At 37.8% G+C, this 576716-nt stretch overlaps 12 protein-coding genes, 3 long non-coding RNA genes, 1 other non-coding gene and 2 pseudogenes across 75 annotated transcripts; 8 read left to right on the forward strand and 10 right to left on the reverse strand.

Moving 5' to 3' along the window:
- Window positions 1–6030: 6030 nt before the first annotated feature.
- On the forward strand, window positions 6031–89090 carry ZNF383 (zinc finger protein 383). Of its 6 annotated transcripts, XM_077908684.1 has the most exons (10): window positions 6031–6711; window positions 21570–21804; window positions 43704–45083; window positions 47909–48007; window positions 63114–63432; window positions 75372–75521; window positions 77212–77268; window positions 82778–82904; window positions 83212–83307; window positions 86870–89090. In XM_077908684.1, exons 7-10 carry the CDS (start codon window positions 77260–77262, stop codon window positions 88063–88065), a joined length of 1428 nt encoding a protein of 475 aa, XP_077764810.1. In that variant the 5' UTR covers window positions 6031–6711; window positions 21570–21804; window positions 43704–45083; window positions 47909–48007; window positions 63114–63432; window positions 75372–75521; window positions 77212–77259; the 3' UTR covers window positions 88066–89090. The 6 variants fall into 6 exon arrangements, with proteins under 6 accessions (XP_077764810.1, XP_077764721.1, XP_077764586.1 ...); XM_077908595.1 differs by lacking the exon at window positions 75372–75521 and having other exon boundaries at window positions 63114–63473; XM_077908460.1 differs by lacking the exons at window positions 43704–45083; window positions 75372–75521 and adding an exon at window positions 30902–31021 and having other exon boundaries at window positions 6032–6711.
- LOC144312485 (uncharacterized) lies at window positions 19709–44690 on the reverse strand. Of its 11 annotated transcripts, none has more exons than XR_013378054.1 (6): window positions 44199–44689; window positions 41232–41447; window positions 29051–29177; window positions 28704–28796; window positions 23601–26916; window positions 19709–22991 (listed from the first exon to the last, which is right to left on the reverse strand). XR_013378054.1 is itself a non-coding variant. In XM_077895629.1 (6 exons), the coding sequence occupies exons 4-6, from the start codon at window positions 29082–29084 to the stop codon at window positions 24581–24583; spliced, it is 2463 nt and encodes an 820-aa protein (XP_077751755.1). In that variant the 5' UTR covers window positions 29085–29177; window positions 36580–36666; window positions 41232–41447; window positions 44199–44690; the 3' UTR covers window positions 19709–24580. The 11 variants fall into 11 exon arrangements, 10 of the variants coding, with proteins under 10 accessions (XP_077751755.1, XP_077751466.1, XP_077751590.1 ...); XM_077895629.1 differs by adding an exon at window positions 36580–36666 and having other exon boundaries at window positions 19709–26916; window positions 44199–44690; XM_077895340.1 differs by adding an exon at window positions 43678–43723 and having other exon boundaries at window positions 19709–26916.
- A 267-nt stretch (window positions 89091–89357) lies between the features above and the next one.
- LOC144322142 (uncharacterized) lies at window positions 89358–96124 on the reverse strand. Its single transcript, XR_013387724.1, has 2 exons — window positions 95717–96124; window positions 89358–89516 (listed from the first exon to the last, which is right to left on the reverse strand). It is a non-coding gene; the product is annotated as an uncharacterized LOC144322142 (long non-coding RNA).
- A 1701-nt stretch (window positions 96125–97825) lies between these two features.
- Window positions 97826–101594, forward strand: LOC144322325 (uncharacterized). The gene is made up of 2 exons (XR_013387996.1): window positions 97826–98167; window positions 99851–101594. It is a non-coding gene; the product is annotated as an uncharacterized LOC144322325 (long non-coding RNA).
- A 9487-nt stretch (window positions 101595–111081) lies between these two features.
- On the forward strand, window positions 111082–111188 carry LOC144289127 (U6 spliceosomal RNA). The gene has a single exon (XR_013357166.1). It is a non-coding gene; the product is annotated as a U6 spliceosomal RNA (small nuclear RNA).
- A 14012-nt stretch (window positions 111189–125200) lies between these two features.
- ZNF875 (zinc finger protein 875) lies at window positions 125201–154980 on the forward strand. Of its 2 annotated transcripts, XM_077897088.1 has the most exons (5): window positions 125201–125635; window positions 126017–126113; window positions 134505–134631; window positions 135087–135182; window positions 146258–154980. In XM_077897088.1, the coding sequence occupies exons 1-5, from the start codon at window positions 125514–125516 to the stop codon at window positions 147937–147939; spliced, it is 2124 nt and encodes a 707-aa protein (XP_077753214.1). In that variant the 5' UTR covers window positions 125201–125513; the 3' UTR covers window positions 147940–154980. The 2 variants fall into 2 exon arrangements, with proteins under 2 accessions (XP_077753214.1, XP_077753306.1); XM_077897180.1 differs by lacking the exons at window positions 125201–125635; window positions 126017–126113 and adding an exon at window positions 130284–130410.
- A 7303-nt stretch (window positions 154981–162283) lies between these two features.
- On the forward strand, window positions 162284–190273 carry ZNF527 (zinc finger protein 527). Of its 2 annotated transcripts, XM_077902559.1 has the most exons (5): window positions 162284–162498; window positions 165027–165101; window positions 169991–170117; window positions 170934–171017; window positions 188098–190273. In XM_077902559.1, exons 2-5 carry the CDS (start codon window positions 165069–165071, stop codon window positions 189669–189671), a joined length of 1818 nt encoding a protein of 605 aa, XP_077758685.1. In that variant the 5' UTR covers window positions 162284–162498; window positions 165027–165068; the 3' UTR covers window positions 189672–190273. The 2 variants fall into 2 exon arrangements, with proteins under 2 accessions (XP_077758685.1, XP_077758713.1); XM_077902587.1 differs by lacking the exon at window positions 170934–171017.
- On the reverse strand, window positions 188180–206031 carry LOC144321989 (uncharacterized). 9 transcript variants are annotated; one of them, XR_013387596.1, is made up of 6 exons: window positions 205918–206026; window positions 205317–205453; window positions 205007–205157; window positions 193909–194107; window positions 190901–191044; window positions 188180–188313 (listed from the first exon to the last, which is right to left on the reverse strand). It is a non-coding gene; the product is annotated as an uncharacterized LOC144321989 (long non-coding RNA). The 9 variants fall into 9 exon arrangements; XR_013387623.1 differs by lacking the exon at window positions 205918–206026 and adding an exon at window positions 205667–205911; XR_013387673.1 differs by lacking the exon at window positions 205007–205157 and having other exon boundaries at window positions 193909–194096.
- A 21-nt stretch (window positions 206032–206052) lies between these two features.
- On the forward strand, window positions 206053–337551 carry ZNF570 (zinc finger protein 570). Of its 20 annotated transcripts, none has more exons than XM_077903398.1 (7): window positions 206053–206212; window positions 209847–210058; window positions 305185–305320; window positions 312948–313031; window positions 315966–316092; window positions 316420–316515; window positions 333755–337551. In XM_077903398.1, the coding sequence occupies exons 3-7, from the start codon at window positions 305273–305275 to the stop codon at window positions 335110–335112; spliced, it is 1713 nt and encodes a 570-aa protein (XP_077759524.1). In that variant the 5' UTR covers window positions 206053–206212; window positions 209847–210058; window positions 305185–305272; the 3' UTR covers window positions 335113–337551. The 20 variants fall into 20 exon arrangements, with proteins under 20 accessions (XP_077759524.1, XP_077759760.1, XP_077759617.1 ...); XM_077903634.1 differs by lacking the exon at window positions 206053–206212 and adding an exon at window positions 206219–206358; XM_077903491.1 differs by lacking the exons at window positions 206053–206212; window positions 209847–210058 and adding an exon at window positions 303501–304287.
- LOC144313090 (uncharacterized) lies at window positions 252916–304461 on the reverse strand. The gene is given in 8 exon segments (XM_077896407.1): window positions 252916–254438; window positions 254440–256178; window positions 263761–263856; window positions 264168–264294; window positions 289035–289092; window positions 298166–298228; window positions 302500–302646; window positions 303938–304461. Coding segments are annotated over 7 exon segments (2346 nt in total). The 5' UTR covers window positions 302505–302646; window positions 303938–304461; the 3' UTR covers window positions 252916–254180.
- Window positions 324420–324922, reverse strand: LOC144321223 (large ribosomal subunit protein uL15). The gene has a single exon (XM_077910819.1). The coding sequence runs from the start codon at window positions 324902–324904 to the stop codon at window positions 324458–324460; it is 447 nt and encodes a 148-aa protein (XP_077766945.1). The 5' UTR covers window positions 324905–324922; the 3' UTR covers window positions 324420–324457.
- A 15117-nt stretch (window positions 337552–352668) lies between the features above and the next one.
- ZNF420 (zinc finger protein 420) lies at window positions 352669–405636 on the reverse strand. 6 transcript variants are annotated; one of them, XM_077898450.1, is made up of 5 exons: window positions 404977–405636; window positions 403363–403414; window positions 388328–388416; window positions 386953–387102; window positions 352669–355849 (listed from the first exon to the last, which is right to left on the reverse strand). In XM_077898450.1, the coding sequence occupies exons 4-5, from the start codon at window positions 387071–387073 to the stop codon at window positions 353922–353924; spliced, it is 2049 nt and encodes a 682-aa protein (XP_077754576.1). In that variant the 5' UTR covers window positions 387074–387102; window positions 388328–388416; window positions 403363–403414; window positions 404977–405636; the 3' UTR covers window positions 352669–353921. The 6 variants fall into 6 exon arrangements, with proteins under 6 accessions (XP_077754576.1, XP_077754465.1, XP_077754520.1 ...); XM_077898339.1 differs by having other exon boundaries at window positions 386953–387082; window positions 404977–405634; XM_077898394.1 differs by having other exon boundaries at window positions 386953–387082; window positions 404902–405634.
- Window positions 405637–420572: 14936 nt separating this feature from the next.
- LOC144315406 (uncharacterized) lies at window positions 420573–453638 on the reverse strand. 2 transcript variants are annotated; one of them, XM_077899936.1, is made up of 6 exons: window positions 453161–453638; window positions 451374–451428; window positions 443988–444055; window positions 441908–442034; window positions 441297–441395; window positions 420573–430885 (listed from the first exon to the last, which is right to left on the reverse strand). In XM_077899936.1, exons 3-6 carry the CDS (start codon window positions 443994–443996, stop codon window positions 429192–429194), a joined length of 1929 nt encoding a protein of 642 aa, XP_077756062.1. In that variant the 5' UTR covers window positions 443997–444055; window positions 451374–451428; window positions 453161–453638; the 3' UTR covers window positions 420573–429191. The 2 variants fall into 2 exon arrangements, with proteins under 2 accessions (XP_077756062.1, XP_077756121.1); XM_077899995.1 differs by lacking the exon at window positions 441297–441395.
- A 7155-nt stretch (window positions 453639–460793) lies between these two features.
- Window positions 460794–461425, forward strand: LOC144321173 (small COPII coat GTPase SAR1A pseudogene; annotated as a pseudogene).
- A 97-nt stretch (window positions 461426–461522) lies between these two features.
- On the reverse strand, window positions 461523–466136 carry LOC144312062 (uncharacterized; annotated as a pseudogene).
- A 15846-nt stretch (window positions 466137–481982) lies between these two features.
- On the reverse strand, window positions 481983–535290 carry LOC144317178 (uncharacterized). The gene is made up of 6 exons (XM_077903221.1): window positions 535227–535290; window positions 534317–534391; window positions 497026–497152; window positions 496629–496727; window positions 495265–495318; window positions 481983–483971 (listed from the first exon to the last, which is right to left on the reverse strand). The coding sequence occupies exons 2-6, from the start codon at window positions 534347–534349 to the stop codon at window positions 482494–482496; spliced, it is 1791 nt and encodes a 596-aa protein (XP_077759347.1). The 5' UTR covers window positions 534350–534391; window positions 535227–535290; the 3' UTR covers window positions 481983–482493.
- On the reverse strand, window positions 514688–535292 carry LOC144319898 (uncharacterized). Its single transcript, XM_077908419.1, has 3 exons — window positions 535227–535292; window positions 534317–534391; window positions 514688–517162 (listed from the first exon to the last, which is right to left on the reverse strand). The coding sequence occupies exon 3, from the start codon at window positions 517081–517083 to the stop codon at window positions 515644–515646; it is 1440 nt and encodes a 479-aa protein (XP_077764545.1). The 5' UTR covers window positions 517084–517162; window positions 534317–534391; window positions 535227–535292; the 3' UTR covers window positions 514688–515643.
- On the forward strand, window positions 534629–564478 carry ZNF790 (zinc finger protein 790). 10 transcript variants are annotated; one of them, XM_077901967.1, is made up of 8 exons: window positions 534629–535356; window positions 535821–535949; window positions 536036–536280; window positions 538328–538442; window positions 551474–551555; window positions 552884–553010; window positions 553293–553388; window positions 561082–564478. In XM_077901967.1, the coding sequence occupies exons 5-8, from the start codon at window positions 551547–551549 to the stop codon at window positions 562752–562754; spliced, it is 1905 nt and encodes a 634-aa protein (XP_077758093.1). In that variant the 5' UTR covers window positions 534629–535356; window positions 535821–535949; window positions 536036–536280; window positions 538328–538442; window positions 551474–551546; the 3' UTR covers window positions 562755–564478. The 10 variants fall into 10 exon arrangements, with proteins under 10 accessions (XP_077758093.1, XP_077758177.1, XP_077758308.1 ...); XM_077902051.1 differs by having other exon boundaries at window positions 536036–536207; XM_077902130.1 differs by lacking the exons at window positions 534629–535356; window positions 535821–535949; window positions 536036–536280; window positions 538328–538442 and adding exons at window positions 543611–544034; window positions 544918–545008.
- Window positions 564479–576716: the final 12238 nt, after the last annotated feature.

Below are 576716 nucleotides of genomic sequence, written 5' to 3' on the forward strand. Positions count from 1 at the left end.
CCTAAAAAAATAAAGGTTAAAATGTCAACTTTGTGGATCCCTGGGTGGCTCAGTGGTTTAACGCCTGCCTTTGGCCTGGGGCGTGATCCTGGAATCCCGGGATGGAGTCCCAAATCGGGTTCCCTGCGTGGAGCCTGCTTCTCCCTCTGCCTGTCTCTGCCTCTCTCTCTCTCTCTCTCTCTCTCTCTCTCTGTGTGTGTGTCTCTTAAGAATAAATAAGTAAAATCTTTAAAAAAATAAAATATCAAATTTTGTTATATATACTTCACCACATAAAAAAACAAATGAAGTACTTATACATAATTAATAGTGGTGCATTAACAGTGGTACTGGTTATACAAACCTATGACTACTACATTAAAAACTATGGGATCCCTGGGTGGCTCAGTGGTTTAGCACCTGCCTTCAGCCCAGGGCGTGGTCCTGGGGTCCCAGGATCAAGTCCCACATTGGGCTCCCTGCATGGAGCCTGCTTCTCCCTTTGCCTGTGTCTCTGCCTCTCTATGTGTCACTCATTAATAAATAAAATCTTAAAAAAATAAAAAGAAACAAAAACTACTGAATTATACACTTTAAAAAGGTGTGTTTTAGGGACACCTAGGTGGCTCAGTGGTTGAGCATCTGCCTTTGACTCAGGGAGTGATCCTGGGATGCAGGATCAAGTCCCACATGGGGCTCCCTGTGAGGAGCCTGCGTCTCCCTCTGCCTGTGTCTCTGCTTCTCTCTCTATATCCGTCTCTCATGAATAAATAAATAAATCTTTTAAAAAATAAATAAAAAGGTGTGTTTTATAGTAAAGAATTATATGAATTTAAAAAAGTAAAAATTTACACATATATTCCTTACCATCATAGTGCTTTTTTAGGTCAGCATAATTTGATAGTAAGCTGCCAGTGGTGGCTACCGTCAGAATAACATCACTGCCTTATAAAATCCCAAACTGCATTATCTGAATCTCCTTAGTGGCCTCTGATGCATTTATTCCCATTTGATGTTCACCTTACTTACTAAAAGAAACATAAAAATAGCAACCACATCACTTGAGTCTTTTTATCAACCCAAATACTAAGATTGCATGGTTAGGCATATCATAAGGACTTTGGAAGAGTCTGATTGTTTTATCTCAAATTCTACTCTTTAGATTTACGTTAATATCTACATAAAAATCTAACAGTAACATTAATTAATTTGGTTCTACTATATGATGGCATATATACCATTATTAATCATGATATTGGTTCAGGCAAATAAATATATAATGCAAGAATGGTATCCTATTGAATTTAAGACAAAATCTATATTCAGATTTTCTAAATGTGGAAATATTCTTAGAGTCCATGAGATTTAACTGCCTTGGTTTTTCATCAGTAAAATCCAGAGAATGAAGATCACCTACTAAATATGAATATTTGGAGAAAGATAATCTCTATAAAAATTTAATATTGGGACGCCTGGGTGGCTCAGCAGTTTGAGTGCTGCCTTCAGCCCAGGGCGTGATCCTGGAGTCCCAGGATCGAGTCCTACATCGGGCTCTCCATATGGAGCCTGCTTCTCTCTCTGCCTATGTCTCTGCCTCCCTCTGTCTCTCCTGAATGAGTAAAATCTTAAAAAAAAAAAAAAAACTTAATATTATGCTGTAATACTATATTAATGTTAGCTGTTTAAAGAACATTTCATGTTCTTTGATTATTACAAAAGAAATAATTCTAAAATCTCCTTTTTAGAGTAAAGTTCTACTTCTCAGCTCTGCTCTTATAACACTCATAAAAAAAATTGAGGACCTTGGTTGGAGAATGCATTTTTTATTAATAAAATACTAAGAATATCTAGGAAAGTGGAGGAGGAAATTTGCCTTTCTGCCAACTGTAGCAGCAAAAAAAGAGACTTTTTTGAATCATAATTTGCTCAAGGAACCTAAACTAATCAGGAGTCTCATAAAGTGAGACATTAAAACATTAATAAAAGGCTCAATACCTTTAATCTGTGAAAGAAATGTGAATAAATAAAATCATTATTAGTTATTTTCTCTTATTACAATACATACTTGGAAATGTTATTTGGAAGACACTAAAATAATTAATTAGGGACACCTGAGTGGTTCGGTGGTTGAGCATCTGCCTTTGGCTCAGGGTGTGATCCCAGGGTCTGGGATGGAGTCCTACACTGGGCTCCTTGTGGGGAGCCTGCTTCTCAGTCTTCTTGTGTCTGTCTCTGCCTGTCTCTCTCTCTGTGTGTCTCATGAATAAATAATGAATAAATATAGTTTTTTTCTCTCCCTCCCTCCCCTCGGTCCCCTCACTCCCCAAATAAAATCTTAAAAAAAAAAATCAGTTATTACTGTGAAGTTTTGTAAAACCAATCTTAAATCTCTTTTTAAAAATCTAGGGACCCCTGGGTGGCGCAGCGGTTTGGCGCCTGCCTTTGGCCCAGGGCGCGATCCTGGAGACCCGGTATTGAATCCCACGGCAGGCTCCCGGTACATGGAGCCTGCTTCTCCTTCTGCCTGTGTCTCTGCCTCTCTCTCTGTGTGTGACTAACATAAATAAATACAAATTTAAAAAAAATAAAAATAGGGATCCCTGGGTGGCGCAGCGGTTTGGCGCCTGCCTTTGGCCCAGGGCGCGATCCTGGAGACCCGGGATCGAATCCCACGTCGGGCTCCCGGTGCATGGAGCCTGCTTCTCCCTCTGCCTGTGTCTCTGCCCCTCTCTCTCTCTCTCTCTCTCTCTCTCTCTCTGTGACTATCATAAATAAATAAAAATTAAAAAAAAATAAATAAAAAAAAATAATAAAAATAAAAATCTAACTCTGGGGGCACCTGGCTAGCTCAGTTGGTAGAGCATGCCACTGTTTTTTTTGTTTTGTTTTGTTTTTTAAGAGAGAGAAGAGAGAAAAAAGAGAGCAGGAACTCAGGGAGGGGCATAGGGAAAGGAGAGAGAATCCCAAACAGACTCCACATTCAGAGTGGAACCCCACACAGGGTTCTGTTTCATGACCCTGAGATCATGACCTGAGCTGAAATCAAGAGTCCAGTGCTTAACTCACTGAGCCACCCAAGCACCCCAAGCTTGTGACTCTTGATCTCAGGTTTGTGAATTTGAACCCCATGTTGGGTATAAGAGATTTCTTAAAAACAAAAAAAAAATCTTTAAAGAAAAATCTTAACTCTGAAAGACTATCTTATTTGATACTTGCGCCCTGGTAACTAATTTAATTAATGGGTTATTTCTATTACCTAAAAAGTATAAATATCTAGAAAGGCTTTTTTTTCTTTTTTCCTTAAAGATTTTATTTATTTATTCATGACACACACACACAGAGGCAGAAACATAGGCAAAGGGAGATGCAAGCTCCACGCAGGGAGCCCGATGTGGGACTTGATCCCAGGACCACAGGATCATGCCCTGAGCCAAAGGCAGATGCTGAGACACCCAGACATCCTTGGAAAGTTTTTCAAACCAGAAATTGTCACTTCTGTCTTCTACTCACATGCACATATAATAAGACTCATGGACTCTTTGCAAACTCAGATTGTTAATTCTTTTTGGTTTGACTCTTATACTTAACTAATATGATCATACTCTTCAAAATAAAACAATACATATATACTAAATGGAAAAAATACGAATAGCATATCTCTGGGTGGTGGGAATAAGAGTATTTTATATTTCTTCATCAGATGTTCCCTAGGATAATGTATGTTTTACAACAAGCCTTCATTAACGGCATCACCAGAATATAAGATATTTCGAAATATTTCAATGACATTTCAACATATGACAAATGTATTTTAAAATATCATAAAGGGGCACCTATGTGGCTCAGTCAGTTGAGCAACCAACTCTAGATTGTAGCTCGGTGATCTTAAGTGGTGAAATTGAGCCCTGTGTAGGGCTCTGCCTGCAGTGGGGAGCCTGCTTGTGATTCTTTCTCTCCTCTCCCTCTGCTCCTCTCCTGCTCTCTCCCTCTGTCTCTTTCAAGAAATAAAACCTTTTATTTATTTATTCATGAGAGACATAGAAAGAGAGGCAGAGACAAAGGCAGAGGGAGAAGCGGGCTCCCTGCAGTGAGCTTGATGCAGGACTCAATCCCAGGATCCCAGATCACTACCTGAGCCAAAGGCAGACACTCAAACACTGAGCCACCCAAGTGTCCCTCAATAAATAAAATATTTTTAAAAATCATAGAGAAAAAACAACAGTTTTTTCATTCTTGTATTTATAACATCTGAACCCTATGCATGTCATGGGAAAGTATTACAAAGGAAACAAATTATACCTACAGTCCTTGCATATCCTTTGGTTGTATCTCCCCAAAACAAACACTTTCATTACCAAGATTCTACTGAAAACAAACACAATACAGTTAAATGGCACTTGTAAATTGCATCAGAGAATGTAATAAAGGTAGAGAGTGTTTGATACACAATAGATGCTTGATGAATGTGGCTACATCACCACCCTACCTTAGTGAACAATTAAAATATTAAATATTAAATATTACTTTATGATGCACTCCTTGCAAAACTTCTCACACTAATACCTTTTTGAGTGGGATTCATATATAATTCATATATAATTTAAATTTTCCCAGGGAATACGGTTGATAAATATGAATATTGCTTAACATTATAGAGTGTAGGGCAGCCAGGGGTGGGGGGGGTGGGGGAGTGGCTCAGTGGTTTAGCGCCACCTTCAGCCCAGGGCATGATCCTTGGAGACCCGGGATAGAGTCCCACGTGGGGCTTCCTGGATGGAGGCTGCTTCTCCCTCTGCCTGTGCGTCTGCCTCTCTCTCCTTGTGTCTCTCATGAATAAATAAATAAATAAAATATTTTTAAAAACATTATAGAGTATATATTTTCCTTAAGTCTAATTCTGTATAAACATAATCTTTTTTCAAAGATTCATTTATTTTAGAGAAAGAGCATGCGCATGAGTGGGGGAGAGATAAACGGAGAGGGAAAAGAAGGGAATCTCAAGCCCACATACTCCAGAGTGTTGAGCTGGACTAGGGGCTCCATCTTACCACTCCTAGATCATGACCTGAGCCAAAACCAAGAGTGGGAGGCTTAACCCATTGAGCTACCCAGGCACCCCTATATAAATATAATATCAACAGCTACATCATATTCAACCATATGGGTTCATCATTAAACATTTCCATAATCCTGAACAAAATGTTTCACATCATTAGAAGCAAGAAAATTGTCCTTGATTCTAACCCCCCCCAAAAAAATCTGAATACTGGGGGGTTCTGTTTACAATAACAATACACAGGAGGATGTGAATGATAACAGAATGAACATGAGAATGTTAATGAGGTTTTACTTCAATATCACCCAATATCCACTGGGAAGAAAGCAGATCATGATTGGGACATTTCAGAAAAAGGAAAGAATGTCCTAAAACCAATAATTTTATGGGGGTGGGGGGACTAGCCCAAACAGTGATTTTTTTTTTTTTTTTTTTTGGACGCAACAATTCTTTCCTCCAATTCTTTCCTCCTCATCGGGGTCCTTCTTTTGGGAGAATGGCAGGAGGCAGTAGGGAGTCACAGGATGCCAGGAGCACAGAATGACCTCGTTGTACAACATTCTCTACGTCCATGCCCGCCCTGCTCACACACACACAGATGGAAATGGGACAGCGTGTCATCTGTGTAAAGTTTACAGGAAGTTCCTGATCTCTGGGAACGCCGTGGTTCTGAGACACGTGGCTGCCCCTCAGAGCTCCCATGTAAAGGATTTCCAAGGCGTTCCCGACCTCCAACTTCGTTCTTATGGCCATTCCTCTGTGGCAGCCACAAGCAGCTGTGAGGAGAGAAGCGGAAGGAAGCGGCCGGGAACCCAGAGCCGTGGGACGAGGACACAACAGAGCCACAACAATCGCCGCACAGGTAAAAAGCACGCAACCTAATCCACGGCGCAACACGTGCACAGCCACGCACGTGCCTCACCCTCACTTCACAATCGCACCTGCTGTAACGGAGGCACCGCTGGGCGCGCGTGCGCAGACAGGAGCACACGCGCTCGCTCGCTCGCCCCCTCGCCATCTGCCCCTGCGGACCCACAGCACCCTCCTCCGCGGTTCCGGTCACGGTTAACAACTGGCCGCCCCTACCGCGGGCTTCCACGCTTTAAAGCCTGCCTCCCCCACCCCAGGTTAACTTGGTTGTCCAGAGCCCAGCCTGTCGACACCCCGCGCCGCTTACATCCCGAGATGAGCTCAACTCACCGAGCGCACAGCGAGAGAACCGCGCGAAAAAATGGAAAGGAAACCAAAGAGCCGCTGGGCCCGCTGCCCTCTGGGAAATGTTGGAGCCGGCCTGTCCGTGGCCGCGGTGGCTTGTGGGGAAAGCAGCCCGAATCCCAGAAGCCTCACGGAAGCGCTAGGTCGCGCCCGGACCGCCCAGCGCTGGCCCGATGGGGAGATTGTCTGAGGAGTGCGCCACCCGAGGGCTGGTAACGCCCGCAGGGAAACAGAAGACGGCGCGGTCAGGCTAGAAGGCAGGCAAGGGCACTCCGGAGCTGGCGGCCGTCGGCAGCCGCGGGCCTGAGGGTGCAGAGCCGCAAGGTAGGCTCCGTAGAGCGGCCCCAGGGCCATGCGGGGACTCCGTGCGATGTCCCCTAAGTAGCGGCAGCCTGGTGGTCACACACGGGAAAGAACCTCTAGGCACTACTCTTCATGTGTACCAGCTGCATTTAATAGTGGTGAGTACGAGTGAGGTAATTTTAATACTTAACGTTCAGATATAGTCAACGCCAACTGAATAATGTAAAAGTGATCTGGTGATAATCTCCTTTTGTTTCGTAATATTGGTTTACGAAGAGTTTTTCCAAGGACAAACATTATATGGTCTCATTCATTTGGGGAATATAAAAATTAGTGAAAGGGAATAAAGAGAAAGGAGAGAAAATGAGTGGAAATATCAGTGAGGGTGACAAAACATGAGAGACACCTAACTCTGGGAAATGAACAAGGGGTAGTGGAAGGGGAAGTGGGGGGGGATGGGGTGACTGGGTGATGGGCACTGAGGGGGGCACTTGGCGGAATGAGCACTGGGTGTTATGCTATATGTTGGCAAATTGAACTCCAATTAAAAATAAAGAAAAATAAAGAGAATATGTGAGAGATAGAGATTTCTATGATGATCATCTCTGACAAATTCTACCCTGATTCTTCCTGAAATTCGGTTAATGTACCTTCACAAAATATGTATTTATTATCCCAATTTGCCTAAGCCAATGTAAATTGTGGTTTCTATCGCTTGAAGATAGGTACGTTGGATATATTTGTGTCTTTTTTAGAAAATCATCAACTTGGTAACAATAATAAAAATAAAATGAACTTTAATCCCCCCAAGAAAACAAAACAAAACGAAGAGCTTTTCCAAGCATAACCAAAGAGAAATGTTATATAAATATTAAGATTTGACTGGATGCTCATTTGTCAGACCCCAACTTAGTTCTCCTTCAGTATTGTGTGTTGGGTGTTCTCCTTTGCCTCTCCATGTAAAAATTTGCTATCAGTCTGTCGATATCCAAAAATAACTTGCAAGGATTTTGTTTAATGTTTTTATGACGAAAGGGTGTTGAATTTTGTCAGATAATTTTCTGATCAATTGAGATAGTCGTGGGTTTTTGTTTTTTTTTTTCTTTCAGCTCTAACCCTGTTTTTATACAAGAATCATGTTGATGTAGAGCAAGTGTAGAGGTGGGGAAGAATTTTAGGTCTTAGTCTCTCGGTTTGCTGGTGACCCTGAGCTGTGATCTGCACAAGTTCTCCAATCCTTTCCTCCCTCAACCAGTTAGGTGACACAGGAGGACTAGAGGGGCTGGGTATTTCCTTTTCTTCACATTGGTTGGTCCCTGGTGTGGGACCCAAGAAATTCAGAAAATGTCCCCCACCCCGGGCTCTAGATGAATAACAACTGCGGCCTCTAGCCCAAGTCAGTTCCAAGAAAAACCTCAGAGCATGCCCTTAATGGAAAGTTCCATATCAGAATGAAGAACTAAGAGCTTGAGAAACTCCCTGACCCTTACTGGAAATCCCCTAGACCAGCCCATAAAATCCAGCTGTGACCCACCTCGGGGATCCAAGTCCCTGTTCCGCTGTGACAGGTATACTTGGACCCAAGCTCGAGCTTGTTAACAAACCCTCATGAGCTTGCATCGGTGTCGGCTCCTTGGTGGTGGTTTCTGGGATTCGCAATATTGGGCACAACATTGGTAAATTAGTTCCCCTTGAGGGCAGGTGAGCAACAGAATACCTAAATATTTCAAAAAGGTTAGTTTCCCCTCCCTCTGCAGGGGGAATCTCCTCTGATCTTTATCCTGAGAAAGTGATGGTGTTCTTAGAGGTCAAACTCAAGAAAGTGGGGGCCGGTAAGAGTTTTTAAGTCTGAAGCTGGTCCACACTGTTTTCTAACAGTTTCTAACAACTCATCAATTCCTACCAGTCCCTGGCTCTAGCAGCTTCTTCTTCAGGTTATCTGTGTTTCTCTTTCCCTTTTCTCCAGTTCTCAAGATCATTTGTCTGCCCAGGGACCTCAATTCTCTGTGGGAAATAAGAATTACAAATTTTCAGTTTGCTTAGCTCTTTTCTTGCTATGACAATAGTAGTGATCACTTACAGGCTCTTTCCATTTTGGAGCAAAAAAGCAGAAGTCCTTCTGATTTTTTAATAGTAGCTTCTTTGATGTGTAGTATACATACCTAAAAGCACATATAGTCTAAGTACCCCTGGATGGATTTTCAGAAACTGAATACATTCATTTATTTAACTAATATCCAGGTCAAGAAAGGATATTACCAGCATCCCAAAATATGTCTTCATGCTCTCTTCTGTTTTCTTTTTCATTCTACAAGAATGATCACTATCCAAATTTCTAACAGCAAAGATTGGTTTGGCAATCTTTTTATATCAATGCAATTACACAGTATATACTCTTTTTTAAGTTATTTATTTATTCATGAGAGACAGAGAGAGAGGCAGAGACACAGGCAGAGGGAGAAGCAGGCTCCATGCAGGGAGCCTGACATGGGACGCGGGACCCGATCCCGGATCTCCAGGATTACGCCCTGAGCCAAAGGCAGGCACTAAACCACTGAGCCACCGGGGCCGCCCCACAGTATATACTCTTATGTCTGAATTCTCTTGCTCAGCATTGTGTGATTCACCCGTTGCATGTTGTTGCATGTAGTTCTAGGTTATTTATTGATGCAGGAAATGTTGGGGTTTGGAGCTGACAGCCAAGAAAGAATTCTTGAGACCTCTTCAGTATAAAAAGGTGGTTTTGTTAAAGCATGGGAACAGGACCCATGGGCAGAAAGACTTGCACTGGAGTTGTGAGGAGTGACTGATTATATACTTTCAAGTTGGGGGGTGGTTAGGGAGAGCATAAGTCTCTAAGGAATTTTGGAAGCAAGATTCTCAGAACCTTGAGGAGGCTAGCTATTGCTAGGAAAAGGTACCTTATTACTGTCTAGTAAAACCTTAGTCATGAAACCCTTCAGATGTATATTAGTGGGCCATATGCTTGGGGGATGATTGCCAACATATATCTTGGGGGGTAGAGATAAAGGAAGTTTTTAAAGGAATTTTTATATGTTAAATAAGACTTACAGGATCCTGGAGGGTTGAACTAAGATTGTGTTTTTGCCCTTAGCAAAATGTCAACATCCAGATAGTTGAGCTCCTAGAGGAGGGTCACTCTACCTGTTTCAAGGTCTTATCAATGGGCTTTAGGCAGCAAGGAACTTTATTTTTTTTTTCTTTTGATTCTCACATCATTTATTCATTTTTGTGTCAAAATATATAACAAGTCACATTTACTTTTCACTTCTGTCAAATGAACAGAGAGAATAAAAAGAGAAAAGATAAGAATGAAAATTGGGTCACTCTCAATCCTGCAGACATTAAAAGGATAATGAAAGGCTTTCATATACAGTTTATATGAATACATTTGAAAATTTATATGAAACAGGCAAATTCCTAGTAATATACAGTAAACCAACTTTGCTGGGGGTTAATAGGCAATGTGAAGAGTCCTACGTAGTAATGAAATTGAATCCATTGCTGCAAGCCTTTCCAATAGATAGTTCCAGCTCATGTGACTTCATTCTACCAATGCTTTAAGGAAAAAAACCCACTCATACGGAGTCTCAAGAGAATTGATAAATGTTGGAACTCACTCCAATTTATTTTATGAAGTGACACAAGCATGGATACTTTAACTTTATAAAGACATTCAAGAAAAAAGAAGTTTATAGGTCATCCTCACTGATGAAAATGAATGTACAAAACAAAATAATAAATTAAATCCGAGGTGCCTAAGTGGCTTGGTGGGTTAAGCGTCTGCCTTTGGTTCAGGTCATAATCCCAGGGTCCTAAAATCAAGCCATGTATCAGGCTTTCTGCTCAGGGAGCCTGCTTCTCCCTCTGCCTACTTGTGCTATCTCTTCAAATGAATGAATGAATGAATAATCTTTTTTTAAAAATCCTACAATAGGGGCAGCCCGGGTGGCACAGCGGTTTAGTGCCACCTTCGGCCCAAGGTGTGATCCTGGAGACCCGGGATCGAGTCCTGCATTGGGCTCCCTGCATGGAGCCTGCTTCTCCCTCTGCCTGTGTCTCTGCCTCTCTCTGTGTCTCTCATGAATAAATAAATAAGGTCTTAAAAAAAAATCCTACAATATATGAAAAGGATAATATATCATGACTATGTTGGGAATATTGTCAGAATGCAGAGTAGGTTTAACATTTGAAAATCAGCGTAACTTAGCACATTAATGTAATGAAATAGAATCATCTTATATTATCACACAAATAGATGGAGGAAAGACATTTCATAGAATTTATCCTTTCAGCAAAAACAAAAATGGAACTTCCTCAGTCCCATAAAGGTGTGTCTTAAATTCCTAGAGAAAACAGCTCTTAATGGTAAAAGGTCTCCCTTGGTATCTGAGAATGAGACAAAGATACTTGCTATCAAGCTTTCTATTTAATACTGTAATTGAGATTCTTACTAATTCAGTAAGGTAAGAAAAAAAGGTGCAGTGACTTGAAAGAAAAAAAGTATTATCGTTGTGTTCATAGAAAATCCTAAAGAATATATAAATTATCAATCTTTTCTTTCCTCCATCTTTTTTCATTATTTCCCCCAGAAGCCTTTTAAGATATTTTGCCCCTTGGGACATCTGGGTGGCTCAGCAGATGAGTGTCTGCCTTTGGCTCAGGGCATGATCCTGGAGTCCTGGGATCGAGTCCCACATCGGGCTCCCTGTGGGGAGCTTGCTTCTCCCTGTAGGGAGCCTACTTCTCCCTCTGCCTGTGTCTCTGCCTCTTTCTGTGTCTCTCATGAGTAAATAAATAAAATCTTTTTAAAATAAAAATATAAATAAATTAAATTGTCTAAACTGAAGGAAAGAGAATAAACAGTTTTTAAAAATTAATATTCTCAATTACCTGTAGGATAATATAAAAAAGTTTTGAAGTAATAATAGGTGAAATTTTACAGATCTGTATGAAAATTAATAAGAAATTAAAACACAAATTTATAATTCAAGAATCCCCAAGAAACTCAAGTGGAAAAATATAAAAACCATGCCTAGATTCATCATAGTCAAACTACTGAAAACTAAGGACAAATACAGATTAGCGGGTAATCATCAGGGAAAAAAGTATTTTCCCCCTTTTGAAATGTGAGAAAATATAAGCAAAGAAAGCACACAAAGGGTAGGCGGTTATAAAGTTAGGATCCAACCTGAAAAGATACCACATTTTCCCCTATGACTCAGGTTTTTCCACTATAGGCTTTAGGAATTTGAGGGGAGAGACAAGGATGCCCACACTCACCACTTTTGTTCAGTATATTAGAAGTCCCAGCCAAAGGAATTAGGAAAAAGAAATAAAAGACATTCAATTGGAAAGGAAGAAATAAAACTATCACTATTTGCAGATGACATGATTATATATAGAAAACCCTAAAGATTTTGGCACAAAAACTTTTAGAACTAATAAATGAATTTAGTAAAGTTGCAGGACACGATATCAATTTATAAAAATCATTTGCATTTCTATACACTATCAGAAAAATTAAGAAAACAATCCCAATTACAATGATATCAAAAAGAATAAAATACCCTAGGAATAGATTTAACCAAGGAAGTGAAAGACCTGTATAGTGAAAACTGTAAGACATTGATTAAAGAAAATGAAAAAGACTCAAATATACAGAATGATATTCCATGTTCTTGGACTAGAAATATTAATATTAAAATTTCCATACTACCCAAAGCAATCTACAGATTGAGTGCAGTCCTTATCAAAATTCTAATGGTATTTTTCATAGAAATAGAACAAATGATCCTAAAATTTGTAGGGAATCAAAAGACCCCAAATAGCCAAAGCAATCTTAAGAAAAAGAAAACTGGAGGCATCACAGTTCCTAATTCCAAACTATATTACAAACCTATAGTAATCAAACCTGTATATGGTATTGGCATACAAAAAGACATATAGATCAATGGGACAGATTAGAGTCCAGAAATCTACATGTAAACGGTCAATTAATTTATAACAAAGGAGCCAAGAATATACAATGGGGAAAGGACAGTCTCTTCAATGAATGGTGTTGAGAAAACTAGGCTTCCCCACAAAAGAATGAAACTGGACTACTTTCTTATAATACAATTCTAAAACTCACTCCAAATAACCAAAATAATCTTGGGAAAGAAGAACAAAACTGGAGATATTACACTTCCTGATTTCAAAATATATTTCAAAGCCTTACTAATTAAAACAGTATGGGCTGGTAAAAAGACATATAGACAGACCTTATACATCAAATGATCATAACAGGAAGCCCAGAATTAAATCCACACATATAAGATCAGTTGATCTTCAACAAAGATGGCAAGAATACACAATGGGGAAAGGACAGTCTCCAATAAATTGTGTTAGGAAAAATGGATATCCACATAAGAATGAAATTGGACGTATGTATTACACCATACATATCAACCCAAAATGGATTAAAAACTTAAATTAAGTTCCGAAACTAAAACTAGAAATCATAGAGGAAAAGATTCACAGCATGAATACAATACCAAAAGCATAGGCAACAAAAGTTGAAACAGACCAGTGAGACTGTATCAAATTTAAGTTTCAAGGCACCTGGGTGGCTTAGTGGTTAAATATCTGCTTTCAGCGCAGGTGGGGATCCCAGGGTCCTGGGATTAAGTCCTGCATAAGGCTCCATGCACGGAGCCTGCTTCTCCCTCTCCCTATGTCTCTGTCTCTCTCTCTCTGTCTCTCATGAATAAATAAATAAAATCTTTAAAAAAATAAAAAAAAGTTTACGACAGCAAAAGAAATAATCCACAGAGTGAAAAGCAATCTATGCACTGGAAGAAAATATTTGCAAACCGTATCAGATAAGGAGTTCATCTCTAAGAAAAAAAATATAAGGAAATCCTACAACTTAATAGCAAAACAAAGAAACAAAACCCATCAAATACCTCTATTTAAAAATGGGTTAAGTTTTAAATAAACATTTCTGCAAAGAAGACATAAAAATAGCCAATAGGTATATGAAATCCATGCCAGCAATCTGTTGAGGGTTCCAATTTTTCCACAAACTCATCAACACTATTTTCCTTTTTCTCTTTTTTTTTTTTCAAGATTTTATTTATTCATGAGAGATACAGAGAGACAGGGAGAGACATAGGCAGAGGGAGAAGCAGGCTCCCTGTGGGGAGCCTGATGCAGGACTTGATCCCAGTACCCCAGGATCATGACCTGAGCCAAAGGCACACGCCAAACTACTTAACCACCCAGGTGCCACTCCTTTATCTTTCAAATGGATATCCTAATGGTTACAAAGCTGGTATTTCATTGTGATTTTGATTTGCATTTCTCTAATGATGTTGGGCATTTTTCCATGGGCTATTGCCCATTTGTATATTTACTTTAGAGAAATGTCTTCAAATTCTTTGGTTTTAGATTGTGTTGTTTTTTTATTGTTGAGTTGTAAGTGTTCTTTATATATTCTGGACACTAGACTCAGTATCAGAGAGAGGATTTGAAAATATTGTTCCCATTGTCTTTTTATCTTCTTGATCATGTCCTTAGACTCAAAAAAAGTATTCACTTTTAATGAAGTCCAATTTACCTATTTTTTTGTTTGCATGTGCTTTAGATGTTACCTAAGAAACTGCTGCTTAATTGAAGGTTGCAAAGATTTACATCCATCTATTCTAAGCATAGTCATGTTTTTTTTTTTCCCACATACAACTATGTTTCTTTCCAGTGTCCTCCTACCCCCTCAAAACTGATTGCCCCAGACATGTTCTTCAACTTCACTGAGTTGTCCACGGGACCAGGAAAGATTTCTTGGATCATCTTAACCAGGCCTCTGGGTAGGAGGATATTTGTTGAACTTCTGCCATCCATCCTCTCTTAAATATTCCTTAGGTTCTAGACTCAAACTTGCTGGCTTCAGTTTCCATCTCTACCTTTGACTAAGCTCTGTGACTTTGAGTGAACCACTGACCTAGGTCTGTGTTGCTTACAGTGTCATCTGAGTACCTACAGTATCACTATCACTTGAGAGAGAACCTCTAAGAAATTCAGATTCTTAGTCCCCAGCCCACATTTCCTGAATCAGAAACCGGTGGTGGGGCCCAGAAATCTATGTATTAAAAAGTCATCCAGATAATTTGGATATGAGTAGTGAGGACCAATATCAGTTTTCTCAGCTATAACTTTTTAAAATATCCTGGAGAACCCCAAAATAATATGGTTCTTCCTGTGCGCATCCTCTTTATGCCATCTCACAGTTTAAACAGCTTGGGGAGTTCCCTTTGCCCTCAACGTTCACTGTGAAATTTCTGTGTTTCAAGTTTAGTAATTGTAGGCCCTCCTACTGCTGGTGAGGGAATTCTCAAGAGGATAAGAAACAGAAAATGTCCTTTCATCTCTATAGCTTCCAGAGCAACATATGATTACCAATGTCAAGAAAGCAACCATGTCCATGTTGTGCCAACAAAACAGTATCAGGAAGCATCTCGCTATGGGAGGTTAATGCTATTTTCCAGTGTGTGTTACCCCTAATCTCTGAACTGCTTCTGACCTTGACCTTCTGCCTTCCCTGCCTCAGGAATAATGGGTCAAATCAGAACTGCATTCTCTCCAGGGTGTGAATACTTGTGAATCTCCTTTGCAAAGCATTAGGATGACTTTAGCACCTCCCCTTCTTGTACCCACAAGAGGTAAAATAAGTTAAAATGATTCTGCTTAGTTTGTGTATAAAGTAGGTAGAGGAGTTCCTGAGCATTAAGATGAACTGATGGTGTTGGGAATCAGCAGTGCTAGCAAAAGATGCTCACTATAGAATGTAGTCATTCTAAGGAAGGCCTGATTGTCAGGAAGAGAAGATAAGCCTCCCAATCCTCAGCTAGCTACTCTAGTTTAAAGCTCTCTCCTGTGTTTATTTTTTTTTTAATAAAGATTTTATTTATTCATGAGAGACAAAGAGAGAGAGAGAGAGAGGCAGAGACACAGGCAGAGGGAGAAGCATGTAGGGAGCCCGATGTGGGACTCCATCTCCAGGATCACGCCCTGGACTGAAGGCGGCACTAAACCGCTGAGCCACCCGGGGCTGACGTGTGTGTGTGTGTGTGTGTGTGTGTGTGTGTGTGTGTGTGTTTAAGGATTTTATTTATATATTTGACAGAGAGAGCACAATCAAGGGGAGTGGAAGAGGGAGAAGCAGGTTTCCTGCTGAGCAGGAAGCCAGATGTGGAGCCCTTAGAGAGCATGAGCAGGGTGAGGAGGGGCAGAGGGAAAAGCAGATTCCCCACTGAACAGGGAGCCTGACATGTGGCTTGATGCCGGTACTCCAGGATCATGACCTGAGCCAAAGACAAATGTTTAACTCAGTCACCCAGGCGCCCCTGTATCTCCTGGTTTTAAATACTTAAGAAGAATAAAAATGATTCTGTGGAGTTTCCAGCTTGTCCAAGGAGATAATTTATTCTGCAGTTGGAATGAGTGCTTCTTCCAATGGGAACTGAGTTACAAAGTGGGAAATACAAGGGTTTCCTAAACCAAAGGCAATACCAATCTTTCTGATGCTAAAGCTATATAATCAGAAATACTGTCTACCACCTGATAGTTATATTTAGCACCACAGATTTCAAAGAAAAGGAGTGTCCTTTGGAGAGTGTTATGGACTGAACTGTGTCCCTCTAAAATTCATATGTTGAAGCTCTAACCTGCAAAGTGACTGTTTTTGGCCACAGAGATTTTAGGAGGCCAATAATGGCTAAATGAGGTCATAAGAATGGAGTTCTAACCCAATAGGATTGGTAGGTAGCCTTATAAGAGGAGGAGGGGCAGGATCACTCTTTCTCCATGCACATGCACCAAGGAAACACCATATGAGGACACAATGAGAAGGCAGCCAGGTAGGAAGTGAGCCCTCATCAGAACCCATTAAAGCGGTCACCCTGATTTTGGACCTTCCAGGCTTTAGAACTGTGAGAAAATAAATTTCTATTGTTTAATCCACTCACCCAGTCTATGTTATATTGTTATAGCCGGCAGAGCTAAGACAGAGGAGACTTTGATTAATAGGACCCCATAGAGCTACTACTCTTTCTGTTGACTTCATGGGTCACTAAATGTTGACATGAAGCTTAGATAGGGAAAGACACACAGGTCACAGTATATGAAGAAATGAAGCCAAACCATTTAAGACTGAAGTGTTAATCACTCTTATAGAGGCATAGTTATAATATTAAGATAATAATAATGACGTTAATGATTTATTATTTCTGTGGGATGCAGTAGGGTTATAGGAATGAACAGCCTATTCAGAGAGAAGTATTACAACCACACTATAGTAAAAACCAAAGTATAATTATATAGACTATAATTAAGACCATAAATGATTATACTCATGATGGCCTTTGAAGGACAGCATTGCATGGGGATTAATATAATGTATCTTGTAGCTAAATAACTTGGCTTTGAATCCTCCTGTGCTTACTAGCTTTTTACCTTGGGCAAGTTCCTTTACTTCTCTAGGACTCATGTTCTTCATCTGTGAAATAGGAATAATAATCAGCTCATCTTAAGCATTGTTGTGTGGATTGATTTGTTATAAAGTGCCTAGAATAGGGACTGGTGCATTCAGATGCTTTTTTTATTTTTTATTTTTATTTTAAAATTTTTTTAAAAAGATTTTATTTATTCATTCATGAGAGACAGAGAGAGAGAGAGAGAGAGGCAGAGACACAGGCAGAGGGAGAAGCAGGCTCCATGCAGGGAGCCCGATGTGGGAATTGATCCTGGGACTCCAGGATCACGCCTTGGGCCAAAGGCAGGCGCCAAACCGCTGAGCCAGGATCCCCCTGGATGTTTAATGAAATTGCTGCCATCATTATCATCATCATCATCAATCACTATTAGTACTGTGTACTGGGTTCTGTCATTTAAGCCTGGTAATATATGGACTTTCCCCTCTGGTTTACAAGATTGTTATGACTCCTAATAGTAGTATCAGTTGTAATGATAATATAATGTAAATGCAAATAATCACAATGTTTGTGTGGTAGCCAGTCTCCAAGATTTCCCTTAATGATATCTTGCTTCCAGATATTTACCTCTTCCACAATGAATAGGACTGACCAAAAATCAAATATATAACAAATTCAGCCACCATTATTTGTGAATACACTGAAAAGCCCTATGCCCATGTAATGAGGAATGAAGGCCTGCCAAAAGTCATGTGAGTTGGCTTGGAATTAGATCCCGCAAGCCTCAATCAGCTTTCAGATGATTGCAACTCTAGACAATATCTTGACTATAACCTCATGAGTGTTCCTAAGCCAGAACCACCTAGCTAAGCTATTCCCAGATTTCTGGCCCTCAGAAACTGAGAGAATAAATGTTTATTGTTGTTTTAAGCCCTAGGTTTTGGGTAGCTTGTTACATAGTGATAAATAATGTAGTCAGCAGCACATTATAAACCTGCCATTTTCCAGAGTGTAATGGAACATACCATCGGTTCTCAGAATTGAAATTATAGTCTTATCTTTTTACATAATTTCTCCACTTAACATGGACCTGGAACTCATGACCCTGAGATGAAGTGTCATATTCTCTACCAACTGTGCCAACCAGGCACCCCAATTATGGTCATTACCTTAATGTAATTAAAATTATCGTATTAAAGTAGTACTTACATTGTCCTATTTCACAGAAGGAAACAGAACACCAGTTTTTGTTTTAATAGCAATGCCCATTATAATAAATATTAAAATAGCAGTCATAATATTGTTAAAGGAATAACCTAATTGAGCTCATTTCATGGAGGGGGGAAAGAACTTCACCTTTAGAAGTGAAGTTTGCATTATATTAACACAATGATAGCAAACACAGACCTGAAGGTGGCAGAAAGCAAAAGGGATACAGGATTTCCCTAGCATCAGAGTTTGTGTTATTCATTATATCTTAATAATTATAGGTATAGTATAAATAATGACAAATTTTGATATAAATTATTTAATTATACTTCAGTAATACAATCAATATAATTATGGAATTGTGTAAATGGTTAAAAACTGGTATGGTATTGCGTACAGTATAGTATGATGTATGGCATAGGAAGTGGGGTGGGGTATAATATAATTAGGTAATAGTCACACCAGCACCAGTACCCCAATTGATGGCTGAGGGTGGAGGGCCCTATCCTATTAGGGCAAGCGGCCATGGCAATCGTGACTTTAACCCACACCTGCCTAGGGTCAACACCTGCCACATTGTGTCATATTTATTGTCCAGCACGGTGCCTGGGGCTGGAAAGCCTTAGCCCTACTACCTTCCTCTTGTCCCCAGGGTTTCATATCCAGTGGTGGTTCTTCGAGGAGGTAGGGCAGACCCATGGGATGATGGCGTACAGAAGTGATGAGGTAGACATTGACAGCCCCTGCCTGTCAGTTCCCTACTATTGTCCCTCTCCACTCTACATGGCCTGCCCACTGCAACTAGGAGGCTGAGTAAGGAAACAACATATCATTGATATTGGGGACAATGGAGGATATAGGTCAGATACACTGGGGAGGGGAAGGATGGAGTGGTTGAGGTTGGATGAGGAAGGATTAGGGCTTAAGTGTTCTGAGGTATGGGGAGGGGCATTAACTCTTGAATTAGAGGACATGTAACCAACCTACTGTCCCTCCCTCACCGCCACATCATGAGTTTAGCTCACTCCATGTGGGGCATTTGGTCAGCCTTGATGCTATTGCTATTACTATCATTCACTATATGGAGGGGTTCCTAGGTGGCTCAGTCAGTTGAGCATCTGACTCTTGGTTTCAGCTCAGGCCATGGGATCGAGCCCCACCTCAGGTTCCATGCTCAGTGGGGAGTCTGCTTGAAGAATCTTTCCCTCTGCCCCTCCCCCACTTGAACATGCTTGCTTTCTAAAATGAATGAATAAATCTAAAAAAAAAATTATACGAAGTGTCTAATTTGTGCCAGTGCTATGTTGGGTGCCTTGGACACAGCAGGAACAAGACAAAGTCTGAGCATCATGAGATTGACAGTCCAGTGGGGAGTAATGAATGATAAACCAAACCCAGAAATACTTAGTATCAGGTCAGATGGTGGTACTTGCAACACAAATACAGTACAAAATAGGAAGTTGATCACAAGAAGTGTTATTTCACATACAATGGTTGGAGGGGGGTGTCACAGAGGGTTGTCCAAAGAATGGAAAGGACTGCAAGCTGCATGGGCATTGGGGAAGCAGAGTACTCTCACAGAACACAGCTGGGCAAAGTAGAACAAGATTCCTTGATGTTAAGAAAACCCAGGGTTTAGCTGTTGACAATAAAAATGCTGACCAGCTACAACTGCAGGCTCTCCAGACCATATGCTCCCTTTTATTATAGTTATAATTTTACACTATAAACATTAAATGTAAACATGTAAAAACACAAATAATTGAAGTGTTATGTGAAAGTTTGATATAAAAATTACATAATTCAATAATTGCACAATACATATCATATAAAATAAACATTTTATTATAAGGAATATACAATAAATATTATAGTGTGCTATATATTGTAAATATACAATATTACTATAGTTTGTAATGATATGCACATATAAAATTATAGAAACCTATCTATATTTATAATCTAATATCTAATAATCTTTTATCAAATATAATTTAAATTATTACATGGTAAAATGTAATACGTTTGAGATTCATCCACGTTGTAGCTTGTGTCAGTAAGTCATTCCCTTTTGTGGTAAGTAGTATTCCCTTGTATAGATGTCCTATGGTTTGTTGAATTACTCAGGCACTGATGACATTTGGGTTGTTCCCAATCTTTTGGCAACTGAATATAGTTTCTGTGAACTCAATCCATACATAACTTTTCATTTCCCTAGGTTAAATATGGCTAATTTTATAAGAACTTACCAATTTTGGTTCAGAGTGGGTAAACTACTTTACCTTTCCAAGAGCAGCACATGAAAGTTTCCACTGTTTTACATCCTTGACAACTTTTGGTACTATTTAAAAAAAAATTTTTAAGCCATTCTTGTAAGTGTGTAGTAGTGTTTCATCACAGTCTTAATTTGCATTTTCCTGACTAATGATGTTGAGCATCTTTTCATCAGCTTATTTTCTATCTGTATCTTACACAACCATGTGGATGAATCCCAAATACATCATAAAATGAGAGGTCAGATTCAAGAGGACATACATACATATGTACATACATACATATGGATACATGTATATTTCTATAATATTATGGAAAAAGTAAAATTATAGAGACAAGAAACAGATCAAACTAGTGACTGTAAGAGGCTGGAAGTAGGGAGCAAGACTGCCTAAAAAGGGACAGGAAGAAATTTTGGGAAGTGAGGGAAATGTGCTCTGTCTTGATTGTGGTGGTGATTACATAATTGTATGCATTTGTCAAAACTCAAAATTGTATACTAAAAAGGGTGAATATTATTTTATATAAATACCTCAATAAATGTGACTTTAAAAATATATCTCAGTACTACAGTATAATAATACATATAAAAGAGAAATAGCTGAAAGTAATTTACAACAAAAGAACGTTTCCCTCTGTGAGGTTTGGGCACAGCCATGTAGATGTTGGTCAGATGCTTGTGTCAATTTATAACTAGTAATGTTATTAACAATAACAGGATACCCACACTGGTCTCCACTAGTCCTGCTACCTTAGTAAGCCCGGACTTTACCTTAAGTCACTTCATTCTCCATAATTCCATTTTATAGGTGAGGCAATTAATGCCCAGGAGGAAAGTTTGCTGGGTTGGCCCAGAATCCCCCAGCATTGGCACTAGGACTTGAATCCACACTCAGAGGCTTCACTATTCTGGTTGCATCATGGGAAGCTCAGTTTGTGGTCTCCTGGGGCCCTCAGATCCTCTCCACCCCACTCTGGGCCACTAATTCCCCAGAGGGTCTATGATGCCAGGATCTCATCCTCAACCCTTCTCCCTCTTCCAGGTTTCCTGTCCATGCAAACAGTGGTGATATGGAGAAGAAAGGACTCATGAAGCAACATGGGCAATGGGGAATCAGCATTGTTAGTAGGGATCAATAGGGGAAAAGCAAATACTACCAGGATTCAATGGAGGGGTCACAGATACTGTGTTACTGGGAAATGGGCATCTATAGACTTTTTGCTGATTATTAATGGAGGTCCTACAGGAAGAGTGATAATGAAGATTCCAAAATGCAGGTGAATAATGTGGAGTTTATGGTGCATTATCAGTCTTAACCTTAATTGTGGGGGGGGAACAGGTTAATGGCACTTAACAGTCTTCAGAGAAGGTACTGAGGACATCACCACATGCTGGGTTGGGGATCATTACAGACACTGCTAGGTGGGGAAATGGTAATTAGTCACCACTGTTGTGATGGACAAGTAATGGAGGGAGATCACAAACCATCCTACTATAAGTAAAGAGAAAGTATCAGAAGATATTAATAGTTGGATGGGGGGAATGGTATATCACAGCTCTCTAATCTGAGAACTGAAGTAAGTGCCATCAACCACTACTACATGAAAGTAAGAATACATGGGGAATATGAAGGTTACTAGACTTTAACACAGGTGAAGTAACAGACATTATGCTGGAGGTAAATGTGGAGGAGGTAATGAAAAGACCTCTAGACACCATTTCCTGGAATTAGGAGGGGTGGTAAAGACAGTACTGGAGTAAAATGCGGGGAGGGGGCAAGGTCTCCACACACTTTCTTGAAGGGTCAGCAAACATCTTAAGTTGGGGCAGAATTTTGGGTTATAAGACATTTAGAGAAGCCTCAGATACAGTACTGGGTGAAATAAAGGGGGTTACCAATGGATTAACATTATATCTGCACAACTCTACTACTTCCCACTCCCAGTTATCACCAGTTGACTGACTTGGAGGAACCATTCTGAGGCTTCCAATTTGGCTGCCCAGCAGCTAAGTGTTGAATCAAACCTTCTGCCTGGATTTGAGAGATCACTGCTGCCAGTCTTGGGTCAGTCACCTAACTTCCAAGGAAGGTCTGCACTATTTGCTGTCAGCCCCTACCTTCTATTACTTTGGGCCTGTCAGGGCATGAGGAATGGGTCTATAGGTAAGGGTCTGGGGTGGGGTAAGGTTGTGTATGCTAAAGTGAGCAGACAATTCTGCAGTGATTTTGGAGCTCACTGTGGCATTTCAGAATCATGGTAAGAAATCCTGGAACACCTAGCATCTATATGGGATTCCCACTGCCTCCGTTTTCCCTTCTTTAAATTGGCTGGCATTAGGCCAAAAGGATTATGGTAATGTTTCAGCTTTAGGACCAGGAAGGAGGCACAGCCCAGGTAAAAGCTAGAGATGAAAAAGCCTGGTGTTTTAGGCAAGTTGGTTCTCCCCATTGGAGCATCTTATGCTGCAATACAGAGAAGATCAAAGGGTTAAACTGCAATACATAAAAGATCAAAGGGAAATTATGATGGGCTGGGTCAACACTCCAAAATGTGCATTTATGGAATAGTTGTTGTCAGGCAAAGGTCAAGGGTCACAGTGGTGAACAAAATAGGGAAAAACATTCTAGTGTGGCAGCCATTGACAATTAAAATACACAGGGCATCATGGAATTAAGTGCTATAGATAAAGACATAGTCGGAAGGGGACCAAAATTTTAAGCCAGGCAGGAAAGAAAGCAGAGGATCCTCTATGAAGAGGGCCCCTGGAAGACATGAAGGAGCTAACCACAGAGATATGAGGAACTTTGTTCTTCAAAGAGAGTGCTGTAGATAGAGCACAGGCCCTGAGGCAGGACCTGAACTAGTATGTTTGAGGCACATGGGGGAGAAGGTGCTTGTGGAGCCCATGGCATGAAGATGGACACAGAGAAGACATGAACAAATGTTGAGGTTTTTAAAATTAGTTACTGATTTGTTATTATTATAAATGTCATGTCATTAAGCTGGAAGAACTATGACAGCAAAAGGGAGACTAGATGGAAAGTTGATCAAAATGACAAAAAAATTCTTACCTCAGAAACTTTCCTGAGGGTAGTGGTGGTTCACAAAACACTATGTTGGAGGATAAATGAGGGTCAGCTTTCTTGAGGTTAGTAGAGGTTCACAAAACACTATGCCAGGAGCTAAATGAGATAATGGCAGTTAGCACAGTGTTTAGCACTAATGCACTTATGGGGCTTAGAAGACATTGTGCTAGGGACTGAGGAGAGTCAAAGACACCTTACTGATAGGTGATAAAGGAGGGTTAGAAGTCATGATGCTAAAGGATAATGGGTCAACATACACTCTGAGGTTTGTGTCCATACACAGAAGAAGCTTTTTTGCTGAGTTATCTCTTCCTTGACGGAAATACTCAATGGGGGCTGGATATACACAACCATGTTAGATTCAACAGAAGGATGAAAAAACACCCGAAACTGTTAAGACGATGTGGATGTGTTCTGCAGCAAACATCTCACAGAACTTAGGGTTTGTCAGTATTATATGTTGTTCTACCATTTAGCTTGTTAGCACTTTACCTATTCCATAGTAAACAGGATTATCATTAACATAACAAACCTCCCTATGCAGAATTTGGTAACAATGTTGCTTCATACATATTTTTTGTAAGTAGGGTCCATGCCCAGTGCAGAGCCCAACACAGGGCTCGAACTCACAACCATGAGATCAAGACCTGAGCCAAGATCAAGTATTTGATGCTCAACCGGAAAAACCACCTAGGCGCCTCAGTTCCATCATATTTTTCATGAGAAGCCTTCTTTAATCTGTCAAATGGACAAAATCCCTTTTTTTCCAGGATGAATGCCTCATGGTTTAATGAAGGTGGTGACAATGTAGGAAGGGTCCCCTTCATTCTGGGCCCTCTTCTGTTCAGTAATGTGGAACATTTTGATAGGGTATTTCTACTTATGATAATATGCATATTTTCCTCCTGGAAAAATTCAATGATATACAATCAGAACTGATCTGAGTTTTTCTTATACTGTTCCTCTCAAGTGTGAATACTCTGATGGACATTGAGCACAGATTTCTGGACAAAGCCTTTCCCACAGACTACACACTTATAGGGTTTGTCTCCAGTGTGTGTTGTCTGGTGTTTATTCAAATTCGACCTATCTGTGAAAGCCTTCCCACACTCAGCACATATATAAGGCTTTTCTCCTGTGTGAATTCGCTGATGCACTTGAAGTTGTGATTTCTTAGTGAAAGATTTGCCACAGTCACTGCATTCATATGGTTTCTCTCCAGTGTGAATTCTATGATGTATAATCAACTCTGACTTCTGTCTGAAGGTCTTCCCACATTCAGAACAGATGTAGGGCTTTTCTCCAGTATGAGTTTTCTGGTGTTTACTGAGATTTGACCTGCCACTAAAGGCTTTCCCACAAACAGCACACACATATGGTTTTTCTCCTGTATGAATTGGTTGATGTACCAGGAGCTGAGATTTTGAGGTAAAGGATTTCCCACAATCATTGCATTCATAAGGTTTCTCTCCAGTATGAATTCTCTGATGAGTAATGAAGTTTGATTTCCGGATGAAAGCTCTTCCACACTCACTGCAAACATAAGGTTTCTCTCCTGTATGAATTTTCTGATGCACAATGAGTATTGATTTCTGGTTAAAGGCTTTCCCACATTCATGGCATTCATACTGCCTTTCTCCAGTATGAATTTTCTGATGTATATTGAGGTGTGATTTTTGGGTAAAGGCTTTCCCACAGGTACCACATTCATAAGGTTTCTCTCCAGTATGAATTCTCTGATGTGTAATCAAGTCTGACCTTTGTGTGAAGGCTTTTCCACATTTAGGACATATGTAAGACTTCTCTCCAGTATGAGTTTTCTGATGTGTAATGAGATTTGACCTGTTAGTGAATGCCTTCCCACATTTAGTGCACATATAAGGTTTCTCTCCTGTGTGAATTCGTTTATGTACATGGAGTTGTGACTTGGAAGTAAAGGATTTCCCACAGTGGCCACACTTATAAGGTTTCTCTCCTGTATGAATTATTTGATGTGCAATCAAGTGAGCCTTCTGGATGAAGGCTAGTCCACATTTCATGCATACATATGATTTTTCTCCTGTATGAATTCTCTGATGCACTGTGAGTGCTGACTTTTGAGTAAAAGCTTTTCCACAGTCACCACATTCATAAGGTTTTTCCCCAGTGTGAATTCTCTTATGTATAATGAGTTCTGATCTGTAAGTAAAGGCCTTACCACATTCAGTGCATATGGAAGATTTCTCTCTAATTTGAACTTTCTTATGTGTAATGAGGTTGGAACTATTGTTGAAGATCTTCCCATATTCAGTATATATAAAGGGTTTCATTCTTGTGTGAATTCGTTGATGTACCTGGAGCTGTGATTTAGAAATGAAGGACTTCCCACAGTTATCGCATTCATATGGTTTTTCTCCAGTATGAATCCTTCGGTGTGCAATCAAGTGTGTCTTCTGGATGAAGGCCTGTCCACATTCAATACATATATAGGATCGCTCACCTGTATGAATCTTTTGATGCATCTTGAGTGTAGACTTTTGCGTAAATGCTTTGCCGCAATCATTACATTCATGGTGTCTCTCTCCAGTATGAATTTTTTGATGTATACTGAGATCAGAGTTATAAGAGAAGCCTTTTCCACATTCACTGCATTCATAAAGTTTTTCTCCAGTATGAATTCTCTGGTGCCTTAAGAGAGAAGACACCTGGAAAAAAGCTTTTCCACATTCACTGCACTTATAGGGCTTCTCTCTAGTATGGGCTCTCTGATGTGTAATGAATTCTGGCTTCTTTACAAAAGCCTTCCCACAGTCAATGCACACATAGAGTTTTTCTCCTGTATGAACTTTCAGATGTACCCTGAGCTGTGACTTCTGGGTGAAGATCTTTCCAAATTCAGCACATTCATAAGGTTTTTCCCCAGTATGAATTTTCTGATGTTGAGAGGGTGCTTGTTTATAGCTGAGAATTTTTCCACATTGATTATGGTCCCATAACTTCTCTCCTGTTGGAGAACACTCAGGGTCAGTATAGTAAGAAATTTTACTATATTCAGTAATCTTATTAATGTTCTTTGAGGTACTGTTTCTATAATGACTGTGTAAATCTAAAGCATGCTTGAAAGCAATTCCAAATGAGTCACACTGATGGGATCTTTTTGGAGAAAGAATGTTTTGGCTCACATAAATTATTTTTCTAATGTCCTTATATTCATAATCCTTCTTTGTTGTCAAAATTTTCTTGATGAAAGCAACATCTCTTAAAGATTTGTTTTCTTTTTGCTGATAGCTCTCTATCTGGTCACCAATCTGCCACAAATCTTCTAGAATGAAATACAACAAAATATCACTTGAAGCATCACCTTCCTTCTCAATGTAGAAAGAAGCTTTTTCAGAAACTCTCTGCTATGAGGTTTGAAACCTGAACTCTCCTCAAAAGAGAATGATGTTTTTTTAGCTCAAAGACCAGTTAGCAGAGGCTAGAGGGGAAATATGGCTCATCCACGTTGAACGCAAAGAAAAGGGTGAAAGTAACTCATTTAATGGAAAGGCTAATGAAAGTGGTAATAGGAAGCATTCTAGAATATAATTCAATGGTTAGAGGAAATAAACTTTATGAATATAATCCACCATGAACAGAAGTGGAAAAAGTAAGGCAAAGAACAAGATATACAGCATAGCAATATTTATATAAATTAATAATACATACCCCAAGTCACCTTCAAATTTAAAATATTCATGAATTAAAAAATATGTTTCCATCATGTAAAACAAGTGCCTATGGTGAAAAGTGAGATGGGTGTTGGGGAAAAAGAAATGGTAATAAATCAAAAAATAAAATATAAGAGTTCCACCATTATCTGAAGGGGACATGTTCCAAGACCCTCATTGGATGCCTGAATCCTCAGACAGTACTGAACATGATTTTTTTTGTCAAGTCAAGAGCTTTCAGTTTTTCACTTAAAGGAAGCACTTTATGGCTTCTCTTTGGGATACTAGAATTGCCACTATCACTACTCTTGTGCTTTGGGGGCACTGTTAAGTATAATAAGGGTTACTTGAACAGAAGCACTGCAATATCATGAGAGTCGATCGATAACCAAAATGTCTACTAAGTGACTAATGGTTAGGTAGCATTTAGAGCATGGATATACTGGACTAATGGATGATTCAACTCCCAGGCGAGATGGAGTGGGATGGCAAGAGATTTCATCATGTTATGCAGAAAGGCACACACCTTAAAACTAATAAATTATTTCTAGGATTTTCCATTTACTATTTCCAAACCATGACTGACTATGAGTAACTGAAAATGCAGAAAGTGAAACTGCAGATAAGGGCCAACAACTGTAATAGAGAATCTTTACCCAGACTGATGACAGTGTGCCCTGAATAAGGACCATGATTAAACTCAAACTTCATCATGTGAAGTACAGATATAAAGCAAATACAAAAATCAGCCAACAAGGCACATAAGTCCCAGTTAGTGTGAAATCAAGCAACAATGACTGGAAGGAAATAACAGAAAAGTACTCCTAAGGGTTAAGTGACAATTACCCCCAAGTCATCAATTGGGTGAAAGGCATGGGGAATGAGCAAGTAAGAAATCTTATGTCAGTACCTATAGAGAAAATAGGAAGAGAGCCTGGTTGGGGTTAATGTTCTCAAGCATCTCATAGCGGAAAAAAGAAATGACAGAGGTCTACCAGGAGTAGGAATGTGCGACTCACAGTAACTGAAAGAAAGCAGATCCACCAATGCCTGAAAGCATAAAGAATCTCAGACAATGGGGAAGGCAGAAAGAAAAAGAATGTTTGAGAAAAGAAGCATAACCAAAAAAAACAAAAAACAAAAAAAAGAAAACCTTTAATGAGGAAGATATTAGCATGTGATCAAGATTCCAAAAAGCCAAAGAAAAAGATTAGACATGATAAAGGCATTTAGTTATCTGAGAGGCCAATGTCAAGGGTCTTCAAGCAATAGAAAAAAAAAAAAATGCTAAGGCCTTCCAAAAGAGTCCCCTTAATAGCATTTTAGAGATGCCAGTCTTTCTCAAGACAGCTGAGATTTGCTCTCCTTTCTCTCATCTGTCTGGGTCATGCTCACTTACCTGGACAGTTCTGATGTGGGCTCTCACCCTGCAATGCCCATGGCTCCTTTCCTTGCTCCAACATGAAAACTTCTGGTTGGGGAACTTCATACCCTGTTTGTGAGAAATTATAAAGGACTAGATCCAGCTAATTGTGTTTCAAAGTGCAAACAAAAAAGTCTTGTTCAATGAAGTTTTGTTCTTTAGGAAAGTAACCATATATTTCTGGGAACAGAATATTCAGAATGCCCAAGGGGATAAAGAATCCTAGATAAACCAAGGATAAAACAAGCATACTTCAGATATTCCATAGCATTTAGCAACTAAGAATAGAAATACTCCGTGTGGACCCAACTGACTGTGCTTACCTACAGAGAGCAGGTGACTATAGGTCTCCAGCATCACATCCCGGTACAGGTTTCTCTGAGCAAGGTCTAGATGCTGCCACTCCTCTCTGCTGAAATCTACAGCGACATCCCTGAAGGACACCGATCCCTGTAAGGGCACATTGCTGTTCAATGTGAATAGATAGCTTTGGGAGATGGAGAGACTATATTTAGGAATATGGAATATGGGTTTTGTCAAATTTTTTTTTTGGTTTCATTATTTCCTCTTTTTAAAAAAATATTTTAAAAGATTTATGTATTTTAGAGAAAGCAAGCACGAGCAAGAGGGGCAGAGAGAGTGAGAGAGAGAATCTCAAGCAGATTCCATGCTGAGTGCAGAGCCCAAAGCAGGGCTCAACCTCATGACCCTGGAATAATGATCTGAGCTGACACCAAGAGTTGGATGCACAGGCAACTGCACCACCCATGCACCACTACTTCTGCTTTTTATAAACTCATCTCCCATTTCCTAACATTATACAAAATTTTAAATGTACAAAAAATTTAAAAGAATCAGCATAGTAAAACCTATATACCCACCACTTAGGATCTATCATCAACATTTTACTCTATTTTATCACACATTTATTTTATTTTTTAAAGATTTTATTTATTTATTCATTAGAAACACAGAGAGAGGCAGAGACACAGGCAGAAGGAGAAGCAGGCTCCTCGCAGGGAGCCCGATGTGGGACTCAATCCCTGGACCCTGGGATCACACCCTGAACTGAAGGCAGATAACCACCGAACCACCCAGGCATCCCTATCACACATTTATCCATCCTTTTATCCAGCATCAGTCCACCTTACTTTTATGCAGTTGAGAATAAACTGTAAATTACAGTACACTTTGTCCTAAATACTTGAGAATGCAAATCAAGTAGAGTATATTTGTTTACCCTTCTTAAGTAAAATTTATGCAAAATGAACTGTACAAATCCACAGTGTCCCATCTGAAGTTTTGATAAATGCATACACCTGAGTAATACAGGAACTTTTAAAAAAATATTTCATACAGGAAGCACATTGAATATCTAGTTTTACACAATATTTTGTGGAAGAAAGAAATCCAATAAAGAATTTCTGCCATTTGTTCTATATTTCAGTTAATTACTTGTTTTTCAAAACTCAAGAATGAAATAGGCTCTCTTTTAGTATTCTAGCAAATGGATGAATGACCTGTGATACAGTTCCTGAGTAATTTAGGACCAGCCATTATGCTCCTCCTGGGAACAAAGAAATGAATGATTTACATTTCTAATCCTCTAGCAACTTAAAACACTTAAGATTTAAAAGAAGGGGAAAAGAAGACACACAGTTCACTAAAGTGTCAAAAAACAAATCTCTTAAGTAAAATACACTGAGTACCTACAAAAGGAAAGTGTATTTGATATGGGGCAGTACATTTTTATTAGTTGAATTTAATTTGAAAGATGATAAGCATAATATAGAATGGAGAGCAGGAAAGGTCATTTCCCAGAGAAGAAAAGTAAAGGTGAGGAGATAGGAAAATACACGGTAAGTTTGGGGAACACTAAATAGCTCTATATAATGGAGAGAAGTCTGTATAATATGTCACAAAGGTAGTTATGGAAAAAAAAATCTGATCACAGAACAAGGATTTTTTACTTTTACTAAAAGTAAGGTAATTAGATTGATGTTAACTTTTTTCATATAAGATCCCTATTGGAGGATAACTAAATAAAAGATGAAAAATTTCTTATAGAATGATTCTAGCTAATAAATAAGGAAGTTAGAATATCATAATTTTATAATTCCTAATGAAATAGTGAATTTATTCAGTAATCATTATTGGTTGCTTAACTATTTCAGGTGAAAGGCAGAAAAGAAGTTTACAATGGATGGACCAGCTAATAACATCTATATCCAATGATCAATTTTAACACTCAAAAAGAGATAACCAAAAATTATCTGCCTCCTGACACTGATATGGTAATTGATTTCATTATACCATCCATTAAGTATTCTTATCAAAGAAAAAGAAAAATGCCACCTGAATCTATTAAGCCTCTGGGTCTAACAAATTATTCATAGATAAAGTGAAAGAAAGAGGAACATACTGAACTATATTAAGATTGAAACATCAGCTAAATCCAGAAGGTGACAAATGGCCCATTTCTTCAAAAAATAAATTATATTAGAAAAAATAGTGGAAGGGAATCTTTTATTAAAAGAGTCTGAGGGGGTGTACCTGGCTGGCTTAGTTAGTAGAGCAGGTGATTCTTGATCTCAGGGTAATGAGTCTGAGTCCCACATTGAGAGTAGAGATTACTTAAAAATCTTAAAAAAAGAGAGAGAGAGACAGAGAGAGAGACTTAGGAGTCATACTAACCAAATGCAACTTGTAGACATTGTTTGGCCCTTAACTAAAACTAATGTTAGAAAGATTTTTATGACATGTTTAAAAAGACTCAAACAATAATCAGGTACTAGATCATATCTAGGAATTACTGTTGTTTGTAATAACGACTTACTGGTTTTGTTAAAGAAAAAACAATTCTCATCTCTTAGAGATACATGTCCAAGTATTTGCAGATAAAATAGGTATTTGAGGGCAGCCTGGGTGGCTCAGCAGTTTAGCGCCACCTTCAGCCCAGGGCGTGATCCTGGAGACCCGGGATCGAGTCCCACCCACATCAAGCTCTCTGCATGGAGCCTGCTTCTCCCTCTGCCTGTGTCTCTGTGCCTCTCTCTCTCTCTCTTTCTCATAAATAAATAAAATCTTTAAAAAAAGATAGGTATTTGAGATTTGCTTTAAAATAACCCAGCAGCTAAGGGGGCAGAAGGGTAGTTTTAGATGGAATCAGAATGACAGAGTATGACTACTAAAGCTAGGTGATAAGTACAACAACAGATACAAGGGCTCCTTATACTACTTTATTTACCTTTGTATACGTATTTTTCATAACAAAATGTTTAAGAACATGATCTTCCATATTAAAAAAATTTAATCTGTAAATGCATAATTGAAGGAATGGGTATTTCTACCTGGACTCATAAACTTTTGGGGGGGAAAAAAGGATTACAGGAAGGGCACCTGGGTGGCTCAGTCAGTTGAGTGTCTCTTACTTTCAGCTCAGGTCATGATCTTGTAGTCACGAGATGAAGCCACACTTCAGCAGGGAGTCTGCCTGGGGGCTCTCTCCCTCTGCCCCTCTCCCCACTCATCCCCCCTTCTAAAATAAATAAATCTTTAAAAAAAAAAAAAAAGGATTCTAGGAAACTGAATACCCACACTCAGCAATTTACAGAAACAATAGATAAGAAATAATCATTCATATAGAAGAACTAGAATCTAATCGATATTTATAGAATACTCCAACTGTTCAACAGTGAACACATTTTTTCAACGACCCATAGAACAATGACCGATATAGACCATATTCTAGCCTGCAAAACAAATTTAAAAGAATTAAAATAATACATAGCCTCTCTGACCATAATGGAATCAAACTAAAAATAATTAACAAAGAAAACAGAAAAATCTGCAAAGGAATTGTATTACAAAATAATGACAAAAGCTATCTGGAAAGCCACAAAATATTTGGAAATTAAACAACACATTTCTATATAACCTTTAAGTCAAAAAGGAATTCTCAAAAGAAATTCAGAAAATACATAAAACTGAAAGAAAGTGAAAATACAGTTTATCAAAATCTGTGGGATGCAGATAAAGCAATGCTGAAAGGGAAATTAAGGGACTAAATGCTTACGTTAGAATATGGGAACCAATCCAATTAAAAAATGGCCAGAAGATCTGAATAGACATTTTCCCAAAAACATACAGAAGGCCAATAGGTACATGAAAAGGTGCTCAACATCACTTATGCATATTAAAACTATAATGAGACACCTTACACCTGTCAGAATGACTATTATCAAAACAAACCTAAAAACAAGTACTGACGAGGATGTGGAAAAAAGGGAAGCCTGTGCACTGCAGGTAAAAATGTAAATTGGGGGAACCCTGAATAGCTCAGTGGTTTAGTGCCTGCCTTTGGCCCAGGGCATGGTCCTAGAGTCCCGGGATCGAGTACCACATCAGGCTCCCTGCATGGAGCCTGCTTCTCCCTCTGCCTGTGTCTCTGCCCCAATCTCTCTCTCTCTCTGTGTCTCTGCCTCTCTCTCTCTCTCTGTCTCTCATGAATAAATAAAGTGTTAAAAAAATAAAAATAAAAATGTAAATTGGGGGGCAACTGGAGTCTCAGTTGGTTAAGTGTTCAAACTCTTGACCTCAGCTCAAGTCTTCATCACAGGGTCATAAGTTCAAACCCCACATTGGGCTCCATGCTGGGCATGGAGACTACTTAAAAAAAAAAAAAAAGTAAATTAATGCAACCACTATAGCAAATAGTATAGAGGTTCTTCAAAAAATTAAATCTAGAACTACTATTTGATCCAGCAATTCCACGTCTAGGTATTTATCCATATATATACGCAAGGATTCCTGGGTGGCTCATTTGGTGAAGCCTCTGACCCTTAGTTTTGGCTCAAGTCATGATCTCCTGGGTTATGAGATCAAGCCCCATATTGGGCTCTCTGCTTGGCACAGAACCTGCTTGGGATTCTCTCTCTCCTCTGCCCCTCCCTCCACTCACACATACACACACTTTCTCTCTCTCTAAAATAAATAAATCTTTAAAAAATTATATACATGGATCCCCCCATGTTTACTCCAGCACTGTTTATAATACCGAAGACATGAAAGTAACCTATGTCCATCAATGTATGAATGTCTAAAGAAAATGTGATACAGGGATCCCTGGGTGGCGCAGCGGTTTAGCGCCTGCCTTTGGCCCAGGGCGCAATCCTGGAGACCCAGGATCGAGTCCCAAGTCAGGCTCCCGGTGCATGGAGCCTGCTTCTCCCTCTGCCTATGTCTCTGCCTCTCTCTCCGTGTGTGACTATCATAAATAAATAAAAATTAAAAAAAAAAAAAAAACTTAAAAAAAAGAAAGGGATCCCTGGGTGGCGCAGCGGTTTGGCGCCTGCCTTTGGCCCAGGGCGCGATCCTGGAGACTCGGGATCGAATCCCACGTCGGGCTCCCTGGTGCATGGAGCCTGCTTCTCCCTCTGCCTGTGTCTCTGCCCCCCTCTCTCCCTCTCTCTCTCTCTCTCTCTCTGTGACTATCATAAATTAAAAAATTAAAAAAAAAAAAAGAAAATGTGATACACACAGTGGAATATTATTCAGCCATAAGGAAAGGAAAGAAGTCTTGCCATTTGTGATAGCATGGATGGACCTTGAGGATATTATGCTAAGAGAAATAAGACAGAGATGTACAATTACGATATAATCTCATTTATTTGTGAATATCAAGTGAAACAATAAAATAAAGAAACAAAAGTCACAGACTCAGGGAACAGATTAGTGGTTACCAGAGGTAGGTGATGGGTAGTTGGCAAAACAGGTGAAGGCAGTTAAAAAGTAAAATTCCATTTATAAAATATGTCATGGGCTATGTTATATGTTACAGCATGGTAACTATAGTTAGTAACACTGTCATGTATATTTAGAGTTGCTAAGAATAAGTCTTAAAAGTTTTCATCACACACACAAAAAATTGTAACAATGTATGGTGATGGATGTTAACTAGACTTCTTGTGGTAATCATTTAACAATATATACAAATGTCATATTATGTTATATACCTGAAACTAACATAATGTTGTATGTCAAGCATAACCAATAAAAAAAGGAAAGAGAAAAATTGTTAAATCACTAATCTAAATTCCTACCTCAAGAAACTAGAAAATAAGCAAAACAGACACAAAGCACACAGAAGAAAGAAAATAATAAAAAGCAGGTATCAATGAAATTAAAAACAAAATTTCTGAAAAACACAAGAAAAATCAATAAAACATAATACAGTTATTTGAAAAAAAAATCAGTAAAATTGATACTTTGTTCACTGACCTAGACTGGCAAAGATAAAAAGGTACAAATCACCAATGTCGGCAATGAAATAAGACCTATCGATGTAGATCCAGGGGCGCCTGGGTGGCTCAGATGAATAAGCATACGACTCTTGGTTTTGGCTCAGGTCATGATCTCAGGTTCCTGAGATTGAGTTCTGCGTCAGGCTCCACACTCAACAGAGTCTGCTTGTCCCTCTCCCTTTATACTCTCCCCCTCACTCATGCTTGTTCTCTCTCTCAAATAAATAAATGAAATTAAAAAAAAATACAGACCCACAGCCTTTTAAAGGAAAATAAGAGACTACAAAAACTATGTGCTAATAATACACCCCCAAATTTAGAAGAAATGTACTACTACTTCAAGAACCACAAACTACCAGAAGTACAGAATTATGTAATAGAAAAGATGATTCTACAACCATTAAATTAAATTCTTAATTTAAAAGCTCCTGAAAAAATAAGTCTCCAGGCCCAGATAGTTTTGCCAGAGAATTCTACTAAATATTTAAAGAAGAAATAGTCTCTTTTTTATAGTCTCATCCAGAAAATAAAAAATATTTCCCAATTTTGTGAGGCCAGCATTACCCTGATACCAAAATTAGACAAAGCACAAAATAGAAACAAGACAATATGTCTCATGAACTTAGATACAAACATCCTCAACAAAATATTAACAAATTATAACCGGTAATGAACAAAAAGAATCATGCACCACCACTGTACTGTATTTTGCAATGCCCTCTGAGAATCTATAATTGTTTCAAAATAAATGAAAAGATTTTAAAAATACACTGAAGAAGGTGTATTCACAAAACAAAACATTTCGGAATAGGCAAGAATAGAAAATCAGTCACGAGACCTCTGCAAAATTCATGTGAGACAATATGAATTTCTTACTCATCTAAAGTTAAGGATGGAGTAGTAAAGCTACAGAAGAGATTGATATTAAGGAGATGAAACTGATATCAGCTCTAAGGTGAGAAAAGGGAACTCAAATAATTATCATTTATTAGTTCAGTGCAACTGTTGATGCTGGTACCACAGATGGACTTAAGGACTAGAAGAGGAGGCTGGGGGAAGACAAGAAATAATGATTTAAATTTTGTACATACTGAAATGTAGGTGATAAAACATACAAAGATGTATACTAACTAGTTGAATAGAGCTAATTTGTAGATAAGGATTTAGGAGTTGCATATACCACTGAATTCAGGGGAGGGAAAGAGCATATAGGAAGAACAAAGATCGAGAAAGTGTATCTGTATCTCTGGAAAGTATATCTTAGATATCTTTGTTTTTAATGTCTAAAATTATGACTGTTAAAAATTTCTTCATTTAATTGCAGTTATAGTTTGCTTTGTGATGTGTTGATTCTGTTTACGGGGCTTAAAACATTCTCATTTCTGAAAATGTTCTATATACTTGCAAAGAATACATGTGCTCCAATTTTTCCTCTTTCACACATTTGCATACTGATACCCTACATACACCAAAACCCCACCCCCCAAACCCAATGCCATCAGAATTTAATGGAGAATAAAGACGTCATATTAGTAGCTTTGACTCCTTACCAAATGAGCTTCTTATAAATAGTTTGTCCAGGAAAAAAATCTCCTCATTCAAAGATAATAATAAACATCTCCTGATGTACAAAGATACTATAGCAAAAAGAATGAGAGAAAAAAAGAAGAAATTAAAAGGAACATGCTAGAAATAAATTACCACAATACAGAAGAAAACACATTCGCCATGATTTCAAGGAATGCACTAAAACAATTAACTATCTAAAATGAATAGGAATCTAAGAGTTCAAGGGAGAAATAATGGACAAAGAGGCTAAAAAAAATGGTTATGTAAATTTTTAAAAAATAAATTGGCAGAACTCAATGAAGAAGTGAAAATGAAAAAGCAACACAAAAAAGGTTTCTCTGAAACCAATAAAACACCATGTGAAAACACAAAAATTGGCAAGGAGCACAGTAAGACAAGTGAGCAGGGCAGCCTGGGTGGCTCAGAGGTTTAGCACTGCCTTCAGCCCAGAGCCTGATCCTGGAGACCCAGGATCGAGTCCCACATTGGGCTCCCTACATGGAGCCTGCTTCTCGCTTTGCCTGTGTCTATGCCTCTCTCTCGGTCTCTCATGAATAAATAAATAAAATCTTAAAAAAAAAAAAAAAAAGACAAGTGAGCAATGTGAAATGGAAATAAAGATTTTTAAAGGAAAAGAGAAAAAAATAGATTTCAATAAAAAACATCTAACAAACAAAAGAATCCTTGCAGTGGATTCACAGAACTTTTATCATTGGTCGTAGTATAAATTTAATAGATATTGTCTAAAACAAGAGATTAAAAGATTTAGTGTTAAATAAAAGAGGCAAACCATAAGACACTCTTAACTATAGAGAACAAATGAGGGTTGCTGGAGGAGAGATAGCAGGGGATGGGCTAGATGGGTGAAGGGGATTAAGGAGGAATTTGTGAGGGCAGCCCCAGTGGCTCGGTGGTTTAGCACTGCCTTCAGCCCAGGGAGTGATCCTGGAGACCAGGGATTGGGATTGAGTCCCACGTCGGGCTCCCTGAATGGAGCCTGCTCCTCCCTCTGCCTGTGTCTCTGCCTCTCTGTGTGTGTGTGTGTGTGTGTGTCTCACATGAATAAATAAATAAAATCTTAAAAAAAAAAAAGGAGGCACTTGTGATGAGCACTGGGTACTATATATAAGTGATGATCAATAAATTCAGCTCCTGAAACTAATATTACACTATATGTTAACTAGCTAAAATTTAAATAAAAACTTGAAATATTAAAAATAAAAAAGACTGAGATCAAGATGTTAATGTGATAAAGATATTAAAAGAATCAACCATATAGAAAAGAATCCAAAATTCCAAATTACCAGAAGGGACACAGAAACAAAGCAAGAGTAAAGAGTGTAAGATGAAAGATATATAGAAATATTTTTATCAGAAATGTACATAAAATACATCTTTCTGAACTGCTGTACAGAAAAAGTGCACAAGGACTCCAAACAATGGCAGTAAAAGGATGAAAAAAAAAAACATATCCGGAAATGCCAACAAAAAGGAATCAAGAGCCTCCACCTTAATATCAGAGCTGAATTTTAGGGAAAAAATATGAAAAATAACAAGAACACAATCCAAAATTAATTTCAGATGTCATCACCACACCAAATTTCATAGTATCAAAATTTATGAACAGAAACTACAGATAAATACAGACAGAAATATATTTGTGGTGAGAAACTTAGTATTTCTCAGCTCCAACAGATAAAGTAAAAACAAAACAGACTGTGAAAACCTTATAACTATACAAAATGGCTTAAGACAGCAAATTCTGTATCTTGAAACATTCATGTGCCTATGTAACATTCAGAAATAATAAACATAAGACTTGCATACACACTTTACGTAAAACCTAACATTCCAAGAAGCAGAATAAAATGAGTGCAAATAAATCTAAAGCTCCAATTCTATTAAAAGTAGAATTAACTTGGGGTGCTTGGGTAGCTTGGTCAGTTAAGTGTCTGCTTTTGGCTCAGGGCATAATCCCAGGGTCTGGGGATTGGACCCCAAGTTGGGCTCTCTGCTCAGCAGGGAGCCTGCTTCTCCCTCTCTCTGCCACTCCCCATGCTTGTGCAAATAAATAAATATTTTTTAAAAATTAACTTAAATAAAAATCTTAATACCTAAAAGTGAAAGTGTGGTAAGTAGTAATTAAAGATTTGGTGAGAAATTCAGTATGTTCCGAGAAATTCATCCATTCCATCCCTAGATTTTTTGTACTTACATAAGACAAATTATTTTTCTAAATTATTTCTGAACACTGTTTTGCTATATATTTTATCTTTTGACATACAGCATTTTTATTTTTAAGATATTTTATTATTTTAACTTTGGAATGAACTGCTGAGTAAGCAAATATCTGCTTCACATGTGAACCTATGATAAACCCTATTTGATTATTTTTTTCATGTGCTCGTGAATTTAGTTAATACATTTATGACTTCTGATACTATGTTCAAAATTTCCAGTTCTTTTAGTGTTCTTGACTGGTTTAAGCATCAGGATTACTGTAGTAACAAACACCACAAACAAGGTTGGGAATAATTTTAGATACCATCTTTACCCAATACTTTGGCATAAAGCTCAACTATTAATCCACGTGTTTTTCACCACTTTCAACTGTGCAGGAAACATTTGATAAACATTTTAATTTCTTCAAAGGCTTCTGGACCATCTGTATTTACCAATTTTGACATTTATTTTTTATAAAACTGTATACCTTTGTTCAGGTTTTCATATTTTTTGTATGATTTTATATAATATTAATTCATGATTGTTCTAATTGTTGATAAAGCAATAACCATCTCTCTTGTTTGGATACATACTTTCACTGTATCTCTACTCCCTGATATGGATCACCCACACATTCAGAAGCCACTTACGCTCTGTCAGACATCTTCATCAATTATTGTTCTCTTATGTGACTAATTTCTTCCCTTATTTTATTATTTTTATTATTTTCTAGTCCTTATTACTATTTCATATCTACTGAATTCTTTTCTAACTTCTTCAGTTCTGAGTGTTACTCTTACCTTAGGTCTTTTCCCCCCAAGCTTCCAGGATTCCATAAAAAGGCATTTAAATCTGTATTTTTCCCCTCTATCGATAGTTTAGCTTTGCCACAGAAACTTTAAAATGTAGTTCTTGGGACACCTGGGTGGCTCAGTGGTTGAACATCTGCCTTTGGTTCAGGGCATGATCCCAGAGTCCCAGGATGGACCCACATTAGGCTCCTTGAATGGAGCCTGTTTCTCCTCCCTCTGCCTATGTCTCTGCCTCTCTCTGTGTGTCTCTCATGAATACATAAAACGTAGCTATTTATTTAATTGAAATTAAACTTAAAAGAATTTTCTAAGATCCTTTACAGTTTTCCCTTTAAAGAATATTTGAGTAGAAAAAATTTAAAGTTTTCAGATATGAGGGGTTCTTTTGCTAGGCTTTTACTTTTTAAAACTATTTTTTTTTAATTGTGGTAAAATGTACATAACATAAAATTTACCATTTTAAAATGTACAGCTCAGTGATACTGTCTAGTCTCAAAGTTGTACAAAAGTCATTTACTTTGTATTTCTAATTTAATGCTTTTGGTTAGGGAATAAAATCAACATTATAGCAAAGTTTCATACTTTTTGCCTGTCTGGATTAATATTTTTGGAAGTAGTTCATAAAAATGATTAATGGAGGGCAACCCCGGTGGCTCAGCAGTTTAGCACCGCCTTCAGCCCAGGGCGTGATCCTGGAGATCCAGGATCGAGTCCCACGTTGGGCTCCCTGCATGGAGCCTGCTTCTCCCTCTGCCTGTGTCTCTGCCTCTATCTCTCTGTGTGTCTCTCATGAATAAATAAACAAAATCTTTAAAAAAAAAAAAAAAAAAGAAGAAGAAGAAGAGGAAGAAATAGAGAGGGACACCTGGGTGGCTCAGTGGTTGAGCATCTGCTTTTAGCTCAAGGCATGATCCTGGGGTCTGTGGATCGAGTCCCACATCAGGCTCCCTAGGAGGAGCCTGCTTCTCCCTCTGCCTGTGTCTCTGCCCCTCTCTGTGTCTCTCATGGATGAATAAATTAAAAGTCTTAAAAAAAAAAAAAAAAAAGAAATACTTTCAGAATTCCACACAAAAATAACTTCTAATCGGGAATCTTATCCTCAGCCAAAGATCAATATAGCACATGGACAAAATAACAGGCAGGGGTTTTTTTTGTTTTGTTTTTTTAAGAAATGTTTTTTGTTTCTTTAAGGTTTTATTAATTTTTTGACAGGGAGAGTATAAGCAGAGGGAGCAGCAGAGGGAGATGGAGAAGCAGGCCTCCCGCTGAGCAGGGAGCCTGACTCTGGGGCTCGATCCCAGGACCCTGAGATCATGACCCAAGCTGAAGGCAGACACTTAACCAACTGAGCCACCCAGGCACCCCTAAAAGGGAGTTTTTGACATTCCATCTCTGTACTGTTATACAGTGGGCCTCTGGATATGGAGACACCCATGTGTTGCTCATTCTTGGCAGAAAAATCAAGATTTGCTTCAGGGCAATAAAAGAGTCTGGTTGCTTCCTGTGACCCATTTGCTGCTGCCCAGAGGCTCTGGTGACATATCAGAGGTATCTACTCCTAGAATGAACTCCTACCCGTTGGGACTCTTCCTTCTCACCTCAAATGAATTGTCATGTTCCTCTGGAACCAGGATCAGGGATTTCTGGGGAGAGGTCCGATTAGCTGACATAGTCATGGTAGGTCTCAAACTTTAATCTCTCAGGAGCCTAAAGCTTTGTAGACATCTGTAAACTCAAGCAGAGCTGCTGGAGAGAGGCAGGCTGGAGTCTGGATAAAGATCTAACCCAGGGGCTCCCCAGAGACACCAAAAAACCTAGAACGACAATGTCCACATGGTCAGATACTCGATATTTATCACACAAACATTTCCTGTGAACACCAAGGTGAAGTTCCCAGAGCTAGAAACAGAACAGAGGCTCTCAAACTTGAGTGTGGATTCAAAACACTTGGAGGGCCTCTTAGAATACAGTTAAAAATCCTAACTTCACTCCCAGGTTCTGATTTAATAGGCCCAGGGTAGCAGTTGTCTTAGTTCAGTCAGGCTGCTATAATAAAATACAACAGACTGGGTAGCTTATAAACAACAAAAATTTATTGCTCACAGTTTTGGAGGCTGTAAAGTCCAAAATCAAGGAGACAGGGTGGTCACATTTTAGTCAGGGGACTCTTGCTGGTTCATAGCCAGCACCTTCTCATTGTGTCTTCACTTGGTAGAAGGGGCTCAGGAGCTATGTGGGATGTTTTGTAACAGCACTATTCGTTTATGAGTACCCCACCTCCATGGCCTAATCGGTTCCCAAAGGCCTCACCAACTAACACGATTATTTCTGGAGATCAGGATTTCAACATAAAGCTTTTGGGGGTACAAACACTCAGCCCAAGAATTTACTTTTTTTTTTTTTAAGAATTTACATTTCTAAGCAGTGTCCAGGTGATGTCGATGCTGAGGGTCTGAGGACACTTTGAGAACCAGTGCTGTGGAAAATATAAAGCTTAATGGAACCTATGATGGGTATTGGCCATGAGATATGGAGTAATATTACTTAAGATTTGAACTGTAGCTCTGCTATCTTTCAGTTATGAAAACAGGAAGAAGTACCTTTTGTTTTAGTTTCAAAAATGAGGATGAAAGTACTTATTTCATAGTTACACAAATTAAAATGAGGTGACGCTCATAAAGTATTAAACATCTCCCTGGCGCACAAGAAGCATAAAAAAATATCAGCCATTATGTTCTCTATTAGATATTAAAACTTAATAAAAACCAATGTAATAAAAAAGACAAAACAAAACATACATATTGACATATATGTAACAAAAATGGCATTCAACTGAGTGTACACAGGACATTTATTGTGTAAGTGGCACTGACATAATTGATCATCCACCTGGAAAAAAACAAACTAGATCCCCATCACACATTATACATTAATTAGACTGAACTCTAGCAAGACTAAACATTTAAGCATATGTATTTTTTAAATCCCAAAAGATATTTAAATAAATTTTAGTAATAAATGTTTGTGTTAACATTGTGGTTGGGTAAGAGAGATCTTTATTACATATGTGAGAAAACCCAGATGCTATAAAAGGAAAAACACATTTCTGGGTAGATGATATTTCTTAATTATATATTAAAATACACCTTAAAATAAAAATGAAAAAAAATAAATTTTCAATATGTAACAATAGGTTACCTTTAAATTAAAAAAAAAAAAAAATCTAGCAACCAGTATGGGGGGAAAAAGCCCAGAAAAAAAGACCGAACAAAGGATATAAAAATTCACAGAAAAGGAAATTTAAGTGGTAATTAAGCAAAAAGATGCCATTTTACTAACAGGAAAGTGCATTAGAGCAATTAGATCTAATTTCTCCTAAGAATAATAAAATTTATTTTATTTTATTTTTTAAGTAGGCTTCATGCCCAACATGGAGCCCAAAACATAGGGCTTGAACTCACCACCCAGAGATCTAGACCTGAGCCAAGATCAACAGTCAGTTGCCCAACGGACTGACCCACCAAGGTGCCCAGTAAAAACTTATTTAAAAAAAATACAGTGGGCAGCCCCGGTGGCTCAGCGGTTTAGCGCCGCCTACAGCCCAGGGCGTGATCCTGGAGACCCGGAATCGAGTCCCACGTCGGGCTCCCTGCATGGAGCCTGCTTCTCCCTCTGCCTGTGTCTCTACCTCTCTCTCCTCTCTGTGTATTCTCATGAATAAATAAGTAAAAAATCTTTAAAATAAATAAATAAATAAAATGCAGTGTTGGAGGGATGCCTGGGTGGTCTCTGCCTGTCTCTCATGGATAAAATCTTTAAAAAAATAAAAAATAAAAATAAAAAAATCCCGTGTTGGAAAGCATTTGGAAAAATGACCCGTTTTATAACTTATTGGTGGGAGCTAGAATTGTTATGGTATCTTTAGAGTTAATCATATCTATAATTAAAAATAATCAACTATTTCTAATAATAGTTTCAAATATAAAAAGCAAATACTGACAAAAGGAAGGTCAAGTGGACAAATTACCAATCCAGTCAATTTACCTTTTTCTTTAATTTTCTTTAATCAGACAAGATAAGCTGAGTGTATCTATGAAACAACACAATAGAGAACACATTGTTTTGACGTTACACATGTGACATTTATGAAAACCGACCAAGAACTAGACGTAAAGCAAACTAAACTCGAGCATTACCCAGAGGCATTATTTGAAATCGACAACACACTTCTAATAACTCATGGATGAGAGAAAAAAAAAATTAAAAGCCAGTACTTTTTGACTGGAACAATAAAATGCTACACACCAAAATTTATGAATGTTAGAAAGCAAGCTTATCATAGATCCCATCGAACCCAGCTCACTGACCACTGACTCCCATCACTGAGTCCACACAAACCCCACACTCATCTCAAAGATCCCCATCACTGACCCAAGAGACTCCAATCACAGCAACGGACGCCACAATCTTCACCACTGAGCCCAGAAACCGCCATCACTCACTCTACAGACAACACTCCCATCACCGACCCCACAGAATCCCTAATCACGACCAACCCAAATCACCTCAGAGACCTCTTGCAATTGATACGGGGAGAAACTCCAGACACCAGCAGAGAAAAAGCCTTCGTGGAGGACCACTTCCGCTTCCGGTCTGCCCTCTAACTCCTCCCCTCAAGAACTGTTGGTAGTGCGCATGCTCTGAGTTACCTTGGAAGCTACGTGTGCCAACAATCAACATGGCGCAGTTCCCATAAGAGACGCTGTCTGGCCGAAAACATGGCCTCGCCCAGTGGTGCCTCTGAGCGTGAGCCGCCATCTTTGAGGCGTCTCCATTCCGTACAGCGGAGGATTAGGCCACCCGCGGGTTTTCACAGCGCGAGGTCGTGATTGCCACTTGAGGCCCTGGTCGAGGTATGCTTCTGAGAGGGAGAAGATATTGGCGGTGAAGTCCGGTGCTTTGTGTTATATTTAGAAAAGCTAATTTGCCTCTAGGGATATGGCATACAGCTGAGAGCAATGATCTGGGATGAAGGGAGCCAGGGAGGAAAAATCACCAAGGAAGGAGGACGAACGTCTTGTCTGTTACGGCTGAATCTTGGGAGGAGTCATGGGGAGAAATCTGGACAGTCCAATCTACTTTTTTGGACAAACTGCTGAGGGAGAATGTGAAGAGAGGTCAGATGGGAGCCCCGTCCTGGACCAAACCTCCAGTCCACTGCAAGAAGGGTTTTTTTTAGCTTTTTATGGGAGAAACCACCTGGGAAAATAAGGTACAAATCAAGGTGCTCCAGTCTTCTGAGAGACACCGCCAGGGCAAGACGGCACCTTCTGAGGAGCTGGTGGAGGGAAGTGGAGCCTTGAATCCCCATTAATCTCCATTAGCAGGCAACAATTATAAAAATAATAATGGTTTTTAACGTGGTCAACGTGTGACCAAAAGCACCTAAGGTAAACTGATATTTTTGTTTATTTATAAATTAAAATCTAAGTAATAAAACGTCCTTGGTATATGAGTAAAGCCTAGAGTCGGGTTGGGGGGGGGCAGTAAATGGGGGAGCAGGTGAAAAGACATTTCCCTTCACCTGGTAAGCCCGTAAACATTCTTCAAAACCCGCTAAATATTGCTTCTGCCAGGAAGTTCTTCTACCTGACTGTGGTAGGAGGTTCTATGATCTACTGAAAGTCTGTGTCAATCCTGGAAGTGAGGAACGTGTTTTGAGGGAACCAGACCTAGGCTCTGGTGTGGGCCTGCTGGGTACCTGGAGACTAGTTATATCCCTTTCTGAGATTCAGCTTAAAAATAGGTGGGACACCTGAGTGGCTCAGAGGTTGAGCGTCTGCCTTTGGCTCAGGGCATAATCCCGGAGTACTGGGATCGAGTCCCACATCGGGCTTCCTGCATGGAGCCTGCTTCTCCCTCTGCCTGTGTCTCTGTCTCTCTCATGAATAAATTTTAAAAAAAAAATCTTAACAAAAAAAAAAAAAAAAGAGTCATCCAGAGGTTTGGACTATGCTTACACCAGGTTCTCCTCCCAAAGCCTGGTTGTAGGAAAAATCTGTAGAAATCTATTAGTGAACACACATTTTTACCAAAGATCTAAGAATTACCGTTAATTTTGTTGATAATGTGATTATGTTAGAAAGATTTACCTTTTAGAGGTTTATATAGAAATACTAACAAAGGACGCCTGCCTGGGTGGCTCAGCGGTTGAGCGTCTGCCATTGACTCAGGGCATGATCCTGGGTCCAGATCAAGTCTCACATCGGTCTCCTTGCGTGGAGCCTGCTTCTCCTTCTGCCTATGTCTCTGCCTCTTTCTCTCTGTCTCCCTTGAATAAATAGTCTTTAAAAAAAAAAAAGAGAGAGAGAGGGATCCCTGGGTGGTGCAACGGTTTAGCGCCTGCCTTTGGCCCAGCGCGCGATCCTGGAGACCCGGGATCGAATCCCACATCGGGCTCCTGGTGCATGGAGCCTGCTTCTCCCTCTGCCTATGTCTCTCTCTCTCTGTGATGACTATCATAAAAAAAAAAAAAAAGAGAGAGAGAGAAAGAAATACTAACGAGCAAAATGTTAGCTTAAAAAACATCACCGAGGAGAGGTAGATGAATAAATGAAACAGTAACAATATTGGTAAATGTTAAAGGTAGGTGATAGGTACATAAACTTCATTATGATGTTTTCTTTAGTATTTGCTTGAAAATTTCACAGTAAAAAATTAACTGAAAAAGGAATTTTAAAATCATTTATAAGGGAATATTATCAAGAAGAAAGCAGGTGCGTTGATAGTATTAGATTATACAGACTTCAAAGCAAACAATATTAAGAGATGTTCCATATTTTAATAAGATGCAGCCACCAAGAGCATACAACACTAATAATACCTAACAATACAGCTCTGAAATGTATACAGCAAAAGCTGATAAAATAGGGAACTTTTGAGGAACCCACAATGACAGTAACTAAAATGTCTTTCAGAAACATTAAATAGAAGAAAGGTAGGTATAAGGCTACATTGGGTAATTTGCTTGATATATACATTTTGTTTTTATTTTTAACAAGAAAAACAACATTTTTTCAAATCTACCTGGAACACTCATAATTCTCCAAAAAGTAGGCCATAAAAGACATTATAAAGCCCCCAAACTGATATCACATATGCCATACTCTAACACTACTTAAAAATAAAAATAGAGGGATGCCTGGGTGGCTCAGTGGTTGAGCATCTGCCTTCAGCTCAAGGCATGATCCCAGAGTCCCTAGATTGAGTCCAATATCAGACTCCTCACTGGGAGCCTGCTTCTTCCTCTGCCTACATCTCTGCCTCTCCCTGTGTGTCTCATGAATAAATAAATAAAATCTTAAAAAATAATAATAATAAGGGATGGGGCAAAGTGATACCCAGAATAAAATCTCACCTAAAATTAGGAAACTGGAAAGCGTGAAAGCAAATTAATTAAGCTTTAATTCAATCACATTCTACTAAAGTCCTATTAAATACTGCCAAAGAAATTGGAAAGGAGAAATTAATGTGATAGATATTAATAAAATAAGTAGGAAAAAAAATACTGGTAGTAATAATAAAACCATGATCTAGTTCTCTGTAAAAAACTGAAGTCATTTTTTAATAAAGATGAAAGAAATAGAGGAGATACACAAAAACATTAGAAAGAAAATGGGACATTCCTCTAAAAATAAAAATTGAAAAAAATTTGAAAAAAAAAAAAACACACACCCCCCCCAAAAAAAAAGAAAAGAAAAAGAAAAATTGACAAGAGAATTCTATGGTTATTTTGAGTAATGTGAATTGCCACATGAAGGAAAGCTGGATAGGCCAAAAACCATAAAGGAAATGGAATTGGCACCATGTGCAAAAACCAACCCTAGAAGGATTAATGATTCAAACGTCAAAACATAACTTTAATAAAACTGTTAATAAAAAAATCAAATATTTTTTAGACTTTGTGGCAAAAGATTTCTTTTTTTTTTTAAGATTTATTTATTTATTCATGATAGACATAGAGAGAGAGAGAGAGAGGCAGAGACACACAGGAGGAGGGAGAAGCAAGCTCCATGCAGGGAGCCCGACGCGGGACTCCATCCCGGGACTCCGTGATCGTGCCCTGGGCCAAAGGCAGGCGCCAAACCGCTGAGCCACCCAGGGATCCCCCCTTGTAGACCATTCTAAAGACATCAGTTTTTACTGTGAGTGTGAGTGAGACCCATGGGAGGGTTTTGAGAAGAGGAGTGACATCATCTTACTTATTTTTTAACAGGATCCCATTTGCTGCTTTGTGAGAATTGAAGCAAGATCATTTGGCAAGTCTGCAATGGCCCACATTGCCTACTGCCACCTCTATCTCCGCTGAGCACAGGTACCACACCTTTTACTGCTAACAGAAATATAGGATGTAGCAATTAGGATCATGGCCTCTAGTGCATCTCTGACACTTATCAGAATCAATTCCATGTGTGTCTTTATTCTCCACATCATTCTTCTCTGATCATACCTTACTTTGAGGGGAGTTTCTGGGTAGGAACTTTGGGAGATAAGTCTCATAATGTAGCAAATCTCCTGAATATAAGGTATGCAAAATATTCCATGAAGCCAGAAAGCATGACAAATGCCCACTACAGTCTATACCTGGCTGGCCAGCATGTACTCTCCTTCCCAACATAAGACAAACAAGCAAATAAACAAAAATGCTCCCTGAAATATGCAACTGTAACTTGCACAAGTCAAAATATGCCATCTCCAAAAGAGGGAATCCAAAGTAACATTAGTGAATGCATCTAACTTAACATTTAGAATTTCTCAGTGAGGATGCCTGAGTTACTCAGCGGTTGAGCGTCTGTCTTTGGCTCAGGGCATGATTCCGGAGTCCCGGGATCGAGTCCCACATCAGGATCCCTGCATGGAGCCTGCTTCTTTCTCTGCTTGTGTCTCTGCTTCTCTGTGTCGCTCATGAATTAAATAAATAAAATCTTTAAAAAAAAAAAGAATTTCTAGGTGATGTTCATTCAAAAAGTTCTGTCACAAGCCCATCTTTGATGTTCTGTATCTTATAGAATAATTAGTAAAGATATCTATGAACAATATACCCCTTTTAAAATAATATTGGGATGGGTGACAGAGAATTTTAAAATGTCTAATATATTATGAATATATATATATAAGAAAAAGAAAGAAAATATACATAGAGCCAACAACATTTAAAACTCCACCTGGGGCACCTGGGTTGCTCAGTTAGTTGGGCAACCAGTTTTTGGTCTCAGCTCAGGTTGTGTTCTTAGGGTCCTGGGATTGAGCCCTCAGCTTGGGCTCCACATTCAGTAGGGAGTCTACTTGAAATTCTCTCTCCTCTCCTGCCTCTGCCCACCCCTCCCAAATAAATAGAATCTTTAAAAAAGAAAATAAAACTTCACCTGGAAAATCTGTTATCTGCCTTTGGATGGCAGGAACCTTATTTCCTTGTCAAATCAGAATTATTAAATACAGAAACCTCTTTATATCATGTTATTCAGTGATTTGAGAATACCAAAATGTCTATGTGGCGCTCTCAACTTCTAATTCAGTGGGATGAATTTGATGGAATAGTTTCTCCCTGAACATTAAGACTTCCAAATCAGCAAAGCCCAGAGATGGTAGTTTTTTAAATAGGAGGGAACAAATATTTTAGTAGTAGATCATTAGGTATAATATTAATAGTTTCTATCCCAGTCTCTATTTTGTGTATCCAGACCTTAAAAAACTACCAGATATTTGTTTTGATGAGACCATGTACTAGATGTGAGGACAATACTCAGCTTTACAAGGTATGTCTTCTAGATGGTGCTCTCATTTGGTTTTTAGAAGTTTTAGAACACTATAGAGTCTGAACTTTGTGGGTGATGAGGTACAGAATAAGACCAGCAAATCTCAAGAGCATCAACTCCTTGCTTTACTTTTTTCACTATAAATGAAATCCTTTAGTCCAAAGCAATTTTATGTGGAAAGTGTGATTATGAATAAGGAGTTGATAACATCCATAACTGGTATTGCTGCCATAAGCATGTCAGGCAACTTTAATCCCTGTGGAGTATCTATCTCAGTAAGGAAAAAAAAATCATTACTGCTTCCATAATAGAAGAAATCTAGCTAACTGGTCAACCTGGTGATGACATAGTCCTGTTGCTCATGGTTGGATACTGTGGCAAACTGCTTGGGTACCAACTATTGTGAAGTAATCCGTAGTAATGGTAAATCCACATTGTTGATACTGTGTGCAACTACCTAGCTCATGAGCCCAATGAGCAAGCATTGGGGTGGCTGGATAAAGCTGTAAAGAGCCTTTACCATCAAATCTAGATTTTGACTGTTGTACAGGTCAAGTTGACTCAGTGGTCTGTTCAGTGCTAATAGTCCCTGTGGGTCAAATATATGACCATATATGTATGGTACAAAATATCAAATAAAAAAAATTTTCAGTGTGGGGCTTGAACTTACCACCACCCTGAGATCAAGGCCTGAGCTAAGATCAAGAGTTGGACACTCACCTGTCTGAGCCACCCAGGATCCCCAAAAATACTGCACTGAAATATTTATTTTGGTTATTGAGTTTTTTGGTGTGCTTTTACATTTTGCACCCATGGCATGTGTCTCTCTTGCCTCATTCTAGTTCTAGCCTTAAACAACATTAATCAGCATTTGAGCCCTGCTACCCTTAGCTGTAACCACTTTTTTCCTAGCTGATAATGGTTGTCCTTGGTCTCTGCATGCTCACTCAGCCTTTATTTTTATTTTTTTAAAAGATTTTTTATTTGCTTGAGACACACACACACACAGAGAAAGAGCGAGCGAGAGAGAAACAGACAGAGGGAGAAGCAGGCTCCTTGCAGGGAGCCTGACATGGGACTCAATCCCGGGTCTCCAGGATCATGCCCTGGGTTGAAGATGGTGCTAAACTGCTGAGCCACCGGGGCTGCCCTCACTCAGCCTTTAAATCCAAACAGGCCATTGGGCTCCCTGCCTGGACCCTGCTTCTCCCTCTACCTGTGTCTCTGCCTGTGTCTCTGTGTCTCTCATGAATAAGTAAATAACGTCTTTAAAAATCAATCAATCAATCAATCCAACCAGGCCACAGGGATGCCTGGGTGGCTCAGAGGCTGACCATCTGCCTTTGGCTCATGGCGTGATCCCGGAGTCCTGGGATCAAGTCCCCATCTGTCTATCTCTCTGTCTCTCTCTGTGTGTCTCTCATGAAAAAATAAATAAAATATTTTTAAAAATAAGTAAATCCAACTAGACCACAGAAACAGTCCCAAAAAAAAAAAAAAAAAAAGAAACAGTCCCAAATTCTTATTTCCTTAAGGGCCACTGCTTGCAACCACATCCAATGCCACATCTTTGTACCAGTCTCAGTACTTGGATACAAACAGAACAACCCGCTCTTGCTAATTTTAAGCAAAAAAGGAAAAAAAAGATTTATTATAAGATATTGAATAACTTACTCTGTGTATGAAGACCAGAAAATGAAGCTTGCAGGCTATGTGGTCAGGAATTAAACCATTAAACCCCTCCAGAGAGAATAATTGCTGCTGATGTTGGGCACAAGCAGGGCAGCTGGTGCTGCTAGGGTTGGGTATACAGTGTGAAGCTGGTACCATAGAGGCCTGCTGCACTTGAATGCTGAAAGCCTCTCTATCAGTCTCACAGGGATCAATTCAGCATGGCGTCACATGCCCCAATAGGAAATGAAAGGGAAACTCTGTGTGGAAGTACAGGATGGGATGTTGCCCAACAAAGGAGAGTCAAAAAAAAAGCCACAATTACTGCCTGGGGATAAGGAGACATGGTATAAGAGAAATTACACTTCACACTAAGGATGGCAGAGCAGAAACAGTGGAGCCTGAGACACAGATGAAATCATGGTCCTTTTGCTCCAGCCTGGGGTGTCTGTCTGCAGGTTTTTTGTTATATAAGAAAAGTCACCATTGTTTATAGTTTGTAGCAGATCAAAGTATTCTTTTTTTTAATTAATTAATTAATTAATTAATTTATTTATTTATTTATTTATGACAGTCACACACACACAGAGAGAGAGAGAGGCAGAGACACAGACAGAGGGAGAAGCAGGCTCCATGCACTGGGAGCCCAACGTGGGATTCGATCCTGGGTCTCAGGCAGGCTCCAAACTGCTGTGCCACCCAGGGATCCCTGATCAAAGTATTCTTAATTGATAACTGAGCAAGAGAAAGTCATTCTTTAAAAAAAAAAAGATTTATTTATTTGAGAGAATGCGCAAGTAGAAGGGACAGAGAGAAAGTGAGAGGGAGAGAGAAGCCTAAGCAGACTCCACGCCAAATATGGAGCCCAGCTGAGGGCTGGATCTTAAAACCCTGAGATCATGACCTGAGCCGAAACCAAGATTCAGACACTTAACCGACTATGCCACCCAGGCACCCTGAGAAAGCCATTTTGAGGAGGTGAGAACAGAAACTTGACTGTGAGGGACCAAGTTATGAAGATACTGTGGGTGAGGAATATTACTGGGTAGAAGGGCATGTGTGAATGATCAAGAAACCATAAGTGCAAGAATAGTAAGCAAGAGAAACCAGAAAGAACTTTAGCAAGAAATAATAAGCATAGACATTTACAAGACATTTTATTAAGTTTAACTAGGGATTAGAAAATATTGTCTAGGGCAGCTCGGGTGGCTCAGTGGTTCAGCCCTGCCTTTATCCCCGGGCCTGATCCTGGAGAATCGAGTCCCACGTCGGGCTTCCTGCATGGAGCCTGCTTCTCCCTCTGCTTCTCTTTCTCTCTCTCTCTCTCTGTCTCTCATGAATAAATAAAATAAAATATTTTTAAAAATAATGTCTATTTAATGCGTGTCTTTTTTTTTTTTTTTTTTTAAAGATAAGACTAACATTCTGTATCTGTGCGGTCCAATATAGCGGCCACTAGCAATATGTGGCTATTGTAACTGTACACCTGAAACGTGGCTAGTCCACCCTGGGCCCAGTGAGCTCAGGTTCCCTTGGTGAGCTGAGCTTCAGCGCAGCCGCAGGCGTGATGGGGCCCCCCATGTCTGGGGCGGGGGAGGCCCCGGAACCGGCCCTGGACTTACTCCCAGAACTGACCAACCCCGAGGAACTGCTATCCTACCTGGGCCCACCTGACCTCCCTGCAAACAACAATGATGACCTGCTCTCTCTCTTTGAGAACAACTGAACCTGTAGACCCCTCCAGCCGGCGGGACTCGCCCGCAGACGTCACCATGCCCTGCCCCTCCCCACCTGTGTACCTGGAGCCCGGGCCTGCCCCAGCCACCCGGCCCCTGATACTGGAGGCAGCCGCGCCGGGTGGGCACCTCGCCCCCAACCCCCACTGCTGCAGAATGGTGTCGGGAGATGCTCAGCTCCCCTCCGTCCACCGCCCCCAGCCTAACTTTGCCCGGCCCATGAGCACCTGCTACCGGACCTCGAGCCTCGCCCCCGTCCTTCCAACCCCGCCTGCTCCCGCCAGCCTGCATCTGGTCCAGCATCGAACCTTCTGTTTCAGCGACCTCTTGGCTCGTGGCGAGGAGCAGGGCTGCTCTGTCCCAAGCCTGAGCTCGCAGAGGGCGGGGGTGCCTCCCCCCCCCCCAGCTTCGGGCTAGGGCTGCAGGACGGGGGGGTTCTAAAGCACAACCGTGAACGCAGAGTGGGGACCATGAGAGCTGTAGATGGCTAGTCCCTCCCGTGCTGCCAGGGCCCCCGAGGGCCACTGCCCCCTCCCGGGTGCGACAGCTGGGGGTGGCCTCTCAGACGCCTCTCTGCAGACGCTCCCGCGGCTGCTCCTCTGGGGTCCCCTTCTCCATAAAAATGAAGAATCAGTCCCACTGTGTTTTTATTTTACTTTTTTTAAAAGATTTTATTTATTTATTCATTAGATTACACAGAGAGGAGAGAGAGAGAGGCAGAGACACAGGCAGGGGGAGAAGCAGGCTCCATGCAGGGAGCCTGACGTGGGACTCAATCCGGGGTCTCCAGGATCACGCCCGGGCTGTAGGCAGCGCTAAACCGCTGAGCCACCCGGGCTACCCTCACACTGTGTTTTTAAAACTGCCTCTCCCGTGTCCACCCCCGGGCCAGGCCAGGTGGGGGGAGGGGCCACTGCATCCGCTGGCCCAGGGCCGAGTTGTGTCCCCTGTGTGACCGTCTCTATTAAAGGACTTCCTCACAAAATAAATAAATAAATAAATAAAAATAAAAATAAAAATAAAAAATAAAACATGGCTAGTCCAAACTGAGATGTCCTGTAAGTATAAACAGTATATCTGATATTGAAAACTTAATAGAGAATCTTATTAACAATTTTACATTAATTACATGTTGAAATAATATTTTAGACATGTATTAAAGTGTATTATTAAAATATATTTCACCTGTTTCTTTTAACTTTTTTTTTTTTTTTTTAAGATTTTACTTATTTATTCATGAGGGACACGCAGAGAGACGATGAGACATAGGCAGAGGGAGAAGCAGGCTCCATGCAGGGAGCCCAATGCGGGACTCAATCTCCCGGGACTCCAGGACCACACCCCCAGCCGAAGGCAGGCACTAAACTGCTGAGCCACCCAGGGATCCCCAAGGTCAGGGTTTCTCAATGAGAGTGATACCACTCTGAGAGTCAGGAGCTGGACATTTGTGAGACAACTGCTGGCGTTAGATATGTGGGGGCTACACATATGTGCTGATGTCCTGAAATGCAAAAAATAGTCCGGTACAATGAAGTATCACATTTTTAATATTGTGCTGGATATTTAAATAGGTGAAAAACCTGCTAATGATTACCTGATATTTTATACATAAACACAAAGTGTTTTTAGATGGATTTAATTTTTTTTTGAAGATTTTATTTATTTATTCATGAGAGACACAGAGAGAAAGAGAGGCAGAGACACAAGCAGAGGGAGAAGCAGGCTCCTCAGGGGGAGCCTGGGGAGCCTGACGTGAGACTTGATGCCGGGTCTCCAGGGTCACACCCTGGGCTGAAGGCGGTGCTAAACCACTGAGCGACCGGGGCTGCCCCAGATGGTTTTAATAGGTACCAAATTTTCCAGGTATGCAACTACCAAGGCAGTTGAGGCACAATTACACATTATATTCAGAACTTTATCATGAGCTTTGTCATTTTGGAAAATCACATCAACAGTGGCAACACTGCTTACAGCATTTGCATTACCAACGTATGTGTGGAAGTCTGCATTTGTAGCTGTCATGTTTATAGTAACTGTATATATAGGTTTAATAATATTTAGTCATTTTTGGCATTTTCATATTATAATTTTCTTTCCTTTAATGTTCCTATTTTTGTCAAGTTAGGGCATTATACTGAGTTTTAAAAAATTATGAATAGTGAGGGATTATACTACCTGTGAAGTTAATTTTAGGAGAGCAAAAGACTTGTACTACAATATTTGGTGTGAAAAGGAGCCTTTGTGTCTAATATGATTGAGAATTTGTACTTGAAATAATAGTTTATAAATGAGTAGATTTTTAAAAGTGTACAAGAGAAAATATTATCAACTGATAGAAGATAGGAAGAGAATAAATGAAAGAAGACAGGTGTCAAAGGGAAAATAAAAAAGATAACAGGATTTTTTTAAGATAACAGGATTAATTCAAATACCAATAATTACAATAAATATAAATATATTAATCTCACTTATTATAGATTGGATGTCAACAAAGTCCAGGTATGTGGTGCTTATAAGAGATTAACCCTAAAAAGGATTTAAAAAAAGAGGACTTAAAATAAAGGAAAAAATGTCCCATGCAACTCTAAGCAAAATAAAAATAGCAATGGTAATACCACTCAAAACAAACACATTTATAGAGATAAGAATGGACACTAAATAATAATAATTTTAAAAATCCTCCGTGAAGATTTAACAATGAAGAACCTGTAAGGCTTTAATGATATAGTCTGAAAATATGTAAGGTACAACTTGAGGGAATTACAAGGAAAAATGAACAAATCTACAGTCATAGATTTTTTTTAACATAAAAGGTCCATAAATTGATACATTAATTAGAAACATTAAAAATATATTTAAATTTAACAACACAACTATCTTGATTTATAAGCTGTATTTTGAAGCCTTCTCTGCAAAAATACTTTTTTAAGCTTCTTTACAAGCAGAAACAGAATATTTCCCTGAAATTTCCCATACTTCAAAGATTAAATATCCTACAGTCCATTTACTGGACTACAAGGTAATTAAATTAGAATAAATAAATGAGTGAATGAATGCATATATTTGGAGACCCAAAACAATTTTATATTTTTCATAGATTAAAAAGCAATTATAATGGAAATCAGGAAACATTTAAAATTAAAAAATTAGGACGCCTGGGTGCCTCAGTGGTTGAGCACCTGCCTTCGGCCCAGGGCATGATCCTGGAGTATCAGGATCAAGTTCCACATCGGGCTCCCTACATGGAGCCTGCTTCTCTCTCTGCCTCTCTCTCTCTCTGTGTCTCTCATGAATAAATAAATAAAATCTTTTTTAAAAATGGGCAAGAGGACCTGAATAGATATTTTTCCAAAACAGACATACATATCAATAAGTATATGTTAATGTGCTCACCATATCAAGGAAATGCAAAACAAAACCACAGTGAGATATCCCCTCATACCTGACAGAGGATCATTATCAAAAAGACAAGAAAAAAGCATTGGCAATGAACTGGAGAAAAGGGAAATTTTTGCACCATTTGTGGAAATGTAAATTGATCTAACCAGTATGGAAAACAGTATGGAGGGGCACTGGGGTGGCTCAGCCTTTAGCTTAGGTCATGATCCCAGGGTCCTGGGGTCAAGCCCCACCTCTCTCACTCTTCTTGCTCTTTCAAATAAATTTAAAAAAAAATTTTTAAAGGAAACTAGTATGGAGTTTCTAAAACAAAAAGTAAAAGTAGAACTACCAGATGATATAGCAAATCCACTTTTGGTATTTATCCAAAGAAAATGAAAAGACTGGGCAGCCCTGGTGGTGCAGCGGGTTAGCGCAGCCTGGGGTGTGATCCTGGAGACCCAGGATCGAGTCCCACATCGGGCTCCCTGCATGGAGCCTGCTTCTCCCTCTGCCTGTGTCTCTGCCAATCTCTCTCTCTCTCTCTGTGTCTCTATGAATAAATAAATAAAATCTTAAAAAAAAAAGAAAATGAAAAGACTAACTCAAAGATATATGAATCCCATGTTCATTGCAACACTATTTATAATAGCCAAGATATGGAAACAGCCTAAATATTTATCAATGAAAAAAAAATATTTATCAATGGATGAGTGGAAAAAGAAAATATGGTATATTTGGAAAGTAGAATATTATTCAGCCACGAAAAGAAGGAAATCATGCCATTTGCGACAGCATGGATGAATCTTGAGGGCATTATGCTAAGACATCAGTCAGACAGAGAAAGACAAATACTGTATGATCTCACTTATACATAGAAACTAAAGCAAAACAAAACCCAAACTCATAGGTACAAAACAGATTGGTGGTTGCCAGAGATGAGGAGTATGGGGTGGATAAATGAGTGAAGGTGGTCAAAGTTTGTTATAAATAAGTTCTAAGGATGTGATATACAGCATGGTGACAATAGCTAGTACTATCATATTGTATATTTGAGAATTGCTGAGAGGATAGATCTTAAAGATTCTTATCACCAGAAAAAAATTTGTAACTATGTGTAGTGATAGATGTTAAGTAGACTTACTGTGATCATTTCAGAATATAAGCAAATATTGAGGGATGCCTGGGTGGCTCAGTGGTTGAGTGCTTGCCTTTGGCTCAGGGCATGATCCTAGGGTACCCGGTCGAGTCCCTCATTGGGCTCCTTGCAGGGAGCCTACTTCTCCCTCTGCCTGTGTCTCTGCCTCTCCCTTGGTGTCTCCCATGAATAAATAAATAAAATATTTTAAGAAAAGGAAAAAATCAGTTTTATTTATATATACTTATAATGTACAATCTGAAAATGAAATTTAAAACACAGCTTCATGTATAGTAGCATCAAAATAATAATATACTTAGGAATAAATTTAACAAAAGAATGTAAAATGTAGGGCAGCCTGAGTGGCTCAGAGGTTTAGCACTGCTGTCAACCCAGGACCTATCCTGGAGACCCGGGATTGGGTCCCCCATCAGGCTCTGGTCCCGCATGGAGCCTGCTTCTCCTTCTGCCTATGTCTCTGCCTGTCTCTCTGTGTGTGTCTCCCATGAATAAATACATGAAATCTTTTTTAAAAAAGTGTAAAATGTAGAAAACTACAAGACATTTGATTAAATAAATTTCAAAAAAAAATTTCAAGACTTAAGCAAATGGAAAAACATCCCAAGTTTATAGATAGGGAGACTTAATACTGTTAAGATGGTAGTACTCCCCAAGCTGATCTATAGATTCAAAACAATTTCATCAGAATCCCAGATGACTTATTTGTAAAACTGACAAACTAATTCTAAAATTCATATGCAATTGCAGGGGCCCCAAAAGAACCAAAATCTTGAAAAAGGAAACAAAGTAGGAGACTCCTACTTCTCTATTTTAAAATTATCATACGCTATTATATTGGTACAAGAATGGGAACACAGATCAATGGAATAGAGAGTCCAGAAATAAACCCATACATCTATAATATCAAAAAATATTGATGTTTCCATTTTGAGCTGGCTTTTATTTTTTTCTTAAGATTTTATTTATTCATTCATGAATAAACATTCATGACAGAGAGAGAGGCAGAGACATAGGCAGAGGGAGAAGCAGGCTCCCTGTGGGGAGCCAGATGCAGGACTTGATCCAAGGACCCTGGGATTACGACCTGAGCCAAAGGCACACACTCAACCCCTGAACCAACCACGTGCCCCTTGAGTAGGCTTTTAAACAAATATGCTGCAACAACAGCATATCCACCTGCAAAGAATGAAGTTGGGCCCTCATCTCTCATTATTTATAAAAATTAACTCAAAATGGTTCAAACTGCTGAATTTAAGAGCTAAAACTTTTTTTAATTTAAATTTTGTTAGTTAACATACAGTGTAATATTGATATCTGGAGTAGAATTCAGTGATTCATCACTTACATACAGCGCCCAGTGCTCATCACAAGTGCTCTCCTTAATACCCATCCCCCATCTAGTCCACCCCCACTCACCAACTTCTATAACCCTGTTTGTTCTCTACTGTTGAATCACTTATGGCTTGTTTCACTCTCTTTGTTCTTCCCCCATTCCCACATATTCATCTGTTTTCTTTCTTAAATTCTACATTTGAGTGAGCTCATACGGTTTCTGTCTTTTTCTGTTTCATTTCACTTTGCCTAACAGAAGGAGCTAAAACTTCTGTAAAACACTCTGAAGAAAACACAGAAGCAAATCATCATAGTCTCAGATCGCCAAAGGATTCTTAGATATTAACATCAAGAGCATGACCCACAAAGAATTAGATAATTTTCATTTCAAGATGACTAAATATTCTGTGCTTCAAAGGGTACCATCTAAGAAGGGGAAAGATATCACACCAGAGGAAAGAAAATATTTGCAAGTCATGTATCTATTAAAGAACATCCATCTAAAATACACTCTGACAACTTGATAATAGGCAACTAACTCATTTTTAAATGGACAAAGGATCTGAATAGACATTTCTCCAAAGAAGGTATGTAAATGGCCAATAATTATATTAAAAGACACTAAACATCATTAGTGATCAGGGAAAAGCAAGTCAAAACTACAATGATATATCACTTCACAGCCACTAGAATGGCTATAATTTTAACAAATGGATAAACCCCCAGCTGTTTTCAAGGATATAGAATAATTGTAGGGTGACTCAGCGGTTTAGCACCACCTGTGGCCCAGGGCATGATCCTGGAGCCCAGGGATGGAGTCCCACGTTGGGCTCCCTGCATGGAGCCTGCTTCTCCCTCTGCCTCTCTCTGTGTCTTTCATGAATAAATGGATAGAATCTTAAAAAAAAAAAAAGAAGGAAAGAAAAATTATAACCCTTCAACTGTACGTCTATCCTCATTATCTAATTGAAGAACATTTTTATCACCCCAAAAAGAAACTTTCTAACAGCAATCACTCCCATTTGTCCTAACCCTGCCAGCCCTAAATAACTCTAACTACTCTCTTTATCTATAGATTTGCCTATTCTGTACATTTCTTATAAATGAAATGGTCTTCTGTGACTGGCTTTTTCACTTAGCATAATGTTTTTAAGGATCATCTGTGTTGTGGCATGTATTTTTATTGCCAAATAATATTCTATTGTGTGAATATACCACATTTTCTTTTTCAATTCATCTATTTATAGGCATTTGGGTTGTTTCCACTTTTGGCTATTGTGAATGATGCTGTAATGAACAATTGTGTGCAAGTTTTGGCATAAATATACATTTCTAATGTTCCTGGGTGTATGTATAGGAGTGGAAATACTGGGTCATACAGTAACTCTATGTTGGATGTTGGCCTCAAAGAATGAGTTTGGAAGTGTTTAATTTAGTAGTTTTTGAGGACTTATTTTGTATAAGCTTTACACATGTTTCCCTTGATCCATATGATGCTCTTGAAAAAAAATACTGTTATCAAGATTTTTGATGATGTAGAATATGTTGTGCATAGAGCACACATCTGGGATTTGCATCTCAGATTGTAATAATCAGAAGCATACAATCTTTATAACCAGCCATTTTGTTTCAGATTTTACTCTCTTCCTCATACTTCTTTTCTACTTTCATCTCTGTAATAGCTGCATCCATATTCTTCTTTCTTTTTTTAAAGAAGATTTTATTTATTTATTCATGAAAGACAGAGAGAGAGAGAGAGAGAGAGAGAGAGAGGCAGAGACACAGGCAGAGGAAGAATCAGGCTCCATGCAGGGAGCCCAACATGGGACTCAATCCTGAGTCTCCAGGATCACGCCCTGGGCTGAAGGCAGCGCTAAACTGCTGAGCCACTGGGGCTGCCCCATATTCTTCTTTCTTGTCTGAAAGAATTCTCATGCAAACTCTCTTCCATCAAGTCCTACTTATTCTACTCTATTTCCTCCATTCTCTTCCACTCATACCATGCTCAGCCAACACTTTAGTGTCTTTGGAGTTAGTTTGTTTTTAGCTATTTTCACATTTTAATAGCTATCCTCTGGGTTTTTCTATGAGTAAAAACCCTTTATATTATTACCTTCATATTTCCTTTCGAGTCAAGTCAAGTTAGTTCACTTATTTTAGGATGACTCTAAATCATACCTATACTTAAACTGCAGCTTAACTCTAGATGAAAATCTTTGGCTTTCACTCCTTTAATTATTCTTTTAGTTTTATTCCACTGTTTTGTGGTGCTAAATATTGAGTATAAGCTTGACACTAGGTGATGTTTCTCTCCTTTAAGCAACTTGAGATTTTCTCTGGACACTCAAGTTTTATTTTATCTTACAGGCATATTATAGTTTTCTAAATCAATTTTCCCTTAAACATGATTGTCTTGATCTTGGCACATGCATTGCACCTGATATCATTCTGCTTGACCTCTACTCTCTTCACAGCATTTCCCTTTCCAAAGTGAATCCCTTCAAAGTAAACTCCTAGTCTTATTGAAGTGATTCCACTCTGCCTCCTGCTCCTGCTATTTCTGGAGTCTTTTCTAATAGGTTTTTACCAGCCTCTAAGCACTACTTCTCACCTCTGCTTACCAGCTCTCATTCTCTGACATTTTTCTACCTAATGTCAACTGTATTGAGAAGTACTCACATGTATTTTGGAGTTCATGGGCTTTTCTTTGTTTTTTGTTTTTGTTTTGGGTTTTGGGTTTTTGTGACACACACACAGAGAGTGAGTTTGGGGAGGTAGGCAGGGACAGAGAAAGAGTGAGAGAAAGAATCCCAAGCTGAGGGGGCTGAGCGTGGGGCCCAGCCTCAGGACCTAGGCAGAAATCAAGAGGTGGACACACGCAACTGACTTAGCCAACCAGGTGCCCTCATTGGCTTTTCTTTGAACCTCACTGAAACTGGATTTTTCTGTTTTGGTACCCTTTTGTAACTTTTGTTTCTAAGGGGTTAAAGGGGTAGGATTCATATCTAAGCTGTTGTATTGATCATACTAACAAATCCTTTTCTGCCCCTAATTAGGGGTGTCAGGGATCAAACCATCGAAGACAAATGCTGTAGGAGACTGAATTTCTACACATGAAAACAAGATCCCTAAAATCATGGGAGGGTGTGGGATCCACAGCCATATGCAAGGAACAAAGATATGATTTTATGTATATATATATATATATATAATATTTGAAATTATATGTCAGACCAATTGGTTTATTTTTTGATTCTCCAAAAGTCAAGTAAAATTGATGGCACCAGAACATGCACTCCAGCTATCATTAGTTTCCGGATGAAGAAAATGAGGTAACTCCTCCAATTTCACATATTGCCTTACACATTGGGGCAATCCTCAGAGTCACCACTATCATCTTCAACACACATAGCCTGACACTCCAGACAACCTGCCATCAGCCCCTTTCCAGGCTTTTGGGTTACTCGTCTTCGGTTTCTCTTGTGGGATTTGGGTCTGAGACTCCCAGGTCTCTATTCCCTGAGCAGCATCCAGATCCTGCTCCACACTCATCCATTGAGGAAGGCAAAAATGGCAATTTAGTCAGTCCCGGGTAGTCTCAGTGGGTTATGTAAAAATTAATAAGGGGAAATGTCACTAAAGTAGAGTTGGGAGGCTAGAAGAGGGACTGTCAGTTACAGGAAGAGTAGTCAATTAAGGACTCTCAATAGGAAAGAATGTAAATTACCGGCCCCAAAGGTAAAGGATGTACAGAGCATCACCTACAATCAATTGACTACCCCTGCAGTTCAGCCAATGATAAACCAACATCACCCTAGGTTTCTCCAATGGATTTTCCTTCAAAAGAACTTCCCAACTCCCACCTTCTTTTCCATGAAAGAGCTCTTCTTTGTTTGCTGTTACTTGTATTCTGGCAGAGCTTTTTCCTCCTAAATTGCAATTCTGTTATTCCCAACAAACTCATTTTGGTGGTAAAATAACTGACAGTTTTATTTCTTTTTTAAGATTTTTATGTATTCAGTCATGAGAGACAGAGAGAGAGAGGCAGAGACACAGGCAGAGGGAGAAGCAGGTTCCATGCAGGGAGCCCCATGCGGGACTCGATTCCAGAACTCCAGGATCATACCCTAAGCGGAAGGCAGACGGACTCAACCGCTGAGCCACCCAGGCGTCCCTGAAAGTTTTATTTTTAAGGTTAACAGATACAAGTCCTAAAAGAGTCTTGGGTGAAGCTCCACTCTTCACTGTGGGCAAGCTCAGTGCATTGCTCTGAAACAATCCACACAGGAGGTAGCCTTACCCTTTCCACCTCTAGACTACATTTCCCAGAAGTTCTTGCGGCTTCAATCAACTTCCGTGGGAACTCAGCAACATTTTTCTATTTCTTAGGAAACATGAGGCTCCCGGGGACTGGCAGGGCCCATGGAGGAAGCTTATCTCCAGGGAGTGTGGGATGTCTCCTGTGGGAACCTGACTCGGAGACTGCTCTTGGATCTAGAAGACCCTCTGCAGCGATCTGGAGAAGGGAGCAGGGATATCGGCTGGCTCAGCTTAGGTTTATACGCCAGCAGGAAATCTAAGCGCCAGGCGCCATCTTGTCTGGGCCGACCTGCTTCCTGACTACATTTCCCAGAGGCCCCCGGGGGAGCAGGGCCGTTCCTTCACTCGCCTGCTTGAGTCTCGGCCTCCCGGCAAGGGGAATTGCAAGGTGAGAGGCCTAAATCTTGGGGGCTCGACCAGGCTGCTCAGGTGCGTCTCTGGGTTGGGGAGGAGCAGCCTAAAGGGGCCTTCTGGGCGAATCTGGAGTCTCCGGCGCTTTTGAGTTGGTCGGATTGGGGGAACGGACCAGAGGAACAGGATTCCATGTGTGCGACTGTGACCTTAGGTGACTCTGCGGCGCTCCGTGTGGGGGTGTGATTGTCGGCCCCTGTGGTGGGTGTGTCATTGCGACTGACCATGCGCGGACCTCTGTTTGCAGGTGTAGCTGGGTATCCCTGTTGTAGGTTTGTGGTTCTGACTGTGCAGCTCAATGGGTGTAGGTGTGACTGTCCCCATCGTGGGTCTGTTCGTATGTGCGTTCCTTTTGTGTGACATTTTGTGTAGGATGTGGGAGTGTACAGAATCCCTGATTGTGCGGCCATGAGTTATCTGAGGAGTGTGTGTGTTTGGGGTTGAATGAATGTTAGCAACACTGAGCCTCCTGGATGTCTGTGACTTTGTGAGGACGTGGGAGTGTGATCCCGTAACTTTTTGTGGCACCGTGTGTGCAGTTGGAGGGTGTCTGTAACTGTTGCCAGGGTGGCAGTACGTGTTGTCCCACTAGTTGTGTGAGGTCAGGACAAGATTTTGGTCTTGAATAGCAGAGACCTCTCCCCTTCTGACATGCTCAGACAGAAATGCTCCATACAGCCTAGACTCCGACCTCTCTCTGTGGATGGTAGGTGTGAGTCCAGAGCTGCCACTTCCCTGGTCAGTCTTCGCCGCAAGAAGGGTCTGGCATCTATCTCATGATTCCTTTCTCCTTCTTCAGCTCTGCTTTTCTCAGATAGGTCCCCAAAGGAAGGAGGAGGAATGGCTGTTTAAGAAGCCAAATAGAAGGGGTTTCCTTTTTAAGCTTTTCTTCTTCTGGATGGCCTTGTTTGACTCAGAATCATCTATGTGAGCTGGAAAAATCTCCATTGAAGGAAAGAATGGGGGCAGCCTGGGTGGCTCAGCGGTTTAGCACCTGCCTTTGGCCCAGGGTGTGATCCAGGAATCCCGGGATTGAGTCCCACATCGGGCTTCCTGCCTGGAGCCTGCTTCTCCTTCTGCCTGTGTCTCTGTCTCTCAAGAATAAATAAATAAAATCTTTAAAAAAAAAAAAGGAAAGAATGGGAAGCCCTAGGGGTAGGCCCACAGATCCCAGCATTTCCCATCATTTCCTTCTACATAGTGTTCACATATTGAGAAAACATCTCAATTTCTCCAATGTATTAAGCTTTTGCTTTTTTAAACACACACACACACACACACACACACACGATTATTTTAAAGAATTTGGAAAATAGGAAGTCAGAACAAAAGTAAACTCCTACCACCTAGATATAACCATCGTCAATATTTTTTTTTTTTTACTTTTTTTTTTAATTTTTATTTATTTATGATAGTCACACACACAGAGAGAGAGAGAGAGAGAGAGAGAGAGGCGGAGACATAGGCAGAGGGAGAGGCAGGCTCCATGCACCAGGAGCCCGATATGGGATTCGATCCCGGGTCTCCAGGATCGCGCCCTGGGCCACCCAGGGATCCCCCCATCGTCAATATTTTAATTGATTTCCTTCCAACACATTTCCTGTGTACATACAAGATACATTATGTTCAAGATCAAAATCTCGTAGCATTTATCATTTCACATTTTTTTTTGTTTTCACTAAAATTTATAGCTATTATTAATTAATTTTCCTTGGTTAGAAATTACTGAATATTGCATGCATCCACAAAAGTGCTTAAGATATAGACATACAATTTAAGAATTATATAGCGGAACTTCTATATAACAAAAACTTGTGTCACCCTCCAAAAGCCTCTCTTCTTCCTGCCCCCAGAATAAACTTATTCTCTTCACCTCTTTAGGTAATCCTTATTCTGACTTTGGTGATAATGTATTTTCTCGATGTTAAAAAAAAACAACAACCCATTTATCATATATGTACACATTCCTGAGTAATATAGTTAGGTTTTGTCTTTTTATCTTTATAGAAATGAAATTGTGCTGGGTAATGTTGTTTTGAGTCTTTTTTAAACAATATTTTATTTCTTAGGCTTATCCTTTTGGTCATAAACTAAGGCTATATATTTGAACATTGGTTGTTTTCTGTTTTTGACTTATTTGAAAGGGCTGCTGTAAAGATGTTTTTATAAGTACTCTGCTACACATAGGTATGCTTTCCTAGGGTATAAACATGCAAATGGAATCGCCAGGCCGTAGGATTTATATGTATCTTCAAATTTCCTAGATAATGCTGAACTGGTTTTCAATATGGTTGACCAGTTAGATTTTTTTAAAGATTTTATTTATTCATTCATGAGAGGCAGAGACATAGGCAGAAGGAGAAGCACGCTTCCAGAGGGGAGACGGATGTGGGACTTGATCCCAGGACCCTGGGATCATGCCCTGAGCCAAAGACAGATGCTCAATCACTGAGCCACCCAGGTGTCCCTGTATCAGTTAAATTCTTACCAGCAGTTTATCAGCATAGTCATCTGTATTCTCTCTAATACTTGGTCACTTGGTATTTTAATTTTTTTATTTGCTAATACAAAGATACATTTTTTATGAAGTATGACATACATTCCGAAAATACAGAAATCAAAGCATATGACTTGATGAATTTTTTAAAGTAAGCATATTCATTTAACCAGATCTCAAATCAGATTAGGAAATAGAACATTACCAGCATTTTAGAAGCCCAGTTCTTGATCCATCCATTACACTACTCACCTCTCCCAAAGATAACCATCACTCTGTCTTCTATAGCCATAGAGTAATTTTATCTGTTCTGGAATTTTATGTAAATAGTATCACACAATTTGTGCTTGGCTCTTTTTGTTTAACATTATACTTCACAGGTAATATGAACGAATGTAATATGTAATAATATTATGTAGCATGAATATACAGGATTCATCCATGTTCCATGTTGTTGTGGATCATTCATTATTATTGCTGTTTAAAATGCCATTGCATGAATATAACACAATTTATTTATCAATTCCATAATTGATTGGCATTTGAATTTTCAAGATTTTAAATTGGGGCCATTATGAAAAAAGCTACCCTGAATATTCTTCATGTCTTTTGGTGCACATATGAATGCATTCTGTTGGGTATATCCCTAGGAATAAAATATTTGTGTTGTGGGTTATGCATATATTCAGCTTTAATATACAATCATGGTTTTCCTAAATGATTTTATCAACTTAAGATCCTATTTCATTGTGTCAGAAAAGACATTAGAAGCATTGCCAGAAAGAACAATAGTTTATAATAAAAAGGTTAGTCTACCAATAAATATTATAGTCCTAAATGGTTACCTTTGTAAAATGTTTCAAATATATTTGACAGAAATAAAAGATGGAGTGGACAAATCATAATCAAAGTAGGGGATTTTAGCATTTTTCTCACTTTTCACTGTTAGAACAAACGGTATATACCCAGTAAAGCTGTATAATACCAAAACAGTATAATTGACAAACTTAACCTAATTGACATATGTGGAACAGTGTGCTTTCCAACTACAATGTATATTCTCTTCAGATGCACATATCAAAATGTGTGGTGTTGCTAAAGTTGAACCTGAGGGAAATAATATAGCTATAAATGCATAAACTAGTAAAGAAGAATGTTGAAAAATTAATCACCTCTGTATTCATCTCAGAATTTTTTTTTAAGGTTTATTTACTTATTCACGAGAGACAGAGACAGAGAGAGAGAGAGGCAGAGACACAGGCAGAGGGAGAAGCAGGCTCTTCGCACAAGCCTGATGCGGGACTCGATCCCGGATCCCGGGATCACAACCCAAATCAGAGGCAACCGCCCAACTGCTGAGCCGCCCGGGCATCCCCATCTCAAGATTTTTTAAGACCCTTTTTTATTTATTTAAGAGAGCTAAGATAGGAGTAGCAGCAGAGGGAGAGGGACTGAGCATGGAGCCTGAGGCGAGACTCAATCCCACGACTCTGAGACCATGACCTGAGCTAAAACCAAGAGTCGGATGTTTACTGACTGAGCCACCCACACACCCATCTCAGGATGTTAAGACAAAGTATACTAAGGGGTATCTGGATGACTCAGTGGTTGAGCATCTGCCTTTGGCTTAGGTGGTGATTCCAGGGTCCTGGGATTGAGTCCCACATGGTGCTCCCCAGAGGGAGCCTACTTCTCCCTCTGCCTGTGTCTCTCATGAATAAGTAAAATCCTAAAAAAAAAAAAAAAAAAAAAAAAGAACCTGAGCCTTGTGATCATTATGCTGAGTCCCTTTTTATATGTCATCAGACATGTAAATTTCTGGGTTTTAATATAGATTTTTATTTTTGTAACTCAGTTTTCTTTATTGGATGTGGTATGTGCATAAAGCTTTGCATGGTCTGCAATGTCATCACAACTCATCATCCTGTCATACTGAGCTAGGCTAGGCAGTTTTTAAGAAACGTAAATTTTCTTACTATCGCTATTTAATTATTAAGGGTTTAATTTTGTCAAGAAAATGTTAATTTCCTAGATGATAATGGATTGAGTATGCAGTGAGCTCTCATTTGGAACATTCAGCTTGCTTATTATTTTATTGTACCCTATTTCTACTTGGATTTGTGTGTGCTCACTTGTGCCAACTAACTGTGGAATACCCTTTCTATCTAGGGTTATTTGTGAGGCCACATGTATGATGAGTCCTACCTGGTTTTGGTACAGTTTTTTCCTTCCTTCCTTCCTTGCTTCCTTCCTTCCTCTCTTTCTTTTTAAAGATTTTTTTTTTTAATTCATTTGACACAGAGAGAGCGAGCGAGCATAAGTCAGGGGCGGCACAGGGAGAGGGAGAAGTAGACTTGCTGCTGAGCAGAGAGCCCCATGTGGAGCTGGATCCCAGGACCCTGGGATCATGACCTTAGCCAAAGGCAGACACTTAACTGATTGAGCCACTCAGGCACCCCTATTTCTGACGCTAATTAGCTTTTTCAAAGTTCCTTGAGTTTATACTTTCCAGATTATACAAGTAGAAACAAACACTTATACCAGAAATATAACTAGTAAGACAAGAAAAAAAACCACACATATAATCACTCACTAATTATAGCCAGTAAAAAAAAGGTATTTTTATTCACCTTTTTTTGTGCACTTTATATTTTTTTCTCACATGGTATTATGGACTTAAAGCATTTTTCAATATTTTAATTAACTGATGGTGGTTATGGACTCCATCATAGTACAAGGAGGAGTGGCAGGGGAAATATTCATAGTATATTGCTGAATAATGTTTCACTATACTGCTAGTGAGGGCCCCTACTAGGAGACTTTTTAAAAAAAACATTAAGTAATCCCTATACCCAATGTGGGGCTCATATTCCTCATCCTGAGGTCAAGAGTCAAGTGCTCTATGACTGAGCCAGCCAGGCAACCCTTAGGAGATTCTTACAAGGAATCCTTTCAGCACAGCTTCTGATACTTTTGAGAGTATCATCTTTTGGCAACAGCAGCAAAATGTTGCAAATTATTTTTTGTTCTAAGGTGTGGAGTTAGCTATTATTTAGGAACTCTCTTTTCTTTTATCTGTTCCTCGCTTCTCTTCTTTCCTTCTTGGAATTGAATAAAAGACCAAATACAGATGACTATGTTATACCTGAGAGTTTCTGTTGAACAAATGTGCTGCTATTGTCGGACTATTTTAAGTGGTACCACAGCTCAAAAGTTTTCTTTTTAAGATTTAGTGTTCATATCTTCTTGTCTTCTTTCTTTTTTGGTTTTCTTATAAGTCATTTTTTCAACCTTCAAAATTTCTCATACTTGGATAGATTATTGAGGGGAGGAGTTAGCAATTAATTGAGGGAGTAATTAAATCTGAGATGTTTCTGCAATAGACATCTATTATGGAACAATGAGCAAAATTTGCTTTTTTTAATGATCAAACAAGACTTAAATTATATATGCAGGTGGGCATCTTCTTCCTCAGGAAAGTGGTTGTGAGCAATGACAGGTACATGCAGCTGTTAAATATTAGCTTCATTATGCAGTGATTGAACACTCCCATGGTGACTCTGACTTCATAAGGCTATTTGCTTATGACTCTATTTATCTAAAAACTAGCAAGCACAAGAGTAGGAGAGTTAGAATACATATAGTATTTTATCAGATTAGCACTCAGTGTTTTGAGCAGGTTTACTCTAGATTAAAGTAGTTTTTTAAGAAAGAGTTTATTTATTTGAGAGAGAAAAAGCATGAGCAGTGGGGTGGGGAAGGGCAGAGGGAGAGTGAGAAGCAGGCTCTCTGCTGAGCAGGGACCCCCACATTACTTGATGCCTGGACTCCAGGATCATAACCTCAACCAAAGGCAGATGCTTAACCGACTGAGCCACCAAAGCACCCCAGATTAAAGTAATTGGGGTGGTGTGGATGAAAAAGTAAACAAATCTTGGAGTTTCCTCAAGAGAGTCAAGATGAGCATTAGTCTCCCCACTTTCATTGGGCCTAAACTCTTTCTGTCTTAATTACCTCCACCATCCTTTCTTCTGGCCAAAACCATGCAAAGATGTACTGGTTTCCCTCTCCCATTAGCCATTCAGAACGTTCACCCCACTCTCAATTTCCTTGTCCTTAATAGGAAGTAAGAGTTATTGCCTCTTCCTATAGGAATGGGAATGTTTTCAGAAAAGTAATGGACTGTAGTAGAAATTACATTAGGAGAGAATTCTAAAGGAGCTCATGGGTGGCTCAGTTGGTTAAGGGTCTGCCTTGGCCTCAGGTCATGATCCCAGAGACCCAGGAGTCCCAGGATCCAGCTCCCCACTCAGTGGGGAGTCTGCATCTCCCTCTGCCCCTCTGCTTGCTCATGCATGTCTGTGTGTGTGTGTGTGTGTGCACGCTCACTTTCAAATAAAATCTTTTTTAAAGCAATTTTTTTTGGGGGGATTTTATTTATCCATTCATGATAGAGAGAGGCAGAGACACAGGCAGAGGGAGAAGAGGGCTCCATGCAGGAAGCCCGATGTGGGACTTGATCCCAGAACTCCGGGATCTCACCCTGAGCTGAAGGCAAGCACCCAACCACTGAGCCTCTCAGGCATCCCTCAAATAAATAAAATCTTTAAAAGAATTCTAAAGACTTGGGTTCTTTTTTTTTTTTTTTAAGATTTTATTTATTTATTTATTCATGAGAGGCAGAGAGAGAGAGAGAGGCAGAGACATAGGCAGAGGGAGAACCAGGCTTCATGCAGGGAGTCCCATGCAGGACTCGATCCCTGGACCCTGGGATCTCGACCTGAGCCAAAGGCAGATGCTCAACCACTGAGCCACCCAGGCATCCCAAGAATTGGGTTCTTAAAAGTTAATTTCAGCATCATTAGTCTTAAGGAAAATGTAAGTTAAACCATAAAACCATAATGAGATACCACTTCCTATCTTGTAGGATGCTTGTGATAAAAAAAGATAGTAGGGATCCCTGGGTGGCCCAGCGGTTTGGCGCCTGCCTTTGGCCCAGGGCGCGATCCTGGAGACCCGGGATTGAGTCCCACGTCGGGCTCCCGATGCGTGGAGCCTGCTTCTCCCTCTGCCTGTGTCTCTGCCTCTTTCTCTGTGTGTGTGACTATCATAAATAAATTAAAATTTTTTTAAATTTTAAAAAATAAAAATAAAAAAGTTAGTAACAAGATAAATATTTTGATAAATTACTGGTGAGATGCAGCATGGTTCAACTCTTTAGAAAACGGTTTGGCAGTTCTTCAAAATGTTGCCATTTGACTTAGGAGTCCCATTTCTAGGTATGTATTCAAGAGAACTAAAAACAAAACAAGAACAAACCAAACAAACAAAAAAAAAAAACAAAAAAAGAGAGAGAGAGAGAGAGAACTGAAAACAAATATTCACACAAAAACTTGTCCATGAATGTTCATAGCAGCATTATTCACAGTAGCCAAAAGTAGAAATAATCTAGATGTCTACCAACTGATGAAGAGATAAACAAAAATTGATCCATTCCAATGGAATATTATTCAGCAATAAAAGGGAATGAAGTTCTGATAACATGCCACAATATGGATATACCTTGAAAACATGATAAATGAAAAACACCTAGTCACGAAAGGCCACATACCATATGATTCCATTTATATGCATTGATATGCAATGTTAGACAAGTCCGTAGAGGCAGCAAGTAGATTTGTGTCTGCTTAGGGCTGAAGCTAAGGGAGGTGGGAAGAAAGGAGATTGCTTGTTAATGGGCTTTTGGGGAAATGAAAATGTTCTAAAATTAGATCATGGTGATATACTAAAAATGTAGAATTTATATATTTTAAAAGACTGGTTTATATAATATATTAAGTATATCTCAATAAAGCTATTTAAACAAAAATCAAAGCCACCTAAAAATAGTGGTGAAGAGTCTAGATAAAACCATATTGGCCATGACCTGATAATTATTGAAGCTAGTAGTTAATGGTACATGGAGGATTTTCATACTATTTAAACTCTACTTTTGTGTGTGTCTGGGGATTTCAGTATTAAAACGTTAAAAAAAAAAAAAAAGAAAACTAACCTAATGCCTAATTGAGAAATACCAGAAGTATTCATAGTAAAATTAGGGAGAAGGCACCATCAGCAGTATTATTGAACCTTTTTTGTTTTTTTTCCCCCTAAGTCCATTATAAAACCATCACTCCATAGGAAACAACTAGAAAACAACTGCTTTATTTTTTCCCTGGTAACTTCTGTCAAGCTTCTCTGGGCCAGTTGATTTCCTGCCTGTGAATAAATGTTTCAGTCACAGAAAATAATCCTCTAGTTTCTTTTAGTCACAAAACCAGACTCATTTCAGTAATTAGAATGTCTTTCACTTTACTAATTGATGCCATAAACTTTCTTTTTAAAAGTTTAACCTCCAGGATGCCTGGGTGGCTCAGTGGTTGGGTGCCTGCCTTTGGCTCAGGGTGTGATCCCAGAATTCCGGGATCAGTCCCACATCAGGCCCCTTGCAAGGAGCCTGCTTCTCCCTCTGCCTGTGTCTCTGTCTCTTTCTGTGTCTTTCATGAATAAATAAAATCTTAAAAAAAAAAAAAAATTTAACCTCCTGGTTCCTTGAGCTAGATGCTTCCAGTGAGAAAGCTTGATGATTGCTTCTCTTTTTCCTTATCCTTTCTTTTTTTTTTTTTTTTTTTTTAAGATTTTATTTATTTATTCATGAGAGATACAGAGAGAGAGGGAGAGACATAGGCAGCTGGAGAAGTAGGCTCCCTCCCTGCTGGGAGGATTTTATCCCCAGATCCGGGATCACAACCTGAGCCTAAGGCAGACCTGAGCCTAAGGCGGATGCTCAACCACTGAGCCACCCAGGCATCCCTCTTTTTCCTTCTCCTAAACTTCTCTGTTCCACTAGACAATTCCTTGAAGTGGGGAGCAGTGAAAAGAGAGGGAAAGAAAAATCTTAATTGTAGGGACCCTAGTTCTCTATAGCCTTGGGGCATGTTTGCAACTCTTTCTCAGGAGAGTGCAGTGGCTCTAGTCTATGGCTGCTTACAGTTCCTACATTCATTCAGGCTTTGGGCATCTGTCCTCCATGGAGCTCATCTGTAGAGCTGGAAATCCTTTTGGTAGGCCTAGAATAAACCCAGACCCAGGCCGGGTCCTCCTGTGGGGCCCATATCTAGTTCCAAGAGGAAATGAGGTCCCAGACTTTTGTGCCCTCTAAACTCGAACACAAGGAAAAGTTTCCCAAGAACTCCTGTCACATTCCACTTGAAAGTCTTGCGGCACTGAGGTCCCTCTTTTCTGTCCCTGTGAGGTAGGAGGAATACAGAGCACACCGGTGCTTTCCAAAAACAGATTTTTATCTCAAGGACAGCCTCCTCCTATGCACTCTCCAATCTCTGAAACACCTTTAGATGTCGAATTGAACTGAGGGCACAAAATCAATTTGCAGCCAGTTTCTTTTGCACGATTCAGAAGATGGCCAGGGTTCTTGGGGCACCAGGGTGGCTCATTTGGTTAAGCATCTGCCAAATCATCTGTCATGATTCCAGAGTCCTGGGATGAGCCCCACATCAGGCTTCCTGCTCAGCGGGGAGTCTGCTTCTCTCTCTCCATCTGCCCCTCCTCTCCACTTGTACTCTCTTTCTCAAATAAATCTTAAAAAAAAAAAAAAAAAAAAAAAAATGGCCAGGGTTCTCACTGTGGAATGCAGAGTTTTGTGGCTCCTATTGACTTGCTCTTCTTCAGAACTTCTAAATCAAGAATGGGAAAGGCAAAGTTTAACATCCTGTTATAGACTGAAAACTATTACAAATAAAGTAGAATTCAAAAAGGTACACAGCCAATATCCAGAATTTTGTATATTTAAAACAAAATAGAAGATACACTGGGAAAAGTATAATAAGATTTATAAGTAAATAATATATAATACATTTACATATAATAAGTATATACTTATAATTATGTTTATTAATTTTTATAATTATATAATTACATATTATTTATAAATATAATTAATAATAGGCACAAAACTATTATAAGATACATAGGAATAATATGAAAAAGAAATGAGCATGTTACACTTGAGGAAAACTTTTCAGTATGCTGAAGGACACAAACATTGACTTGAATAAATAGAAAGATATATGTTCCAGGAGAGCATCTCAACATCATAAAGGTGTCAGAACTCCTTAAGTTAACATATTCATTTTATGCAGCCTCAAGAAAAATACTAATATATTTTTTAAACAATTTATGCTCATATGGGAAATCACAGTATCAGGAAACTTGAAAAAAATGAGTAGTGTGGGGTTATTATTATTTTTAAGCTAGACAGTCTGGCTTCAGAGCCAGAACTTTTTTTTAAGACTTTGTTTTATAGCAAAATCAAGGGGAAGGTACAGAGATTTCCCACATACACCCATAGCCTCTTCATTCATTATCAATATCCCCCACCAGGTACATTTGGTACACTTTCTTTATAAAAGGTTTTTAATTTTTTCTCTATTTTTTATTTTATTTTTTAAAATATTTTATTTATTTATTCATGAGAGACACAAAGAGAGAGGGGCAGAGACATAGGCAGAGGGAGAAGCAGGCTCCTTGCGGGGAGCTCAATATGGGAACCTGATCCCGGAAGTCCAGGATCACGCCCTGAGCCAAGGCAGACACTCAATTGCTGAGCCACCCAGGTATCCCTTTTTTCTATTTTTAAAAAAGATCTGATTTATTTGAGAGAGAAGGAGCATGAGTGGTGGGGGGAAGGGCAGAAAGATGGGGGAAGCAGACTCCCCACTGAGTAGGGAGGACCCCAGGATCATGACCTAACCTGAAGGCAGACACTTAACCAACTGAGCCACCCAGGTGCCCCCATTTGGTACACCAATGAACCTATATTGACACTTCATGATCATCCAAAGTTCATAGTTTAGATTGTAGTTCATTCTTGTTCATTCTGTAGGTTAAGACAAGTGTATAATGACATGTATCCATCATTATAGTATATCATACAGAGTAGTTTTAGTGCCTCCAAAATCCTCTGTGTTCTACTTATTCATCTCCCCCCTTTCCCAAGCCCCTGGTAGCCACTGATCTTATTACTGTCTTCAGAGTTTTACTTTTCCAGAGTATTATATAGTTTGAGCCATATAGTATATATTGGCTTTTTTTTTACAGTAATATGTATCTAAGCTTCTTTTATATCTTTTTATGGCTCCATAGCTCACTTCTTTTTTTTTTTTTTTTTTTTTTAAAGATTTTATTTATTTATTCATGATAGTCACACAGAGAGAGAGAGAGAGAGGCAGAGACACAGGCAGAGAGAGAAGCAGGCTCCATGCACCGGGAGCCTGACATGGGACTCGATCCCGGGTCTCCAGGATCACACCCTGGGCCAAAGGCAGGCGCCAAACCGCTGCACCACCCAGGGATCCCCATAGCTCACTTCTTTTTATCCTGAATGACATTCTGTTTTCTGGATGTACCCCAGTTTATTTAACCACAAACCTACTAAAGGTTCCAAGTCTGGGAATTAGGAATAAAGCTGTTGTGCAAGTCTTGGTGTGGACATAATTTTTCAGCTCCTTTGGGTAAGTGCTAAGAAGTGTGATTCCTGGATCATATAAGAGTATATTTATTTTATTATTTTTTTAAGATTTTATTTATTTATTCGTGAGAGAGAGAGAGGCAGAGACACAGGCAGAGGGAGAAGCAGGCTCCCTGAGGGGAGCCCCATGTGGGACTCGATCCCAGGACCCCGAGATCACAAACTGAGTCAAAGACAGATGCTCAACCACTGAGCCACCCAGGTGCCCCAAGATTATGTTTAGTTTTTTTTTTTTTTAAGATTTTATTTATTTATTCATGAGAGAGAGAGAGAGGCAGAAACACAGGCAGAGGGAGAAAGCAGGCTCCATGCAGGGAGCCCGATGTGGGACTCTATTCCAGGACTCCAGGATCATGCCCTGAGCCGAAGGCAGATGCTCAATGGCTGAGCCATCCAAGCATCCCAAGAGTATGTTTTATTTTGTTAGAAACTGTCAAACTGTCTTCCAAAGTGGCTGTATCATTTTGCATTTCCACCAGCAATGAATGAGAGTCCTGTTGCTCTTTGCCAGCCTTTGGTGTTGTCAGTGTTCTGAATTTGGACATTCTAATTGGTATGTAATGGAAGCAGTGAGTGTGATGCTGGCCAGAGAATAAAGATGAAACACTGAACCAAAATAGAACCACAGTAAATCCAAACATGTACCATCTGTGATAATGGTATAGCATTTAAATCAATGCTGTAGTCCTCTACTGTAAGACTCACTGCCCCCCTCATTTCAATGTATCTGAAGTCAGGTAATATCTAATACACTTTTTATCTTTCTTAGTGGTGTATAAAATAATAGTGCATTTTAAGTAAGATATATTATTCACATGTGACCTTGGTACACTTGGGTAGTCGGCCTCCTGTGAGAGAAATTAAGTAGAATTCCTAAGTCATAAATTATACTGAAATAAAGTTATAATTTATAATCTTATACTGTCATCTTTATTAAATAATATTATACCAAAATAAAATAATAATTGATTGAAGTCTTAAGTATGACAAAGCATTAAACAGAGAAATTTATATAAATATACATAAGAAAAATCTTCTTACCCAAAAGCTATAAAAGTTGACACTTTGTTTTGCATGGCAAAAACCTATAAGCAAAATTAATTTTGTTTTAAAACAGACCTATAGCATAAGAATGAGGAGTGCCTCTGTGTATGCCGCAGTGGGGGTTCTGGGGGGATGGGAGTTGACCGACTGGCTTGGGCTTGGGAAGTGAGAAGACTTCATTAGGAAAGTCTTAGTCCTGATCAGAGCATACTCCGTTCCTGGCCAAAGAGTACCATTTGGGTGAATTTGCGTGAGGACTTGAGTGAGGGCTGCAGAGGAGGGATCTGCTCAGGTAGGTCATAGCAACTCTGCCTTGGGTTCAGAACGACATCACTGAAGTGAGACAAGGTCTGGCCTGAATTCTTTGGCTGAGGCAAGAACCTGGGTTAATCCGAAAAAGGAGAGGGAATCTGAGTCTATTCCTTTGAATCCGCTAGCCAGAATCCGTTTTACTACAGCTAGCCTGGGGCTTTTGGGGTTGAAGAGGTAGGATTTATCCCATACTCCCACTGACCACAGTTACATCATAAGACCCAGAATGGTCAAATGAATACTGTAAAGCCAGTGTGGTTTCTAGAGCATTTCTTGCTTACCCAGTCCTGCTTTCTCAAAATACTCTCCTTTCTCAGGAAAACAGCCCCAAGGAGGACTGATCATTTCCTGCAATACTGAAAGCCATGGCCCAGGTGAGTTGATGCTTTTTCTTACTGTTAGGTTTTTTAGTAACTAAATGGAAATGAGACTGCCAAGGCAAACGAAGGTCCAAGAACAGATTTTATTGCAGGCACCCTCGAGCGAGGTTCCATGACTCACGGAGGGGAAAGAGAGTGAGTCGGGGAAGTCGCGCCAAGACAAGGTGGTAGGGGGTTTACATAACGTCGTAAGGCAGAACGGTTTCCTATTGGTTGGCTCATATGCGAAGGAAGGATTGCAATCCAATCAGTCAGAGTGACCCTCACTATGCAAAGGAAGGATTGCAATTCGACCAGTCAAAGGTGACTTCCTCCTCTGGGGTTTGAAGGGCATTGGGTTCGGTTGGGGAAGTCCAAAGGAGAGGTGTAAGGGTCTGCGTCAAGCTGTCAGCAGGTCATTGGTCCATTGGCGTCCCAAGTGGAGGTGGTGACAGGAACCTCAGCCATTTTGGGGTATCCGCCATCTTGAGGAGTTTCCCTTCCCGCCTGGCCCCAACACTTACCTTCCTGATAGTTTCAGATTTTAAAAAGAATTATTTTTTTTAAAATTCTCATACAAGTATTTGTTTTCCTACTCCTGACATTTCTGCCTTTCAGGTTTCCCCTTCAGAATCCTAGGTTTCCTTTTCCCCTCAGTCTAATCAGATAATCTTTTAAATAATAATCAATTTGTAGGGATCCCTGGGTGGCGCAGCGGTTTGGCGCCTGCCTTTGGCCCAGGGCGCGATCCTGGAGACCCGGGATCGAATCCCACATCGGGCTCCCGGTGCATGGAGCCTGCTTCTCCCTCTGCCTGTGTCTCTGCCTCTCTCTCTCTCTCTCTCTCTGTGTGTGTGTGACTATCATAAATAAATAAAAATTTAAAAAAAATTAAAAAAAATAATCAATTTGTAAATACAAATTGGTATTTACCAGTGAGATAGGATAGGAAGTGATGGTGGTAGCTCCAAATGTTAAACTGTTGCAAGATCTCCCAGTTTATGCAGCTTGGAAGATTGTGGGGTTGGTAGCTGATCCTGATATATCTCTGTGACTATTACGGCATGCAAGGAGCCAAGTTCAATTTGAAGTTGGACAGGAAGTGTGGGTCATGAGGAACTTCTATATGAATCGCCAGTTTTCTTTATCTCAGAAATAAAAATACTCCCTAAAGGGAGATACCTGCATCTTTTTTAGCTGATTCCAATAGAGTATATCCATATTTTAATTAATATTCCTATATTGCTATTTCTTGATTAATTAAATTTTTAGACATTTTGCAGGGTTTTTTTTTTTACAAGGTATGTGTAGATTTACATGTGCCATATCACACTCTGTTTCCTTTTCCCACAACAGTTATATCACAATTTTGTTTAAATCAATGCTATACATATAATTAGAGCCTTACAGATATTCCATTCTCTACCAACAACCTTTGAAAAACTTGATAATAATAAATTTCAGACATTGGAAATTTAGAGGAGTTACGAAATACTGTATACTCACCATTCAGCTTCAACTCCAAGTCAGTTTTGTTTCATTTGTACTGATACCTTGCACACTACCGTACCCTCTATTCTACACACAGGATTATTTTGAAACAAATACAAATTGGTATGTATTTCTGAAAGATAAGGATTCTTTGTGAAAACAACCATTATGCCATTATTGCATCTAGAAAAGTTAGAAATAATTTGTTAGTATCATCAATATCCAGCAAGTGTTCAAATTTTCATAATTGTTGAATTTTTTAATCACTTATTTGGGTTAGAATCCAAATAAGGACTGTGCACTGCAGTTGATTGATGTCTTTTGAGTCTTACTTTGTAGGTACCCCTTCTGTTTTCAAAAAGGAATGGCTCATTTGTCCACTATTTGAATTTTGCTGATTACATCTCTATGGCATCGTTTAAGTGTTTCCTGAAAATTAGTAGTTAAATCTAGATGATTGATCAGATTCAGTTGGGATTTTTTTTTTTTTTTGTCATGAATATGTTATAGATGGTGATATGTGATTCCATCAGGAGGCTCATTATATCGGTTCTCTTTCTTTTTGTAATGTTATATACTATTGATGATTACTGTCTAAGTTAGAGGTTGCAGAATGATATTTTAATTCTTTCATTCTTCATAGATTAGGTGAAATACTCTTTATAAAGCAAACTTCTCATCAACTGCTTGGTTACTCTGAAGGATAGTCTGTCTAGGAAAGAATATTTGAACAATGATTTTGGTTTCTTAGATTCCTAAAAAGGTGGCCAGTAGTTTTTTATTCACTATTATGAGTTCATGATGTAAACATTTTTTTATGTATCAGTACATTATACTTGATCCTCAAATGATACCATTTTTGGCCATTGAGAGACTCCTCAAGTTGGTGTCTAAGTCTTTGTAACATGATTCTAATAATTTTTGGTAGCTCACACTTTTTTTTAAATTGCTTTCTGATATAAGAGAATATTCAGATTCATCCTGTGCATTTCTGACTCAATCCTGAAGTCATCTTTTATTTGAATATGATGCTTAAGGACTACAATCTCAATACTAGAAGTGCTTATTCCTACTAGATTAATTATTATTTGTAGGCCTTTTCAAATAGAGTCAGGAACTTGTTTGTTTTTAATATAAAATAAACTGATTAACCCCCCTTTTTTAGTTAACATACAATGTTATGTTTGTTTCAGGTGTACAATATAATGATTCAACATTTCCATATATTAGTGCTCATCAAAATAAGTGTACTCCTAATCCCCTTCATTTATTTCACCTATCCTGCTGCCCACCTCTACTCTGGTAACCATTTGCTTTTTCTCTATAGTTAAGAGTTGTTGTTTTTTCCCTTTGGTGGTTTGTTTTATTTCTTAAATTTGACGTATGAGTGAAATTATATGGCATTTTTCTTTCTCTGACTGGCTTTTTTACTTAGCATTATATTCTCTAGATCCATCCATGTTATTGCAATGGCAAGATTTCATTCTTTTTATGGCTAAATAATATTCCATTGTGTATTAGTGTCACATCTTTATCCATTCATTTATCAGTGAACACTTAGGTTGCTTCCATAATTTGGCTATTATAAATAATGCTGTTATAAACATAGGGGTGCATGTCTCCCTTTGAATTAGTGTGTTTTTTTTTAATATTTTATTTATTTATTCATGAGAGACACACACAGAGAGGCAGAGACACAGGCAGAGGGAGAAGCAGGCTCCACAGGGAGCCTGACACAGGACTCGATCCTGGGTCTCCAGGATCACAACCTGGGCCAAAGGCAGGCACCAAACCGCTGAGCCACCCAGGCGTCCCGAGTTAGTGTTTTTGTATTCTTTGAGTAAATACCAGAATGCAATTACTGGATTATAAGATAGTTCTATTTTTAATTTTTTGAGGAACTTCCATACTGTCAAAGTGGCTGCACCAGTTTGCATTCCCACCAACAGTAGAAGAGGATTCCTTGTTCTCCACATCCTCGCCAACACCTGTTGTTTCTTGTGTTGTTGATTTTAGCTATTCTGACAGGTGTGAGGCAATATCTCATTGTGATTTTGATTTGTATTTCCCTGATAATGAATGATGTTGAGCATCTTTTCATGTGTCTGTTGGCCATCTGTCTTCTTTAGAAGAATATCTGCTCAGGGCCTTTGCCCACTTTTACATTGGATTATTTGTTTTTTGAGTATTGAGGTTTATTAGTTCTGTATGTATTTTGGATACTAACCCTTTATCAAATATGTTTGTAAATATCTTTTCCTATTTAGTAGGTTGTCTTTTAGTTTTGTTGATTGTTTCCTTTGCTTTGGAGAAACTTTTTATTCTGATGTAGTCCCAGTAGTTTAATTTCGCTTTTATTGGGATGCCTGGGTGGCTCAGTAGTTGAGTGTCTGCCTTCGGCCCAAGGCATGATCCCAGAGTCCCAGGATCGAGTCTTGCATCGGGCTCTTTGCATGGAGTCTGCTTCTCCTCCCTCTGCCTATGTCTCTGTCTCTCTCTCTCTGTGTCTCCCATGAATTAATAAATAAAATATTTTTTTAAAAATTGCTTTTATTTCTCTTATCTCAGGATACATATCTAGAAAGATGTTACAGCTGATGTCAGAGAAATTACTCCCTGTAATCTCTCCTAGGACTTTTATGGTTTCAGGTCTTACACTTAGGTTTTTAATTCATTTTGAGTTTGTTTTTATGTATGGTGTAAGAATGTGGTCCAGTTTCATTCTTTTGCATGTAACTGTTGAGTTTTCCCAATACCATTTGTTGAAGAGACTGTCTTTTTCCCAATGTATATTCTTTCCTCTTGTCAAAGATGAATTGATCATATAATTTTGGGTTCATTTCTGGGCTTTGTGTTCTGTTCCATTTGGTTTATGTGCCTATTTTTGTGCCAGTACCATACTGTTTTGATTACTACAGCTTTATTTTTTAATTTAATTTAATTTTATTTTATTTTTATTTTTATTTTGACTACTACAGCTTTAAAACTTAACTTGAAGCCTGGAATTGTGGTACCTCCATTTTTTCTTTCCTTTTCAAGAGTGCTTTGGCTATTCGGGTCTTTGTGGTTCCATACAAGCATTAGGAGTGTTTGTTCTATTTCTGTGAAAAATACTGTTGATATTTTGATAAGGATTGCATTATTATTTTTATTTTATTGTATTTTTTTTAAAGATTTTATTTATTTATTCATGAGAGACACAGTAAGAAAGAGGCAGAGACACAGGCAGAGGGAGAAGCAGGCTACATGCAGGGAGCCTGATGTGGAACTTGATCCTGGCACCCCAGGATCGCACCCTGAGCCGAAGGGAGATGCTCAACTGCTGAGCCACCCAGGCATCCCTGATAGGGATTGCATTAAATCTGTAGATTGCCTTTGGGTATTATCGACATTTTAATAGTACTTGTTCTTCTAGTCCATGAGCGCAGAATGTCTCCTTTTGTTTATGTTGTCTTTAACTTCTTTCATCAGTATTTTATAGTTTTCAGAGCATGAATCTTTCACATTTTTGTTTAAGTTTATTCATAGATTTTTTTAAAGACTTATTTTTATTTATTTATTTATTTATTTAAAAAAAGGATTTTATTTATTTATTCATGAGAGACACACAGAGACTGAGAGAGAGAGAGAGAGAGAGAGAGAGAGAAGCAGGCTCCATGCAGGGAGCCCAATGTGGGACTCAATCCCAGGTCTTCAGGATCAGGCCATGAGCTAAAGGCAGCGCTAAACCGCTGAGCCACCCGGGCTGTCCAAAGATTTATTTTTTTAAGTACTCTCTACACCAAACATGAGCCTTGAACTTAAAACCCCAAGATCAAGAGTCAACATGCTTTACCAACTGAGCTAGCCATGTATCCTCTAGATATTTTATTATAAAATAAACTAGTTACTCTTGCATCTCTTTTTAAGATCCTAAGATACTGGTTCTGAGTGATAACAATTCAGTCACTCATTTACTTTAACCCATGGTACAAGTGCAGTAATGTCTGAATTACTTTTATTACACAAATAATATATATGTTTATTGTTTCAGGGATCAGTGATGTTCAGTGATGTGTCTATAGACTTCTCACAGGAGGAGTGGGAGTGCCTGGACCCTGGTCAGAGAGACTTGTACAGAGATGTGATGTTGGAGAACTATAGCAATCTGCTGTCAATGGGTAAGGGCTTCTATACCAGTAGTTTAGAGTTCTCCTCTGGAATGTTCCTTCCACAGTGAATTTCCCAGCAGCTTTTCGAGTTACCGGCTGAATTTCTGCTCCCTATCCCCAAATAAGTGGTTTGAGCTGCAATGAAAAGGAAGAGTTGGAAATGGGCAACTCCAGTGACTGTGGCAGAAGCTTCATCCTCTTTCTTTGGCTGTTCCTGTAGTGGCATCTCCTCTTTGGTCATCAAGGGACTGGATCTGATTTCCAGATCTGGTTTACCCACAGCATAACTATGTCCCATATCTTTTCTTGTGAGCAGGACTTTACATTCCTAAGCCTCAAGTTATCTCCTTACTGGAACAAGGAAAAGAGCCCTGGATGGTTGGCAGAGAACTGACAAGAGGCCTGTGTTCAGGTGAGTGAGAAATGATTGGGCAGAAGCAAGGCACTACAGGTAAACTCAACACCTTGAGATATTATCTAGGCTTGTGAGGATAACCAAGTCCTCTTGGCATGAGTTTACAAATGAGCTGTTTCATTACTTCTCTCACTTATTACTCCTTCTGCTTTTCTTCTCCAACACACCTCATAATTTCAAGTAGGAAGTACCCTTCACTTCCCCTCCAATAAAACGCTTTTAACCATATTTTAGATTTAGTTCCTTACTAACTTTTCTTCCTCTTAGACTTGTCTAAATGTTTTTTTGGTTACCACCCCCAAAATAATGTGTGTGTGTGTGCACCATGTCTTCATGGATATTACTTGCCAGTGACTCATCAGTTTGTTGCACATTTTTCCTTTACCCAGTGTTTTTCATTTACTGATTTGTGCAAGGGAGTCTGCCAGGTGCTATAGTTTGCTAATTATGTCAGCTATTAAGAACTTGGGCATCAAAAAGTAGTGCTAGAATATATCCATAAAGAATTTCCACAAAGTAGACTCTAGTAAAGAGAATCAGGGAGCATAGCAGAAAGTCAGAGGCTAAATATGCAGAAGTGGAAAATCCATACTGAAATAATAGTTCGGAGTTTTGCAGGTGATTGTAGTTATCTTCCATGATGACAGTGTTGGGAAAACCAAAAAGGCCTGTAATAGGAAGGAAGAGGTGTCAAGAAGGGGAGATTTAGGATAAAGTGTTACCTTATCCAAAATGCTCCAGAAGAGCATAACTGTATAGTAAATATTGGTCCCACTGCTGGGATTATATCATTGAACAAAACATTCAGAATTTTGCTCTTCTGGAGTCTGTGTTCTAGAGGGTGAGAGAGAAAAAAAAAAAGGTACATTTTGAGGGCAGCTGGGTGGCTCAGTTGGTTAAGGGTCTGCCTGCAGCTGAGGTCATGATCCCAGGGTCCTGAGATGGAGCCCCGTATCAGGCTCCCTGCTCAGTGGAGAGCCTGTTTCTCCCTCTCCTGCCTCTCTCCTTGCTTGTGCTCTCTACTTCTCTCTCAAATAAAGTCCTTAAGAAAAATAGATATGTTATAATGTCAGGTGGTGGTATGTGATATGAAGGGAAGTTAGAGAAGTCCTCTTTGATGAGGTGATATCAAACCAAGACCTGCAGGAAGTGAGGGAACAAATAATGTAAAAGTCTGGTAGAAGAATCAGAGTTGGAATTCCTTGCTAGTCAGCTTGTTTTCACTTTCTATTATCTTTCCATGACAGTATTTTACACTGTGTCTTATTTTCTTTGTGTCTGCCTTAAACTTTAGCTGCCTCCTCTCTCAGCCCCTGCAGTAGTACATGAGCAAGTCTCTCTCTTCTCCCAAGATCAGCACCACAAAATTCCAAAGCAAATGGTATTTTTACTGAACCACCAAAACATAACATACTCTGAGTCTTCCCTATCTGCTAGTCACATCAATTTAGTTCAGTACTGGGGATCCCTGGGTGGCTCAGTGGTTTAGCGCCTCCCTTCAGCCCAGGGTGTGATCCTGGAGACCTGGGATTGAGTCCCACATCAGGTTTCCTGCATGGAGCCTGCTTCTCCCTCTGCCTGTGTCTCTGCCTTTCTCTTTCTCTTTCTCTCTCTCTCTCATAAATAAATAAAATCTTTTTTAAAAATTTAGTTAAATACCTTATATTTATTTTAGGCTCTGCCCCCCCTTTTGGCTAGCCTTCTGTAATCTCTTTCAAATTTCGGCCAATAGATCCTTATTTTGGATTCTGTTCATTTTCCACTGCATCTGGGAGTGCTGCAGTTCTGACACTAACTGTCCAGAGTTAACCTAGACCCCACAGGTTAACAGAGTTTACACAAGGCTGCCCTCACTTTTATTTTACTCTTTTAATGATCTTATTTATTTATTTGCACGAGAGAGCGTGCATGCATGAGCATGAATGGAAGAAGGGGCAGAGGGAAAAGAAGAGGGAGAAGCAGACTCCTCACTGAGCAGGGAGCCCAATGTGGGCCTGGTATTCCAAGACCCTGGAATCATGACCAGAACTGAAGGCAGACACTTTTCTTTTTTAAGATTTTATCTATTTATTCATGACAGACAGAAAGAGGCAAAGACACAGGGAAAGGGAGAAGCAGGCTGCATGCAGGAAGCCCAATGTGGGACTCAATCCCACAGGACTCGATCCTGGGATTCCAGGATCACACCCTGAGCCGAAGGCAGAAGGTCAACCACCGAGTCACCCAGATGTCCTGAAGCCAGACGCTTAACTGACTGAGCCATCCAGGTGCCCCAAGACTGCCCTCACTGTAGATGCCAGCTTCAAGTCTCAGGGTTCTTAGACACCTTCATGTCTGAGCTACTGGCCGTAAATTTGGGGATTTTCACAGCTCCTGCAAGTTCAGTTATTTGCTAGAATGATTCACAGAACTCCAGAAAGTTGTATACTTAAAATTGCAATTTTACTTTGAAGGATATATTTTAAGGAACATCTAGTAGTAGGTTTACGGATGTAGAGGTTCCATGTCCTCTCCTTGAAAGTGTGTCATTTTCATGGCACATCAAGTGTGTTCACCAACCAGAAAGCTCCATTGAGCTTTGGTGTCCAGAATTTTTATTGAGGTTCAATCACATTGGCATGATTGAGTGAGTGTCATTGGCCATTCAATCTCTGGCTTCTCTCTCTTCCCCAGAGGTCCAGTAGCCGAAAGTCCCAATCTCCTAACAACATGCTAGATCTTTCTGGTGAACCCCATCCTGTAGCTATCTAGGGATCTGCCATGAGTCACCTCATAGCAAAAAACACTCCTATCAGGAAATTCCAAGGGTTTTTGAAGCTCTGTGTTAGAAACAAGGGACAAAGACCAAACTTATTTTTTATTATACTACAGAGCCCAAGAATCTTCCCCTGTGTGCATTTATTCCTCTCAGGGAGTGGAATGATTTTCTGACCTCTATTAAAGGTCTTTAATACTTTTTGTAATACATATGGTATGATGGTCCACTTTGGTTTCTTACATGTACACACATGCATGCTTATACAGATGTATATACAACCTGTAATCTTTTCATATGCCCAAGTATTATATATTTACTATCCTTTCCTTATGATTCTGATCCACATCAGTATTTGAAAATCACTGTGGTTTCCTTTTTCTATAGTCTCCTCCCTCTGCATTCTGCATTATATCTCATTAATTTCAGTGCATTTTTGGGTCCATTTTCAGATTAAACAGATATAGTTGAGAACTATATGTCATTTACTACCAGATATTATTTTCACTTTAATTTTTCCATTTCTCATATAAAAGTTTAACTTTTCATAAATGGGTGGTGGGAGTGGAGGGGTGTAAGAATATTTACCATTTTGGGCGTCCCCGGTGGCTCAGTGGTTTAGCACAGCCTTCAGTCCAGGGCATGATCCTGGAGACCCAGGATGGAGTCCACATCAGGCTCCCTGCATGGAGCCTCCTTCTCCCTCTGCCTGTGTCTCTGCCTCTGTCTTACCCTCTCTGTGTCTCTCATGTATAAATAAATAAAATGTTTAAAAAATATATTTACCATTTTATTTTCTTTCAGATCTGGAATCAATGTGTGAAACCAAGTTACTATCTCTGAAGAAGGAAGTTTATGAAATAGAATCATGCCAGAGGGAGATAATGGGACTTACAAAGCATGGCCTTGAGTACTCCAGTTTTAGAGACATTTTGGAATATAGAAACCACTTTGAAAAACAACTGGGATATCAAAGTGGGCATTTCAACCAAGAAATATTCTCTCATGAATACATGCCCACATTTATTCAACAGACATTCTTTACTTTGCATCAGATAATTAACAATGAAGAGAAACCCTATGAATGTAAGAAATGTGGAAAGGTCTTTAGTCAGAATGCACAATTTATTCAACATCAGAGAATTCATATTGGTGAAAAATCTTATGAATGTAAGGAGTGTGGGAAATTCTTTAGTTGTGGCTCCCATGTTACTCGACATCTGAAAATTCACACTGGTGAAAAACCCTTTGAATGTAAGGAATGTGGAAAAGCCTTCAGTTGTAGCTCATACCTTTCTCAACATCAGAGAATTCACACTGGTAAGAAACCCTATGAATGTAAGGAATGTGGGAAAGCCTTTAGTTATTGCTCAAATCTTATTGACCATCAGAGAATTCACACTGGTGAAAAACCTTACGAATGTAAAGTATGTGGAAAAGCCTTTACTAAGAGCTCACAACTTTTTCAACATGTGAGAATTCATACAGGTGAGAAACCCTATGAATGTAAAGAATGTGGCAAAGCTTTTACTCAGAGCTCAAAGCTTGTTCAGCATCAGAGAATTCATACTGGTGAAAAACCCTATGAGTGCAAGGAATGTGGCAAAGCTTTTAGTAGTGGCTCAGCACTTACTAATCATCAAAGAATTCACACTGGGGAGAAGCCCTATGATTGTAAGGAATGTGGGAAAGCTTTTACTCAGAGCTCACAACTTCGTCAACATCAGAGAATCCATGCTGGTGAGAAACCCTTTGAATGTCTTGAATGTGGGAAGGCCTTTACCCAGAACTCACAACTTTTTCAACATCAGAGAATTCATACAGATGAAAAACCATATGAATGTAATGAATGTGGAAAGGCCTTTAATAAATGCTCAAACCTTACACGACATCTGAGAATTCATACTGGTGAGAAACCGTATAACTGTAAGGAATGTGGGAAGGCATTTAGTAGTGGCTCAGATCTCATTCGTCATCAGGGAATTCATACTGATGAATAATAAAAGTTACTTTTGTCACCTTTAAACAAAAAAAATAATTCGTTTGATAGTTACTCTTTCACTATTTTTTCTTTTTAAATTTTATTTTACATTTCTTTTTAATTCAAATGTATTTCACTCTAAGTTATGAATTAAGATTCTAAGTTGACATTTGCCCACCCCCTGTTCCCCAGTCTTGGGCCGTTGTTCAATAATTCTTTTCTTCCCCATTTGTTTGTTTTACCTTTTTGGTGAGACATTATATTATTGTTTATATTTGCTTGTATTTTTCTTCTCTGATCTATATATTTGTGCTTACATCAATATTGCACTGTTTAAAATTGTGTAACCTTGTATTTTTTTAATTGTAGAATTATAACCTTGTTTTTGAAGTCAGTAATAATTTTTTGTTTCATTTCACAAATTTGTGTTTTCAGAAAATCAGGAAACCAGAAACTAAAAAGCCAAGATTATCAGTAATCATAGCAACTATCAATGATTACTCTTAAGTTAGTAGAGCAAATCCTACCAGACTTTGTTTTCAAAGTCATAGTATGCATGTTATTCCTTTGCCTGTTTTGATCATGCCAAAATATATGGTTGCCATTTCAGTAAATACAGATTTTTTAAAATGACTTCTATATACTTAATGGCTTTTTAAAATGACTTTATTACTTGTGTTTTGTTTGCATCTAAGCATTTGCAGTTATTAAATCTGCCCTGATTACTATGACCCAAAATTTATGTTTGGATGTTTGTTTGTGTCTTTTAAAAGATCTATTTTAATTGCTGAAACTATGCACCTTTTCTCTCTGTAAACTGTTTTGTTCATTTTCATCCACCTCAGTCTCCTACTAAATAGGTAATTAACTGCTGTTATCCAAGTGTTGTTTATCTTTCCAGTTTTGTTTGTTTTGTTTTTACTTTTTACTTATATATGTTAGTGGCATTTTTATTTCCTATGTATTATTAAAGATAATCATGCTGTATGTATTGGTTTGTTGTGAGGATTCAATGAATTAATAAATGTAAAGTGCTTAGAACTATTCCTATTACATAGTAAATGTTTAGTAAAACTTGTCCACTATTATTATTGATACATTCATTTTCATAGTTACCTTCATTATTATTTGTGGAAAGGATTTTTTTTTAAGTTTATTTAAGTAATCTCTATACCCTGTGTGAGGTTTGAACTCATGACTGTGAGATCAAGAGTCACACAGTCTTCTGACTGAGCCAGCCAAATGCCCCTGTTTGTGGAAGGGATTTTAACCATGTTGCTTATCTTTGTCTAAATCGAAGAATTCATAATGAAAAAAAGAGAAATGAATGTAATTAGTATAGGAAAGCTTTTCTCATCCCTCATTATTCAGCATGGAATTTTAAAAAGAAAAAAAAGAAGAATTTGTGGATAGTCTTCCTTCAGACATCATCTTCTATGCTTGCACAAAAATTAATGCCAGTCAGAGACCCTGTGGATATAATGATGAGTAGTTGAAAGCACAGCTATCAAACAGGAAGAGGTAAGAATATTTTTCCTAATATTTAGTCGTCTCCCCACCCCAAGCAGAAAACCTATAGGCCACATTATTTGACCAGAATGGATAAAACGGTAATAATAGTATAGCCATCAAATATCTGAATTTTATTTTATTATTTTTAAAAGACTTTATTCATGAGAGACACAGAGAATGGAGACATAGGCAGAGGGGGAAGCAGGCTCCCTGTGGGAAGCCTGATGTGAGACTTGATCCCAGGACCCCGGGGTTACTCCCTGAGCCAAAGGCAGATGCTCAACCACTGAGCCACCCAAGCATCCCTAAATATATGAATTTTAACTAAGTGCTCCCTATTGGTTAACATGGGTTAGGGAACTAAGTCCTTTAGTGTGTGTGTGTGTGTGTGTGTGTGTGTGTAAATATATATATATATATATTTTTTTTTTTACGATTTTATTATTCATGAGAAACACAGAAAGAGGCAGAGACATAGGCAGAGGGAGAAGCAGGCTCCATGCAGGGAGCCTGATAGGGGACTCAATCCCGGGACACCAGGATCACTCCCTGAGCCAAAGGCAGATGCTTAACTACTGAGCCACCCAGGCGTCCCATATATATATATTATTTAAATGTGAATGAAAGTGAACAAAATTGAAAAATCTGCGAATTGTACTGGAAGTTGGTTGTATTGGTTGCACTGGAAGTTTTAGAAACCAATATGCATGTATATATTAAAATACTAGAGAGATCATTAATAAACTCAGTATAGAACTCAAGGAATTTAAGCAAAAATAAGTCTAAAATATGAGTAGAGAAAGACATTATTATGCAGAAACAGATGAGAAAAGTACAAACAAATAGAAAATCTGATAATTTGACAGAAAAAAAATAGACAAACTTTAGCCATTATGTAGGGAAGTATGGATGATAAACAGCATTGTGAAATTGAAATGACTACATATTTAATTTAATTTTATTATTTTTAAAAGATTTTATTTATTCATATTTATTTATTCATGAGAGACAGAGACACAGGCAGAGGGAGAAGCAGGCTCCATGCAGGAAGCCCGATGTGGAACTCGATCCTAGGACTCCAGCATCGCTCCCTGAGTCAAAGGCAATCACTCAACTGCTGAGCCACCCAGGCGCCCTGACTACATGTTTAATTTTAAAAGGCCTTTATTTTTTCAGGTAATGACAGTGTTCTGAGATTTGTGGTGTAGGTTACACAACTTTGCGAATATACTAAAAGCCACTGAACAATGTACTTTAAAAGAATGAAGGGCAGCCCAGGTGGCTTTGCGGTTTAGCGCTGCCTTCAGCCCCAGGGCCTGATCCTGGAGACCCTGGATCGAGTCCCACGTCAGGCTCCCTGCATGGAGCCTGCTTCTCCCTCTGCCTGTGTTTCTGCCTCTCTCTCTCTCTGTGTCTCTCATTAATAAATAAAATATTTTTTAAAAATGAATGAATATATAATAGTATATGGATTTTATCTTAATTTAAAAATGTAAAAGTACTATAGATATTTTTATACCATATCTGAAAATCTCGACAAAGCATGTGATTTTTATAAAGAAACTGAATTGACATCAGAATTGACTTAATAGATTCCCCTCCAAAACGAACATTTTAAAATTAGACCAAAATTATTTTATTTTATTTTATTTTTTTAAAGATTGGTTTATTTATTCATTCAGAGAGAGGCAGAGACACAGGCAGAGGGAGAAGCAGGCTCCATGCAGGAAGCCCGACGTGGGACTCGATCCTGGATCTCCAGGATCACACCCCGGGCTGCAGGCGGCGCTAAACCGCTGCGCCACCGGGGCTGTCCCCAAAATTATTTTAAATATCACACAGCTATAATAAGGAAGATACCAAACTATATATATATATAATAGATGAAATCTATGAAATGTTTTAGGAACTCTTTGAGGACACAGACTGAGAAAGCAAGTTATCTATTTCTATAAATTTATAATCCTAATGTCAAAACTTGCTAAAGAAACACAAAAGGATAATATGCCCAGAATTGGTTATGAAAATATGCAATGTTATAAATGCACAAATCAAATCTAGTAATCTATTGAGGGACGCCTGGATGGCTTAGTGGCTTAGCGCCTGCCTTCCACTCAGGGCATGATCCCGGTCAGGAGATTGAGTCCTGCATCGGGCTCCTGCAGGGGGCCTGCTTCTCTCTCTGCTTCTTTCTGTGTGTCTCTCATAAATAAATAAAATCTTTTTTTAAAAATCTAGTAATCTGGGGATCCCTGGGTGGCTAAGCGGTTTGGCGCCTGCCTTTGGCCCGCCGCGTGGTCCTAGAGTCCCGGGATTGAGTCCCGCGTTGAGCTCCCTGCGTGGAGCCTGCTTCTCCCTCTGCCTGTGTGTCTGCTTCTCTCTCTCTCTGTCTCTCATGAATAAATAAATAAAATAATTTTTTTAAAAGCTAGTAATCTGTTGAAAAAATAAATATGTCACAATTTGAATTTAGGAAAAAAAAATGTTTCTGACAAGCTCTTATCCAAACTTGCTGTTTGCTTTCTGAAACTTGAAAATCAGATTAATTTAGTTAATATAGTATCCCTTAGTATTGGAAAGTCAGGACCCAAATGGATTGGGACAGCAAGGAATTCTTGGAGTACAACATAAGGTAATTGACATGGAATTTCTAGAGTTAAAATAACTAAAGCACTATAAGGAAAATATACTATCAAGCACCATACCTTCTAGATGTACCTGCTACAAAACCACTGCATTCATCCATTTATACCCTACTTCTCGCTTGACAAATCTTCAAATTACACCCAATGAATACAATTACTGCCATGCATATTAGTATAAGGATGTAGTGGGAAGTGAGAAGGAGCTTATTAAACACAGGATTTCAATTTTCATTGCAATTAGAGTGTAGAAGAATATGAAAAGCCTTCACTTCCATGACAGCAAGAACAATCTTGACAAGATAAAAATCATGCTTTTATATGGGGCGGAGAGTGGTGGAGATAAGCATTGAATTGAATTTCTGATATAAATAAGCCCTCTTTTAGGTGAACAGATCGCTGTGTGACTCTCCATAGCTAAATTCAGTGCATTTTATGGGGACAGAGATGAAGGAGGACAGATGAAGAGACTGTGGAAGTAAAGAGAAATGAGAGCTACGATGATACTTAGGCCTTTCTGAATGGATTAAAATCTGGAAAAGCCCTGAATGCAAAAGATTTATTTATTTATTTTTAAAGATTTTATTTATTTATTCATGAGAGGCAGAGGAAGAAGCAGGCTCCCTGTGGGGAGACACTCAATCTCTGAGCCACCCAGGTGTCCCAATGCAACAGATTTAAACAATACTATCAACAAACTTTACCTAATTGATATTTATTTAATGATAATCTCTATACACTCTCTACCACAGAACATGCTTGCTTTTCAATTATATAGGAAACACTATGATAGACCACATGTTGGGTCGTAAACAAGATTCAACAACTATCAACAGACTAACCATACAGATTATGTTCTTTAATATAGAACTAAATGCAGCTCAATGATTAAAGATTAGCTAGAAAGTCCTGTTTTCTTCCAGATGCTTGATAGTCTTAGCTTTTAATTTTTAGGTATATGCTTCACCTAGAATTAGTATTTGTGTATAGGATAAAGTACAGATTAAAGTTCACTTCTTTTTTCCTCACATAGACACGCAGTTGTTCCAGAACTTTAAGGGTGCCTGGGTGGCTCAAACAGTTGAGCCTTTGGCTCAGATAAGGATCCCAGGATCCTGGGATTGAGTCCTGCATGGAGCTCCCTGCTCGGTGGGAAGTCAGTGTCTCCCCCTTCCCTTTACCCACCTGCCTTGTTCATATGCTCTCTCTCAATAAAATCTTTTTAAAGATTTAATTAATTTATTTGATAGAGAGCACAAGCAGGGGGAGTGGCAGGCAGAGGAAGAGGGAGAAGCAGACTCCTCACTGAGCAGGGAGCCCTATGTGGAACTTGATTACAGGACTCTAGGATCATGACCTTTGCTGAAGGCAGATGCTTAATAAATAATAAAATCTTAAAAAAAAAAAAGATTTTCATCTCTGCTGAGGTGCTTTGGCACTTTTATCGAAAATCAATTGACCATAAATAAAGCAACACTTTATATGAGCAATGAAATGAAACAAAAATACAATTTATAATAATATCAAAGAATATAAAATACTTAGGAATAGTGTAATAAAAGGTATGAAAGACCTTTATATGGAAAACTACAAATGTTGCCGAAAGAACTGTGACAAGATCTAAATAAATGGAGCTGCCATGTTTGTGGCACTCAGTTACCCCGAATGCTAATATTTTGCATAACTATAGTACAATATTAAAAAAAGATTTTACCAGTTTTTTTTTTTAGATTTTACCAGTTTTATAACCACTTATTTCTGTATGTAACAGTTCTATATAATAGTATCATTTGTGTAAGTTTCATGTAGCCACCACCACCACAATACACAAAACCGTTTAATCACCACAAGGCTACCTTATGCTACCACCTTATAGCCATGCCCACCCCTCCCCACATCCTTAAGCCCTAGCAATTATTAATATTTTTACCAGTTCAATAATTTTTTTAAATTTCAAGAATACTATATAAATGGAGTCATAGAACATTTAACCTATTTTGAGTGGCTTTTTTTCTTTTTTCTCAGCTTAATTGCCTTAAAATCCATCCAAGTAGTTACAAGTACCAATGGTTTGTTCCTTTTTATTGTTGAGTAGTATTACATGATGTGAATATACCACAATTTCTTTGTTTTTGTTTTTTATTTTTAAGAAAGATTTTATTTATTTATTTGAGAGAGATGAGCACAAGCTGAGGATAGGGAGAAGCAGGCTCCCCACTGAACAGGGAGCCTGATGCAGTGCTTGATTTCAGGACCCCAGGATCACAACCCGAGTAGAAGTCAGCTGCTTAACTGACTCAGCCATCCAGGCACCCCTGTTTTTTTAGTGTGCTACAATTTTAAAAAAAGCTATTCCTCCACTTAAGGATATTTGAATTATTTCCAAATTTTGGCTATAATAAAGCTAGTATGAACATTTGTGTACAGATTTGTGTGAACATAGTTTTTAATTATCTGGGATAAATGCATAAGAGTTCCATTGCTGAATTATACTGTAAGTACATTGTGAGTGTTATAAGAAACTGCCAAATTATTTGCTAAGAGTGGATGTGCAGTATTAGTATATTATATTCACTGCAATGTGTGAGTGATCTAGTTCTCCACATCCTCACCACCATTTGCTGTTGTCACATTTTAGCCATTCTGATAGGGGTGTAGCTCTGCTAGAAATGGATTCTTAAACCAGCCATTCAGGAATTGCCTGATCAGCATTAATTAGGTAATGTTAATGCACTCCTGCTATCCCCTAAAGGAAAATAACCTTGCATTGCAATAACCAATCTGATTTTTTTTCCCCACCGAGTACAATGTCCTTGTTCCTGCTTGCTTTTGACTATAAAATAGCTTGCTTTGTATGGCTCTTTGGAGCTCCTTTTAATCTCCTAATTTAATGCAACCCAGACAAATCTAAAAGTCTTATTTAAAAAAATTTTTGTCTCCATGTATTACACTGATTACAGACCTGTGATCATAAACTGCTGGTATTGGGGGCACCTGGGTGGCTCAGTCAGTTAAGTGACTGCCTTCAGCTCAAGTCATGATCTCAGCGTCCCTTGCTCAGCAGCGAGCCTGCTTCTCCCTCTCCCTCTGCCTCTCCCCCTGCTTGTGCTTTTTCTCTCTCTCTCAAATAAATAAATAAAATCTTTTAAAAAATAACTGCTGGTATTAGAGGCAAAGTAATGCTGTCTTCAAATATGTAGGCCTAAGGTGGCATCCTTATGCAAACAAAACAAAGCAAAATCAAACGAAACCAAAGGTTAGGGGATCCCCGGGTGGCTCAGCGGTTTGGCACCTGCCTTTGGCCCAGGGCGTGATCCTGGAGTCCAGGGATGGAGTCCCACATTAGGCTTCATGGAGCCTGCTTCTCCCTCTGCCTGTGTCTCTGCCTCTCTCTCTGTGTCTCTCATGAATAAATAATAAAAAAATAATAAAATCTTAAAAAAAAAAAAGAAACCAAGGGTTATAATCCATTAAAGGGAAGATAGTCTCTCTCTGTTCATGTTCTTGTACAAATACCTTTTACACTTAGCTTTCAACCTTGGCAGGGCAGCTCTGACCTCAGCCTTATCATCCCCACCAGGGTGCCTGGGGTGTGGTGGCTGGGGCCCCTGCTCCCAGACAAGCACAGCCATCACCAGAGATATGAAGACTGTCAGGATAGTTGCCATGTGCACAGCCTCCTCTCTGGATGGTCCGGTCAGGATCTCCTTGCAGGCCTCAGTGTGTGGCAGCTTCAGAGCAGGCTTCACAGTGGACCCAGTGATTTGCCCAACCGGTGGTCAGCCTGAGCGCATGCGCAGTGCTCTGACTGGGTTGGGTGGGCATTGTCTGTATGACGTCTACTCAGATAGGCTTGAAAAGTTCCTGGACGTAGTGATTCCAAAATTCTCTAGAGGAATCCTGATTAGTGTCAGACGTTTGAACACTTAGATGTTGAAAAAAGTTATGGAAACGAACAAAATCATGTTTTGAGAGATGGTGCTTCTATTATTGTGAAGTCATTTTAAGTTCTTCTTGAGGGAGGTGATGAGATAAGAAACCCTTGGCATGAAGGATGAAAGACCCAAAAATGAACTGTGGAACTCCTGGGAAACTACAGAATGAGATACTCATAAAGTGTACTTAAATGGTCCTTTTAATTCCAGTCCAGGGAGTTTTAGGCGTCAATCCCAGCCTCCAGGGGGCCGCAGGATTCTGCTACTTTGGCCTCAAGAGACATACAGTCTTGGCTGCCCCAAGGCTTAGCACCATGGCTTAAAGTCAGGCCCAAAGTCGGTCCTGACAAACAGCCACAACACCCATAAATCCCCTCCAGGAAGGCTGGTGGATGCAGCAGGAAGCACATAAAAATACCTGCCAGGGGTGGGCCCTCGGTTGGCAGCATGGAACCCCTGCTGCTCCATGCTACTCCCCAGTAGAAAAAGTCAGGGGAATAGAAGCGGTCCCAAGGCATCCTCAGAACTGTTGGGAGAATATGAACCGCAACCATCTGGGGTAAATTTCTAGGACTCTCCCTCTGCTTTTTATTAAAAAAAAAAAAAAAAAAAAAAAAATCCTCCTTTGAGTTAAAAGAAACCCAAGGCCTACCCATCCCAGGTTATCATATTTGAAATGGGAAAACTTTCTTTTTTAGGTTTTATTTATTCATGAGAGACACACAGAGAGAGGCACCGACACAGGTAGAGAAGCAGGCTCCATACAGGGAGCCGGACATGGGACTTGATCCCGAGTCTCCAGGATCACACCCTGGGCTGAAGGTGGCGCTAAACCGCTGAGCTACCCGGGCTGCCTGGAAATTTTTCTTAATTGACTCATTGGCAAGGTATTATAGAGATTAAGAACATGGACCCTGGAAGGGTGTGGGAATCAGGGAGATGTTGGTCAAAGGGTAAAAACTTCCACTTATAAGAAGGATAAATTCTGGGGGTCTGATGTACAGCATGGTGACTATAGTTAAAAATTCTGTGTTATCGATTTGAAAGTTGCAAAGAGAATAGATCTTAAATGTTCACACCACACACACACACACACACACACACACAAATGATAATTATGTCATGAACATATTAAATAACCTTATTGTGGTAATTGTTTCACAATATATACATGTATCTAATCCTCAAAATTTGTACTTTAAGCTTACACAATGTTGCATGTCTATTCTATCTCAATAAAGTTGTGAGGATAAAAAATAGCATAGATACCAGAATCCGATCTGCCTGGGTTCAAATTCTTGCTTCACCACTTTGTGATATTAGCCTTCAATGTAAATTTTGTCAGAATTCATAACAAAACATATCACTTTACCACTTGCTCAGCATTATTTTTAATTTATCTTTTATCTTTTAGAGAGAGCACAGGCATGCGAGAGTAGGGCTGGGCGGAGCAAAGAGAAAGGGAAAGAAAATCACAAGCAAGCTCCACGCCCAGCTCAGAGCCCTAAGGTGCAAGCTTAGGCAAAAGAGAGGGAAAAAAAAAAAAAAACACGTGGCAGTACTTTGATTATAGTTTTATAGGCTGTTTATCATTTCCTTTTCCATCTCTTGTCTATTGATGGATCTATTTTTATGTAATCATTACCTTGATCAAGCAATATTCAAGGAGAGTAAACAGAAAACAGCTTCATTTTTGTCTCTCATTGTTACTTTAAATGTGCTCAGTGGAGCTAGATCTTCTCTGATCCTGTTGAAAATTTATTTAGAGATCATGATCATTTTTTTGATAACTCCTACCTACTACAAATGGTTTCAGCTCAGTAGTATAAATGTCCAGTCTTCATGGTTGAACGAAAATTAAGACTTCTTCCTCTGTTTCCATTTGTTTGCAGTTTATGGCAAATTGTATTTTCCAAAAATGTGTGCAACTATATTTTTGGTCTCCCATGGTCTTCCAGAACCTTGACACTTCCCCATCAGGAAGTGGAGACAATTTCTCCTTTCCACCGAATCTGCTTGGGCCTTTTAAATTGTGAGTACAGTGGAAATTATGTTATGTGATTCTGAGGTTAGGCATAAAAAGTGATATAGCTTCCATCCAGATCTTTCTTGGGATTCTTGTCTTCAGAACCTTGAGCTGCTATGTAAGATGTCTAGGCTACCATGCTGTTAAGAAGCCCAAACTAGCCCGCACAGAGAGACCACCACATGGAGAAACCCTGAGATTACATGAAATAAGAGAGATGTCTCACCAGCTCCCAGTGGCTCCTGGAATGCTGCACTGTTCAGCTATCATGAAAATTTTGAGCCAAAACTGTTTGGCCACATTATTCTAGAATTCCTGACCCAGAGAAGCCATGAAAGATAATAAATGATTGCTGTTGTTTGAAACCATTAAACTTGACAGACTGGATCTATAGACAATGACAGATCCTATATGACAATAGAATTCTTTTAAAGATTGTCTGTATGTGTGTATGTATTTCTGTATTTATTTCAAAGAGAGAGAGCACACGCAAACATGAGTGGGGGAGTGGGAGAGGGAGAAGCAGACTCTGTTGAGCAGGGAGCCCAAAGGCGAAGCTTCATTCCAGGACGCTGGAATCCTGACCTGAGCAGAAGGCAGACATTTAACCGACTGAGCCACCCAGGTGCCCCTGCCAACAGAATTCTGACCTACAAACTCTGTAGTAACCAAACTACAACTTTGGCAGCAATCAGCCCACAATATTCAAGCTTTGGACAATGACTACCAGCTTCCCTTTTTTTGGGGGGGGGGGCCTCTGCTTCCATAGAAAGACAAATTCAATTCCCAAACCAGTCATATAATATGCATTGCTTCTCTTTAGCTCACTTCCAGCTTCTCTATGCCAATAATCTCCAATCAGCATATTCCTGAAATCTTCCCTTTTTCACTATAAAGTTTTCCTACTCTCCTGCCTGCCTTTGAGCTCTGCCAAATACAAGCAGTCACCATTGCAATACCAGTAATTTGTAACAACCCTTGACAGATGTTCACTCCATATTTGGTGCATGTGTGCATGTATCCCCATAAGTGTGTATGTGTGTGTGTGTGTGTAAGTAAGCTCTACACCCAACTCACAATGCCTGAACTCACAACCCTGAGATCAAGAGTCACATACTCCCCTAACTGAGCCAGCTAGGTGCCCCTCCCTGTTCACTTCATATTTATGTGAAAGTTATGTTTTTAGCTTTTTGATAATCATGCTTCAGGCAGTCCAGGTGGCTCAGCGGTTTAGCGCCGCCTTCAGCCCAGGGCGTGATCCTGGAGACCCAGGATCGAGTCCCACGTCGGGCTCCCTGCATGGAGCCTGCTTCTCCCTCTGCCTGTGTCTCTGCCTCTCTCTCTCTCTCTCTCTGTGTCTCTCATGAATAAGTAAATAAAATCTGTTTAAAAAAATCATGCTTTAACCACACTTACACATTTGTAGTTCACAGATTTTAATCAAGTGTCTTAGTAACATTTAATTTCCTCATTAAGGAAAGGGTCCTCAGTATGTTCTCTTTATCTCTGAAGCAAATATGAAAAACCTAAGGCCAAGAGGATGAAGACCAGTGCCCCAACACTTCCCTACTTTGTGAAGCTTCTTTGCCTTACTTTGTGAAGTACTGCCTGAGAGGGTGTCCAGGTGTACCATGCAGCCTTGGACAAAACCCCTGCTCACTTTCATCATCTCATTTTTTTTTGTCCCAGGTGTCAGGGCTGAGAATGATGGGATTCTCCCTTGGCAAATACCTCAGGAGAAAAACCCTATAGCTGTCTGCAGTGTGGCCAAGACTTCAGACAGCTCAGGAAACGTCTAGTTCACCAGCAAACCCATACAGGAGAGAAGCCCTCTTCAAATGACAGGTGTGGAAAAGCCTTCAGTGTAAGGACAGCCGACTTTAACCTTCCCATGCTCCTTCCCAGAGAAAAGCCCTACCAATGTATGGAATGAACCAGAGTCTTCAGCTTAGGATCTCCTCTGAGAAGGCGCAGGAAGGACCACAGAGGGAAAAAACCTCACACCTGTGAGGAATGTGGCAAGGACTTTAGCCACAGCTCCAACCTGGCCATCCACCAGCAAGTCCACACAGGTGAGAGGCCCTTCAGGTGCCGTGATTGTGGCAAGGACTTCCACTGCAGGGCAGCTCTGCAGATCCACAGGGGAAGGAAGCCCCATGCTTGTAAGGTATGTGACCGGAGCTTCACTTCACACTCTGTGCTGACACGACACCAGCAGGACCACGCAGGAGACAAGGCCTATGTGTATGTGACACATGTGTCTGAGGTTTCAGTCAGAGAGCCAAACTCTACCTGCAGCAATGTGTCCACACTGAAGGGAGACCATTCCGGTGTGAGGCCTGTGGGAAGCAATTCAGCTGGAGCAAGGACCTGGGCATCCACCAGATGGTCCACACAGGAGAGCAGCCCTACAGGTGTGGGGCGTGTGGGGCTTCAGACACCATTCAGCCCTCAAGAGACACCAGAGGGCGCACACAGGGGTTCAGTCAGAGAATCCACTTGTAGATGCATCCGAAGGTACATTGTAGGGAGACACTTTCAGAAGCCAGCGAGAATGCCAGGGCATGAGTGCTGAGATGCATGGCATGGATCAGGCTTAACAGGATATGGCATTTATTACTGTTTATATGGAAAAGATCATAAGTATATGCAGGTTGGTAGATTTTTACAAAGTGAACACATCTGTGTCCAGCACTTGGATGGAGAAACAGAACTTTCCAGCTCTTCCTACAGACCTCTGCATGCTCCCTTCTACTCACCACCTACAAAGGAAATCAGTATCTCGACTTCTAAAACCATATATTAGTTTTGCAAGTTCTAGAATATCATGTAAGTGGAATTATACAAAATGTAGTCTTTTATGTAGGACTTCATTCACTCAGTATTTGCAGGAATCATCTTATTTAATTTCTTTAAAGAAAAAGATTTTATTTATTTATTCATGAGAGACAAAGAGAGAGAGGCTTAGATGTAGGCAGAGGGAGAAGCAGACTCCATGCAGGGAGCCCAATGGGGGACTCGATCCTAGTACCGTGGGATCATGTCCTGAGCCAAAAACAGGCGCTCAACCGCTGAGCCACCAGGCATCCCAGAATTTACCTGCTTTCTGATTCAACCTCCTTAATTGTCACAGAAAGACTGTTACATACTCGTCTTGACTAGGTTATTGTAGTTTGTGTGTTTCTAGGAACTTGTCCATTTCATCTGAGTCATCTGATTTGTTCATAAAATTGTTCACAATAGGGACATCTGGGTGGCTCAGGGGTTGAACGTCTTGCCTTTGGCTCAGGGCGTGATCCCAGGATCTGGGTTGTGTTCCACATCAGGCTCCCTGTGAGGAGCCTGCTTCTCCCTCTGCCTGGGTCTCTGCCTCTCTTTGTGTGTGTGTGTGTGTGTCTTTCATGAATGAATAAATAAAATATTTAAAATAAAATGATTGTTCATAACATTCTCTCATAATTTTTAAAATTTCTGTAAGGCCAATAGTAATAGTAATGTCCCCACTTTTATTCCAGGTATCAGTAACTTGAATCTTTTATGTTTCTTAGTCTAGCTAAAGGTTTATCAGTTTTGTTTATCTTTTCAAGGAACCAGTTTTTTATTTTGTTGATTCTCTGTTGTTTTTCTATTTTGTTTATATTTTCTAATATTTATCATTTCCTTCTTTCTACTTACTTTATGTTTATGTGCTCTTCTTTTTCTGGTTGCTTAAGATGGAAGGTTAGGTTATTGATTTGAGATCTTTGTTTTTAATGTAGCCATTTATAGCTATGACTTTCCTCCTGAGTACTGTGTTAGCTGCAGCTTTAAAGTTTTGATGTGTTTATTTTTTCATTCATCTCAAAGTATTGTCTAAATTCTGTTGTGATTTTTAAAATTGATCCATGTTTGTTTCAAACTGTGTTTAATTTTCACATAGTTGTGAATAGATTTCCTTCTTTACTGATTTCTAATATTCCATTTGGTTAGATAAAGTACATTATATGGTTTCAATGCTTATAAATTTATTGAGTTTCTGTGTGTGGGTGGCCTAATGTATGGTCTGCCCTAAACAGTGTTCCATGTACAATTTAAAATAGTGTTTATTTTGACGTTAGATGAAGTGTTTTATATATGTCTGTTAGGTCTAGTTGGTTTACAGAGTTGTTCAAATCCTTTATTTCCTTGTTGATCTATGTAGTTTTGTGTCTATTAATGAATATGGGTATTGAAGTCTACAGCTATTATTATTGAATGGTCTATTTCTCCCTTCAATCCAATCAGTTTTTGCTTTATATATTATAGGGCTCTATTGTTAGCTGCATATATGTTTATAATTGTTATATCTTCTAAAGACTGACATTTTAATTAATATATAATTCATTGTCTCCCCTAACCTTTTCTCAAAGTCTACTTTTTATTTATTTATTTAAAAATTTTTATTTATTCATGATAGACATAGAGAGAGAGAGAGAGAGAGAGAGAGAGAGAGGCAGAGACACGGGCAGAGGGAGAAGCAGGCTCCATGCCAGGAGCCCGACGCGGGACTCACTCCCGGGACTCCAGGATCGCGCCCTGGGCCAAAGGCAGGTGCTAAACCGCTGAGCCAGCCAGGGATCCCCCTCAAAGTCTTTTTTTTTTTTTTAAGATTTTATTTATTTATTCATGAGAGACACACACACACAGAGAGGCAGAGACACAGGCAGAGGGAGAAGCAGGCTCCATGCAAGGAGCCCGATGTGGGACTCGATCCTGGGTCTCCAGGATCACACCCTGGGCTGCAGGCCGCGCTAAACCGCTGCGCCACCGGGGCTGCCCTCAAAGTCTACTTTTTAAATGCTATTATAGCCTCTTCAGATCTCTTTGAGTTACCAATTGCCTAAATGTAATTTTCTGTCATTTCACTTTGAAATTATATGTGTCTTTGGGTCTAAAGTGAGTTTTTTATAGATGACATGTAGTTAAATCGTTTTTAATATCCACTCTCCCAATATCTGATTTTTAATTGGAAAGTTTAATCCACTTACATGTAAATGATTACTGGGATGCCTGGGTAGCTCAGTCTGTTGAGTGTCTGACTCTTGACACTCTCAGGTCTTAATCTCACAGCCGTGAGTTCAGCCCTGCTTTGGGTTCTGCAATGGGTGTGGAGCCTCCTTAAAAAAAGAAATAGGGGCACCTGGGTGACTCAGTTGTTTGAGCATCTGCCTTTGGCTCAAGTCATAATCCTGGGATCCTGGGATCAAGCCCCACATTATGCCCTGCTCAGCAGGAAGCCTGTTTCTCCCTCTCCCTCTGTCTTTCCCCCCTGCTCATGCTCTCTCTCTCTCTCTCAAATAAATAAATAAGTAATCTTTAAAAAATAAATATAAAAAAATTACTAGGGTACCTGGGTGGTGCAGTGAGTTAGGCATCTGACTCTTGGTTTCAACTCAGGTCATAATCTCAGAGTCCTGGGATTGAGCTCTGCATTGCCTCTGTGCTCAGTGTAAAGTCAGCTTGAGATTCTCTCTCCCTCTTCTTCTGCCCCTCTCACTCATGCTCTCTCTCTCTCAAATAAATAAATAAATCTTAAAAATATATAAATAAATTTAAATAATCACTGATAAGTAGGGATTTCTTCCACTTTGTTATTTGCTTTTTATGTTTTACATATTTTGTTTCAAATTTATTACTGCCTTTTATTTTGATTTTTTGTAGTGTACCATTGTGATTCCTTCTTTATTTCTTTTTCTGTGTATTTTTAATTTATTTTTATTTTTTAGATTTTATTTATTTATTTATTTATTTATTTATTTATTTATTTATTTGACAGAGAGAGAGTGTGAGAGAGCATAAGAAGGAGGAGTGGCAGAGATAGAGGGAGAAGCAGGCTCCCCAGTGGGCAGGGACCTGGATGTTGGATTTAGTCCCAGGGCCCTGAGATCATGACCTGAGCTGAAGGCACTTAACCGACTGAGCCACCCAGGCACCCCTTAAGTTTTTATTTTAATTCCAGTTAGTTAGCATACTGTGTTATATTATTTTCAAGTGTAGAGTATAGTGATTCAACACTTCCATATATCACCTAGTGCTCATCACAACAAGTGCAATCCTTAATCCCCATCACCTATTTGACCCATCCTCCTACCCTCTCCCCTCTGGTAACCATTAGTTTGTTCCCTATAATTAAGAGTCTGTTTCTTGATTTCTCTCTTTCTCTCCCTCCCTCCCTTTCGTTCTTTCCTCTTTACTCATTTTTTTCTTAAATTCCACATATGAGTAAAATCATATAGTATTTGTTTTTCTTTGACCTATTTTGCTTAGCATTATACTCTAGCTCATCTCCATATGTTGTTGCCTATGGCAAGATTTAATTCCTTTATAGGGATGAATAATATTCTATTGTATATACACACCCCAACTTCTTTGTCCATTCATCAATCAATGGGCATTTGGGCTGCTTCCATATCTTGGCAATAAATTGTAAATAATGCTACTATACAAAAAAGGATGCATTTATCCCTTTGATTTAGTGTTTTTGTATTCTTTGGGGAAATACCCAAGAGTGTGATTACTGTAACATAAGGTAGTTCTATTTTTGATTTTTTGAGGAACCTTCATGCTGTTTTTCACAGTGGCTGCAAACAATTTGGATTCCCACCAACAGTGCACAAGGGTTCCTTCTCCACATCCTCGCCAACACCTGTTGTTTCTTGTGTTGTTGATTTTAGCTATTCTGACAGGTGGGAGGCAGTATCTCATTATGGTTTTGATTTGTATTTCCCTGATGATCAGTGATATTGAGCATCTTTTCATATGCCTGTTGGCCATCTGTATGTCTTCCTTGGAAGAATGTCTGTTCATGTCTTCTGCCCATTTTTTAATTGTATTATTTGTTTTTTGGCTGTTGAGTTGTAGAAGTTCTTTATATCGTTTGGATATTAACCCTTTATTTGATATGCTCTTTGCAAATATCTTCTCCCATTCAGTAGGTTGCCTTTTATTTTTTAAAAAATATATTTATTTATTTATTTATTTATTCATGAGACGCACACACACACATACACACACACACAGAGGCAGAGACACAGGCAGAGGGAGAAGCAGGCTTCATGCAAGGGAGCCCAATGTGGGACTCAATCCAGTACTTCGGGATCACACCCGGAGCCAAAGGCAGAGGATCAACAGATCAACGCTCAACCACTGAGCCACCCAGGCATCCCCAGTAGGTTGCCTTTTAGTTTTGTTAATTGTTTTCTTCACTGCTCAGAAGTTTTTTTTTCTTTTGATGGACTCTCAATAGTTTATTTTAGCTTTTGTTTCCCTTCCCTCAGGGGATCTATCTAGAAAAATGTTGCTACAGCTAATGTCAGAGAAATTCCTGCCTGTGCTCTCTTCTAGGGTTTTGATGGTTTCAGGTCTCACATTTAGGTCTTTAACCCACTTTGAATTTATCTATGTGAGTGGTGTAAAAAGTGGTCCAGTTTCATTCTTTTGTATGTTGCTGTCCAGTTTTCCCAGCACCATTTGTTGAAGAGACTGTCTTTTCCCCCATTTGATAGTCTTTCCTACTTTATCAAAGATTAATCACCCATATAACTGTGGGTTTATTTCTGGATTTTCTATTCTATTCCATTGATCCATGTGTCTATTTTTGTGCCAGTACCACACTGTTTGATTACTACAGCTTTGTAATATAACTTGATGTCTGGAATTGTGATGCCTCTGGCTTTTCTTTTCCAAGATGACTTTGGCTATTTGGTTTTTTTTATGGTTCCATACAAATTTTAGGATTTCCTTTTTTAGTTCTATGAAAGTTGCTGTTGGTATTTTTTTTTTTTTTTTGCTGTTGGTATTTTCATAGGGATGATATTAAATGTATATTGCTTTGAGTAGTATAGATATTTTAACAATATTTGTTCTTCCAATGCGCGAGGATGGAATGTCTTTCCATTTTTTGTATCATCTTCAATTTCTTTCATCAGTGTTTTATAGTTTTTAGTGTACAGGTCTTTCATTTCATTGGTTAGGTTTATTCCTAGGCATATTATTATTTTTGGTGCAATTGTAAATGGGATTGATTTCTTAATTTCTCTTTCTGCTGCTTCAGTATTGGTGTCTATACAACAGATTTCTGCAAATCGATTTTGTATCATGATTTTACTGAATTTATCAGTTCTAGCAATTTTTTTGGTGGAGTCTTTGGGTTTTATATATATAGTATCATGTCATCTGCAGATAGTGAATATTTTATTTCTTCCTTACTGATTTAGATGTCTTTTATTTCTTTTTGTTGTCTGATTGCTGTGACGAGGACTTCTAGCACTATGTTGAAGAAAAGTGGTGAGAGGGGATCCCTGGGTGGCGCAGCGGTTTGCCGCCTGCCTTTGGCCCAGGGCGCGATCCTGGAGACCCGGATCGGAACCCACGTCAGGCTCCTGGTGCATGGAGCCTGCTTCTCCCTCTGCCTGTGTCTCTGCCTCTCTCTCTCTCTCTCTCTCTCTGACTATCATAAAAAAAAAAAAAAGAAAGAAAGAAAAAGAAAAGAAAAGTGGTGAGAGTGAAAATCCTTTTTCTTGTTCCTTACCCTAGGGGAAAAGCTATCAGTTTTTTCCCATTAGGATGATATTAGCTGTGAATTTTTCAGGCATGGCTTTTATTGTGTTGATGTATGTTCCCTATAAGCCTACTTTGTTGAGGGTTTTTATCATGGATGTTTTGCTTTGTCAAATGCATTTTCTGCATCTATTGAAATGAATATATGGTTCTTACACTTTCTTTTATTAATGTGTTTTATTAATGTGTTAATGTTGATTGATTTGTCAGTATTGAAACACCCTTCCAGGAATAAATCCCACTAAATTGTGATGAATTATTTTTTTAAATATGTTGTTGATTTGGTTTGCTAGTATTTTGTTGAGGATTTTTGCATCGATGTTCATCAGGGATATTGGCTTATAATTCTCTTTTTGTGTGTGGTGTCTTTATCTGGTTTTAGTATCAGGGTAATGCTCCATTCATAGGATTACTTTAGAAGTTTTCCTTCTTTTTCTATTGTTTGGAATAGTTTGAGAAGAATAGGTATTAACTTTTCTTTAAATGTTTGTTAGAACTCACCTGTAAAACCAATTAGTCCTGGACTTTTGTTTGTTGGGATTTTTTTGATTACTGATTCAGTTTCTTTGCTGGTTATTGGTCAGTTCAAATTTTTTACTTCTCTGTACCTCAGTCTTGGTCAGATAAGTTTCTAGGAATTTATCCATTTCTTCTACATTGTCCAATTTCTTGGCATATAATTTTAAATAATATTTGCGTGTATTTCTGTGGTGTTCATTTTTATTTCTCCTCTATCACTTGTGATTTTATTTATTTAAGTCCATTCTCTTTTTTTCTTGATAATTCTGGCCAGAAGTTTACTAATTTTGTTGGTTTTTTTTTTTTTAATGGATCAGCTTCTGGTTTCACTGATATATTCTATTGTTCTTTTAGTTTCTTTTTTTTTTAATTTTTATTTATTTATGATAGTCACACAGAGAGAGAGAGAGAGAGAGAGAGAGAGGCAGAGACACAAGCAGAGGGAGAAGCAGGCTCCATGCACCGGGAGCCCGACGTGGGATTCGATCCCGGGTCTCCAGGATCGCGCCCTGGGCCAAAGGCAGGCGCCAAACCGCTGCGCCACCCAGGGATCCCCTTCTTTTGTTTATTTTTGTTTTTAGATTTTTAAAATAGATTTTATTTATTTATTCATGAGAGAGACACACCCACAGAGAGAAAGAGACATAGGCAGAGGTAGAAGCAGGCTCCATGCAGGGAGGCTGATGTGGGACTTGATCCTGGGACCTTGGAATCATGCTCTGAACTGAAGGCAGGTACTCAACCACTGAACCAACCAGAAGTCCCTTTATTTTTTAGATTTTATTTATTTATTCATGAGAGACACACAGAGAGAGAGAAGCAGTGACATAGGCAGAGGGAGAAGCAGGCTCAGGGGAGCCTGATGCAAGAAGCTGATGTGGGACTCAATCCCAGGACCCTGGATCAATACCGGAGTCAAAGGCAGACACTCAATCTCTGAGCCACCCAGATGTTCTTGTTCTTTTTGTTCTATATCATTTGTTTCTGCCCTGATCTTTATGATTTCCTTTTATCTGCTGATTTTAGGTTTTGTTTTTTGTTCTCTTTCTAACACCTTCAGGTATAAGGTTAGGTTGTTTGAGATTTTTCTTGCTTCTTGAGATAGACCTGTGTTGGTATAAACTTCTGTCTTAGAACTGCTTTTGCTACATCCCCAAGGTTTTGGACTGTTGTATTTTCATTTTCATTTGCTTTCATGTAGTTTTAAATTTCTTCTTTAATTACCTGGTTTACTCATTTATTGTTTAGTAGCATGTTATTTAACCTGCATATATTTGTGCTCTTTCCCAATTCTTTTTTTTTTTCTTTCCCAATTCTTTTTGGGGCTGACTTCTAGTTTCATAGCATTGTCTTCAGAAAAGATGCATGGTATGACTTCTGTCTTTCTGAATTTGTTGAGGCTTGTTTTCTGGCCTAATATACAATCTGCACTGAAGGATGTTCTGTGTGCACTTAAAAAGAATGTGTATTCTGCTGTTTTAGATAGATGTTCTGAATGTATCTGTTAAATCCATCTGGTCGGTCCAGTGTTTCTTTGAAAGCCATTGTTTCCTTGTTGATTTTCTGTTAGAAATGACACCTTAAACTTATAATAATCTAGCTTGAATTAATACTACTTTGCCTTAGCAGTATAAAAAAACTCTCCTACTTTTTTATTTTTAAAGATTTTATTTATTTATTCATGAGAGGCACAGAGAGAGAGAGAGAGAAAGACATAGGCAGAGAAAGAAGCAGGCTCCATGCAGGGAGCCCCATGTGGGACTCTATCCCAGAAATCCAGGACCACACCCTGAGCAAAAGGCAGATGCTCAACTGCTGAGTGACCCGGGCATCCCCAACTCTTTTTCCTTTATAGTTCTTCTCCTCTCTTTTTGTTGTCATTGTCACAAATTACATCTTCATACCTGTGTGCCATCAACATAGTTGATAATTATTGCTTCATAGTTGTCTTTTAATTCATATAGGAATTAAGAAAATTTATAGACCAAAAATCTATGAACACTGACTTTTATATCTACTTATATAGTTATCTTAACTGGTATTCTCTATTTCTTCATTTGGATTGAGTTATTGTCTAGTGATATTTCATTTCAGTCTGAAAGACTCTCTCCTTTTTTTTTTTTTTTTTTGTTGTTGTTGTTGAAAACCAGAACTCCTGAATATTATAATATAATATGGCAATTCTGGAGATCATATTTGTCCCCTTCCCCAGGGTTTATTTTGGCTACATATTATAGTTGTTGATATTCATTTGTTTAGTGGCTTTACTGAACTAATTTTGCAAAGTCTAAATCCTTTTTCATATGTGGTCATGGAAGTCTCTGTTCTATTGGTTTGTGGGGAACTAGTGATCAATAGAAATTTTCTTTATCTGAACAGAAAGCAATCTCCTAGTCTTTGCAGATGGTGTGTGTGTGTGTGTGTGTGTGTTGTTACACACTTTCAATACTTAGGCATTTTGCAACTATGCCTTAACTTTCACTTCCTGGTTGGACAGAGCCGAAAGTAAATCAGAGGTGAATCTTAGGGCCTTCTCTAGTAACTACTCATAAAGGTAAAAGTAATTTATTGAAGCTTTAGTTTTGGTGATAAAAGTATTTCAACACCTTAAATTATTATTATTCTATTATATCCTATCATATAATGGAATATACTTTAACTCTGATAAGCAATGAGTTTGCTGTTTATTTATTGTTCTGAAGTGATATCTATCATAAATTATCATATGAGAAAAGTAAAATGCTTTATAATAAAATAATGAAAACATGCAACTATATATACTTTTGTATGTTTGCAAATACATATATGAATCGTGGAGGACATTATGGAAAGATGTTCATCATCTTGTTTTAACATTGGAACTGGGTTAGAGGATGACGTGGAGGGAGAATACTGATTTTTCCCTGTACAATTAGATAGATAAAGAAAACATTTAAAATGCCTGAAGGGAGAGGGACATGTTGGTGGCTCAGGGGTTGAGCATCTGCCTTTGGCTCAGGGCATAATCCCAGGTTCCTGGGATTGAGTTCCTCATTGGGCTCCCAGTGGGGAGCCTGCTTCTTCCTCTGCCTGTCTCTGCCTCTCTCTCTGTCTCTCATGAATAAATAAATAAAATCTTCAAAAAATGCCTGAAGGTAGAAGGAAAAATACAGCAAAAAATTTTAAAAAGGTATTCAAAAGTAGCAATGTATCATAGTGACTAAGCTTGTGGACTCAGAAGCTGTCTTTGTGAGTACAAATTCATGCTTTCTATTTGCTGTGTTACATTGGGCAAAGCCTTCTAATGCCTTTTCTGATCTTATTTTCTACATTTAAAAAATATGAATAATTGTACTTCTCTCTCTATGTATATGTATATATATGTGTGTATATACATATATATATATATATTTAAGTTTGTTTGTTTGTTTATTTAAATAATCTCTATACCCAACATGGGGCTTCAACTCACAACCCCAAGATCAAGAGTCCCATGTTCTTATAATTAAGCCAGCCAGGTGACCCAAAATGCCACTTCTTTCTAAAATAATTTTTAAATTGTAGGCCATCTCAATCAGAATACCAGCATCAATTTTTAAAAATAGAATTGACTAGCTTATTCTAATTCTCAGTTGGAAGACAAAATGAGCCAGAAGAGCCAGAAAAGTTTTGGAAGATAATTACATAATGGCAGGACCTACCTTATCAAGAGTAAAATATTCCATAAGGCTTCTTCAGTATGGTGTTGGGACAGTAACACAAACATCAGAGATGGAAAGAATGGTTGTTTTGCAAATGGTGTGTGGACAGTTGTTACCCATCTGGTCACATCTCTTCTTCATGCAGTGCTCCCTTTGGCAGCACATATACTAAGATTGGAATGATACAGAGAAGATTAGCATGGCCCCTGCACAAGGATGACATGCAAATTCATCTCTACCTCACACCATACCCGCAAAATCAACTCTGAACGAAATTTTTTAAAAAAGACTTTATTTATTTATTCATGAGAGACACACAGAGAGAGGCAGAGACACAGAGAGAGAGGCAGAGACACAGGCAGAGGGAGAAGCAGGCTCCATGCAGGGAGCCCGACGTGGGTGGGACTCGATCCAGGGACCCTAGGATCACACCCTGGGCTGAAGGCAGACGTTTAACCGCCAGGCGTCCAGGAAATTTAAAAATCAGAAACTATTATAGAATTAGAAGAAAATAAAGAAGTTGAGACGCCTGGGTGGCTCAGTGGTTGAACGTTTGCCTTCTGCTCAGGGTGTGATCCTAAGGTCCCGGGATGGAATCCTGCATCGGGCTCCCGGCACCTACCCTCCCACCCTGCCACGGGTACCCTGCACCTGTCCCCTCTTCCAGAATCCCAGTTGCCCTCTCAGCGGCCGGCGACAGCGTCTGTCCAGCAGGGACAGGAGCCAGCACGCGGCAAAGGCTTGGGGTCATGAGTCAGGAGCGGGTAAGTGAGATGAGCGCAGAGATTTAGGAAACAGCCCTCAGACTAGAGGAAACTGTTGCGGGAGACGGCACACCGGGCCCTCACAGGGAGAGGAGAGCCACTTGGAAAGAAAGGCTGCGGCAGAAGGGATGAGTCAAGACCGGGAAGGCCCTCGGCTCCCATAGCAACGCCTCAGCGTCCCTTGGTTTGCAGGATCCTTTGCTGTTGGGAGGGCTGGGCCCCCGCGGGTCACTCACAGCCCGGTTCGCCCAGCCTCGCAGGCCTCCCAGCAGCTCCTCTGCTGTTGGAAGGACCCGCCGCTGCTGCACCCCCCCCTAGGCCTCCGGTTTCTTTGCGCTGTGCCCAACGCGGCCTTAGGCGTGCTAGCCTGTCAGTCACCGCCCGATCCCCGCCCTCCTGTCACTCAAAACCATCGCCCCCACCCATCGCACGGTCCGGACCTCGACGCGACCGCCCAGATCAGGACCAGAGAGCCGGGGATCCCTGGGTGGCGCAGCGGTTTGGCGCCTGCCTTTGGCCCAGGGCGAAGGATCGAATCCCGTCGGGCTCCCGGTGCATGGAGCCTGCTTCTCCCTCTGCCTGTGTGTGTCTCTGCCTCTCTCTGTGTGACTATCATTAAAAAAAAAAAAAAAAAAAAAGGACCAGAGAGCCAGTCTGCGTGGTACAGTGGAAGAACGGGGCTCTGAAACCCTTTTGGTGGAGTTTGGAGTCGAGGGGCCCGCAAGTTCCAGGGGACACCAGGGGAAAACAATAAACCGCAGGCGGGCCCTGGATCCCTTCGAAACAGAACATTTTAAATGTTCCAGATACCCACCAAAAGAGCAGTTTGCGGAGATTAAAGGCGTTGGTCGCGGTTGCGGGTAAGAGAAGCCCTGCACCCAGAACGGAGGCAAACCCTAGGGCTTTACTGACAAATTATATGAGTCAAACTCAAAGCCCTCCTGCCTTCCCCACTCCAGCTCTTTCTGCTTTTCTTCCTTTTTAAAAAAGATTTTACTTGTTTATTCATGGGAGACACAGAGAGGCAGAGAGAGAGGCAGAGACACAGGCAGAGGGTGAAGCAGGTCCACACAGGAGGCCCGATGCGGGGCTCGATCCCGAGTCTCCAGGATCAGGCCCCAAAGGCAGGCACTAAACCGCTGAGCCGCCCAGGGGTCCCCTCTTTCTGCTTTTCCAACCTGATGTGGTGGGCGCCGGCGCAGAGACTGATGCCCCAGGTTTCCGACCTCAGTCAGACTAGCAGGCCTTGGTATTAAAGGTAAAAACCGGCGTTTTCCAGCCCACCCGGGAAAAACACCCTTTTATTTTTCGGCAAGTGTTTTTTTGCAGTACGCCCTGCGGGAAGGGTTGGGCGATGCTTTCAAATTTATTAAATGAATACATTCCTGGCTAAGAAGAGTGTATTGATACTATAGCGCCCCAACCTTTAAAAAGAACCCCATTCTTGTTAGCTGTATTATTTAGTGAAATGTCTGTGATAAGGACAGCCACTTATAGTGGCTTTGGGAATTTTATGTTAATAAAACCAATTTTTAGTTTTGATTGTCCTAGGCTTCATAAAATTTATTTTGAGAAATTGCTGTGAAAGGCACAGTAAGTGACTTCACAATTTTTTTCTTTTTTTTTTTAATTTTTTTATTTTTATTTATAATAGTCACAGAGAGAGAGAGAGAGGCAGAGACATAGGCAGAGGGAGAAGCAGGCTCCATGCACTGGGAGCCCGACGTGGGACTCGATCCCGGGTCTCCAGGATCACGCCCTGGGCCAAAGGCAGGCGCCAAACTGCTGCACCACCCAGGGATCCCCACAATTTTTTTACTTTTAAGGGAAAATAAGTTCCTGACTTTGGTACCTTACTATTAGTGATAACTACCCAATTTCTTTTTTTCTTTTTTTTTTTTTAGATTTTATTTATTTATTCATGAAGGATACAAAGGAGAGAGAGAGGCAGAGACACAGGCAGAGGGAGAAGCAGGCTCCATGCAGGGAGCCTGAGGCGGGACTCCATCCGGGGAACCTAGGATCACACCCTGGGCTGAAGGCAGGCGCCAAACCGCTGAGCCACCCAGGGATTCCCTCCCAATTTCTTTAATATCTTTTTTTTTTTTTTTCAGACGTACATAGTTTTTGTGAAAGGAACAGCCAGTTAAGGACGTTTAGGGATTTTTTTGTTTGTTTGTTTAAAAAAAATAACCCTGCTTTGACTCATTTAGTAATAGGTAATAGCACTACCTTCCCAAATCCTTTAAAATAGTACTCAATGGATCTCTCATTTTTGTAGGATTTATTTCATAGCCTTGGATGAGAGACCTCATACAGGCTTAGGTCCCTATGCCAAATGAAATTTTATCTTTGGGTATGTTGCATTTTCTTCTTTGACCATGCATCAGTTTAGAAGTGTGTTTACTTTCCTGAGTTTTCATTTTCTCCATTTTCTTCTGCCACACATGCCTAGCTCACAGAACAAATACTAATAGAAAAGAATAACTTTGGATTCTTTGGCTCATTGGTGGGTTCAAGGTTAGACAGCTAATAAAGGCTGGATCTGGGATCTGAATGAGGCTGTGTCAGCTTGTCAGGCCTGTGCCTGATGTTCAATGACTAAAAATCAATCCCACTTAGTGATAAGTGAAAGCATCTCTCCAAATCCCTCTAGCATTTACTCTTCTAACCGTTTATGGAGACACCCCTTCACATTTTCAGTTGCTTCCTCTGCTTTCTGCCATTCCTAACCCACCTGACTCTATCTGGTGTGATCTTAATTGTGTGTGTTTGCATGGATAAAATTATGGCTTACCTTTCTCTTCAAAGTCTGCCTGCCCGCTGCCTCTGCCAGCATGTGGTTTCTCAGGACTCGCTCTCACCCCATCCCTAGAGTCTTGTACAATTGCCCCTCCTTCCCCGTCACTGCAGCTGTATTGCTTAAATATTTCATGATGGGCGTCCCTTCCTGACTTTGTATTATGTTAAACTATTTTAAGTTATTGTTCTCTGTGTGTCTGTGCTGAGTTACAGTTCATGGAGGCAGGTGGGCCTATGTAAGAATTTGCCTTCGCTCCTAAAGGAGGGGTCACAAGTTGTTTAGCAGAGTTGGGGAGGCACTGTGCTGATGTTCTTTTGAGAAGGGGGAGGCTGAACCTTCTCGGGCAAATCTTGTTTTTATTCTTTTAGGTCTGAATTTGGGGCAAATCTTGTAGAGATTGAAGCGCTAAGACTAACCTTTCAACATTCACACTGAGAAAGGCCCAGGAGATAAGTTGGGGTGGCAAAGTGGTAGACAGGTGGACAGCAAGAAAATATAACCCAGATGGAGAAGAGACAACACCCCTCAGAAATCAAGGCAAAATCCCAAAGTCTCTTTCCCCATGGTATCAGCAGGATGTGGATTCCCCTCCTACTTCCACAGGAGTGCAGTGCAGTGCAGGTGAAGGACAGCAGAGCTGTGGGGACGAAAATTTCTTCACTCCATTCAAATGCACACCCAGATACATGTGTGGCACCTCCTGGCATGCTGCCCCACTGGATAAGTTCAGTGCTTCTCCAAGCACAGTATATATTTATTTCAGTTGAGACATGCAGCCTATATGGCACTTGCTGATTTGGTTTTGATCTCATGTCATGGTGATAATCGAAACGACCCTTAACAGTTTAAAATTCTTCAGCTTGCAGGTATGTGATTGTAAGATAGTATTATAGTGTATGTATTAGTCTTAGTTACCTGTGATAGTTTGGTTATCTTTTACATAAACTATTGAGAATGTTTTTATAACTATAGATAATAGAGAAACCACTAATCACTTTAAAATCCTCCCATTTTCTGGTCCACAGCTAGACTGGACCTCCCATCAGTGAGGAGCCCTGAAGGTTAAAATAAAAAAGCAAGTATTCCTTTAAACCTCTCCTCTATCTTTCTCTCCCAATTTATTCTTTGATTTTTGTTCACATCATGTTAAGGGGTTATGATTGACTTGTTTAGACTCCAGGATAGAAAATGCCCCCCCAAAAAAAGAAAATCCAGCTGAAGATTCTAAACATATCACAAGAGTTGCCTGATTTTGTTTTGTTTTGTTTTGTTTATTGCCAGTTTTTGATTGCAGGTACCCCCTGAGGGAATAGTCCTGATTCCTTGAGTAGTTTCCAGATCCTATACACCTGTTCTGTTCCCAGGAGCGATTCTATTGGGGTGGAAGACCTGATCTTGGTATTTTTGTTTCAGTCCTTTGTGACAAGTTATAAAGATAATTTTCCACCCCTAGCTGTAAAGTGCTCTTGATGGAAACTTAAAGTTCCTTCGGGGGATTAAAATCTCTTTTGGATTACCCTATTTCCAAAAGTTTTAGTTGTTAGATTTCTCTTGAATGTTCATGAAAAAGTATTTCATATTTCTCATGAAGATTCATTCTCCTTTTTTAAACAAGATTTTATTTATTTATTCATGAGAGACAGAGAGAGAGTGAGAGAAAGAGAGAAAGAGAGGCAGAGACAGGCAGAGGGAGAAGCAGGCTCCAAGCAGGGAGTCTGACGCGGAACTCGATCCCAGGACCCCAGGATCACGCCCTGGGCCAGAGGCAGGTGCTAAACCACTTAGCCACCCAGGGATTCCCAAGATTCATTCTCCTTAGAGAATTTTGAACTTTGTTTTCTTAAACATCCCAATTAGGTTGTCCCTTATTTATTTGAGAGAGAGAGAGAGAGAGAGAGAGAGAGAGCGCGCGCGCGCGCGCGCGCGAGCGCACCAGCAGGGGGAGGTGCAGGCAGAGGGAGAGAGAGAAGCAGGCTCCCCACTGAATAGGGAGCCTGACACTGGGCTCAGTCCCAGGACCATGGGATGATGACTTAGCTGAAGGTAAATGCTTAACTGACTGAGCCACCTAGGCATTTTTTTCCTTAAGATTTTATTTATTTGATATAGAGAGAGCACAAGTTAGCAGGGTGGCAGACAGAGGGAAAGGGAGAAGCAGGGGAGTCTGCTTAGCGAGAAGCCTAACACAGGGCTCAGTTCCAGGACCCTGAGATCATGACCTGAGCTAAAAGGTAGACGCTTAGCCAACTAAGCCATCCAGGCACCCCCCTGTTCCTGATTTCTAAATGAATATTAGAAACAACTTAATCATAGGGCACAGCACAGAGTGACAGTACAGGGTACCTTCAACTCCATTGTGGAAATGAGGTTCTTGCTCTGTAAAGAAGCATTCTCACCATCTCAGCTTATTTACTTGGAGGGTCAATCTCTTACAGTTTGTACTTTAATGGAATCGGGGTGAAGGGAATTGGTGGAGAGGTGGGACTCTCTTTTTAACCAGCCAGTTTTGATGCTCGATGTTTATATATCATTTGTTCCTGAGTATATTCCTGTTTCTGTTCTAATTTGTTCTGTGAACTGTCAGTGTTTTAACAAGTATCTTTGAAAAAGTTTTGTAAAACTAAGTAGTTTTTTTTGTTTTTGTTTTAAACTAAGTAGTTTTTATGTCAGCTCAGCACCTACTAGTGTCGCCCCTGTTAAACCTGCTGCTATGTATAAAGATTTTATTTTTTAAATTTTTATTTATTTATGATAGTCACAGAGAGAGAGAGAGAGAGAGAGGCAGAGACACAGGCAGAGGGAGAAGCAGGCTCCATGCACCGGGAGCCCGACGTGGGATTCGATCCCGCGTCTCCAGGATCGCGCCCTGGGCCAAAGGCAGGCCCCAAACCACTGCACCACCCAGGGATCCCCCTGCTGCTATGTATAAATGGGGCATGTCCACACCTGAATCTCCAATGCCCCCAGTGCTAGCAAGTGAAGGTACTCACCAGGGGTGTCTATCACTTTCCTCTATCCACCTTTTCTATGTCCTTGTGTTCCTAACCTGCTAGATTCCGTTTCTCTCCAGAACCATTTCTCTCTCTATTGCTTTTCAATAGAAATATAATGCAAGCTGCATATGTATTTTTAAATTTTCTAGTAGCTATTTTTGAAAAATTAAAAAGGAACAGGTGGAATTAATTTTAACATTTGAATAACCCAGTATTTCCAAAATAGTATGATTTCAACATTTAACCAATATAAAACTTGTTATTGTGTTAATTGGCATTCTTTTTTTTTTTAAGATTTTATTTTTATGTGATCTCCACACCCAACATGGGGCTTGAACTCACAACCCCAAGATCAAAAGTTGCATACTCCATGAACTGAGCCAGTTAGGTGCCCCTGAATTGGCATACTTAGGTCTTCAAAATCCGGAGTGCGTTTTATACCTACACTGTTTCTCAATTCGGACTAGCCATGATTCTAGTGTTCAGTAGCCACATATGATGAGTGGCTACATCATTGGATGGCAGAGCCCCAGGAAGTGATTTTATGTACACGCTCCATCTCTCTTCCTGCTTCCTTTCTTCTCATGGACCTCCAAACCCCTGGAGTCTGTGACTGTTGCCTGCCTTTTTCCCCTCTTTCCGTTTGCTGTGTTCCTTTTCTGATATAGACTCATTTCCAGTTCCTTAACCTTCTGGACTCATTTTCTTCTGTCTTACTTTCCTTTGAGGGTCACAGTTATTTTCCTCTAACCCCCATTTCAGCCTTTAACTGTAAGAGGTGACACGCTTTTTTGTCTTGGTTGGGCATTTATTTGCAGTTACTTACTAATGATTATTTGTCACAACAGTTGAATTAGACACTTTCCTCATTTTTTTTCATGTATCTTTCTTGACAGATTTCCAAATTTATTTTATTTTTTAATAGATTCCATTTATTTATTCATGAGACACACAGAGACATAGGCAGAGGGAGAAGCAGGCTCCATGCAGGGAACCTGATGTGCAACTCAATCCTGAGACTCCAGGATAACACCCTGGGCCAAAGGCAGGGCCTCAGCTGCTGAGCCACCCAGGTGTCCCTCCAGATTAATTTTAGAGTTAAACTGGAATGCATAAATTTAGAGGTATATAGCACTGCTTATGTTTCTGCCTTGATATTTTAAATGATTTTATTTATTTATTCATGAGAGACATAGAGAGAGGCAGAGACATAGGCAGAGGGAGAAGCAGGCTCTTTGGGGGGAGCCTGATGCGGGACTTGATCCCAGGACCCTGGGATCACGACCTGAGCCAAAGGCAGATGCTCAACCACTGAGCCACCCAGGTGCCCCTTCTCCCTCAATTTTTAATTTTTTTAATTTATTTATGATAGTCACACACAGAGAGAGAGAGAGGCAGAGACACAGGCAGAGGGAGAAGCAGGCTCCATGCACCGGGAGCCTGACGTGGGATTTGATCCCGGGTCTCCAGGATCGCGCCCTGGGCCAAAGGCAGGCGCCAAACCGCTGCGCCACCCAGGGATCCCCCTCCCTCAATTTTTAACATAGCATATATAGTTATATATATTTGAGGATATGAGATCTCACTCTTTGGTATTGCTTTGCCTCATTGAATATTTTTGATAGCTATTTTTATATCTTTTCTATGTATTTTAGCTTTCTGTTAAATTGATATAAAATTTTGTGTTCTTTTATATGAAAAATAAAAAAATTTATTTTTAAAAATTTCTGCTCAAGTGGTTATTTTTACCTAGTGTGGGGAACCAGCTGCAGAGCCTATCTGGGAACCGAATCTTGTAGTCCTGGGCACACTGGGGATACAAGAGGTCCTGAGTCGGCACACTGACTCTTGACCACATTGTTCTTCAGATACAGCTCCTTCATTGCCCTCTCCTTGAGTCAATAGCCTATTCTTTTACCTTTTGAAGTAAACATGTTTTTCTCTGCTTCCCAAAGTTAATCATTCCTATAGCCAATCTGCTAGCTCTCTTAATAAGAACTGGCAGAGACAAAGCCTTGGCATCAGTCTGAGTCACAGTCCCCCTGCCCCCCAGATGAAAATTCTTTGAGACTCTGAGTCTTTCCTTATATCATTGCCTCCGGACTATCCTGGATCCATGGCAACCTAGGGATTAGGAAAGTCTCTAAAAATGGGCATTTCAATGATGTTCTTTCCTGTGCTATAATGGAATGTCATCAGGGAACAGGGTGTCAGATCTCAGTGAGGGAGGGTAGAAAGTAGATGTTCTGAGTGCCAGGATCACAGGTTTTCTGGAAGGTTTACATGGGTACACTGGTTGGGCCTGTCATGAGTGCTAGGGTCACAGGTTTCCTGGAAGGTTTACAGGATACACTGGTTGAGCCTGTCATGACCTGACTGAGCACTTCCTCAGCCGTATCTTTTATTTGTAGACATGATGCTGTCAATGTTCTTTCAGCATCTTGGAAGTTTATACACTTGAGGAGTTTGTACAGAGAAGCCCCTACATGCGGGCTCCAAGTCCCTTCTGCTGCTGCTTTGCTCTTAAGTACCTCCCCTAACCTGGTGTTAGATCACAGTGTGGTCCTTACACCAGCAGCATCCCTGTTACCTGGAAACATGTGAGAAATGCAGATTCTCAGGCCCCACACAAACAGTGAATTAGGAACTTGGGGTGAGGCCCAGCAATCTGTGTTTAACAAATCTTCCAGGTGGGTTTGTTGCACCAACTTTTGAGAAGCATTGTATCAGATGATGTTTGAGTTCATGCTAACTTAGTCACAGACACATGTCTGCTCACTGCCTGGCCTCTGCACAGGCATCTAGATCCTTTGGAATCCTCACTCCCCAGTGCCCTCTCCTGGACTTACTTTCTTTTCTTTATTTTTAAATAAATATTTTATTTATTTATTTGAGAGAGCGAGTGAGAAGGAACACGACCTGTGGGAGGGACAAAGGAAGCAGCAGAGTCCTTGCTGAGCAGGGTGCCCAACACTTAACCCACTGAGCCAGCCAGACGCCCCATCTCCTGGACTTTCTATTCCCTATTTGAAGTCTGCTCTCCACAGCCTCTGCATTCCCTGGCTTTTGCTTCTAGTGAGTTCTGTGGTATATATATCCATGTCTGTAATACTGTGGGAGAAGCGGCCTGGGCTGGGATTGCGATCTACTGCTATGGGCAGTAGTGGTGTTCAGAAGGGAGATGATGTGTGTGTCTCACAAAATAGACTGATACCCTGTAACTGTTTTGTTTTTACTTCATCTCCTGTTGACTTCACAATGTGAGCACATTTTGTGTAAAACATCTCTACTGGGCAACCACGGTGGCGCAGCGGTTTAGCACCGCCTGCAGCCTAGGGCGTGATCCTGGAGACCCGGGATCGAGTCCCACATCGGGCTCCCTGCATGGTGCCTGCTTCTCCCTCTGCCTGTGTCTCTGCCTCTCTCTCTCTAGCTGTGTCTCTATGAATAAATAAAAAAATCTTAAAAAAAATCTCTACTGAGTGATGCATAAGTATGTTATTTATGTGAACATATAACACATGTGGATAAACTCCCCTTACCTTTCATTTATTGATCCATCACATCTCTGTGGTGTCTAGCTGATTCCTCTACCTTATTTTCTGTCACTGTACCCATCTCTACTTGAATGTATATTAAATATTTTATTATAATAATATACAAATATTATGTTTGAAAAAAAAAAAACAAAAAACAAACAAACAAAAAAAACAAATATTATGTTTGTGTTTTTTTCTCTCACTGTGGAGCCTCCTCCCTGCTGGAGCTTCAATGTGGGACCGGTAGGTGTCCGGGCCCTTTGGGAGGCACTAGCTTCTTCCTAACCTCTCCGGCTCTGCCTTGTCTGGCCAACTCTTTTGGAACAGAAGGTGTTGCCCGCCACCCTGTGGCTGCAGGTGACATAGCAGAAGTATGGGCAGGTATGAACCTGAGTTTCCACAGAAGTAGATTTAATTGCTGTCTCTTTCTAAGGATAGGATTATGCTCGTTTTCCTCATCTCCCTCTTGAGGGGCTGTTTGCCTTGCTTATTTACTCCCCATATGCCTATAACTTGCTAATGTCACCCACGACATAAATCTCATAGGCATTTTGTGATTGTGCATAGGATGGGAAAGGTTCTACCCTGGACTCTGTCTTGTGTTTTTTATTCACTGTCAATCCCTGAATATACTTTCCAAAGGTGTCTGTCATCTTCCTTCCCATCTAGCCATGATCTTTGTGTACACACCTCCTAGAGGACTGCCTCTCTGTAATGATTTTATGTACAAACCTCACTTCTTCCTCCCTCCTGCAGCCCCATAAGTGCCCCAACTCCTCATCTGATTTTTTCTTCCCTCTCTCACATCCTACTTTCCTGTTAGTTTTCTGACCTGAAAGTCTAGCTCCTTCATTTTCTGCCTTAATTTCTTTTTAAAATATTTTATTTATTTATTTATGAGAGACACAGAGAGAAAGGCAGAGACATAGGCAGAGGGAGAAGCAGGCTCCCTGTGGGGAGCTCGATGTAGAACTCGATCCCAGGATCCTGGGATCACACCCTGAGCCAAAGGCAGATGCTCAACCACTGAGACACTCAGGTGTCCCCATCTGCCTTAATTTCTAAGTCACAGATTACTTTCAGCCTAAAAGTTTCCCTCTCACTGCCATTTTTATTTATCATCATTCATTGGAAATTAACTTTTGATTATTTGACTCATTGGTGATTTAGACTAACCCCTGCTGCCCCCATTATGCAGTTTTGTCCTTCTCTTTTTGTGATCATTTTTATTTAGACTTCTGGAGTTTTAAATTTTATTTATTAGAGAGAGAGGGAACATGTGAAAGAGAGAAAAAAAGCCCAAGTGTGGAGGGCGGGGGGAGGCAGAGGGAGAGGAAGAAGCAGCCTCCCCACTGAGCAGGGAGTCCAACATGGGGCTCGATCCCAGGACCCTGAGATCATGACCTGAGCCAAAGGCAGATGCTTAACCCTGAGATGCCCCAGAAGTTCCTTCTATAGATATGTACAGACCTTATCTTTTAAAGATATCTCTGTGTATCAGAGTAATCTCATTCTGCAGGTTTAGACCTGAAGTATTTTCACTATTGTTTCTTCCAATGATTTTATAGATTGCAGGTCAATGCCTTCTTCGACTCATCAGTAACACAGCAGTTTGCTGGCTTTTAATTTCAAAGACTAGGTCTTCAAATTTTTCTCTTTGATTTTTATCTGATGTTAATTTTAACCAGACATATTTCTAGATGGGCATAACTAGATTTATTTCTCCACTGTGTTCATAATTTAAACGGATTTTCACATCTCTGAGCCTCAGGTGCAGATAGGAGTGTGGGAAATAGAACTCCTCAAAGCACAGAGATGACATCTCAAAGCTCTGAGATTTATTAAGCAAAGTCAGGTCCAAGATAAAGGAGTTCCACACCCTAATTCCAATTGGGTTTTTCCCCACACACATCAAAGCTATTCTAAGACACCAGCTGGGTGTCCTACATTTCAACCCAATTCTGAACTCTTCCTGGAGATAACATCACATGCCACAGGTTAAGGGCTCAGTCCTACAAGATTGCCTCTCACACTATTCAAGATGTGAATCACAAGTCCAGGTTGTCAACAGGGCCTTGACCAACTTCGTATAGATTGGAGGCTCCAAAAACCCCCTCTTCTGGTTCATTTAATTAGCTAGAAGGTTCACAGAATTCAGAGAAATATTTTACTTAACTAGATTACCAGCTTTATTATAGATTATGTAGCTCAGGAACAGGTATGGGGTAGGGTCATAGAGCTTTCATACTCTGAGTGCACCTCTCTCCCTGAATCTCCACCAACCTGGAAGTTCTCTGAGTTCTATGTTTTGTTTTGTTTTTAAGATTTTATTTATTTATTCATGAGAGACACACAGAGAGAGGCAGACACAGGCAGAGGCAGAAACAGGCTCCATGCAGGGAGCCCGACATGGGACTTGATCCCAGGTCTCCAGGATCAGGCCCTGGGCTGAAGGCAGCGCTAAACCACTGAGCCACCCGGGCTGCCCAATTCCATGTTTTGTGTGTGTGTGTGTGTGTGTGTGTGTGTGTGTGTGTGTTTCTATGGAGACTTTGTTACACAGGCATGATTGATTAAGTCATTGGCCACTGGCGACTGATTCAACCTCCAGCCCTTTTCCCTTCCCTGAAGAAAGGGAAGTAGGTCCACCGAGTTACATCATCACCTGACCTGCCATTATATTATGTTTGACTTATAGGTAGCCTGTCAGCTTCAGTATCTTTTCACTGACTCTGTGCACACATCTACACAAAGGAATCTGGATTATCTCATGATCCCATCTCCAACTACTTTCCACCCCCTGTACCCAAATTCCTTCTCTAAGGCTTTCAGTCTCTCCATTTCATGTGTGCTCTGATTTTGGTTCTTAGTGAGTTCTGTTAACAAACACTCTCATTCGTCCATATGAAACCCTTGGTGAGCTGTACCACCAGGACTGGAATAGGGCACTGGGCTGATCCTTCCTGAACACCATCCAAAGGGAGAGGCTAGGGATGCCTGGGTGGCTCAGCGGTGAAAGAGTCTGCCTTTGGCTCAGGGCGTGATCCTGGAGTCCTGGGATCAAGTCCCACATCAGGGTCCCTGCATGGAGCCTGCTTCTCCCTCTGTCTGTGTCTCTGCCTCTGTCTCTCATGAATAAATAAATAAAATCTTAAAAAAAAAAAGCAAAAACAAGGGAGAGGCTGATCCTAACATGCAAATTTTGTGTTTTTTTACTTCTCCAGGTAAAGGGATATTGGAAAAGATTTTGGAATGGGATATGAAGATTCAAGAGTAGTTTTTGAATATTTGCACCTTGATAGGTTTTGGAGGTGCCTTGTGGGTGGGGCTTAGGGAGGTTCTGTTATCAGGGAATTGTGGATACTGGGGAAATTAGGAAAGAAAAGATAACTCACAATTCAACAATTCAGGGTAAACTCCCAAAGCCCTCTTTCTGGCTACTTGATGCCCAGAAACCAGGCCCTCACCTTCTATCAAGACTACAGGCCAGGGATCCCTGGGTGGCGCAGCAGTTTGGCGCCTGCCTTTGGCCCAGGGTTCGATCCTGGAGACCCGGGATCGAATCCCACGTCAGGCTCCCGGTGCATGGAGCCTGCTTCTCCCTCTGCCTATGTCTCTGCCTCTCTCTCTCTCTCTCTCTCTGTGACTATCATAAAAAAACAAAACAACAACAACAACAACAACCACAGGCCAGTAGGTGCCAACGAGCTTCATATCTATTCATGCCCTTCCTTACAGCTGGAACTTTGGAGGCAACATATAATGGGGCACCATAGAAACTCAGTAATCAAGAGACACATTTTAAGGTAGTATCTTTGAAATCAAAATGCATGCAAAAAAATTCATGATGGGCAGCCCTGGTGGCTCAGCGGTTTAGCACCACCTTCAGCCCAGGGCCTAATCCTGGAGACCCAGGATCGAGTCCCACATCGGGCTCCCTGCATGGAGCCTGCTTCTCTCTCTGCCTCTCTATCTGTGTCTCTCATGAATAAATAAATAAAATCTCTTAAAAAAATGAATGAAATCTTAAAAAAAAATTCATGATGAACAAAACTGTCAAAATATTTTTCCTCTTTACCCTTCACTCCCCCGCCCCGCCCTCGGCAACCACAACTCTCTGAAGGTCAGCGCGCACGGACGACCCGCCTCCGTGACGCCGGGAGGGGGGACGGGGCGCCAGGACCACGTTTCCTAGGATCCTCCGGCATTCCTCCTACGCTCTCATTGATCCGTGAGATCTCACTGGCCGTCGGAGGAGAAACGAGTACCTTGCAGTCTGGGCGTCTTAACAGTGAGCGCCTAAGCTTCGTTGTATGAGAGGCGCAGATGTCAGAGACACCCTGCGGTGGGCGAAGCCTCCTCACCCACCGCCTCTTCGTCTCAAAGACTACACTCCCCAGAGGCCCGCGCGGCCACTTCCGCCGTCCCACGCGCTCTCCTGGCGGTGGAGTTTACGTAGCAGGAGCACTTCCGGTCTATGGGTCCCGCCCCCTCGCTGGTTGGCGGCGGGTTAGGCCTCCTTCTTCGAGTCTCTTGCATGCTTCTGCGCTTGATTCCCGAGCGTCAGCCTCAGGATTGGCAACGTGCACCCCGCGTTCCGTGAGTGCCTTGAGTCATTGCTTCGTCCAGTCAGCACGTCCCTCTGCTTGTCCCTGTTTTACTCGTGGGGACACAGGCTGCCTCTGAACTCGGGCGCTCTTCTGTGGGCACGTCCAGGCCGTTATCTTTTCATCCCAGCATAGAGTTAGACACAGCCCCTTACTCCTCTGCCGGGGGGGACATGGACTCCACTCCCTGGCCAGGACTTGGGGCTGGACTTGAGGGTGCTCGGTCACTCTGAACCAGGGCTCTGGATGGGCATTGGGTTGTGCTCGTGATTTCTGTGACAGCGAACACCCAGTTGGGGGGCTCCGGAGCAGACCCCGCCTTAACTCCCGGGGAGGGGCTTTTCCATCTAGGCACGCTCTTCTTTCTCTTCAGATCCCCAGCTCTGTCTTCTGAGACTTTGCCCTTCTCCAGGGAGAGCATTCAGGAGACCAGGAAAATGGCCACGGGGCTTCTGAAAGCCAAAAAAGAGGTGAGAATTTTCATCACATTCCATGTTGGCTGCCAACAGGATGAATCCAATCCTTTTCCTTGCACTGCAGCCTGCCTTGCTGGTATTGAGCAAAGGTCACGCTTGTTCCTGGAGGAGTGGTGGTTCATCTCACATGGAGGCCCCCCCCCCCCCCTTTAACATTCCTCTCTGCTCCACCCATACCTCAGTCATCCTCAAAGTGGTCAGTTGTAAACAACACACATGGAACAACTGAAATAAACATACAGGAACATCCAAGCTTGATTGTCCAGTGGTAAGCATTGAAAGACAGGGACAGGAGAGATGCTTATGATCCGAAGTCGTTAGGGAGGGCTTCCAGAAGAAGTAGGGCTGTCTGAACTGCCCCTGAGGATTTGGTTAAGTTGGAGAGTTGGCAGGGCAGGGAGGAGAGCAGGAAGGACGGTTAGCCTGAGTTGGGCACACTGCCCTTGCCAAGTGTGGGAAGATTATAGTCACCAGTGGAATTACTTAAGGTTGATTTTTAAATATGTGCTGGTGAAGATACAGACACGTGGAACAGAGGGGAGCTTGATGGTCTGACCTGAATTTTACATTGAGAGCATTTTCAGCATCTGGCAATGGGGAGATTTCACCAAAAATTCTGGATTGCCTGAAAATAAACTGCACTGTGGTGTCAGGGAATTCACAGCGAACAGTACCTTCGTCATTTGGACCGGTCCTGCTGAGTTTATTTGCCGCACTTGCCACAGTATCTTCCAAACTGAGGTTGGAACCATTGACCAGCTAACATTTTGCCTGCCTCTCTCATTTGTTACCTACCTGGCCTCTGAAGGATTTTCATTTTCCGCTTCCGAGTCTGGGTGGCTAGATTGAGTGCCAGACTGAGGAGTGTAGATTTTGTTTTTGAATAAGCTAGGTTTTGAAGGATGCTGAGAAGGAATTTAACATAAGGAAATCAATGACATGGACGTATAGGGACTTAAGGGGAAACTTTCTAACCCCTGTGAATGGTGGTTATGATGATCTTGACTTAACTGAATGTAATTAACATTTATTGAGCACCAACACAGTTGCCAAGCTGGTTAACTATCACTTCTGATATGCATTATCTTGGTTATTTCAGATCTGCCTTGACTGTCCTTATAAAAAAGAGGAAAATTTAAACAGAAAATAAGACCTCAATTTCTTTCTTTCTTTTTTTTTTTGAGACCGGATTTATTCTTAATCCTGATCTTCGGTGGTAGAGATTTACAATTTCCTGGACACTATCAGAACATCTTTGAGAGTTCTGTTTCTCATTAGTATTTCATCCATTTGAAAGTGTTAGTACCAAGAATGCATAATAAACCCAATTCAGGACATTTCCTAAGGCAACATTGAATATTTTGTGTGTATTTTCTTCACTGATCATTATGTTAATAGGAAGGCATTCGGATTTTCTGGGAAAAGCCAGACATTTGTGTGAGCTGATTTTTTTTTCTGCTCCTAATAACTTAAAAACAAATATGGAAGAATTGATCAAAGGGTACAAGCATTTGAATGGATAAATTGTTTAAGATGAAGCCTCTGTGCCTAGAGGTATACCTGACACATATGAAATGTTTAGTGCATGGAGGAATGACAGCCTTAAATAAATTTGAAGAAACTAAGTAACAAAGGAGTTTCTGTTGTTTGTGTTGATATGTTATTTGGTGCATATAATTAACTCTGTATTTCAGGGAGTTGGGTAAACTATCCATGTACTCTGATATGCATGACATCTGAATTATACAAACCAATTTAAACAAATATACAAGGATGCCTGGGTGGCTCAGCAGTTGAGCATCTTCCTTTGGCTCAGGGCATGATCCTGGATTCCCGGGATTGAGTCCTCCATCCGGCTCCTTGTGTGGAGCCTGCTTCTCCTCCCTCTTCCTGTGTCTCTGCCTCTCTTCCTGTGTCTCTCATGAATAAATAAATAAAATCTTTTAAAAACCCCAAATATACAGTAGGATATAAGTATCATTGGCAAAAAGACTTTTGCCTGAGAGAATAAATTAGAATTTGTAACAAATGAGATGGGCTGGCGGACACGTGATGTTTCCTATCCTTAGCATTTTTTCACTGATTCCATTGAACAAACTTGCTGAATGTCTGCTGTGTGCAGGATACTTGATGGATGACATTCAGTAATGTGAAAAGGCACAGCCTGCACACTTATGGGTCTTCCATTTTATTTTGGGATTCTGTTACCATTGGGATTTGTTTAATTTTACACACTACTATACACACGCAAACACACACATATACATTTTGACAGACTTTAATGATAAAATCAGTGTATTAAAGCTAGTGTCAGTATTTCTACCCAGACCCATTTTTTTTATAGGTGGAGGAACAGCCACACTTAACCCACTGGAAGTGAGTTCTATAATAGTGCATTGAATGGATGAACCCATCCACTATTTCCCAATTTGGGGGATTATTTTTATTATTTTTTTTTAATTTATTATTATTTTTTTATTATTATTACTTTTTCAGTATAGTTAACATACAGTGTTATATTAGTTTCAGGTGTCCAATATACAGATTAAACACTTCCATATATCACCTAGTGCTCATCACAAGTACACGCCTTAATCTCCACCACGTATTTCACCCATCCCACTGCCCACCTCCCCTTGGTAACCATTGGGTTTTTTCTCAATAGTTCAGATTCTATTTCTTGGTTTCTCTCTCTTTTCTCCTTTGCTTATTTGTTTTATTTCCTAAAATCCACATATGACTGACATCATATGGTATTTGTCTCTATTTTGCTTAGTATTATACTCTAGCTCTATCCATGTTGTTGCAAATGGCAATATTTCATTCTTTTTTATGGTTGAATAGTACTTCATTATATGTATAAAATCACATTATCCATTCATCTATTGATCAACACTTAGCCTGCTTCTATAATTTGGCTATTGTAAATAATGCTGCTGTAAACATGGGGGTGTATGTATCCCTTTGAATTGGTGTTTTGTATTTTTTGGGTAAATACCCAGTAGTGTGATTACTGGATCATAGGGTAGTTCTATTTTTAACTTTTTGACGAACTTCCATACTGTCCTTCACAGTGGCTGCACCAGCTTGCATTCCCACCAACATTACAAGAGGGTTCCTTCCAATTTGAAGGAATATTTAACTTATTCCCAATACTTTAATTATTGTAAATTTTGCTTCTATGATCAATTTGTGCATGAAGTTCTTTTATAGATTTGTATCCGCACAACAAAAATATGCTAAGATGAGTAGAAATGACCATTTTGAAGTAGTGGGGATTCACACCAGTTGGAGCTTTGGAATTTTGCCTGTTCTAAAACATTTGATCCTTTTGATTGTTTCTTCTATTTTCAAGGCCCTCTTCTTCCATCACGGTGTCTGCTTTATGTTGTACAGTTTTCTTATTTTGTTTTTATCATTATACTGTGCAGTTTTACATCGTCAAGGTAGACCTGCCAGGACAGATCTTTTTCTTTTCTCACATGAATGTTTGCAATAGAGTCCTGGCTTATTTCCACATGTTGATATGGTCCTTGGCCACCCACTGCATGTCTCTATCTTCCTCATTTTCTCCAAACATTATAGTAACATCACTTTTGTGCTCAGAAGCCCTCCTTCAGTGGCTCATAACAGTGTCTTAGATATTCAGGACACTCCTCATTTCAGACTTATTTATTTGGGGGGGAGGGGCAGAGGGAGAATATTTTCAAGCAGACTCCCCACCTAGCACGGAGCTTGACTTAGGGCTCAATTTTGTGACCCTGAGATCATGACCTGAGCAGAAACCAAGATTTGGATGCTTAACGACTGAGCCACCCAGGTGCCCCAGGACACTCCTCGTTTCAAATGTATTGACTTGTTTCTGATATCATGTTCTTTTTTTTTTTTTTTAAGATTTTTATTTATTTATTCATGAGAGACACAAGAGAGAGAGAGGCACAGATGCGGGCAGAGGGAAAAACAGGCTCCATGCAGAGAGCCCAATGTGGGACTCGATTCCAGGTCTACAGGATCACACCCTGGGCTGAAGGCAGTGCTAAACTGCTGAGCTACCCAGGCTGCCCTTGATACCATGTTCTGATGATTAATTCTGAAAGTGCATTTATTGCCAACACAGTGATGTCATTTCATATACACCTTTAACTTAGATGGATTCATTTTTTTAGGAGCTCAGCTGGAGAAAGGAAGACAATCTATACTCTTTTCCATGTAATGACTTCATACTCAGGAGTGAGAGAAAGCTGGGAGGACTGAATCTAATGCTTGCCAAATCTAAGGAGTTTCTGACAGCGTGAGCATCATAGCAATCATAGCAAGTCCAGGATGATATTATTATTATTATTATTTTAAAGATTTTATTTATTTATTCGTGTCAGGGAGAGAGAGAGAGAGAGAGAGAAAGAGAAAGAGATAGGCAGAGACACAGGCAGAGGGAGAAGTAGGCTCCATGCAGGGAGCCCGACGTGGGACTTGATCCTGGGTCTCCAGGATCACTCCCTGGGCTGAAGGCGGTGCTAAACCTCTGAGCCACCCAGGCTGCCCTCAAGGATGATATTAGTTGTATTTTTCATCTAACATAACATTCCTTTATCAGTATATCACTTAGCCTTTGCTGCACAACAAACCACCCCAAAGCTTATTGACTTAAAAAGAAGTAATTTATTAGCACATTTTTGATAGGTAAGTATTTTGAACTGGGCATAGATGAGTATTTGGCAGGTTTCACCTGGGCTTGCTCATGTTGCTGCAGTCAGTTGGCAGTTTGGGGCTGGATTACCACCCATGCATGAGAGTAATTAGCTAGTTGATTAGGGTGCTTTTTTTTTTTTTTTTTTTAAGATTTTATTCATTTACTCATGAGACACACACACACACAAACACACAGAGGCAGAGACACAGGCAGAGGGAGAAGCACGCTCCATGCAGGGAGCCCAATGTGGGACTCAATCCCAGGACTCCAGGATCATTCTCTGAGTGGAAGGCAGATGCTTTAACTGCTAAGCCACCCAGACATCCCACCATCCCATATGTCTTGTCTGGAATGCCCACCCCTGTTTTTTCTCCTTGATCCTTCAAAATCCTTCCTGCCCTTCAAGACCAAGATCATACCTTTCTCTCATAAAACTTGCTCTGATCTCTCTATCCCTCCCCCTTTTTAAAGGGGTTTTGTTTATTTTTTTGAGAGAGGGAAAGCATAAAGGGAGAATGAGAGGGAGAATCAAAGAGTCCCTGCTGAGCAGGGAGCCCGACCTGGGGCTCTATCCCAAGACCCTGAGATCATGACCTGAGCTGAAGGCAGATGCTTAACCAACTGAGCCACCCAGGTCCTCTTGATCTCTCTCCTACAGTGATGTCTCCCTCTTGATATTCCTCTGACCTAGTGATTTTAAACCATGACTTAGGGGCCTTTAAAAGCCTAAAAGCCGAATCTCCAGAGAGTCTGATTTTATTGATTTGTTGTGAGACCCAGAAATCCATAATTTAAAACACCCCAGTTAGTTCTAAAGTACAGCTAGAGATGGGTGAGAACCATAGCTCTCACTCATCCTGGCTGTGCTTTGTTTATAATTAATTACTTTGATGGAGGGCCGGGTTCTGGGGTTGCAGTTACTATTGGTGGGGGGCAAGGTGAGGTCCTGTTTTAAGGCTATTCCACATCCAGTGTAGAACAGTTATGCTGATAGAGAATAGGAAATTTAGGGAAGGGTCCCTTGAGAGGGCACAGCATGGAATTTGAGAGACACAGTAACATCACTTAAGGAGTGATGGTGTTCTGAGAAGGGATGCAAAATCAAATCACCAAAGGGACCAGGTAGGTAGCTAAATGCAACAGGTAAGGTAGGAGTTGCAGCAGTCTGCTGATAACATGCATGGGCTAATGGACCCCTAGTGTGAAGTCACCTTCAGCCAACTGTGGCCCCCTGCAGCAATGCAAAGCCAGAGTGATCAGTTGGATTTATGGATTTTTTTTTTCAACAGGACTCATAAGTTGATATTTTCATGTGAAATCATCCAACATATAAATGATATAAAGAAAATGCTGTGTATGGCTCAGGCTGACCCTATCTGCGAATTGCAGATTGTATCCTGTTTTAATATCTTTTTCTAAAAAAGATTTATTGGGGTGCCTGGGTGGCTCAGGCAGTTAAATGGCGTGCCTTCGATTAAGATCATGATCTTAGGTTGGAACCCCATGTTAGGCTCCTGGCTTACTGGGGAGCCTGCTTCTCCCTCCCCCCAGATCATGCTCTCTCTCTCTCTTGCTATCTCTCTGTCTCAAATAAATTAATTTAATTTAATTTAAAAAATTAAAAAGAGGGCAGCCCCAGTGGCACAGCGGTGTAGCGCCGCCTGCAGCCCAGGGTGTGATCCTGGAGACCCTGGATCAAGTCCTGCGTTGGGCTCTCTGCATGGAGCCTGCTTCTCCCTCTGCCTGTATCTCTGCCTCTCTCTCTCTCTCTCTGTGTCTCTATGAATAAATAAATAAAATCTTTTAAAAAAATAAAAATTAAAAAATTAAAAAGATTATTTATTTATTCATTTGAGAGAGAAAGACAAAGTGCACAAGCAGGGGAAAGGGCAGAGAGAGAGGGAGAGAATCCCTGCTGAGCATGGAGCCTGATGTGAGGCTTGATCTCACAACCCTGAGATCATGACCTGAGCCAAAACCAAGAGTTAGATGCTCAACTGATTGAGCCACCCAGGTGTCCCAGATTATGCTCTTTTGTTTATTTTTTAAAAAACTTAAACAAGATCTTATTTATCCATGAGAGATAGAGGGAGGCAGAGACATAGGCAGAGGGAGAAGCAGGCTCCTCGTGGAGATCCTGATGTGGGACTCAATCCCAGGACACCCAGGATCACGCCCTGAGCCAAAGGCAGATGCTCAAACACTGAGCCATCCAGGCACCCTGAGAAGAATTTTTACAGAAGGACCAGGGAAGTCCTCCCTGAGCACTTAGCATGTGCAACAGACCTTTGTTTTAAGCCCTTACATTTACCAACTTCTTTGATCCTCAGCATAATTCTGTGAGACAAGCACTGTTTTTTTCTTGGTTCACAGAAGAAATGGAAATGCCGAGAGGTTAATTAATTTGCTGAAGGGTACTCTAGTTGGGGACAGTGTGATTTGAGTCCATAGCCTTCCCAACCAGTCGCTTGCCAGGATCAGGGCAGCAGAAGCAAGAGAGAGGAATGGATCCTGCTGCAAAGTATACGTATTGGTGGGTACTCACCCCTGAGAGACTCAGCTGCTTCAAGTATGTGGGGCATAAATGCTTAGACCTTCAAGTAGTCTCTAATATTCTTCAAGCTTAGTAAAGTGATTAGTTTCTACTGTTTAACTTTGTGTGTGTGATGTCTTCCTCTTCTCTCTGCTTAGACTTAAAGCTCCCAATGTGAAGGGACTTGTGTTTTGCTTTCATCCCCTGTAGCAGCTGGCCTAGGATGTTCACAGTAATAGGTGCATAAATAATGCTGGGTGGATAGAGAAAGAATAGTGGTCTTTGAACCCTTGGCTCTAATGTCATGTAGGGGAAGAAAAAAAATCATTTTTCTTCTATTTTGGGTTCATTGGCTAGGGCTCTGTAAATTAGACCAACAAAAGATTAACAAGAGAAAAACAAGTTTATTAATACCTACATCATAAATACACCCTGGAAGCACTCAGTGATGAGTAACTCAAGGGGGTGGTTAGAACTTGGGCTCATATAGCATCTTAACAAAAAAATAATAACTTTTTAGAGAAGTGACAAGACAAAGGAAAAGGATTTTGAGATTTGAGGGCAGCAAATTGTGGTGGAAGATGAGGGGTAGTTAGTAAGGTTTGTTGTGTGGATTCCTTTGGTGCCATCTCCTGGCTGATAAGGGTCTAGAGTTGTTTCCAGGGATTAATTTCTCTTCCTGGTAGAGAGGGGAGGGGAGATACTTTCACAAATTTTTGTTCTGCTCTTAGGCAGATAGGGGAGGAGCAGAGAGCTTTTCTTGTGTCTGCTTCTCAATACCGTCAGCTCAAAATAATTCTAATGCCAAAATGGCATAATTTGGAGTGGCATATTCTGCTACCTTTCATTCATGATCCAAAGTAGGGTTTAGGGATCCCTGGGTGGCGCAGCGGTTTGGCGCCTGCCTTTGGCCCGGGGCACGATCCTGGAGACCTGGGATCGAGTCCCACGTCGGCTCCCGGTGCATGGAGCCTGCTTCTCCCTCTGCCTGTGTCTCTGCCTCTCTCTCTCTCACTGTGTGCCTATCATAAAAAAAAAAAAAAAAAAAAAAAAAGTAGGGTTTAGTTATCTCTACCTCCCACAGGGAAGCCTTTTGATTCCTCATCCTGAGCTGTGAGCAAGGCAAACTCCTGGATGAGCAGTCCTGTATTTTGTGTTAAAGGCGTTCGTGGCATTCAGGGATGTGGCTGTGGACTTCACCCAGGAGGAGTGGAGGTTGTTGAGCCCAGCTCAGAGGACCCTGCACAGGGAAGTGATGCTGGAGACCTACAACCACCTGGTCTCACTAGGTAAGGATGGCTTCCCTTGGTCCTTAAAATCTGCCCCACAGAGTATTTCCTACACATCACAAGGAAGGGCTACCCATGAAGCAGGTTTGTCCTAGGGTTGGGCTTAGAAACAATAACTTACCTTCTCTCTTAGGGGAAATCTGAATTTAGTAGAATTGAAAACTGGTAGACTTACTCATGTGGCCTATAACACTGCATTTCCAACCTCTTTCAAGGCCTGGACTCTCTTTTTGCTTTATTTGAAACCTAGGTTTTCCTTCACCAAGTATTAAGACGCTGTTTATCTGACTGGAGTCACCTTTACTTACTCAGCTCTTCTACTGTGGAGAGTTCACAGTTATAGGTCCTTTGTACTACCCTTTGGGTCTCCCTGTGAATTTTGGCTCTGAGTTATGAAATGGCCCCTTGAGCCCATAACCAAGAATCCCCCCCCTTTTTTTTTTCCTCATGAGCAGAAATACCGTTTTCCAAACCAAAACTTATTTCTCAGCTGGAGCAAGGGGAAGAACCTTGGATAGAGGAGAGACAACATCCACTGGGCCTCTGTCCAGGTGAGTGTGACACAGGGTAGGTGGGACCATCCACAGCTTAGAAGATAGGGAAGGAGGAGGCATCTTTCATGATGGGGAAGAAACTCTTCTCAGGCCTCCTAGGTCATTGATAAGTCTGCCTGGCATGACCTCCCTTCCAGAATATCATTTTCCATTGAGGGAGGGGTTTTCTTGGTTTCCTTGTGTCTTTCCTCCACCAAGAAGCCTCCCTTCCTCTTACTTGGCTTGGCTTCTTCATCGTGTTCAGTCCTTCCTCATTCATGGGCTTCTTTCTCTTCTCTTGATCTTAAAAACTACATCTATCCTCTGGACATTAAGTCTGCCACCCTTTAGATATTTCCTAGTTTCTTGTAGGTGAAACATAATTGATTATTTCTACCTTTCCAATTCCCATAGTTTAAAACATGTATTACTCAGTAATTATGATTATAGGAAGCTATGATTAATAAAAAACTAGGTACTCAGGAGCCAACATCCCAGATTAAGAAATAAGATGTTACCTGAATAGTTGAAGTTTCTATTTCCCCTACCTCCCCACACCCCTGCTCAAAGGGAACTGTTTTTTCAAAATTAGGGATTTATAAATCTTATGCATGGCCATTTGCTTTACTTCATATGTAAGAATCCCTCAACCATCTATAGTGTTGTTTGACATATTTTTAAACTTTTCATTAATATTGTCATATTATGTGTATCCTCCTGTAGTTTGCTCTTTCCACTGACACTGAGTTTGTAATATTAACCCATATTGATATATGTTGTTCTGATTCATTCATTTTCATACTATATAGTATTTGTTGTATTATATGCATAATTATAATACAATTCATTTATCTATTTTTAAAAAATATTTTATTTATTTATTCATGAGAGACACCGAGAGAGAGAGAGAGGCAGAGACACAGGCAGAGGGAGATGCAGGTTCCATGTAGGGAGCCTAGTACGGGACTCAATCCCAGGACTCCAGGATCATGCCCTGAACTGAAGGCAGACGCTCAACTGCTGAGCCACCCTGGCATCCCTCATTTGTATATTTTATTTTGTTGGACATCTGTGTTTTTACCAATTTTGGCTATTAAAGAATGCAACTATAGGGGCACCTAGGTGGCTTAGTCGGTTATGCCTCTGTCTGCCTTTGGCTCAGGTCATGATCCCAGGGTCCTGGGATTGAGCCCTGTTCAGAGGGGAGCCTGCTTCTCTCTCTCCCTCTGCCCCTTCTGCTTGTGTGCTCTCTCTCTCATATAAAATCTTAAAAAAATTGCAACTATAAATATTCTAATACACCTATCCTTGGGCATATAAGCACTTGTTTCTCTAAGATACATGCCTAGGAGTAGAGTAGCTGTGTCAGAGAGCATCCTAGACAATGCCAAATTGCTTTCAACAGTTGTTTCATTGGTTTGCACAGCTGCTGTAATAAAGGCTATGTTTCTGACCATCCTTTGGGTATGAAATGGCCTCTCACACTAGTTTTAATTTGATTAGCATTGAGTTTGAGTGTCTTTTTTTTTTTTTAATATTCCCTTTCTTTTTTCTAATCCATTTATGATAGTCACAGAGAGAGAGAGAGAGGCAGAGACACAGGCAGAGGGAGAAGCAGGCTCCATGCACTGGGAGCCCGATGTGGGATTTGATCTTGGGTCTCCAGGATCACGCCCTGAGCCAAAGGCAGGCGCCAAACCGCTGCGCCACCCAGGGATCCCGAGTTTGAGTGTCTTTTTATATGTTCTTAGGTTGATTAGTTTTGATGTTTCCTCTTCTGTGAATTGCCTGATCAGATCTTTTGCCTGCTTTTCTTTTTCTTCTTCATTTGTAGAAGTATTTAAATCCTGGAAATGATTCCTCTGTTCACTCAATGTATTGTGTCCATCTTCTTCCTGTCTGTGGGCTGCCTACTTGCTTTTTGTTTTTTAAAGATAGATAGATAGATTTATTTATTTATTTATTTATTTATTTATTTATTTATTTATTTATTTATTTATGAGAGAGAGAGAGAGAGAGAGGCAGAGACACAGGAGGAGGGAGAAGCAGGCTTCATGCCAGGACCCTCATGTGGGACTCGATCCCGGGACTCCAGGATCGCTCCCTGGGCCAAAGGCAGGCGCTAAACCACTGAGCCACCCAGGGATCCCCTGCCTACCTGCTTTTTAGAAAGCTACTTAAGTGTGCCTATGTGGCTCAGTCAGTTAAGTGTCTGACTTTGGCTCGGTCATGATCCCAGGGTCCTGCGATCTAGACCTGTGTTGGGCTCTCTGCTCAGTAGGGAACCTGCTTCTCTCTCTCTCCTTCCTGCTAGCACTTTCTCTCTTGCTATCTCTGTCTCTCAAATAGATTAGTAAAGTCTTAGAAAGATAAAATAAAAAGCTGTTGAATTTTGAAATAATTGAAGTCTCAGTTTACCTTCAGCCCAGGGTGTGATCCTGGAGACTCAGGATTGAGTCCCACGTCAGGCTCCCTGCATGGAGCCTGCTTCTCCCTCTGCCTATGTCTGTTCCTCTCTCTCTCTCTCTATGTGTGTGTCTCATGAATAAATAAATAAAATCTTTTTTAAAAATTTGAAGTCTCAGTTTATAAAAATAATATGGAAAGTTTCCATCTATTCTTTACCAAGCTTTCTCCAATTTCAAAACCAGGAAGTTGACATTGGTACAATACTATTAAATCAGCTTCAGACCTTAATTAGATTCAGATTTCATCATTTTTTACATGTACTCTTTTATTGTTGTTGTTGTTGTTGTTGTTGTTGTATAGTACCATGAAATTTTGTCACTTACATGGATTCACATAAGTGCCACCACTATAAGGATACAGAATGTTCCACCACTACAAAGAAACTCCTTCATGCTATCCTCCTTTCCCCCTTAACTCCTGGCCACCACTAATCTGTTTCCCGTCACTGTACTCTTTCATTTCAAGAGTCTTACGAAATTTACCCAGAGTTTTAATGACCTTTCATAATAATTTCATAAATTTTAATGTGTTTGGATTTGTCAAAGTTGTCTTGTGTCACACGTGTGTGTGTGTGTGTGTGTGTGTGTGTGTATCTGTGTGTCTGTGTGTCTGATTTAAGAAGCCCTTCTCTCTGGCAAGATCATGAAGACATTACTTAGATTTTCTTCTTTAAATTAGAAAATATTTTTGCTTTTCACACCTAGGTCTTTAATCTGTCTGAATTGATTTTGTGAGTGTTGAAAGATACAGATCTATTTTTATAGATTTCTAAATGTATCACCATCAGACTTGGCACCATTCACCGAGTAATTCATCACTTTCCCAAATTTACAATGCCACCTCTCCTATTTTGGTTTCATTACATGCCTGGATCAATGTCTGAACTCTCTGTTTTGTTCCGTTGCTGTATTTGCTTAATCCTGCACCAATATCAGACTGTTCTAATTTCCTATAGATTTATAGTTAAGTCTTAGTGTCTGGTAGGGTAAGTCCTCCTGTCTTATTCTTGTCTTTGTAGCTTTAGCCCAGTGGGATTGTGCAATCAGCATTTTATAAAGTATTTTATAAAATCTTAAAGTATCTTGTCAGGATTTTGTTGTAGTTGCATTGAATTTATATATTCATTAATATATATGTATTAATAATTAATTTGGAGAAAATTGACATATTTCACAATATTAAGTCTTTCTCTTAGTGTGGTGTCTTCTTTCACTTATTTATTAATACATCTTTAATACTACCCCTTGCTAGGTTTTATAATTTATAATGCAAATATACATATTTCTTTAAATTTATACATGGGCTTATTTTTTTGTTGTTGTCTTGAGAATTATGGTTTTTCTATTTTTTATTTTTTAAAAGATTTTATTTATTTATTTATTCATGAGAGACACAGAGAGAGAGGCAGAGACAGAGGTAGAGGGAGAGGCAGGGTCCTCACAGGGAGCCTGATGTGGGACTTGATCCCTGGACCCTGAGGTCATGCCCTGAATTGAAGGCAGACGCTCAACTGCTGAGCCACCCAGGCATCCTGAGAATTGTGTTTTTAAAAACTAATTTTTTTTTTTTTGTTAAAATGTGTAAGTAAAGTTCATTTCATCATAATGATCATATACACCACAACCTTGATGAGTGGTTTAATTAATTCCATAATTTGTCCTATGTATATTCTTTGGAGTTTTACATATAAACAACTGTTTCATCTATTTATTTCGCCTTTTTTTTTTTTTTTTGCTTTGTTGGTCATGTCTATTGTATGTATTATGTCTGAACTTCTATTTAATATTTCTTTCTATTCTTACATTGGACTTATTTTACTATTCTTATTCCAGTTTTTTGAGATGGATGCTTACCATTATTACTTTTTAGGCTTCCTTCTTTCCTAATATAAGTATTTGAGACTATACATTTCCTTTTCTTCTTTTTTTTTAAGATTTAATTTTTAAGAAATCTCCACACCCAGCATGATGCTTGAACTTACAACCTCAAGACCAAGAGTCATGTCGTCCACCGACTGAGTCAGCCAGGCTCCCCATTTCCTTCTATTCTTAACACAAATTTGCAACTTCTGTTCCACCTCTAAATCCTGACTTATGGCACCTTGAGCCCATAAGGCTGGTATTTACCACTATTTCTCCACTGCTGTAGTTACAGTGTTGGGAGTGCTTTTTAACAACAAAAAAATCCTTACCCCCCTCTTTTTATTGCAGGTGTTTTTTTTGTTTTGTTTTGTTTTTTTGTTGTTGTTGTTTTTTTTTTTATAGCGTAAACTCTCTACTCCAACCAACTTCTGGTTACTTTTGGGAGGTTTTCAGTGACTTGAAGTAATTATTTGTTGTATTGTATCCAGTTTTATCATGGTTTTCTGCAGAAAACAAATTCTGTGACCAATTCAACCTGCTACCATTTTCAGAAGTAGGTTTCATCTTATATGTTTTTGAATTGACATTTGGAAATTACTTGAAAATTACAGGAAATTTGCAAGAATAAAAATAGTACAAAGAACACCGTTAGAGACACCTGGGTGGCTCAGCGGTTAAGCATCTGCCTTTGGCTCTGGGTGTGATCCTGGAGTCCCGAGATCAAGTCCCACATCAGGCTCCTTGCATAGAGCCTGCTTCTCCCTCTGTATATGTCTCTGCCTCTCTCTCTATGTCTCTCATGAATAAATAAATAAAATCTTAAAAAGAACATCTTTATATCCTCTACATATACACTTATGTCTAAATATATACGGCATATATGTTATTATCAAATGGCATTGGGGCACCTGGCTGGCTCACAGTAAAGCATGCAAGTCTTGATCTTGGGGTTGTGATTTTGAGCCCCATGTTGGGTGTAGTGATTATATAAAAATAAAATCTTAGGGATCCCTGGGTGGCGCAGCGGTTTGGCGCCTGCCTTTGGCCCAGGGCGCGATCCTGGAGACCCGGGATCAAATCCCACATCGGGCTCCCGGTGCATGGAGCCTGCTTCTCCCTCTGCCTGTGTCTCTGCCTCTCTCTCTCTCTCTCTGTGACTATCATGAATAAATAAATAAAATCTTTAAAAAATAAAATAAAATAAAATCTTAAAAAAATAAATAAAATGGCATCATAAAATCACCTATTAATATTTTATATTTGCTTATCATATGCATGTTCTCCCTTTTCCTTTCCTCCTCTCAATATGTATGTATATATATGTAATATATATCCAAATAGTATATACTTATGTATATGTATAAGTGTGTGTGTGTGTGTGTGTGTGTGTGTAGGTTCATATGTACATGTTTGTTAAAAGGTTTTCTAAGAAGGGCAGTATTCTCATTTAGCCAGTTATCAACTTCAGTCAATTTAACTTTGATACAGTAATTTTATCTAATATCTACTTCTCATATTATAATTTTGTCAACAGACGCAGTAATGTCTTTTTACTCTCCAGAAAATGATAATCTGGGTTTCAGTAGTGCATTTATATGTCATGTCTATTTAATCTCCCTTAATATAGATCATTTCAATAATCTTTCTTTGTCTTTTATGACACTGACATGTAAGATATGCATTCTTACAGTTTTTAAACAACTTCATTGAGATATAACTTATATACATAAAATCTAGTTATTTGTAAGTGTACAGTTGCATTATTTTTGGTAAAAGTTTTTTGTTGTATGATCATTACTTCCATTTAGCTTTTGAATATACTGTCATCCCTAAAAGCTCTGTTATGCCCATTTGCATCTATCCCTCCTCCTACCTGAGCTCTAGGGAACCCCCTTGATATGCTGTCTCTATAGATTTGCTGTTTCTGGACATATTCTATACATGACATCATAAAATATATAGTCTTTTGTATCTGGCATAATATTTTTGAGGTTCATCCAAGCTGTGGCATATATCAGTAATCCATTCCTTTTTTTCTTTTTTTCTTTTCTGAGAGAGAGTGCTCATGTGTGTGCCTGGGGAGAGAGAGAGAGAGGGAGAATCCCAAGCAGGCTCCATGCTCAGCAGAGAGCTGGAGGCAGGGCTGATCCCATGATCTTGAGATCATGACCTGAGCTGAAGTCAAGCGTGAGAAGCTTAACCAACTGAGCCACCCTGGTGGCCCAGTTATCTGTTCATTTTTATTGCCATATAATATTCCATTGTATGGGCAGCCCTGGTGGCGCAGCGGTTTAGCACCGCCTGCAGCCTGGGGTGTGATCCTGGGGACCTTGGATCGAGTCCCACATCGGGCTCCCTGCATGGAGCCTGCTTCTCTCTCTGCCTGTTCCTCTGCCCCTCTCTCTCTGTGTGTCTCTATGAACAAATAAATAAAATCTTTAAAAAAAATATTCCATTGTATGGACATAGCACATTTTGTTTACCCATTCACAGGTTGATGAATATATGGGTTGTGTCCACTTTTTGGCTATTGTGACTAGCACTGCTAAAAACAATCATGTACCAGTCTCAATGTGGGCATACATTTTTATTTTTGGATAGATTTCTCTCTATTTTATACCAGTAGATGTAAAATTTCTGGATTGTGTGATATGTTTATATTTGGAGAAACTGCAAAATTATTTTCCATAGCGGCTTTACATTTCTATTAGTATTTCTATTTTATATTTTTGTTTTCTGTTTTTATATTTTCTATTAGCAGTGTGTTTCTTTACATCCTTATCAGCACTTGGAATTGTCTTTAATTTTGATTACAGACATTCTAGTGGGTGTATGGTATTTCATTGTGGTTTTAATTTGCATTTCCCTAATAACTAATGATGATTTTTTAAAAATATTTTGTTTATTTGAGAGAGAAGAGAGGGAGAGCACAAGAAGGGGGAGGAGTAGAGGGAGAAGCAGACCGCCTACTGAGCTGGGAGCCTAACTTGGGGCTCAATCACAGGACCCTGAGATCATGATCTGAGCCGAAGGCAGATGCTTACCCCACTGAGCCACCCAGATGCCCCATATTGATCTTTTTATATGCCAAGTAATACTTTGCATGTCTCTTTAGTGAATAGCTATTCAGTTCTTTTGCCCCATTTTTATTTTTATTTTTTTTATTTTTTTATTTTTTTTTTATGATAGGCACACAGTGAGAGAGAGAGGCAGAGACATAGGCAGAGGGAGAGGGAGAAGCAGGCTCCATGCACCGGGAGCCCGACGTGGGATTTGATCCCGGGTCTCCAGGATTGCGCCCTGGGCCAAAGGCAGGCGCCAAACCGCTGCGCCACCCAGGGATCCCCTTTTGCCCCATTTTTAAATTGGATTGTTTTGTCTTCTTTTTTTTTTTTAATTTTTATTTATTTATGATAGTCACAGAGAGAGAGAGAGGCAGAGACATAGGCAGAGGGAGAAGCAGGCTCCATGCACTGGGAGCCTGATGTGGGATTCGATCCCGGGTCTCCAGGATCGCGCCCCGGGCCAAAGGCAGGCACCAAACCGCTGCGCCACCCAGGGATCCCTGTTTTGTCTTCTTTATGAGTTGTAAGAGTTTTTCATATATTGTAGACACAGTCCTATTATCAGATATATGGTTTTCACATACTTTGAACTCTATAAAATCAAGTTTCAGAAAAAAAACACAAGTCTGGGACTTGTCTTTTCATTGTCTTCATGGTGTCTTTTCAAGCATAAAAGTTTTAAACTTCAGTGATGTTCAATTTAACAAAAATTTGAATGGATCATGCTTTTGGGTGGTATAACTAAGAAGTTTTTGTCTTTTGTTTAGACTATTTGGTTTGTTCATATTTAATATAGTTATTGATATGATTTAAGTGCCATTTTGCTCTTTGTTCTTTATATGCTTCATGTTTTTTTTATTCCCCTACCTTCCTTTTGGCACATATATATAATTTTTGTAGTTATTTTCTTAATTCAGCTCTAGGAATTAAACATGCATCTAATTTAGCATAATCTAATTAATACTAACTTAGTTCCAGTAAAATATATATATTATAAAGCCCATAATATGGTGTTATAGTTACATCCTTTTCTAATAATCTTATGCGTTTCAGAGAAATTAAGAGAAGGAAGGAGAAAAATATACATATGCAGTCTGTTATATTTACCCAGATACTTACCAGTTTTACCCAGTTTTGGTGGTCCTCATTTGTTCCTGTGAATTTGAGTTAGTGTCTGGTGTCATTTCTCTTCAGCCCGAAAGACTTATTTAATATTTCTTATAAGGTATGTTTGCTAGCAACAGATACTCTCTGAGTACCTGTTAATCGGTGAATATCTGTATCAATTTCATTTTTGAAGGACAGTTTCGTGAGAATAGAATTCCTCCTTAGTAGCTTTATCACCTTTATTTCAGCCCTTTGAATAAATCATTCTACCGCCTTTTTGTCTCCATTGTCTCTGATGAGAAGTTAGCACTAATCATATTGTTTCCTCCTGTGCATGTTGAATCATTTTTCTTTTGCTGCTTTCAAACTTTTCTCTTTTGTCTTTTTTTCTGATTGTCAACACCTTGGCCATGATGTGTTTCTCTGGGGTTCTCTATGTTTTTCTTGCAGTTTTTTGAGCTTCTTTGATTTGCAGACTAATGTTTTATATCAGTTTTCAGACTTTTTAGTTATTATTTCTTCAGACATTTTTTTCTGCTCTCTTTGTCTTTTCCTTTGTGCATTCCCATTATGCATGGATTGGTTTATCTGATGGTGTTCCACAGGTTTCTGGGGCTCTTTGCTTTTCTTTGATCTTTCTTTCACCTGTGTTTCAGTTTAGGTAATTTCTATTGATTTATCTTCAACTTCATTGGTTCTGTTGCAAACTCAAATATGCTGTTGTAACTTCCTAGTAATTTTGTAATTTTGATTATTTTACTTTTTAATTCGAGTTTCCTTTTAATAGTTTTTATTTTCTATTGAGATTTTTGTATTTAAGTTATTGTACTTTAAGTTTTTACATGTTTCCTTTAGCTCTTTTTTTTTTCCTTTAGCTCTTTAAATATATTCATAATATCAGCTTTGAACTCTTCCCTGCCTCCCCTCCCCCAGTAAATCAACATCTGGGCCACCCAGCAACAGTTTCTATTGTCTGCATTTTTTTCTCTCAGTATGGGTCATGCTTTCCTGTTTCTTTGGAAACTGGATATTTTAGATACTATGTTGTAGCCCTCTAGAAGCTGATGAAGTTTCCTGCCTAGATATTGTTGTTGCCACTTTTAGTAACTTTTCTAGACTAAATACTGGAATATGTTTTCTCTGGGAAGGTGATGTTTCCATTTGATTTGCTATTCTATTCTTGTATTTTTAATACTGGCTTCCTGATTTCAACCTTGTGTCTGCAGAGCTTAGTGATATGCAACAATTAACAATAGGTTGTGTTCAAAGACTTTGAGCCAGTCAGGCTTCCTACCTCTGCCAGGGGATAAATATGTGGGTTAGGGAGCCCATTCAGAGTTCACATAAGTTTCCAAGTCTTGTCTGGCTTTTTACTGTCTACTGATCCCTCTGTTTTTTCCTCTGTATCTGGTTATAGCCTCTGTGTCAGGCAGGGTTTTGTGCACAGCTCCCATCCATCTCCCCTGCTTTTGCAAAAACAGTCTTCTAGTCAGCCAGCGTTGTGCTGAGAGTTTATCAAGCACCCCCCTGGCTTTCTCACCTTCAGGTTTTCCCCTGCTACATTTCTGGTGGCCTACCAGTCTTTTTGGGGGGAGATCCCCAACCAAGACTACAATCCCAGATAGTGGTCATCGGTGGCCTTCTCTGTTCATTTACCACCTATATCACATTTACTGACAGTTCCACCCATCATTGGTTTCTCACCTTCTACTCAAATCAAGGTGACTGCCCCATAGCAGCAGCAGAACTCATCGTTTTATGGCCTGTCCTAGTATAACTACCATACCAACCAAGCTAGGGGATTGGAAGGGTGAGAGCAGCTCCAGGCAATAATGTTACAGATTCCCACTTTTCTTATCTGGAGTTCAGTGTTTTTCATGAATAAATGCTTCTCAGTTTATTGTTATGTTTTTGATTGATTTCTGGAACTAAACTTTTTACTCTGTCAGTGAAAATAAGTGAAAATAAGTTTTGGAATGAATTTTCTATATTGCAACAGTACAAGGATGCAAAAACTTTTTCTATAAGGGGCCACACAGTAAATATTTTAAGCTTTCCAGGTCACATGCAGTCTATTGCCCCATTGATTGGATATTTATTTATTTCTCTTTCTTTCTTTACTCCTTAGAAAGGTACAATCCTTTGTTTACCTGGCGGGCCATAAAAAAAAAAAAAACAGGTTGTGGGCTGAATTTGGCCTACCTGACAAGTTTGTTAATTCTTGTAATTAAAAATATAGTGTATAAAGTAAAATGAGAAATAGCTCTTTTTAGTCACTGGGTGACTCAGTGGTTGAGGGTCTGCCTTTGGCTCGGGTTGTGATCCCAGGGTCTTGGGATTGGGTCCTGCATCAGGCTCCCCTCAGGGAGCTTGTTTCTCCTTCTGCCTATGTCTCTGCCTCTCTCTCTGTGTCTCTCATGAATAAATAAATAAAATCTTTAAAAAATAGTTCTTTTTATAGATGCAAGGATGTCTGAATGGGAGACAGGTTGTGATGTAAATATATTGTGAATAGCCAATGAGCAAAGCAAAATGGCACAGGCAACCCAACCCATAGCTAGTCTGACTAAAAATATTGTTTCTTCGGCAGGATCAAAGCTAAACATTCAGCTTTGTCCCCACTGCCCCCTGGCATTCACTAGTCAGCAAGGCCTCAGCCAGCATGTGTGGTTCAGTCACCTGCCGCAGCTCTTCTCAAGTTTACATGCAGGAAATCATCTCCATCCAGGGAAACACTATCCAGAAGATCAGAAACAGCAGCCAAAGCAGCTCTTTGGTCAGACCTGCTTGAGTGACAAAACAGAAATTCAAGAGGCAGAAGACCCCAAGCTCTTGTCTGGGAGAAGAGTAAGCAAAAGCATCACTTCAGAGGTATTCTCCAGCCTACTGCAAGAACAGCCAGTAAGGTCCAAGCAAGACAACACAGTAATGGACCTAGGGCCCAGCCTAGGCCAGAGGACAGCGCTTGAGGAAACAGACAAAATGTTGCACGGTGTAGAAGTCTCAGGATTTGGAGCTATCAAATATGGGGAATTTGGGCTAGGCTTTTTGAAGGAGCCAAAACTGCTCAGCCTCCAGAAGATGGGCGCAGGGGAGACACCTTACATGTACACTGAGTGGAAACAGAGCTTTAGCAAAAGGTCAATCCTCATCAAAAACCAGAAGATACCCTCTGGGGAAAACCCTTATGTGTGCAAGGAATGTGCACGAGGCTTTACCTGGAAGTCAAACCTTATCACACACCAGAGGACACACTCAGGGGAGAAACCTTATGTGTGCAAGGAGTGTGGACGAGGCTTTACTTGGAAGTCAAACCTCTTCACACATCAGAGGACACATTCAGGGGTCAAGCCGTATGTGTGCAAGGAATGTGGGCAGAGCTTTAGCCTGAAGTCAAACCTTATCACACACCAGAGGGCACACTCTGGGGAGAAGCCTTATGTTTGCAGGGAGTGTGGGCATGGCTTTCGCCAGCATTCCCATCTCATCAGACATAAGAGGACACATTCGGGAGAGAAACCTTATGTTTGCAGGGAGTGTGACCAGAGCTTTAGCCAGAAGTCACACCTCATTAGACACTTAAGGACCCACACAGGAGAGAAGCCTTACATATGCACAGAATGTGGGCGCCATTTTAGCTGGAAATCAAACCTCAAGACACATCAAAGAACACACTCAGGGGTTAAACCTTATGTATGCCTTGAGTGTGGGCAGCGCTTTAGCCTAAAGTCAAACCTCAACAAACACCAGAGGTCACACACAGGGGAGAAGCCATTTGTGTGCAGGGAATGTGGACGAGGCTTTACCCGGAAATCAACCCTGATCACACACCAGAGGACACATTCAGGGGAAAAGCCATTTGTGTGCAGGGAGTGTGGGCGAGGCTTTAATGATAAGTCAACCCTCATTGCACACCAGAGAACACATTCAGGGGAAAAGCCTTTCATATGCAGGGAGTGTGGTAAAAGGTTTAGCCAGAAACCAAACTTATTTAGGCACAGGAGAGCACACTCAGGTAGTATACCCTTTGTGTGCAGGGAGTGTGGGCAAGGCTTTTGTGATAAGTTAACTCTCATCACACACCAGAAGGCACACTCAGGGGGGAAGCCTCATGTGTGCAGGGAATGTGGGCAAGGCTTCAGCCGGCAGTCACACCTTATTCGACATCAGAGGATACATTCGGGAGAGAAGCCTTATATTTGTAGGAAGTGTGAGCGAGGCTTTAGTCGGAAATCAAACCTCATCAGACATCAGAGGACACACCCAGGATAGGAACCTTCTATGTACAAGTATAGTGAAATCTTTAGCCAAGACTCCTATTTCATGAGATGCCCAAAGTCACACTTAGGGCTGTGGCTTTAGTAATAAGTCAGCCATTGCCAGGCACCAAAATAGAGACATTTTATGAGTGACAGGAGTGTTCAGGAGCCTAATAGTAAAAGTCAACATCTCCAATCCATGTGAAGGAGAACTGCTGGCTCATTTTCAGGAGCTCTGGCTTTTCCTAGTGGGGATGATGGGTTGTGGAAGATCTGTCAGGTAACTTGTTGGAGGGGGCACTTCTAAGTAGGCTGAAATTAGGGAATGGAGACCATTCTATCATCTTCCAAGAACACTTGAACACTCTTTACATAGTAGCCTGATATTAGAGAAACAGCAATACTAGAGAGCATCTCTTAATGTCTGTCTTATATTTTTAGAACAAGAGACTTGACAGAAACTATGGCTGATTTAGTTTCCCAGAGATGACCTAGCAAAGTCAGCATCAGGGAGAGTTTGGGAGATGGTGAATTCATGTGAACAGAGATGTTGCATGGGTAGAAGAAGGTTTTATTATGGAAAGGGCTGACTGGTGAGAAAGATTGTGACTATCCTAGCTCTAGGTTTTGGGAAGGGGTGTCCATTTTTGCTTGTTTCCTGGGGCTCTCTTTTGTTTCCAGGTTGAGTCCATACTGAAGATATTTTTATTTACCGGTGTAGAAATGTATTATATGCTTTCATAAAGAAAACACCCTTACATATACAGAAATAGAAAATGAAATTACTTTCTATTCTTCTTTGAATTGCCATAATATATCCCACAGGTAATTCTTTGGTTTAAATCTTTCCAACCATTATAAAATATATGATTTTTCTGGTTGGGAGTACTCTTTTTTTGAGAATGGCAGTGTCCCACAAATTAATTTATAATTCTGAGTCAAGGCCCAATTTTTTTTTTCATGGAACTTGACTAAATGATTCTGAGTTTTATTTGGAAAGTAGAATTTTGAGATTTTGAGAAACTGTATAATAACTTGTCTTTTTATCTGTGGACAGGTATTTAGAGTAGAACCATATAAAAATAGGAAAAACCTCACTTGTATATGAGTATTTAGAAAGTGATGAAACACAATTTCTTTCTTTTTTTTTGTTTGTTGATGAAGCACAATTTCAAGTTATGAAAATAGTAAGTACAATATTCAGTGTTTGGGTGATTGGCTCTCAACTTAGGGAAAAAGAAACATAGGTCCCAAAGTCTCAATATCCAAAGTTAGAGTTAGGAAATCAAATAATATATAGTAGTTCAAATAATATGAGGTGCATACATTTTATAAAATTTTATTTTATTTTTTAATTTTAAGTAGGCTCCATGCCTAACATGGGGCTTGAACTTATGATCCTGAGATTAAGAGTCACATGCTCACCTAACTCAGCTAGGCACCCCAAGGTGTGGGAGTCTTAGTTTTTGTTCAAAATCTAAGTTTGAGTGGAGTATGCAGAACCTGGTGAAAAATTATGAAATACTATCCTAGATGGAGCAGCTGGCATGGTTTCCCCTTCTCATTCCTTCCCATGTTAAATCCTGGCCTGCTATTATTTCTCCTTCTCAATAGAAAAATACTTTTAGAGTTTTAATCTCTTTGCATCTTAGAATATAATTATTTTTTTCTATAAAAATGTCACAAAAATAAGGATTCCCAAAGAAAATATGTATCTTTCACTGTTTTTTTTTAACTTTAAGAAGAAATATTTCAGTTTCAATGTAATTGGTCTATAAATCCAAACGATTTTGCCTTAAATTATATAAAATTCTCAACAAGAAAAAAATAGAGCACTACTCATATCTGAAGATACAAATAGATTCAAAGAGACTCAAACCTGGGGAGACATTTATATAGAACAGCAACCAAACAGAGACAGGAAATGCTAGAAAGATGCCCCATATTTGGCCCTCCCTAGCCCCCACCTATACTGATTCCTTTTTCTTTTTAAGACTTTATTTAGGGGATCCCTGGGTGGTTCGGCGGTTGGCTCCTGCCTTTGGCCCAGGGCGCGATCCTGGAGTCCCGGGATCGGGTCCCACGTCGGCCTCCCGGCATGGAGCCTGCTTCTCCCTCCTCCTGTGTCTCTGCCTCTCTCTCTCTCTCTCTCTCAAATAAAAATAAATATTTAAAAGAAAGACTTTATTTATTTATTAATGAGAGACACAGAGAGAGGCAGAGACACATGCAGAGGGAGAAGCAGGCTCCTTGCAGGGAGCGCAAGGTGGAACTCGATCCTGGGACTCTGGGACCACGCCCTGAGCTGAAGGCCAATGCTCAACCACTGAACCACCCAGGCTTCCCACCTATACTGATTCTTAAACCTGCATGAGATCCTCTGCTTAGAACTTCTCAGAAGAGACGAAATTGGAACAGGTAACCTGAGTTCTCCACGTGGGCCTAGCATTAAAACCTCTGTGCATCCTAGAAGCTGATTAGGAGACAAGCACCAGATGGTATTCATATATGTGGATCTTCAAAATCTTGTGGTTTTATTATTTTTTTCCGCTCTATCTGGACTAGCTATCTACCATTGCCCCATATTTCATATCCTGAGATAATAGCTTTAGATGTTTAAAAAAAAAAACAGAAAAAAATGCCCAAGCTCAACCACTGCCCATCCTACCACTCTTATGCTTTAAGTAATAGACTATATACTGCATGGAGAAAATTTTGAAAAGATGATGAACAGCATGAGACAATATCATGTCAAGTCCAGAAGCCTGTTATGGTCACCATTGAAATCTGTTTCAAAAGAGGGGTGGCAGGGGCGCCTGGCTGGCTCAGTCAGGTAAAGCATGGGTCTCTTGATTCGGGATCATGAGTTTGAGCCCCACGTTGGATGTAGAGATTACTTAAGAAAAAAAAAGAAAAGAGGTGGCAGTAAGTTTTAATATAACTATTCTATTTTAACTTATTATGGATCAGTGTTTCTGAGTGTGGTTAGAGGACGTTTGGGAGCCCTTTCATGTGATCCACATGGTCAAAAAAATTTTCATTATAACACTAAGACATAATTTGCTCTTTTCTGTTGTGCTGAAATTTGCACTGATTGTACAAAGGCAATGGTGGGTAAATCTGCTGGGCCTTTAGCTTGAATTGGGACAGTGTTATTAAACTCCTTTACCACCACACACTTGTAAAAACAGGCGAGTTCCCACTTACAAATGTTCTTCATAAAACAGTTAAAATTAGTTTTGATAACTTGACCCTAAGTACAAGATTTTTAAATTATAGTTTTATTTTGAGATTATTTTATTTTATTTATTTATTTTTTAAGAGTTTATTTATTTATTCATGAAAGCCACACGGAGAGAGAGGCAGAGACCTAGGCAGAGGGAGAAGCAGGCTTCCTGCAAGGAGCCCGATGTGGGACTTGATCCTGGATCCTGGGATCATGCTCTGAGCCGAAGACAGACGCTCAACCACTGAACCACTCAGGCGCCCCGTATTTTGAGATAATTTTAGATTCATCCATTTGTAAAAAAATTATGTAGAGAGACCCCATGAGCTCTTTGCTAAATTTATCCCAATGGTAATGTCTTGCAGAACTATCATATTACAACCAGGATATTAAAATGCACATAAAGTTTTCCTTCATGCTGAAGTATCAAGCTGTTTCCAGGAAATGCGCTTTTATGATTGAGTGGTGAGCTGAATTAGCCCCCTTTTTATGGACACCAATTTTATTTGAAAGAATAACTGACACATTTTGGATAAGAAGATAAAGACTTGTATGTTTGGTAAAAATTTTGTCAAGAATGAAGTGATTTATAAAAACTGACAGTAAAGAAAACTAGTAGTAATTTTTGTTAATTTGACTTTCAAACAAAAAATTAGTGTATTGAGGGGATCCTTGGGTGACTTGACAGTTTGACGCCTGCCTTCGGCCCAGGGCGTGATCCTGAAGTCCTGGGATCGAGTCCCACATCGGGCTCCCTGCATGGATCCTGCTTCTCCCCTGCCTGTGTCTCTGCCTCTCTCTCTCTATGTCTCTTATGAATAATAAAATATTTTTTAAAAATTAACATATTGAAAAACAAGCATCTATCACCATGAACTTGACAGTGTTCTAATACTTAGTCTTTTGTGATGAGATTGCTGATGTTACTAATGAATGTGATTTTGTAATACCATCTAATGAAATATGTCAGTATTTGGAAGATCTGCCTAACTCATTGAACCAGTATTTTCCAAATGATTACTGTGTGATGGTGCAAAATCATCTGTGGCAATATTATAAAGTATAAGATAGACAAATGGATTTTAATTTGAGAGACTGAGGCTAGGGGTATCGGCTGGCTTATTTAGTCAGTGGAGCATGTGGCTCTTGATCTTGGAGTTGTGAGTTCAAGACCACTTTGTGGATAGAGGTTACTTAAAAAAATACAAAAAATTAAAATTAATACCAATCTTTTTAAAAAAAGGACAGAGAGATAAAGGCCAGATTCCACATTACAGTAACTTTAAGAAATTACCAATTGTTGATTTTTGGTGTGGTATTAAAGAATAATATTGACAAATATCTGAAAAGGCCATTAAATACTTCTTCATTTTTAAATTGTGCCTGTATGAGGCCAGGTTTTCTTTATTTATCTCAGCAGATTAAATGTAAGAGCACATAGGGGCACCTGGGTGGCTCAGTTGGTTAAGTGTCCAACTCTTGATTCCAGCTCAGGTCATGACCTCAGGGTTGTGAGATCAAGCCCCAAGTCAGGCTCCAGCTGTGTGTGGAGTATGCTTGGGATTCTCTCTCCCTCTACCCTTTTCCCCACCCTATAAATAAGTAAGTAAGTAAGTAAGTAAGTAAATAGATAAATAAATAAATAAATAAATGCAAGAGCACATATAAAATACCAGCTGTATTCTGTTACACTTAGGATGAAAGAGATTTTCAAAACTATAAAATAATGCCACTCTTCTCACTGATTTATGTAGTTATTTTTTGGTGGAAAATATTCAAACTCAAGTGAATGTGAAACACTTTACTTTTCATTTTAACTGCATCATTTCTGGATGTTTATGGTCTTGGGATGCCTGGCTGGCTCAGTCAATACAGCATGCAACTCTTGATCTGAGGGGTGTAAGGTTGAGCCCCATCTTGTGTGTAGAGACTACTTAAAAATGAAAATCTTGGGATCCCTGGGTGGCTCAGTGGTTTGGCGCCTGCCTTTGGCTCAGGGTGTGATCCTGGAGTCCTGGGATCGAGTCCCGTATCAGGCTTCCGGCATGGGGCCTGCTTCTCCCTCTGTGTCTCTGCCTCTCTCTCTCTCTCTCATTCTGTGTGTGTGTGTCTTTCATGAATAAATAAATAAAATCTTAAAAAAAAAAAGAAAGAAAATCTTTAGGGGTCCCTGGGTAGCTCAGTTGATTAAGTGTCCAACTCTTGGTTTTGGCTCAGGTCATGATTTCAGAGCCATAGGACTGACCGACCGCCCCCCCCCCCCCCCCCCCGCCCCATCAAGCTACACATTGGGCTCCGTACACTCAGTGCAGGGTTTGCCTGGGATTCTCTCTCATTCTCCCTCTGTCCCTCCCCCTGCTCTACAAACAAACAAATAAATCATTTTTAAAAATTTAAATTTTTAAAAAGTTTAGGGATGCCTGGCTGGCTCAGTCCATACAGCATGTGACTCTTGATCTCAGGCTTGTGAGTTCAAGCCTCATGTTTAGTGTAGAGCCTGTTTACAAAAAAATAAATAAAAACTGTTTAGATGTTTATGGTCTATATCTCACAGCAAACAATACTTCACATACATTTAAACACCAGGAAAAAAAAGTCACACATTATAATATCTAACATACTATTAACATCTATGCTTTATATAATTTAAACTAGGTGTGGGGCACCTGGCTAGCTTAGTCATGGAGTATGTGATCTTGGGCTTGTGAGTTCAGGCCCCATGTTGGGTGTAGAGACTGAAAAAAACAAATTTAAACTAAACAAATTTAAACTACGTGTAGAAGAAAATTACCACATAAAACAAATGCAGAGAAAATGCTTGTTAATATCCACTGACAGATGTAAACCTATAATCTGAAGTATTCTGCTCTATCTAGACAAAACACAGAACTCTTGGGGAATATTTATTGCTAGAACTAAGTTATATAATTACTTAATCTCCTCTGTGTCTATAGACATATTCTGAATATTCTTGAGAATTATTTTTCTATTTTTTAATCAAAAAAGCTTTATTCTTTTAATCACCTTTTCAATGTATCTTTTTATATTTTGTTAATTTCTGTTAATATTTACTAATCTCTTGAAGCTTATTTTTATTTACTGCTCTTTAAAACTTATTTAATCTTATTTAAGGCTTTTTAACCTTTTCCTTTTTTCTTCTGAAAGTCAAGTCAGTTTGATGTATTCATTTTTACCATCCCCTAATGTTTAGTTTTTTTTTTTAAGATTTTATTTATTTATTCATGAGAGACAGAGAGAGGCAGAGACATAGGCAGTAGGAAGAAGCAGCCTCCCCATAGACAGCCCCACGCGGGACTCCCATCCCAGGACCCTGGAATCATGACCTGAGCTGAAGGCAGATGCTCAACCATTGAGCCACCCACGTGCCCCGGTGTTTAGTTTTTAAAATTTTATTGCACTATAGTCAATATATTTTGTGATTTCTTCCATTTTATTTCATAAGGTTTAGTTTTAAATCTAATGAAGTTCTATGAATTTTCACATTACCTTAAAAAGCAAGTGTTTAACATATGTATATATATATATATTTTAACAATATTATACCAAAATTAAAAGGTTGCAAACTTTGATGTTTTTATATATATAGTTACCTCATCATTCTCCTGTTGTTTTTTTATTAATGATGTCTTTTACTTATTAATTTATATTATGTTTAACACATGTAAAATTAGATTTGTAATGTAAATGTAGATATAAGTAATATTAATAGAACAAACACCAATGTATTCACCCCAGCAGAAGAAATAAGCCTTAATTATTTTTAAAAACTTAGCACTTCCATTTCTATAATAAATAAATTTATGATCATGTTAAGAAGCTTTTCTCCATGTATTTCCATCAAGCTTAGCTTTCAAATCTATCTTATTTAGGCCTATAGAAATTAATAACATTTCTTCTTGATGGATTTTCTTTTTTAAAACCATGGAGCAACCTCAGGTCCCATTCAGTATTTCTAATTAGTCTGTTTTTAATACTGTTTGCACTTGCCTTATTTGGTAGTATTTGCTTTACTCACTGTTTCATTTCATCTTGGTATTCTTGTTTTGTGAATAGTGTCCTATTCAAGTACTGGAAACCACAGTCAAAAGAAGTAGATAATAAAGAGAAATAAAAGACATTTCAATTGGAAAGAAATAAGTAAAACCATCTCTATTTGCAGACATTCTATATGTGGAAAATCCAAGTGAACTCACAAAGAAACTACTAATAAATTGAGCAAAGTTAGAGAGTACAAGATCAACAAACAAAAGTGAGTTGTATTTTCATACAACAGCAATGAACCATCTGAAAAGGAGAGTAGGGAAACCATGTCATTAACATTAAAGAGAATAAAATACCTAAGAATAAAGTTAATGAAGGAGGTAAAAGACTTGTACACTGAAAACTACAAAATTAAAAAAAATAAACCTTTAAACCCACAAAATTTAAGAAGACCTTAGGGCACTTGTGATGAGCACTGGGTGTTATATTAGGTGATGGATCACTAAATTCTACTCCTGAAACTAATAAAACACTATCTGTTAACTAACTGGAATTTGAATGAAACTTGAAACTAAATAAATACATAAATATAAAGACATCCTTTGGTCATGCATTAGAAACCTTACGGGGCGCCTGGGTGACTGAGGTTAAGTGTCTACCTTCAGCTCAGGTCATGATCTCAAGGTCCTGGAATTGAGCCCCACATTGGGCTCCCTGCTCAGTGGGGAGCCTGCTTCTCCCTCTTCCTCTAATCCTCCTGCTTGTGCTCTCTCAAATAGTCATAATAATAAATATACCAATACTACCCAAAGAGATCTAAGATTAATTTCAATTCCTATCAACAGTGGCTTTTTTTTTTTTTTGGATGAAATGGAAAAATTAGTCCCCATATTTATGGAATTCCAAGACTCCTCTAGTAACGAAAACAATTTTGAAAAAAAGAAAAAGTTGGAGGACTCACCTCCTGATGTCAATACTAACTAAAATCTATTAATGACTTTGTTGATCATTTCCTTTGCTAGTAATAATCCCCAAATTCCAGGGCTGATAGTTTTTTTTTTAGATTTATTTATTTTGCTGGGGACAGTCTTAAGCAGACTCTGCACTGTACATAGAGCCCAATGTGGGGCTCAGTTCCACAACCCTGAGATCATGGCCTGAGCGGAAACCAAGAATGGGATGCTTAAATATGGGTTCCTATTTCCCCACTTCCAATATCTGTTGCTTCTTGTGTTGTTGATTTTAGCCATTCTGACAGATATGTATGTCTTCTTTGGAAAAATGTCTATGCATGACTTCTCATTTGTTAGTTGGATTATTTGGTTTTTGGGTGTTGAGTTTTATAAGTTTTTATACGTTTTGGATACTAACCCTTTGTCAGATATGTCATTTGCAAATATCATCTCCCATTCTGTTGGTTGCCTTTTAGTTTTGTTGATCATTTCCTTTGCTATGCAGAAACTTTATATTTTGATGTAGTCCCAATAGTTTATTTTTGCTTTTCTTTCCCTTGCCTTAGGAGACAGATCTAGAAAAATGTTGCTATGTCAGAGAGATTACTGCCTATGCTCTCTTCAAGGAATTTTATGGTTTCAAGTCTCACATTTAGGTATTTAATTCATTTTTAGCTTATTTTTGTTTATGGTGAAAGAAGGTGGTCCAGTTTCATTATTTTGCATGTGGCTGTCCAGGTTTCCCAGCACCATTTGTTGAAGATAAAAGAAGATTGCTCAGATAAAAGAAGATTAGGTTTAGTAAATGATGTACCAAGGTGTACCATCACAGACATGTGATCCTAAAGAGAAGTAAGTTTGACTCCTATCTCATACCAGCTACCTGAACGTTTATAAACTGTCACATTTCTGAGTCCCCCAACCATAAAATTGAATAGGAATATGTATTTAGGGATCCCTGGGTGGCGCAGCGGTTTGGCGCCTGCCTTTGGCCCAGGGCGCTATCCTGGAGACCCGGGATCGAATCCCACATCGGGCTCCCGGTGCATGGAGCCTGCTTCTCCCTCTACCTGTGTCTCTGCCTCTCTCTCTCTCTCTCTCTCTGTGTGACTGTCATTAAAAAAAAAAAAAAAAAAGGAATATTTATTTAGAGTATTGTGAAGAACAAATGAAATAACATACATAAAGGAAATTATACAGTTCATAGAAGTTAGCCATTAAATATAAATTCTCTTCCCCACAAATTGGCCATGGGTTTTTTATTTATCTGGAATATGAATTATGGTGTGAGGAGGTTCTTCACTAGCATTAATAGTGGGTTATGGACTCCTTCCAAATGCCTCAATAAGCAATCCTGAGTAAGCCCTGGTAAAATTGTGCTTTATCCTTCCCTAGGCAAGGTTATAAAAGAACATTCTATTGTAAAGAATATGGGTGACCAATCAAAATAACTAAGACAAGAAATCATTCTTGGTTTCTTCATTCCCAATTTTATTTATTTTTAAACATTTTATTTATTTATTTTAGAGAGAGAGAGAGAGAGCATGTGTGCAGACATGCACTCAGAAGTGAGGAGAGGGGCAGAGGGAGAGAATCCTTAAGCTAACTCTGCACTGACGCAGAGCCTGACACAGGGCTTGATTCCAGGACCCTGAGATCATGACCTGAGCTGAAACCAAGAGCCAGACTCAACTGACTGAGGCAACCACATGTCCCCTCAATTTTATTTTATTCTTAATTCAGAATGACTGCCTTCAAATAAGAAACTAAAAAAGCTCACCAAAAGAGGGGCAGGGCACCTAGCTAGCTCATTTAGTACAGCATGGAACTCTTGGGGCTGTGAGTCAAGCCCCACACTGGGCTTTGAAAAAAATTTCTTAAAAATTAAAAGTTAAAAAAAATCCCACATCAAAGATACAGAACAGATTGGTGGTTGCCAGAGGTGGGATAGAGGTATAGGTGAAATAGGTGAAGAGGGTCAAAAGGTACAAACTTCCAATTATAAAATAAATCATGGGGGAATCCCTGGGTGGCTCAGCAGTTTGGAGCCTGCCCTTGGCCCAGGGCATGATCCTGGGGTCCCGGGATTGAGTCCTGCGTCAGGCTTCCTGCATGGAGCCTGCTTCTCCTCTGTGTCTCTGCCTCTCTCTCTGTGTCTCTCATGAATAAATAAAATCTTAAAAAAAAATAAAGCATGGAGATGTAATATAAAGCATAGTGACTATAGTTAATAATACTATATTGCATATTTGAAAGTTGGTTAAGAGTTAAAAGTTCTCATCACAAGAAAAAAAACACCTTTTTTAAAAAAAAGATTTTATTTATTCATGAGAGACACAAAGAGAGAGAGAGAGGCAGAGACATACATAGGCAGAGGGAGAAGCAGGCTCCATGCAGGAAGCCCAATGTGGACCTTGATCCTAGGACTCCGGGATCGCGCCCTGGGCCAAAGGCAGAGACGCTCAATGGCTGAGCCACCCAGGTGTCCTGAAAGAACTTTTATGATGTATAGTAATGGATGTTAATTGGATTCATTGGGGTGATCATTTCACAATATATCACAAGTATTGAATCATTATGTTGTACTCCTGAAAATAATATATGTCAGTTATATCTCAATTTAAAAAAGCGATAATTAGGGGATCCCTGGGTGGCTCAGTGGTTTAGTGCCTGCCTTTGGCCCAGGGCGCGATCCTGGAGTCCCGGGATCGAGTCCCACATCGGGCTCCCGGCATGGAGCCTGCTTCTCCCTCCTCCTGTGTCTCTGCCTCTCTCTCTCTCTCTCACACACACAAATAAGTAAATAAATAAATCTTTAAAAAAGAGATAATTAATATACCTAATAATTTATTTTAAAAAATCACATACCATGATTCTTTTTTTTTTTTAATTTACTTATTTATTTTTTAATTTTTATTTATTTATGATAGCCACAGAGAGAGAGAGAGAGGCAGAGACACAGGCAGAGGGAGAAGCAGGCTCCATGCACCGGGAGCCCGACGTGGGATTCGATCCCAGGTCTCCAGGATCGCGCCCTGGGCCAAAGGCAGGCGCCAAACCGCTGCGCCACCCAGGGATCCCCACATACCATGATTCTTATTCTTACACTTGTTAGGATAATGAGAACTGTTAAGTCATGGGTAGAGTTAGTGATTCACCATGAAATATTTGCATTAGACAACACAAAGTTAGAAAACGTATAAATCCATATTTATTATCAAAGTTACAAGATAGGTAAAAAATAGGAGGGATCCCTGGGTGGCGCAGTGGTTTGGCGCCTGCCTTTGGCCCAGGGCGCGATCCTGGAGACCTGGGATCGAATCCCACGTCGGGCTCCCGGTGCATGGAGCCTGCTTCTCCCTCTGCCTGTGTCTCTGCCTCTCTCTTTCTCTCTGTGACTATCATAAATAAATAAAAATTAAAAAAAAAATAGGAGTTCCTCCAAATAACTACATATTAAACTAGATGATAGCTATTTCAGAATTTGAATCGCTTTTTTATTAAGATACTTTGTTATAAAATATGCACCATTTTTTGCTCATATAATAGGATTCTCTTGTAAGAATTGGTAACATTGTTAAAAAAGTTTGAGAAGAAAAATAAACTTGGAAAATTATATGAATTAACTTACTTTCCAGCACATTGAAAAAGGATCATATATCAATCATTTCCCTGTCATTGTTTCAGTTTCAAACATGCCTTTCTCTATTCTGTGATACTGGAGCTAGGTCTCTGACAAAGACATTTTTCCGTCTCCATTGCCTCTTTTATAGTTTGCCAATGGAGGCATAAATGGGAGGGTGGAAGGCAGAAATGAAAAAGGAACTCACTTTCTATTTTCCAGTTCTTTCATTATCTCTAGCAGCAGAGGAGGGCTATGCTTGGCTGCAAAATCTTTTTGCTTTCCCAGCACCAGATGACTAAATCCAATTAACAGCCAGGCTGAGACTACTTTTCAGAGCTCTTAAGTTCTAGTAAATCCATCCCTTCCCCTTTCTTCCTCAAGTCCTGTGGTGTAAGCTGTTTCTTGAAGTTACAAATCTGTCCCCTTTTTGCTCTTTCATTCATTCAACATTGTACAATTTCCTGTAATTAAATATTCTGTTTGAAAATGCCAGTGTAGTTCTGCCTTTTTGACTATATCCTGATGGACATAGTCCTACCAGAATTTGTTTTAGCGGCACAACCACTTACCCAATTGGCATACTTTGAGGACCACTGTCCTGCTCTACCGGAGATGACTAGACTCAAAACAGTGTTGGACTTGGTGGCATGAAGAAGGAGAATAAACAAAGGACAAAAATATTCCTATGATCAATTACTGACATATGAAGAGATAGTCGTACACATTTAAAGTTTCACTGAAAGTGTACTATGCCAGTTAAGAATGGACTGTCTTAAATTTCTAGTTTTTTAGTCCATGAAATGTCCAAGATGATCTCTAACCTTCACTGATCATCAAATCCAGGGAAGGGCTGTTTGATGTCAAGAAGCAAACCATAATTATCATCCAAAGAACACTTACCTAGTACATTTCCCCATTAAGCGACCCCACTTTTAAAGTTTGTAGAGCCTTAAAAAAAAAGTGCTTGCCTTATTTTGACAGTAACAATGCCCAATTTCACAGATAAACAGAAAATCACATCAGCCTTATTAGCCAGACTCTGTTTGTCTAAGACTCTCAGGCTTTAGCTATTAGACATCTCTCTGTGGGGAGAGGATTGGAGGGATTATTCTCCAAAGATTGGTTTTCATTTCAAGAACTTCCCCCTTGTATCCACATACCACTACCAAGATCCTGACTTCAGGGCACCTTTTATTTTTATTTTTTATTTTTTTCAGGGCACCTTTTAGATCTTCCAGGGTCTGGGGATGGGGAAGAATATTGCTTTGTTCAGAATTTTAACTGTCAAATACTTTCTCCTTGATCAAATTTTAGTTAGGCTCCTCTGCATCCTCTTCTCAACTAGGCGCTTCAATCTTGGGGTTTCAGTGTCTCTCTTTGCATTACCCAGTTTTAGCAAGAATTTTGTCAACTCAGTTTAGCCAGAGCCCTTGATAGCTGACCACTCTCAATATCTAATTAAATCCCTTATGCATCCAGGCCATATCTGATCTCCTTGGACTGCCTGCCCTCAGCAAGAATTTTGTTGGTCAGTCTAGCAAGAATTTCCCCCTACCCTTGACTCTTAATTTTCTATCCATGGACTACCCCTCTCACCCCCACCGATTTGTTCCTTGCATGTAAACCCTACTAGTTTTTGCTGCATTTGGAACTGAACCCAATTGTTTGCTGAAGTTTCTTCTCCCCTATTGCAATTGTTCCCAAATTAAAAATATATATATTTTTCAACCTCTTTTAACTACTGTTCAGCTCTGGTTTTCTTTCACATCATTCAGGGGCTCACATGGCTGTCCTCCTGACGGTGGGTAGTTTTCTTGAAGCTGGGCACTAATTGAAGTTGTATAGAGAAAAGGTGGGAGCAACACCCAGAGAACCCCCAGAGCTCCAGCGAATTATCATTATTATGAAGAGCTTGGGGGCAAACGAGCGTCTTCCCAACAAACGGAATCTAATTACCCTTCTGCGGTATCACACTGGGTCCAAGTAGAGAAGGGATCTAAAAGCGAAGGTAACAGTGACCCGGCCCACTGCCGGGGGTGAGGGATGGTGAAACCTCTCCCACCCGCTCCACACTGCGGGGAAGCCCAGAAACAAATACAGCCCCACCACGTGTCGTAGGTAAAATCCTTCGACCTCTGGGGAAAGAACACAAAGCAATGGTTGCCCAAAGTCAGTCTAATACCTCTCGCAAACCCACAAACACTCTCACATCCTCGGCGTCACGCAACGACCCAGAATCACGGGACATGATCTTATGTACAGAAGCTCACTGCACGGGACAGAAATCTTTGCCCCGTGGTGCGCAGGCACAAACGTGTGCAGCGACGGTCACACACAGATCGCCACACCTGAGCATTCAATAAGAGTCACGGACACGCGGAGCCTCACGGTTTGCTCACACACAGCCGCGCACGGCCACTTGAGCGCCCGAGACCTACCTACTACGAGAGCAGCCAGCTCGGTACTCACACGCCCCGGTCGCGGCAGCCTGCGCAGGCGCGGAGTCGAGGCGGGCCTTGAGGGTCCTCTGGGAAATGTAGTTCAGCAAAGAAGGCGGCGGCGCAAAGCACTCTGGGACTCGTGGTTCCCGGGGTCGGAAGGAAAACCTGAGCGGCTTCCAGTCCAGCTGGATGTTTCCCCAGCAGAACTCGGGGTCCCGTGCGCCTCAGTCCTTGCTCTGCTTCGCCCTGCGGGGGATTCTGGGGAAGGGGGACGTCGCGGGTCTCGAGTGTCTGGGCGGCTTTCCAGAGCCCAGGGCGCCGGGAGGTGAGTTGGGCCTGGCTGCGCGCGGGCGCCAGAGGTCAGGGCCGGGCTTCGGGGGCACCGGCAGGGACAGGGATGGGACCAGGGTGGGTGCCTCTGGGGTTACGTGAGAGGCCGCCGTGTGACAGAATGTGATCTTGTGTGTCACCGCTTGTGTGCTTATGTGAGACTATATGTCTCGGGTATAAAACTGTGTTTCTCTGCAGGTACAACTGTGTTACTGTGTATGCGTTTGAGAGAGACTGCGGGTGTGACATTGTGTGTGTCGCTGTATGAATGTGGGTGATTGCGTTTGACCACTTGTCTCTGTAGATAGTACAGTGTTTGAATGTGTGTGACAGCAGGTGTGCTTGTGTACCCATGTCCATCTTATCTCAGCAGGTATACATTTGTATGAGTAATGATGACAGGGTGTGTGACTTTGTGTGGTTCACACTCTGTGTGACGTTGTGTGGAACAATCTCCCTGTTGGAGTAATTGTGTGTCATCATCTCTGTCTTTTTGTTACTGCCACTGCATAGATATTTGACATTACGTGTGAATTTGTGGGACCATATACCATGTATGTGTGTGACCGGGTGAGAACTTTTATGTGTTTATGAGACCACAGGCTTGATTGTGTGTGACTGTGGGCATAGAAAGATTAAAATTACTTGCCCAAGTTCAGGCAGTTAATTAGTGATAGAATGGGGTCTCGAACCTAGGCGTTTTGGCTCCAGAGTCCTTGCTTTTAATTATTAAGCTTTCTTGATCTTTCCTGTAGTGTGAGAGTGAAAAGTGGGGGCCCTGGGTTCTAAGGGTTTTGGAGAGAATTGTCCCTGGTCTTGGACTAGGAGCCTCCAGGATATGGGATCTTGATATGGGCCTCTTCCTTCATTGTCCTTGTGAGTGAGTCACAGGATCCAGGCTAAAGACATTCTAGTGAGACTGTCCTCAAATTGACTGCCTCTGGAGGAAAGCTTAATCTGAAAGCCCAAAGAGTTTGAGGTTTTAGCTTTGTCTTTATTAAAACTCTTCATTTTGGTGCTAAGAAAGGCTGATCCATGGCTCTTTTTTCTCATGTACCAAGTGAGCTAAATTTTGGTTCTGACTTTCTCCGTTAATAAAGAAAAATTCTCTCATTTCCTTTCCAAAAGTGTGTATAGAATGTAAATGGAAACAAAGGTAGCACTTCTCTCTGCCAGGAATTGACTCATGCAGTCTCGACAGTGAGGAAAGAAAGGTTCTGAGAGATGGAGTAACTTGCTCAAGGTCATGTAGCCAATGACTGAAGGAATGGAAAGTCAGCATGTGCCTGGGGGCTGTATAAAACTCAAGTCTTTAACATCACTTTCTTCAGAGACTGATGTTCATCTTAAACTTGGGAAGGTATTGCTCAAGTGATACACAGCTTTGCAAACAGAAATTTAAAAGACGTTTCTTTTATGCAGATGCTATGTAGGGCTTCCAGATGCAGAAAGACTTCATCGATTCTTCTCTCAGGTTGCAAAGGCTTTTATGGACAATTTCAAGCTGCATTGCACTAATGAAATAACTCTCTTAGACACTGAGTTGGCTCGTGCAGAGTAGCCCAGAATTAGGGGGTTGTAGATCCTAAATTCTAGGTCAAACACAACAATATTCATTTTCAGAATGAAGAAATGTTGGCTCTGAGAGGACAAGGAGCAATTTGTTATTGGTTTGTATTAAAATTTAGCAATGCCTGCCTCAAGCTGTATTTCTGTGAGATAATAAAGGTAACATCTGCCAGCTCTGAAGAGGCTTCGTTAGTAAATATGTGGCATTGGTTCCTCAGGTTATGTTAAATATTTCCCATTCAGACATTGTAGGCTCTTGAAAGGGGACCAGTTTTTGAGTCTCATTGCATTTTGACTCTTATGACTTTGAGTTAGTTGTTTAAGTTTTTTGCACTTTAGTTTTACTTGGTAAGATGGGGACAATAAGGGCAGCCTGGGTTATGCTCAGCGGTTTAGCGCCACCTTCAGCCCAGGATGTGATTCTGAAGACCCGGGATTGAGTCCCACGTCGGGCTATCTGCATGGAGCCTGCTTCTCCCTCTGCCTGTGTCTCTCTCTGTCTCTCATGAATAAATAAATAAAATCTTTTTTTTTAATAAATAAAATCTTTAAAAAATTTGAGCACAAATAGGAATGAAGAGAGGGAGTGAAGGCAACAGCCTTGAAGAAGGAGTGCACAGTGTTTGAGGAACTGTAAGGAAACCTGTGTTCCTGGAGTAGGGTGAACAAGGAGATTAAGGGTAGGGAATGAGAGACAGCTAGGGACCAGATCATAAACCACCTTGTTGGCCATTTAGATTTTGTTGAGTTTAGGCTACATGTTCTTAATATAGGTCAGGACTTCAGGGCTAAAATTCAGCTTTGACCTTTTCTCAGATCTTGGAAGTGGGTAGGGCTGGCCCATGTCAGGAGGCAATAGAGACCTTATAGAATAAGAGCTCTATCTTTGTGAATCTCCGATCAGCAACATAGGGCTGGTCTGCTATTTTTTTCCCTTTAATTGTCCCTTTTCAGGACATTGTTCTCCTAAAGAGAAGATTGAAGAAGGAAGGAAGAATGGCTGTTGGACTTTGTAAAGCCATGTCTCAAGTAAGTTGTTGTTTTCATCTTGTTTCCAGAAATTCCATCTTATTTTTTTGGACTTTGGGACCTCAGAGAGTCACAAGTAGCCCAATGAGCGGCTCTCACCATTTCTTTCAACTACTTCATATAATCTCTCTACAAATGATTTACTGTCCTTTTTACTCAGTGCCATGCTCAAATATGTGACAGAAAAGAACTATTCTTTTAGATGGATCATGATATGTTGTGCTGGAGATCAGTGCAAGTGAAATAAAGGATAGAGGTGTGATTATTGAGTGCCCTTTTAAATAAGGAGATCCAGGATGGCCCTTCTGAGGAAGTGACATTTAAGCAAAGAAAAGCCTCGGTGAAAGTAGGAAGGAGGTTTTGTGAAGATCTGGAGAAGAGCTTTAAGAGGAGAAGGAATAGCAAATATGAAGTTACTGTGGTGGGAACATGTCTGATGGGTTCTAGGAATATTGTTGAGTCAGTATCCTCAGAGGGAAATGAGCACTATGATGCGATCACAGGAGTACCTGGGGAACAAGTTATCTGGGCCCTTGAAACTCATGACCAGAACTTTGAGTTTTATTCTAAGGGTGAAGAGTCATCTTTGGAGTGTTTGTGATATAATCTGATTTATATTTTGAAAGGAAAATAGAAAGGAAGTAAGGGCGGAGCAGGGAAATCAGTCAGAAGACTCTACAGTAATCTAGGAGGAAAATGATAGCTGCTTGGGCCATGATGGTGGCATTGTTGCTGGTGGGATTTGGGGTATATGTTAGAGATAGAAAATAATGGAATTTTGCCAGGGACTGGTTGTGGAGTGTGAGAGAAATAAAGTCAAGGATAACTACAAAGATTTTTGACCTGGGCAACTGTACAAATGGCCTTGGCATTTACTGAGATGGAAAGACAAGGCAGAATGAGATGGGAACAAGAATTGAGTTCTAGATCTACTAAGTCTGAGAAACCTGTTGGAAATCCAAGTGCAATATTGATTATATACTGGGAGTCAGGATTGGAGGTGTGAATTTGAGAATCATTAGTGTATTTGAAACCATAGGACAGGATAGGATTATCTTGAGGGTGGGATTGTGATTGTAGATAGGAAAGATGCCCAAGGACTGCGTTTTGGGTATTCAATATCTAGAGGCTGACCGGAAGAGGAGGAACCAGCAAAAGAGACTGCACATGACTGATGTAGAAGGAAAGCCAGAAGTATGGGTCCTGGAAATCATGAGTACGCAGTCTTTCATGGAGGGTATGATTAACTGAATTAAATTCTTCTGAGAGAGAGTGAAGAAGATTAAGACTGAGAACTGACCATTGGAATTGGTAACATGGAAGCTACTGATATCTTTGGCAAAAGCTACTTCATAAAGTAGTTGGGATGAAAGCATTGCAGTGGTTTCACGAGGGAATAGTAGGCCTAAAAGATGGGGAGAGAGATGAGTCTAGACCTGCGCTGTCCAGTAATGTACCCACTAGCCACATAAGACTGCTCTGAATGAAGATGTGCTGTAAGTATAAAATATATACCAGATTTCGAAGATTTGATACAAAAAATTAAAGCATCTCATTAATAATTTTTATATTGGGTACATGTTGAAATGACATTTTAGATGCAATGGGTTATATTAAATATATTACTAAATTTAATTATAGATCTTTACTTTTTTTTTTCTTTTTGCAGTATAACCTAGTGATTTAGCATGACATTTGGTCTTAAACATTTGTAAAATGGGTTTCTTACTCTTTTTTTTTTAACAAGTTTTACAATCAGATTAAGGTAATATCTGTAAAATGTTTATTAGGATATCTGGCATGTAGTAATTGGTCAATACATAGAGCAATTATTCTTATTTTGTTTTAATCATTAAATCTATTTTTTAAAGGTAGCTACTGAAAAATTTTAATATGTGGCTTACATTGTATTTCTATTGGACATTGCTGATTTATTTATTTATTTATTTATTTATATTATTTTAAATAAAATAATATTTAAATATTTTATTTGTTCATGAGAGACACAGAGAAAGAGGCAGAAACATGGGTAGAGGGAGAAGCAGGCTCTCCTCAGGGAGCTCGATGTGGAACTCAGTCTCAAGACCCTGGGATCATGACCTGAACCAAAGGCAGATGCTCAACCACTGAGCCACCAAGGCATCCCTACTGCATTTGCTTTATTGTGCTTCACAAATATTGTGATTTTACAAGTTTTTAAAAAAGATTTTATTTATTTATTCATGAGAAACACAGGGAGAGAGGCAAAGACAAAGGCGGAGGGAGAAGCAGGCTCCCTGCAGGAGCCGGATACGGGACTTAATCCCAGGATCCCGGGATCACGACCTGAGCTGAAGACAGACCCTCAACCGCTGAGCCACCCAGGTGTTCCTGGACATTGCTGATTTAACTCTTTCAGAGAGTTGTGTTTGAAAGAATTTTGTTTTGAGGAGTAGAGAAACAGGACAATAACTGCAGTGAGATTATAGAAGAGAATTTATCTGTTTAAAAGATGAAAGATATTGCATCAGTTTGTATACCGGTAGAAATAATCTAGGAGAGTGAGAAAATACTGATAACATAAGGGAGTTATATCTGATATCTCCCTGATAATTACAAGGGAGAGAGGTAACAATGTCTTTGTGTGAAACAAGTAGAGGGAATAGTCATAGATAGGAGCCTGGAGTTTTATCCGTTGTAACAGAAGGAAGACAATATATGAGTATGGATACAGATCAGCAAGGACATGTGGTGAGCAAGAAGATGAGGAAGTTCAAAGGAGTTGGTGGTGTTTTGAGAGAGAGGCAGACTCTATGAAATAATCATGGGGGAATGGGAAAGTGAATTTATTAGGGAAGTGTGGTGCTTTTGTGGAATCTATGGTCATATCCCAGAAGTACATTGGTTCAACATGTTTATCAGTCAGGGTTCCAGTAAGAAAATCAAAAGGGGATTGTTTACAAGTTATAAATTGGCATATAGAGAAACTACAAAGGATAGTGCTATACCCTGGAACTCATAGCAGTAAAACTTAGTCCTGAACCCAGAGACAGAGAGATCTGAGTGGAGAGAAGGCCTCTGACAGGCATTGTGACCAGGATTGAAGGACAGAGGTGACACAGGGTCTTGCTGCAAAGAAAGTCCCAGTGGAGTAAATATCCTTTACTTGCCTCCTTTTCATTTCTTGCATGTGGCTGAACCAACTGAAAATGGGGTCAAGTAAGGGAGTCTATTAACGCAGCCAATACAGGTCAGCCTCCCAGGACACAGAGAAGTATAGGGGGGCACAAGGGAATTACATAACAGTATGCAGTTGTGTGATCTTTTTTCTCTAGCCACATTCATCCATATTTCTGCTATGTAGAATAACATATTTGTCTTTTTTTTTTTTTTTTTTGCCATTTGACAAACAACAGTATACATTTAATTTGAAAGCACAAGCAGGGATCCCTGGGTGGCTCAGCGGTTTAGCGCCTGCCTTTGGCTCAGGGCGTGATCCTGGAGACCCGGAATCGAGTCCCACGTCGGGCTCCCTGCATGGAGCCTGCTTCTCCCTCTGCCTGTGTCTCTGCCTCTTTCTCTCTCTGTGTCTTTCTCATGAATAAATAAATAAAATCTTAAAAAAAAAAAAAAAGAAAGCACAAGCAAAATATTGTTTTCTAGGTAAAAATAAAATATAAAAACCAGCTCAAAAAGTAGAAAACTAAATAGACCAATGAGCAAAAAAAGAGTTAACATAGCAGGCCTGAAGCTGCTGTGTTTAGAACCCATTTGCAGGTTGATTTTTGGCTGGCATCTGAGATCTTGGCACTAGATCCATTCTCTGCATGATATTTCATGATTTTTAATTAAAAATGAGACCATACTCTGCAAAATGGAACTCTGCCATTTTAAGCATTGAGTACTCTTCCTTCCTATGGATATATTACAGAAAAGTTTACCATTTTTCACTGGAGTGGCAAATATTTACTGTTTTACAATGTGACAGGTTTTATACTAGACATTTGATATTCACAAGCTTATAGAACAGTTATCTTTCCCCTCATACAGCTTATGGTTCAGTGGTGTGGGCCAAACTGTTATTTTATTTTATTTTATTTTATTTTATTTTATTTTATTTTAAGATTTTATTTTGTCTACTTGAGAGAGCGAGCGAGCGAGCACACAAGCAGGGAGAAGAAGAGGGAGAATGAGAGGGAGAGTAGTAGACTCCCACTGAGCGCAGAGCCCTATTCAGGGCTTGATCCCATGACCCTGAGATCATGACCTGAACCAAAATCAAGAGTCAGATGCTTAACCTACTGACCCACCCAGGCGCCCCTAAACTTATTTCTTGACATTCATGTTTTTTCCAGATTTTTCAAATAACCTTTCAATGAAAATTCTTTCTAAATATCTTTATATATACTTCATTATTTCTTTAGGACACATTTTTGCAGGTTTCTCCTTACATAGAGAGTCTAAGTTTCAGACCATAACCTTTTGTTAAAGCCAATTCAAGGCCTTCCTTCACTTTTCTGACCCATCTGATATCCCAGTTTGGGGAATATAAAGGAATCATCTCCATAAGAATTTCTTGATACATAATATATGTAATATAAAATAGCCTTGCTCACGTACCTTCATGTTATAAACTCATGTTTCATGCCATAAGCTAATTTTTTCCCCTGTTTATATATCTTTTTTTATTCACAAAAATGTGAAATTTTCAAGGGATGAGTCTTTCTAGTATTTCTTTTTCTCTTAAAATATTTGACAAACCTAGGCATGTACTTGCTCCCCAATAATTATTTCCCTTGAGCCACACAGAGCTTTGAACTCTGGCAGAATTTCATCTTTTCTGCTAGGACCATATGGGAGCACTTGGCAAATGAGAAATTTTTTTTTTTTTTTTTTTTTTTTCATTTCAGGGTTTGGTGACCTTCAGAGATGTGGCTCTGGATTTTTCTCAAGAGGAATGGGAATGGCTGGATCCATCTCAGAAGGATTTATACAGAGACGTCATGTTGGAGAACTACAGGAACTTGGTATGGCTTGGTAAGGATGTCTCCCCCATAATTCAGAATCTTCCCTCCAGAATATTTTTGCTTCTTCCATTGGGAATATCTAGGTCATGTTAAGTGCGTAGCTGAATTTTTACTTCCAGTTCCCAGGAAATAATTTGAAGTAGCTTAAAGAAGTTAGAAATCAGTGTTCCCATTGCTGTAGAATGAGGTTTGAAATAGCAGCATCAGTATAGCATAGGAATTTGTTAAATTGCAAATTATGGGGTCTCTAGACCCTCTGATTCTCTAGACCCACAGAATCAGAAACTCTGGGAATAGGCCCAGTAGGCTGGGTTTTAAGAAGCCCTCCAAATGATTCTGACGCCTATTAAAGTTTGAGAACCACTGTGGTTTCCGATTCAGTAAGTCTCTGTTGGGGCCTAAGAATTTGCATTTTTTTTTAAGTTTTTATTTATTTATTCATGAGAGACACACAGAGAGAGGCAGAGACACAGGCAGAGGGAAGCAGGCTCCATGCAGGAAGCCCGATGTGGGACTCAATCCTGGGACCCCGGGATCAGGCCCTGAACCAAAGGCAGATGCTTAAGTGTTGAGCCACCCAGGCATCCCAGAATTTGCATTTTTAATAAGTTCCTAGGTGGTGGTGCTTCTGCTCTAGCATTTTGAGAACCAGTGCTATGGAAGAAGTTTCATCTTCATCCTTCATACAAGCTTCATTCCATTCTCTGGCCTTTCCTCTGATTTCTCTTCTTGCCTAATAACCAAGAGATGGACCGAGTCCTAGAAAGCAAGTTGATTGTCTCCCTGTTTGTCTTTCTTGCTCTCATTTTTCTTCTCCTGTAAACAGGACTCTCCATTTCTAAGCCCAACATGATCTCCTTGTTGGAGCAAGGGAAGGAACCCTGGATGGTGGAGAAAGAGATGTCAGATGGTGAGTGACAGGCAACTGGGCAAGGATGGCTGTCATAAGGTGCCAGGCCAGGTGGCCATGAGGAGGCTGCCCTGGGCTTGGCGGGGGTGGGTTTCTCCCTATTTCTATAAAATTACACACTCTGTGATTCTTCTGTGTATAACCTGAATCTTAGTCCTTTCCAGCTCTTCTTTTCCTTTTAGGGCCAGAAATGTGTACATTTCCAGATTACAATTTAGAGTTTTTATTTTTATCAAAGTTATTATCAAAGTTATGCATCCACATTGTTTAAAGAGTCAAGTAGTTTTACAAGGCTTATTCTCTTAAAAAAAGGCAGTCGCTTATCTTCTTCTCCAATTTCCCTCTCCTTAGAAGGATTACCTTTCTTTATTTTTGCAGCTTTTTTTTAACGTTTCCTTCATTTCTATAACAAATATGTTCATGTTACTATTTCATAATTGTTTTTTCAGGTTTAGTCCTCATTTAGTATCACTTAATAAGGATTTAGTACTTGACCTGAATCAAATATGTATGCACTTGTGTGCCCACACACACTTCCCATCTGCCCATCTCATTCATGTTGTAATTTTGATTGAAACACTATTCAGTGTTTACAAATTATGGCTATTAAGTGCTAGTTGTAGCTGTGCTATGTATATGCCAATATTACTTTCTCTATATGATTTTTTATTTTTCCGGGAGTTAATAGTTTTGAGGGGGGTTGTCTGTTTTTTTCCTTAGTTTTCTATATACATATTAATAACTCAATTCCCAACTCCCATTAATTGTCTAAATCTCTTAAGACATTCAGACACATTAGGTAATCTATTGATTTTATTTTATTTTTATTTATTTATTTATTTATTTATTTATTTATTTATTTATTAAAAATATATATTATTTATTTATTTATTCATGAGAGACACAGGGAGAGAGAGAGAGAGGCAGAGACACAGGCAGAGGGAGAAGCAGGCTCCATGCACCGGGAGCCCGACGTGGGATTCGATCCCGGGTCTCCAGGATCGCGCCCTGGGCCAAAGGCAGGCGCCAAACCGCTGTGCCACCCAGGGATCCCTGCCCTATCAATTTATTTTAATATCTTGATTCTAGTCCTACTCCACAGGGTTTTTTTTTTAGCCTTTCTCCTTTACTTAGTAGTTTCTTTTTCTGACAATGAGAAACAATGTATTTACTTATTTGCTCAGTGTTAGTATACACATAAAGTAATTTCAGAATTTCCAAGCTATTCCTCTGTGAGAAACAAATTTATTAACTGGATTACATTATTTATATATGGGTCTTTTTGTCTTTAGTCTTACAGTATTCAAAGTACTTTTCCAAAGTTACTTAGGTTCTTTAAGGTTCATTTGTTACTACTTGTATTCTGTTTTGGGTTCCTACCACATCCTGGTTGATTTTAATTATTTACTTATTAATTTTTCTGAAACATTACTATGCTTTTAAGAATCGAGCTTAGAAAAATATGTCTAAAAAAAAAGAGAATTGTGTTAGTCTCTCTTCATCCCCACTATCTGATTTCTGTTCCCTAAGACTTTTTTCTTTCTTTTTTTTTTTTTTTAAAGATTTTATTTATTTATTCATGAGAGACGTAGAGAGAGAGAGAGAGGGAGGCAGACTCCATGCCAGGAGCCCAATGTGGGAGTCAATCCCGGGACTCCAGGACCGTGCCCTGGGCCAAAGGCAGGCGCTAAACCGCTGAGCCACCCAGGGATCTCCCCTAAGGTCTTCCTACCCCTTTCTTACCCTCTTGTAAATTACCAATCTCTTTATTTTCAGGTTTGTCCCTTTTATGTTTCTTTTGTACAAACGAGCTGACATATCTGTAGTTTCTTGTATCTTCTTGTAGATACTCTTTGCATTTTGCTTTTTTCACTTAACTATGTATACACTCCATATTAGTCATGGAGATCTTCATTTTTTTAACAGCGGCAAAATACTCCATTATGTGAATGTTATGGTAACATTTTCTTTGAAGAATGGATTTTTCTTTGATGTGTGGACTTTTAGGATGTTTATACTATTTTACGATTAGAATCAGTGCTTTAGTAAATAAACTTGTATGTATATATTTTCACATTGTTGAGGCTGTATTTTCTTTCTTTTTTTTTTAAAGTTTATTTATTTATTCATAAGAGACATGGGGGGAGGTGAGAGAGAGAGAAAGACAGAGAGAGAGGCGCAAAGACATTGACAGAGGGAGAAGCTGGCTCCATGCAGGGACCCCAATGTGGGACTCTATCCTGGAACTCCAGGATCATGCCCTGAACCTAAGGCAGACGCTTAACCACTGAGCCACCTACGCGTCCCAGGGCTGTATTTTCAAGATCGAGTCTTGGGTGAGGGATTGCTGAGTGAGTGCCTATGTAATTTTGTTAATTCCCTTCCAGAAAGGTTGTAGCGGACTACTTTCTATATTAAGTTTTTATTGCTGCTGTAACAAATTACCACAAATTTAGTGGCTGAAAACAACACAAATGTATCATCTTATAGCGGTCAACAGTTGAAAAGTGGGGATCCCTGGGTGGCGCAGCGGTTTAGCGCCTGCCTTTGGCCCAGGGCGCGATCCTGGAGACCTGGGATCGAGTCCCATGTCGGGCTCCCGGTGCATGGAGCCTGCTTCTCCCTCTGCCTGTGTCTCTGCCTCTCTCTCTCTCTCGGTGTGTGACTATCATAAATAAATAAAAAATAATAAAAAAAAAACAGTTGAAAAATGGGTCTTATAGGACTAAAATCAAGATGTTAGCAGCCTGCCTTACTTGTGAATGCTCTAGGGGAGAATTCTTTTTCTCCTGCCTTTTTATGGTTTTTTAGGACCTTTCCTCATCCTTTTATTTTCAATTTTAAAAAATCATTTTATTTTAAGTGTAGCATTTATATGCAGTATAGAATTGAGTTTTGCTAGGTAAAACAATCTGAATATCATTTCAATTTAATAGGTGAAAGTCTAGTTACATTTTTTATATGTTTGGGCTTAATTCTATATTTTGTTTTATATGATGTTTTCTGGGTTTTACAGGTTTTTTGTTAAGATTTTATTTATTTATTCATGAGAGATACACACACACACAGAGAGAAGCAGGCTCCATGTTTTAGTATATGTGCTGCTGAAGCGAGCACGAGAAGCAGGCTCCATGGAGGGAGTCTGATGTGGGACTCCATCCTCTGACTCCAGGATCACGCCCTGAGCTGAAGGCAGGCATTAAACCGCTGAGCCACCCAGACTTCCATGGTTTTTACAGTTTTTAAAAAAGATTTTCACTATCTGTTTTCCTAACCTTTTATTTTGGTCACTTAATACTATAATTTTTGTAATAAGTAGGAAGGTTTGGGCAGCTCGGATGGCTCAGCAGTTTAGTGCTGCCTTCGGCCAGGAGCGTGATCCTGGAGACCTGGGATCGAGTCCCGCGTCGGGCTCCCTGCATGGAGCCTGCTTCTCTATCTCTGCCTGTGTCTCTGCCTCCCTCTCTGTATCTCTCATGAATAAATAAATAAATAAATCTTTAAAAAAACTAGCCTTTGATTTTTTACCTATTACAGATGAGTCAGAAGTACACTTGTTTTACCTCCCACCTTCTCTTCCCAAATTTTGTTAGTTGTATGCTTTTTGTATCGTCAAGACATATTATATTTACATGCTCTTCTGTCACATTTATCCCAGCCTTTCATTTCATTTTATCTTAGTTCTGTAGTTAAACATTCAGTGTTTGCTACAGGTCCTTTTGCTGAAATTTCTGTAGACGTTTCTTGATTGGCTGGTTTGTTTTCTGGCAGTTTCCTCACAAGGAGTTCACACAAATAATGTCCTCCCAAGTTCTACCTTCTTCATAACTGGCCATTCTTTCTCTAAGTTTATTATAGTATAGTATTAATGTTGAATATTGTTATGAAAAAGTCTGATGCCAATTTGGTATTTTCCTTTATGTGTATAATAATCTTTATATTTTGTCCTAGTAGGTTCTTTAATTTTAAAATTATTTTATTGGGATCCCTGGGTGGCGCAGCGGTTTGGCGCCTTCCTTTGGCCCAGGGCGCGATCCTGGAGACCCGGGATCGAATCCCACATCGGGCTCCCGGTGCATGGAGCCTGCTTCTCCCTCTGCCTGTGTCTCTGCCTCTCTCTCTTTCTCTCTCTGTGAGTATCATAAATAAATAAAAAAATAAATAAAAAAAAATTAAAAAAAAAATAAATAAAATAAAATTATTTTATTTGAGTACGTCTCAGTCTTGACCATTTTGGATCACTTTTTCCTGGTACCTGTGTTCTCTTTCAGGATGAAGAATCAAGTTTTTATTTCAGGAATATTTTTTCTTTTTTATTGACAAAGTTAAAAATATAGGAAAGTAAAGGGAATAAAGTAACAAATACAACAAAGCCTACCACCCAGAATTGATTATGGTTAATATTTTGACATATTTTAATTTTTTTTATGAAAGAGATAAACTATCTTTTTTTTTTTTTTTTAAGATTTTATTTATTTATTTGAGAGAGCACGAGGTGGAAGGGTAGGTCAGAGGGAGAAGCATACTCCCTGCTGAGCAGGGAGCTCAATACGGGGCTGGATCCTGGGACTCTAGGATCATGACCTGAGTTGAAGGCAGATGCTTTACCGAAAGAGCCACCTGATGCCCCAAGATAAACTATCTTAAGTACAAATTCTCTGTTTCTCATTCTCAGTTCACTTTTCCTTCAGCTGACACTTGCTCTGAGAAGCAGCAAAGTCATGAGTTCATCATATGTCCTTCCAGTTCATTTTTTTAAAAAGATTTTATTTATTTATTCACAATAGACATAGAGAGAGAAAGAGAGAGAGGGGCAGAGATACAGGCAGAGGGAGAAGCAGGCTCCATGCCAGGAGCCTGATGTGGGACTCAATCCTGGGACTCCAGAATCACGCCCTGGGCCAAAGGCAGGCACCAAACCGCAGAGCCACCCAGGGATTCCCCTTCCAGTTCATTTTTAAACATATTTTGTAAACATTTTGCATCTGTTTACAAAAGTGTTTTATTTTTTCATAGGTAGTATTTAAGTTTTGTTCTGTAACTTGCTAGTATTACTCAACTTTTTTTTTTTTTTTGAGATTTATCCTTGGTAAATCTGTATATAATATAGCTCTATTTTTTAAACTGCTATATAGTGTTTCATGTTTTGAATTTGTCACATTTTATTTAACTCTTCCCTACCACTGATAGTCATTTAGATTGTTTCTATTCTTTGCTGTCTCATATAGTAGCAGGGTATGTTTCTATGTACATGCGTAAGAATTTGTCAAGGATTTGTACATAGTAATAAAATTGCTGGAGCATAGGAGTGCATACTTCATTTTATTAGATACTCAAATAGTTCTTGAAATGATGGTATCTAGTTTATATTTCTACTAACAATGTCTGAGAATTCCTGTTTCCTTATCCTCTTGATATTCTCCAACTTAAGTTTGTGATATTGCTCTTGATAATTTTTTGCCAGTATGATGGAACAGAAATACTCTTGGTATTGTTTTAATTTGCTTAGTAAGACTAAGCATTTTTCCAGAAATGAATTATCCATTCAGGAGAAGCAGGCTCCATGTAAGGAGCCCGATGTGGGACTCGATCCTAGGCATCCAGGATCACACCCTGGGCTGAAGGCGGCGCTAAACCGCTGAGCCACCCAGGCTGCACTGTATTTCCTTTTAGATGTTTGGTTATTGTTGGTATATAGAAAAAGCATTAATTTTTGTATAAAATATATCATCTAGTCAGTTTATTGGACTCTTATTCTAGCACATTTTCAACAGTTCTCTGAGTGTATTAGTCAACATAAAGCTAATTACTTTAACAAAGCCTCAGTGAATAAAAACAATAAAGATTGTTCCTTGTACATGTCACAGTCAAATGTGAGGTTATCTGGGGCTTCTTTTTTTTTTTTTTTTTTTTAGATTTTATTTATTTATTCATGAGAGACAGAGAGGCAGAGACACGTGTCGGGCAGAGGGAGAAGCAGGCTTCCTGCAGGGAGCCCGAGGCAGGACTTGATCCCAGGACCCCGAGTGAAAGGCAGATACCCAACCACTGAGCCACCCAGGTGCCCAGGTTATCTGGGGCTTCTCCTGCATGTTGTCATTCAGATATGCAGGCGTATTCATCTGCATCATCTCTTAGGACTCACCATTGCCTTGAAATGCTGTGCTGAATCCTCTGAAACCAGCCAGTGAGAAAGAGAGGGAGGAGATAGAGAAGGACAAACACTCAACACACACACACACACACACACACACACAAAGAAAAAATAGATGGAGATCTCTCAGTACATTTTTAATGGACTATCCTGGAAGTACTATTTGTGAAATCTGTCACTTCTGATTGGCCAGAATTCAGTTACTTCACTGCAAGGGAGGCTGGGAGATGTAGTTTCCTGTGTACCAATGCGAAAAAGGCAAAATATTTGCTGAATGTAGTGACCTTTCCGGTATTTATGTTCCCTCTTACCTTTTCTTATTTACATTTCTACTTTATCAACCACAATTTCCCTGTCTGTGTTGAAAAATTGATGTAATTTTTTCTTTCTGATATCACAGTACATTTTCAGCTGTTTTACACTACATATGCCTATATATTTTTTCTATTCCTAGCTCTGTGTATTATATCTATGAATGTTGTATATATTTTAAGCATGAGAGGCTTTTGGATCCTATATTTTTTCAGCATTATTCAAGCATTATTCAATTATTTTTTTCCATAAAATTTATAGAAGATTCTATAAGAATTTATAGTAAAGATTTCCTATTGCTGAACTATTTTTGTATTTCTTGATTATATACACATATATAAAAATGCTCTATTTTACAATCAGAAAATTGCAAATTATAAAATAATAAGGTAATCTTTACTTATAGGGGCAAAAATTTTAGAATGATACTAGTCAGTATAGAGGAGTTTGAAGACATGTACCTTGTGTTCTGGTAGGAATGTAAATTGATAAAAATTACCTTGGCAGGCAATTTGACAATGGATATTGATATTTAGAATATGTACATTTATAGTTTTATTTAACATTTCTTTTAGAAATGTACTTTATAAAATAAAATTATGTGCACCTGGGTGACTCAGTCCATTGAGCATCCAACTCTTGGCTTGGTTCAGGTCATGAGCTTAGGGTTCTGAGATTGAGCCTGGTGTGGGGCTCCTTGCTGAGTGTGAAATCTGCTTGAGATTTTCTCTCTGCCCCTTCTCTTCTACCCTTCCCTCTCCCCTGCTCATGCATGCATGCACATGCTCTTTCTCTCTCAAATAAGTAAATAAAATCTTAAAAAAAGAAATATATAATTATGCCAAACATGCTGCTTATTTGATTTATAAGTGATTACTTTTTTTTTTTAAGGTTTTATTTATTTATTCATGAGAGAGACAGAGAGAGAGGCAGAGACATAGGCAGAGGGAGAAGCAGGCTCCATGCAAAGTGCCCGAAGTGAGACTCAATTCCGGGTCTCCAGGATCACGCCCTGAGCTGAAGGCAGCGCTAAACCACTGAGCCACCCAGGCTGCCCAAGTGATTACTTTTTTAAAAGGTGATCATGAGAGTTCATAAAAAAATACATGTGAGACATTTTATTTTACCTTTATAACATATATATGAATATTCATTAATTTTTTAAATCTTTTTAAAAAATTTTTATTTTATTTATGATAGTCACACACAGAGAGAGAGAGAGAGGCAGAGACATAGGCAGAGGGAGAAGCAGGCTCCATGCACCGAGAGCCCAACGTGGGTTTTGATCCTGGGTCTCCAGGATCTCACCCTGGGCCAAAGGCAGGCGCTAAACCACTGCGTCACCCAGGGATCCCTATTCATTAATTTTTTGATATAGTACTAAAGCCTTTATTTGAATATGATCTGTTGGAGTTTAGCATTGTCCTTCTTACATAAGCCACACTCATAGTACACTATTTACAATATCCATTGCTAAATTTTTTTTATAGTGAAGCAAAGCATTTGCAAACCAATGTGAAGGTAGAAACTTTATAGAGATTTTCTTTCTTTCTTTCTTTTTTTTTTTTTTTTTTGTAAGATTTTATTTATTTACTCTTGAGAGACAGAGGGAGAAACAGGCTCACTGCAGGGAGCCTGATGCAGGATTCCATCCCAGGATCCCAGAACCTCAGGATCACGACCTGATGCTCAAACACTGAGCCACCCAGGAGTCCCAGATTTTCTGTTTTTAATAGAAATTAAAATTCTCTTCCAAATACAAAAAACAGGTTTTTAAGTAATGCACTTTTAGTCTAATTTTCTAAAACTATTGACTTAATTTTTCATTAAAAAACAACTTTCTTAGTTTTTCTTAGTCTGACTTATTTTACTTAGCATAATTCACTTTAGGTCTGTATGATTTCACTCATGTGGAATAAAAAAAACAAAAATGAATAAACAAACACAAAGTAGAATCATACCTATAAATATGGAGAACAAAATGACAGTTGCCGGAGGGAAGGAAGTGGAGGGATGGGCAAAATGGGTGAAGGGGAATGGGAGATACAGGCTTCCAGTTATGGAATGAGTAAGTCATGGGAATAAAAGGCATAGATAGCATAGGGAATATAGTCAATATTATAATAGCACTGTATGGTGACAGATGGTAGTTACTCTTATGCCGAGGATAGCATAAGGTATACAGACTTTGAATTACTATCTTGACAGCTGAAACTAATGTAACATTGTGCGTCAACGATACTGAAAATTTTTTTATTTACAATTTTTTTTGTGTGTTTTTTTCCTAATTTTTATTTAAATTCCACTTAACATACAGTGTAATATTAGTTTCAGGTATAGAATTTAGTGATTCAACACGTACATGCAACCCTTAGTGTGCATCACAAGTGCCTTCCTTAATACCCATCACCTATTTAACCCTACCCACCTCCCTTCCAGTTACCATCAGTTTTTTCTCTAAAGTTAAGAGTCTGTTTTTTGGTTTGCCACTCTCTTATCTGCCACCCGCCTCCATTTTGTTTCTTAAATTCCACATATGACTGAAAATCATGTGGTATTTATTTTTCTCTGACTGACTTCACTTAGCATAATATACTATAACTCCATCTACATTGCTGCAAATGGCAAGCATTTGCATTCATTCTCTTTTTATGGCTGAATAATATTCCATTGTGTGTGTATAAGCACTACATCTTCTTTTTTTTTTTTAAGATTTTTTATTTATTTATTTATGATAGACATAGAGAGAAAAAGAGAGAGAGAGAGAGAGGCAGAGACACAGGAGGAGGGAGAAGCAGGCTCCATGCCGGGAGCCCGACGCGGGACTCGATCCCGGGACTCCAGGATCGCGCCCTGGGCCAAAGGCAGGCGCTATACCGCTGAGCCACCCAGGGATCCCCAGCACTACATCTTCTTTATCCATTCATCAGTCGATGGACATTTGGACTATTTCCATAATTTGGCTATTGTTGATAATGCTGCTGTAAACATTGGGGTTCATGTATCCCTTCAAATCAATATTTTTGTATCTTTTGGGTAAATGCCTAGTAATGCAATTGATGGATCATAGGCTAGTTTTATTTTTAACTTTTTGGGGAACCTTCCAGAGTGGTTGTATCAGTTTACATTCCGCCAGGAGTGTAAGAGGGTTTTCCTTTCTCTGCACCCTTGCCAAAGGTTTGTTTCCAGAATTTTAGCCATTCTGATGGTATGAGGTGATATCTCATTGTAATTTTGATTTGTATTTCCCTTATGATGATTGACGTTGAGCATCTTTTCATGTGTCTATTGGCCATCCAGATGTCTTCTTTGGAAAAATGTCAATCTCTGTCTTCTGCCCATTTCTTAATTGGATTATTTGTTTTCTGGGTGTTTTTTGGATTCTAACTCTTTATTAGATATGTCATCTGCAAAAATCTTTTCCAGTTTTAGTTTTGTTGATTGCTTCCTCTGCCGTGCAGAAGCTTTTTAGTTTGATGAGGTCCCATTTATTTTCACTTTTGTCTCCCTTGCCTCAGGAGACATATCTAGAAGAATATTGCTATGGCCAATGTCAAAGAGATTACTGCCTGTGCTCTCTAGGATTTTGATGGTTTCCTGTCTCAGGTTATTTATTTATTTATTTATTTATTTATTTATTTATTTATTTATTTATTTATTATAGTCACAGAGAGAGAGAGAGAGAGAGAGAGAGGCAGAGACACAGGCAGAGGGAGAAGCAGGCTCCATGCACCGGGCTCCATGCACCGGGAGCCCAATGTGGGATTCGATCCCGGGTCTCCAGGATCGCGCCCTGGGCCAAAGGCAGGCGCCAAACCGCTGCACCACCCAGGGATCCCTCCTGTCTCAGGTTTAAGTCTTTCATCCATTTTGCATTTATTGTTGTGTATGGCATAAGAAAGTGGTCCAGTTTCATTTTTTTGCATGTTGCTATCCAGTTTTCCCAACACCATTTGTTAAGCTTCTTTCTTTCTTTCTTTCTTTCTTTCTTTCTTTCTTTCTTTCTTTCTTTCTTTCTTTCTTTCTTTCTTTCTTTCTTCTTTCTTGATTCTATTTATTTATTTGAGAGAGAGAGAGAAAAAGTGTGAGCATGAGCTGGGGGAGGGACAAAAGGAGAGGAAGAAGGAGAGTCTCTATTGAGCAGAGAGCTCCATGCAGGGCCTGATCCTGGGTTTTCAGGACCGTGACCTGAGGAGAAGGCAGACACTTAACGAACTGGGCCACCCAGGTGCCCCATTTTTTTTAAGCCTCCCCTTTTCTTTTTAAGATTTTATTCATTTATTTGAGAGAAAGTGAGCCAACACTGTTTGTTGAAGAGACTTTTTAACATTGGATATTCTTTCCTGCTTTGTTGAAGGTTAATTGACCATATGGTTGTGGGTTCATTTCTGGGTTCTCTATTCTGTTTCATTGATCTATGTGTTTTTTTTTTTTTTTTCTAGTGCCATACTGTCTTGCTCACTACAGCTTTGTAATATAACTTAAAGTCGAGTTATGATGCCTCCAGCTTTGTTTTTCTTTTTCAGGATTGCTTTGGCTGTTTGGGACAAATTTCAGGATTGTTTATTCTAGCTCTGTGAAAAATGCTATTGGTGTTTTGATAAGGATTGCATTAAAAGTGTAGATTGCTTTAGATAATGTAGACATTTTAACAATATTTGTTATTCTCCTGGACTCCTATAATATGAATATTATGTTTGATGGAGTTACTGAGTTTCCTAAGTCTGTTCTTGTGATCCACAATTCTTCTTTCTCTCTTTTTTCAGCCTCATTATTTTCCATTATTCTATCTTCTATATTACTTATTTGTACCTCTTCTTTTTCCATCCTTGTGGTCATTACATCCAGTCTGTTTCAGATCTCAGTTATTTTTTATTTGACTGTTTTTTAACTCTTTTATCTCTGTGGTAAGGGCCTTCCTGAAGTCTTCCATCTTTTTCTCAAGCCCAGTCCTTAGGATTGTTGCTTTGAATTCTTCATCAGGCATATTACTTAGATCTGTTTTGATTAGATCTCTGTCCATGACCTTTTCTTGTTCTTTCTTTTGGGATGAATTCCTGTGCCTTGGCATTTTAAAGCTCTGTCTTTTTCTAAATTAGAAAAACCTGTTACGTTTCCTGCTCCTGAGAGTAATGACTTTCTGAAGAAGAGGTCACATAGTATCTGGGGCCTGGCACTTCACGGAGTGTCTCTGGTGTGTGCTACGTGCACTTTGCTCTTCTGTTTTGGCTACTTTATCCTTCAGGCCAGTGACCTGCAGAGGCTCTCCTTGCCTGCAGTGGGCAGTATTTGATCCTTGACCAGAAGTATAGGTGTGCTGTACTGTTTAACTAGGTGTGCTCTGGTGTGCACCTGAAACTAATGTAACATTGTCAACTATAGCAAAACAAGAAAAAAATTTTAAAATTTCTCTTCAGCATGCATTTAATTAACTAAATATTTAATTAAAGTGTGTGGTTCTAAACACCAGCTGAACTAAAGAGGTTGAGAACACAACTGAATTTTGACAAGCAAGTAACTCAGCTTTTGGGATATGAGTGGAAAAATCTATTAAGATGCCTAGTTACCTAAATTATGGTTCATCCATTCTGTGAATAGAGTAGCTTTATTTGTACTGACATGGAAAAATGTCTACAGTATTTTAAGTTTTATTTATTTATTTTAGAGAGAGATTGAAAGCAAGAGAGCGCAAGTGGGGGTAGGGGCAGAGGGAGAGGGAGAAACCGACTCCCCACTGAGTAGGGAGCCTGACTCAGGGCTCAATCCCAGGATCCCAAGATCATGACCCAAGCCAAAGGCGTACACATAACTGACTGAGCCACCCAAGTGCCCCTAAGTTTTTTTAATATATATATATATATATATATATATATTTTTTTTTTTTTTTTTTTTTTTTGAGTAAACTCCATCATCCTGAACACACCTAGTTGAAGGGAATCTCATGGAAAAAACACATGGAAATGTGCAGTTAAGGATTAGCATTGGGGCTGCTCTGTAACATTTTTCCTTTTTTCTTTCTTTCTTTTTTTTTTTTTTTAAGTTATCTCTGCACCCAGTGTGGGGCTTAAACTCATGACCCCGAGATCCAGAGTCTTATGGTCTACAGACTGAGCCAGCCAGGCACCCTTTCCTTTTTCTTTGAAATAGAAATAATATTTATTAGAAAACATTCAAGCAATTAAAAAGTGTATAAAGTAGGAAAGATACTCTTTTTTTAAGATATCACCCAAACACCACTACTGTTCATAGTTGGATCTGTATCTTTCTAGAATTTCCTTTGCACAGATAAACACACACACACAATTTTTACATGCATCTATTTACAACTTGCTTTTTAAAATAATTTTAAACTTAAAACATTGTACTGATTAGGATGCGGAGGAAGAAGGAACCGTAGTGTACTGTCAGTGGGAATGTAAACTGGTACAACTACTGTGGAAAACAGTATAGAGGGGATCCCTGGGTGGCGCAGCGGTTTAGCGCCTGCCTTTGGCCCAGGGCGTGATCCTGGAGACCCGGGATCGAATCCCATATCAGGCTCCCGGTGCATGGAGCCTGCTTCTCCCTCTGCCTGTGTCTCTGCCTCTCTCTCTCTCTGTGACTATCATACATAAATAAATAAATATTTAAAAAAAAATTAAAAAAAAAAAAAAAAAGAAAACAGTATAGAGATTCCTCAAAAAATTAAAAATAGAAATACTGTATGATCCACTAATTCCACCAGTGAATATATACCTGAAGGAAACAGAAGTACTAATTCAAAAAAGATGTATGCACCCATATGTTTATTGCAGCATTATTTATTTTTTTTAAATTTAAAAAAATTTTTTATTTTATTTATGATAGTCACAGAGAGAGAGAGAGAGGCAGAGACACAGGCAGAGGGAGAAGCAGGCTCCATGCACCGGGAGCCCGACGTGGGATTTGATCCTGGGTCTCCAGGATCGCGCCCTGGGCCAAAGGCAGGCGCCAAACCACTGCGCCACCCAGGGATCCCTATTATTCTTTATTCTTATACCATATTTGTAAGGCCACCTCATTTTGCCTGTTAAGAAACTGAGGATCAAGAGGTGGGTTAATCAATTTGTTAATTTGTTAAAGGTAGAATAACTAGCTAGCTAGATGAAGAAGTAGGATTTAAACTCACCTATGACCTCAAGCTCTGTGTTGTTTCCACTGTGACACATGGATGGCCATTCAACTCTCTTCCACTTTGTCTGACTCCCTAACTTCCCTTTTCCCTTCAATCACTGCTGTGGGTGAATTGTCTTATTATTTTTGCTGAATGCCACCATAATACCTTAATACCATTGACTTCTAAGTATTTCTGTACTCCAATCATAATGAATATGTCTTCAATGTATATAATACTTCCTGCTCTGTACTTTCCCAGGCTATACTCTATACTTTCCCCTGGAGTATCCTATATAGAGTTGTTTCCCTTGTAGTATTCATTTGCATAAGTACAGAAATATTTTTTTTGCTTTTTTTCAAAGAGAGTTGTTGGAGCTCCAGGCATCTCAGAATACCTGATGTTGGAAAATATCTGTAGTCTTGTCCCATCAGTCTTCTTTTACTCAGCATTACAATAGATATTGTGTAAAGCTGCCATTTGCCTGGAGTAGAGAAAAGATTTATTCTTGGTAAGAGGGAATATAGTGGCCGTGGGTGATGAATATAAGAAAGGAGGTTCTGGGATCCCTGGGTGGCGAAGCGATTTGGCGCCTGCCTTTGGCCCAGGGCACGATCCTGGAGACCTGGGATCGAATCCCACGTTGGGCTCCCGGTGCATGGAGCCTGCTTCTCCCTCTACCTGTGTCTCTGCCTCTCTCTCTCTCTCTCTCTCTCTCTCTCTCTCTCTGACTATCATAAATAATAAATTAAAAAAAATTAAAAAAAAAAGAAAGGAGGTTGGAAACAGAATAAATTTCTGCCAAGAAAAAAAAAAAATGAACAACAGTGTAGAGCTAATGAGGATAAGTGAACAAATCCCTCTCAGGCCTTGGTTGAGATAGAACCTGAAGTAAGAGAAAATCCATGGCTGTGCATAGGAGGGATAGGTAGGGATGAGGCTTTCCTTGGGTAGAGGATGTATTGGAAAGAAGATACAGGTGCATAATGTGTTCTTTGCTTTTCAGTTTGTGCTGACCTGGCCTGGAGGCAGCTTTTCTTTCAACAGATGAGATGCTGTTATGGAAAAAAACTATATCGAGGGCAGCCTAGGTGGCTCAGCAGTTTAGTGCCACCTTCAGCCCAGGGCGTGATCCTGGGGTCCTGGGATTGAGTCCCACATCAGGCTCCCTGCATGGGGCCTGCTTCTCCCTCTGCCTATGTCTCTGCCTCTCTCTCTCTTTCTCTGTCTCTCTCTGTGTCTCATGAATAAATAAATAAAATCTTTAAAAAAACCTATATCTAAGTAATTGAAAAATGCTAACATGTGCAGTTCTAAAATAATCTCTATGCTTATCAAAACATGAAAACGAGGAGCTCCTGGGTGGCTGTCGGTTAAATGTCTGACTCTTGATTTCGGCTCAGGCATGATCTCAGGGTCATGAGATTGAGTCTTGAGTCAAGCTTCACACTGGGCATGGAACCTGCATAAAATTTTCTTTCTCCCTCTCCCTCTCACCTCACCTCATGCTCTCTCTCTCTGAAAACAAAACATGAAATTGATACTAGAATAATCACTGTATTTTGAAAGTGTGATCATAGCCCTGACAATCAAGCTCAGTTTCTCCAGGAATTATTCCTTGACTAAACTAGTAGTTTTTGATCTCTGTTTTCCTGACACTTTTACTACTAATAATCTATATCATATTAACTAATCCTTCATTATGTGTTATAGTGAATTTTTGTATGTACAAGTTTTATCTCCTTAAAGTTTAAAAAAGAAAGAAGTGGGTACCTGGGTGGCTCAGTCAGTTAAGCATCTGACTCTTTTTTTAAAATTTTATTTATTCATGAGAGACAGAGAGAGAGAGAGACAGAGACATAGGCAGAGGGAGAAGCAGGCTCCCTCTGGGGAGCCCGATTAAGCATCTGACTCTTGCTCTCAGCTTAGGTCTTATCTCAGAGTTGAGAGTTTGAGCCCTGCATTGGCCTCCATGCTGGGTGTGGAGCCTACTTAAAAACAATTTTAAAAAATTTATAAAAGGAGAGAGAAAGACTTGTATCTCAGACTTTTTTCCCTCTGCTAGATGCTGGACACATAGTAGTAGATTCTGTATAGTTGAATATATGGGCTGATTATTTCCTCTTTTTTTTTTTTTTAAAGATTTTGTTTTTCAGTGAATTCTGTACCCAGTGTGGGGCTCAAACCTATAACTCCAAGATCAAGAGTTGCAAGCTCCACCATCTGAGTCAGCCTGGTGCCCCTCATTTTCCTTTTTGAGATCATTTTTTTAAAAGATTTATTTATTTATTTGAGAGAGAGAAAAAGAGAATGTGTGGGGAGGGGCAGAGGGGGAAAGAGAGAGGCAAGCAGATTCTGTGCAGAGCCCAATGCAGGGCTTGATCCCAAGGCCTTGAGATAAAGACCTGAGCCGAAATCAAGAGTCAGATGCTTAACCCACTGAGCCACCCAGGTGCCCCTTTGGGATCGTGTTTTAAAAAATAGTTTTCTTTCCATCTTATCTCAACCAATATTCTCTCTTGAAAGTATCAAGTATTTATTTTGTAGGTAGCATTTTTTCCTCAGGGGTAAGCAAAGCTGACCTTCAAATTTCTTCTAGATACTATATATATCTATAGTATATATATAAAAAAATATATCTATCTATAGTATATATATAAAAAAATATATATTTTTTTTTTATCCTGGTCCCTGATAAAATTTTAGAAGTTGTTGAGCTTTCTGTCAGCATTCATTCATTTAACAAAATGCTACCATTATCCTAGGCACTAAATGCAACAGTAAGAAGAAAAAGAAGTAAACATTAATCTCTGCCTTCATGGGGCTTTTAGTCTTAAGAATAGGACTGGATAGTGCAGAGTGGACTTGAGACTTTAAAGACTAGAGGCAGGGATCCCTGGATGGCGCAGCAGTTTGGCGCCTGCCTTTGACCCAGGGCGCGATCCTGGAGACCCGGGATCGAATCCCACGTTGGGCTCCCAGTGCATGGAGCCTGCTTCTCCCTCTGCCTGTGTCTCGGCCTCTCTCTCTCTCTGTGTGACTATCATAAGATAAAAATAAGAAACAAATTTTAAAAATTGTTTATAATAAAAATAAAAAAAATAAAGACTAGAGGCAGGGAAACTGTGATTATGATCTGGTCATTTGTTCTTAATTCCTTATCTTCCCAGCATTTAGCTTTGACAGCATCTTGATACCCACCCTATATTTTACCTATCTATAAATGTGCTTCATGCCGTATATTTTATATTTCCCCTATCACCCCCTCCCCATCACCAACACATATGTCTTCCTTTATCAGCTCCTATCATTCTTTGTTCTTTCTTTGTATTTTTTTCATATGTACTTGGCCATATTTGAAAGGTGTCAAAACCATATACTTTCTCCCCTCCTTTCCCCAATTAAACCATATAGTTTCTAATATAACAGTTTTTTCCTTACAAAGGAAAAAAGGACACATTTGCTTTCTTGATATTTTTCAGACTGGGAGTCTTGGTATGAAATCAAGGAATTATCTCCAAAATGGTACATTGATGAAGAGGAAATATCCCAGGGGATGGTAATGGAAAGACTTACAAGTATTGACCTTGAATATTCCAGTTTCAGAGAAGCTTGGAAATATGAGGGTGAATTTGAGCAGCATCAACGAAATCAGGAGAGGCATTTCAGGCAAGTGACAGCTCTTAAGGAAATCTCTACTGTGAAAAGAGACAATAAATATAATAATTCTGAGAGAAGTGTTCTGTTGAAATCAGTACTTTCAACACAAGAGAGAGTTCCCACAGTAGAGCAATTACATAAATTTGATATTTATGATAAAGTGTTTCCTCCCAATTCCATGCTAATTGAGCATAAAAGATTATCTGCTGAGAAGGAATGTTTGATAGATAATGAATGTGAAGAATTCAACCAGAATACATACCTTAGTAAAGATACTGGAATTCCTCCTGGGGAGAAGTCTTACGAAAGTAATGATTTTTCAAATCTCTTAAGTTTCCACTCATTACTTACTCAACATCAAACAACTCATTTTGGAAAATTTCCGCACAGACTCAGTGAATGTGATGATGCCTTTAGCTGTTACTCATTCTTTACTCAACCTCAGACAATTCACAGTGGAGAGAAACCATATGCATGCAATGACTGTGGAAAGGCCTTTAGCCATGACTGCTTTCTCAGTGAACATCAAAGAACTCATATTGGAGAGAAACCATATGAATGTAAGGAATGTAATAAAGCCTTCAGACAGAGTGCGCACCTTGCTCAACATCAGAGAATCCACACTGGAGAGAAACCCTTTGCATGCAGTGAATGTGGGAAGGCCTTTAGCCGTTATGCCTTCCTTGTTGAACATCAGAGAATTCACACAGGAGAGAAACCATATGAATGTAAAGAATGTAACAAAGCCTTCAGACAGAGTGCACACCTCAATCAACATCAGAGAATTCACACTGGAGAAAAACCCTATGAATGTAATCAATGTGGAAAAGCCTTCAGCAGACGCATTGCCCTTACTCTGCATCAAAGGATTCATACAGGAGAGAAACCCTTTAAATGTAATGAATGTGGGAAGACTTTTGGCTATCGCTCACACCTAAATCAACATCAGAGAATTCATACAGGTGAAAAGCCTTATGAATGCATCAAATGTGGGAAGTTTTTTAGGACTGACTCACAACTTAATCGACATCACAGAATACATACTGGAGAGAGACCCTTTGAATGCAGTAAATGTGGGAAAGCCTTCGGTGATGCTTTAGTTCTAATTCATCATAAGAGAAGTCATGCAGGAGAGAAACCCTATGAATGTAACAAATGTGGGAAGGCCTTCAGTTGTGGCTCATACCTTAATCAACACCAGAGAATTCATACTGGAGAGAAACCCTATGAATGTAATGAATGTGGGAAGGCTTTCCATCAGATCTTGTCCCTTAGGCTACACCAGAGAATTCATGCTGGAGACAAACCCTATAACTGTAATGAATGTGGAAATAATTTTAGCTGTGCCTCAGCCCTAAGACGACATCAGAAAATTCATAATAGAGAAACTCTCTGATTATAACAACTATAAGAAAGAAAACAATTAGTCACCACTCAGTCCTTATTAAATATATATCAGTGAATTCTTTGGTTAATGATTCTATGAATGTAGTAAATAAGGAAAAGCCTTCAGTTTATGAGCACCCTTTATTTGAAATAGCCTGAATAGTAGACATCAGTTACTTTTGGATCTGTTCTATGCCCCATTTGAAACTTATCTTACATATCATTCTGATGACACTATTAATCAGGGAGAGCAGTGGATTGGTCATAGCCTGGCCACAATCTGGTTAATAAGGGATTGGCAAATGGCCCTATTTGGACAACTAGAACTCTAAGGGGGTATTGTTATGGATAGTAAGAGAAGATCTTTTTTTCCTGGAATTGCAAGTTTCAAGGATTTAAAGGATTTTTCAAGGTTAAAAACTCACCAGTAGCTTTTTGCCACCACATAAGGAAAGCCTTCCCAAGATCAGTCTAACACAGAGGAAAATGCAAATAAGATATAGAAATCTGATGACATTGTTTGATCTTCTGAATTCAATCAAGCCTGAAGTCTATACCATCTTTTACTTTTTAATTTTTGTGATCCAATAAATTTTGTTTGCTTAATTTGAATTGGATTTTTGCCTCATGGAATTACAGTCCTGATTCATACACCCCTATATTCGCTATAAGAAAGCCGTAATCTTTTATATGGCACAATTATCCTGAGAAACCTTTTGCTAAAACAAGTATATGGAAGTTGAATATACAGACTTCATAAAGCTGAGAGAATTACTACATTTTATTTGTTGATAAAATTAATTTGGTATTTATTAGACTCATAATAAGGATAAATTTTTAAAAATTCACCTAGTAAAACTCCTTAACAAGCTTTCCCATAAGGAATTAAAATCATTTGTAGTGGTGACTCACCATAGGCCTTTAAAGAAAGAGTGGCAAGCTAAGAGTATAATGGATCTGTCACATTAATGAATGGTTCTTCATCTTAAAGGAATTATTTGATTTTCTGTTTTCAGTATGGGTTTAAATATACTGGATAATAGAATGAAATAGAATTGTAAATGAGGTCTTCTTTTGTGGGTAGATTGTAAACTTGGCTTAAGAAGTTTATGGGTAACTTCTTTGGAACTAGAGATTCAGACAAAGACATTACTAGCAGATAGAAAGGATGGCATATTTTCTATTCATTGTAGAAGTAAGAGAGTTAGAGCCTAAAATTTTTAGGTTATAAGTTATTACCATTCTTCAAAGGAGTATGAGTGTATAGAGCAGTATAATCCTATTTTATCTGAGTGAATGTAGAAAGGGAAACTGATGATATGGTAATTGGGCCACCTTGAGTAGTTAGAACTGTTACAATCTTGGACATTGACTGGAAAGCACCTATAAAAACAACAGAACAAATGAATTAGGAAAGAACAAAGGATTTATATATGTGCATCGAGTGAAATAATTACTACTCTTATAATTTCTTTATTAGTCAATTTATACTTATATCTAATACAAATCTAAAAATTTCCTAAATATTAAGACAGATTCCCTTAAACAACTTAAACTGCAAATTTAGTAAGACTTAATACTTCAAACCTTGAGCAGAAAAAAATGTAATGATTATAAAACATTGCCACACATATTACATCTAACCTAAAAAGTCAATATTATGTGCTGGAAATCCATTTCATTTCTTTATTCTTTCTTATGTTTCCTAAAGGTCTAGAAATACTTATTTTAATACTTTTTAAGAGTTGAATAGTAACTTATTTTGGAAAGCTCCCCAAGGTTACAGTAAACTTACTAGGCCTAAAGAAAAAGAGTAATGACTCAGACCAGTGACGAGTTTGAGTTATTCACTAATTGATTCTAAGTATGGCACCTGATTTCTTCCTCTAAGGTGACATAAACCCAAGCCACTGATCCATGCTCTAGCTTTTTCTTTTTTTTCAGTTAAACTTTACTTGTAATGTTAGTAAAATCTTTTACACATGCCTTTAGCATGGGAGTTTGTACTTTACAATCTGGTGTTTCTCCTCAATAAGGTATTAAATTTTATTTATCTGCAACTATACAATCTATTGTCTTATTGCAGTATAGTGATTTGATCTTTTAGCATTATTAAAAGCTTATGCTTAATAGTATCTTATAGTTATTAGGGTCATCTAGAGGTTTCTTGTCCTAAAGAGATGAGGGTTTGAGTGTGTTCAGTAAATTCTCTTTAGGACATGGACTAATTCATTTAGAACACTGGCAAAACCCTTTGCACTTGGTTATTGGGTATGCCAGTGGTGATGGAACTGTTGGGTTCCTTTTTTAATCTGGTTATTATGCTAAACATATCTTTCTGCCATGTTAGTTTGTGCAGTTTTTGCTTGTATATGTAAAAATTTTCTTTTATATACTCTTAATTAAGCAGGTGGTGTGTGTTTTATTGAAAAATTTTATATAGAGTACCTACTGTGTTCCAAGCTTTGTTCTAATCTAGGCATTGGAGATACAGTAGTGAACTACACAGAAAAATCACTGCTTTTTTATAGAGCTAATTTCTAGTAAAGAAGACCAACAATAAATATATATGCATATATATATATATATATATATATATAATATGTAAGAGAATAAATTCTAAGGAGAAGAAAATGAAGGAAGAGGTAGGGGACAAGATTGATATTTTAGATTGTATGGCCAGGGAAGGAAGCCTCTTTTGAAGTTGACTTTTGATTAAAGAGATTAAAGACCTGGGAAAGGTAAGAAATTTAACTATACTATGTATATACACACACACATTTTATGCCTATTGGAAAGGTAATCCATGTATATGAATGTTACATATCTATGTGTGTATGTGTATATTAAATATTTTTATATATACATATGTGTGTAATTCATACATGTACATATTACATTTTGAACTAAGTTCATTCTTACATGTATCATTTATTCTGTGTATTTCATTTTAACATTTTTCTTTTTAGTTTCATGAATTCATGGCCTTTTACAATCTTAACACATTTCAATTAATTATAATGGAATTATTTGTGATGCTCAAATTGTCAGAATGAGCCACTGGGGGCCAATTTAGGCTGACTCTTTGCTCCCTTCATCACTGCATTGATCTTTGTAAGCATCTTTACTTCCTGGCAATATAGGATGTTCCAGACCAATCCTCAGTGTTTCTTGCCCAAAGCTATGAAGTTAGCTACCTTGCAAGGAATTTAGGGAGAAAAAAAAACGAGCATATGTATTAAAAAGGGGATATGAAACCAGAAATAGAAGTTTCCCTCTTAATAAAAAATTATTTCTCTCAGTTAAAGATCTTGCTAGCCTAACAAAGAGTCTAAGTAAGATTGGATTTTCCCATTTACACTGTATTTTTTGTTTTCTAACATTCCTGTTACCCAAGAAGAAAAAGACTGCCCAACTCCATGGTGGTTTACTTTGGTAGGTATATATTAAGCTCACACTAATAAGAACCATATATTAATTACTGTTTATAAAACAAAGTTGTTTCAGGATTTTCGAAACACTATTTTAATAAGTTAAAAATAGCTAGTTGAAAAATAATGATAATTTAAAATTCCCTCAACTGATGTAAATGAGTCAGAAGGAAATGCTGCTGAGCTTCTAAAGATGTATTATGATTCCAGGTGTTCTTTTACCTACAGAAGATTTTCTTCCTTTTTTTTTTTTAAGATTTTATTTTTTCATGAGACACACACACAGAGAGAGAGAGAGAGAGAGAAAGAGAGAGAGAGAGGCAGACTACACAGGCAGAGGGAGAAGCAGGCTCCATGCAGGGAGCCTGATGTCGGACTTGATCCTAGGACTCCAGGATCATGCCCTGAGCTGAAGGCAGACGCTCAACCATTGAGCCATCCAGACATTCCCCAGATTTTCTTCCTTTTAAAAAGTTTTTTATATCTCTCTTTCTGAGCAAACACAATACAAAGCTTTAAGCTTTGTGTAATATATAAATAAGTTTCTCACAGAGTTCTGTGCCCTTTTAGTAGTTACTATATTTGGGTGCTAGGACTTTGGATGAATTTTGGGCAAAATTGCTGCCATTATGATTGGGCTCCTTTTAGAGACACCTTGAAAAAATGTTTCCTTTTTTCATTATGATTTCACATTGATTTTGAGTTCTTAATTATCATATTAATTTGCTGTACCCTACTAAGATTTTCTACTTTGTCCACAAAGCTCAAGACAGAGAGACAATGATATGTCTTAATGTGGTAGAGAAAAGCAGATACCTTGAAGTCATGAGGTAAGGATACTTTAGAGACATGGAAATGACTCATCTTCCTTGTCAGCTTTCTTAAAAGCATTTGCATGGTAATTCATCACATAGTCTTCCAGAAAGAGTAGTGAAAGTATCTGTTATTTTGATTATTGGCACAAGTAGAGGTGTTGGAATTAGACCTTCATATGGATGTCAACCCTTAGGAGAAACTGAAAAGTGATTATACTTCTTTCAAGCTTAGTTATCTATAAAACTATAAAGCTGAAGTAATAATTCCAGCCTTTTTGTTTTCATAAGGATTACTTAACAGAATGTAATATATATAACTTCTAATGTGGCATTTTTTAATCATGAAATCAAGCAGGAAATGAATTGCCTGCCCGAAAGCCAGCTGCTCATGTAAGACAGAATTGTAAATTCAGCCCCTGTGAATTTGCAGCTTCAGAGTCTCAGAGCTTCCTCTGTCTGGACATTTGAGGCTGTTAGGACTCTGCCTTCTATTACAAAAGAGATCAGAAGATATGGCTTTTGGTTTTATTTATTTAGATTTTATGTATTTATTAATGAGAGACAGGCAGAGAGAGAGAGAGAGAGAGAGAGAGAGGCAGAGACACAGGCAGAGGAAGAAGCAGGCTCCATGCAGGAAGCCCGATGTGGGACTCAATCCCGGGTCTCCAGGATCAGGCCCTGGGCTGAAGGCAGCGCCAAACCGCTGAGTCACCCGGGCCACCCCTGGCTTTTGGTTTTTTAAATCTCCATTTATATTTTTGGACTTCAGTTAATAGTATGTAATCAACATTGTTTAGTCCAACACTCATTTATTGGTTTATTTTTCACCAAATAATTCCCAATTTCTGTTCTTCCCCATAGGCATGCACACAGGTATGCATCCTTTAATGTATATATATCTCATAAAATCAGTCATATGTTGTATGTTTGAAATATATATCAGTGATATTATGCTATAAAAGTGCCATTTTTCCTACTTAGCACTTTTTATTCGTGTATGTTTTAAGGTTTTTCACTTTAATTCCAGTATAGTTAACATGCAGTATTAATTAGTTTCAGATGCTCAATACAGTGATTCAACAATGCTATACATTACTCAGTGCTCATCATGATTAAATATACTCTTTAATACCCATCACCTATTTCACCCATTTTCCATCCCCCACCTCCCCTCTGGTAATCATCAGTTTCTTCTATATAGTTAAGAGTCTGGCTCTTGGTTTGTCTCTCTCTCTTTTTCCTTGGTTCATTTGTTCTGTTTCTTAATTTCTACTTAGGAGTGAAACCATATAGTATTTATCTCTCTGATTGACTTACTTCGGTTAGCATTATACTCCCTAGCTCTGTTCGTGTTTTTGCAAATGGCAATATTTCACTAATTTTATGGCTGAATAATATTCTAAATACCAAAATACCACATTTTTATCCATTCATCTATCAATGGACACTTGGACTGGTTCCATATTTTGGCTATTTTAAATAGTGCTGCAATAATCATAGGGGTGCATGTATCCCTCTGAATTAGTGTTTTTGTATTTCGGGGGTAAATACCTAGTAGTGTGATTACTGGATCATAGGGTAGTTCTATTTTTAATTTTTTGGAGAATCTCCACATTGTTTTCCCAGTGGCTGTACCAGTTTATGTTCCCACCAACAGTGCATGAAGGCGTCTTTTTCTCCACATCCTTGCCTACACTTATTTTTGTGTTATTTATTTTAGCCATTTTGACAGGTGTGAGGTGATACCTCATTGGTCTTTTGTGGTTTTCTAAAATCTTTTTAGAAATTTTATTTTTTTTGAGAGAGAGTGTGAGAGCATGACTGGAGGAGAGAGGCAGAGGGAGAAGTAGACTCCCCACTGAGCAGGGCTTGATCCCAGGGTCCCAGGATCATGACTTCAGCTGAAGGCAGATGCTTAACCGACTGAGCCACCCAACCGTCCCTTATTGGTGTTTTGATATGCATTTCCCTGGTGATGAGTAGTGTTGAATATCTTTTCATGTGTCTTTTGGCCATCTGCATATCTTTGGAGAAATGTCTGTTCATGTCTTCTGCCCATTTTTAATTATATTATTTGTCTTTTGGGTGTTGAGTTGTATTAATTCTTTATATATTTTGGATACTAATCCTTAATTGGATAGTCATTTGCAAATATCTTCTCCCAGTTTGTTTTTTTTTTAATTTTTATTTATTTATGATAGTCTCACAGAGAGAAAGAGAGAGAGAGAGAGAGAGGCAGAGACACAGCCAGAGGGAGAAGCAGGCCCCATGCACCGGGAGCCTGACGTGGGATTTGATCCCGGGTCTCCAGGATCGCGCCCTGGGCCAAAGGCAGGCGCCAAACCGCTGCGCCACCCAGGGATCCCTCCCAGTTTGTTTTTTAACTTTAAGTAGTGCCATGCTCAATGTGGGGCTTGAACTCGTAACCCTGAGATCAAGAGTCACATACTCTATCAACTGAGGCAGCCAGGCTTTCCTTATCTTCTCCCACTCAGTTGATTGCTTTTCAGTTTTGTAGATTTTTTTCCTGTGCAGAAGCTTTTTATTTTGATGTAGTCCCGATAGTTTATCTTTGCTTTTATTTCCCTTGCTTCAGGAGACACATCTAGAAACATGCTATGGCTGATGTCAGGGAAATTGCTGCTTGTGCTCTCTTATAGGATTTTTATTGTTTCAGTTTCAAGTCTTGCATTTAGGTCTTTAATCCATTTTGAGTTTTATTTTTGTGTATGGTGTAAGAAGGTGGTCCATTTTCATTCTTTTCTATTAGCTGTCCAGTTTTCCTAACACCATTTGTTGCAGAGACCTTTCCCCATTGCATATTCTTGCCTCCATTGTTGAAGATTGACCATATAATTGTGGGTTTATTTCTGGGTTTTCTATTCAATTCTGTTGATCTATATATCTGTTTTTATGACAGTACCATACTGTGGTGTACTACAGCTTTGTAATATAACTCAGAGTCTGGAATTGTGGTATGTCTAGCTTTGTTCTTTTTCAGGATTGCTTTGGCTGTTCAGGGTCTTTTTTGGTTCTATACACATTTTAGGATTGTTTCTTCTAGCTCTGTGAAAAATGTGAATATTTTGATAGGGATTGTGTTAAATCTGTAGATTGCTTTGGGTAGTATAGACATTTTAACAATATTTGTTCTTCCAATCCATGAGCATGGAATATCTTTCCATTTCTTTGTGTCATCTTGAATTTCTTTCATCAGTGTTTTATAGTTTTCAGAGTACAGGTCTTTAACCTCTTTGGTTAAGTTTATTTCTAGATATTTTATTATTTTTGGTGTAATTGTAAATGGAATTGTTTACTTAATTTCTCCTGCTGCTGCTTTGTTATTAGTGTATAGAAATGCAACAGATTTCTTTTTTTTAAAAAAGGTTACATATTTGAGAGAGAGAGTATGAGTAGGGGAAGGGCAGATGGAGAGAAACTCAAGCAGACTCTATGCTGAATGTGGAGCCTGGTGCAGGGTTTGATCTTATGGCCCTGAGATCATTACCTGAGCTGAAATGAAAAGTCAGATGCTCAACCAACTGAGCCACCGGGTTCCCCAGAAATTACTGGGAAATTGATTACAAAATCAATTATACATTGATTTTGTATTCTGTGACTTTCCTAAATTCATTTATCAGTTTTAGTAGTTTATTTTTGATACATTTATTAGAGTTTTCTATATGTAATATCTTGTTATCTGCAAATAGTGAATGTTTGACTTCTTCCTTACCAGCTTGGGTACTTTTTATTCCTTTTTGTTGTCTGATTTCTATGGCTAGGACTTCTAGTACTATGTTGAATAAAAGTGGTGAGAGAGGATAATCTTGTCTTGTTCTTGTCCTTAGGGGAAAAGCTCTAAATTTCCCCCCCATTGAGTATGATGTTTACTGTGGGATTTTCATTTTCACATTTTCATGTGTCCCTGCCTCTTTCTGTCTCTCATGAATAAATAAATAAAATCTTAAAAAAAATTTCAACTTCTTCCTGCTTCAGTTTTGGTACATTAGATGTTTCTAGGACTTTATCCATTTCTTCTAGGTTGCCCAATTTGTTGGCATATCATTTTTCATAATATTCTCTTACAAGTTGCTTGTGTTTTCTGTAGGGTTGGTTGTTATTTCTCCTCTTTCATTAGTGATTTTGTTTATTTTCATCCCTTCCTCCCCCCCACCCTTGATGAGTCTGGCTAGAGGTTTATCAATTTTGTTGATCTTTTCAAAGATCCAGCTCCTGGTTTCATTGATCTATTTTTTTTAAGATTTTATTTATTTATTCATGAGAGAGAGAGAGAGACAGAGAGAGAAAGAGAGGCAGAGACACAGGCAGAGGAAGAAGCAGGCTCCATGCAGCGGGCCCAGCGTGGGACTCGATCCTGGGTCTCCGGGATCAGACCCTGGGCTGAAGGCAGTGCCAAATGCTGAGCCACCCAGGCTGCCCTATTCTATTGTTTTTTTAAATTTCTATATCATTTACTTCTGCTTTAATCTTTATTTTCTTCCTTCTGCTAGGGTTGGGTTTGTTTTTCTTTTCTAGGTCTTTTAGTGTAAGATTAGGTTGTTTGAGATTTTTCTTGCTTCTTGAGGTAGACCTATATTGCTATAAACTTCAACTTAGAACCACTTTTGCTGAACCTGAAATGTTTTGGACCATTGTATTTTCATTTTCATTTGTTGCAATGTAATTTTTGATTTATTTTTTGACTTCTTGGTTGACTCATTTATTGTTTAGTAGTATGTTATTTAGCTTCCATGAATTTGTGCTATTTCCACATTTTTTTCTTGTGGTTGATTTCAAGTTTCATAGCAATGTGATCAGAAAAGACACATGGTATGACTTCAGTGTTTTTGAATTTTTTGAGAATGTTTTGTGGCCTAACATATAATCTATTCTGGAGAATATTCTATGTGCATGTGAAAAGAATGTGTAGGGATGTCTGGGTGGCTCAGTTGGTTAAGCATCTGCCTTCAGCTCAGTCATGATCCCAGAGTCGTAGGACTGAGGCCCATGTTAGGCTCCCCACTCAGCGGGAGACCTGCATCTACCTATCCCTATGCTTACTGCTCCCCTGATTCTGTTCTCTCTGTGTCAAATAAATAAAATCTTTAAGAGAAAAAGAAAAGAATGTGTATTCTGCTGTTTTAGGATGAGATGTTCTGAATATATCTGTTAACTCCATCGGGTCCCATGTGTCATTCAGAGCCACTATTTCCTTTTTGATTTTTCTGTTTGGATGATCTGTTCAGTGTAAGTGGGATGTTAAAGTCCTCTACTATTATTGTATTACACTATCAATTATTTCCCTTATGTTTGTTATTTTATGTATTTGGGTGCTCCCATGTTAGGTGCATAAATATTTACAATTGTTATATCTTCTTGTTGGATTGTCCCCTTTATGATTACATAGTGTCCTTTTCTCTTGTTACATATAGTCTTTTTTTATTTTTAAAAGATTTTATTTATTTATTCATGAGAGACAGAGAGAGATAGGCAGAGACAAAGGCAAGAGAAAAGTAGGCTCCACACGGGGAGCTCAATGTGGGACTCGATCTCGGACCTCAGGATCACACCCTGGGACGAAGGCAGGTGCTAAACCGCTGAGCCACCCAGGCATCCCTAGTCATTGTATTAAAGTTCATTTTGTTTGATATATGTAATGCTACCCTGGCTTTGTTTTGACATCCATTTAGTCTACATGGTTTTTAGATCTATCTTGTTCCTCTGTGCAGTCACCTAAGGTTATTCATCACTTCTAACACTTGCATAGTAATTAATAGTATATATTTACTATGTATTATTTATTTTTTTGTCTGAAATGATGGATACAACTCCTGGCTGTCACAAAGAGCATCCTAGTATGTATCCCCTTGCAGACCAGAACTAGATTAGAAAACTTACCCTGGAAGGCAGCCTGGGTGGCTCAGCAGTTTAGTGCCTGGCTTCAGCCCAGGTTGTGATCCTGGAGTCCTGGAGTCCCACATCGGGCTCCCTGCATGGAGCCTGCTTCTCCCTCTGCCTGTGTCTCTGCCTCTCTCTCTCTCTCTCATGAATAAATAAATAAAATCTTAAAAAAAAACCTTACCCTGGAATATTGCACTTGTGTTTTTGCACAATTTTACTAGGTACAACCAGTTTACTTTCTAGAGTAGCTGCATCTGTTTACATTCTCACCAGCAGAACCTCTTTCTATGTGCTGGTAAACACCTGATATTATCTTCCTTGGATTTTTTTGGTTTGTATTGTTATTATAGACTACTAGTGAGTTAGAGCATATCTCCATATACTTCTCAGTCATTTGGACTCTATCAAGTTTTTTTTTTCTTACCTTGTTTGTCTCCTCAAATTGTCATCAATCAATTCATAAAAGTTTGGTTAAAATTTACTTGTGGGGATGCCTGGGTGGCACAGCAATGGACCGTCTGCCTTTGGCTCCAGGCATGATCCTGGGATCGAGTCTGGCATCGGGCTCTCTGCTCTCTAGTTTCAGGTGCCAAACCACTGAGCCACCCAGGGATTCTGCCCCCCCTTCCTATGTCTCTCTGCCTCTCTCTCTGTGTGTCTCATGAATAAATAAATAAAATCTTAAAAAAAATTTACTTGTGAATCCATCTAGGCTTTAGGCATTGTTTCTTGAGGATATGTTTCTATACCATTTCAACTTATTGGGTTTTATTAAAATTTTCTGTTTCTTATGCTAATTTTGTGGGGTGTTTTTAAAGAAATATGTTCATTTGTCTAGGTTGTTAAATTGCAAATAGTCATTCATAAGATTCTTTTATTATTCTAACTTCATTTGGTTTCTTACTCATTTTCTTATTTGCATCTTTGTACTTTATCAGCCTTGACAGAGGTTTATATAGCTAATTGATCATTGATCTTTAAAACCTGTCTTTTGATTTTGCTATCCTTTTATCTCTCTTAATTCTGTAATGATTTCTGTGTTTTATTCTTTATAATTTAATTCTTTGAGTGTGCTCTGTCCCTACATTTTGAGTTGACAATTTAGTTTTTTGTTTTTCTTAAATATATTCGAAGCTGCATGTTTCCCTCTAATATGTAAGTTGTGTCCTACAATTTTGCCAGTTAGTGGTTTCATTGTTATTCATTTCCATGTCTTGTAACTTTAGGTGTGTTTTTTTTTTTCCTTTTTTAACAGCAAAACTAGGTTTATTTGGGAATAATAGAGAATTGCAATTCAGGACAAGCAAGCCATGGTAAAACCATAGGCAAGTCCTAGGTGTTTCTCCTTAACTCAGAAGTCTTGGCTTTTTGTTATATGTTTCTGATGCTATTACATTATAGTCAGACATTTATATTGCTTCTCTAGAATTGAATGAAGCTTCCTTTATAGCCTCATATATAATCAATTTTTATAACTGTTAAGGTATATTAAAAAAGTATGTTTTCTGAACTTTTCTTTTTTAAATATTTTTTTATATATTTATGATAGTCACAGAGAGAGAGAGAGAGAGGCAGAGACACAGGCAGAGGGAGAAGCAGGCTCCATGCACCGGGAGCCCGATGTGGGATTCGATCCCGGGTCTCCAGGATCGCGCCCTGGGCCAAAGGCAGGCGCCAAACCACTGCGCCACCCAGGGATCCCTGCTTTCTGAACTTTTTGAGTGTAAATTTCAAGTCACTGAGGTCAAGCTATCAATCTAGTGGATCTGTATCAATCTGATAGGTGGAAAATGATAACCCAGAGTAGTTTTAATTTGCTTTTTTCTTATTGTGAGTGACTTTGGGTTTCTTTTCTGTGAACTCTATCTTTTGCTCAATATTCAATTGGATGTACTTTTTACTTATATGGTAAGGAAATCACCTTATGATTCACAAATTTTTTTCACAACTTTTTTTTGATTTGTTTAGGGTTCTCTTTTGCCATGCAAAATGATTTTTATGTTATCTAATTTATGAGTATTTTCTTTTAAGCCTTCTGAATTTTGATTCATGTTAAAAAGGCCCTCTGCATCTTGAGATAATTTTTAAATGTCCCGATGATTTCTCCTATTACTTTTTCATTTTTTTGTTTTCATTTTTTTACATTAAAATTTTTTGCGTAAGAATCTACTTTTGCCCCAATGTTATACTCCATTTCTTGCACCATTTACAAATAATCCATCTTTTCCTACTTAGTTGAAATGTTACCTTTAGCATATACTGAATTACCACATGTACTTGGGTACATTCATGTATTTCCTATTCTGTTGCATTAATTTGTTTGTCAAGTCTACCATCTCTAATTGTTTTGACATTGCTAGGTATAATTGTGGATTTGTCTATTTCTTTTTTTTAGTTCTAGCAGTTTTTACTTTATGTGTCTTGAAGCTCTTGCAGGAAATGCAAATATTTGGGATTGTTACATACTGTTTTTTCTTTCTTAATTACATTGCTATCTATCTATCATCTATCTATCTATCTATCTATCTATCTATCTATCTATCTATCTATCACCTCTCTATTATGATCAAATAGGGTTTACTATAAAAATTCAAGCCTAGGTCAATCAATATCTGGAATTTGTCAACACTTAGCAATATGATTCATAATAATAGGGAGCTTGTAAACAGAAATTAAAAGAGAAACTCTACAGGATTATCTAAATAGAAACCAAAATTTTGATAACATCTGGCAGTTCTTTCTAATACACTTCTTTTTTTAATTTTTAAAGTAGGCTCTAGGCCTGACATGGAGCTTAAACTCATGACTCCAAGATCAAGAGTTGCATGCTTCACTGACTGATCCAGGCAGGCACCCCAATATACTTCTTTAAAAAAATTTTTTTTTCTCTGTGTGTGTTGTATGTGTGTGTTTGGTTAGTTGGTTGGTTGTTTTCATTTTTTTTTCCAGGAGATATTGTTGACATATAATGTTACGTTAGTTTCGGGTGTATAAACATAGTGAGTCAACAGGTTTATACATTATATTCAACAGGTTTTTGCATTCACCACAAGTGTAGCTACCATCTGTCTCCATACATTGCAGTGTCATTGACTATATTCCTTATGCTGTGTCTATTTTTAAAATTTTAATTTATTTATTCATGATAGACACACAGAGAGAGAGAGAGAGAGAGAGAGGCAGAGACACAGGCAGAGGGAGAAGCAGGCTCCATGCAGGGAGCCCGACATGGCACTTGATCCCAGGTCCCCAGGATCACACCCCAGGCTGAAGGTGGCACTAAACCGCTGGGCTACCGGGGCTGCCCTGCTGTGTCTTTTATTCTTGTGATTTATTCATTCCAACCTGGAAGCCTGTATCTTTCTCACTCCCCTTCACCTATTTTTCCTCTCCCCCCTTCCCCTCTGGTAACCATTAATTCTCTGTATTTGTGAGTCTGATTCTGCTTTTTGTTTGTTTATTCATTTGTTTTTGTTGATGTTATGTACTTTTAATTGATCCTTTTATCATTATAAAACAACCTACTTTGTCTCTGGTAATATTTTTGCTCCCAAATCTATTTTGTCTGATATTAATATACCCACTTTAGCTTTCTTTTAATTAGTTAATACTAATTATCTTTCCCCATCTTTTTTACTTTAGACTTATTTGTGTCTTTCCATTTGTTTCTTTTTTCAAGTAGGCTCTACACCCAACATGGTGCTTGAATTTACAACCCAAGACCAAGAGTCACATGCTCTACTGACTAAGCCAACCAAGCATCACTGTGTCTATTTACTAGGTTTTTCATTGGCAGCATATAGTTTTTAAAAATTGTTTTTAAAATTCAGTCTGAAACTCTCTGCTGTTTAATTGGGGTGTTTAGAACATTCACATTTTAAGAATAATTTACTGAGGCAAAATTCACATAATATGAAATTAGCCATTTTTAAGTGGACATTTGGTAGCATTTAGTACATTTACAATGTTGTGCAACCACCATTTCTCTCTAGACCCAAAACATTTCTATCATTCCAAAGTAAAATTCCTTACCCATTCAGCAGTTTCTCCCCGTTCTCTTCTCTCCTCATACCCTGTCAACCACTAAACTGCGTTCTATCTCTATCGATTTATCTATTTTGGATATTCTATATAGATGGAACCATATATGATCGTTTGTATTTGGTTTCTTTAGCATAATGGTTCACTCGTGTAAGCATTATTTGTACTTCATTCCTTTTTCTGGTTGAATAATATTCCCCTGTATGTAAATACCACATTTTGTTTATCTGTTAATATGTTGGTGGAGATTTGGGATAGTTACACCTTTAGGCTACTTTAAGTAGCATAGTAGTGCTGCTATGAACATGCATGTACCTGTCCCTCTTTCAGTTCTTTGGGCCATATGCCTAGGAGAATCATTGAGTCATATGGTTATTTTGTTCTTAACTTTTTGAGGAATTGCTAACTGTTTTCTACAGTAGCTGAAGCATTTTAGATTCCCAGCAATACTGTGTAAGGTTTCCAGCTTCTCCACACTCTCACTAATGCTTACTTTCCTTTTTAAAAATTTTTAGTTTTTTCCTTTTTTAAATTAAGCCATCCTAATAGATGTGAAGTGGTACCTCATGTGGTTTTGATTTGCATTTCCTTAATGACTAATGAATCTTTTCCTATATTTGTTGGCCATTTGACTATCTGTTTTGGAGAAATGGCTATTCAAGTCCTTGCCCAAATTGACTGGGCTGTTTATCTTTTTGTTGTTGAGTCTTAAAGAGTTCTTTATATATATTAGATACTAGACTGTATTGTATACGAAATTTGCAAAGATTTTCTGCCATTCTATAGGTTATCTTTTCATTTTCTTGATAATGTCCTTTAATGCACAAAGTAATTAATTTTTATCAAGTCCAATTTACTTGACCAATGAGATGTAAACAAAAGGGGATGATTGTTATTTCTGTGCTTGCTTTTTCTGACCTACAGGGTTGGAGATATTGAGAACTATAACATCCTCTTTTGCCCCAAAGATGGAAATTGCTTGTTCAGGAAAGCAGAGCTATTCCACCAGTCTTGGACTGCTCCTACCTATATATACTCTCACATGAGGGAGAAATAAATATATGATATTTAGATCACTGTGTTTGGGGATCTTTATTATTAATCAGCTTAATCTACACCCTAACTTATATGACCCCATTGTGCCATACAAATATTACCATTTTCTGTTTGTGCCATGATGAAGGTTGGGAATTGCCATGACTTGGACCATTTCTTCTTTGTCCTTTTTGCTAGCTAGCTCCTCTTCAGTGTAACCAAAGGGGATATCCTTTCTCTCCTACCCATCCAGGTATGTAGCTTATTCGGATTCTTGCAGAAAAATTGGGCATATGGTGGGTGTTGGCCATAGGAAGGTGCCTTGCTTTAGGTGACACCTGGGGTAAAGCTTGGTCAACCTCAGTGGTGGAAGTCTCCAGGATTCCCCCTTTCAGAACCCCCCAGGAGCCCAGCACCCATAAAAGACTGTACCTGCATCACGGGTTGCCCTGGCATAGTGTGTTTCCTTAACGGTTCCTTTTCTAGCTGGGAGACCGGGGTTCTGGCTCTCCCAAGACAGACACTTTTCATTGTTTCCGCAGCTCTCACGGATCTTTTTCCTACTCTGTCTGGTCAGAGATGAACCAGGAAAACTGAGCCTCTCAAAGGTTATCTCCGTGTCTCTGGGCTAGGTTATAAGGCAAGGGGCTTCCAAAATTAATGTGAACCGCAGGCTCCTCGGCTTACTAGTAGTACCTTTGAACGACAATCACTAGAGCGCCCCTCTCCCAAGAGGAGGCTCCTCCCCCCCCCTCTCCCCCCGGGCTTCCTGACAACAGCACCTCTGGGTTGCGCTGGTGGGCAGGGGTCCATAGATCTGTTCCTCTTCCACCCTTTTGGGGCTGGTTTCTTTCCACCTCTGACTTCGGTGCCCCTCATCTCTTCCCTCTCCGCCTGTCGTCCTCTTTCTCTTGTGCAAAGACCCGGTTTGAGGTCCCAGCCCTAGCTCGGCAGGTTGGAGCCGGAAGCAGAGGGATTTGGCTCTGGGGCTCTCCCTGCCCACCACCCGCGCGAGTTAGAACACTTGGAGCACCTGCTTCTCCTCCTGAACTAGGAGCCCCAGGGTCCTTCGCGCCGTACGTTTCCAATCTTCCCCTTCCCCCAAACTACATTTCCCAGAGTCCACCAGGGCCGGATTGGGTCTGTGACGCGCGCGGCAGCGTCCGTGCGTCGTCTCCCTTAGGGTGGGAAGAGGATGCGTGTTTCTCTGGGATTCCCGCGAGGGCGGTCGGTGCTGCTTCTCTCCGCGGCGCCCTAGGTGGCGGGGCACAGTGCGCCCCCACACCCCGGTTCAGGAAAGTTGTGAACTCAGTCTCCCAGAGCCTAAGGCAAGTTCTGTGGGAAAATGCAGCCGTTTTGACAGTGATGTTAGTTAGGCTCTTTGGTTTTCTGAGGGACTCAACCCCAGCATTTGGGGCTGAAGAATCTTGTGTATGATGAACAGAGAAGGAAGCAAGACTGAGTTTCAAATCAGGTGTGTTCGGAAGCTGCAAGTCTTCTGTCTCCTTTGTCTTTCTCCAGACCTATAAAACTCTACCCCTCACCAGAAGAGCCTGAGGAAAGAAGTTTGCGCCATTTAAGCCTTAAAGTCATGGCCCAGAAGAATTGTCTTCCTTCTTTCCTAAAACGCCATCTTGTTTTTCATGACTTATGCTCAATATTTTGCCTAAAGTTCGCTATCCTAACAGGCGTCTCTGGGCAATTCTTCCCTTCTTCCTATTGCAGGGGTTGAGAGGGCTAAAGATATGCTTTCAAATAGCCCACTTACCGCTCTTTTCATCTCTCCCCTCCCCACTCCTCATGTATTTACTCAGGAAATTATTCCACACATCCCAAGAACTCAGTGGTCTGCACAGCGCCAATGGTGCAGAAATGCATGCCCCGGAGGAAATTGGAAAGCTTTGCAACTTGTGGTGTCATCTGGAATATTGATCAGCCTATGAGGCATAGGCACTACCAGCCAGAAGGACATAGGTCAGGAAAGAAGCAAGGCCTTGGAAGCCACCTAGTAGATCTGATATTAACCGTTAATTTCAAAATTGAGGGAAATGGGGAGAGGGATTTGAGTAGTTCAGTTTGGAGGGTGATTGGTGTTGGAGCTGTTTACCAACCATTTTCTCAATCTGTAAGGCTCTAAGACCAACACATTCTCTTTGCATTTTAACATTTCTGAAATTGAGATGCCTTTTTTTTTCAACCAATGTTATATTCAATGTGATGAAATACACTAATATTGCCTATAGCATAGGCAGCAGTTTTTAAGGCCAGATGGGAGATAGTCCTGATACCTCACAGGAGGCGCCTGCTTTAGGAGGAATTTAAAAGGTTTGTGATTGAAGCCTTTAGCACAGAGATGTCGGTCAACAAGGTAGGAGTTTGGGCAGGGAGTTGATGGGAGATGAAGCACAAGGTTCATTGTTATTTCTAAAGGGTCCAGTTTATTTTATTTTATTTTATTTATTTTATTTTATTTTATTTTATTTATTTTTTATTTTATTTTATTTTATTTTATTTTATTTTATTTTATTTTATTTTATTTTAGCGTCCAGTTTAAAGTTGAAACAGTTCAGGTAATGAAGATGTATGTGCAACTCTGGGTCAGCCTTCCCAGCTCTGTTCATCAGGGTGTGGTGTGGCCCACAAGTAAGGAGCTGATCTTCTTAACCTGAAGTTTGGGGACTCCCTGGACAAGTTCCTGGAGGTCCCTGAGCCCTCAATGTATGCTCAGTGAGTTGTATGTACAGTGTTGTATATTGGGGCCTAGCTGTATTTCTCTAGGGAACAGGTCCGAAATTTGGCTTAGGTTCCTAAAGAGATATATAACTCCTGTCTTAGCTCAGTATGCTATAACAAAATGCCATACACTTTGCAACAAACATTGTTTCATACAGTTCTGGGGTCTGGAAGCCAGATTCAGGATGCTAGCATGTTTGGGTTCTGGTAAGGACCCTTTTCTAGGCTGCAGACTGGCAGCGTCTTGTATCCTCACGTGACCCAAAGAGAGTGCTCTGGTCCCTTTGTTGTCTTATAAAAGCACCAGTCACGTTCATGAGGGCTCTACACTCATGGCCTAATTGTCTTGCAGAGGCTCCACCTCCAAATACTGTCATATTGGGTATTAGATTTCAACATGTGATTTTGGGAAGAAACAATATCAAACCCCCAAAAGTGTTAAAAACTCCTAGATGATGCTGTTAAGAACTGGCAAGGGTGTTTGAAATAATCTTGCCCTAAATTGGTATCCTATAATGAATACATAACTAAGTAATTCATGGTTTGTATATACCATAGACCTTGGTACAGCCATAAATCATATTTAATTGTTCACAATTACTTACAGTTGAATATAGACTGGATATTTGATAATGTTAAGGACTTATTGTTAATTTTCTTAGGTTGTGGGTGGCCAGCCACGGACTAGATAGAGTAATTAAACCAAACCAGGCTCGGACTTGCGTCCCTCATTCACTCAAAGGGCTTGGGAGCCCAAAGGGTAAATAGTTGGTTGATGCTTGAGAAAGGGCTTGAGCAATGGTTTTCAGAACTCGCTTTTATGTGATTGCCAACGTAACACAATAGATAAATCTATTCTGGCCTGGTCATAAATTTAAATAGGGGTCTGTGCTGTTCTTGCTGGTCTGTTAACCATATATAATAATGTTCCTTTGAAGTATATACATCTGGAGCAACAAGCTTATCTATTAACCAAGGTCTTCTGGCGCCAGTGGGTCTGTCTTGCATGCTGATAAAGGGGAAGCTGGGAGGGTTTCACAAACATGCTAAGAATAGATACTTCCTTATCTTTGTTTTGCTTATGCTATATAATGTTGTAGAACCCTGAATAAAGCTGACACTGCTTGGACATAATCCACTGTGTCCCTTCTGTCCTCATTTCTTTACTTTACTTTTATTTCCTCATCCCCTTTCCCTCAGGACCCTGATCGTGTTGCTGCAGAGCGAGCAACATTAGGTGTGGTGCCATTTTGTTAGGTACCATTCCTTAGAGAGGTAACCCAAACTATTTAGAGCTGAAATGCCATCATATCTAATTTAAAGTAGTTCAGGAATATACATAAATCACATATAGTACTCATTAAATATGAACAGTCATTAAATATAGGTGATGATTATGTGCTTGTTCGTTGCTTTCCTTTGTATGTTTGAAAACGTTCACAATAAAACATTTTTAAAATCATAGGTGCATTAAAAATGATTTTATATTTTAGCACAGTTTTAGGTACATAGCAAAATTAAGAGGAAGGTCCAGAGATTTCATATATACTCCCTGCCCCACACATGCACAGCTTCCCTTCTTATCAACATCACCCACCAGAGTGATACATAGTTGATGAACCTGCATTGCTATATCATATACTCAAAATCCATAGTTTACATTAGAGTTCACTCTGTGTTGTACACTTGTTTAGACAAGTGTATAGACATGTATCCATTATTATAGTATCATACTGAGTATTTTCACTTCCCTAAAAATATCCTCTATGCTCCACCTATTCTTCCCTCCTCCCCCACCCCTAACCCCTAGCAATCACTGATCTTTCTACTGTCTCCATAGTTTTGTTTTTTCCACAATGTCATATGGTTGGAATCATACTGTATGTAGCCTTTTAAGAATCACTTAGTCAATGTTCATTTAAGTTTCCTGCATGTCTTTTCATGGCTTGACAGTACATTTCTTTTTAGTGCTGAATGATATTCTGTTGTCTGGATGTATCAGTTTATTCATTAACCTACCAAGTTTTTTTTTTTTTTTTAAGATTTTATTTATCTATTCATGAGAGATACAGAGAGAGAGGCAGAGACATAAGCAGAGGGAGAAGCAGGCTCCATTCAGGGAGCCCAACATGGGTCTCAATCCTGGGTCTCCAGGATCACACCCTGGGCCGAAGGATGTGCCCTGGAGAGGGAATAGCTCCTTAAGATGTCTTTCTCTATTTGTTACAGTTCTGTGGGATTCCTCGATGCAAGCCCTACTGGCCACCAGAGTGCCGGTGTACTCTGGTGGCACCCACAAAAGGTGTGCCCAAGCTCCTTTCCAGGAGATAGCAGATACCCTGATGAAAGCAGAGGGAACAGATGAAGATGGTACCTGCTGGCCTCTACAGTCTTGGTGTTACTGAACAATCTATCACAGCTACTAATTCAGGAAATAAATGGTAAGTCTTGGTTCACTGCCTCAGCCAACTGCTCCATTCTGGGGAATCCCCAAGAGGATGGATAAATTGAAAGCATAGCTCCTTGCTGTGTTTGCCAGCACTGTTGCTGAACAAACTTGGATAGAGTCATTGCAAGAGAAGCCAGTAACTCAAGAGATGAGGGTTTGGAAAAGAGAAATTTATTCTGGGTGCCAGCAGCTGGGGGAGGTGACAGGCTCAAGCATTAGCCCAACCTCTCTGCCTGCAATACTGACATCTAGATTTTTATGAGGAGAGGTTGGGAGGATATGTGCAAGAGAGCAGATGGTGATCATGGGTAGGGGTTGGTAAGTGATCATGGGCATGGAAAGGGACGTGTGATGTGTGCTCTTCTAGGCATTCCAGTTGCTGTTAGGATTTTTCTGGCCTGGTGGTGGGAATGTGCCAGTCATTGTCAATGCCACAAGAAGGGGCGATAAGAAAGATCTGTTGAGGTCTAGTTTAGCAAAAGTCCTCACTGACATTTGGAGAGTAACTGGTAGGCCTCTAAACATGTGTAAAATACCTGCCCCATAGGCTAAAGCTTTCAGTTTTCTTTCACAGAAAAAAAGCAAACTGTTTTCTTTCACAGAAAGATAGGGTGCATTTCAGTCATCTGCTGGGCTCTGTGAAGGTAAATAGTACATCTTTCCAAGCCCTTGAAGAATTGTTTCTCTTACAGCCTCATGAGTCTCATGGATGAAAGGCCTGTTGGCTTTCAAAACTTTTGGGGGCTTGTTTCTTAGGCGCAGGTCTTAAAATTTGGGATACCAGGTATGAAGTTAAAATCCTTTGCTCCTCAGGAAGAAGCTTGGAGTTATGGGTTCCTTCCTTATTTTGGTTGTTGTGCCGGGCATGAGGTGTATGGTGAGATTGTGTCTCAGACTCTCCTACCCACTCCAATGTAGGTTCTTTCTTTTTCACCCAATGTGTGGGAATTGCTTAGCTATATTTTGAGTTTCTTTCAAAGATGTTACCATCCTGAACTGGAACCTCATTCTCTTTTCTTTAAGGGTAGTGCATGTTCAAAGCCAGAGAGCTCTATTGCCTTGTCCTATAGAATCTCAGAAGTCCAACATATTTCCTTCATTCCATTCCATTTTCTCTGTCCCATTTAGGCCCAACTGGCAGTGCTTCCACTGGTATAATCCCATCTCTAGTCCTGACTTCAACTGAGAAGCTGGATTAAAGCCATTGGTAATCTCTTTATGGAGTGATTGTTGAGCTACACACTCTTGGTGTTCTCTCTAGAACATACTTTCTCACTTTTTGGCAATATGGATAGGCTGGGAATTTTCCAGATCTTCAAGTTCTATTCCTTTTTGCTTAACAATTTCAATTTATCTCTCTTTTTTTTTCTTGCATTTTACAATAAGCAGTAAGAAACCAGGCTGTACCTTCAACACTTAGCTTAGAAATCTCCTTAGCTAAATATCCAAGTTCTACCACAGAGCACTAATTCAACTATTTGTCACTTTATAATAAGGATCACCTTTCATCCAGTTTCCTAGAGCATGTTCATAATTTCCATCTGAGAGCTCACCAGAATCACCTTTAATATGTACCTTTCTACCTACCAATAGTCTCCTTAATGCAATCTAGGCTTTTTCTAACATGCATCTCAAAATTCTTCCAACTTCTGCCCATCACCCAGTTTTAGGTATTTGTTACAGAAGCACTCCCAGTTCATAGTACCAAAATCTGTCTGTAGTAGTCACTGTCCTGCATAATCTGTCATCATTTCCCATTGCTTACTGGATGATGCCTGAACTTTGCTGTGTTTTCCACACCAACTACTTCATCATCTGGCTGCTGATTATCTAAGCATATCTCTCTAGACTTCATGTGATATTCTTGTTCTACACAATCCCCATTCATTCTGCCACTTTTCTGACACACTATTTGCGTTTCTTTTTACCTAAAATAAAAATATCTGTTACTCTACTCCCAATTCACATGGGATTTATTTAATTTGTCTATATTTACTTAGAGAAGTCTTCATGCCCTCCCCAGATATAGGTCTCTCTCTCAAAGCCTTCTACTGCATTAAAAATATTTATTGTAATGACTTTTCCCCTTTAAAATAATTTCTTTGAGATTATACATGCTTTTTGTAACATATTTAAAAATACAGAGATGTGGGGGGCCTGGGTGGTTTACTCCGTTAAGCATCCCACTCTTGGTTTTGGCTTAGGTCATGGTCTCAGGGTCGTTGGATCAAGCCCATGTTCGGCTCAGCGGGAAGTCTGCCTGAGATTCCCCATCCCCACCACCCTCACTTTTCCCCCAGCTCATGGGTTTAAGCATTCTCTCCTTCTCAAAGAAATAAAATCTCAAAAAATACAGAGATTTAACTTTTATTAAAACTCAAGTGCAAAAAAAAAAAAAACAAAAACAAAAACCTCAAGTGCAGATTCCCTTGTTATCCCTATCTATAAACCCTTCAAGTTTACATTATTCTTTATTTTTTTTTAAAGATTTATTTATTTATGATAGACACAGAGAGAGAGAGAGAGAGAGAGAGGCAGAGACATAGGCAGAGGGAGAAGCAGGCTCCATGCCGGGAGCCCGATACGGAACTCAATCCTGGGACTCCAAGATGGGCCCCTGGGCCAAAGGCAGGCGCCAAACCGCTGAGCCACCCATGGATCCCCAAGTTTACATTATTCTTAAGTTTAAGTGTCTCCATGTAAAAAATAAAACACAAACGGTCTTGGTTTTTGTTGCTTTCACTTTAAATTTACATAAGAACATTGCATAATAGACATTTTAAACTTTTGAAACATTTTTTATTTTTATTCATCTAAGTTTTTATGCATACATCCTGTCTCCCTATTTAGATTATTAGCTTCTTGCCAGTATAAACTCTTGCATATAGTAATATTACTGCTGATTACTAATATAATATTTCATTGAAGCTAAGATGCCATCGACAGTGTGATGAACCATTTATTTTTTGTACCTCTGAAAAAGAAAAATCATGAAGAAAAAACACTGCTACTTAAACTACAACACACCGCTGGCTGTAAATGAATCCTAATTTCAGATATCTTTGAATATGAAAAACATGTCTTTGAATAGGTGAATCTCAATAGCTATAAAATAAGTGCTTGTTTAGTTTGTTTTACTGTGTGTATATTTGTGTTGTGTGAAAGACAGATGAAAAAGTTTATAAATATTACAGGAAACAGCCTTAAAATTTTATTTCATGAAAATTCCTTTTTTTTTTAATTTTTCATTTTTTGGAAAGTTTTTTTATTTTTATTTTTAAAAAAATATATATATTATTGGATTTTGGAGTATATATATATTATTGGAGTTTATAATATATATATATAATATATATATTATTGGAGTTTGATTTGCCAACATACAGTGTAACACTCAGTGCTCATCCCGTCAAGTGCCCCCCTCAGTGCCTGTCATCCAGTCACCTCATCCCCTCCCCACCTCCCCTTCCACTACACCTTGTTCATTTCCCAGAGTTAGGAGTCTTTCATGTTTTGTCACCCTCTCTAATTTTTCCCACTCATTTTCTCTCCTTTAAATTCTTTATTAAATTCCCATTGCTTCTTGACAACGTGAATAATATAACTTTCCCCTTTGAAATTAGCACTGTGTGCTTTTTTATTTTTAATTGAAGTGTAGTTGACATATATCATATATAGTTGGCAGGTGTACAACATAGTGATTTGACAATAATATACATTATGAAATACCACAATAATTGGTTACCATCTGTCACCATACAAAGTTATTATAATGTTACTGACTATATTCTCTGTGCTGTACTTTTCATTTCTGTGACTTATTTATTTTATAACTGGAAGTTTGTACCTCTTAATCTCCTTTATCTATTTTGCCTGTCCACCCCCTCTTTCCCTTCTGGCAACCACCATTTTATTCTCTGTATTTATTTATAAGTCTGCTTCTGTTTTTTTGTTGGTTTTGTTTTTTAGATTCCACATATCAGTGAAATTATATGGAATTTATCTTTCTTTCTCTGACTTATTTCACTTAACATGATGTTGTCAAGTCTATCAATGTTATTGCAAACGGCAAGACATCGTTCTTTTTTTATGGCTGAGTAACATTCCATTGTGTATATATGCCACATCTTTTTTTTAAAGTTTTTATTTAAATTCTAATTTGTTAACATATAGTGTAATATTAGTTTCAGGTGTATAGTTTAGTGATTTAACACTTACAACATCTGATGCTCACCAAAACAAGTACATGCCTTAATCCCCATCACCTATTTCACCTATCCCACCACCCACCTCCATTCTGGTAACCATCAGTTCTCTGTAGTTAAGAGTCTGTTTCTTGGTTTGCTTCTCTTTTTTTTTTTCTCTTTGCTCATTTGTTTTATTTCTTAAATTCCACATATGTGTGAAATCATATGGTATTTGTTTTTCTCTGACTGACATATTTCACTTAGCATGGTACTCTAGCTCCATCCATATTGTTGCAAATGGCAAGATTTCATTCTTTTATATGGATGAGTAATATTCCACTGTGTATGTGTATGTGTGTGTATACACATCAATTGCATCTTTTAAAAAAGTTTTTACTTAAATTCTAGTTAGTTAACATATAGCATAATGTTGGTTTTAGAAGTAGAATTTAGTGATTCATCACTTATGTATAATACCCAGTGCTCATCACAACTGCCCTCTTTAATACCTATTATCCATTTAGCCTCTCCCCTGCCCACCTCCCTTCCAGCAATGCTCAGTTTGTTCTCTATTGTTAAGAGTCTCTTATGACTTGTTACCCTCTCTCCTTTTTTCCTCTCTTCCCATATGTTCATCTGTTTTGTTTCTTAAATTCCACATGAGTGATATCATACAGTATTTATCTGTCTGACTGACTTATTTCACTTAGCATAACACATCTAGCTCCATCCACATCATTGCAGATGGCAAGATTTCATTCTTTTTGATGGTTGAGTAATATTCCATTCTATATATAAACCACATCTTCTTTATCCATTCATCAGTCAATGGACATTTAGGGTCTCACCATAGTTTGGCTATTGTTGATAGTGCTGCTATAAACTTTGGGGTGCATGTACCTCTTCAAATCTGTATTTCTGTATCCTTTCGGTAAATACCTCATAGTGCAATTGCTAGATTGTAGGGTAGTTCTATTTTTAACTTTTTGAGGAACTTCCATACTGTTTTCCAGAGTGATTGTACTAGTTTACATTCCCACCAGGAATGTAAGAAGTTTCTCCTTTCTCCACATCTTTGCCAACACCTGTTGTTTGTGTTGTTAATTTTAGCCATTCTGACAGGTTTGAAGTAGTATCTCGTCATGGTTTTGATTTGTATTTCCCTGATGATGAGTGATATTGAGCATCTTTTCATGTGTCTGTTAGCCATCCACCTGTCTTTTTTGGAAAAATGTTAATTCATGTCTTTTGCCCATTTCTTAACTGGATTATTTGTTTTTTGGGTATTGAGTTTGATAAGTTCTTCATAGATTTTAGATACTAACCCTTTATCAGATATGTCATTTGCAAATGTTTTCTCCCATTCTATGGGCTTTTTTTTTTTTTAGTTTTGTTAATTGTTTGCTTTGCTTTGCAGAAGTTTTAATGAAGTCCCAAAGTTCACTTTTGTTTTTGTTTCTCTTGCCTCCAGTGATGTATCTAGTAAGAAGTTGCTATGGCCAAGGTCAAAGAGGTTGCTGCCTATGTTCTCTAGGATTTTGATGGTTTCCTGTCTCACATTTTACGTCTTTCATCCATTTTTAATTTATTTTTGTGTATTGCATAAGAAAGTGGTCCAGTTTCATTCTTTTGCATGTTGCTTTCTAGTTTTCCCAACACCATTTGTTGAAGAGAGTTTTTTTTCCATTGGATATTCTTTCCTGCTTTGTTGAAGATTAGTTGACCAGATAGTTTTGGGTCCATTTTTGGGTTCTTTATTCTGTACCATTGATCTAGGTGTCTGTTTTTGTGCCAATACCATATGCTCTTGATGACTTTGTAATATAGCCTGAAGTCCAGAATTATGATGCCTCCAGTTTTGTTTTTCTTTTTCAGGATTGCTTTGGGCATTCAGAGTCTTTTGTAGTTCCATACAAATTGTAGGATTGGGGGAATCCCTGAGATATGAATAGATATTAACTCTTCTTTAAATGTCTGGTAGAAAAAAATAAATAAATAAATGTCTGGTAGAATTCCCCTGGGCTTAAGAATTTTGTTTGTTGGGAGATTTTTGATTACTGATTCAATTTCTTTGCTGGTTATGAGTCTGTCCAAATTTTCTATTGCTTCCTTTTTCAGTTTTTGTAGTTTTTAAGTTTCTAAGAATGTGTCCATTTTTTTCCAGATTGCCCAGTTTGTTGGCATATGATTTTCATAGTATTTTCTTATAATTGTTCATATTTCTGTAGTGTTGGTTTTGATCTCTTCTCTTTATTTATTTATTTGTTTGTTTATTTTATTTATTTATATTTATTTATTTTATTTTATTTTTTTGATCTCTTCTCTTTCATTCATGATTTTATCTCTTTGGGTCCTTTCTCTTCTCTTTTTGTAAGTGTGGCTAGGGGTTTATCAATTTTATTAATTCTTTTGAAGAACCAGCTCTTAGTTTTGTTGATGTGTTCTGGCTTTTGTGTTGATGTTTTCTCTATGTCATTTACTTCTGCTCTAATCTTTATTATTTCCCTTCTTTTGCTGGCTTTAGGCTTTATTTGCTGTTCCTTTTCTAGCTTCTTTAGGTATAAGGTTAGGTTGTGTATTGGAGACGTTTCTCATTTCTTGAGGTAGGCCTGGATTGCAATATACTTCCCTCTTAGGACTGCCTTTGCAGCCCAAAGGTTTTGGACTGTCATGTATTCATTTTTATTTGCTTCCATGTACTTTTTAATTTCTTCTTTAATTTCCTGGTTAATCAATTGATTCTTCAGTAGATGTTCTTTAACCTCCAGGTATTTGTGGTCTTTCCAAATTTTTTCTTGTGGTTGACTTCCAAGTTTCATAGCATTGTGGCCTGAGAATATGCATGGTATGATCTTGATTTTTTTTTTTTTTGTACTTGTTGGCAGCTGATTTGTGACCCAGTATGTGATCTATTCTGAAGAATGTTCCTGTGTTCTGAGTGCACTCAAGAAGAATGTGTATTCTACTGCTTTAGGATAAAATGTTCTGAATATATCTGTTAAATCCATCTTGTCCAGTTTGTCATTCACAGCCAGTTTCCTTGTTGATTTTCTGCTAAGATATCTGTCTACTGCTGTAAGTTGGATGTTAAAGTCCCCTACTATTATTGTATTATTATCCATGAGTTTCTTTATATTTGTTGATTTATATAGGTAGGTGCTCCCAAGTTGGGGACATAAATATTTACAATAGTTAGATCTCCTTGGATGGATAGACCACTTAGTTATGATATAATGCTCTTCATCTCTTATTATAGTCTTTGTTTTAAAATATAGTTTGTTGGGATGCCTAGGTGGCTCAGCAGTTGAGTGTCTGCCTTTGGCTCAGGGCGTGATCCCAGGGTTCCGGGATCGAGTCCCACATCGTGCTCCCTGCATGGAGCCTGCTTCTCCCTCTGGCCTGGGTATCTGCTTCTCTCTCTTTCTGTGTCTCTCATGAATAAATAAATAAAATATTAAGAAATATAGTTTGTCTGATATGAATATGACTACTCTGGCTTTCTTTTGATGTCCTTTAGCATGATAGATAGTTTTCCATCTCCTCACTTACAATCTGAAGTTGTCTTTAGGTCTAAAATGAGTCTCTTATAGGCAGCATATAGTGAGTTTAGTCATTGTGTTACCTGTAGAGTTGGTGTTTCTTCTGATGTTCTCTGGTCCTTTCTAGTTTCTGTTGCTTTTCTTTTTTTCCTTACTCAGAATCTCCCTTAATATTTCTTGTGGGGCTGGTTTAGTGGTCTGAACTCCTTTAATTTTTGTCTGAGAAATTCTTTATCTCTCTATTCTGAATGACAGTCTTGCTGGAGAAAGTATTGTTGGCTGCATATTTTTCCCGTTTAGCACACTGAATATATCCTGTCACTCTCTTCTGCCCAGCCAGGTTTCTGTGTACAGATCTGCTATGAACCTGATTGGTCTTCCCTTGTAGGTTAAAGACTACCCCCTTCCCTTCCTGCTTTCAGGATTCTTTCCTTGTCTGTGTATTTTGTGAATTTGACTATGACTATGATATGCTTTGATGATGGTTGGCTTTTTCTGAATTTAATGTGAGTTCTCTGTACTTCTGGATTTTGATGTCTGTGTCCCTTCCCAGATTAGGGAAATTTTCAGATATAATTTGGTCAAATAAACCTACTGTCCTGTTTTCTCTCTCTTTTTCTGGGACTCCTGTGATATGAATGTTATTTTATTTTAATAAGCTGCTGGGTTCCCTAAGTCTGCCTGCATGGTCTATTACCTCTTTTCAGCTTTATTATTTTTGATACTGTTCTCTTCGATATCACTGATTTATTCCTCTCCTTTGCCCATTTTTATGGCATCCACTTGAATGCCAAAAATTTGCATCTCAGTTATAGCATTTTTAATTTTGGCCCGACTAGATTTTAGTTCTTTTATCTTGGTGTCACTAGGGATTCTCTAGTGTCTTCTATGCTTTTTTCAAGCCCAGCTAGTATCCTTATAATTGTTGTTTTAAATTCTAGTTCAGGCATCTTACATGTATCTGTTTTTTTTTTTTTTTTTTTTTTTTTATGATAGTCACAGAGAGAGAGAGAGAGAGAGGCAGAGACACAGGCAGAGGGAGAAGCAGGCTCCATGCACCGGGAGCCCGACGTGGGATTCGATCCTGGGTCTCCAGGATCACGCCCTGGGCCAAAGGAAGGCGCCAAACCACTGCGCCACCCAGGGATCCCCCACATGTATCTGTTTTAATTAAATCTCTGGCTATTATTTCTTCCTGTTCTTTGTTTCGGGCTAAATTCCCAACCTTTTTTTTTTTTTTTTTTTTTTTTTTTAAAATGCCGGCTTCTTTTTTTTTTTTTAATTTTTATTTATTTATGATAGTCACAGAGAGAGAGAGAGAGAGAGAGGCAGAGACACAGGCAGAGGGAGAAGCAGGCTCCATGCACTGGGAGCCCGATGTGGGATTCGATCCTGGGTCTCCAGGATCGCGCCCTAGGCCAAAGGCAGGCACCAAACCGCTGCGCCACCCAGGGATCCCTAAATTCCCTATCTTGTCATTTTTTTTTGGGGGGGGGAAGCAAAATTTAAAAAAAAGGAAGCTAGATTCTAGGTGTGTTTTGGTCTGCTTGTTACAAGAAACTTGATTGAAAAAAGGTAGAAGGGGCATGAGGGTGGCTCAGTGGTTGAGCATCTGCCTTTGGCTCAGGTCATGATCCTGAGGTCCTGGGATCGAGTTCCATATCAGGCTCCCCAGAGGGAGCCTGCTTCTTCCTCTGCCTGTGTCTCTGCCTCTCTCTGTGTCTCTCATGAATAAATAAATAAAATCTTTAAAAAAAGGTAGAAAAAGAAAAACAATTAAGCATTTTAAAATATGTAAAATAAAATTAAAAAATAAAAAACTGCTCTTTCTTTATAAAAACAAAGACAAAAATAAAATGAAACAAGCCCTTTATCTGATAGGTCATTTGCAAATATCTTCTCCCGTTCTGTAGGTTGTCTTTTAGTTTTGTTGACTGTTTCTTTTGCTGTGCATAAGCTTTTTATCTTAATGAAGTCCCAATAATTCATTTTTGCTTTTGTTTCCCTTGCCTTCATGGATGTATCTTGCAAGAAGTTGCTGTGGCCAAGTTCAAACAGGGTGTTGCCTGTGTTCTCCTCTAGGATTTTGATGGATTCTTGTCTCACATTTAGATCTTTCATCCATTTTGAGTTTATCTTTGTGTTTGGTGTAAGAGAATCGTCTAGTTTCATTCTTCTGCATGTGGATGTCTAATTTTCCCAGCACCATTTATTGAAGAGACTGCCGTTTTTCCAGAGGATAGTCTTTCCTGCTTTGTCGAATATTAGTTGACCAGTGAGAATGGTGAAAATTAACAAGACAGGAAACAACAAGTGTTGGAGAGGATGTGGAGAAAGGGGAACCCTCTTGCACTGTTGGTGGGAATGTGAAGTGGTGCAGCCACTCTGGAAAACTGTGTGGCAGTTCCTCAAAGAGTTAAAAATAGAACTGCCCTACGACCCAGCAATTGCACTGCTGGAGATTTACCCAAAGATATAGATGCAGTGAAACACCGGAACACCTGCACCCCAATGTTTATAGCAGCAATGTCCATAATAGCCAAACTGTGGAAAGAGCCTTGGTGTCCATTGAAAGATAAATGGATAAAGATGTGGTACATGTATACAATGGAATATTACTCAGCCATTAGAAATGACAAATACCCACCATTTGCTTCGACGTGGATGGAACTGGAGGGTATTATGCTGAGTGAATAAGTCAATCGGAGAAGGACAAACATTAAAATGTCTCATTCATTTGGGGAATATAAAAATTAGTGGAAGGGAATAAAGAGGAAAGGAGAGAAAATGAGTGAAAATATCAGTGAGGGTGACAAAACATGAGACACACCTAACTCTGGGAAACGAACAAGGGGTAGTGGACAGGGAGGTGGGTGGGGGCTGGGGTGACTGGGTGATGGGCACTGAGGGAGGCACTTGGTGGGATGAAGACTGGGTGTTATGCTATATGTTGGCAAATTGAACTCCAATTAAAAAAAATTAAAAAGAAAAGAAACAGGCCAACCCAAAGGAAGCTAGATCCTGTTTCCCCTAGAGCTGAAGCTTTGTAGCCTTCTATGATCAGTAGACTTGATGTGGGTGAAGGGTTTGTACTTTTCTGGGGGAGACACCTGTTTCTCTGATTCTAAGGTGGAATTGCCCTAGTGGAAATCTGACTGCAGGGTGCGGAGGGGATGCGGGGGGAGGGGGGGGGAAGGAACACGACCTTGGTGTAGCAGCTCTGTTCTCTGTTCTCCACTTGGTGGTGCTGTTTAGCTCACTGAGGTCGTTCAAGCTGGTGGGTGCTGGGAGAAAATGACTGCCCAGTTCTCTCCAGAGTGGGAAATGCCTGCCACCCCTCCTCAGGAAGCCCTCACAGAAGTGCAAACAGTGACCTCTCCTCTGTCCCTGGTTTCTGTCAGATTCGGCTTCCACTCTGTGTCCTAGCTGTCTGCCTGCCAAATGGCACAGCACTCCTATGTTGTATCTTAGGCACAGTTGTGTTTAAAAACCCCACAGTTCAGAGACCCCTGTGGTGTGGACTGGTATGATCCTCTGGGGTAGGATCTCCCTGTGCTGTGGCCAGTGCTGGCTTGTCCCAGAAAACAGTTGCACCACCATGCAGCAGTTCAGTTTCTGGTAAATCAAAACTTAGACCTGACACCAGGGATTGATGCCTTCAGCAGGTGTCTTTGTTCCTATACTGGTGAGCCGGGGTGGGGCCTGCAGGGTCCTTTGCCTGTGGAGAGGCCATATCTTCTCTCCCAAATCCACTCCAAACAGTAGAACCACTTCTCCCCATGTGATCTGGGGATCCTCAGGCTGCCCACCCTGGGGCTCCACCCTACTTCCTCACTGGAGCACCACTCATCTCCCCAGGACTGGTGCTGGCGATGTCCCAGACCTCCAGAAACTCAGACTTGGCACTCTACTGTTTATAAAAAACTGGCATTGTAACCCTCACCTTTTTTCCCTGGCAATGGTTTGGGGGATAGTCTTCTTGAGCAGTCCCATGCCTGTGTTTTCACTTTTTTTTTCTCCCCTTTTCCACACTTTCTCTCCCTCTCCTCCTTCTCTTTTGCTACTCCCTCCCTGATCATGGCTCTGTCCCCTGTGCAGCAGTCACGCTTTTATCCCCTGAATTAACTCTACAGTTCCTATCTTCCACAGATCGTTTTTCTAGTTTATTGAGTTGTGCAGTTTTATTCTCTAAGACTTCCCGTGGATTTCTTGGGTGTTCAGAATGACTTGATATTTATCTAGCTGTGTTCAAGGGAGGAGGCAAGCTTAGGGTCGCCCTACTCCTCTACCATCTTGACTCTTTCCCCATATACATCTTCTTTATCCATTCATCAGTCAGTGGACACTTGGGCTTTTTCCATAATTTGACTATTGTAAATAATGCTGCTATAATCATCAGGGTACATGTATCCCTTTGAATTAATATTTTCGTATTCTTTGTATACTGCATCTTTTTTTATCCATTCATCTGTTGGTGGGCATTGAGGTTGCTTCCATATCTTGGCTATTGTAAATAATGCTGCAATAAACATAGGGGTTCATATATCTTTTTGAATTAATGTTTTGGTTTTTTTCAGGTAAATATCCAGAAATGGAATTACTAGGTCATATGGTATTTCTCTTTTTAATTTTTTGAAGAACCTCCACACCATTTTCCATAGTGGCCAAACCAATTTACATTCCCACCAACAATGTACAAGGGCTCCTCCTTTTCCTCCACATTCTCACCAACACTTGATATTTCTTGTCTTTTTGATAAATTTTAAATAATTTATTTATTATATTAAAAAATATTTTATTGGGACACCTGGGTGGCTCAGCGCCTGAGCATCTGCCTTTGGCTCAGGGCGTGATTCCAGTTCTGGGATCAAGTCCCACATCAGGCTTCCTGTGAGGAGCCTGCTTCTCCCTCTGCCTATGTCTCTGCCTCTCTGTGTCTTTCATGAATGTCTCTGTGAAGAGACACAGAGAGGCAGAGACATAGGCAGAGGGAGAAGCAGGCTCTCTGTGGGGAGCCCATGTGGGACTCAATCTCAGGACCCCGGGATCATGACCTGAGGCAAAGTCAGATGCTCAACCACTAAGCTACCAGGTGCCCCAAAGATGTATTTATTTATTTTAGAGAAAGAGAGATAAAGAGAGAAAGCATGCAGGAGCAGAGGGGAGCAGCAGAAGGAGAGGGAGTATCTCAGGCAGACTCCCCACTGTGCATAGAGGCTGTCATGGGGCTCTGATTAAAGTCAGATTCTTTTTGGTGTTAAACTTTTTTTCACCTAGGAAAACCATGCCTTGTTCTTTTATTTTAACTGCTCCATAATGGGATCCCTGGGTGGCTCAGCGGTTTGGCGCCTGCCTTCGGCCCAGGGTGTGATCCTGGAGACCCAGGATCAAGTCCCATGTCAGGCTTCCTGCATGGAGCCTGCTTCTCCCTCTGCCTGTGTCTCTGCCTCTCTCTCTGTGTCTCTCATGAATAAATAAATAAAATCTTAAAAAAAAAAAACTGCTCCATAATATTCCATCTTTATTTGCTCATTACCTGAGTGACAGATAGTAGATTGCCTCTTAACCCACCACCAAACACCACTCCTTCAACAACACAACAAAGAAGACTCTGATTAAAATTCTTATATATCTCTCTTATGGAAATGTAAAAATTTCTCTCGGTTATTTACCTGGGAATGGGATTGCTCTCTCATAGGGTTCACTTGTACTTAATTTGACTACGAATTGTCAGGTTACCCTCCAGAAGGGTTGTATGTTCCTGCTAGTAGTGTAAATGAGTTCCTTTTATCCACACTATTACTAACATCTGGCCTTATCTAGCTTTCTAACTTTTCACAATCAGGCCGGTATAATTGGTATCTTGTTTAAATTTTATTTATCTGACTACTGAAAAGTTTGAATATTGTTTGTTTAACTTGTTAACTGGTTTCTCATCATGCAAATTGACTTTTCATATATTTTTTATTTTTATTTTTTTTAAAGATTTTATTTATTTATTCATGAGATACACAGAGAGAGGGAGAGAGAGGCAGACACACAGGCAGAGGGAGAAGCAGGCTCCACCCAGGGAGCCTGATGTGGGACTCGATCCCGGGACTCCAGGATCATGCCCTGGGCCGAAGGGAGGTGCTAACCACTGAGCCACTCAGGGATTCCCCCGTATATCTTTTTTTTTTTTTTTTTTTAAGATTTTATTTATTTATTCATGAGAGACATGGGGCGGGGGGTGGGGGCGGGCAGAAACATAGGCAGAGGGAGACGCAGGCTCCATGCAGGAAGCCCGATATGGGACTTGATCCCAGGACTCCAGGATCATGCCCCCAGCCAAAGGCAGGCACCAAACCACTGAGCCACTTAGGGATCCCCCGTATATCTTATATTTTTTAACTGGGATATTTATCTTTTTCTTTTTGGTTTGCATGACTTAGTTGTATATTCTACTTGATAGTCTAGGTGATAGTTATATTAGTATTAGATGTTACAAATATCTTCTCTCAGCCTGTCATTTTTTTTCTGGTAATTTTAGGGTCCTTTGCTTAATAAACATTAATTTTGGTGTAGTAAAAGCCATTGATTTCTTTATTACTTATTTTTTAGCCTTCTTGGGTCTGTTTTAAGGTCTCCCCAATTTATTTATTAATTTGTTATTATCATTTTTAAAGACTTTATTTATATGAGAGAGAGAACATAGGAGGAGGAGGGGCAGAGGGAGAAGCAGACTCCCCACTAAGCAGGGAGTCTGACGTGAGGATGAGCCAAAGGTAGACGCTTAACTGACTGAGCCACACAGGTGCCCTTCCTGATACTATTTTCTAAAAGTTTATTATTTCCTCACTACTAAAGAGTGTGTATATATTTATTCCATTCCATTGGTCTGTGTTAAAGTATTGGTTCTCAACCTCTGTAGTTCCTCAGGTGAAATTCAAAACTGGCCCCCATATACACAGGGCAAGGAGGGACTGAAGAAAGAGGCAGACCACTCCAGATTGGGTAGGTGGCGGTTTCAGTAAGCAAGCGAACTTACATTTGAGGCTTGTCTTGTACACCATCCAGATGGTCTCAGAAACACATTATTCTCTCACTTGTCCTTGAAGTGGTTTCTAATATGGGAAGAGTGGTGGAACATACATTACAAGGGCAGGGAGGAGGTAAGGAGCCTTCAGTTATCTGGGTCCACTCATGGGTCAGCTGGCAGTCACACTGTCTCCATTGATTGTGCATGTGGTAGATCTCCATTTCTTGTCTCCATCCCCTCCAGAGACAGACTAACACCACATGCTCAGAACTCCCACTCTCAATCACACCTATCCTAAGTTATCTAAAGCCCCTAAACATGTTCTACCATGCATGACATTTAAAGGTATGTTGAGAAACTGGAACTAGTGTATTGAATGAAGAACATGTAGATTATGACCTGATGAATGAAGGGGCATAAGCTACCCACATGAGATCAGTAGGTAGTTCTCTAGGCACCCAAGTTCCTCCTTTGGGGAAATGAGACCCATGGGGTCATTTGATTGAAGGTATAGTTTCAGTACCCCCATATAAAGGTTTATTATCAAGTCACAAGGTTTATTATCAGTCACAAGGTTTATTATCACTTATGGATCCCAGAAGTGAAGGAGTGAAATTCAGCCAGGGGGAAGGGCAGTCCTCTACTTCAGGTTACAAGCAAACAGGAGATCATGAACAGAGTAGCAAGCACTTATTACTTAAAAGGTGGTTGGGGTGGAGGTCCCTGACTTTTCACAGGCTTATCTCGAAGTGGCTATATAAAAAAGTGCCACAGAAAAGTAAAGTGGGGACTTCTGTTTGGCTTCCTAATCTCAAATCCTTATCTAAATATTTGGACTCTGGATGTGAGCAGGATTATCATAGTGTAAAATGCATAGGCAACACTGCAGAAAAACAAAGGTGTTTTCCTCAAAGGTTTTCTTATTACACAAAGTCCTAGAGACTGCCTCCTAGAAGCCAAGAGAAAAGGCCACAACTTTTTTGGGGCAAGGTTAAATTCTTTACCACACAGTCTGTCTGATCTTGTGTGCCCGCACAATGTCCTTTTCATTACTTCAGCTTTGTAGTTTGTTTTTAATCTGGTAAGGCAAGTCACTTTTTTAAAAAAGATTTTTAAAATTTATTTATTCATGAAAGACACACAGAGAGAAAGGCAGAGACATAGGCAGAGGGAGAAGCAGGCTCCAGGCAGGGAGCCCAGTGTGGGACTCGTTCCTGAGACTGTCGACCATGCCCTGAGCCAACTGCTAAGCCACCAGGCGTCCTGGCAAGTCACTTCTTGATATTCTTTTCCACAGCTGACTTAACTTTTCATGGATTTTATTCTTCCAAATAGATTTTAGAATAAGATTTTAAGATAGATCAAAAAATTCCATTGGAATCTTATTGAATTTTCGTATTAATTTGGAGAGAATTGGTATCTTTATTTTGTTAAGTCATCTCATCCAAGAACATAGAATATCTTTATTATTATATTTATTCAAAATTTCTCCTTTAACAGTTAAAAAGCTTTCCCATAGAAGTTTGTGTGTTCTGTTAGTTCCTAGATACTGATTGCTCATGTAGAGAAATGCTATTGTTTCTAATAAATAATTGTGAATCTAGCAAACTAGCTAAATTCTCTTGTCAAATAGTTTGCATGTTGACTTAGTTGGATTTTCTAGGTAGATGATCTTAATTTCTTCAAACATTGACAGTTTTCTCCCTTCTTTCTAGTCCTTCCACACCTTACTGTCTTAGAGCATTGTTCAGGAATTCTAGTAATGTCGCAGTACTAGCAGTAGTGGTCATTCTTGTGCTGTATTTATGTTTAAAAGGACTGGCTCCAAAGTTTCTTCATTACGAACTACAATTTGCCATAGGATTTTGGTGTGTAAGTTGCATTTAAGTATCAAAGATCTCTTTTAGCTATAATTTGTTAGAGGTTGTTTTGTTTTCATTTTCAGTGACTAGTTTTTGAATGAAATCAATTCAGTGTTCACCTATTGAGATAATTACATTTTTACCCTTTTACCCCACTAATGTGGGGGAATTACTGGGGTTGACTTTTGATATGCTGAACCATTCTTACAATCCTAGAACAAAATTTACCTGAATGGGAAATAGGCTTTGATTATTGTTTAAATTCCTTTAAAGGTTATTGATACATTCTAGTGTTCTATTTCCTCTTCTGCATAGCTTGTCTTTTTTAATGGGTAATACATTAAATATTACAATAAATATGGTAATTTACCTTGAGAAAGACCTGAAGTTTTCTTGTGGGTGTGGGCATCTATGCTTCCAGTGGCCAGCCATTTCAGCTTTCACTCCTGCCATTGCTTGTGCAAGAAGTAAATCAAAGAGAGAATAACAGTAAGAGAAAAGACAAAGGCCACAGAGGGAAATAGATTGAGAGTAAAGAAGGGGAAATGAAAGGGAGGTATGAGGCTAAAGGCCAGGAGGACCATCTTGTGAGTTATTGTGAAGTGGTGGGAGGATGGTTATCTGAAATTGGACAGAAAAGTTTAACACGTGAATGGGTGTGGCTCATTGTTCTTATGAGGTGTGTGTCTATATGTGGTTATTATTTTCCTACATAGCTTGATTCAGCTGAGTGGATTTTTTTGCATTCACTTAGTATTTCTCAAATGAAATTACACTTAAGCAAATCAAAATCCATATTATGTTCAAGTTATTTCTAATGTATAATCATGTTAATTCATACTCACCTTTAAAAGCGAGGTAGGGGCACCTTGGTGGCTCGGTTGAACGTCTGCCTTTGGCTCAGGTCATGATCACCAGGGTCCTGGAATGAAGCCCTGCATTGGGCTCCCTGATCAGCAGGGAGTCTGCTTCCCCCTCTCCTCGCTATTTGTACTCTCTCTCTCTCTCTCTCTCAGATCATCAATCTTAAAAAAATAATAAAAGCAAGGATTATTACAGAACTGACTATATTTGAAATATTTGCCCGTTTTTTCTCCTTACTTGTTCTCCTTATCCATGAGTTAATTCCTACTGTTACTTTATGTGATTTCAGGAGGAAGACATGGTTAATTTATTATGCTTAACCAGAAATTCTAAAATCACTGTTCTTAAAATCCTAGTTTTGTATCTTGCTAGCTGAGGTGTGGAATTAACATCCATTGATCTTTGGTTATTTGTAAAAGGAAGGCAGTAACTCTTAATCTAATTATATACTTTTGAGATTAAAATGCACATATCTGATGTAGAATACTAGGAGGAACTGAAAAGTTGTTACAGATGCTATTTTTATTTTTTAAGAAGATTTTACTCATTTATTTGAGAGAGAGTGAGAGTGCCCAAACGGGAGGAGAGGCAGTAGGAGAAGCTGACTCCCTCTGAGCAGGGAGTCATCTCAGGACTCTGGGATCATGACCTGAGCTGAAGGCAGACACTTAACCGACCGAGCCACCCAGGACCCCCACAGATGCTATTTTTATAATTGTCAATTTCTTTATGGAAAATGTAGAACTTATAGCCATTCAGTAAGAATTATGTTTTTTATAGTTTTGAAATATCTTTATTGTAGTATAATTAACAAATATTAAACTACACATATTTAAAGTTGTACAAGTTGATATATCTTGACATATATATACACATGTGAAACTATCATCACAATCAAGATTGCTAACATGAGGCACCTGGGTACCTTGGTTAAGTGTCAGACTCTTGGTTTTGCCTCAGGTCATGATCTCAGGGTCATGAGATCAAGCCCTACATCAGGCTCTGTGCTAGGCAGGGAGTCTGCTTGAGACTCTCTCTTCCTCCCTCTTCCCCTCCCCCCTTTCTTGCACTCATGCACTCTCTCTCAAATCTTTTTTTTTAAAAAGGATTGCTAACATATCTGTCATCCCCCAAAGTTTTCTCATGCTCCTTTGTAATCCTGTACCTCCTCCCAGATCCTCACTCTCTCCCTATAGATTAGTTTGCATTCCCTAAAGTTTTCTATAAATGGACTCATAATATATACTCTCCTTTTATCTGGCTTCTTTTACTAAGCATGATTATTCTGAGATCCATCCATGTGGCAATAATCCATTCTTTTTTATTGATGAATAGAATTCCACTGTGTGGATACTACAGTTTATCCATTTACCTATTGATGCAATTTTTTTTTTCTGAGAACCTGACTATTATAAATATAGCTGTTTTGCACATTTGTAGAGGTCTTGGTATGGACATCTGCTTTCATTTCTCTTGGTAAAGATTTAGGATAGAATGCTTCAGTCCTGATAGTTATATGTTTAAAAATATTTTGCAAAATTTTCTAAACTGTTTTCCAAGGTGGTCAATATCATTTTATATTCCCAAAAGTAGTGCATGAGAGAACCAGTTCCTCCATGTCCTTACTAACATATGGTATGGTCATTCTTTTTAATTGTACATTATAGTAGGTATATAGTGTATCTCATGTGGTTCTAATTTGCACTTCCCTAATAGCTGATGATATTATGATGTTGAGCATCTTTTTATGCTTATTTGACATCTGTATATATTCTTTGATAAAATATCTGCTCAAATATTTTGCTTTTTTGTGTTTACATTAAATTTATAGTTGACATGTAATGTTAGCTTAGAGTGTACAATATAGTGATTCAACAACTCTGTTATGCTATGAGTGTACCATCTGTCACCACAGAACGCTATTACAATACCATTGACTGTACCTTTTGCTGTACTGTCCTGATGCTGTACCTTTTATTCCTGTGACTGATTCATTCCACAGTTGGAAGCCTGTATCTCCTACTCCCCTTCAATTACTTTGCCCCTCCTTCCTTCCCCCTCCCCTCTGGCAATCATCATTTCGTTCTTTGTTATTTAATCTATCCATTGATGTAAGTGGAGTATTAAAGTCTCCTATTATTCTAGTACTACCAATATATATCCCTTTACGTCTGTTAATCTTTGCTTTATATATTTAGTGTTCCAATGTTGGATTTTTTGTTGGATTGATCCTTTTACTATTACGCTTTGTTTTAAAGTCTATTTTATCTGATATAATTATTACTACCTTAGTTTTTGTTTTGCCTCCATTTGCATGGTAGATGTTTTTCCATCCCTTTACTTTTAGTGTGGATGTTTCTTTATGTCTGAAGTGATTCTCTTATAGATAGCATATAGATGGGTCTTTTTTTTTCCTTTTTTTTTTTAAGATTTTATTTATTTATTCATGAGAGAGAGAGAGACAAAGACACAGGCAGAGGGAGAAGCAGGCTCCATGCAGGGAGCCCGATGTGGGACTCAATCCCGGGTCTCCAGGACCACGCCCTGGGCTGAAGGCGGCGCTAAACTGCTGAGCCACCGGGCTGCCCAACATTTTTTTTTAAATCAACATTTTTTATTTCCTCCTCCAGGTTTTATGTATATGCTGTCATATTTTATACTTTTTGTTCATAATTTTCTTATCTATAATTATGTCCATTTCTTTTCCCCTTAAAAAAAGTCCCTTTAAGCAGACCTGGGTAGCTCAGTCAGTTAAGCATCTGCCTTCAGCTCAGGTCATGATCCCAATGTCCTGAGATTGAGTCCCACGTCAGGCTCCCTGCTTTGTGGGGAGCTTACTTCTTCCTCTCCCTCTGTCTGCCACTTCCCCTGCTTGTGCTCTCTCTGTGATAAACTCCTTTAATGTCTTATCTGTCTGGTAAACTATCTCTCCTTCAAAAATGAATGATAATCTTCCTGGGTAGGAGTTATTAGTTGTAGGTTTTTTCCTTTTAGCACTTTGAATATATCACACCATTCAATTCTTGTTTGCAAAGTTCCTACTGAAAAATCAGCTGATGCCCTTAGAAGGTTTCCCTTCTTACATAATGTTTAGCTTTAAACTTTTGACTATTATGGTGTGGACTTCCTTGGTTGGGTTCATCTTATTTGGAACTCTGTGCTTCACAAACCCGGTTATAAATTTCTTTTCCTAGGTTAGGGAAGTTTTCAGCTATATTTCTTCAAATACGTTTTCTGCCCCTTTCTCTCTTCTAGGACTACTATAATGTGATTTTTTTTTATTTGACGTTGTTCAAGAGATCTCTTAACCTACCCTCATTTTTAAAAATTCTTTTTTCTTTTTGCTGTTCAGCTTTGGTGATTCTCATTATCCTGTCTTCCAGATTGCCGATCCATTTTTATGCATCCTCTCTCTAATCTACTGTTGATTCCCTTTAGTGTATTTTTCATTTTAGTTACTGTATTCTTCAACTGTGATTGGTTCTTTTTTGTTTTCTCTTTTTTGAATGTAATTAAAAAAAAAAAGACTTTATTTTTTAAAAAAGATTTTATCCATTCACGAAACACACAGAGGCAGAGACACAGGCAGAAGGAGAAGCAGGCTCCTTGTGGAGAGACCAACGTGGGACCTGATCCCGGGACCACGCCCTGAGCCAAAAGCAGACCCTCAACTGCTGAGAGACCTTGGCGTCCCAAAAGATTTCATTTATGAGAGAGAAAGCACAAGCAGGGGAGGGGGCAGAGGGAGAGCAGCTGAGCAAGTAGTCTGATGCAGGTCTTGATCCCAGGACCCTGGGACCTATGACCCCAGCCAAAGGCATAGCCTTAACCAACTGAGCCACCAAGGCATCCCTTTTTCAAAAGTCTCATTAAGTTCTTCTATTCTTCTCTCCAGCCCAGTGAACATCTTCACAATCATTACTTTAAATTCTGTCAGGCATATTGCTCATCTCTGATTCATTTAGTTCTTTTTCTAAGGTTTTATCATATTGTTTCTTTTGGAATTCCTCTGGCTCTACTCTGCTTGACTGTGTGCTTGTTTCTACGAATTAGGCAGCATAGCCACTTCTCAACTTGAAGGAATGGTCTCATGTATGGTCATTCGCTGTGTAGACTTTGTGTCTGTCTGGCTGGAGCTGTGGCTTGCATGGGCTGGGGGTTGTGAGGTACTCTGTGCTGGGACTGCCCAGCAGGATGGCTGGGGTTGAAAGTGGACACACACTGGGGTGGCCCCGAGGCATTGTATGTAGAGGGTTCCCTGGCAGGAATGCTGATGCTGATATAAGTGCCAGGTGAGGTTCCTGGGACTCTACACACAGAGGGCACCTTGCTAGGATAGCAGAAGCTTAAGTGGGCACAGTCCAATGCAGTCCTTGGGTTCTCTGTGCAGAGGGCACCCTGGCAGAACAGCAAAAACTGACATGGATGTAGACTGCAGTGGTCTTGGGATCTATATGCAGAGGACACCTTGGCAGGACAACTGGACCTAAGTGAGTATAAACCTTCGTGTGTTTGTTCTGTGTAGATGGTCCCCTTGCAGGGCAGATGGAGTGGAGATGGGCATTGATCAGCTGGTGTGGTCTCTGGGCTCTCCATTCAAAGTGTATCATGGATACACAGGACAGCTGAAGCTGAGATGGATGCCAGCTGGGGTGTCCCAGGGTTCTCTACACTGAGGATGACCTAGAGAAACAGGTAAAGGAGGTGGGTGACAGCTGGAGTGTTCCTGGGTGCTCAGTGGAGTGTGTGCCCTGGGAAGTGATGGAACTTAGGCTGGTATGGGCAGGGCTGTCGTAGTGCTCTCCATGCAGGAGGTGCTTTGGCAGTGTGGCAGGGCTGAAGCAGGCATTCATGGGGAGTTCCTGGAGTACTCTGTGTTGAGGTGCCCTAGCAAGCCATCTAAAGCTGAAGTGGTGTGGACCTAGAATGTTCCAAGGTGCTTTGTGCCTGTGGATGGGAGATGTAGTGAGCAATAGATGGGAGATGTAGTGAGCACTGACCAGGAGTATCCTAGTGTGCACTGCCCTGTGCCTACCTTGGTGGGACAGTTGGAGCTGGTGTGGGCTAGGGGCCTGGCGCTTTCTGAAGCGGCAGACCAGTTAGGGGACCTGGATCTGATCCTGCTCACAATGCATGTAAAGGATTCTCACCAGCTCCCTCAACTTGGAGAGAGTTCTAGCAGGTTTTCCAGCATTTGGCAGAGTTCTAGGGCTGGCTCTTTCATGTTAGTTGCTATTTTAAATTGTGGCTTTCTTTCTGTGCCCCTGGGTGTCTGGGGCAGGTGTAGGCTAGGAATATGGCCTCTCTGAGGCGACAGGCCAGCTATGGGATCTGGACCCTGCTTCAGTCTGCACTCTCAAGGTTGGTGGGGTAGTATAAATCATGGTGCTCACCAGCCCCACCAACCTGGGGAGAGTTCCAGTAAGAATTCCACCAAATGGTGGAGTTCTAGGGTTGGATTTTTTTTTTTTTTAAAGATTTATTCGTTTATTTTAGAGAGAGGCCAAGTGTGTCTGTGAGCTGTGGGGGGCGGGGTAGTGGCAGAGGAGAGAATATCAAGCAGACTCCCTGCCAAGTATGGAGCCCAACAAGGGGCAAATCTCATGACCCTGAGATCATAATCTGAGCCAAAATCAAGAGGTGGCTGCTCAACCCACTGTACCACCCAGGCATCCCTAGGGTTGGATCTTTCATATAGTAGTTAGTTGCTCTTTTAAGCCATGCCTTTTTACCTGTGCCCCAGGGCAGATGAATCTGTTTCTGGTCCCTTTGTACTATCCTTTCCCACTGCAATTTACTTCATTGAGGGTTCTCTCCATTACCATGTCTCAGTCTTTCTTGCTCTTCTGTTGTTCTTTTTTTTTTTTTTTTTTGTTCTGTCTTTTGTTTTGCAGAAGCTGTTAAGTCATCCCTCAGTTCTTCTTCAGGCGGAACTGATGTATAAATAGGCATAAATCTGTCTTGTTTGTGGTGGAAGTGAGTTCAGTGTCTTCCAACATCACAATCTTGCACTGGACTTTCATAAATTAGATATACTTAAGTACCTATTGACAGTGGTAGATGGTATATTCCTAAGCAGGAATATTTGGAGCATCCCAAGACAATAAAATATAAAAATATATTTTATTATATAAAATATAATTAATTGCTGAATTAATCATATAGACTATGACAAATATGAATTTTATTGAGTCTTAAGGATAAAACATTGTATAGTAAAGGGCATATACTGTGGCACCAACTGGATATGAAATTTATTCCTAAGCTACGCCATTTTCTCCATGTGCTTGGAAAAAATTGTATCTCTAAGCCTCAGTTTCCTTTTCTGTAAAATAGGGTTGCTGTGAGAATTAAATTGGAAAAAGACCTTAGCTTAACCATACCCAAAAATTGGTAGCAAGTATTATTAAAGATAGGATGTACAGTATTGGGGTGAAGGGTGTGAGTAGGGATTCCTGGTGAAAAGTGAATTAGATAATCTTTAGAGTAAAATAATTTGACTAATTTAAAAGATTACTTAAGTTATATTTAATAATATAGTTATGTGTATTCCAGATGACATGCAGCCTCAGGTGCCTCATTTGGAACATTCTCAGACTCACTGACCTACAAGGTGGTAGCCAATGTTCTCTCCCCTGAGACTTTGACACATGCTTGCTCATAGGGTACCTGGAATGTGATGATGGAGATTTAGCCATAGAAGGGGCTCAAGTATTCTGACTTCCTAGAGGCCATCATTATTCTTCCTTTCCCCCTCACATGCCAAGGAGCATTGCTGAGGTAGCATTTTTTTCCCTTTTTTTCACTGACTTTCCTGCATCTCTGTCTTTAATGCAGGGCTTTTCCTCCCACTAGTACAAGTATAGGTCATTCCCAAATCTTGCCCTTTCTATGCAGGAGATAGGAAATGTTACGGTTAGGTCTTCTTTCATTTGTTGCTCTGGAAGTGACTCTCTTGGAATCACAAGATATCTATGATACATTAAAAATAAGCCAGGAGTCATTTGACATTTTTCTTATTGTGAAGAGATATCTAATTCGTTGCCTCTTGAATCTGGGATGTTCTTAATGGTTTCCTTGACCAATAAAATATGGCAGAAGTATTGTTCTGTGAGTTCTGAAGCTAGGTTATAAGAGGTATGTAGCTTCTGCTTAGTTGTCTTGGGATGCTCCATATTGGAACCCAACCACCATATTATAAAAAAATAAAAATAAAAAAACAAAGCCACCCTGGGGTCACACACAGGTGTTGTTGTCAAATAGCTGAGGTAATCGACTACTGGCATCAACTGCCATCCATATAAGTGAGTAATAGTATCCCAAATTTCATAAAAAATATGAAACTACATATCCAAGAAGCTCATACTCCAAGGAAGATAATCCCAGAAGTCCACACTGGGAAACAATATAATAAAATTACTGAAAGACAAAGAGAATATCTTGAAAGCGGCAAGAGAAGAGTGACTTTTCAATAAAATTAACAGCTGATTTCTCATGAGAAATGTGGGCTATAAGGCAATAGGATGACAAATTAAAGTGCTCAGTGGGAGACAGCCCTTCCAACCAAGTGTCTACTGGCAAAACTACCCTTAGAAAATGAAGGAAATGGGATCCCTGGGTGGCGCAGCGGTTTGGCGCCTGCCTTTAGCCCAGGGCGCGATCCTGGAGACCCGGGATCGAATCCCACGTCGGGCTCCCGGTGCATGGAGCCTGCTTCTCCCTCTGCCTCTCTATCTCTCTCTCTCTGTGACTATCATAAATAAATAAAAATTTAAAAAAAAAAAAAAAAAAGAAAATGAAGGAAAAATTAAATTTCCAGATAAGCAAAGGGTAAGAGAATTTGTCTTTACTAGACCTTCCCTGAAAGAAATGATAAAGGGATTTCTAAAGGCTGAAATAAAAGGATATGAGACAGTAACTCAAAGCCATACAAAGAAATAAAGATTATCAACAAAGGTAACCACATAGCTGTATATTTGAAAGCAATATTATTGTATTTCTGATTTATCTTTTTGTTTTCTACATGATTAAGAAGACAAATGCATAAAATAATAATTATAAATCTATGCCAGTGGGCACATGATGTATAAAGATGTGATTTGCAAAGTTACATCAAAAATTTGGGACAAAGTTGGATAGGAGCAGAAGTAATGTGTTATTGAGCTAATCTGGTATCAATTCAAAGTTGGATTGACATAAAGTTAGAATGTTAAGTGTAATCCTCATAGTAACCTCTAAGAAAATAAAGAATATATTAAAAAGAAATAAAGGGGAATAAAAATGGCACACTAGAGAAAGAAGGTATTAGGAGAGTTGGGGGACAAAAATCATAGAACATATGGAAAATAGTAAAACAGCAGAATGAGTTGTGCATTATCAGTAATCATTTTAAATTTAATTGCACTAAACTTATGAATTAAAAAAACAGGAATCAAAATGGATCTTTTAAAGTTTAAAGAAAAAACAACAATGTAACTATATACTGCACACAAGATACTCATTTTAGACCCAAAGACATGAGTAGATACAAAGTTAAATTATGGAAAAAGGTATTCCATGCAAATAACAGCCAAAAGAGATCTAGGGTAGCTATATTAAATGGGTTTTAGGTTTAAATTGTTACAAGAGACAAAGTTATATAATTATGAAAGGGTCAGTTCATCAAGAAGATAAAGATATATGAACCAGACACTCAAAATACATGAAGTAAACATGGACAGAATTAAAGGGAGAAGTAGTTCCACAACAATAGTTGAAGACTTAAATACCTCACTTTAAGTAATGGATAAAACATATAGATCAATAAGTGAGTAACTTGAGGACCTGAACAACATTAAAACCCAAATAGCCCTGATATATTTAGACACTCCACCCAACAGATACACATTCTTCTTGAGTGCACATGAAGATTCTCCAGCATAGCTAAAGCAATCGAGACTACAAAGTATCTTCTCTGACCACTAGAATGAATCTCAGCATCAATAATAGAAGGAAAACTAAATTTCACAAATATGTCGGAATTAAACAACACACTCTTAACTGGTTAGTCAAAGAAACCACTGTGTTTATTAGAAAATACTTTGAGATGAAGTATAATAAAAACACAATATACCAAAATTTATGAGGCAATGAAAGCAAAGCTCAGAAGGAAATTTCCAGCAGTAAATGCCTACTTAAAAGAGCAAAATCTCAATCTAACTTTACATCTTCATGAATTAGAAAATGAGAAGCAAACTAAACCCACAGCTGAAGGAAGGAAGAAAATGGATTATAACAGAAATAAACAATATACAGAATTAAAAAGTAGAGAATCAATGGAACCAAAGTTGGTTCTTTGAAATGATCAACAAAACTGACAAACTTTAGATAAACTGTTTAAGAAAAAGAGACCATACAAATAATTAAAATCGGATGTGAAAGTGAGAACATTACCATCCTTACAAAAACTTAAAAGGACGTTAGTTGAATAATAAACAATTGTACATCAACAAATAATGTAGATTAAATGTATACAACTCTACATACACAGAAATTACCAAAATTGACTAAAAAAACCCAGAAAATCCAAAGTGACCTATAATAAAAGAGTGAATCAGTAGCTCAAGACCTCCAAAAGTCAAGAACTAAATGGCATCCTCAATGAATTTAAACATTTAAGGAAAATTTAACAGCAGTCCTGCTTAACTCTTCCAAAAGAAGAGGGATTGCTTTCTAACATTCTGTGAGGCCAGCATTATCCTGATACCAAAGTCAGACAAAAATACTACTAGAAATGAAAACTACAGGGCAGCCCTAGTGGCACAGCAGTTTAGCGCCGCCTAAAGCCCGAGGTGTCCTGGAGACCTGGGATCAAATCCCACGTCGGGCTCCCTGCATGGAGCCTGCTTCTCCCTCTGCCTGTGTCTCTGCCTCTCTCTCTCTCTGAATGAATAAATAAATAAATAAATAAATAAATAAATCTTTAAAAAAAGAAAGAAAGAAATGAAAACTACAGATGAATATCTCTCATGGCCATAGATACAAAAATCTGAACAAAATTAGCAAATCATGTCCAATAACACATTAAAGGGATTATATGGCATGATCAAGTGGGATTTATGCCGGAATGCAAGGTGGTTCAACATATGAAAATAAATCTACATAACACATTACATTAATAGAACACTGGGGGGAAAAACCTCACATCATCCTCTAAATTGATATAGAGGAAACAGTTGAAAAAAAGGCAACACCTTTTCAGGATAACTGCTCAGTAGACTATGAATAGAAGGGAATTTCCTTAACATATATGCATTTATGAAAAAGTCACAGCTAACATCATCCCCAATAGTAAATGACTGAAATCTTTCTCCCTAACATCAGGATCAAAACAAGAATGTCAGCTTTTACCACTCATACTCAATTTGGTATTGAAAGTCATAGCCAGAAAAAATTAGTCAAGAAAAATAAATAAAAAGCATCCCATTTGGAAAGGATGAGGGAAAACTATTTGTAGATGACATGATTCTAAATATAGAAAAGCCTAAGATATCCACACGAGAAAACTACTAGAGTTAATAAATTGAGCAAAATTGTAGCGTACAGGATTAGCACATAAAAATAAATGGTGGGGGATCCCTGGGTGGCTCAGCGGTTTAGTGCCTGCCTTTGGCCCAGGGCATGATCCTGGGGTCCCAGGATCTAGTCCCGTGTTAGGCTCCCTGCATGGAGCGTGCTTCTCCCTCTGCCTGTGTCTCTGCCTCTCTCTCTCTCTGTCTCTAATGAATAAATAAATTTTAAAAATCTTAAAAAAAATTGTGCTGAGACCACTGGCTAAGTACATGTACAAGAATTAAAGTGGACCCTTAACTGACTCCATATACAAAAATCAACTTGAAATTAATCAATGACTCAAATTTAAGAGCTAAAAGTAGGATGGTTCAAGATGGCAGCATGGGAAGATCCTGACCTTATTTCTTCCAATGAACACAACAAATTTAATGACTACACATGGAAATAACTCATTCTGAGTTAGGAACTTGATAAGCTGAGATGGGGAGAATAAACACAAATATAGTCCTGCTAAGGGAGAAAAAATACATCCCAAGTGTGGTGTTCCATGGTTTGGAGGTATCTCAAAGGTACAGAACTTTTATCTGAGGAACAAGAGATTCAGGAGATAAGCCCCCAAACACCTTGTTTTGAAAACCAATATGAATATGTCCAGGAAAACTATAGAAAATGTAGAGGAAGGAAAACTTGCTCCTAAATAAGAGCTTACACAGATTCACTTGGCCTGGAAACCAGTAGAAAAACACCTGCTTGCCAGCATGCCTACAGCAGTCAGCCAGACTGAGGGCCAGCCTACCTACCAGCACATATGCAGTAACGCCCCATCAGAACAAGAGGGTGCACACAGCCCACACACTAGATACCCCTGGAGCACTTGGCACTAGTGACCAGAGAGGATTGCACTTTAGGGCCCCACAGGGCATCTCTGTGGAAGGCCATTCCTTCAAGTCTGGGAGATGTAGCTGAACTATCTGTTAAATAGAAACAAAGAGGCAAAGTGAGGAGATAGAAAAATATGTTTCAAATGAAAGAATAAGAGAAAACCTCATAAAAATAGCTGAATGAAATGGAGATAAACAGTCAATTTAATGAGTTCAAAGTACTAGTCATAAAGATGGTTTTTGTACATGGGAGAAGAATTGGTGAGAACACAGTGAGGACTTCAAGAGATAGAAAATATAAGGAAGTACCAATCAGAGTTAAAGAATACAATAAAAAATTGAAAATAGAAGGAATAAACAGTAGATGATACAGGATAGATCAGCAATCTGGAAGACAGGATAGAGGAAATCATGCGAACTGAACAGCAAAGAGAAAAAAATAATTTTTTAAATTGAGGATTATCTAAGGAACCTGTAGGAAAGTATCAAATATAGCATTATATGGTCCCAGGAGACGAGAGAGAAAGGGCAGAAACCATATTTGAAGAAATAATAGCTGAAAACTAACCTGGCAAATGAAACAGATATCTGAGTCCAGGAAGCATAAAAAGTTTCAAACAAGATGAATGCAAAGAGATCCACACCAGGACACATAATTAAAATGTCAAAAATGGAAGATAAAGAGAATCTTAAAAACAGCAAGAGAACAGCAGCTCATTATGTATAGGAGTAGATTATCAACTTTTTTTCAGGCCAGAGGAATAGTACAATGTATTTGAAGTGCTGAAAGGAAAAAAAGTACAACCAACTATATACTATATAGCAAGTTTATCATTCAAAGCTGAAGAGGAGGGTTCTGGTCCAAGAGGTGAGGTAAGACCTTGACCTCCCCCTCCTCCATAGAACACCCCAAATTACACTTTTTATAGAGCAGTTCCAACTAAAGAAGAACTGAGGGCTGACTGAACAGCTTCTACACAACAAAATATAGAATGGCAAAACAGAAGAGCAAGAGAGATGGAGACATGGTAATGTATGGAACCCCTACCCCTACTGCTGTGATTTGCAGTGGGGAGGGATAGTACTGAGGGAGTGGGAACAGATTCGTCTGTCATTAGGCGCAGGGAAAAAAAAAACAGATTTAAGAGAGCAACTAGTTTATAAAAGAGCTGTCCCAGAACTCTGTCAAATGGCAGAAAAAGCTGTCAGAACAATTGTGGGGTACAGGGTCAGAGGCACTGGAGGGTATCATGGTTTACACTCCTTCCTCCACCTTGAAAGTGCAGATAGGAGCTGAGTCTGGACACCATAGCTGGCCTGCAACTTCAGGCCAGGTCCCTTAGCTCACACTAGCCCTGGATGCATTGTGTTACATAAAAAAAACCCCACACAGTTTGAAAGAGCAACTAGTATATAAAAGAGCCCTAGAACTCTACCAAATGCTGGTGGTGGTAGTGGAACTGCTGGAAAACTCTAAAGGTGGGAGGGACTTGGGGACTTGGTTTATACTTCTCCTCCAGCTTAATTTCATAAACAGGAGTAGAGCCTGTGCACCCTAACCGGCATACTGCTTCAGTGAACACTGAGAATCCCTAGCCCACAACAGCCCTGGGTGCACTGAGGCACAGATAAAAAAAATCTCTGGTTTGAAAGAATAAGCAGCATAGAACAGAGCCACCTCTAGAACTCCACCAAATAACAAGGGAGCTGCTGGAACTTTCTCCAGGTGGGAGGGGCTGACAGACATGGTCTGTGCTCCCCCTCCACACTGAAAGCACAGACCAGTCAATGCTCCAGGTATATTAACCAGCCTGTACCCTAATGCCTCAGTAAGCCATAGGCTCCTGGCCCACAACAGTCCAAGTCATCCCACCAAGGCAGCCACAGGGTAGTGCACACCAGGATACCTCTGGTTAGCTTGCACTGAACCCCCGCCTTGCACTGGATGATGTAGATGGCCTAAATGTTCCACTCAAAAGATATATGGTGATGGAATGCATTTAAAAAAAGACCCATCTATATACTATTTGCAAGAGACTCACTTCAGACATAAACACACAGGCTAAAATTAGTAAAGGAATGGAAAAACATACCATGTAAATAGAAGTGAAACAAAAACTGGGGTAATAATACTTATATCAGAAAAAATAGACTTTAAAACAAAGCATAATGATAAAGGGATCAATCCAACAAAAAACTGGAGCACTAAATATATAAAGCAAATATTAACAGACACGGAGTGAGACATTGATGGTATATCATTCCATCCAAAAAGAACAGAGTACACAATGTTTTTCAACTGCACATGAAACATGCTCCTTGAGAGATTACATGTTAGTTCACAAACAACACTATAGGAACTCAGCAGTCACAAAGAGAACAAGAGAGGAAGGAAAGAGTAGAGAAGAACTACAAAAACAAGAAAAAATTAAGAAAATGGCAATAAGCACATATCTATCAATAATTACTTTAAATGTGAATGGCCTAAGTACTCCACTCAAAAGACATAGGATGGCAGAATGGATTAAAATAAAACAAGTACTACTTATGTAATGCTTACAAGATGCTCAGCTCAGATCTTAAAGACACCTCCCAATTGAAAATGAAGGGATGGAAAAACATTTACCATGTGAACAGAAATTTAAAAATCCATAATATGATACTAATATCAGACAAAATAAACTTTAAAACAAAGACTGTAACAAAAGGAAGGTCATGACATAATGATAAAGGGATGAGTCCAATAAGAGGATATAAGAATTGTAAATATGTATACATCTAACATTTGAGCACTTAAGTACATAAAGCAAATATTAATGGACATAGAGAAATTGCTGGTAATTCAATAATAGGAGGGGACTTTAACACCTCTTCCACTTACATCAATGAATAGGTCATCCATGAAGAAAATTAATCACAATATCAGTGTCTGACACATTCCACCCAAAAAAACCAATACATATTCTTTTCAAGTGCATATGGAACATTCTCCAGAGTACATTTGCATGTTAGGCCAAAACACAAGTATCAAGAAATTTAAGAATATTGAAATCATGCATACATCTTTTCTGATCACAATGTTATGAACTAGAAATCACAAGAAAAAACAAAACTGGAAAAAACTTGAATGCATGGAGGCTAAACAACATGCCATTTAACAACCAACTGGCCAAGGAAGAAATTTTAAAAATACATGAAAACAAGTAAAAATGAAAACATAATGATTCAAAATCTTTGGGATACAGTGAATGCAGTTTGGAGATATACAGGGATACAGGCCTACTTCAAGAAACAAGAAAAATCTCAAATAAGGAATCTAATCTAACACCTAAAGGAACAAGAAAAAGAATAAGCAAAGCCCAAGTGAGTAGAGGGGAGGGAATAAATAAAGATAGAACAGAAATAAAGGATGTAGAAACTAAAAAGAAAGAAAAATCAATTAAACCAAGAGCTGGTTCTTTGAAATGAAACAAAATTGATAGACTTTAGCCAGACTCATCAAGACAAAAAGAGAAAGTACCCAAATAAATATCCCAAAGAAACCAAAACCAAACAAATCCCAAACCAAGAGGCAAGATCTCTGATGAACATAGATGCAAAAATCCTCAATGAAATATTAGTAAACCACATTCAACAATACATTAAAAGGATCATTCCCCATGAAGTGGGAGTTATTCCAGGGATGCAAGGATGGTTCACTGTTTGCCAGTTAATCAATGTGATACACCATATCAACAAAATGAAGGATGAAAATCATATGATCATCTCAATAGATGCAGAAAATATATTTGGCAAAATTGAACATGCATGATAAAAATGCTCAACAAAGTAGGTTTATTTTATTTTATTTTTTTTTAATTTTTATTTATTATTTATGATAGTCACAGAGAGAGAGAGAGGCAGAGACATAGGCAGAGGGAGAAGCAGGCTCCATGCACCGGGAGCCCGACGTGGGATTCGATCCTGGGTCTCCAGGATCGCGCCCTGGGCCAAAGGCAGGCGCCAAACCGCTGCGCCACCCAGGGATCCCCAAAGTAGGTTTATAGGGAACATACCACAACATGGTGAAGGCCATATATGAAAAATCCACAGCTAACATCATATGCAATGGTGAAAATAGAGCTTTCCTTCTAGGATTAGGTACAAGACAAGGATGTCCACTCTCACCACTTTTATTCTACATAGTACTGGAACTCAAAGCAATGAAAGAAGAATAAGAAATAAAAGGCATACATTTTGGAAAGAATTTAAGGTATTACTACTTGCAGATGATGTGATAGTGTACATGAAAACCCTAAGGATGCTCCCACACACACACAACTACTAGAATAAATGAATTCAGTGAAGTTTAATACAAAGTTTTTTTTTTAATACAAAGTTTAATACCTGGAAATTGGTTGTGTGTCTATATGGTCATAACAAAATAGCAGAATGAAAAATTAAGACAATAATCTTGTCTACGATTGTACCAAAAAGGGACACCTGGGTGACTCAGTGGTTGAGTGTCTGCCTTTGGCTCAGGTCGTGGTCCTGGGGTCGAGTCCTGCATTGGGCTCACCACGGGGAGCCTGCTTCTCACTCTGCCTATGTCTCTGCCTCTCTCTGTGTGTGTCTCATGAATAAATGAATAAAATCTTTTAAAAAACCATGGTTGTACCAAAAAGAATAAAATACCTAGGAATAAACTTAACCAGGGAGGTCAAAGACCTATACTCTGAAAACTCTAAAACATTGATAAAATAAATTGAAAATGACACAAACAAACAGAAAACTATTCTATGCTCAAGGGTTGGAAGAATATTGTTACAAAGCAAACTACCGATTCAATGTCATCCCTATAAAAATACCAACAGCATTTTTCACAGATCTAGGACAAATGCTAAAATTTGGATGGAACCACAAAAGACAGAATAGTCAAAGCAATCTTGAAAAGGAAGAACAAAGCTGAAGATATTACAATCCTAGATTTCAAGATATACTACAAAGCTATAATAATCAAACAGCATGAAACTGGCATAGAAATTGATCACTGGAACAAAGAGCCCAGAAATAAACTGACACTTAAATGGCCAACTAATCTATGATGAAGGAGGCAAGAATTTACAATGGGGGAAAAGATAGTCTCTTCAATAAATGATGCTGGTAAAACTGGACAACTATCGCAAAAGAATGTACCCAGACCACTTTCTAAAACCATAAACAAAAATAAACTCAAAATGGGTTAAGGACCTAAATGTAAGACTGTGAACCACAAAAATTCTAGAAAAGTATATAGGCAGTAATTTCTCTGATATTGGGTACGTACAAATTCTCTAGATACATCTGTTAAGGCAAGGGAAACAAAAAGCAAAATAAACATTTGGGAGTTCACTAAATAAAAGTTTTGAACAGCAAAGGAAATCATTAACAAGAGAAAAGGCAACATAATGAATTGGAGAAAGTATTTGCAAATGATATATCTGATAAGGGGTTTATACCCAAAATATAAAAAAAAACTGACAAAACTCAACCTAATAAAAGTGTAATCTGATGAAAAAATGGGCAAATTATCTGAAAGATATTTTTTCAAAAGAATACACAGATGGCCAACAGACACATGAGAAGATGCTCATCATCACTAATTATCAAAACTCAAACCCACAATAAGCTATCACCTTACACCTGTCAGGATGGCTAAAATAAAAAAGACAAAAAATAACAAGTATTGGTAAAGATGTGGAAAAAAATGAACCCTCATGCACTGCTGGTGGGAATGGAAATTAGTACAGCCACTGTGGAAAACAATATCAGGGTTCCTTGAAAAATTAAAAATTTTTGATCCAATATTTCCACTATTGGTATTTACTGAAAGAAAACAAAAACACTAATTTGAAAAGATATATTCATCCTTATGTTTATGGCAGCACATTATTTAGAACAGCTAAAATATGGAAGCAAGTGTTTATCAATAGATAGATAAGGAAGATATGGTACAATGCAATAATACAGTGGAATGTTATGTGGTCACAAAAGATTAGATCTTGCCACTTGCAACAACACGGATGGACCTAAAAGGTATTATGATGTGAAATAAATCAATGAACTTACATAAATATCATATGATTTCTCACATGTGGAATCTAAAAAACAAAAACAAAAATGGAATCATACCTATAAATAGAGAACAAGGTGTTGGGTTGCCAGAGGGGAGATGGGTAAAGTGGGTGAAGGGGAGTGGTGGAAGATACAGGGTTTCACTTATGGAATGAATAAATCATGGGATTAAAAAGCATAGTATAGGCAATCTAGTCAGTGATCATGTAATACCATTGTATGGTGCCAAATGGTAGCTCTGTTTGTGGTGAGCATAGCATAACATAGAGAAGTTGAATCACTATGTTGTACACCTAAACACAATGTAACATTGTGTGTCAACTATAGTTAATAAGAAAAGTATAAAAGCAATTGTAGAGGCAGTAATGAGTTTCCCAGATATGTAAAAGCTAAAGGAATTGTCTGCCACTGAATGAGCTTCATAAAAAATATTAAAGGGACTTTTTAATCAGGAAAGGCCATAACTGGATATAAGAAAATATATGAAAAAGAAAATCTCATTGTCAAAGGTGATCATATAGGTGAACCATCCATTTATAAAGCTGCTATTGAAGTTAAAAGACAAAAGTGGTAATATGGATCATATCTACAATAATTATTTAAGGGACACACATGTCAAATATGACCAAAAAAAACCCCTATTACATGGGAGGTGGGGGGCAGTGGTGAAAAAAATGTGCTTTTAGAAGGTGTTTGAACTTAAGGGATCACCAAGCTAAAACAGATTCAAATATACAAAGATTGCTATATATGAACCTCATGGTAATCACAAACCAAAAATATATGCTAGATCTACAAAAATAGAAAGGAATCCAAACATGACACTAAAAAAGTCATTAAATCACAGGGGAAAGAGGGAGAAGAAATGATCTACTATAACAATAAAAAGCAAAATGGCAATAAATACATATATAACTACTTTAAATGTAAATAGAATAAATGCTCCAATCAAAAGATAGCATGGCTGAATGGATTAAAAATTAAGAACCTATAGCCTACAAGAGACTCATTCCAGATCTAAAGATACAGAATAAGGCAGAATGGATGGGAAAAGATTCTATGCAAATGGAAACAAATAATATGGGATAGCAATACTTATCTAACAAAATAATTTTTAAAACCAAGGTGTAACAAGAGACAAATGCATTACATAACAAATGGGTCAATACAACAAGATATAATACTTGTGTATATTTGTGTTCAACATTGTAGTACCTAAATATATAAAGCTAGTATTAACAGACACAATGGAAGAAATTGACAGTCATACAATAATAGTAGGGGTCTTTCCTTGTATCAGTGGGTAGGTCATCCATACAGAAAATTAATAAAAAAAGCTTTGGCCTTAAACACATTAGAACAGATGTATTTAACGGAGATATACAGAACATTCCATTCCAGAATACACATTCTTCTCAAGTAGATGTGGAATTTTCTCCAGGTTAAATCATGTGTTAGGGCAGAAAACAAGTCTCAATAAATTTAAAGGACTGAAGTCCTATCAAGCATCTTTACTAACCACAATGTATGAAACTAGGAATCAGGTGTAAGAAGAAAGCTATAAAAACACAAATATGTCTCCACAAAACAACATGCTACCAACCAACGGGTCAATGAAGAAATCAAAGAGGAAATTAAAATCTTGAATCAAATAAAAATGAACACAATATTCAAAATCTATAGGATGCAGCAAAAATTGTTCTGAGAAGTTTATACCAATACAGTCTCATGTCAAGAAACAAAAATAAAAGCTTCCAAACTCATTCTGAGGCTAGCATTACACTGATACCTAAACCAGACATACACAAAAGAAGGGGAGGGAGCAATGGGGCGGGGGAGGAAGGAACAAAAGAAGATGATAGATGATAGATAGATAGATAGATAGATAGATAGAGATAGATAGATAGATAGATAGATAGATAGATAGATAGATAGATAGAAGCAGTTATCCCTAATGAAATGAATGCTAAAATCTTCAACAAAATGCTGGCAAACTGAACTTAAAAGTCAGTTAAAAGTCTTACACTGGGGCACCTGGGTGGCTCAGTGGCTGAGCATCTGCCTTTGGCTCAGCTCGTGATCCCGGGGTCCTGAATCAAGTCCTGCATCAGGCTGCCCACAGGGAGCCTGCTTCTCCCTCTGCCTATGTCTCTGCCACTGTGTCTCTCATTAATAAAATCTTAAAAAAAAAAGATGCTCAAGATCACTTAACCATCAGGGAAATGCAAATAAACACCACAATGTGATATTACCTCCTATCTATCAGAATGGATTTTATAAAAACATGTGTTCAAGAGGATGTGGAGAAAGGGGAGGCCTAGTGCAGTTGGTGGGACTATAAATTAGTATAATCACTATGGGAAATAGTGTGTAGGTCCTCTAAAATTTTAAAATAGAACTACCATAGAATCCAGTAATTCTACTTCTAAGTATTTATCTGAAGAAAATGAAAATACAATTCAAAGACATATGCAACCGTAGCCTCATCACAGAATTATTTATCCATCATATGGAAGCAAACTAAATATCTGGATAGATGAATGGACAAAGAAGACAGGACATGTATACAATAGAATATTACTCAGCCATAAAAAAAGAACAAAATGTTGCCAATTGCAACAACATGGATGAACCTAGAGGATATTATACTAAGTGAAGTCAGACAAAAAGACAAATACTGTATAATTTCACTTATATGTGACATCTAACAAATGAAAAAACAGAAATAGACACTCACAGAGAACAAATGGATGGTTGAGGGGGAGCAGGTGGTTTAGACAAAATAGTGAAGGGTCTTAAGAGGTACAATCTTTCAGTTATAAGACACAGGATGTAATGTATAGCATAGGGAATATAGTCAATATACTGTAAGCATTTTGTATAGTGTCAGTAACTGGATTATTGTGGTGACTACTTTGGTATGTATATAAATATTGAATCACTATGTTGTATATCTGCAACTAATATTGTATGTCATGTTTTCTTCAATTTATTAAGAAGGAAAAAAGTGAACGTGTAAAACTTAGAAAACATAGGGGTAAATCTTTCTGACATTGGATTTGTCCAAGGACAAATCCTTGGATTTTTAGATTTCACACTAAAGCAAGAGAAAAATAAAGACAAAATGGAGCTTATAAAAATCATAATCTATTCTCTATGAAAGGAGCTTATCAAAAAAGTGAAAAGACACACAGAATGGGGAGAAAATGTTTGCAAATCATATATTTTTTTCTTCTGGTTGGCTTTTTATTTGATTTTGGTAAAGAAAGAATAGGGAAGTGAAGTTGATTCAAAAATATCTACTGCTTCAGGGATCCCTGGGTGGCGTAGCGGTTTGGCGCCTGCCTTTGGCCCAGGGCGCGATCCTGGAGACCCGGGATCGAATCCCACATCGGGCTCCCGGTGCATGGAGCCTGCTTCTCCCTCTGCCTGTGTCTCTGCCTCTCTCTCTCTCTCTCGCTCTCTCTGTGACTATCATAAATAAATAAAAATAAAAAAAAATAAAATAAAATATCTACTGCTTCAAAAAAAAAAAAAATCTACTGAGGGGATTCCTGGGTGGTTCAGCAGTTTAGCGCCTGCCTTCGGCCCAGGGTGTGATCCTGGAGTCCTGGGATCAAGTCCCACATTGAGCTCCCAGCATGGAGCCTGCTTCTCCTTCTGCCTGTGTCTCTGCCTCTCTCTCTCTCTCATGAATACATAAATAAAAATCTTTTTAAAAAATCTACTGAAAATATTTAATTTACCCAGAAATTATTAACTAGAAAACTAGAATTCTTACCTCTCCCAGTTTTATTGAGATATAATCAACACATTTCACTGTGTCTTTAAGGTGTAAAACATAACAATCTGACTTAAATATATTGCGAAATCCAAAATTGTATAGATACACACAAAATAACTTGTGATGAGAACTTTTAGGATCTACTCTTTAAAATATACCATATAGCAAGTTAACCATGGTCATCGGATGCACATTACATCCCTAGTACTTATAATTGTAAGTTTGTACCTTTTGGCCATCTTTATTCAATTCCACCTCCACTTGTCTCTGGTAACCATAAAACTGATCTTTTTCTGAGTCAGTTGTTTTAATTTTTTAGATTCCACATATAAGTAAGATCATATGGTACTTGTCTTTCTCATTTGACTTCACTTAGCATAATGCCCTCAAGGTCCATCCATGTTGTCATAAATGGTGGGATTTCCGTTTTTATGGCTGAATTGTGTGTATGTGTGCACATGACACAAATTATCCATTCATCCTTTGATAGACACTTAGCTTGCTCCCTTTATCTTAGCTATTGTAAATTATCTTGCCATGAACATGAAAGTGCAGATACCTCTTAAACATAGTGTTTTTGTTTCCTTTGGATATATTCCCAGAAATAGAATTGCTGGATTATATGGTATTTTGTTTTTTGTTTGTTTTAGGAATCTTCATACTACTTTCCAGAGTGGCTTGCACCAATTTACAGTACCTCCAATGATGCACAAGTGCTCCCCTTTCTCCACATCCTTGCCAGCATTTATCTTTTGTCTTTTTGATGATAACAATTTTAACAAGAGTGAAGTATTAGCTCATTCTGGTTTTGATTTGATCTAGAGTCTCAGCACACAATACACAAAATGTCCATGATAGGAATGAAAATCACTCATCATATCAAAAACAGGAAAAGCTCAAACTTAATGAGAAGATAATCAAGAGACATCAACACCCAAGTGATTGGAGTTATTTGGCAAGGAATTTAAAGCATCAATCATAAAAAATAAAAATAAAAGTGCTCCAGAAAAAAATTATGTACATACCTGAACCAAATGAAGAAAAAAACTAATATAAAGAACATGAGATATTCTGAAATGAAAAATACTGTAACCAAAACAAAAGACTCAGTGGATGTACTCAAGAGCTGAATGGAGAGTAGAGAGGACAGGGTCAATGAAATTCAAGACAGAACAAGATAAACTGTTCAATATGAACAACAGAGAGGGAAAATATGCTAAATCTTACAAGGGAAGAATAAAAAGTGTGAGGCTGAAAAAGCATTCAAAGAAATAATGACAAAATTCCCCAACTGTAGCAATAAATATAAGCCTACAGACTCAAGAAGCAGAGCAAAACCCTAAACAGTGGAAACCCAAAGGAATTCATGCCAAAATACTTGATAATCAGACAAGAAAACTAAAGATATAAACAATTCTTAAAAGCAGCTAGAGAGGAACAACTCATTACCTATAGAAGTATGCTTCAAATGAGAGTTCTTTGCAGAAAACGTAGAGGCCAAAATGAAATGGCACCTTTATCCAGTGCTGAAACAGTGGTCAACCAGAATTTTCCACCAGCAAAAAAATATTCTTTGGTAATGAAGGTGAAATGAAAACATATTCAGATGATGGAAGACTAAGATAATTTGTTACCAGGAGACCTCCACTAAAGAGTGGCTACAGAAAGTTCTTTCAGCAGAAAAGAAATGAAGGAAACATGGAACATGTGGAATAAGGAAAGAACAGAAAAAGTAAAGACATGAGTACACTTAATAGACTATCTTTCTCTTGTGGAGCTTCCTAAATTATGCTAGACAGTTAAAGCGAAAATGGTAATACTGTCTCATATAGTTGTTAACTTGTTCAGAGGAAATATTTGATACAATTATATAATAAAGTAGGCAATTAAAGAATCTCAGTTGAGATAAGATTTTGAACTGGTTAAATGTTTACACACATAGAGTATGGAAATTATGTATGTATGATGTAATACCTAGAGCAACTACTAAAAAATCTATAATCAAGAACTCTAAAGTAGAATTCTAAAAAATACTAAAGTAACCCACAGTAAGGCATGAAAAGTGATGGGAACAAAACCACCAATAAAATGGCAGATGAATGTTCACAGCAGATTTGTGTATTAACCAAAAATTTTAAACCCAAATGTCTTTCAAAGGCTCAATGGTTAGAGAAACTATGGCATATCCATAAAGGGAAAACTACTGAGAAATTTAAAAAACAAAAATTATGGTCTCTGGAACAGCTGGGATTTATCTCAAGGGAATCATGTTGAATGAAAGACCAATCTCAAAAGGTTATATAGTGTATGATTCCATTTATTTTTTAAGATTTGAGGCAGAACGTGAGTGGGGGGGAGAAGCAGAAGGGGAGGGACGGGGGGAAAGAATCTTAAGCAGACTCTGCACTCAGCATAGAGTCTGATGTGGGGCCTAATCTCATGACTCTGAGATCGTGACCTGAGCTGAGATCAAGAGTCAGATGCTTAACTGATTTAGCCATCCAGGTGCCCGATTCCACTTATATTTTTAAAAGGGGGAGCATGTGTGTGCAGGGCAGGAGGAGCAGAGAGAGGAGAGATGCCCAAGCAGGCTCCATGCCCAGTGTGGAGCCCAACACAAGGCTCAATTTCACAACCCCTGGGCTCATGACCTGAGAAAATCAAGTCAGATTCTTAACTGACTGAGCCACTCAGGAGTTCCTATAAAATACTCTTGATATGACAAGATTATAGAAGAGATTACTGTTGCCAAAGATTAGGAGTGGGAAGCAGGGAGAGGAAGGGGTTACAGGTGTGACAACAAAGGGACAGAGCAAGGGATCCTTGTGATGGTGGAAGTTCTGTATTTGATTATGGTGGTAGAGAAATCTACACAAGATAAAACTGTATGTAATAACTACATGGACAACACACAAGCCCATGTACAACCAGTGAAATCTGATAACAAGTACAGATTCTGCCAGTGTCAGTTTTGATATTGTACTATAATTACATAAGATGTTAATATTAGGGGAAACTGGATGTAGGGTACACAAACTACTTAGCACTACAGGGTATTATTCTTGCAACCTTCTATAAATCTATTAGAAATGCAATTATTTCTAAATAAATAGCACTTAGCACTACAGGGTATTATTCTTGCAACCTTCTATAAATCTATTTAGAAATGCAATTATTTCTAAATAAAAACTTTTAAAAACTATTTGAGAGTGGGGGTAGGGGTGGAGGGGCAAAGGGAGAATCTCAAGCAGACTCCCCACTGACTAGAGCCCACTGCAGAGCTTGATCCCAGGACCAAGAGATCACGATCTGAGCTGAAGTGAAACCAAGAGTCAGATGCTCAACCAACTGCACCTCAGAGGTACACCAATAAAAACATCTTTTGAAAGTCCCAGTAGAAAACAAAAAGACAAAATATATGAATGAGCTTTTCAAAAGAAAAAAGTAAATTTGAGTTCTGTAAGTACTTGAAGGATTTAAATATAAAACATTTTAGATGTGGTACAAGGAAGTGAGATTTCACATCCACTGGGCACATACCTCACGTCTAAAATCGTCAGCATCTGCATCCTCACTTAAGGATTTGGAAACCAAATAAAGCTTTGTTGAGATATGCTAAAATTCCTTCTGCTCTGATGCAGGCATCTATCCTTGGCTTGACATTAATCACATTTTATAGTAGGTATGAATGGTCTCTCCTCTGAAACCAAGCCAAATGTCAGTGGATTTTTTTTTTTTTTTAACAAATAGCCAATTATCTCAACAACTGACTATTTCTTTAGTTTCTTCACTGCTTCCAGTTAGAGGAAAATGTGTGTTTTAAATAAAGATAAATTTTTAAATTGGCATCAGTAAATGCTATGTATATACTGATGGTTTTTATTATCTGAATTAACTTCAGATAATAATTCATCTTAATTCAGTTTGTGTATTAGCAAAGATAATTTTCTATAAATGTATTTGATAATACACAACTTTTAAGTTGTTTCTATAGGTCATGTCCTTCACCCATTTGATTATGTTAGAGAAACAGGAAAATAAGGCAAGAAAGAATACAAAAGATAGCAACATTATCTTAACAACCAGATTTGTTGGCACCATTATTTTTGCTTTCATTCTTTTATTAAAAAAATTTTACAGATAAATATAACAATTCCATCTAACCCTCTCCCACTTCCTGAAAGGCAACCAATGTCATATATGGATCTATAAGCAATACACAGTAGTGTTCTTTGCATTATTTTTATTAAACTTATACAAATGTTACATTTTTTCATTGTACATTTTGCTTTTTTCCTCTCAGTATTATATATTGTGATCTATGTAGTTATACGTCAAATTTGTATCTTCTTTCTAAATACTGTATTCTATCATAGCAATAACATGGTAATAATCTATCCTTCTACTAATGAAAATTTGTTATGTCCAATTTAGTGTCATACAAACCACAATGCAGTGATGAACATAGAGATGTGTATCTGTGTGCCCATATGTGCATGCCTCTGAAGGCAATACACCAAAATAGAAATGACTATTTCATATCTGTGTTCTTAGAGTTATCCTGTTACTCTAAAGTAATAAATCTAGTTTATTTTCATCATAGTTTCAGACATTTGCTTTTTATATTCTGATCTTCAGTCTTTCTAGATTTTATTGTTGTATATGGTATAAAATAGAGACATCATTTTTTGTTCATATGACTCTTCCATTTACTGAATGGGCCATTCTTTCTCCAATGACTTCAAGAGCAACATAATTCACAAAATTCCCATATCTCCTTTCTTCATCCTTGTTTCCCCAGATTTATCAAGAATACATTGTTTAGACACAGCTTTAAATAAATTATGTGATACTATCTGCTATACTGTTTCTTCTCTTTTGTCTTCTACTTGTTTCAGCTATTTGTGGTCCTTTATATTCCCATATAAAATTTTATATCAGTTTGTGACATTCTTAGAATTTAGTGAAAACTTTGAATGGAAGTACCTTAGAGGTTTATGAATTTATATGTTTAAAAATGTGTTTTCAGACTCCTTTTTCTCAAAATTTCAGGTGTTATTTTGTGCCCTTCAAAATGTTTTGTAACTTTATAAATGTCAGTCTTACAATTAATGTGTTTATCCTTAGACATTGTATATCAACACATTTTCAAATTAACTAATTCTTGTATAAGAGAACATTTTTATAGTTTCTCTCTTTTCCCCCAATCTTCTTTTCCTTGCTTAATACATTGGCCAGGCTAGGAGCTCAAATATATTGTTGATATGCTGGTAGCAGGTATCTTGTTTCATATTTAATAAGAATGCTAAATAAATAATAGAGGTCTATGAAGGTTTTACAATTTATTCATTTTGCAATTTATCATCCTTGTAAGAATTGTTACACAATTGTGTGACTTCTTTAAAAGGCTTTCCACATCATAGTTTTCTGCTCTAGAAATGTAAAAGGAGGTGCTAATTCTTTCTGAAGGCGTCTCCATCTTCACGATATACATAGTGTTTCTATTTCTATTGAGTATGAATCCTCTGGTGTCTAACAAGGTGTGACTTTTGGCTGAAAGCCTTACCACACTCATTACAATGATAAGGCTTCTCACCTGTATGTTTTCTCATATGAAGTGTAAGAGATGAGATTTGAGAGAAGGCTTTCCCACATTTACTACAATCAAAGGGTTTCTCACCTGTATGACCACGTATATGTATAGTAAGGGATGAGCTTTGGGAGAAGGCTTTTCCACATTTATTACATTCATAGGGTTTCTCACCTGTATGACCTCTCATGTGCACAATAAGAGAAGTTCTTTGAGAGAAAGCTTTTCCACATTCATTACATACATAGGGCTTCTCACCAGTATGACTTCTCATATGTAAATTGAGCAATGAGCACTGAGAGAAGGCTTTCCCACATTTATCACATTCATAAGGCTTTTCTCCTGTGTGACTTCTCAGATGAAGAGTAAGGGATGCAATTTGAGAAAAGGCTTTACCACATTCATTACAATCATAAGGTTTCTCTCCAGTGTGAACTTTCTGATGTGTAATAAAGTTTTGCTTTTGGCTGAAGGCTTTACCACATTCATTACATTCATAGGGCTTTTCTCCAGAGTGAATTTTTTCATGGGCAATGAGATTTGATTTCTGGCTAAAGGCTTTGCCACATTCCTTACATATGTAGGGTTTTTCTCCAGTGTGAATTCTCTGGTGTCTAACAAGATTTGACATCTGAATGAAAGCTTTCCCACATTCATTACATTCATAAGGTTTCTCTCTAGTATGAATCTTCTGATGTGTAATGAAGTTTTTCTTGTGGCTGAAGGCTTTTCTACATTCCTTACATTCATAAGGTTTTTCACCAGTATGACTTCTCATATGTACAGTAAGGGCTGAACTTTGAGAGAAGGATTTTCCGCATTCATTACATTCATAGGGCTTCTCACCCGTATGAATTCTTACATGTATAATAAGCATGGAAAACTGAGAGAAGGCTTTTCCACATTTATCACATTTATAAGGTTTTTCTCCTGTATGACTTCTCATATGAAGAGCAAGGGATGCAATTCGAGGGAAGGCTTTACCACATTCATTACATGCATAAGGTTTCTCCCCAGTATGAACTTTCTGATGTGCAGTGAGGCTTTGCTTCTGGCTGAATGCTTTCCCACACTCATTACATTCATAAGGTTTCTCTCCAGTATGAATTTTTTCATGATCAATGAGATTTGATTTCTGGCTGAAGGATTTCCCACATTCCTTACATGCATAGGGTTTCTCCCCAGTATGAATTCTTTGATGTCTAATGAGATTTGACATTTTAATGAAAGCTTTCCCACATTCATTACATTCGTAAGACTGCTCCCTACTATGAATTTTATGATGTTTAATGAGTTTTTCCTTGTGGCTGAAAGCTTTTCTACATTTTTTACATTCGTAAGGTTTTTCTCCAGTATGAATTCTCAGGTGTCTGATGAGGTCCAAGGTTTGACTGAATCCTTTCCCACAGTGATTACACTTGAAGGGGGTTACTACAAGATGGGATGGGCTAATGCAAAATGATTTCATAGCTTCATTATATTCAGAATGTTCCTTTCTTATAAGAATTCTATCATTATTATGACAGCTGAAATTATTATATTCTAAACACTTTCCAAATAAGTCATATTCATAGAAATTGTGACTGGAAGGAAAAAAGTCCGGGTTAAGAGGAAATGCATTTGCAAATTTCTTATGACATTCATTGACTTTTTCTTCAGTCAGTGTTTTTGTGAATTTATCTTCAAATTGTGTCAAAAGTCTGTCCTGGATTTTCTGATGCTCATCAATTTCCCACATATCTCCTAAAACAGATTGCAAATAAATATCACTTGAACAATTTTCCAAATTGTAAAATGAAGAAAATTTCAGAAAGTATGCTGTCATGGGATTGATTCTTGGCTTACAGCCTAGTTTCCCATTATAAAGTAAATTTCATGTGCATAAATCTCCTATTTTCTTTTCTTTCTTTCTTTATCTCCTATTTTCTAAGCTTAAGGAGAGTCCAGGAAAAAATAGTAGAGGAAGATAGGAATACAAGTAGCTTTGTGTTTAAAAATGGGATCTGAAAGAAAAAGATAAACTGTGGGGTAAATAAAAGGGAGAATGCAGAATGTACAAATAAAGTAAGAAGAAATGATGGAGAAACAAAAATAGGAAGTTAAAAAATCATAAAGCTATTTTGTAGGACTCTTAAAATAAGCTTTTATAAACTGCTTGACATAAGCAATTTTCTGGAAATTGAAAATTACCAAAACTGAACCTGTAAGAGGTAGAAAACCCTTATGAACCAACTTCTACAAAATAACAGAAAAATATGAAAAAGCAATTCTCAAACAGATCAAAAAGGTTAAGAGAGATTCAGATGGGAATTTGAACATTTAGAGGACATTTGCTTTCAGGATCTGCAAAATGTTATATAAGAAAAAAAAGAATTAAAAAAAAGAATTTTTAATTTATTGTGTGAAATGAACATAATATTAAAACCAAAATCTCAAGAAAGATGACAACCAAAAAAGCAAACTATATACCAATTTTACTTATGAGTATCAATGTAAAAATTCTACCTAAAATATCAAAATAATCCAGAAGGAAAGAAAAGTGATCTAGAGCACTTTAAATACAAGACATATCATACTTAAGTAGATTATTTCCAAGTATATTTTACTATTAGAAAAATCTACTTCTATAAGCAAATATATTAAAAGGTCAAAATAAAAAATCAAGTAATTATTTTCAAAGCTATTTTTAAAAATTATAAAACCAAACATTTTCCATAAAGAAACCTTCATAAAAAGGGAATACAATATTTAACTTGAGAAAAAAAGTACAGTACAACTTAAGCATTAGTTTAATATTTAATAAGAAAAATTCCTCCCCCTTCCATGGCCAAAGAAAAAGAAAAGAAAAATCCCAAAGCACTGATATAATAAGTACTATCACTATTATTACAGTTCTGGATAGTGCATTAAGTAAGAGAAAGAAATCAGAGGTATAAACACTTGGAAAGGAAAGATAAGGTTAACATTTTTGTCAACAATAAAACAATTTACCTGGAAAATCAAAAGTGAAAATTATAAAAACATTACATTCACTATACGTTGGAAATTAATAGTTTTAGTAACATTTATATATGCAAACAACTATTTAGAAAAGAACAGAAGACTATACTTACAGTCACAACAAAAATATGAAAAATATGGGAATTTAATATGTCCCAAGATTTTCAGAAAACTAAAATGCACACAGATTTGACCAAATGGGAAGGTGCTATGGGTTGAGTTGCCTGTACTGCAAAAAAGACATGTTGAAATCCTAATTCCCAGTATTCAGAATGTGAAGTTACTTGGAAAATGGGTCACTGCAGATGCAATTAGTTAAAATGAGGTCATACTGGAGTAGGGTAACTCATAATCTAACTGGTCTTCTTATAAAAAGTATGCAACATGAACAGACAGAAACACACAGGAGACCACCGTATGAAAATAAAGACAAGATCGGAGTTATGCTATTACAAGCCAAGGAATGTCTAGGGCTATTAGAAACTGAAAGAGGGATAGAAGGGTCCTTCTACAGGTTTCAGAGGGAGTATGGCCTGCCAACACCTTGCTTTAGTATTTATAGTCTCCAGAACTGTGAGAATAAATTCCTGTTATTCTAAGCCACCCAGTTTGTGGTATTTTGTTACAGTAGCCCTAGGCAACTAAAAAAAAGGCATATCACATTGCTGGAAAAGAACATTTGACAGCAAAAATGACACAAGCTAATCTATTAAAGTAATTTTAATAAAAATGTTTGAAAACACAGGTAATAGCTCAAAGGAAAACAATGCTAGGGGTTGCCACCTTCGATAGGAAATGTGTGAAAGAAGAGCTACTTTTCAGTATGTATCCTTTTTTACTTTAGAGGTTTTATACCATCAGCATGTATTATGTATTTTAAAAAATAAAATTGTTCTGAATACTGCAGTAATAAAATGAGAACAAACAATGGGCAGGTAAAAATTGGATCAAAATTGGAACATAAAATTGGAAGAGCCTACTTAGCATATCTGGATAGGGAGTAAGTACTGTGATCAGGAGAGAAAACAAAGAGGGAGAAATTTAGTGTAAATATGGTATAATAAATACATGAATTTATTTCATCCCACCCAAAATCACACCAATCTGAGATAAAGAAAAAATACATAAACTAACAAAGACTACCTTAGAGGAGATGGAAGATCACTCTCTTAAGAAATAGAAGCAGAAATGCTGTTGAGTCATGTCGAGACATGAGGTAGAGGATACAAAATAAGGGACAACTGGCTCAAGCATAGAGTAAGTGCAAGCCTACATACTAAAGGATAACATTCAGTTCCCTGTTGCTGCTTAGCTCCAAAATTGGAAATGGAGATTTTTCTCCCTCTCTGCCAGACAGATAATAAAGAAAGGGAAAATTCCTATACAACTATAAAGCAGGTACAGTTAGAGACTTGGTTGCAGATTACAAACATAGAAATGGTGGCAGTGTACTAACTTCCTGGGTCACTTAGGGTAAAAAGAGAAGATCCATTAAGCAAATGATGTTGAAGAAGGTAAGATTAGCTTGCCAAAGTACCATCAAAACAGAAGTGAAAAAGAATTTCAAGGGCAAGATTAAATTGTCAGATGTGACACAAGACTCCATGTTTTAAAATGGTGGAATGGAAAAGGCTCTGATCTCTTTTTGTCTCTACAAACAATGGGAATGAATTTTCACTAATTCTTGAATGAACCTAGGGGTGGCTGTAACCCCAATTATAATAAATGAGTTAGTGTTGACAAATACAGTGAAGGCTAGAACAGGGGAAGAAGGATTCTAAAAGACAGGTATTCCTGCTGATCTTGGGTAGTTCAAGAAGAGCAAGAAGCTGAGAGTCAAATGGATATTACACCCTGAAGGGCAGAGTTAATTATCCTATGATTACAACAACGAAATTTGGGAATGCAGACTGGTTACAGAAGACTTGTTATCCCCAGATATCCCACCAGGACTGAACACGGAAGCATTGAAACATTTACTTTTTTAGGAAGAAGTCTGTTGGGGTGAGACTGTAAGATTAACAGTTATGAGAAACTTTTTAGATGAAAAAGAAAAAAAAAAGCCTAAACATACTTCTACACATACAACCTTGTAGAATAAAGGGCTTCAAAATAAAGCACAGATGCATTCATTTCCATCAAGAATTGGTAAACTTTTTCTTAAAGTGTCAGATAGTAATTGGTGGGTCACACAATCTTTGAGGCAACTATTCAACTATGCCGTTTTAATGTGAAAGCAATCAAACACAAGACATAAATTACTGGGTGTGGCTATGTTTTAATAAAACTTTATTTTCAAAAATAAGTGGCAGGCCTATAAGCCATAGTTTACTAATGATCCCTGTTCTAGATCAGAGTGCTCATTTTATTTCCCCAACATTAACTTTTCTTAAAAAGCATGTCAAGGAAGAACTAGCCTACTACTAAAAAGGAGAAGGTGCTGGAACCAGATCTATAAAAAGTATTAGAGCTAGAACAATTATGGCACAAAGTAAATAAAATTGAATTATTGCATAAAGTAAATGAAAATGTTGACTATTTCCATGAATGAAAAAGCTTAATGAAAATAAATCTTTAGGGGCAGCCCTGGTGGCGCAGCGATTGGGCGCCGCCTGAAGCCTGGGGTGTGATCCTGGGGACCAGGGATCGAGTCCCACGTCAGGCTCCCTGCATGGAGCCTGCTTCTTCCTCTGCCTGTGTCTCTGTCACTCTCTCTGTGTGTCTATGAATAAATAAATAAAATCTTAAAAAAAAAAAAAAAAAGAAAATAAATCTTTAAATCAAGAGCTCAAAATATAAATGTAATTTGTATGGGATGGTGAAAAAAAATGGCAGAACCAAGGAAAGAAATGGAAGAGAAAAATAAAACCAGGCAAAATGAAGAATATCATACAAGTGGGGTTGAAAAGAGACTAGATAGTAATTTTAGTATTGAAATTATGGTAGAGTAATTAGGTAACTGAAAAATAAGATAATGGGTTATACAAATTTTTAATCCATCACTGGACTTATAGAAAGCATGTATTTCCAAGAACATAATACTCTCCACCAACCATACCTGAACACCACACACTAAAAAATGAATAAAACAAAAATAAAGTGTTAGCTGAAATCATGCCTGTGGGTGGGATTTAGAAAGCAAGCTGGAAGATGGATCTGACTTGACTACATATGCAAATGAAAGCTCTATTAACTGAAGCATAAGCCCTGGGACAGGAATAAGAGAAAGAAGCTCAACTGAGGTTCCTACAAAAACCCAAGACATTCTAAAAATGTTCAACTGGTCTTCACTTGGTAACGCCTGTTGGCACCTACCAGAAGCACACGCAAATTATCTTAAGAATGCAACCCCCATTTAAGACAATAAGATTATTGCAATAAGGTTTAAAAATGCTGAACTCACAATCAGCAGTCATCAAGCATGTGAAGAATCAAGTACAATAAATAATCAAAAACAAGATATTTAAACCTAAGGACTTAAAATATCAGAATTGTCAGATACAAAAAACAGAAGAGTGGGACACCTGGGTGGCTCAGCAGTTGAGCATCTGCCTTTGGTTCAAGGCATGATCCTGGAGTCCCGGGATCGAGTCCTACATTGGGATCCCTGCATGGAGCCTACTTCTGCCTCTGCCTATGTCTCTACCTCTCTCTCTCTGTCTCTCTGTGTCTCTCATAAATAAATAAAATCTTAAAAAAAAAAAAGAAGTGCTACGTAGAGTATTTTTAAAGAACCAAAGAATAAAAACACAGACTTGAAGCAGCCACAGAAATCAATAGAAAGGGTCAGAAAGTCATAGGAGGAAAAAGGCCAAAAAACCAAAAAGAAAAAAAAATTTTTTTTCTAGAAATACCAAATAGTAGTATTGAATTTTTTTAAGCATGTGAGATAAAAGATCAATAAATACAGCTGAAGAGAGAATGAGTAAACTTGATGATATATTTGAGAAGTCAACATAGAAAGACAGAAAATAGTAAAGGAAATGAAAACACAATGTAGTGGAAAAAAGATTTAGCCTCTACCTTTAGGAGTCTCAGAAGGAGAGTGTAAAGAAAATGAAGGAAGCCAATATCTGATGATGTTGGCTGAGAAATGTGCAGAATTAATGACAAAAATAAGAGAACACTATGGGAAATTTTATACCTACAGATTAGAAAATACAGATGAAACAAGTTTTTAAATATAAAAGACTACCCTGGAACATCAGTGTATGGTAAACCTTTATAGATACAAGAGCAAACAAGTATTTATGGAAATTACATTGTACAACTCTGTGAAAATTAATTTGAACAACAGAATTAAGAGGGTAATTTTTTAGAACATTATAACCTATTACCAAAAACAAATGCCAAAAGAGACAAAATATCTGCACAGAACAGTTGTAATGATAAAAGATATCAAAGCACTTTCCTTCGATAATCCACAAAGTCCAAATAGGTGAACAGGTAAGATAAACCAGAATTTTAAGGGAGTTATATGCTAATGCTATTGTAAGTATTTCAGAAGAAGAAATGGTTCGCCGGGACACCTGCACCCCAATGTTTACAGCAGCAATGTCCACAATAGCCAAACTGTGGAAGGAGCCTCAGTGTCCATCAAAGGATGAATGGATAAAGAAGATGTGGTTTATGTATACAATGGAATATTACTCAGCCATTAGAAACGACAAATACCCACCATTTGCTTCAACGTGGATGGAACTGGAGAGTATTATGCTGAGTGAAGCAAGTCAATCAGAGAAGGACAAACAGTGTATGTTCTCATTCATTTGGGGAATATAAACAATAGTGAAAGGAAATATAAGGGAAGGGAGAAGAAATGTGTGGGAAATATCAGAAAGGGAGACAGAACATAAAGACTCCTAACTCTGGGAAACGAACTAGGGGTGGTGGAAGGGGAGGAGGGCGGGCGGTGGGAGGAATGGGTGACGGGCACTGAGGGGGGCACTTGACGGGATGAGCACTGGGTGTTATTCTGTATGTTGGTAAATTGAACACCAATAAAAAATAAATTTATTTTAAAAAAAAAGAAGAAGAAGAAATGGTTCTAAATTCTATTTATGAAACCAGAGTAACAATGACTTCAAAACCTGAAAAAAGTGGAACAATTATTTAAATTTATGATGAAATTGTGAGGATGAAAAATAGTACTAAGAAATACATAGACATAATTCAACTATATACTACATAAAGGAAAAAATAATATGATGATCTCTTGTAAGAAAAGATTATTTTAACTACACAAGCATTAAAAAAAACTTAAGGTGGCAAAAGGTACTTCAAAGAGGAATAACCAACTATGAAAAAATACTGGAAAAACATACAACAGATAAAAGACTAATCACATCAATACATTCACATTAAGAATTCAACAGAAAAAAGGGCTAAAGATGTAAACCATTTACAGAGAAATATAGACAGAATTTAAACATGTGAAAATATCCTTGACTTCACTCATAATAAAGGAAATACAAACTCAAAACAAAATGAATTGCTTTTCACCTATCAAATTGGCAAAGTTTTTAAAACTGCGAAGACTATGTTGGCAGAAATAGCTGGTAGAAGTAAGAATGTTATAGTTGCTTTGGAGGGCAAAAAAATCTTGGCAATATCTACCAAGTTATAAATATATGTGAATATATATGTGTATATATATGTTATCTATATGTATATAAATGTATATATATGTATATAGGTATACATGTGTGTATAAATACCTGTGCAGACAACTGTGTGCACAAATACATGACAAATGTAGCAGAAAATGGAAGCTAACAGAGAAATATCACTGACTTTAAAACTTATTGAGTAAAACAGCTGTAGCCATTACTGAAGCCATTACTAAAGCTAAAAATACAGTGGGAAATATGACCATGAGTACAAAATAAAATGCTAAGGCATTTATAATGGAAGGAAAAAGAGAAAGTAGAAAGAACTATAAATGTCAACAGTTTATTTGAACAATGCGAATTATGTGAATATCTGAATGTAAAAGGAAGGGATCCTATGTAACAAGGTGGGAAGAGAGGCTGAAGATGCTAGTAATAGAATGATTGTCAAAGTGAAGCTGGAAATGAATTAGGAAATGTTGGTATCTAGCACACAGGTAAAAAGGCCAACTAGTCCTTTAAGTTCTGTGGAAAGAAGAATGTTATCTAGAAAAGACATCTTAGGTTAATAAAGAATTCACACAAATTATCACTTAAAAGTCTCCAGTCTTTAGGAAAATATCTTTGAAGAACATTTCACTGGGGTCAACTAGTCAGGGATTAACCATTAAAGAGTCCTGGCCCCTCCTCACCTGTCTGTTCCCTCCCTAACTAACCTGGACAGTGTCTCCTTAACACTTCTTCCTCCACCACCCAAGGTTCTTCTTCTTGCTCCAACTTGAAAATCACATCAGGTTTGGTGAATGGACAGCCTGTCAAAGGAAAGTAACATAAAATTTGGGCATAAATTATCAGGAACAAAAAAAATCATTCAAGAATTGATGTTGGCTCAGGGAAACCAGGCTTTCTGAGGACAAGGACTTGGTTTCTGGGGACGCTGCCCCTGAAACATAAGCAAAAATGACCTTTTGTTTTGAAAGCTACAGCATGCACATTCATGTTAGCAGAGGCACTGAAAGGTCAAACTCATTCTAACATTAAAAGGTTCTGCACACTTCAGAAATTTTGGGGAAAAAAGGTACTTTACTTCCGGAATTTGAGTTATACAAGAAACTACCCTTACCCACTGTGATTAAGTTGTTATAGTTTTCTAGCATCACATTCCGGTACAGATTCCTTTGAGCAGGATCCAACTGCTGCCACTCTTCCTGGGTGAAGTCAATAGCCACATCTTTGAATGTCACTGTTCCCTGTAACAACATACTCCTACTCAATCTGAAGTCATCCATTTTAAATGATGTGGACAAAACATACTGAATCATGTTCTCATAGTATCCAAAGATAAGAAGTTATTTAAAAATTTACCCAGTTTTGTTGTTTTCTAAAAGCAAAACAAACCCAAAACATATTAGCAACATTCTGTCAGCTTATGTTCATTCACAGAATTAGCAAGCACATATCTTTAACACCTACCATGGATTAAAGAGATCTTGGGCACCAATTTATACTGAGTGTGGAAAATGGGGAGGGGGGAGAGGCGAATATAAAACTTTACTCAACTGGTTTGGGAACTCACTAGATGCCGGTGACTCACTGAAGCAGGAGTAAAAGAAAAATGGATTTGGATGGAAGCAGAAGCTGGGAGAGAATGATATACACAATTTGATTCACAGTGGCAGTTAGATGTATTGTTCATTAGATCAGAAGAAATCTAGAAAAATGAGGATGTATTGTTCATAAGCCCTTATGTCTGCAGCCATGAAAATGGGATATGACTGCTAACAGAGTTTGCATATATTGAAAAAAGAGAATAACAAACAGCACTATAGAAATAACAGATAAAAAAGATTCACAAAGTTTTTAAAGTGGTCTGAATTAGAATTATAACTAGAACCATGAGAAGAGAGTATCAAGAAAGCTCTAGAATAAGTTCCAGAAATAAGACGCTGGTGATAAGTTTCATGACAGCAATATGATTTGTATTTAGAAATATAATGCAATATTCCTAGTTAAACTAAAATGTTCAAAAGAGTATAAACATAAGAAAAAATCTTCAACAGAAAAAGAACAAAGAGAGCTGTCCAATTTTTCTGCCTTTTGAGGAATTTCTATGAGAGACTGGGTGAGATAAAAAGAAATCACAATCCATGTTTCTAAGAATTTACTTCACATAGGTCTATGAATATGAACATCTACTAACACAAAGGGTTCAGAGTAGGCTGTGGGCTTGATAGGAGATCCTCTTTTGGAATCCTTTCTGATAAAGATTAAGGCCATTGACATAAACTGGTTTAAGAAACCAAAGTTCATATGCCTTAATAAGACATCCTTCATTTGTTTCCCTGCCTCAACAATTTGGTTTCCATCTATGGGCAAAAGTGCCTTTGTGGGAACTATCGGACAAAAGCATCATACATCAAGAGACTCAGAGGGAGACTAGCCTACTCATGCCTTAGGTAAAAGGCATATAAGACCTCAACCCCAGGTGTAGACTCTGTAGTGATCCATGAACCAACTCTACTCCTCTTAGTTGTGGTCCAGGATCCTTAGAAAAAAACTGTCTTAGACAATCACCCATGGACAAGAGAACTTTTATGGAAATCCAGTCTATAGAAAAGAAGTTCCAGAACACTGCTGGGAGCAAAAAATATGAGTTTAGACTTATCACAGAGGGTAAGAGGAACAGTTTGACTACTTACATCACCTATTCCCCAAGGCAGCACAACTTAGGACCATGGGGAATGTTCTTGGCCAATGAATTTATCTATGGAGGAAAGTGAGAGTGTATGAGTGAGCACTCAGTTTCCTAGCTATGTGAGACAGTGTCAAAGTGGCTCATTTCTCTCTGCAATTCTGAGCTGCATGACTGGAGGGGAGAAAGAGTTTGAGAGAATAGCAGGAGTCTTATAAGGCATTAAAGGGATACATATTTTACTGTATTGCAAACCCCACTAAGAAACTTGCTCACGAGCTGCTCCATGTACTTTGCCTACAGTTCCCCCTACCTCATGGGCAGCCTTAGAGTTCTGCAGGCCTCACCCCCACACCATCCCACCCTGCAGCAGAGAGCCAGTCTAAATGCAGGCCAGGGAGAGGCCATAACATAAGCTTTAGTGCTGCCTTTGGAAAAACAAAAAGAGGCTGTCAGCAAGCAGCCTGATGTGCTGCAGGACCAAGAGAAGGCATACAAGCTTAAGAATTCTGTCACAAGAGAGGGCAGGAATAGTGGGGCAGGTAATTAATAGAAGTTCTGAGAAAGCCTCAGAATCCCTAGCAGTACAGATGAAAGTTACTTCTGTCCTGAAGTACTTAATGACTGGAGGAGGTGACTGCCACTTTAAATATGAAGATAGCAATGCAAAACTTCAAGGAACATGAAAAAAATGGAAACATGATCTTACAAAAGATCATAATAATCTACCAGCAACTGATCTCAAAGACATGGAAACATAATTTTCCCAATAAAGAATTTAAAATAGCTGTTTTAAGGATACTCATGAGCTGTAAGAAAACACAAAAACATAATTTGATGATATTAGGAAAACATACATAACAAAATGTTAAATTTCACAGAGAAATCATAAAAAAGAAATTCTGGAGAAGAATACAATAAATGAAATGAAAATGCACTGAAAAGCATCAACAGCACAACGGATTAGATAGAAGAAAGAATGTGAATTAGAAGACAGGAATTGTAAATTATCTACTCAGAGGACAGAAAGAGTAAAGAAAGTCTGTATGAATTATGGTGCATTATCAAATGAATCAATATCCACCTTATGAGAATCTCAGAATGTGAAGAGTAAGAAAAAGGGGAGAAAGCCTATTTAAAGAAATAATGTCTGAAAACTTCCAAGTCTGAAGAGATTTTTGATATCCAAGTTCATGAAGCTCAAACAAACTCAATTCTAAAAAATCCTTTCCAAGACATATTAAAATAAACTGTCAGAAATCAAAAACAAAAAGAATCTTAAAAATATCAAGAAAAAGAAGCTTGTAAATTACAGAGAACCCCCATGAGACTAACAGATTTTTCAGCAGAAATCTTACAGGCCAGGAGAGAAGAGGATGATGTACTCAAAGAACTGGAGGAAAAAGCCACAAACCAAGAATACACTATCCACCAAAGTTGTCCTTCAGAAATGAAGGAAAAAGAAAGACTTTTTCCCATTAAACAAGAGTTGAGGGAGTTCATCACCACAAGAACTACTTCCCAAGAAATGCTAAAAGAAGTTCTTCAAGCTGAAATGAGACACTAATTAGTAATATGAAGACAAAGGTATGTAATACACTGGTAGAAGTAAATATATAGATGAATTCAGGAAACTTTAATACTGTAACATAGTGCGTTAAACATTTAACTCTAGTATAAAGGACAAGAACGTCAAAAATAACTATAGCTATAATAGCTTGTATATGAATACAAAACTGTGACATCAAAGAAATTAAAAAGGGGAGTAAAAAGTAGAGTATTTTTGTCTCTGATCAAAGTTAAGTTGTCAAAAAAAAAAAAAAACTCAACAAAGTTGTCACCAGCAAAAAACAGAATATCTATAAAGTGTTTTATGTAAGCTTCATGGTAACCATAAACCAAACCTACAGCAGATAAAGATAAAAAAAAGGGAACCAGAGCATACCATTACATAAAATCATTCACAAAAGAAAGCAGCAAGAGATGAAGAAAACAACAGTGGAACCACAGAACAGCCAGAAAACTATGAATGCAATTACATAAGTCCTTACCTATATAATAATTATGCAAATGTGTATGAACTTTTCAGAAGTCACAGTGTTTGGATGGATAAAAAATAAGACCCGAGGATCCCTGGGTGGCTCGGCGGTTTGGCGCCTGTCTTTGGCCCAGGGTGTGATCCTGGAGTCCGGGGATCAAATCCCACATCGGGCTCCTTGTATGAAGCCTGCTTCTCCCTCTGCCTGCCTGCCTGCCTGTCTCTCTCTCTCTCATTATTAAATTAATAAAATCCTTAAAAAAAAAATAAGACCCAACTACATGCTGTGTATAAGAGACCTACTTAAATTTTAAGGACATACATGGCTTCAAAGAAAAGGCATGATAAAAGATATACCACACATGTGGAAACCTAGAGAGCAGAGGTAGCTATACTTGTATCAGACAAAACAGACTTTAAGCCAAAAACTGTAATAAGAGACAAAGAAGGTCATAAAATGATTAAAAAGTCAATTCAGCAAGAGGATCTAACAATCATAAATACATATATACACAATGTTGGCGCACCAAAACATTAAGCAAATATTAACATCTGAAGAGAGAACTAGAAAATAATGTAAGAATTGTACGGGGCTTCGCTTTTAATCATGGATATATCATCCAGACAAAAAAGTCAAATTAAGGGCAGCCCTCGTGGCCCAGCAGTTTAGCGCTGTCTTCGGCCTGGGGTGTGATCCTGGAGACCTGGGATCAAGTCCCATGTCAGGTTCCCTGCATGGAGCCTGCTTCTCCCTCTACGTCTCTCTCTCTCTCTCTCTCTTGCTCGCTCTCACTCTATCTCTATCTCTGTCATGAATAAATAAATAAAATCTTTAAAAAAATCAAATAAGGAAAACACTGAATTTCAACTATACTTTAAACCAAATGGACCTAAAAGACATATACAGAATATTCCATCCAAAAGCACCAGAATACATATTCTTTTCAAGTGTACACTTAACATTCTCCAGGACAGATCTTTTGATAGGTTAGAAAATAAGTCTTAGTAAATCAAAGAAGAGTGAAATCATAAGAGGCATCTTTTCTGACCAAAACAGAATGAAACTAGGAAACAATAGCAGGAGGAGAGCTGGAAAAATCACAAATACGTAGAAATTAAACATCACACTCCAACAATCAATGGGTTAAGAAAGAAATCAGAAGGAAAATTAAAATATATCTGAAATGAAAATGGAAATACAACATATCAAAACCTATGGGATACAGCAAATTAGTACTAAAAGAAAGTAAATAGGAATAAACAACACAAAAACACAAACATAACTGTTCTCTTGAAGGAACTAGGGAAAAGAACAAACCAAGTAAAAAGTTAGCAGAAGTAAAGAAATAAAGACTAGGGCAGAAATAAATTAAACATAAACCAGGAAAACAATAGAAAAGACCAATGAAACTAAGGGCTAGTATTTTTCTGACAAACATAAAAAAAAAATTAGAAGAGTCAAATAAAATCAGAACTGAAAGAGGAGACATTACAATTCCTACCACAGAAATACAAAGGATAATCAGAGACTACTATGAACAATTAATAAAACACCAACAGATTGGATAACCTAGAAGAAACGGATAAATTCCTAAAAACACCATTTACCAAGACTGAATCATGAAGAAACAACATCTGAATGGACTCATAACAAGAAAAGAGATTAAATCAGTAATCAAAAATCTCCCAAAAGAGAAGAGCCCAGGATTAGATGGTTTTCCTGCTGAATTCCAACAAACATTTAAGAACTGGCAAATTTTTTTCTGAAATTCTTCTAAAAATTGAAGAACAGGGCAGCCGCCTGCAGCCCAGGGTGTGATCCTGGAGACCCAGGATCGAGTCCCGTGATGGGCTTCCTGAATGGAGCCTGTTTCTCCCTCTGCCCGTGTCTCTGCCTCTCTCTCGCTCTCTCTGAATGAATAAATAAATCTTTAAAAAAAATAAAATAAATAAAAATTGAAGAACAGTCCCAACCTCATTTTTTGAGACCAGCCATACCCTGTTACCAAAGCATATAAGGACATTAGAAGAGAAAACTACAGGCCAATATAATAGCAAACCAAATATATTAGCACTGTACTAACAAACTAATATATTAACAAACCAAATTCAACAGTTAAAAGGATCATACGTTGTCATCAAGTTGGACTCTTATTCCTAGGATGCAAGGATGGATCACCATATGCAAATCAATAAATGGGATATATATATTATCAGAATAAATGATAAAACCATATGATCATCTCAACAGATACAGGAAAAAGAAGATAGAGAAAAACAGCATTTTACAATAATTCTCAAGAAAGTGAGTATGGAAATAAAATATCTCAACATAATAAATGATATAAATGACAAGCCTACAGGTAACATCATATTTAATGGTAAAAGGTCAATAACAAGATGAAGGTATCCATTCTCACCACTCCTATCCAACATAGTCCTGGAAGTCCTAGCAGGACTTAGGCAAGAAAAAGAAATAGAAGGTACACAAATAGAAAAGAAAGCAGTAAAAACAGTGTTTGTTTACAGATGATATGATCTTACATATAAAAAAATCTCCTAAAGACACCACCAAAAATTGTTAAAACTAATCAGTGAATTCAGTGAAGTTGCAGGATATGAAATCAAAATACAGATATCAGTTAAATCTATACACTACCAACAAAGTATCTGTAAAAATAGAAAATAGGGAAAATCCCATTCATAATACCATCACAAACAATAAAATACTTTGGAATAAATTTAACCAAGGACATGAAAGAGCTGTACAGTATTACAACACTTTGATGAAAGAAGTGGGAGAGAAGACACAATGAAATGCAAAGATACCCTGTATTCATGGATCAGAAGAATTAATATTGTTAAAATGTCCATACTTCCCAAAACCATCTATTGATTCAATGAAATCCCTATCAAAATTCCTTTTTTTCCCCATAGAAATAGGGAAAAAAACCCAAACATTAAAATCTGTATGGACCACACAAGATCCCACATACCTTAAGCAATCCTGAGAAAGAACAAAGTTGGAGGCATCACCTTTTCTGGTTTCAAACTATAATACAAAGTTACAATAATCAAAATAGTATGATACTGGCATAAAAATAGATGTAAAGGCTAATCAATGCCAAGAGTACAGAAATAAACCCATACACACAAGGTCATTTAATATATATTTTTTAAGATTTTATTTATTTATTCATGACAGACACAGAGAGAGAGAGAAAGAGGCAGAGACACAGGCAGAGGGAGAAGCAGGCTCCATGCAGGGAACCCTATGTGGGACTCGATCCCGGGTCTCCAGGATCATGCCCAAGGCTGAGGGTGGCACTAAACTGCTGAGCCACTGGGGCTGCCTGGTCAATTAATATTTAATAAGGGAATCAAAAATACTCATGGGGAAAAGATAGTCTGTTCAATAAATGGTGCTGGGAAAACTGGATAATTGCATGTAGAAGAATGAAATTGAACCCCTAGTACAACATTCACTAAAATTGACTCAAAATGGGTTACTAACTTAAACATAATACTTGAAATTGTAAATCTCCTAAAAGAAAACACAGGGGAAAAGCTCCTTGACATTAGTTTTGGCAATGATTTTTTGGATATGATATCAAAAACATAAACAACAAAAAGCAAAAATAAAGGGGGACAACAGCAAACTAAGGCTTCTACACAACAAAGGAAACAATAAAGTATAAACGTGATCAATATAGGAGAAATTATTTGCAAAATATGTATCTGACATGGGGTTAATATCCAAAATATACTATCAACTTATACAACTCAATAGTAAAACATCAGTCTCATTAAAAACTGACTGGAGAGGGATCCCTGGGTGGCACAGCGGTTTGGCGCCTGCCTTTGGCCCAGGGCGCGATCCTGGAGACCCGGGATCGAATCCCACGTCGGGCTCCCGGTGCATGGAGCCTGCTTCTCCCTCTGCCTGTGTCTCTGCCTCTCTCTCTCTCTCTGTGACTATCATGAATAAATAAATAAAATCTTTAAAAAAAAAAAAAAAAAAAAAACTGACTGGAGACCTGAGCAGACTTTTTCCAAAGAAAACCTACAAATGGCCAAAAGGTATATAAAAAGGTATATGACATCACTAGTCATAAGGGAAATAATGATTTCCTCAACTACAATGAGGTATCAAATCTGTTATAATGGCTGTCATCAAAAAGACAACAGATAAGAGTTGATGAGGACGTGGAGAAAAGGGAACCCTTGTGCACTGTCAGTGATATAGCCGCTATGGAAAAGAGTATGGAGGTTCCTTAAAAAAGTAAAACTAGAATTGCTGGGGATCCCTGGGTGGCGCAGCGGTTTGGCGCCTGCCTTTGGCCCAGGGCGCGATCCTGGAGACCCGGGATGGAATCCCACATCGGGCTCCCGTGCACGGAGCCTGCTTCTCCTTCTGCCTGTGTCTCTGCCTCTCTCTCTCTCTCTCTCTCTCTCTCTCTCTCTCTGTGTGACTATCATAAGTAAATAAAAATTAAAAAAAAAAAAAACACTAGAATTGCTGTATGATCCAGCAATTCTGTTCTGGGTATATATCCAAAGGAAGTGAAATCATCTTGAAAAAATATCTGCATTCCCACGTTCACTGTAGCATTATTCACAATAGCCAAGATATGGAAACAACCTAAATGTCTATGATTGAATAAATAAAAAGAAGATATGGTATGTACACACACAGACGCACACACATACACACAATGCAGTATTATTCAGCCATGAGGAAAGGAAATCCTGCCATCTGCAATATGGGTAGACCCTGAGGATATTATGCTAAGTGAAATAAGTGAGAGAGAGAAAGACAAATACCCTATGATCTCACTTATGTGAAATCTTAAAAAGCCAAATTCTTAGAAACAGAGTAGAGTGGTGGTACCAGGGTTTGGGAAGTGGGGGAAGCGGGGAGATGTCAGTCAATGGGTATAAACTTCTAATTATAAGGTGAGTAATTTCTAGGGATTTAATTTACAGAACAAGGTGATTACAGTTAAGAATACGTATTATATACTTGGAATTTGCTAAGAGAGTAGGTCTTAAATGTTCTGAACATAAAAAAAAAGATGGAAATTATGTGACAAGATGGAGATGTTAGCTGATCCTGTGGAGGTAATGATTTTGTAATATACAAGTATCTCAAATCAAAACCTTTTATTATTTTTTTAAGTAAGCTCTATGTCCAATGTGAAGGTCAAACTCACAACTCTGAGAACAAGAGCTGCATGTTCTACTGATTGAGACAATGAGGTACCCCACCACTGTACATTTTAAACTAACACAGTATTCTATGTAAAGTATCTCAATAAAGCTAAAGAAAAAAATTTGTTAAAAAGAAAGCAAAGTGTTATATTTTTAAGACCCTGAAATTCTGGGAGTTGTTGAAAATTCCCCTTAACTGGGATAAAGACCAAACTAAGCTTGGACAAAGCACTTAGTTAAGAAGAAGAGCTGAAGAAAAAAAAAAAAAAAAAGTAGAGCTGAGGAGAAAACATAATGGAGAAAGCTGGTCCTTGTATAATGGTTTCACTAATCACAGTGAAGGACAGGAACATATAAGATGAATTCTTGGGGTGCCTGGGTGGCTCAGTCAGTTGAGCATCTGCCTTTGGCTCAGGTCACGGTCCCAGGGTTCTGGGATTGAGCCCCATGTTGGGCTCCCTACTCAGCAGGGAGCCTAGCTTCTCCCTCTCCCTCTGCTACTTCCCCTGCTTGCGCTCTTTCACTCTCTCTGTGTCAAATAAGTAAAATCTTTTTTATTTTATTTTTTTTAAAGATTTTATTTATTTATTCATAGAGATGCAGGGAGAGAAAGAGAGGCAGAGACACAGGCAGAGGGAGAAGCAGGCTCCATGCAGAGAGCCTGACATGGGACTCGATCTAGGGTCTCCAGGATCATGCCCTGGGCTGCAGGCGGCACTAAACCGCTGCGCCACTGGGGCTGCCCAGTAAAATCTTTTTTAAAAAAATAGATGAATTCTCTTCATAATACTGCCTCAGCCTCCGATTTCTCCTCAGGAAGATGGACCAATAAACTAGTAAATAAAACTTAAAAACCAACACGGCAGATTTGGTAAGAAAATCCTAACTGCACCCAGGCTCAAGACTGAGAGAATTCAAAAAGAAAATGAATAATTTCAAAGGTAATATGGGAAGAAGGAGGAAAGATGGCAGAGTAGGGTGATCCTGAGCTCACCACCTCATCCTACTGAGGAAACAGCTACATCTAAGCGACTAACTGAAAATAATGTGAAGACTGATAGAACAGGCCTTCCACAGCCAATTATAGAGAGAAGGCCTTTGAAAGGGTAAGAGAAATGGACATGTGGTTGAGAACCAAACCTCTGGCATGAATGACTAACCATAAACTTGAGGGACATCACAAGCATGGAGAAGTGATAGGATCAGACCCCATACCAAGCACCCCAGGTACTGGAGATCTGCACTGGGAAGAGTCCCCATAAACCCTAGACTTGAAAACCAGCAGGGCTTAACTTCAGGAGCTTTAAAAATCAGTGGGATTAGCTCCAGGAGAGCTGGAGGGCAGTAGGAAGTTGCCCTTGAAAGAGCCAGAATACTAATTGGCCTGAGACATAGCACAGAAACAGTAGTGCTTGGAGTATATGTGAAGATTATTGACTAATCTTAGAAAGTGTGCTGGAGGGACAGGGAACAAAAATGCTGGTAAGAGCCATTTCTCTTCCCCTCCCCCAACCCAGATAAACCAGAGGCTTGTGAAAGCCAACACTAACCCTCTCTATCTACCCTGCTAGTACTGTGCCCCAACCTGAGGTCCCCCTGTCAACCTTCCCCATCCACCTCATCCACCTCAGTAGGCATCCCTCGGAAACAGCTCCTACCTCCTCTCCCTGGCAGACAGCTCTGGACAGACTTGTGCCACTCCTAACTGACTCTTGCCCTGGGGAGGAAGACCAATAGCCCCACACACCAGTGCACATGCAGTTCCTGCAGAAGGATCTCTTAGCTGTTGTGCAGGCAGCAAACCCTGCCCTTCAGTTTGCCTGCAGATGCGACAGGCTAATTGTAGACAGGCAGGCTAAAAGTTTGCCCTACTCAGCAACAAGCCCATGTTGGTGGCAGCCAGGTCCCTCAACAATTCAGGGAGAAAATCCTGCTCAGTGTGCCCACAAGCAAAGCAGGTCATTGCAAATAGCTTGGCTGAAGGCAAATACAGCTAGGCACAAGAGGAGGGAGCATGAAGCCTACAGAGAGGACACCACTGGAGCACCTTGGTCCTACTCACCAGTAAGGGTTGCATTATAGGGAACCAGACTACTTTATTTTTATAAACATTCTATTTATTTATTCATAGAGACACAGAGAGAGAGAGAGAGAGAGGCAGAGACACAGGCAGAGGGAGAAGCAGGCTCCATGCTGGGAGCCTGACGTGGGATTCGATCCCAGCTCTCCGGGATCACACCCTGGACTGAAGGCAGCGCTAAACTGCTGAGCCACAAGGGCTGCCCGGAACCAGACTACTTCTACAGTAGTCCTCAACTTTCAAGACCAAGAGATGTAGCTGACCTACTTAATATATACACAAAAAGTACACAGAAAGTTAGAAATGAGACGGAAGACTATGTCCCAAATGAAAGTACAAGACAAAATCAGAGTAAAAAAGTGAAACTAAATGGAGATAAGCAATAAACTTGATAAAGAATCCAAAGTAATGATCATAAAGATTCTGACTGGACATGAGAAAAGGGTGGATGATCTCAGAAGTCAAGGAAGGGATAAAAAGTATGAAAAAGAACCAGTCAGGGCAGCCTGGGTGGCTCAGCAGTTTGGCACCTGCCTTCAGTCCAGGGCGTGATCCCGGAGTCCCGGGATCTAGTCCTGTGTCGGGTTCCCTGCATGGAGCCTGTTTCTCTCTCTGCCTTTGTCTTTGTCTTTGTCTTTGTCTCTCTCTCTCTCTCTCTCTCTCTGTGCCTCTCATGAATAAATGGATACAATCTTTTTTTAAAAAAGGGAAAAATGGATAAATAATACAATAGTAGTAAAAGGTTTAAATCCACTTACAACAATGGACAGATCATTCAGAGAAATTCAACTAGGAAACAGCGGCTCCAAATGACACATTAGACCAGATGGACCTAACAGATATATACAACATGACTTTCAAAAACAGCAGAGTAGGGGATCCCTGGGTGGCTCAGCGGTTTAGCGCCTGCCTTTGGCCCAGGGCGTGATCCTGGAGTCCCAGGATCGAGTCCCGCATCGGGCTCCCGGCATGGAGCCTGTTTCTCCCTCCTCCTGTGTCTCTGTCTCTGCCTCTCTCTCTCTCTCTCTCTCTCATAAATCAATCAATCAATCAATCTTAAAAAAAAAAAACAGCAGAGTACATCTTATGTTCAAGTGCACATGGAAAATTCTCTAGGACAGATCACATTTAGGCTTCAAAAGAAGTCTCAATAAATTTAAGAAGACTGAAATCATATTAAGCATGTTTTCCAACTCAACAGTATGAAAATAGAAAAAAAACTGAAAAAAAGAAAACTGAGAAAAAGAAACAGATGTATGCTAAACAACATGTTTACAACAACCATGTTAAAACAACCAATGGGTCCACAAAGAAATCAGTGAGGAAATTAAAAAATATTTGAAGACAAATGAAGATGAAAACACAACAGTCCAAAATTTGGGGGAATGTTGCAAAAGCTGTTAGAAGAGAGAAGTTTATAGTGATTCAGGCCTACCTCAAGAATCAAGAAAAATCTCAAATAAACAACCTAATCTTACACTTCAAGGAGTTAGAAAAAGAACAAATGAAGCCTAAAGCCAGCAGAAGAAAGGAAATGATAAAGATAAGAAAAATAAAAAGGATATAGAAACTAAAAAAAAAAAACAGCAGAAAAGATCACTAAAACTAGGAGTTATATCTTTGAAAAAATTAATAGAATTGATAAACCTCTAGCCAGACTTATCAAAAAGAGATTTCCCAAATAAATAAAATCGCAAATGAGAGAAGTAACAACCAATACCACAGAAATACAAATAATTATGAGTATTATGAAAAATTATATGCCAAAAAATTGGAGAACCTGTAAGAATTGGATAAATTCCTCCAACATATAAACAACCAAAACTGAAACAAGAATAGAAAATCTGAACAGATTAAAAAAAAATCCAGCAAAGAAATGGAATCAGTAATCAAAAAACTCCCAACAAACAAAAATCCAGACCACATGGCTTCATGGTGAATTTTACCAGACATTTAAAGAAGAGTTAATACTTATTCTTCTCAAACTATTCCAAAAAGTAGAAAAGGAAGGAAACTTTCAAATTCACTCTATGAGACCAGATTACCCTGATACCAAAATCAGATAAAGACATTACTAAAAAAGAGAACTACAGGCCAATATCCCTGATGAACATAGATACAAAAAATCTCAAAAAAATACTAATCGAATCCAATAATACATTTAAAATATCATTCATCACAGTCAATTGGGATTTATTACTGCGTTGCAAGGGTGGTTCAATATTCACAAATCAATCAACATGATACTTTACATTAATAAAAGAACAGATAAGAACCACATGATCATTTCAGTAGATGCAGAAAAAGCATCTGACAAGTACAACATCCATTCACTCTACAAACCCTCAAAAAAGTAGGATTAGAGGGAACGTATCAACATAATAAAGGCCAAATATGAAAAACCCACAACAAATATTCTATATGAGGAAAAACAGAGCTTTTCCTCTACTGTCAGGAACAAGACAGGAATGTCCACTCTCAACAGTTTTATTTAACATAGTCCTGGAAATCTTACCCACAGCAATCTGACAACAAAAAGAAATAAAAGGCATTCAAATCAGGAAAGAGAAAGTAAAACTTTTACTATTTACAGATAACATGATACTATATATAGAAAACCCAAAAGACTCCACAAAAAAAACCCTGCTAGAACTGATAAATTAATTCAGTAAAGCCACAGGATACAAAAATCAATCTACAGAACTCTGTTGCATTTCTATATTCCAATAATGAAGCAGCAGAAAGAGAAATCAAGTCATCAATCCCACTTAAAACTGTCCCCAAAACAGTAAGATGCCTAGGAATAAACCTATCCAAAGAGGCAGAAGACCTGTACTCTGAAAACTATAAAACACTGATAAAAGAAATTAAAGATGACACAAAGAAATAGAAAGATATTCCATGCTCACGGATTGGAAGAACGAATATTGCTAAAATGTCTGTGCTACTCAAAGCAATCTACACATTTAATACAATTGCTAGCAAAAAATATCAACAGCATTTTTCATAGAAATAGAGCAAACAATCCTAAAATTTGTATGGAACCACAAAAGACTCAGAATAGAAAAGCAACTGAAAAAAAAAAGTTGGAGGCATCATATTCTGGACTTCAAGTTGCATATTATAAAGATGCAATAATCAAAACAGTATAGTACTGCACAAAAACATATAGATCAGAGGAAAAGAAAACCCAGAAACGAACCCTCAACTATATGGTCAATCTTTGACAAAGCAGAAAAGAATATCTAAATGGGAAAAATATCTTTTCAAAAAATGGTGTTGGGACAGCAAAACATAAAATGAAAACACTAATTCAAAAAGATACATACACCCCTATGTCTACTGTAGCCTTCTTTATAATAGCCAAGATATGGAAGCAACCCTAGTGTCTACTGATAGATGAATGGATAAAGAAAATGAGATATACATACATATATATACACATTATACACACATACATATATATACACACATATATATGTGATGGAATATTACTCAGCCATAAAAAATGAGATCTTTTAAAAAAATGAGATCTTGCCATTTCAACTGACGGATCCAGAGGATATTATGCTTAGTGAAATAAGCCAGAGAAGGAAAAACAAATATCAGCTGATTTCACTTCTATGTGAAATCTAAAATACAGGGACTCCTGGGTGGCTCAGTGGTTGAGCATCTGCGCTTGGCTCAGGGCGTGACCTGGGGTCCCAGGATCAAGCCCTGCATCAGGCTCCCCATGGGGAACCTGCTTCTCCCTCTGCCTGTGTCTCTGCCTCTCTCTCTGGGTCTCTCATGAATAAATAAAATCTTTAAACAAAAAAAGAAATCTAAAAGATCAAATACAGAGAACTGTTGGTTGCCAGAGGGTAGGCAGGTGGGTAGAATGAGCAAAATAAAGAGGACTAAGAGGTATAACCTTCCAGTTATAATAAAATAAATAAATAAAAGGAAATATGAAATCTACATGATCTAAAATGAAAAAAGAAATCTGTAACAGTATGCTACTGTATCACAGAATATTGCTCTTCCATCCCAGTATATATACTCTATCCCTTTTCCAAATTTTGGCTAGGCTCATGGCCTCCTGGATTATTCTTCAATTCCCTGGAATCTAGGTATTTTTATATAACCATATTCTGGATAATGAGATGAAAGTAGAAATATAATGTGCAACTACTGGAGAAGTTAAAGGGATGAGGTCATACTTTTTCTGTCTTCCTCCTTCCTGTGGAATAGTAAGGAAATGAGATAGCCAGGCAAATCTAGTCATTTGGGTTAATGAAGCAGAAGCCAACTATTAGAGGATAATAAGACAAAGCAATGAATAGAAGGATTCTGGTTCCCTATTCCTTGGAGATAGAGGACTAGATCTGTTTGTTGGTACCTGAACTTCTACATAAGGGACAAATAAAATTCTGTCCTGTTTAAGCATCTGTTATCTAGGATTGCTGCCACAAGCTGTCAATAGGGTGAATCTCTAGAGACAGATAAAAATGCTCATGCCAGGAAGAGAGCAGTTCAAAGTACTATTTTTGCAGCAACCACGTAGGTATGTTCTTAGATCCCCTTCAAGAGAACTAGTTTTGATAAGCACAGTTGGTGAACATCCTCTAGCTATTCCATCCTTGCTTCCACTATTGAGTTCATGCTGAGACCATGATCTATCTTCCCAAGCTATTCCCAGCCAAGACTAACAGTGAGGGTATTAGAGTCTAGATCATTTCTACCTGATGTGAGACTCATGGGAAAGCTTTGGTCAGCTGGCTAAGTCTTGGAAACTGTTGTATGGTGATCTGAGTTAGCAGAAGAATCAATGAGCTTAAAGAGAAACAGATCAATAGAAACTATGCAATCTGAAGAAGAGAAAGAAAAAAAAAATTTTAAACAAACACAGACTTAGAGAAATGTGAAACAGCAATAAGCATATCAACATCTGCATATATGAACATCAGAAGGAGAGAAAAAGACAGAAAAATATTGAAAGAAATGGCTAAAAAAATGCCTAGATTTTTAAAACCACCGTAATACACAAATCCAAGACACTCAATGAACCCTAAGCAGGATAAAATATGGAGATACAAACCTAAACACATAATAACCAAAATGCTGAAAGTAGACTTCCAGGGAAGATGGTGGAGCAGGAGAACCCTAAGCTCACCTGTCCCACAAATACAACTAGATAATATTCACATCAGTGTAAGTAACCCAGAAAATTACCTTAAGACTGTCAGAACAACTCTCCACAGCTAAATAAAGGGAAGAGGCACCATCAAAGAAGGCAGGAAGGGTGGAGATATGGTCAGGAACTAAAAAGACTCAAGGGACCATATTTGGGAGGGAAGGGTGCTGCTGGCACAGAGAGGGGAGAGAAACAGATTTTCTCACTGGGGAGCCCAGTGAAATGAATCCCCAGAACATTGGTTTTGAAAACCAGAGTGGGGGATCCCTGGGTGGCTCAGCGGTTGGGCGCCTGCCTTCAGCCCAGGCCGTGATCCTGAAGTCCCGGGATCGAGTCCCACGTTGGGCTCCCTGCATGGAGCCTGCTTCTCCCTCTCCCTGTGTCTCTGCTTCTCTCTCTCTCTCTGTAGCTCTCATGAATAAATAAAATCTTTAGAAAAAAAAGAAAAAGAAAACCAGGGGGGTTGAGATTCATGAGTTCTTACAATAAGTGGGACTCAAATCCTGGAACTTTAAAAATTAGCAGGTTCAGCTCTGGGAGAGCTAGGAGGTTGAGAGGAAACTGAGCCACCCCACAAAAAGCACAAAAAAGCCCCACAGAAGTACAACACAGAAACGGCAGTTTGAAAAACTCCAGGGGGATATGGGAGGGACATTTGTTTACTAATCTCAGAGTGCATACTAGAGGGGCAGGGATCCTTAGAAGAACTTCTCCAGGATTAGCAATATCCAGTGTAGTGCCTACCTAACTTGCTAAGTATGTCCTGCTCCTTACATTCCTGTGTGGACACACCCCTTCCAGCCAGGCCTCAGCTCTAGGTTTCCTTACACAGCAGAACTTGCTTACAGCATACATCCTGAACGGCCCCCACCTGCTCTGGTGGATTTGGCCCCTGCAATATGCTCTTAGTGAGAGTCCTTCCAAAGCAATGCCAGAAGCCTGGTGGCATGTAAGCAGCCCTCATAAGAGCCAACACCACTCCAAAGTGATTCCTTGCCCTAGTGAGATGGAAAGATAACCACACACAACAATCAGACTGTGACCCTACTAGTAGGCTGGGAGCAACAACACAAGAAACAATCAGTGTTGGCAACAATGTAAAGAAAAAGAAGCCCTTGTGCACTGTTGGTAGAAATGCAAACTGTCTAAGCTGCTGTGGATAACAGTATGAAGTTCTGCAAAAAATTAAACTATCTTATGACCCTGTTATCATACTACTGGGTATTTACCCAAAGAATAAGAAAATACTAATGTACAAAGATATATGCACCCCTATATTTATTACTGCAGATTTATAGTAGCCAAATTATGGAAGCAATCCAAATATCCATTGATAGATGAATGAATAAAAACGATGTAGTGTATACACACACACACACATACACACAATGGAATACTATTCAGCCATAAAAAGAATGAAATCTTGCCATTCTAACAGCATGGATGGAGCCAGAGAGTATTAGGCTAAGTGAAACAAGTCAGTCAGAGAAAGAAATACCATATGGTTTCACTCATATGTGAAATTTTAAAAACAAAGTTAACAAAGAAAAAAAAAAAAGACAAACCAAGAACAGACTCTTTTTATCACAAGGAACAGACTCTTAACTTTAAAAAACATACTAAAAAATAAAAATAAAAAACATACTAATGGCTACCAGAGGGGAGGTGGGTAGGGCAGTATAGGTAAAGTAAGCGAAGGGGATTATGAGTATACTACCACTGAGTTGTATACAGAATTGCTGAATTATAGTATTGTATACTTGAAACTAACATAACACTATATGTTAACTATACTGGCAATAAATAAATAAAATAAAACAAAATATAAAATAAAATAAAACTTTAAAAAAGTAAAGATAAAAGGAAAACCTTTTAAGCAGCAAGAGAAAATCCATTACCTACAGCCCATAATAAAACTACAGCTGACTTCTCATCAGAAACAGTGAAGGCCAAATGGCAATGAGACAATGTATTCAAAGTGCTTAAAGAGAAAATACTATCTACTAATAATTCTTTTTAAAGATGTACTTATTTTACAGAGAGAGAGAGAGAGAGCGCACACACGCACACAAGTGAGAAAGGCTGGGGGTGGTGTTGGGGGAGGGGAGAGGCAGAGGAAGAGAGAATCCTAAGCAGACGCTGCACTCAGTGCAGAGCCTGATGCAGGGCTCCATCTCATGACCCTGAGATCGTGACGAGAGTTGAAACCAAGAGTCAGACAGTTAACCAACTAGGCCACCCAGGTGCCCCTCAACTAATCTTTCAAAGTGATCTTTCAAAAATAAAAATGATTATACTAAATAAAATAAGCCAGACAGAAAAGGAAACATATTATTCTACTTATGTAAATTATACAGAATAGGCAATTTTATAGAGACAGAATGCAGATTGGTGGTTGCCAAGGGCTAGGGGAATGGGAGAATATATGCTTAATGCATGGGGTTTTAGAGTGATGAAAATGTTTTAGTACTAGATAGAGGTGGTGGCTGCACAACATTGTGAATGGCATAGTGAATACCACTGAATTATTCAATTTAAAATAAATGTTATATTCTGTGAATTTCACCTTAAAAAGTAAATATGAAATGTATTTCCAGATAGACAAAAACAGAGAATTCACTGTTAGCAGGCTGGCCTCACCAGAAATAATAAAGCAAGTTCCTTAGACTCAAAAGAAGTGACACTGAACAATAATTAAAATCCTCATGAAGAACTGAGTAGCTCAAGTGAAGGACTAAGCCAAGTGCAGAGCACACAATAGGCTTATCAATTTAATTTTCCCAGGCACTCTGCTCTATGTTTCTGGAGAAATGAACCTGTTATTTCCAGATGAAAAACAGATAATATGGCAAGAAAAAGCACAAAAAGGGATATTCTTCCTCTAGTAGCTAATTTTCTTATGTCTGAATACATATACTTTGTCATCAATATCCTGAGACCTTCCAAGGCCTTCTTTTACACAATGTTAGGCTTCATATTGGCACTCACAGGATCTGAAATGTATAACTATATTAGGTTTCCTTACTTCTCATGCCCCTTTTTCATTTTATTTCTACTGAAAAAAGACAGAGGGTAAGCTGAAAAAGGAAAACCTTCTCCTTCCCCTTGGAAGCCTGGGATAGACCATGGAGGTAGGCAGTTCAATGTGTGCTCAGAACTTCCCCACACTCTAGCACACTAAGGTGGAATGAGATAGTAGTAGTTATGAGGGCAAACTGCCATAGTCAAGTTGGAAGGATTTTAAGTAGCCTTTGGTTTCCATCGTAGCATACATCCTGAATAGGGTGTGTTAGGGCCCTTGAGAAGACAAGGGGGCCCCACAGGTTGTGGGATATATGGAATCCAGGAACTCTTTGAGGAACATGACAGAGACTCAAAAACTCTCTGGAGGGAGCAAGATCTAAAGGAGGACAGTTGAAAAGGAGAGGCCCTTGTACCATGACTGAGATGAAACATAACAAAAATTCATCAGCTACAAAATGCTAAGAAAAAGCTAGCTAAAGCAGATTTACTGGATATCAGCCAGCACACATCCATGAAGAATCACAAGAATTGGGGATCCCTGGGTGGCTCAGCAGTTAAGCGCCTGCCTTTGGCCCAGGGCGTGATCCTGGAGTCCCGGGATAGAGTCCCACGTCGGTCTCCCTGCGTGGAGCCTGCTTCTCCCTCTGCCTGTGTCTCTGTCTGTCTGTCTCTCTCTCTCTTTCTGTCTCTCATGAATAAATGAATAAAATCTTTAAAAAAAAAAAAAAAGAATCGCAAGAATTCCCATCTTCCTCCCCAAGTTATAGAGATCTTCTTCCATATCTCAGACACCATTTTAACAGAGGACAGGGATACAGAGGGGAACCTGATTATTCAAAGAAACAATTTACTGATGTATAGTTTTGAGCCAGATTGCTTTAAAACTACCTTTTTTTCCATTCTATTTAAGATAACTGATAAAGAATATCAGAACATACTTTTAATGCACATCTCAGTGTAGTATGAGTAATTCTGTAACCCTTATACATATGAAACCACTGAGTAAAGTTAATGGACAAAAAGTATGGAGTATGATGTGAGGAGATAACTGAGTTTCAGACAATGTTCAAATTCTCCAAAGAATTTATAATCACAAAATTTACTTTACTAGGATAGCACTGGCATTGGCAAAATTCAACTTCATAGTTTTGGACATCTTGTCCAAAAGAACATTCACTGAGTACCTGTGGTGCTCTATAAGAACTCTGCCAAATGAAACAGGTTTGCAAGGCACTTGTATCTTGGTACCTCCTAATGCCAGAAGTCGACCTACAAAATCTGCTTTCAAGAAAGTTCTGATGACTGTTAAATATACATTATAAATTAAAACCCAAGTGGGTATGCGTCCACCATAGATGCAGGGTTAAACAGGGTAGTTTTGTCACTGACCAAATTAACAAAAAAAAGGGAGAAAACTTGGATCAAGATCATATATATATAAGAAAAGTGTTTGGGACGCCTGCGTGGCTCAGCAGTTAAACGTCTACCTTCGGCTCAGGGCATAATCCTGGAGTCCTGGGATGGAGTCCCACATCGGGCTCCCTGCATGGAGCCTGCTTCTCTCTCTGCCTGTGTCTCTGTCTCTGTGTGTGTCCCTCATGAATAAATAAAATCTTTTTAAAAAATAAGAAAAGTGTTTGATAAAACTTAACACCAATTTATGACACTCTTAGCAGGCTAGGAATAAAAGGAAATTCCCCTTCAATAAGAAGAGTATTTACAAAAATACCTACACCAAATTATCATACTTACTCATGTATTAGTGAATTTATACCTCTAAGGCGAAAATGGCACAAAGATAACTTTCACATATCTAGTTAACATTATACTCTGTTTAGCAATCAAAATTAGGCAAGAAAAAAGGGGGCATGAGGATTTAAAATGAAGAAAACTTTTCATTTGCAGATAATATATTTGTAAACATAATTTAATTCAATGTCAAAATCTCAGCAGTTTTAACTGTGGAAATAGACTAATTCTAAGATTTATAAGGAAATAGAAATAGCTACACATAGCTAAGGAAATGATAAAGAACAAAGATGGAGGATTCATTTATATTATCAGATCAAGATTTATTATAATATAGATATGGTAAGTGAGATAGAGTGGGATTGACCCTGGAAATCAAAACAATGGAAAAGGGCATAAAGCCAGAAATACATATATTAACATGAATAGTTCTGAAAACACAATGTGGAATAAAAAAAAAGGTGAGTTGCAGGACTGTAGGTCCATTAGGTTCCCTGTTATTTAAAAATCTAAAACACAGAGCAACATTCGGTAGTGTTCACATATACAAATTTATGTAGTAAAAATATAAACACATAAACTCTATGGATATAGATGATATTTATGAAAGTGCCTCTGGGACAAAGTATAATATTCTAATTATTTTGTTGAAAAAATCCTGAGGCAAAAATGACAAAATATTAAAACATGCTAATTCAGGGAGCTGGGTATGTTGGCTGCTTATTCTAGTTCTCCCTCCCTCTTCCTAGATTTTAAAATAATGAAGAAAAGAAAAAAAAGACAGAAGAAGCAGCAGCTCTTTGTTAGTTCCACTATCTGGGGTTTTTCTAACTCACTGACTTGAATTTTATTCTTACCAATTCCTTTTTTTTTTTTTTTTTAAATTTATTTATGATAGTCACAGAGAGAGAGAGAGAGAGGCAGAGACATAGGCAGAGGGAGAAGCAGGCTCCATGCACCGGGAGCCCGATGTGGGATTTGACCCTGGGTCTCCAGGATCGCGCCCTGGGCCAAAGGCAGGCGCTAAACCGCTGCGCCACCCAGGGATCCCTATTCTTACCAATTCCTTTTAAAATTTTCTCATTTTGTTTCTAATTACTAGAACTGTGTTATTTTGTTCATTTACTTTATGTTTATTAACATTTTTTCAGCCTATAGGTTTTCTTTTGTGCATTATTTCATTTTTAAGATGTTCTATAACATAAATTTTTATGTCCATATTGATCTGGGTTACTTATGCTAGTTTAAAAATTCCCATGTGAATGTTTTTCTTTTTGAATTTTTTATTATTAGCTTCATATTTAATTGCATTGTGGAACTATCACATGTATAGTTTCTACTTTAGAAATTTACTGAATTATATTCATGCCTAATACATGTTGAGTTTTTAGGTTATTTCATATCCAAATAAGGGATAGTAACTGCAGGCTATAAACTATCTTAATCTATTAGCTCTACAAATTATTATTGGTAGATACTTTTTTTTTTTTTTTTTTTGTCTAGCTCATCTAGCATGAGCTAAGACAAATCAATGAAAGTTTCCTACTGATATGTGTCTTCTTATTTTCAGTGTTCCTTATAATAACTTTGCTGCAGGTTATTTGATAAGGAAGCAGTCCTAAACCACTCATCTTTATTATCTATTGCACTCACTTTAAAACACTGGTTTTTTGTTTGTTTAAAGCTTATTGTTTTGACTTTTGACCTGATATTAACATATAGACTTTTCCATTTATTTATTATGTATTTATTTGTTTGTTTGTTTATTCATTCATTCATTCACTCATTCATTCATGAAAGACACAGAGAGAGAGGCAGAGACATAGGCAGAGGGAGAAGCAGGCTCCATGCAAGGAACCCGATGTGGGACTTGATTCCAGATTCAGGGATCACACCCTGAGCCAAAGGCAGACGCCCAACCATTGAGCCACCCAGGCGTCCCATTATCCTTTCTTTCAAAGTGAAATTTTGGACAACCACTTTGGAAAACCTGTTTGGTAGTATCAATAAAAGGTAACATATGTACATGACCTATAACTCAGCAATTTTACTTTTGGTTTATATACAAAAGAATATGTATATGTGTGCAACAAAAGATATCTATAAGAAAGTTTATAGGAACAATATTTGTAATTGTCCTCAAATAAAATCTACCTAAATGGCAATCAATAATAGAATGGATAAATAAAATTGTAGTTTATTCATATAATTGAATAATATAGAGCAATGAAATTAACCAAACTAGAACTACATGCAATAATTCAACATGAATCTGACAAACACAGTATTAGGCAAAAGAAGCCAGATACAGAGTATATATATCAATAAGGTTCAAACTTTGGCAGAAATAATCTATAGTGATAGAAGCCGAATAGTGGTTATCCCTGGGGTAGGGGTGATGACCTTGGAAAGGTGCAGAAGGAATCTCATGGCTGTTAGAGTAATATTCTAATTCCTGATCTAAAAAAAAAAAAAAAAAAAAAAAAAAATTCCTGATCTATTGCTTTTGCAGGTTACATAGTGTGTTCACTTTGAAAACTGAGTTTGAAGAAAAAACTGGATATATAGAGAAGCTGCCAGATAGGGACACACAAAGAAAAGTATATCTCAATATTTCTCAGGTATAGGCAAGCTATGAGCTGAGGGTGAAAAGGCAGTAAAGTAAGATATGCTAATAGCTAAGAGTGCAGGATAAATCTGAAAGAGAAAGGTTCCAAAGGAAGTATGAAGGCTGAAGTTCTGAGGAAAAGGAATTATCCTTGAAGAGGAGGCAGACATCACTTATTCTAAGAGTAAAATAAAGAACAAGGAACCATGGATTCAATTCATTAAAACCACAAATATTTACAAAAATTATGTATATCAGGCATCAGTAAACCAAATGAAACATATTCTCTGTTCACATTTCAGTGGACTAAAATTATAATAATTTACCAGAAATTATTAGACTGTAGCCCAATCTATACCAACTACCCATTGAAAAATATAATTATGTAGGGTCATTTGAGAGACACACCTCATCTATTTCTTCAGATATTCTAGTGTTCATTAGAATTATTTATGACACATATACAATAAATGGTAAAATGCACTAACATTTTTTTTAAGATTTTATTTTTAAGTAATCTCTGCACCCAATGTTGGACTTGAACTCAAAACTCTGAGATCAAGTGCCACCTGCTCTACTGACCGAGCCAGCCAAGCATCCCTAAAATGCACTAATCTTAGGAGTACAAACTGATGTATTTTTATACATTTATATATTTGTGTAATCAGGTCAAAATAAGAATATTTTCAGCACTCCAAAAAATACTCTCATATCCTAGGTAATATCCTCTTAGGAGTAACTACCATTCTGATATCTATCACAAGAGATTAGTTTTCCCAGCTTTCAAACTGCATATAAATGGAAACATATCTTTTGTTTCTGGCTTCTCTCACTCCAATGTTTGTGAAATTTATTTATATATTGTTGTGAGTAACAAGTATCTGCCATTTTTAAAAATTGTTGTGTGGTCTTTCATTGTATGAAAATACTAATTTATCCCTTTTTCTGACAGTCTTCATTTGCATTCTTTTCAATGCTAGCTATTTTAATATACGTTCTTTGTTTTATCCTTTATCAAAACAGACCATCAAAATAGCTGGCTTTATCAACTACAAAAGATCACACTATAAATATATTCATTGACCTAGGTGCCTTGAAAAACTTGCTTCTCCTAAGAAATGTTCATTTTAATCCTTATTTACAATGCAAATTGTGTAATGAATTTTTGCTCTGGTTTGTTTCACCTACAGTAATGAAATTAAAAACTGAAGTCCAACTTTTAATATCTCTGAATGAATACTTTTCTGCATTACCGTATTTTAACTCTTCCCTGGTCTTAATCTTCAAACTCTACTTCCTCTGAAAATGCTTCATCTATATAGGATTTTCCAAACTACTGTATGGATTGCTGTAATCCTTTTAAACTACACTGTAGAATAAAGCAGAGAACAAATATATTGCTTAAAATTTACCTGGGACTCAGTCATTTCCTCTTCTTTCTGGTAATGGGCAGGGCTTGAGAAGGCAGAGCTGGGAAAGAGAAGAAAAGTCCTTAGACCAGTCATGCTTTGTGGTATCAGGAATTTGCATCCATAAGGTGGACTAAAGGATACCCAATAGTAAAATGATTCTTGGATCCATTAGAAAGGCCAAGAATATTCACATCAGAGGAGCTGACAGGTATTAGGATGACTGGTATGATCATGTATGGCTTAGGCATAAGGTGGATAAGAATGGGAGTTCATATGTGGGAGATGTCCCATGAATTTTTTAATAGCTCTGTATCAGAAAAAAAAAAAGTTAGCAAGGAACAGGAAGATACATAGTTCATGAGAGAACATAACCAAGAAAATTATGAAATTGATAAAACACCTAAGGTATTTTAATGTACTGAGAGATCACCAACTAAATCGGAATTTAACCAAAATGGTAATAAAATTATATTTCAAGAAAGGAGTAATTATCACTCACTTCCTTTCAAGGAGTGAGTGATATGTATCAGAGATATAGGTGGTGGTAAGACAGTTAAATTCTTATTTGCCACAGTAATATATATACGTTATACATATAACATATATATAATATATATATATATTATATATATATACACAAATCTGAAGTGTCAAATAATAGCAAGGTAATAGCAAGATAAATATGTGATTTGGAAAAACTTAAATATAAGAAATAAGAGCTGAAAGTGGTTCTCTTTGGGAACAGGAATTAGGGATGGGGGAAAAAAGAAATGGTATTGTTTTTCATATTAAACTAATAGCACCATTTGATTTTTTAAAATAAAATTGACATTCTAGGGCAGCCCTGTGGCTCAGCAGTTTAGCGCCACCTTGGCCCAGGGAGTGATCCTGGAGACCTGGGGTCGAGTCCCACATTGGGCTCCTTGCATGGAGCCTGCTTCTCCCTCCTCCCTCTGCCTGTGTCTCTGCCTCTCTGTCTCTCTGTTTCTCATGAATAAATAAATAAAGTATTTTTAAAAAAATTAACATACTATTTTCCCCCAAATAAAATTTAATCAAAAATACCACTGCAATCAATTCAAGCACTACTACAGGGTATAATGAAGACCGCAGATGTCCTCCCCCATCCCCATGCACACTCCCTTTCCCAGTTTTAGTTTGATTAAGGAAAATTAATCTATTATTTTATTCAGTAAAATTTTTTTGGTTGCCGTTGGCTTGTAAATTTATTTTGTCACTCATTTGCAGGTTTTTTAAAGGATCTTTTATTTTTTTTAACTTTATTTTTTTTTAAGATTTTATTTATTTATTCATGAGAGACACAGAGAGAAAGAGAGGCAGAGACACAGGCAGAGGGAGAAGCAGGCTCCATGCAGGGAGCCCAACATGGGACTCGATCCTGGGTCTCCAGGATCAGGCCCTGGGCTGAAGGCGGCACTAAACCGCTGAGCCACCTGGGCTGCCCTTTAAAGGATCTTTTAAAAATAACTTTAGGAGAGATGAGTTATAATAGGAAAGAACAGTGTCCTGGGGGCACAGAGATGTGCTTTCTAGTCTCTCTGCCACTAATAAGCACTGTGACCCTGGAACCCCACATTCTTAGAACCATTATAATCAACCTTTAAAAGAGGGTAGCTGAATAAGAGGGGTGTCTCAGTAGTTCCCCAGCACCAACAGTGCAAAATTCTGTAAAGAAAACTTGATACCTTGTTAAGGATAGAAAACCAGCATATTCCAAAAGGCCATATGTGGTAGATAATGTTACTAACAACATCCATTGCCCTCATCTTCTTTCTTGAAAACTAAACCTTAAGTTTTTCACATGACAATATACCTTCTCCCAAGGATGAATCATGATTGGTCTAGCCAAGGAAGGTAATCCTATTCCCCTTTTCCACTTATTCACATTGCCAGCATCTCTTGCAGCTATGAGTTACTTTGTGACACAATACTGGCTAACAGGAGTTAAGATATTTACTAGGGGAGAAGGGTTACAGAAAAATGTATGATATTTTATTTATTTATTTTCTGCATATTATCTCCTACACATAGCAGCCCCTTGGGCCTGGGGGTGCACACAAGCACATTCTGTTGTCAGTATTCCAGCTGTAGTAGTGGGCAAGAGTCTATGTGGGCACAGATTAAAACAGGAATTATATTAAAAGCAATTGCTTAAGGTGAACTGAAGTCCTCAACTAGCTGAAGAGTGGACACCAAACAAGACTCCCCCCCCCACCTACTCTCTTTCCTCTTTCCCTGAATCATCAAATTTCTCAAGGCAAGAAATAGAAAGTGGGGGAAAAATGACTCCATAATTTCCTTGAGGCACCTAACGATGGGTTTTATCATAAAATTGCTAATGTAGCTCAGTTGTTTAAGCGTGTGACTTCAACTCAGGTCATAATCTCAGGGTCCTGGGACTGAGCCCTCCATTGGGCTCACACTCAGTGGGGAGTCTGCTTGGGATTTTCTCTCTCCCCCTCTGCCCCTCAACCTTCCTCCTCCTTTCCCTCTCCTTTCCGTGCTCATGCTCTGTCTCTCTCTCTCTCAAATAAATAAAATATTTTTAAAAAAAAAGATTTATTTATTTATTTATTCATTCATTCATTCATGAGAGAGAGAGAGAAAGAGAGAGATTGAGGCAGAAACACAGGCAGAGACATAGGCAGAGGGAGAAGCAAGCTCCATGCAGGGAGCCCAATGTGGGACTCAATCCCGGGACTCCAGGATCATGCCCTGGGCTGAAGGCAGGCGCTAAACCACTGAGCCACCCAGGGATCCCCCAAAAAAGAATTTCTAATAGCAGCATTCAACAAAAATGACTTTATGTTTTGTTAAGGACTTACAAATGATGAAAATAAACGAGAGCTCTTATTTAAAGAGGGTTTCTTCCCTGTCACCTTCAATGCAGTTGTTACACATTTACATAATATTACAGGTAAATAAATTTGTCTCATTGTGCCTTCCATTTTGGGTTCCACCTCCATTCTCACTGATACCTATAAAAAAGTTTGCTAGGAATGTGATTGGGAATGCATTAATCTATAGTTCAAATTAAAGAGAAATGAAAACATGAGTCTTCCAATCCATGAATATAGTATATTTCTCCACTTATTTTTTATTTCTTTCAGTTTTTTTCACTTTCAGCATACAGTACCTATACGTATTCTATGAGATTTCTTAAGTACTTTATTTTGGGACATGCTAGTAAATTTATTTCAAACTCCACTTGTTCATTTCTGGGATATAAAAATGATTTGACTTTATATACTGATTATGTATCCTACAACCACACTAAATTCATTTAAGAGGCCTAGGAGCTTTTTTATAGATTCTTTGAGGTTTTCTATCTAGATAATCATGTTGTCCGCAATAGAAACAGTTTTATTTCTTCCTTTATGATTTGTATGTCCTTGTCTTTCTCGTGCTTCTTTGCACTGGCTAAGACTTTCAATAAAATGCTGAATAATGGTGACAGAGGACATCTTCACTTTGTAGCCAATCTTAGAGGTAAAGCATTATCTCACCACTAAGTATGTTTGTTTGTTTTTTTTTAGATTTTATTTTATTTACTTATTCATGAGAGATACACAGAGAGAGAGAGGCAGAGACACAGGCAGAGGTTGAGAAGCGGGCTCCATGCAGGGAGCCTGATGTGGGACTCGATCCCAGATCTCTGGGATCATGCCCTGGGCTGAAGGCAGTGCTAAATCATTAAGCCACCCCGGGCTACCCTTTTGTTCTTTTTAAGATTTTATTTATTTACTCATGAGAAACACAGAAAGAGAGAGGCAGAGACACAGGCAGAGGGAGAAGCAGGCTCCATGCAGGGAGCCCCATGTGGGACTCAATCCTGAGACTCCAGGATCACACCCTGAGCCAAAGGCAGACGCTCAACTGCTGAGCCACCCAGGCCTCCCTGTTTTTGTATTTTAATGACTTTTAGTAAAGAACATTCCCTTCTGCTCTTAATTTGCTGGGAATTATTTTTTCATGAGTAAATGTTGAATTTTGTCAAGTGCTTTTTCTGCATCTATCAAGATGATCATATGATTCTTCTTCAGTCTCTTCTGGTAAATTACAGAAAATAATTTTCAAATAACTTAAAATTTATCATGGGGCACCTGCATGCCTTAGTTGGTTAAATGGCCAACTCTTGATTTTAGCTCAGGTCACGATCTCAGGGTCCTAGGTCTGAGCCCCAAGTTGGGCTCTCCACTTAGTGGGGAGTCTCCTTGAGGATTCTCTCTCCCTCTGCCCCTCCCCGTGCTCTCTCTCTCTAAAATAAATAAACAAATCTTTTAAAAAATTATCTTGTATTTCCAAAATAAGCCCCTTTGGTCATGTTATAGTTATCATTTTTATATTGCTACATTCAATTTTTCAATTCAATGTTGAAGATTTTTATTTCTAAGTACATGAGAAATACTGATCTACAGTTTTCTTGTAATGTCTCTATCTGGTTTTGATATCAGGATAAGGGTGGTCTCATAAAATGAATTGGAAAGTGTTCCACTTCTATTTTCTGGAAAAGTTTATATATAATTGTTATGATATCTCCCTTAGATGTTTGCTGTTTCATTTGAGAAATTATCTGGGTGTGTGTAGTTTCCTTTTTAGAAAGTTTGTTTTTATTAAGGTATAACTGACATATGGCATTATATAGGTTTCAGGTGTACAATATAATGATTCAATATTTGAGTACATTGTGAAAGGATCACCAAAATAATTCTAGTTAACATCTATCACCTTACACAGTTACAAGAATTTTTGTATTGTGATAAAAACTTTTAAAATCTACTCTCTTAGCAACTTTCACATATGCAATACAGTACTGTTACTATAACCACCATGCTGTACCTTACATCCCCAGGACTTATAACCAGAAGTTTGTACCTTTTGAACACCTTCACCCATTTCTCCCATCCCCTGCCCTACCCCCTGCCTCTGGCAACTGCCTATCTGTTCTCTTTATCTATAAGCTTGGTATTTTGGGGTGGCATTTGTTTTTTCATTTTTTTAGATTTCACATATGAGTGAGATCATATAGTACTTCTCTCTGTCTGACTTATTTCACTGAGCACGATGCCCTTGAGGTCCATCCATGTTGTCATAAATGGCAAAATTTCATTCTTTCTTATAGCTGAATAATGTCCCATAGTACATATCTATGTATGCACACGTGCGTGCACGTGCACACACACACACACACACACGTTTTCTTTACCTATTTATCTATCAATGGGACACTTAAGTTACACCCGTATCTTGGCTATTGTAAATAATGCTGCAACGAACACAGGGGTACATATATCTTTCTAAATTAGTGTTTTTGTTTTCTTCAGATAAATACCAAGAAGTGATACTGCTGGATCATATGGCATTTTTATTTTTAATTTATTGAGGAACCTCCATACTATTTTCCATAGTGGCTCTACCAGTTTACATTCCAATCAACAAGGTATAAGTGTTTCCTTTTCTCCCCATCCTTGCCAACATTTGTTATTTCAATAATAGCTATTCTAAGAGGTATGACAGGATACCTCATTGTGGCTTTGATTTGCATTTCCCTGATGATTAGTGATGACATCACTAATCGCTGAAGATCACTTTATCTTTTTATGTATCTGTTGGCCATATGTATGTCTTTTTTGGAAAAAAATGCCTATTCAGATCTCCTGCCCATTTTAAAAATTGGATTGTTTGGGGTTTTTTGTTATTGCGTTATTTGAGTTCTTTATATATTTTTGAATATCAACTCCTTATCAGGTATGTGATTTGCAAATATTTTCTCCCATTTAGTAGATTGCCTTTTCATTTTGTTGGTTTCCTTTGCTTGTGTATAAGCTTTTTATTTTTATGTAGTCCCACTTGTTTTTAATTTTGTTGCTTTTGCTTTTGGTATTATAGATTTTTAAACATAAATTCAATTTCATTAATAAATATACAATTCAGGTTATTCCTTACTGAGTAGTTTGTGTCTTTCAAAGAAAGTACTAATTTATCTAACACAGTTGTTGAAGAGACTTTCTTTTTTCCATTGGATATTCTTTCCTGCTTTGTTGAAGAGTAGTTGACCATATAGTTGTGGGTCCACTAGAGGATTTATGGATTTTGAGTATTTGTAGTATTTCTTTACTGTCTTTTCTTTTTTTTTTTTTTTTTCTTTACTGTCTTTTCAAGGTCTTTTGGGTGAGTGTGATAACCCTGTCTTGCAATTCTAATATTGGCAATTTGTGTTTTGTCTCTTTTTATTCATGGTCATACAATCCAAAGGTTTAATGATTTTATTGATCTTTTCAGAGGACTAGTTTTGGTTCACTGATTTTTTCCCATTATTTGGGTTTTTTTTTTTCAATTTTATTGCATTCTGCTCTTGTCTTTAATATCTATTTCTTCTAATTTGCTATGGGCTTAATTTGCTCCTTTTCTCCCATAGTTTCTCAAGTGGAGGTAAGTATTAATTTCAGCTTTTTAAAATTACTTACAGCATGCTAGTGCTATGAATTTCCCTGTAAGTCATGAGTTAGCTGTCCCACATGTTATGATATGTTGCATTTTCATTCAAAATATTTTAGTTTCCTGTGAGATTTCATCTTTGAGTCATGGGTTATTTAGAAGTATATTGTTTAATTTCCAAGTGTTTGAAGATTACCCAGATATCTTTCTGTTCTTGACTTCTAGTTTTATTCTGGTATGGTCTGAGAACATACTTGAAATGACTTCAATTGCTCTGAAATTGTTAAAGTTTGTTTTATGGCCCAGAGTATGATCTACTTTGGTGAATGTTCACGTGTATTTAAGGAAGACACGATTTTGCTCTTGTGGGTACCGTGCTCTATAAATATCACTAACATTTGAACACCAAAAAATTTACTAAATACTTGAATGTTGGCTGATAAATGTTTTCAGGTCTTCTATAACCTATGGACCTTTTGCCTACTTTTTTCATTAATTACTGAGATAGGAACTTTAAAGTCCCCAATTATAACTGTGTATTTGTCTATTTCTCCTTTTTTTTTTTTTTTTTCTATTTCTCCTTTTAGTTCAAGTTTTGCTCTATTTGTTAGCTACACCTACATTTTGTAACTGTTATGTCCTTTTGGAAAACTGACCCTTTTATCATGATATAATGTCTCTCTTTATTCCTGATAATATTGTTTTGAAGTATACTTGTCTAATATTAAAATTGCTACTCTGTTTTCCTTTTGGTTTATATATCTGTGATATATTTTTTTCTATCATTTCCTCTCAATGCATCAATCTTTATATTTAAAATGGGTTTCTTGTAAACAGCATTTAAGAGATCTTTTATCCAATTTTGCTAAACATCTTTATCTTTTAACTAGTGTGTTTAGATCAATGATATTTAATATAATTATTAGTATTGCTGGATTAAGATCTATCATCTTCTAGCTGTTTTCTGTTTGTTCCACTTGTTCTGTTTCTTTGATCCCACCTTTTCTGCTTTGGCTTGGTTTAATTGAGCACTTTTTATTATTCCATTTTTTCCTCCTGTACTGAATTATTATTTGTACCTCTTTTAAAAAATATTAGTGGTTTCCCTAGGTTTTACAACATACTACACTGCTTTACTTGTACTAGAGGAAATTTATAATAACCCATTCCAAATTCCTCACTCCCATCCTTTGTTCTATAGTTGTCATAACATCTTAGACTAGATGTTCTATTCATTGCAAACATTATCTTTCTTCCCCTTTTGGAAAGAACTTACTTTGATATATACCAATTTATTCAATTTCTGAAATATTGTGCATTATGACCTCCTAAAATGAGCTCCAATACAGTTAAAATACACACAAAAACTTAGGCATCTCCACCACCGCCATCACCATTATCATCTACACCTGCTTGAATCCAAATTTTGCCAGATATCCCAAAATTGAGAGCCCTACCCCTGGCTACATTTACACAGCAGTTCTCTAGATAACCTGAGCTGACTTACACACTGGAGATATGGCTTCATGGTGAATAATTGAGTATTTTCTTTCCACCACCACCCCAACTCTTTCCCAGTCTTCTCTTCACTACTTTCATGTGTCTATGGATTCTAGATCCTACTACCCCATTTGTCAACAAATGTTTAAATCACATGCAGGATGTGCCATTTATAATTATGTGTCTTTCTTTAAAAGCAGAGAGCACAAAAAAAAATAAATAAATAAAATAAAATAAAATAAAATAAAATAAAATAAAAGCAGAGAGCACTTGTCAACTATACTCACATTTAAAAAAAAATTTTTTTTAAGCCAAAAGAAAGAGCACTTGGGGATCCCTGGGTGGCTCAGCGGTTTGGCGCCTGCCTTTGGCCCAGGGTGCAATCCTGGAGTCCCGGGACCGAGTCCCATGTCGGGCTCCTGGCACGGAGCCTGCTTCTCCCTCTGCCTGTGTCTCTCCCTGACTCTCTCTCTCTCTCTATGTCTATCATAAATAAATAAATAAATCTTAAAAAAAAAAAGAATTCATTTAAAAAAGAAAGAGCACTTGTTCTCTTGAAAGCCACTGTATATCATTTCCCAGATGAAAACCATCTCTTTATTACGATCAGCTCCATCATTCATTAGACCAATTCCTTTTGGCCTTAAGTTAAATTAGGAACTACTTTATCCCTTGACTGAGATATTCCTCTATCTAGACCTATTTTACTCCCATATTCAGGATGCTCACAAAACACCAAGCAGGGTAAATACCAAAAATCCATACATAGGCATATTATACCAAAATTAAAGAAAACCAAAGAGAGAGAGAGAGAGAGAATGAAAGAGAGTCCTCAAAAAAAAAAAAAAAAAAGCCAGAGAAAAAGAACAACTTATGGACAAAGGCACAAGGGTAAGAATTACAGCAGAATTATCATCAGAAACCATATAAATAAAACAAGGGTGGGGGACACCTGGGTGGCTTAGTGGTTGAGCATCTGCCTTTGGCTCTCAGGGTGTGATCTCAGAGTCCCACAACAGGCTCCTTGCATGGAGCTTGCTTCTCCTCCCTGTGCCTCTCCAACTCTCATGAATAAAGAAATCTTTTAAAAAATTCTTTAAAAAAGTGAAAGAGAAATAAAGACTTTCTCAAATGAACAAAAACTGAAGGAATTCCATCATCAGTAGACCTACCTTGCAAAAAATGTTACAAGTTCTTCAGGCAGAAGAAAAATGATATAGGTCAGAAACTTGGACCTACATAAAGAAAAGCAGCACATCAGAGAAGGGATAATGAAAATAAAAGAAAATCTTCTGGTTCTTTCATTCTTAATTTATCTAAAAGATAATATTTATGGGGTGGCTTGGGGGGACTCAGTCAGTTAAGTGTCTGCCTTTAGCTCAGGTCATGATCCCAGGATCCTAGGACTGAGCCCTGCATCAGGCTCCCTGAATATGGAAATTATAAGCTAAAATTTATCTAAGAGGAATGGCATGAATATACATACATTAAGCATATTTGCTCATATTAAAAAATGGATTATAACCCCCCAAATACTAAAAAATTTTTAAAAGTTACTAGTAAGAGTAAAGAGAAACAAGATGGTAGAGGCACACATAGAATATAAACAAGACTCCTCTGCCTTTTCTGACCACAATACTATGAAACTAGAAGTCGACTACAAGAAAAAATTCTGGAAAGACCAAAAATACATAGAGGTTAAATAAACAACATGCTACTAAACAATGAATGGGTCAACCAGGAAACCAAAGAATAAATTAAAAAAAACACAAGGAAACAAATGGAAATGAAAACATGACAGTTCGAAACCTCTGGGATGCAGCAAAAACAATCCTAAGAGGGAAGTATATAGCAATACAGGCCTACCTTAAGAGGCAAGAAAAATCTCAAACAACCAACCTAACCTTATACCTAAAGGAGCTAGAAAAAGAACAACACAAAGCTTAAAAGCAGTAGAAAGAAGGAAATACTAAAGAGTAGAGCAAAAATAAGTGACACAGAAACTAAAAAAAACAATAGAACAGATCAATGAAACCAGGAGCTATTTCTTTGAAAAAAATTAAAAAATTGATACTCCTCTAGCCAGACTTATCGGGGGAAAAAGAGAAACAACTTGAATAAATAAAATCACAAATAAGAGAGGAGAAATAACAACTATACAAATGAAAACATGGATAGATAGATGAGCAAATAAAATATTCAAAAATTAAGTCAAAGTAAACTGGGTATGTCTAAATTTTTAAAATTGGAAATAGCAATATGAACTCATGAAGTCCATTCTGTTAAGAATAGATTTCTTGCTACAAAATTAATGAACACTGAAAACATGCCAAGTAAAGGAAGCCAGTCACAAAAGACGACATATTCTATGATTTCATTTATATGAAATGTCTGGAATGGGCAAGTTTGTAGAGACAGAAAGTTGATTAGTGGTTGATTAAATTGGGATGAGGGAGGGGAATAGAAGATTGACTGTGGATGGGTATTTCTTTTAGTAGGGACAAAAATGCTCTAAAATTGTATTATGGTAATGGGTATATTTGTGAATATTTTTTTAAACATTGAATTGTACAACTTAAATGAATAAAATATAACAAACTGTTGTTAATAAATAAAGAGGGGGTGCCTGGGTGATTCAGTTGGTTGCGTGTCCAACTCTTGCTTTCAGCTCAGGTCATGATCTCAGGGTGGTGGAATCAAGCTCCAAGTCAGGCTCTGTGCTCAGCAGAGTCTGCTTGTCCTTCTCCCTCTGTTGCTCCCCCACCCTCTCTAAAGTAAATAAATAAAATCTTGAAAAAAATCCTTAAAAATGAATAAAAAGAACATATTTCCTAGCTTGGTCCACCAAGAAAAAAAAAAGTCTAGAAACAATGACCATGTCAGTAACAATAAGCACTATAACTGTGGTCTCAAAATATCATTTCCCAATAAAAGGAATTAGGGCACCATAAAGAAATGCTTGATTCCATGCCTAGGGGCAGGAAATGTTCAAAATGATCTTGGGCCAATACCAAAAATGTAGGACGCTCTCAAAGACTTCTAGAGATGTGTTAAAAAGACTTAGAAGGCATCTCAAAGAGGTAACTAAAGATGGGAAAATTTGAGCTTCGCAAAGCAAATAACCACAATGGTTTGAATCATACCAAATATGTTAAAATCTATGCGTATAACAGTAAAATAATAACTCACTGGGAAATGCTAAAGTACCAATTCAATAGCCTGAAAACCTATGAAGGAAAAGAATTAATTTATTCTGCCTTTCCTGTAAAAACTTTCCTCAAGGTAACCAAAGAGTTAATGACAGAAATTTTTTCTTTGGAAAAATATTCCAGTTGGTAAATGAAGAAGGAATGTAGAACTCAAATACCATCATTTTGTAACCTCTACTGAGATACAGCTGATAATCTTCTATGTTTTCTTAAACTGGTATGATGGTAAAAAGAGGGATTTTTCTATTTTGAAAACATTTGGCAACTAAAGGGAAAAATATCCTCCGATCTTTCCACCTTACTTCCTCTAGTATTTCAACCCAACAATTCTTCAACCCTATCAGGAACTTCCATTCCTTCATTCTACCAATTTTCCACTGTCACTCACCTCTTTCTTATCCTGACTTTTCTACTTACTGGCCTAAAATTCACAATCAATATAATTAATTCCTGCCAACTTAGATACCTTTGCCTCTCACATTATTCTTAATTAGTTCATGAAACCAACACTCTGGTTAAATTTAACTCCATCTTCCCCTCCATTTCCCTCCTTCTTCCATTTTTTAAAAATTTTTATTTATTTATGATAGTCACACACACAGAGAGAGAGAGAGAGGCAGAGACATCGGCAGAGGGAGAAGCAGGCTCCATGCACCGGGAGCTCGACGTGGGATTCGATCGCAGGTCTCCAGGATTGCGCCCCGGGCCAAAGGCAGGCGCTAAACCGCTGCGCCACCCAGGGATCCCCTTCCATTTTTTTTTTTTTTTTAAAGATTTTATTCATTTCACGGGAGACACAGAGAGGGCCAGAGACACAGGCAGAGGGAGAACAGGCCCCATGCAGGGAGCCCGATGTGGGACTCAATCCCAGGACTCCAGGACCATGCCCTTGGCCAAAGGCAGGCACTAAACTGCTGAGCCACCTAGGGATCCCCTCTCTTTCATTTAAAGAAAAACTTGAAAAGTTGTCTATACTTGATATCTCCAATTTTTTTCCTTCATTTCTCTCTTTAGCCCATATTCCACTGAAACTGCTCTTCAGGGTCACCAATGACTTTCACGTTGCAAGTCACCATTTCTTTCTCAGTCCTCATTTTGTTTGGCCTATCAGCAGCACTGACACAGTTCTTATTAACACACATTTTTCCTTTGGTTTCCAGAATATCAAACTCACCTAGCTTCCCTCCCGCCATTCTAGTTAGTCCCTGTCAGTTCTTTTTGCTGGTTCCTCATTTCCCAGACTTTGTTGGAGTGACCCAGAGATTAAGTCCTTTACCTCTACCTTTTTCTATTTACCCTACCCTCTAACTGATTTCCTTCAGTCCATTTGCTTTAAATATCATCTATATACTGATAATTCTCAAATTTATGTCTTCAGCCTAGATCTTAGATCCTTCTTTTGAACTTCAGACCCATATATCCCACTGCCAACTTAATTATCTTCACTTGAATGTCTAATGGGCATCTCATGCTTCATATACTATATTCCAAACTGAAATCTCACCATCTCCCTATCCCCCAAGTGAGTTTTTCTTACTTTCTTTCCTTTCTCAGTTAACAGTAACTTCATTCTTCAAGTTGCTCAGATTAAAAAATACTGCATCATCTTGTCACACATGTCTACTCCACATCAGTCTGTCAGCAAACTATACTAGTTTTATCTTTAAATTATATCTAACACATGATGACTTCTCACTATTTTTACTACTCTGGTCCAGGTCACTGACATCTTTTCCCTAGATTACTGTAATGGTTTCCTAATTGGTCTCTCTGCTTCTGCCTTTGACCCTTATTCCATCTTTTCTCCTCCTGTAGTTCTCTTATCAGAGCAGCCAAAGTGATCCTCTTACACTGTAAGCAGGTAATATCACTCCCATGATCAAAACTCTCCAACAGCTTCCCACCTCTTTCATAGTGAAAACCAAAATTATAATATGGCTCATAAGATCCAACCTGATCTGCCCTCCTTTCCTCCACCTACCTTCTCTCATTTCTCACTAGTCTTCTTCTCATTTGCTCTATTTCGGCCACACCAGCCTCTTTGCTATAACAGGAATATTCCCACTTCAGGGCTTTTGTAACTGTTGTTCACACTGCCTGGAATAACTTTTCCTCAATTATATGCATAACTAGCTCCTTTACCTCCTCCAAATCTTTATTATTATCTTTTCAGGATGCCTTCTCTGGTTACCATATCTAAAATTCTAATTTCCTTCTCTAATTCTACATGTCCTTCTGTTTTATTTTTTCTCTTAATATTTTCACTACTGAATATATGTTATATCTAACTTACTCACCTCATTTATTATCTCATCCACGACAATATAAGTACCATGACAGCAGTTTCTCCTGTTTCAACACTATATCCGAAACATCTAGAGTTGTTCCTATCACACAGACAGCATTCAACAAGTGATGTGTTGATAAATGAATACCTGAAGAATCTAGAAAATAAATGTGAAAATGGAATCCCGCTTTAGAAAAATATTTTAGAAAATACATAGTTCACACACAACATATATTTTTAAATGCATGACCAGTAGTAACCAAACAACTGCAAATTAAAGAAATTTTACATCTATGAAGTTACAAAGATTACAGATAGTAGATAACCATTGTTATCAATGGTGTATGAAAACAGGCAACCTTATACTATGCCGATAATACTGTAAATTATTGGAACCTTACAGGAGAATAATTGGATAAACTTAGGGAGTCTTTAATAAGTACACATTTTGACCTATCCACCTTTAGGAGCTTGCCGCCCCCCCCCCCAAAATTAGGAAAGTGCCCTATAACACGACACCTAGTTGCTGATAAACACACTGCTTATAATGGCAAGAAGTTGGAAAAAACAAATTACCCATCAACAGGGGTAAATATATGCAAATATATATAGCATGAAAAACTTTAAAATGATGATATAAATCTACAGTTGTTTAAATAGAAAAATGTTGTGTATTGTTAAATGACAAAGGTAGGTGACATAACTGTATTTTTGGTATAATACCAATTTCCAAGCCATCATGCACCTATGTATTCATATATGAATGCATGCGTATGTATTCACAGGAAGGTGAAAAGATGGGAAGTAAATTTTGATAGTTGCTGGCAAAATTATGAACGATTTTTGTTTTCTTTGAGCTTCTCCGTATTTTGCGATTTGGGGTGGGTAGTCGGGAGGGGCAAGGAGCATGAAGTTAGTATGCACACAAAACAACGTGGCCAATTACACAAAAATAAAATTCAAGATAAATAAATAAATACTAAAGTATTGGGGCTATTGTATCTCTCATTAAAACCTATTTCCAATCACCACAAAGCAAAGAAACGAAGCCCTCGTACAAACAGTCGCACAAATCTACACACACACAACCGTGCTCTACCTTCTATCCACGGAGTTTCTCATTCACTCGCGAGCCCACATCACGCACGTTCGCATCCACGCTCCTCCCGAGACATAAAAGGAAAAGGATTGTGCACATCCACACAATCGGCTTGCACACACGTTCTCACGGCCACACTCAGTCACAGACACACGTCCGGCACACAGTCCCATCGCGCCACACGCACAGTCCTCCACGCGCCGCTCCCCCGGCCTCAGGGAAGCTCCGGCACCGACACAGCCCTGCGGGCATCCTCCCCCAACAACACAGGCACCGGGTCCGCAGGCCCCTACTCGCGAGCAGCACAAAGGGTCCCGGACTCAGAGCTCGCGGCCTCCCGAAGACTCACCCGCGAGCCCGCGGACACAGGCCCAGTTCCACACCTCCACGCCGCCCAAGTGGCGCAGCGGGTGCCGGCCGGGTCTGAAGAACCTCTAAGGTCAGCGCCGGCAGCGGCTGAGGGCAGCACGAGCCTCGGTCCGTTAGACGCCGCACAACACTTCCCAGAGGCCCCCGCGGCTGGCGGGGGCGGGTCGGCTTTCCTGCCGGCGAGTAGCGGGAATCATCCACCGCTGCGAGCAAGGGCTCCCAGGGCTGCCGAGGAGGTTCAGCTGAGTCCTGCTGGAGCTGCTTCAGGTGAGCCCGGCACTCCCCTCGGAAACCAGGAGCACAACTTGGTGCTGAGAAGAATCTGAAAAGGTTCGCAACTTTTCGGCTACAGACTACATTTCCCAGAGGCCTTCACGGCCGAGTCTATTTTTCTGCAAAAAGAATCTTCCTCGGTATGGGTTGGTTGGGTCTCCCGGGGTTATGGTACATGATCCGTGAAGGAAGCACTGCTGAGTCGGTTTAGTTCCGTCTGGTCCGAGGCCCACCCGGATTTCAGGGTGAAAGTGGGGAAAAAAAATCAGGGGTCCGGGGGCGGCAGGACCGGCCCGGCTAGCTTGAGCCTCAGGCTCCTGGCGGCAGTCAGAAAAGAGGAGTGGCCTTGTGTGACCGTGTGTGGGAGATACCGGCCGTGGAACTTGGGGTAGGGTGTCTATGGAGTCGGGAGACTCTGAGGTCCAGGGACTTTGGGGGTCGTGCGAGTTCACGACCCCTTGTGTGAGACTAGGGTCACGTTGTATGTTCTATGTGACCCTTTGATTCCGACCCTGCAAGTTTTTTCAGAGACAGTGTGCTTGTGTTAATTCTTTGTGTGTTTCTGATTTTCTGACTGGCCTCTGTTACAATACTGAAACGTAACGGTGACGCCAATAAACCACAGTCACCAAGACATGAAATGGGAGGAATTTGGGAGGTTTGTGAATCCATATGACAGAAAAACCCATGCTTTTTAATTCTGCGTTACTTCACAATGGGTGTGTGTCATATGGACAAAGGTGATACTCGTAATATAGAAGAGTATTGTAAAAGAGGGCAAAGACAGTTGAGCCATCAAATGCAAGGTCATGTCTGGAATCCTAAGCAGCCACGACATCGGGAGTGAAAAGTGTACGGGAGAAAATAGAGAAATAACCAGGAGCAAAAACCTAAAAATCTAGCAAACCAGACTATGTCACTTCTGCCCTAAAGATCTCATTCTTTTTTTTCCAGCATTTCATTGGGTTTGGCTCCGACTTCAGAAGAATTAATCAACAATGACAGTTGAATTCTCTGCCATAATTTTGCAGTAGAGACAAAAATGGAGAAAATGTCTGTGAAAACACTAGCCCAATGCTTTTCTGCTATGGTATGTTGACAAAGAACAAAATGCTGAAAACTAGGGCACCCCTGGTGGCTCAGCGGTTTAGCGCCGCCTTCGGCCCAGGGCCTGATCCTGGAGACTTGGGATCGAGTCCTGCGTTGGGTTCCCTGCGTGGAGCCTGCTTCTCCCTCCGCCTGCTTCTCCGCCTCTCTCTCTCTCTCTCTCTCTCTCTCTCGCTGTCTCTCATGAATAAATAAAATACTTTTTTTTAAAATGCTGCAGACTACAGCATGCTAAATATTAGGAACTTGTGGTTTTTGAAGGTGTCAGAGAGGCTTCTGACTCATAACCTTACCATGAAACTATGTGAAGGCCACATGACTAGGTTACGACTAGGATCCAGTAGAAGAGAGTCTACTTTTCACTAGATGATAATGGGCACTATTTCAGACTAGTGTGAATCTATGTTTGGGAAAGGACAAGGGATTCCCAAACACTACATAAGAAAGAACCTATCCTCCAAATAAAATTTTTTAAAATTTCTTTATCGTTTGTTTGTTTTTTTTTAAGGATTTATCTATTTATTCATTCAGAGAGAGCGAAGAGAGAGGCAGAGACACAGGCAGAGGGAGAAGCAGGCTCCATGCAGGAAGCCCGATGTGGGGCTCGATCCTGGGTCTCCAGGATCACACCCCGGGCTGCAGGCGGCGCTAAACCGCTGCGCCACCGGGGCTGCCCCAAATAAATTTTTTTTAAAGATTCATTCATTCATTCATTCATTCATTCTTGAGACACACAGAGAGGCCGGCAGACACAGGCAGAGGGAGAAGCAGGCTCTGTGTGGGGAACCGACTGCTGGACTCAATCCCAGGACCCCTGGATGAGCCCTGAGCCAAAGGCAGACGCTCAACCACTGAGCCACCCAGGCATCCCTCCTCCAAATAAGTTTTGTTTGTCTTTTGTCTCTACCAATAGTAATTTTTTTTCTGTCTACTGTAAGAATTACTTTTGTTTATCATTTTGTTAAGAGATGATAAAAGAACAGAGTTGGTTGTTCTATGTACAGCTTCCTGATTTTTTTATACTTGTAAATTTGTCTATTTCTCCTTGTATTTTCTGTGAAGTTTGTTTTACATATTTTGAAATTCTCCTATTGGATGATACATATATCTTAAGTTGTGATAACTTTCTGTTGGATTAATCCAAGAAGCTATTATGGAATTTACTCTTTATTTATAATTGCTTTTTTGTCTTAGTCTATTCTGATATTACTATAGTTTCACCATCCTTCTTTTGGTTAGTGCATGGTTTATCTCTTTCCACCTGTTTGTTTTTAACCTGTTTTATTTTTAAAGTGTGTCTGTTATTAAACAGCATTATTTTAAATATAAATAATGACAATCTTACTCTTTATTTTGACATATTTAGTAAACTTATATTTAATGTAGTTGGGTTTTGGTCTGCCACTTTAGAATTTTTTTTGGCCTAGCTTTTTTTTAATTTGATATAATTCTAGATATGCATGCAGTTGTAAGAAATAATTCAAGAGATCCTGTGTGCCCTTTACCCACTTTCTCCCAACAGTAACATTTTCCAAAACTGTATATAATATCACAACCTGGATATTGACATTGATACAGTCATGATTTAGAATATTTCAGTCATCACAAAGATAATGTGTCCTTTTGTAGCCACACCCACTTCCTTTTTCCTCACAGCCCCTTCTTTAAGGCCAGGTAACCCTAATCTGTTCTCCCATCTCCATAATTTTACCTTTCAAGAATATTTGATAAATGGAATGATAAAATATGTAAGTTAGGCATTGGGTTTTCATGCAGCTTAGTTCCCTGGAGATTCATATATGTTATTACATGTGTAAGTAATTCATTACTTTTTATTGCTGAATAGTATTCCATGTAGATGTACTATGTTTAGTCAGTCACTCATTGAAGGACATGAGATGTTTCCAACTTTTGGCCATTATAACTAAGCTGCTGTATACATTCATGTATAGTTTTGTATGTGAACATAAATTTTCATTTCTTTTAGGTAAACACCTAGGAAAGGTTTTAGAAGGAATTTGTCAATTTATACCAAAAACAGAAATGAAAAAAAAGAAACCTATCTGGAATTTTGATTGAGATTGTGTTGAAAATACAGATAAAAAAAAAAAAAGAAAATACAGATGAATTTGGGAAGAACTGACATCTCAGAATGGTGAATCTTGTAACCCATGAACACAATATATACCCATTTATTTAGTTCTTCTTTCTTTTTTCTCAGTAATATTTTATAGTTTTTGACAGAAAGGTAATGAAATCTTTTGTTAGATTTACCCCTAAGTATTTCAGAGTTTTTGATGCTGTTTTAAAGTACATTATAAAAATTCAATTTTCAGTTGTTCCTTGCCAGTTATAGAAATACAGTTGATTTTTGTACATTGATCTTGTAGTCTGTAACTTTGCTAAAGCCGCTTAGTGTGTCTACTAGAACTTTGGACGTTCCATTGGATTTCCTACAGAGATGATCATGTCACTTGTGAAAAAAAGACATTGGTAGCTATTCCTAGCTGCTAAGAATAGTGATACCCATTTCTTTTCCAATCTGCAGGTACCACCCACAAAATTATGGTTGGGATGTTGAGATTGATGATAGCACACACACACATACACCAAGAGGGTATGAAAAGTTTTATCACTCACATAATGAAGCTTCCTAGGAAAAGCAGGGCAGGCTTCCCAGGAAAGTCTGTAATTGGTTTGGAAAAGCAAGGAAAGGAAATTGGCAGGAAGATTTTATGGTGGAAGCTTGTGTGGTTTAAATCTGCAAGTGTCATAGGAGGGAAAACCTGAGCTTGTGGGGCACAAGAGAAAAGAGGAGGAGTGAGGCTTAAAAGCCAGGAGGGGGCAGCCGGTGTGGCTCAGCGGTTTAGCACTGCCTTTAACCCAGGGTGTGGTCCTGGAGAGCCAAGATTGAGTGAGGTTTCACCACTCCTGGTGCTGCTTGTGTGCTCTTGTGGTGCACACCTGGTGAAGCAGCAGCTGAGGAGGCTCCAGACCTCACTGCAGCTGGCAAACAGCCCACGGAAGGAGTCAAGACTGAGAACAATGATCCTATTCATTTGGAGGTGGCAGAACAGGATGGTCCTGTGGTGCAGATTTGAGATTAAGAGGACATACAATACTTAGTAATCTAACAAAAGCCTGTTGTGAACAATAGAATTTGTTAATGAGGTGAATTAGATTCTGATTTGACAGGCAGCCAATGAAACACTCATCTGTACAGCTGAAAATGGGGGATTAAGATACAGTTGATGTGTTCAAGCCACAGACAGGAGGTACCTACTAAAAAGGGATCTGCTACATTACTCCAGAACTCTGCTCCTCCAGACAAAGAAGACCTTCTCAATTAGAAAAATGCAATTTGGTTCCACCCCACCACATCTTAACTATCACGGTATGGTTTTCTGTAGTCTTTCCTTTTCCTCTTCCCCATTCTTTTACCGTACATAAAGTAACTGGTGTATGTGCATGAGCATACTGCTTAAAAAAAAAAAAAACCTAAATGACTGGTGGTATGTTTTAATTAACATCAAATGGAGTTGGAATGGGGAAAAATACTGGTTCTGTGAAAACACCCTCTTTCCGTTAGTGGTATACTCATTCAGCTTTTATCTTTATATTCTCTAAGTTATTTTGCTCTGTTTAACAAAAACAAAAATCCTTGTGTACCGTGTTTGGATAATTTTATTGTTTTTCATTTATCATTGTTAAACCAACAATTTTACAACTTCCTTATACATAGCTGTTACATGTAAGGCAATCTGTCTTTAAGTTAGGGTAAATTACTCTAAAAGAAATGAATCCTAGATAGTTTTCTCCCATATCAAGTGTCTTGTTTAAATTCGTAAGTTTTTTTTTTTTAGAGCTATGAGCAAACATCAAAAAAATGGAATTAGACTCATTACATTGTCAAATATGTATGCTGTTTATTTTCTTTTCACGATTTCACTGGCAAAAACTTTTAATACAACATTGTATCTGATCTTAGAGGGAAAATATTCAATTGTTTTGTTAGGTGAAATGGTAGCTGAAAATGAAGGCTAGATGGCCTTCATTTAGGAAGGTTACTTCATATTCTCATAAGTGTATTTATTCGAGAATGGATGCTGATTTTTGTCAAATGCTTTTTCTGCATCTATTGAGATGATAATATTGATTTTTTTCTTTTAGTTCATTAATATGCTGAATTACACTGGGAATCAAATCTTTTTTTTTTTAAGATTTTATTTATTTATTCATGAGAGATACAGAGAGAGAGAGAGAGAGAGAGAGAGAGAGGCAGAGACACAGGCAGAGGGAGAAGCAGGCTCCATGCAGGGAGCCCAACGTGGGACTCGATCCTGGGTCTCCAGGATAATGCCCTGGGCCAAAGGCAGCGCCACACCGCTGGGCCACCCAGGCTGCCTTGGGCTTCAAATCTTAAACCAATCTTAGCTTCCTGGGATAGACACCACCTGGCCATTGTGCATTATCATTCTAACAAATCGTTGGATTCAGTTTGCTAAAGTTTTATTAACAAGTTCATGAGGAATGTTGGTCTGTAGTTTTTTGGGGGTAATATTTTGGCTAGATAACTCCTAGAGTGGGAAGATTTTCCCTCTTTTTTAGTATCCTGAAGGAGTATACATAGAATTATCATTTTTTCCTTAAATGCTTAAGAGAATTTTAAATGTTTACTAGAAATTAAAATGAAATAGAAATGTGTAATAGAATTTTTCAGTGAAGCTACCTGGGACTGGTATTTCTTTCTCTCTTTTTTTTTTTTTTTTTTTGTAGGAAGGTTTTTAATTACAAATACAATTTATTTAAATAGAAGGCTATTCAGGTTAACCCCCTGCTCCTGCATATGCTCTCTCTCTCAAATGAATACATCTTAAAAAAAAAAAAAAAAAAAAAAAAAAGAATGTAGGAAACTTACTGTAGTTTATTTCCATTTACTTCTCCTGGCCTTTGTGCTATTGTTATCATAAGATTTGCATATATATCCAAAGCTACATTGTTTTGTTTAAACAGTAATTTAGGGATCCCTGGGTGGCGCAGCAGTTTAGCGCCTGCCTTTGGCCCAAGGCGCGATCCTGGAGACCAAGGATCGAATCCCGAATCCCACGTCGGGCTCCCGGTGCATGGAGCCTGCTTCTCCCTCTGCCTATGTCTCTGCCTCTCTCTCTCTCTCTGTGTGGCTATCATAAATAAAAAAAATTAAAAATAAACAGTAATTTATCCTTTAGTGAGATTTACTTAATAAAAAGTTCTTACATATTTACCCTGTAGTTACCATGTCTGATGCTCTTTATTCCCTTGTGTAGGTCCAGACTTCTATTTGTTATTCAATTATACATATATTTAGCCTCTGGAGGTTGCCTTTCTGCTCAGTAGTATTCTATTCGCGATTTTTAAAAGTTTATTTTGTCTGTGTATATCCCAGCACCCTGAAGAGCATCTGGCACACAGTAGGTTCTTTCTAATCAGATATCACAAGCCATCCACATGCATTAGACTAGTCCTCAGAATCTGTCACACACACTATCCTATTACACTCCTACTCCACTCTTACCAGTGTCTTTTCTATTGTAACACATTTTCACAGGTAACATCACAAATGTCACACAATAACATTCTTACACATGGTCAAAGAAAACCAGCATGCCCACCCTAACACCCAGAGTTTTACAGAGAAACAATGACAGAATCATGCACCAACTCACAAAATTACAGTCAGGGGACAGAACTTGTGGGGAGACAATAAATAAAACTTAAGGGCAGCCCTGGTGGCGCAGCGGTTTGGCGCCGCCTGCAGCCCGGGGTGTGGTCCTGGAGACCTGGAATGGAGTCCCACGTCCGGCTCCCTGCGTGGAGCCTGCTTCTCCCTCTGCCTGTGTCTCTGCCTCTCTCTCTGTGTGTCTCTTTGAATAAGTAAATAAAATCTTTAAGAAAACTTAAAATATAAACACTGTTGTTCTAAGGGAGTATAGATCAGATGAAGGCGGTCAGAGAGGTGTGATAGAAGGCCTTTTTGGAGATGTGACATTTGTATCTGAAAGGACAGGATAAAGGAACTTTGCAGATACCCAGCAGAAGAGCTATTTTAGGAAGGGGGCACACATTCACAGCCACAATCACCAAATCAGAAATACAAGAACCGTATGCAAAGGGTGACATTCTACGCTGACTCCTCCTCTCGGCTCTTCAAGGTAACTCACTCCCCAAGCAAAAAAACGCTCCAGGGAAGGCGGGACTGGGTGGAAGTATAATGCACCTGCGCACTCTCCTCTCTGTTCCACACTTTTTCGGGTACCCCAGCTCAATTGTAGGAGCTCGCCTCTCGCCCCGTTTGTGTGGACGCACAAACACGAACCGCTCCCCCTGCGGCTACTCGGTGCCCTAAATTCTCTGCCCCGTTACAAAGGGAGGTGGACCAAGCACCTGTGCCCGAGCACTTCAATCTCAATCCGTCTAGTTGACGCTCGACCTCGTTTCTCTGGCGGACCCCGTCTCGGAGGTGAGATTGGGGCTTCCTCTGTAAGGCCGGCGTGGGAGGACCTTGGGCGGAGGGGGCGGTGTTACGAGCCCCCAGCGGAGTCGCGCCAGTGCAGTCGGACTCTGCGGCGCCGCTTTTTCTGATCAGGACTACATTTCCCAGTGGCCCCCGCGAGCACTGGGCCGGCGGCCCCTTTGTGTCCTCCGGAGGCCCAGTCGCTCCTTTCCCGGCCCGCAGGGGTGGGTTCCCATTAGACTCTTGGGGCTGGAGGTGGGCCGGAGTAGATTGCCCGAGCCTTCGGGGCGGGGACGGGATCTTCCCGCAGTTCACTTCTGCAGGTAGGGAAAGGGCTGAGGAGTGGCCTGTGGGTCCCCCGGACGTCGGTTCCCGGGGCCCTCGGTTTGACTCCAGGTGCGAGACGGTGGTTGGTTGTCACAGAGTGTGAGACTGTCATCCGGGGTGCCTGTGCACGTCCTGTCTGTGACTGGGTGCGAGCGAGTCGATGGTTGGTGCTACAGTGTGAGACGGAGTGGGGGTGGGAGGGTATTGTGTCCCCGTTGTTCCAGTACCCTCGGCCTCTTTGTGACTGGGGTTGTGTGAGTGAACGTGGGTTGTGATAGCCTAGTGTTTGAGACTTGGGGCTACGGAAGAGTGTGACGGTGTGAAACTGCCCACACACCCGGGGCCGCGGGTTGTTGTGTGTGCGAGACAGTGGTTGGTACTGTAGTTTTATTTAAGAGTGAGTATGTGGGGGGACTAGTGAGACTGTGTGCCACCAATATCTTTTGAAGCTGGTGGTGCCAAGTTTCAGAACCACTAGTCTGTTGGAGAGGAGAAAGACTGTGGAGTCAAGAAGACCTTTGTTTGATCTTGGTACTGTTATTCATTGATTGTGTGTCTTTATGCAAATGATTAGATTCCTTGGAGTCCTTATCTGTAAAAATCTATTGCTAAAATAATAAATTAGGAAGTGATTTAGGCATGGGTTAAATTGTATGCAAACAAATTTCTTAGGTCTCCAGTATGCTTTCTCTCTATTGGAAGGAAGGGTGCAAGAGGAGGGAAGAGAAACTGAAAAATTATAGGCTGGTGTTTCTAGATGCTGCAAGAAAATCCTAGTTTTTCATCTCAGTCATCTAAGGACACTGCCATTTCCCACGAGAAGAGCCAAGAGGAGGAAAGAATGGCTGTTGGACTTCTTAAAGCCATGTACCAGGTGAGTTGATGTCTCTATTTCCTGAAATATTTTCAAACCAAGCAGACATTAACTTTGCTTTTGCTGATACTTTTCTGGGTCGCTAATCATGTCACTTAAAACACTCCAGTAGTTGATTCCTACCTCATTCAGAATAAATGCTGAAGTCCTTGCCTTAGCCTACAAGGCCAAACATAATCTGGTCCCTGCCTATCTTTCTGAGCTCACCTAATCACTCTGTTTGTAACTCACTCACTCAGTTCTAGGCACGCTAGCTTCCTTATAGTGAGCTGAGTACATTCTTAACTCATAGCCTTGTACTTGCTCTTCCCTCTGTCTGGAATGCTGTTCCCCAAGATACAGACTAACTTCTTCATTATAATCTCTATCCAAATGTTCAGATACTCAACAAATTTTTATTGAATACCTGTTAAGAAAGAAGGCTTAGTCCTTGGTCCTCTTCTCTATCTATACTCCCTCGTTTGGTCATCTCATTCTTTCTCCTGACTTTAAATGCCATCTGTGTGCCAGCAACCACTAAATTATATATAGTCCCAGCCTCTCTCCTGAAATTCAAACTTGTACATCCAATTCTCTGCTTAGCATCTTCATTCGGCTGTATAATGATACCTCAAACTCAAACATCTCAAACTTAGTGAAACAAGCCATTGGAAGTTTAGGAGCATAGAAATGACATTATCTAATTCTCATTTAATAGAATCACTCTGGCTGCTATTGAGAATAAACTGAATGAGACAAGGATAGAAACAGGGAAACCAATTAGGAAACTTACATATTTCCCTGTCTCAGATGCTCAAGCTAAAAGTCTTCCATCATGAAGTTCTATTTGTTCTACATTCAAAGTATATTCAGAAGTTGACCACTTTTACTACCAACACAGCAGCCATTCTGGTCCAGACTGTCATCTCTCACCTACATTATTGCTATACTTTCCTAACTTTTCGGTCTACTTGCATCCTACCTCTCTTTTAGTCTATTCTCAACAGAGCAGTCAAGTGATTCTGTTACACATGTCATATTATATGATTCTTCATAGCAGGAATATAAATAATAGAAAGTATAGACAACTGTTTCAAATAATTTAGCTATAAGGGAATAAGAGAAAGGGTGGTGACTGAAGGATAAACTGTGGTCAACAAGGTTTTTTAAAGATGGATGATCTAACAGTTCCATACATTACTCAGTGTTCATCAAGAGATGTGCATTCCTAATCCCCTTCACCTGTTTCATCTATCTGCCCCCCATGTCCCCTCTGGGAACCATCTGTTTGTTCTCTACAGTTAAGAGTCTGTTTTTTGGTTTATCTCTCTTTCCCCCACCCTTTGTTCAATTGCTTTGTTTCTTAAATTCCACATATGAATGAAATAACATGGTATTTGTTTTTCTCTGACTGGCTTATTTTGCTTAGCATAATACCCTCTAGTTTCATCCACATTGTTGCAAATGGCAAGATTTCACTCTTTTTGATGACTAATATGCCATTGTATGTGTGTGTGTGTATATATATATATAGAGAGAGAGAGAGAGAGGTGTCAGATATTTTAAGAGACCATTTGTTAGAAGTCAAATATTTTAAAGTAATAATTTAAGCTCATTATCTTGACATTGGCATTATTTTCATTAACTTTCATTAAAAGAATCATTGAAAAAATGTGTGCCATATGTTAAAAATATTTATACATTTATTATATATATTTACATAAGGTAAGGAAAACATTTTTGGAAGCATATATGGCATATGAACCAAACTCTTAACAGGAACATTTCTGCAACATATAAGGGATATTATTGGTAGGACAGAGTTGAAACTCAAAAACTACATCATATAATTAAATAAGAAAAATTTACTGAGTGTTGTAAAACACTTTAATAATTTTTATTCTGTAGACAGTTTAACTATGACAAAATTGTATCAAGTGCCCAGTAAATGTTTTCTTGCCTTGACAGATTCACCTCTTCTAATTTTGTAAAAAAATTTACACACACATATATATGTGTGTGTGTATGTGTGTGTGTATATATATACATACACACACACAAACATGTATGTTAGTTTTCATCAGCATGTGGTCACATTATAGAAACCTAGAACCCAGCTGAATCACAGATAGCTCCAAGTTTTTAAGAACTTTGCCTAGCCCCTATAGGCAGAAACAATATTCTAAGCAGAACACCCATTTCTTTACACAAAACTTTAAGTATTTTGGATTAAAGTTTTAATAGAATTGATGATTTTCTCTTTTTCGTCTAGCGCAATTTTCAGAGATATAGCAAGCACTGTCTGGTCTCATTTTTCTTTAAGGATTTATTTGAGAGAGCGCATGCGAGTATGTGAATACAGGGAGAGGAGCAAAGGGAAAAGGAGAGAGACTCCCAAGCAGAGCCTGACTTGGGGCCCTGTCTCAGGACCCTGAAATCACAACCTGAGTATAAACCAATAGTGGGACACTTAATTGTGCCACTCAAGCACCCCAGCAGCTTCTGGTCTCATTTTTGATCCTCTCATAGTTTCTTGAACTTGTCAAACCATTCATTCATTAATTCAGTTTCTTCAGCAAATACCTGAATGCCTCATGTGTGCCACATACTATGTGCCACATAGTTCTATAACTAGGGATGTAGCAGTGAGCAAATCAAAAACATACTCTGCCCTCATGAACTTCACAGTTTAGTGAAGGTTGGGAGCAGATGATAATAAAATAATTAAGTGCCATGGAGAAAAATAAAGGAGGGTTAGGGAAATAGGGAACAGAGGAAGAGCTTGCTATTTTTATACAGAATAATCTGACAAGTGTAAAAGGCTTGAGGGGGAACATACTTGACATATTTGATTTGAGGATGTAATATCAGGGAAAGCCCAGTATGCCTGGGGTATAACAAGGTGAATATGTTAAGAGATGAAATTATTTCATTCACTTATTTATTTCATTTCAGGAGTTGGTGACCTTCAGAGATGTGGCTGTAGACTTCTCCCAAGAGGAGTGGGATTGTCTAAATTCTTCTCAAAGGCATCTGTACAGTAATGTGATGTTGGAGAATTATAGAATCTTGGTGTCCTTAGGTAAGAATATCTTGAGTCCTCGCAAAATTGAGCTCCTATTCATAAAGACCTCTTGCTACCACTGTTGTGAATCTTTGGATAGCGTCTTCAGTGCGTGGCCAAATGTCTTTTGCTGTGCAAAGTAATGGTTTAATATTTGTGGAGTTGCTGGGCAACAGATCTATTACTAATCTGTGTTGCAAGCTTTAGCTTTCCTATATTTTGAATATACATCCTTTACACATTTATCTCTGGCTTACTGTAAATTCCCTCTTCCTTGTTGATCAAAGGCTTATGAGTTCTGGGATATCCACAGCATGACCAAATTGTTTCTTTTCATACATGCAGGACTCTGCTTTTCTAAGCCAAGTGTGATATTATTGTTGGAACAAGGGAAAGAGCCCTGGATGGTGAAGAGAGAGCTGGCAAAAGGCTTGTGCTCAGGTGAGTGAAGAGGAAATAGGCAGGCAAAAACCTCTGGAGGTGAAGGCTCAGCTTGTCCCAGAGGTATCACCTCCTTACTCTTCTTTGTTGGCATGTTCTAGGTCTTATTAGAAATGTGGGGTCTTTTACAGTGTTCCCCCAAATTTGTTATTCTTCACTGTGTCTCCCTTAATACTTTGCTTCCTCCTTTCTAAGAACTCATTTATCTATTCTCTGAGTCGCATTCCTTCCCACGTTCATAAGTTTCTTCTAGTCTTTAAAAAATCTTTTCCTGATCTGATAAACTTTTGAGCTGTACAGACAGCTACAACTAAAGTGTCAGGTTCAAGTCTTGACTCTTACATGCAGTAAAATTTGGGGCAAATTACTTAACTTCTCTGTACTTTTATTGTCTGTAAAATGGGATATACTTTTAAAGTGCTTTAACAGTTCCTTTTTCATATTGTGAACTCAGACTGTTAGTTACTATTATTGTAGTAGTAGATCTCCAAATGCCTCATTTTTCTCTTGGTCAGTTCATTCATTCTTTCATTCCTTTCATAAACATTTACTGAATTTTTAAATAGTACATGCAAGATGCTAAGGCGCTACATATTTATAGAAGTTATCAAACAATTGATGGGCTAGTAGCAGACATATAGTATTAGCTATAAATGGCATATGTGAAAAGAAAGCTGACACAAGGAAGTGCAGAGAAAGAGGTGAGAGGCCAAGGAGTCCAGGTAACTGAGAAGGTGATGGTCTCTAACAAAAACACGGGTGAGAAGCTAAAAAATATTTGAGAGAAAAGAAATTAAGAGTTTAGGTTTGTGGCATAGGAAGGATTTTTAGATAGACATAGGAAGCATTGGGCAGCCCAGGTGGCTCAGCAGTTTAGCGCCACTTTCAGCCCAGGGCGTGATCCTGGAGACCTGGGATCGAGTCCCATGTCTGGCTCCCTGCATGAAGTCTGCTCCTCCCTCGGCCTGTGTCTCTGCCTCTCTCTCTCTCTCTCTCATGTCTTTCATGAATAAATAAATAAAATCTTTAAAAAAAAAAAGACATAGGAAGCATTGAGGTAAAATGGAAGACTAAAGTTCAAAAGAAAATGCGAGTCACTGTAAATAGCTCTGTCGATACCACTCTGCAACTCACCCACCCCCAGTACTTTTCTCCAGTATTTTATGTCCTTGTTCAGCTTTTTAAGAACAGTGTTTGATGTGGGACTATAGTGTCAAAGAATATATGGTTAAATTTTATTTATTAATTATTATTAATCATACACATGAATGTATATTAGCATATATACATCATTTAAATAATAATAGAACAAAACCCATGTACCTATCTCTTAGCTTAAGATATAGAATATTGTAAGGTGCCTGGCTGGCCCAGCTGGTAGAACATGCTCCATGTTGGGTATATAGATTACTTTAAAAAAAAAAAAAAAAAAAAAGGCGCAGCATTGGTGGCTCAGCGGTTTAGTGCTGCCTTTGGCCCAGGGTGTGATCCTGGAGACCCGGGATTGAGTCCCACGTCAGGCTCCCTGCATGGAGCCTGTTTCTCCGCCTGTGTCTCTGCCTCTCTCTCTCTCTCTCTGTGTCTCTTGTGGATAAAGAAATAAAATCTTAAAAGAAAAAAAAGAAAGAATAGAAAATTGTCAATGCCATTATGGGCCTTTGAGGGCCCCACCTAAAGATGCACCATTCCCCACCCATGGCTTGTCCCCACCCATTTTTTTTTTTAGTCCCCACCCATTATTGAGGATACCATTATTCTACAATTCTGCTTATTTTTTCTTGACTTTTCTTAATAGTTGTGCCATATACCCTTTAAAAATAGTATATTTGTGTATTTTCAACTTTTTACATGTGAAAATATATGGTGCATGTAATTCTGACTTTTTCTCATTTCAAAATTATATTCCTGAGGGGCACCTGGGTGGCTCAGTTGGTTAAGCATCTGACTCTTGATTTTGGCTCAGTCATGATCTCAAGGTTGTGAGATCGAGCCCTAAGTCGGGCTCTATGATGGGTGTGGTGCCTGCTTGAGATTCTCTCCCTCTGTCCTTCCCCTTTTCTCTCCCTCTCTCTCTCTAAAAAGAATTATATTCCTGAATTATATATATAATATTATATTATATTCCTATATTCATCCATGTTAATTTTAGTAGCTATTTTTTATCTGCTGAAATGTAATGTATTCCACAAACCGCAGTTTGCCTATTGAAGGTCATTTGAGTTGTTTCCATTTTGTGCTATTATAAATGTTAACTGCTGTGAACCTTAAACATGACTGTAGGTGCATATGCTTATATATGGAATATATAATATATAAGCCAGAAATTCACTAGATAATGTTATTTACTTTCCAAAGTGCTTGTATTAACTTACATTTCTTTTTTTCTTTATTAACTTAACATTTCCAACAGCTGTGTATGAGAGTACTCATTGCTCTACACTCAGAAGTGAGAAGTTTAAAATTTTTTTTGCCAATTTGGTGGGTGTGAAATATTATCTTATACTGCCATCACTTGATTACAAAATAAATTAGACATCTTATTTTGTATTTATAATGGCCATTTGGATTTCCTCCTTTGTGAACTGCCTGCTCACAATCTTTTGCTCATTTTGGGGAAGGTTGTCTTCTGTATATATGTTTGTAATTTATATTTTTGATTTGACATTTTGTTTAAAATCTTTTTGTATTCTAAATTCATATAGATAATCTCAAATTGTTTTCTAAAGATTTTGTATTTAGGGCTATAATCCAATCGAAGTTGATTTTTGAGATTGAAGTAAAAATTTAATCTCTGTGCCTTATGGAAAACCAAATGTCCTAGACTTTTTGAAGAAATGAGCTCTTTTTGCTCATTGTTCAGAATGTTATATCTTAATATATTAAGTTATAGTATATATGTGGGTCTGATTTTGAGCTCCATGTCATTGATCTCTTTTTTTCTTATGCCGGCACCACACTGTCTTAATTAAAATACTTCATTGTAAGGCAGAGTATCTGTTAGGGCAAGTCCCTTATACCTTGTTTATTTCTTCATAATTTCTTGTTTGCTTATTAGCCATCTGAATAAAGTTTAGAACCAGCTTATTAGTTTCCACCAGAAAACAACAAAAAAAGCGGTTGGCTTTTGATTGAAATTTACTTATTCTGTATGTCAATTTTATAAATTTTTCTCTTTTTTTTAAAAGATTTATTTATTTATTCATGAGAGACACAGACTGAGAGAGAGAGGCAGAGACATAGGCAGAAGGAGAAGCTGGCTCCCCGGAGGGAGCCGGATGCAGGACTCAATCCCAGATCTGGGGATAATGACCTGAACCAAAGGCAGGTGCTCAACCACTGAGCCACTCAGGCATCCCTATACACTTTTCTGTTTATAATTTTTTTTATTCTGTGGTTTCTCTCTGCATTTACTGAGCTTATAAAACTTTCCTTTAGTATGTTTTATAATTTTCTCCATAAAGGCCATATACATCTTCTGTTAGATTAATTCCTGGGCATCATAGTTTTATTACTTTGTTAAATGTTGTGTATATTTTCTATTTGCTACTCATGTATTGAAATGAACTTAACTTTTATACATTGACCTTATATCCAGTAATGTTGCCATGCTCTCCCATTAATGCTAATAGTTTTTAGATTTCTTTGGATTTTTTTCTCTGGGCAGGCGTATCTGTGAATAATGGTGGTTTCATTTTAAATTCTTAAACCTTTAATTTCTTTTTCCTGTTGCCCTTAGATATTCAGTACAATAGGAACTGAGGTAGTGATAGCAGGCATTCTTTTTTTTTAAGTTATAATTTTAATTCCAGTTAGTTAATGTATTGTGTTATATTAGTTTCAGGTATACTATAGTGATTCAACAATTCCATACATCACCCAGTGCACATCACAAGTGTACTCCTTAATCTCCATCATGTATTTAACCCATCCCCCTTGATAACTCCCTTCCCCTCTGATAACCCTCAGATTTCTGTAATTAAATCTGTTTCTTGGTTTGTCTTTATCTCTTTTCCCCTTTGCTTGTTTGTTTCTTAAATTCCACATACGAGTGCAATCATATGTTGTCTTTCTCTGACATTTTTCACTTAGCATAATACTCTCTAATTCTATCCATGTCATTCCAAATGGCAAAATTTCATTCTTTTTTATGGCTGAATAATATTTAGTGTGTGTATATATATATATATGTGTATATCAATTTAGTGTATTTAGGCTGCTTCCATAATTTGGCAATTGTAAATAATGCTGCTATAAACATAGGGTGGCATGTATCCCTTTGAATGAGTGTTTTTGTATTCTTTAGGTAAATATCCAGTACTGCAATTACTGGATCATAGGGTAGTTCTGTTTTTAACTTTTTGAGTAACCTCCATACTCTTTTCCACAGTGGCTGCACAGTTTGTATTCCTAACAGTTCACGAAGTTTTCTTTTTCTCCACATCTTTGCCAACACCTGTTCTTTCTTGTGCTATTTATTTTAACCATCCTGACAGGTTTGAGAGGTGATATCTCATTGTAATTTCGATTGCCATTTTCCTAATCATGAGTGATGATGAGTATCTTTTTATGTATCTGTTGGTCATCTGTATGTCTTCTTTAGATAAATGTCTGTTCATGTCTTCTGCCCATTTTTTAATTGGATTATTTGTTTTCTGGCTGTTGAATTGTATAAGTTCTTTATATATTTTGGATATTAACTCTTTATCAGATATGTCATTTGCAGATATCTTCTCCCATTCTATAGGTTGCCTTTTAGTTTTCTTGATTGTTTCCTTTGCTGTGCAGAAGCTTTTTATTTTGATGAAGTTCCAATAGTTTATTTTTGTTTTTATTTCCCTTCCCTCAAAGGAGCTATCTAGAAAAATGTTGCTATAGCCAATGTCAGAGAAATTACTATCTGTGTTCTACTCTAGGATTTTTATGGTTTCGAGTCTCACATTTAGGTTTTTAATCTACTTTGAGGATTTTTTTTTGGTATGTGTATGGTGTAAGAAAGTGGTCCAGTTTCATTCTTTTACATGTTGCTGTCCAGTTTTCCCAACTCCATTTGTTGAAGAGACTTTTTTCCATTGGATAGTCTTCCCTGGTTTGTTGAAGATTAATTGACCATATAATTGTGGTTTTATTTCTGGATTTTCTATTCTGTTCCATTGATCTATGTGTCTATTTTTGTGCCGATACCATACTGTTGGTTTTGTTAAAATTTTATTTTTAAGTAATCTCTATACCCAATCTTGAGATCAAGAGTTGCCCACTCCACTGACTAAGCCAGCTTGGGTGGCCCCTGGTATCATATGTTTTGATTATTACAGCTTTGTAATATCACTCAAATCCAGAATTGTGATGCCTGCAGCTTTGCTTTGTTTTTTCAAGATTGCTTTGGCTATTTGGGGTCTTTTGTGGCTCCATATACATTTTAGGATTATCTGCTCTATTTCTGTGAAAAATGCTGTTGTCATTTTGATAGGGATTGCATTAAATATGTAGATTGCTTTGGGCAATGTAGACACTTTAACAGTAGTTCTTCCAGCCCATGGGTATAGATGTTTTTCCATTTCTTCATCTCATCTTCAATTTCTTTCATCAGTGTTTTATAGTTTTTAGAGGACAGTTCCTTCACCTCTTTGGTTAAGTTTATTCCTAGGTATCTTATTATTTTTGGTGCAATTATAAATAGGGTTGTTTTCTTAATTTCACTTTCTGCTCTTTCATTATTGGTATATAAAAATGCAGCATTTCTGTACATTGATTTTGTATCCTGCAATGTCACCGAATTTATTTGTTTTAGCAATTTTTGATGGAGTCTTTTGCATTTTCTATATATAGTGTCAAGTCATCTAATAGTGAAGATTTTACTTCTTCCTTATTGATTTTGATGCCTTTTATTTCATTTTGTTGTATGATGTATGATTTTTGGTCTTAATGACAGTGCCTTCATATTTTGTTATTAATAATTCTGCTATTTAAATGTTTTGGTAGATACCTTTTTATTCCTTTTTGCTAGAGTTTCATTGTGGAAAGATATTGAGTTTTACCAAACATTTTTCTGTCTCTATTGATGATTAGATGGTTTTTAGTTTTTCATCTCTTAATGTGGTGATTTACCTATTACATTTTTAATGTTGAACCGACTTTGTAGTCCTGAGGCAAAACCATCTTTATATCTTTTTTCATTCATGGCTACTTACTGTTTGCTAATATATTGTTTAGGTTTTTTGCACCTATGTTAATCAATGAAGTTGATGTTCAGTTTTCCCTTTGAGTACTCTTGTAAGATTTTGGAATCAAGATACTAGTCTCATAAAATTTATTGATGAGTATTCCTTTTTTTTCTTCCTTAGAATAATTTGTATATAATCAAAATTCTTTGTTTTTTGAATTTTTGATAGAAATTTGTTCATCTTGGCCTGTGATTTTTTTGTGTGTGTGAAAAGAATTTAAACTATTAATTCAATTTGTTATAAGATCCTGTTTTTCCTATAATCATGGAGTTATAGTATTTTTTCTAGGAATTTTTACATCCTATGTAAATATTCAATTTATTAAAGTTCTCCATTATTTTCTCTTATCTAAAGTTGGCAATGTATGTTATTATGACCTCTTTTTTCTTCCAAAAAGGGAGAAAGATTTTTTCCATGCATTTATCGTTTTTGTATTTTCAGACTTTTTTTCCACTTCACTGATCCTCTCTAATTTATCTTTTTAAAAATTTCACGTATTTCTCTTCTTTATTATTTAATTCTTTCTACATTTGTTTAGGCTATTCTATTTTTAACTTTTAAAGTTAGATAATTCATTGTTTTTGAGGATTTTTCTTTTCTGTTATAAGCACTTGACATATTAAGGAATAGGGGTACCTGACTGGCTCACTTGGTAGAACATGTGACTCTTGATCTTGGAGTTGTGAGTTCAAGCCCTACCCTGGGTATAGAGATAACTTAAAAATACAATATTTTTTTTTTGACGACTGTATTAGGAATGTATTCCACATGATTTGATAGGTTGTATTTTTGCTATCATGTATATCTAAGCATTTTCTAATTTCCATTGATTTTCTTTTTCTGGATCCATGAATTACCTGGAATTTTTAGGTTCCAAATTAAAGTATTTTGTTTCTTTAACTGTACTGTGGTTAGAAAATATGGTCTATTTAATTTAAATTCTTTGAAACTTATTTTATGTCTTAGTAGTTAATTTTGGTAAATAATGTGTCCTAGAAAATATTATGTTTCTGGTTGTGCAATATACAGCATTTGATATATGTTCATTGGATTAAGCTCATTATTTTTGCTGATCAAATCTGTGTCTTTATTGATTTAAAAAATCTGAAAAGTCAGTTATCAAAGACATGTTTAAAAACACTGATGGTGTGGGCAGCCCCGGTGGCTCCGCAGTTTAGCGCCACCTACAGCTCAGGGCGTGATCTTGGAGACCCGGGATCAAGTCCCACGTCCTGAGCCCTGCGTGGAACCTGCTTCTCCCCCTGCTTGTGTCTCTGCCTCTCTCTCTGTGTCTCTCATGAATAAATAAATAAAATTTTTAAAAAAACCTCTGATGGTGAATACATAGATTTTTTAAATTTATGACAACAGGTTTTCTATATTTTGGAAGTATTTTATTAGGTCATATATTTTCTGAATTGTTTTATCTTTCTGGTAAATTCTTCCATATATTATTGTTATCTCTTTAAATGATTGTTACCCTCTTTAAACTAGTGATGATTTTTCCCTTAACTATTTTGCTTGATATTAGTATAGCTACCTTAGCCTTCTTTTGTTAGTATTTCCTTAGCATAGTTTTTCTATCCCTTTACTCCGTTACTTTGGTATCTCTCCTTTGGAAAAAGGTATTTTCAAGTCCTTTGCCTAGTTTTTTTTTTTTTTTTTTTTTTTTTTTTAGAAAAGCACTTGTTAGCATTTAATGAACCTCCCCCTATGTGGCTTCAAGCTACTAGAACGCAGGCGCCCCCCACACCCTTTATCTTCTCCTCAGCTCTTCTACTGAAGAATTTGGCCTTCACGATGACAGGCTGTTTTGGGAGCTTTCCCTTTCCCAAAACTTTGTAGTAGCCCGATCGCACCACATCGATAATAGGAGCAGCTCCAGTCTTGTTTTTGGCAGCATTTACCCGTGTCTGCTCACTGACTAAGGTCCACAGTTTATCAAGGTTGACAGTTGGGCAGAAGCTCTGGTTCCTCTTTAAGTGGTAATGTCTCATACCGACTTTTCCGAAGTAACCTGGGTGATATTTGTCGAAGTTGATCCTGTGATGATGCATGCCACCAGCATTACCCCGGCCTCCTGGGTGCTTCCGGTGTTTGCCGATGCGGCCGTGGCCATGGCTCACGTGGCCCCGAAGTTTCCGGGTCTTCCTCAGTCTGGATGGCATGTTGGCGGCCCAGAGGAAAAAGCTTTGCCTAGTTTTGAATTGTGTTCTTGTTGAATTGTAGGAGTTCTTAATAAATGCTGGATATATATGCTTTTCAGGTGCATAATTTGCAGATGTTTTCTCCCATTCTGTGGCTTGCCTTTTTTACCTTGTTGATTATAATCTTTGATGTATAAAAGTTTTTAATTTTCATGAAATTTAGTTTTTCTTTTCCCTTGATGGCTATGCTTTATGATATCATAACCAAGAAATCATTGTTAAATTCAATGTCATGAGGAATTTTAGTTTGCAACTAAAAGTATTTTATATTTAGGTCTTACATTTAGGTCTTTGATCCACTTGGGGTTAACTTTTGTATTTAATGTAAAGGAAGAACCCAGCTTTATTGTTTTGGATGTGGATATCCAGTTTTCTCAGCAACATTTGTTGTAAAACCTATCCTTTCCCCATGGAATGATCCTGGCACCCTTATCACCTGTATGTCTTCTTTGGGAAAATATCTTTTCCTGTCTTCTTCCCATTTCTTAACTGGATTATTTGGTTTTTGGGTTTGAGTTTGATATATTCTTTATAGATTTTTTTTAAAAGATTTTATTTATTCATGAGAGACACAGAGAGAGAGAGAGAGGCAGAGGCCCAAGCAGAGGGAGAAACAGGCTCCAATGCAAGGAGCCCAACGTGGGACTTGATCCCGAGTCTCCAGGATGAGGCCCTGGGCTGAAGGCCGTGCTAAACCGCCGAGCCACCTGGGCTGCCCTCTTTATAGATTTTTGATATTAACCCTTTATCGGATAGGTCATTTGAAAATATCTTCTCCGATTCAGTAGGTTGCCTTTTAGTTTTGTTGACTTTCCTTCGCTGTGCAGAAGCTTTTTATTTTGATGAAATCCCAGTAATTTTTGCTGTTGTTTCCTTTGCCTCAGGAGACCTATCTAGTAAGAAGTTGCTATGGCTGATGTCAAAGAGGTTACTGCCTATGTTGTCCTCTAGTATTTTGATGGTTTCCTGTCTCATAATTAGGTCTTTCCTCCATTTTGAATTTATTTTTGTGAAATAAGAAGGTGATCCAGTTTTCCCAACACCATTTGTTGAAGAGACTGTCTTTTTTCCACTGGATATTCTTTCCTGCATTGTCGAAGATCAATTGACTATATGGTAATGGTTTCATTTCTAGATTTTTTATTCTATTTTTGGTATGTCTGTTTTCGTGCCAGTACCATACTTTCTTGATCATTACACTTTGTAATATATCTTGAAATCCAGAATTGTGATGCCTCCAGCATTGCTTTGCTTTTTCAAGATTGCTTTGTCTATTCAGGGTCTTATGTGGTTCCATATAAATTGTAGGATTGTTTGTTCTAGCTCTGTGAAAAATACTGTTGGTATTTTGATAGGTATTATATTAAATGTGTAGATTGCTCTGAGTAATATAGACATTTTAATGATATTCTTTTAATCCGTAAGCATGGAATATTTTTCCATTTCTTTTTTTTTTTAAGATTTTATTTACTTATTCATGAGAGAAGAGAAACAGAGGCAGAGACATAGACAGAGGGAGAAGCAGGGAGCCTGACATGGGACTTGATCTCAGGACTCTGGTATCACAACCTGAGCCAAAGGCAAATGCTCCACCATTGAGCCACCCAGGTGCCCCTGTTTTTCCATTTATTTGTGTCATCTTCATTTTCCTTTATCAGTGCTGTATAGTTTTCAGAATACAGGTCTTTCACCGGTTAGGTTTATTCCTAGATATCTTCTGGATTTTGGTACAATTGTAAAAAGGATTGACTCCTTGATTTCTCTTTCTGTTGCTTCATTATAGATGTATAGAAATGGAATACTTTTTTTTCTTCCAAGATTCTACTTAAATTTGAGTTAGTTAACATATAGTGTAGTATTACTTTTAGGAGTAGAATTTAATGATTCATCACTTATATATAACATTCAGTGCTCGTCACAGCAAGTGTCCTCCTTAATGACCATCACCCATTAGCCCATCGCTCCCCTCTCTCATCTTCCTTCTAGCAAACCTCAATGCTCAATGTGTTCTCTATAGTTAAGAGTCTCCTGGTGTACCTAGGTGGATCAATTGTTTGAGCATCTGACTCTTGATCTCAGCTCAGGTCTTGATCTCACAGACGTGGGTTCAAGCCCCACATTGGGTTTCATGCTGGGCATGGAGCCTACTCAAAAGAGAGAGTCTCTTATGGTTTGCCTCCCTTTCTGTTTTTATCTTATTTTACTTTCCCTTCCATTTCCCTATCTTCATCTTTTTTTCCCTTAAATTGTACATTTGAGTAAAATCATATGGTATTTGTCTTTCTCTGACTTATTTCACTTAGCATAATACACTTTAGTTTCATCCTCATCATTGCAAATAGCAAGATTTCATTCTTTTTGATGGCTAAATAATATTCCACATCTTCTTTATCCATTCATTAGTTGATGCACATGTGGTCTCTTTCCATAATTTGGCTATTGTTGATAGTGTTACTATAAACATTGGGGTGCTTGTATTTATCCTTTGGATAAATACCTAATAGTGCAATTGCTGGGTCATAAGGCAGTTCAGTTTTTAACTTTTTGAGGAACCTCCATACTGTTTTCCAGAGTGGCTGTACCAGTTTACATTCCCACAAACAGTGAAATTTTCCACATCCTTGCCAACATCTGTTGTTTCCTGAATTGCTAGTTTTAGCCATTCTGACAGTATGAGGTGGTATCTCATTGTGGTTGATTTGTATTTCCCTGATGATGAGTGATGTTGAACTTTTTTTTTTCATGTGCCATTAATGCAACATTTTTCTATACATAGATTTTTGTCCAGAGGCTATAATGAATTCATGTATCAATTTTAGCAAGTTTTTGGAGTCTTTTAGATTTTCTATATAGAGTATCATGTCATCTACAAATAGTGAAAGTTTGACTTCTTCCTAATGATTTGGATCTCTTTTTTTCCCTTTATGTTGTCTGATTGCTGTGGCTAGGACTTCCAGTACTATGTTAAATAACAGTGGTGAGAGGGGCATCTGGATGACACCATCAGTTAGGCTTTTGGTTTTGTCTCAGGTCGTGATCTCAGGGTTGTGAGATGGAGCACTGTGTTGGGCTTAGCATTTAGTGCAGAGTCTACTTAAGTTTATCTCTTCTTCTCCCTCTGCTGCTCCCATTCATGCTCTCTCTCTCTCACTCAAATAAATAAATAAATCTTAAAAAAATAGTGGTGAGAGTGGACATCCCTGTCTTGTTCCTAACTGTAGTGGAAGAGCACTCAGTTTTTCCCTATTGGGGATGATAATAGCTGTGGGTCTTTTATATATGTTGGCACCCTTATCAAAAGTCATTTGATCATATACATGAGGTTTTATTTTGGGTCTTTCAATTTTCTACTCTATTTTTCTGTATGTCTGTCTTTATGCCAGTACCACAATGTTTTGATTACTATACTTTGTAGAAAGTTCTGAAATCAGGGAGTGTGAGACTTTGTTCTTCCTTTTCCAGATTTGTTCTGGAACTTTGTTCTTCATCTTCAAGATTATTTTCACTATTTGGGGTCCATTGAGATTCCATATGAATTTTAGAATTAATTTTTCTTATTTCTGAAAAAAATCATTGGGATTTGATGGGGATTGCACTGAATCTGTGGATACTTTAGGTAGTATGGACATCTTAGCCATATTAAAGTTCTAATCCATAAATTCGGAATATCTCCATTTACTTATATTTTATTTGATTTCTTTCTGCAATGTTTTGTAGTTTTCATTGTACAAATCTTTCACCTCCTTGATTAGTTCTTATTTTATTCTTTTTTATGCTATTGTAAATAGAGTTGTTTTCTTAATTTCTTTTTCAGATTGTTCATTGTTCATGTACACAAATGTAATTAGTGTATTGACTCTGTACCCTGCTACTTTGCTGAATTTATTAGTTCTAATGTGGGGGGGCATGTGGAGTCTGTATTGTTTTTACGTATAAGAGCATGTCATCTACAAACCCATAATTTTACTTCTTTATAATTTGGATTTTTAAAATTTATTTTTCTTATTTTCTTAGCTAATCACTCTGGCTAGAATATCCAGTACTATATTGACTAGAAGTAGTGAAAGTGGGCATTCTTGCCTTGTTCCTGGTAATTTTAGAGGAAAACTTTCAGTCTTTCACCATTGAATGTGATGTTAGCTGTGGGCTTTTCATATATGGCTTGTATTATGTGGAAGTAGTTTCCTTCCATTGCCAGTTTGTTGAGTGTTTTTATCATGAAAGGGTGTTGGATTTTGTCAGATGCTTTTTCTGCACCAATTGGAATGATCATGTTTTTTCCTTCATTCTGTTATTGTATGTTACATTAATTTTTTTCTGAACCATCCTTGCATTCCAGAAATAAATTCCACTTGGTCATGGTGTATAATCCTTATAATATGCTGTTGAATTCAGTTTGCTAGTATTTGTTGATGATTTTTATTTACATCGAAGCTCATAGAGTATATTGGTCTCTAGTTTTCTTATAGTATTCTTACTCTGGCTTTGGTATTAGAGTAATGCTGGCCTCAAAGAATGAGTTTGGAAGTCTTTACTCCTCTTCATGTCTTTGGAAGAGTTTGAGGAGGAGTTGTGCAAATTCTTTAAATGTTTGGTAGAATTCACCACAGGCACTATCAGGTTCTAGGCCTTTTCTTGTTGGAAGGTTTTGGATGGATTACTGTTTTAGTAGACTTATTAGCTATGGGTATGTTCAGATTTTCTATTTCTTTGTTATTCAGTCTGGTAGGTTGTGTATTTCTTAGAATTTGTCCATTTTATCCAGTTTATTAGCTAGCCCATTTGTTGGCATGCAGTTGTTCACAGAACTCTCTTATAATCCTTTTTATTCCTGTATACTTGGTAATAATGTGGCACATTTTATTTCTGATTTTAGTTACTGGAGTCTTCTTTTATTTTTCTTAGTCAATCCAAATAAAAGTTTGTCAGTTTTGTTGATCTTTTTCAATGACTCTTGGTTTTGTTGATTCTATTATTTTGTTTATCTCTGCTTTAATCTTTCTTATTTTCTTCTTTCTCCTAGCTTTGGGTTTAGTTTGCTCTTTTTCTAGTTTATTAAGATATAATGTTAGCTTGCTGAACTCTTTCTTCTTTTTTTTTTTTCTTTCTTCTTTTTTAATGTAAGCATCAATGATATACATTTCCCTTGTAGCACAGCTTTGCTGTATCTTGTAAGTTTTGGAATGTTGTATTTTTATTCCCATGGGTTTCAAGATAACTTGCAATTTCTTCTCTGACCCATTGGTTAAGCATTTAACTTCCACATATTTGTGGATTTTTTCCAGTTTTCATTTTGCTATTGATTTCTAACTTCATTATGATTAGGAAAGATAATTTGTATGATTTCAGTCTTTAAATTTATTAATGCATATTTTATGGACAATGCATAGCCTATCCTAGACACATGTTTACTTTTCTAATAAACTTTAGGATTTAAAAAAAATTCTTAAGGTCAATTTGCCAAACTGCATAATCTAAGAGAGCAGTGCTACACAAGACTGCTTATTTCAGACACCAGCTGAAAGCTTAGGGATCTTCAGGGCCACCCTGTTTTCTGATCAGCCAGGTACAGATAACAGGGTACCTGTAATCACCCTCAGGTTTTATGATACACAACAGCAGCTCACAGAGGTTATATTATGATTACAGTTTTGTTTTTAACAAAAGGTACAAGGAACCAGCCAGAAGTAGAGGGCACAAAGGGCAAGGTCTGGGAGTGCTACAAACATGAAAGGGCCCTCCAGACATCTTAGTATTCAAAAGAATAAGCTCTCAAGAGAGCATCAGTGTGTAGGGTTATTTATTTTTTGGATTTTGGTTTCATTATGGAGGCATGATTGAGTGAGTCGTTGCCCAGTGCCCAACATGATTCAATCTCCAGCCTCCTTCCCCTCCCAGAAGTCAGACTGATATCATGGGGGTTCAAAGTACCAACCCTTTAGTCACATGGTGGTTCTTTCTGGCATGGCTAGCCTCCATCCTAAATCATCACATTAGCAAAAACTATAAAGGGGCAAGTTGTGAGTCATAAACTATAGTTATGAGCTATCAGGTATGGTTCCAAGGGCTCACTATGAATAACAATGACACTCCTTCCAGGAATATAGAGGGTTTAGAGGGTTACCACTTGGGAGCCAATAGACTAAGTCCTGCCAAAATCTTTATTACACAATTAAAAAAAAATTTACAACGAAGTTCTGATTGTGAATTTAGAATTAATGGCTATACATAGTTGGTTCTTCATATAGAAAAGCAAAGTATGCATCTTCTCCCTTTATGCAAATTTATGGGGGGCAGTGGGTCCCTCATTAGAATTATAAAGCTTTTGCTCATTTCTTGTAAAGTTTATTTTTAGGATATTTTCCCTCTTCATTGTTGTTGTCAATGGTAAAGTTACCTTCTGAGGTTATTTTTTTGTGCTTTCTTTTTTTTAAAGATTTTATTTATTAATTCATGAGAGACAGAGAGAGAGAGAGAGAGAGAGAGGCAGAGATGTAGGGAGAGGGAGAAGCAGGCTTCATGTTAGGAGCTCCATGTGGGACTCAATCCCTGGACTGCCAGATCATGACCTGAGCCAAAGGCAGATGCTCAACTGCAGAGCCACCCAGGCGTCCCTCTTTTATTGCTTTTTAAATTGATTCTAAAATTGCAAAATGAGGGGCACCTGTGTGGCTCAGTAGGTTAAGCATCTGCCTTTGGCTCAGGTCATGATCTCAGGGCCCTGGAATTGAGTCCTGCATCAGGCTCCCTGCTCAGCAGAAAGTCTGCTTCTCCCTCTCGCTCTGACCCTCTGCCCTGCTTCGCATGCACACTCTCTGTCTCAAATAAATAAAATCTACTAAAACATTGCAAAATGATACATTCTTACTTGAAAAAATAAGTATACCAGTAATCTCCTTTCTACACAGCTTCTACATTCTTTTATGCACCTTTTTTTTATGTAATGACTCATTTCTGGTGTTTTGCAAGTAACAACATACATATAATTCTTTTTAATGGTCACTATGGTTAGCTGTTATTTTTATACTTTTGTGACATTTCTTGACTAATTTTCCAGGTTTTTTATTCTTTTATTTTATTCTTTTTCAGCATAAGTATTCTTTTTCAGTATAAATCATTGAACAAGTTGATTTTCATTACAATCTTCAATTTAATATCGGGTTGTATTAATGTTCTCAGCCATGATTTTTTTGTTTAACATTTATTCCTTCTTAATCTCTTTTGTTTCTCTTTTCTCAAATATCTTACTTAATGTTAGAGTGCTCTAGGGTTCATTACTTGCTCCTTTCTCTTCTCTTCTCTTTATCTACACTCATTCTCTTGGTAATGTAGTCTCTTTAACTACCATGTATATGCTGTCAATTCCTAATTTAAAATCTCTAGTCCAGACCTCTGTCTTAAACTCAGTTTCATGGGTCCCGCCTGCCTTTTCAGCATTTCCATTTCAATGTCTAAAAAACACTTTATTATTTTCAAAACTGAATTCTAGATCTTCCATGTCTTTCCACTTAAACCTGCTGTACCCATGGCCTTCCCCATCACTGTTTTTTTTTAAGATTATTTATTTATTTATTCATGAGAGACATAGAGAAAGAGGCAGAGACATAGGCAGAGGGAGAAGCAAGCTCCCCACAGGAAGCCTGATGTGGGGCTTGATTCCAGAACCCTGGGATCATGTCCTGAGTTAGAGGCAGACACTCAACCACTGAGCCACCCAAGTGCCTCCCCCATCACTGTTGATGCTAATCCATCCTGCCATTGCTCAGATCATAAACTTTGAATGCTTCTTTGTCTCATTTTTCTGTTAAGTTTCATAACCAATCTGTCAGGATATTGTCCTGGCATTTCCTACAAAACATGCCTAGAATCTGACCATCTCAGTATACCTCCATTGCTAGCTTTCTGGTCTAGACCCTCATTGTCTTCACCTGGATTACTACAATCATAGGTCCCCTTGCTTCTTCTCTGTTCGCCACCTTTCAATATTTTTATTAAACTGTAAATGGATATCACTCCTCTACTCCACAAACACTTCAGTAGTTCTCTGTCCCACTCAGGAAATCATATAAAGTTTAAGTATTCTTATCTTTTATCTCCTGATCTCATCTCTTCCTACACTCACCTTCCTGCTATTCCTCAAACATGGAAACATGTTTCTACTTTTAGGCTGTTTCCTTTGCCCAAAATGCTCTTTCTCCATATATCTAAGTGACTAACTTCTTCACTTCCTTCGGATCTTTGCTTAAATGTTAACTTGCTAATTATTCCTACCTCTAACTTTGCCAACATTCCTAATCTCTTTTACCCTGCTTTTCCTTTTCTGTAGCTCTTAGTACTTTCTAATATACAATAAAATTACTCATTTAGCATTTATTTCCTATCTCCCCAAAGAATATAAGGTCCACAAAAATAAGGATCTTTGTTTTGTTTACTATAATATTAAAAGCATTTAGAAGAGTATATGGCACAAGGTTCAATGAATATTCTTGAAAAAAAGCAACTATAAGAATGGAGGTTATTTCAGTGCCTATATTTATGCATACATGCATAAAATTATAACCAAGTCCATCCACCTCCATAATTCTTTATTTACTGGAGATTTACCTTACTGACTTTCTTATAATTCTAGTCATTCCTTCTCAAGTTTCTTTGTGACCTATTTTGTTTCTCGCAAACATCAGAACTTAAAAAGCCAATGTTCTTATGGGTTTTATCTATTAAATTCACATACTCCATTTTTTGAATGCACTTTCATAAATGTTCCTTCTGGTACATGATAGAGGAGACCGTTTTTTAATTATTATTTTTCAGGCTGGGAATCTATGTGTGAGACTGAAGAACTAACTTCAAAGCAGGACATCTATGAAGCACAATCATCACAAAAGATAATAGAAAAACTTACAAGCTATAGCCTTGAGTATTCTAGTTTAAGAGAAGAATGGAAATGTGAGGGCCATTTTGAGAGACAGCCAGGAAGTGAGAAGGCATGTTTCAAGGAAGAGACAATCACTGATGAAGAAGCCAGTATTAATAGAAGAGCACAAGAATATAACAAATCTTGGGGAAGTTTCCATCCAAACACATTGCTTCATACACAACAGATAATCACCAAAGAGGAGAAAGTACATAAACATAATACACATAAGAAAAGCTTTAAAAGAAATTTAATGGCCGTTAAGCCCAAGAGTATCTATACAGAGAAGAAACTTTTGAAATGTAATGACTGTGAAAAAGTCTTTAGCCAGAGCTCATCTCTTACTCTTCATCAAAGAATTCATACTGGAGAGAAACCATATAAATGTATAGAATGTGGAAAAGCCTTCAGCCAGCGATCAAATCTTGTTCAACATCAGAGGATTCATACTGGAGAGAAACCCTATGAATGTAAGGAATGTAGGAAAGCCTTCAGTCAGAATGCACATCTTGTTCAACATCTGAGAGTTCATACTGGAGAAAAACCTTATGAATGCAAGGTATGTAGGAAAGCCTTTAGCCAGTTTGCTTACCTTGCTCAACATCAGAGAGTTCATACTGGAGAGAAACCTTACGAATGTATTGAATGTGGGAAAGCATTTAGCAATCGATCATCCATTGCTCAACATCAGAGAGTTCATACTGGTGAGAAGCCTTATGAATGTAATGTCTGTGGGAAAGCATTTAGCCTTCGTGCATACCTTACTGTACACCAGAGAATACATACTGGGGAGAGACCCTATGAATGTAAGGAATGTGGAAAGGCTTTCAGCCAGAATTCACATCTTGCTCAACATCAGAGAATTCATACTGGAGAAAAACCTTATAAATGTCAAGAATGTAGGAAAGCATTCAGCCAGATTGCCTACCTTGCCCAACATCAAAGAGTTCATACTGGAGAGAAACCCTATGAATGTATTAAATGTGGGAAGGCTTTTAGCAATGACTCATCCCTTACTCAACATCAGAGAGTTCATACTGGAGAGAAGCCTTATGAATGTAATGTTTGTGGAAAGGCTTTTAGTTACTGTGGATCCCTTGCCCAACATCAGAGAATTCATACTGGAGAGAGACCCTATGAATGTAAGGAATGCAAGAAAACTTTCAGGCAGCATGCACACCTTGCTCATCATCAGAGAATCCATCTTGGGGAGTCACTCTCACCACCCAATCCAGTCAATCACCAAGTCCTCTAGACACTATCTCATGAATATTCCCAGAATTTATACTCTTTTCTCTCTCTCTAATGTTGTTGCCCTAGTCTAAGATTTATCTCACTTGGATCACCATGCTGTAGCTTTCTAACAGGTCTTCCTATATCAACTTTGGTCCCCTTAAATTCATTTCCCACCATACCCCAAACTTATTTTTTTCTTTTGGAGTATAAGAATACATCACTGCCTCCATTTAAAACTTTTTTTTTTTTTTTTTGGTTTACTGTTGTTCTTAAGCTAATATCCACAGTCTGAAAATTGTCTATGAGGCACTTCATTATATGATTCTTATATACCTTTTGGCCTTATTTTATTCCAGTCTCCTTATCTGAGCACTAGGCACTTACCAGGACTAAGAGCTTCGATTCTGGAAAATCATAGCTCTACCACTACTGTGGCATTGTGTGACTTTGAGTAATTTGTTTGACTTGTACAAACCTCAGGGTTTTCTTTAATTCTTAAAATAGGGATAATAAAGGATACTGTATTGTAGAAATGTGATTATTAAATGAAATAATGTCTGTTGTAGATTGATACATATTAAGTAATAAATTTGCATGTAAAGTGCTTCACATAGCACATCAAATATAGCAGATATCCAATAAATCATAATAGCTAACATGTATTGAGTGTGTACTATGCATCAGGCACTGTTCTACATACTCAACATATATTAGCTCACTCCTCTCACAACTAGAAGAAAATTCCTAGGGAGACAAAGTAGAACATCCCTGAGAGGCAGCAGGTCAGAATTAAGAAAACCCCAAAATTTTAGAAACAGAAGTGGAGTCTTCATATTCTAGATAAGTAATCAATACAGACACATGTAATAGAACTATTCACACCTTCAGCCAGTTTCAGGAAGTTTCTAAAGAGAGTTAGATAAACTAATCAACATAAAGAAAATGATTCACTGAGAAGAATACAGAACTCACATTTACATCAAGAAAAAAATAGAGTATCACAACTAACTGCAAAAAAACAATAAACATAGAAATTCATACTATCCCATAAAAAGGCACCAAGCCCAGGCAATTGTATTGGGTGAATTTAGGTAAATTTAAAAGCATTTAAATTGCTTCATACCACAGAAAAATTATAAAGTTTGTAAAATTTTAACTAGTGGTTGTAAAATTGAAACCAAAAGTGAACTGAAGGAAAAAAGTTAGACAAATATATATAGGCTTTCATATATATGTATTTTATATATTTCAAATATATATATGCTTCCACTCATTCAGTGAATATTGAGTAGCTACTGTTTGTTCAAAACTTTTATATATGAGGAGACAATGATCCATACTAAGATTATATCCTCATAGAGTTAAATTGAAGTTCGAAGGCTGAAATTGTTTATACTTAAATATAAAACAATAGATTTTCTAGACCCAGCAAAATGAATAATAAACTGAGGAGTATCATATAGTCCAGGCTGAAGAGACTCAGGATAATAAAGTTGTTATTACCAATTCACAAATTCACTGCAGTTAGAACCAAAATTCCTCAGGTCTTTTTGCCCTTTAATTTCACAACTTTGTTCTGAAATTCATGAAGTGTGAATTGTTAAGAGCAAGAAAATTGTTGAATCTGACCTATTTGTAGAAGTTCTGCATATGATAAACATGGTTTATCCCTATAGAGAATGGATGGAGTTGGAGCTATTAGAATATTTGTTTATATCCATCACAGTAAGGGATATGCAAATAAAACCACAGTGAACTCTTTCAAAATCATCACTTTGCCAAAAGCATCACAGAGCCAATTACTGGAAACATGTGGAGCAGTAGGAATGTTCATACAGTGCTATTGGAAGTAGTTGTATTTAGGATAATTTAGCAATATCTAGTAAAGTTGAAAATGTGGATACTCTCTGACCCAGCAGTTCCATACTTAAACCTCTTATAGTCTCTCCTCATGTGTTTAGGGTGATATACATGAAAGTCTATTTCAGCATTATTTGAGAATGAAAAGCTTAAAGCAATCAAAATAACCATTAGGGTGGATATAAGCTATAGCCCAAGTTAAAACGAATGAAGTAGAGCTACTTCTATTAACATGGATAAATCTTAATAATGAAATTGAACTAGGGAGTATTTTGTATGAGATGGTACCACATATAAATTTTAAAAATATGCAAATTGATGCTATATGTATTTTCCATGGCTAAATATCATAGATTTATTGTTACAACAGTCACGGAAATAATAATTAAATCCAAAACAGTGGTGACATCTGGAGGGGGAGAAAAATGAGACTGAGAAAAGGAGGCAAAAGGGAGATACCTTTTAATCATTTATTTCTTTAAAAAATAAGCAAATATGGCCAATTCTTATAAATTGATAAAGCTGGTTGTTGGTTTATAGGTAGGTTCTTATTCTCTGTATCAATTTCATAATAAAAAATAAAGAACAGTTAAATATTTGTTTTTGTCAGGTTATTTCCTTACTATATACTTCAGGCATGCCACTGCTGTTTGCATCCCTATACATCATCCTCTTCAAAGAGAAGCTGACACATAGTTGATTTCAGATGCAATCACTGTTAGCAATTTGGTGTATCAGTGTTTTGACAATGACTATATTTTTATGGTTTTCTAGCCTACTTATTACGTGTTTTTCCCACAACAGTGTTTTTCTCCCTCCCCAGCTTTATTGAGGTATGACTGACAGATTAAGATGGTATATATGTCAGGTGTTCAATGTGATGTTTTGACATACACTGTGAAATGGTGACCACAACCAAGCTAATTAACTGTCACCTCATATAGTTATTTGTGTGTGTGTGTGTGTGTGTGTGTGTGTGTGGTGAGAATACTTGAGCTCTCTGCAAATTTCGAGTACACATTATTATTAACTATAGTTACCAGGTTTTACATTAGATCTTCAGAATTTACCCTTATAATTGAAAGTTTGTACCTCTTGATGAAAAATCCTCCTTTCCCCCAGTCCCCAGCCTCTTGTCCACCATTCTATGTTACTGTGAGTTAAACTTATTTTTTACAGTCTGTGCATGAGATCATATGGTATTTGTTTTTCTGTGTCTGGCTTATTTCAGTTATCATTATGCTCTCCATGTTCATCCATGTTTTTGTAAACGGCAAGATTTCCTTTGTTTTTAAGGCTGAATAATATCCCAGTGTGTGTGTGTGTGTTTTCCTTTATCCATCTGTCTGCAGACACTAAGGTTTTTTTCCATATCTTGGCTACTGTAAGTAATGCAATGAAGATGGATATGCACATAAGTTTCAGATCCTGACAGCATTTCCTTTGAATATATACCCAGAATCCAGGTTATATAGTAGTTCTATTTTTAATTTTTTGAGGATCCTACGTACTGTATTCCATAATGCCTATGCCAATTTACATTCCTACCAAAAGTTTACAAGGGTTGCCTTTTCTCCACATCCTCACCAATAGTTGTTATCTTTTGACTTTTTGATAATAGCCATCTAATAGGTATGAGGTAATACCTCTTTGACATTTCTATGGGTTTGGTTAGCATTTCCCTTATAATTAGTGATGTTGAGCATCTTTTCATGTACCTGTTGGCCATTTGTATATCTTCTTTTGCAAAACATTTGGGTCTTTTGCCCATTTTTGTTATGCACTTTTTTTGCCATTAAGTTATATTAGTTCCTTATATATTTTGTATATATGGAATACAGAATCACATTTCACATATCTGTTAAGAGGTTCATGTTTTCTCCTATTTCATAGATTGCCTTTTTATTGATTGATTCCTTTGCTTTGCAGAAACTTTGTAGTTCCATTGGTTTATTTTTACTTTATGTTGCCTGTTCTTTGGGTATCAAATACAAAAAATCATTGCCAAGACAAATTTCAATGAGCTTCTTCCCTATGTTTTCTTTTTTTTTCTTTTTTCTTTATTTATTTACGATAGTCACAGAGAGAGAGAGAGAGAGAGAGGCAGAGACAAAGGCAGAGGGAGAAGCAGGCTCCATGCACCAGGAGCCTGACGTGGGATTCGATCCTGGGTCTCCAGGATCGCGCCCTGGGCCAAAGGCAGGTGCCAAACCGCTGCGCCACCCAGGGATCCCTTCCCTATGTTTTCTTATAGGAGTTTTGTGGTTTCAGATCCACATTAAAGTCTAATACATTGGGCATCAATTTTTGTGTATGGTGTAAGAAAAGGTCTAATTTTAATAATTTACATGTGGATAATAAGCTTTCTCAACAGCATTTATTAAAGGGATTATCCTGTCCCCATTGTATTCTTGGTGCCTTTGTCAAAAACTAGTTGATTGTATATGCAGAAATAAATCCATCATTTTTAACATTTACAGAGCACCATTCTGTATGCCCCATGATTTACTAATTTCCTGTTGTTTCCAGCTTAAATGTCTGGAATTTTCATAGGCCAATTACTATCCTTTCAGAACATTATCTCAGATGTGAAAAGGAGATAATTCTACTTTTGTCATAGAATTGTATGGATTTATCACCACATATATTAAATGCCTAATGTTAGCTCAAATGCTTAATGTTAGCTGTTATTATTATTCTATAAGATGTATGGGATCAGCAGAAAGGGAACTGGAAAAGGGAACTGGTGTGAGATCATTACTGTAGAAACAGGAGACTGAAATTCACTTAAGTTAGTATGTAGCATACAGGAACAAAGACATGTAGTAACTCCAGATTAAAAGATCTATGCCTAAATTAACTTAGTCATTATGTTTATAATCAATATCCAGCAGAATTTTTATTTCTTAATTTTTGTAAAGATTTTATTTATTTATTTATAAGAGACAGAGAGAGAGGGAGAGACATAGGCAGAGGAAGAAGCAGGCTCCAAATAGGGAGCCCTATGCAGGACTCAATCCCAGAACCCCGGTATCATGCCCTGAGCCAAAGACAGATGCTCAATGCTGAGCCACTCAGGCATCCCAGAATTTTTATTTTTGATGGTTTACAGTTTTTTTCACTATATTTTTCTTCTTTATAAGTCAAATGGAAACAGAAGGAATTAAAATATGAAAGATATTCTTTACCACTGTCAGAACTCTATGCCTGCATGATTGAGAATGTTAACAGGAAACAGGATGGCAGAATGAAGAACACTTATCCATCACACTCCCAACACAGGGAGCGAAAGTTAGTAAAAAAAGTAAAAAAAAAGTTATTGCTCTCCCCTCATTTCTGTTACCTCATTAACAGCCTTTAGATAGAGATGCATAACTGCATCCCCATATTTTTATTAAAAAATTTTCAGGGGGATCCCTGGGTGGCTCAGCGGTTTAGCACCTGCCTTTGGCCCAGGGCGCGATCCTGGAATCTCGGGATCGAGTCCCGCGGCGGGCTTCTGGCATGGAGTATGCTTCTCCCTCTGCCTGTGTCTCTGCCTCTCTCTCCTCTCTCTCTCTCTCTCTCTCTCTATGTCTATAATAAATAAATAAATAATCTTTTAAAAAATTTTTTTCATAACTTTATTTTCCAACTTATTAGGGTTTTTCATATATTCTTTTATTGTATACATTTTTACTTTATCTCATTGTGTCTCTAGTTGGCCCTTGACCCTTCTGTGTAGTTGGAAATCTGTTGTATATAATTTTTGACTCTCCAGAAACTTAATTATTAATAGCCTACTATTGACCAGAAGCCTTACTGATAGCATAATCAACCATTACATATTTTGTATGTTACATATATTACATACTATATTCTTACAATGAAGGAAGCTAAAGAGAAAAATGTTAAGAAAATCATAAGGAGAAAGTTTATTAACAGTACTCTACTATATTTATCCAAAAAAACTGTAAGTGAACCCATGTAGTTTGAACCCATTTTGTTCAAGGGGCAACTGTGCTTCATTAGTCCCTTAATGAATTAGCTTTTGTCTGTATTAATCTATTCTTGTGTATATGCTTTCTTTTTAGTTCATTAATTTTTAAACTTAATTTTATTTCCTTTCTTCTATTTTAAGTTTTCTTTAACTCTTTGGGAAGAGACACTTCTGTCAATTCTGAATGGGCTGTTGTCTATATCTAGGTGTGTTTGTGAACAGATGCATACACTGAGGTCAGCAGGCTTGGACATTGCTGCTGCGCTTTCCAAACGAATCCATCCCTTGATTATGGATTGAGTCATCTCCTACTTCAGCTTCCACTAATTCTGGTTATTGAATACTCTTAAGGGTGTTAATACACTGTGATGGCTGAAAGTCTGAGCTGCCATTTACCTCTTTAATTTTTTTTCATTCAATCTCTCAAAGATTTGTGAGTGGTGATATTTAGCTTCTTGTTTTTGAGCATAATTCTATTTCCAACCATTGCCCTTCACTTTCTCAGACAATCTAGTTTTACTTTCTGACCAGTTACTATTCTATTTTTCTAACTACTTGTTATTCCACTATTTATTGTACATTATATTTGTTTCCTTCAGAGCACTTCAAAAGTTGTATTTTAGTATCTATTTCTTTCCACTAGTATAATGTATTCATGCTGTAGCATGTAGCATATAAATTCATTTTCCTTTTTTTTAAAAAAAACTTCATTTTTTAGAGAAGTTTTAGGTCCACTGCAAAACTGAAAGGTAAAACTGAGTATCCCATATATCCCGTATCCTCCCACATATGCAGCCTCTCCCATTATCAATATCCCCCCATTACCAATATCCCCCCATTAGAGTGGTACATTTGTTACAGTTAATGAATCTTTACTGACCTATCATCACCCAAAGTACATTAATTTACATTAAGGTTCACTTTTGATTTTGTTCTATGTGTTTGAATAAATTTATGATGACATGTTTTTACCATTATAATATTATAAAGAGTAGTTTCAGTACCCTAAAAGTTCCCTGTGTTCCCTTTATTTATCCCATGCAAATTCATATATCAAATCCTAATGCTCAATGGATGGTAGTTGGAAGTGGGGCCTTTGGGAAATGATTAGGTCATGAGGGCAGAGCTTTCATGAATGAAATTAGTGCCCTTAGAAAGGAGGCTCTAGAGTGATCCCTTGCCTCTTCTGCCATATGAGGACAGAATAAAAAGACATTTTTCTATGAACCAGAAAGTGGGCCCTACTAGACACATACAACCTGCTAACAACTTGATCTTGGATCTCCCAGCCTCCAAACCTACAAGAAATAAATTTCTGTTGTTTATAAGCCACCCAGCTATGGTAATTCTTATAGCAGCCCAAGAGGACTAAGACAAATCTCTTATCAAATGTGTTCTTTGCAAACATCTCCTATTTTATAGGCTGTCTCTTCAATTTCTCGATGATGCTCTTTGAAGCAAAAAAAAATTAATTTTGAAGAATTCTAATATATCTATTTTTTCTTTTGTTGTGCATTTGGTATTAGATCAAGGAAACCATTAATTAGTCATAAAGATTTACACCTGTTTCATTCTGGGATTTAGAGTTTTTGCTCTGACATATTTCTGTATCAATCGATATGATCATATAGTTTTTGTCTTCATTCTTTTAATGTAGCACATTACATTGATTTTTTTTTTTAGTAGGTTCCACACCCAGCATGGAACCCAATGCAGGGCTTGAACTCATGACCCTGAGATCAAGACCTGAGCTGAGACTAAGAGTTAGATGTCTTACCAACTGAACCACCCAGATGCCCCAAATTACATTGGTTATTATAGATTGCAACTCTCACAGGACTGGGATAAATTCCATTTGGTCATAGTGTATGACTCTTTTAATAGGTTGCTGAATTCACTAGCATATTAGTATTGCTAGTATTGTGTTGAGGATCTTTGCATCTATATTCATAAGGGATGCTGGCCTGTAGTTTTTTTTTCCTTGTATTGTCCTTTTGTTTTGTTTTGTTTTGTTTGTTTTGTTTTGTTTTTTGGCTTTAGTAACCTCATAGAATGTGTTTGTAAGTGATCCATCTAATTCGAGTTTTGGCAAGAGTTTGAAGAGTATTGGTATTCATTCTATAAATGTTTATGAGAATTCACCAGTGAAACCATCTGAACCTGGGCTTTTCCTTGTTCCGAGGTTTTTGCTTACTGATTTAATTTCCTTTTTTTGTTATAGGTCTGTTTGAATTTTTATATTTCTTCTTCGGTTGTTTTGTAGTTTGTGTATTTCCAGGGGTATATTTCTTTTTGTTTATTAAAGATTTTATTTATATATTCATGAAAGACACACACAGACGGGCAGCCTGGGTGGCTCAGCGGTTTGGCGCCTGCCTTTGGCCCAGGGAGTGATCCTGGAGACCCAGGATCGAGTCCCGCGTTGGGCTCCCTGCATGGAGCCTGCTTCTCCGTCTGCCTCTCTGTCTGTGTGTCTCTCATGAATAAATAAAATCTTTAAAAAAAGAAAAAAAAGACACACACAGGCAGAGGGAGAAGCAGGCTCCATGCAGGGAGCCTGACGTGGGACTCGATCCCGGGACTCCAGGATCAGGCCCTGGGCTGAAGGTGGCGCTAAACCACTGAGCCACCCAGGCTGCCCCCCAGGGTTATATTTCTAAGAGTGTTCCCATTTCATCAAGGTTATCAGATTGCTTAGCCTATAATTGTTTTTAGTATTCTCTTATAATCCTTTTAATTTCTATAAAATTGGTAAAGTCCCTACTTTCACTTCTGATTTTAGTAATTTTATTTTTCTGTCTCTTGTCTGTTTTAATGGTCAATCTAGCCAAAAGTTTGTCAATTTTGCTGTTATTTTCAAGGAACAAAATCCTGGGTTTGTTTTGTTTTGTTTATCTGTGCTCTAATTGTTATTATTTCCATTCTTCTGACAGCTTTGGGTTTAAATTGCTCTTTTTTTCTGATTCCATATGATGTAAAGTTAGGTTATTGATTTGAGATCTTTCTTTTTTTAATGTAAATGTTTACAGTTATAAATTTCTCTTAGCACGGATTTGGATGCATTCTGTTATGTGTTGGTACATTATGTTTTTCAGCTTGTCTCAAGATCTTTGGTGAGTTCCCTTGTGATTTATTCTTTGATGCATTGGTTAAAAGTCTTTAATTTCCACATATCTGTGGATTTTCCAATTCTCCTCCTGCTATTGATTTCTAGTTTCATTCCAATGGGCTCACTACATCCTATGTTTTGGCATGTTGTGTTTTCATTTTCATTCATCCCAATTTATTTTATAATTTCATTTTTGGATTTCTTATTTATCTAGTGTTGTTTTTTTTAAAGAGCGTGTTGTTTCAAAAAACCCCGGGCTCTTAAATACAGAAAACAAATGGTGTTTGCTTAGAGGGGAGGTTGGTATAAGGATGGGTAATGGGTGAAATAGATAAAGGGAATTAAAAGGTACAAATTTAAAATAAAATAAAAGGTACAAATTTTCAGTTATAAAATAAATAAGTCACAGAAATGAAAAATATAACATAAGGAATACTATTATAGTAATGTTGTATGCTTACCACAGTACTGTGGTGGGATCCCTGGGTGGCGCAGCGGTTTAGCGCCTGCCTTTGGCCCAGGGCGTGATCCTGGAGACCCGGGATCAAATCCCAAGTCGGGCTCCCAGTGCATGGAACCTGCTTCTCCCTCTGCCTATGTCTCTGCATCTCTCTCTCTCTTTCTGTGTGTGACTATCATAAATAAATAAAAATTAAAACAAAACAAAACAAAAAAACTACAGTACTGTGGTGGACATTGATATAATGTATAGAATTGTTGAATCCATATGTTATACACCTGAAATGAATGCAACTAATTGCATATTAATTAGACTTCAAGAAGTGTGTTAATTTCCACATATATGTGAATTTTACCATCGTCCTGTTATTTCTAGTTTCATTCCACTCTGATTGGTAAAGATGTGCAGTATATTTTCAGTCTCTTAAAATGTATTGAGACTTGTTTTGTGGCTAATTATATGATCTATCCTGAAGGATGTTTAACATGCACTTAAGATCAGTGTTCTGCTGTTAATGGGTTGAGTATTCTGTATGTCTGTTGACTTATAGTGTTGTTCAAGTCCTCTATTTCCTTATTGATCTTCTATCTCATTGTTTTATTCATTATTTTGTTTTGTTTTCAAGTTTTTATTTAAATTTAAGTTAGTTAACATACAGTGTAATATTAGTTTCAGGTATAGAATTTAGTGAGTCATTGTTTTATTCATTATTGAAAGTGCAGTATTCAAGGCTCTAGGTACTATTATATAACTATTTGTATGTTCAATAATGTCATTTTTTTGCTTCATGTATTCTGTAGCTCTGTTGTTAGATACATATTATAGACTGAATGATTGTTTGTCTCCAAAATTCATATGTTGAAGCCCTAACTCTATTGTAATGTTATTTAGAGATGGGGCCTTTGGAAGATAATTAGGGTTGGATAAAGTCCTGAGGGACAAACCTTCATGATAATATTAGTGCACTTGTAAGAAAAGACACCAGACAGCTTATTCACTCCTTCTCTGCACTTGGACAAAAAAGTGGTCATGTGAGAACACAGCAAAATAGCAGCCATCTGCAATCTAATAAAAGAGCTCTCATTAAAAAAAGAGAGAGAGAGAGCTCCCACCAGAAACTGACCATGTTGGGAACCTGATCTCCAAATTCTAGCCTCTAGCACCATAAGAAAATTAATTTCCTTTGCTTAAGACACCAAGTCTATGGTATCGTTTTACAGAAGTTCAAGCTAAGACAGTGCATATAATTGTTATATTTTCTTATATTGAAGCTTTAATCAATATTTCTGCCAGACCTCAGAGATAATGTAACAGAAACTTCAGTGAGGATACATAACATGGAATACACACTTTGCAAAACTAGTCTAGAGGAGTCACAAAATAAATAGATGGCTGCAGTCTTAAACAAACAAAAATGAGCAATCCCCAAGGAGGGAAAGAACCTGATTTCCAGACTTACATTATACTATTCAAAATGTCCACACCTCAGCAACAACAACAACAACAACAAAAAAAAAAACAGGAAAGTGTGTCCCATTTACATATAAAAAAGAATCTGATAGAAACTATCACTGAGGGATCCCTGGGTGGCGCAGTGGTTTAGCGCCTGCCTTTGGCCCAGGGCGCGATCCTGGAGACCCGGGATCGAATCCCACGTCAGGCTCCGGGTGCATGGAGCCTGCTTCTCCCTCTGCCTGTGTCTCTGCCTCTCTCTCTCTCTCTCTCTGTGACTATCATAAATAAATAAAAATTTAAAAAAATTAAAAAAAAAAGAAACTATCACTGAGGAAATGCAGACATTGAAATTACTAGTCAGATACATTAAATGCGCTATCCAAAAGTGCTAAATGAACTCAGTAAAACACTGGACAAAAAACTAAAGTAAATCAAGAAAGTAATGTATGAACAAAAATGAATATTGATCAAAAGATAGAAAGTATAAAAAGGAACCAAAAAGATTCTGGAGCTGAAAAAGTACAATAGCTGAAATGAAAAATTGACTAGAGGAATCCAATGGTAGATCTGAGAAGGCAAAAAACTTAGTCAACTTAAAGATAAAGCAATTGAAATGATCTAGTCTGAAAAGTAGGAACAAAAATAGTGGGGAAAAAAGAGGGCCTGCGAGAGCTATGTGACACCATCAAGCATATCAATAAATGCGTAATAGGAGACCAGAAGGAGGAAGAAAAACTATTTGAAAAAATGACTGCCAAAATCTTCTCAGACTTGATGAAAACATGAAATATACACTTTAAAGACCCTCAATCAACTGCAAACATGATAAACTCAAAAGGGGCAACAGTGAAACATTAAATTACTGAAAGGCTAAGACAGTCTTGAAAGCAGTAGGAGGCAATCAAATTACTACTATAGAAAGGTACTTCAATAAAAGTAACAGCTGATTCCTCATCAGAAACTATGGAAGACATAAGAAAATCAAATTATATATTTAACATTCCAAAAGAGAAAAACCCTGACAGATGTTCTATATCTAGCAAAACTACCCTCAAAAATGAAAGAGAAATTTAGATATTCCAGGTAAACAAAAGCTGAGGGAGTTGTTACTAGCACACCTCTGTTTTAATTTTGTTAAACTAAGTATTTGTAAAATAGAGCACCATAATGTTGGATGGTGAGTTGGGGTTCAACAAAATGCCAAAAGGGAATTGAAATAGAGTTTATTACTCACAGGTCCAGGAGGAGGTACACAGCATGCTTCCAGGGGTCACACAGGTAGATCCAGGCAGAATGCAGACAGAAAATGCACCAGGACCTAGGGCACATGCTTTTATTAGGGTCTGTAAGTGGTCTGTTTTAGGATTCTAATACTTAAGGACAGATTGGTTAATTCAAATAAAAAAGAGTGGGGTTAATATAAGCTTCATGGAGGCCACACAGGGGAAGGCTCTGGGAAACAGGGGCAACTGTTTATTACAAGGGCCATTTGGGGATGTCCTATCAGGAACTTACTTGTGAATCTATGGGCTGTGATATAGGGTATGCATCAATGGGAAAGACTCAGATTACTTTGAGGCCCTGGTTTCACTGATTTCTTCTGTTTGTTTAGTTTCTATTTACTTCTGCTCAAGTATTATTATTTCCTTCCTTCTACGGGTTTGGGGTTTTGTTTGTTCTTTTTTCTAGCTCCTTTAGGTGGAAGGTTAGGGTGTTTGAAACTTTTCTTGCTTCCTGAGGTAGCCTTGTATTGCTATAATCCTCCCTCTTAGAAAAGCTTTTGATGCATCTCAAAGATTTGGAGCTCTTGTGTTTTCATTTTCACTTGTCTCCATGCATCTTTTTTATTTCCTCTTTAATTTCTTGGTTGGCTCATCCATTCATTGTTCAGTAGCATGTTATTTAACCTTCATGTATTTGTGCTCTTTCCAGATTTTTTCTTATGGTTGACTTCTAGTTTCATAGTGGCATAACCAGAAAAGATACATGGTATGACTTCAATGTTTTTTAATTTGTTGAGACTTTTTAAATGGCTTAATATGTGGTCTATTCTGGAGAACGTTCCTTGTGCACTTGAAAAGAATGTGTATTCTGCTGTTTTAGGGTGGAATGTTCTGAATATATCTGTACATCCTTCTGGTCCAATGTGTCTTTCAGTCACTGTTTCCTTGTTGATTTTCTGTTTGGATTATCTATCCATTGATTTAAGTGCTGTGTTAAAGTCCCCTACTATTAATGTTGTGACTCATTTGTGTCCCAAAGGTTTATTTCCGGCTTGCTTAACAAGTACAGATTAGCTCTAGCCTTGGCACCCCACTAAAATTCCCCACCATTCAGTTGGGCTGAAACCATAGTTCTTTTTTTTTTTAAGATTTTATTTATTTATTTATTTATGAGAGAGAGAGAGAGAGAGAAAGAGGGAGAGAGAGGCAGAGGGAGAAGCAGGCTCCATGCAGGGATCCTGATGTGGGACTCAATCCTGGGTCTTCAGGATCACACCTTGAAGCCAAAGGCAGGTGCTTAACCACTGAGCCACCCAGGTGTCCCTGAAACCATATTTCTTGGATGAAATCTGAACCCCAGACTTAGAGATGAGGCCTATCTTCAAAACTTATCCTTCCTTGGATACTCTCCTTTAGTCTTTGGGTACTCTTCAGAGTGCTTTCACATCTTATAGTTTCTCTTTTACTATAGCTTCATATTACTTTATTCTCCATTTTGGTCCAGAACCAGAAGTAAAATATATTCTTAATAACCACATTAAATATGTATACTAACTTACTTAATAATGTATTATGAGTTATTTCTGTACTCTTATGGAAAAATTTTTTAAATTTGTTTATTGGGGGGAGGGGCAAAAGGAGAGGAACAGACAGAATCTCAAGCAAATTCTGCTGAATGCGGAGCCTGATGTGGGGCTCAGTCTCACAGGCCTGGGATCATTACCTGAGCCAAAATCAAGAGTCAGATGCTTACCTGACTGAGGCACCCAAGTCCCCTACTGTTATGGAAGTTTTTGAACAAATGAGAGCAAAACTATGTATCACTTATGATAATGTTTCATTTAGTCACAAGGTCACAACTGGCAAGGGAGAATGGTACTTAGCAAGGCAGTCAAGAACCCAGGGAAAAAAAGGAAAATTCTGGCAGTCTGCCAAAATTATGGTAGATCACTAAAAGAATAAATAGCTGTAACAATAATATGCCACCTTAAAATGAGTTAGTTTCATGTAGGAGATGATCCCTGGAACAGAATATATTTTCCTAAAAGGCCCAGCAAAATATATCCTACCTCATATGTTCTACTTACAATGTGACACTCTTCCATCAAGATGTAGCTGCCTAAACAAATAGAGAATGGCAGAAGTGAGATTATGTAACTTCCCAGGCCAGATATGGAAGATCTTTATGGCATATTGCATTTTCCAAACAGGGCCACAATATATCCTATCCTATAAGCTCTTCTTACAATGTGACACTTCTTTCATAGAGCAGTAACTGCCTCAACCAATGGAGTATGACACAAGTGAAGTTATGTGATTTCTTAGGCTGGATCACAAAAATAACATGCATGTCTACCTTGTTCTTTAGGGCATTCTCTTGGAACCCAAGACACCATGCTAAGCAGTGACATAGATTTCTATGTCTCTATGATCTCTATGATCTCTCTCACATGCAGGTATTCTGGACCCTCTCTAATGTCCAGTTGACAGCTAGAATCAACTGCCAGACGTGTGAACATGTGAGTCTTTGAATGATTCCAGCCTTCAGCCATCAAATTTTCAAGCCACCCCATCTGAGGCTATGTTGATCAGAGATAAGCTGTTCCTGCCAAGCCCTGTCCAAATTTTTGTAGATGTGTGAGCTAAATAAATTATTATTGTATCTTAAGCCAAGTTTGGAGTGGTGGTTATGCAGCAATATCAACTGGAATGACTGCCAAAATATGTAAGTGAAAAAGCAAGGGAGGTTTTAAAACATACAACTTACATATTTTTAAAGAGCAAATGAAAAAACAGAAACTACATTCTAGCTACATATAGGTGTATGTATATATAGCTATAAATACACACACACATACAGACATACATATATTGCTTTTGATCTCTGCTAGTAGCCTATACAGCTAGACATACACAGTTTCATATATATCCTTGGAAAAATTACATAAATGGGTCATTGGGGGATTTGAGTCATAGGCTGTTGTAATGTAGGATTGGGTTTCATTAACAGTAATACATTTCCCTCAAAAACTCAATAGTTTTTGCTGTTTAATTACAATGTCCAAGATCTAGTGTGAATGTAGTTTTAAGCCTTTTTTCTTTTGCTTACTGGCACCTTTTTGCGTTCATTTTTCTATCCCTTTAATGTTGCTAGGCAATCAGAATTTGCATTAAATGTGTTGCTTAAGTGACTATTTCATATCTCTTTCCTTTTGGATCCCAAACTTCTCATTCCTCATATGTTCAGTTTACTACTCATGGAATTACTGAAGGAATCAGAATACTTCCTAAAACTTCTCCCACTTTATCCCCTTCTTCCTAGCACCCCATATTCTGTCATACTATTGCCAGGGATAAAATTTCCATGATATTACCAAAAACCACCCCTCCATCTCCTAAACCATATCCCCTCTCACTGACATACGGTCATTGCTCCAATAATTCTTATTTGTTATGAATTACTCCCCCCATCTGGATTATTCCAACCAGCATACAGAATTGCTATTATTTCTCCAATCCTAGAGGCACATTTTCATTCCTGTTGCTACACTAATTATTGACCACTTTTTTTTTTTTGCTCCAGTTGGCAGCAAAAACCTCCAAGCAGTTGTCTCTATATTCATTATCTCCAATTTCTATTTTTCAACAGGTTCTTAATTCAACCACTCCACAACAAAAAGACCCCTACTGTTCTCAAGATCAACAGTAACATTTATGTTGATAAGTTCAAGTCAATTTGAAAGCCTAGTATTACAGACCTAATAGTATTTATAACCACTGATCATCTTTCCTTTGATTCACTTTCATTTAGCTTCTGTAATGCCACACTATCTTGGTTTTCCTTCCATCTCACTGGTCCTTCTTAGCATCCTTTGCTAGTCTGTCCTTTATCCTTGAACTCTTAATGTTAGAAGGCACTATGGATTAGTCTTTCTGTTCTTTTCTCTATCTATACCCAAGTCCTTAATGATATTATTCTGCCTCATGGTTTTATGTGTATAGGCAATACTTACCAAATTAATAAATCTCTAGAAGAGTACAAGGTAAAACATCCAAGTGCCTAATCAATATTATCATTTTGTCTAAAAGACATTTCAAACTCAGTAAGTTCAAAATTGAACTCCCAATCTTCCCCAACAAAAACTGCATCTTTCCCCATCTCAGCTGCTGGGAGTATCATCTTTCCATTTGTTTGAGACCAAAAGCTTGAGTCAAAGTCACCCCAGACCCCACTCTCTCTCACTGGACATCTAACCCTTAAACAAGTCTTGTTTGATCACATATACCCTATATCTAGAGTCCAACCACTTCTCACTGTTACCACCATGGTGTGAGCCACCATCATCTTTCATCTAAATTAAGAGACCATAGCCTCTTGCTCACTTTTTTTTTTTTTTAACAACACATAGCAGCTTGTCAAATCATATCCTCTGTTCAGAACACTCCAGTGGCTGCAAATTTTCCTCAGAATATAAAATGCCTCCAATGACTTACAAGGCCTTACAAGATGAGGCCCTGTTCTCTCTCCATCCTCCTCTATTTTTAAAAAAAGATTTTATTTATTCATGAGAGACAGAGAGAGGCAGAGACATGGACAGAAGGAGAAGCAGGCTCCTCACAGGGAGCCCAATGCAGGGCTCGATCCCTGGACCAGGATCACGCCCTGAGCCAAAGGCAGACACTCAACTGCTGAGGCACCCAGGCATCCCACTGTCCTCCACTGTCCTCCTCTATTAACCACTCCCTTGCATAAATCTCTAAATAGCTTCCTTGATGTTCCTCAAGTACACTAGCATCACCCCATTGTAGGGCATTTGTTATAGCTTTTTCCTGTCTGCAATGCTCTTCCCTTACATAACAACTGACTTAATCCTTCACATCTTCAAATCTTGACTTGAGTTTCCCCTTACCTATTGTCTATTTCATAAACTTTCATATTGCTCTTAACTAGTTTTGAATGACCTTTTCTCCACAACACTAATGTTCTAACATACTCTACAATGGTTCTATTATTATCCTATCTCCTCCTGCTAGAGTTTCTCATTGATATATCCCAAACACCTAAAAACAGTGGCTGGAATATAGCAATATATGAATTTACTATCAACCAGGATGGAGTGCCTGTAGGCAGAGATAGTATCTCTTAACAAAGCAGTATCACTTTCAATCTCTGCTAGTAGCCTCTGCAGCTAACTCTACACCAAAGTTATCTTTCTACCAACACACATTCTGAATCACTCCTACCATTTCTACTAACATTACAGCCTTAACTGGTGAGAGATCTGCCTTGTAAGATAGACTGGGAGTCTAACCAAATGTCCTGTCTAAAAAAGCAAAAACTCTTTAGTTTTCTAGCCTGAAGTGGGTTAATTCTCATTCATGATGCCACAAAGTCAATACCATATTGAGATTTCTTTTACCCAAGCACTCCACCTCCAGGTACAAAATGTTATGACTGTAATACATTTTAGCGTCAATAACAAAATGACAACAGCACCAACAAATATGTTTATTTTAATTTTATATAAAGAAATACAGGAGGCAGGCAGACCAGAATTGGTACAGCTGTTCCATAAAATTAGTACAGGTATACACTCATTCTGTATTTCTACTCCATCATCCTTAGTACCCAGATACCATTTTCAAACTCCCCATAAAATCACCAAAGCTATAAGCTAAATGTCCACATTTTAGGCAAGGAAACAAAGAAATGCAGAGAGAAAAAAGATATTCTTAGATGTCCTACGTGTACAAGTACCACTTCCATCTTCTTAACCTACAAGAGGGGCTGAGATGATTTTTCAGCCAAGAATTATAACGGAAAACTGGATATTGGGTAGGGAAATAGCAGTCTCTGACAGACTGTCATCAGGTTTCACTGAAAAATAGTAATGTCAATTTATTTTTAGTTTAATTCAAAAGCTGTACATTCAAGTTTTTAGAAATTTCCTAGTAGGAAAATTTATTTTGGCTATCCATTTTTTTTTTTCATTTCTAAATAATATTCTTGAATTGTGGTAAAAAAATGATAGGAAATAGGAGTTTTTGGACTTTGTTACAATTCACTTCACCCCTCTTCAACAGGCCACTGATTAAATCTACAAAGTTTTGTGGGTTTTTTCGACAGTATGAATTTTCTTTTTTTAGCATATGGGATGAGATGTGAGTAAAAGCTTTCTCATATTCATTACAGCATACAGTGTCCCCTACTTAAATATTCAGGGTCAAGTGTTAATGAAAGATTTCTCAATATTCATTATACTCCTAAGGTCCTCTTCTCATGCAAATTCTCTAAAATCATACTAGTAATAATGATAGCTAATACTTGTGATATGCTATGTTCAAGGCACTGCTCTAAGAACTTTACATGAAACGTCTCACATAATACTTCCAAGAATCTTACAAGGAAGGTATTATTCTTAGGCCTATCTTACAAATGATTAAACGAAAGCAGACATTAATTATGATAAATGTCATGAAGGAAAGTAGCTGGTAGAGTCAAGATAAGGTTGAAAAGGACATATTCTATAGCTAAAAGCCTTGATATACTTACTATATTAACAGAATTATTCTCTATTATAATTTGCTAATGTTTAATAGGTTTCCAGTAATGATAGGTTTTTCTACATGGATTACATTAACAGTATCTTTCCCTCAATAGAATTCACCGATGCTGAATTTTGTGAGGCAAATATGCTCCCATATTCACATTTTAGGAATTCTTTGATGATAATGGATTAGTTCATATATAAACTTGTGAGCTATGACTGAAGTCTATCTCACATTCCTTATATTCAAAAGATTTATCACTGATGTGAATTCTCTGATGTTGAGTTAGTTGTGAACCACGAGTAAAGGCCTTCCCACATTCCTTACATTGATAGGGTTTCTCACCAGTATGAACTCTCTGATGTCGAGAAAGATGTGAGCTCTGAGTAAATGCTTTTCTGCATTCTTTGCATTCATAGGGCTTTTCACCAGTATGAATTCTCTGATGTAGAGTAAGTTGAGAGCCATGACTAAAGGCCTTCCCACATTCCTTGCATCCATAGGGCTTTTCTCCAGTGTGAATTCGCTGATGTTGGGTAAGCTGTGAACCACGAATAAAGGCCTTCCCACATTCCTTACACTGATATGGTTTCTCACCTGTATGAATTCTCTGATGCTGTATAAGTAGTAAGCCACGGGCAAAGGCCTTCCCACATTCGTTACATACATAGGGTTTCTCACCAGTATGAAGTCTCTGATGTTGTGAAAGATGTGAACTTTGAGTAAAGGCCATTCTACATTCTTTACATTCATATGGTTTCTCACCAGTATGAATTCTCTGATGTTGAGTAAGCTGTGAGCCACGAATAAAAGACTTCCCACATTCCTTACATTCATAGGGTTTCTCACCAGTGTGAATCCTCTCATGTTGAGTCAGTTCTGAGCCACGACTAAAAGTCTTTCCACATTCTTTACACTCATAGGGTTTTTCACCTGTATGAATCCTTTGATGTCGAGTAAGGAGTGAGCCACGATTAAAAGCCTTTCCACATTCCTTACATTGATAGGGTTTCTCCCCAGTATGAATTCTCTGATGTTGAGTAAGTTGTGAACCATGACTAAAGGTCTTTCCACATTCCTTACATTCATAGGGCTTCTCATTGGTATGAATTCTCTGGTGTTGAGTAAGTTGTGAGCCACGGATAAAGGCTTTCCCACATTCTTCACATTTATAGGGCTTTTCACCAGTATGAATCCTCTGATGTTGCATAAGCAATGAGCCACGAATAAATGCTTTTCCACATTCCTTACATTCATATGGCTTTTCCCCATTGTGAATTTTCTGATGTTGAGAAAGCTGTGAACCACAAATAAAAGCTTTCCCACATTCCTTACATTCATAGGGTTTTTCACCGGTGTGAATTCTCTTATGCAGAATAAGTTGTGAGAGCTGAGTAAAGACCTTCCTACATTCTTTACATTCATAGAGTTTCTCACCAGTATGAAGTCTCTGGTGTAGAGTAAGTTGTGAGTTCTGAGTAAAGGCCTTCCCACATTCTTTACATTCATAAGGCTTCTCACCAGTATGGACTTTTTGATGTCGAGTGAGTTGTGAGCTACGAATAAAGGCTTTCCCACATTCTTCACATTTATATGGTTTTTCACCAGTATGAATTCGATGATGTAAAATAAGTTGTGAGCTCTGAGTAAAGGCCTTCCCACATTCTTTGCATGCATAGGGTTTCTCACCAGTATGAAGTCTCTGATGAAGAATGAGCTGTGAATCACGACTAAAGGCCTTCCCACATTGCTTACATTCATATGGTTTTTCACCAGTATGAATACTATGATGTTGAGTTAGGTGTGAGGCTCGTCTAAAGGCCTTCCCGCATTCCTTACATTTGTAGGGTTTCTCAGTAGAGTGACACCTAGGGTGTTGAGACAGGTAAGTATGCTGGTTGAAAATGGACATCTTTTCATATATAATCATCCCTTGCCTGTAATATTTCTCCTGGTTTTCTTGTTTTTCCAATGTGCCTCTGACTTCCAAATAATCTCTGGAACTGGACTCCTCAAAATCACAGTTTTGATGCCTGGCACTCATTTGCCATTGGGATAATTCTGTTTCATAAATGTCTTTTTTTGGAGATAAGTCCTTATTTACACTCCTCGAAGGCAAGTCTGAAAGATAAGAGAACATCAAAAATTCCTGTCGTCATTTCAGGAGAACCCATAGTAGAAAAGACTATACATGAAAATATATACAGATGGTAACTGATTTATGATGGTTCAACTTAAAATTTTTTTTATTTTATGAGTACAAAAGCAACATAAATTCAGTAGAAACTGTACTTCAAATTCTGAATTTTGATAACGTCTGAGCTAGCAATATGCAGTACAATACTATATGACCTTGAGCAGTGGCAGCAAGCTACACCTACCAGTCAGCCACATGTTTATGAGGGTAAACAACTTATATACTTACAACCACTCTGTACACACACAGCCATTGTTTTTTCTGTTTCAGTATAGAATTTAAAAATTTACATGAGGTATTCAATACTTTATTATAAAATAGGCTTTATGTTAGATAATTTTGTTGAACTTTAGCCTAATATAAGTGTTATGAGCATGTTTAAGGCAGGACAGGCTAAGCTATACTTGGTATGTGTATTAAACTTACAAAAATTTTGACGAACAATGGGATTATTAGGACAGGAGTTGTCAGTTGAAGAAAATCTGATATAGGTAACTAATACCCACAAGAAATAACTGGCCTACATCAGTGTTTTCAGGTATTATTTACCATGACCTATAGTAATACTTATGTTTCACATCACAACCTGACCCATACAGTTTCATTAAACAATATCTACCCCGTTTTTTTTTTTTCTATGCTATTCTATCTTCTCTGTCACACACACACATACACACACACAAATAGTCAAATAGTCAAAACCCACTAAACTGATAGTCAAAACCCACTAAACTGATTTCATGCTGCATAGGGCAATATGATGCTGCCTAGGGTTTCAAAAAAATATTAGCACAGAATGATCTTATATGCTAACGTATAAAAACACCAGCGATTAGAGAATAATACAAATCTACTGAGAAAGTAAAAGAAAACATTTTTAAGCCATTGGTTCTCAAACTGGTGGGGATCAAAATCACCCGGGATGTTGGTAAAATTAAAGATGCCCATCTACCACACCAACCAGCTGAATCTAAATCTCCTGCATCAGAAAAAGAGTGTGGACTGTTGGTGGGAATGTGAACTGGTGCAGCCACTCTGGAAAACTGTGTGGAGGTTCCTCAAACAGTTAAAAATATACCTGCCCTACGACCCAGCAATTGCACTGTTGGGGATTTACCCCAAAGATACAAATGCAATGAAACGCCGGGACACCTGCACCCCGATGTTTCTAGCAGCAATGGCCACTATAGCCAAACTGTGGAAGGAGCCTCGGTGTACAACGAAAGATGAATGGATAAAGATGTGGTTTATGTATACAATGGAATATTACTCAGCTATTAGAAATGACAAATACCCACCATTTGCTTCAACGTGGATGGAACTGGAGGGTATTATGCTGAGTGAAGTAAGTCAGTCGGAGAAGGACAAACATTATATGTTCTCATTCATTTGGGGATTATAAATAATAGTGAAAGGGAAAATAAGGGAAGGGAGAAGAAATGTGTGGGAAATATCAGAAAGGGAGACAGAACGTAAAGACTGCTAACTCTGGGAAACGAACTAGGGGTGGTAGAAGGGGAGGAGGGCGGGGGGTGGGAGTGAATGGGTGACGGGCACTGGGTATTATTCTGTATGTTAGTAAATTGAACACCAATAAAAAAAAAAAAAGAAAAAGAGTGTGGAGATGTCTAGTTTTAATACTCTCTACAAACTGATCCTGATTCAGATCATGATTTGCTATCTCTGCCGAAAACTTTTAAATAGCTTCTAAATTAAACTTAGAATAAAATCCAAATGTGAAGAAATCTGGACTAAAGTAATTTAAGATTGTTTGCCACAAAGCATACTAAAATCTTCACTGAAGATTCACAAGGTTTCAAATTACTTTCGTAACTTTTCTTTACAATGCCTAGCACTCAATAAAAAATAACCAAGTAAATAATGGTACAGGACTTAACTGAAAAGGAGGAGAATGAAGACAAAAGAAATCTATAATGGTTCAAGCTATGTATCCACCACAGAAGTGATAATACAACACTTCCATCACTTCTAAATACTCTTGTGCTGTCCCTGTGTAGTAAATCTCTCCTAACCTTAAGTGTAGATGCCTGGAAACTACTGATCTGTGAATTTCCCAACACCTCCTTACAAACTGAAACAAAAGTACATCTATACTAAATCTAAGATTAAAATGGAAAAAGGATCATACTTCTCCAATTGCTTTCCCTTTCAATACTGCTTCCTAGGTACTAGCCATGGATATCTTCATTAGTTCTTCCTCTCCTTTTCACCCAAGTTACCTTTTTGAAAACAATATTTTATTTATTTATTCTTGAGTGACAGAAAGAGAGAGAGAGAGAGAGAGGCAGAGACACAGGCAGAGGGAGGAGCAGGCTCCATGCAGGGGGCCAAATGTGGGACTCGATCCCAGGACTCCAGGATCATGCCCTGAGCCAAAGGTGGTGCTAATTGCTGAGCCACCCAGGCTGCCCCCTTTTTTACTTATCTTTACTTCAGTTTGATTTCATTATGCCCTGCTGTATGTGTTCTCATACTTATTCTTCTATCCAAGGCAAATACCAGAATAATATCTCCATAATTTCTTGGGCATTGATAAAGGTCAAAGGCATGATGAAAGATTTCTGTAAACTTATGGGATACTAGGGATTTTGGAGAGAAAAAAAAAAAAAAACTATTACTGAATATAAGGAAAGGAGTCTTCTGGAGTAATAAAGTTCCAGGAATTCTACTGATACATAGTATGCTGCATGGCAATAAGATCCAGAAAAAGGAACACCAAAAAATCTCATACACTGCTAATGGAAATGTAAAACAGCACAACCATGATGAAAGAGTTTGGTTGTTTTATATAACACTAAACATACACTTAGCATATAATCCAGCATTCATTCTTGTATGTATTTACACTTATGCCCAAACATCTGTACACCAAGGATTATCGCAGCTTTATTCACAATTACTATAATATCAGAAACCCAAAGATATATTCACACTGGTAAAGAAACAGTTAAACTGTATTTGCAGATGACATAAAAAGTTTTAAGGACTCCACTAAAAATCTACTAGAAGTGAAAAATGAATCCAGTAAAGTTGTAGGATTAAAAAAAAAATTATACCCAGAAATCAGTAGTGTTTCTATACTGTCATAATAAAGTAGCAGAAAGAGAAGGTAAGACAACAATCCCATTTACAATGGCATTAAAAGAATAAAATACCTAGGAATAAACTTAACCAAACAGGCAAAAGACCTGCACTCTGAAAACTATAAAACATTGATGAAAGAAACTCAAGATGATATAAACAAGTGGGAAAATATTCCGTGTTCATAGATCAGAAGAATAAATGTTAAAGTGTCCATACTACCCAGAGCAATCTACAGATAGATTTAATGTAATCCTTATCAAAATACAAAATTTTTCACAGTACTAGAACAGATAATCCTAAATTTGTACTGTATCACAAAGCATCCCAAATAGCCAGAGCAATCATGAGAAAGACAAATAGAGCTGGAGGTATCACAATTACAGATTTCCAGATATGCTACAAAGCTGTAATAATCAAAAATGAGTATGGTACTGGCACAGACATATCTATCAACAAAGCAAAATAAAGAAACCAGAAGTAAACCTATATTTTTATAGTCAATTAATCTATGGCAAAGAAAGTAAGAATATAATACGGGAAAAGATAGTCTCTTCATCAAATTGCTGGGAAAATTGGACAGCTATATGCAAAAGAATGATACTGGATGGCCTTTTAACACCATATGCAAAAACAAACTCAAAATGGAATAAAGGGCTAAACGTGAGCTCTGAATCCAAAAAAATCCTAGAAGAGAACACAGGCAGTAATTTCTCTGACACTGTCCACACCAACATTTTTTTCTTTTTTAGATATGCCTCCCAAGGCAAAAGAAACAAAAGCAAAAATTAACTTTTGAGGCTATATCAAAATAGGTTTTTCTCAACAAAGGAAACCATTAATACAAAAAGACAACCTACTGAATGGGAGAAGATATTTGCAAATAATATACCCAATAAAAGGTTAATATCCAAAACATATAAATTACTTATATAACTGTGCACAAAAAGCAATATGATTTAAAAAATAGGGAAAGGACTTGAATAGACATTTTTCCAAAAAAGACATACACATGGCCAACAGACACATGAAAAGATGCCCAACACCATTCATCATCAAGAAAATGCAAACCAGGGGATCCCTGGGTGGCGCAGTGGTTTAGCGCCTGCCTTTGGCCCAGGCCGCGATCCTGGAGACCTGGGATCGAATCCCACATCAGGCTCCCGGTGCATGGAGCCTGCTTCTCCCTCCACCTATGTCTCTGCCTCTCTCTCTCTCTCTATCATAAATAAATAAAAATTTAAAAAAATAAAAAAAAAAAAAAGAAAATGCAAACCAAAACAGAACAAGCTATCATCATTGCACCTGCTAGGATGCTAAAACCAAAAAGACATGAAATAACAGTGTTGGTAAGCAACCCTCATACCCTGCTGATGGGTATGTAAACTGGTGCAACCACTGTGAAAAACAGTATGGAAGTTACTCAAAAGATAAAAATACAGAGTGGGGGAAAATGGCAGCAGAGGAGGAGAACCCTTGGCTCACCTTGTCCCACAAATACAACCAGATAACTATCAAATTATTTTAAGTACCTTTAGATGCTCTACATCTAAAGGTAGAGAAAAGGCCACGTCAAAGGAGTCAGAAAGTGTGCAGATGTACCTCGGGAGAGAAATGAATTGTGTCCATTGTTGTGGGGAGGGAGATGCAGTCCCAGAGAAGGGCAAGAGAGACTAGTACACAGGAAGCACAAAGGGAAAACAAATCTCCATAGCAATTGGCTTGAAAAGTGAGAGGCCCAAATTTAAGAGTTCTTGGAACCAGCAGAGATTAATGCTTGGAGTCTAAAAGGTCAGTATGTGTAGCCTTGGAGAGCTTAGAGGGCACTGGGGCTGCTGTTGGAGAAAAGGCAGGGCAAACAGCTGTGTATATACAGCACAGAAATAGCAATCTGAAGAGCACCTGATGCACACAGTGGGGAGGTTAGTTGAAAGGCAGTAATCATAGAGAGCCCCCTCCAGGAACAAAGGAACTAGCAGGTGCTACTCTCCTCCCCCATCCCACAGTATAAACAGAGCCACCTGTGGGAACCAGCAAAGTGATGACACTTGCTACTCAACTTGCTTACACCAAGTCCCAAACTCACCAACCTACAGTGGAACCACTCTTCCAAGGAACACCTGCCTCACTCTCCCTTGGTGGGTTCCCTACCCCCAGAAGACTGGATCAAACCCCTGCCAACGCTACATCTTCTATCCTGGGAGTTTTGTGAGACCTCAGTCCCAATGACAGTGGTGACAGGTCTCATTTCCCAAGCAGACCAAAGCACACCTAGTTAAAATGCACCCCATTCAAGCCAGGGACCAAACACTACCCACAACAGGTCAAGAGAGCCTTTGCAGATGACTAGCCTGAAGGATATTACAACAAAGCATATGCAGCACATTTTGGAGAAACTCCCTAAAGCACCAGGCCTTGTGGAATAGGGACACTATAGTGCAGGACACAACAGAAACTCTTCTTTGTAAGTCTACTACTCTCAAGAACAGGAGATGTAGCTGAATTTCCTAACACAGAGAAACAGGCATAGAAACATACAAAATTAGAAGACAGAGGAATCTGTTCTAAATGAAAGAACAAGACAAGGCCACAGCCAGAGATCCAAGCAAAACAGACGTAAGTAACATGCTTGATGGAGAATTTAAACTGATGATCATAAGGATACTCAATGGAAATAGCAAAAGAGAGGAACATATCACTGAGACCATTAACAGAGATAAGGAGTAACGTAACAAGAAGGGCTCAATGAATGAAATGAGAAACACAGTTGGTATAATGAACAGGAGGCCAGATGAAGCAGAGGAACAAATTAATGACCTAGATGACAGAATAATGCTAAATAATCAAGCTGAACGAAAGAGAGAAAAAAGAATTATGGAAAATGACAAGAGACTTGGGGAACTCAGTGACTCCATCAAATGTAATAACATTCGCATTATAAGAGTCCAAGAAGAAGAGAGAGAAAAATTTATTGAAGAAATTATAGTTGAAAACTTCCCTAATCTGAGGAAGGAAAGATATAGCCAGATCCAAAAGGCATAGAGAACCCCCAACAAAACCAACAAAAGGAGACCCATACCCACACATACTGTAACTAAAATGGCAAAAGAGTGAAAAAGAAAAAAAAATATCAAAAGCAGCAAGACACAGTTACATACAAAGAAATCCTATAAGTCTAGAAGCAGATTTTTCAGCAGAAATTTTCTAAGTCAGAAAGAAGTGGCATGATATATTCAAATTGCTGAATTGAGAGGAACCTCCAGCTGAGAATACTTTATCCAGGCATACTCAGAATAGGAGATAGAGAGTTTTCTAGACAAAACTAAAAAATATTAAGGGGGAGCTCTTTGGATAGGAAAGACCAAAAACGACAGTATTAAGGTAGGAAACACAAAAGCAGTAAAAATGAATATTTCTGTAAAACTCAGAATGTATGTAGAACATACAGCATTAAAGGATGTAAAATATACACAATGTACCTAAAACGTGAGGAGGAGAGGAGTAAAGGCTGAATTCAAACTTAAAAGACCATCAACTTAATATACACTGCTACATGCAGAAGATGTTATAGACAACCTTAACAGTACCCTGAAACCAAGTCTCTAATAATTATGAAAAGAATAAAAAGAAATTTTAAAAATCACTAAAGAAAACCAGGAAATCATGAAAAAGTGAAAGACCAGAGAAAATCTTCAAAAACACCAAGAAACAATAATAAAATGGCAATAAATACGTATCTATCAACAATCATTTTGAATGTAAATGGACTAAACATTCCAATTAAAAGACAGAGGATGAAAGAATGGATAAAAAACAAACAAAAAAGATCCATCTATATGCCACCTACAAGAGACTTATTTTACATCTAAAGACACCTGGAGTTTGAAATTGAGGGGATGGGGAAAAATTTATCATACAAATGGATGATGCCAAAAGAAAGCTGGAGTAATGGGACACCTGGGGGGCTCAGTGTTTGAGCATCTACCTTTGGCACAGGCATGATCCCGGGATTATGGAATTGAGTCCCACATCAGGCTCCTGCGGAAAGGCTGCTTCTCCCTCTGCTTGGGTCTCTGTCTCTCCCATGAATAAATAAATATATATATTTTTTTAAAAAGGAAGATGGAGGGCAGCCCTGGTGGCTTAGCTGTTTAGCGCCACCATCAGCCTAGGGTGTGATCATGGAGACCCACGATCAAGTCTGGTATTGGGCTCCCTGCAAGGAGCCTGCTTCTCCCTCTGCCTCTCTTTCTCTCTGTCTCTAATAAATAAAATCTTAAAAAACAAAAGGAAGATGGAATAGCAATACTTCTATCAGACAAAATAGACTTTAAAACAAAGACTATAGGGGGCAGGGCAAGATGGTGGAAGAGTAGGGGGTTCAACTCACTTGGTCCTGCCAACTTACCTAGATAACTTTCAAATTATCTGAACACCTACAAATTCGACCTGAGATTTAAAGAGAGAACAGCTGGAATGCTATAGAGAGAAGGGTTTTTGCTTCTAGCAAGGTAGGAAGGCAGAAAAAAATAAAAAAGAATCAAGTGGGGGAGGGGCACCACAAGGAGCCCGGCTAAAGCTGGACGTAGAAAGCCTCAGATACAGGAAAGCCCAGCCTTGGAGATGCGGGAACTTCAAAAATCCACACCACATTTTTCCTGGATGGAAAAGTGCTTAGCAGAGAAACCGGGCAGAATCACAGGAGGGGCAATGAAGCCTACAGTCTCCTGGAGTCACTAATAGAGAAAGTGCACCCAGGGGAAAGTGCACCAAAAACTTCGGACTGATCTCTGTAAAGGGCTGGAATAGTGCGGCATTTGAGAGAAGCAAGTTGGTTAGGCAGGCCAGCTCCAGATGGAGGCATCTATGCCATGCTTCCTTTGGGAGCTGCGCACCCCCGGGAGCCTGATTGCGGCAGCTCAGGGCTCTGGATTTTTCACTTTAGTGGCCCTTTTGCTTTATTTTGTTCTGATCTTTGTTTTCATTTTCTGGTCTCTGACCTTGTTAGAATCATCTAGGGTGAAATTTACTTAGGTAATGGTCGCTACTATTGACTCAGCCCGCTAATACAGCCACTCTACACAGAAAAATGACTAAAAGGAAGAACTCACCACAAAAGAAAGAAGCAGAAAACAATACTCTCTGCCACAGAGTAACAGAATATGGATTACAATTCAATGTCAGAAAGCCTATATAGAAGCACAATTACAAAGCTACTGGTGGCTCTGGAAAAAAAGCATAAAGGATTCAAAGGACTTCATGACTGCAGAATCTAGATCTAATCAGGCCAAAATTAAAATTCAATTAAATGAGATGCAATCCAAACTGGAGGCCCTAACAATGAGGGTTAATAAGGTAGAAGAAAGAGTGAGCAACATAGAAGACAAGTGGGTGGCAAGGAAGGAAGCTGAGGAAAAAAGAGAAAAACAATTAAAAGACCATGAGGAAAGGTTAAAGGAAATAAATGATAGCCTCAGAAGGGAGAATCTAGGTACAACTGGGGTTCCAGAAAGCACTGAGAGGGCCAGAGGGCCATAGAGCATATTTGAACAAATCATAGCTGAGAACTTCCCTAATTTGGGGAGGGAAACAGGGATTCAGATTCAGGAGGTAGAGAGGTTCCCCCCCAAATCAATAAAAAACGTTCAACACCTCGACTTTTAATAGTGAAACTGCAAATTCCAAAATAAAGAGCAAATCCTTAAAGCAGTGAGAGACAAGAGATTCCTAAATTTTATGGGGAGAATATTAGATTAACAGGAGACCTCTCCGCAGAGACCTGGCAGGCCAGAAAGGGCTGGCAGGATATATTCAGGGTCCTAAATGAGAAGAATATGCAGCCAAGAATACTTTATCCTGCAAGGCTCTCATTCAGAATAGAAGAAGAGATAAAGAGCTTTTAAGAGAGGCAGAAACTGAAAGAATATGTGATCACCAAACCAGCTCTGCAAGAAATATTAAGGGGGACCCTGTAAAAGAAAGAGGAAGCCCAAAGAAATAGCCCACAAAAACAGGGACTGAATAGGTTTTATGATGATGCTAAACTCATATCTTTCAATAGTTACTCTGAACGTGAATGGGCTAAATGATCCCATCAAAAGACATAGGGTTCTCTGTAACTCTATGTCTATCATAAATAAATAAAAATAAATCTTTAAAAAAAAAGGGTGGGGGGATCCCTGGGTGGCTTAGCGGTTTGGTGCCTGCCTTTGGCCCAGGGCGCGATCCTGGAGTCCCGGGATCAAGTCCCACATCAGGCCCCCAGCATGGAGCCTGCTTCTCCCTCCTCCTGTGTCTCTCTCTCTCTCTCTCTCTATCATAAATAAATGAATAAAAATAAATCTTAAAAAAAAAGACACAGGGTTTCAGACCAGATTAAAAAGACCCACCTATTTGCTGTCTACAAGATATTCATTTTATTTTATTTTTTTTTAACTTTTTTTTTTTTTTTTATGATAGTCACACAGAGAGAGAGAGAGAGAGAGAGAGAGAGGCAGAGACACAGGCAGAGGGAGAAGCAGGCTCCATGCACCAGGAGCCCGATGTGGGATTCGATCCCGGGTCTCCAGGATTGCACCCTGGGCCAAAGGCAGGCGCCAAACCGCTGTGCCACCCAGGGATCCCCAAGATATTCATTTTAGACCTAAGGACACCTCCAGCCTGAAAATGAAAGGTTGGAGAACCATTTACTATTCAAATGGTCCTCAAAAGAAAGCTGGGGTAGCAATCCTCATATAAGATAAAGTTTATCCCATGGACTGTATGTAATAAGAGATGAAAAGGGACACTGTATCATACTTAAAGGGTCTATCCAACAAGAAGACCTAACAATCATGAATATTTATGCCCCTAATGTGGGAGCTGCCAAATATATCAATCAATTAACAACCAAAGTAAAGACATACTTAGATAATAATACACTAATAGTAGGACACTTCAACACGGCACTTTTCTGCAAATGACAGATGTTCTAAGCACAACATCACCAAAGAAACAAGGGCTTTAAATGATACATTGGACCAGATGATTTCACAGATGTATACAGAACTTTCCATCTGAACACAACTGAATACACGTTCTTCTCAAGGGCACATAGAACTTTCTTCAGAATAGACCATAAACTAGGTCACAAATTAGGTCTCAACTGACACCAAGAGATTGGGATTATCCCCTGCATATTTTCAGACCACAATGCTTTGAAACTAGGACTCAATCACAAGAAGAAATTTGGAAGAAACTCAAACATGTGGAGGTTAATGAGCATCCTACTAAAAGATGAATGGGTCAACCAGGAAATTAAAGAAGAATTAAAAAGATTCATGGAAACTAATGAAAATGAAGATACAACTGTTCAAAATCTTTAGGATATAGCAAAAGCAGTCCTAGGAGGTAAATACATCAGAATACAAGAATTTCTCAAAAAATTGGGAAAAACTCAATTACACAAGTTAACCTCTCACCTAAAGGAACTGCAGAAAGAACAGCAAATAAAACCTACATCAAGCAGAAGAAGAGAGATAATAAAGATTCAAACAGAACTCAATGAAATAGAGACCAGAAGAACTGTAGAACAGATCAACAAAACTAGGAGTTGGTTCTTTGAAAGAATTAATAAGATAGATAAACCATTAGCCAGCATTATTAAAAAGAAAAGAGGAAAGACTCAAATTAATGAAATCATGAATGAAAAAAATAATCATGAATGGAAGAGATCACAACCAATACCAAGGAAATACAAACTATTTAAAAAACGTATTATGAACAGCTACACATCAATAAATTAGGCGATCTAGAAGAAATGGATGCATTTCTGGAAAACCACAAATTACCAAAACTGGAACAGGAAGAAATATAAAACCTGAACAGACGAATAACCAGGGAGGAAATTGAAACAGTTATCAAAAACGTCCAAAGACACAAAAGTCCATGACCAGATGGCTTCCCAGGGGAATTCTATCAAACGTTTAAAGAAGAAATAATACCTATTCTACTAAAGCTGTTTCAAATGATAGAAAGGGACGGAATACGTCCAAACTCGTTCTATGAGGCCAGCATCACCTTAATTCCAAAACCAGATAAAGACCCCACCAAAAAGGAGAATTATAGACCAATATCCCTGAGGAACACATATGCAAAAATTCTCAAAAAGATACTAGCAAATAGGATCCAACAATACATTAAGAAGATTATTCACCATGACCAAGTGGGATTTATACCCAGGATGCAACGGTGGTTCAAAACTTGTAAAACAATCAACGTGATAGACCACATCAATGAGAGAAAAAACAAGAATCATATGATCCTCTCAATAGATGCAGAGAAAGCATTTGACAAAATACAGCATCCATTCCTGATCAAAACTCTTGAGAGTGTAGGGATAGTGGGAACATTCCTCAACATCTGAAAAGCCATCTATGAAAAGCCCACAGCAAATATCATTCTCAATGGGGAAACACTGGGACCCTTTCCCCTAAGATCAGGAATACGACAGGGATGTCCACTCTCGCCAATGCTATCACAACAGTACTAGAAGTCCTAATCTCAGCAATCAGGCAACAAAAACAAATAAAAGGCATTCAAACCGGCAAAGAAGTCAAAATCTCCCTCTTCACATATGACATGATACTGTAGATAGAAAACCCAAAAGACTTCCACCCCAAAATTGCTAGAACTCCTACAGCCTTTCGGCAATGTGGCAGGATAGAAAATCAATGCCCAGAAATCAGTGGCATTTCTATACACTAACAATGCGACTGAAGAAAGAGAAATTAAGAAAAAAAAAAAAAAGAAATTAAGGAGTCAATCCATTTACAATTGCACCCAAAAGCATAAGATACCTAGGAATAAGCTTGACCAAAGAGGTAAAGGATCTATACCCTAAAAGAAAAAAAGAACACCTCTGAAAGAAATTGAGGAAGACACAAAGAGATGGAAAAATATTCCATGCTCATGGATTGGAAGAATTAATATTGTGAAAATGTCTAGGCTACCCAGGGCAATTTACATGTTCAATGCAATCCCTATCAAAATACCATGGACTTTCTTCAGAGAGTTGGAACAAATCATCTTAAGCTTTGTGTGGAATCAGAAAAGACCCCGAATAGCCAGGGGAATATTGAAAAAGAAAACCAGAGCTGGGGGCTTCACAATGCCGGATTTCAAGATGTACTACAAAGCTGTGATCATCAAGACAGTGTGGTACTGGCACAAAATCAGACACATGGATCAATGGAACAGACTAGAGAATCCAGAAATGGATCCTCAACTCTATGGTCATCTAATATTCGACAAAGGAGGAAAGACTATCCACTGGAAAAAAGACAGTCTCTTCAATAAATGGTGCTGGGAAAATTGGACAACCATGTGCAGAAGAATAAAACAGGACCATTCTCTTACACCACACACAAAGATAAACTAAAAGTGGATGAAAGATCTAAATGTGAGACAAGATTCCATAAAAATCCTAGAGGAGAACACACCCTTTCTGAACTTGGCCACAGCAACTTCTTGCAAGATACATCTATAAAAGCAAGGGAAACAAAAGCAAAAATGAACTACTGGGACTTAATCAAGATAAAAAGCTTCTATACAGCAAAAGAAACAGTCAACAAAACTAAAAGACAACCTACAGAACAGAAGATATTTGCAAATGACATATCAGATAAAGGGCTAGTATCCAAGATCTATAAAGAACTTATTAAACTCAACAGCAAAGAAACAATCCAATCATGAAATGGGCAAAAGACATGAACAGAAATTTCAGAGGAAGACATAGACATGGCCAATAAGCACATGAGAAAATGCTCCACATCACTAGCCATCAGGGAAATACAAATTTAAAAACCTGCAATGAGATACCACCTCACACCAGTGAGAATGGTGAAAATTAACAAGACAGGAAACAACAAATGGAGAGGATGTGGAGAAAGGGGAACCCTCTTACACTATTGGTGGGAATGTGAACTGGTGAAGCCACTCTGGAAAACGGTGTGGAGGTTCCCCTGACAGTTAAAAATAGAGCTACCCTACCATCCAGCAATTGTACTACTGGGGATTTACCCCAAAGATACAGATACAGTGGAGTACCGAGACACCTGCACCCCAATGCTTATAGTAGCAATATCTACTATAGCCAAGGTGTGGAAGGAGCCTTGGTGTCCATCGAAAGATGAATGGATAAAGAAGATGTGGTCTATGTATACAGTGGAATATTACTCAGCCATTAGAAAGGACAAATACCCATTATTTGCTTCGATGTGCATGGAACTGAAGGGTAGTATGCTGAGTGAAGTTAAGTGAATCAGAGAAGGACAATCATTATATGGTTTCACTCATAAGGGGAATATGAAAAATAGTGAAAGGGATTATAGGGAAAAGGAGAGAAAATGAGTGGGAAAAATCAGAGAGGGTGACAAAATATGAGAGACTCCTAACTCTAAGAAATGAACAGGGGTAATGGAAGGGGAGGTGGGCAGAGGGATTGGGTGACTGGGTGATGGGCACTGAGGGGGGCACTTCACGGGATGAGCACTGGATGTTATAGTATATGTTGGCAAATTGAACTCCAATAAAAAAATACAGAAAAAAATTTAAAAAGTAAGTAAAACAAAGACTGTAATAACAAAGGAGGACACTATATAATAGTAGAGGGGACAAGAATAGTTTTAAATATACATGTACCAAACACAGGAGCACCCAAATACATTAAACAATTAGTAATAAACATAAGGAAAAAATAAACAGAAAGAAGCTAATCAATAATAATACACTAATAGAAGAAGACTTTAACACAGTACTTACATCAATGGACATATCACCCAAACTGAAAATCAACAAGGAAACAATGGCTTTGAAAATACACTGGACTAGATGGATTTAAATATTTTATTTATTTATTTGTTTGTGTGTTTATTTATTCATGAGAGACAGAGAGACACACACAGAGGGAGAGGCAGCAACACAGGCAAAGGGAGAAGCAGGCTCCATGCAGGGAGCCCAACATAGGACTTGATCCTGGGTCTCCAGGATCAGGTCCTGGGCTGAAGGCAGCGCTAAACCACTGAGCTACCTGGGCTGCCCTGGAGTAGATGGATTTAACAGATACATTCAAAACATTCCATCCTAAAATAGCAGAATACACATTCTTTTCAAGTGCACAAGAAACATGCTCCAGAACAGATCACATATCACATAGTACCACAAGAATAAACCTAAGCAAAGAGGTCAAACACCTGTACTCTGAAAACTATAAAATACTGATGAAAGAAACTGGCGACTCAAAGAAATGGAAAGATATTCCATGCTCATGGATTGAAAGAACAAATATTGTTAAAAATGTCTATACTACCCAAAGCAATCTAAACTGTTAATGCAATTCCTATCAAAATACCAAAAGCATTTTTCAGAGAACTAGAGCAGATAATCCTAAAATTTGTATGGAACCACAAAAGATCCTGAATAGCCCCTAAATAGCCAAAGCAACCCTGAGAGAGAAAAGCAAAGCTGGAGGCATCACCATTCCAAAATTCAAGTTATATTACAAAGCTACAGTAATCAAAACAGTATGTAGCAATCAAAACAGACACACAGGGGATCCCTGGGTGGCGCAGCGGTTTGGTGCCTGCCTTTGGCCCAGGATGCGATCCTGGAGACCCGGGATCGAGTCCCACATTGGGCTCCTGGTGCATGGAGCCTGCTTCTCCCTCTGCCTGTGTCTCTGCGTCTCTCTCTCTCTCTCTGTGACTATCATAAATAAATAAAAAAAATTTTTTAAAAAAAACAGACACACAGATCAATAGAATAGAACAGATAATATATAAATAAACCCACAATTATATGGTCAATCAATCTCTGACAAAGCAGGAAAGAATATCTAATATGAAAAAGACAGTCTCTTCAACGAATGGTGTGGGGAAAACTGGACAGCTGCATCCAAAAGAATGAAACTGGACCACTTTCTTATACCATATGCAAAAATAAATTCAAAAGGATTAAAGATCTAAATGTGAGACCTAAAACCATTAAAATCCTAGAAAAGAGCACAAGCAGTAATTTTTTTGACACTGGCTGTAGCAACTTTCTTCTAGATGAGTCCTCTGTGGCAAGAAGAAGCAAATGCAAAATGAACTATTAGGACCTCATCAAAATAAAAAGCTTCTGCACAGCAAAGGAATCGATTACAAAACTAAAAAGCAGCCTCTGGAATGGAGGAAGATATTTGCAAATGATATATCCAATAAAGGGTTAGTATCCAAAATATGTTAAGAATTTATATAGTTCAATAGCCCGAAACTAAATAACCCAATTAAAAAATGGGCAGAAGACATGAACAGACATTTCTCCAAAGACACAGAGATGGCCAACAGACACAGGAAAAGGTACTCAACATCACTTAACATAAGGGAAATGCAAACCAAAACCATAATAAGATATCACCTACCATTTGTCAGAATGGCTGAAAACAACAACACAAGAAACAATAGGTGTTGGCGAGGACGTGTAGAAAAAGGAATCCTTGTCCGCTGTTGGTAGGAATGCAAACTGGTACAGCCACTGTGTAAAACAGTATGGAAATTCCTCAAAAAATTAAAAATAGAACTACCTTATGATCCAGAAATCCCACTACTGTGTGTCTACCCAAACAATATAAAAACACTAATTAAAAGGGACATATGCACCCAATTATAGCAGCATTATTTACAATAGCCAAGATATGGAAGCAGCTATGTCCATCAAAAAGTGAATGAATAAAGAGGTGATATATATACACATATATATATGTATACACACACGTATATAAACATATATATAATAGAATGTCATGCAGCCATTAAAGGAGGAGACTGTGGCATTTGCAACAATCTCGATGCATGGAATCCTAAGAAAAAAATTAATAAACAAAAAAAACCAGAATCAGGCCTATATATACAGAGAACAAACTGATGGTTACCAGAGGTGAGGAAGTGAAGGGTTGGGCAACCTAGGTGAAGGTGAATGGAAGACACAGGCTTCCAGTTAATGGAATAAGTCATGTGACTCAAAAGTACAACATAAGGAATATATTAATGATATCTGTGATAGGGATGAATCAGCTCCCAACTTGTGATGAACAGCATAACATATAAAGTTGTCATATCACTATGTTGTACACCTGAAACTGATAGAACATTGTGCATCAATTATATGCAAATTTAAAAAACTGGAAACCCAGATGTCCCTCAAAAGCGAATAAATCAACAAACTTTGAAATTTCCATACAATGGAACACTACTCAGAAATAAAAAGTACTCTCACATGGAATAGTATGGATAAATCTCAAATATATTTTAGTAAGTGAAAAAAGCCAGACCTGAAAGGGTATATATATTTATTCCATTTATATAATATTGTGGAAAAGACAGAATTGTAGGGATAGAAAATAGGTCACTGGTTGTCATAAGGGACATCATGAGGCATATTTTTTTTTAAAGATTTACTTTAGAGAGAGAGCATGAGCTGTGGGAGGAGCAGAGGGAAAAGGAAAGGCAGAGAATCTCAAGTAGGCTATGCATGGACTGCAGAGCCCCACGCAGGGCCTGATCTCATGACCCTGAGATGACTGAGGTTTTTGGTTTTGCCAAAAGTTGGACGCCTGACTGAGCTGCATAGTCACCCCCAGCATGAGGAAATTTGAGGTTGTATGTTATGACTGTGACAGTAAATGGTGAATCAGATTTCCTGAAGAACACCAATACGTATTGAATAAAACATGAGAAACAACCTCCTAAAAGTATGCCAAGCTTAAAAGAAAGTAAAGAAGATCCAAATCCACAGAGTCTACAATGAAGAACCAGAAACTAGAAAGGTAAGCATACTTTGAAGCCACAGCTACCTTGGGACATTTGCTGTCCCCAATTGCCTACATATGAAACTTAATAGTCTAAAAAATCTGAGATAGGGCCTTGGATTGACAATGTCAAATTAGTAATAAACCTCTTGAAAATTGTAACCATCCAGTCTCCAATTCAAATGGATGGAGAAAAATTCCCTGGCTTCAAAGGAAAATGACAAGGAAATCTTAGCTTTAGCCACTTAATATTGATTTTTATTCTGAGATGGGGAGCCACTGGAGGGTTGTGAGAATCAGCATGACAATATGACTTTTGTTTAAATATGAATCATTCTGGTTGTTTAAACAACAAGATAGTTGGGTGCCTGCATGGCTCATTCAGTTGGTCAGCCATCTCTCGGTTCTGGCTCAGGTCATGGTCCTTTGGGTTGTGGGACTGAGACCTAAGTCGGGCTCCTCAGTGAGTAGTCTGCTTGGGGATCATCTCCCCCTGCCCTTCCCCTCACTCACACTTTCTTCTCACTCTCTCAAGTAAATTTTTAAAAATCTTTAAAAAGAACAGAAAGTCAATGGGAAAATACAGAAGCTGGGTGCATAGAAGCTAAGCGGCTATAGCAATAATCCACATGTCTTGGACCAGATGATTCTGGAGGATGGGGTAGAGAAAGTGAGATGTCATTAGATTCTGGATATATTTTGAAAGTGATGAAGAGGATCTGATGATCAATTGGGCACGTACTATGACAGAAGTCAAAGAAAACTCGTGTTTTTGTTTGAGCATCCAGAACAGCAGAAATGTGATTTACTTCTCATTGTAGTAGGAGCAGGTTTGAGAGAGAATATCAAGATTGGTTTTGAACTATTAGATATTGTAAAGAAGATGTTGAGTAGGAAGGCATATGTACAAGTATGGAGTTCTGGAGAGATATTTATATTAGAAATATAAATTTGAGAATTATCATTAAGTAGATGAAATTTAAAGCTATGGGATTTGATGAGATCACCCAGGGAAAGTCTTTGGATATAAAAGATAATGAGAAGGAAAGAGAAGAAAAGAAAAAAAGAAGTTTGAGGATTGAGACCTGGGACACTTGAAGGTCAGGTAGATGAGAAGTAACCAGCTAAGGAGACTAAAAGGAGTAGCCAATGAGGAAAGAAAAAAATTAGAAGTGTGTGGAATCCTAGAAGCCAAGTGAAGAAAATGTTTTAAATAGGAATAATCAATTTTGTCAAATGTTGAGCGAGAATGTAAATGGTGACTTCTAATTTAACAAAGGCTTTAACAATATAGAGATTACTACTGATTTTCACAAGATAGTTTTGGTGGAATAATGGGAATAAGTTCTGACTGACACAGTTTTAAGGGATGACCTAGAGATACGGAGCATGGAAAATTCTTTTGAGTTTTGTTATAAGAAGTAGCAGAGAGGGATCCCTGGGTGGCTCAGGGGTTTAGTGCCTGCCTTCGGCCCAGGGCATGATCCTGGAGTCCCGGGATCGAGTCCCACATCGGGCTCCCTGCATGAAGCCTGCTTCTCCCTCTGCCTGTGTCTCTGCCTCTTTCTGTGTCCCTCATGAATAAATAAATAAAATCTTTTAAAAAAAAGTAGCAGAGAAATGAGATCATATCAAGAGGAAAAATATATATGTTGAGATATATTTCTGTTGTTTATCCATTAAAGATCGAGAAATTACATGTTTGTGTAGATGAAAATGATTATAACATATACTGACATGCTAATGTTGCAAGAGACTAACAGAGAACACTGCTCCAACAATGTCCATAAAGATATGAGAAGTGAGTGCCACTTAGTACAAAAGTGGAGGTATTAGCCTTAGATAAAAGCACATAAAGTTTATCTATCATAATAGGAAAAGAGGCAATGAGTATAGAGCGGGGAGATAGATCAATGAGGAAGCAGAAGCTTGTAGAAATTCTCCTCTGATTACTTCTGTTACCTTAGTGAAATCAGCTAAGGGCAATAATCTTAAAGTCAGGCAAGAGATATAAGAAGTCATGATTATGCAAGTGACAATTTAGCTCTGAAGTAAATAAACAAGAACTGATAGACATAGAAAAAGGAACTAGTAAATCCGAAATCATAGTAGAGAACTGTGATATTGTGAAACAATAAGAAATAACATATTTGGTCTTTATTTCTGATTTCTGGCACAAAGCTCCTAAAACTCTCAGAATTCTCTGAGTAATAAAGGTAAAAGCAATGTCTTCTGTTATTTGTTATAAGTCCCTTTCAAAAAAAAAAAAAAAAAAGTCCCTTTCAACCACACCTGAGCTTACACTAAGGAAGTGACTTTTGGAAAGCCCATAAGGATGGTGGGCTGGTTGCCACAGGAACTAACCCTGTTTTAGGTGGGTTGGAAATTTCAGCCATCTCCCCACCTATGGAAGGCAGAGAGGCTGGACACTGAATATGTTACAAATGCCCAGTGATTTCATCAATCATGCCTACATAATGAAGCCTCCGTGAAAAACCCTAATTGAGGTTCAGAGAGCTTCTGGTTAATAAACACAAGTGCTGGAGGGTGGTGTGCCAGGAGACAGCATGGAAGCTCCATATCCCTTCTCCATACATTGCTAAAGTGTACGTCCTGACAGGTTTTGGATTTTGTTTGTAATGTGAGTGCCTGACTTAAGCTTTGATTGCTGATGCATCCACTTCAAAGAGGCATCCATTTCAAAGATGACTAGCTCAAATATATTACAAGTCATAGTAGATAAAGAGCCATGGTGCCTCTCCTACTGAGACTCCTAAAGAGCTTGGTTGATTTAGCAACTAACCATTTGGACCACTTGTTGTTTTCTCTTGCCACCCTTTACGCCCTCACTTTTACTTTAAATTCAACAATCAAGAGCCCAGAAACCATAGGCCCTCACTCTCAACACCAATAGAAGCAGAAACCTAGGCTTGTGCACTCTCTCTACCCATGACATGACTATGTATCCCATGGTATACTGTGTAATTTTCAGGCTTTCTAAGTCATAAATCTTTACTTTTTCAAGATTTCAAGATGGTTATTGCTAAAGGGCATCTTGCAATCATAATAAAGAGCCACAAGACCAGGTCCAGCCATACACCAGTGGTTACTGAGGCAGACACCAGCATAAAAACATTTGCATTTAAAAAAAAAAACATTTACATTGTGCATCTCTTCCATTTGGCTGTTCCTGAGTTGTATATTTTGTAATAAACTGATAAATGTTTCTCTTAAGTTCTCTGAGCCATTCTAGCAAATTATTAAACCTGAAGAGGTGTTGTGGGGTTTCTAATTTACAGCCAGTCGTAGATAGAGGTGACAGCTTGTGACTTACAACTGGCCTCTGAGGTAAGAGGCAGTCCTGTAGGACTGAGCCCTTCCTTAACCAGTGGAGTCTGTTCTAACTTTGGGTAATTAGTGTCAGAATTAAGTTAAATTGTAGGACACCATGTTGGTGTCTACCAAGAACTAGAGAACTGCTTGGTGTGGGAAAATCCACATAACTGGTTTCAGAAGTGTTGTGTGAGTAAAAGGAAATAGTTTTTTTCTTTTCCTTTTTAGGACAGTAATATAAACAAATTGAGAAGAAATATGGATTGGGAAGACAGAAGCATAATTAATAAGATAGGCAGACAGATAAAGCTAATAACATGTTCACATTATAACAAAATTAGAAATTGCAAAAACAAAGAAAACCAATATATAATCCTACAATTAACTAATTAAGATACTCCTATATAATGTTTGTCATAAAAGGAATTAAAAATTAAACAATATTTAGAACTAAATTCCAAGACTAACTTAGTGTGAAATCCTGAGATTTGGTTTATATATGCATAGAAAACTTAAATGCTTTAAATGCCTTTATTTAAAAACAAGAAATAATTAAAAACAAAAGAATTAAGATTTCATCAAGAAGAGGGAGGCATAAACAAAACAAAACAAAAATTAGCTAGCTAAAAATGAGAAAGTGAGTAAATCAGAATTTAGAAAGAACAGAAATGGATAAAAATCTATTCGTTTTCTTGAAATCAAATAAATGATACAAAAATATGACATGTTGGGGGAAAAAATCAGATTGGGCACAAATCCAAAATATTGAAAAGGAAAAAGAACAATATTAATCCCAAAAATAAAAAAGTGCTTATGAAAAAAACCTATACATAATTCAACAGTAAATTAGAAAAACTAGATGAAATGTATTAGAAAATAATAAAAATATGATCCATGAAAAAATCTGAGAATACATCAATAACCACATAAGAATTTTAAACTTGTTTTTTTTTAAGATTTTATTTATTTATTCATGACAGACACACACAGAGAGAGAGAGAGGCAGAGACAAAGGCAGAGGGAGAATCAGGCTCCATATAGGGAGCCCAACATGGGACTCGATCCTGGGTCTCCAGGATCACACCCTGGGCTGAAGGCAGCGCTAAATCACTGAGCCACCCGGGCTGCCCAAGAATTTTAAATTTGAGTTAAATCTTTATGCTCCTAAGTTAAGGCCACTGATATCATTGATTGATGGTATTACTGACAAGATTAACCAAACCATTAAAGAATACACAATTCTTTTTTTTTTTTCACAATTCTAATCATATATAATTGTTGTTGAACATAGAAAAGTTTGGAAATCCACCCAAGTCATTTACATAAACTAAAATAACAAACTTAAACAATGAGAAGAACTCATAAAAATTAAGTCAATTTCATGAACCAAATTAGGTAAAATTTAAAAATAAACATTAGCAATGTAGAATCTAGCTCTGTATTTAAGGACTAATAATATATCATGATTAAATAAGGTTTATCCTACAAATGCAGGAGTAATTCAACATCAGAAAATCTACTTGAGGGGCCTGGGTGGCTCAGTTAGTTAAGCATCTGCCTTCGGCTCAGGTCATGATCCCAGGGTCCTAGGATTGAGCCCTGCATCAGGCTCTCTACTCAGCGGGGAGTTGGCTTCTCCATCTCCCTCTGCCTTGTGCTCACTCCTTCTTTCTATCTCAAATATATAAAATCTTAAAAAAAAAAAATTCCTGTATTAAAAACTCTCTAGAACCAGACTGGTTCCTTTTTAACCTAATTAATTAAGAGTATTTACCAAAAACCTATAGAAACATATTTAGTAAGCAAACATTAGTACTTCCAAGAAAGTCTGAAAAAAGGTAAGAATTGTTTTAAAATTGTGAAATATCAAATACTCATCTCCTACTGCTTATAGTTTTTAAAAACTAGTACAAATAGAAAAGGAAGAAATAAGACTTACATAAAACTCAAAATTATCTACCTAGAAATCCAATATTACCCACTGGAAAATCATTGGATATTTCTGTAAGATTATTATCATTTTACAGAAATCAACACTTTATTATCCGTATGTGTGTGTATTGTGCATGTGTGTATATATAGTTTTATTAAACATTTAGAAAATCCATACAACAAAATATTCCTATGCATAATATCAACATTTATAAAGTACTGAGAAAATTACTTAACAAGAAATTCAAAAGACCTTTTAAGAAAAAACAATGAAATTTACAGGACATAAAAAGTAGATATAGCATGTTTAAAGACAGAAGGATCCACAATTATAAATATGTGAATGGTGCATCAGGTTTCCTGAAAAACACCTTAAAATACTGGGTAACATCTGACATACATTAAGAAGTATATCATGCTTAAAAAAAAAGTAAAGAGGATCCAACGGAGGCACAATTAAGTGAGAAACTAGAGGTAAACATGCCCTGAAGTCACAGCTATCCTCGTGACATTTGTTAGCTTTAATTGCCAAACGGTTTGTATCTATCTTAAAGGCCTGATATAATCCAAGAGACGAAGCTATGGACCCAGAAAATGTCAGCGATTAGCACGAACCTCTTCATAAAAACAGAACTAAAAAAGGCTTATAGTTCAAGGGGGGGAAAAAACCATGTGACCTCAAAGGAAATGACAAAAAAATACTTCAGTCTTTGCCTAGACTCTCAATGAAAAGGAAGAAAAAAATGACAATTCATCATCACACAGGAGCCCACCTGAATGTAAGAAGCTGCAGAATTAGACCTGTTCTCTACAATTGCTAAATGTTGAATGATATATACATGTATATAATATAAATGCTTGAAATATATGAAAATGTAAAATATAAAGTCAAAACCATGAGAAAAGAACTGAATAGAAGTAAAAAAAAAAATTGAAATCTACAGGAGGAAGAAAATATCAAAGTTCTAGAAATAAAACAACATAATCAATTATATAAAATCTTAAGAAAAAAATCTTAAAAGCAGCCAGAGAAAATACAGATTACTTACAAAAGGAACAATAATGAGACAGAAGGCAGACTTCTCAAGAGCACAATAGAAGCCAGAAGACAGTGGAATAATTTCTTCAGAGTGCTGAGAAAAAAATAATTGTCAGTATAGAATTCTATACCCAGTTAAGTCATCAGACAGGAATGAAAGTGAAACAACGGTTACTTTGCAACAACAAAAATAAAAACAGAGCATTTACTAACAATAGGACTTGCCTAATATATTTCATGACAAAATGATCTCAGTGGGAAAGTATAATGGAGGAGGAATAATGTGTAAATAAAAAGATAATCATGTGAATAAATCCACAAACACTGTCATCTTAAAACAAAAATAATGCCTATTTGGGGGTTTAAAAAGAAAACAGAATTTAAACATGCCAGATAACATAATAGATGGGAAAGATTAATCAAAGTTAAAGTAACCTAAGACCTTTCATCTATCCTTTATATTGTTCTGGGACGAAGGAGACATTAACTTTAGCCTTTGTTATGTATGTATTTGTAAAGTGACACAAACAATAATGATTAAAGGACCAAAACAGGCAGACATATTCCCAAAATATTTAAACTCACCAGTAATCACAGGTATGTAGTGTTGATAAAAGAATAGAAAGAGTACACACGGATGGTTTCCTCCTGATAAAAATTTTGACAATGAAATATACATTTGACATAGGAGATGTCAATATCTTATCTCTTTATAGAAACAATTCACTGTCACAATAGCTTCCAATTTATTTTGAGGTGGACACAATCCTTACTGTTTTTCAACTGGTTGGCCTTGAAATCCCAGGTGTGAGCCTGGGGCAAATAGTTTATTCAAGACTTCTGTCTTTCTGTGTTGTTAATTTTAGCCATTCTGACTGGTGTGAGGGGATATCTCATTGTAGCTTTGATTTTTATTTGATGATGAGTGATGTTGAGCATCTTTTCATGGGTTTATTACCCATCTGTATGTCTTCTTTGGAAAAATGTCTATTTGTATCTTCTGCCCATATCTTAACAGATTGATTTTTGGGTGTTGATTTTGATAAGTCCTTTAGATATTTTTGGATATTAACCCCTTATCAGATATGTCATTTGCAAATATCTTCTCCCATTTGTAGGTTGCTTTTTAGTTTTGTTGATTATTTCTTTCACTGTGTAGGTTTTTACTTTGATGAAGTACCAATAGCTTATGTTTTGCTTTTGTTTTCCTTGCTTCAGGGAGTTGCTACAGCTGATGTCAAAGAGATTATTGCCTATGTTCTCCTCTAGGATTTTGATGGTTTCCTGTCTCACATTTAAGTCTTTAGCTCATTTTGAATTTATTTTTGTGTATAATGTAAGAAAGTGGTCTAGTTTCATTCTTTTGCAATACGGCTGTCCAGTTTTCCCAACAACACGTGTTGGCAAGGATATGGGGAAAGGAGAATCCTTGTGCACTCTTGGTGAGAATGCAAACTGGTGCAGCCACTCTGGAAAAACCTATGGAAATTCCTCAAAAAGTTAAACAAAGAACTAGCCTATGATCCAGTAATTGCACTACTAGGTATTTACCCATAAGATACAGAAATGTTAATCAAAGGGAATACATGCACCTGATATTTACAGCAATGTTAGCAACAACAGCCAAATTATGGAAACAGCTCAATGTCCATCAACTGATGAATGGATAAAGATGTGGGGTGTGTGAGTATGTATATAGAATATTACTCTGCCATCAAATAGAATGAAATCTTGCCATTTGCAATGATGTGGAAGGAGCTAGAGTGTATTATGCTGAGAAAAGTCAGAGAAAGACAAATGCCATATGATTTCACTCATATGTGGAATTTAAGAAACAAATGAACCAAGAAACAGACACTTAACTATAGAGAACAAACTGACGGTTTCTGGAGGGGAGGTGGGAAGGGGGATAGGTTAAACAGGTGATGGGTATTAAGGAGGGCATTTCTTGTAATGACTCCCAGAGGTATATGTAGGTGATGAATCACTAAATTCTACATGTGAAACTAGTGTTGCACTGCATATTAACCGAAATTTAAATAAAAACTTGGGGAAAAAAACACTTCTGCAAAGCAGCATGCAAACAAATACTGAATGTGGATTGAATGAGTACCTTAATATGAATACATTTAATAATAAAATATTCAATTTTCATTAAATATGTATATTTTTCAAATATTGCAATTAATAAAAACTGCAGTTGCATTAACAGAAATACAGTATATGTGATAAAAAAATTAGAGTTAACCACTAAAGGCATATAAATAATATACATCTTCCAAATTAAACAAAGGGGAAATGGAGTTAAAAAAACAAAAACAAAAAGCTTTATTGATCTTGATTAAGGAAAGATAAAAAAGGAACACAGAAGAATAAAAGAATAAACAAAGTAAACATAAAATAGGGGAGAAATAAATCCAGGAATATTGGCAATAACAGTAACTGGAGTAAACCTTCAAATAAAAAAAATAAATTTTCAGATAATATATTGTAGTGCTTACCAAACATAGGTGAATATTTGAACAACTTAAAAAGCTTCAAAAAATAATTATTTGTGTCCTATACCCAGAGATTGTGATTTAATTGATCTGGAGTGTGGCCAGGGATCTGAAATATTTTAAAGAACCAGCTACGCATATAAATTTGGAAATCATTTCCACACTTTTTTCAAAGTGGTTATATCAATCGTCAGTGCCATCAGTAAAAAACAAACAGATCTGTTCAAATATAATTCACATACCAAGAGTATATTTTAAATACATTCACAGAACTGTGCAACAATCACCACAATTTAGTTTTATATTTTTATCATCTCAAAAAGAAACCTATGCCTATTAGTAGTCCTTTCCAATTTCCCTACTTTCATTCTCCAGTTCAACTTCATCTGCCACCCCAAATGCACTTGGCAACCACTAATTTACTTCTAGTCTCTACAGATCATCTATTGTAGACATTTCATATAAATGGAATCATGTAATATTATAGTCTTTGTATCTGGCTTCTTTCATGTAGCATGTTTTCAAGGTTGATCCCCAAAGTAGGCATGTATCAGTACTCCTTTTTTTATTGCTAAATAATATTCTATCTTAAAGATAAACTAAATTTTATTCATCCTTTCACCAGTTGATAAGCATTTGTTGACACATGGCTACTGTATTGCTGAATAACTGTAAAATTATACCAAATTTTATTCATTCATTCATCAGTCAACAGACATTTGGGTCATTTTTCACTTTCTGACTATTGTAAAAATGAGGTATATAGCTCTTCTGCCACCATAAGTTGTGAACACTTAATACTACCACTTAATTTTTGCCCCTCTAGGGTATCTGAAATAATTATCTCACTGTGGTTTAAGTGTGCATTTCCTTATTGCTAATGATGATGAGCAATTTTGCATGTCTATTGGCTATTTGTACTTTTTTTAAAACAACATAGTGATTTTTTTTTTACAGATTGTATTTATTCATTCATGAGAGACAGAGAGAGGCAAAGACATAGGCAGAGGGAGAAGCAGGCTTCTCGTGGGGTGCCCAATATGGGACTCAATCCCAGGAACCCAGGATCATACCCTGAGCCGAAGGCAGATCCTCAACCACTGAGCCACCAGGCGTCCCCAACATAGTATTAACCCCTTATCAGATACATCACTTGTAAATATCTTCTCCCATTCAGTAGGTTCTTTTTCATTTTGTTCATGTATTTCCTTTGATGTACAAAAGCTTTTTAATTTGATCTAGTCCCAATAGTTTATTTTTGCTTTTGTGTCCCTTGCCTAAGGAGACATATCCATAAATATGTTGGGAAGAGTGACATCCAAGAGACTACTGCTTATGTATTCTTTTAGTTTTATGATTTCAGGTCTCACATTTAGACCTTAATCCATTTTGAGTTTATTTTTGTGAGGGGTAAGAAAGTGCTGTAGTTTTTGTTCTTTTGCATGTACCTGTCGAGTTTATCTAGAACCATTTATTCAAGAGACTCAATTTTCCTCAACTGTATATTCTTGCCACCTTTGCTGTAGATTAATTGATGATATATGTGTGGGTTTATTTTTATTTTAAAGATTTTATTTATTTATTCACGAGAGAGACAGAGAAAGACAGAGAGAGAGGCAGAGACACAGGCAGAGGGAGAAGCAGCCTCCATGCAGGGAACCTGACATGGGACTCGATCCTGGGTCTCCAGGATCACACCCTGGGCTGAAGGCGGCGCTAAACCGCTGAGCCACCCAGGCTGCCCATATGTGTGGGTTTAATTCTGCAATCTATTACATTGATTTATGTGTCTATTTTGTGCCAGTACATACTCTTTTGTTAACTATAGTTTTGTAGTATAACTTGAAATCTGAAATTGGTATAATATCTCCAGTTTTGTTCTTTCTCGAGATTCTGTTGGCTTCTCAGGGACTTTTGTGGTTCCACACAAATTTTAGGATAATATTTGTTTTAGTTTTGTGAAAAATACTATTGGTATTTTGTTAGGTATTGCATTGAATCTGTGGTTTGCTTTGGGTAGTATGGACATTTTAATAATTATTAATTTTTCCAATCCATGAGCAGGGAATATCTTTCCATTTGTGTCATCCTGAACTTCTTTCATCAGTGTTTTATAGTTTTCAGAGTATAAGCTGTTCACCTCCTTGATTTATTATTTCCTTTTCTTTGAACTGCCTATGAATGTCTTTTACCCAATTTTTCAAAAAAATTATTTATCTTTTTCTTTATCTATAAATGCCTTTTATATCCATGGTAATTTCACTGTTGTCAATATGAACTGCAAATATCTGTACCCAACTCAAGGCCTGTGTTTTACTTTCTCTGTCGTTTTATAAAGAAAACAATTTTTATGCCCATTTATCAATTTATTAATGATTATTTTTAAGAAAGATTTAACCAGAACCTTTCAGAATGTCCTATCTGGTTCTCCTTCAAATCAGATCCCTTATGAAAATCTCTTATTGCTTATCATTTTTGTGACTTAGCTTATTTCTTAAATATTTCACCACCAACAATACATACATACATACATATATAGATATAGATATAGATATAGATATTTCACCAACATTTTACATTTAGATCTAATAATATCAATATCTGAAATCATTTGCCTGGTAATCTGTTGCTTCTTTAGATTATCTATTCCTCACCTATGACCTATTTCCTTGTGGGTTTGATGATCTTTGTTACCTCATCTTTTGTTGATCTTAAGTTTTGAGAATTCTAAAGCCTTCTTGCTTTCCTTCAGAGAGGATACGCATTTTCTTTGGCTAGAAGTGAGAGAGCACCACCTCAAAAAATAAAATTTGAACTCCTTTTCTGGAGTTGCTTAACTATATTTATTACTGTATCATTCACTCTTCTTTAATTATATTTTTCTGTTCCTCCTCCTAAGTAAATACCCACCCTAAAACCTTTATACTTACTACTCCATCTGCCTAGAATAGTGTTCCCCCATAGATCGGTCTAACTCATACCCTTACATCAGTCAAGTCATTGCTCAGATACTGCCTCCTTGGAGGGATTTTAAAAAATCTTCCTATCTACAGGCACTTGGATGGCTAAGTCGGATAAGCAACCAATTCTTGATTTTGGCTCAGGTCATGATCTCAGGGTTATGAAATTGAGCCCTGTGTCAGGGTCCACAATGGGTGTAGAGCCTGCTTAAGATTCTCTTTCTTCCCCTCTGTTTGTCCCTCCCCCCTGGCAGCTCATACTCTCCCAAAAAAAAATTTTTAAAGAAATTTACCTATCTAAAATAACCCACCCTTATTCACCAGTTAGTTCATTTGCCTACTCTCCTTTACCTTTATTCATATTCCTTATTACTACTTGCAACTGTCATATTTATTAAATAAATGTATGTATGTACATATATATGAATACAAATACACATATATTTTTACTTCCTTACTTACTTTTTATTTCTCCCATGAGAATGTAGCAGAATACAAACCTTATCTACATCATTTCTCCAATGCCTGCTACAGTTGTTGGCAAAGAATAGTCTCTCAGTAAATGTATTTTGAATGAATGAGCACATTTTAAAGAAGAGAGAAAATGATATAAGTCTAAATATTAAAAAAAAAAAATCTAGAAAGAAATTGACTCCCAAGTTTACATAAAAGGGTTATCACTGGAGAAAAGGAAGAGCCCCCCTTTGAACGTGGGAAGGACTATCCTAAAAGACCAAAAAGGAGAAGTAGTGATTAGGTGGGATTCCTTAGAGAGATTGTACTGAAAAGCCCTTGCTTTTCTTCTCAAATCAGAAGTCTTTTTTTCCACATGAAAGGAAAGTATACCAACCAATAACTTCATAAAACATTCAGAGGAATGGGCAAGAGACAGTTACATTTCAGGGACTTGAAGAGTCCAAAAAAATAAAGTGTACATTTAGGTTGGAAAATCATTTGTTAAAGTTTTAACTGACATAAAGAGTCTCATATCGATACAGAAAAAAAACAAAAACAAAAACAAAAACCAGGGCAGCCCCTGTGGTGCAGCAGTTTGGCGCTGCCTGCAGCCTGGGGTGTGATCCTGGAGACCCAGGATCGAGTCCCACATCGGGCTCCCTGCATGGAGCCTGCTTCTCCCTCTGCCTGTGTCTCTGCCTCTCTCTCTCTGTGTCTATGAATAAACAAATAAAATCTTAAAAAAAAAAATTCTAGAATTCCCCAACTGATGTCACATCCTCATTTGGAAATTGGGTTCAGAACACTTTTAAAGTGCCCATGGAATAAATACCAAGACAGGCTACATCCTACACCAAAAACTAAACCTCAACAAATTAAAAAAAAAAAAAAAAAAAAACAATAAACTTTCTTAGATAATCACATGTTCTTCCTGAGCTCTTTTTCAATAAAAGATGTTCTGGTGCATTCACTCAATGTAAAATACAAAGTTCTTAAAATGTAATATTCAATTACAAAACACATATAAGAGAATATATTCGTTGTAATGGATTATGTTGACCTGACTTGATCTACCTATTACTACATAAATAATATAAGCTCTTCTGTTGTCAGAAAAAGCATACATGGGATCCCTGGGTGGCGCAGCGGTTTGGCGCCTGCCTTTGGCCCAGGGTGTGATCCTGGAGACCCGGGATCAAATCCCACATCGGGCTCCAGGTGCATGGAGCCTGCTTCTCCCTCTGCCTGTGTCTCTGCCTCTCTCTCTCTGTCTGTGACTATCATAAATAAATAAGTAAAAAAAAAAAGCATACATATCTACATCTATTTTTTTTTTTTAATATTTTGAGCACCTTTAGCCAATCTAAATTGTAACAGTGGGGGAATCCCTGGGTGGCTCAGCGGTTCAGCACCTGCCTTTGGCCCAGGGCATGATCCTGGAGTCCCGGAATCGAGTCCCACATCAGGCTCCCTGTGTGAAGCCTGCTTCTCCCTCTGCCTCTCTCTCTCTCATGAATAAATACATAAATAAAATCTTTTAAAAAAATAAAATTAAAAATAAATAAATCGTAACAATGCATAGCCTGATTTTTCTGACAATATTGCAAGTGTCTCAGAATTCACATCTAGCTCCTTGATTATTAAGAAAGGAAGGAAGCCAGAAAGATAGATGATACTTGCAGAGTGGAGAAGACAAATGTGCTCTGAAATACCACTATTTCCAGTAATGTAAAACTGGAATAATGAGAGAATAATAAGAGAATAAGAATAAGAGAATTCTTTGAGAATAATAAGAGGCAATTTAGTTAATTACTTAAAAACAATCAGAGAAAGCAGCCATTCCAAAGGTAAATCCTGAAATACTAGGGGTACATTTTCTTACCTACTAGTGACACCAAGTTACTATAGTTCTCCAACATCACATCTCTATACAAATCCCTTTGAGCAGAGTCCAGGTATTCCCACTCTTCCTGAGAGAAGTCAATGGCAACATCCCTGAACATCACTGATCTCTGAAACAACAAATATAATACTAATTGTGGAAATAAAGAAAATATTTTTTTCAATGGAGGGGAGATGATGGGGAGCTCAGAGTGAACAGCAAAAAGCCATTGACATAAATGAGACACTATAAAATCAATGCTTCTGAAGTACCAACATGTTCCTTATTATTTCTGTTGCTGTAGATATTTCCTGCACATAGAACATCTCATTATACAGATACTCTGGAACTTAAAGAAGACACAATTAAAAGAAAAAGCATACAGAGGCAACCTGTACAATAAATACTCTATCATTCACTCTTTAATTATGCTTGTATCTTGTATATCATACATTCTCAATAAATGCAAATTTCTCTTATTCTCTAATAAGAAAAATAACAGGAAGTTTTTCCACAAAGTCTTATAAAATCTGTATAAAATTTGCATAAAATTAAAGAAATTATTGAAATCTCAGTTCATCATCATACCAGAATATTACATCATAAGCACTTTCCTCCTTATCAGTAATTTAATGCATATTTATAATAGGCTGCAAAATAGCCCCATATAATGAATATGCCTGACTTACTAAGTGTGCATATTCGAACATTTTGGTTACACAAAAATCTCATAAGCATTTCTCACTTTTGGGAGTTTATAATTTTCAGCAACTTTTGCATGTGAATGATGATTTTTCTTACTATTATTTATCACCTATAAATGTACCCTTCCCTTGTTCTAGGGAAAAGAAAAGATAATCTAAACTTATGCATACAGGATTAACTAATAATGTTGACTCTTAAAATTATCTGTATTATTGCTTTATGTCAATTATGGATTTCCAGGGAAGATCTCTGATCTCTCAATCTCTAATCATGCTCCTAATCAATCTTAAAAGCTCACAAAACATAAGCTCTTGCCAGGTAGGGAGACTGAATCCAGGCAAAAGTAATGATCTTGTCTAACCAGAAAACTTACATCTAAAGAAAAGTTCAATTTTCCCATATGTGGTGCAATTTAACAAACTTCCTTATCTTCTAAAATCAGGGAATCTGCTTTTGTCATATCTCCTAGTCAGAGATGCCCAAACTATTTTTGAGTAATTATGTAAATATAGGCTAGATGAAAAACACAAACTTAGGGATGGAATGCTGAGGAGCACATTCCTGAGTGGGGTCAGTTAGGAAGGAAATTTCAGAAATAAGGAAAGCAAACATACACATACTCTGTAAAAAAGTGACTTCTTAAAGAGAGCACCAAAAAACACCAATTTACCTGAGCCATGGTTTTTAGCGCTGCAAGAAATGATCCATCCTCCTCTGGATTCCTAGCTTAGAGAAGCACAGAGTCTCAAAAAGGCAGAGCTGGAGAGAAGAAAACAGAACCATGAGACCACGCTTTTTGCAAAGTTCCAAATAAGTAAATTAGAATTATCTTTCTTGCTCTCCTCTTCCTTTCTCTTGCTTCCATCACCAAAAGATACTAAATGGGAGACATACAAGTGGCAGTTATTACCCTGATCAAACTCAATGCTCTCTATATACAAAACGACAATATTTACAACAACTTCTCTACCATTTCTGAAATAAAATTTATAGATAATATGACACAATTATATACATTATGCCAAAAATAGAGATAATGATCGACTGTTATACAAATTAAAAGGCACGGGATCCCTGGGTGGCGCAGCGGTTTGGCGCCTGCCTTTGGCCCAGGGCGCGATCCTGGAGACCCGGGATCGAATCCCACGTCGGGCTCCCGGTGTATGGAGCCTGCTTCTCCCTCTGCCTATGTCTCTGCCTCTCTCTCTCTCTCTCTCTGTGACTATCATAAAAAAAAAAAAAAAAAAAATTAAAAGGCACAATTAAATGCTTACACTTATAACTACTTGAACAAATTCAGATTTATAAGATCATAATATTCAGCTAAGCATTTTTTTAAAGATTTTATTTATTTATTCATGAGAAACACAGAGAGAAGGAGGCAAAGACACAGGCAGAGGGGGAAGCAGGCTCCATGCAGGGAGGGAGCCCTGTGGGACTCGATCCCGGGACTCCAGGATCACGCCCGGGGCGGAAGGCAGGCGCTAAATCACTGAGCTACCCAGGGATCCCCGAGGTAAGCATTTTTTAAAGTACTGTTCAAAAAATTTTTAATTCCAGTATAGTTAATATACAGTGTTATATTAGTTTCAGGTGTACAATATATACTGATTAAACAATTCTATAGGGATGCCTGGATGGCTCAGCAGTTGAGCCTCTGCCTTCAGCTCAGGGCATGATCCCAGATTCTGGGATCAGTCCTACATCCGGCTCCCTGAGGGGAGCCTGCTCCTCCCTCTGCCTATGTCTCTGCCTTCTGTCTCTCATGAATAAATAAATTATTTAAAAAAAACCAATTCTATACATTACTCAGTGCTCATCATGGTAAGTGTACTCTTAATCCTCTTCCTCCCTTCTATTAACCAACAGTTTGTTTTCTATAGTTAAGAACCTGTTTCTTGGTTTGTCTTTTTTTTTTTTTTTTGGTTTGTCTCTTTTTTCATTCTTTGTTTCTTAAATTCCACATGAGTGAAATCATATGGCATTTGTCCTTCTCTAATTTCATTTAGCTTTATACTCTAAATCCATCCATGTTATTGTAAATGGCAGTATTTCATTTTTTTAAATGGCTGAGTAATATTCCATTATATATACCACCTCTTCTTTATCCATTCATCTATCAGGGGACACTTGGGCTGTTTCCATAATTTGGCCATTATTAATAATGCTGCAATTAACATAGGGGTGCATATATTTTGTCAAATTAGAGTTTTCATATTTTTGGGTAAATACCAATAGTGGAATTACTGGATTATATGGTAATATCTTGGCTATTCTAAATAATGCTGCTATAAATATAAGGGTATATGTATCCCTTTGAATTAGTGTATTGGTATCCTTTGGGTAAATACCCAGTTGTGCAATTGCTGGTTTGCAGGGTAGTTCTCTTTGTAACTTTTTAAGGAACCTCTATACTGTTTTCCACAGTGGCTGCACCAGTTTGCATTCCCACCAACAGTGCACAAGGGTTCCTTTTTCTCCACATCCTTGCCAACACTTGTCTCTTGCATTTCTTATTTTAGCTATCCTGACAAGTGTGAGTTGATCTCAGTGTGGTTTTGACTTGGAATTCCCTGATGATGAGTGATGCTGAGCATCTCTTCATGTGTCTGTTGCCATCTTTAAGTCCTCTTCAGAGGAATGTCTGTTCATGTCTTCAGATCATTTTTAAATCAGATTATTGTGGTTTTTTTGCTGAATTGTATAAATTCTTTATACATTTTGGATACTAACCCTTTATTGGATATGTCATTTGCAAATATCTTCTCATATTCAGCAGACTTTTAGTTTTGGTGTTTCCTTTGCTGTGCAAAAGCTTTTTATTTTGAAATAATCTCAATACTTTATTTTTGGTTTTGCTTCCCCCTGCCTCAGGAGACATATTCAAAATGGGCTGCTATGGCTGATGTCAGAGTAATTACTGTCTGTGCTACTTATTTATTTATTATTTTTTTTTTTAGTTTCAGGTATCACATTTAGGTTAGCTGATTTTTAAATTCTTGCATATTGTATAAGACAGTGGTCCAGTTTCATTCTTTTGTATGTGACTGTCCAGGTTTCCAAACATCATTTGTTAAAGAAACTATGTCCATTGCATATCCATGCCTCTTCTGTCAAAGACTAATTGACCATATAATCATGGGTTTATATCTGGGCTCTCTATTTTGTTCCACTGATCTGTTTTCCTGCCAGTACTGCACTATGTAGATTACTATAGGTTTGTGGTATATATTGAAATCCGGAATTGTGGTATCTCCAGCTCTGTTCTTTCTCAAGATTGCTTTGGCTAATGGAAGTCTTTGGTGGTTCCATATAAATTTGAGGATTATCTGCTCTAGTTCTGTGAAAAATGCTGTTGATATTTTGATAAGGATTCTATGAAAACTGTAGATTGGGGACACCTCAGTGGCTCAGTTGGTTGAGGGTCCAACTCTTGATTTTGGCTCAGGTCGATTTCAGGGTCCTGATATCAAGCCCCACATCACATACCATGCTCAGAGGGGAATCTGCTTGATGATTCTCTCTTCCTCTCCCTCTGCCCCACTGAGCTCACGCACTCTCTCTCAAAAAAATTTAAAAAAATCATCTTAAGAAAAGAATCCGTACATTGCTTTGGATGGTATGGACATTTTAATATTTGTTCTCACAATTTATGAGCATGAAGTATCTTTCCATTGTGTTGTCTTCAATTTCTTTCATCAATTTTAAAGTGTTCAGAGTACAGATCTATCACCTCCTTGGTCAAGTTTTCCTAGATCTTTTATTCTTTTTGTTGCAATTTTAAATGGGACTGTTTTCTTCTCTTTCTGCTGCTTCATTATTAGTGTGTCAAAATGCAACAGATTTCTGTATATTGATTTTGTATCCTGTGACTTAACTAAATTCATGTATCAGTTCTAGTAGTTTTTTGGTAGAGTCTTCCAGGTTTTTTACATATATATATATATGTTAAATAAATATATATCTGTATATATATATTTATATATAATGTCATCTGTAAAAAGTGAATGTCTTCATCCTTGCCAATCTGGATGTCCTTTATTTCTTTTTGTTGTCTGACTGCTGTGTCTAGGACTTGCAGTACTATGTTGAATAAAAATGGAGAGAGTGGACATCCTTGTTTTGTTCCTGATCTTAGGAGAAAAGCTCCCAGTTTTTGCCACTGAGTAGGATGTTAGGTGTGGCTTTTCCACATTTGGCCTTTATTATGTTAAGGATTGTTCCCTCTAAACCTACTTTGTTGAGGGTTTGTATCATGAATGGGTATTGTACTTTGTCACATGCTTTTTTCTGCATCTACTGAAATGATTATATGGTGTTTATTCTTGGTCATATTGATGTAATATAGGACATTGATTAATTTGTGAATACTGCAACCCTTGAATCCTGGGAATAAATCTCACTTGATCATGGTGAATGATTTTATAAATGTATCCAGTTTTCTAGTATTTTGTTAAAGAATTTTGCATGTATGTTCAACAGGGATATGAGCCAGTAGTTCTCTCTTTTTTTTTTTTAATGGTGCCTTTATCTGGTTTTGGTATCAGGGTAATGCTGGCCTCAGAGAATGAATTTGGAAGTTTTCCTTTCTCTTCTGTGTTTTGGAATAGTTTGAGAATAGGTATTAACTGTTCTTTAAATGTTTGGTATAATTTACCTATGAAGCCATCTGGTCCTGGACGTTTATTGGAATTTATTATTGATTCAATTTCATTGCTGGTAATCAGTCTATTCAAATTTTGTTTCTTCCTGATTCAGTTTTGGGAAGTTTTATGTTTTTAGGAATTTCTCAATTTCCTCTAGGCTGTCCAATTTGTTGGCATGTAATTTTTCATAATATTCTCTTGTAATTCTTTGTATTTCTGTGGTGTCAGTTATATCTCCTCCATTTCTGACTTCGTTTGGAGTCTTCTCATTTTTTTTTTCTTTTTGATGAGTCTAAAAGTTATTAGTTTTGTCGATCTTTTCAAAGAACCAGCTCCTGGTTTTGCTGATCTATTCCATTGTTTTTTTTTTTTTTTGTTTCTATTCCATTTATTTGTGCTCTAATCTTTAATATTTCCTTCCTTCTACTGGTTTGGGGTTTTTGTTGTTGTTGTTCTTCCTTTTCTAGCTGCATTAAGTGTAACTTTGGGTTTTTTTATTTAAGATTTTTTTGCATCTTGAGTTAGGCCTGTATTGCTATCAACTTCCCTCTTAGAACAGCTTTTGCTCCATCCCAAAGATTTTGGATCATTGTGTTTTCATTTTCATTTGTCCCCATGTGTTTTTTGATTTCCTCTTTGATTTCTTGCACGACACATTTGGGTTGTTCAGTAGCATGTTATCTAACTTACATGTATTTCTGGTCTTTCCAGATTTTTCCCTATGGTTGATACCTAGTTTAACAGCATTGTGGTTGGAAAAATCCCATGGTATGACTTCAGTCTTTTTAATTTGTTGAGACCTTTTTGGGGGGCCGAATATGTAATCTATTTCTGGAGAAAGTTCCTTGTGCATTTGAAAAGAATGTGTATTCTGTTGCTTTAGAATAGAGTGTTCTAAATATATCTGTAGATCTATCTGGTCCAACGTGTCTGTCAAAGCCACTGTTTCCTTGTTGATTTTCTTTGAGATGATCTATTGATTTAAGTGAAATGGTAAAACCTCCTATTACTGTATTACTATCAATTACCTCATTTTCCATTATGTTTGTTATTAGCTGCTTTATGTATTTGGGTGCCCCCATGTTTGTTGCAGAAGTATTTACAACTGGCACATATTCTTGTTGGATTGTTCCTTTTATCGTTAGTGTCCTTTGTCTCCTGTTACACTTTTTGTTGCTTTAACGTCTATTTTGTTCTGTGTATTACTATCCCAATGTTCTTTTCACTTCCATTTACATAACTGCTTTTCTACCCCTTCACTTTAAAATATATGCATATATTTTATTTATTTTAGAGACAGAGTGTGCACCTTCACAAGAGTGAGTGAGTAAAGGGAGAGGCAGAGGGGCGGAGTGGGAGAAGAGGGACTAGCAGACTCCACATTGAGCATGGAGACCAACACAGGCTCAATCCTACAACCCTGAGATCATGACCTGAGCCAAAACCAAGAGTCAGGATGCTCAAGCAACTGAACCAACCAGGTGCCCCTCTATCCCTTCACTTTCAATCTGCATGTGTCTTTAGGTCTGAAATGAGTCTCCTGTGAGCACATATAGATGGGTCTTGCTTTTTTATTCCTTCCATCACCCTATTCCTTTTGATTGCAGCATTTAGTACATGTACATTCAACGTAACTATTGATCAGTATGTCTTTATTGCCTTTTCATTACTTGTTTTATGGTTGTTTTCAAAGGTCTTTTCTGTTCCTTTCTTCTCGTGCTCTCTTCTCTCATTGTTGGCTTTCTTTAGTGATATGCTTGGATTCCTTCCTCTTTATTTTTGCATGTTTATTACTGGTTTTTGATTTTTGTAAACATTAGCTTTGTGTATAACATCTTCTGAATATAGTAGTCTATATTAAGTTGATGGTTGCTTAAGTTTGAACCCATTCTTTACTCCTTCCCCTCTCCCTGATTTAGGTATGTCATACTTTACATCCTTTTGGTTTTTAAAATTATTTATTTATTTATTTATTTATTTATTTATTTATTTATTTATTCATGAGAGATACAGAGAGAGAGAGGCAGAGACACAGGTAAAGGGAGAAGCAGGCTCCCTGCAAAGGGCCCGATGCAGGACTTGATCCCAGCACCCTGGGATCACGACCTGAGCCCAAAGCAGATGCTCAACCCCTGAGCTACCCAGGTGCCCTACATCCTTTTCTTTTGCGAATTCTTTAACTGATTTTACAGATACACTTATTTTTACTGTTTTTGCTCTTCCTATTTTCTTATTCCTACTTATAGTCTTTCCTTTCCATTCAAAGAGTCCCTTTAAAAAAATAAATAAATAAAGAGTCCCTTTTAACATTCCACATAGGGCTGGCTTAGTGGTCATGAATTTCTTTTGTCTGGGAAACTCTTTATCTCTTCTTCTATTGTGAACAATAGCTTTGCCAGACAGAATATTCTTGGCTGCAGGGTTTTCATTTAGGACTCAGTATATATCATGGCACTCTCTCTTTCTGCCTGCCCCACCCCCAATTCTTCACCCATTTTTAATAATTTTTATTTTTAAAAATATTTTATTTAAATTCAATTTGCCAACATAGCATAACGCCCAGTGCTCATCTCATCATGACAGCACTCCCTTCTTGCCTGCTAAATTTCTGCTGAAAAATCAGCTGATAGCCTTGTGAGTTGGACTGGGATATGTGGTTATCTTCCCTTCTCCTCCAGGCAGGAGTCACATTAGAGTGGTTGCTGGGCCATGTTGAGAATGCTTGCACACTGCCACACTTGTGGCACCACTTTAGATAAGCTCTAGCCTGGCATATTGGAGGAGCAGATCTGTAGGAGTATTCAGGTATAGGTTGCAGGGTGTTAGCAAAGTTTATAGCTGTGGGAAGAGACCCAGAGTAGAGGCCTGGCTGTAAGATGCAGAGCCGCAGAAGTATTCAGGGGCTAGGGCCACCATTAGCAAGTTATGTAGCAAATACTGGTATTGCACTGTTTCCTATAGGTATCTGTGTGTCTAGGCTAGGGGATGGGGAAAGAAAATGGTGCCTGCAAGCTCTTTTATTCTTAGAGATGTCTCCCAATGATCCCTACTCTTCCAGCACAAGCTCTGAGATCAGTAGACAAACCTCTCTCCCACATACCCCAGGTATTTTTCAAACTGCTACCTCTGTGCTGTATCTCCATGGGGCTGCTGTTTGTTGTGCTATCTCTTTAAGGGCAGGGACTTAGTTTTCTCTCACCCTTCCAACTCTCCCAGAGACACGCCTACTGATTTTTAAAGTTCCAGGTGTTACGCCCTGCTGTTTGCAAAGACTCATGAAATCCAGCCGCTCTCATTTTCAAAGCCAAATACCAAGGGGATTCATCTCCCCGTGTGGGCACCCATACATGGGATGCTCGGTGTAGGGATTTGTTTGTTTTCCCCCTACATGCCTGCAGTATCCCTCCTTCCTGCAGACAGTCCTATTGGTCCATTTAGCTCTCAACTGTATCCCTATCTGCCTACCCTCTTCAAATGTGGCCTGTTACATTTAGCTGTGGAGGGTCTGTTCTCTCAGTCTTCAGGTCATTTTTCTGGGTTATTTACACTGATGTGGGTATTATCTAGTTTGTGTCCATGGGATGAGATGAGCTTAGGGTCCTCATACTCTGGCATCTTACCCAGAAGTCTTCAAGTTAGTACTATTGATAACTTTTATTAACATTTGACATTTTGAAAGTCTATGTATGTGTATGTATATGTATGCATATATTTGTATGTGTGTGATGTGTTCATATATCTATAGACTCAATGAAATTTATTATCTACAAATGTAGGCTTCTACAAGTATGTGGTAGTGGTAAGGAAAATATCACAAGCAGTGTTGCCATCAGTGCTGTGACCTTTTTAAAAATGTCATAGTATTTCCAAATAAAACAAAGTAGAGTCTTTTCTCAATCATTCTCAAGCATTCCTGGAATATTTAGCTAATAGTAAAATCATGCAATAATAGTAACATAAACTCAGCAGTGTGTAAAATATCATGCAAAAATAATGCTTTATGTGAGAAGTTCTAGACCAAGATTATTATAAACACATTTTTTTTCCCAGCTATGGTCTGCATTTTGCAGGTCACAGAACAATTATCTGCTGTATACTGCAGAGTATCTAGATTAGAAGTTAGCAAACTACTGCCCACCAACAAACTGTTTTTGTAAATAAAGCTTTATTGGAACACATCTACACTCAACTGTTTATAAATTGTCTTTGGGGGCAGCCCCAGTGGCGCAGCGGTTTAGTGCTGCCTGCAGCCCGGGGCGTGATCCTGGAGACCCTGGATCAAGTCCCACGTCAGGCTCTCTGCATGGAGCCTGCTTCTCCCTCTGCCTGTGTCTCTGCCTCTCATTCTCTCTCTGTGTCTCTATGAATAAATAAATAAAATCTTTAAAAAAAATAAATAAATAAATAAATAAATAAATTGTCTTTGGCTACTTTCACACTCCAGTAGCAGAGTCAGATAACTGCAATAGAGACCATCTGGCCCAGAAATCTTAAAGTATTTACTACATATCTTTTTATAAAAAAGTCATCTACTCTATAACCCAGATCCATGGCTTCAGTCCTTCAAAAGCCAGAAGACTTCACCCTCAACTCAGTTATTTTAACATTCAAAAGCACACAGATATATTTCTAAAACATCCTCTAGGGAGAACCACTGCCCTTACAGTAATCAATGATACAGATATTCAATAAACATTTAATTAAAAATTCTACTTCTTCCAGATGCAGAAAGCTCAATAGATAATTGTGCTCATTTAACAACCAAAAATACTTCAGATAAGATTTTTAAAAATCATAGTTTCTTTTAAATTCATCACAGAGCTAAAGACACTGGGAAATTTAAATAAACTAACTGTAAAATGTGCCAAACACTTATTTAGAGATATTTGGGGAGCTCCTGTCCACAGCAGGGATTAAAATAAATTGTCATTACCTTTCTGGTAAATAGTCCAACTACTCCCATTAAAAGACAATGTCATATGCTAAATACTTTGCATTCACTGAGGCAGATCTTATTACCTTAAGTTCTTAGAAACCACTGTGCTACATACAGACTAAAGGACAATGTATTTAGGGTACTCCACATCTACCCAACTCCTTGGATGAATTCCCCTGTATGGGTTTCTCTGTACTTTGTTTTACTCAATATGCTATTATAGACATTTAATCATGAAAATAATCTTTAAAAATAAAAAAAATAAAAAAGAGACAATGTCAAGACAAAAGAAAAAAGCAAATTTCAAAGAAATACACTTTAAGTATGAAGACTCAGGTGGCAGGTGGGTTGAAAGTAAAGTTGTGTAAGAAAATTTACCATACAAATACTAAGCATAAGGAAAGCCTGTGTACTTGTTTTAATATAAGACAAGAGAGACATGAAAAGATGCTCATTATCACTGATCATCAGGCAAACACAAATCAAAACTACAATGACATATCACCTCATCCCTGTGAGAATGACCAAAATCAACAATACAAGAAACAACAGGTGTTGGCTAGGATGTGGTTAAAGGAGAACCCTTGTGCACTGTCGGTGGGAATCCAAACTGTGCAGCCACTGTGGAAAACAGTATGGAGGTTCCCCAGAAAGTTAAAAATAGAACTATTTGGGATGCCTGTGTAGCTCAGCGGTTGAGTGTCTGTCTGCCTTTGGCTCAGGGCATGATCCCGGGTCTGGGGATCAAGTCCCACATCAGGCTCCCTGTGAGCAGCCTGCTTCTCCCTCTGTCTATGTCTCTGCCTCTGTGTGTCTCTCATGAATAAATAAATAAAATCTTCAAAAAAAAAAAAATAGAGCTACCCAGCAATTGCATTACTAGGTATTTACCCAAAGAATACAAAAATACTAATTCAAAGGGATAATGCACTCTGATGTTTTTAAAACAGCATTATCAACAATAGCTGAATTATGGAAACAGCCCACGTATCCATCAATTGATGGATAAAAAAGATGTGGTATATATACACAATGGAATATTACTCAGCCATAAAAAGAATGAAATCTTGCCATTTGCAAGGCCACAGATGGAGCTAGAGAGTATTAGATGAAACAAAATAAGAGAAAGACAAATACCATATGATTTCACTCATATATGGAATTTTAAACACAAAACAAAAAACAAAGTGGAGCAAAAAGAAGGAGGCAAACCAAGAAAGACTTAATTAATATTATAATTATAATTATAATATAATTATAAATATAATTATAATATAAATATAATTATAATTATAAAGAACAAACTGATGGTTACCAGAGGAGAAGTGGGTGGGGAGACTGATAAAATAGGTGATGAGGATTAAGGAGAGCACTTGCTGAAATGAGCATTGGGTGTTGAGTCACTATACTATACACCTGAAATTACTATTACACTGTATGTTAACTAATGGGAATTTAAATAAAAACTTAAAAAAAAAAGGAGAAAGTAAAATGGTGGAAGAAGATCTACCACAAAAATACTAAGGATAAGAAAGCCTATGCACTCATATTAATAATATAAGACAAAAAAGAGATCAAGACAAAGACTAATACAAAAGATAAAGAGGATAAATTAATCAAGAAGACGCAGAAATCCTAAATGTGTAGAGATATAACAAAGCACCAAATATATGAAGCAAAAACTAATAGAACTAAAGGAAGAAATGGACAAATCCACAATCAGATTTGGAAATTTTAATATTTTTCAGCAACTATCAGAACAAGTAGATAAAAATGAGATTAATGAGATAGAGTATTTACATACAACACTATCAAGTACCTTGACAAAACTGACACCACACTCAACTGTCAAGAATACCACGCCAAACTGTCAAAAGCTGAGCTGAAAAGAGCTGAGCTGCCAAGATGTCAGAAAAACTAAGACAACAACCCAAAATGAAAGTAACAGTCAGCTTTTAATCACTTACTAATCTCTAAGTACAAAAAGAGGCTAACCCAAAGAAAGCACTGGCTCCCCAGCTGTTCTATATTTCTCCATGGAACAGTACCGCAGACAGTCAGATGGATCAGCACAGATGTAGGGAATCTTTTCATTGCCAACAGGGTACGAGACAAAAGGCTTTTCCTACTTCAAGGACCAGAGCCACAGAATCCTAAAGGAGCCAAATCAGAGGGAGTAAAGAGGATCCCATAAACAAAGAGGAACAATCTGAGTATTAATAAAAACAATAACTGCTATGGACTGAAACATATCAAATATATTTAAATTTGCAAGTTCATGGTAATAATTTAAAAGGAAAACATAGGATAAACTTTGGAAGATGCTGAGAAATCATGAGCAAAAGCAAGCTTTTATCCTGATTTTTTTCACATAAGCTATACCTCAGAGTAACCAAGACATTGATGAGAGGATAGTTCCCTTTAGGGAAGTATTCCAACTAATAAATGCAGAAGAAATAAAAGAATTAGAATATCTTGTAACACTGATAAAATAATAAATTCCAAAATAACCAATAGCTGTTAATATCACATAAAGAAAAGCAGCCAAATGTTATGCAGCACACACCATTATGTATGAAGAATTAGTGCAAAGCAAACAAGCAAAACCACAAAAAAATGTAAACCTGATCAAGTCTCTAGAATTAAATGCCAGTTTAGAATACAGGAACATGTAAAATGACACCACACATGTGCAACCAACAAAATCCAGAATATGGGTAACTCTATAAGAAAACTGTTGCTGGAACAAATAAACTGCAAGAAAAGAGAAAGAAAGATTAAGATCAAGATTAAGAAACATATCACACTATTATACTAAATGGACATTGTTTGGATCTTAATTCTACAAGTATTTATGGACAATGGGAGAAATCTGAACACTAACTTGCTTTTTCATAATATTAATAAGGTATTAAATGTGGGGTTCTTTATAGTGATGATATTGTGGTTATGTTTTTTAAAGATTTTATTTCTTGAGAAAGAGAGAGAATGAATGGGAGGGGAGAGGGAAAGAGAATCTGAAGCAGACTCCACGTTGAGCTCAGAGCTTGATGCAGGGCTAAATCACATGGCTGCAAGATCATGACCTGAACCAAAACCAAGAGTCAGACACTTAATCAACTGAGCCATTCAGATGTCCTGTGATTATGTTTTTTAAGTATAAAGTTCTTATCTTTTAGAAATACATATTAAAATATTTGTGGATGAAATTACATATCTGGGATTTACTCCAAGATAATCCATTTTTTGGTCAGGAGAAGGAGTGGTGGATCTATAGATGAAACATGTTTAATTATAAATTGTATTTGCTGAAGCTTAGTGATGGGGAGGGTATATGGGGATATATTACATTATACTTTTTAGTTTCATACATGTTTAAATTTTTCTATAATTAAAAGTTAAAAAAAAAGACTTGAAGGATAGATTCCAAATATGAACTATGATTCATTCTAAATGAGACTTTTTGAGTAGTTGTTATTTTCTTATTTCTTTTTGTATTTTCTAAGTCATACCAACAAACATGTACTACTTTCATATCAGAAAACTACTTTGATATCAGGAAATAATAGCTTTGTAAAAATTTTTTAAAAGGATATGCAATGGTTAAAAAAAAGGCTCAATATATTCTGAGAAAAAGAATATTTAACAGTAAAAAAACCTCTAAGACTTTTTTTAACTTGGGTAATGGAGAAAAAGATGGGGAAGGGGAAAAATAAGGAAATGTACCCATTTTATTATTATTCAAGAGTTGTGATTCAGGTAGAATTTATGTCAAAAACATTAAAATAAACAAAGTAGGCCACTTCTAGAAATTTGCCCCAAAGATAAACCTCTACAAATAGAAACCATACATACTGTTATTGATTGCTATATTAATAATGGAAAAGTACTGGGGAAAAAAAAACAAATGCCCACTCACAGATGACTGGGTGAGTAAATTATTACACTCACACAACAGAATAGGTAATTACAATATAGAATAAGAAAGATCTCTGTGGGCTGCTAAGAATGACCTCCAGGATACATTAAACATGTGAGGAAAACAAAATGTAGTGTATAGAATACTCCTTTTTTAATTAAGAATGGTGATGTAAAAAATAAATGTGTCCATGTATGGATACATATGTATACATACAAACACATACACATAAACATAGGCCATTTTTTTAAAAATTGAAGAATACACCAAAGAGAATAGGTAGTTATCTACACAGGGAAAAAGGAAACAGAGTGAAGGGGACAGGAATGAACACTGGACTTCTCTGCATTCACCTTGTTCTGTAGTTTTGATTTTGAAAATAAGTATATACTTTATATAATTTTAAAATAAAATTAAATCAAAGTGGGGAAAAACAATCACTAAAAGTAGATAGCAAGATGAAACAAATGAGCCTAACTATAGAATACATAATATCCTATTGAACTCCCAAGAAGTCTTGTTTTTCTGTATTCAGATAGTTAAAATATGGCTATTGTTAGTTTGAAACTCTCCCAATTCAAAAGGCAGCAGAAAAGAAAGAAAAGGGAGTAGGGAACAGATGGGATAAAATGATGCATTTGACAAAACCACATCAATGATCACACTAAATAACATAAATAATTATAAGACAGAAATTGTTGGGGAATCCCTGGGTGGCTTAGCGGTTTAGCACCTGCCTTCCGCCCAGAGCATGATCCTGGGGTCCTGGGATCAAGTTCCACATCAGGCTCCCTGCCTGGAGCCTGCTTCTCTCTCTGCCTGTGTCTCTGCCTCGCTCTCTCTCTGTATCTTTCATGAATAAATGAATAAAATCTTAAAAAAAAAAAAAAAAGACAGATATCGTCAAACTGGATAAAAACACAAGATCCAACTAAATGCAGCCAACAAGAAATGTGCTCCAACATCAGAACACAAACAGGTAAAAAATAAAGGGATAGAAAAATATATTTCATGCTAACATAAATGAAAAGAAAGCGAGAGTGGCAACATTAAATATCAAAGTAGATGCTCAGAGCAAACACCACTACCAGGGATAAAGAAGACCATTTCATAATGATAAAGAGATCAATTCACCAACAGGATGTATTATGGAAAACTTTTGTGAATCTAACAGATCTTCAAAATATTTTTTTTAATTTTTTATTTTTATTGGAATTCAATTTGCCAACATATAGCATAACACCCAGTGCAGAGCTTCAAAATACATGAAGGAGAAACTAATAGAAATTACGAGAAAGAAATAAAAACAGACAAAATCAGTAAAGATACAGAGGATTTAAACAACACTATCAACCTGAGTTACCTAGCTGACATTTATGGAACTCTTTGCCCAACAGCAGAATATAGTCTTTTCAAGTGTGCACATTCTGGGTCACAAAACTATTCTTAATAAATTTTAAAGGATTCACATGATTCACATTATATAAAGTATATTCTCTGAACACACTGAAATGAAATTAGAAATCAGTAACAAAAAGATCTCTGGGAGATCCTCATAATACCTGAAAATAAGATTTTCTAAATAACCCATAAGTCCAAGAAGAAATCAAAAGCAAATTAGAAAGGATTTCAAACCAAAGGCAGAATAAATAAGATTAGCAAGTGATAACTTTTGAGCTGGGCCTATGATAATTCATCATACTTTTGTATATGTTTGAAAATTACCAACAGGGGCACCTGGAGTGGCTTAGTTGGTTAAGTGTCAGACTCTTGACTTTGGCTCAGATTGGGAGAGCGAACCCTGCCTCCAGCTTGGCGCTAGGCGTGGAGCCTCCTTAAGATTCTCTCTCTCCCTCTTCTCCTCCCTCCCCATCCCTCTCTCTTAAAAAAAAGGGGGGGGGGATAATAATAATATCATCAAACAAAAAGTTTTTTTTAAAAATGCTGCTGTGTCCGAAATAATACATTATCTCCTTTATAAATTTATGAGTCTCACATCCATTCTTCCTCAATTTACCCACTATTGGGAAATATCTATCACAACTAACTGTAGATAGGTTTGCTCTCAATCTACAGAAAATTGCCTTGCCACTTCTATCATTTGAGAAAGCTTAACTAGGAAATTTCGGAGAGAAAGCAAAGATTTCTATGTCCTGAAAAAACTAAAAGGCATTTAGGGAAACAAAGAGGAAACATGTACTCACCTTGGACCTTGCTTTTGAATGTATAACAGCCATTTTTTTCCTCCTCTGGGCTCTACTCTCAGGAAAAGAAAATGGAATCATGAGATAGTAGACCTTTCTTGGAACATACTCTAAATTAGAACACATACTCTTAAAAAAAAAAAAAAAAAAAAGGACACATACTCTTACTCACCCAATTCCCCAATCTACTTTTCATCTACAATGAAAGAAAGTCAGGAGAGTAGTACAGTTCTGCACTTTGTTTTAGAAAGATGGTCCAAGATCACAGCTGTCTCAGACTAGAACTTACTTCTGGATTCAAACTTGTCTACTGGAGACAAAGCCCTGCAGTGAAGTACTTCCAGGTTCTAAAGTGTGTGACTGGCTCCTCTGGCACATTCTCTAGAAGTATTCTCACTCCTGGAACCCCATTACATTTCCAAATGGCCCATTTTGAAGGTGCTATCAGCTCTAATCTTGTCAGACACAGGTCTGTGGCTTAGAAATAACTTATAGTCTTCATTCAGGGGCTCAAATTTCTGACTTCTTTCCTTCCTGTCACCTTTCTGCATTCAACATCCTTAAGGCCGTAAGGTGAGAAAACACCTGGAAGCCAAAAGGAAACCTACATCTGCAATGCGAACAAAGAATGGATACAGAAATGAAGCAATATAGGCCATGTATGAAGGGGGATGACAGAGGGTCACTGAGATTCAGAAGAGAAAGAAGTCAAGTTTTGTGAGGACAAAACCACGTGAGACTCATGATAAACAGGCAGACTCAGACCAGAATGAACCTCCAAAATACAAAAATCCAGTTTTATCTCTGTACTTCATTAAATTCTCTTAAGATCACAGGCTATAAAAATATACAAATGACTAAACAAAGTCACACACATTTCCATGGTCACACTGACAGAGTCACAATCTCCAAATTAATATTACATCCTCAGACCACCTTTCACCTTAAACAAAATCCAATCATAAGCAGTGCATACACACAATCACTCAAGCACATCCAAGCACCCTGTCGGGGTACACACGGCCAAAAACACACCTACAAGGCAGCACTCTCTTCACAGTCATGAAAGCAACACGGTCACAGTCCCAACAGTCACACATATGGCATTCACACTGCCATCCAATCGGACAGAAAAATATAACCAACTACCAGGTCAAAAAAACAAGTGGTCACAAACACCGTGTCACAAAAACACTCTCATAACTCCTCAAAGTCACGGACAAACCCCAGGAATACACACAATACACAGTCGCATACACAACCTCAAAGTGATCCAAAAACATCCAAACACCCTGTCACAACAGCAGAGTCGCACGGCTCACAGTCACAAGCAAACCCCCAGTCACATACGACGTTCGCACAATCACACTGTCACACAAGCACATTCCCAGTTAGTTAAGCACGCGGTCACACACACAATGTCACAGCGGTATTACTACACCCTCAGAGTCACAACTCTCTCTCACACAAACGCTTATTCACAAAACCACCCTCGCACACGTTCATTCGCCCACACCAAGACCAGGCAGGCTGTCTCACCACACAAAACGGCAGGAGACCGCCACACACGCTGCTTTCCAGCGACGCTTCCGCCGGCATTCCGGACATCCTCACCTCGACAGAAGGTGCAGTTCAGGATCCAGGATCTGGAGCCCGGGGTCCAAGCCCCGATTTCAGGTTCGCCCGCCCAGCCGGAGCCGGGCCAAGCTCCTCCACAAGCGCTGCCCTCCCCTCGCGAGGTCCCCAAATCGCGCGAACAAACGGAAATGAAGCCGCACTTGGGGACGCGGTGGCTCTGGGAAATGTAGTCCAACGCCGGGAGGGCTGTGGTTGACCGTCCGGACGCTAGGAATCCCAGTTCACTAAACCCTCCTCCAGGTTCCCGGACTCCGCAGCTAAAACCCGCTCGCGCAGCGGTGGCGCTGCGGGGGTTTCTGGGAGTGCCCGCCTACCCTCGTGCGCAGGCGTCCGGCGCGATCTGCTCGGGCAGTTGGGCCTGAGACTGCCAGGGTTGGGTGGTTCCAGAGTCTTACCGAATCCGGAGCAGGTGGGACCCTCGGCGGGCAGGTGCAGCGGCGGAGCTGGAGCTGAGGTGGGGACCAGCCGGACCCTCAGTCTCGCAGAGACCCTCCCTGTGCCTTGCCAGGCCCTTCGGTGTGTGTGAGACAACGCGAGATGTTGTCGGGCGAACTGAGAGACCCTCGGCGACTGGGTGTGTGGCTGTATTTCTCCCTGTGTGTGATTCTACACGCCGTCGGGTGTGAGGCGGTTCATACTTGAAGCTGCGTGGGAATGGCATAACTGTGTGGGACTGTGTGATGGAAGAAGGGACCTCTGCTGTCGTGGTTTGTTTTGTGTTCATGATTGAGAGTGGTTGCATGACTGGTGATGATTCGTGTTATGCAAATGTGCTTTTTCTCATGCCTTTATTTCTTGGTGTCTGTAGGAATTTGACTCCCAAAAGAGTATGTGTGTGACTGACGGTCAGGTTATTTCTTTCTTGAACACTGATTTGATCTGGGGAAATAAAGGTTATCAGTTTATCTGGCAAATAATTTAAACACGATTTTTCTATTGGATCAAATTACGTGTTATGGGGAAGAAGGCAAAATCAACAGTGTTGTTTTCAAGAAACATGATTTCAAAGCCAGTCCTAGCTTAACTGCTTTTTTCCTCTTAACTGCCCGCGAGGTGGGTACTCATTCTCTTGTGCTATTATGGGGACGTTATTGGGTAAGGTTGAGAGGCCATCGATTAAAAAAAATAATTACATAACTTTATACATAAGATTTTACCTTGGCTCAGGGAGAGAAAATAAAGCTGTGTATGCTTTGTTGGTAAGCCTGAATTGTCTCATGGCCTTTTTTTTTCTCTTTTTTTAATAATCACAAACTTGAACTTCCAGTACAAAATCTAAAAGAGCAAAACAAAACAAAAAAACCCATACTGAGGTTATTAAAAAAAGAAAAAAATTCCAGTCCAGTTGGGAAAATGGAGTCCACTTCAGTATGACTTACCAAAATAATTCAGCTTTCATTCCCTCTTTTAATTTGTAGCTTTCAATGATAGTTTTTTTTAATGGTTTCTATTAAATAGAGTAGTTACAAAAGTTTATGAAATGTATGTAAAGTATAATAGTCATTCACAATGTAACAAAAACCTGTATACCTACTACCTATTCTAAGAAAGAGAACATTATTGTTAACTTTGAAGATACCTAGACATTTATCCCCATTCTTATTCCTTTTAAACCTTTCCTCTCAAATACAATAATTATCTGGGGTTTTGTGTTAAAATTCTGTCACTTTTCTTTATAGTGTCAGCTACAGTTTGAACCAAAATATGTTGTTTAGCTATGCATATTTTTGAGATTTATATAAATATTTTATATTCTGTGACTTGCCTTTTTTTTTTTTTGTCAATATAAGATCCTGAGATTTAGCTATAGCTATAATTCACTTTCACTGTTGTATGGTGTCCTATTGTATTTTACAAGTTTTTAACCCATTCTCAATAGAAATATAAGTTGTTTCAAAGTTTGATAATGCAGTGCTGTTATAAACGTTCTTGTACATGTTCACTAATGGATATGCAGACATTGCTGTAGGGCAGAGGTTGGAAAACTTTCTGTAAAAGGAAATACAAGAAATATTTTAAGCTTTGTAGACCATACCGTCTCTGTCACAGCTACTCAATTCTACTATTGTAGCAGGAAAGCACCCCTGGACAGTAGGTAAAAGAATGAGTGTAGATGTCTTCCAATAAAACTTTATTGACAAAGACAGGCAGCAGGATTTAGGCCGTGGGCTAGAATTTACCAGCCACTGCTCTAGGATATATTTTAGGAATATTGTATTACTGAACGTAGGGTATTTGGAACATGCATATGCCTTCAACTTTACTAGGAAATGTGCAGTATTTTCCACAGGAGATTTTCCAGTTTATATTCTTTACTAACATTTGAAATTGTCAGAATTTTGGGTTTAGGATAATCTGGTAGATGGATATGAAAATAGCACCTATTTCTGGTTTTATTTTCCATTTCCCTGATTGAGGTTGAGCTTTTTTTTTTTTTTTTTTTTTTCTTTTTAAACATATGTTTACTGGCCATTCCTCTTCTGTGAAATGCCTATTAAAGTCTTGTGCTCAGGGGCCTGAGTGGCTCAGTTAGTTAAGTGTCTGCCTTCTGCTCAGGTCATGATCCCAAAGTCCTGGGATTGAGTCCTGAGGAGGGCTCCCTGCTCAGTCTGCTTCTCCCTCTGCCCTTCCCCCTTGCTCGTGATCTCTCTCTAATAAATAAATAAAATCTTAAAAATAAAGTCTTGTGTTCATTTTTTCTTGGGTTATCTTTTATTATTAGTTTTAGAAATTTATTTTTAAAATTGTTTAGGTGTTTATGATTGAACATGCCTTCTAGTTTATAGTTTGTTTTTTCATTATTTAGTAATCTTTTAATAAGTAGAAGTACTCTTTTAATGTCAGGTTTATTTAATTATTCTATATGGCTTGTAATTGTTTGCATTTTGTTTAAGAAATTCTTCTCTAGGAGCACCTGGGTGCCTTTGTTGGTTGGGTAACCCACTATTGGTTTCAGCTCAGGTCATGATTTCATGGGTTGGGGGATTGAGACCTGTCTCCATGGGGAGTCTGCTTGAGGATTCTCTCCCTCTGCCCCTCCCTGACTCAGGTGCAGCAGGGTGTGCACATACTCTTTTTTTTTTTTTTTTGCGCATACTCCTAAAATCTTTTGAAAAGTTCTTCTCTATACCAAGGTCATAATTTTAGTTTTCTGTCTTAAAGCTTTATAAAAGTTTTGCCTTACACATTTTTTTTGCTCAAAAATCTCTTGGAATCAATCTCTTTCTGTAAGACAAAGGAGGGGTACAATTGTGTGTGTGTTTGTATACCAGTTGTCTTGCGTTATGAAAAGGCTACCCTTTCCCCTCTTACTGACAGTCATAAACTAGGTTATCATATATTTATATATGTATATGATAGATAGATAGATAGATAGATAGATAGATAGATAGATAGAACTGTTAGAGGGTTCTTCAATTTTGTTGGTCATTTTTTTGTTGTTGGTCATTTTTATTATCTGCACTATATACATGCTTTTAACATAGTGTTATAATTTTTGGTACATGATAACACTAAAACCTATCTGGGGCCTTATTAATCTTTTTGATTATATAACTTTTACCATTCCCTTTATTTTGTATTCTTTATTTTTTCTTTACTTTCTTTCAATTTATTCTGCCATTTTTTTCTCACATTTTAAGTTGGATACTTAGGTAACTAATTTTTTATACTTCTAACATAAATTCTTAAGGTTATAAGAAGGCAGATACTTGACTAAGCCACCCAGGCACCCCTGTTCTTGATCTTTTTATAACAATGCTTTTATTTAAAGTCTAATTTATCCAATATTAATATATCTACATCACCTTTCTTAGTATTTTGACTAATTTTTTTTGTTCCCTCATATTCAGCCTTTCTGTATAATTATGTAACTTTGATGTTTTCATTTCCCTCCTTTGTTCCTTTATTTTATTATTATTATTTTTTAAATATTTTATTTATTTATTCATGAGAGACACAGAGAGAGAGAGAGAGAGAGAGTGGCAGAGACACAGGCAGAGGGAGAAGCAGGCTCCATGCAGGGAGCCCTATGTGGGACTCAATCCCGGGACTCCAGGATCACGCCCTGGGCCAAAGGCAGGCACTAAACCACTGAGCCACCCAGGGATTCCCTCCTTTGTTCCTTTAGATTGTTCCCCTCTCCCTTCTTTTATTTCCTCCTCTTTTGGAAGATATATATTATATTTGCATTATTCTGGTGCTTCTGCTAAAACTTTAATTTAGTAGGACATACTTAAGTTATCACAATCTAAACTTACCATTTTTCCTGCCCAACAGTGTAATGATGTTGGAATACTTTATACCAGTCATTGCTTCTACCAACTTAAATGCCATCATTGTGGTATGTTTTAGTTACATGTGTATATGTGCACATACGTCCATGCACACATGTGCATGTGTGTATACTTTTATTTCCATTCATTTTATATTGAATTTATTCCCAGGCCATAAGTTTTTGTTTCTTCCCTTTCTTCTGGGATATTTTTTCTTCTGTACAACCTCTCCTTTTGATTTAGGAACAATCTCTTCTCTTTCAGTAAGGATCATCTCAGTGTGGCAGGGAGTTCATGTATGGATTAATCTGACCACGAGTTCTATAATTTCTGCACTGCATCTAAGTGCTTAATGACCGGAGAAGCTACATTTAAATCCTTAAGTCCATCATTATTCTCTGCATTTTTAAGCATGTACCAACCAACAATTCACCAACCCTGTGTCCAACCACACTGTTTGGCCTAGGCACACTTACCAACTCCACCATTGTCATGACAGAATGGCACAAGTTGCTTCTGTAAAGTGGTATTCTTCAGAGACTTGGTGGCTTTTTCAGATATGCATACAATAGCTTTAGCAGTTTCACAAGTGTTCTTAATATGAACATGAAGATTTGAATTCTTGATTTGCATGATTTTGTGGGGTTTTCTGGGTCAAGTGAGTAGGTAAACATTTTCAGAGATCCCCTAATTCTTAGAAGATATTTTCATTGTATACAAAATTATGGATTGGCAGTTATTTATTGTATATGTATTCACCAACATTTTCTTACAAAAATTTCCAAACATATAAAACAAAGAATTATATAGTAAACATCTAAGTATTCACCACCTAGACACTACAATGAATACTTTGCTGTATTTGCTTTATCCTATAGTTAGCTATCCATCTAGCCGTGTATTTATCCATGAATTGGTCAATTTTTTTATGTGTTTCAAATTAAGTTACAGACATCAGTATATTTTACTCTTAAACACTTTAGCATGCATATTACTAATTAAAGTTCAATATTTCGTTGCAGATTTTTAGGTAAAATGTGTATGCAGTGAACCACCCTTTTCTTAAATTTATCGTTTGAAGAACATTGACAAATTCATACACTTGTGCAAACCAAAATCCTATCAAAGAGTTCCCTCGTGCTCCTACCAGTCAGTTCCCCAGTATAGCATTGTTAAAATTTATCCATGTTGTGATCTGTGTGTGTATCTAAATAGTTCTTATTACAGAGTTGGATTTCATTGACTACATCACAGTTTCTTTATCCATTCTCCTATTGATAGATTCCTGGGATGTTTCCAGGTGTTTTGCTATTATAATGCTGTTATAAACATTCTTTTTATGAATGTATTTTTTCATTTTTTGGAAAGATTTTATTTATTTGAGAGCAAGAGCATGAGCACAACTGGCAGGGGTGTGGGCAGAGGAAGAAGCAGATTCCCTGCTGAGCAGGAAGCCTGACACAGGGCTGATCCCAAGACCCCGAGATCATGACCCAAGCTGAAGGAAGATGCTTAACTGACTGAGCCACCCAGGTGCCTCTATTTTTTCATTTCTTTTGAATAAACACCTAGGAGTATAATTGTTTGGATATAGTGTGTAGGTGTAAGTTCAGCTTTAAAGTTTCTGCTAGAACTTTATCCAAAATAGTTGTACCAGTTTACACTCCCAACAATAATGTATGAGAGTTCTAGTTGCCCTATATTTTCACCAACATTTAGTGCTATCATTCTGGATATGTATTTCATTGGTGTTCTGTAGTGTCTCGTGGTGTTTTAATTGGCCTTTCCCTAATGACTGTTGAGGCTGACCACTTTTTTTATGTACTTAATAACTATTTGAACATTTCCTCTGCTCGTATTTTCTGTCCATTTTTAACTGATCACATTTTCATTGTTGAGTTATATAAGTTCTAATATATCCTAGATACCAGGCCTCTGTAAGACAAATGCTTTATGAATATTTTTTGTACTCTTGGGATTTCCTAGTTATTTTTTAATAGTGTCTTTTGATGAGCAAAAGGCTTTATTACAAAGTTTAATTTATCAACGTTTTTCTTTGATAGTTATTACTCTCTGTGACTTAAGAAATTTGTCTACTGTCACATTTTAAAAATATTTAAATAGTTACCTATGTTTTTTCTGAAAACTTTATAATTGTTTTTTAGGGCTAATCTTGAAGTAATTTTTGTTCATGGTGTCAGATGGGGGGTGAGGTTTTGTTTTTTTTTTTTTTCTGTAGAGATATCAAGTTGTTTCAGTATCATGTTATAAATGGTATTTTCAACAGTAGAGGTGGAGCCTGTGGTGGAAATTAAATGACCATTATATTAGTCTTCCCTTGCTGCTGTAACCAATTCCCACAATTTAGTGACTTGAAAAATGCAAATTTATTATCTTACAGTTTTGTAGGCCAGAAGTCCTGTGTGAGTCTCACCACACTAAAATCAAATATCAGCAGGGCTGTGTTATTTTCTGGAGGCTTTAGGGGAGAAGCTGTTTCCTGCTTATTTGGGTTATTGGAAGAATTTAGTTACTTATATCTGAAGATCTGAATCTTCATTTTTTTTGTTGGCTATAAGGTGAGAACTGTTACCAGCCTAGAAGCTGCCACATGCCTTAGCTCATGGCCTGCTCCCTCCATCTTTAAAGTCAACAACAGTAGGTTTAGTCCTTTTCACATCACGTCTCTCTGACCTACCTGGGAAAGATTCTTTACTTTTCATTCTTTTCCTAGCAATTTAATCCTAAAGCTATTAGGTGGAACTGAGCAAGGTAGGCATATATGTCAGTAAAGCCACGATGGCTCTATAGAACTGTGCAAGAGCCTGAGCATGGTGAGGAGTATCTGTCCAGGGAGAGTATGGCAGTTGCAATGGGGTATTGATTACTTCCGGGAAGATACATCACATATAACTATATATTCAAGGATAATGAACATTTTTTATGTTCATTATTCAAGGATAATGAACATTTTTTTTGTCAGGGAAGGGAGTTACACATATGGAAAAGGAAACAACTAGAACTGAGTGGTTTTAGATTAGAATTTTATTAGTGCAAACTTATTTTCATTATAGATACATAGATATAAAAATAAGTATGGCTATAAATGTGTGTATGCAATATGTGTGTGTATTCATATTTATTAGCTTTGTCCACTGAGGGGGCCTGGTAACAGTGACACTGCAGTAGCAAGTAAGCATGCTAGCACCCAGAGCATGGCCTCCAAATACCATTTTCTTCACTAATAGGAACAAGGGCTCTTTTAAGAAATGATTGATTCTAGGGATGTCTGGGTGGCTCAGCGGTTGAGCATCTGCCTTTGTTGCAGGGTGTGATCCCAGAGTTCTGGGATTGAGTCCTGCAATGGGCTTCCTGTAGGGAGCCTGCTTCTCCCTCTGCTTATGTCTCTGCTTCTCTCTCTAATGTCTCTCATGAATACATAAATAAAATCTTTTTTTAATTTTTATTTATTTATGATAGTCACACAGAGAGAGAGGCAGAGACACAGGCAGAGAGAGAAGCAGGCTCCAGTGCACCAGGAGCCTGACGTGGGATTCAATCCTGGGTCTCCAGGATCGTGCCCAGGGCCAAAGGCAGGTGCTAAACCGCTGCGCCACCCAGGGATCCTACCGCTGTGACACCCAGGGATCCCTACATAAATAAAATCTTAAAAAAAAAAAAAAGAAAAAGAAATGATTGATTCCAGTATTGGGGCAGAGCAAATAAAAGATGGAACATCCTGTTTGTGAAAGTGAGGATGTGCTCAAAAAATGAAAGGGACTGATTACTAAAAGGCCACAGCAGGGTACCTGGGTGGGTCAGTTGGTTAAGCGTCTGGCTCTTGATTTTGGCTTAAGTCATGATGTTAAGGTCATGAGATCAAGCGCTGTTGGAGATTCTTCCTCTGTCCCTCTGCCCACTCATGCTCTCTCTCTTCTCTCCCTGTCTTTCTCTCTCTCTAAAATAAAATCTGGGACAAACCCAATACTAATATAAATAATAAAAGTAATAGAATATAAGCTTTGAATGAAATAGGAAATCACAAGTCCATGCTGATATAAATTAATAAATTGAAATTTTGCTGAAGGATGAGATATTTATGTGGTCTCAGAATACCTCCTCCTGTAAAATCCTTACTAATTACAAAGGGAAAAAGAGTAATTTTACAGTGGAGAAGACTGGCAGGTATACCTTATTAATTGATTAAAAGACTATCACCAGTAACGGGACAAGTTGTCATCATGTGCCTACCTATACGACTTGAGAAGAATGCAGCATCACTTCTGTTGGCATTCCTTCCAAAATGCATAAGCTGATCATGAGGAAACATTAAAAAAAAAAAATTGAGAGACATCTCCACAGACTATAAAAGATTATAAAAGTCAGGGCAAGACAAAACCTTTCAGACTAAAGGAGATTAAAGAGACATGACATTTCAACACAATGTGTGATTCTGAACTGGATCCTTTAGTGCAAATGACATTATTGGTACACTTGGTGAGACTTGGATGGGAACTAATATAAATGATAGTAATGTATTAATGTTAATTTCTTGATTCTGGTCATTATATTGTGGTTATGTAACGACATGTCCTTGTTTGTAGGAAATTCACAGCATCTTCAGGGGTGATGTGGCATTAGGTCAGCAATTTACTTTCATATGGTTCAGGGGAAAAAGTTCTTTATACTAACAACTTTTCTCTAAGTTTGAAATCGGATAAATGGATTTTTTAAAAGTATGGGGTTGTCTTTAAAAATACCTTGTTATACTTACAATCTTAAAATAAGTTTTAAAATTCACATTGAAGCTCCATAGACTTTTGTCAGTCGTGCTTGTATATATTGGTGCCTCCAAACTGTGGTTAATCTTGGCTTTTGATGGATCTTAAGATTGTTCCCCCGCAAGGTAATTGACCTTATTTACCTGAAGATTTCTAGCGTGACTTGTCTGGAGCTACTCAGCCTGATTTTTCATGGATCTTTTTCACCCATCGCCCATCTTGGCACTTCAGGATTCTGTTCTCTCCCAGGAAGAAATGATCAAGTCCCACATGAGTTTTAAATGATGCGGGTTTTTTGGTGTCCTTTTTTTTTTTTTTTTTTTTTTTTTTTTTACTACTTTATTCTGCACTGCAGATAAAGTAGGTCAATAATCTCAACAATAAGTTGAAAAATCCTAAATGAATACAAATCAATCAGGAAAAAATATTACTACTAATACAAATTAGTAAGACCAGGAGAAAACTTCTATTAGAGGGATGGATGCCTGTGTGGCTCAGTGGTTGAGTGTCTGCCTTCAGCTCAGGACATGATCCCAGGGTCCTGGGATTGAGTCCGGCATTGAGCTCCCTGCAGGGAGCCTGCTTCTCTCTCTGCCTTTGTCTCTACCTCTCTCTGTGTCTCTCATGAATAAATAAAATCTTTTTTTAAAACTGCAATTAGAATATACACAAATAAGTTAATTTAGAATTGAGCTTTAAATTTGAATCTGACCTTCAAAGGAAACACAAATTAGGACACAAAATTAACAAAATTTATTATATAATGTAGTCTTTCACTTATAAGACTTATTAACAAAGGATAATAATTTTCATGGGCACAAAGTAAATTGGCATAATTTTGAAGTTGTGACCCATAGTTTTCCCTATATCTTCTTTACTTTGACCACAAAAAAAGTGTTTCTCTTCTCAAAAATATATATCTTTTCTATTTTTGATCCCTTATTTTCTGTGTCTTCTAGAACATTATTCCGTCAGTTAATATTTAAATATATCAAATCATTCTTTATTGCCTCATTCCTTTTTTTTTTTTTTTTACTTTTGTCACTTGGGATATCCTGGGATATATCCCCATTAGTTAATACTGATAATTAATGTCCCCATTAGTTAGTTCTGATAGTAAATGCACAGACTTTAGAGGTAAAGGAGTTTCAGTCCTGGCTCCATCACTTTATGTACCAGGAGCAAGTACTTAAACTGTCACTACCTCAGTTTTATCACCTAAAGATGAGACCAAATCCTTACTTAGTTGCTGATTTTTTGAGAATGAGTAGTTACATGTAACTGGTTTAGAGGAGTGATTGGTACTATTGTGTTCAATTAATGTTTGCCTAATTTCCTTGTCAGAAACAGTACTGACTTAGGTCTTGATGATATCTTTCTATCTCATCCCATTTGTATTATTTTTTGTAGGAATGTCTTCAAAGTATGGAAATTTTACAAAACTAAAAAATAGATTCTAGAACACTTTGTAAGGTAGAAAGCACTCAAGATTAAAATTATGCTGTCTGATATAGTTTATTCATTCTCTAAATTATAAAATGAGATAAATATGAGTTTTCTTACGACAAAAGGTCTTATTGTGTCCTTAATATGTCCAATGATGAAGCATTGGATATAACAATTAGCATTTGGGTACTATCTTCTATCCAGCTTCCTTTTCAAGGGGAATAGGGTAAAAAGTTCTTCTTTTCGTGAGGAAAGAGGTAAAAAAGTGATAGATTCATGATCATTTGGGACTTTGTCAGTACAGGGTAGTATTAGCTCTGTGTAATGCTCTTTAAGATAACATGGCAACTAAAAATACTATATTTCATTAACCTAACAATAGCTAAACCTGCATTTTATGTAATTGAATTTTTGGATTCCATTTATGGCAGGGTTTTACTGGATTAATTTGTAATAATGCAATTTAGCACATCGCTAAAAATTCAAGGTTTTTTGGTAAAGGAATGAGTATGATAGTTTCTTAATACATATATATGTGTACACATGTATCAAAATATGATTGACATTTTTTAATAATTAAAAAGTATTTAAGATTAGACATAAGTCATGTTTGTTAGAAATTATAGTTAAACTTTTCCTATATTTAATGAGATATATAGTCTGTAAAACTAATTGGTTATGCAGCTAGTGTATAATTTTATTATGTCGTTATGGTTATGTGTTTTTTTCTTAGCTATGTTCATCTGTGGTTTTAACCACAGAAAAAAGTAAAGTAAGCAATGAAAATCAAGAGTTTTAATAATGGACCACAATTTAAATAGAGAAATGAGGATGTGAGAGGGTGAAGGACAGTGAAAAATTATAAAATTCAATGTGTCATAAGGAATTTACATAACTCAGCACCCAGAAAAAAATCCAATTTAAAAATGGGCAGAAGACATGGACATTTCTCAAAGAAGACCTACAGATGGCCAAAAGACACATAAAAAGATGTTTATCATCAGGGAAATGCAAATCAAAACTACAATGAATATCACCTCACAATTGTCAGCTAAAATCACATCACAAGAAACAATAGGAGTTGGTGAGGATGTGGAGAAAAGGAACCCTTGTACGCTGTTGGTGGGAATCCAAACTGGTGCAGCCACTGTGGAAAACAGTATGGAGTTTCCTCAGAAAGTTAAAAATATAACTGCCTTATGATCTAGCAATTGCACTACTGGGTATTTCCTCAAAGAATACAAAAACACTAATTCAAAGAGATACATGCACCCCTATGTTCATAGTAGCATTATTTACAAGTGTCCATCAACTGATAAATGGATAAAGAAGATGTGGTATATTTATATATATATATATATATATATATATATATATAGAGAGAGAGAGAGAGAGAGAGAGAGAGAGAGAGAAAGAGAGAGATTGGAATATTATTCAGCCATAAAAAGAATGAAATCTTCCCCCTTTGCAATGACATGGATGGAGGTAGAGAGTATAATGCTAAGTGAAATAAATCAGAGAAAGACAAATACCATATGATTTTACTTGTTTAGTTTAAAAAAAGGAACAAAAGGGAAAAAAGAGAGACAAACCAAGAAACAGACTTTCAACTGTAGAGAACAAACCATGTTTACCAGAGTGGATAGGGGTAGGTGATGGCTAAATAGGTGATGGGGATTAAGGAGTGCACCTGTGATGAGCACTAGGTGATTATGGAATTGTTGAATCACTATGCTGTACACCCAAAACTAATGTAGCACTGTATATTAACTAATTGGAATTTAAATTTTTAATGTTTTTAAAAAGATTTTATTTATTTATTCATGAGAGATACACCGAGAGAGGCAGAGACATAGGGGAGCCTAATGCGGGACTCAATCCCAGGACGCTGGGATCATGACCTGAGCTAAAGGCAGATGCTCAACCACTGAGCCACCCAGGTGCCCCTTTAAAAAACTTTAAAAATTTTTTTAAAAATTCAGTGGAATGTAGATCTATGTGGGATTCATGAATTTTTGGAATTAGGAGAGTTTTAGAGCAAGTGTGCTAACAATATGGAGTTGATGTCCAAAGAGTTGTATAGTTGAAATTGAATTGATGGAGGCATTGATAATGCTCAGATATAGGTATTAATCTGGGAATGACTCACTAAGGTAAAAACACTGGAGAATAGGAGGTCACATAACTGAAAGAAAAGGCTTTTGGATAGATCATGTATATTAAAATGACAGGAATAATGTTGAAAAGACTAGGAGTGAACCAGAGGCTTAAATCCTTAGTGAATTTGTGAGAAAACTCATGGGCATTAATAGATGTTAGCATCTGATGTCTTGAGAGTCAAGCTGGGCAATTTTAGAAAGTAATATTTTAAATATCATTTGTAAGCAAAAGTGAGTAGCAAGAGAGCCAGTTCCCCTGTACCCCCAAGGCTCACTGTCATGGTCAATGTGAAAAGAAAATGGCCACTGTCCAGGAAGGATACAGTAGAAGCAGTCTTCAGGGAATGATATTAGCCAGGTTTCAGTTAGGGCAATAGAGAAAGAGAAATTGTTGAGGTCATGGGTAATTATGTTGATAGCAGTGTAAGTACCATAAAGTATAGGGTTTCTAGAGTTGGACAAGGGAGGAAAACAGAGTAAAGAGGGCTATAGAGTGCCATGTGAGTTAAAGTCTGAGGGGTTAAGGATGACCTAGGAGTCCTTGGATATTTGTGGTGATAGCAAAAAATAGGAATAGGAAATATCAGTCTTACGAGTGTTGGGATGTAAAGGACTGGGAGTTGCTCATTAAGATGGTACTTCCAATTACTGACATACAGATGGTGAGCTTGCATGGACTGCTGGCTCCTTCCAGAAAAATCAATTCTCAAGACACCCTGAACTGAAAATAAAACAAGATCTGAGGTATAACAGCAAAAACAACAAAAACCTCTGAGATTGGTGTATTTATGTGGGAAAAGAGGAAGTGGAGGGCTTGGCAACATGGGTTAGAGACTTTTGTTTAGTGAAGTATGGGAACAGATTGGGAAAGCTTTAAATTCTGCTGTTGTCTCTTGTTCACACTACTTTGGGATTATCATTACTTGCCCTATTGCCACAGATATCAACTGCAACAATCCAGGCGGCTCTCCGTCAGTACCATTAACTACAGGGCATGAAAACATTGACCAAATCAGCTATTTTCATTTATCCCCTTTCATTTCAAATCCCCAAAGATGGTTAACTGGTTGCTGCTTTCAATGAGTTTAAAGGAGGCTTACCTGGAAAAAGCAGCAGCAAATAAAAAGTATAGTTGTTGTGTGGTTATTAACATTCTATATCCAGAGGTTCAGCTCCTCCTTTCTTTAAAGTGTCTGGTTTGGGATCTTCCTCAGCACATATGATTAGGTAGGATAGCTAATACCGTGTAGAAAAATAACTCACAGTCCAAGATAATGAAATATCTAATAAGTATAGATACTATAATAGATAAACAGAACAAGATATGACAAATGAAGAAGAATTATTGGTTCAGATAAAATAATTTAAAACATGTAAATCATCTAAAAGAAGGGAAGATAATTGTAATATTTAACAAGTAACAAAAGTCATTAAAAGTAAAAATATTAAGAAAAATATAATAGTTTAAAAGTACAATAGGGGGTACCTGGGTGGCTCAGTGGTTGATCTGCCTTTGGCTCAGGTCATGATCCCGGGATCCTGGGATCGAGTCCCACATCAGGCTCCCTACAGGGAGCCTGCTTCTCTTTCTGCCTATGTCTCTGACTCTCTCTGTGTGTCTCTCATGAAAATTCTTTTTGAAAAAGTACAATAGATTGGATAGACAGATTACTACAAAAATTAATGAGATATTTCCTTAGAAATATAACAAAAAATTTAAAAGAACAAGTTAAAACATAAATATGGAGAACAGAGGTAGATCTACCTAGATTCTAAAACTGGTAGTATCAAAAAAAAAAAAAATTACCAAAAAAAATGATGGTAGTGACAGTTCTGATTGAAGAGATTATGAGAGTCTTGATCAGATCCTTATTTAGAAAAACATTTTATAAGTCAGTTTTGTGATAATTTGGGAACTTATGGAATTATTTTTAACTTTCTAATGTCATGCTCTTATAATGAAAACAATTTCCTTATTTTTAGATTATGCATGATGGATCTAGGAGTGAAATGTAACATTAATAAAATGTGGCAGGATGTTAACAACCAAGTCAGTCTAGGATGTGATGGATGTTTTTTGTTTCACTATTATTTTAGCTGGTTTTAGAAATCTTCAGTATAAAAAGTTGGTGGGAAAATTTAGCTAAAATTTTTTTTTAAATACAAAAAATATTAGAAGATATTTTGGAAAATGTGATTAATTTTGAGGTGTAGGAAACATTCTATGTAGATTATATTCGATTCTATAAAAGTAAAAACAAAATCTATATGACACAGGATATATTAAAAATACAAGACAGTGAAAAATTATTTTTGTAACCCATATGATTAATAGCCATAAACACAAAAAACTTCTACAAATTAAAGAGAAAAATACAATAGAATTGTACCCTATCCACAGGTAATTTACCTAAAATTCAAATGGCTGTAAGCAAATCTACTCAATATTTAAACAAATTCAGATTAAAGCAATGACAATATTTTTCATTAGAAAGACCGACAAAGAGCACTAAGTGCTGTTAAATTGTGGGACAAAGTGCAACTCAAACAGTTGAGGACACCAAATGTGCTATATCTGGAAAGTAATGTTACTAGCAATTACAATTTTAAAAGTGGGGGGAACATCTGGGTGGCTGATGGGTGGTCAGTTGAGTTCCAAATCTTGATTTCGGCTCAGGTCATGATCTCAGGGTCCTGGGATTGAGCCCCATGAAAGGCTCCTGGAGCAGTAGAGAGACTGCTTGAGGATTCTCTCTCACTCTGCCCCTCCCCCTGCTGTTCTCAAATAAATAAATAAATAAATAAATAAATAAATAAGCAAGCAAATAAATATTTTTAAAAATATACATCCTGTTTAACAAATCTGATATAAAAATCTATCTTACAGAAATCAAAACATTCGTATGCAAGTATTTATGTATAAAGACGTTTATTGACAATTGTTTTAAACAGCAAGGAAGTGGAAACAACGTGTTCATCAACAGAGAAACAACTTGAACATATAATGCCTCTCCATGTGTAAAATTCTGCAGCTAACAACATTAAAATGAGTTAGATTTATATGTACCTGGAAACATGTCCATGATGTATTTTACAGGAAAAGTTGCAGACTGATGTCCCATACAGTGATCCTGCTTATATAAATATCCACAAGCAACCAAGAAAAAAAAAAAACATGTATAAATGTGTACATTTAAACATAAAGAAAGCTACAGAAGAGGACTCATGAGGCTCTTGTTAGTTTAGGAAGTCATATTTTCTTGTTCTTATAGGTATATTTGCTATAATTTCTTGTTTTGGAGGTAAATGCAATATGTAATTTCAGAAAAGCAACTCAGTCAAATATGAAAAGAAAAACTAAAAATATATTTAATTTTAATATTTCTTTTGAGAATAAGAAACTGTTAGAAGTAGAGAACAAAGTAATGGCATAATGACCCATTTGACTATCTTTATTCTTCTACTTGTTATAAAACTCACCTTAGAAAAGAATCTCCAATTCTGAGAACTTGATTTATGGACTAAATATATCAATGATAAAGCCATTTATTTCATTGCCACACCTTTAAAATTCCAAACCTGTTTTCTTGTTTGCTTTTTGTTTGTTTCTAAGATCTCTTTAAGTTGAACTAAGAATTGGAGTAGAGAGAAGAGGAAGAAGAGACTGTGAAGAAAGATCATTACATCCAGGAATTTCCCTTTTTTAAGAGGACAAGGGTTCTATATGTAGAAAAAGAAAGTGATTAGTTTACAGAGAAAGTAACTTGCTCTCTCACAAACTTAGTTGGCCACCAGCTATAATGTTTTATTAGAGTTTCCACCTTTGAGGTTATTTCATTTAGCCAGAGAAGCATTTACAAAAATAATTCACATGCAAAAGATATCAACAGGTATTGTAAGAAGGGATTCACGGTCAAGTAAGTTTGGTGCATGATAGATTAAAATTTTTAAAAATGGCTTTACTACAATATTTATTATAGTCCTGATGAAATAAAATTAACTTACTGCTCCAAAAAGTGATGTGAAACATGCCATGATTTACAGGCTTGTTTGACAGAATCTTTTTTTCTAATATCATCTGAGTTATAGTATTAGTTGAAATGTACTACAGGAAATTTTAAACTAACATATTATCTATGGAATTCAATTAATACAGAGATATGGTCCTAAGTAAAAGAATTCAAAACAAAAAATTTTAAGATAGCACATGGTACATTACTGTTACATATCATCATGAAAATATTTTTCTGTGAGACAATCATGCAATCCACTGGGTGGTGAAAGGTTTATGTGATGTAATAAATTACAAAACCTGAGCAAAATGGGATGGTAGCACAGGTAACAATGCAGGGCTTTTGTGACTCCATAGCAATATTGCTAAATATGCATGAATTATGATTCTCTAATACTTATTTGGTATGTAATGACCAACCTTCCAACTCAATTGGCAAGTTACACATAGTGTATTTAAGTTGTAGATATCAATAATTTATTAAACAACAAGACACATAACAATAATATTAGGAGAATGTATCTTCACTAGATGACTTTAGGAAGAACTTCATGCCTTTTCAGAGTCAATGAATTTATAATACAAATAACAAAAGGCAAATTAATAAATTAGATAATTGAACTCTTTGTAGAACTATTGGGATACTGGCATTGATAATTTGAACATCTAAAAAATTAAATATAATTCTCAGTGTTATTTTAATTTCACCTTGGCTATTATCTCAACAAAAAGTCCTACTTGGGAATTCTCATATGAATTAAATAAAACACCTCAAAATTTCATGATGAAAAAAATCCCTGAAATCATTTAACAAAATCATTTAAAAAAAATTTTAATTGAGATTTTCTGAATGCCAGAAGGTGATCCTCTCCTACTTCATTGGTCTTAAAGCAAATATTAATTTTAAAACTTGGCTATTAAGCATTCAGCCAAAATGTGTTTTCAATGAACTTCTGTAGGTAATAATACTGTATAAGTTTTTTAATTTAAATTTTGTGCATAAGGCGATGTAAATTCTATATCTGCAATTGGGCCACCCTCAAGCACCTTGAAAAACACATATTTCAAAACCATTCACTGAGAGAATTAAAATGGCTTGAGACTGCATCAAATCATTTTTCCGTCATAATCATCTCTTGGAAATATAATTTCTAAACCTTTGAAATGTAATTAATCTACAACAAATTAAATCGTGGACATTCTTGAGGAATGGTATTCCTTTTATTCTTTTAATTGGTAGATATATTTTATTTAGAATATTTATATTTATCATTATAAAGGAATACGAGCTTGTTTAATTTTGACACTTGACCTGTTACCAGCCTCAGAAAATGAGCTTCAAAAATTTTATTGGTGAAAGAGGCTGGAAAATTTTAAGTGTAAGACTACTTAAACTTACTTAGTCTTATATCTAGTCTAAATTTTCAAAAATAAAAATAAAAAATAAAAATAAAATAAATTTTCAAAAATACACAAGCTACCAAATCTCAACTACAATGAAGTAGATATCCCAAATAGCCATATAACTGGAAAGCCATTAAAGAAACTGAATTTATAATTGTAAAGCTCCCTAAAAATCCTCAGGACAATGGCTCTAATTGCAAATTTTCACAAACATCTGAAAAATGAACACAAATTTTATACGTCTTTCAGAAAATAGAAAAAAAAAAAAACACTTCCCAAGTCATTTTATGAAGCCAACATTATATGATAAAAAACACAACAAAGACAGAAAGAAAGAAAGAAAGAAAGAAAGAAAGAAAGAAAGAAAGAAAGAGAAAGAAAGAGAAAGAAAGAAAGAAAGAAAGAAAGAAAGAAAGAAAGAAAGAAAGAAAGAAAGAAAGAAAGAAAGAAAGAAATCCTTCATATTCTTAGAAAAATCCTCAACAAAATACTAGCATATCAATTCCAATGAGGAATTATAAAACATGACTATACATGGGATTTATTACAGGTATGCAAAACTGGTTCTACATTCAAAAAATCAATGTAATCCACCATATAGACAGGTTGAAGGAAAAAATCATATAATCATATCATGTGTCTTGATAAAATACAATATGCATTCATGATATTTTCAAAAAGCCTCAAGTTAGGAGCAGAGGGGAACTTCTTCAATTTCAAAAAGAGCATCTGCACAGAAATCAGTTGCATTTCTATACACAAACCGTGAGGCTGAAGAATGAGAAATTAAGGAATTGAACCCATTTACTACTGCACCAAAAGCCATAAGATACCTAGAATAAACCTAACCAAAGAGGTAAAGAATCTGACTCTATAGAACACTTATGAAAGAAATTGAGGAAGACACAAAGAGATGGAAAAACATTCCATGCTCATGGATTGGAAAATATTGCTAAAATGTCTATGCTACCCAGAGCAAGCTACACATTCAATGCAATCCCTATGAAAATACACTGGACATTTTTCACAGAGTCGGAACAAATAATCCTAAAATTTGTATGGAACCAGAAAAGACACTGAATAGTGAGAGGAATGTAGAAAAAGAAAACCAAACTTGGGGGCATCACAATGCCTGACTTCAAGCTGCATTACAAAGCTGCAATCATCAAGACAGTGCAGTATTGGCACAAAAAGAGACACATAGATCAATGGAACAGAATAGAGAACCCAGAAATGGACCATCAACTCTATGAGCAATTAATCTTCGACAAAACAAGAAAAAATATCCAATGGAAAAAAGATGGTCTCTTCAATAAATGGTGTTGTGAAAATTAACAGCCACATCTGGAAGAATAAAACTAGACCATTTTCTTATACCATACACAAAGATAAACTCAAAATGGAGAAAAGACCTAAATGTGAGGCAGGAATCCATCAACAGACAGCAACAACCTTTTTGACCTTGGCTGCAGCAACTTCTTGCAAGGCGTGTCTCTAAAGGCAAGAAAAAAGCAAAACTGAACTATTGGGACTTCATTAAGATAAGAAGCTTCTGCACAGCAAAGGAAACAGTCAATAGAATTAGAAGGCACCCTACAGAATGGGAGAAGATATTCGCAAATGACATCAAATAAGGGGCTAGTGTCCAAGATCTATAAAGAACTTATCAAACTCAATATCCAAAATACAAACAATCCAGCCAAGAAATGGGCAGAAGGCATGAACAGACATTTCTCCAAAGAAGATCTACACATCCAACAAGCACATGAAAAAATGTTTCACATTACTTGCCATCAGGGAAATACAAATCAAAACCACAATGAGATACCACTTTATCTCTTTACAACTTTAGTCAGATGGCTAAAACCAACAATACAGGAAACAACAGACGGTGAGGATGTAGAGAAAGGGGAACCTTCTTGTACTGTTGGTGGGAATGTAACCTGGTGCAGCCACTCTGGAAAACAGTATGGAGGTTCTCAAGAAGTTAAAAATAGAGCTACCCTATGACCCAGCAATTGCACTACTGGGTATTTACCCCAAAGATACAGATGTAGTAAAACGAAGGGGCACCTGCACCCCAACACTCATAACTGCAGTGTCCACAATAGCCTAACTGTGGAAGGCGCTGAGATGTCCTTTGACATCTCAGAATGGATAAAGAAGATATGGTATGTGTATACAATGGACTATTACTCAGCCATCAGAAAAGATGAACACCAACCATCTATATAAATGTGGATGGAACTGGAGGGTATTATGCTGAGTGAAATAAGTCAACTGGAGAAAGACAATTATCATATGGTTTCAGTCTGTGGAATATAAGAAATAGTGCACGGGACCATAAGAAAGGAGGGGAAACTGAATGGGGAAACATCAGAGAGGAAGACAAACCATGAAAGACTCTTAACTCTGGGAAACAAACTGAAGACTGCTGAAGGGGAGGTGGGTAGGGCATTAAGGAGGGCACATCACATGATGTGATGAGCAATGGGTATTATACTATTTGTTGGGAAATTGAATTTAAATTTAAGTAAATAAGTAAGTAAATGAACATCTACATAAAGTCTATAGCTTACATTGTACTTCATGGTTAAAGATTGAATGTTTTCTCCTAAGGTCTGGAAAAAGGCAAGGATGTCTGCTCTCACCTGTGTTATTCAACATAGCACTAAAAGTTACAGCCAGCATAATAAGGCAAAAAAAAAGAAAAAAGAAATAAAAGAAATAGACCAAAAACAAACTGGAAAAGGAAGAAGGAAGAAAACTGGAAACTGGAAAACTGTTCATAGATGACATGATTGTTTATGTAGAAAATCCCAAGGAACTCATAAAAAAATAAACAAAACTTTCCAGAATTGGTGAGTTCTGCAGCAAAGTCACAGATCAACATACAGATATACATTTATACAATTTGTATTTACTAATGATGAATAGGTAAAAACTGAAATTCAAAACAGCAGGTAGAACTTTTCCAAAGAAAGTGAGACACAAGTATTTACACTCATAAATCATGTATAAGATCTGTATGCCCTAAATTACAAACCCTAATAAAAAAAAGTATTTTAAGGACAAAGTTAGCTCCCTAGGGCTGCCATAACAATTAGCACAAAGTGTTTTCAAACATCAAAAATGTATTACAGTTCTGAGGAACAGACGTCCAAAATTTTTAAGGTATTGGCAGGGCCATGTTCTCTCTGAAGGCAGTGGAGTATCCTTTCCCTTCCAGTTTCTAGTAGTTAGTAGTTATCTTTTGTGTCCCTTGGCTTGTAGATGCATCATTCCAATCTCTGACTCTGATTTCACATGGCCTCCCTTGTGTGCTTGTGTCCGTATTTCCCTCTTCTTATAAGGACACCAGCCGTTAGAATAGGGACTACTCCAATCCAATATGACCTCATCTTAACTTGAATACATCAGCAAAGACCCTATTTCCAAATTAGGTCACACTCTCAAGTACTGGAAGTTATGACCTGAATATTTTGGGGAACACAATTAAACTAACAATAGTAACCTAAAAATGGAGAGACATACTAGACTCCTAGATTAAAAGACTTAGTAAGATATCAATTATTTCTAAACTGAATTCTTATTAAAACCTCAGCAAGATCTTGTAGGTATATTTGTATAAAATGACAAAATCTCAGAATAAGTAAATCATCTTGAAAAATGAGGTAGGAGAAATCCTATTAAGACATCCTAGAAAATGACAGTAATCAAGGCAGTGTGATATTGGCAGAGGGAGAGACACATAGATCATTTTAAGGGAACAGAAAACCTTGAAGTACGATATACACAAACATATACGATAGATTTTTGACAGTACAAATGCAATTTAATGTAAGTACAAATGCAATTTAATGTAAGAAACAGTCTTTTTGACAAATGGTGCTGGAGCAAATGGACACCATCAAGTTAAAGCATTCACTGTACATGGAAAATTAACTCAAAATGGATTAGACTCGTGTAAAACATAAAATCATTAAAAACTTATGCAAAAACATAGGAAAAATCTTTGTAATCTGGACTAGGCAAGGAGTCCTTAAATTTGACACCAAAGCAAGACCCATAAAAAGAAAAAATGAAATACTTTATCAAAATTGAAAACTTTTGCTCCTCAAAAGACCCTATTAAAGGGATAAAAAAATAAGATACACACCAGGAAAAATATTTAAAACCACATAGGAAAGGACTAGTATCATCTAGAATATAAAAATACTCTTTCAAAACCCAACAGTAAAAAATAAAACAATTCAAAACTGAGTAAAAGACACAGACATTTCACCAAAATGGCTATACCCATGACAAGCACATGAAAAGGTATTAAAATCCTTAGCCATTAGGGAAATGCAAATTAAGACCACAAAGAGACATCACTACATTCCTATCACAATGGCTAAAACAAAAGTGATGACAACACCAAATGCTGAAAACTGGGTCACTCATATGCTCCTGATGTGAATGTAAAATGGGAAAGCCATTTTGAAAAATATTTTGTTCATTTCTTATAAGAGAAAATGAATTTACTCTAAGACCCAGATATTGCACACTTAGGCATTTATACCAGGGAAATGTAAATTTATGTTCACACAAAAGCCTACACAAAAATGTTTGTAAGTTCATTTGTAACAGCCACTTATTTTTTTAGCTTAGTGTTTCCTTCTAGTAAGAAATTTAATGTTCAGAACAAGGTATAATCTCACATTAATTATATTAGGATGTTCTGTTCCAAAATCATTTATCTGATGATTAGTAGGATTTATTAAAGTTTTACCTATGTACTGTATTTGGAAGGTCTTCCTCTCATTTGAATTCTATAATATTATATAATTAAAATACTGAAAAAAGGGAACCCCAATGCACTGTTGATAGGAATGTAAATTGATGCAACCACTGTGAAAAACAGCATGAAGTTTCCTCAAAAAATTAAAAATTGAAATACCATATTATCCAGTAATTCCCCTACTATTTGCCTGAAGAAAATGAAAACACTAATTTGAAAAAGATATATGCACCCCAATGTTTATTGCAGCATTATTTACAATAAGACATGGAAGCAACCTAAGTGTCCATCAATAGATGAATAAAGAAGATGTCATATGTATATACAATGGAATATTACTCAGCCATAAAAAGAAACATCTTGCAACAACATGGAGAGACTTAGAGGGCATTAGGCTAAGTGAAATAAGTCAAACAAAGAAAGACAAATATCATCTGATTTCACTTATATCTGGAATTTAAAACAAAAGCAGAAACAGAATCATAAATACACAGAACTGGTGGTTGCCAGAGAAGGGGGGGATTGGGGGTGTAGATAAAATAGGTGAAGATGATTAAAAGGTATAAACTTCCAGTTACAAAATAAATAAATCACAGTAATGAGAAGTACAGCATAATCAATAGAACATAGTCAATACTATTGTAACAATGTTGTTTAGTGACAGATGACAACCACATACATTGTGGTGTGTACAGAATGAGGTACAGAATTGTCAAATCACTATGGTGAACAGCTGAAACTAATATAACATTGTATGTCAACTATACTTTAATCAAAAAATAATTACTCTTGAGCCTAGAAGGAAACTTTTAATTACTGAATAAACAAAATTTCAATAATAACTAATGTTTATTAAGTATATTCTAAATATTACACATTGCTTTAAGGCTTTATATGCATTTATGTCCTTAAATCATGATGAGAATGATATTAACCTTTTATAAATGAAAAAACTAAAGCAACAGGGGTTAACTGACTTTCCCAAAGGAACACACATATAGTAAATGGTGGAGCTCAGATCACGTAAATAAGAGAACAATGCCAAACAAGAAAATCCTAAATTTTATGGTTGTGTTCTTGTATGAATTCACCAATGTCTAACAAAGAATGAAATATGATGGAAACTGATTCTCCATTATATTAATCTAGCCTTTGTTTAAATTTTCTGATAGTCAGTTACTATCAGTGAAAGTAAAAAAGGATTTCCTTTTTCATAATCTTAATTATCTGATATTCCAAAGCTGAGTGTCAATGGCACTCAGCTTTGGAAGACAAAAGCTTTGTCTGGGCAGACAAAAGATTTGATAAATTTGTATTTTCATAAAGTTTTTCTCAACTATGAAGTTTATGATGTTGAATAAGGTGTGAATGACGTCTAAAGTCCTTACCACATTCATTACATTTATAAGGCTTTTCACCAGAATGAATTCTCTGATGTTGAGTAAGTTGTGAGCCACGATTAAAGGCCTTGCCACATTCATTACATTTGTACGGTTTCTCACCAGTATGAATTCTCTGATGCTGAGTGAGATGTGAACCACGAATAAAGGCTTTCCCACATTCACTACATTCATAAGGCTTCTCACCAGTATGAACTCTCTGATGGTAAATTAGCTGTGAGCCACGAATAAAAGCCTTACCACATTCTTTACATTCATATGGTTTCCTATCAGAATGAGAAATCTGATGTAGAGTAAGTTGTGAGGCACAAATAAAGATCTTACCACACTGCTTACATTCACAGGGATTCTCACCTGTATGAATTCTCTGATGTTGAGTCAGTTGTGAGCTATAAATAAAGGACTTCCCACACTCTTTACATTCATAGGGTTTTTCACCAGTATGAATTCTCTGATGCTGAGTAAGATGTGAGCCACGAATAAAGGCTTTCCCACATTCCTTACATTCAAAAGGTTTTTCACCAGTGTGAATTTTTTGATGTTCTGTAAGTTGTGAGCCACGAATAAATGATTTCCCACATTCTTGACATTCATACGGTTTCTCACCAGTATGAATCCTCTGATGTCGAATAAGTTGTGAGCCATAGTTAAAGGCCTTTCCACATTGCTTGCATTCATGTGGTTTCCTACCTGTATGAATCCTCTGATGTTCAGTAAGTTGTGAGCCACGAATAAAGGACATCTCACAATCTTTACATTTATAGGGTTTTTCACCAGTATGAAGTCTGTGATGTAGAGTAAGCTGCGAGCCATAACTAAAAGCTTTCCCACATTTCTTACATTCATAGGGTTTCTCACCTGTATGAATTCTCTGATGTTCAGTAAGTTGGGAGCCACGAATAAAGGCCTTTCCACATTCTTTACATTGATAGGGTTTCTCTGCAGTATGAACTCTCTGATGGTAAGTAAGTTGAGAGCCACGAAAAAAGGCCTTACCACATTCATTACATTCATAGAGTCTTTCGCCAGTATGAATTCTTTGATGCTGTGTAAGATGAGAGCCACGAATAAAGGCCTTCCCACATTCTTTACATTTATAAGGTTTCTCCCCAGTATGAATTCTTTGATGATAAGTAAGCTGTGAGGCACAAATAAAGGCTTTTCCACACTCCTTACATTCATAGAGTTTCTTAACATGAATTCTCTGATTGTAAATAAGTTCTGAGCCTCTAATAAAGGCCTTTCCACACTCTTTACATTCATAGAATTTTTCATCAAAATGAACTTTCTGATGTTCAGAAAGTTGAAAGCCATGGATAAAGTATTTTCTGCATGCTTTACATTCATAGGATTTCTCAGGAAAATGACTTCTTTCTTTTAATGTAAGGCATGCGGTTTGGCTAAAATTGGGAATTTCCTTACAGGTGATTAGTAATTGCCTGAAAAGTCTCTCTTTATTTCCTAATTGGCTTTCAACCTGGTCTTTGCATTCCCTATCATCTTGAAAACTTTCACACTCACACTTATGTCTTCTAAGCTGTTCTATTATTTCCCATTGAGATGATTCTATTTCAAAAATTCCTCTTTTTGAGGACAGCTTTTTGGTCTCACACCTGGATTCCCAGTCTGTAAGGTAACAAGAAAGTAAATGTTATTTTCATATTCCTTAAAAATAAAACTTCTAAGGTACTACTAGTCAACTCAAACTGAATATCATACTTATGTCAATACAATTGATAAAGTAGAAAAGAAAAATCCAGAAAGAGACATAATTCTAAGTGCAAATTTAGTATATACAATAAAGCTGGCAGCTCAAATCACTATGAAAAACATGAACTCTTTTTAATAAATGACACTGATAAACATGGGTAGACAAATAGAAAAAAGATAAAATTGCATTATTTCTTCATATAGTACAGTTGGCTAAATTCTAAATGGATCAGATTTCCATATTTACAGAAATAAAAACATATAAATAATTAGAATAAAACTTGGGTGACTTCTATACACTAGGAATGGGGAAAACTTTGTTAATCATAATTTAAGGGGATCCCTGGGTGGCTCAGTGGTTTAGTGCCTGCCTTTGGCCCAGGGCATAATCCAGGAGTCCCGGGATTGAGTCCTACATTGGGCTCCCTGCATGGAATCTGCTTCTCCCTCTGCCTGTGTGTCTGCCTCTCTCTCTCTATGTGTGTGTCTCTAATGAATAAATAAATTTTAAAAAGAAAAATAATAATTTGATAAAAAATAACCGCATTATAGTAAAAAAAAAAAAAAGGGACTGGCATGTCAAAAACAAGATAGGGTAAATCAAATGAAAAATATTTACAAAGCTGCAATAACCTAATATATACCTAATACATAAACAGTTTCTAAGATTAGAAAGAGTAAAGACTACTATATAAAGCTGAACACCAGCACTATATAAAAATGGACTAGGAAAATGGACAGTTGATAGAAAAGAATTTAAATAGCTTTTAACCATATGAAAATATATTCAAATTTTCTCATAAGATAAATGCAAATTAAACCTACACAAAAGTGAGGATATGGAGAGATTAGAACTCTCATAGCTTGCTGATGGAAATGTAAAATGTTAAAGCTGCTTTATAAAACAGTTTTGCACTTCCTCAAAAACTTAACATAGAGTTGCCATATTACCCTACGATTTCACGCCAAGTTATATCCCCAAGAGAAATGTCCATCATAGAGTTATTACATACCCCAGAATTCCCATTCATAGGTACAGAGACAAGAGAACCCAAAACACATATCTACATAAAAACTTGAATACCATGTTCATAACAACATAATTCTTAATAAGCATAAGGTGGAAACAACACAAACATCCATTAATTGATGAATGGATAAATAAAATATGGTATATCCTTACAATAGAATATTTGGTAATAAAAATACTGACACATGTTACAACATGAATAAACTGAAAATCTTATGCTAAGTGAAAGAAGCCAGTCACAAAAGACCACATAGTGTATGATTCCTTTTATATGTATTGTCCAGAATAGGCAAATCCATACAGATAGAGCAAGAGCTGCACAGGACTGGGGGGTGGACAGAGAAACATGGGGAATGGCTACTATTGGATATTGGATTTCTTTGGGAGGTGTTAAAAATGTTCTAAAATTGTGGTGATGACTGTATGAGACTTTGAATATAGTAAAAGTAATCATTGTTTACTAGAAATGGGTTAACTGTATGTCATGTGACATGTCAGTAAAGTAGTTTTAAAAAATAACACTGACCTGCTATTTCTCACCTCTTAGAATACAGAATTTCCAAATATGACATCTAAGACTGTTACCAAGGCTGTAAAAGAATTGGTACTTACATATATTGCTAGTAAGAATATGAAAGATAGAAACCTTATCAAAGGAAATATATTAAAAAATAATAATAAACAAAAAATAAAAATAAAGTAAAAAGAAAGGATATATAGCAGTATTTAACACAATTACATATATATTTTGATCCAACAACTCCACTTCTGTGAAATAAATCCCCAAATTGCACTAGCAAAATGTCAAAAATATGATGCACAAGGGTTTCACTGAGGCATAATGTGTTACAGCAAAAGATTAAAAATAACCCAATTGTTCATTAGTAATTGGTTGGTGGAATTCATTTATGGAGGCATAATGTGTTACAGCAAAAGATTAAAAATAACCCAATTGTCCATTAGTAATTGGCTGGTAGAATTCATTTATGGTATATCCACATCACAGAGTACTATGCAAAGTATGTATAGTTATGCCTTTTATCTTTGGAAGGAGAGGTGGAAGAGGAAGTATAGCTTGAAATCCAGAATTGTGATGCCTCCAGTTTGGTTTTGCTTTTTCAGAATTGCCTTGGCACAGTGAAGGAAACAATCAACAAAACTATAAGGCAGCCTATGGAATGGGAGAAGATATTTGCAAACAACATATTTGACACAAGGTTAGTATCCAAAATCTATAAAGCACTTAACAAACTTAGCCACAATAAAGGAATCCAATTAAGAAATGGACAGAAGACATGAATAGACACTTTTCCAAAGAAGATATCCAGATAGCTAACAGACACATGAAAATATGACTCATCATCAGGGAAATACAAATGAAAACCAAGATGAAATACATCACACCTGTCAGAATGGCTAAAAATAACAACACAAGAAACAATAGGTATTGATGAGGGTGTGGAGAAAGGGGAACCCTCTTGCATTGTTGGTGGGAATGCAAACTGGTGCAGCCACTCTGGAGAACAGTTTGCAGGCTCCTTAAAAAAGTTAAAAGTAGAAGGACCCTATAATCCAGCAATTGCATTCATTACTAGGTATTTACCCAAAGGATACAAGAATACAGATTCAAAGGGATACATGTTCCCCAATGTTTATAGCAGCATTATCAATAATAACCAAACTATGGAGAGAGCCCAAATGTCCATCAACTGATGAATGGTTAAAGAACACACACACACACACACACACACACACACACACACACACACACACAAAATGGGATATTACTCAGCCATCAAAAAGAATGAAATTTTGCCATTTGCAATGATGTGGATAGAGCTAGAGAGAATTATGCTAATAAATCAGTTAGACAAAGACAAATACCGTATGATCTCACTCATATGTGGAATTTAAGAAAGAAAACATGAACATATGTGAAGAGGGAAAAGGAAAAAGAGAAGGGGAAACAAGCCATATGAGATTTTAACGACAGAGAAAAAACAGGGTTGATAGAGGAGGTGGGTGGGGGATGGGTTAGATAGGAGATGGGGATTAAAGAGGGCACTTGTGATGAGCACTGGATTTTTTTTTTTTTTTCCCACTGGATGTTTTACGCAAGTGATGAATCACTGAATTCTACTCTAGAAACTAATACTGCACCCTGGGCTGAAGGCAGGCGCTAAACTACTGAGCCACCCAGAGATCCCCTGTCCTTTCCACTCTTATGTGTTAATACTTTGCATTGGTGTGGTATATTTGTTACAACTGATAAAGCTTTATTAATACATTATTATTAACTAAATTTAATAGTTTACATTAGGGTTCACTCTCTTTGTATTGCATTATATGGGTTTTGCCAAATGCATATCATGTCATCTTATTCACCATTACAGTATCACACACAGTAATTTACTTAAAAACCCCCTGTACTGAGACAAAACATGAGAGACTCCTAACTCTGGGAAATGCCAAGGGATAGTGGAAGGGGAGGTGGGCAAGGGGATGGGGTGACTGGGTGACAGGCACTGAGGGGGGCACTTGATGGGATGAACACTGGGTGTTATATTTTGGCAAACTGAACTCCAATAAAAAAATACACACACACAAAAAAAATCCCATGTACTCCACTTAGCCATTCCTCCTTCCTCTCCAAATCCAGGCAACCACTAATTGTTTTACTAACTCCACTATTTGCCTTTTCCAGAATGTGATATAGTTGGAATCATAAAGTATGTAAGTTCTTCAAACTGGCTTTCACTTAATAAAATGCTAAGAATATTTAAGGTTTCTTCATGTCTTTTCATGACTCAGTCGTTAATTTATTTTTCATTGCTGAATAATAGTCCTTTGTACGGATGAACTACATAATGTTTATTCACCTACTGAAGGACATCTTGGTTGCTTTCAAGTTTTATGCTGAGTGAAATAAGTCAATCAGAATAGGACAAACATTACATGGTCTCATTCATTTGGGGAATATAACAATTAGTGAAAGGGAATAAAGGGAAAGGAGAGAAAATGAGTGAAAATATCCATGAGGGTAACAAAACATGAGAGACACCTAACTCTGGGAAATGAACAAGGGGTAGTGGAAGGGGAGATGGGTGGGGGGTTGGGGTGACTGGGTGATGGGCACTGAGGGGGGCACTTGGGATGAGCACTGGGTGTTATGCTATATGTTGGCAAACTGAACTCCAATTTAAAGATTTTTTAAAATTATGAACAAAACATCTATAAACATTTATGTGCAGGCTTTTGTGTAAACTAGAAATTTCAATTTATTTGGGTAAATATCTAGGAGCACAATTACTGGATCACACAGTATGACTATGTTTATAAGAAAGTGCCAAACTGTCTTCCAAAGTGGCTGTACATGGGGCCTCTGAGTGGCTGTCAGTTAAATATCCGACTCTTGATTTCAGCTCAGGTCATGATTTCAGGGCCAGGAGATTGAGCCCCAAGTCAGGCTTGGCACTCATCATGGAGTCTACTTAAGATTCTCTTCCTCTGCCCCCTCCACCCTCCCCTGCTCACACTCTAAAACAAAACAAACACAAACAAACAAAACAAAGTGGCTGTATCATTCTGCATTCCTGCCAAAAATGAAAGATGTTTCTGTTGCCTCACATTCTTAACAGCATTGGGAGCTGTTAAGGGATTTTAAAAGGGAGTGTTTAGGATTTTAGTCATTCTAAGAGATGTGTAGTTATGGTTTTTAATTTTGCAATACCCTAGTGACATACAACACTGAGGAACTTTTCATATACTTATTTACCATGAGTTTATCTTCTCTAGTGAGGTATCTGTTCAGATCTCTTGGCCACATTTATATTGGGTTGTTTTGTTATTGTTGAGTTTTAAGAATTCTTTGTATATTTTATATATGTCCTTTATCAGATATTTGTTTTACAAAGATTTTTCTCCCAGTCTGTGGTTTGTTTCTGCATTCTCGTAACTGACTTTCATACAGCAGTTTTTAATTTTAATGAAAACCAATTTTTCACTTTTTTTGTTCATGATTATATTTTTTGAGCCCAAAATCACCTAGATTTTTCTGAGCCCAAAATCACCTAGATTTTTCTCTCTGTTATCTTCTAGAAGTTTTATAATTTTACATTTTAACATTAAGGACTATGATCTATTCTGAGTTAATTTCTGGGAAAGCTATAACATCAATATCTAGATTTTTTTAAAGATTTTATTTATTTACTCATGAGACACACAAAGAGAAAGAGGCAGAGACATAAGCGGAGGAAGAAGAAGGCTTCTTGTGGGGAGCTTGATGCAGGATTTGATCCCAGAACCCCAGGATCATGACCTGAGCCAAAGGCAGAAGCTCAACCACTGAGCCACACAGGCTCCCCTAGATTTTTTTTTTTTTAACTGTGTTTGTTTAGTGCTTCCAGCAACATTTTTGAAAATGACTATCCTTTCTCCATTGGACTGCCTTTGCTCCTTTGTCAAGGATCAGCTGAGTATATTTGCATAGGTCTATTTCCAGACTTTCTATTCAGTTCCATGGACATATTTATTCTTTCCCCAATACGATGACACCATCTTGATTACTACAGCTTTATAGGAAGTCAAGTTTGTTTCTCTTTCCCTGCATTACTACTGTCTTCTTTTTGTTCTTTTCACTTCTTTTAGTTGACTTTTGGAGAGAAACATTAAAATTCCTTTCTCACATTCTTTTATGTACAGTTAAACCTTGAACAATAAAGGGATTAAAGGCTACCAAAAGCCCATGCAGTCAAAAATCTGCATGTGATTTTTGACACCCCCCAAAAAAGCCACTAATAGCCCATTATTAAACAAAACCCTTAATGATAATAAATTTAATTAGCACTTATTTCATGATATATTATATATTCTATTCTTACAATAAAGTAAGCTAGAGAAGAAATTTACTAAGAAAATCATAAGGGAGAGAGAATACATTTACAGTACTATATGTAAAAAATCCATATGTAAATGGACCTGCACAATTTAAATCTATGTTATTTAAGAGTCAACTGTATATCCTTTTATGTATAGCTATTTTCTTTGTTATTATTTTGTATTTGTTGTTATTTGTTATTACTGGGGAGATGGGGTTACATTTAACATCCTAAAGTTCTAACACTCTAATTTGAATTTATGCCAGCTGAATTTCGTAACATACAAAAACACTACTCCTTTACATCTCAGCCTTCATCCCTGTGATTGTCAATGTCACAGAATCACATCTTCATACATTTGTGCCAAAAAAACATACTCAGTTTCTTAATTCATTAGTCATTTAAATTATGCAGAAAACAAGATTTGGAGCTACAAACCAAAGTTCCAATAATACTAGCTTTTAGATTAATAATTGCAGGTTGCTTTCACTAACTGTATTGCTCTCTTAAATCATGCAGAAAACAAAAAGTAATTACAAGCCACTGTTACAATAATAATAGTCTTTATAATTGCCTGTGTATTTACCTTTGTTGAGTTCTTTATTTCTCTTTGGCTTCTAGTTATTGTCTAGCATCCTTTCATTTCACCTTGCAAGAATCCCTTAAACATTTCTTGCAGAGCAGGTATAGTGGTCACAAACTCCCTCAGCTTTTAATTTTCCCCTCACTTTTGAAGCAGTTTTCCTGTATATAGGATTCTTGGTTGACAGTTTTTGTCTTTTTGCATTCTGAATATATAAATCCACTGCCTTCTGGCACCTAACATTTCTGATGAGAAATCTGATCATCTTATTGAGGATCACTTGTGTTTAATTATTTGCTACTCTCTTGTTTTCTTTTTCTTTTTTTTTTTTTTTTTTATGATAGTCACAGAGAGAGAGAGAGAGAGAGAGAGGCAGAGACACAGGCAGAGGGAGAAGCAGGCTCCATGCACTGGGAGCCCGACGTGGGATTTGATCCCGGGTCTCCAGGATCGCGCTCTGGGCCAAAGGCAGGCGCCAAACCGCTGCGCCACCCAGGGATCCCCTACTCTCTTGTTTTCAACATTCTTTAGCACTTGAAAGTTTGATTATAATGTGTCTTGGTGTGGGTCTCTGAATTCATCCTACTTTAAGTGTGTTGAGCTTCTTGTATGTTTGTTTTTCATAAAATTTGGGAAGTTTTCATCTATTGTTCTTTCAAATATTGTCTCTTTTTCTCTGCTCTTTCTGGGACTCCCACAGTGTATGTTTGACTGCTTGATGGTGTCCCACAGATCCCTTAAGCTCTGTTCACTTTCCTTCAACCTTTTTTCTTTCTAATGTCCATTGTCCAATCTTCAAGTTTCCTGATTCTTTCTGCCTGTTCAAACCTTTCTTTGAATCCCTCTAGTGAATTTTTCATTTGGGTTTTTCTACTTTTTAGCTCCAGAATTTGTCTTGGCATCTTCCTAAGTTTTCTATTTCTTTGTTGATATTTCCATTCTGTTCATACATAGTTTTAGTGGCTTTCTCCACATCTTCCTTTAGTTGTCTGATTATCTTTAAGACAGTTGTTTAACCTATGTGTCTAGTATATATGTCATCAGGTCTTTTTCAAGAATAGTTTGTTGGCTTTTTTTTCCTTTACCATATTTTCCTGTTTCTTTGTATGCCTTATGATTTTTTGCTAGAACACTAGAATTGTACATAATCCTAATAATGATGTGGTAACTCTAGAAATCAGATTCTTTCCCTTCCTCAGGGTTTGTTAATTTTTGTTACTATTTTTGTTGTTTTGATTGTTGTAGGCTTCTGAGGATCACTCTTGGGTATAAACTTAAGGTCTTTTCAGGTCTTTTCTGAGCCTTTCTCTGGGTATGCATGGTCACTTTCTAACTTTCCCACTTTTTAACTTTTCTAATATGCAGTTGTTTTTGAATGTCAGAGTCTGGCTCCCAAATGGGAAAGGGAAAAATGAACACGATAGGAAAAAGGGGTGCCAGGACTTTAAATATCCTGGAAGTCACTTCAGCCAGAGGGATAGGGGCTTGCAGCAATTGGGGAGGTACAAAAATGGCTACTTCTTTGTCTACAGTTCTGTGATCAGGACATTAAGAAACATAATGAAAAATTCAATATTCTAAACATATCAACTTTCTCCCAAAGTGATTTGTAGATTCAGTGCAATCTTAATCAAAATCCCAAAACATTTGAAAGGAGAGGGCTACCAAGCTAATTATAAAGACATGATACCAATGAATAGTCATGACATTCTTAGAAGATGAAAATATTTTCTCCACAGGTAGCAGATGCATTAAAAGCAATTATAATTAAAATAATGTGGTATTATCACAAGGCTTAAATATAGAAAGTCCAAAAATATGGAAATTATATTTCATAAAAGCAGCACTTTGGTGGGGAGAAAATAAACTTTATAATCAAACTTGCCAAGGCAACTAGAAAAAATTGGACCCCTATTTGATAGATCATGAGAGAAATCAATTTATAGGTAGGATAAAAACCTCAATGTGAAAGGCAACACTAAAAAGCTTTTTTAAAATAATTATATAGGGATCCCTGGGTGGCTCAGCGATTTAGCGCCTGCCTTTGGCCCAGGGCGCGATCCTAGAGTCCCGGGATTGAGTCCCACGTCAGGCTCCTGGCATGGAGCCTGCTTCTCCCTCTGCCTGTGTCTCTGCCTCTCTCTCTCTCTCTCTCTCTCTCTGTGTGTGTGTGTGACTATCATAAATAAATTTTAAAAAATTAAAAAAAAGAAGTAGTATAGGCTTAAAGTGTTGCTAGTAGATATGAGAGCACACAGAATTGAGATAATTTAGTTAGAAGAAATCATCAATGAAATTTGACTGTATGGTAATCACAGTATAGAGTGGCCCCTAGAATGTTTCCTAGCTTTCTGACTAGAGATCTTCACAAGGTTCTGGTTTGAAATCTGTCTATACTTCAGAATGCAGCATTGTAGTTATCCTATTTCTACTAATTTTTCTTCCATAAAAATTATCTCTTACTAAGAACTTAGAATAATACAATTGCAATTAGTATTCCAAATCTTCTCAACAATCTTATCAGTTAGATGTTCTTTTCCTTTTAAACTATGAGGAAATGAGACGGGGAAGTCAAGTTTGGTAAAGTAATTTACTTAAGATAAAAGCTGCCAATAAAACTCTGGTCTAAGTGATTTCAGTTTTTCCAATCATCCCTTATACTATATTACCTTCCATTTCCATCTCTTCCCTTCTATCTGAACCAATGTACCTTTTCTTTCCCTCATTACCAAATCCAATGATCAATTTTCAGTCCTCAACTTACTCATGTTCTCCGATATGAAAAACACTGCCCTTCTTAAATACTTTTTCCACGTGGCTTCTGAGATACCATATTTTCTTTATTTTCCTATTAGCTCACTAGTTATTCCTTCTCAGTCTCCTCTGACGGACCTTTCCCTCCTTTCTAACTAAAATAAAGAGTGGATTAGGGTCCTTTTCTTTTTTAACTATTATATAACTTCATAAATTATTTCTTCCAAATCTAAGGTTTCAATTCTACTTATACGTATATTATTTTTTTTCCAGGTCCTTTCTTGATTTCTTCCTATTTCTAACAGATAATCCTAAAGTATCATGAACAAAACAGAACTCTTGAACATCTGTCTTTCCCAACGAAGAAAAAGATATCCAATTGTTCAGGCATAAATTTAAAAAGTTATACTGGATTTTTCTTTCATTATACACCACTTCCAATTAATGAGCAAGAGGCATGACCTTTAAAATCTGATCAGAATCTGACACCTTCATGTCACCTTTGCTTACTACTGCCCTCATCTAAGCCATCACAATTTCTAATTTAAAAAATGGCTTTCCAACTGGTCTTTCTGCTTCACTCTTGCTCCCATTTTGTTTTCTATACAATATCTGGATTAGTCTTTGAAAATAACAAGTTTAATCACATCACTTTCCTGGTTGAAATCAGCCAATCATTCTCATTGTAGTTTCAATGTAATTCCAATTCTTTTTCATGGCATACAGGTCCCTATATGACCTAGCCCCATCTCCTCTCTGACCTCATTTCCAACCTTTATTCTCCCTCATTAACTGGATAAAAAATATAGGTAAAATTGTTAGCACTGGAGAAGAAGGGCTATTCCCTATTTGAAAATACAGGGAAATGTAAAAGGAAGTGGTAATTGGGGTGAAGAAGGGGTTTCCTTTGGTAACTGATGGTAAAACAATTTTGCCTTCTAGTATTCAAGCTTTTACTCCAATGGCCTTGGTTTGGTCTTTGAGGAGAACTTCTCAGCTAATATCCCAAAGTTGTAGCCAACAAATTAAGTGATCTGACTGTTCTCCACATGGCCTCCTCTTGTCTGACCATCTCTTACTCACCTGAACTCTGACTTCTTGTCACTTCCTGCACAACCTTCCAGGGCTCTTTCCCTTGCTTCAACAAGGAAAGCACATCTGCTTTAGAAATGGAAAATCCTGCTTATAAGAATGGAAAAAGATATGATTATACTCTGCTTGCCCAGGATTAAAATTGAGTCCATTGTTCATCAAGTAAGAATGTCAATTACAGAAAGATTCAGAGGGTGGCACCTGGGTGGCTCAGAGGGTTAAGTGTTTGCCTTTGGCTGGGGTCATGATCTCAGGGGTCCTGGGATCGAGCCCTGAATTGGGCTCCCTACTCATCAGGGAGTATGCATCTTACTCTCCATCGACTTCCCACTCCTCATGCTCTCATGTACTCTCTCTCTCTCTCTCAAATAAATAAATAAATAAATAAATAAATAAATAAATAATCTTTTTAAAAAAAGATACAGAAGAAGGATATCTGAAGAATAACAAGATAAAGGTACTCAATGGAGCTGTTCATTTTGAAGTCTATAAGCCACAGATAACTTAGTTGGGACTAGGGGTCTGAAATTCACCTAGGTACTTGAAACATTTCCCAAATTTCACAAATTTGATTTAAGTCAAATTATTGGGACCAAACTTACCCAGCGAGACCAGGTTGCTATAGTTTTCCAACATCACATCTCTGTACAAATCCTTCTGTTCCAAGTCCAGGCACTCCCACTCCTCCTGAGAGAAATCTACCGCCACATCCTTGAACAACACCAACCTCTGAAATGGCAAACCCAAGTGTTACTGACAAAATAAATATTTTTAGAATGAGAGCACCACATACACACAGTAATAAAAGGAGGAAAAAAGTATTATAAAGGGGCCAAATAGCAAATATGTTGAAACTGGACGCTTGTGATGTGGGTAAATAATAGAAGGTAAATGAGTGTGAAATACAGAGCACCTAAACAATTCCTGAACATTCCTATTTACTCTATCACATACAGCAGTGGGAATGAACAGCAATGGGAATGAACAGAAGTCAGGTAAGTATAGTTTTGTGATTAAGTGAAATAATGTGTGGTAGCACATAACACACAAACATTTGCATAATGCAAATCCTCAAATAAACTGAAAGTTCCTTCCTCCCTTGTCCTTTTAAAGAACTAAAAACAGAAAGAAAAGAAGGGAAGAAAAAAGGGAGGCCTGGAAGGAGAGAGGGAAGAGAAAATAAAAAAGAAATCTAATAGGCACATTCCAAAATTTCTCTTAAAATGTTTATCTTAGGGGCAGCCCAGGTGGCTCAGCAGTTTAGTGCCGCCTTCAGCCCAGGATCTGATCCTGGGGATCCAGGATTGAATCCCATGTCAGGCTCCCTGCATGGAGCCTGCTTCTCCCTTTGCCTGTGTCTCTACCTCTCTCTCTCTCTCTCTCTCTCTCTCTCTCATGAATAAATAAAATCTTTTTAAAAAATGTTATCTTAGAAAATAAGATTTACACATAATTTCAGAATTTCTTTCCAAGTTAAGTCTCAGAATAATTTAGTAATAATATTCTTTCTTCCTGGTCCTGGAAAATCCTTTCACAGATATCATTTTTAGATATTACATAATATTCCATATTATGATTGTTATCAATTTCTTATTTTGCAGTAGTTTGCACCCCTCCTCTAACATCCTTTACAGCTGTTTCTAAAATCCTCAATCATTTAATCATCTGGCTGATCATATTATCACTTACCATTGCTCCCTATACACTTCTGCTTATTATGTGCAACAGAAAGCTAATGAAAGATGAGCTACACTCACTCAGATGTGGCTTTTGACCTATATATGTTACTCATATTCAAAATGAACCTTGTCACTGTATTAATTTCTTAGGTATTCCCTGACACAATTCTCTCTCTCTCTCTTTCCTCACTCTTGCATTTGATCACATTTCCAATCTTATAAGCTTCATAGAGCAGATCTTACTATATTTTGAGACTAATACCAATTTCCATCTTAATCGATGAGAAAATCCAAGTCAATGAGAAATACCAAAGTTTTCATATGTAGTACCATCTCATCAAAACACATTCTGACAGGAGAGGTTCTACACTTTCCTCAAATACATTTAGTGATTTGCAAATGGATCCCAAAACACTATTAAAGAAGGGAGGAACAGGTGAGAAAGACCTGGGACTCATTCCCATCATTCACTAGAATGAGAGTGAGCAAGAGAGCAAACACTTGGTAAAACAGAAAGTCTGGAGATAAGAATACAGAATATTCAACAATGATTGATATAAAAAAGGAAGAAGAGGGGAATCCCTGGGTGGCTCAGTGGTTTAGCGCATGCCTTCAGTCCAGGGCGTGATTCTGGAGTCCCAGGATCAAATCCCACGTCAGGCTCCCTGCCTAGAGCATGCTTCTCCCTCTGCCTGTGTCTCTGCCTCTCTCTCTCCTCTGTGTCTTTTATAAATAAATAAAATCTTAAAAAAAAAAATTTAAAAAGGAAGAAGAGGGGCATCTGGTTGGCTCAGTTAGTCACATGTCTGCCTTCAGCTCAGGTCATGATCCCAGGGTCCTCGGATTGAGCCCTGCATTGGGCTCCTTGCTCAATGGGGAGCCTGCTTCTCTCTGTCCCCCTCTGCCCCTCCCCACTTGTGGTTCTCTCTCTCTCTTGCTCACTCTCTTAAATAAATAAAACTTTAAAAATAAAAACAAAGGGGAAGAAGAAACATGAACTCACACAAGGCATGGCTTAGAATTGCAACTTATGAGTCCTCCTCTGGCTTCTCCTCATGGAGAAGTGCAGTCCTGATAAACAGGGAAGAAAAAAGAAACCATGAAAAGAGGCCTACTTCTAAATGACTAGATTAAATATTTCTTCCCCTTTTCATGGTGCCTGGTCTCTTCTATGTTCCAAAATACATACTGCAGAAGTCCAGACAATCTCATTCCTTCCCTAATTCCAGAAAACAGAGATGTAAAAGAACTAATTTATGCTAAAGCAGTACCCAATCCCTATGATGTTGTTAAGAGTTCCCTGACCTGGTCTTAGTAGTTCATCTTTTACAACCTTGGGGACTGTGATCCAAATTTATTCAAGTAGTACCCACCTCAAGAACACTGCTAGTGTCCTCAGGCCTTGAAATACTCTGTAACTATGTTAGGCCAATTCCTAGGGAAAACACTTTCCATGATTAAGATCTACCTCTTTCCCCCAGTCACAACACACTAAATACCTCAGGTGCTTCCCTGGATCATTCTCACATTCCAAGTGCAAGAAGCATGCTGAATGCAAAGCACAGGCTTCATCCAGGCCACATAAAGTCCCACTATACTCACCCAGTAACCAAGGAACAAATTCAAAGCATTCTCTAACAGAAAACAACTGCCTGTTGCATTGACTCACGGCCTTAGCTGAATTCAGGAACTTTGGAGGCAGTACCTCCCTGTAATCCCGCTTAACATCATTCTGTCTCTAAATGTCAAGTTAAAGGCATTGAGGAGCTTAAGAAAGTGGTTGTACAGGGGCACCTGGGTGGCTCAGTGGTTGAGTGTCTGCCTTTCGCTCAGGTTGTGATCCTGGGGTCCTGAGATTGAGTCCTGCATCAGGCTCCCCACAGGGAGCCTCCTTCTCCCTCTGCCTATGTCTCTGCCTCTCTCTGTGTCTCTCATGAATAAATAATTAAAATCTTTTTTTAAAAGTGGCTGTACAAGGGATCCCTGGGTGGCGCAGCAGTTTGGCGCCTGCCTTTGGCCCAGGGCACTATCCTGGAGACCCGGGATCGAATCCCACGTCGGGCTCCCGGTGCATGGAGCCTGCTTCTCCCTCTGCCTATGTCTCTGCCTCTCTCTCTCTCTCTCTTTCTCTCTCTCTCTCTCTCTGTATGTGACTATCATAAATAAATAAATAATTTTTTTAAAAAGTGGCTGTACAAGAAATAATTTCCCCCAAGCACATACCATGTGCTTGATGCCTTATATACATTAATACTTAATTGATCAGCAAACAGGTCTGTGAATATAACCACCACCACCACCACCATCACCACCCCCACCACCATTCTCCACCACTACCAGCTCTAGCATCTTCCTTGTATCTGTTTCTTTTTCTAACAGCTTTACTGACAAAAATTCACATTTCATAAATTCATACTCTTAAAAATACAAGTGAACGGTTTTTAGTATATTCATAGAGATGTGCAACTATCACCACCATCTACTTGTAGAGTATTTTCATTATTAAAAAAAAACAAACCAAAACAAAAAACCATACACATTAATAATTACTTCCATTCCTCCAGATCCTGGCAACTACTAATTTACTCTTTGAATCTACAGATTTGTCTATTCTAGATAGACATTTTGTATAAATGAAATTATAGAGTATGTGTCTTTTGTGATTAGCTTCTTTCATGTACTAAAAAGTTTCAAAGTTCATTTATATTTCAGCATGGACCAGGACTTCATGCCTATATATTGCCAAATAACATTCCACTGTAAGGATAGAGCATCTTTTTTCCCCCATTCATCAGTTGATGGACATTTGCAATGTTTTCACCTTTTGTTACTATAAGAACATTCAGCTACATCTTTTTATGGGGACATATATTTCATTTCTCTTAGATATATATACCTAAAATGGACTTATAGGGTCATATGATAACTCTATGTTTAACATTTTTAGGAACTGCCAAATTCTGTTCCAAAACAACTGCATCATCTTATAGTTCCAACAAAAATCTGTAAAACTTTCAATTATTCTACATCCTCACCACCTTTTGGGGTTATAGTCATTCTTGTGAATTTGAAGTGGTATGTCACTGTGATTTTGATTTACATTTCCCTAATGATATTGATCATTTCTATCCTTTCTTTGGAAAAATATTTCCAAATTATTTGCTCATTTAAAAAATATGGTTGTCATTTTATTGATGCCTTGAAACAATTCTTCATATATTGTAAGATACATTTCCTTTACTAAACATACAATTTGTACATTTTGGTCTCATTTTGTGAGCTAAATTCTCACTTATTTCATGGTGTCTTTTGAAACTCAAAAGTTTTTAACTTTGCTAAAATCCTATTTATATAATTTTTGTTCCTTTGGTTGCTTGTGCTTTTGGTGTCTAATAAAAAACCACTGTCTAACCTAGATAGTGGAGACCTCCTTTGTTTCAAGAGTTTTAAGATGTTAGCTCTCTTTTTTTAATCCATCCTCAAGTTTTTTTATTTAAATTCCAGTTCGTTAACATACAGTGTAATATTAGTTTCAAGTACAGGATTTAGTAATTCATAATTCACATACAATAGGGGATCCCTGGGTGGCTCAGCGGTTTAGCGCCTGCCTTTGGCCCAGGGCGCAATCCTGGAGTCCCGGGATCAGATCCCGCATCGGGCTCCCGGCAGGGAGCCTGCTTCTCCCTCTGCCTGTGTCTCTGCCTCTCTCTCCCTATCATGAATGAATAAATAAAATCTTTTGTAAAAAAATTCACATACAATACCTGTTGCTCATCACAACAAGTGCCTTCCTTAATACCCATCATCCATTTAACCCAACCCATCCCCCCACCTACTTTCTCTTTAATCATAATCAGTTTGTTCTCTATAATTAGCATTGTTTTCTGGTTAGCTCTTCTTTTTCATTTTTCCCCCTATGCTCATCAATGTTTTGTTTCTCAAATTCTACATATGAGTGAAATCATATGGTATTTGTCTTTCTTTGACTGACTTATTTCAGTTAGCCTAATACTGTCTAGCTCCAATCTATGTCATTGCAAATGGCAAGGCTTCATTTATTTTTATGAATGAGTAATATTCCATTGCATATATATATACCACATCTTCCTTACCCGTTTGTCACTCAATGGACATTTGGGCTCTTTCCATAATTTGGTTATTGTTGTAATGCTGCTATAAACATTGGGATGCATGTATCCCTTTCTTTGAATCAGTATTTTTTTGTATCCTTTGGGGTAAATACCTAGTAGTGCAATTACCGGGTCATAGGGTAGCTCTATTTTTAACTTCTTGAGGAACCTCCATACTCTTTTCCAGAGTGGCTACACCAGTTTGCATTTCCACCAACAGGGTAAGGGGGTTCCCCTTTTATCATATCCTTGCCCAACATCTGTTGTTTCTTGAGTTGTTGATTTTAGCCATTCTGACTAGTATGAGGTGATTATCTCATTGTAGTTTTCATTTGTATTTCCCTGATGAGTGATGTTGAGCGCCTTTTCATGTGTCTGTTAGCCATCTGGATGTCTTCTTTGGAAAAGTGTCTATTCATGTCTTCTGCCCATTTCTTTAACTGGATTGGTTTTTTTTTTGGGGGGGGGTGTTGAGTTTGATAAGTTCTTCATAGATTTTGGACACTAATTCTTTATCAGATATGTCATTTGCAAATATCTTCTCCCATTCTATACGCTGCCTTTTACTTTTGCTGATTGTTTCCTTTGCTGTGAGGAAGTTTTATTTTGATGAAGTCCCAATAGTTCATTTATGCTTTTTGTTTCCTTTGCCTCGTCTAGCAAGAAATTACTACAGCCAATGAACAAAAGTTTACTGCCTGTGTTCTCCTCTAGGATTTTGATGGATTCCTGCCTTGTATTTATGTCTTTCATCCATTTTGAATTTATTTTTGTGTATGGTAGTTTCATTCTTTTGCATGTTGCTGTCCAGTTTTCCCAATACCATTTGTTGGGGTACTTTTCCATTGGATATTCTTTCCTGCTTTGTCAAAGATTAGTTGACCACAGAGTTGAGGGTTCATTTCTAGGTTTTCTATTCTGCTCCATTGATCAATGTGTCTGTTTTGGTGCCAGTACCATATTGTCTTGATCACTACAGCTTTGTAATATAATTTGACGTCTAGGATTATGATGCCTCCAGCTTTGCTTTGCTTTTTCAAGGTTGTTTTGGCTATTCAGGGTCTTTTGTGCTTCCATACAAATTTTAGCTTGTATAAAAACACAGTGTATAGAAACACAACAGATTCTGTGTCTTGATTTTATATCCTGCAACTTTGCTGAATTCTTACATCAGTTCTAGCAATTTTTTGGTGGAGTCTTAAGTTTTCTATGTAGAGTATCATGTCATCTGCAAAGAGTGAAAATTTGACTTTTTCTTTGCTGATTACAATCTATTTCAATTAAATTTAATTCAATACAATTCAAGTACTCAAGATCCCTGCCATGGGAAAAGTCCTATTTGGGGCATTATTAAACCAATGACCTCAGAAACAAGGGTAAAAATGCTTAAGAATAAAATAACACATATTAATATGAGTTTTCTATTTTTCCTTTTCTCTCAAATTTAACCCCAATAAATTCCATCTATCCATTTATTTTTCCCTAACAAGCTATCAAGTCTGTAAGAGACCTTTTCACATAAAAGGCAAGGTTTTGATTTGAAATGTTACTAGAAATCTGAAAACTGCTTGGAAACAAAGTAATAGCATCTCTCTTTCATGGGTGTTACAGAAGATTTGATTTCATTGAGAGTGTGTTTAGAAGGCATGTATGTGGGCAGTGTTTGATTAAAAATTGCAGCTGGCACCTACCCCCTGTGAAAATGAAATCATCTCTATTAGCCTTCACTGTATCAGATACTGAATTTCACCTTTTAACCTCTGCCCCTATTCCTTACACTTTTGGTTGATTTTGGAAACAAAGTTTCATTGGAACTGAGCCATGTCCTTTTGCTTATGTATTACATACGGCTGCTTTCATTCTACAACAAACTTGAGTAGTTGCAACCAGAATATATGACGCATAAACCTAAAACACTAACTAGATCCCCCTTTGCAGAAAGTTAGTCAACCCCTGACTGAGATCTACCAAAAATCAAGAAAGCAAAGACTAGCAAAGACTACTAAGATCAATTCAAAAGGACCCATGAGCCAACCTAACTAAATAGGCTCCAAATAGTCAAATATAGCACAATACTAATTTAAGTATACATAAATAAAACAACCACAATAGATTGAAACATGTAAATGTATCAAAATCCATACCTTTATAATGACAGGTATAACAATCTGTTCATCTTAACAATAAAAAATAACAATCACTGGTCCCCAGGAGAGAATGCTATCAAACCATCATTTCATTATGGTTCATTATTTCCTTATTTTGAAAACTGGTAAGTTAGGAGAAAAAAACTGTCCTGCTTCCCTAAGTAATCTGTACCTCAAGAGAACCAATTAGTTCATACAGAGGCTTTTCACTTTACATAATTACTCCATTAAAGAATAAAGATATAATTAATTAGACTGTATTTAGCAATCTCTAATTAAATAATAATAGAAAATATCACGAGAAGAGGTAAGCAGACATTATGTTCCTCTTCATAGAAGTTTACATTAGCATCACTGAAGTCATTTTGCCCCAAAAAAGGGGGAAGGCAGGGAATGGAGGGAAGATACCTAAACCTGATCAAGTCTCTAGATCTAACTTCTAACTAGAGAAATACAGAAAAACATGTTAATGATGACAGACTGTGGGAAACTTTACTGGACAAATCACCCAGCTTCTTCAACAAATACATTGCAAGGAAAGAGGGAAAGAATAAGAATGAGAGGCACTTGGGTGGCTCAATCATTGGGTGTCTGACACTTGTTTTCAGCTCAGGTCATGATCTGGTGGTCGTGGAATCAAGCCCAGCATTGGGATCCAAACTCAGAAGGGAGTCTGCTTCAGATTCTGTCTCCTTCTCCCTTTGTCCCTGCCCCAATTACATGCTCTCTCAAATAAATAAAAAAAATAAATAAGAATGAGAAACTATAGATTTTAAAAAAGACTTTATTAAAAGACTTATGCATGGACCTTATTTGAGCCCAGATTCAAAGAAATCTTAAAATTAAAAACAAAGTTATTTGCCCCGTGGGGAAACATTAACTTTAGCTGGAAATCTGATATTAAGGATTTTTTTTTTTTTTTTTTAGGGAAAATAAGGGTATCTGATTAAGTTTTTTAAAGACTATCATTTACATACACATTTATGGATGGAATGATACGACTTCTGGTATGTGTTTCAAAATAATCCTGGGTAGGTAGAGATACAGATTAAACAAGATTGGTCATAAGTCAATCAATACTGAAGCTGAGCAAAGTGATACATAGAGGTTCATTGCTATGTTGTCCATTTTTGTACATGTTTGAATTTTTTACAATGAAGAGTTAAAGAAAATGTTAATCAGGGCTTAGTAAATTGATTTTATCACACACAAAAATCAGGTAACAACCCCATAGCTTGAAAAATCCTATAACAGCATATTAATAATTTCCTTAAATTTTCCAACAACCACCAAAATACCTTGAATGAAACATAAAATCAGAAAATACTGGTTAGAAAAGTGCTAATACAAGGGACAAAATAGCAAAAATTATTAAAATTTAAAGTCTACATAAATGTCTGAGAAACTAGCATTTATTCTACAAACAAAATCACTGATGTGCTAAATGACATATATTCAAGGATATTTATCCCACCATTGTTTATTAACAGCCAAAGACTGATAGCCATCTGAAAGTTCATTAATAAGAGTTAAGTTATTAATTAAGTATAAGTTCATTAATAAGAGTTAGTTCTTAAAATTATGGAATTATGTAATAAAGTGAAGAAGTCCTTCATGTACTAATAGATGTATACAATTCCCTTGGAAGTACTCAAGAAACTAGGCACACTGGTTGCCTTCTAAGTAGGAAAAGTTCGTGACTAGTGGTAGAGCCAGGGAGGAGAATTCACTGTATACTTTTTTGAACCTTTTAAATACTTATCTCTTAAGCAATAAAATTGAAAACAAAATACTAAAAATCAAGGCTTTCAAATTTCACTCTCAGAGATGCATTCCATTCCTTCAAAAATCTTAGAAAAAGACTACGTATAAAAATGGAATTGAAGTATTTGCCAGGTGAATATGTGTACCTCAGGTCAAAGGGAGCAAAATGGAGTGGAATAACCTCTTTGGGTCCATTCCTTTGGACCCCATTATTCTTTGGAATAGCCAGGCCCAAAGACCAGAACACTAAAAGATCCTTGTTAAGGAATTTCAAAAAGAAAAAGCAAATGTTCCCATATCATGAAAAACCAGAAAATACTTGATACAAAATAAAAAATAACAACTTACCTTGGACAGAACTCTCAGTTGTCCGACAGCAGCTATTCCCTTAGTCTCTGGTCATCTGTATAAGACAAGTCCATTAATTGGTAAGGGGAAAGAATCCTGAGACACCACGCCTTTCTTTGAGCCCAGACTGACTTGTTAGAAACAAGCAACTACTTCCACCCCAACCACTCCTCAAACTAAATAAACATTTAGAGGAAGGTCAGAGAGAGATCTGAGCAATGTTGCCCTCTCTGAGAACCAGGGCGGAAGTGAAGAATCCCCACAGGTCTCCCCAGGTGATTTCCTGAGACAACAGATTAGAATCTTAAAACCGCAGTTTTCCTCCTCCTCTTTTCTCAGACTCTCCCACCAACTTGGGGCTGTTTTTGGCTCTTAGAGTCTCAATCTGAAATCAGGTTTGTGACTTGGAGATAAATTTATCCAGAATCTTTAATCTGGGACTCACCTTTTATTTTCCCACATCAGACATTTCCAGGAACTTGCACATACACACACACACACACACACACACACACACACACCCGCCGTGGCTACCAGGAGAAGGGGCAGTTGTAACAACACTCCAGCCAGTCTTATGGGTTAACTCACTTCAAGTTAACACAGTCCTAGCTTGCTAACTTAAGTCCCTCGATCTGTGACAGGACTAGTTTGCTTTCTTTGAGATATGCAGACCACTGGTCTTCAGGAATAAAAGAGCAGAACTTCCCCAGGCCACTGAGGCCAGCAAGCCTGTCTGAAGTCCCTTTAGCTTTCTGCTTGCCCAGCAATCTTTTAGCAAAATGTTTTCCCTTTTTAAGGTCACACAAGGATTTTACTGACCTCCCCTCCCTCTGCGCGTTTGTAGACTTTGCCCTCCTTTTCGAAAAGAACAGAGTACTCTTGCACAACCCACGGAAACCCCGAGCACTAGGGAACTTGAATTTCTTGCACAACCTGCAAGGACCGAGATAACTCTATAGCCAGCATCAAGTCTGCATGTGATCAAGAAATGTCACAGACCTCGGCTTTCCCTTAACTGATTAAACCCCTTTAAAAAATCTCTGGGCCAGGGCAGCCGGATGGCTCAGTGGTTTAGCACTGCCTTCAGCCCAGAGCGTGATCCTGGAGACCCAGGATCGAGTCCCACTTCGGGCTCCCTGCATGGAGCCTGCTTCTCCCTCTGCCTGTGTCTCTGCCTCTCTCTCTCTCTTTCATGAATAAATAAAAATCTTTAAAGAAACTGGGCCAAAAATATCAAAACAATAAATTAAAAGTAAGAATCAAAATCTCTGGGCCATCTCTGGCCAGGAAGAAACCTGATTTGGCCCTTTGGCCAAGAGCCTGTCTTCTCCCCGAGTGGCCGGCCTCTCTCAAAGGGAATTTGATTCCTTTCCAGGCAAAATTCGTCTCTAGCCCAATCTGGGTTTCCGCCACGCAGCCAGCCAGAGAGACCCCACAACCACAAGCTTCCAGGAACCCTGCAACGGACAAATGCCCTCAGGGTGTCCATTTCCCTATCGTCGCCGCCCCTCCGCCCACAGACTCCCGCTAGACACGGTCGGCTAGACACAGACAGACGCGAAAAAAGTCAATGACATAATTAAAGGAGGAGTCAACCTCACAAGCACTGTCCCGGCTGGAGGCACAATTACCACTCCTTCATGTGGTCACACATAACCATGCAGTCCCACAGGCACGTTACGTCACACACACACACACACACACACACACACACACACACGAGACGGCGTTAAAGCCTGAGGCTCCACACACCGCCGGCCTGGCTCCCGGGCTAAGACAAGCCTCACCTTCAGCCTCCCCGGCGTCAGGCTCCCGTCCCGCGGTACCGGGAACCAAGCAACAGACAGCGCTTTCTCCGCTGGGGCGGGGCGCGGCGCAGCGCAGCCCGCCTTAGAAGGAAGTGACGTTACGCCCGGAGGCCTCTGGAAAATGTAGTCCAAAACATGAAAGACCCCAGAGAGCGTTCGACCCGAGTAATCCTCCCCAGGCGCCTGCCCGCGACCCGCTGCCGCTCCACTCTCTCCCGCGAATCAAAAAAACAAAAAACAAAAAAATGCATTAGTAGGCAGCTACCTGGGATGTTCATTGGAACTTTCATGGCCATGTCACAGCTAGGCAGCAAGTGTCATTGAAAGATGGAATGGACTCTTGAGAGAAATTGGAAAGCAAAATTGGACAACCAAGCCCCAATGCCAATGCAGCACACACTTAAGACAGGGAATTTGGGCTCTAAATGTGGCAATTTCCCCAAAATGCTATCTTTTGTTTAAATATAATGTTTAGGGGATCCCTGGGTGGCGCAGCGGTTTGGCGCCTGCCTTTGGCCCAGGGCGCGATCCTGGAGACCCGGGATCGAATCCCACGTCGGGCTCCCGGTGCATGGAGCCTGCTTCTCCCTCTGCCTGTGTCTCTGCCTCTCTCTGTGTGTGTGACTATCACAAATAAATAAAAATTTAAAATAAATAAATAAATAAATAAATAAAATGTTTATGAACCCTATACCCTATTATACCCTAATATACCCTATAGTTAATGAACTAACTATATGTTGGCTAATTGAAGTTTAAAATAAATAAATAAATAAATAAATAAATAAATAAATAAATAAATAAAATGTTCAGTTATGAGGAAGAGGAAGCAAGAGGCCGAGCAGGCTGTAAGAAACCCAATCTACATAATTAACTTCTCACTCTACATTTTTTCCTCCCACACTTACCCATGGAGAACAGGAAATTGGGAAACTCTAACCTAGTACTTCTTTGGTCTCCTGGTTGTCCTTGCTGGATTTGGCAATTTTGGATATTGATGACAATGATCATGAATATGAGGGGATGACTCCTAAGGTAATGTTGGCATGGCATACGTATCAGGGAGTGGAAGTGGTTTTAGGATGGTCCAGGTTATAGAAAGAAACTTCTGAGGGACCCAGGGACCAGTTATATCATATGATGTCAGTGAGATGTGGGGGTTGGAAAGATAGTAAAGTGATTGCTGCAGAGACTTGTGGTGGGGGGCGGCAATCATAAGGTTGCAGAAGAAAAGGAGCAACTGTTATTAGGTAGAGAGCACTTTAGACCCTTTGAAGTCTGGGTAGAGGTAGGGACCCATGATCTCTCTCAGATCGTATCCCTGCCTGGCATCTGGCCAATTTATCCCAAACTGCCACCATCATCTCAACTTAACTGTTGACCAACAAGTGATAAACCTTCCAACAACTACTGACTTCAGAACGTAAGAGCTCCTGCTTAAGATGACAGAACAAGGCTACATTCTGGACACTATAATTCATGACTAATACGATTTTCTTTAACCTATTCTCAGACTCTTGTCTTTCAGACTACTGATGGCTCTAAACTCTCTAAGATGAGTGGTAATGACCATTGTATTACCCTGGACTCCCTGCTGGCCAGTACAAACAATACATGGGCAATTTCTAACATTTCTTGCTACAGTGGATCAATGAATAAGAAAAAGCAGAGCAATCCATTTTCACCTTAGAAAGTAATATAGCTCCTTAAGGTTGATCCTGATAGCACCTGGGACATATTTAGTTGACTTGGCTCCAGATTGGAAGTTGTACTTGTGGTCACTATGCTGCTTAAGACAATGGAACATATTTGGTCAAAGCCCCTATCTGTAAAAACTAATTAGAGTAGTCCATGAGGTAGTCTGCAATCCTGAGAATTCTTAGCTGGATGCTAAAAGGTCAGAGGGTGGAGTTGTAGGGAATAGCACACTATGGCAACATGGCCATCTTGCATGCACCCATGAAGGCAAAGGCTTGAAATATAGCTTATTTGAGTCTTGGCAGAATGTCTTAAGATTCTTCCAAAATATGAGAGAATTGGAGACTATTAAGGAGCTGCAAAAAAAAAAAAAAAAAAAAAGGAGCTGCTACAAGACCATCTTGCCTCTTTATGTGAGACCTTGGGAGACTATTTTGTGGTAGTTTCTCATCATCATCCAGGTTCTGGTGAAGTATAGAGCTTTCTGCCCAACTCCCACCCCACAGAATAGAGCTGAAACAAAACAAAACAAAAATTATCAAAATATTGAACTGCTTAGCTGTAGCTAGGACTACTCCTCCTAGGACTGACTCCTCAGCAATCGTGGATATCCCATTGCAGTCACCTGGCCCCTTTGGCTAAATCAAGATGTTAGCTGGCCTGAGTTCTCATTTGGTGGATCTGGAGAAAAATCTACTTCCAAGCTCATTCTTGTTGGCAGATTTCAGTTCCTTGTGTTGCAAGACTGAAGTCCCTATTTCCTTCTTACTGGTTGTCAGCTGGAGACCACTCTCAGATATTTTCCAAATGACCCCCACAGGCAATTCACAATATGTATGTTTGCTTTCTTTCAGGCCAGCTACAACACATCTCTCAGACTTTTTTTTTTTTTTTTTTTTTTTGCTGGTAGTCAGAGAAAACATTGTTTTTAAAGGGCTAATGTTAGATTAAAGGGCCCAAATAAACTATCTTAAGGTCTCTGATTCGTCACTTTAAATACATGCACAAAATCTCTTTCACCAGGTATTATAACATTATCACAGGAGTAATAGCAGGGAATGTATATCATGGGGGCCTTCTTAGAATTCTACCTAATGCAGCTATGGTAATCAGAACAGTATGGTATTTGTACAAGAATAAAACATAGACAAAGAGAATGCAATAGAAAAAACAAAAGAGGGATCCCTGGGTGGCGCAGCGGTTTGGCGCCTGCCTTTGGCCCAGGGCGCGATCCTGGAGACCCGGGATCGAATCCCACGTCGGGCTCCCGGTGCATGGAGCCTGCTTCTCCTTCTGCCTATGTCTCTGCCTCTCTCTCTCTCTCTCTCTGTGTGACTATCATAAATAAATAAAAAAAGAAAAAAAAAAGAAAAAACAAAAGATAGTCATTTTATAGAAAAATTCCGTGTCAATTCATTGGAAAAAGTATCATCTTTTCAGTAAATGGTGCTGAAAACATTAGACATCCACAAAGGGGAAATAAAGAAGAATATTTATCCTTATCTTACATAGTACACAAAATTAATGCAAGATTTTCTTTGACAAAGGGGCAGCCCAGGTGGCTCAGCAGTTTAGGGCTGCCTTCAGCCCAGGGTGTGATCCTGGATATCCAGGATCGAGTCTCACATCGGGCTCCCTGCATGGAGCCTGCTTGTCCCTCTGTCTCTGCCTCTCTCTCTCTCTCGCTCTCTCTCTCTCTCTCTCTGTGTCTCTCATGAAAAAACAAATAAAATCTTTAAAAAAAAAGATTTTCTTTGACAAAATGCCTGATGTGAAATTTTCACTTAGCTGTAAAAATTAAGATTATATAACTTTAAAAGAATATATATGTAGAAAAACATCTTCATGTTGTTGGGAAAAGAAAAGATTTATTAAACAGGTCATAATAAGTATGTCCTTTTATGGTTTATAAAACCATAGAAAAAGAAAGGTAGGACTTCACTAAAATTAAGAAATATCATTCATCAAAAGGCACAATGTAGAGAGTGAAAAGATAAACCACAGATTTGAAAAAAGTATTTGTAATACATTATAGACTTATAAATATAAAAACAACCCTCCTACAAATCAATAAGAAAAAGGTGACAAGCAACACTATAAAAGTGGGCAACAAATTTGCACAGACACTTCACCAAAGAGTATATTTAATATGTTTTATTTTATTTATGATAGTCACACACACAGAGAGAGAGAGAGGCAGAGACATAGGCAGAGGGAGAAGCAGGCTCCATGCACCGGAAGCCCGACGTGGGATTCGATCCTGGGTCTCCAGGATCGCGCCCTGGGCCAAAGGCAGGCGCTAAACCACTGAGCCACCCAGGGATCCCTACATTTAAATAGCATAGGAAAGGATGCTAAAAGTCAGTACTTCTCAGAGAAATGCAAATTAAAACTAAAATTTAATCTACTACATACCTAGTTAAATAGTTAAAATTGAAAAGACCAGCACCTGGATGGCTCAGTCAGTTGAGCATCTGCCTTCAGCCTAAAATTTAATCTACTACATACCTAGTTAAATAGTTAAAATTGAAAAGACCAGCACCTGGATGGCTCAGTCAGTTGAGCATCTGCCTTCAGCTCAGATCACGATCCCAGGGTCCTGGGATCAAGCCCCTTGTCAGGCTGCCTGCTCAGTAGGGAGTCTACTTTCCCCTCTCCTTTTGCCCCTCTCCTACACTCATGCTGTCTACCTATCTCTCAAATAAGCAAAATCTTTTTTTAAAAAAGCTAAAAATACAACTACCCTATGATTAAGCAATTGCACTAGTAGGTATTTACCCAAAGAATATAAATTGAAGGTATATATGCACCCCTATGTTTATAGCAGAATTATCTAAATAGCCAAATTATGGGAAAAGCCCAGGTGTCCATTGATTGATTAATGGATTATATATAAATATATGACTCAGCCACAAAAGAGAATGAAATCTTGCCATTTTCAATGATGTGGATGGAGCTAGAGAGTATGATGCTAAGTGAAATGTCAAAGAAAGACAAGTACCATAAGATTTCACTCATATGCGAAGTTTACAAAACAAAACAAACAAGCATGGGGGAAAGAGAGAGGAAAACTAAGAAACAGACTCAATTATAGAGAATAATGATGATTACCAGAGGAGGTGGGGTTAAATAGGAGATGGGGATTAAAGAGGGCACTTGTGATGAGCACTGGGTGCTGTGTCAAATCACTAAATTGTACACATGAAACTAGTATTACACTGTGCTAACTGGAATTTAAATAAAAACTTAAAGATCAGGTGGTTTCTTTAGCTATGTGTAAGTTATTTAGTTAGCTTTTATTTGCCTATTGAATGTTTATATTTCTCTTGCCTGAGTTCTGGAGATTTGTTTTTGAAGAACATTATGCATTTTACTTTTGTGAAATTATTAGCAAAAAGAGTATATATTACAAAATCTCTGATTTGTAGTAACATCAATTTCTCAGTCATAATGCTTATCCCTTTTTTTGCCAAATCTCTTGGTTTCAGCGCAGGTGGTAATCTCAATTTGTGGATGGAGCCCTGTGTTGGAGTCTATTTGGGACTCTCTCCCCCTCTCCCCTTTCCCCCTACCCCACCTCTCTGCACACACTCTCTTGCAAATAATAAATAAATAAATCTTTAAAAAAAAGAAACACACACCATTTGTGTTCATCCATTTAAACTATTCATTACAAGTATCCCCCACTTACCAAAAGTTTGCATTACACCATCTCACTTTTACAAAAGACCCACGTTGGGCACCTGGGTGGCTCAGTCAGTTATGTGTCTGCTTTCAGCTCAGGTCATGATCCCAGGGTCCTGGGATTGAGCCCCATGTTGGGCTCCCTCAGTGGGGAGTCTGCTTCTCCCTCTCCCTCTGCCTGCCACACCTCCTGCTTGTGTGCGCGCTTTCTCTATCAAATAAATAAAATCTTAAAACGAAAACAAAAGGCCTACCTTAGCACCTGTTTTTGGTAACAGAAATAAAAATTTTTTTTAAAAAAAAGCTTTACAAAAAAGCTGTTACCATACTAACGTAGGTCTTTTCTAAAAGCAAAGTGGCATAAGGAGAATGTCTGGGAAGCAGGGGATACTCTATGATTTACAGCATTTCAGCTTACAAAAGATTTCATAGGAACACTCTACTTATGAATAGTAGGAGAACCTTTATTTCAGTTATTTTTACAAATGCATTCCCTGTCTTTAGATATCCCTGTGGTTTTTCTTACTTTCTTGAAACTATATAATTACCTTAAAAGTTTCCAGTGTTCTAATGCCTGCATGAATGTAGAGCTCTGAATTTTCCCCCACGTAGTTTGGTCAGGCACCACTTTCCACACATAATGCCCACTGTTATTTATTCCTAGAGAAATTGTAATCTGTGTTGATTTCACACTTAATAAAAGGGTAACTTAGATGAGAATTGAATCAGTATTCAGATATTTTTGCTACCCAATGTGTTCTCTTGTCAGTCAGATATGTTCTATATTATACTTTTTGTAATAAACCTCTTCTCGTTATGCTGTAACAGTTGTGATCTCAACTACCCCATACACATTATATACACTTTGTCTCTGGTAGGAATGTACGATCAGCATAAAGATTGAGTTCTGTAGGATGAGCTTACTATATCTTAACATCTATTTTGGCTTTAAGTTTTTTTCCAATATGGGATGTCTGTTATTGGGTAAATGCATCATGTTTAAATACCAATCCATAAATAAAATAGATGAAAATACTAATGTTTACTAAACAATTCATGCATATATTCATGTTATATCATGCATTCATAACTCATTTCTTCCTCATTATACACCAATGAGTTATATTAGTCACCTCCAATTTGCTATATTTGAAGTGAAATACTTAAGATTGAAAGAAATATTATGTTTCCACTGAATATATACATTCATATTATACATGTATATACATATAATGTATGTAATTCATTATACATGTATATACATATATACATTATATGTATAATGTGTGTGGGTGTAATTGCATTTTAAAAGGCTCTTGAATGAAACTGCCAACAGTGGTAAATTTAGAGAAACTAGGGAAAGAGAAGTAGTCAAAGGGGAGTTTAGTTTATCTGTAATGTTTAAAATTTTGTAAGTATAAGACATCCATAGATTATTTCAGAAATAAAAAGTAAGAAAAGGAAACAAGCTTACAAAACACAAACAGGATGTTGAAAGGAGCATTGTTTTTAAAGGCAAAATTTAAAGATTTATTTTTTCATGAGAGACACACAGAGAGAGAAGATTTTTTTTAAAGTTTTTTTATTCAGGGATCCCTGGGTGGCGCAGCGGTTTGGCGCCTGCCTTTGGCCCAGGGCGCGGTCCTGGAGACCTGGGATCGAATCCCACGTCGGGCTCCCGGTGCATGGAGCCTGCTTCTCCCTCTGCCTGTGTCTCTGCCTCTCTCTCTCTCTCACTGTGTGCCTATCATAAATAAATAAAAGTTTAAAAAAAAATTAAAAAAAAAAAAAGATTTTTTTATTCATGAGAGACACAGAGAGAGAGAAGCAGAGACATAGGCAGAGGGAGAAGCAGGCTCCATGCAGGGAGCTTGATGTGGGATTCCATCCTGGGACTCTGGGATCATGCCCTAAGCCAAAGGCAGAGGCTCAACCACTGAGCCACCCAGGTGTCCCAATATTAACTCTATTAAATTAGGATAATGATATAATAGTTAATGACTTGGAAAACTATTCATGATATACTCTACCATAGAAAAGATAATTTATAACATGGAGTTTCTTTTAAAATTTTCTGAAAGGATTTATTTTGACAATTTTGAGAGTGGGTTTCTTTTGTGCTTTCTGAAATTAAAAAAAATACAACAAAATGTTAATATTAAGAGGAACTCTCTTCAAAAAGGAATATAGCTCTCTTTGTGTTGATATAAAAAAAGTAGTCGAAGCCACCCACCACCGCCGGGGAAGCACCCCCTTGGCCATAGTAACCATTAATAATGCCTTTCATCTTTGAGTGGATATACAATGGCTTCAGCAGTGTGCTCCAGTTCCTAGGACTCTACAAGAAATCTGGAAAACTTGTATTTTTAGGTTTGGACAATGCAGGCAAAACCACTCTTCTACACATGCCCAAAGATGACCGATTGGGCCAAAATGTTCCGACATTACATCTGACATCAGAAGAGCTGACAATTGCTGGAATGACTTTTACAACTTTTGAGCTTGGTGGGCCGGGCAAGCACGCCGGGTTTGGAAAAATTACCTCCCAGCAATTAATGGGATTGTCTTTCTGGTGGACTGTGTAGATCATCCTCACCTCATGGTATCCAAAGTTGAGCTAAATGCTCTAATGACTGATGAGACAATATCCAATGTGCCAATCCTGATCTTGGGTAACAAGACAGACGCAATCAGTGAAGAAAAACTCTGGGAGATTTTTGGGCTTTATGGACAGACCACAGAAAAGGTAAACATGACCCTGAAGGAGCTGAATGCGTGCCCCATGGAAGTGTTCGTGTGCAGTGTGTTCAAGAGGCAAGGCTACAGTGAGGGCTTCCAGGGCTTTCCCAGTATATTGACTGATGTTTGGACAGTGAAAATAAGTTTTCCTTCTCTGGACTGATCCTATTCATAGCTTCCTCATAAACTTTTCTAATAGAACAAGGAAAGCTCAACCATGTCAGGTGTTGAGAAGCCAAGAATCTCTGTCAGCTCTCTCATTGCCCAGTGGTGACACGTGCTCTTCTCCACACTGTTGGGAGGTGATGCTGCCCCACGTGCCAGCAGGATTTACTGAGTAAAGGTGTGTGCCATCATTGGGCACCTGAAAAGAAAAACACATCTCACCACTGTGGTTGATTTCAAAAGAAAGTGATTCTACTTTTTAAGAAAAGTGTTGTTAATGTAATTGGTGTCCCTCCTAACTTTTTGAGTTAAAAATTTCCTTGGTCCAGAGTTTTCTATTCTTTTTTTTTTTTTTTTTTTTTTTTTTTGGGATCTAGTGAATGGCATTTAGATACTTCATAAAATTATGCACAGAAACACATTGGAGGCCAGAACTCCAATGTTGCGTTAGCAGGTCAGTGAGAGAAGCTCCCTGTGTCTGGCTGCAGGGCAGTAGGTGGCCTCACCTTGTGCACTGAGGAGTCAGGAAGGGTAGGGCCTGGCCTGGCACTTGTAGCAGGTTTCCACCATGGAAGCCAGGATTATTCCTCATTGTGGTATGTAGAGCAGATTGTTCACTGTGGAGGACTTCTTTAGAGAGGGGTTATTTTATTATTTTTGTTTCTAAAGTTACAAATTTCAGCCATTCTTTGCTTTTATACTGTTGGGAAACTTTCTCTCCATAGCACCTTTTTCATTTTCAGTTTCATAAAAAAATAACTCTTGCCTCATGAAAGAGAACACCTCCCACGTTGTCCTACACTGCAGGTGTGTGTCTGTTACTTTTGCACAGATTCTAGGGGAAAATTTTTTGAATAGGTGAGTCCCACAGGACAATTAACAGCCAACAGGCTTTTAATTCTGTGAGTTGAGAACCTAAAAATCTGGTATTTGTAGCATTTGTTTGGATCCAGGAAAGATTTATTTAGTGGGCTTTATTATATATGCTGCTGAAGTGAGCACTACTTAGTGGGCTTTAAAAGTCTCACTTGCAGGATTTGGTCTCTTTGTGGGATTGTTCATGAGCTCTTTTTATTGGTTACCTTGTGTTTTTTTTGTTTTTGTTTTGTTTTGTTTTGTTTTGGTATGAAATTGCCTTTCTCCATTCCAGAAGTAAGCTGGGGAAACTCTAAGAGCTTTGTGTAGTGCTATTCCTTTTGAGCCAGCATCACTTGTAAGAGCTCAGTATAAAAAGCCTCAGAATGCCCAGTAATGTGATGAAGATAACTTTTATAGCATTCCTCTTTCTTGGTGCCACATGTAAAATTGGATTTTCATGATCTTGACCAATATTAGATCTTTCTTTTTTTTTTTAATTTTTTATTTATTTATGATAGTCACAGAGAGAGGGAGAGAAAGAGACACAGGCAGAGGGAGAAGCAGGCTCCATGCACCGGGAGCCCGACGTGGGATTCGATCCCGGGTCTCCAGGATCGCGCCCTGGGCCAAAGGCAGGCGCCAAACCGCTGCGCCACCCAGGGATCCCTAGATCTTTCTTAAGATGAGTAAGATCTTCATTTTTCTTTAATGAGAGATTAAAGTAGTTTCCTCAAAACAAAATTGTGATGATGATGTTTATTTGCAAAAGATTGAACTAAATTCAGTGTATTCTTGTGTCTAATGTGAGGGTAAGGAAAGTGTGGATAACATATTCCAGAGGTGAGAGTATTGTTCTTTAATGGATTTCTCATTGTTAGTCTTCAGCACTGACCTATTAGAAAAGCATACTTCCTCACTGCCAGGTACCAAATGCAGAGGCTCAGTAAAGGATAAATGTGGAGAGAGCTTGCCTTTTCTTTATTAGCAGGCATAGCTGGAATAAAACAAAGTTGTGGGTTTGGAAAGAGGTGAAAGCCTTAAATGAACAAATCTAGCTAATGGTGAATGAACTAGGTAGTTACCTTGCATACTTTTAATTCCTTTGGCTAAAGGTAACCCATACTTCTTTATCCAGAGACATGAGAAGTATGATTGCAGTGCTAGTTTTCTTGTTTTCCTTTTTTCCTATTTGTCCCTAATCACTTTGCAGCAAGCTAGAAAACTGTGGATTCTACACAGCTCAGCTCTTTGTGAAAGTGGTTTATATTGACCACTGGAGAAAGAGGGGATTGAAAAGTCAGTTGGCATTCATCTATTTCTTGCTCCACAGAAAACACTGTTCCTATAATAAGATAGCAAAAGAAGCTACTGTGAGGAGCTTGGCTCTTAACAGTGAGGATCAGAGCTTTGTACAGGAATTCCCCAAAATTGAGACTTCATTCTGTTTTATCAGAGTGCATATATGTCCTATTTCAGGAAAAGTTAAAACAGTCATTTACAAAAGAAAGTCAATCTGTATCTAAGCATTTTAATAAAAAGTTAAACAAACAAAAAGATATAAACAAAGTAAAAATAACAAAGAAGGTACAGGTATAATTACAGATATATAAATATATATGTATATATATATAAACATATACATATGAATGATATTTAAATTGTTATCCTGAAACTTAACCTTAGAAAATAAAAATAAAGCTTATAGTAAAAAAAAGCTTATATAAATTAAAATATATTACCAAAGCGGTAGGAAAGAATAAGTAGTGATAGGTTCAAAATCTTGGAGAAAAAAAAGCCATCAGAATTAACAATTTTAATGACCAGTAAATATACATAAGACAAAAATATCTAGAGGTAAATTACGAAAAGTAAAATGAAATTCTAGGACTACTCCTTAAATTCTCTGATATTTAAGGTTGACAAGCATGGAAGTTTTTCTTTTTTTTTTAAGATTTTATTTATTTATTCATGAGAGACATAGAGAAAGAGGCAGAGACATAAGCAGAGGGAAAAGCAGGCTCCCCGTGGGGAGCCCAATGCAGGACTCGATCTCAGGACCTCAGGATCACAATCTGAGCCAAAGGCAGAGGCTCAACCACTGAGCCACCCAGGTGCCCTAGTTTTGATTTTCTTCATTCACAGTTATAAATTCCTAAGTAAGGAGTGAACTGTTGATGGTATTCTGATATCTACTATATATCCTTTAGGCAACTTTGATAGTGAAAAGCAAATAAAAGGCTCTTCATATTAATTACAGGATCTAATGAGGTTCTATCTCAAATTAGGTGAAATCCATAATGCCATTCCCACAGATAATTTTCAGAGCTTCTTACCAGCATGACCTTTCTGATGTTAAGATTTGAACTACCCACAAAAACCGTCCCACATTCTTTGTATTCATATCCATAAAGTTTCTCACCATTATGAATTCTCCGATGTTGAGAAAGGTCTGAGGAACAATGAAAGGCCTTTCTACATTCCTTACATTCAAAGGGTTTCTCACCAGTATGAATCCTCTGCTGTCAGTAATGGCAGAGCTACTAAAGATTTTCCCACTTTCTTTACACTCATAGGGTTTCTCACCCATATGAGTTCCCCAGTGTTGGGATGCCTGGGTGGCTCAGTGGTTGAGCAGCTGCCTTTAGCCCCAGGGCGTGATCCTGAAGTCCCCGGATCAAGTCCTACACCAGGCTCCCAGCATGGAGCCTGCTTCTCTCTCTGCCATGTCTCTGCCTCTCTCTCTGTGTCTCTCATGAATAAGTAAATAAATAAAATATCTTTTAAAAACATCCCCCAGGGGATCCCTGGGTGGCACAGCAGTTTAGCGCCTGCCTTTGGCCCAGGGCACGATCCTGGAGACCCCAGATCGAATCCCACGTCGGGCTCCCGGTGCATGGAGCCTGCTTCTCCCTCTGCCTATGTCTCTGCCTCTCTCTCTCTCTGTGTGACTATCATAAATAAATATAAGTTTTGAACTACTACAAAAGGCCTTTCCACACTCTACATACATAGGGTTTTTCACCAGTATGAACTTTCTGATGTAGGTTAAGGGGTGAGCTACTTAAAAATGCCTTAGCACAATTTTTACATCCATAGGGTTTCTCACCAGTATGAATTCTATGATTATAAAAAAAATATGATGCATTATTAAAGGCCTTGCTACATTTTTTACCTTCATAGGGCTTTTCACCAATATGGATTCTCTGATACCTTTTAGGATCTGAGGAAGAGTGAAAGGCTTTGTCACATTCTTTACATATATAAGGTTTCTCACCAGTGTGAATTCTCTGATATTCTATAGGTATTGAACTGCTATGAAAGGCTTTTGCACACTCATTACATATATATGGTTTCTCACCAGTGTGAATTCTTTGATGCTGAGTAATGGCTGATTTACTACTAAAGGCTTTTCTACATAGCATACACTGATAAGGTTTCTCACTGGCATGAAGTCTCTGATGATAAGTGAAGTCTGAAGAATGATAAAAAACCATCCTACCTTAACTAGACAAAGTTTCTCACATGGGTAAATTCCCTGATGATAGAAATATTGAACCAGTACCAAAAAAGCAGTACCAAAAGCTTTTCCATGTTTTTTACCCTCATAGATTTTTTCTTCAGTATGAATGCTCTGATGTGTACAGTCTAAGGCCTATCATATTCCTATGTTCACAGTTTGCACCTGTAAACATGATCTGATGCTGAGTGTGTTTTCATCCTCCACTAACAGCCTTCCCACATTTCTTATGGTTCCTGAACTTCTTGACAGTATCAATTCTCTGATGTAGTTGCAAGTCACACACAAAAGCTTTCTCTTGGGATCCCTGGGTGGCGCAGCGGTTTGGCGCCTGCCTTTGGCCCAGGGCGCGATCCTGGAGACCCGGGATCGAGTCCCACGTCGGGCTCCCGGTGCATGGAGCCTGCTTCTCCCTCTGCCTGTGTCTCTGACTCTCTCTCTCTCTCTGTGACTATCATAAATGAATAAAAAAAAAAAAAATTAAAAAAAAAAAAGCTTTCTCTTAGTTCTTGCATTTGCAGGCTTTCTCTTCAAGAAAACCTTTTTGATATGGAGTATGTGATGTGTGCTGACCTGAAGTGTATGTATTTTCACAGTTGAAAATAATTTGATTAAAACTTTTCTCATGAGATCCTTGTTTTTTGTCAATCTTTCTTTTACATTCCCAGTCATTTCTATAACAGGTACACTTAAGTCCATGTTTTGTAAGACTTCCCAGTATAAACCACTGGGGTGATTCTATTTCATAAACCTCCTTCTTTGGAAATAATTCTTTGGTTTTACAATGAGATTCATGGTCTGAAAAAAAGCATAATAGAAATATTCACTTTTTTTCCCCTGTTAGAAATGAAACTTTTATAGTATAAATAGGGGAATTAAATTGAAACTAATATATATGAGATGTAAATGATTTATATAGTGATCAAATATACTGGGGGAATTTGATAAATGCACAAAGCACATGAATTGATGGGAAGTCATACTGGATAATAAGGTGATTAGGAAACTTTAAATGAACAGTTTCCAAATTTTGAAACAAATTAAAACTACAAAGAGGTAACATTTTTCAACTATCAGAATGGCAAAAATCTAATGGTTTGGCAACATATTCTTTTAGGAAGCTAAGGAGAAACAGCCTCTCTCATTCATTACTAGCTGGATGACAAAATGGCGCACCCACTGTAGAGGAGCATTCAGTAATACCCAACCAAATTGCATATTTACTTATCCTTTTATAAAATAGCAATCTGAGTGACATGACTCAACTCTAAAGGTATACTGACATACTTTTTTAAAGATTTACTCACAATGCCCTTCAGTGAAGCATAATTTTATAATAGCAACGTCTGGAACCAACCCAACTATCTACAGGTAACTGGTTGAAAAAACTATGGTTCATCTACTAAGTGGAATATATTTTCCAACTATAAAAAGGAATTATGAAAATCTTTATACCTTCCTGAAATTATCTCCTGGATATATTGTTAAGTGAAAAAAGGAAGGTGGACTAAATTGTATATAGTATGCTGCTATGAAAATAAGAAAGGTAAGTTTAGAAGATATACCCAATTGCTTTTATTTAGGAAAAAAATGGGAGAGCAAACCCAATGGGGAGAGGGAGAGAGAAATGGAGAAAAATATTGAACAAACTGGGATAGAAGCTAGATTTCTCGGAGCATCTGGATGGCTCAGTGGTTGAGCATCTGCCTTCAGCTCAGGTCATGATCCTGGTGTCCTGGGATTGAGTCCTGCATCAAGATCCCTGCAGGGAGCTTGCTTGTCCTTCTGCCTATGTCGCTACCTCTCTCTATGTGTCTCTCATGAATAAATGAAATCTTTATTTAAAAAAGCTAGACTTCCCTGAATATACTCTATTTTATGGATTTGCCATTGTAATCTTGGAAATATTCTATATAATAATAAAACAAAATTAAAAGAAACCTCAAACTACCAAAAGCAAATTAAATATGATTTTAGTTTTATAATCAATTTCGGCAGAGTAGAACTATTGATGATCATTTTATTTATTTATTTATTAAGATTTTATTTATTTATTTCAGAGAGAGAGAGCAGGGGAAGGGGCAGAGGGAGAAGCTGACTCCCTGCTGAGCAGGGAGCCTCACATGGGGCTTAATCCCAGGACCCTGAGATCATGACCTGAGTCAAAGAAAGATGTTTAACTGACTGAGCCACTCAGGTACCCCATATTGGTGATCATTTTAAAACTTATAAGTCTACCTGTTTATCACCAGTAGATCATAACTCATAGTTCTAACAAAAAGCAAGGATGTGAGAACTTGCATGACTAGATACCAAGATGTATACTATAGCTTATCTTATTTCAAACCCTGTAGTGAAGAAACAACAGTGTAATTGGGCACATAAGGGGCCTTGAAGGCACTTGCAATGTTCTATTTCTTAAAATACATAGTAGTAAGATAGATCTTCACTGTATTATTACTCAGACTATGCAATTTGGTTTTGAAATTTTTATATGTATGAAAATGTTATGGATGAATAGAGTTCACTACAAATTCATCTATTGATGTCCTTACCACTACCACCAGGAGCACCCCTACTTCAGAATGTGGCCTTATGTGGAAATTAGTTAAATTAAGATGAGATCATACTGGAGTAGGATGAACCCCTAATATAATATGACTAGTGTTCTTGAAAAGGGAATTTGGAAACATACACACAGAGAACATCTAAAGATGAAGGCAAAGGTCAGCATGATGCAGGAAAAGACAAAGATTGCCAGCAAGTCAATGGAAGCTAGGAAAGAAGCATAGAAAAGATTCTCTTTCACAACCCTGAAAAATAAACACAATACATTTCCCAAAAATATTTGAAAAGGTTTTTAAAAAGGAAAAAGATCTTTGAGCATCTTTTTGTACCAAAAAGTAAGCGAGTACTTAAAAATTATGTCTGCATGTCAGAAAGACCTAGAGCTAGCTTTCAGGGGCTCTGACTTGCCAAACCTTAGACGGTTTAAGCACTAAAATAATTAATTAATTATAACCTTGGCAAAGAATACAAATCCATGAGGCTATATCAATGAGAAATAGAAACCAAAATAAATTAGATAGACAAATAGTGAAGACACTTCCAAAAAGTAGAATACAGACTGAGAAATACAGAGGAAGTGCTAGAACTGAGAAACGACTATTTTTTTAAAGATTTTATTTATTTATTAATGAGAGACACAGAGAGGCAGAGACATAGGCAGAGGGAGAAGCAGGGTCCCCGCCAGGAGCTCAATGTGGGACTCGATCCCAGGATCCCAGGACAGATGCTCAACCACTGAGTCACCCACGTGACCTGAGAAATGACTATTGTGCAACCCTCATAGCTAAGACTGGTGTGAGAAGGAATCATTAATGATGTTAAATCTATTGGGGGTGGGATGCATTTGATGAGGAATACAATATCAACATGGTGCCTCCCCACAGATGACTGATCAGTTGCAGAAAAAAATTAAAACTATACAACAAAGAAAGTGGAAAATATTTGGGCCAGGTAATCAAAATTAACATCTTCAATGAGGGCCAGAAGCAAATCACATGCTTTTAGATATAATGTCCTGAGAAGGACAAAATATCACATATTTGGTATCCTGGCAGGAGAAGAGTAACTTGAACTTAACCACAAGATAACACACACAAACACACACACACACAAAAAGCTAAATGAAGAGTATTCTATTAAAAAAAAAAGAAAGTGGACTTTTTTCTTCAAAAAATGATAATGTAATTATAAACAATGAAAAATCTAATAGACATTTGGAACTTAAGAGAAAACTAAAGAGACAGGCCAATAAAATGCAAAGTCAAAACAGACTGAATCCTGTACTAAATGGGGAGAAAATACCCTAAAGACCTTTTTGGGACAGTTGATACAACTGGAATATGATGGTCAAATAAAAATATTTTACCAATGTTACATTTCTTAAATTTTACTAGTGATGTTGTAATAATGTAAGAGAATATTCTTGTTCCTTGGAAGTACACAAAGAAGTATTAAGGACTAAAAGGCCATGATGTTTGCAACCTATTGTTAGATGGTTCAGGAAAAAAAAAATGGTATGTATGAGTATATGTGGGTGTGGAGATAGAGACAGGGATGGGGGAGAGGGAGAGAAAGAATGACAAATGAGGCAAAATATTAAAAATTGTAAAACTGCTGAATCTAGATAAAGGAGATATAGGGGTTCTCTGATTCTTGTACCTTTTCACTGAAATTATTTTCTACAAGTATATACATATATATGTGTGTGTACAGTATATCCATATGAAGAAACCCTCCTATACTCATTTAATGAGACTAATAAAGCCTTTGAACAAAAAGAACCAAAAACTGTATGAGGAAAGAAAATTATAGGCCAATCTATCAAATAGACATGTAAAATCTGAAAAAACCATTAGCAAACTCTATCCTGCAATGTCATATAAAATAAACCACCATGACCGTGTTAATTTCATTCTAAGAACACAAGATTGCATTAGAAAATTCACTATCAACAAATTAAAGAGAAAAAAAAGATTTCTGAACACAGGGAAAATAATTTGACAAAACTGAACACCTAATCATATAACTCTCAACAAGCTATGAATAAAATAGATTGTTCTTACTTTAATTAGAACAATTTACAGATACCTAAGACAAAAACACATATGATATGAAATGTTAAAATTGTACTCTAAAAAAATCAGTAAAAAAAGATGGATGTACCTACTGTCCCCACCTTTTTTCAACATTTACTGGAAATTACAAGCACTGAAGTAAGAATTGACAGCACCCCCCACGCCGAAAAAAAAGAAAGAAAAGAAAAAGAAAGAAAGGTTAACCATTGGAAAGCATGAAAAAACTGTCTATATATATATATATATATATATATATATACACATAAATATTATATACTATACTATATAAATATAGTATATTTTTTTAAGAGAGGGAGAGAGTGTAACAGAGGGAGAGAGAGAATCCTCAGGCAGACTCCATGCTGAGCAGAGAGCCTGGCAGACGGCTCAATCTCATGACCCTGAGATCATGACCTAGGCAGATCAAGAGTCAGATGCTTAACTGAGTCACCCAGGTGCCCCTGACAATATTATTATCTACAGGGAAAGAACAAATTGTGGAAGTATTCTAAAAATTAATAAGAAAAATCAACAGACATAAATAAGAAACAAAATTAAATTGCATTTATCTCTTGAAATTTTGCCTGCTTTTCTTTGGAATGAATTGTTAGGAGTAGGATAAATGGGGTGCCTCATGAATTTCCTATTTTCTTTCTAGTCCTCACTCCATTTGAAAAACCAGAAACCTAAATCTGAACAACCCCACTGACTTTTACATTTGGATGCCTAACAATCACCTCACAACACATCCAAAACTGAACTCTTGATTTTAAACCCTATCTTTACTTAGTAATCCATATCCCCAAAAATGTTAACTCAATATTTCAACTGGTCAAGCCAGAAAATTTGGGAATCATTCTCAACTCTTCTCTTTCTCTCATACACAAACACCAACCAAAGTATTAGTCAAGTTTATGGCTTTATCTAATCACTTTTCATCACATACACTGTTAGTCATCACTCATCTAGACACTGGAAAAACCTCCTCTTTGGTCTCTTTGCTCCCACCTTGCACCTCCAATCCCTGCTGAGCAGAGAGCCTGATTTGAGTCTCAACCCAAGGACCCTGGGATCATGACCTGAGCCAAAGGCAGACACTTAACCAACTGAGTCACTCAGGTGCCCCAAGATAATTTTTTAAAAGTATAAGTCAGTAATTAAAATCTTATTATATATGTTCTATTTTAGTCGGAATAAAATCATCATCTTAATTTAAAAGTCATTACATAATCTGACCCACTCCCAAGTCCATTGCTCTGAGTACATTTCAGATGTTTCTTCCCTTCTTCCTTCACTCTGTCTGAGCCACACTGGCCACCTTGCTGTTCTTCAATCATAATAATTCTGTTCCTACCTCATAGACTATGCATCTACTATGCCTTTTGCCTGAAATTCCCTCTTCCCGGATAACTGCATAGATCATACTTTCTACTGTATGTTAGTGCCTTGGGATTTCAGGCACTTGCCCTTATCCTCAGTACTCTCTACAGAGCTGACTGCAGTCACTCCAAATGTTCCCACTATTATATCTCTGTGAGGGCTGCAATGTACTGAATGTTTATATCCTTCCCCCCAAATTCATATATTGAAATTCTGTTTTTTTAAAAGATTTTATTTATTTGAGAGACAGAGAGAGAGAAAGAGAGAGAGAGCACAAGCAGGGGGAGGGGCAGACTCTCCACTGAGCAGGGAGCCCAATGCAGGGCTAAATCTCAGGACCCCAAGATCATGACCTGAGCCAAAGGCAGATGCTCAAATGACTGAGCCACTCACGTGCCCCATATATTGAAATACTAACCCCTCAGGTGACAGTATTGGGGTGGGGGCTTTGGGAGGTGATTAGGTCATACAGGCGGAACTCTCATTAATAGTATTAGTACCCTTATGAAAGAGACCCCAGAGAGATCCCCCTTTCTGTCCTCTGAGGATACAGCGAGATAATCAACTATGAGGAAGTACACCTTGTTCCTGAACTTTCTAGCCTCTGGAATTCTGAGATATAAATTTGTGTTTAGAAGTTACCAAATCCCTCATATTCTGCTATAGTAGCTGAAATGAACTAAGACATGGGCTTTTCACTTCCCCATCTTAAGCCGTTTCTTCTGACCGCTCTATTTAACTCCTCTTGTAGTTGATTCACTTTTTAAAAAATTAAATTCAATTAGCCAACATATAGTACATCATCAGTTTCAGATGTAGTGTTCAATAATTTACCACTTGCGGGGATCCCTGGGTGGCGCAGCAGTTTGGCGCCTGCCTTTGGCCCAGGGCGCGATCCTGGAGACCCGGGATCGAATCTCACGTCGGGCTCCTGGTGCATGGAGCCTGCTTCTCCCTCTGCCTGTGTCTCTGCCTCTCTCTCTCTCTCTGTGACTATCATAAATAATAAATAAATAAATAAAAATTAAAAAAAAATAATTTACCACTTGCATATAACATCCAGCGTTCATCACATCACATGCCCTCCTTAATGTCCCTCACCCATAGTTGGTTCTACTTTTTAAAAAAAATTGTTATAGACTTTTTCATAGGTTCCTTAGTCCATAAACGTTTTAATAGCTCAAAATCTTATAATCTTGGGGGCAGCCTGGGTGGCTCAGTGGTTGAGTCTCTGCCTTTGGCTCAGGTCGTGATCCTGGGGTCCTGGGATTGAATCTCGCATCAGGATCCCCGCAGGGAGTCTACTTCTCCCTCTGCCTATGTCTCTGTATCTCTCATGAATAAATAAATAAAATTTAATTTAAAAAATAACCCTGGTGGGGGAAATGTGGGGAAAAGCTAATTTCCCACTCCAACACACAAGGAAACCAAGGAGTAATGACTACACTTGATTCCTCCACAAATAGTAAAATGTGAATAATTGGAAATACCAGTATAAATACTAAAGACAGCTGACTTAATCTTTCTTCTCATTTTGGCGTTTAGCATTAATCAGACCTTAAAGGTCTGTCTGTGGCAGCCCCGGTGGCGCAGCAGTTTAGCGCCGCCTGCAGCCCGGGGCGTGATCCTGGAGACCCGAAATCAAGTCCCACGTCGGGCTCTCTGTGTGGTGCCTGCTTCTCCCTCTGCCTGTGTCTCTGCCTCTCTCTCTCTGTCTCTATGAATAAATAAAATAAAATCTAAAAAAAAAAAAAAAAATATATATATATATATATATATATAAAGGTCTGTCTGTCTGGGATCTAACAATAAAGGTTCTTAAACAACTAAGGCTCTGGTATAATTCAACCTGTAACCAGGCATCACTAAACTGTAATGAATGTTCCTGGTTCCCCAGTTGCCGAAATCTGTTGGAAACTGATGAAGATTCACAAAGAGATTGAGGGCAAATGAAGACTGAACAACACCAACTCCCATTTTGTCTGACTAGACTGTCTATGGAGATGATCATGATTTTCCAGATGGGAGCTCCTACTCCAGTGCTCAATTTGACCTCATCACATCACAGTCCAGGTAAAACAAGTTTAGCAAAGAATATCCTCATTTTCCTCCCTGTGCACTTCTGCTCAATCAACATTCCTGACCCCAGGTGGAAAAAAGATAACGATTTATAGAAAAAAGTCGTGAACACTTGTGGCTATTCAGAGAGGGCAGGTAGGCAACACAGCTGAGTAGATGGGATGGAAGGAAACGGTCAGGAGGTCCTGAAAGAGATGCTCCTACCCAGGAAAGTTAAGGATAAAGAAAGCAAATGATCATTGTGTTTCAGGAAGCATCACCTCATGGGTCATGGCTTTTGGCCTTGCACGACGCCCAGTCTTCCTCAGGGCCCCCTTCTGGAAAAGAGCAGAATCCTGACACTGCAGGGCTAGCAGGGTAACGCTGGCCTCAGTTCCAGAACAACCAGGTCCAAAGGGCAGTCCTCTAGCCTACTTCCCCACTGTCCACTCTCTCCCATTCACACAGATACACCGACGGGGATGGGAGGAAGAATGGACAGATTCCGCCCGAGTCCTTGGCTCCAGCTGCAGCAGAATGGCCTCTGGGCAGCTGGCGGCGTCTGGAGATGCGGACGCAAATGCCCGAACCCCGCACCACCTTAGTTCTGAGCATTCCTCCTCCGCTACACCTGGGGAGCAGGATTCCCGGAGCCTAGACCTACAGCGGAAAATTCCGCCTCAGTAAAGACCCTGAGCCGGAGACGCTCCCAGTTCAGGTCCCATATCAAAGACCCGGAGTGCGTCTGTCCTCAAGAAGGCGGTGGCTCCCGAAACACAGCTAGTCAGTCCGGGTCGCCCCCGCCTGTAAATCAACCTCCAGATGTTAAAGGCGCAGCTCGCTCGCTGATAACTGCGCCCAACTTGCTAACTCCGCGGCAACAAATGCACAAGCTTACCGGATGGATATGGGGGCTCCAGTCGTAAGGGTATGCTTATGCCCATTCGGGTCTGTGAGCCTTCCAGCCCCAAGAAGTCCGGCGCCCCGGTGAGAAGAAGGGATTGGAGATCCACGGACTCCACAGGTAAAGGTACCAAGTCCGAAGACAAAACCGACGCCACATTACCAAATTGCATCTGCGCCTGCGCGGCGTGGAGGCGTTCACGAGGCCTGAACTACAATCTCCAGAATCCTTTGAGCTCGCTGCACGTGTGACATCACCACGTTGGATCTCACCGCCTGAGCCTGGGGCTGACTGCCCGCCCGCCTCGAGGAAGCCGCGCTGTAGGTTGGGTCGGTGTTCTCCGGGGTACTGCTGCTATTCCGAAGTTAATGTTACTTAATGACCACTGCCTGAGTGACAGAAAGCTACCAATTCCCTTGGCTGTCTCCATCCCATCTGGACAATCATTACTCTGTTCAACAGACTTTGGAAACCAGAGTCAAAAAAGTTTAGTGGGGGATCCCTGGGTGGCTCAGCAGTTTAGCGCCTGCCTTTGGCCCAGACCTTGGGAGTCCTGGGATCGAGTCCCACGTCAGGCTCCCGGCATGGAGCCTGCTTCTCCCTCTTCCTGTGTCTCTGCCTCTCCCTCCCTCTCTCTCTCTCTCTCTCTCATAAATAAATAAAAATCTTAAAAAAGAACAAAAAAGTTTAGTGACAGCTAGGAAGTAGAAACGGATTACGACCCAAGATGATTTAAAATTTTTGTCCATGGGGATCCCTGGGTGGCGCAGCGGTTTGGCGCCCGCCTTTGGCCCAGGGCGCGATCCTGGAGACCCGGTCCTGGAGACCCGGGATTGAATCCCACGTCGGGCTCCCGGTGCATGGAGCCTGCTTCTCCCTCTGCCTATGTCTCTGCCTCTCTCTCTGTGTGTGTGTGACTATCATAAATAAATAAAAATTAAAAAAAAATTTTTGTCCATGGATGACTAATTTTTGCATATGGTAAATAAAAGATAAATGATGGAAGGAGAAAACTGAACACTTTGCACCCTTATCTCCCAGATAGCCAATATTCTCCAAGCAAACAGTGCGTCCACCACCCTCCCACCACAATATGTGTGCAGTTTATATGTGTGTGTCTAAATTCATATGAACAGATAAATATGATAGACTTTAACAAAAATATTAACTTGTTATACACACCTAAAATATTTGTAACTTCATATTAATATACATCCCTTTTCTTTTAATTTGCTATGTATTGTCCATTGAATAGATGTATGATTATTTAACCAATATATTACTATAATTGACCCTTCCTCCTCCTTTTGCTACTACACTAATGCCATAAATTATGTTCTCGTTTCTGTGGATATGTCTCAGGACATCTGTTTTATAAATTTTGGAGAAATGGGTACCTGCACTTTAAGTTTTGATAGGTATTTGCTACTGCCCTCCTTTAGGTTATGGCAATTTAGCTGTCCAACAGCAATACGTGAAGATCCCCGTTTAGATCACTGTTTGTATTTTCTCTTAATGATTTGTATTACCTACTTTTGTTATTAAGTTATATAGACAGTTTTCTATTTAAAATTTTTCTCAACTTGGGATTTATATATTTCAATAGTGTTTCAAAACATTGTGTTTGCATAGTTTTGTATGCAAAATACACAAGTATATTTTACTTCAATGGCTTTATGGTTTTGAGTTAATTTCACATTATTTTCTTCTATGGATTTATCTAGGATTTTTTGGTTTCAATTCTTAATCTACAGCTTTGATTCATTTGCATTTTATTTTGCTTTGAGCTACCCATTAAGGATCCAATTTTTTTCTCTCTCCCATGTGGCTACTCAATTAGATAAGGCCATTAATTTTTCAATCTATGTTTTACAAATATGTCTATATTTTAAACATGTCCTATAAATCAGTACACTCTGTAAAATAATCACAATAAATACCCTTGGGAAATTTAAGTCAATCACACAATATTAATCTAATATATGTACATATTCAAATTTCTCCCAATTAACCTAATGATTATTTTAAATTTTATTTTAAGTGATCTCTGCACCCAATGTGGGGCTTGAACTCATAATCCTGAGATTAAGAGTTGCATGCTCTTCTGACTGAGCCAGCCAGGTGACCCCCAACAATGATTTTAAAGTTTCTTGTAAAATCCAAGACACAAATATCATGTACTCCACTTAGTTGGCATATTTCATTAGTCTGCTTTGATCTAGAACAGTTCACAGCTCTCTTGTACCTCAAAGTTCATACTTTTGGTATCCACACTGATTTTCTCTCCCAGAACGTTCTACACACTTAAGAAAATTATTTCCCCTTGTTGAACGTCAGGTTAAATATCTTAGACAAGAATAATCCATAGGTGATATTGTGTCTTTCTTAATGTATCATATCAAGGGCCACTTGATGTCACTTTTTCCCATTTCTGATGTTAATTTATTTCCTTAAGACTGTAGTCAACAGTCCTATCTACTTAAAGCTATATTTTCTTTTTATTTTTGAGTAAACTATGGAGTGATGCTTTCAGACTGTTTGAATAAATATGGATACAAATTTGTTCTATCTTTGCCATATGACTACTAAAAACATTTGTTGAAAAATCTATGAGTAATACATACATATGAAATAATACATCCGACTTTTCAAGACTTATAACAATTCAAAGAGTCTTAAATGATCCAAAATGCCTTCATTATCATATAATATTTTTCCTATGTGTTTGGATCTGTAGCTGGACTTTTAAGTAGTTCTAGTGGTTCATTATATTTTTGCTAGAGCTACACTCCTAATTATTATAGAGTTATAATATATCTTAATATCTGATAGTTCTAATTATGCAATTCCCCTTCTTCAGAATTTTACTGGCTATTTTGATTTCTTTATTTTTCCATATAGACTTTAGAATGAGCTCATGTTTAAAAAAATTCCTGGGGTTTTGGGATTGCATCACATTTATAACCTAAGGAATGATGGACTCTTAATGATGTCAGAACTGCAATCCCACCGTATCCTTTTATTTTTTCATTTTCTGATTACTTTGGAAAATTTTTATTTATTTTTCTATAATGATTGTGGACATTTCTATTTCATTTAATTTCTTGAGCTATCAGCTCTTTTTTGGGGGGGTGACTATGAAAGCACTTTTTTTCTATTGGATCTTCTATTTTTAAAGAATATTTGTACATGAATTCATTGACTTCTCTATGTTAATTTTCTACCAAAGCAACTTCAGTTTGGTCTCTCTCTCATCATAGTTTAATGTGCAAAAGGGTGATAAAATGTAACTTTTTTTTCTCCTGGATCTAGGTGAAGCCACAAAGTAACTGGTGCCAACTCTCCCTGTCTATGGATATCACTGCAGGGTATGCAACAGAACCAATGAACACCAAATTTTCTCCTATAATTCAAGAACTGAAAGATCATTTATATCATAGGACTGTGCAGTGTAATTTTTTGCAATGACAGAAATGTTCAATAATATGCTGTCCAATACAATAGCCACTGGCTACAAACAGCTATTGAGCACTTGAAATGTGCCTAATGAAACAGAGGAAATGAATTTTAAATTTTCTTTAGTTTAAATCTGACTTTAAATAGCTACATGTGTCTACTTGTTAATGTAATGAACACTAAGGGGTAAAAATATCAAAGATGAGGAAAAGTAGGATTGGCTTTGAGATAAAGAATTACTTAAAAGTGTTAGGTAGTTAGCTACGCATCAGCAAGGAGGGATAAAGCAGATCCTGGCCACATCCTCAGGGCCACCCCTCAGAGTTAACAGCCATACCTATAGAGCCACCTCTAAGGGTCACAAAACAGGAAAGGCCTAGCCACAGAGCTGGCTCAAAAACCACAAGGGGATGTCCAAGAACTGAGCATGCACACAAAAGGTGCAACTTTCTCTTAAGTAACCTTAGGGTCACAGCAAAAGCTCATTAGAAACTCAAACAATATACAAATAAATTTAATTATGACAGACTGCATCATGCATAGGCACATGCACACTTATCTACTCAATAAACTCTCTTTCTCCATTCTGGTCTTAGGTCTCCCAATTCTTTGGTGCATATGGGACAAGAACTGAGGTACCCAGTAACAAAAGTTGTTTTGTGTAGTGTATTCCTACCTTCATTAATGAAAAAATGGTTGTTTTCCTCTTGCCTCAAAAACAAGCAATGAGGCCATTGAAGTAATTATTATCTTATTTCTGTGCTTCAACGCTAAAACATTTATACACTGCTTTATGATTTTGGAATTAGAGACTCGTATTCCAGCTTTTCGATTCCTATTAGGCTTTGCTAAGTGGAGTTTCAAAAAAATACTGAAAGTCTTAAGGAGGAGAAAGAAGCTGGCCAGCTCATTCTTGCCTCCCAGTTCTGTATCGTTAACTATCCTTTCTCCAGAAATCCTTCTTTACATTGTGTGGCAGAAGACAGAAAGCAGAATTTTAGGATGACTGCTTAATGACACACATTTGACTGTAAAGCAAATAAAATGTGGCAGAAATGATGGTATATAATTAAGTTATATGGCAAAGGTGAAGGGATTTTGGAAGATAAAACAAAAGTCCCTAAACAGTTAATCAAAAGGGAGATTATCCTGACTGGGTAGGATCTGAGCTTTTAAAAAGATCTATATGTCAGAGACAGAAGTAAGAATATCTTATGCTGTCCTTAAAAAGCAAGCCACCATTGGTACAGCTTCAAGGAAATTAATTCTGCCAACAAACAAGTGAATTTGGATGATGATCCTGAGCCTTCGGTGAGACACCACCCCCAGCTGACACCTCAACTGCCACCTTGTAAAACTGAGCAGAGGACCCAGCTAAGCTATGCCCTCACATGTACCCATGAAAACTTTGAGATGAGAAGTGTGTTTCTTTAAGATGCCAAAATTGTGGCAATTTGTTTTGCAGCAGTAGAAATGTAATAAACCCTATTAGTGGCCATAGTTCCTAGTAGAAGCTGTTGATTCTTGTTTGACATTGTTCCAAACTTTCAGAATCACCTGTATCATACCTCCCCAGAGACATCAGCACAGCACTAGCCAAGCTAAACCCCACTCTTAAGGCAGTCTGAATCCCAGATACATGGAAACTTCATCCATATCCCTGTGGCACCAGTACCAGATTTTAGGTATTAACTATTGTAATACGTGTCTGGATTTATGTTTTAAATTTTTTTTTACATGTCTGGACTTGGAGTTACAAGTTCTGTGAGTAATTTTGTCCACCTCCCACAGGTTTTGCTGTATAGGATACTAGTGTCCTTTATATTCAAAGAAATCACAGTTTGTTCAATTTCATCCTTAGCCAAATGTTGGTTTAAACATGCATTGGATCAAGAGTCAAATATTTCTACAATCCAGTATTATTTTTAATCAGCCAGATAATGTGGGCAATAATATTCTCAATAATGTTTCATGCTGACATAAATTCAACATATAAAATTAGATATGAGTAAAGGCATTATTCATTATAATTTTATGGGGTTTTTTTCCTTCAGGATAGATCATCTCAATACCAAGAAGGAATGAATGATGATGGCTTTGCTATATTCACTAGAGGTTTTATATTTTTTGCCAGTATTAAATTTCTAATACTAAATCAAATATACACCACAGTTAAGAGCCTTTATAAATAATAAAATAGCCAAAAGAAAAAAAATAATTTTAACAACGGATTATATTTACTGAGTATGTTAAAGTCTTAATTATAAGCATTTGTGTAGATTAATTCATTTGATCCTTACCAAACCCAAGATGTTAGTGAATATAGCCATGCCTATTTCACATAAAGAATAATAATATATAGGAATAGGCTTTTAATATAAATACATTGAAGTGGAGAATAATTTTTTAAAAAATTAAATGTCCCTATGTTACATTTGGGCAAAATCATTAGGAAAAATTCTGCAAGGATAAGTAGCATGGAAGAGAGGAGAGAAAAATGGCATAGCACAGTATGGTCAAAAGGGCAGCCAGTTTAATCTGTCATGTTTAAAATATGTACATGTTAAAAGGTATGCATGGATTATCTCAAAAACAATGTAAAGTAGACAAGTGAATACAGTATGCCAAGTACGATGCTAAACATGGTATTCCTTATAAATACAAAAAGTGGAGTCAGTCAGAGTATTTGACCATAGATGTTTGGTAAAAATAATCATACAGTCATACATACTAAAACTATTAAACACTTAATTACGGAATGTCCTATATGACACACCTTGTCATTAAAAAGGCAATTTATGAGGCAATTTGAATAACATGATTACACTTGCTTTAAAAAATTTATAAAAGAATTTGTTCCAGCAATTTGACAATAGTTATAGCCACTTTGGGGGAAGAAAGCTAACTTTATTGACTTCTTTGTAGAATTTAAAAATTCAGAGAAAATTATTACAATAAAATATCAAATTTATGAAATAAAAATATTAATTTACATATACAAATAGTTCTATCACTTTATCAATATTAAAATATATATCTTAAACTAATGATATTTTACTTTTTAAAGATTTTATTTTTAAGTAATCTCTTCACCCATCATGGGGCTCAAACTCACAACCCAGAGATCAAGAGTTGCATGTTCCACTGACTGAGCCAGCCAGGCACCTCTTAAAGTAATGATATTTTATTTTTATTTTCTTAAAAAGATTTTATTTATTTATTCATGAGAGACACAGAGAGGGAGAGAGAGACACAGGCAGAGGAAAAAGCAGGCTGCTCACAGGGAGCCTGATGTGGGACTCAATCCCAGAACTCTGGGATCATGCCCTGAGTCAAAGGCAGACACTCAACTGCTGAGCCACCCAGGTGTCCCAGTAATGATATTTTAAATAAAATGGTATAGATGCAAAGACATGCAGGTAAAAATTTATTATAAAAAAGATCAATTGAAGATCTCCCAAATTGGATGTTGGAGTATAAAAAGATGGTCATTAAATCCAAGCTTATAACACTAAAAATATAAAATGTCACAAAACTGTGCATAAATAGCATCAGGAAATCGTTACTGATTAAGTTGTACTGGAATAAGAATTTTGGTGAGAATATAAATTTAAAAATTTAATATACAACATATAATAATATAGTATTTTAGCTATGCATAAACCAAACTACTTATAGCTATATAAAAAATAAAGTGGGTTTAAAATATTTTATTTTATTTTATTTTATTTTATTTTATCTTATTTAAGATTTTATTTATTTATTCATAGAGACCGAGAGAGAGAGAGGCAGAGACACAGGCAGAGGGAGAAGCAGGCACCATACAGAGAGCCTGACGTGGGATTTGATCCGGGGTCTCCAGGATCACGCCCTGGGCTGCAGGCGGTGCTAAACCACTGCGCCACCGGGGCTGCCCAAAAATATTTTAAAATATGAAAATGCAACAAGAGATTTTTCACTTTCCTCCACTCATGATTAGTAAGTTTTTAAAATTTAAAAGGAATGAACTATTAATAGAGGTCTTACAATATTCATTTTATTCTTATGGTAGTTAAACTGTAAACACATAAGGCATTGTCATATTAATTATATTTCTAGATTTTCTTACCAATAAATTCTTAGAATTTCTCCTATTACATTTCTAGGGTTTATCTTTCATGTCATGTTACTGCAAGAAATGCTTAAAGGTCTTACAAAGCTTCCTTTCATACTATTTCTTCCCAGTATGAACTTTTTGATGGCGATTAAGATTTGAGCCTCTTGCAAAAGCCTTCCCACATTCCTTACACTCATAGGGTTTCTCACCAGTATGAATTCTTTGATGTAGAATAAGGTCTGAAGAACGAAGAAAGGCTTTTCCACATTTGTTACAAGTATATGGTTTATCACCAGTATGAATTCGCTGATGCCGGGTCAGGTATGTTGCACAAGTAAAAACTCTCCCACATTCATTACATTCCCAGGCTTTCTCACCAGTGTGAATTTTCTGATGTTGTATAAGTATTGAATCTCTACTCAAGATCTTTCCACATTCCTTACATTCATACAGTTTCTCATCACCATGAATTAACTTGTGTCGAGAAAGTTCTGATGAACGACGAAAGGCCCTTCCACATTCCTTACATTTGTAGGGTTTCTCACCAGTATGAATTCTCTGATGTTGAGTAAGATCTGAAGACTGACGAAAGGCCTTCCCACATTCCTTACATAAATAGGGTTTCTCACCTGAGTGAATTCTTTGATGTGCTGTAAGTATTGAGCCAGTACTAAAGGCTCTTCCACATTCCTTACATTCATAGGGTTTCTCACCAGTGTGAATCCTCTGATGCCGAATAAAGGCTGAAATATTACTAAATGCCCTAACACAGTACTTACATTTATAAGGTTTCTCACCAGTATGAATTCTTTGGTGTTGGGTAAGGTATGAGGAATGACGAAAGGCTTTTCCACATTCTTTACACTCATTGGGTTTCTCACCTGTATGAATCCTCTGATGTACTCTAAATATTGAACTAGTAGTAAAAGCTTTTCCACATTCATTACACTCATAGGGCTTTTCACCAGTATGAATCCTCTGATGACGAATAAGGGCTGTACCATTATTAAATTCTCTAACACATTCCTTACATTTAAAGGGCTTCTCACTTGTATGAATGCTATGATGTAGAAAAAACTGTGAGGCATTAGTAAAGGCTTTCTTGCTTTCCTTAAATTCATTAGATTTCTCCCTAGTAAGAATTATCTGGTGTTGTATAAAGTCTGAGCCATTATTCAAAGACTTCCTACATTCCTCACATTCATAGGGTCTCATATCAACATGCATTGAATGATATGAACTAACTTTTGAAGTTTTACTAAGGGCCTTCCGATATTCCTTATGGTCATAGACTTTCTTGCCAGTATGGCCTTCTTGCTGTGTAATGAGTTTTGAACCCTGTCCATAGGCATTTTTATATTTTTGGCATTCATAAGATTTCCCTTTGGTATTAAATGTTTGATGTAGAGGAAGAGATGTATGCTGACTGAAAGGGGGCATGTGTTCAGAGATGTGGCTAAAATGTCTTTTCTGAGATCCCTGTTTAAGTCCATGCTTTGTAAATTCTTCCATTATAACCCATTGGGATGAATCTATTTTATAGTTATCCTTTTTCAGAGATAATTCCTTGTTCTCACATCTAGATTTATATTCTGAAAGAAAACACATATAAAAACATTCATTTTTTTGCAGGGGAGAAGACAAAAAACTTAGAAAAGGCATAATTACATTGACATTAATGTTTATAAATGAAAATAGGATTTATAGTTTTTATTTGGTGGTGCAATTTGAGAGATAAAGTATAGAAACTGGAAAGCCATATGGGAAGGCACAGGGTAAGGTGATCAGAAAAAGATTAAATCAATGATTCTTAAATTTTGGAATAAATTTAAAGTATACTTTGGCAAAAACTCAAAAGTCTGATAACCTAGTCTGTTAGAAGTTTATAGCTCAGTAGCCTCTCTCACAATTCAGTATAGCAAATTAAAATGATACAATTACCATACAGGGATATTTGCCAGTTTCTAGCAAAATTATATAATTCTTTATCCCTTGAACAAGCAATCCCAATTCTAGAAACCCAAACATATACTTCTGGAAAGAATCTGTAGAGGTTCACAAGTTATCCACTATAAAACTATTTTTTTTAATTTTTTTTTTTATGATAGGCACACAGTGAGAGAGAGAGGCAGAGACACAGGCAGAGGGAGAAGCAGGCTCCATGCACCAGGAGCCCGACATGGGATTCGATCCCGGGTCTCCAGGATCGCGCCCTGGGCCAAAGGCAGGCGCCAAACCGCTGCGCCACCCAGGGATCCCAAAACTATTTTTTTAATAATAAATTTATTTTTATTGGTGTCCAATTTGCCAACATACAGAATAACACCCAGTGCTCATCTCGTCAAGTGCCCCCCTCAGTGCCCGTCACCCATTCTCCCCCACCCCCCGCCCTCCTCCCCTTCCACCACCCCTAGTTCGTTTCCCAGAGTTAGGAGTCTTTATGTACTATAGAACTATTTGTAAGAGCAAATGACTATAATGAATCAAATAGCAAATAACTATAATGAATCAAATAGCCACCAAATTACTAGTACTTGAACTCAGTATAGTGTATGTTCACAATAGAGTTCTAAGAAACTTTCTAAGGAAATGAGAAATATATATATATTATATATTATATATATGAGAAATATATATAATATATATAATAATTATAATATATATTATATATTTCTATAGAATGATCTTCATGACTTTTTAAAGTAAAAGAACAAGGTGGAAGAAACATAGTATATGCTACTACTATTTATCTAAGAAAAGAGATATATGAAGATACATGCATAGATGCTCACACTAAATAAAGAAAGGAAAAATCATGAAGTTTATGAAAGGTATACTATATTGGAGGGAATGAAAACAATGGGGATGGGGTATTCAAATATACCACAGAAATATAGGGGAAATTGATATTAGGTGAGAGATATGGGGAATTCTCCATACTATTTTTGCAACTTTTTGGCAAATATAAAATTATTCCAAATTTTTAAATGTTGGGGGAATCCCTGGGTGGCTCAACAGTTTAGTGCCTGCTTTTGGCCCAGGGCGTGATCCTGGAGTCCCGGGATTGAGTTCCACACTGGGCTCCCTGCATGGAGCCTGCTTCTCCTTCTGCCTGTGTCTCTGCCTCTCTCTCTCTCTCATGAATAAATAAAATCTTTAAAAAAACAAAAATAAATAAGTTCCTTTAAAAAGAAGAAAAAGTGATGCCCATAAAAATCATGAAAAAAGCTGAAAACAGAGTAGTGCTATTTCTATTAAACACTTCCAGAAAGGTGTGTAGCCACAGTGATAAGACTAGAAAGGAGTATCAAAGTTAAAAGCATAGGAAAGCAAGAAACAAAACTGAAAATATTTATAAATTTTGTGACTGCATGGAAACTCTACTAAGTATTGGAATTAATAGTAGAGTTATTATTATTAGAATTAAATTAACTTATCTTTCTTGGTGTTATATGTTGATTTTTGCTATAATTCATTAATTATTGGAATTATTAATAAGTTAATTTTATATATCTTTTTTATTTTTGCCACCATATCTATATGGAAATATTTCTACAATAACTTGTTAATAATTATCAAAAGAAAACCAGGTCAGGGCACCTGGATGGCTCAGTCAGTTGAGTGTCTGACTCTTAATTTTGGCTCATGTCATGATTTTAGGTTTGTGAGATCAGCATCGGGCTCCATGCTGAGTGGAGTCTGCTTAAGATTCTCTCTCTCTCCCTCTCTGCCCTCCCCCAACTTGCTCTCTCTTTCTCTTTCTCTCAAAAACAAAAACTAGGACAGCAAAGAAGAGTGCAGAGAGACTAATATCCCAGGTAAAAGACAGAAGGGGAATTGGGAATGTAAATGTGAACATGCTCTATTTCTGGGGGGAACAGGCAGAAAGGATTAATCAGACTACCCCCAACACCCCCCCCCCAGAAGTTACCTAGAATGAGTGTAGCAGTAAATGAAGTAGATAGGAATGTAAACATAACTTCTTTTTTATTAAAGATTATATTTATTTATTCATGAGAGACACAGAGAGAGAGAGAGGCAGAGACACAGGCAGAGGGAGAAGCAGGCTCCATGCAGGGAACCCAATGTGGGACTTGATCCCGGGTCCCTAGTATCATGCCCTGGGCTGAAGGCAGCACTAAACCACTGAGACACCCAGGCTGCCCACATAACTTCTTTACATATATTTTTATAATGATTTTTGAAACATGTAAATGTTTTATATATTCCAATTATAAACTAAAAAAATCTAAATGCAATAGTTAAGTGGTATGTTAAGTTGAAAATGCACAAAAAAATACTTAATTTAGCAACTTTACAAAGGGTACTCTGACTGGAAATCCTTAGTGTAGCACATCCTAATGGAAAAAGGGAGACAGAGGAGGGGCAAGATGGCGGAAGAGTAGGGTCCCCAAATCACCTGTCCCCACCAAATTACCTAGATAACCTTCAACTCATCCTGAAAATCTACGAATTCGGCCTGAGATTTAAACAGAGACCAGCTGGAATGCTACAGTGAGAAGAGTTCACGCTTCTATCAAGGTAGGAAGACGAGAGAAAAAGAAATAAGGGGGAAAAAAAGGCATCCAAGGGGGAGGGGCCCCACGAGGAGCCGGGCTGAGGCCGGGGCGAGTGTCCCCACGACAGGAGAGCCCCGTCCCGGAGGAGCAGGAGCTGCACCAACCTTCCTGGGCGGAAAGGCGCCCGCAGGGAGTGGGAGCAGGACCCCAGGAGGGCGGGGATGCTCTCAGGCTCCCTGGGACACTAACACACCTGCGCCCCGGGGAGAGTGCGCCGAGCTCCCTAAGGGCTGCAGCGTGCACGGCGGGACCCGGAGCAGCTCGGAGCGGCTCCGGCGGCGGCTCCACGGAGGGGGCTGCGCGGGCCTGGGAGCAGCTCAGAGGGGCTCGGGCGGCGGCTCCGCGGAGGGGGCTGCGCGGGCGAGAGCGCGAATCCAATAGCGCAGGCCCGGGAGCACAGGGCGCCGGGACACAGCCCAGGATCCGGCCTCCCCCTGGACAGGCAGAGGCCGGGAGGGCCCAGGACAGCAAGGCCCCGCCCCGGAGCCTCCAGGCCCTGCAGACGGAGAGCTCCGGAGTTCCTGTGGGAGCTGGGGGTTGTTCCTCCTGGGGCCTCACGGGGTAAACAACCCCCACTGATCTCTGCACCAGGAAGGGGGCAAAGCAGCTCCCCCAAGTGCTAACACCTGAAAATCAGCACAACAGGCCCTCCCCCAGAAGACCAGCTAGACGGACAAGTTCCAGGGGAAGTCAAGGGACTTAAAGTATACAGAAACGGAAGATACTCCCCCGTGTTTTTTGTTTGTGTGTGTGTGTGTGTGTGTGTGTGTGTGTGTGTGTGTTTATTTCTGATTGCTTCCCCCACCCCTTTTTTTCCCTTTCTTTTTCTTTCTCTTTTTCTTCTTTTTTTCTTTTTTTCTTCCTTTTTTCTTTTTTCTTTTTCTCTTTTCTTTCCTTCTTTCTCTCCTCTCTTTTTCTCTTTTTCCCAATACAACTTGTTTTTGGCCACTCTGCACTGAGCAAAATGACTAGAAGGAAAACCTCACCTCAAAAGAAAGAATCAGAAACAGTCTTCTCTCCCACAGAGTTACAAAATCTGGATTACAATTCAATGTCAGAAAGCCAATTCAGAAGCACTATTATACAGCTACTGGAGCTCTAGAAAAAAAGCATAAAGGACTCAAGAGACTTCATGACTGCAGAATTTAGATCCAATCAGGCATAAGTTAAAAATCAATTGAATGAGATGCAATCCAAACTAGAGGTCCTAACGAGAGGGTTAACGAGGTGGAAGAATGAGTGAGTGACATAGAAGACAAGTTGATGGCAAAGAGGAAAACTGAGGAAAAAAGAGACAGACAATTAAAAGACCATGAAGACAGATTAAGGGAAATAAACGACAGCCTGAGAAAGAAAAACCTACGTTTAATTGGGGTTCCCGAGGGCGCCAAAAGGGACAGAGGGCCAGAATATGTATTTGAACAAATCCTAGCTGAAAACTTTCCTAATCTGGGAAGGGAAACAGGCATTCAGATCCAGGAAATAGAGAGATCCCCCCCCCTAAAATCAATAAAAACCATTCAACACCTCGACATTTAATAGTGAAGCTTGCAAATTCCAAAGATAAAGAGAAGATCCTTAAAGCAGCAAGAGACATGAAATCCCTGACTCTTATGGGGAGGAGTATTAGGGTAACAACAGACCTCTCCACAGAGACCTGGCAGGCCAGAAAGGGCCGGCAGGATATATTCAGGGTCCTAAATGAGAAGAGCATGCAACCAAGAATACTTTATCCAGCAAGGCTCTCATTCAAAATGGAAGGAGAGATAAAGAGCTTCCAAGACAGGCAGAAACTGAAAGAATATGTGACCTCCAAACCAGCTCTGCAAGAAATTTTAAGGGGGACTCTTAAAATTCCCCTTTAAGAAGAAGTTCAATGGAACAATCCACAAAAACAAGGACTGAATAGATATCATGATGACTCTAAATTCATATCTGTCAATAGTAACTCTGAACGTGAACGGGCTTAATGACCCCATCAGAAGGCGCAGGGTTTCAGACTGGATAAAAAAACAGGACCCATCTATTTGCTGTCTATAAGAGACTCATTTTAGACAGAAGGACACCTACAGCCTGAAAATAAAAGGTTGGAGAACCATTTACCATTCAAATGGTCCTCAAAAGAAAGCAGGGGTAGCCATCCTTATATCAGATAAACTAAAATTTACCCCAAAGACTGTAGTGAGAGATGAAGAGGGATACTATCTCATACTTAAAGGATCTATCCAACAAGAGGACTTAACAATCCTCAATATATATGCCCCGAATGTGGGAGCTGCCAAATATTTAAACCAATTAATAACCAAAGTGAAGAAATACTTAGATAATAATACACTTATACTTGGTGACTTCAATCTAGCTCTTTCTACCCTCGATAGGTCTTCTAAGCACAACATCTCCAAAGAAACGAGAGCTTTAAATGATACACTGGACTAGATGGATTTCACAGATATCTACAGAACTTTACATCCAAACTCAACTGAATACACATTCTTCTCAAGTGCACATGGAACTTTCTCCAGAATAGACCACATACTGGGTCACAAATCGGGTCTGAACCGATACCAAAAGATTGGGATCGTCCCCTGCATATTCTCAGACCATAATGCCTTGAAATTAGAACTAAATCACAACAAGAAGTTTGGAAGGACCTCAAACACGTGGAGGTTAAGGACCATCCTGCTAAAAGATGAAAGGGCCAACCAGGAAATTAAGGAAGAATTAAAAAGATTCATGGAAACTAATGAGAATGAAGATACAACCGTTCAAAATCTTTGGGATGCAGCAAAAGCAGTCCTGAGGGGGGAAATACATCGCAATACAAGCATCCATTCAAAAACTGGAAAGAACTCAAATACAAAAGCTAAACTTACACATAAAGGAGCTAGAGAAAAAACAGCAGATAGATCCTACACCCAGCAGAAGAAAAGAGTTAATTAAAATTCGAGCAGAACTCAACAAAATCGAGACCAGAAGAACTGTGGAACAGATCAACAGAACCAGGAGTTGGTTCTTTGAAAGAATTAATAAGATAGATAAACCATTAGCCAACCTTATTAAAAAGAAGAGAGAGAAGACTCAAATTAATAAAATCATGAATGAGAAAGGAGAGATCACTACCAACACCAAGGAAATACAAACGATTTTAAAAACATATTGTGAACAGCTATACGTCAATAAATTAGGCAATCTAGAAGAAATGGACGCATTCCTGGAAAGCCACAAACTACCAAAACTGGAACAGGAAGAAATAGAAAACCTGAACAGGCCAATAACCAGGGAGGAAATTGAAGCAGTCATCAAAAACCTCCCAAGACACAAGAGTCCAGGGCCAGATGGCTTCCCAGGGGAATTCTATCAAACCTTTAAAGAAGAAATCATACCTATTCTACTAAAGCTGTTTGGAAAGATAGAAAGAGATGGAGTACTTCCAAATTCGTTCTATGAGGCCAGCATCACCTTAATTCCAAAACCATACAAAGACCCCACCAAAAAGGAGAATTACAGACCAATATCCCTGATGAACATGGATGCAAAAATTCTCAACAAGATTCTAGCCAATAGGATCCAACAATACATTAAGAAAATTATTCACCATGACCAAGTAGGGTTTATCCCTGGGACACAAGGCTGGTTCAACACTCGTAAAACAATCAATGTGATTCATCATATCAGCAAGAGAAAAACCAAGAACCATATGATCCTCTCATTAGATGCAGAGAAAGCATTTGACAAAACACAGCATCCATTCCTGATCAAAACTCTTCAGAGTGTAGGGATAGTGGGAACATTCCTCAACATCTTAAAAGCCATCTATGAAAAGCCCACAGCAAATATCATTCTCAATGGGGAAGCACTGGGAGCCTTTCCCCTAAGATCAGGAACAAGACAGGGATGTCCACTCTCACCACTGCTATTCAACATAGTACTGGAAGTCCTAGCCTCAGCAATCAGACAACAAAAAGACATTAAAGGCATTCAAATTGGCAAAGAAGTAGTCAAACTCTCCCTCTTCGCCGATGACATGATACTCTACATAGAAAACCCAAAAGCCTCCACCCCAAGATTGCTAGAACTCATACAGCAATTTGGCAGCGTGGCAGCATACAAAATCAATACCCAGAAGTCAGTGGCATTTCTATACACTAACAATGAGACTGAAGAAAGAGAAATTAAGGAGTCAATCCCATTTACAATTGCACCCAAAAGCATAAGATACCTAGGAATAAACTTAACCAAAGAGGTAAAGGATCTATACCCTAAAAACTATAGAACACTTTTGAAAGAAATTGAGGAAGACACAAAGAGATGGAAAAATATTCCATGCTCATGGATTGGAAGAATTAATATTGTGAAAATGTCAATGTTACCCAGGGCAATTTACACGTTTAATGCAATCCCTATCAAAATACCATGGACTTTCTTCAGAGAGTTAGAACAAATTATTTTAAGATTTGTGTGGAATCAGAAAATACCCCGAATAGCCAGGGGAATTTTAAAAAAGAAAACCATATCTGGGGGCATCACATGCCAGATTTCAGGTTGTACTACAAAGCTGTGGTCATCAAGACAGTGTGGTACTGGCACAAAAACAGACACATACATCAATGGAACAGAATAGAGAACCCAGAAGTGGACCCTGAACTTTATGGTCAACTAATATTCGATAAAGGAGGAAAGACTATCCACTGGAAGAAAGACAATCTCTTCAATAAATGGTGCTGGGAAAATTGGACAGCCACATGCAGAAGAATGAAACTAGACCACTCTCTTTCACCGTACACAAAGATAAACTCAAAATGGATGAAAGATCTAAATGTGAGACAAGATTCCATCAAAATCCTAGAGGAGAACACAAGCAACACCCTTTTTGAACTTGGCCACAGTAACTTCTTGCAAGATACATCCACAAAGGCAAAAGAAACAAAAGCAAAAATGAACTATTGCGACTTCTTCAAGATAAGAAGCTTTTGCACAGCAAAGGATACAGTCAACAAAACTAAAAGACAACCTACAGAATGGGAGAAGATATTTGCAAATGACATATCAGATAAAGGGCTAGTTTCCAAGATCTATAAAGAACTCACTAAACTCAACACCAAAGAAACAAACAATCCAATCATGAAAAGGGCAAAAGACATGAACAAAATCTCACAGAGGAAGACATAGACATGGCCAACACGCACATGAGAAAATGCTCTGCATCACTTGCCATCAGGGAAATACAAAAAAAAATCCACATGAGATACCACCTCACATCAGTGAGAATGGGGAAAATTAACAAGGCAGGAAACCACAAATGTTGGAGAGGTTGCAGAGAAAAGGGAACCCTCTTACACTGTTGGTGGGAATGTGAACTGGTGCAGCCACTCTGGAAAACTGTGTGGAGGTTCCTCAAAGAGTTAAAAATAGACCTGCCCTACGACCCAGCAATTGCACTGTTGGGGATTTACCCCAAAGATTCAGATGCAATGAAACGCCGGGACACCTGCACCCTGATGTTTATAGCAGCAATGTCCACAATAGCCAAACAGTGGAAGGAGCCTCGGTGTCCATCAAAAGATGAATGGATAAAGAAGATGTGGTTTATGTATACAATGGAATATTACTCAGCCATTAGAAACGACAAATACCCACCATTTGCTTCAACGTGGATGGAACTGGAGGGTATTATGCTGAGTGAAGTAAGTCAATAGGAGAAGGACAAACAGTGTATGTTCTCATTCATTTGGAGAATATGAATAACAGTGAAAGGGAATATAAGGGAAGGGAGAAGAAAAAGACTCCTAACTCAGGGAAACAAACTAGGGGTGGTGGAAGGGAAGGAGGGCGGGGGGTGGGGGTGAATGGGTGATGGGCACTGAGGGGGGGCACTTGACGGGATGAGCACTGGGTGTTATTCTGTATGTTGGTAAACTGAACACCAATAAAAAATTAATTTGTTTTAAAAAAAGGGAAAGAAAACTGTAATGAATCTTGAACATGACTTCAGGTAGGTTTTTCAGTCAGTAGTTGCGCTGTTATTCTAATTTTGAAACTACTCTGTGGAATTTGGGACAGAAGACTTGAATAAATGTACCACACTGTGGGAAATAGAGTTTCTACCGTTCAAGAAAAAGTTACAAAACTGAAATGCAGAAAAGTGAGAATCTTGTCTTTCAGATTTCAATTAGAGTTATTAGTATGACTCAGTTATAAAAAATATGTTCCCTGTCTCTTTGCACTTAATGGATAGAAAAGCAATGATAATCCAGTAGTAATGAGCCCAGTGACCACTGATATTAATCAATGAAAACCATTCCTTATTAAAAGAAACTAAGGCTTCTTAATGAGCTGGTTAATTCCAAGTTGGGGGAAAGAATAACATGAAACTGGAACATATTTTTGTGCCAGAAAACAAGAAGGTCATTAAAGACTCATGCATCCCTGAAAAAGGATGCAGAAGCCACCTGAAATGGGCTTTCAATGGCTAACCATGAATGATAGTTTAATAATAAAAAAAAAGATCGATTACCATGGGTTATAAAATATTGATTTTTAAAAGAATCAACGAATCTGTAGTGTTTCTCAACAAAAATGGAGAGGAAAAGCTTTTTTTTTCTTTAACAAAGCAAGGCCAATTAATAAATGCAGAAAGAAAGTGATATAATTAGAACTTCACTTTTTTTATAAGCTCAATTTAATAATTGTTTTGAATAAGAAAAAATGAATAACAAACACTTTGGGTGAAAAATTTCTAGAGTACAATTACACGGTCTCCAAGTATTACTACCCGGATTATTTAGTAATGATAAGTGGGAAAATGTACCTTTCTAATGAAAAGATCTGGTAGTCATCTCCAACCACCTGATCAAAATTACCATTAGTATAATGAAAAAAACTTGACTTTGCATTTTGATATCATGAATTAAGAAGTGTACAACCCTAGGGACACCTGGATGGCATACTTGGTTAAGCAATTGACTCCTGGTTTGGACTCAGGTTATGTTCTCAGGGTCATGAGATGAGCCCCGTATTGGGCTCCATGCTCAGAGTAGAGTCTCCTTGAAGCTCTCTCTTCCTCTCCTGCCTTTCCCATTTGTGTGTGCTCTCTCGCTCTCTCTCAGAAATAAATAAATAAATCTTTTTAAAAATGAAGTACACCTCCTAATTAAGTATCAGATCAGACGAAATTGCTTAATGTGACTCTACTCATGGGGCTGCAATTAGATAAATCCTGAATGTAAAATATTACAGGACAAATTGACTTTCACTATTGAAAATATTCTTATTTTGAAGAACAACAAAAAAATATGCAAGATATTGTTCTTGATTCCAAGATGAAAACAGCATAGAATAATTTATTTTTAAAAGGTACACATTTCTGAACATGATGCAATAAAATTGGACATATGTATCATATACCTTGCTGGAAAAGATTTCAAAATAGTCTTCTTTTAAAAAATCAATCATAAAAAAATGTGAAAAATTTATTTACAAAAGAATGTATAGAAGAAAGGAAGTTTATTTTTTTAAAGATTTTATTTATTTATTCATGAGAGACACAGAGAGGCAGAGACACAGGCAGAGGGAGAAGCTAAGGGAGAAGCAGGCTCCATGCAGGGAGCCCAATTCAGGACTAGATCCCAGGACCCCAGGATCACTCCCTGGGCCGAAGGCAGGCACTCAACTGCTGAGGCACCCAGGCATCCCAGGAAGTTTCAATTAGAAATTGAAATTGGAAGAATATGGAAGACAACTTCATTATGCAAATATATTTATATTATAATATTGATATATCTAAAAGCTTATTAAGAAAGGAAGGCAGGAAAAAAAAAAAAAAAAAAGAAAGGAAGGCAGGGACCCCTGGGTGGCTCAGTGGTTTAGCGCCTGCCTTTGGCCCAGGGCGTGATCCTGGAGTCGTGGGATTGAGTCCCACATCAGGCCTGCATAGAGCCTGCTTCTCCCTCTGCCTATCTCTGGCTCTCTCTTTCTCTGTGTCTCTCATGAATAAATAAATAAAATATTTAAAAATAAAGAAAGGAAGGCATATGACAAAGTGTTTTAGAGAAAATCCATGATGCATTTATATACATCTAATGTGTATTTGTATATATAAATACATGTAGTGCTATAGTTAGCTATTTATGGGATGTAAAAACTCACTTTAAAAATTGAATTTAAAAAGTTAACTTCTATCTGTTCACAAGCATTTAAGATGAAAGTATGTTTACTATACTCCCCTTTGATTTGACTTGGAGAGGCAAAATAGCTTTTGAGCTAAGAGATGTACAATTTGCTTTTAAACCTTATCTCCAACACTTACTAGTTGTTGGCCTTGGACAAGTTACTTCAAGTCTTTGTGTCTCAGTTTCCTCTTCTGTAAATAGGAAAAATAATTTTTTTGAAAAATAAAAAGCCTAATCACATCACAGCTCTGCTTAAAATCTTCTACTTATTTTCATCTCACTCAGGAAAAGTTTAATCACAATTTACAAGGTCATCATAAACTGACTCTTTCTATGTGCTCATACCTCTCTGATCACAGATCAAACTCCTCTCCTCTTTGTTTACTCATTCCCCCATACTGGCCACCTTGGTACTCCTCATACACAATGAGCCTGCCTGCTTCAGGACTTTTGTACTTACCCTGAATCATCCATGTTTATGACCTTTTCCCTCTCTCCCACTCTATTTTATGCTGATTGCATGCATCATGCAATTGTTTGATCCTCCTCCCTCAGCTCAATTTTGTCTTGTCTACAACCTCTGCTATCCCATTGCAAGCACATAACCTTTATACCCAAAACTCTCTACCAAGGTGACTGCAATCACTCCCAGGGCTCCAACTATTATAGCTCTGTGAAGCTTTTCCACCTTTCAATCTTTAGTTATTTTTCCTGGTTGTGGCATTTGAACAGCAATCAATTCTACAATTGCAATTAATTCTACATTTTGAAAGATATTTATGGATTTTTTAAAGCTTTAGATTTAAATTCCAGTTAGTTAACGTGCAACATGCAGTATAATATTAATTTCAGGTGTATAATATGGTGATTCAACACTTCCATATAATACCTGGTATTCATCACAGCAAGTGCACTCCTTAATCCCCATCACCTATTTTCCTCAATCTCTATGCTATAAATTTTTTCATAGCTGATATATTTTATAATGTCTATGTCTCCTAGAAAAATATTCTCCACAACACAGAATATAAGGAAATGTTGGCTGAAAGAATGAATACATGAATAAAATTGATTTAAAAATGGAATGTAAAAAAATAAAAATTAAAAAAAAATTTAAAAAATGGAATGTATTTAATACCAAAATGTTTAAAGGAGTGACATATGTATAGACCAAAAGGCAAGAAAGAGTGAACTAACGGGAATTAGATCTCACATAAAAGTAGATGTTTCTAAAAAAAACAAAGCAAAACAAAAGGTAGATGTTTCTCATTAAAATTACTAGGAATAGACAGAAAATAAGAGAAAAGAAGCATAGATAGTATTAAGTTGAAGGTGAAAGTGTGGGCATTTGGAAGTTCGTGATGATGAGGATTACTTTTCTTAATAGTTGTGGGTGTTTGAGGGGAAATTCCTCCAAGCATCTCAAAGATGTGGTCTCCTCACTGAGCATCTGGTTTATACTCTACATTCCTCTTCCCTTACATAATCCTCAATCACTTACCTAGGTACAGGCCCCTTGTCAGCTCACCGTTGAAAACACTCCAAGGCTCCTTCCCTTGCTCCAATAAAGAGATCACATCTGGCTTGGGAATGCAAATTCCTACTCATAAGAGAACAAAGGAGACTTTTTATGTTGTAGCTGTTTCAGGACTCAAATCCTATCCTGTGATCAGCAAATAAAAGATGATGTCACTATTGGAAGGGCCACACAAAAAAAGAAAAGGTAGAGCTTTGGCCTTAGGCCCAATGACGTCATACATCCCCAACTCTACAAAGCTCATTTCTTTAGGAATAGGGAAAAGAAACACATAGTATATATGAAAGAAGTTGAGAAATTCTTCTCAGGGGAAGCAAATATTCAGGAGGGTTGTAGACTTTTTGGAGAAAGGTATACTTACCGACTGAGACCAGGTTGCTATAATTCTCCAACATTACGTATTTGTACAAATTCCTTTGAGTTGAATCCAGGCATTCCCACTCTTCCTCAGAAAAGTCTATAGACACATCCCTGAATATCACAAATCCCTGAAACAAAAACCCTGTGTTATACTTGTATAATGAAAATAAATGACTTCAAGGTAGAAGAGATGAGAAACATAAAAAGAGAAGTAAAGGAGAGTTTTAGAGGAAAGGAGTGAAATGGAACACAAACAGGTTGGGCTCAATACCTGTGATAAGGGTGAAGATTGGAGTTAGTGTTAATCAATGAGCAGGCCTCACACAACCCAATTTCTGCAGATAAAAACTCCTGTACAGAATGAGAGAATTCCAAGATCCATTCTGGTTTTAAAATATACTAAATCCAATTAAGAAGAATATCTATTTAAAAACCTAACTGATATATAGTATATTCTCAGTAAAGGGAAGTACCCTCTTGCTTCCCCTTCCCCCCTGAAAAATCAAGTTATAAATAATTGGTAAGCTCTGGGAAAGAATAAGAGGATAAAATTCTAGAATAACAAGAATATAGGAACACCTGGGTGGCTCAGAGGTTGAGCATCTATCTGCCTTTGGCTCAGGGCATGATCCCAGAGTCCTGGGATCAAGTGCCAAAATTGAGTCCCACATCAGGCTCCCCGCATGGAGCCTGCTTCTCCCTCTGCCTATGCCTCTGCCTCTGTCTGTGTGTGTCTCTATGAATAAATAAATAAAATATTTTTAAAAAAGAATATAAAGATCCTACCATTTTCAACAATCAGAAAGTAGGTCACATGAAAGGTACCAGAAAATAGAAACAGGATGCCCTGCTCAATAGTGCCTTGAAATGAAAAAACAAAATTAAAAATGTAACAAATTTTGCAATACTGAGAATGAACTCTCTACTAGAGTCACTCTTAAGATTTTATTTATTTATTTATTTATTTGAGAGAGAGAGAGAGAGGGAGAGAACACAAGCAAGGGGGAGGGGCAAAGGGAGAATGGGAAGCAGACTCCCTGCTGAGCAGGGAGCCCAAGGTGGGGCTCAATCCCAGGACCCTAGGATCATGACCTGAGTCAAAGGCAAACTCTTAAGCAACTGAACCAACCAGACACCCCAAGGTGTACCCTTTCAGCAAATTTCAAGTACATAACATAGTATAATTAACCATAATCACCATGATGTACATTAGATACCCAGAGTTTATTCATATATAACCAAAGGCCTCTACCCTCTGACAAACATATCTCTATCTCCTCCAACCCAGTCCTTAGTAACCTCCATATTATTCTGCTTCTGTGAATTGGACTTTTTTTTTTTAGATCTCACACATAAGTGAGATCATTACAGTATTTGCTTTTCTCTATGTCTTCTAGATATATCAATGTTTTTGCAAATGGCAGGATTTCCTTCCTTCTCATGGGTGAATAATATTGTACTATATATGTCCCTGTCTATCTATCTATAAAGATAGCTCACGTCTATTTTATCCATTCATCCATCAGTGGACACTTAGATTGTTTCCATATCTTGGCTATTGGCAATAATGCTGCAATAAAAATGAACATGGTAGTGCAGATATCTCTTCAGGATACTGATTTTGATTTCTTAGGATATATACCCAGAGGTAGGACTGCTGAGTCACATAGTAATTCAATTTTTAATTTCTTGAGAAATCTCCATAATGTATCCCACAGTGGCTGTGCCACTTTATATTTCAACCAACAGTCTACAAATGTTTCTTTTTCTCCACTTCCTCACCAATGATTAGCTACTGTCTTTTTGGTAAAAGCCATCTTAACAGGTACGAGGTGATATCTCCTTGCAGTCTTCAGCTTTCTCTAGTGATTAGTGATGTTAAGCACTTTTTATACCAGCTGGCCATTAATATATCTTTTTTGGAAAAATGTCTATTCAGGTCCTTCCCCCATTTATAAATCAGGGTATTTGTGTGTGTGTATGTTTTTTTGTTTTGTTTTTGTTTTTGTTTTTTTTCTATTGAGTTATATAAATCCTTATAATTTTAGATATTTACGGTTTTGGATATATGGTTTACAAATATTTTCTCTCATTCCATGCATTGTTTTTTCATTTTGTTTACTGTTTCCATTGCTAGGCAGAAACTTTTTTGTTTGATGTAGTCCTACCTGTTTATTTTTGCTTTTGTTGCCTATGCTCTTCATGTCATATCCAAAATCATTGCCCAGACGAATGTCAAAAAGCTGTCTCCCTATGTTTTCTTCTAATAGTTTTATGGTTTCAGGTCTTACATTTTTTTCACTTCTTCATTCTTTTTTTCTCTCCTTCACTTTTTCCTGACTGGATAATGTCAAATGACTTGTCTATGACTTCATAGATTCATTCTTCTGCTGGGTTAAGTCTGCTGTTGATGCATCCTATTGCATTTTTTCATTTCGTTCACTGTATTTTTCAGCTCCATATTTTGTTTTTCTTTTTCATGATTTCTATCTCCTTGTTAAACTTTGTTAGTATATTGGTTTTCTGACGTCATTGAATTATCTTACTGTATTTTCTTCTCACCGAGCCTCCTAAAACAATGATTATTGAATTTTTTATTGGGTAAATTGCATATCTTTATTTCTTTAGGGTCAATCACTGTGAAATTATCATGTTCCCCTGGTGGTGCCATGTTTCCTTGATTTTTTGGTGTTCCTTCAAGTTTTACATTGTGTGCTCACATTTGGAGAAGCAGATTCTTCCTCTAGTCTTTGCTGACTTGCTTCAAGAGAGAAATACTTTCTTTCAGCCTTTTCTGTGGAACTGTATTCTAAGAAGGTAGTAAAGGATGTGTTATATCAATGCCAGGGTGTAAAAGAGCAAAAAGTTACACAAGAAATCAAGAAAGAGGAACAGAAAGCTTTAGCATAGTGGCAAGAGAAGATTCCCATATAAATATAAAATGCAAAGTGTAGGACAACAGGTGCTAAGTAAGCATAAAGAAAAATCTGTCCACATGGGATCAGTAGGCAGATGGAAGACTATGAGACACTCCCCAGCTAACAATGTTCTACCCTGTGAAAACTGCATTTTGCATTAGTGAAAATTAACATTGCTTCTAAGCTTTTGCTATAATTATACAAGCAATGTTTCCATGAATAATATCCTTGTGTGTTTGTCTGACATCACCAGGATAAAATCCTAGAATTGGAAGTGCTGGCCAACACTACATGGATTTTAAAGTTGGAAAGAAATGTCCAACTGACCTCTATTGAGGCAATACCTACCAATTCATTCTACCCACCAGGATGGTGTGAGAACGTTCTTCCCCACACTATGGCTGGCATAATTAATACCAAATTTCTTTATCTTTGCCAATGTAAGAAGTAAAACTGGAAGTTCTCATTTATATTTCAAATATTTATTTTTATAATATTATAAGGTTGAGTACTTCTGTCTAGTTCTTACTGCAGTTCCTATACTATGAATTTTTTTTTATATTCTGGCTAGATCTTAATGAGGTTTTTGTGCTTTTCTCTTATTGAGATTAGTAGTAAGTTATAATTTGCTACAAATGTACCATAGTTTTGTCACTTGTAGGATAGGCAAAAAGTCATACTTGTCAATCTGACAAGGGACTCCTGGGTTCTCATTATTAAAAAATATGATATTCTGTTCAATCTGACATGGAACATTCACCAAGATAGACCACATTCTGGAGCATAAAATATACCCTAACACTTAAAAGAATAGAAATCATATAATACCTACTCTCAAATAATAATAGTATTAAGCTAGAAATCAACAGAAAGATAATTAGAAAATTCCAAAATATAAGAAGATTGAACAACAGATTTCTAACAGATAGGTCAAAGAAAAACTTTCAAGAGAAATTTAAAAACATTTTAACTAAGTGAAAATGAAAACACAGACTATAAAAATTTATGGGATGAAGCAAAAGCAGTGCTCAGAGGGAAATTTATAGCAATTATGTATATATTAGAAAAGGAGAAAGACCTGAAACCAAAAATCTAAGTTCCACCTTAAGAAACTAGAAAAAGAAAAAATCCAAAGGAAGCAGAAAAAATAAATAATAAGAGAGCAAAAATCAATGAAGTTTAAAACAGGAAATCAATACAGAAAACTAAAAGATATTTTTAAAACATCAATAAAACAAATAAGCCTTTAGTTAGGCTAAGAAAAATACAGAAGACATGAATTACTAATATAAGAAATGAAAGAGGAGACAGCATTACATTGTATAGATATTAAAAGTTAATTAAAAATACTATAAACATGCCCATACATTTGATAACTTAAATGAAATGGAATTATTCTTTGAAAGATACAATATGCCAAAACTCATACAAGATGAAGAAGACTGGACAGCCCTGGTGGCGCGGCGCTTTAGCGCCACCTACATCCCGGAGTGTGATCCTGGAGACCGGGATCGAGTCCCGTGTAGGGCTCCGTGCGTGGAGCCTGCTTCTCTCTCTGTCTGTGTCTCTGCCCTTCTCTGTGTGTGTGTGTTTCTTTGAATAAATGAATAAAATCTTAAAAAAAAAAAGATGAAGAAGAAGACTATCTGAATAGATGTAGACATATAAATGAAATTGAGTCAATAATTCATAACCTTCCAAAACAGAAAGCACCAGGCCTAGATGGATTCACTGGTTAATTCTATCACACAATTGAGGAAGAAATTGTTCCAATTCTCTACAATGTCTTTCAGAAAATAAAAGCAGAAATATTACTTCCTAAATCATTCTGAGGTCAATATTACCCTAGCCCCAAAACCAGATAAAACATTACAAAAAAAGAAAGCTGCAGACCAGTATCTTTCATGAACAGGGATATAAAAATCCTCACAAAACAATAGCAACTGAATCCAAGAATATATAAAAATAATTATTCACACCATGACAAAATGGGATTTATCCCAAATACAAAAGGTGGGCTCAACCTTTGATAATAAATTAATGTGATCCACCACATGAACAGACTAAAAACTAAAAATCACATGATCAATATATGCAGTAAAAGCATTCAACAAAATCTAACACTCATTTGTGATAAAACCTCACAGACAGGGGAAGATAGCAGCACAGTAGGAGGATCCTAGGCTCAATTTGTCCCATGAACACAATTAGATAACTATCAGATCATTCTAACTACCCCAGAAATCTGACAGGACAAACTACACAACAAAAGGGAGAAAAGAGGCCACCTTGAAGAAGGTAGAAAATGTGGGGACATGCTTCATGGGAGAAATAGATCACTGGTTCTGCAGAGGGGAGGGAGCCATGGCCATAGATAAGGGTGAGAGAGGAACACACAAGGGAACACACAAGGAGAAAGTTTCCCCAAAACCGTTAGCTTAGAAAATAAGAGGGCTGAACTTCAAGAGTTCTTGCAATCAATGGGGCATAAAGCCTGGAGTTTTAAAAGTCAGCAGCCTTGGCTGAGATAGAGCCTGGAGGGCACTGTGCTGCTCCTAGAGAGAAGGCAGACAAACAATCCAGGGACAGACAGCATGGAAACAGCGATTTGAGGAACACTTGGGGCACAGTTAGGAGATTATTTACTCTTCTCAGAGTGTATCAATGAGAGTGTTCACAGAGACACCTCTCTGTAAACAAATGACCAGTACCATTTACCTCTCGTCCCCTCAGTATAAACATAGAGCCACCTGCAGGAAGCAGCGCAGCTCCACCAGTGGCTGCCTAACTTGAAAATACCAAGACTTACCCCCCTCTGCTCTGAAGGGACTGCCCTTCTCAGTCATTCCTGCCTCAGTTCCAGTGTGGCAGGACCTTCCCTCAGAAGACCAGCATAAACCCCTGACCACACCATGTCTCCCAAATAGAGAATTCTGCAGGACATCAGTTCTGGTGGAGGTGAGTCAGGTTGGGTTTCACAAGCACACCAGAACACACCTAATTAAAACTCATTCAGGCCAAGAGCCAAATGGCTCACAGCACAGCATGCAAGGAGAGCCTCTGCAGATGTCTGGGCTGAAGGACAGAGCAATCAAAACACAATAACAAAGCATACGAAGCACACATCAGAGACCTCCCTGAAACACCAGGCCCTAAGCACTACATGACCTTTTTCAGAAAGTCATTACTTTCAGGATCAGGAAACGTAACTGGCTTTCTTTTTTCTTTTAGATTTTATTTATTTATTCATGAGAGACACACAGAGAGGCTTTCTAACACACACAAGAAGGCAGAGACCTAGACAAAAAGCAAAGATGGAGGAATTTATCCCAAATAAAAGAACAAGATGAAGCCAGGGCAATAGATGTATATGAAACAGATATAAATAATATACCTGATGTAGAATTTAAAGCAACAATCATAAGGATATTACTAGGCATGAGAAAAGAAGACATCGATGAGACCCTTACCACAGAGATAAAGGGTTAAAAAGGAATGAAAAAGAAAGACTGAGAGAAAGAAAAAGAGAGAAGAAAGAAGGAAGGAAGGAACGAACGAACGAACTTCCCAAAACTGAATCAGAAATAAATAGAAAATCTGAATAGACTGATTACCAGAAAATAAATTGAATTAGTATTCAAAAGTCTCCCAAAAAACAGAAGTCCAGGGCCAGTTTCACAGATGAACTCTATCAAACACTTTAAAAAGAATTAATACCTATTTTTCTCAAACTATTCCAAATAATGGAAGAGGAAGGAAAGCTTCCAAATTCATTCTATGAGATCAGCATTACCCTGATACCAAAACCAGATAAAGATACCACTAAAAAGAGAACTACAGACCAATATCCCTGATGAACATACACAAAAATCTGGTGGGTGTGTAAACGGATTCAACTACTTTGGAAAACAATATGGAGGTTCCTCAAAAAATTAAATATAGATTTACTATATGATCCAGCAATTCCACTTCTAGGTATATAGCCAAAGGAAAAGAAAACAGAATTTTGACTGCATATATACAATCCCATGTTTATCAGATCATTATTTGCAATAGCCAAGATACGGAACCAACCTGAATACCCCTCAATGGATAACCAGATAGAAAAGATGTGGTTCATATACACAAAGGAATATTATTCAGTCATGAGAAAGGAGGATATCTTTCTATTCTAAGCGAGGTAAGTCAAAGACAAGTACTGTATATTATCACTTATATATGGAATCTAAAAAAACTAAATGTGTAAAAAACAGAGTAAAATGGGTACAAGGGGATGGTGGACGTGGATATGAACAATGATACTAAAGGGCACAAACTTGCAGTCAGTAGTAAATAAGCCATAGAAGCCAATGCATGATATAATGAATATAGATAATAATATTGTACTATAATTATATAATGTGAAAAATACTGCTACATTAGCCATATTATAATATATAAATGTTTGAAAATAATACACTGTACACCTTAACCCTAGGCAATGTTACAGGTCAAATTTATTCAGTACAAAAAGATCAATAGAACAAAATAGTCCAGAAACAATTGTATATAATCACTGATCTTTGAGAAAGTAGCAAAGGCAATATAATGGACCAAGACAGACTTTTCAATAAATGGTGCTGGAAAAACTGCACATCCACATGCAAAAATGAATCTAAACAGAGCATCTTGCAGAAAAATTACTAAAACATGGGCAATAGATTTATATGTAAAATACAAAACTATAAAACTCCTATAAGTTAATATAGTAGAAAATCTAGAAGACTCTGGGTTTCGTGATGACTTTCCAGCAACACCAAAAGCGTGATTTATGAAAGAAATAATTGATAAACTGGACTTCATTAAAATTAAAAACTCTTATTATCTGAAAGACAATCTCAAGAGAATTAGAACAAAGCCACAGAATGGGAGAAGACATTTGTAAAAGACACTTCTGATAAAAGACTATTATCCAGACTATTTTTTAAAATACTTTAAACTCAATAGGAAAATAAACAACCACATTTTAAAAATAGGACAAAGGATGCCTGCGTGGCTCAGTGGTTGAGCATCTGCCTTCAACTCAAGCATGATCCCAGTGTTCTGGGATCAAGTCCTGCATAGGGCTTCCCATGCTTCTCCCTCTGCCTATGTCTCTGCCACTCTCTGTGCCTCTCATGAATAAATAAATAAATAAAATATTTTAAAAAATTTTAATGGGACAAACCTGAATAAAAATCTCATTAGAGAAGATATGCAGATAGAAAATAAGCCCATAAAATAATGCTCTACATCATAAGTCAACAGGGAAATGCAAATTAAAATAACAACAAGATACCAGTACACACTTATTAGAATTGCCAAAATCTTAAACACTGACAACACCAAATGCTGATGAGGATGGAAAGTAACAGAAACTTTCATTCATTACTAGTGGAAATGCAAAATGGTTCAGATACTTTGGTGGTTTCTTATAAAACTAAACATATTTTTAACATATGATGAAGTTGGGCTTCTAGGTATTTACCCAAAAGAGGTGAAAATTTATGACTACACAAAAACCTGCAAATGGATGTCCCTCAATAGATGAATGGATAAATAAAGTGATATGCCTGCAAATGGATGTCCATCAATAGATGAATGGATAGTGTGGTGTATATATACTTTGTATATATACTTATATATATAAGTGTGATACACACACACACAATGGAATATTACTCAGCCACCAAAAAGAATGAAATCTTGCATTTGCAATGACATGGATGGAAGTAGAGGATATTATGCTAAATGAAATAAATCAGAGAAAGACAAATACCATGTGATTTCATTCACATGTGGAATTTAAAAGACAACACCGATGAACATAGGGGAAGGGAAGGGAAGGAAAAATAAAATAAAATGAAAACAGAGAGAGACAAACCATAAGAGACTCTTAGGTATAGGAAACAAACAGGGCTGCTGGAAGGGAGATGGGTGGAGGGATGGAGTAATTGGGTGATGGGGATTAAGGAAGGCACTTGATGTAATGAGCACTGGGTGTTATTTGCAACTGATGAATCACTGAATTCTACCTCTGAAACTAATTCTTTTTAAAAGAAAGCATATGAAAACATAAATCTAACTGGTAAAGACAAAGACAAAATATTGCAATACTGTAATTGTGCCACATATATTTTAACACCAATAAAAAGTTTAAGATGTAAGTATTAAGAATAACCATAACCAGAAAAATCTGCTAATGAAAATACAATATAAAAAAATTGAAAAACAATTACATAATGTATGTGGAGGGAAATAAAGTATATAGCTTATGTATGCAATTGAAATTAAATTAATAGCTTAAAATAGCTGTCATAACTATAAATTATTTGATTCAAGCCTCATGATAACTACAAATGAAAAACTTATATTAGATAAACAAAACATAAAGGAAAAGAATCACAACATATCAGTGCAAAAAGTCATCAAACTATAATGAAGAAAACAAAAAAAGGAAGAGAGGAACAAGAGAACTACAAAACTGATAAAATACTAACAAAATTAAAATAAGTTCCTACTTATTAATAGTTAATTTAAATGTAAATGGACTAAACTCCCCAGTCAAAAGACATAGAGTGGCTGAAAAAACAGACTGAAAAAAAAAAACCCAAAACCATAAACAAGACCCAAACAAATGCTGTCTGTAAAATACTTACTTCAGAATTAAGGACACATTGGCTGAAAATGTGAGGCAGAGAAGATATTTTATGCACATGGAACAAAAGAAAGCAGGGGTGGCTTTACTTTTATCAAAAAAAAACTATAAGTCACAAATCTTCATAAAAGTCAAAGTGTCATATTATGATAAAAGGACAATTTAACAAGAATACATAACAATTATAAATATATATGCACCTAATAACAAAGCACCTAAATGTATAAAGCCAACATTGACAGATCTAAAAGGAAAACAGCAATACAATAATCATAGGAAGCTTCAAAATCCCACTGTCACTAATGGATAGATCATCTAAACAGAAAACCAATAAGAAATGTAGAACTAAACAACAAAATAGACTAAATGAATCTAACACTCATATATAGAGTATTCCACTCAAGTAATCAGCAGATTACTACTCATTCTTCTTAAGCATATATGCAATATTATTCAGTACATCACATGCAGTCATAAAACAAGTCTTAATAAATTTAAGAAGATTGGAAATTATTCCAAGTATCTTTCCATATCACAAAAGAATAAAACCATTTATCAATAATGGAAATAAAATGGGAAAATTTATAAATACATAGAAATTACAGATCCAGTGCAATCTCTATCAAAATACCAATGGCATTTCTTTTTACAGAAATAGGAAAAAAATTAAAATTCATTTAGAACCACAAAAAAACACTGAACAGTGAAAGCATTTTTAAGCAAGAACAACAAAGCAGGAGATATTAAGTGCCCTGATTTTATAACATGTTACAAAGTTACAGTAATCAAAACAGTATGGTACCAGCACAAGAACATGTGCATAAACCAATGGGATAGAATAGCCCAGACATAAACCTCACATATATGGCCAAGTAATCTCTGAGAAGGGCACCAATACAACATGGGGAAAGGATAGGCCCTTCAATAAGTGGTGTTGGAAAAATTGATTATCGACACACACACAAAAATGAAATTGGACCTTTGTTTCACACCATAAACAAAAAAATTAACTGAAAAAGGATTAAGTATTTAAACATAAACCAGATGGACTTAACAGACATACACAAAACATTCCCTTCAGAAGAAACAGACTTCACATTCTTCTCAAGCACAAACGAAACATTCTCGGGATCATATTGTAGGCTACAACACAAGCCTTAATAAATTTCAGGAGACTGAAATCATATCAAGCATCTTTTCTGACCACAATGATACGAAACTAGAAATCAATTACAAGAAGAAAACTGGAAAATTCACAAATACAATCAAATGGGATTTACTCCATGGATGCAAGAATAGCTTAAACACCCACAAATTAATGAGAAACCCACATTAGCAAAATAAAGGATAAAAATCATATAATCATCCCAACAGGTACAGAAAAAACATTTGACAAAATTCAACATCCATTTATGATAAAAATTCTTAATGAAGGAGGTATAGTGAAGAAATACCTCAACATAATAAAGGCCACACATGTAGACATAAAATATAATTTCCCCCTATCAAGGTATTTGACTTTTAGTATAGCTTTTAAATTTTTAAATTTAATTCCAGCTTTATTAATATAATTGACTATAATTCTGCTTAAGGTGTACATGTTGATATGATATGCATGTTGCAAAATCATTAGCATCATAGTGTTAGATAATACCTCCATCAATATAATATAATTACCATTTCTTTTTTGCAGTTATTGAGACATTTACTATCACTCGGCATCTTTCAAGTATTTAATACAGTATTTAGTCACCATGCTGTAGGTTAGATCCCTAAAGCTTATTCATCTTATAAGTAAAAGTTTGTACCCTTTGGCCAGCATCTCCCCATATCCCCCACCATCCTGTGGTAACAACCACTATACTGTTTCTGAGTTCACCTATTTCAGATCCCACATACAAGTGATATCCTATAATATTTTTCTTTCTCTGGCTTATTTCACTTAGCATAATCCCCTCAGAGTTGATATAAGCTGTCACAAGTAGCAAGATTTCCTTTTTGAACACATTCAAAAAGGAACACATATAACTTCTCCTTTATCCATTCATCCATTGACCAATTTAGGTTGTTTCCATATCTTGGCTATTATAAATAATGCTGCAAGAATATGGAAGTGTACATATGTGGAATTTAAGAAACAAAACAGATGAACATAGGATAAAGGAAGAGAGAGAGAGGAAAATAATGCTGTTAAGTATAGAGAACAAATTGAGGAATGCTAGAGGGGAGGTGGGTGGGTGGGGTGATGGGCTATATGGGTGATGGATATTAAAGAGGGCATTTATTGTGGTGAACACTGGATGTTTACATGTAAGTGATGAATCACCAAATTCTACTCCTGAAACTAATATTACACTATATGTTAAATAACTTAGGATTTAAACAAAAACTTGAAACAAAAAAGAAATATAACATTAAAAATGAAATATAGCATTTAAAAAAAGAATGCAGAAGTATATATTTCATTGATATCTGTTTTTATTTCCTTTGGATATATACCCAGAAGTGGGATTGCTGGATTATATAAAGTTTTATTTTTAATTTTTTTTTTTTTATGATAGTCACAGAGAGAGAGAGAGAGAGAGAGGCAGAGACACAGGCAGAGGGAGAAGCAGGCTCCATGCACTGGGAGCCCGATGTGGGATTCGATCCCGGGTCTCCAGGATCGCGCCCTGGGCCAAAGGCAGGCGCCAAACCGCTGCGCCACCCAGGGATCCCTATTTTTAATTTTTAAAGGAACTTCCATACTGTTTTTTCATAGTAGCTGTACAAATCTACATTTCCACAACAGTGCACACGATTTAATTTTCTCTACATCCTCAACCACACTTGCTAACTCTGGACTTCTTGATAATAGCCATCCTAACAGGTGTGAGGGAATATATCATTGTGGTATATTTGATATATTTGATATATTTGATTTGCATTTCCCTGATGATTAGTGATGTTGAATTGAATACCTTTTCATATACCTATTACCTATTGCATGTACTCTTTGGAAAAGTGTGTCTTCAATTTTGCCCAATTTTTAACTTAGATTTGTTTTTTGTTTCTGGTGTTTTTGTTTTGTTTATTGTTTTTTGGGGTTTTTTTGGCTACTGAGTTGTATGAGTTTATGTATTTGAATATTAAACCATTTTGAAATATGATTTGCAAATACTTTTTTTTCCCATTCCATAGGTTGCTTTTTCATTTTGTTGATGGTTTCTTTTGCTGTGCAGGAAAATTTTACTTATTTAGAACCATATATTTATTTTTGCTTTTGTTGTTTGTGCTTTTGGTGTCATACACAAGTAATCATTGCCAAGACCAACGTCAAAGAGGTTTTTCTTATATTTTATTCATATGTTAGGGTTTTAGTTCTTATGTTTAAATCTTTAATCCATTTCGAGTTAATTTTTGTGAGTAGTACAAATATGGGTCCAATTCATTTTTTTCCATGTGAATATCCAGTTTTCCCAACACCATCTAATGAAGAAACTATCTTTTCCCCACTGAATACTCTAGGCTCCTCTGTCAAATATTGGCTGGCTGTATATGTAAGGGTTTACTTCTGGATTCTCAATTCTGTTTCATTGGACTATATGTCCATTTTTATGCCAGTACCAACCAGTCTTAGTTACTATAGCTTTATAGTGTAGTTTGAAATTAGGCAGTGTGATGCCATCATCATTGTTCTGCTTACTCAGGAGTACCTGGGCTATTCATGGTCTTTTATGGCTCCATTTAAATTTTAGGATTATTTTTCTATTTCTGTGCAAAATGCCAGTTGATTTTTGACAGAGATGACATTGAACCCATAGATGGCTTTGGGTAGGACATTTTAACAATAATTCTTCTGATCCATGAACATGAGATGTCTCTTATTTGTGTCTTCTTCAATTACTTGAATCAAAGTCTTATAGTTTTTACCACATAGATCTTTCACCTCATTGGTTACATTTATTTCTACATATTTTATTATTTCTGTTTTCTATATACCTATTGTTTCTATATACCTATTGTTCTATGTACCTATATGCTATTGCGAATACTATTTTTTAAAATTTCTTTTGCAGGAATTTTGTTGCTAGTGTATAGAAACACAACTCATTTCTGCATGTTGATTTTGTATCCTACTTTATTGTTTTTATTAGCTCTTAACAGTTTCAAGGTGGAGTCCTTAGGATTTTCTATATATAAGATCGTATCATCTAAACAGAGAAAATTCTATTCTTCTCTTCCAATCTGGATGCCTATTACTTATTTTCTCATATCATTGCCCTGGCTAGAATTTCCTCTACTATGTTGAATCAGAGTGGTGAGAGTAGACATCCTGGTGCTATTCCCAAACTGGAAGGAAAGCTTTCCCCCTTTCACTGTCAAGTATGATGGTGGCTCTGGGTTTGTCATATTTGGCTTTTATTGTTTGAGGACATTCCTTCTATATCCAAATTTGTTGAGTTCTTTTACCATCAAAAGATGTTGTATTTTGTCAATGCTTTTCTGCACCTGTTGAGATGATCATACGATTTTTATTTTTCATTCTATTAATGTGGTATACCACAATTATTGATTTCTATATGTGAAACTATCCTTGTATCTCAGGGATAAATCCCACTTGATCATGGTGTATGATTCTTTTAATGCCCTACTGAATTCAATGCTAATATTGAGAATTTTTGCATTTATATTCATCAGGATTATTGCCTTGTAATGTTTTCTTTTAGTGCCCTTGTCTAGTTTTAGCATCAGTCAAGGTAAGGTTAACCTTGGGAGTGTTCCTTCCTTTTCAATTTTTGAAAATTTGAGAAGAATTAGCATTAATTCTTTAAATGTTTGATAAAAATCAACAGTAAAGCCATCTGGTGCTTGGTTTTTCTTCTTTGGAAATTTTCGGTTACTGATTGAATCACCTTACAAGTATTGTAATTGGTCTGTCTAGATTTTTTATTCCTTCAAAATTCAGTCTTGATAGGTCATATGTTTCTGGAAATTTATCCACTTCTAGATTATCCAATTTGTTAGCATACAAGTGTTCATAGCAGTCTCTTTTGATCCTTTGTATTGCTGTGGTATCAGTTGGAATGGATGATTCAGTCAGTTAAGTGTCTGCCTTTGGCTTAGGTCATGATCCTAGGGTCCTGGGATCGAGCCCTGCATTGGGCTCCCTGTTCAGCAGGGAGTCTGCTTCTCCTTCTCCCTCTGTGTGTGCTCTCTCTTTCTGTCTCTAATAAGTTTAATAACAAATAAGTCTCTAAAAATTTTTAAAAATTTAAAAAGCAGTTCTTGGAAGTTTATAGCAATAAATGCATATATAAGGAAAAATGGAAGATTTACAATAACATTAAATGTCAAGGAACTAGAAAAAGAACAAACTAAGGCCAAAGTTAGCAGAAGGAAATAACAAAGAACAGAGTTGAAATAGAGATTAGTAAAGAATAGAAAGGATTAGCAAAGCCAAAATCTGTTTTTGAAAGATAAAATTGACAAAGCTTTATCTAGAATAAGAAAAAAAGCAAAAGGATCCAAATAAAATCAGAAATGAAAGAGGAAACATCCCAATTCCCCTTACTTTATCTTCTGTGAATCTGATAGATATTTGCTTTGTGGTTATTGTGAAACAACAACAACAAAAATATATAAAACATCTTACAGGGGCACCTAGGTGGCTCTGTCCGTTAAGCAGCTGGCTCTTGATTTCAGCTCAGGTCATAATCTCGGGGTCCTAGGATTGAGCCCTGTGTCAGGCTCCACACTGAGAAGTCTGCTTGAGCATTCTTTCTCTCCCTCTCCTTTTGCCCCTCCTCCCTGCTCTTTCTAAAGTAAATAAATCTTTAAAAAATCTTATAAAATAATCCATTTTAAGCTGATAGATAGCAACTTTAATCAGACACAAAAATTCTACTCTTTTACTGCCCCCTTTTGTGTTTTTAATTTTACTATTTTTTAAAATTCTCTTTATATTCTGAATTGATTAACAAATTATTTATTTTTTATAGTCTTGTTTGTTTTATGGTGTCCCATACATCTTGTAGGCTTTCTTCATTCTCTTTCATCCTTTTTTGTTGTTGTTTTTGTTGTTCTCCTTTGACAAGAGTATTTCACAGCCCTTATCTTGTATCTCTCTGGTTTTATATTTGCTTGGTTTATTCTTCTGTTGATGTTCTCTATTGCATTTCTCATTTCGTTAATTCTTCAGCTCCAGATTTGTTTGGTTTGTTATGATTTCTCTGTTGAATTTCTCATTTTACTCATGTGTTGTTATCCTGGCTTGTTAAGTTCTATGTTTTGTTGTAGCTCATTGAGTTTCTTTAAAACAGCTAATTTGAATTGTCAGGCAAATCACAGAATTCGGTGTCTTTGAGTTCAGTTATTAGAGGACTATTTAGATCTTGTGATGCCATGTTTCATTGATTCCTCGTGTTTCTTGGAGTTTTGCATTGCTGGTTTCTCATTTGAAGTAGTCATCTCCTCCAAACATTTCTAGTTGCCTTCAGGTCAGATACTTTTTTATCAGTCCATAACTGGGGCTTTCTCTGTCCTTATAGGAATACATGTACTCCATGCTTCTTGTCCCCATGTGGCAGAAATTTTAAGCTTATTCGTTGTCTCTCAACCTTACAACTCACCAGGCTGGCTGCTGGAAACCTCTTTGGTTTTTCCTAAGAAATACTACAGCTCAAGTTTGTGATTTCTCCCTTGCCACAGACTCTGGCCTGTTTTCTGCATGCTGTCTACCAAAACTGGCCCTTATGCCCATACTTGGGAGCATACACAGAGTTAGCTGAAGAATTAGAGTAACTGTGGATTGGGGCAGTGGGGGTGCATGCAAGCCATGTGAGGGATCCTTGTGCAAGGTTTTCCCAGCAGCTTGTGATGGGCTTCCTGCTGGAGTCCTGAATGCAGCCAATAGGAATTGTATTCCTTTAATACACTCTGATATTCTTATATCCTGATCTCTTCCCTCCCCCAAGTCATGCAGGTACTGCCTCAATGCTGTGGGTGCTGCAAGAGAGAAACAGTTTCTTCTGCAGCATCCTATACAAGTAGGGAAGTTGGGCAATCACTCACTGTTTTTCCCCATGGAAGAAGTCATCGCTGGGTAGTTCAGCTCCATAGTGTGCCACCCTGGGGAAGGAGTGGCCTTAGTAAAATTCAACTCACCCCCTCTTTTTTTTTTTTTTTTTGCCAATATAGTGCTAGTATATCTAGCACTAGCCAATAGAGTGCTAGTATATCTCCTCAGGATATCTGGAGTTCTACAATGGCTCTCTCATTTGTGAGTGTCTACTCAAATCAGCACTCTCCAGATTTGCCCTGAATGCAGCCAAGAGGGGCTTGGGCTGGTTGACTCCTGCTACTTCCATAGTCTGTATCAAGGACTGTCAGCTTATTACTCAATGCGGGTGAGACTCCTCTCAGGTCCCTTAGCTTATGGTGTTAGATCCCACGAGAACCACAGAGGCACTTCTACTTGTTAATTGTGGGGGGCCAAATGAAGGTGGGCATCTTATGCTGCCATGATGCTGAGGTCATTCCTCAAAACTCAAATTTCCATGAGGAATTTTTATTCTGACCTCGGTATGAATTTTGCCTTCTTACACTTTATCATTTCATATTTTTCTTTACAATGAATTATCTCTTGTCAATAGGAAATAAATGTTGGTCAAACTTTCTTATACTAATTTACATAAGTGTCTTTTTTCCCATTATAATGTCTTTGATGTTCAATAAAACATGAATACTAGTTAAAAGCTTTTCCATAAATAACAAAATTGAAAAGATAATAATGACGAAGGCTAACACTAAGCAAGTTTTATTATGTGATAGGCACAACTGTAGAATCCACATAACAAGCCTCTGAAGTGAGCTGATTATGCCCACATTACCAAAAGCACATTATATATGCATATAAAAGGAGCTGGAAGAATAAGTTGGTTAATTTTGGGGATATAACTGGGGTCATAAATGTTGGTCAAGGGAAGCAGAGCTTACAGATTATAGCACAAATCGTTAAAAGCCAGAAGAGACCCCATACATTTTCTCTGAAATGAACAATAAAAAATAAAGAAGACACATTCAAAAGGGGCCATTAAGGTAACTCTTTATAATGGCAGAATTTTCAATATTTGACAAAAATAGGGGTTTGAAAAAGACAGGTGAATAGTTTCAAGCCAATAGAAGAGTAACAACATATTTACAAAGAATTAAAGGCTGGTTATAGTATAGCATAATCACACTTTCTTTCAAAAACAATGACATAGTCTTAAAGGGTTTACTACAAAAGTTTGACAATGATTGTCTATGATTGGTATGATTACAGATAACTATTTTTTGTTCATATCTACATTAATATAGAGAGGAACTGTTTTGTAAAAAGAGTATAAACTTTATAAAAGTAAAACAATCTTCCAAAACAAAAGATACAGATCCATAAGATATAAAGGATACTTAAAATAGTAGCTTAACACAAACAAAATGGAACACAGATACAAACACATATATGCGAATTTAGAAAACAAAGACTGACCTGATATCCATGCTTTATATGTATAAAAATATAACTTACCATCAAACAGGCAATAAAAAAATACAAAAATAGATATGGCTATTAAATAAATGGCATTCAAATGAGAAACAGGGAGAAGGGCAAATTTAGACCCTCAATAAATAATTTAAAGTAATTTTGAGATGGATCAGTAAACAAAAGTAGCAGGGATAGCCCCCAATTGAATTTTTCAATGTTTAAAATAAAGGCAAAATACAATACACAATCTTTTAATTTTAATATTAACAAGTATGAATTTTCCAAAATAATGAAAGAATGAATACAGATAAAGTTCTTAAGAGTAGTTTTTCTTTTCCTGTATAAAATTCTCTCAGACTAAGTGGTAAAGCATAAATAAGGCATTTGTACCTTACTTACATTTGTAGTGACTCTCACTAGGATGAATTTTCTTACGTGTCCTGTGTCCTTCCTTAAACACATAATTCTAATTTAGAGTTTCTTTTTTTTAACTTAGAAAGTTTCTAATTCACAGAACTACTCACCAGTATGACTTCTTTTATGTTGATGAATTTCTGCGCCCCTCCCCAAAGCCTTTCCACATTCCTTACATTCATAAAGTTTCTCACCAGTGTGAATTTTCTGATGTTGAGTAAGGCTTGAGCCAGAACCAAAATTCTTCCCACATTCCTTACATTCATAGAGTTTTTCACCAGTGTGTATTCTCTGGTGCCGATTAAGAGCTGAACCACTACTGAAGGACTTTCCACATTCTTTACATTCATATGGTTTTTCACCAGTATGAATTAGCTGGTGTTGGATAAGTTTTGAGCCACTACCAAAGGCCTTGCCACATTCTTTACATTCATAAGGTTTCTCACCAGTATGAATTCGCTGATGTTGAGTAAGGTCTGAACCACTACTAAAGGCTTTCCCACATTCCTTACACTCATAGGGTTTCTCACCAGTGTGCATTCTTTGATGCTGAATAAGTTTTGAACCACTTCTAAAGGCCTTCTCACATTCCTTACACTCATAGGGCTTCTCACCAGTGTGAATTCTCTGATGTTGAGTGAGATCTGAGCCACTATTAAAAGCCTTCCCACATTCCTTACATACATAAGGTTTCTCACCAGTGTGGATTCTTTGATGTCGAGTAAGAGCTGATCCAAAACTAAAAGCCTTCCCACATTCATTACATATATATGGTTTTTCACCAGTATGAATTCTCTGATGCCGAGTAAGGGCTGAACCACTACTAAAGGCCATTCCACATGCTTTACATTCATAAGGTTTCTCACCAGTATGAATCCTTCGATGTTGAGTAAGGTTTGAACCACTGCCAAAGGCCTTCCCACAATCCTTACATTCATAAGGTTTCTCACCTGTGTGAATTCTGTGATGCCGAGTAAGGGCTGATTCAAAACTAAAGGACTTTCCACATTCCTTACACTCATAAGGCTTTTCACCACTGTGAATTATCTGATGTCGAATAAGGCCTGATCCAAAACTAAAAGCTTTCCCGCATTCTTTACATTCATATGGTTTCTCACCAGTATGAATTCTTTGATGATGAGTAAGGTTTGAGCCACTACCAAAGGCCTTTCCACATTCACTACATTCATAAGGTTTCTCACCAGTATGAATTCTTTGATGATAAGCAAGATTTGCACCACTACCAAAGGCCTTGCCACATTCTTTACATTCATAAGGTTTCTCACCAGTATGAATTCGCTGATGTCGAATAAGGACCGATACAAAACTAAAATCCTTCCCACATTCCTTACATTCAAGGAGTTTCTCATCAGTATGTATTCTCTGATGCTGGGTATTGAAAGTGGGCATGTCTTCAGAAGTAAATATCATTTGACTGAAATGTCCTTCCTGAGATTCCTGTTTTCTCTCAAACTGGCTTTTACATTCCCAATCACCTCTGAAACTTGAACACTCAATGCTGTTTTTTATAAGTCTTTCCATTATCTCTCATCAGGATGATTCTATTCCATAAATATCCTTTTTCAGAAATAATTTCTTGGTCTCAACCTTGATTCACAGTCTGAAAGAAAATATAAAAGCAAACATTCACTTTTTTTGTGTTCTGGGAGAAAAAAAAAACTTTTATAATAGAAATGAAAAGACTTAACTGAAACTAATTTTCATAAAAAATTAGTGGTTTATACAGTTCTCAAATATGATTGGGCAATTTGACAAATAGATAAGGAAAGTAAAAAGAAGTCACACTGGAAGGCCAAGGAGAGATTTAGGAAAACAGATTAGTCAGTTATTCCTAAATAGTGATTTAACTAAAAATCCCCTTTAAACATGGGGAACTTGATATATATAAAGATGCCTAAGCTCTACCTCAATCTGGTGTCATATACATTTTAAAATGAGAGTAATTACTATTTAACCCATTTCGAGGGGTTTTTGGAGCATTAAGAAACCACAACTAGAAGGAAAAATCTAGGATAAACAATGAATTGCATATCAACATAAATTGCATATAATCTGAAGGAAATAGAAGATATGGCAGTGTTCTGATGAAAATTAACATGATGAATGAGCAATGCAGAAGGAAGAATCTACTGTGGTAAGAATGTGGCTTATTTATGCCACATAATCCATAAAAATTTGATAAAATCCATATTTGTCTAGGAAGTCTATGAGGCTAATCTTGGGAGAACAAAATAGGGGACTCAGCAAAAGCTACTATAACTGAGAATCTAGTTTTAAAGTCTGAAGGGAAGAGCAGATAGAGGTAATGTGATACTATTGGCAGATTGTAAGGATGCAGATCGACAAGTATTCTGAACTCCAGCTCTAATGATTACTGAATGATTCTGAGATAACACATAATATATTTATGTAGTTTTATAAAGTAACTGCACAGTGTTCAGTAGCTATTATTTTGAAAGACTTACATGCCAAAAAAGGGACTAGGAAAAGGAATAAACTTAAAGACATCAGTTAAGTCCCTGAGCAAATACATCAAGCGCCAAAGGTGAAAACATCTGAGCTCCATTCTCATAACACTCATACAGTAAGTTTGTTTGGGGTAAGCCTAAATATGTCCTGAAATTGTTCTTTCCATCTCCACTGTCAATAGATGATCCAAGACAAAATGATCTTCTATTTGAAATAAAAGCAATATTTTATCTAGTTGTCTGCCTTTCCAGTTTTCTACCGTTAGCAGCCAGAGTGATATTTCAGCCTGGCACTATTCTGTTCAAAAGGCCTCAGGGGTTCTCCACTGTCCTTGGGATAAGACCTGTACTCCTCACCTTGGTGATTTAATAATAATAATTATTATATATTATTAATATTTAATAATAATAAATAAATATCTTAATAATTCATCAGTAATCTTCCTCCTGCCTGCATCTTCAACCTGATACTTCTCTCCCCTCAATAATAAGTTATAGCTACACTAGTCTTCTCAGTGCTTCAAAAGCATTAAACTGTAATGCTTCCCGGCATGCACACCCAAAATGGTTTCATCTACCCTACATATTTGTCCATATTCACTCTCCACTACTCTCTCTTGGCCTTACCAGTTCTTGGGCATTGTTTAGGTCTCTGCTAAGTGGCATATCCTAATAAAGATCTTTTCTGAATATCCAATCTTAATTATGCACATCTCACCATTATCTCTCAAGTACTTTCCCCCACTCCCCCCCCCCCATTCTTTGTATATTGTTTTGGTAATGGTTGATTACACATTTATCTCCTACAATCACAAATTTCATATGTGAAAGTTTGCTTAATGTCTGTCTGCTACAGTGGAGCCAACCTTCAGGAAGGAAGAATAACCAATGTCTGTGTCTGTTACTTTAATCACCTTGAACTCTGGCACATGCAAAAAGACCAAAATACATTTAATGAATGCCTAATGTAATAAATTAGTTTCAAAATTCATTGTCCTTAAAAATAAACTTCTGAAAAGAAGATTTCTCTCGAAATTCACTTTCTCTCAAGGAGGACAAGTGGATCACATGCAGTTTTTCTTGCCCTTTTAAAAGCTTCACTAAAACCAATGAAATCGATGTTTAAAAAAGGCAAAGAGAGTTAAAGAGGCGATAGCAGCAACAAAGCTTTTCAAGTTGGAAAGCATGAAGATAAAAGATGACTAACTTAGCAAACCAAAGAATGGTGAAACTTAACTCAAAAAATAAGGAAAGCCCAGAGGAGGAGGATTTATCCTGCAGAACCTCCAGAAAGGTTTAAGAAATGGGGGCACTACATACCTATGGAGGTTTACCAGTTATCATACAAAAAGTTAGGTCAGGTTCATAGTGTCCACTCTAAAATACAGAAAGGCAAAAAATCATCACATATTTAAGGAAAATGTATAACTAAAAAAATGATTAAATGAACAAACCCCAAAGAACTTAGAAGAGAAACTACATAAGAAAAAAAAAATTTCAGAAACCACCATCAATATCCTAAGGGGGACACAAGAAATTATTTCACATGACAGGAAAATAGGACAACCTAAAAGGAATGAGATGAAAAAAAGAACCTTAGGAAATGAAAATATAAAGTGGGAATAAAAATAAACAATTACAAAGGTTAAAGAATAAATGAAAGACATTTCTTTAAAAAGTACAGCAAGGGGACGCCTGGGTGGCTCAGTGGTTGAACATCTGCCTTTGGCTCAGGGCTTGATCCTGGGGTCCTGGGATCAAGTCCCATATCACGCTCCCTGCATGGAGCCTGCTTCTCCCTCTGCCTGTGTCTCTGCCTCTCTCTCTCTCTGTTTCTCATGAATAAATAAATAAAATCTTTATTTAAAAAAGTACAGCAAGATACGGAAATGGAAAATGAATGAAAATTGGAAGGTCATTCAAGGCAGCTCTGTATCTAATGGAAAGAGATCATTTTTATTTTTTTTATTATTATTATTTTTTAAATTTTTATTTATTTATGATAGTCAGAGAGAGAGAGAGAGAGAGGCAGAGACACAGGCAGAGGGAGAAGCAGGCTCCATGCACCGGGAGCCCGACGTGGGATTCGATCCCGGGTCTCCAGGATCGCGCCCTGGGCCAAAGGCAGGCGCCAAACCGCTGCGCCACCCAGGGATCCCAAGAGATCATTTTTAAAAGTGTGCTAAGCATCTGCCAAATGTCAGGCAGTGTGCTAGGAGGAATGAAGAAACCAGAAAAATCGTCATTTTGAAAACAGCAATCCAATTATTGACTCAGGAAAAGATTCTCAGTAAATTCTAAAACTAAAAAGTGAATAGCTGTTGAGTTAAAGGATATTTACTGTTCTCAAAGTATCATTTTACAGACTATTTACTAATTATAAAGGGAAAAATATACCTTTACACTGGGAAGATTTAGTATTCACCACCTTTAACCTTAATTTATAAAACTGGGCATCATGAATGGTGCAACAACCTATGCCTCCCAATGTAATAGAATAAAAGCTACACCATCCTGTCATCTATATAGTATGCTTACTAAATACTTACACTGAATCTAAGCCTTCAATTTCCATGAGAAAGCCATCAGACAAATGGAGGTTGTTGAGACCGTCTATAAGACAACTGTCCTGAATTGTCTAAAACATTCAGTGTCATGTTAAACAATGAAAATCTGTTCTAGATTAAAAGAGACTAAAGGGACTGGATCCTAGATCAAGCAAGTGACAAAGCAAATGAACAAAAAACATTACATCAGCTAAAAGAACATTTTTGGGAACCATTGGAAATACCTGAATATGAAATGTTGGAGGTGATATTAACGAGTTAATATAAATTTTCATAGATTTGCTATGTCGTTGTTATTTGGAAAATGCACGGAGTGCCTGAGTGGCTCGTGGTTGAGTGCCTGCCTTCCGCCCAGGGTGTGATCCTGGAGTCCAGGGACTGAGTCCCGCATCGGGCTCCCTGCATGGAGCCTGCTTCTCCCTCTACCTGTGTCTCTGTGCCTCTCATGAATAAATAAATAAATAAATCTTTAAAGAAAAGAAAATACAAGCTAAAAGTATTAAAGGTAAAATGTCCAGATATTCTCAACTTATTTTCAAATGATTCCAGGGCAAAAAAGAAAAAAAAAAAGTGTGTGTGTGTGTGTGTGTGTGTGTGTTTAGACACATAAAGCAAATGTGGCAAAATATGAACAATAGGCAATTTAAGTGATGACTATATAATATACACTGGAATATTCTTTCAATTTTGCTGTATATCAGAAAATTTTCAAAGAAAATATAAATTACAGGTTGTTTTAGAAAGTAGCATTTAAGAAATTCTCCATACCTGAAGGACATGAATCTCCACATTTAATGGATTCACTTGATAGCATAAAAAATTAAAATGACTGGGGTATCTGGGTGGGTGGCTCAGTTGGTTGGACATCTGCCTTCAGCTTGGGTCATTGTCCCAGGATCCTGGGATAAGCCCCACGTTGGGCTTCCTGCTCAGTGGGGAGTCTGCTGCTCCCTCTACCCCATAACCCCCTGCTGGTGCTCTCTCTCAAATAAATGAATAAGATCCTAAAAAAAAAAAAAAAAAGAATAAAAATGATTCACACTAAGATGTATTTTACATTAGGTTCTAGAACACTAGAAACAAAGAAAAGACCATAAAAGGCTCCAAAGAGTAAAAACAGGGCATAAATAAAAGAGCAGGAATGAAAATGGCTTTAGAATTCTTAATAATATTTTAAGCCAGAAGTCATAGCTACAAAACTCTAAAGAAAAGTAATTTCGGGCAGCCCGGGTGGCTCAGCGGTTTAGCGCCACCTTCAGCCCAGGGTGTGGCCCTGGAGACATGGGATCGAGTCCCATGTCGGGCTCCCTGCATGGAGCCTGCTGCTCCCTCTGCCTGTGTCTCTGCCTCTGTGTGTGTGTGTGTGTGTGTGTCTCTGATGAATAAACAAATAAAATCTTTTTTTTTTTTTTAAGTAATTTGATGTAGAATTCCTGTCCTGCAAAAGAACCAATGTACTGGTTGAAAAAGCCCTTATCAGATCTCACAAGTTTAACACATTTATCCATTCTTACATGCCACCTATATAAAAAACCAATATTTTGAAAAGATTTTATTTATTTGAGAGACCGAACTCACATAAGCCGGGGCGGGGAAGGATAGAGGAAGAGGGAAAAGCAAACTCCCCACTGAGCAGGAAGTCCAACATGGGGCACGATCCTAGGACTCTGGGATAATGACCTGAGCTGAAGGCAGATACTTAATTGACTGAGTCACCCTGGCACCCCAAAAAACAATTTTGATAATTTGAAGTTTTCTTGGAGTAAACCAAGAAACAAGAAGGCATGAAATCTAAGAAATAACAACTCAACACAGAAGAGCACAGAATTCAAAAAGGCAAAATTTGGAATAATAGTAGACAGAGAAGGACAAAGGATTGAAGGAGTGCGGTCTAAACATAGGAAACTGACAGAATTCCCAGAAATTTATTTTCTGAAAGACTCTGAGTATGAATTAGAGATATTATATGGACAATGAGGCATAACCCTCACTTAAAAAACAGGCAAAAAAAAAAAAAAACAGGCAATATTAATTACATAGAAAATAAAGTTGTAGAACAAGGCAAACATGACTCACACCTCAGTTATGAATAAATCCATGACAATGAGTAAAGAAAGGAGCCTTAGAATGGAGAAGATATTTATAAAATATTTATCAAAAATCTAGTACCCAAAATATAAAGATCTTTTTCAAATCATTAATAAAAAGCTAAATAATCCAAGAGAAAAGGAACCACTAAATAAATAAGAAGATATCTGTTACGTTATAAACAATTTATCTGGTCTGTGTCCCAGGTTTCTAGATCATAGTTTCTAAAACTCTTGGAATTTCCCAAGTGATAGAAGTGTCTTTGTCATTGGATCACACTTGAGTTTATGCTAATGAGGTAACTCATGGTGTGACTGTATAGGTAGCTTCAGGCTTAGAGATGGTCACCAGAAAGAATGAACCTACCCAACCTCTGGAAGAAGGAAGTGAAACTGGAGATTGAGTTCAATCATTAAGCCAGGGATAAATCATTTACACCACATAATGGAACCCCAATAAAAAGTCTGGACGCTGAAGCTCAGTAGAACTTTCTGGCTGATGAACACATTGATGAACCAGAAAGGTAATGTACCCTTAATTTCACAAGGAAATTCTACAGAAACTGTACTTGGATTCCTTTCCAGCTTTGCTTATGTATCTCTTTATTTCGCTATTCCTGATTTGTATCCTTATTATTTACTATAAAGTTTTAATTTTGAGTATAGTGCTTTCCTGAATTCTAAGAGTCATTCTAGTAAATTATTAAATTTGGCAAGGAAGGCAGTCATGGGGACTTTCTTCCCAAACAGATTTGTAGCCAGTTAGTCTAAAGTAGAGTGAGATAAACAGTTAAAACCTGTGGAGTCTGACACTAACTCAGGGTGGTTAGTGACAGAATTCAACTGCAGTAACCAGTTAGGGTTAAAACAGAATAACATCCCACATGCATGGACTGGAAGATTTAGTGTTAAAAGATGGCAAAACTTCTTAAAGCAATCTGCGGAGTCAATGCAACCTCTATCAAAATTTCAATGGTCTTTCTGGAGAAATGAAAAACAATATTGAAAAAAGAAAAACAAACTATGACAATTACTTCCCCATTTTGAAACTTACTAACAAAAAGTTACAGTAATCAAAACATTGCAATACTGACACAAGGTTAGATATATAGACCAATGGGATAGAACTGAGAATCTAGAAATAAACCTAAACATCTATGACCAACTGATTTTCAACAAGGATGACAAGTCTATTCAGTGGGGAAAGAAACATTTCTTTAACAAATGGTGCTAGGAAAACTGGATAAACATATGCAAAAGAATGAAGTCAAATCCTCAATCTCACTTCATATGAAAAATTAACTCATGAAAGTGGACCCAATTTCTTACTCTACACACAAAAATAACCTCAAAATGGATTAAGGACCTAATGTGAGACCTGAAACCAGAAAACCCCAGAACAGAGCACAAGCAGTAATTTCCCCAAAATCAGTCACAGCAACATTTTTCATGATGCTTGTCTCCTGAAACAAGGAAAATAAAAGCAAAAATAAACTACATCAAAATACAAAGCTTCTGCACAGCAAAGGAAACAATCAACAGAACTAAAAGACAACCTATTGAATGGAAGAAGATATTTTCAAATGATATATTCAATAAAGGGCTAGAATCCAAAATATATAAAGAATATACACAACTCAACACCTCAAAACCAAATAATCCAATTAAGAAATGGGCAAAACCCATGAACAGGTATTTCTCCAAAGACGACTCATAGATGGCCAACAAACACATGAAGAGATGCTCAACATCACTCATTATCAGGGAAATGCAAGTAGAAACCACAATGAAATAGCACCTCATACCTGTCAGAATGACTACAATCAGTAACAAAGAAACAAGTGTTGGTGAGGATGTGGAGTAAAGAACCTTCCAGCACTGTTGGTGGGAATGCAAACTATTGCAGACACTGTGGAAAATAATATGGAGATTCCTCTAAAAAAATTAAAAGTAGAATGACCATATATATGATCCAGTAATTCTGCTACTGGTATTTAACCAAAGAATATGAAAACACTAATTCAAAAAGATATATGTACTCCTATATTTATTACAGCATTATTTACAATAGCCAAATTATAGAAGCAACCCAAATGTCCATAAATAGATGAAGGGATAAAGAAGATGTGGTATATATATTCAATGGAATATTACTCAGCCATAAAAAAGAATAAAATCTTACCATTTGCAACAACATGGATGGATCTAGAGGGTACAATGCTAAGTGAAATAAGTCAAAGACAAGTACCATATGATTTCACTCATATGTAGAATTTCAGAAAGAAAACAAAGAAAGAAAAAAAGAGACAAAAAAAAGACTAAAATACACAGAATAAACTGGTGGTTATCAGGGGAGATGTCAGTAGGGGGATGGCTGAAATAGGTGAAAGGGATTAGCAGTACACTATTGTGATAAGCAATGAATAATGTATAGAATTGCTGAATCATTATATTGTATACCTGAAACTAATATAACACTGTATATTAATTGTATTAGAATTAAAAAAAATTAAAGCCCTCTTTCATAAAAATTGGCTTAACAATTAAAAAATTAGCTGAAAATGGATCAATAGCTTAAATATAAGAGCTAACTCATAAATTTTTTTCTTTTTTTTTAAAGATTTTATTTATTTGAGAGAAAAAGAGAATGCAAGAGAGAGAGAATACAAGCAGAGTAGAGGGGCAAAGGGAGAGAGGGAAGCTCCCCAGTGAGCAGGGAGCCCAACATGGGACTTGATCCCAGGATTCCAGCATTATGACCTAAGCTGAAGGCAGATACTTAAGCAACAGAGCCACCCAGGTGCCTCATATAAAACTCTTTCAAGAAAAACGGGACTTGTCCCCTCCTCCAGACTCCGCCGCCTCGGTCCCCGCCACCCCGTGGGGTGTGCGGGGGGGGGGGGGGGGGTCGCCACGCCACGTGCCCGGTCCACGCGGCCGCCGGGAGGGGGCTCGCCCCCTGCCCGGTGGCCGTCGTGCCGCGTCCGTGTGCGCGTGCGGCCGCCCCCCCCCGCGTCCCCGGTGTGGCGTGGGGCGGGGCAGGTGGGAACCCCCTGGGCGCCTGTGGGGTTGTAAAAAAAAAAAAAAAAAAAAAAGAAAAACGGGACTTATAAATCTTTATGATCTTGGAATTGGCAATATATTCTTAGATTTGACACCAAAAGTATAAGTAATAAAAAAATACATTTTAAATCATCAAAGTTAAAGGTTTTGTGCTTCAAATGGGTAAGGGTGTTTTATGGGGTGAAGAAAAGTTTGAAACTAGAGAGAGCTGGTGTATGCACAACATTGCAAAGATAGGTTAAATACCATAGAATACACTACTACAACTGAACGGTACATTCTAATATTAGAATAGATTAACTATTGGGGTGCCTGGGTGTCTCAGTTAAGCATCTGCCTGCAGTTCAGGGCATGATCCCAGGGTCCTGAGATTGAGACCCTTGTCAGACTCCCTGCTCAGTAGGGGGCCTGCTTCTCTCTCTCCTCTCACTCTCTCTCTCTCTGTCAAATAAATAAAATCTTAAGAAAATAAAAATAAAATGGTTAACTATTATATGAATTCACATAAATAAGAAAAATTTTTGAAAAAAAGAAGCCAAAAGAAAATCAGAACAAAAAGATGTTGTTTCATTAGTAATATATTATAAATTAAAACTGTAATGACAGATCACTATACATACGTCAGATAGATAAAAAGTGTAAGGATTTCAAATATTGGCAAAGATGTAAAGCAGTACATAAACTTACCCTTTTCTTTTTTTTTTTAATTTTTATTTATTTATGATAGTCACACAGAGAGAGAGAGAGAGGCAGAGACACAGGCAGAGGGAGAAGCAGGCTCCATGCACCGGGAGCCCAACATGGGATTCAATCCCGGGTCTCCAGGATCGCGCCCTGGGCCAAAGGCAGGCGCCAAACCGCTGCGCCACCCAGGGATCCCAACATACCCTTTTTGAAACAGAATCTCAAAGAACCACTCTGAAACTGTTTAGTATTATCTAGGTTAATATACATATTCCTATGATTCAGCAATTGCACTCCTGGGAAAAACACATCCTAGAATGTTCATAGCAACAGTTTTTATTAAGAGCAAATAGTTGAAAACCCAAAAATACACAAAATATATATATTGGGTAAAGTATGATAAAGTCATACAGCTATTGAAATGAAATAGCATATAGATATATGTGTATGTGTATATGTTGTTTAAGTAAGAATCATAGTACATGTACAGCACGATTTAGCAAGACAAATCTTGTCTTTTCTTAGTACAACTGAAAAGAAAAGTTTGAGAACATTCAAGAAAACTGCCTTTCCCTAAGTGAGAATAAACTTCCATTTTGTTCATGATATGTTAGCTAATTTTATTTTTTATATCTTTCCTGGAGATTTCAATCCAAACTATCTTGGTTAAGATCATTAGCTCTAAAGTCTGACAAACTCAGCTTTCAACCAGGTCCTAAAATCTAGGACCTAACACTTATGTCTTTGGGTAAATTATTTGTCCCACTAAAACTTAGTTTTCTCCTCTATAGAATATTGGTAAAAAATTATCAGTTTCTAAGGTACATATAGTGCCTTGAACATAATAAAGCTCAAGAAATGCCATTTTTATTTATCAATTATCCCTATCTTATTATGCTATAGTTATTTTGTGTAAGTCCACAAAATTCTAATAAAAAGTACTCTGTTAGACACTTCATCCAGTGAACCGTCAGATAACCTATTACTTTTTTGCTCCTGATTCTCTAATACAGTTGTATTAGAATTTCGTTTTAAGTCTTACCATTTTAAGATATCACAACTTTATAAAATGATTTAACATATATGACAAGCATACCAATGTACCAATGTTGGGGAGGGAAGTGTTACATTCTTCATTTATGTTCAAAATCTACTTATGATTTGAGAAATAGACACATAAATTCCTCCATAGGTAAGTCATCTTTCCTGGATGTCTCTAAACTCTTTTTTCTGACTGCACCAAGAGCCAAAACTTGTTATAAATAATTAACTTACAACAGTGGCTAACTTTTGGGTACTTTGGATAGACACCTGGGATTAGGGACAGTGGTCACATGAGCCCCTCCATAACATATAAATTATAAGAAAAAATATATAATTATGATTTAACTAAAACTAAAATTTAAAAAGGAAAACACTAGCATTCAGGATAAGGACATACTTTTTTACAAAGGCAATAGTTTGTAAGCAAACCATATTCAACACAGAAGGGCTTGATTAAAATGGTAACACGAGGGATGCCTGGGTGGCTCAGCAGTTGGCTACCTGCCTTCAGCCCAGGTCATGACCCCAGAATCTGGGATCCAGTCCTGCATTGGGCTCCCTGTGAGGAGCCTGCTTGTGTCTCTGCATGTGTCTGCCTCTCTCTCTCTCCCTCTCTCTGTGTCTCTCATGAATAAATAAATAAATCTAAAAAAAAAAATGGTAACACTATGAGACCATTATAACTCATGGTGAATATAAATGTGAAGAAACATGACAGCTGTTCATTATGTATTTTGGCATGATAAAGATGAGTTACAAGTCAGTGGCCATAGTATGATCACATTAAAGAAAGAATTCTAAGCATTTGCTCTAACAATTTGACAACAGTCTTTAATTGATAGGACTACAGATGACCTTTGTCTTTTATTTCTGCTTCTCTGTATTTTCTAAATCTGTTATTAATAAGAATTATTTTGTAATGAAAGGAACAGAGAACACAGCTATTATCAGAAAAAAAGTGACATATTTGATCAGGTATTCAAAAACTTGTAAAAGGAATTTATCTAAACATGGCACAGGTACAAGCACAGAGACATAAATTCTTAATTTAATAGATAATACAGCCTATTTAAATAACATAATACCAAGTAAATAGTGCAAAGTAATGGAAAAGGAGAAAAGGAAATAAGTTATTACTGGATAAAAGATACTGGAACAATACTGAGTAAATGAAAAAAATTGAATTTAGATCCCCAATACACAGCAAAACAAATCTAAAATGGATTAAAAGTTATCTATATAAGGGGATCCCTGGGTGGCTCAGCGGTTTAGCACCTGCCTTTGGCCCAGGGCATGATCCTAGAGTCCCCGGATCGAGTCCCACATCAAGCACCCTGCACAAAGCCCGCTTCTCCCTCTGCCTGTGTCTCTGCCTGTGTCTCTTTGTGTGTCTCTCATGATTAAATAAAATCTTAAAAAAAAAGTTCTATTATATATATATTACACACACACACACACACACAGTCCTGGCGCTCAATGATCTACAAAGCATTTGGGGAGCAAAATTTGCCTAGAAGATCCTTTGGGGAACAAGGTTGGACATATCATGCTCCCTGATTTTAAAGTATATTATTGTTTTGATATAGTAATCAAAATAGTATGGTATTAGTATAAAAATAGACACACATTCAGTGGAACAGAATAGATACCTAGAAATAAACATACACACCACAAACCCAGAAATAAACTATGGTCAATTAATTTCAACAAAGGAGCCAAAAATACACAAAAGGGAAAGGACAGTCTCTTTAAAAAATGGTATTGAAAAAACTAGACAGGGATCCCTGGGTGGCGCAGCAGTTTGGCGCGGGCCTTTGGCCCAGGGCACGATCCTGGAGACCCGGGATCAAATCCCAGGTCGGGCTCCCGGTGCATGGAGCCCGCTTCTCCCTCTGCCTATGTCTCTGCCTCTCTCTCTCTCTGTGATTATCATAAATAAATAAAAATTTTAAAAAATTAAAAAAAAACTAGACAGCCACATGCAAAAGAATAAAACTAGATTATTATCTTACACCATACAAAAAAATAACTCAAAATGGATTAAAGACTTGAATGTTAAACCTGAAACCATAAAACAACTAGAAGAAAACAGAGGCTGTTAGCTACTTGACATTGGTCTTAGATATTATTTTTTAGATATAACTCCACAAACAAAGGCAAAAAAGCAAAAATAAACAAATACACTATATCAAACTTAAAAGCTTCTGAATAGCAATGGAAATCATCAACAAAATAAAAAGGCAACCTACTGAAATGAATAAAATATTTGCAAATCATATACCTGATAAGGGGGTATATGACAATATCTAAAATATATAAAGAATACAACTCAACAGCAAATAAATATTCTTATTATTCTTATTTTTAAAATGGGCAGAGGTTTTGAATAGATATTGCTCCAAAGAAGGACATAAGGGTCAACAGGTACGTGAAATGATGCTCAACATTACTAACTATCAGAGAAATGCAAATCAAAACTACAATGAGATATCATCTGATGACTATTAGAGTGGCTATCACCAAAAAGACAAGAAATAATGTGTTGAGAAGGATATGGAGAAAAGGGAACCCTTGTGTCCTGCTGACAGGAATGTAAATTGGTGCAGCCACTATGGAAAACAGTATGGAGGTTCCTCAAAAAATTAAAAATAGGATTACCATATGATCCAGCAATTCCCCTTCTGAGTATTTTTCCAAAGAAAATGAAAACACAAATTCAGAAAGATATATGCACCCCCACGTTCACTGCAGCACTGTTTATAATAGCTAAGATACAGCAACAATCTGAATGACCAATGATGAATGAATAAAGATTATTGGAATATTATTCAGTCATAAAAAAGAATGAAATCTTGCCATCTGTGACAACTTGGATAGACCTTGAAGGCATTACGCCAAGTGAAGTAAGTCAGACAAAAACAAATACCTACCATATTCTTTCATTTACATGTGGAATTTAAGCAAACAAAAACCAAGCTCATAGAAACAGAGAACAGACTTGTAGTTGCCAGAGACTGGGAGTGGGGGTGTGAAATGGATAAAGGGGTTCAAAAGGTACAAACTTCCAGTTATAAAACAAATAAGTCAGGGGGAGTTAATAATACTGCATTGCATATTTGAAAGTTGCTAACAGACTAAATCCTAAAAATCCTCATCACAAGAAAAAATTATGAATGGTGATGGATATTAATTGTGATGGACTTACTGTGGGGTCATTTCAAAATATACACAAATATCAATTCATTATCTTGTACTTATGAAACTAATATAATGTTACATGTCAATTACACCTCAATTTAAAAAATTCTTTTGGGAATCACCAAAGACCTTTAGATGAGTGCTTTATACTGTAATTGATATAGAGGTCCCAAAAATGAGAAGTAGCAGAGAAAGAGAGCTAACATTTATTGAACTTCTGATGTGTACCAAGTGTTCTACATATATCTTATTTCATTCTCAACATTAAGTGAGAATAAGAACCTCTCATTTACAGTGTAAACAGCTACAGGTGGTGCAGCTAAGCTCAAAAGCCACATTTGATACTAGAACCTATGCTTTTCACACCATGTTAGAGAGACTAGCATAGGTAAAATAATCTGAGAGATGATTTTTTTTTTTTTCTGAAGAAGCCAATATTTAAACTAAACAGTTGGGCGGCCCGGGTGGCTCAGCGGTTTAGCGCCGCCTTCAGCCCAGGGTGTGATCCTGCAGACCCGGGATCCAGTCCCACCTCAGGCTCCCTGCATGGAGCCTGCTTCTCCCTCTGCCTGTGTCTCTGCCTCTGTGTGTGTGTGTGTGTGTGTGTGTGTGTGTGTGTCTCATTAATAAATAAATAAATAAATAATCTTTTTAAAAAAAGTAAAATTCTCAAGAGTAACATATTACTGACTTTAATAAATAAATAAATAAATAAATAAACAAACAAACAGTTAATGATAATATATGGCAAAGATGCAGAAGCAGAAACCACCTGACAAAGGACAATGGAGGGCAGAGGGAAGAGGAAAAGGCAAATAAAAAAGAAATATAATAAGGAGAGAACAGTAAAGGTACCATAAAAAGCAGAACTGACTGGACCAGAATGTTATTAAAATAAAAATATTAGACAATAGATAGCTACATCTGTATCTAAGGCTATACCTATTTTTTAAAAGATTTTAAGTAATTTCTACACCCAAAGTGGGGCTTGAACTCACAACCCCAAGATCAAGAGGTGCACTCTCCACTAACTGAGCCAGTCAGGCATCCCCTACCTAACTTTTATATCCTCACTTCCAAAAATGTATTTGAGGGGGCTAAGAATTAAGGAAAAAAAATTTTAATCATATACAATGGTCATAGGTAATAGGTACTCAATATCATTAACCCAGGCAAAAATTACTATGATTGATCATTATTTGAAGTGCTTACATTCCTGGCAATCAACGCAAAAGGAAAATACTAATACAATGGGTTATATGGTTCTTATTGGCCTAGAACTATTTACAGGAGATAAGCAAGAACTGGTTGAGAAACCTTACGAAGACCTAGAACAACCAAGAGGTTTATGTTATTACAAGGATCCCAAATTTCTACTCACACAATTACAGATACAATGCAATTCAACCTAAATTACAAAAGATGCTTGAATGAAACCAAGCTATTTCAAAAAATTTATATGGAAATGTAGAGGAACACAAACAGCGAAGACACTCTTCAGGAACAAGAGGTAAGAGGACTTGCTCCAAATATTATAAAGTCACAGTGAATAAGATAGCATGATATTGCTGCAAGGAGAGAAAAACAGAGCAATGGAACAGAATATAATGTCCAGAAATAGATGTAAATATATATGATCACTTGATTTTTTACTAAAATAGCCACTGCAGATCAGTGTAAAAAAGATAAACTTTTCAATAAATGATACTGGAACAACCGGATACCCACATGGGAGATAAAATGAAATTACATCACTGCCTATAGAAATCGATTCCTGGTAGTGTAAAGACCTATACGTTAAAGCGAAAGACTAGAAAGCTTTCAGAAGAGAACATAAGAAAATCTTCATTACCTCAAGGCAGCAGAAAATTTCTTAAACAAACACTAACCACTGAAAAAGATTTCATTACATTTAAATCTCGAACCTCTGTTCATCAAAAGTCACCAGAATGAAAAACCAAGCCAGAGCAGAAGAAAATATTTAGTCACCATTATTGAGAAGATAAATACACACACACATTAATCAGAGAAAACACAATTAAAAATTGGAATAACATTTGAACAAGCATTTTATAAAAGAGGACATCTGGTTGGGCAAGAATTGTGTTGTTTCATTGATAATCAAGGAAATATCAATTAAATATGTGATTAATAACATTAGACATCCACCAAATTGGCAAAAATTTAAAAAGTATGACGATGCCAAGGGCTGGCATGGATGTGGAACAAAAGAACCTTTACAAACTACTCATACAAGTAAAAAACTTCCACAGTATCTTTAGAGAACAGTTTGACATGGTCTAGTAAAACTGAAGACGTACAAATTCCATCCCTCAGCAATTTAATAATAATTTTAGCATATCAGCTAAAGAAATGCAAACACACATGTGCCAAAATATGTGCACAAGATATTCATAGTCACATTGCTTGTAACAGCCAAAAACTAGAAGCAAGTCATGTATCCACAAAAGGTAGAATGGATAAATAGTAAATTGTGATGCCATCATACAAGATAATATATGTACAGCAACGGGGAAAAAATGAACTGTAGTTAGAGGAAACATGAATGAAGGTCTTATTTTTTACTAAAAAAAAAGACATAGGGATCCCTGGGTGGCGCAGCGGTTTAGTGCCTGCCTTTGGCCCAGGGCGCGATCCTGGAGACCCAGGATCGAATCCCACGTCAGGCTCCCGGTGCATGGAGCCTGCTTCTCCCTCTGCCTGTGTCTCTGCCTCTCTCTCTCTCTATCTCTGTGTGACTATCATAAATAAATAAAAATAAAAAAAAAAACTTAAGACATAAAAGAATGTCTATTCATACAAAGATAGAAAACACAAACTAAACCTATATGATTTTGGAATTCATACGCTAAAGTTCTAATGAAAGGCAAAGAAATGAGCACAGTGGTCATCACCAGAGGAACACAATTATTTGTGACTGCTTAATGGGACATCAGAGGTTTCTTTAGAAATGGTTGTATTTTATATCTTAGGTACTCCCTATGTGAATCTTTATAATTAAGTATGAAATGGCACATATGACTAGGTTATGCCATTTCTGTTTCTAATTTGGGAGAAAAAAAAAGCCACAGGCATTCAAATAAACATGTGCTTCTAAAAATGTTTCAAATATTAAATCATGTGGGAAAATACTTGAATACTATTTTGTGTAAAAATGCAGGCTATAATGGTAAATGCTGAATGAATTCAATCTTCAAAATTCACATTTTATTATATAAAACAGCACAGGATCACATTTTGTACATAAAACAGAAAATACAAAAAAGTATTGGCTTTAACTGGGAATTGAAATTTTCTTCAAAAGACACACTTTTGAAATTATTTTATTTTGTTGTTGTTTTTTTTTAAATTATTTTAAATAGTCATCTTACTTTTACAAGTAGGAAGAAACAGTTTTTTTTTTTTTTAAAGAAGCATAAAGGAAAATTAAACCATTGACAAATTAGTAAGAGAAAATCAGGTGGCCCTGAAGACTTAGGGTTTGCAGCCAATCACATTTTATCAAAGTGGAAATTCCAGGGATCAAGTCACCTAAGGGCAAGAATTTTCAAGCGGAGAAAAGCAAGTCAAGTCTTGACAAAGAAAAGGGGATTTCAGGAAACAAGGGGAAATGACAAACTACCTTGCTGGAGCCTTGTACATGTTCCACAGCCATTCTTCACTCCACTCTGGAAGCCTCTGTGCAAGCAAAGCAGAGCTGGGGAAGAAGAAAGGAGTCAGGAAACATCAGGTTCTTCTGGGACCCCAGGTCAACCAACCTCCCGCCACCTTTAAATGTAAGTCAGGCAAGGCTAGGACGTCCTATACCAAGACAAGAGCAGGGTCACTGCAGTTCTAGGCAGAAATGTGTCCCTTAGCTCACAGAGGTCCCCTGGGAGCAGAGTGCTGGAGTCACAAAGGCAGACAAAGGCGCCCCACAACTACAGTGCTATACGGACACAGAGTCCCACAAACTCGCACCATGGGGACGCAGGCACCCCAAACCTAAACACAACCGGTTGCACATGGTCACACACGCATACACACCACAGGAACGGGCACAGTCACAATCGCAGTCATAGGCACCCCACACACTCACATTCCCACGGCCACACTTCACGGGGACACAGTGACAACAACGAACTGACACGCATCCTACACCAAAAATATCACAAATACATAACACCATGGGTAAACACAATCACAGACCTCACAGTCAAGGCATTCCGCACTCACGGTTCAGCAAATGGTCATAAACACACACGCACCAAGAAGACACCCGGTTTTACAACGGCGGTCAAAGAACGCTACGCTAGCAAACACCCGGTCACACAATTAAACCTCATCACACCTGAACAATCACAACCGCAAATCCAGACCGCCTCCCCGCCCTCACAGTTCCGTACACGCTCTCACTGACACAGAGACACAGTCACACTTAGACACACACCCTCTTCACAATCTCCCCTGCTCCGCTGGCTCCCCCACACAGCCCGCACAGGCCAGAGGTTCTAGACACGCCGGGCCCAACCCCGGGTTCCCGGCCACCTCACCTATGCTTCCTTCGGGAGGGTCAGCACCCCTCCACTCAGCTTGGAACGAGTCGAGCGAGGCAGCTCCTACGGCGCCCGGAGGTCGTTTGCCCCAACCCGCCAGAAGATCCCGCCCACTCCTCAGGAGAAGGTATAGTTCTCGCGAGAGGGAGCACTGAGCCTAGAGGCCTCTGGGAAATGTAGTACACCTGTAGTAGGGACATGGTTAAAAAGCTGTCTTCTGGGTATCTCGGCTGGTGCGTGGCAAGGAGCCTGGACCCAGCCAGAATTGCGCCTTCTGGCCGAGCCGCGCACTGGAGGTTCCCGCGAGTGTCAGCTAACTAGGAGTCCTTCGACCAAACTGTGGTCAGGCTCCTCTGAGCCCTCCTCTTGACTAGGTCTCATTCTTGACCTGCTGACTATAGTTCAGCAAGAATCCCCCCTTGCTCTTGATATTTAACCAAGCTCCTCTTAGTAATTTCTATTCACTGACTCCCTCACCCTGCCCATTGGCTATAAATCCAAGCTACTGTTATATACTGAGCTGAGTTCAGCCTCTCTTCTCCATTGCCACAGTCTTTAAGAAAGTCTTCCTTACCTATTTAACTTGCCTAGAAAAGTTTTTCGTTGACGTAGCCCCCAGTGCGGCTCTCTCAGGCTTTGACCACTCACTCTGCAACATACTGGGCCCTCCTGGGAAATGCAGTCTTGGACTTTGCCAAAGGCCAGATGGACCAGGCCAAGGTAAGTTGCATCCTCTAGGCACTGAGGTGAGGCCTGGTCTCACTTTAAGTGCCCTGGAGGGTGCTCGGAATTCTGTTTTTCCCTAGATATACAAAAACGCTCTTGAGGCAGGCTGTTGAGGACCTTGTCAGAAGAACCAACCCAAATGTGGACCTGAGCATCTGCGACCAAATCAGCCTGGGGAGTTTCAAAGAGAGGAATCTTCAAGCCCAGTCATATATGTGAAAGTGGACAGAGGAGGTCCCGTGTGAGACAGTAGTAAGATTATATGTGTGACTGGTTCGGGGAAAGGACAGTTGAGTGAAAGAAAAACTGCAGATGGGTAAAATTGGTGAGTGTGACAGAGTGGTAGAATGAAGATTATGTGTGGCTTTGTGAGGCTGGAGGGTCATATCATGGGGATGTGTGGTTGAGATAATTGTGTACAGCTGGTAGGGCAAGAGTGTCTGGATCCCTGCAGGTATGGATATGAGTATGTGTGTGATCACATGAATGTGGGTCATCTCAGTATGGGTGCCTGAGGAATCTGAATCCTGCAAGCCTTATTTCCTCTTCAAACTGATAATAAGGGTATATCTTCCTGGAGCTTCGATTTTAAGAGGGAAAGGTACATTTTAATTTATACAATAAATAACCTGTTATTTTTACATGAACTCTTAAGGTTCCAACCATTTGTTCTGGAATAGAAAAACAAATCAGTACGACATTTTAACAAGGTATACTTTGCTCTATATAGGAGTACCTGTTTAGTCCACTGTCATGCCCCCATTTACTTTTTTCTGTTCTCTTGGAGTCATTGATAGAACAAATATTTGGAGATGTAATTGTTCAATTCAACCAGAAGTATCAACCACAATTAAAAGATGTTCAGAGGAAGCTGTACAGGGATGTGATGCTGGAGTCCTAGAGCAACACAGCCAGAATAGTCATGGAGAGCTCCTCTATAATCCAATTTTTAAAAGTAAAATGCTGTCTCTTTTCCATTTCTGAAATATTTAGAAACTTTACGTGGCATAATATATTCAGCTTTGAGATACAAGTTTCAGGTATTCTCAAGCCCTCTGCCATGTGATTGTATATGCTCAACCTTTAAGGTAAAAGGTCATTTACTTTGTTCTTCTTTATGTGGTAACCTCCTTAAAGACCCGGGCTCCGTCTGATTTTGGGGATGGTGTTAATTGAAATTCGATCTTATGTCATTTTCCTAGATATAGGCTATCACATCACCAAACTGGGTGAAATATTTAAGTTGGAACAAGAAGAGAGACCCATGGGTGGTGAATAAAGGAAATGTGAAGGAGATACTCTCCAAGTGCGTGAGTGAGAACCAGCCAGATTTGCCTGGGATAAGGCAGGACCCAAGTGTTCAGTGGGAGAGCTGACACCACTGAAATGTTTTTCAGGATTTCCGTTATAGGCCCTACTATCCTTCAGTCTTGGTTGATGTGAATCCTTCTGTCATCATTCTCCCTGTATCAGTGCCCTCTTTTATTTAAGTAATCCTAAAGGTGGGGGGGGCATATTCTCTTCATTGTCGTAGCCTACATGTACCGTCAGTCCTTTACAAATCAACAGTATTTCAAAACTCTTATTGTTGCACACTGCAGTTTCTGTTTTACTACATTCCATTTTCTATCTTCCTAGTGCTAAAAGCTTCATGTTTATTTTTTACATCTGCATTTCCCATTATCACTTATTTCCCACAGCCATATTTCAGCAACTTTCATCATCTCTTGAGGTTATTAGCCTAGAAATCATTGCTGCTTTCCCCCAGCTCTCCTTTCTGTCAATTTTTTTTAATTTTTGCAATTGTTTTTAAAGGAACCATCTCACTCATCTTAAATATTTGACCAAGATTATAATGAAAAAAGAAGTCTCCCTTTCAACTATTTCTCTTCTCCACTTGCATCGACTGTGACTAGTTTATATGTAAACTACTTCGTGTAATTCTATATTTATACCAATATATCTATGTACATAAAGCCCCTCATCTTTGTTTTTCACAAATGTTAGTATACTATAAAACATCTTGCTTGTTACTCACTATTATTTCTTAGGAGACATCCAATATTAATACATATTCCTTATTCCTTCATAAAACGGTATGATATTTTGTGGTAGGGGAAATGTCATATTTTAACACCATATTAATGAATATTTAAGTTGTTTTCAGGTTTGTACAATTCTGGGATACCAAAATTTCAGCTTTGGATAGATGTGCATGCATCTTTGTAATAAATTCCTTTAAGAAGCACCGGGCCAAAGCTTATTTATAAATATTTGCATCCACATAAGATGAATCACTTTCCATTCCCACCAAAAAATTTATGAGAGTGCCTATTTCCTGTTCCTGTCAAACACTGTATTTCTTCATTTAGCAGCTCATTGTGACCTGCTGAGCCCTTTATCTGTGCCAGGCTCTATTCTAGAAAAGCATCAGTGAACAAAATGGCCAAAATTTCCTTTCCTCAAGGAGTTTACATTCTAGTCAGGGTAAGTTGCCAAAGAACATGTCAATGAAATATGTAGTATTCTAGATAAAGTTATGCTCTATAGAGAAAAGTAAAGCTTGGAAATGGGATGAGTCCCAAGGGAATTGCATTTTTAAAGTTTTGTTTAAGTAGTGTCTACACCAATGTAGGGCTTGAACTCATAACCCTGAGACCAAGAGTTGCATGCTATTCTGACTGAGAAGCCAGATGCCCTGGGAATTGCAATTTTAAGTGGAATAGTTAGGAAAAGCCTAACTAAGAAGAAAATATTTTAACAAAACCAAAAGGAAGGAGCAGTGACATTTGAACATATTTAGATAAAGCAAATTATAAACAAAGAAAACACCAAAACATAAATGCCAGGCATTGGGTATAAGCCTGGTATATTCAAGGAGGAGCAAGGAGTCTACTTGGGATTCTCTCCCTCTCCCTTTGCCTCGCCTCTGCATGCCGTGTTCGCCTAAGTGTATGAGCTCTCTCTCAAATAAATAAAATAAATAAATAATCTTTTTAAAAAATCAACTATGGAATGAACAAGTTTTAGGGGGTGTATGAAGAATTTTCTCTTTGCTCTCTTAAACCAAGATAGTCCATGTTAAAGAGAAATATTTGGGGTACCTGGGTGGCTCAGTCGATTAAGCATCTGCCTTTGGCTCAGCTCATGATCCTGGGGTCCTGGGATTGAGCCCCTCAATGAGTTCAGCATTGGGCTTCCTGCCCAGCAGGAGTCTGCTTCTCCCTCTCCCTTTCCCCTGCTTGTGCTAGCTCTCTCCCTCTCTCTCTCTCTCAAATAAATAAATAAAATATTTTTTTAAATAAGGAAAAACATTTACATGTTGCCAGTACCTAGATGGCATTTATAGTAGTGAGAGGATGAGAATTCTAAAGAAATCTATTAGGGTAAGATTAAAGATAATAACGCGTATAGGGCTAAATTGTGGCACCCCAGAGATATGTCTATATCCTAACTCCCAAGACATGTGAGTGTGATCTTGATGTAGTTTTGGATAGTGTTAGGGTCCAGAGCCAATGTTCAAGAAAAGGATTATTGAGACATCTTTGGTGCAAAAAGGTGACTTTGTTAAAGCACAGTGACAGGACTCGTGGACATAAAGAGCTGCATTACAAGTGTGAGGGGTGACCTCACACTTTTATATACTTGGGAGTTGGGGAAAGTAAGGAAAAGGGAGGTTTCCAAAAGGACTTTCTATCTCAAGTCTTTGTCAATGGACTGCAGGTCATAAACTTAATTTTGTTTACATTCCCTTCTGCCTCTGTTTCCCACATCACTCATGGAGAGGAGGGTGATGTTAGGGTTCCAGGAAATTGAGTTATAGGTTTCTGAAAGTTAGGCTATTGATAAGAATGCTTTTTATTTGTATATCACTAAGACATTTATAAATTGATGGACACTCATGTCCTGCAGAACTGTGATCTTGGGGCTCCTGGGTGGCTCAGTGGTTGAGCGTCTGCTTTTGGCTCAGGTCATGATCCCCGGGTCCTGGGATGGAGTCCCCCATTGGGCTCCACAGTGAGCCTGCTTCTCCCTCTGCCTATGTCTCTGCCTCTCTCTCTGTTCTTCTCATCAATCAATAAATAAAATTTTAAAAAAGAACTGTGATCTTTATCAGAAACAATCTGTTTTTCCTTTTCCTTAGTTTTAGGGCAGCCAAAAGTATCTGAGGAATGTTACACATATGTCTCCTGGGAGCTGGGGGTGGGACAGCGTCAGCTTGTGCCTTGTCCTCAGCTTACCTTTTGCTCCCTCATTAACCTTACTTGGTAAAAGGAGCTTTGTAGATGCAATTAATTTAAGGATCTCTAGGAGTTCATCCTGGATTATCTGGATGTGACCTAAATCCAAAAACAACTGCCTTTATAACAGAAGAGAAAAGACATACAAGAGAAGGCCTTGTGAAGATGAGGTAGAGACTGAACTTATGCAGCAACAAGTGGAGGACACCGGAGTTTAGTTATGATTTTTTTTATTTTTTGGTCTCTTGGGAGCATCTTGATTTTTTTTCCTTGCCTTTTCATTTGCCTTATAATTTTTGTTGTTGGGATCCCTGGGTGGTGCAGCGGTTTGGCGCCTGCCTTTGGCCCAGGGCGCAATCCTGGAGACCCGGGATCGAATCCCACGTCGGGCTCCCGGTGCATGGAGCCTGCTTCTCCCTCTGCCTATGCCTTTGCCTCTCTCTCTCTCTCTGTGTGACTATCATAAATAAATAAAAATTAAAAAAAATTTTTGTTGTTGTTGTTGAAAGTCAGACATTTTGTTTAGGACAGTAGTGTGCAGAAAAGCCTTAACATAGCAGACCTGAGAATTCTTTTTTTTTTTAAGATTTTATTTATTTATTCATGACAAAGAGAGGCAGAGACATAGGCAGAGGGAAAAGCAGTCCCCCCTGGGGAGCCCAATGCCGGACTCGATCCCAGGACCCAGGGATTACAACCTGAGCCGAAGGCAGACGCTCAACCTTGAGCCATCCAGGCGTTCCCAGACCTGAGAATTCTTATCCCTGTAGTCCTGCATGCACAGTTGGGCTTGACTTACATCTAGAACTTCGTTTTCCAGAGGGGGTTCCCAGTATCCTGATAAGAATGGCCTACTATGCCTGTTTGTGCATATCATATAGTTTATGTTAAACACTTGCTTTTATTCTGAAATTCTGGTAGCACCTAGAAGAAGCTGCCTATGTTTCCAGCCCATAATAAAAAGTCTAGGTACTGAATGTCTAATGAGCTTCCCTGGTTGGCAGCATTTCACATGTGTTGTCACAACTCATTGCAGGGGAAGTTAATGTCTTGTGTGACTCTACTAGGAAAGGATCCTTGGAAATATGCACCTGGTTTTTCCTGGACTTTACTCCATGCACCTTTCTTCCTTACTAATTTTGCTCTGTATTGTCTCACTGCGAGTTCTTCTAGTGAATCATTCAACCTTGGAGGGAGTATTGATCTTGGGGTCCCACCACACAGTAGTAAATGAGGAAAATAATTTTCATGACTGAATGGGCATACTTTTCCTTTTGCGAAACCTTTAAAGTATAGAGCTTTAAGTTAATTCAATTAGGAGTTTTAATATCTAAGCAAGATAAATTCATACAATTTGATTTGCATTTATATAAATTTCAAAGATGGATAACTGACAACTAAGATATTTGTGGGGTCCCCTAATCTGGTGGAGGCCACCAAATGTGGGGGTATGCCAAGCTAGTAAAAGCCGGATTCATTCAAGGCAGAACAAGGGAGATAGAAATTTATCGAATACACTGCAAGGGAGCAGTGGGTGGGACAGCAAAGCAGAAACTGTCCGCTGTGAGGCAGGGGTGGGGGGCTGTAGTTAAAGGGGGAAGGTGTGAAGGTATGGGAAGTACAGAATTTCCTTTTTTGGTACCTGTGTCCACATGTAAGTAACCCATTGGTCAGCTAGGGCTTAAGATTCTTTTGAGGTGGGTTTCCTAAAAGGCCTGTTTATATTCAGCCAGACGGTTACGGTGGGCCCTTCTACCTTACTCAGGTTTCTATTGTTCAAATTGATTGCCTAAAAGCAACCTCTACGATATTATTTATTATCCTCATGGGAAGGATAGTGGTCAGCTAGGGCCTGGGGATCAGAAATATCATATGCATAGGCCATTTCTTCTTGAGATGCCAACAATGCACTCTTCATTAGTATTGAGATACACTGAATATACACATTCTATGCACTTTTCTTCAAGTATTTCCTATTTTACAATAAAAATATTTTAAAAGAAATTATTTTTAAAGGATTAATTTGAAAGTACTGAAAAAAAATTTACTCCTTGGTCAGAAAGTTTAGACATACTGTCCAGCTAAATGATGAGCTCAGAGAAGAGGAAGCAAAATTTAAAAGCTATCAAGTACTAACTTTCGGGGGACGGGAGGGAGGCCAAGACATGAATAGCATTTGCAAAGCACTAATGTAAGCTTGAATATTAATTTAACCCAAACTCTTTAAGGGTAATTGGAGGATGAGAATAAGTGAAGTATTTATTTATTTATTTAAGTGAAGTATTTATTTGAGGAGTTAAGAGGATAGTACACCTTGGCTAAAGAAGGAGCTCCCCCCCCCCCAAAAAAAAAAAGTAGGAGCTTCCATGGCTTCGAAGAGAAGGGACCCTCCGGCAGTTGGGCCCCTTCATCCTACCCCCAGGTCGATAGTTGTGGGATAAGAGATATGCATCAGGCTGGACCAAGACTCAGACAAAGATGGGAAGGAGTCACTGGTCGCTTGACCACCGTCTAACAGGACTTTTCTGTCACAACGTGTCTGTCAGATGTCCAGACAGCAAACTCAAGCAGCAAAGAATGACACCCTTCCTCTGAGGTAGTTCTACGACCCTAAACTACATTTCCCAGGGGCCATCGCGTCCAAGGCTATTTCCGGTCGAAAGGCCGCATTGGCTTATTGTCCAGGTTCGCAGCATTTGTGGGGGAGCAGCGTGGAGGCTTCAGTGGAGTCTTGCGTTCGAATCGCGGCCTGGAACGAATAGAGAAGCCCTTTGCCACGGATGTGAGCAGTGATGAGGGCGATGGTCTTTGTCGAGGGAAAGGATGGAGACTGGGGCCAAGGCCTAGGAATTGAGATCTTCGGCGCTGGGCTCTGAAGGCTGTCCGGGCTTTGACTACATTTTCCAATGTCCACCGTAGCCGAGACAGCTTCCTGTCCGCGCACCGACGCTCTCGCGACTGTAGGAAGCGTCCCGCCCGAGTCACCGCGGAACATTCTTGTAGGGATCGCAGGGTCAGGTAAGATAATCCAAGACGCAAAATGACCCCTGAGGGGCCAACGCCACTGGGAAGGGTAGTGAGGGATTAATGTTTTCGGAGTCTCAGGCTTTGCCAGCAAGAAGGAATGGGGAAGGAAGTTGGTAGGGAGCTGTGTATGTGTGTGCCCGCTCTTGCGCCAGCGATCACGTTGGGATCGGTGGGTGCTTGTGTGAAATGGTTACGGGAGCGGGAGGTCGGGGTAATCGTTCAGGAGCCGTGGGGATGAGGGTGTGTATGTGTGTGTGCACATCATAATGTGCACGATGGTGAGGGAAGCTGTACATGACGGTAATGGCTATTTAGGTGTCCCTGTGCATGTGCATGCATGATTGTGACTGCACACTGTGTGCCTGACTGTGTGTGTAAATGTGGTAGCAGCAGCTGTGGAGCCAGAAACGAAGAATATTGCGATTAGTAATAACCATAGTCCTTCGTATGTGTGGAGAGCAGTTTCTTTGATGGCCGCTAGTTGGATTGAGTAATGTAGAATGTGGGGAGTGGAATAGGAGACAGTGTAGAGAACATATTCCAAGAATTTCTCTGTAAATATGAGCAGAGAAATAGAACAGCAGCTGGTGGGAGGATAACAATGTTAAAAGTATGCTGGTAATAATGAGCCACAAGAGAGGGAAAAGTAGACATACCGGGAAGAATGAGTAAGCAAGGCTCAACTGTGTGAATGTACTGCAACTGCAAGAATAAAAGAGTAGTGTTGCAGAGAATAAGCCATGAGCCCAAGTTTTCAAAAAACAAGGAGAAATATCCTGTATTTGGTAGATGTCAACCGCAGTGAGGTGTGGTGAGTTATATGTAATCTCATGGCATGAAATTCCAAGGTAGAGCTTTTTTAGAAAAGGAAGAGAGGAAGGTCTGAAAGTAATAAGAACAAGGAGGATACCTGCCCTGCTTCCAGACCCAGTGACAAGAGGCTGGGGGGTAGGGAGGGTAGGAGAGGGAGATGTTGAAAAGGCTGCAGAGTCCGCTGGGGGAGAGCCCGGTCTCCCTTAGACCCAAAAGTGAAGGGAGTATTCAAGGAAGTGTTGGAGATAAAAGAGGAGTTTGTTATTAATGAATTATGAATTCCAGAGGGCATACTAGAAAGTGTCCAGATGTGGGGAGAGATGACAAGAAGGTACATCTAGCTGAGGGGGGCGGGGGGGAGTACAGTGTCTCAAAGACAGATTATCAGGGAATCAAGGCTTCTGACAATGGACATAAACATGGATACAGGGAATATTGATGCTTATTCTGTTTGGATTCAAGACTGCTGGAGAAGAAGTGATGGGATAGAAAGGGTGGATTTTTGAGTATCTCTCAGGAAGAGGGGAGCCAAGGATAGAAGCTTTAAAGGTGGTTGGGGTAGGTGGAATAATGCCCCTGGAAAGATGTCCAGGTCCTAATCCCTGGAATCTGTGACTATTTTGCTTTACAGGGCAAAAGGGACTTTGCAAACAAGATTAAGTTAAGGACCTTGAAATGGAGAAATTATCTTAGATTACCCAATTAGGCCCAATTGGATTCTTTAAAGTCAGTGAACCTTTCCTAAGTCTTTAGGGTCAGAGGGAGATAGGATCAAAGAAGAATGGTCAGAGATATGCAGAATTGCTGGCTGAAGGAAGGGAGCCAATGTTGGTGGCCTCTAGACTCTGGAAAACATAAAGAAATAAATAATTATCCATTAGAACCCCCAGAAAGGAACACAGCCCTGCTGACACCTTGATATTGGCCCATTGAGAACCATCTCAGGCTTTTACCTAACTGCCTAAGCATAAGGTAATAAATTTGTATTGTTTTAAGCCACTGTGTTTATGATAATTTATTGCTCAGAACAAGTGGTATAGCGTCTTAGCCTTAGTGCTGTGGAGGGGTCTTGAGCCCTGTGACATGAAATCAATCCCTATTGATAAAGTTGAGGAATTCAGTAAGGCACATAGGCCTCCTCTTCACTTATAATTTCCAGTTTTGCTGCATTATGATATTTTTTAACATTGGAATTTAGTAATTTTTCTTTGTGGCCTAATATATGGCCTGTCTATAGTTACTTGTTTTCCACTTGATTTGTCTTTGATTGATAAAAATGTATTAAAATATTCTGTGAGTGAAGTTTTCTCTTACATAACCTGTAGCTTCTGCTTTATTGAAGTTGCTGCTGTTAGTTGATACATATTCATCATCATTATCATCATCATTATTTTTAGAGAGGGGAGTAGGGGCAGAGGGAGAGGCAGAGAATGAATCTTAAGCAGGCTCCATACCCAGTGCAGAGTCTGATGTGGTGCTTGATCTCACAACCCTGAGATCATGACCTGAGCCCAAATCAAGAGTTGGATGCTTGGGGCACCTGGGTGGCTTTGTGGTTGAGTATTTGCCTTTGGCTCAGGGTGTGATCCTGAGGTTCCAGAATTGAGTCCCACATCAGGCTCCCATGGGGGGCCTGCTTCTCCCTCTGCCTATGTCTCTGCCTCTCTCTCTCTCTCTGTCTCTGTCTCTCATGAATAAATAAATAACATCTTAAAAAAAGAACACTTTGCTTATCTCTAAGGCATGAAGATACTAATATTTTCTTCTGCATTTATTATATTTCACATTTAGATGTACAAACCCTCTAGAATTGATTTTTGTGTAATACCAAGTACTCAATTCATTTCCCTCATATATTCAGTTGATCTCATATCATTTGTTGAAAAGACCATCTTTTCTCTCTGATAATCTGTTCTGAAATCTACCTTGTCTCATTAATATAGCTACTCTAGCATTCTTTTGATTATGATTTCCATGGTATATCTTCTCCCATCCTTTTACTTTTAACCTTTTTACACCATTATATTGCAGAAAAACTGATACCTTGAAAATAATCACTTTCATCTCATAAATGTGATAAATTCCTCTATTCATTTAGATGTTCTTTCATTTTATTCTGTTATTTTTAGTAATCAATGTAGAGGCCTTGTCCTTATTTTGTTAAATTTATAGGTATTTAACATTTTTGTTGCTATTGTAAATGCTGTCGTTTTATTTTTTTATTTTTTATATTTTAAAGATTTTATATATTTATTCATGAGAGACACAGAGAGATGCAGAGACATAGGCAAAGGGAGAAGAAGCAAGCTCCATGCAAGAGCCTGATGTGGGACTCAATCCCGGAACTCCGGGATCATGTCCTGAGCGGAAGGCAGATGCTCAACCGCTGAGCCACCCAGGTGTCCCAAATGCTGTCATTTTAAATCTAAATTTTAATTTCCTAATTTTTGCTTGTATGTTGAAATGCAGTTGACATTTTTACTCTCTCTGACTTCATATTTGTATTCTTAAATATTTCTATATATCTACCCATGACTTAGCTGCTTTATTTTTTATTTTTTTAAAGATTTATTTATTTATTTATTTATTTTTTATTTTTATTTTTTAATTTTTATTTATTATTTATGATAGTCACAGAGAGAGAGAGAGAGAGAGAGAGAGGGAGGCAGAGACACAGGCAGAGGGAGAAGCAGGCTCCATGCACCGGGAGCCCGACGTGGGATTCGATCCCGGGTCTCCAGGATCGCGCCCTGGGCCAAAGGCAGGCGCCAAACCGCTGCACCACCCAGGGATCCCTATTTATTTATTTATGATAGACATAGAGAGAGAGAGAAAGAGGCAGAGACACAGGAGGAGGGAGAAACAGGCTCCATGCCGGGAGCCCAACGCGGGACTCGATCCCGGGACTCCAGGATCGCGCCTTGGGCCAAAGGCAGGCGCTAAACCGCTGAGCCACCCAGGGATCCCCGACTTGGCTGCTTTAAATGATATCCTTTCTCTCCCAGTTATTATAAATGAGGCAGTCAGTGAGCTTGTCTATTTTCCATTTTGCAAACTTTATTTCTCTGTTAATTATTGCTGTAAAACATATTACCCTAAAAAAAAAACAATAAATATTTATTATCTTACACTGTTTTTGCAGATTAGGAATTTAGGAGTGGCTTAGCAGGCTTAGCTTAATATTATTAAGGTTCTGGCTTAGGTCTCCTGAAGTTATAGCCAAACTCTTGGCCAGGCCACACTCATCTAAATGCATGACTGAAGCTGGAAGACGACCTTCCAAGATGATTTTCTCACATGGCTATTGGCAAAAGACCTCGGTTCCTCTCCATATGGACCTCATAACATGTTATATGGCTTTCCCCAGAGCAGAAGGGCAGCAAGAGAATATAGGAAGAAGCCATAATGTTCTTTTTGACCTATTCTCATACTCCATCATTTCCACAATATCTTTTTTTTTATTCTTTTTTTTTTTTTTAATTTTTTTTATTTATTTATGATAGTCACAGAGAGAGAGAGAGGCAGAGACACAGGCAGAGGGAGAAGCAGGCTCCATGCACCAGGAGCCCGATGTGGGATTCGATCCCGGTCTCCAGGATCACGCCCTGAGCCAAAGGCAGGCGCCAAACCGCTGCGCCACCCAGGGATCCCAATTTCCACAATATCTTTTTGGTACACAAGTCAGCTCTATTCAGTGGAGGAGGCAACTACACAGCATTAATACCAAGTACTAGATACCTTTAAGAACCATCTAACATACTGGTACCATAATCTCCATCTTATTTTTATTTAGGTCTGCATTTAAATATGTTTACCATCACTGCTTTTCCTGAAATTTTCTCTGTTCTCTCTTTTATGGCAGAAATATGTCCTCTAGTAGTTTAGAAAGCACTCATATGAACAATATTCCCTAAGTTGTTGTAGCATAGAACTTTTTATATTTTCTATTTGAAGGACAGCTTGGCTGCATATTAAATCTTCGATTCTGTCATTCATTTTACCGCAAATATATTGGAGAGACTACCTCCCTCTTGGGAGCACTGAATTTAGTAGTGGAGAAATCTATTGACAAGTGAATTTCCTTTTTCTCATGGGTAAGTTCATATTTTTATCTTGACTTCCCATGGGTTTTAGCCTAATAATTTTATTAGGAAATGTTTTCATACTGACAGTTTTGAATCATTTCTCCCTGATGTCTCTTCGTTATGTATATTCATGCTTTATTTCAGGAAATTATTTTTTAATGTTAAAAATAAAGTTTTTAATGTTTTTTTTCTTCTTTGATTTGGATTTCATCTGCAGGGGGTTGCTTAGTTGCAAGTTGGATTATCTCTGACTTCCAGTGTTTTCTTCCAATAATTGTCATCTCTTTCTTTGTTTTGTTCCATTTGCTAATTTCTATATTCTTTGTCTTACACTGTTGGTTAGAATGCAAACTGGTGCAGCCATTGTGGAAGACAATATGGAAGTTCCTCAAAAAGTTAAAAATAGAACCACCCTATGACCCAGGAATTGCAATATTAGGCATTTACCATGGGAGCACCTGGGTGGCTCAGTTGGTTAAGGGTCTGCCTTTGGCTCAGGTCATGATCCTGGGGTCCTGGGATTGAGTCCTGCATTGGGTTCCCTGCTGAGCAGGGAGTCTGCATATCCTTCTGTCTCTCCCTTTCCCCCACTCATACATGCTTGTGCATTCTCTCTCTCTCTCTCTATCAAATAAATAGATAAAATCTTTAAAAAAATACTAGGTATTTACCCAAAGCATATAAGAATACAAATTTGAAAGGACACATGCACTCTGGTATTAATAGCAGCATTATCAACAATAGCCAAACTATGGAGAGAGACCAAATGTCCATCGACTGATGAATGGATAAAGGTGGTGTGTGTGTGTGTGTGTGTGTGTGTGTGTGTGTGTGGAATATTATTCGGCCACCAGGACATGAAATTTTGCCATTTGCGACAGCATGGAGCTAAAATGTATTATGCTAAGTGAAATAAGTCAATCAGAGAAAGACAGATACCATATGATCTCACTCATCTGTAAAATTTAAGAAAGAAAACAGATGAACATGTGCGAAGAGGAAATGAAAAAAAGGAGAGAGGGGAAACAAGCCGTAAGAGACTCTTAACAATAGAGAACAGACTAAGGGTTGATGGAGGAAGGTAGGTAAGGGATTGGCTAAAATGAGTGGTGGGTATTAAGGAAGGTTATGATGAGCACTGAGTGTTGTATATACATGATGAATCACCGACTTTTATTCCAGAAACCAATATTGCACTGTATGTTAACTACTTAAAATTTAAATAAATCAGTAAGTAAATAAATAAATAAAATAAAGTATGGTTCCTCTGAACAACCAGGTTTTCTTTGTTGTTCTGAACATAACCTGGTTCAGAACGACTCCTACTAACAGTTCTGAATTCCCCAGTGGTGCCTCTGCTGCAATTAAAGAATATATAGCCAGGGGGGCCTGGCTGGCACAGTCAGAAGAGCATGCAATTCTTGACCTTGGGATTGTGAATTTGAGTCCCACATTGGGAGTAGAGTTCACTTTCTTTTTTTTTTTTTTTTAATTTTTATTTATTTATGATAGTCACAGAGAGAGAGAGAGAGAGAGGCAGAGACATAGGCAGAGGGAGAAGCAAGCTCCACGCACCGGGAGCCCGACGTGGGATTCGATCCCGGGTCTCCAGGATTGCACCCTGGGCCAAAGGCAGGCGCTAAACCGCTGCGCCACCCAGGGATCCCGAGTTCACGTTCTTTAAAAAAAAAAAAGATTTTATTTATTTATTCATGAGAGAGAGAATGAGAGGCAGAGACATAGGCAGAGGGAAAAGCAGGCTCCATGCAGGAAGCCCAATGTGGGACTCGATCCCGGGACTCCAGGCTCATGCCCTGAGCCAAAGGCAGACGCTTAACTGTTGAGCCACCCAGGTGTCCCTAGAATTCACTTTAAAAAATTTTTTTTTTCAAAAAGGAAAAAAACATACAGCTAAGATCCCAACTTATTTGATGAGGCCAATATTACCCAGATACCAAAACCAGACAAAGCATATATCATAAGAATTTGAGTACAAAAATCCTCAACGAAATAGCAAATGAAACCTGACAACATATAAAATGAATTATACAACATGGCCAAGTGGAATATGTCCCAAGAATGCAAGGTTATCTGACCATCCAAAAACTAATTACTGTGATACATCATATCAAAAGAATAAAAAATAAAAAATCACATGGTCATTTTAATAGATACAGAAAAAGCATTTGACAAAAGCCAATACCGTCTCATTTAAAAAATACTCTAATAAACTAAAAATGAAAGGGAATTTCCTTAACCTGCTGTAGGGCACCAACAGAAATCATGTAGCTAATATACTTAATAGTGAATATCTGAATATTTTTCTCCTGAGATCAGGAGTTAAACAAGAATGGCTGCTTTTGCTACTTCTATTCAGTATTGTACTGGAGACTTTACAGGGAAGTTAGGCAAGAAAGAAGAAATAAAAAACATCTATCTTGGGGAAGAAGTAAAACCATCTCTATTTACACATGACATTATTTATTTTTTTTGATAATAGAAAATCCTAAGGAATAAACACACACACAAACTATTAGAACTAATAAAAGGGTTTAGAAAAGTTTTAGAATATAAGATCAATAGATAAAAATCAAGTGTAGGGGTGCCTGGGTGACTGTTGGCTCAGGTCATGATCTCAGGGTTGTAAGATCAAGCCCTGCTTCAGGCTCTGCTCTGGGAATGGAGCTTGCTAAAGATTTGCTCTCTGCTTCTCCCTCTGCTCCCCACCCCCCATCAAGTGTATATTTATGCACTTGCAATGAAGAATCCAAAAATGAAATTCAGAAAACAGTTCCATTCACAATAGTATCAAAAAGCATAAAATATTTAGGAATAAATTTAATAAGTGAAATGTAAAACTCGTGTTCTTAAAACCTTAAGACAGGTATTTGAACATAAAAATTTGTGCACAAAGGTTCATAGCAGCATATATATAATAATCAAAAGGTGGAAACAACCCAAATGTCTATTAATGGATAAACAAAATGTGGTCTAGTCATACAGTGGAATATTATTCAGCTGTAGAAAGGAATGAAATACTGATACATGCTACAGCATGGATGAACCTCGAAAGCATTATGCTAAATGAAAGACACTAGTCACAATAAGTTCACATACTGTATGATTCCATTCATGTGAAAGTCCAGAATAAGAAAATCTATAGAAACAGAATGGGAATTAGTGGTTACATAGGACTAGGAAAAATGAGGAGTGAGAATGAGTCAGTTGGGTTTTGGTTTGGGCCAGGATTTTTGTAGATCCCTCTGACCTTTCTTCAGGGAAGAAAATGGCATTTTTAGTCCATTTGAAAGTTCTGTGGAAAACCTGACCTCTCATGATTCCTTCCTTCTAGCTCTGCTTCCTCGGGACTCTGCTTCACCAGGAGAGGAGTATAGAAGACTGATTGATTCTGGGAATTTTAAGTCATGGCCCATGTGAGTTGGAATTGCCTCTCCAAAATTTTAACCATTTATATCACATCTTATGAATACTTTTTTTTATTATCCTTAAACTGCTTACTTGAGTCACTATTCAATATGGTGATAGCCATGAAACAGTCCACTGCCTTCCCTAAGTGTCCCTCTTCTCTCCAACATGGCATTCAGCACCTCCTGTGTTCTAAGACTTTGATAGAGCACTGAAGGAGGAAATAGTAGAGACTTTCTTTTCAAATCTGTGGCTTAACAAGGTGGAACTGAGTGGCTAAAAGGGATACACTGCATGAAAGCTTTTATTTACTCTGTAAGATGGGGTGTCTCATTTAATAAAGGTGAGAGTTGGTGTTGGTTGGTGTTCATTTTATTATGTGGCACTTTATCGTGCTTTTATTTTATTTTATCTTATTTATTTATTTATTTTTTAATTTTTTATTTATTTGTGATAGTCACACAGAGAGAGAGAGAGGCAGAGACACAGGCAGAGGGAGAAGCAGGCTCCATGCACCGGGAGCCCGATGTGGGATTCGATCCTGGATCTCCAGGATCGCACCCTGGGCCAAAGGCAGGCGCTAAACCGCTGCACCACCCAGGGATCCCCCCTATCGTGCTTTTAAATAGAGGATTGGTGGAGGGTTAAGTTCAGAGAGATCTGGGATCTTGCCGGGAAATCAGTGAGAGATTAATATTATTAACAAGACCTGTGTTGTCAGCTACTTAGCCCAGAACCCAGATTTTATACATTCTCACAGAAAATGGTATTCAGTTAGGGAGTGTATCTGCTAAGAATCCTTTCAGCTTCAGCTAACAGAAAAGTCAACTAAAAGTAGCCTAAGGAGGGGCAGGGGATTATGTTTATCCCATAATAAAGCTGGACTTAGTGATTAAGCCTGGTGTGGCCTCCGAGTGATATTAACAAAGGACTCTTGATTCTGGGCTGCCATCCTATTGTCTGATATTTGTCCCTGGAAGGTCATAAGGATGTTGTGGCTAAACAATAGAAGGTTTTAAGAGCATATAGTCACTCAGCCTCAGTCACAAATTTCAATGTAATTTCCCCCCATACTACAGGCCGCCGACTTCAGTTTTTTGCTCAGTGAGTATACACTACTGTATACTCAATACACCACTATATACGTGGTGTATACAGTAAGTATACAGTGCTCTTTTTCACTTCTTCCCCATTCTATCTAAAAGATTTTTAAATTTCAAAATAAATTTATTATTAAAAATGAAAGAAAACTTAAAGAATAAATAAATAAATAAATTAATTAATTAATTAAAAGATTTTTGAATTTCACCATTGATGCTTGTGTTGTTTCTTTCAGCAGTTGATGGTGTTCAGGGATGTAGCTATAGACTTCTCACAAGAGGAGTGGGAGTGCCTGGACTTGGAACAGAGACACTTGTACAGAGATGTGATGTTGGAGAACTACAGCAACATGATCTTGCTGGGTAAGATTCAGAATTTGACCCCAGAAATTTCTGCTTTCTACATTGTGAATTTTTGCATTGTCTTTCAAGTGCTTAGGGAAATTTCTGACTTCTTTCTGGGAAATTGTTTATGCCTTGTAAATTTGGTAACCTCCATCTTCTCCATCTTTTAGATGGAGAAATACTTCATGCCTTTTTCTTACTCTTCCTATAATTGTCTTTCTTCCTTCATAACTGAAGGACTAGATTCAAATTTTGAAATCCTTACCACGTGGTTATTTCTTATTTCTTATCTCTGATCAGGACTTTGCATTTATCAGCCAGATGTGTTTTCTTTACTGGAGAAAGGGAAGGAGCCTTGGATGGTTTTACAGGATGAGACAAGAGGACCTTGCCCAGGTGAGTAAGGGCTGAGTCTGCACAGGGACACCATCATTGCAGATAAGAGCTCAGATGTTTACGGAGGCAGCAGCATCTCTGAAATACTGGTCTCAAGTCTCCTCAAGAGATAAAATCCTGTGAATAAAGTTCTGAGACCTAGAGCCAGAAGTAACCTTTTCACGATGAATTTCCAAATGACTCTTCTTTTCACCTCCAAATACCACTGCAATTCAGTACTACTCTTCATTTTCTTTCCCTCATATTATAAAAAGGTAAGTGCCATTCTTTTTCTTCAGTAGGTAATGTATCAGTGCTTTGACTCAATTTCTTTCTCTCTTTTTTTCATGTTGATATTTGTAAATTTCTTCATTTAGATATTTGTAAATTTCTTCATTTAGATATTTGTAAATTTCTCCCTCCAAAAATCTTGACTGTTTTTTATTTTATCTACTATGTTTTGAATTCTTCTTATCTTGCCTAAATTCTTGCTTCTGCGTTTCCTACAGTTACTAATTCATTCTTTTAAGCAACATTTATTGATTTTCTAATTTCATTTTGGGATAAGAAGGGTTAACAAAGAGTATATAATCTATTAAAAAACTTGAATTTTCTGTGACCAGAACATGTCCATACATTTCAGCAAAATAGGCTCTATATTAAGAGAAGTCCTAATAGTCTGCTTAGTTGAAAATCAGGATAATAGGTGAAAATGGCTTCTGGCTACAGGGAATAGTAAGTAGCAGAAGAGAGGTTAAGGTTAATGGAGGAAAACAAAGGGCAGTGTCAAAAAAGACCAGTCCTGGGGACGCCTGGGTGGCTCAGTGGTTGAGCGTCTGGCTTTGGCTCAGGTCCTGATCCCAGGGTCTGGGATCAGGGATCTTTCTGTGTCTCTCATGAATAAATAAATAAAATCTAAAAAAAACAAACCTTGCTGTCAAGAGAAAACAAGGCACATATTTGGTAAGTTGAGGCTAATTGATGAATTTTCTGTTTATGGGCAGGACTCAGATTGAAATAATATACTTTTGTAGCTTCTTTTTTTTTCCACAGTATTTGTTAGTTGTTTATTTAGGAGTTTATTTTTTATTTGAAATATCAAAGAAAAGAAAATAAATTTTATCTCCTCACTAGAATCATGTTTTTAAATTCCAAAAGCTATATTTGTGTTTTTAAATTGTTCTTTTTCTGAACTATTGATACCTACAACAACTGAAATGAATCTCAAGGATATGGTGCTGAATGAAAAATGCCAACTCAAAAGGTCACATGCCAAATGAATCCATTTGTAGAACATTTTGGAAATTACCAAATTTTAGAGATTGAAAGCATATCGTGGTTGCCAGGGGTAGGGATGAGCTGGGGAATGGTGGTAGTGGTTATGGCTGTAAAGAGGTAGCACAAGAGGTAGAATCTGTGAGATAATGATCTAGATGTGTCTTGATTGAGGTGGTGGTTATAGGAATCCGCATAAGTGATGAAATGACATAGTACACGTATGCATTGTGCTAATGTCAGTTTCATGATTCTGATATTGTGCTTTAATTATGTAAGATGTATTCATTGGACAAAATTGGATAAAGGGTACTCTTTGCAACTTATTGTGAATCTGTAGTTACCATTGACCCTTGAACAGTTTGAGGGGTTTAGGAATACAGACCCTTGGACAGTCAAAAATTCACATAGAGGTGGGTGCCTGTGTAGCACAATTGGTTAAGTGTCTGACTCTTGGTTTCAGCTCAGGTCATGATCTCTGGGTCGTGAGATCGAGCCCTGCTTGGGGCTCTGTGCTCAGCATGGAGTCTGCTTGAGATTTTCTGCCTCTCCTTCCTCTGTCCCTCCACAACTCATTTGCTATCTCTCTCTAAAATAAATCTTTAAAAAATTAATATATAAGTTTTGACTTCCCAGAAACTTAACAACTAATAGCTTACTATTGACTGGAAACCTTACTGATAATATAAATCATATGTTATGTCTTTATATAATGTATTCTTAAAATAAGCCAGAGAAAAGAGAATATTACTAAGAAAATCATAAGAAAGAAAAAATAAATTTATGGTACTGGAAAAAATAAATTTACGGTACTGGAAAAAATCCACGTATAAGTGGACCTGTACAGTTTAAATCTGTGTTGTTTAAGGGTCACCTGTATTTCAAAATAAGATTTTATAACATATTTTGTTCCTAAAGGGCTGTGCAATTTTATTTCATACTTTTGTTCCCTAAACACTACTATGTGCTTTTAAAATTTTGGTCAGTTTTCACATACTATGAATCTTCTGTTGTATATTAAGGTTATTCTGCATTTCTTGTTACTAAAGTTGTAATTCTTGGTACAGGTCAATTATTCATGGGTTTTTTTTCCACATTGAATTATGGTTGTGTTTCAGATATGAGATTCCTTGGCCAGAGGATTTAAAGTTAGAATACTGTGTGCCCAGTTAATTTAAGATAGTTAATTGCTTATTTTAAATCATACAAAATTCCGAGAATCCCTTAAATTAATATTTACAACCCATAACTGGTTCACCTGTTTCAATAAGGGACCAGTGCATACTTTCCCTAATTAGAGTTCTCCCTATGCTTTCTTATATTAACTACACTAATAATTCATTCTCCTAATTATTTGGTTTCTATCTGAATGAGAATTTAGACAATCTTACTCTGGAATCTCTTTTTCCCCTCAGTCCTTAGAATTTCTTTCAGCCTTCTTGAATGAGGTGTTTTTTTTTTTTTTTTTTTAGAGCATTCACTTAGTTTTCATAAAAAACAAACAACCTTTCATTTTTCTTTATATAATGTTATTAACATATAGGTAAAATGTCAAAAACAATTGGTATCTACAAGTTTGGAAACAAACAGATTCATGGTAAACACATGGGTATCTGAGAGGTAGCTATGACTTGAATGTATTTGTATACTGTAGGAATTAATGTGTTTTCAGAAGGATTGGAGGGCATTGATTCATATGGAGGTCAGGAATGATATAAGTTTCAATGTAGTCTCACTACAAATTGAGTTATTTTTAATTAAAACTTTTTAATAATTTAGTAGGTTAAAGGCTGTTGATTTCTAGTAAGGATAGATATTTCCTCTGTGTTTGTTTACTGAATTACTGATTGTATTTATTTGATGTCTGCTGTGTACTTGATCTATACTTATCATTTGTTGGCTTAATACTTTGTATTTTTAGTGTGAATGAGCATTCACATAAAGGAAATATTAATACACTAATACCTAGTTACAGTGGCTAAAAGGATATTTATCTTTATTTTCTTTAGGATTTTAGTTCTCTCTTATTATAGTGCTAAAATTCTCACTTCACAACTTAATCAAGATATAATTAAAGAATAATAAACTGCATATATTTGAAATATACAGTTTGGTCTATTCAGACATTTTGTTACATCCATGAAATAATCACTATAATCAGGAAACAGACATTTTAGAGGCATCTGGGTGGCTCAGTTGGTTAAGCATCTGCCTTCAGCTCAGGTCCCGGGATCGAGCCCCACATTGGGTTCCCTACTCAATGGGGAGCCTGCTTCTCCTTCTTCCTCTGCCATCCTCCCTGCTTTTGCTCTCTGGCTCTCTCTCTGTCAAATAAATAAATAAAAATCTTTAGAAAAAAAAGAGAGAGAGAGAGAGAGAGAAACAAAGAAAAAGAAAGAAAAGAAACCCTTCAGTTATTGCCAGTTTTCCTCATTCCCCTGTGCTATCCATCCTCCCACTCCTGTCTTCAAGTGGTCACTGACCTGCTTTCTGTAACTCTAGATGAGTTTATATGTTCTAGAATTTTACATAAATTGAGTTATACAAGGTATACTCTTTTTTCTTTTTGTTGAGCTTGTTTCTTTTGCTAGCATGATTTTGAAATTCATCTATGTTGTTGCACATATCAATAGTTTAGTTTTGTTTCTCTGTAGTATTCCACTTTTGGCTATACTTCATTCATTCACCTGTTCATGGAGTTTGTTCTGGAAATTCTCAGCCATTATCTTTTGAAATATTGCTGCTTCTCCCATTCTTCCTCTCTTCTCCCTTTAAGCTTCCACTTACATTTATGTTTAGTTTTCTAACTGAATCTTCTATGTCATAATGCTTAAGATTTTTCCAATCTTTTTCTCTTGGATTTTTTTTTTTATCTGTATTGGTTTCTTATTCTCTACTAAAATGATGAGTTTAGCTTCTTGAGCACAGTTTTGTTTTGTTTTGTTTTAAGATTTTATTTATTCATGAGGGATACAGAGAGAGAGGCAGAGACGCAGGTAGAGGGAGAAGCCAGCTCCCTGCGGGGAACCCCATGTGGAACTCGATCCCAGCCCAGGATCATGACCTGAGCCGAAGGCAGGCACTCAACCACTGAGCCACCCAGGCATCCCATTAAGCACAGTTATTTTTAAACCCTGTCTCATAACTCCAATATCTAGAGAACTTCTAGATGTATTTCTACTATTGTTTCCATAGTCTGTTTACATTAATATTGTCTGGTTATTTACTTAGTTTATGGCAGACAGTGTTTGTAAAATGGCAAAACTAATGCCTAGACTACCTTCCTTTATAGAGGATTTCTGTTGCTTCTATCAGGTAACTGAAGGCATTAATATTTTGATTGCTTTCTCAGTCCATCACCCTCCTTAGTCACCGAGATGGTTTGAAACTGAGCTATATTTCCTGTGAGGTCTACCTCTGTTTTTTACCCATATTCCTTGGTAATAGCCCTTCTATTCTAACTCAACATGATGAATGTTTAGGACTCCCCTACAGATAGCCCCTGGATACTAATCTCTATCACCTTAGCCTTGAGATGTCATAAGTTCTGTCAGTCTCTAAGCCAAATACTAGTACCAGTACACTCTGAGTGCTAAAGATTGGCTGAGCCTTTCAGTATATTCAAATAATAGTAGTTGTAGAATTTTCTTGTTTTGTTCATCTAAAATATTTACCAGTAAGTTTGATATCCCATAGAGATTTAGTAGAGATGTTTGTTTTCTTTTATAAGTTTTAAAGATTTTTTTTTTGCCATTTATGTCTTTAATTTACTTGTAGTTTCTGTTTGTATATGGTATAAAGAAAAGTTATAATTCTTTCTTTACATACTTATAGTGAAATAACACCTATGGAATAATCTGTCTTGTTCCTTTTGTCACAATCTAAATTTCTGCTGTTTCTGATTCCTTGATTGTCCTCCGCTTGATTGTTTGTGACCAGAAATATATAAAAATTCTGGACACAGCTGAGAACCCAGTTGTGGGCTTTTAAAATATAAATTAGAAATGATTCTAGTCAACATTTTATTTTTTCTAGCTATGTTCACTCATTTAATTCAGACTCAGGATAAGCAGGAAGTTAGGTTTCACCAGGAAGAGATGTATACAAGAGTCATAGTCAAGGACTTGTAATATAAATGGAAGTGAGAAAAATAGGGTGATAGGAGGTATAGTAGAGTCATTATTTCTAACCTCCATGTTTATGCTGTGTTTGAGGGGCCCATAGCATGTGTATTAGGGATATGCAGATTATAACCTGCTGAATGAGGAGGCACAAGCCATCCACATAGAGACAGAAGGTAGCTCCCTCAATATCCAAGCTTCCACTTTGGTAAGTGAAAATGCTGGAGTTGTTTTGATTGAAGGCACAGTTTTCATACAATCACACAAAAGAAGTAAAGTCACAAGATTAAATACTTATGAATTGTAGAAAATGGGAGCAGGGGCATACAATGAGCTATGAGAAGGACAGTCCTCCATCTCTGGTCATGAGCAAGTGGGAGATAAGAGAGCAAAGTAGTGAGCACCATACTTATAAGGTATTTGGGGTGGAGGTCACTATTTGTGAGCTCAACTCTAACTGGTTATTTTTAAAGGTGCCTGAGAAAAGCCAAGCAGGAACTTATGGTGGGAATCCTAAGCTCAGCTCGTTACCTAAATGCTGAGACTCTGGGTGTGAGCAGGATTGTCATATTGTAATCTGTCTAGGAAGCATCTCAAAATAGCTGCTTCCTCATCATATTCGATTATCTGCGGAATTTATTTTAACGTCTTGGTTTATATTCCTTCAACATTCTTTTTAATTTATCCTAAACTCCTTGCCTGCATTAATTAGCACAATAATAATGATTACTTTCTAGCAGTAGTTTATGTGTGAAATACTGTTAAACCATTTCCAGTCCCCCACATTCCCACGTTTTTTTTCCTATCATCAGTAGCAGCAGCAGCAGCATCTACTAATTGTTCAGCCCTTTTCCTGTGTCAGGCACTTTATAAAAATAGTATGTTTTCCCAATCCTCTGAATAAATCTCTTAAAAAAGATATTAATATCCCTAATATCATACAGAAAAATGAAAGCTCAGGCAAGCTTAGTAATTTTCTCATAACCTAAAGATGGTGTTAGTAAATAGAACTGAGCCTGAAACTATGGTCTGTCCTTTTTCCACTATAATACACTACTACTTACACATGTAACTGAACTGCTTTTCAACTTATTCAGTCACTGCTAGAGCACTTGATCAGTTCCCACCTCTATCATCCCAAGAAAAATTTTAACAACTGCATGACAATTTCATCAAATCCTAGCACTTATCAAAAATAAGTCACATTCTTCCTAGCTCTTTGCCTTTGGCAGCTTCTCAAACTATTTTCCTTTTTGAACTGTCACCCATAATTATGTCCTTTAACCTAAATGCGACATACCTGTGTTGCTGAGTTCCTACTGTCTGTTGACTCTAGACCAGATTACTTCCCACATATTGGACTGATAACCCTATTTCCGAACATTGCTGTTTTTAAGCTCAGAATTATATAAGACATTCATCATAGTATCTTCCATGGTACTTGAAAATTTGTAGATACTTTCTGTAATATTTTGGTGGCCTTACACAGAAGGGAAAAGAAGAGGCGACCTGGGGAAGGGCTTCAAAGCATAAAGCAGAATAGATGAGCAATACTATGAATTCAAGAATAAAGAAAACAAAACCACCCTCATTGGGGTCATGTGACAAAAAGATGGTTTGGCTATGTACCATGGAGGAAATGAGCAAGTTGAAGTCTTTGCTTGTGCAAAGGCAAACTGAAAACTGATTATGTAGGTATGATTACATTTCTGGAAATTTTCTTTCAGTTAGTTTAGGTGTACTTTTGTTTCCTCCTCTTAGTACAAAAGTAATATGGAAGCAGTATACATACTCATTTCAGTAATGATGGAAGCAACTAGACAGTGAGATGTATTACATTATTATATGATTAAAAGATCCTAATCATGCTTCCCAGTACTTGGTTTTTGTAGTATTACCTTTTATTCCATTCCTATCCTTTTTTTTTAATATTGTATTTTTACAGAATTATTTTTTTAATGCCTAACATATGCTAAGACTTGATTTACCATACTGAATGAAACAGTCTTATCTTTACATTGGCAGTCCATGACTGGGTGATAGCTGAATAAATATTTTTTTAAATGGAACTACTCAGATGTATTTGACTAAAACGAAGCTTTTATATATCTAATCACTCACCTCAACTTTTTTTTAGTTCTCTTAAATTTCTATTTATTTTTGCCCCTTTTTCATATTGCCCAGAATTTGAGAATTTCTTAAGCCAGTCATTTCTTGTGTGCCTTATGCATTTTAAGATTTACTTTTTATATCTACATTGGACATTTTGTTTCCTTTGGAACAGTAAAACAGTATGAATTTATCTTCTTATCTTTCAGACATGCAGTCCAGCTGTCAGAGCAAGAAGTTATCACAAAAACATGTCACTTTTGAGAGAGAATTACCTCAATTGGAAATTTGTAAAAAACACAACCTTGAATATTTATGTTTTAGGGGTGATTGGGAAAGCAAAGATCAGTTTGAAACACAACAGGAAAATCAGGAAGAATGTTTTAAGCAGGTTACACTTACCTATGAAAAAATGTCCACTTTTAACCATCACACAACTTTTAATGTACATCACAAACAGAATACAAGAAAGAAACTGAATGAATTTAAAGAATCTTGGAAAGCCTTTCGTTCTGGCTCAGACTGTACTCAACATCAATTAATGCACACTAGAGAGAAATTTTGTGAAGATAAGGAATATGAGAAGACCTTCCTTTCTGATTCAGAACTTACTCAGTATCAGACAGTTCACTCTGCTAAGAAAACATATGAATGTAAAGAATGTGGGAAGGCATTTAGTTTGCGTTCAAGCCTTACTGGTCATAGGAGGATTCATACTGGTGAAAAACCTTTTAAATGTAAGGAATGTGGGAAGTCCTTTAGATTTCATTCACAACTTAGTGTCCATAAGCGTATTCATACTGGTGAGAAGTCTTATGAATGTAAGGAATGTGGGAAGGCCTTTAGTTGTAGCTCAGATCTTACACGACATCAAAGAATTCATACTGGTGAAAAACCCTATGAATGTAATGAATGTAGGAAGGCATTTAGTCAGCGATCACATCTTACTAAACATCAGAGAATTCACACTGGTGAAAAACCTTATGAGTGTAAGGAGTGTGGAAAAGCTTTTACTCGTGGCTCACACCTAACTCAACATCAGAGAACTCATACTAGTGAGAAATCTCATGAATGTAAGGAATGTGGAAAAGCCTTTATTCGTGGTTCAAATCTTGCTCAACATCAGAATGTTCATGTTGGTAGGAAACCCTATGAATGTGAGAAATGTGGAAAAGCCTATATCTGGAGTTCACATCTTGCTCGACATCAACGAATTCATACTGGTAGGAAACCTTATGAATGTAAGCAATGTGGGAAGACATTTATTTGGGCCTCATACCTTGCTCAACATGAGAAAATTCATAATGAGAGGAAACTCTATGAATGTAAGGAATGTAGAAAGACCTTTCTTCATGGCTCAGAGTTTAATCGACATCAAAAAATTCATACTGGTGAGAGAAACTATGAATGTAAGGAATGTGGAAAGACCTTTTATCGTGGTTCAGAACTTAATCGACACCAGAAAATCCATACTGGAAAGAGGCCATATGAATGTGAAGAATGTGGTAAAGCCTTTCTCTGGGGTTCACAACTTACTCGACATCAGAGAATACATACTGGTGAGGAACCTTATGTATGTAAAGAATGTGGGAAATCTTTTATTTGGGGTTCACAACTTACACGACATAAGAAAATTCATACTGATGCAGAATCCTATGAATGTAAGGAAAGTAACCAGATCTTTAATGACCATCCATATTTTCCTGAACAGAAAATTCACAATTGTGAGAATCTCTATCAATGGAAAGACTATGGGAACACATTTAGTCAGGACTCAGACTTTCCTCAGCACCAGGATATTTACAGTTTTGAGAAATCCTATGAATATAAAAATTTTGAGACCTCATTTTCTCCAAGCTCTCACTTTATTTCACTCTTATGATATAAAAATATAGGAAGGCCTTTATTCACAACTCATTGATTGATGTCAGTTAATCCCTTCTTTTGAGAACCCCCACAAGTGTAAGTAATATTGGAAAACCCTTTAATGGAGCACCTAACACTGAATAGCAGACAATTCAAATGCAATCTGTTATTAATACAGGAAAGCATTTACTTATGGTTTTCCATTTGGAATATCAGAGTAAAACCCTATGAATAAGATGACACTGTGAATCTCTTTTGAATCATTCTTAAAGTATTCTCTACATCACTGATAATATTCTGCATAGAGTCTAAATCTAACTCATGTAGGGAAAGCTTCTATCTCTATTTAAATCTTGTTACACTTCCATAAAATTATACCAAAGTTGAATTTCTGTTACATAATTAATCTTGGAAAGCCTTGAGCTTTGTCATACAATTTATATGGTATGCCTTAGTTCCAAAACATCTTATTGGTATTTTTTGGATAGTAACTCAAATCTATGTCTGTTCACTTACTTATTTGATTATAGGGTTAAATGAGCTTGATGACTTAAATGACGTCATGACCATCATGAATATTAGTATTAGACCATTTCTATGACAGAAAGACCTTAATAATATAATGAATATAGACAAATATGCCATCAGTATTTGTGTCTTCTTGAACAGTAGGATATTAATTCTGAAGAAAAGGCAGTAAAACAGAATGAAGGGAAGAAAGCTTTGAATCAGTATTTCATTTGCTGCACAAAAAAATCCATACTATAAAGAAAGCCTTATGGTTTCAATGAAAGTGGAGTTGTTGTGTGTTCAGCAATGATTTTTGTTTTGTTTTTAAAGGCATTTGGAAGTGATTTGTCTCTAACAAATTTTTCTAAAGCCAAATGTCATATCCATTTTATCACCACAATTTAAATTTAGAAATTAGAAAATGGCCAAATAAATTCTGACCTTGTGGAAATTTAGTACTACATATATAAATAATTATCAAAGGAATGAGCAGGTCAGTAGTCAAGTTACTGGCTATTTAGATGTGAATGATAATGAAACTCCTATATATCAAATTCTATGAACATGACCATGGCAGTTCTCAATGGAAATTACTGTGTGTATATAACTAAGACAACTGAGGGCAGTTTACTTCTTGTCACCACTGTATCTCCAGCACTTATGTCATATTATGGAGTCCAAATATTTGTCAAATTAAATGATTACTGAACTAAACAAGCTAATGCCTCAATGGGCATTTGAATTGATAGAAAGTTTTAATGAAAGTAAAGCAAAAATCATGGAATAAAGAACAATACAAAAGGTTTTTAAAATTTTAAGTCAAAATATTTCTTTGAAGAAACTATTATTACTAGGCTTTGGGAATGCTTTCTCTTATGATAAGAAAGGAAAACTCTGATAGATGTTTTAGAGAATATTTTTAATGATCATATAAATAGATATAAACCTTATTAGACACAACTTTTAAATAGAGTATTATTTGTTTTCTAGGAAAACATTTTAAATGATATCTCAAGAGTAACTAAAAGGTGCCCCAAAATTTAACGATTGGAATAAATAATCTTTAAAAATCATGTAGGAGCAGATAATTGTACAGGCTACCCCCTGAAGAAAATCCTATGGAAAAATTGTGAGCAGATCCTAAAAGACCAATATAATTCTGATAATAAAATTAGATGTCGAGTAGCCCTTGAACAACAAATTCAAGAATAATTTCACTCATGAACATACGAACATACATAGAAAAAACTAATGCAGGAATCAAATGATATTTAACCAAAATGTTTAAACTCTTATATAGGTAGGTGATAATTATGTAGTTTACATATAACTTCAAGATACTGATGATGAAGATGTACTTTATCAGTTCAGTACTTAATGTATTCTAAGGATATTTTCTTGATATATCTTATTACATAAAATAAAGAATGCTGAGCTTCTATACATGTACTTAGCCCATTTTAAATCCAGCTCTTTAACAGTAGCTAAACAATATTAGGGAACAGAAGTTCCCTCCCACATTATTGTCTTCTATGCAATTTCTCAACTTACATGGGAAAAATGAAATTCTTTTGTTATATTACTTTATTGTAATAAACCAACCATCTTCATCATGCTATTTTTTTTAAGGTGATGAATACACTGAGAAAAATATCAGCTTTCTGGACATATACAGATAAATATAGGGCATTCCTTTTTCCTTTTGCTTAGACTTTAGTGTTGAGTTTAGTATCAGTTTGCATATCTGGTGCTCCTGTCTCCTTCATTGTGAATTCCTGGATCTCCTTGAATGCTTGAGGTACATGTTTCTTGAACTTTCACTCTTTCCATTGGTATGTTTGTGAATTTTGATAATGTCTTCTCTAGTCTTTTAGGGTGAATTCCCAACAAATCAAGATAATCTAAATGGAAAAAATAGGAAGAAACTTTACAAGTACTACATAGGTAAATTCCTTTATAACCCAGGAATGAAGATATAAATTAGTATGATTCAAAAATCCAGTAGAAATAAGAAAAAAATAAATAATTTTATAGGACTAAATATTAAAGATAAAGGAGAATGACAGAATGGAAATATTTGCAACTATGCTACAGACTTATATATTTAAAGAGTCTAAAAATTGAGATGGGAATGCAAGTTACACACACAGATGGACAAAAATAAAAATATGTATTAATATGCTCCATGGGCAAGACTGGAAAAACAAGGACAGACACTACTATGAAAATGCAAAATAGTACAATTTATATAGGAGGGAATCAAGCAATATCCATGTGTAGTCCCATGCATTTACCATAAGACCCACACCCTTGCTTCTATCCCAGAGATACACTGGCAAAATTACAAAATGTGGTATACACAAAGAAAAAATTTTACAAAACACTATTTGTAAATGCACCAAACTGGAAACAACCCAGATGTCCAGCAGTAGACTGACTGAATTAATTATATGAATGTACAGTGGAATTTTGTGTATCTGTGTTCTATGGAGTGATCTTCAGGATATATTAAAAACAGGTAAGTACAGATTGATATTATATGATACTACTATTTGTGAAAAAAGAGAGGAATATAACATATGCCTGTGCTTTCAACAAGAAATCTCAAGGTGAAACAGCAGGAGAGGGTGAGGATGAAAGGTAATTATCTGCAGTTATGCCTTGACTTCTAGTTTGATTTTGGATCTATGTAGATACTTTACATACCAGCTTTTATCTTAAAAATTAAGTCAGGAACACTTGGGTGACAGAGTCTGCTTGTTCCTCTCCCTCTGGTCCTCCCCTACTCAAGCTTGCTCTCACTCTTGCTCTCTCTCTCTCTCTCTCTCTTTGCAATAAATTAAATCTTTAAAAAAATATTTTGACTATTAGAATATCTCCAGAATATTCTGTATCTGAAGGAAAAAGAGAAATATAAAGAAATCTAAAATGCCTTTACTAGTCTTTTGTTAGTGGTAATATTGATATTAGGTGATTCCAAAATTAATTACATAACTTAATTTCATGAGGAATTAAATTTTTTCAAAAGAAAAACATAAGTAAAATATCTTATAGTCTTTCATTTGACTTGAAAGTATTTCCTACCTCTGTCCACCAAGGGATTTAGAAGCATTAGTAACAGAAGCAATGAGCCCTAGACTAGTTTTTTTTTTTTTTTTTTTTCCTAGACTAGTTTTTAAATTCTGTTTTCTATTAAAAAAAAGCAAGGGCTCCTTGGGAATGATATATAAGACAGGTCAAGGATACCAAACATCTTATTGTACCTAAAAGCAATAAAGCTATCAAAGACCATAGTATCATCAACCAAAAGAAACTGATCAAAAATAGGATAATTTAAGCATCAAAAACTATTGCAGTGGGTTGAAATCATCATAGAACTTCCTAAATTCAAAATGAAAAAAAAAAAAAATAGAGCTCTTTATGGATTTTGCCAGAGTACTAGCTCATATTGAAATTTCAGTAAGTTGAAGAAAAGAGTCAAGTATTTATCATGATATTTCTGTACAATCTGTAATCAAATAGTTGGTGAGAGGAGATTTTATTATAAAAGAATTAGTTAATATATTCAGAAAGAAAGAAAGTTATATTTGGCATCCTTTAACAAAATAATGGATTTAGCAACAATCCATAATAAATGGGTGATTGGAATTTCAGAAGGTAGCAATCAGGTTGACAACACCTGAATTAGTTGGCCAATCTTAGCAACATTAAATTGGAACAGTATGGTATTAACATGCCTCCTAATATGATGCCATAGAAAGGGGAAAGTACTACCTAAGCTATATTTCCCAACATTGAATCTTAATTACTTTAGTCTCTTGCTCTAATTACCAGTTTAGAGGAAATAAAATGAATTTTAAAGCCTTTAAGTGCTATAGTGAAAATCACAATTGGCCAAATCAGAATTTGGAAAATTCTACAGGACAAATAACCAAGTTTCTTCAATAAATGAGTGGCATGGTAAGGAGGGAGAAAAACAAAGAACTGCTGTAGTTCAAAAGAGACTTTAGGAAACATATCAACCAGATTCAAAGTGTAGAACGTTCTTGGGTCCAGACTTGAATAGGTAACTGAATAGATATTTTAAGGAAGTCATGAAAAATTGAACATGGATTGGGTATTAGATATTAAATAATGTTGTTAATTTGGTTAGATGTGTAAAGACTACAGTTACTTCAAGTGGAAATCTTTATTTGCCAGACATATTAAAGTGTGAGTAAAATGATTTGCATTTAGACACCCCAGAAAAAATTAGGGGATGTAGTAAATGTAAATATAAAAAAGTATTATCAGTTGTTTAAACTCCTCTCTTTTGGTGCATGTTTTAAATTGTCCATAATTTTTACAAACTTTTAAAATAAATACCTCACCCTCTCCCAAAAGGGAATATGCATAGTCACTGGTCGTGGTGATTCCTCTTCTCCAGTCACATTTCCACTGTAGTTTGTGCTAAACTATAGTAAATATTTTATCTTTAATCACCATCAAAAGACCTTATATAAATCAAGATTAGGAAAGAGGGAGAGAGAGGAAGTTTATTCATACACACATAGTTGGGGAAGAAAAAGTAGAGCCACCATAGTTCTTTTTGCAAGTCTTGAAACTGTAGTATTTAATATTTCCTTCAGATACTTATTTCATGTTCTCTTTGCTAAAAGCATCTCAGATTGTATTCCTTCTCCTTTCTGTTCAACATCTTATGAGAATTTCAAACATACAGAAAAGCTGAAGGAATATTACAGCATATTCTGTATGCACATTACATAAATCTACCACTAACATTTTGCTGTATTTCATCTGGGAGTTCTAGTTGGGTTGATAAAAACCTCCATTCCTGAAGGGTCTGAGCTTTTATTCATCCCCTCTCTTTAGAGTTGATATTGTAATCCATTAATTTTTATCAGTGAGTAGCAAATCTGTGGATATCATTCTTTGACATATTTCCTTTCTTTGTCATTGGAATGAAGGGCCCCCAATGTCAAAATGTCAGATTCATGTATAAGGCCATGTTTTGAAAGAAATATCACCCAGTTCATAATAATTCAACATGTGTGGTCATATATTGTCCTGTGGTTAGCTATGCAGTCTTGCCTAGGATCCAGTAGCAAGACAGAAGCTGTTTAACAAGGTAAAATAGGCATGTGGAAGAGGTCTGTGTTTCAAAATTGTAGGTTTTCTTCTCTTGGTTTTCCTATTAAGGAAAGAAAAAAAAAACATTTAAATGGACATTTACAATAGCATTAAAAACTGATTGTAATAATTATAACAAAAGATCTTTAAAACTTCTATACAGAAAACAATAAAAGCATATTGAGGGAAAACTAGATGCTTGGATAAGATGAGCTGTATACCTCAGTAATGTGGTGGAAGAATCAATATTGTAGAGTTGCTAGTTACCAAATTAGAGATCAAGCAAACTCTATTTAAAAAAAAAAATTCACAATAGGATTTTTTTTAAACAACCAGCTGACTTAAAAGTTTATATGGAAATACAGTGAGTCATAAATAAAGGAGACACTATTGAATAAGAACAACATGGGAGGACATTCTATCATATTAAGACATAAGTGTATAGATAGTAATACAATATGGTATAGTACAGATGGATAAATAGACCAGTGAAACCAGACACGGTCTGAGAAATAGGTCCATGCTTTGTAACTTGGTTAATTACAAAGGTAGCATACAGAGCCCTGGGGAATGAACACCTCTTCAATAAATTGTTCTAGAACAATTGAGTATCCACATAAGAATGCAATTCAGCAACATGAAATACATGAAAATGTGTTGAAGATGGATTGATGACTTTACAACAACAGAATAACATTTTTAGAACACAGCTAAGAATGTTTCACAACCTCAGGGTATAGTATATTTTATACTATAGAGAAAGCATTTTATTTTATTTTTTTTAATTTTTATTTATTTATGATAGTCACACAGAGAGAGAGAGAGAGGCAGAGACACAGGCAGAGGGAGAAGCAGGCTCCATGCACCGGGAGCCTGACGTGGGATTCGATCCTGGGTCTCCAGGATCAGGCCCTGGGCCAAATGCAGGCGCCAAACCGCTGTGCCACCCAGGGATCCCTTTAAATTTAAAAAAGAAAAGTGTTATCTGTTTGCATTAACTTTATTCTGTTAATCGATAGTCAACTTTAAAAGAGTGAACAGTTAATTTTATGAATGGGAGGGATAACCAGGCAGACCCCAGTCGTTTCCTACTGTTAAGATGGAATGATGAGGTTAATGTGGTCTGAGTTTACAGGGCTCAGGTTACAGATGTCCAAAGATCAGCAGAAGATTTCCCTTAAGTTCATCTAAATACTCATCAATACATTTATGTGAGAAAATTACCTGAAACCAGGGGAAAATCACCACTTGAAAAAATTGGAGAGAACAATCCTCAGAGCTCATAGATGTCCAAATATAATTCCTCCTCCCAACAGCCAAAGTGAAAACCCTGATTTCATACATAGTACTCAGAGGATTTTACCTCAGTTGTGGGGGAAATTTTGCCACAGACTAACCACTACTCTGATCCTAACAAAGCTTAAAAGCAATCTCCAAAAGAATCAAATTTTCCAAATAACAGTATTCCAAGGAAAGGTCAAGAATATTTTTAGAAATACAAAAATATGGAGCACCTAATGTCAAAGTTTATGTCTGGCATCCAGTAAAGAAGTATTAGGCATCTAATATCCATTAATGAGAAAACATCAGCTAAGAAGAGGAGGGGATTTCCTAACCAGTAAAGAGTATCTGTGAAAAAACTACAGCTAACATCATATTTAATGGTGAAAGACCTAAGACCAGGAGCAAGAAAAAGATGTCTTGTCTCAACACTTCCACTAAGTATTGTACTGGGGGGCTCTAGCCATGGCAAATAAGGATGGAAAAGGGCAGAGGAGGTATCCAGATTGGAATAGTCCTAAAACTATATTAAAAATGCATGTCGATGGCATCTACAAAAAAGCTACTAGTACTAATAAGTGAATTTAGTGAGGTTGCAGGATAAAGATCAATATACATAAAATCAAATTTTCTTTGTGCTAGCAATGAACAATCTGGAACTTGTATGTTAACAGTATCACATCAGCAAAAAGAGCATGAAACACTGAGTGATAAATCTAGAAAAAGAAGTCCAAAGAATCATGCCATAAAAACTAAAAAGCACTGCTGAGAGAGCTAAAGACCTAAGTTAACAGAGAGATACACGATGTTTAGAGACTGGAATAGTCAATACTGTATGTCAATTCTTTCCAAATTGACCTGTAGATTTAATAAAGTACCAATCAGAGTATCAAGAAACTATTTTTTGTGGAAACCGATTCTAAAATATATGTAGACATGCAAAGGACCTAGACTAGCAAAACAACCTTGAAACAGAACAAAGTTGAAGAGCATTGCCTACCTAAGTTTAAGGTTTATTATAAAGCTAACGTAATCAAAACTGTGTTATTGCCATCAAGATAGACAAATAGATCAGTGGAACAGCATACAGTCCAGAAGTAGACACATATGAACAACTGATTTATGACAAAGATGAAAATCAAGGAGTTTTCAAAACAGTGCTTGGATGAACTAGCTACGCATATGCAAAAAAGGGAAATTTGATTTATACATCACATCATAGAAAAAATAAGTAAAAATATGTCATAGGCCTAAATGTAAAGCCTAAAACCACAAAACTTCCAGAACTTTGGGTTAGGCAGAACTTTTTTTTTTTTTTAATGTTCTACTGAAAGTGTGATCCTTAAAGAGCAAGCTGATAATAATACATGAAAATTGAACGCTCTTCAACAGACACCATTAAAATGAAAAGATTAGCCATTGATTGGGGGAAATATTTTCCAATCATATCTGATAAATGATTTGAATATAAATTTTTTAATTCAATAAATACCCCAATTTATAAATGAGCAAAAGATTTCAGCAGATACTTAGCTGAAGAACATATGTAGATGTCAAGCACATGAAAAGATATTCAAATTCATTAGTCTTACAGAAATGCAAATTAAAGCAAAATAAGCTAATAGAATAGTTAGCATTTATACTAACTGACTATAGGGATCCCTGGGTGGCGCAGCGGTTTGGCGCCTGCCTTTGGCTCAGGGCGCGATCCTGGAGACCCGGGATCGAATCCCACGTCAGGCTCCCGGTGCATGGAGCCTGCTTCTCCCTCTGCCTGTGTCTCTGCCTCTCTCTCTCTCACTGTGTGCCTATCATAAATAAATTAAAAAAAAATACAAAAAATATACTAACTGACTATAGGGACGCCTCGGTGGCTCAGGGCATCATCCCGGGATCCGGGATCAAGTCCCACATTGGGATCCTTGCACAAAGCCTGCTTCTCCCCCTGCCTATGTCTCTGCCTCTCTCTCTCTCTCTCTCTCTCTCTCTCTCTCTCACACACACACACACACACATGAATAAATAAAATCTTTTTAAAAAATGCTGACTAGGGCATTTATTAAATGGTGGCCCAGCGGTTTGGCGCCGCCTGCGGCCTGGGGTGTGATCCTGGAGACCCAGGATCGAGTCCCACGTTGGGCTCCCTGCATGGAGCCTGCGTCTGCCTCTCCCTGTGCCTGTGTCTCTGCCTCTCTCTCTGTGTCTATGAATAAATAAATAAAATTTTTTTAAAAAATGCTGACTATAAAACATGTTGGCAAGGATGAGGAGGAGCTGAATATCATACACCGCTAGTGGGAGTTTAAAAGGTAAAACAGCTTTGGAGAACACTGGCAGGTTTTTGTTTTTTGTTTAAGTTACAAGCATTTTTTTAAAAAAGTTATAGGGGCCCCTGGGTGGTGCAGTCGGTTAAGCATCCAACTCTTGGTTTCTGCTTGGATCATGACCTCAGAGTCATGGGATTGAGCCCAGCCTGGGACTGCTCAGCAAGGAGTCTACCTAAGATTTGGCTTCTCTCTCCACCCCCCTCCTGCTCATGTTCCCTCTCTCTCTAAAATAAATAAATCTTAAAAAAAAAATAAAGTTATATAAGTTCGAACCAAAGTCTCATAACCTAACTCAAAATGCCAAAAAATAAAAATATTAATGCTCATTAAATGGAGAACCAGGAAAACCAAAACTTGAATCAGAAAAGACAGTCAATACCTGCCAAGACCAAGATGACACAGATGTGATTATCTTAGAGTAAGTTTAAAGCAGCTATAATAAAAAATGCAACGAGTGGGGCACCTGGATGACTCAGATGGGTGAGCGTCTGCCTTTAGCTTAGGTCATGATCTCCAGGTCCTGGGATCAGGTCACATGTCAGGCTCCTGGCTCAGCAAGGAGCTGCTTCTCCGTATCCCTCTGCCTTTCCCTTGCCCGACTCATGCTCTCTCTCTGTCTCAAATGAATAAATAAAAATCTTTTAAAAATGGAACAAAGCAATGGAAAATGCTTTTAAGTCAAATCAGAGAGAGGTAGAGTATCAATAAAGAAATAAAAGATATAAGGAAGAATCAAATATAAACATTAGAACTGAAAAATATAACTGAACTTTTTAAAAAATCACCAGATGAACACAAGAGCAGAATGGAGATGACAGGGAAAAAAAAAAAAAAAAGGCAAACTTGAAGATAGAGCAACAGACATTATCCATTCTGAATAAACAGAGAAAAATAAATAAGGAAAAAAATTAGTGGAAGCTCTTGGGCCTTAATGACAACAAAAATCTAACATTCATATCAGTCCCAGAAGAGGAGAAAAAACAGAGCTGAAAATATATTTGAACAAAGTGTCTGAAAACTCAAATTTAGTAAAAGACACAAACCTATAGATTCAAGAAGATGAGTAAACAGGATAAATAACAAAATCCATATCTGGACACATCATATTCAGATTTCTGGAAACTGAAGACAAGAAAATCTTACAGGCATCCAGACAAAAGAAACCTATATAACAAGGCTTTTCAACTCTGGCATCAGTAACATTTTGTGTCAGAGAATTCATTGTTGGCGGGGTGGGGGCGGGGGTGGGGGGAGTGTTTGCCATGTCTTCTAGGATGTTTTCAACATCCCTAGCCTCTATCCAGTAGAAGCCAGTAGCAACTCCTAGTTGTGACAGCCAAAAATGTCTCCAGACATTGACAAATGTTCCCCCAGGTGCAAAACTGTTTTCTTTTTTTCTTTTTGTTTTTTTAAGTTATTTTATTTTTTAATAATAAATTTATTTTTTTTTATTTTTTTAATACATTTATTTTTTATTGGTGTTCAATTTGCCAACATACAGAATAACACCCAGTGCTCATCCGGTCAAGTGCCCCCCTCAGTGCCTGTCACCCATTCCCCCCCACCCCCCACCCTCCTCTCCTTCCACCACCCCTAGTTCATTTCCCAGAGTTAGGAGTCTTTATGTTCTGTCTCCCTTTCTGATATTTCCCACACATTTCTTCTCCCTTCCCTTATATTCCCTTTCACTATTGTTTATATTCCCCAAATGAATGAGAACATACACTGTTTGTCCTTCTCCTATTGACTTACTTCACTCAGCATAATACCCTCCAGTTCCATCCACGTTGAAGCAAATAGTGGGTATTTGTCGTTTCTAATGGCTGAGTAATATTCCATTGTATACATAAACCACATCTTCTTTATCCATTCATTTTTCGATGGACACCGAGGCTCCTTCCACTGTTTGGCTATTGTGGACATTGCTGCTATAAACATCAGGGTGCAGGTGTCCCGGCGTTTCATTGCATCTGAATCTTTGGGGTAAATCCCCAACAGTGCAATTGCTGGGTCATAGGGCAGGTCTATTTTTAACTCTTGGAGGAACCTCCACACAGTTTTCCAGAGTGGCTGCACCAGTTCACATTCCCACCAACAGTGTAAGAGGGTTCCCTTTTCTCTGCAACCTCTCCAACATTTGTGGTTTCCTGCCTTGTTAATTTTCCCCATTCTCACTGGTGTGAGGTGGTATCTCATTGTGGATTTTTTATTTGTATTTCCCTGATGGCAAGTGATGCAGAGCATTTTCTCATGTGCGTGTTGGCCATGTCTATGTCTTCCTCTGTGAGATTTCTGTTCATGTCTTTTGCCCATTTCATGATTGGATTGTTTGTTTCTTTGGTGTTGAGTTTAATGAGTTCTTTATAAATCTTGGAAACTAGCCCTTTATCTGATACGTCATTTGCAAATATCATCTCCCATTCTGTAGGTTGTCTTTTAGTTTTGTTGACTGTATCCTTTGCTGTACAAAAGCTTCTTAACTTGAAGAAGTCGCAATAGTTCATTTTTGCTTTTGTTTCTTTTGCCTTCGTGGATGTATCTTGCAAGAAGTTACGCAAAACTGTTTTCAATTGAGAACCATTGCTATAGAGCCACAGTGATTTGAATGTCAGTGGATTTCTCATTAGAAACTGTGGAGGCCAGAAGGAAGTGGTACATTTTATTTTTCTGAAAAAAGAACTTTCAACCCAGAATGCTAACCAATATCACTCAGTAAGGAAGGTAAAATGAAGACATTCTCAGATGAATGAAAAACAAGAATTTGTCACTGAAGTTCTGCTCTAAAAGAATTCATAAAGAAATTTATTTATTCAGAAAGAAAATGATAATGAGAAAACTTGGAACATCAAGAAAGAAAAAAAAGCAACAAAATGATAAACATATGGGTATATGTAACAGATTATCCTCTTAACATTTTAAAATCATATTTGATGGCTAAAATATTGTCTGATACAGTTTTCAAAGATAATGCTTAAGACAAGTATATCATAAAGGGTAAAGTAATCTAACAGGTAGCATTGTTTTTATATTCCACTTGAAGTGGTAAATGTTAACAGTAATATAATATTACTACTAATACAATATCTGTGCAGATATATATCCAGTAAAAGAAATTACACATATATACTAAAAAAGGTACCAAAAATGTTCAAGTAATCCATAGGCAGGCAAGAAAGGGAAACCAAGGCACAAAACCCAAAAGGTACAAGCAGAAAACATGATAAAATGGCAGGTTTAAATCCTAATATATCATTTATTACATTAAATATAAATGGTCTAAACATCAGTTAAAAAGACTGGCAAAATGGATAACATCCCAACCATATACTATTGACAAAACAAACAAACAAACAAAAAACTTCAAATATGATAGAGATAGGTTGAAGTTATGGGTTGGAAAATGATATACCATTCAAATAATAATCAAGAAAACTATAGTAGCTATGTTGATATCAAAGTAGAATTCAGAGCAAAGAAAATTATGGACTAAAAAAGCACATTACATGATGATAAATGGGTCAATCCCAGAAGGCAGCAATCCTAAATTTTTATATACCAAGTAGCACAGCTGCAAAACATGTAAAGTAGAAACTGATAGAACTGAAATTTTTTAAAAATATTTTTAAAGATTTATTTATTTATGATAGACATAGAGAGAGGCAGACACACAGGAGGAGGGAGAAGCACTAAATGCTCATTAAAAATGAAAAAATTCTCAAAAAACACTCAAATTCCACCTCAGGAAACTAGAAAAAGAACAAAATGAAATCCTTGGATGGCTCAGCAGTTTAGCGCCTGCCTTCAGCCCAGAGTACCAGGATCGAGTCCCACATCAGGCTCCCTGCATGGAGCCTGCTTCTCCCTCTACCTGTGTCTCTGCCTCTCTGTCTCTCTGTGTCTCTCATGAATAAATAAAATCTTTTTAAAAAAGAACAAAACAATGCAAAGTGAGTAGAAGGAATGAAATAATAAGTATATAAGAGCTTAAAATCAATGAAATTGTAAACAGAAAAACAATAGAGAAAAATAAACCAAAATCTGCTCTTCAAAAAGATCAGTGAAATTTATAAACTTCTAGCAAGATTGTCATCAGAAATGTAATAGAATATTAGTATAAACCCAGAAAACACTTATAGGATAATAAGGGAGCATTATAAGTAACTCTACTCACAGAAATTCAACAACTTTTAAAAAATGAACCATTTCTTGTAAACCATGAACTAACCAATTCATCCAAGATGAAATAAATAATGCAAATAGTAGTACAACTACTTAAGTTACATTCATAGTTTGGTTTGTTTCTAATTTTAATATATCTTTATTGAGATATAATTTACATTCCACATTATTTACCCTTCTAAAGTGTAATATTCAATGTAATTTTGGCATATTAGATGTGGTAAAGTATATACAACATAAAATTGCCATATTCACTTTTAAGTGTACAATTCAGTGACATTAGTTATATTCATATTATTGTGCAACTATCACTTCTATTTCTAACCTTTTCATCACCTTCAACAGAAACTGTAACTATTAAGCAATAACTCCCCAATTTCCATTTGATTCCTTGCACCTGGAAATTTCTAATCTACTTTCTGTATCTATAAATTTGCCTACTTTTGCTATTTCATATAAGTGGAAACATACACTATTGTGTCTGGCTTATTGTATTTAATGTAATGTTTTCAACATTAATCCATGTTGTAGTATGTGTAAGAATTCCATGT

The sequence above is a fragment of the Canis aureus genome, chromosome 1 (assembly GCF_053574225.1).
Source record: "Canis aureus isolate CA01 chromosome 1, VMU_Caureus_v.1.0, whole genome shotgun sequence".
Taxonomy (NCBI): domain Eukaryota; kingdom Metazoa; phylum Chordata; class Mammalia; order Carnivora; family Canidae; genus Canis; species Canis aureus.

Coding starts and splice junctions, on each gene's coding strand:
- LOC144312485 (XM_077895261.1), bottom strand. CDS start 41,309: ATGACTATGTCAGCTAATCGGACCTCTCCCCAGAAATCCCTGATCCTG. Junction 29,178..41,231: donor AACATGACAATTCATTTGAG/GTGAGAAGGAAG, acceptor GTGCCCTTACAG/GGATCGGTGTCCTTCAGGGA. Junction 26,917..28,703: donor CCCACATCAGAACTGTCCAG/GTAAGTGAGCAT, acceptor ATTTCATTCTAG/AAGATTTGTGGCAGATTGGT.
- ZNF383 (XM_077908595.1), top strand. Junction 82,905..83,211: donor TAGCAATCTGCTGTCAATGG/GTAAGGGCTTCT, acceptor TCTTGTGAGCAG/GACTTTACATTCCTAAGCCT. Junction 83,308..86,869: donor GACAAGAGGCCTGTGTTCAG/GTGAGTGAGAAA, acceptor ATTTTCTTTCAG/ATCTGGAATCAATGTGTGAA.
- ZNF875 (XM_077897088.1), top strand. CDS start 125,514: ATGGGTCCCGCCCCCTCGCTGGTTGGCGGCGGGTTAGGCCTCCTTCTT. Junction 126,114..134,504: donor TTCTGAAAGCCAAAAAAGAG/GTGAGAATTTTC, acceptor TTTGTGTTAAAG/GCGTTCGTGGCATTCAGGGA. Junction 135,183..146,257: donor TCCACTGGGCCTCTGTCCAG/GTGAGTGTGACA, acceptor TTTCTTCGGCAG/GATCAAAGCTAAACATTCAG.
- ZNF527 (XM_077902559.1), top strand. CDS start 165,069: ATGGCTGTTGGACTTTGTAAAGCCATGTCTCAA. Junction 165,102..169,990: donor TTTGTAAAGCCATGTCTCAA/GTAAGTTGTTGT, acceptor TTTTCATTTCAG/GGTTTGGTGACCTTCAGAGA. Junction 170,118..170,933: donor CAGGAACTTGGTATGGCTTG/GTAAGGATGTCT, acceptor TCCTGTAAACAG/GACTCTCCATTTCTAAGCCC.
- ZNF570 (XM_077903398.1), top strand. CDS start 305,273: ATGGAGAAAATGTCTGTGAAAACACTAGCCCAATGCTTTTCTGCTATG. Junction 316,093..316,419: donor TAGAATCTTGGTGTCCTTAG/GTAAGAATATCT, acceptor TCATACATGCAG/GACTCTGCTTTTCTAAGCCA. Junction 316,516..333,754: donor GGCAAAAGGCTTGTGCTCAG/GTGAGTGAAGAG, acceptor ATTATTTTTCAG/GCTGGGAATCTATGTGTGAG.
- LOC144321223 (XM_077910819.1), bottom strand. CDS start 324,904: ATGCCATCCAGACTGAGGAAGACCCGGAAACTTCGGGGCCACGTGAGC.
- ZNF420 (XM_077898339.1), bottom strand. Junction 355,850..386,952: donor TAACTTGGTGTCACTAGTAG/GTAAGAAAATGT, acceptor CTTATCTTTCAG/ACTTGCCTTCGAGGAGTGTA.
- LOC144315406 (XM_077899936.1), bottom strand. Junction 441,396..441,907: donor TAGCAACCTGGTCTCGCTGG/GTAAGTTTGGTC, acceptor CATTCTTATAAG/CAGGATTTTCCATTTCTAAA. Junction 430,886..441,296: donor GACAAGAAGTCAGAGTTCAG/GTGAGTAAGAGA, acceptor GTTACCTTACAG/ACTGGGAATCCAGGTGTGAG.
- LOC144319898 (XM_077908419.1), bottom strand. CDS start 517,083: ATGGAAAGACTTATAAAAAACAGCATTGAGTGTTCAAGTTTCAGAGGT.
- LOC144317178 (XM_077903221.1), bottom strand. CDS start 534,349: ATGGCTGTGGAACATGTACAAGGCTCCAGCAAG. Junction 496,728..497,025: donor TAGCAACCTGGTCTCAGTCG/GTAAGTATACCT, acceptor TCTTATGAGTAG/GAATTTGCATTCCCAAGCCA. Junction 483,972..495,264: donor TTGTCCAAGGCCAACAACTA/GTAAGTGTTGGA, acceptor GTTTTCTTTCAG/AATATAAATCTAGATGTGAG.
- ZNF790 (XM_077901967.1), top strand. Junction 553,011..553,292: donor CAGCAACATGATCTTGCTGG/GTAAGATTCAGA, acceptor ATCTCTGATCAG/GACTTTGCATTTATCAGCCA. Junction 553,389..561,081: donor GACAAGAGGACCTTGCCCAG/GTGAGTAAGGGC, acceptor CTTATCTTTCAG/ACATGCAGTCCAGCTGTCAG.